Raw genomic sequence first — 576,716 nt, forward strand, 5'->3', positions numbered from 1 at the left:
TAGGGGGTTCTCTACTGTAAGAGCGGCAAGGATGTGGAATTCCCTTCCACAGGCGGTGGTATCAGCGGGGAGCATCGATAGTTTCCAAAAACTATTAGATGAGCACCTGAATGACCACAACATGCAGGGATATACAATGTAATACTGACATATAATCACACACATAGATTAGACTTGATGGACTTGTGTCTTTTTTCAACCTCACCTACTATGTAACTATGTACAAAGGAAGTAGTTCAGCAACTGACCTCATTAGCACAGACCCTGGCCTGCACCTGTCCTCCCCCTACAGGAAATTGCTTCCGCTGCCCTCTGTAGTTCCATGCAGTCATTATCAGTGAGCACCATTCTTCCTAAATACAAAGCCATCCACAGTCTTCCTCTAATGATCAATTTTTTTTTTACTTTACCTTCTTGTTGCATAAATTGTTCATTTGGCAGAGTGTGCAGGAGCTGATTTATGGAGCAGAGCTGCAGTATTAAGAAAAGGAGAAGTGTGTCCATAGTAATCTGTAAAGCTCACCATACACTATACAATCTGATTGTACAATCTCCTTTAGATTTACCATAGTTACAGTATCTTACAAAAGTGAGTACACCCCTCACATTTTTGTAAACATTTTATTCTATCTTTTCATGGGACAACACTGAAGAAACAACACTTTGCTACAATGTAAAGTAGTGAGTATACAGCTTGTATAAAAGTGTAAATTTGCTGTCCCCTCAAAATAACTTAACACTCAGCCATTAATGTCTAAACCGCTGGCAACAAATGTGAGTACACCCTTAAGTGAAAATGTCAAACTTGGCCCAAAGTGTCAATATTTTGTGTTTCCACCATTATTTTCCAGCACTGCCCTAACCCTCTTGGGCATTGAGCTCACCAGAGCTTCACAGGTTGCCACTGGAGTCCTCTTCCACTCCTCCACGATGACATCACAGAGCTGGTGGATGTTAGAGACCTTGCACTCCTCCATCTTCCATTTGAGGATGCCCCACAGATGCTCAATAGGGTTTAGATCTGGAGACATGCTTGACCAATCCATCACCTTTACCCTCAGCTGGTCATTTTGGAGGTGTGTTTGGGGTCATTATCATGTTGGAATACTGCCCTACGGACGAGTCTCCTAAGGGAGGGGATCATGCTCTGCTTCAGTATGTCACAGTACATGTTGGCATTCATGGTTCCCTCAATGAACTGTAGCTCCCCAGTGCCGGCAGCACTCATGCAGCCCCAGACCATGACACTCCCACCACCATGCTTGACTGTAGGCAAGACACACTTTTCTTTGTACTCCCTACCTGGTTGCCGCCACACATGTTTGACACATCTGAACCAAATAAGTTTATCTTGGTCTCATCATACCACAGGACATGGTTCCAGTAATCCGTGTCCTTAGTCTGCTTGTCTTCAACAAACTGTTTGTGGGCTTTCTTGTGCATCATCTTTAGAAGAGGCTTCCTTTTGGGATGACAGCCATGCAGACCAACTTGATGTAATGTGCGGCGTATGGTCTGAGCACTGACAGGCTGACCCCCCACCCCTTCAACCTCTGCAGCAATGCTGGCAGCACTCATATGTCTATTTACCAAAGATAACTTCTGGATATGACACTGAACACATGCACTCAACTTCTTTCCTGTTTAACCACTGTAAGGTCTTGGCCACCGTGCAGCAGCTCAGTTTCAGGGTCTTGGAAATCTTCTTATAGCCTAGGTCATCTTTATGTAGAGCAACAATTCTTTTTTTTCAGATCCTGAGAGTTATTTGCCATGAGGTGCCATATTGAACTTCCAGTTACCAGTATGAGATAGTGAGAGTGATAACACCAAATTTAACACACCTGCTCCCCATTCACACCTGAGACCTTGTAACACTAACAAATCACATGACATTGGGAAGGGAAAATGGCTAATTGAGCCCAATTTGGACATTTTCACTTAGGGGTGTACTCACTTTTGTTGCCAGTGGTTTAGACATTAGCGGCTGTGTGTTGCGTTATTATGAGGGACAGTAAATTTACACTGTTATACAAGCTGTACACTCACTACTTTACATTGTAGCAAAGTGTCATTTCTTCAGTGTTGTCACATGAAAAGATATAATAAAATATTTACAAAAATGTGAGGGGTGTACTCGCTTTTGTGAGATACTGTACATAGTAGATGCCGTTGAAAAAAAGTCACAAGTCCAACCTATGTGTGTGTGATTATATGTCAGTAGGGAGGTTTTGCTTCCTGGCTATTTGTGTATACTGATCGGAATCACAACTTTATTGATACGAGCGGAAGTTTTTTATCACACTAGTTTTACCCGCCCCTTTTTCTTCTGATATATACTCGTAACTTAGTGACCAACGTACGCTTCCCTGAAGACGTTCACAACGAAAAGTACGTCGGAGCGGTACGTGGTCACGTGTCTTTTTTGCCTTCCAACATCCGGATCCTCTGGTTGTCCCTTCGTACTGGGTGGAACGCACGCCGAACATGATGCGATGCGATGGGTCTTTGACACCAATCTTACCCTGACATACGAGCAGCCCCAATGCCGGGTAGGCACCTACAAATGTAAGCGGCCATTTGGCTATTTCAATGTTATTTTAATTTTTATTAAATGGTTTTACGCTATGGAGACTTTGTTTGTTTCCCTTATATCCTTATCTTGAATGAGTGGGACGGGAGGGATCCATGCCTAAGGCATCATCCAGTTTTTCAGCCTTCCATGTGAGCAGGCACAATCCTGTACAAGCGCTTGTGACTCTCTTTTTAAGTAAAGGGGTCATTGGTATCTGGTAAGCAGATATCTATTACTTCAAGGTGTATTCTTTCTTCTTTGGTGACGGAATTCTTTATATCAACGGCAAGAATTTGGCACATATTTGAAGATATCACTTTTGTTATTAATTATTCGCTGGATTGGGACAATTAATCACTACTATTGTCATCACAGTATTGTTGTTTTTTTAAGTTTTTTTCAAGATATTTACCTATTGTGATTGCCACTTTTTGATAGCCATATCTTTTTATTATCTAATTAAGCACATTAATCTATAATTTTTTGGGGGTTTTTGTGTTTTTTTCTTTTTTCTCAAAACAATTTTTCTGTAGCTTTTAGCGCCCCCTTTATTATTATTATATGTCAGTATTACATATATCCCTGTATGTTGCGGTCGATTGGGTGCTCATCTAATCGTTTTTTGAAACTATTGATGCCCCCCGCTGAAACCACCGCCTGTGGAAGGGAATTCCACATCCTTGCCGCTCTTACAGTAAAGAACCCTCAACGCAGTTTAAGGTTTAACCTCTTTTCTTCTAATTTTAATGAGGGCCACGTGTCTTGTTAAACTCCCTTCCACAAAAAAAGTTTTATCCCTATTGTGGGGTCACCAGTATGGTATTTGCAAATTAAAATCATATCCCCTCTCAAGCGTCTCTTCTCCAGAGAGAATAAGTTCAGTGCTCGCAACTAGGGATGAGCTTCGTGTTCGAGTCGAACCCATGTTCGACTCGAACATCGGCTGTTCGCCCGTTCGCCGAATTGCGAACGATATGGGCCGTTCGCGCTAAATTCGCGTGGCGCGTCACGGGCCATAATTCACTGCGGCATCGCAGTGCATTGCTGGCTGATGATTGGCCAAGCATGCACTATGACCCGCATGCTTGGCCAATCACAGCGCCGTCAGTAGAGAGAGCTGTAATTGGCCAAAGCCAGGGTGGCTTTGGCCAATTATGGCTCAGGGGATTTAGTACACACCCCACACTATATAAGGCCGCCTGCACGGCGGCCCTGTGTAGTGTGTGTTCCGGTGTGCTGAGAGATAGAGAGAGAGAGAGAGACAGTGTCATTTGATTTGAGTTAGATAGATTAGGCAGAACAGTCAGTCAGTTAGCTGCACTTACAGTGTATTGTGTATATATATGCATCCCAGGTGTTGCATATATATATATACACTGTATTCAGTTTAGCTAGATCCGTTCCTGTTATCTTCTATCTAGACTATTTACATTTAATGCAGTGCGTCCTGCTCACAGTGTTCAGCTAGATCCGTTCCTGCTATTTACATTTAGTGCAGTGCGTCCTGCTCACAGTGTTCAGCTAGATCCGTTCCTGTTATCTTCTAGACTATTTACATTTAGTGCAGTGCGTCCTGCTCACAGTGTTCAGCTAGATCCGTTCCTGCAATTTACATTTAGTGCAGTGCGTCCTGCTCACAGTGTTCAGCTAGATCCGTTCCTGCTATTTACATTTAGTGCAGTGCGTCCTGCTCACAGTGTTCAGCTAGATCCGTTCCTGCTATTTACATTTAGTGCAGTGCGTCCTGCTCACAGTGTTCAGCTAGATCCGTTCCTGTTATTTACATTTAGTGCAGTGCGTCCTGCTCACAGTGTTCAGCTAGATCCGTTCCTGCTATTTACATTTAGTGCAGTGCGTCCTGCTCACAGTGTTCAGCTAGATCCGTTCCTGCTATTTACATTTAGTGCAGTGCGTCCTGCTCACAGTGTTCAGCTAGATCCGTTCCTGCTATTTACATTTAGTGCAGTGCGTCCTGCTCACAGTGTTCAGCTAGATCCGTTCCTGCTATTTACATTTAGTGCAGTGCGTCCTGCTCACAGTGTTCAGCTAGATCCGTTCCTGTTATCTTCTAGACCAGTGGTTCTCAACTCCAGTCCTCAGGACCCACCAACAGGCCAGGTTTGCAAGATAACTGAAATACATCACAGGTGATATCACTTGCTGCTCAGTGATTGCCGTATTCTAGTCTGCAACTCCCCAAGGTAATACTTAAAATCTGGCCTGTTGGTGGGTCCCGAGGACTGGAGTTGAGAACCACTGTTCTAGACTATTTACATTTAGTGCAGTGCGTCCTGCTCACAGTGTTCAGCTAGATCCGTTCCTGTTATTTACATTTAGTGCAGTGCGTCCTGCTCACAGTGTTCAGCTAGATCCGTTCCTGCTATTTACATTTAGTGCAGTGCGTCCTGCTCACAGTGTTCAGCTAGAGCCGTTCCTGCTATTTACATTTAGTGCAGTGCGTCCTGCTCACAGTGTTCAGCTAGATCCGTTCCTGTTATCTTCTAGACTATTTACATTTAGTGCAGTGCGTCCTGCTCACAGTGTTCAGCTAGATCCGTTCCTGCTATTTACATTTAGTGCAGTGCGTCCTGCTCACAGTGTTCAGCTAGATCCGTTCCTGTTATCTTCTAGACTATTTACATTTAGTGCAGTGCGTCCTGCTCACAGTGTTCAGCTAGATCCGTTCCTGTTATCCTCTAGACTATTTACATTTAGTGCAGTGCGTCCTGCTCACAGTGTTCAGCTAGATCCGTTCCTGTTATCTTCTAGACTATTTACATTTAGTGCAGTGCGTCCTGCTCACAGTGTTCAGCTAGATCCGTTCCTGTTATCTTCTAGACTATTTACATTTAGTGCAGTGCGTCCTGCTCACAGTGTTCAGCTAGATCCGTTCCTGTTATCTTCCTACTGACAGGCAGGCTTGTCTGGTTACAGTATATAAAGCTACCTGAAGAAAATTACAGGTGTTCTATTTGATCCTATTAGTACCACGGTCAGGCAGCTAGACTATTTACATTTAGTACAGTGCGTCCTGCTCACAGTGTTCAGCTAGATCCGTTCCTGTTATCTTCCTACTGACAGGCAGGCTTGTCTGGTTACAGTATATAAAGCTACCTGAAGAAAATTACAGGTGTTCTATTTGATCCTATTAGTACCACGGTCAGGCAGCTAGACTATTTACATTTAGTACAGTGCGTCCTGCTCACAGTGTACAGCTAGATCCGTTCCTGTTATCTTCCTACTGACAGGCAGGCTTGTCTGGTTACAGTATATAAAGCTACCTGAAGAAAATTACAGGTGTTCTATTTGATCCTATTAGTACCACGGTCAGGCAGCTAGACTATTTACATTTAGTACAGTGCGTCCTGCTCACAGTGTTCAGCTAGATCCGTTCCTGTTATCTTCCTACTGACAGGCAGGCTTGTCTGGTTATAGTATATAAAGCTACCTGAAGAAAATTACAGGTGTTCTATCCCAGCTTAGTGCAGCTACAGGCCATTAGTATGTCTGGAAGGCCAAGAAGGAGAGGCAGACAGTCACAAGCCAATAAGAGAGGGCAAGCAGGCTCTGTGTCTAGTGCTGGTCGTGGAGACGGTGCATCCTCATCGGCACGTGGCCATGGGACACGCTTGGCCTTTTTTTCGGCAGCTGGCCGTGTTGAGCCGCAACATGCGGAAGACTTGGTCGAGTGGATGACCAAGCCGTCCTCATCCTCCTCATCCTCTCTCACCCATGCCCAGGGTGCTTTGTCTGGCAAAGCAGCGGCCTCTTCCCTCAGCTCAATGTCATCAGTGACTCCTTCCCTAGCTCCACCATGTCCTCATGAGGATTCCCTCGAACTGTTTGACCACAGTGTTGGGTACATGCTCCAGGAGGATGCCCAGCGTTTGGAAGGCTCTGATGACGATACTGAGCTCGATGAAGGCAGTAACATGAGCACGGACAGAGGGGGTGCCCAAGAAGGACAGCAATCTGGCAGTCATGCTCCCCCTGCTGCAGCATACTGCCAGGTTTGCTCCAGTGATGAGGAGGGAGGGGATGATGAGGTCACTGACTCAACGTGGGTGCCTGATAGGAGAGAGGAGGAGGAGGAGGAGGAGGCGGCGGCACATCACCAACGAGGCAGGATGCCCTCCAGGGGCCAGCCTAAGGGCAGCACATTGACTGCATCACACCCCAAAGCTCCACATGTGCAGGGCGCTGCAGTCTCTGCGCGTTATTCAAAAAGTTCTTTGGTGTGGGCCTTTTTTGAGACGAGTGCATCAGATCGCACCGCTGCTATTTGCAACATATGTCTCAAGCGTATCTCGCGTGGCCAAAACATCTCCCGCTTGGGTACCACATGCTTGACCAGACATATGTTGAGCTGCCATGCAGTTCGCTGGCAAGCGTATCTAAAAGACCCACACCAAAGAACAAAGAGGATCTCTCCTTGCTCCTCATCAGCTGAGATTTCCAACCCCACTAGACCTTCAGTCCTCTCTGAGACCTGCAGTGAGAGGAATGAAGGTGTAGAATTAGGTGTGTCACAGCCAAGTACTTGTGGGCAATCTGCTTTTGGTACACCGACGTCAGATTGTACCAGGCAAATTTCCCTGCCCCAGCTGCTGCACCGCCGAAAGAAGTTTGCTCCCAGCCATCCACATGCCCAGCGGTTGAATGCTAGCTTGGCAAAATTGCTAGCACTTCAACTGCTGCCTTTTCAGTTGGTAGACTCTGCCCCCTTCCGTGAGTTTGTGGAATGTGCGGTTCCTCAGTGGCAGGTACCCAAACGCCACTTTTTCTCACGGAAGGCGATTCCGGCTCTCTACCGGCATGTGGAAGGCAATGTCCATGCCTCGCTGGACAGGGCGGTCAGCGGTAAGGTGCATATTACCGCTGACTCATGGTCCAGCAGGCATGGACAGGGACGTTACCTAAGTTTCACGGCGCATTGGGTGACTCTGCTGGCAGCTGGGAAGGATGCAGGACAAGGTGCAGTAGTGTTGGAGGTTGTTCCGCCACCACGCCTCCAAAATGCTGATTGTGACACACCTCTCTCCTCCACCCCCTCCTCTTCTTCTTCCTCCATGGCCTCTTCCTCGGAACCAGCGGTGCTCCGTAGGCGTTCAAGGGGCTACGCAAGTACGCAGGCCAAAAGATGCCATGCGGTGCTTGAGCTGGTGTGCTTGGGGGACAGGAGCCACACTGGGGCAGAGGTTCTGTCATCTCTGCAGGGGCAGGTTCAGAGGTGGTTGACGCCACGCCAACTTAAGGCAGGAATGGTGGTTTGCGACAATGGCACCAACCTTCTCTCTGCCCTCCGACAGGGACAAATGACCCATGTGCCCTGTTTGGCTCACGTCCTTAACTTGGTGGTGCAGCGGTTCTTGGGCAGGTACCCGGGCTTACAGGATGTCCTGAGGCAGGCCAGGAAAGTCTGTGTGCATTTCCGCCGGTCATATAATGCCAGTGCTCGGCTGACGGACCTCCAAAAGGAGTTTAACCTGCCCAAGAACCGCCTAATCTGTGACATGCCCACCAGGTGGAACTCAACGTTGGCCATGCTGCAGCGGCTGCACACGCAGCAGAGGGCCATCAATGAGTACCTGTGCGACTATGGCACCAGGACAGGGTCAGGGGAGCTTGGTTTTTTTTCCCCACGCCAGTGGGCCATGATCAGGGATGCATGCACTGTCCTGTCACCATTCGAGGAGGCCACGAGGATGGTGAGCACTTACAGTGCATGCATCAGTGACACTGTCCCCCTTGTCCACCTGTTGGAGCACACGCTGCGTGGAATAATGGACAGGGCACTTGAGGCAGAACAGAGGCAGGAAGAGGAGGACTTCCTTAGCTCTCAAGGCCCCCTTTATCCAGACAGTGTTCCTGCGTGCCCGCCGATCACACAGGAAGAGGACAAGGAGGAGGAGGAGGAGGAGGAAGATTGTGTCAGTATGGAGGTGGAGCCTGGCACTCAGCATCAGCAGCAGTCTTTAAGGGATCAGTCCCAAGGAACACATGGACTTGTACGTGGCTGGGAGGAGGTGGCTGCGGACGTTGTTGTCCTTAGTGACCCAGAGGACTCTGGACCGAATGCCTCAGCAAACCTACGCTGCATGGCCTCCCTGATCCTGCAAAGCCTGCGTAAGGATCCTCGTATTCGTGGTATCAAGGAGAAGGACCAATACTGGCTGGCAACCCTCCTTGATCCACGTTACAAGGGTAAGGTTGCGGACCTTATCTTGCCATCGCAGAGGGAGCAGAGGATGAAACATCTTCGGGAGGCCTTGCAGAAAGGTCTGTGCAACGCGTTCCCAGAGACTGGGAGGTTACAAACTCCTGTTTCTGGACAACGTGTTGCTGAGGCTTCGGTCAGTCAAAGAAGGAGCGGTGGAGAAGGTGGCCGTCTGACCGATGCGTTCAGACAATTTTTTGGTCCGCAGCCCCAAGGTATGATCGGTTCCAGCAACCATCGCCAGCGTCTGTTTTACATGGTGCAGGAATACCTAGGGGCAAGATCAGACTTGGACACCTTTCCCACCGAAAATCCTCTGGGTTACTGGGTCTTGAGGATGGATCACTGGCCAGAGCTTGCACAGTATGCAACTGAGCTACTGGCCTGTCCTGCATCCAGCGTTCTTTCGGAACGCACATTCAGTGCTGCTGGAGGCGTGGTAACCGATCACAGGGTGCGTCTGTCCACCGACTCGGTCGATCGGCTGACCTTCATAAAAATGAATGAGTCTTGGATCACCACCAGCTACCAAGCACCTGATGCTGATGTAACCGAATAATTTTTTTTGAAATCTCAGATCCCTTCAAAGACTGCCTATGCTGATGCTGAGTGACTATCCCTGAGTAATTATCCTCTTCCTCCTCAATCATCACGCTGATAGCTTGTAAGAACATTTTTGGTTCTGGGCGCCACCACCAGTGCCTAAGGCACAATTTTTCAGCCCCTGTTTAACAGGGGCGTGTAATTACAATTTTTGATGTAATACTTTGCAGCAGGGCTCGTTCCTGCATTCCAACTAGAGTGTCTGTGAGGGGTTGCAGTGTTGTGGCACCAGCACCAGTGCCTAAGGCCCAATTTTTCTGCCCCTGTCTAACAGGGGCGTGTAATTACAATTTTTGATGCAATACTTTGCAGCAGGGCTCGTTCCTGCGTTCCAACTAGAGTGTCTGTGAGGGGTTGCAGTGTTGTGGCACCAGCACCAGTGCCTAAGGCCCAATTTTTCTGCCCCTGTCTAACAGGGGCGTTTAATTACAATTTTTGATGCAATACTTTGCAGCAGGGCTCGTTCCTGCGTTCCAACTAGAGTGTCTGTGAGGGGTTGCAGTGTTGTGGCACCAGCACCAGTGCCTAAGGCCCAATTTTTCTGCCCCTGTCTAACAGGGGCGTGTAATTACAATTTTTGAAGCAATACTTTGCAGCAGGGCTCGTTCCTGCATTCCAACTAGAGTGTCTGTGAGGGGTTGCAGTGTTGTGGCACCAGCACCAGTGCCTAAGGCCTAATTTTTCAGCTCCTGTTCAACAGGGGCATGTAATTACAATTCTTGATCTAATATTTCACAGCAGGGCCCTGTGAGGGCTTACAGTGTTGTGGCCACAGCAACACCTAAGGCCCAAATTTCTGCTGAGTATATAGGGCAGGACCCTACTTTCAAACATCTAACTTACAAACGACTCCTACTTGCAAACGGAAGTAGACAACAGGAAGTGAGATGAAATCTACCCCTAGGAAGGGAAATTCTCTCCTGTAAGAGTTAATATGGGAAAACAATTTCTCCTTTCCACTGATGCTTTCCAATCCTTGTTCCACAAAAAAACCCAAATTTTCAAAAAACATTTTTCATTGGGACAAAAAAGTGAGGTGAAATCTTCTGAAGAGGAGTAAAGACAGCAAAACAAATGTCACAGGGGTGATAACCCTTCCCTATGTTTTCCAAAAAGCTTAGAAAAGATTTTTTGGCTGGAGCTAAACACGTTAAAAATGTTCAAAATTACAAACAGATTCTACTTAACAACAAACCTACAGTCCCTGTCTTGTTTGCACCGCCTGTATACTGCTGTTCAGAGTATATAGGGCCTGGTTGCCCCACACCTTTCCTTATTTTAATTTGGGTGCGGGGTTCCCCTTAATATCCATACAAGACCCAAAGGGCCTGGTAATGGACTGGGGGGTACCCATGCCGTTTGTCTCACTGATTTTCATCCATATTGCCATGACCCGACATGACATTAAACCCGCAAGCAGTTTTAAATGAGATTTTTTCCTTTAAAAATGACATTTGGTGCAGGGACTGTTCTAAACATGGGAAACACGCGTCACTTTACAGGCATACTATAGACACCCCCCAGGTACGATATTTAAAGGAATATTTCACTTTTTTTTTTTTACTTTAAGCATCATTAAAATCACTGCTCCCGAAAAAACGGCCGTTTTTAAAAGTTTTTTTTGCATTGATACATGTCCCCTGGGGTAGGACCCGGGTCCCCAAACCCTTTTTAGGACAATACCATGCAAATTAGCCTTTAAAATGAGCACTTTTGATTTCGAACGTTCGAGTCCCATAGACGTCAATGGGGTTCTAACGTTCGTGCGAACTTTCGGTCCGTTCGCGGGTTCTGGTGCGAACCGAACCGGGGGGTGTTCGGCTCATCCCTACTCGCAACCTTTCTTCATAACTATTATTCTCCAGACCCTTTATTAGCTTTGTTGCCCTTCTTTGTACTTGCTCCATTTACAGTACATCCTTCCTGAAGACTGGTGTCCAGAACTGAACAGCATACTCCAGGTGAGGCTGGACCAAAGTCTTGTAGAGTGGGAGAATTAGTGCTTTATCCCTGGAGTTAATCCCCTTTTTAATGCATGCCAATATTCTGTTTGCTTTGTTAGCAGCAGCTTGGCATTGTATGCCATTGCTGAGCCTATCATCTACTAGGACCCCCAGGTCCTTTTCAATCCTAGATTACCCCAGAGGTTCACTACCCAGGTGAGTAGAATAAATTCATATTTTTGCCACCCAAATGCATTATTTTACATTTTTCTACATTAAACCTCATTTGCCATGTAGTTTCCCACCCTATTATTTTGTTCAGATCTTCTTGCAAGATTTACACATCCAGTGGAGAAGTTATTGCCCTGCTTAGCTTAGTGTCGTCCGCAAATACAGAGATTGAGTTGTTTACCCCATCCTCCAGGTCGTTTATTTTTTTTAATACAAACGATTTTATTGGAAAAGCAAGTGCAGTAAAAATAAGAGTTCATTACAGAGAATGATAATAGACATAAGCAGGGCTTTTTTTCTCGGAGAATAGGTGCAGGAACTCCCCCGTCTGAGTCACCTCTTCTCTCTGCCCCCTACCCACCTCTGACCACCGTCCCTTGATTCCACCCCCTACCCACCTACAAGTACTGCACCTTTTAGAGAATCCAGAACCAAGTATTATTTTGTGGTGCTAAATCATTTGTATGGAACATGTTAATGATAAAAAGAAAAGCAGTAAACTAGATCCCCTGCAGCCAGCAATAATAGAATCCCAGCAACATTGAACTCCACCCCAACAACAACAGATTCCCTGCAGCAACAGTGAACCACCCACAACAAAATATCACACCCAGTAACAAAATATCCACCCAAGCAACATTAGACCCCCCCAGCAGCAAAAACAGATCTCCCAGCAGCTAGCATCAATAGATCCTCCAGCAGCCAATAAAAATAGACCTCTCCCTCAACAGTAGATCCCTTCCAGCAACAAAAGACCCCCCCAGCAACAATAGATTCCCCATCAGCAACAATAGACCCTCACACAAAATCACATCCCCACCAGTGACAATAGATCTCCCAGCAGCCAACATCAATAGACCCTCCAGCACACCCCACACCCCATGCTATTACATACATTCAGTGCTGGAGGAGCCGGAACTGCATTCCCCCGCGTTCCCGCTGAAAAAAAGCCCTGAACATAAGTATCAGGGTATATATTCAGATGTATTGAACAGCTTATAGTGAGGTTATACAGAGATAGAGCCTGCAAGGGCCATCATAGTTCACATTCATCTAGAATATCAAACACATAGGTCTATAGAGGGAGACCACCCAATGAGGAGAGTTGTAAAGCACACTAGGGATCCAGTTGGCACCTCCTTAATTCTGTGACACTTCTACTACGGAAATATCAGAAGAACTAAAAATAAGCTATAAATCAATCATAAAAAAAACCTATTATAGAAAAGGAGGTTACGGGTAACCAATCTGTAGTCTCTAATATAGTATATTCTGGGAGTATTTTGGTAAAATTGCCTCGGCAAAGCCAAGGCGCCCTATGTAAGATTAGGGGGACCAAGAGTTCCACTTTAACTCATAAATTGGCATGGTATCCATGATAGTGTGGTAAATTTTCTCCATGAGTTGTATGGCAGCCATGCGCTTGAGGACCTGATCCCATGGGATCCCTGGGGTTCTCCAAAACAAAGCGGTGGTCCAATGGACTGCCGTAAATAGCGTGTGGGCTAGTTTTTGTTCTGGGGGAGGATCCAGGGATTTCTGCAAAAATAAGCACATTTGATGTGAGAGAGTCATCAGTACACCTGTGATCTCTGCCACTTTGGAGGCAACTTTCTGCCATATGTCTCTAAGAGCCCTACAACTCCAAAAGATATGTAGGTGAGTCCCCTTTTCGGGGCATCCTCTAAAGCAGTTTTCAGAAACAGGGGGGAAAAATTTGTGACGTTTAGGTGTATAATACCATCTTGTATGTAATTTCACCGCTGTTTCCTTCACTGCCATTGACTTAGTGCATTTATGCATATTCGTGATCCTGTCCAACCATTCCTCTGGGGAGGATACCTGACCAGTCTCCGCCTCCCAACCGAGCATGGCTGCGGATTTTTCTGGGAGGCCGATGCCACCCAGGTATTTATATAACAATGAGATCATCCCCCTGTCTCTGGACGAGGGGCCACACAGGTCCTCGAATGTAGAGATGTTGTTAGAATTATTCCGGGGGTAGGGGGAGTTGAAGAAATGTCTAATTTGTAGGTATTTGTAAAAATCTGTCCTGGGAAGGGAGTGAGTGGATTGTAGAGTTGAGAAAGAGCAAATTACCCCATCCTTTTGTAGAGATTCTAGGGTAACCAGGTCTTTTGAGATCCATAGGACGAAAGCATTAGGGGAGGGGAATGCTAATTTGATCGTGGGGTCCCCAAGAAAGGATGCTAATCTAGGACTGGATGGGAGTAGAGAGAACTTTTTCTTATATAGTGACCAAAGGTGTAGGGATTGTCCTACTACTGCATTTAGGGAAGAAATATCTTTGGGGCGAATCGAGGTAGCCCAAAATAACCCAGGTAGGAAACATGGGGCTATTGAGGTCCGCTCAAAGCGGAGCCAAGGGATACCCTGTGGGAAGGTGTGCCATTGTGCCAGCTGTAATAACCATGCAGAGAGGTAATATAGCCATGGGTTTGGTAATCCCAGCCCGCCCATAGCTTGTGGTCTGTATATCATCTTCTTGCCTAGGTGGGGTTTTTTATTTTGCCATACAAAGTTGTTAACATCCCTTTGAATGTGATCTATCATCTGACGTGACACATAGTTGGGGAGGGCCCTAAAAAAAATAGCAGCTTAGGGAGAATTGACATTTTCACTGCCTGAATTCTGCCTAAAAATGTGATATGATATGGGCTCCAGGTATGCAGTAGAAGTCTAATGTGAGTAAATGCTGCGGGGGTAGTTAGCTAGGTATAGCTTATGGAGCGAAGGGGCTAATTTGATGCTTAGGTAAGGTAGCGTTTGTCCCTCCATTGCAAAGCCAAAATTGGATTGGATAGTTGAGATTATGTTTTGAGGGAAGTTTATAGGGAGGGCAGAGCATTTGGTGAGGTTAACCCCCAATCCTGAGATTTCTTGGAAAGTGCGTAAAGAGGAGATAAGATTGGACATGGACACTATCGGGTCAGTCAGGAACATTAGGACATCATCTGCGTATATGCTAAGTTTGAACTCCTGGTCACCTTTTAAATATCCTCTAATATTGGGATCTAGGGTGATAAAGCGAGCCAGGGGCGACAAGGGACACCCCTGTCTTGTCCCCCTGCCTAGTGTGAAGTAGTCAGAGTTGCAGCCCCGAAGTCTAATCTGTGTGCGAGGGTGGTGATAAAGTGCTCTGAACCCAAGGACAAAGGCCCCCAAGAATCCAAATTTTTCAAGGGTCAGTTCGAGATAAGGCCATAGCACGCTATCAAAATGCCTTGTGAATATCAAGGCTCAGGAGCAGCACCCTGCGTGAATGTAATTCAGAGTCTTGTATGATGTTGGATGCTAATCTGATGTTGTCAGTAATTTGTCTGGTCGGGATGAATCCCGTTTGGTCTGAAGAGATTAAGGAGGTAATGATATTGGAAAGTCTGTCTGCTAAAATGCGACCAAAGATTTTTAAGTCTGTGTTTATGACCGAGATTGGGGGGGAAGGGAGTGGTCCTTGTTGGGTTTAGGGATTAATGACATATTTGCCATAAGCATATCATCTGGGAAAACATTGCCCTTGAAGATGTGATTGAAGAGTGATTTTAAATAGGGAATTAAGGTGGTTTGAAATTTTTTATAATATGGGGCTGAGTATCCATCAGGACCAGGGGTTTTAGAGGGTTTTAAAGATTTGATGAAGCTGATTAGTTCAGGGTCTGAGCATGGGGCATTCAGCTCCTGTAGGTGTTCTTGAGTTAGAGCTGGGAGGGGAATGTCATCTAACCAGGGTTTGAGGGTGGGGTCTGGGGGTGAAGGTGGTGGGGAGAGTAGTTCTGAGTAGAATTTAGAGAAGATCTGTAAGACCTCTGCAGGGTGGGAGACCAAGTTGCCTTCAGGGCTTCTTAGTTTGTATGTGTGGGGGGTTGGATGGATTGGTTGAGCTTTTTTGCAAACATGGCAGAGGCGGAATTGCTGTTTAACAGGAATTTGGCTCTCGACCATCTCAAGGATTTTTCAGTCTGTTTGGAGAGTATTTTATCTAGTTCCAATCTTTTGGTGTTAATTTGCTGTAGTAGGTTAACGCGTAGGCTGGAGCGACGCGCTGACGTCACCTCGTACTCCATTTGTGTATCCAGTAGGAACGAGCTGTCTGTTTGTGCTCCGGCCGGTGCAACAGACTTTCAGACTTTCTGTGTTTTTACATCTGCTATTGTGTAAGTGCATTACTTCTTTTTTTAATAAATTAGTTATTGGTTTTACACTATTGGAGCATTATCCTCTTCTATGCACTGCGGTATTGCCTTGCTGAACCGAGTTGTTGTGAAGCGACCCCCCACCATCTGGAGTCTGCCTGCTGTTCTATGAAGCTGTTAACATAACACACGCTTGCCCTGATCCTCTGTGATGGGGGATCATGGCATTCTGGTAAGAGCGCATTCCTGTTGACTGTGGTGGCGGATTTCACTCAACAGTTGAAAATAAGAATTCATCCACAGTTTGTTCACCCATTGATGGACTTTTAAATAGTTATTCACTGGTGTTTAGTACATCACATTATGCATTGACTATTGAGTATTTATTTATTTTATTGTCTGCATTATCTGCACTGTTTATTAATTTCACTATCTGTCTGTATATTGCCTTTGGCTCATATTTATACACCACTATTTAGATTTTGGTTTAGTTTTAGTTAGCGCGATTTTATAAGTTTCTAATTTATCTGTGTATTGATGTTGTACATATAAATTGCGGCTTCCAATATGATGGATAGTTGCTAAACACTTTGCCATCACCTTTTTATTTTAGTTTTTTTGTTTCTTTAGCGCGTTTTTTTATACTCTTGTCCAATGTAAGTGATATAACCTATAACCTATAACCTGATATAAGTTCTGCGGTGAGTCTGGTGATGTCAACCAATCTCTGCTTTTTCCTATTTGTCGCTATTTGGATTAAGTGTCCTCTGATTACCACTTTGTGGGCAGCCCATAAGACTGTGGGGGAGATATCATTTGTATTGTTAGTGGCAAAATATTCCTCCATGTGTTTTGAAATTTGGGATACCAGAATAGGGTCTTTGAGGAGGGACTCATTTAGTCTCCATCCAGCCACAGAAGGCTTAAGGCCAATATGGGAGATGTTTAAAGAGGTGACCTGGTGGTCCGACCAAGGGCAGGGATGGATAACTGCATTTGTAGAGTTTGCTAGGGGTACAAAGCAGATAGTCTTATCTGGAGTAGCTGTCATGGGGGTGGGAATAAAACGTGTACTCACGGGCCCCCACATTGTGCGCCCTCCATGTGTCAACCAGATTGTGTGATTGCAGCAACGATTTCAAGGTTTTAGGAAAGGCATTGGTGGCGCTGCCAGCCTTGCTTCTATTCAGGGCTGAGTGTGCGACCAAGTTAAAGTCACCCCCCAGCAGTAAATGAGGGGAGGAGTATTTATCTAGGATCTGAAAAAAGCTTTAAAGAAAGTTGCTTGAGAATCATTAGGGGCGTACACATTAGCTATCGTGACCATCTTCCCTTGCAATGAGCCCGTCAAACAATACATTTTTTTTAATGAATATCGCCACTCCTCGGGACCTGGACCCAAATGCAGTATAATGTCCCATGCCATATGATCTGTCAAAATAAGTGGGGTGGTTGGCTTCTGAGAAATGGGTCTCCTGTAGGAGAACAATGTCTGCGTTTAGATGTTTATAGGTTTTAAAGGCTTTTTTTCCTTTTTTGAGGGGAGTTGAAACCCCTAATGTTATGGGAAATTATTCTAATACCCATTCTGAATCAGAGTGACTATCTAGGCATAAAGGTTTGGGGGAGGGTCCCAAGGAGCAGTTTTCCGAAAACTCCGACCCAGATGGAGCGGGAGTGTCCGGAATATACAACGAGTAGGCAGTACCCATAGGGGGATCACATCTAAATTGTGCCTTATGGGCACTATTACTAAATCCTGAATAGTTAGTGTAGGCAGATAAAAAAGTCCCATAACCAAAAAAGACAAAAAACAACATAAAATGAGTACAAAATAAACCATTGGGGTCGGGGGGAAAAGATCATCCTGACTATAAGAAAAAGTAATAAATTGTCAGGTTTATAACTTCCTGAACAGTAGGACACTAGTGTCCAACACTCTTGGTAACCTGCTGGAAAAAAGAAAAAGAAAAAAAAGGAAATCCAAAAGATATGTTCCAGGAAATTAAAGGGAGGAATGAATATGCCTTCAATCCTCTTATTCCCTTTTCTATGGGTTTTAGCAAGAGTGGGGGGACAACCAAGCGGGCACTGCTGTGTGCCAGCACAACGGGAAGCTGGCAGGATGAAAAATGGTGCAATGAGGAGAAAACTAACTGCAAGGGGGGGGGTAGGGGTGAGGCTCTGAAATTGTAAGGCACCTGTCTGTTGGCACCTCCCCCGTATGTGTCGGTGATGCTCCTCAATCGTCCAGTGAGGTCCCGTGTCCTGAAGAAAGAAAAAATGGTAATGGGTCCGGTGCTAGTGGAAAGCAGTGTTAGGTCAGTTTATGCGTTCCCTGAGATCTTGCCTCTGTCTTCTCCGGTCCCTTTGTGGTGAAGGGGTTGCCCATATGGCTGAGGGGCAGGGGGGTGGAGGGCATCCTAGGAAGATCCTCTTTAGCCATGAGACCTAGCTTGACCAGGAGCTCTTTCCCTTCTTGGATGGTGACCACTGTGTACGTTGTCCCATTGTGTGGAACCTGCAGTTTAAAAGGGAATCCCCATCTGTACCTTATTCTAGCCTGTTGGAGAGTGGTGGTGATCTCTTTTAACTTGCGACATTTGCCCAGAGTGGCTGGGGATATATCAGGAAAAATTTGGATCCTGGAACCATCCAGCAAAATGTTGGGGGTATTGCGGGAAGCCCTCAGGATTTCCTCTTTCACAAGGTAGTCCTTAAGGCACAGGGTGATATCCCTGGGTGGTTTGTCATCAGGTGGTTTAGAGCGAAGAGCTCTATGGATCCTATCGCAGGCAAATGCAGCCACTGGGGAGGCAGGTATTAGGGACAGGAACAACTTGTGGATGGCCGGGATTAGCTTGGGGACCCCTCTAATCCTCAAATTGTTCTGTTTATTTCTGTTGTCCAGGTCCTCCAAGTGGGACTGGAGCTGGGACACAGATTCAGTGAGGGATTCATGATCTCTGCGAGGGGTCATTGTATGCAAGTTGCAGTTCATTGTTCTTTGTCTCTAAGAGATCAGTTCTGCCTCCCAATACCGCTATCTCCTGTTGCAGAGTGTTTGTAGATTTATGCAGTTCGATCTGAAACTTCTCTGCTATCTTTGTGTACATGGCAGCCAGGCTATCATCAAGGTCAGCCTTAGTGAGCTGCAGATTGTACTCACTGTCTCCAGACCAGTGTGAAGGGGAGGCTGCTGGGCTGTGTGCTGTGGCCAGAGCATGTTGTGGCTCGGCACCATCTTGAGGCTTCCCTGCCATTTCCTGGACCCTGAGGAGATAGTTAGTGAGGGACTTTTGCGTAAGTTTCCCATGACGGGACCTAGAGGAAGGCATGCACCGCTCGTTCCCCCGGGGTGCAGGTATTTTTGGAGTCAATTTAAATGATTTTTTGGCCCCAGGGAAAGCGCTGAAGTCCTGCTGTGCTCGGAGTTCCGCTCAGTTGCGACTGTCCAGCTTCGCGCCGCGCATGCGCCCCATCCAGGTCATTTATAAACAAATTAAACAGGATTGGTCCCAGCACAGAACCCCACTTCCCACCCCTGACCATTCCGAGTATTCCCCATTTATCACCACCATCATCACGGACCTTACTTTGTACAGTAAACATTTATGGGGAACCGTGTCAAATGCTTTTGCAAAATCCAGATACACCACGTCTATGGGCCTTCCTTTATCTAGATGGCAGCTTACCTCCTCATAGAAGGGTAATAGATTGGTTTGGCAAGAATGATTCTTCATGAATCCATGCTGATTACTGCTAATGATACTGTTTTCATTACTAAATTCTTGTATATAGTCCCTTATCACCCCCCCAAGAGCTTGCATACTATTGATGTTAGTCTAATTGGTCTGTAATTTCCAGGGATGTATTTTGGGCCCTTTTTAAATATTGGTGCTACATTGGCTTTTCTCCAATCAGCTGGTACCATTCCAGTCAGTAGACTGTCAGTAAAAATTAGGAACAATGGTCTGGCAATTACTTGACTGAGTTCCCTAAGTACCCTCTGGTGCAAGCCATACGGTCTGGGTGATTTATTAATGTTAAGTTTCCCAAGTCTATTTCTAATTCTGTCCTCTGTTAGCCATGAGGATGCTTCCTGTGATGTTCCATGAGGACAAACACTGCAGTTTTGGTTACTGAAGCCCCCTGATTCCCTCGTGAAGACTGAGAAGAATAAATTCAATAGCTTCGCCATCTCACCATCCTTTATAACCAAATGTCCTTCCTCATTCTTTATGGGGCCAAAATGGTCTGTCCTCCCTTTTTTACTGTTTATATATTTAAGAATTTTTTGGGATTTCTTTTGCTCTCCTCCGCTATTGTAAAATCTGAATGCTGATGATGATCCCTCAGCCTTGTATTTTTTGAAGGCCTTCTCCTTTGCTTTTATATGCATTTTTACATTAGAGTTAAGCCATCAAGAACTTTTGTTGGCTCTTTTAAATTTATTTCCCAATGGGATGCACTGGCTAATGCCCTTATTTAATATGCACTTAAAGCAAACCCATCTCTCCTCTGCGTTCTTTGTCTCTAAGATTTTATCCCAATTTATATCTTCTAGCAATGTTCGTAGTTTAGGGAAGTTGGCTCTTTTGAAATTCAGTGTCTTTGTGTTTCCCTTGTGTTTCCTATTTATGTGATTTATACTGAAGCCAATTGACCTGTGATCGCTGTTTCCTAAATTGCCCCGTTTTTCTACATCTGTGATCAGGTCTGTATTGTTGGTAATCAGTAGATCTGGTAACGCCTTGTTTCTAGTTGGTGCCTCTACCATCTGACCCATGAAATTGTCCTGCAAGACATTTAGGAACTGGCGAGCCTTAGACAAATGCGTGGTTCCCTCCACCTAGTCTATGTCTGGATAATTAAAATCCCCTATTATGATAACACTTCCTATCCTTACTGCTAATCCAAATTGTGATAGGAGGTCCACCTCCCCCCCTCCCTCAGGTTAGGGGGTCTAAAGCATACCCCCAGTATTATTTTCCCCTTAGCTTCATCCCTTTGGAGCTCTGCCCATGAAGATTCCACCTTCTACCTAGCTCCCTAACTCCCTTATTGATGTCATCTCTCATATTCACCTGTACATTATTCTTAATATGTAGGCATACCCCTCCCCCTTTTTTACCCTCTCTATCCCTGCGATAAAGGCAATAACCTTGAATGGTTGCCAGCCAATCATGAGAGCTGTTGAACTAGGTCTCTGAAATTCCCACAAAATCTAAATCCTCCTCAATCAACAGTATCTCTAGTTCACCCAACCTGTCTGCCAGGCTCCTGGCATTGGTGAACATACCACGTAGTTTAGACCGGTCACATACTGTCCTCTTATTGGGTGTTCCGAAATTGCAAATAGGACTTGTTACTATACTTACCTCGGGTTTATGTGCTTTAGTCAACCTACCCCTAATGCCGCCAATACTACCCTCTGGAATATGCTCATCGCCTAGTTTAAAAACCTCTCTACCATCAACTATGTAGTGCAAGGGCCTGCCTGAATGGATACAGAGTGATGGGTTGGATAAGTGTATTGTCCTATTATACAACCCCAATTCAAAATAATTGGGATGCTGTGTAAAATCTACATTAAAACAGATTTCAATGATTTACAAATCTCATAACCACATATAATATTCACAATAGAAAAAAAGAAAACATATCAAATGTTTAACCCTGTCACTGCCAGGTCTGTACGACATATGGACCTACAGCACTGCTTCAGCTGGCTAGGTCTATATGTCCTCCTCTGCTAGAAGCTCATGGTCACTTCAGCAGAATTGTTCAGAAGACACTGCTGAACAGACTGATAGCTCTGATCGGGTAAGTAGCAGTAGCACCTTTTTTTATTCTGCTGGTCATGTGCTTTCAGAAAATATATGGTTTGGGGAGGTCTTTTACAAACTCGGAAAGCAGTAAGTAAAAAATGAAAACCTCCAGATTTTTAGAGAAATATTTACGTACGTTCAATTTTCACCATTTTGTAAAAAGGCGCAATTTAAAATTTAAAATTGACAAATTTGTATTATTTATTATATCAATACAGGTTAAGTTTTTATATGTAGTAGAAATTAAGCAGGAATTTTGAATTTTTTTGCTGTGTTTGTATCTGCTAATGAAGATTTTAGTGTATTTTTAGCGAAAATATTGTTTTGATTGACTTTTGCGCAAAAACAGCCGAACCTTAAAAATCAGTAGCACTTTCTTTTTATTCTACCAGCCATGTGCTTTCAGAAGATATATATTTTTTTGGGGGGGGTGGTCTTTTACAAACCTCCAGATTTTCAGAGAAATTTGGTTATTTACATTTTTGCATACGTTTAATTTACACCATTTCGCAAAAAAAAGATGTACTTTAAAACTTACAAAAATGTGTTATTTATTAACTCAATACAGGTTAAGTTTTTAAATTTAGTTGAAATTTAGCAGGCATTTTTCTAAAATGTGCTGTGTTTTTATTTGCTAATAATGGTTTTAGTGTGTTTCCAGCAAAAATATTGTTTAGATAAACACATGTGCAATTATCGCAGGGCCTTAAAAATCAGTAGCACCTTCTCTTTTTTTTACTGATCATGTGCTTTCAGAAAATCTATAGTTTGGGGGGTCTTTTACAAATTCTGAAATCTGTAAGGGAAAAATAAAAAAGCAATGGCAAAATTGCAAAAGTGGTCCAGCAAGCTGAGTTTAGACGTGGAGCACAGATCCTGGCAGTGAAAAGCTTAAACTGAGAACCTGTACCAATTTAAGAAAAAATACGATAATTTTAAAAATGATGGTAGCAACACAACAAAGAAGTTGGGACAGGACTGTGTTTACCATTGTGTAGGAATGTTGTTCCATTTTTGCCTGATACAGGATTCTAACTGCTCAACCATCCTGGATCTTCTTTATCATATTTTTTGTTTCAATATGTGCCAAATATTTTCTTTTTTTTAAATCAGGTAGTTTTTGTTAAAGGTTTTTCCTTGAAAAATATGTTACAAACATTTTCAACAAAGGAAAAAACAAAGCCCTAATAAAGCCTTATCAATAGTCACATAAACAATATTACTCCATAACAATTTAAAGAAAAGAAAAGAAAAAAATGGTTTACATCATGTATTTCAGTATAGGTAAAGAACAATATACACTCCGATCTCCCGCAATTGTCAAGAAATATAAGTATTTATCCCAACAGAGACACAGTGCAATCAAAGAAAGAAAAGTGGACTATGCAAAAGACAGCCAGGAGTGGGACTCTACAATTTTTGGGGGGAACATCCCCTATGTTTATTATTTAATTTTTCCCTTTGTAGGTTTGTGTTAACCGCTAAATGACATTGTGAAGTCGTGGGAGGGGAGGGTGAGAGACATTTTAGTAAAATTAGTTTATGGGCAAAATAAAGAGCCCTAGTACATAGCAAGCTAAATTTAGCAGGAAAAGCTTCTTCTGGTATAATGCCCAAGACAGCCGATTGAGGGTCAGGAGGGACTTGAACAGAGCATATACTGTTGAGTATTTAAAATATATTAGTCCAGTAATGGTGGAGCTTAGGGCAATGCCAAATCATATGGATAAGTGTATTTACTACACAACGTGAACAATCAGGTGAGTCAGATCTGCCCCAGGAATATAGCCAGTGAGGTGTATAATGGACTGTAAGAAAAATTAGAAAATGCATTTCCTGGGGAAAATGCGTGGGAATGCTGAATAGCTGAATTGCTAAAACGGCCGCCATCAAAACTGCCCCCATCAGAATTGCCCCATCAAAATTGCCCCCATCAAAACTGCCCCATCATATTGCCATCATCAAAACTGCCCCATCAGAATTGCCCCATCAAAATTGTCCCCATCAAAACTGCCCCATCATATTGCCATCATCAAAACTGCCCCATCAGAATTGCCCCATCAAAATTGTCCCCATCAAAACTGCCCCATCATATTGCCACCATCAAAACTGCCCCATCAGAATTGCCCCATCAAAACTGCCCCATCACATTGCCACCATCAAAACTGCCCCATCAGAATTGCCCAATCAAAACTGCCCCATCATATTGACACCATCAAAACTGCCCCATCAGATTTGCCCCATCAAAACTGCCCCATCATATTGCCACCATCAAAACTGCCCCATCATATTGCCATCAAAACTGCCCCATCAGAATTGCCCAATCAAAATTGTCCCCATCAAAATTGCCCCATCAGAATTGCCCCATCAAAACTGCCCCATCATATTGCCACCATCAAAACTGCCCCATCAGAATTGCCCCATCAAAACTGCCCCATCATATTGCCACCATCAAAACTGCCCCATCAGAATTGCCCCATCAAAACTGCCCCATCATATTGCCACATCAAAAGTGCCCCATCATATTGCCTCATCAAAACTACCCCCATCAAAACTGCCCCCATCAAAACTGCCCCATCATATTGCCACCTTTAAAATTGCTCCATTAAAATTGTCCCCATCAAAACTGCCCTATCATATTGCCACCATCAAAACTGCCCCATCAAAACTGCCCCATCATATTGCCACCATCAAAACTGCCCCATCAGAATTGCCCTATTAAAACTGCCCCATCATATTGCCACCATCAAAACTACCCCCATCAAAACTGCCCCATCACATTGCCACCTTTAAAACTGCTCCATTAAAATTGTCCCATTCAAAACTGCCCCATCATATTGCCACCATCAAAACTGCCCAATCAAAACTGCCCCATCATATTGCCACCATCAAAACTGTCCCATCAGAATTGCCCCATCAAAACTGCCCCATCATTTTCCTCTATTATAAATCAGTACATGGTGTGTCTGTCCCCTCCCCCAGGCTCTGTAATCAGAGCTGAGATGCTCCAGCCACCTCCCCCCTGTGTATAACAGAAGCTCTGGTAACCATGGCAACAAAACCAACACAGTACACTCTGTTTAATGGCTAAAATTTCCTGAATTCACCACTAAACAAACAGCTTTTTCACAAAAACTGTAAAAGATATCAAACTGAAAAGATACAGCCAGATAGCTGAATATTTTGTGAACATTTTAAAGTTTGTTTGGAGTCTGTAGGTGAAAGTATGAAGGAGCTGAAACTTTTGGGAGCGGAAGAAGATTTTAAGGATCTGAAGCATGCTCCCATTGACTTCAATGTTAAAAAAAGTGTTAAAAAGCTTAATATTTTAAAAAGTATAAATAGTAGAAAAAAAGTTGAAAAAGTCCCATCATCAGCTGAAAGAGACGAACATTTTAATAGTTGAATGGTTTTAATAGCTGAAAGTATGCAGAAGTTACGCAGAGCCAAAAAACGTACGGAATAATAAAATTAAGATTAAAACTAGAAAATGCATTTCCTGGGAAAAATGCGTGGGAATGCTGAATAACTGAATTGCTAAAATGGCCCCCATCAAAATTGCCCTATCAATATTGTCCCCATCAAAACTGCCCCATCATAATGCCACCATCAAAACTGCCCCATCAGAATTGCCCCCCATCAAAACTGCCCCATCATATTGCCACCATCAAAACTGCCCCATCAGAATTGCCTCATCAAAACTGCCCCATCATATTGTCACCATCAAAACTGCCCCATCATATTGTTACCATCAAAACTGCCCCCATCATATTGGCATCAAAACTGCCCCATCAAAACTCCCCCTTTAGAATTGCCCCATCAAAACTGCCCCATCATTTTGCCACCATCAAAACTGCCCCATCAGAATTGCCCCATCAAAACTGCCCCATCATATTGCCCCCATCAAAACTGCCCCCATCAAAATTGCCCCATCATATTGCCACCTTTAAAACTGCTCCATTAAAATTGTCCCCATCAAAACTGCCCCATCATATTGTCACCATCAAAACTGCCCCATCAGAATCGCCCCATCAAAACTGCCCCATCAAAACTGCCCCATCATATTGCCACCATCAAAACTGCCCCATCAGAATTGCCCCATCAAAACTGCCCCATCTTATTGCCACCATCAAAATTGCCCCATTAAAACTGCCCCATCATATTGCCACCATCAAAACTACCCCCATCAAAACTGCCTCATCATATTGCCACCTTTAAAACTGCTGCATTAAAATTGTCCCCATCAAAACTGCCCCATCATATTGCCACCATCAAAACTGCCCCATCAGAATTGCCCCATCAAAATTACCCCATCAAAACTGCCCCATCATATTGCCACCATCAAAACTGCCCCATCAGAATTGCCCCATCAAAACTGCCCCATCATATTGCCACCATCAAAACTTCCCCATTAGAATTGCCCCATCAAAACTGCCCCATCATATTGCCACCATCAAAACTACCCCCATCAAAACTGCCCCATCACATTGCCACCTTTAAAACTGCTCCATTAAAATTGTCCCATTCAAAACTGCCCCATCATATTGCCACCATCAAAACTGCCCCATCAGAATTGCCCCATCAAAACTGCCCCATCATATTGCCACCATCAAAACTGCCCCATCAAAACTGCCCCATCAAAATTGTCCCCATCAAAACTGCTCCATCAAAATTGTCCCCATCAAAACTGCCCCATCATTTTGCCACCATCAAAACTGCCCCATCACATTCCTCTATTATAAATCAGTACATGGTGTGTCTGTCCCCTCCCCTGGGCTCTGTAATCAGAGCTGAGATGCTGCAGCCACCTCCCCCCTGTGTATAACAGAAGCTTTGGTAAACATGGCAACAAAAGCAACACAGTACACTCTATTTAATGGCTAAAATTTACTGAAATTACCACTAAACAAACAGCTTTTTCACAAAAACTGTAAAAGATATCAAACTGAAAAGATATAGCCAGATAGCTGAATATTTTGTGAACATTTTAAAGTTTGTTTGGCATCTGTAGGTGAAAGTATGAAGGAGCTGAAACTTTTGGGAGCGGAAGAAGATTTTAAGGATCTGAAGCATGCTCCCATTGACTTCAATGTTAAAAAAAGTGATAAAAAGCTTAATGTTTTAAAAAGTATAAATGGTAGAAAAAAAGTTGAATAAGTCCCATCATCAGCTGAAAGAGACGAACATTTTAATAGTTGAATGGTTTTAATAGCGGAAAGTATGCAGAAGTTACGCAGAGCCAAAAAACGTACGGAATAAAATTAAATAAAATTAAAATTAAAAATAGATAAAATCAAATAACAATAGTGGGACTGCTAAAGCAGTCCCACTAATAAATAAAAATAAATAAAATCGAATAACAATAGTGGGACTGCTAAAGCAGTCCCACTAATAATAATACAAATAAATAAAATCGAATAACAATAGTGGGACTGCTAAAGCAGTCCCACTAATAAACAATTGTGTCAGACATTGAGAGAGAGAAAGGGAAACGGCAAGAAAAAGCTCTAGGGCCTTTTGCCACTGATCATCCTCCAGCAAAGTCAAATCCTCCTTCCACCAACTCCTACAGTTTATTTGAACCTGGGCACTGACAGACATCTGCAGAGTAGAATACAAATCCCCTATTAGTCCCTTTTTGGAGCAGGAGGTAGAAACTGCCATTGAAATAACAGAAGATGGGTTATATTGCAATGAGAAAGTAGCAGCCTGGCAATGAAAAGCATGATGGAGTTGAAGATATTGATAAAAAACATTTTGTGAGATATGTGGTATTTCTCCGCTAGGATATTAAAAGGTTTCAATACATCCCCCATCATAAAGCTGGTATAAGTGAATAATACCCGACTGTTCCTAGAAGTCAAAACCCCTAAGCTTATCCAGTTCAGGTAGGAGTGGGTTTTTCCAAACAGGCATATACTTTGTATATCCCACAAGAAAATTGATCCCTAACAGATTCCCAGGGGTGATGAAACATAGAAAATGAGGGGAAATATGAGTAGATTAAATATCAGTTTTTATTGTTATCAGTAAACTTAATATACTACACTATCAGCGGCTGTTCTCTTTTCTATATGTTGAGCTACAAAGAGATGCTGCTTTCCAAGGGAAGTCATAATAATCAAGTGGATCCATGTGGATGACCAATTCAGGGGGATGTGAGACCTTACTGAGGACCTGCTTATTTGTGCATTGCTGACCTATATATTTACATGGGTTCACATACAAGGTGAGTGTGCAATTTAGCTGGTGACGGAGCACTGTTTACCTGTGGTGGAGCACAGAGTGTATAGGGGTGAAGAGAATCTAAACAGAAGATGTTATTTAATCACTTTGTTTTGGACTTTTGGGGACTTTTGCTCTTAGATATTGGTGGAACTGTGTCATATCTTTTTATTATTTTTGCATATAATCACTATCTATATATTTATTTACTGTATTTATCTGCATATAACACGCACTTTTTTGCCCTTAAAATCAGGGGAAAATTGTGGGTGCGTGTTATACGCCAATCCCCCACCGATTTTGAGCCTCTCGGCGGCTTTCGGCTGCTCTAAGGTGGCTTTCGGCCACTTATGGCCTCTCTCGGCGGCTTTCAGCCAATCTCGGCGGCTTTTGGTGGCTCTCGCAGTCCCGCACGAGCCGCCGAAAGCCACCAAGAGCTGCCGAGTGCGGCTGAGAGCGGCCGAAAGCCGCCGAGAACGGCGGCGCCATTTTTAAACTTATACTGACTAGTAAATGACACAAGGGCAAGGCTGCAGATGGACACTGACAAGGCTGCAATGATGGACAAGGCTACAGATGGACACTGAAAAGGCTACACTGACACTGACAAGGCTGCAGATGGACACTGACAAGGCTACACTGACACTGACAAGGCTGCAGATGGACACTGACAAGGCTACACTGACACCGACAAGGCTGCAGATGGACACTGACAAGGCTACACTGACACTGACAAGGCTGCAATGACACTGACAAGGCTACACTGACACTGACAAGGCTGCAGATGGACACTGATAAGGCTGCATTGATGGGCATTTAAATGTAAGTTTTTTTCCTTAAAATTCCCTCCTAAACTTGGGGTGCGTGTTATACGCCGATAAATACGGTATTTATTTTTACATTTTATTCGATTTTATGGTTATGTGAATTAATTACACATGTTGTCACTAGAGATGGGCCGAACACCCCTCGGTTCAGACTCAAACATCGAACCCCATTGAAGTCTATTGGACCTGAATGTGAAAAATCAAAAGTGTCCATTTTGAAGGCTTATATCCAAGTTATTGGCCATAAAAAGGTATGGGAGGCCAAGAGACTGCCTTGAGGAACATGTATCAATGCAAACATTTTTTTAAAAAAGATCATTTTTAAAGGAGCAGTGATTTTAATGATGCTTAAAGTGAAACAATAAAAGCTAAACATTCCTTTAAATATAGTACCTGGGGGGTCCCTTTGTCTGCCTATAATGTGGCACATTTGTACCATGTATAGAACCTAGTGCAACAAAACAGACATCTCTAAAGAAAAAAAAAGATGATTAAATTGCCGACAATACAATACCATTGCCGACAATAGAAAAATCAGAAAGAAAACGGTGTGGGGGTCCCCCTCCAATCCATACCAGGCCCTTTGTGTCTGGTATTGATTTTAAGGGGAATCCCATACCAAAATTAGCAGACCCTTATCCGAGCATGCAGCCCAGAAGCTAAGAAAGGGGGGGCCAGGCCACATGCCCTCAATATTGAGGACAAGTTGATGGGGACAAGGGCCTCTTCCCCACAACCCTGGGCTTATTGGAATCTGAAATCCCTCTTTAACAAAAGGGCCCCCATATCCCGCCTCCCCCCATGTGAATGAGTATCGCCTACCCATTCACCAAAAAGGTGTCAAAAAGTAATAAAAACACAGAGGCAGTTTTTGACAAATTCTTTATTAAAAATAAAAAAGCAATGTCCCCTGATGTAGATCCATCATCAATCATGATGCCACCGCCACCGCCACCGCCGGACCTGAAAAAAAAAACAAAATGCTCCGCCATCAATAAAGGCTAGCTGCCTACTGCAGGCTCCACTGTTTGACAGTTCTTATATGGGTAAGGGGAGGGGCGGAGTCACCTGGTAGCATCACCTGATGGCCCCGTTTCTTGTGATATCACTGACCCAGCATGCACCCTTACCGATTTAGGAACTGTCACGCGGCAGAGTATGGAATTCGGCGGTCAGCCTTCTTTTCGTGCAGAGCTTTTTTTTTCTGGGTCCGGCGGGTCAGCGGGTGTTGTGATTTATGATGGATCTACATTGGGGGGACATTGTTTTTTTTTTTTTGTTTTTTTAATAAAGGACTTGTCAAAAACTGGCCTAGTGTTTTTATTTATTTTTTACAGTTTTTTGGTGAATAAGTAGGGGTACAATGTACCCCTACTCATTCACATAGTGGGGGGTGGGATCTGGGGGTCATCAGCTGTCAATGGATTTCTCTGCTGACAGCTGAATAAAAAAAATTGCCGGTAAAAAAATTAAAGAAAAAAACATTGTGGGTTCCCCCTCAAAAGTCCATATCAGACCTTTATCTGAGCATGCAGCCTGGCAGGTCAGAAAAGGGGAGTAGATGAGTGATCACCCTTCTCCTGAACCATACCAGGCCACATATCCTCAATTTGTGGGGGTGGGTGCTTTGGGGCGAGGGGGCTCTGCCCCGCACCCCAAAGTAATTTGTCCCCATGTTGATGGGGACCAAGGCTTCTCAGTGTAAATCCATTGTCAATCATGATGCCCGCCAGACCTGAAAAAAAGAAAAAAAATGAAACCGCTCTTGCCTCCTGGGAGACTATTTTTTTAATAAAGGACTTGTAAAAATCTGTTTCTTGTGGTTATTACTTTTTGACACTTTTTTGGTGAATAGGTAGGGGTATGATGTACCCGATACCCATTCACATTGGGGGGTAGGACAGCCCCCACCCCCCAAGTTGAGGGCATGTGGCCTGGTATGGTTCAGGAGGGGGGGCTCGCTTGTCCCCTCCCCTATCCTGACCTGCCAAGCTGCTCTAGAGAGGGGAGGAGCCAAGTCTGTGAGAACACATTAATCACCGTGGGTGAGACCTGCGCTGAACAAACCAATGTTTTATATGCTTATCTGATGTTTTTACTTTGTAAGTGTAACTCTTTGGGGGTGGTTTAATAAATGTAGCAACAGAGAAACACTTTGGTAGTTGTGTTTGTTGTTCCATGTTACAAAACCACACTGATTAAAGCAGAGTTGAACCTGAATGAAAGAGTGAAGGAGGGTGTTCCCTGGAATCAGGTGTAGTGAAGTCACTAGTGTGAACGGGCAGTCTAAGGAGCATAATATTCTTACCACCAATAAGCCAGGAAGTAGAAAGGAATGAGGAGGATTTGAATGCAAGACCTTTTCTATGAGTTTTTAACTCAGAGAGGTGAGCGAGCATTATGGCTGGTGATGGTGTGCACATAGAATTATACACAAGAGAGAGGGGATCTGCACAGTGGTGTTTTTGTTTACAACACATTTATGAGAACATTTTTTTCAGAAAATACAGGAATTGTTTTTTCACTATTGTTTTTGTTATTTTTTCTTTTTTCTTTTTTCATTAATATTTTTTGAGCAGTCACAACAGGACTGACTAGAGTGTGAGACAATCACTATTACTAAGCATTGTACACTTTATATTTGTATATATATTTTAGAGTTTATTTCATAGCACTGCACTATTTAACAATTATTATAGTCTATATTAGGTGTGGTGATTCACTGAGCATGTCACAGCAGCTGTGGAGATATTGTGATTTATTATTACTATTCACATTTATATTTAGACTTATGCTAGTATTTGGCGCTGATTGCTTTTTTAGCAGTTTAGAAAGCTGGTTATCTGCTTTACTTTTCTCACACACTGACAACATAAGGAAAGAAAGTTCCAACAACCGGCATTTGTTTACAAGTCAACATCTGTGATTGGACATATCTAATCACATGGTAAAGAGCCTACATCATTGGCTCTTTACCCTGATCAGTGTTGCGCTGTGCACAAAGGACACAGCTCACCACTGATCACTGCGCTGCGTGCTCCCGGGGGCACGCACGCATAGCGCAATGTGAATGACGTAATATGACGTCCAGTCAGCATTGTAAAGCCCCCTCCTGGCCGTCAATATGCAATAGGCTGGGCACGAAGGTGTTAAATAATAAGACAACTCTCAATTTTTCTTGGTAAAAATTACAGAAAAATGTTGGTAAGGACGACACTACATTTTACTAGGTTTCAGTGGTGATTTTGTTTAGAAAAAATAAATATTGTCTAATTGGCCTAAACTGTTTTCTCAAAGTCAGGTATTTTCAGGAAAATTTCACCAATTATTATAAATTAAATTACCTTCAATCATATAGTCACCACAAGCTTCCTAAAACTGTGTGTGAAGCTACTATTTTAGTGCTTCCAAAACCAGGAAAAGACCTACTCCTGCATCCTATTGGCTGATCTCTCTTTTTACATCTCATGTTAAGATACTCGCAACACAAGGGTTTTGGCAAATAGGCTATCAACATGTACTGTGCAGATAATACACACTGACCAATCAGGCTTCATACCCTCACGCCACGAGCCACAGGTACTAATATCCAAAGCCTATTTCTTAACCTACAATAATAATACAAAACAGTGTAGTGCTGTTCCCTAAAAGTCCCAACTCTAAATTGGTGTAAATAACATATCAAAAATACTTAATAAATATATTGTGCTGGTAAATCATGTACTCAAAAACCAAAAACAGTCCCAAAAGTTATCTCCAAAGTGATAGTACCATGTGCTAAAAATAAATATAAAATTAGTCCATCAAATAAAAGAATGTTCTAAAAGGTCTTTCAGTAATAAAGATCTTCTTTCCATCCACTAGTGAAGAAGTGCAGGAGAAATCAGCAGCTTACCAGATAACATTGACCATCACCATTTCAGCAAATGGTCAAACAGCGCTCTTAGGGTTATTCCACCCAACATGACATCTATGCTCCAGACACTACAGCCATGATGTCTCTCAAGAAAAAAAAGCAAGAAACCATCCCATAGCGTAAAACCATAAAGGAAGATTTATTAAGCGTAAAAGGTGTGCACTTACATCAAACTGGATGTCGAACCGCCTACACAGCATATGGATGATAAACAAACACTGTTTCTGTGGGCTGCACTACATCCGTTCTGATCAACCAGTCACTAGCAGTGCTTGATGACATCACTCCCCCCGCCTGCAGTGTTTCATCACAATTGACATCTTAAGGGGATGGGCCACGAGAGAACGCTGGGTACCACTCCTTATATATGCTTGAGAAACAGCAACAGCTGCCATATTACATACTGAGCACATGCCCTCACTACGGATAGCAGACAACACGTTAAGGGGAATATATATATATTTAATGCCCAATCACGAATAACTGACAGAGGTGCAACCCCATGCTAACTAATGTCCAAACATCAATACTATTCTTAGGATGGAAATAAAGCAGCCACACTAATTAAACAAACATTAAATAGATAAATAAACAATACCGTTACGTTAGCATTACATTATATACATAAAAATCACAAATCAACCCTGCATAATATGATTACCATAAAAATATTTTAATAAAAATATGACATTAAAAACAATTTTAGGCAGATGACATCATCAATTCCTACAGCCCACAGGAACGCAATATAATATCCACATAAATCAAACCTAAATACCTTTCAACTGGTATTAGTAAAACTATTAACATTCCAGTCTACATTTAGTCCAAATTGGACATCGATTTTAGGATTATATATGCAGCGTGTTTCCGATCTGGAGATAGTTCTCCTAATGAAACTACCCCTCCAGTGCAGTAGATATTTCTCTATGGCTAAAAATAAAGTACCTTCTGGATCGTTTGCACAACATTTTGCATAATATTTCCATAGTTTGTGGTTAAATATTACCAATATGTTCACTTAGGCGCACATGCAGGATCGCATAGTGTACCCACATATTGTTTACGGCAGGGACATTGGATCAGGTAAACAACATACTTAAAAGTACGGGTGACAAAGGAGTCTATATAAGTCTTCAGAGTCTTCGAAAGGTCAACAACATTAGTGTTGGGTGAAAAAATTGGTAATCAAAGACCTACCAAACTTTTCGGAAATCCCTTGTGATTTCTCTCTTTTTCATTGAGGAGGTTTTTGGCCAACCTCCTCAATAACCTGATTAATACTATTCTCATTATAACCTTTCTCAATGCATCTGGGTTTTGGAATTTGTGCCTGTGTGTAATAGTCACTCACATCTGTGCAGTTGCGCCTGATCCTCTGAAGCTGGCCCTTCAGCACAGCCTGCAACCAAAATGGATGATGACAACTATTAAGGGGGATAAACCCATTCCTGTCAACTTCTTTAAAAAAAAACATAGTTCATTGAGAAAAGTTATAATGAGAATAATATTAATCAGGTTATTGAGTAGGTTGTCCAAAAAGATATGGCACAAATGTTGGGTGAAAGGTGACAGGAATTACAAGGGATTTCCGATAAGTTTGGTTGGGCTTTGATTACCAATTTTTCCATCCACCACTATTTGGTTAAAACGATCATTAAAAAGCATTAGGATGTCTTAAAAAATGAGTCCTAGAGTCTTTAATTCCTGAGCAACCGGTGGTTTTATTTAGAGGAGCTCCTGCTCTTAGACACAGAATTGACCCTAATGTTGTTGACCCTCTGAAGACTCTTTCTTATTTTCATGATATGAAAGGGTATTTTCCATGCCAAAGTTGCAATGATTGTCAATTAAATGCTTTTAAGGGGAGATCTATTACCTCCTTTTGTTCTTCTCAGATGGATGTCTCATACGATATAGACTTCTTTGTCACCTGTACGTCCAAGTATGTTGTTTACCTTAACCAGTGTCCCTGCTATAAACAATATGTGGGGTGCACTATGCGAATGCTGCCTGTGTGCCTAAGTGAACATATTGGTAATATTAAACGTGTCTTTGGAGGCCACAATTTATCAAAACATTATGCCAAATGTCATGCAAAAAATCATAGCATCTCTTGGGGTGGGACCAGGAGAACTACTCTGATCCAATACAGGGAGTGCTACTCACTAGATACACCAAATTTCCTTTACTAGCCCAATTAGAGTCTGGAAACCTGAATTCATGTGCCAAGCACCCTGCTTGTGCTCTTTTAGATAAAGTGTGGTGTACAATTAAAGATAGTATAGCTTTTAAGGGGTTTCTGCAAAGCACAGCACTATGGTACAATTCTCAATATGGCGAGCTGTTCAAAATCAAAGGCTTTATACTTTGGTATAACAATCCCAATCGTATACCCACATTATGTGATTCCAAAAATCGACCATAGCTAACATATTATCAATGCTGACTTCAAAAAAAGTCTTCTCTCCCAACTGTGCATTGTACTGCACAAAAAAGGTTACAAGACTGGCCCAAGTTCAATGATCTTGAGATCTGAGTCACCTCTTTGATGACCAATGGAAAACAACACTGAGAGTCCTATCACTTGTTTCCCTGTCTGTTACCCACAGGAATACACAATTGTTTTTATTATATAGAGTTTACTATACTCCCAACAAATTATTTGCCTGACAACACAGGAACTCCCCACTCTGTCCACGATGCGGTGATGGTCCAGCTAACCTTATTCACATGATGTGACGCTACCCAAAACTGCACCACTGTTGGCAAAGAGTACTGAATACCATAAATAATCAAATAACTAATTTCAAGTAACTTTAGCAATGTACCCAAATATTTGTTTACTTAGCATATTAGATTAATACACCTTACCAGACAATACTTATACGCCTATTGTCAGAGTGCTATTCCAAGCACGTAAATTGATTACCCAGAAGAGGTTGTCCCCACATCCCCATACTTGGGTGTGATGGAAAACTCAAATCAACAATACTCTAGAGGAAAATTGGTATACCAGCATAGGAGCCGTGATAAAATATGGGACATGTGGCTGGCTACATGGGGTTTAGCCCCAACTTCACTTATTTTGAAAAGATTGTTGTCATGTTGACCTCTTCCCTGGATGGCGTGCCTATTTTGCAGATGCTAAGTGTAATGGTCACCTCCCATAGGGGTCCATCTGCCAGTAAACTGGATGTGTTGCCCTCAAAAACACACAAGCAAATTGAGTTGGTATGCTTATTACTTTATTGCTATTGTGTCATGGAGAGCGTTGTAATTAGTTTATTCCTTATCATAACATGATCTGTGTCTTAAGTGGATGATAGGATGACAGCTGCATGGTGTTATCCAGATATTTCTCACATTGATTGAATGGATTGATTGAATGGACCATTGTTCTGTACAGCTGTGTTTTTTCACGTGTGCTACAAATGGATCTTCTTTGGCATTTGTAAGTTGCCATTTTTCTATTGAACATAGAATTCATGAAAACAGCCTTATTAGTTAAGCAATAACAATCACCACTATTAACATTTTATTTGAAATATCAGTTTGTCTTTGAGTTAGTTCAAAAGTCAAACCACAATGTTACAAATGAGGTACAGTAAAATGCTAACCTAAAATAGTAACTGTCGAGAAAGCTTTTTATCAATTTTAAATGACATCACTAGCGGGGACACTGAGAATCACATTGATTCCCTTGCTGGGGGTTCTATTGACTTGATCTGTCATGAGCTGTGTAGTGCAGTGTGCTGTGAAGCATGTTTGAAATCCTTTCATTTCAGGTACTATATATTATTTACAAATGTCAAAGAAATGTTGCTTAAGCTAGAATCTGAGTGATTGGGACTAAAAGGTGAAAAATGTGAGTGCAATCATTGCTTACAAAGATTTTCTTAATTATGTATTTAATGTTTATGAAAGATGGTTTTTATATATCCATTAGTGTGTTGCCTGACAGACAACCTCAAACAAGAGCAATTGTTAGATATGTGTGATTCAGCTCGTAACGAATGGATTTTTGTACAAATTTGTTAGTAAGGGTATTGGGGTATACCACCCCTAGGAGAGTACATCTGGTATTAATACCTGAATATTTTTCTGATTTTGTATGGAATGTATTCTTTGTATTTGTATTCTTTGTATTTGTGTATGTTATAGACATCTCTATGTCTTTTTTTAAAGAATACTATTAAAATATCTTTTTTACTTCAAGAGTTGGTGGTCTGTCAAAGTCCCATTTCAAGGGGGGTACCTTTTTTATGGTTTATTCAAATCAATTCGAACATCCGAATAGCTGAAAGAACCAAAATGCGAAAATTACAAAATTACGAATAAGCAAAATAACGAACATGCGAAAGTACGAACTTACGAACGGACAAACTTACAAAAATACGAAACTTCGAAACAGTAAAAGAAACTATAATGAATGATTTACATTTCGTATTTTCAATCTTTTGTTCATAATTCCGTACGTTCGTATTTTCATTAGTGTGTCCGTAATTTCGTTTCTTCTTCTGTTCGGAATTTCGTTTGTTCGTGTTCTTGAATCGTACTTTTGAATGGACAGTGTAAGTGTATCTTAATATGTATATGTTCGTAATTTCGTAATTTTGTGTTCTCAAATTGTTCTTTCGAATGGGCAGTGTATTGCCCTGTACACACGGTCGGATTTTCCGACAGAAAATGTGCGATCGGAGCTTGTTGTTGGAAATTCCGACAGTGTGTGGGCTCCATCGGACTTTTTCCATCGGAATTTCCGACACACAAAGTTTGAGAGCAGGCTATAAAAGTTTCCGACGACAAAATCCGATTGCGTCAATTCCGACCGTGTGTGGCCAATTCCGATGCACAAAGTGCCACGCATGCTCAGAAAGAATTCCTAGAGGGAACTGCTCGGTCTGGTAAAATTAGCGTTCGTAATGGATATAGCACTTTCGTCGCACTGCAATGTTTTAAATTGTTTAATGCAGCGCACTCTCTTCTTCTTTATAATGCTATAAGAATGAAATTGTTTTGCTGCTCATATTCACACAGAGTTCTCACAAACTTCTTTCTTTATTATTTTTCATGATTTCATCAATATAATATTTTTATTTGTCATATCTACCAAAAAAAAATTTTGTTTTTGATTTTGAGTTTTGTGTTTTGTTTTTTTTTAACTTCAGAATAGTTTTGGGTGTGTTTTGTGTGTCAAGTTACCACAACACCACCATTATCTTGTATTATTTAATCTGAAGGAGATTGCTTGGTGTTGGTGTCTCTTGTTAATTTCACATTGTATATCTGAAATGTACCTGCCTCCTCACAAACAAACTGTCCTTTTTGAAGGAAAACACACATAGGCGAGTATAATGAAACAAAGCAAAAATTTATTAAGGGGTCCTAACCAAAGAAAGAGGGAGGCAATGCTGGAGAGACAGCAGAAATTGGCGAAGCCTTTGGCCCCCAGGGCATACATCAATTATTTTTACTACAAAATTGGTGGCCTGAGGAGTCCATATATAAGGGAGTACAATCTGGTCCAGAAGTCGAAGAGATTATGAACAGCAGCAGATGACATACATGTCCCCAGGCTGTGGTCAAACGAGCCTGCATCTTTTGTCAAACCAGACTGAACCCAGGCCTTCACTTTCTTGTCTTCCTTCCACACTTCCTTCCACGCTGTGTCTGTGGTGGTGGAGTTGTGGCAGGAGGAGGAGGAGAATGATGCAACTCACACAGGTGGGTATTGGGTGTGATTTCGCCCCTCACCCCCTTAGTTAATGTTTCATAAAGGATGTCCTCACACATGAGGCATTGGCCCTCCTGCATGTCCTGCAGTTTTGTGGCAGCCATGCAGGCAAAGGCCTCTTCACGAGTGGAGGTGGCTCTGAGGGATGCAGAAGTCTCCTGAATCAGCCTGAGTGCTGAATCCTCCACGTTACTCCCCTTCCTGGGTCTTTTGTTTGGAAGGCGGAGGGGAGGGACCTGGGATTCTGTGAGGCTCCTACTGGGCCTGGCCTCCTCCTGGCTGCCACTTACCCCCACCTCCTCCTGGCTGCCACTAACCCCCGCCTCTTCCTGTGTGCCACATTCCACAGCCTCCTCCTGGCTGAGGTCTTCCTGTGTATGAAAAAGGGACATATTTTTAGTTTTTTCTTCATCAATCACACACAATTTACATCTCATGACTGTTGCAAATTGAATGTTAACAAATATAAAAGATTATCATTCTGACCTCAGGATTTTTCATTCTTGTCCCAATTATTTTTGCCCACTAAAGTCTATTGATATGTAAACACTTTTATTTAATCTGCAATTAGTGATCAATAATAACATCAAGTAAACATCATTTATGTTTTGCCCAGAAATCTGTAGAACAATGCTATACCTGGCTCAAGTTGGGCTCCTCCACTTCTTCCTGGCTGGAATTCCCAGGTTGGACATCGGAAGCCTCAGCTGGGGTGGAAGATAGGGTGGAAAGAAGAGTGGAAGGAAGGGTTGAGAGGGATTCCCTAACTTCAGTCTGGTCTGACAGAAATCGCAGTCTCTCTTAGTACCACAGCCTGGGGACATAAACATCATCTGCTGCAGCTCCTGATCTCTGGGAATCCTGGACCTTCTTGCGCTCCCTTAGATAAGTGCTCCTCAGGCCACCAATTTTGGCTTTTAAATAGGGGATGGTTGCCGTAGGGACCACCGGCTTCACCAACTCCAGCAGTTTCTCCAGCGCTGCTTGCCTCTTTTGTTTATGATTGTAATGCGGGTGTTTGACCTGCCATAGACAGTACTTGTCTATAAACAGGGCGAGGAAGTTGTGGTCATTGAAGCCATCCATTTTCTCTGCAATACACAAGACAAACCCTAATGTCGGGCTAAAGTCTCCTAATCTTGTCCCAATATAGGCCTCAATCTCTAAGCAGTATAGACCTAAGTTTAAATGTTACCTTCGTTATCATGATCGGCGCTTCCTATACTCCTGCCACCGCTCACAGATCGTACGTACTATGCACGCGTGTTACGCTTTATACACACTGCGCATGCGTGTAACTCCGCCCGCCCCTGGCGTTCTTTCTAGTCTATTCCCCACCCCTTTCTGTTAGGCACAGTGGGGGAAGAGCACATGGCGGAGACACAGCAGGTACGTGCTAATTACAGCAAGGAGGAGGAGGAGGAAAGCCTGGAGCCAGAAACGTCACAATCCCCGGGGAGATGATTTAAGGCATCAAATATGTCCTTTGTTGAGATGGTGATACTGAAGAGGGCCGACTATGACGGGAAGTATGGACCTTACCCCACGCCAATGTCAGAAAGGCCAAGATCATGGCGAAAGTTGTGAAGAGTCGGCACAGAAATTTTGAGGTACGTCGATCCAAGGATCAACTGAGGAAGTGTTGTTTGTACCTCAAAATCAGGGAGCACGATTAGTATAGAAGGATCAGGATAGTGCTGCAAAAAGTAAGTAGTTGTCCTGTGTTCCTATTCTTTATTTTTATTACGTTTGTGCTGCTCCATGGGCTTTTCTTTACTGTTGTACAGTTTAAAATAGCAACTTTCATGTTCATGAACACATTATTCGTTCATAGGAGACATTGTTTGTTCAGCCATTAACACACCATGTTTTGTCCAGATGCATTTCAATGCATTTTTTCTGGCCTACTTCTCTTAAAATAAGTTTTTTGTCTAGATGGGTTTGTAACTAGAATGAAATGCTAACTAGATTCTGTGTAAGGAGAGGACATACAGCAGCTGTTTACACATCTGGACGCTGGAGCACTAGTGTGGGACATGAGAACACCCTTTTTATTAGGGGGCCCACACAGGTGCTTCAGTGTATACTGTAGGGGAGACTCCATCTGTGAAGCTTGTACAAAACAGGTAAGTATTCAAGCTTGACAAAGAAAAAAAATATTTCTTCATCTTGCAACTCTGCAAAAACAGACAATTGTACCCCACTTCCAAGCAATGTTTCATATTTATATTTCTGCCATCAAATATCTGTGTGCTAAGTATACCTTTTTTTTTTTACATAGGAGAGAAAAGACTCGGAGGACACCACTCATCAGAGGAGACAACAGAACCCCCACCTCAGGAAGAAGTGTAAATCCCACAAACACAACAGGAAGAGGAGGAGGGAGACGTTGTGGAAATTGTCACAACAGGTGAGTGTCTGTGACCACAGGTTCAGGTAAGAGATGGATGCTGGCATATTTATAATACATGGTGTTTTTTTTATATATATTTTTAGGTGATCATGATGTTGTAGATGAAGGTCATTTCACCAGTGAAAGTGCCCAGATCCTGATCGGGGAGATCATGGGGTGTAATAGGGACTTGGAAAACATCAAGCAAAACATCAATGATGTTCAAAACAAAATGAAGAACATCATTGATGCTTTAGGGAGAGTTTAAAACCCCCCGAAATCCCTAACTAATTCCTGCTTTGTTTTTCTGACAATTTTTTAAACATTTTTTGACATATTCTAGAAAAGCCAAATTTTGAAGATGCACACACTGTGTCAACATATGCTATCTGCCATCACGGGAGATTAATGTACGCATTTTGGAGGTGCAACCCCTTCCTCAATAATAAAGTAGCTGAGAGGAAGGTATTGCACCCACAAAACAAGTCCATTGATCCCCCATGATGGCAGCTAGCACATGTTGACATTCGGCAATTTGTGTGCATCTTCAAAATTTGGCTTTTCCAGGGGTAACTTCATCCCATCTGCTGAATGCAATATCAAAAACAGTTTATAAATACTCATGTCTGATAGTGCCTTCAATTTCTACAAAAGTTGAACTTTGTAAGTTCCAGAGTTGTGTATTTCTTGTTGGTTTGAAACATGCCTGTTTTACCTTAAAAGGACATTTCTACTTTTAATGTGACCTAAAAAATTGTTATACAACAAACATGTTGGTTTGTTTTAAAAACCTTTGATAAATGCACATGTGATTGTGCTTTGATTAAAAAGATTGAGAATCAACAATGTGTTGCTTCTTCTTTCAATGTTTAAAAGCATTTTTTTGTTGTAAAGTTGGTGTTTTCAGTGGCAATGGGGGTTATTTACTAGAAGCAAATCCACTTTTCACTACAAGTGCAGTTTTAGTAAAGTCTCAAGTGCACTTGTAGTGCAAAGTGTCTTTGCCTTTAGTAAATAACACCCAACAGTGCTTTTTAATTTTACACAATCACGCCATTTTCAGGACTCCCCAAATTTCCCCAAGCTGTAAATGAAAGCAAATATTTGTTCAGTTTAAAATATTTTTTTTATTTAAAAAATGTCTCAGACATTGTCTGGCATATTGATGGCCCCCCCTACCCGCAAAGTATTCCATGTATCTTAGATGGACCTCGTGGGCACTCTGGGGGGGCAAGCCAGAACGGCCAGCTTCAAGCGCCGTCAGGGTTGGCTCATTTAAATAAATTCCGGCTTCAGGCCCAACTAAGCCAGTATAGTTTACAAAATTTCTCCTTAAAAAGTTGTGGAGAACAAAGCATACCAGGATGATTTGATTGAGTTTATATTCTGCCATGAGTATTGGTGTAAGAAATAGGCGGAACCGGCTGGCCATTATTCCAAATGTGTTCTCCACCACTCTTCTGGCTCTGGCCAGCCGGTAATTAAAAACCCTCTGGTCCGGGGTGAGGGTCCTCATGGGGAATGGCTGCATAAGATGGTCCCCCTTGTGCAAATGCTTCATCCACAATGAAGACAAATGGGAGTCCTTCCGCATTGTCTTCTGGAGGTGGCAAGCCCAAGCTGCCATTCTGGAGACTCCTGTAGAACTCTGTGTGGGCGATGACTCCACCATCTGACATCCGGCCATTCTTCCCCACGTCCACATACAGGAACTCGTAAGTAGCCGACACCACCGCCAACATCACAATACTATTGAACCCCTTGTAGTTGTAATAGTATGACCCTGAGTTGGGTGGTGGGACAATGTGGACGTGTTTCCCATCAATTGCCCCTCTGCAGTAGGGATGAGCTTCGAGTCGAACTCATGTTTGACTAGAACTTCGGCTGTTCGCCAGTTCGCCGAACAGCGAACAATTTGGGGTGTTCGCGGCAAATTTGAAAGCCGCTGAACACCCTTTAAAAGTCTATGGGAGAAATCAAAAGTGCTAACTTTAAAGGCTTATATGCATGGTATTGTCATAAAAAGTGTTTGGGGACCTGGGTCCTGCCCCAGGGGACATGGATCAATGCAAAAAAAGTTTTAAAAACGGCCTTTTTTTGGGAGCAGTGATTTTAATAATGCTTAAAGTGAAACAATAAAAGTGTAATATTCCTTTAAATTTCGTACCTGGGGGTGTCTATATGCCTGTAAAGAGGCGCATGTTTCCCATGTTTAGAACAGTCTGACAGCAAAATGACATTTCAAAGGAAAACAAGTCATTTAAAACTACTCGCATTGATAAAAACGACATGGGATTTCCCCACAGGGGAACCCCGAACCAAAATTAAAAAAAAAAATGGTGTGGGGGTCCCCCTAAATTCCATACCAGGCTCTTTAAGTCTGGTATGGATATTAAGGGGAACCTCGGCCAAAATTTAAAAAAAAAAATGGCGTGGGGGTCCCCCTCAAAATCTATACCAGACCCTTCAGGTCTGGATTTTAAGGGGAACCCCGTGCCAAAATAAAAAAAAAATGGCGTGGGGTCCCTCCAAAAATCCATACCAGACCCTTATCCAAGCATGCAACCTGGAAGGCCACAGGAAAAGAAGGGAGATGAGAGAGCGACCCCCCTCCTGAACCATACCAGGTCACATACCCTCAACATTGGAAGGGTGCTTTGGGGTAGCCCCCCAAAGCACCTTGTCCCATGTTGATGGGGACAAGGGCCTCATCCCCACAACCCTTGCCCGGTGGTTGTGGGGGTCTGCGGGTGGGGGGCTTATCGGAATCTGGAAGCCCCCTTTAACAAGGGGACCCCCAGATCCCGGCCCCGTGTGTGAAATGGTAAGGGGGTACAAAAGTACCCCTACCATTTCAATAAAAAACTGTTAAAAATGACAAGTGACAGTTTTTGACAATTCCTTTATTTAAAGTCTTCTTTTTTCCATCTTCTTTCTTCTATCTTCTTTCTTCTATCTTACTTCGGTTTCTTCCTCCATCTTCTTCTTCTTCTGGTTCTTCTGGTTCTTCCTCCGGTGTTCTTGTCCGGCATCTTCCTCCGTGGCGTCTTCTTTCCTTCTTCTTCTCAGGCCGCTCCGCATCCATGATGGGAGGCTCCTGCTGTGTGACGCTTCTCGTCTTCTGACGGTTCTTAAATAACGGAGGGCGGGGCCACCCGGTGACCCCCCTCTGACACACGGGGACTTGATGGGGACTTCCCTGTGGCATTTCCCATGACGTCAGAGGGGGACGGGGTCACCCGTTACGTAACGGGTGACCCCTCCCCCCTCTGACATCATGGGGAATGCCACAGGGAAGTCCCCGTCAAGGCCCAGTGCATCAGAGGGGGCGGCGTCACCTGTTACGTAATTGGTGACCCCACCCCCCTCTGACGTCACGGGAAATGCCACAGGGAAGTCCTCGTCAAGTCCCCGTGCATCAGAGGGGGCGGGGTCACCGTGTGGCCCCACCCTCCATTATTTAGGAACCGTCAGAGACGAGAAGCATCACACAGTGGGAGCCTCCCATCATGCATGCGGAGCAGCCCGAGAAGAAGAAGGGAAGAAGACGCAGCAGAGGAAGATGCCGGACGAGAACACTGGAGGAAGAACCAGAAGAACCAGAAGAAGATGGAGGAAGAAACTGAAGGAAGATAGAAGAAAGAAGATAGAAGAAAGAAGCTGAAAAAAAAAGACTTTAAATAAAGGAATTGTCAAAAACTATCTCTTGTCATTTTTAACATTTTTAACAGTTTTTTTGTGAAATGGTTACCCCCTTACCATTTCACACAGGGGGGGCCGGGATCTGGGGGTCCCCTTGTTAAAGGGGGCTTCCAGATTCCAATAAGCCCCCCGCCCGCAGACCCCAACAACCACCGGGCAAGGGTTGTGGGGATGAAGCCCTTATCCCCATCAACATGGGGACAAGGTGCTTTGGGGGGCTACCCCAAAGCACCCTCCCAATGTTGAGGGCATGTGGCCTGGTATGCTCTCTTGCCCCTCCCTTTTTTGCTGTGGCCTGCCAGGTTGCGTGCTTGGATAAGGGTCTGGTATAGATTTTGAGGGGGACCCCCCGCCATTTTTTTTTAAATTTTGGCACGGGGTTCCCCTTAAAATCCATACCAAACCTGAAGGGCCTTGTATGGAATTTAGGGGGACTCCCACGCCATTTTTTTTTTTATTTTGGTTCGGGGTTCCCTGTGGGGAATTTCCATGCCGTTTTTATCAATGAACTTTTATGTGTATTGTCGGACCGACAATTCATTAATAGCTACGAGTAGTTTTAAATGACTTTTTTTCCTTTGAAATGTCATTTTGCTGTCAGACTGTTCTAAACAGGCATACTATAGACACCCCCCAGGTATGAAATTTAAAGGAATATTACACTTTTATTGTTTCACTTTAAGCATTATTAAAATCACTGCTCCCGAAAAAACGGCCATTTTTAAAACTTTTTTTTGCATTGATTCATGTCCCCTGGGGCAGGACCCAGGTCCCCAAACACTTTTTATGACAATAACTTGCATATAAACCTTTCAAATTAGCACTTTTGATTTTTCATGTTCGAGTCCCATAGACTTTAACGGTGTTCGAACAAATGTTTTGCCTGTTCGCATGTTCTGGTGCGACCCGAACAGGGGTTGTTCGGCTCATCCTTACTCTGCAGTCTGCCTTTCCTGTGGGTTGGAAGGAAACTGTGGAGTCAAACAAGAAAAATAAATAAATCATTTTGAACATAAACATGGAAAGCAGATTAGACACAAACATTCTTGGTCAACATCAGTATAACATTTATTTTAGGGAGTATTTAAAGACAAAGTTATAAGGTCCACCTATCAGATTCCTCCCCCCCTCTCATGGGCCATTTTATAAATTTTAGGGGGGAGATGTTTTGGACAGGTAACCCTCTCCACTTCATTGAGAGATGAATGCCTAAATAATGTGTATTACTTTGGCCAGCCCCTCCTTACTTTCACTATTGGCAGCCCACTGGACAGGTAAGAAGTGTCATAATACAAAGAGATAAATACACACTGTACACATTTTAGCACATTTTTACATTCTGATATTACCTATCAAGATAGTAATAGGATACAAAAACTTTGAACATTACCATTTGAAAGTATTCAGGCAGGCCCTTGCACTACATGCTTTGAGAAATTCATCCATAAATATGACCACAAAAGAGGTGGGTATAGTGTGTATGGGTTTAGCAAAGTCAGCAGATAGAGGATTGAGGATAGATAGAGGATTGGTATCAGCTGAGTTAGCAGTTGGAGGAGGGAGGGTTCCAAATGATTTTGGGACCCAAAAAAAAACCTCTGGCACTCTGCCAGAATTTCAAACACAAATCAAATTTTTACACATTTTAGGGGGTGTTTAGGGTAAAGCACTACTATGGAGCTGACAAAATACATTGTTAATTGAGTAGACAAGGTGGACATAGGCCCAGGAGAGCATGCTGGGGAGGTAAGTGAAGGCAAATATGTATGAAGGACCAAAAAAAAATACAGCATGCATGTGGACAAAGGGGACATTCACAGCATATTACAGTCATGGTAATTAGGGAATGAGGAAAGAAATACAATATATTAACCACTTCCGGACCGCGGCACGCCGATGTATGTCCAAACTTTGACAGCAGATATCGTTGTTATGGCAGCAGATAGCCATAACCCCATATCCCCATTTTCGTGCAGCGGCCGGCTTTCTGATAAAATGGTCCCTGCGGTGGATTCACCGCAAGATCAATTTTATCGGTGGCGGGAGAGGGGCCCCCCTCCTGCCGCGATCCGGTGCCCTCCGCCACTTACTGGAGCTGTCGGTAGCGATGGAGGCGATCGCATCCTACTCCGTGCTGTGCCTGGAGACATGTGAGGCTAAGATGGTGCCCACTCATCTCCATGACACTGCTGGGCGGAAGCGACGTCAAAACGTCACTTCCGCCCACGCCTCTTAAAGGCACATTTGCATTTTAGTGTAAATATGAAATTTGAGGTCTTTTTGACCCCAGATCTCATATTTAAAAGGTCCTGTCATGCTTTTTTCTATTACAAGGGATGTTTACATTCCTTGTAACAGGAATAAAAGTGACACAATTTTTTTTTAAGTGTAAAAATAAATAAAATAATGTAAAATAAATAATAAAAAAAAAAAAAAATTAAAACCCTCCCGTCCTGACGAGCTCGCGCGCAGAAGTGAACGCATACGCGAGTAGCGCCCGCATATGAAAACAGTGGTCAAACCATACATGTGAGGTATTGCCGTGACCGGTAGAGCAAGAGCAATAATTTTAGCTCTAGACCACCTCTGTAACGCAAAACATGCAACCTATAGATTTTTTTAAACGTCTCCTATGGAGATTTTTGAAGGTAAAAGTTTGACGCCATTCCACAAGCATTTGCAATTTTGAAGCGTGACATGTTGGGTATAAATTTACTTGGCGTAACATTATGTTTCACAATATTAAAAAAATTTGGGCTAACTTTACTGTTGTCTTATTTTTTTATTCAAAAAAGTGATTTTTTTCCAAAAAAAGTGCGCTTATATGACCGCTGCGCAAATACGGTGCAAAAAAAAAGTATTGCAATGACAGCTGTTTTATTCTCTAGGGTGTTAGAAAAAAAAACATATATAATGTTTGGGGGTTCTAAGTAATTTTCTAGCAAAAAAAAACTGTTTTAAACATGTAAACACCTAAAATCCAAAACGAGGCTGGTCCTTAAGTGGTTAACAAACATTAAATACAATAACATGTGATGTTAAAGGATAAAAACCTTACCTTCATATACTCCTTCTACATGACCTGGATGATGGCAGAACAGGTCTCTGGGATAATGATCCCCAGAGCTTGGGGGGAGATACCTGTCGAGAACTTGAGGTCCTGCAGGCTTCTCCCCGTCGGCAAGTACCGCAGGGTGGTGACTAGCCTCTGCTCCGCAGTGATGGCTTGCCTCATGCAGGTATCCTGCCTGCTAATATAAGGGGTCAGCAAAGCCAACAAACGGTGAAATACAGGGTCCGTCATCCGGAGAAATTTCCTGAAATTATCAGGATTATTCTCACGGATCTCACGGAGCAAAGGCATGTGATAGAATTGGTCACACTGGAGCAACCAATTCTTGGTCCATGAACTCCTCCTTGCCCTGTTCATGGACTGGGCTTGTGTCAAAGTAAGGACTCCAACACCAAGCCCCCGTGCAGCACGAACTCTACGATGAGTATGTACACGCAACATGGCTAGAAAACGGTCGGCTGCTCAGAACGCAGTAACAGAACGCACTGAAGAACAGCAAGGCCTGTGAAGAGCGACCTGAAAATCAGTAACAAATGAACAAGCACACAATGATAAATCAATGGTACTCGCTGCACGCACTAAAGACCAGATACAAACCCACAAGCACAAACTGAACAGGAGAAATACGATCTGAAAACCAAATCGTCTCTTACCAAACTTTTACTAACACGAGATTAGCAAAAGGAGCCCAAAGGGTGCCGCGCTTGGTTCTGAACTGCCCTTTTATAGTCTTGTCATACATGGTGTACGTCTCCGCATTCTTGGCTTTCAGAAATTCCGACAACTTTGTGCGACCATGTGTATGCAAGACAAGCTTGAGCCAACATCGGAAAAAATCCATGGATTTTGTTGTCGGAATGTCCGATCAATGTCTGACCGTGTGTACAGGGCATATTAGTGAGTGATGTATCTTACATAATATCTTTAGCCAATCAGCTTATCCCTTTTGTGTCTGAGTCACACTGCATTCTTGAATTATGAAGCATTTCGTATCAACGAAAATAAAACTGTTACGAAAATACAAACGAGTCAGAATATGCAACCTCGCCTCTTACGAGTATGTGTTGCTATGGACCGGTTAATTTCCGGCCTAACTGTGATTATTGATGTTACCCACATTTATAATCCGTAGCTGATCTTCACCCACTTTGGCCCTTTGTCTTCTATTTTGAAATCCATTTTTATTGTTATATTATCGCTCTATCGCGATTACCCTTTTATACCTATAGAATATGACATTATGGAGCTTGACACTGTATGGAGTTCCCTGCCTTCATGTCATCCGATCAATAATCTAATTAATTGCGGACATATCTAATCCTACTTATTTCATTGATATGGTTTCCTTTCTGTTGGTCGTCACTATCACCTTCAAGTTCTCTATTTTCACTAACAGTGTATCTACTTTCACTGTTTCACAATTTTCACATTTTCCATTTTTGATATTCAATACAATTAATCAATTAATTAATGTTTATCCCCTTATCACTATTCACTGTATTACCCTTAATATTTTTACAATACACTCATTACCCTCGTATTGGTATATTCCGTCTCTTCCTTCCCCCCCCTCCTCTGTTCCACGTCCCCACTCTCACCCCTACCACTCACCAATAGGAAGCCCCACCTCATCAATGGTTCCCAATTCTTAATATGGGCTTTCTGTAGCCAATGCTGTCCCTTTGTTTCCAGAGCCATCTATGGGGACTAATTTCCGTTTGTGTTTACCAACACCGTAATGGATTGGGTGGCATTGCCACTGCCACTCATACTTTTTCTACATATACTGTTATATACTAATTACCTATTTTTTTGTTATGATGTTTAATGTTTTGTTTATTTATGTTTGGCTAGCCCTGGGTGTCCTGTGTGGTCCGCGCCTGCCTGTGCCTTCCCACAGCGGCGAACCTGTGTTTCTCCTGGCAGGAGATGACGCTTCGGTGTTCGTCTCCTGCTTGTCCTTGCCGAGCCCAGGGCTTCCTGCCACGGGCTCGTCTTGAACGCGCTTGCGCAGTAGCGCGGGTCGCGCACCTGCGCAGTGCGGAGAAACTGACCCGGTGACGTCAGACGCGGCCGGATGGCCGCGTCGTGGGCGTCTCCGGGTTGGGGAGCTCACTTAATGGGCCCTTGGGCCTGTAAGTGAGCATCTGAGCTCTTTCCACAGTAGATTGCTGACGTGGGGCTGGGATGGAAGGGAGGCCTTCAATACCTCACTGGCGGACATCTATAGGTACGTTTTCTGCCTTTTTACCCTGGATACTATCCTTTACCCGACGCTATCTATCACTGATACCGTCACATGGACACTATCCTGTATCTTATGTTATATTTGATACTGCTTTATTGACAGATCCCCATGTAACCCCGTGGTTATCTACCCACATTGGTGGGTTTCCGCACTTTGTACCCTCCATGATGCCCCAGTGGTTGGACACATTTGGCTCTCCTGCTCATGACGGGCCATCCGACCCCTGCGCCACTATAAGTCTCCTTGTGGCTAGCATCCTTGTTACCCTCTGGTCAACCATTGCGATGAGCTATATTATACGCCCTAATTGTTCACTAGTTTAAGTGCAACTCTATATTTTTTCCCCCATCCTCCCCTCCCCTGTGCACTGTTTGTCCCAGTCCATTCTGTCCCCTACCTCCCCTTCTTCCCTCCCCCCATAACCAAACCCCCCCCCGGTGCTCCTCCCCCGTTCTCATTCCTTACTCCCCCCCCTCTACCTCCTATTACCCTTACCTTCCTTCCTCTCCCTCTTCCCCTTCCTTTCCTCCTTCCTCTCCACCCCCCCTTTCCTCTCCCCTTCTTCTTTCCCTCCCCTCAGATCCAATTCTCCTTTCTCCCTCCCGTTCTTTTTCCCCCTTCTTGTCCTCTAACTAAACCCCCCCCCTACTATGTGTATGGCCAAATCCATTGTATCTTTTTACCAGCTACTTATGTGGCTCCTTACTTATGTTATGCTTTTCATTTAGAGAAATCTATATTAACCCTACTTGTCCGCCGTGGGGGAGAGTTTATTAGGCGGCCCAGTGCCGCGCACGATCACCCAATCATAGGGTAAGCCAAACCAGTATGTACGGTTTTATTTTTCTTTTTTTACATGCTGTTTTTATGATCACTACTTGTAGTGTACTGTATTATTTTGCCTGTATTGCATTGTGTTATTTGTCTTATAGATTGGTCCTCCTGAGGAAGCGATAATATCGCGAAACTAGTCGAGAACCAGACCAGTCTATACTTTGTAATCAACAGATATTCTTCGGGGAACCCTGAATTTCTGTTTTGCATTTTAATAAGTATACTATGTATTTCCTTTTTGTAATACATTTCTTTTATATAAATTGTCTATCACTGTTTATCTGTACCGGTATAGTCCAGCCATTTTAGGGTGCGAACGTTATGGGGCCAACATCAGCCACTGTCCCCTGGGTCCCACTCTCTTTTCCTTGTGCGTTCCTCTCAACAGGATAACTGATTTATAATAATTTTGAATATCGGGGGCAGCTAACCCTCCTCTTTTTTTATCTTGCTTTAGGGTAGCAAAGGAGATTCTAGGTTTTTTATTTTTCCATATGGCTTTCAGGATTATCGATTTTAACTTTCTAAGATACTGATGTGGCAATGCCACTGGCAACATTTGAAATTTATAAATGATCTTTGGAAGGAGGGCCATCTTGAGAATGTTGATACGTCTTATCCAAGAAAGCGGTTTACTTATCAGTCTCTTGCTTTCAGTTGCAATATCATTCAGTAAGGGGATATATTTTTAATTTATATATCTTCTTCATAGAATTAGCTAATTTTATTCCCAAGTACTTTAATTCTTTTTGCCAGGTAAACTTCTAATCTTTTTTCAACATCTGTTCCTCCTCCTTACTTACATTTATGTTCATAATTTCAGGTTTAGTTAGATTTACTTTAAAGTTTGACAATTCGCCATATTGTTTCAATATGTTTAACAAATTGGGCATTGTTGTCCTGGGGTTAGCAATATAAAACAAGATGTCATCCGCAAAAGCTGCAAGTTTATGTTCCTCATCCCCAATCATAAATCCCCTTACGTTAGCGTTGTTTCTAATTGTGGCAAGTAGTGGTTCAAGAGACAGTATGAATAATAAAGGAGATAGGGGACAGCCCTGTCTCGTCCCGTTTTTCATCTCAAAGGGGAGAGAGGAGGATCCATTTATTTTTATAGTTCCTGCGGTACGATGGTATAATGTTTTGATCCACCAGATCATTCTTGCACCGAACCCCATAATTTCTAACGTCTGTATCATAAGCCCCCAGTCTACCCTATCAAAAGCCTTTTCGGCGTCTATTGATGGGAGGATTCCCGGAGGTCCACTTTCTTTTATCGTCGGCAATAAAAGCAAAGTTCTTACCCCATTGTCCCTTCCTTCCCTTCTAGGGGTGAATCCTACTTGATCAGGATGGACCAGAGTCATCAAACCTTTTATCCTTCTAGCCAATATCTTAGCATATAATTTTGCGTCTGTGTTTAGAAGCGAGATTGGCCTATAACTAGAGCACATCGTCTTGTCCTTCCCCTCCTTCAGGATTACTGTGATCGTTGCAGCCGAGGCCTCCCTACTCACTTCGTAGTCCACTCCCAACCCATTCATGTATTGAGATAGCTTCGGGGTTAGAATTCCTTTAAACTTTTTGTAATAAAACATTATAAACCCATCTGGGCCAGGACTTTTTCCTTGGGTGGATTCGGACAGGGCTTTGTTGATTTCTTCCTCAGTTATGGAACTTTCTAGTGATTCTTTCACCTCATCGGTAATCTTGGGTAATCTAGCCTTTTTTAAGAAGCTGTTTATTTTCTCTCTTTTATCCCCTAACTGTCCTCCCCTTTGTAATAGTTTCTAAATACTTCCACTATTTTTTTTGTCGCATCAACCAGATCTCCTTTTTTAGTTTGAATTTTTTCTATATAATTTATGGATTTTTTCTCATGTAATATCCTAGCTAGATATTTACTGGGTTTGTTTCCCCACTGATATCTTTCTTTTGCTATTCTATTAAATGTTTTTTTGTTTCTTGTTCCAAAAGTTCTTTTAATTCGTCTCTTATATATACTACTTTTTTATAATTTACTGTATTTTGGCCTTGAACTTTTTTATGTTCTTGTTCAGCCTTATACAGTTCATCAATTAGGCTTATTATTTTCCCTGATCTCTTCTTTTTTTCCTTGTTCCTACTTCGATCAGGATCCCCCCCTGATGTACAGGGGAGTAGAACATATAATCTTGCACTTTAGGATGAAAAATCCTCCAGGTGTCCACCAATTGGTGCCTATACAGTTTTGTTTTTTATCATTTTAAGTTGTACGTTATTAGTCCCCTGTGCCCGGGATGTACTGTCTAATCCTGGTTCCAAACAAAAATTCATATCTCCCATTAAGATTACCTGTCCCTTCTTAAAATCCATAAGTTTCTCAAAAGTGTTATTAAGGAATTTTATCGGGTTCCTATTGGGAGCATATATGTTTACCAAAGTACATTCCATATCACTTAATCAACCTCTTAGAAAGAGGAATCTCCCTTCTGGGTCAGTCATTCTTTCTTCCAATTTAAACTGGGTCCCCTTTGCAAACCCTATAGCCACTCCCCTTGCTCTGTTTGTAAATGTATCTCCGTAATATCAGGTCGGAAAATTTCTGGAAAACAGTTTTACGTTTGATTCATGCGATAAATGTGTCTCTTGGAGAAATACTAACTCCGCCTCGTACCTCTTTAGTTCTTGTAATATTTTATGTCTTTTAGTGGGTGTATTTAGTCCGTTTATGTTATATGTCATGACACAAGTAGGCCGCTAGACCTTCGAAGGCCATAAAAACCATGACCTTCTCGGATCTCAAACTCAGAGTGTGCCGTCACCCTTTCCCCCCACCCCCGCCCAGACACCCCCCCACCACTCTTATCACGGGCGATAATCTCGGGCCAAGCTCTCCTCCTGTTACACATCCCACTCTTCCTTGGTCCAACCCAGCAGTTCTGGTCTCGGAATATCTAATTTTTTTGCAGAATTCCGTCAACTCTTCAGGGAATCTTACCCTAGCTGTTCTTCCCTCTTTAAACCCTAATAAACAGGCAGGAAAGCCCCAGCTATACATAATGTTCTGTTTTCTCATCGTCTCCAGCAAGGGTTTCAAGAGGCACTTTCTGGCCAGCGTTTCTGGGGCCAGGTCCGCAAAGATTTGAATCTCTGTGTCCCCATATTTCAGCGATGCTTTCCCTCTCAACTTCACCCAGATTTCAGCTTTCTCTTCATAATACCCAAATCTTACAATTATGTCCCATGGCCTACCTGATTCTATATTCCGTGGTCTTCCGACCCTATGTCCCCTCTCTATCCTGGGGAACTCCGCTGCTCCTTTATCCAATAGAGGACCAAGTAGTGCACAAATAATTTTCCTCAGGTCTTTGCCCCTCTCTTCTTGAACCATGTGAATCCTCAAGTTTTGCCTCCTATTTCTATTTTCTTCGTCCTCTAATCTATAAAGAATTTTCCTTTGATTTTGTTGTGTAGTTTTAACTTGTTCCTTTAAATCAAAAAGTTCCTGCATTTGTTTTTCTGTGCTTTTTTCCGTTTTCTCTACTCTTGCCAGTAAGTGCCCCAAGTGAATCCTTAATGAATTTATGTCAGTTTAAATTGAATTTTCAAGTCTCAGGAACATCTCCGTCATCTCATCTTTTGTAAGAATGTGAACTTCTGTATTTGGCTCCTCTACTCTACTTGTTTCTGGTTCACTCTCTGCTGTTAAATCATCTCTTGATTGATCTGCTATGTCTCCTATTTTTTTCTCTGTTCTCTTTTTCTTCTCCATTTTACTTGTTCCCTGTGTCCCTGAGTCCATGCACTTAGGGTTCGCTCCTTGGGCCATGTATTGTTTGATTGTACTACCCGATCCTTTCTCTTTCGGGGTTTTAGGGCCACCTCCCATAGAGGATTTGGTTGAAGTTTTGCTCATATTGCCTCTCTTCCTTCCCCTTCCTATCCTTTTCCCCAGGTTTAAATTAAAAAAAAAAGGGGGGGAGAGAGGCGAGAGGGGGTAGCTATGCGCTGAGGTCTCCAATTTTCCACTGCAGGAATAGGTCAAATTTTATTTTATATTTATTTTATGTCATCCGAGACAGTCTTATTTTAAACTTATGTCCTGTCTGGGTCCTTCCAGGCTCCAAAAGGGGTTCTTTTTTTTAATAGTTCTATTTTCAAGAGACTTTGGAGGTCAAACCCCACCCTACCACTATATATCTCTGTATAATTGTCCTCAGGTAATTCTGACTCCTATATTAATATGTATACCCCAAGGCCTGTCAGTTTAGATCCTCCTCGATCAGTCCATTGTATTTATTTCCAACAAACTTCTAGACCTGCTTTTATGGGGCTAATTGACCTCTCAGTCTCCTTTAAGGAACTTTGCCTCCCTTAGCCTTTTATTCCGCCCCTGTGAGTGTCCACAGGCTGGATATTTACCCGTAGGGTCCGCGATAGCAATCCTTCTTATACAGTTCTTATACAGTTCTCCCTTATACGTTCACATTATACCCGCTCATCTCTATTTGGAGGGCTTGCATCAGATAGTTAAATACAGTATCTATCGTGGCTAATCCAGTCTCTCACTGTTTCACTCACATACAGGGTACCTCCATGTTCTGCCCTTTAATGCTTTCTACTGCTGTCAATCCGAACATCCCTATAAACAGCCTTATGTTTCCTCACTTACCGTGGGTTCCGGTACCTTTCCTGCTGGTCCTTTCACTTCTGGATGGTCTGTTAGTGGATCCAACGGGTGCCTTTGATGTCACAAAGCCCAAGTGATAGCAGGCAGAGTGGGGGAGGGAGGGGGCCGCCAAACTCAGTCCCCACACTCCGTACAACTCCGAGATTTCCCCACTGTCATGCGGGCCTGCCGCGTTTTAGCATGCGGGATCCAGAGCATCCGATGGTGGGTCATCCGCAGCCACAGCCCCTCCTCTCACACTCTCCTTGCTGCATCAGGCCATGGCTCCCTGGATGGCTCCTGTTCGTGAGCCATCCGACACACCCAGGCCCCTCCCTCCACGAGCAACGTCATGTCCTCACGTCCTCATGTCCATCCCTCGACCAACCACATTTTCCTATATTCTTACAATGGCAGAGCCTCCCTCTGTCCCGTAGGTCTTTTCTAACAGTGACCTGTCGATGTATCTGGCCAGCATTTTATGCTGGCACAGGTATATCGATGATATCTTTATGGTCTGGAATGCAGGTGTTGAGGATTTGCTTGCTTTTATGAACAAATTGTCTGACAATTGTTTCAATCTTAAATTCACTGTGGAATACAGTTATAATTCTTTGGCTTTTCTGGACCTAACCATCCTTAAACATGAGGATGGTACTATTGATACTTCACTATTTAGCAAGGCAACGGCTGGCAACACTTTACTTCATGGAGCCAGCTCTCACCCCCAGCCATTGATTGGGAGCATACCTTACTTGCAGTATTTGCATCTAAGGGGAAATTGCTTCACAGAAGAGTCCTTCAGGACTGAATCCAATTTATTGAGAACAAGACTCAGTGAGTGTGGGTATAGTAAAACCATCCTAAAGAAGGCCTTTATGAAGGCTCTCGAAAAGGACAGACGTGAATTACTGTTTGGAGTGAAGCAAGAGAAACAAAGTGAAAATGTCAGAATAATAACAACGTATTCCAACAATCATGACACTGTCAGACGGGTAGTTGCGAACACTGGCATCTTCAGCTGGGTGATCATATTCTCAAAAAATACATTAGTGATTGTCCACAAATCACCTTTAGGAAGTGTCTTTCTCTAAAGGATAGACTAGTTGGAAGTCATTTCCAGGACCTTGGAGATACTAGAGATGAGAGTCCAGGGATGTTCAAATGTAATGACTGTGAATACTGCAGTTGGATGTTGGAGGGTTTGTCCTATGTTCCACCAAATGGTGAGACATATCATATGCAATTTCGCGCTGATTGTCAGACAAAGGGTTTTGTATATATTGCTTTCTGTAAATGTGGTTCGTTTTACATCGGTAAAACCTTCAGGAATTTCTGGAGATGGGTATACGACCACATTTACTATATAAGGAAAAATCTTTTATATACACCTATAAGTAGACATGTTGCACTCCAACATAAAAATGATACATCCATGGTTTGGTTTTCGGGCCTTGAAAGGGTCAGGGAGGACCCACAGGGTAGGAGTGTCGATGAGAAGTTGCTTCAACGTGAGGCCAGGTGGATCTTTAAGCTGAATGCTACCCGAGCACCTGGTCTAAATGACTCTCTTGGTTATAGGCCATTCCTCTAGTTTAGTTATGGCTACCCCATGTTACAATGTAATTTCATCCTTGCCTCACATGGATGGACTCTATATTTCCTTCCCTTCCTTGTCTTTCCCCTCTCCTTCCTCTTTTTTCCTGTGCAGCACACAGTGCACTGTGAGGCGCTCGGCGGCTGAACATCTTGCCGAACGCCAGGCAAATTTGTGTGTTTGCCAAACGAGCAAATGCGCAATGTTCAGGCTAAAACTTTTGTTCTGCTCAAACTGTTCACCCAACTTTAGTGTTGAATCAATATGCAAATGTCAAATAAAATCCAAAGGACACTTTATTGAGTCAGTGAGGAGTTAAAAACAAAGTCCACAATAAGTAAATGGCATCCACATAAAAGCAGCAATCCTAAATAGTGCTTGCACTGGTTTCCTTGGTGTGCAGTGGATGAAAAGCGTATCTAAACCATGATGGGATTCTTTTCTGAGGCGCACTCTCACAAACTACCCAGCCAGTGGGTAAAATGTGTCAAAATCCGTGCTCCCTGGAAGGTGAGAGTGGAGGAAGCTGCAGCATTCAAGCCAGCAGGGACGCTAGAGCTACTCTGTTGGACTGGAAGTGCATCACTGCTAACAGGAAGTCCTCAGGCAGCCATATTACTGGAGTCCATAGTGCCAGTAAGCATACAGGGCCTCCAAGATCTCCAATTGACACAGCAAAATAATTTAAAAAAGACACTAGCACCATCATCTAGGTTGTTTATTAGGACACCATATATACTCTCAAGGTCCTTGTGCTATGTTTTGTGCAGTACCTTATAATATTTTTTCACATACTGTCACCAGAGCAAGTGCAGTGTCACTATAGTGACATTGTACCCCTGTGGCGAGGATTATGTAAAATGGCTGGCTGCTCTGATATCACTGTATGTCAGTGCCAACAGCCTCTATCTCTGATCAACACTACAGCAGTACAATGGCACCAAACCAGTGCTGCCAGTCAGTATCCCTAATCACTGCCAACCACTTACAGTGTCCCTAATCACAGCCACACCACTCAAAGTGTTCTTGATTACTGCCAAATCAGTTGCAGTGTCTCTGATCACTGCCACAGCAGTCCCAGTGTCCCTGATCACCACCACACCAGTCATATTGTCCCTAATCCCCACCACATGAGTCATATTGTCCCTGATCACTGCCATACCAGTTACAGTGTTCATAATCACTTCCAGACCAGTCATATAGTTCTTAATCACTGCTACACCAGTCACAGTGTCCCTGATCACCGCCAAACTAGTTACAGTATCCTTAATCACCTCCACACAGTCATATCACTGTCACACCATTTACAGCATCTCTGATCACTGCCACACCAGTCATATTCTCCCTAATCACCACCACACCATTTACAGTGTCCCTGATCATTGCCATACCAGTCATATTATTAATATTCAGGATTTATATAGCACCAATGATTACTGACACACCAGTCACAATGTCACCACACCAATGTAAGCCAGAAATAGTGTCCCTGATTGCTACCACCCTAGTCCCCAGTGTCACCAGACCAATGCAGCCAGCATGGTCACCCTCACACCAGTGCAGTGTTGCCTCTTCCTGCTGTTTGTACTGACCTTGGCCTGTTTATTGATGTCCATTATAGCTGTTGGTTCCAGCATTCTGGTTTTGGCTGGCATTTTCCTTAACTGTCTGTCCACCTACAAGGTGATTAATGTGGTCAGTCTCTGTTTGGTGACCAAACAAGTTATAAGCTAGCCAAGCCTGCAGTCACATGCATGCATCTGACCACCAGCGTTTGGGGTAAGCATGACAATTGACTATGTTTCTGCCTGCTGTCTGAACTGACCAATCTGAATGTCTGCCATACTATGTTTCAGGTTTCTTCACAGTAAGAGCTGTGAAAATGTGGAATAGACTCCTTCCAGAGGTGCTTCTGGTGAACTCAGTAGATTGCTTTAAAAAAGGCCTGGATTCTTTCCTAAATGTATATAATATAACTGGGTACTGACATTTATAGGTAAAGTTGATCCAGGGAAAATCTGATTGCCTCTGGGGGGATCAGGAAGGAATCTTTCCTTCTGCTATAGCAAATTGGATCATGCTTTGCTGGGGTTTTTTGCCTTCCTCTGGATCAACTGTGGGTATAGGATTGTGTATATGGGATTGTATTTTATTTATTGTTTTGGTTGAACTAGATGGACTTGTGTCTTTTTTTAACCTGACTAACTATGTAACTATGTTTCTGTGGGACACCAGTCCCAGCCATCCCCCATGGACAACTGCACTCCTGGAACCACAGGTAATCTTTTGTTATTCCTTTCTTCAGCCTCCTGTACTTCCTGGTCAGTGAACATGGCATTCCTGGGGGCAGTCATGTACTAACAGGCTAGGCTTGCTTGACTTATAGGATGTGTGATTGCTATAAGTGACACTATACTAAGCTATATTCCCTGATCACTCATATAGAGGTGACCATTACAGTAAATTGGTTTTGATACAATTGCTTGATTTGTGTGGTACATAAGATACAATGTCCAATATATAATCAATCCAAAAAGTGAAAGTCTCACACATGTGAGAATGTGTTTTGGGGTATAATTCTAGATATTCCCATTCTGTATGTGAGAAATATCATATTTAATTTACAACTTTGTCTAAAAAAATGTATTTTCTTCATGTTCCAAAAACTTGTGGCAAAAAATGAAGTCTTCAAAAGACTTTCCACTGTCCTGGTGTCCCAGGGCCTCCAAAATGGGATAGGTAGCCAAGAAATTAAATGTGTAATTTATCCTCCTGGAATGTCTGAAGGTACTCCTTGGATTTTGTGACCCTCTATGAGGCTAGGCTATGAAAAAGACTCACATGTGTGGTTTTAACTACACGGGAGGAGGAGCTGAATGTGTTTTGGGATGTAATTCTAAATATGCCTATGATGTGTATTATAAATATCTTAAAGTAGATGTAAACCCTCTCATATACCCAGTGAAGTGAACAGCCTTATGCCCCGTACACACGGTCGGACTTTGTTCGGACATTCCGACAACAAAATCCTAGGATTTTTTCAGACGGATGTTGGCTCAAACTTGTTTTGCCTACACACGGTCGCACAAAGTTGTCGGAATTTCTGATCGCCAACAACGCGGTGACGTACACCACGTACGACGAGACTAGAAAACAGAACCAAGCGCCGCACCCTTTGGGCTCCTTTTGCTAATCTCGTGTTAGTAAAAGTTTGGTGAGAGACGATTCGCGCTTTTTCAGACTCGTGGCTTTCAGATAGTTTTCTGCCGTTCAGTTTGTGCTTGTGGGTTTGTATCTGCTCTTCAGTGCGTGCAGTCAGTTCGTATCGGAGTTTTCTGTGCGATCTTGCCCGCTCGTTGCTGTTTTTCAGGTCGCTCTTCACAGGCCTTGCTGTTCTTCAGTGCGTTCTGTTACTTCGTTCTGAGCAGCCGACCGTTTTCTAGCCATGTTTCATATGCGTACTCCTCGTAGAGTTCGTGCTGTGCGGGGGCTTGGTGTTGGGGTCCTGACCTTGACACAAGTCCAGTCCATGAAAAGGGTGAGGAGGAGTTCATGGACCAAGAATTGGTTGCTTCAGCGTGACCAGTTCTCTCATATGCCTTTGCTCCGTGAGATCTGTGAGAATAATCCTGATGATTTCAGGAACTTTCTCAGGATGACGGACCCCGTATTTCACCGTTTGTTGGCTTCGCTGACCCCCTATATCAGCAGGCAGGATACCTGTATGAGGCAAGCCATCACTCCGGAGCAGAGGCTGGTCGCTACCTTGCGGTATTTGGCCACAGGGAGAAGCCTGCAGGACCTCAAGTTCTCGACAGGCATCTCCCCCAGGCTCTTCTTTGTGGACATTTACTGCTTGTGTTTGTTTTAGCTGACCCTGACAGAAATGTGTGGAGTGCAGAAAATGTCGTGATTGTGTAACCTTATACAAAGCACTGTTGGCTGTTATTTACTAAATGCAAAGACACTTTTCACTACAAGTGCACTTGCAACTGCACTGAAACTGCACTTGTAGTGCAAAGTGGATTTGCCCTTAGGAAATAACCCCCATTTTCTCATCAAACAACAATTACATCACCCCAAAAGTGTTGTAGCGTTGAGACAATAATCCACACATTCTTGATGAGCAATCTTTTTAATACCTGCACAATCACATGTGCATTTACCAAAGGTTTTTCTGACAAACCGACATGTTTGTTGCATAACAATTTTTGTGGTGTCATTATCCAAAATCAAAATGTGCATTTTATAGAAAACAGGCCTGTGTAAAACCCACAAGAAAGACACAAATCTTGATCTTACAAAGTTCACATTTGGTAGAACTTGAAGGCAATATCAGACATGAGTATTTAGGAACTGTGTTTGATATTGCGTTCAGATGGGGGGAAATCACCCCAGGAAAAGCCAAATTTGGAAGATGCACACAAATTTCACAATGTCAACATGTGCTATCTGCCATCACGGGGGATGAAGGGACGTGTTTTTGGGGGGAAAGCCCTTCCTCACCGCTACTTTATTATTGAGGAAGGGGTTGCACCCCCAAAACGCGTCCATTGATCTCCCGTGATGGCAGATAGCACATGTTGACACACTGTGTGCATCCTCCAAATTTGGCTTTGGGAAAAATCACAAAAATATTTCGCACATTGTAGCAGACAAAAGAAGAAAGTGATTTGGAGGGGCTTTAAACTCGCCCCAAAACATCAATGATGTTTTTATATTTTGGAATAACATCATTGATGTTTTGCTTGATGATTTCCAATTGTAAATTACACCCCATGATCTCCCCGATCACGATCTGGGCACTTTCTGATGTGAAAGGATCTTCATCCACAACCTCACGATCACCTAAAAAGAGAGGAAACCCAAAATAAATTAGGTATAAAAAAATGCCGCCATCCATCTCTTATCGGAGCCTGTGGTTGCAGACACTCACCTGTTGTGGTGACTAGTTCCACCACGTCTTCTTCCTCCTGCTCTTCTTGTGTTGGGTGGATTTCCCCTTCTTCCAGAGGGGGGGCTCTGGTCTCCTCAGATGAGGGGTGTCCTCTGAGTCTTTTCTCCCCTATGTAAAACAAAAATGGTATAATTAGCACACAGATATTTGATGGCAGAACTATAAAGATGAAACATTGCTTGGAAGTGGGGTACAATTATCTATTTTAACCGAGTTCCAAGATGCAGCTTTTTTAGTGTCCTTTGTCAACCTGCAATACTTTACCTGTTTAGTACAAGCTTCACCGATGTATCCCCCCCTATAGTATACACTGGAGCACCTGTGTGGCCCCCCTAATAAAAAGGGTGTTCTGGGGTCTCACACTAGTGCTCCAGTGTCCAGATGTGAAAACAGCTGCTGAGTTTCCTCTCCTTACACACAATCTAGTTTGCATTTCATTCTAGTAACAAAGCCATCTACACAACCCAATTCTTTGAAGACAAGTATAGGGCCTCAAAATGGTGGCCAAATGCATATGGCCTAAACAATGGTATTTTATCGTCCGAAATAAAAATGTGTGATCCGAACGAATAATGTGCCCATGAACATGAAAGTTGCCATTTTAAACTGTACAACAGTTCCTAAAAGCACATGGAGCAGCACGAACGTAATAAACACAAAAAGAATAGGAACACAGCACAACTACTTACTTTTTTGCAGCACTCTCCGGATCTTTCTGTACTGCTCATGTTCTCGTAATTTCAGGTTCGACCACCGCTTCCTGAGCTGATCTTTCGATCGTCGTACCCCGAATTTCCGGTGCAGACTCCTGACCACTTTCGCCATGATCTTGGCCTTTCGTATATTGGGGTTGGGGTAAGGCCCATACTTTCCATCATAGTCGGCCTTCTTCAGGATGTCCACCATCTCCAACATCTCCCCAAAGGACATATTTGAGTCCTTTAATCTCCTTCTGGATTGGGACGTTTCAGGCTCCGGCCTTTCCTCCTCCTCCTCGTTGCTGTAATTAGCACGATCCTGCTGTCTATCCGCCATGTGCTCTTCCTCCACTGCACCGAACGAAAAGGGACGGGGAATAGAATAGAAAGAACGTCAGGGGCGGGCGGAGTTATACGCATGCGCAGTGTGTATAAATCGTAACGCGCGCGTCTTACGTACGATCTGTGAGTGGAGGAAGGAGCATCGGAGACGCCGATCGTGCTAACGAAGGTAGGATCTAAACTTGGGCCTATACTGCTTCGAAATTGAAGTCTATATTGTAACAAGATTAGGGGAGTTTGGCCTGACATTAGGGTTTGTCTTGTGTTGTGTCTTGCAGAGAAAATGGATGAGTTCAACGACCACAATTTCCTGCCCCTGTTCATTGACAAGTACAGGGAGCTGCCCTGTCTGTGGCAAGTGAGACACCCCCACTATAACCACAAACAAAAGAGGCAGGCAGCGCTGGAGAAACTGCTGGAGTTGGTGAAGCCGGTGGTCCCCACAGCAACCATCCCTTATTTAAAAGCTAAAATTGGTGGCCTGAGGAGCACTTATCTTAGGGAGCGCAAGAAGGTCACAGATTCCCAGAGATCCGGAGCTGCAGCAGATGACGTTTATGTCCCCAGGCTGTGGTACTATGAGAGACTGCGATTTCTGTCAGACCACACTGAAGTCAGGGAATCCCTCTCTACTCTTCCTTCCACGCTTCCTTCCACCCCAGCTGAGGCTTCCGATATCCAACCTGGGCCTTCCAGCCAGGAAGAAGTGGAGGAGCCCAGCTGGAGTCAGGTATAGCATTCTTCTACAGATTTCTGGGCAATAAATAAATGATGTTTACTAGATGTTATTATTGATCATTAATTGCTGATTAAAAAAAGTGTTTTACATATCAATAGACAGTAGTGGGCACCCAAAATTGGGACAAGAATGCAAAATGCTGGGCTCAGAAGGATAGTCTGTTATATTTGTTAACATTGAATTTGCAGCAGTCAGGAGGTGAAAATTGTGTGTGACTGATGTAAAAAAAACTAAAACTATGTCCCTTTTTCATACACAGGAAGACCTCAGCCAGGAGGAGGCTGTGGAATGTGGCAGTCAGGAGGAGGCGGGGATTAGTATCAGCCAGGAGGAGGCGGGGATTAGTGGCAGCCAGGAGGAGGCGGGGCTAAGTGTCAGCCAAGAGAAGCCTGGGACAAGTCACAGCCTGACTGAGTCTCAGGTTCCTCCCCTCCACCTGCCATACAAAAGGGCCAGGAAGGCCACTCCCAGTCCTGTGCAGGATTCAGCATACAGGCTGATCCAGGAGGCTTCTGCGTCCCTCAGAGCCTTCCCCAGTCCTGAAGAGGCCTTTGCCTGCATGGCTGCCACCAAATTGCAGGGCATGCAGGAGGGCCAACGCAAGATCTCTGAGGACCTGATTTATAAATTCCTACGTAAGGGGTTGAGTGGGGAACTGACACCCAAGACGGATGTCATTGAGATCGACGATCCTCCTCCTCCTCCTCCTCCTGCTGCCACAACTCCACCACCACAGCCAAAGGCTGGAAGGAGGCGTGGAAGGAAGACCAAAGAGTGATGACCCTGGGTTCAGTCTGGTCTGACAGAAGATGCAGTCTCTCGTATGACCACAGCCTGGGAACACAGTGGTCATCTGCTGCTTTCCGGATCTCTGGGACTTCTGGACCAGACTGCCCTCCCTTAGATATGGACTCCTCAGGCCACCAATTTTGCTTTTAGATAATTGATGTGTGCCCTGGGGGTCCAAGGCTTCGCCCACTTCTGCAGTTTCTACAGCGTTGCCTCCCTCTTTGTTTATAGTTGTGACCCCTTAATAAAATATTTTTAGGTAAATTCTACTCTCCTGTGTGTGTTTTCATCCAAAAAGGACAGTTTGTTGGTGACGATTCAGGTACATTTCTAAAAACATAAAATGTGAAATTAACAAGGGACAACAACACCAAACAATCTCCTACAGATTAAATAGAACAACATATCAATGGTGTTGTGGGAACTTGTCACAAAAAACACACAAACATTTTCGGGAGTACAAATCAAAATCACCAAAAAAAAAATTAAAAAAGAGAAACACAAAAAAAGATTCTACATTAAAGTCAAAAAAAAAAAAATATGTTGTCAGATGTGAGAAATCAAAATATATTGAGGGAATCCCGATAAATAGTAACGAAAGAAGTTTGTGAGAAGTGTGTGTGAATATGAGCAGCAAAACGACTTAATTCTTGTCACATTATAAAGAAGAAGAGAGTGCGCTGTATTAAACCATTTTGAACATTGCAGCGTGACGAAAGTGCTGTATCCATTACGAACGCTAAGTTTACCAGAACGAGCTGTCCCGTGTCGGAATTTCTTCTGAGCATGCGTGGCACTTTGTGCGTCGGAACAGGCCACACACGGTCGGAATTGACGCGATCGGATTTTGTTGTCGGAAAATTTTATCTCCTGCTGTCCAACTTTGTATGTCGGAAAATCCGATGGAAAATGTCCGATGGAGCCCACACACGGTCGGAATTTCCGACAACACGCTCCGATCGGACAATGTCCATCGGAAAATCCGACCGTGTGTACGGGGCATTAGATGATACACAGAGATGAAACAAATCAACCCTTTATAAGTTTTACATGATTATCTGCTGTCTTCATCTGTACAGTGGGGACGGAAAGTATTCAGACCCCCTTAAATTTTTCCCTCTTGTTATATTGCAGCCATTTGCTAAAATCATTTAAGTTAATTTTCTCCTCATTAATGTACACACAACACCCCATATTGACAGAAAAACATAGAACTGTTGACATTTTTGCAGATTTATTAAAAAAGAAAAACTGAAATATCACATGGTCCTAAGTATTCAGACCCTTTGCTGTGACACTCATATATTTAACTCAGGTGCTGTCCATTTCTTCTGATCATCCTTGAGATGGTTCTACACCTTCATTTGAGTCCAGCTGTGTTTGATTATACTGATTGGACTTGATTAGGAAAGCCACACACCTGTCTATATAAGACCTTACAGCTCACAGTGCGTGTCAGAGCAAATGAGAATTATGAGGTCAAAGAAACTGCCTGAAGAGCTCAGAGACAGCATTGTGGCAAGGCACAGATCTGGCCAAGGTTACAAACATTTTTTTGCTGCACTTAAGGTTCCTAAGAGCACAATGGCCTCCATAATCCTTAAATGGAAGACATTTGGGATGGCCAGAACCCTTCCTAGAGCTGGCCATCCAGCCAAACTGAGCTATCATGGGAGAAGAGCCTTGGTGAGAGAGGTAAAGAAGAACCCAAAGACACTTGACAAAGGAGCGCGCATGCTCAGTGTGAGCCTTGCACATGCTCCGAAATGTGTTGTGGATCTCCTACACTCAGATGACATCACAGGCCAGCAAGCGGCTTCTCAGCCGTTTATCCTTCAGCAAGTTCAGCTGGCTGGTTCCCACTCGAGCGACCGCGGCTGCCTCGATCCGACTTGTGGATTGCCGACTCACGCTATGGCTGTCATGTACTGACCCAGGAGCTTCCCCTCCCTGAGGCTTGTCATCCGTTACTTCGATGTAAGTGTGGATAACTTGTTATGTGCTCCCATTAAATACTTGCACTCAGAGGCGCTTTTCTCTTTTGTTTTTCTCTGGCCCAAAGATCACTGTGGCTGAGCTCCAGAGATGCAGTCGGGAGATGGGAGAAAGTTGTAGAAAGTCAACCATCATTGCAGCCCTCCACCAGTCGGGGCTTTATGGCAGAGTGGCCTGACGGAAGCATCTCCTCAGTGCAAGACACATGAAAGCCCGCATGGAGTTTGCTAAAAAACACCTGAAGGACTCCAAGATGATGAGAAATAAGATTCTCTGATCTGATGAGAGCAAGATAGAACTTTTTGGCCTTAATTCTAAGCGGTATGTGTGGAGAAAACCAGGCACTGTTCATCACCTGTCCAATACAGTCCCAACAGTGAAGCATGGTGGCGGCAGCATCATGGTGTGGGGGTGTTTTTCAGCTGCAGGGACAGGAAGACTGGTTGCAATCGAGGGAAAGATGAATGTGGCCAAGTAAAGGGATATCATGGACAAAAACCTTCTCCAGAGTGCTCAGGACCTCAGACTGGGCCGAAGGTTTACCTTCCAACAAGACAATGACCCTAAGCACACAGCTAAAATAAGGAAGGAGTAGCTTCACAACAACTCCGTGACTGTTCTTGAATGGCCCAGCCAGAGCCCTGACTTAAACCCAATTGAGCATCTCTGGAGAAACCTAAAAATGGCTGTCCACCAACGTTTACCATCCAACCTGACAGAAATGGAGAGAATCTGCAAGGAGGAATGGCAGAGGATCCCAAAATCCAGGTGTGAAAAACTTGTTGCATCTTTCTCAAAAACACTCTCATGGCTGTATTAGATCAAAAGGGTGCTTCTACTAAATACTGAGCAAAGGGTCTGAATACTTAGGACCATGTGATATTTCAGTTTTTCTTTTTTAATAAATCTGCAAAAATGTCAGCAATTCTGTGTTTTTCTGTCAATATGGGGTGCTGTGTGTACATTAATGAGGAAAAAAATGAACTTAAATGATTTTAGCAAATGGTTTCAATATAACAAAGAGTGAAAAATTTAAGGGGGTCTGAATACTTTCCGTCCCCACTGTATATATCCTTTAGAACGTGCTCTTCATGTTAAAGTTTTTCTCTTCCTGGTTAGCACTAGGAGTGGATTATTGGCATATAGTCAAGACAGCTGATTGGAGGAAAGGCACACACCCCCTCTCCTCATTGGCAAAGGAAGGAAGGAATGTGCAGAGCTCTGCTCTTAGACTGCAAACTGAATGCTAATCTTTTTATAGCAACCTCCCCCGACACACACCTCTGTCTCTCGTCTTGAAGAACGTGTGAGAAGTTATCAGGCTGATAGCAGAGCTATGGAGCAAGAGACAGCTATGGGACATAATGCTTTGGATAGAGATAAGAAAACACTACAGATATATGTGCTAAAACAGTGTATAAATAATAATCTTAAGTTATTGCGCAATCCAATAATATGTCAGAATGAAATAAATTAGAAACGTTAGCTAGCAATACAATATAATAAAAGTGCAAGCAACAGTGACAAAACTGTGTACAAAAATTATATAATCCAATGTATATTCAGATATCAAAGGAAAAAACATTCTCACCCTGCTTACCCACCTTGAAACCAAATATACCTGTCGCTCCTCAGACTAACTACAATCGACCCTAATTGATCTGGGACTTATGGATAAAGTCTCCCCCAGGGATCAATCACATGGACGTTCGGCCTTCCGATCAACTTCGCAGCAATCCAGCAACAGGCGCGTGTCCATCATCTTCTCCTCGCCAAAATACCCATAAACGTGGACACTTTGATAATTCATCGCCAACCAATGAAGATTCAATGTACTGATTTCAATTTATTGATTAGATTGATTCCCATTAATAATCCATAGCAGATTTGCTAGATTTTGTGCTCTTCTACAGGCAATTTAACTGTTCTAGGCTCATAGCCTGGGCCTCATTTCCCCCATTTGCTTTTTTTTTTTTTTTGCAGGACTTTCCTGTACTTTTTCTCTTATCCCGTTCCCTTACCCCTTAGATTTCCTGGAAATTTTTCCTTAGTTTTTTTTTTTTTTTTAATTCTTCTTAGGGTAATGAGTCTCACATACTGCCACATATTGCCTAGTTTCTTTTATTTCTTTTGTTTACAGAGTATCCTCACCAAATTTTTTCAGTGTTTTATATGATGCTTTAACCTACTAATTAAATGATATATTCTTTACATCTCACTTCTTCAATACTTAGCCATAGTAGCTTTTTATTCCCAATGACTCCTTCTCCTTAGACTATGTCTTCTTTGTATCGCCACATTTACTGGTTATATGTCATTTATTAGGCACTCAGCTGACAAATCTTTTAGCCATTAGGGATCTGCTGTTACCATTTTGTTATATATGCACTTAAGTTATTGTTATTTGTTGCTCACTAATATTGTTTTTTATACGGTTCTCCGGTGGTGTTTATTCCTTAGGAACTTCTTGTCGCCCCCTTTACTACCCTCAGACTCCTTCTACAGTTATGCAGGTCTCGGACGATAGCTCCGGAACCTCTCGGGGACTTTCTGATATTACGACACTCCTACACCCTACTGGTAAGCTATTATATTTTGACATTTTGTACTTCTATTAGGGTTTATCAATTATTTTATGTTCTCTCCCTGTCCTTTTCTTTCTCCTTTCTTTTCTCTTTACCAGTGGTGGTTTTGGCTCACGTCAGGGGTTTTGCTCTCCTTATCCAGATAATTGACTTGAACTTATGTAACTATATGTAAAATAATGCATTTGGGTGGCAAAAATATGAATGCAATCTATACACTGGGGGGAGAACCTCTGGGGGAATCTAGGATGGAAAAGGACCTGGGGGTCCTAGTGGATGATAGGCTCAGCAATGGCATGCAATGCCAAGCTGCTGCTAATAAAGCAAACAGAATATTGGCATGCATTAAAAGGGGGATCAACTGCAGAGATAAAACGATAATTCTCCCGCTCTACAAGACTCTGGTCCGGCCGCACCTGGAGTATGCTGTCCAGTTCTGGGCACCAGTCCTCAGGAGGGATGTACTGGAAATGAAGCGAGTACAAAGAAGGGCAACAAAGCTAATGAAGGGTCTGGAGGATCTTAGTTATGAGGAAAGGTTGCGAGCACTGAACTTATTCTCTCTGGAGAAGAGACGCTTGAGAGGGGATATGATTTCAATTTACAAATACTGTACTGGTGACCCCACAATAGGGATAAAACTTTTTCGCAGAAGAGAGTTTAATAAGACTCGTGGCCACTCATTACAATTAGAAGAAAAGAGGTTTAACCTTAAACTACGTAGAGGGTTCTTTACTGTAAGAGCGGCAAGGATGTGGAATTCCCTTCCACAGGCGGTGGTCTCAGCGGGGAGCATTGATAGCTTCAAGAAACTATTAGATAATCACCTGAATGACCGCAATATACAGGGATATGTAATGTAATACTGACACATAATCACACACATAGGTTGGACTTGATGGACTTGTGTCTTTTTTCAACCTCACCTACTATTTAACTATGTAACTTGTTATGGCCCCCATAAATATTTTATTGTTGAATGTGCAGGGCTTCAACGTCCTACAAAAGAGCACCAAAGCAATGTGCGCTTTCACAGCTAAAAAAGCACATATTATCCGTCTCCAGGAAACACACTTTATTGATAAAGCCTCTCCTAAATTACTTTCAGCCTCATATCTGCAATTCTATACGGCCTCAGCCACAACTAAGCAACGGGGGATGCTTATTGGGTTCCACCGATCTATGCCCTTTACTCTCACTTCACAACTGAATGACCCTGTGGGAAGATATATCTTACTCACTGGCTCTATTTCTGATATTGCAGTCACAAGAGTGTCCTATTATGCCCCAAATAAACACCCAGAAGCCTTTTTATCACATCTCTTTCAAGGTTGTAGAAACACATAAATTGGGAACAGTCATATTATGTGGAGACTCTAACGCGACTCAAATGCCATTAATCTTACTAAATTGGATAAAGCCCGACTTGACCTAGATCTATTTCTGACTGATTCAGCAGACAAACTATTATGAAAACGTCAACATATTCAATACCTTAAAGCTAATAAACCTGATACTTCTATGGTGTGCAGCCTTAGGGAAATACAGAATACACGGATGCTTATTATGCCGCGTACACACGAGCGGACTTTCCGGCATACTTGGTCCGGTGGACCAGAGTCCGCCGGACAATCCGATCGTGTGTAGGCTTCGGTGGACTTTTTTTTCCCAAAAGTCCACTGGACCTAGATTTGAAACATGTTTTAAATCTTTCCGTCAGACTCAGTTCCTGACGGAAAGCCCGTTTGTCTGTATGCTAGTCCGACGGAAGCCCGTTCATCTGTATGCTGGTCTGACGGACCAGATACGACGCAAGGGCAGGGTATTGCATCTCGCGCTCGCTGCAATAGGAAAAACTAATTTTCCTATTGCGGAGAGCGCGGGGCATACCAGGCCCTTAGGTCTGGCATGGATTTTAAAGAGAACCCCCTACACTGAAAAAACGGTGTGGGGCGTGGGGTTTAGGGGGCGTGGTCATTGACCACGCCCCCTTATGCTGTTGCGGTCCCAGCATGCCCAGGGACTGTGACGGCATAAGGGGGCGGGGTCTCCACCTATATAAGTCACATCGGAGCGCTCAGAGAGCATTCCAGCCAAGAGACCGTCCTGTCAACATCGGAAGAGAAGAAGCCAAGAAGCCCAGAAGTCCGGGCCTCCGCTGGCAAAAGAGCAGCATGAAGACAGCGGTGGAGCCGGCAGAAGAACTGGAACACCGGGAGAAGAGGCCAGAGAGAGCAGAGAAGAACCAACTGGACACCAGGGGAAGAGGAACCGGAGGGACCCCCGAAGTCGGAAGAAGACCCCCGAAGCCAGAAGAAGACCCCCCCGGAGCTGTCTAATAAATTACTTTAGTGTGTTTTATTATTGACACTTTTTCCCTAGCTAAATGGGTAGGGGTACCATGTACCCCATACTCATTCACATAGGGTGGGGGGCCGGGATCTGGGGGCCCTCTTATTATAGGGGGCTCCTGGATTCTGATAAGCCCCCCGCCTGCAGACCCCAACAACCAACAGCCAGGGTTGACGGGAAGAGGCCCTTGTCCTCATCAACATGGGGACAAGGTGCTTTGTGGTGGGGGGCCCCGCAGAGCGCCCCCTCCCCAAAGCACCCACCCCCCATTTGGGGGCATGCGGCCTGGCACGGTTCAGGAGGGGGGGTGCTCGCTCGTCCCCACCCCCTTTCCTGACCGACCTTTCTGCGTGCTCGGATCGGGGTCTGGTATGGATTCTAGGGGCAACCCCATGCCGTTTTTTCAGCGTAGGGGGTTCCCTTTAAAATCCATATCAGACTTCAGAGCCTGGTATGCCCCGTGACGGGGCTCGCAGGGTGCAGCGAGATTGACTTCCTTTTATAGTCCCGTCATACCTGAGTCACATTCAAAATGAAAGGACTTGCCCATGTGTGGGCAAGTCCATTCATTCTGAAAGTCCGCCGTAACTCCAGCAAAAGTCCGTCGGAAAGACGGGCGGACCTAGCCTGCCGGAAAGTCCGGTCGTGTCCGGTCGTGTGTAGGCAAGTCCGTCCGTTCAGGTAGTCCACCGGAGAGTCCAGCGGAAAGACCTTTGGACTAAGTCTGCTGGAAAGTCTGCTCGTGTGTACGAGGCATTCGACTTAAAATATCCCAAGATGCATACACTAGTAACCCAGTAAAAATTTTAGAGCTATTTCATTCAAATCTGGCTAAATTGTATTCCCCTGCTCCAAATTTTGATAGGATTAAAGCAGATACTATATTCCCTGATATAAAACTTCCTACCTTGACTCAAGAACAGCTTGATTTACTTGAAAATCCCATAACTACTCTAGAAGTTCAAAATGCTATTAAAGTATTGAAGCCTCATAAAAGAAGGGGCCCTGATGGGTTTTTGGCAACATATTTTAAACAATTTGCGCCTAGTCTCACGCCAATGTTAACCAGAGCCTTCAATTCTTTGTTAGCTGGACACTCATTTAGAACTGATACGTTAACGTCTATAATATCCATGCTTCCCAAACCTAAATCAGACTCCACCTCTTGGACCAATTACCGTCCTATATCCCTTCTAAACATAGACATTAAATTATTGACCAAAATTTTGGCAACTAGACTAAACACCATTACAGCACTCTTAATCAAAGGTATAGAATTAGGTGGATATCACCACAAATTATGTCTTTTCGCAGATGATATTCTTATTTTTTTAACACATCCTCATACGTCTACCCCAAACCTACTCGACATTTTAGACAAATTTGCCCATATCTCCGGACTATATGTTAACCATACCAAATCCAATGCACTTAATGTCTCCTTATCCCACATTGAACTTCAACAAGTCCAAACATCATTACTAGATATGAGCTTCGAGTTCGAGTCTAACCCACGTTTGACTCGAACATCGCATGTTCGACCGTTCGACCCTTCATCGAATTGCGAACATTATGGGCCATTCGCACCAAATTCGAGTGACGCGTCACGGCCCATAATTCACTGCGGCATAGCAGTGCATTGCTGGCTGATGATTGGCCAAGCATGCACTATGATCGGCATGCTTGGCCAATCACAGTGCCATCTGTACAGAGAGCTGTAATTGGCCAAATCCAGGGTGGCTTTGGCCAATTATGGCTCAGGGGGTTTAGTACACGTCCCACATTTTATATATATATATATATATATATATATATATATATATATATATATATATATATATATATATATATATTGTGTAGTGTGTTGCGGCGGCTGCGGAGAGACAGACAGAGAAACAGTGTAATTTGATTTAAGTTAGATAGAGTAGACAGGCGAGTCAGTTAGTTGCAGTGCATTGTGTATATATATATATGCATCCTAAGTGTTGTGTGTATATATATATATATATATATACTGTATTCAAATTAGCTAGATCCATTCCTGTTATTCTCTTCCTACTGACAGGCAGGCAGGTGCTTTTACAGTATTTACAGCTACCTGAAGAAAATCTTCTGATCCTATTAGTACCGCAGGCAGCTGCAGTATTTACAGTTAGTGTAGTGCGTCCTCTGCACAGCGTGCACCTAAAGCTACCTGAAGAAAATTGGTGGTGTTCTTCTGATCCTATTAGTACCACAGGCAGCTGCAGTATTTACAGTTAGTGTAGTGCATCCTCTGCACAGTGTGCACCTAAAGCTACCTGAAAAAAATTGGTGGTGTTCTTCTGATCCTATTAGTACCGCAGGCAGCTGCAGTATTTACAGTTAGTGTAGTGCATCCTCTGCACAGTGTGCACCTAAAGCTACCTGAAGAAAATTGGTGGTGTTCTTCTGATCCTATTAGTACCGCAGGCAGCTGCAGTATTTACAGTTAGTGTAGTGCATCCTCTGCACAGTGTGCACCTAAAGCTACCTGAAGAAAATTGGTGGTGTTCTTCTGATCCTATTAGTACCGCAGGCAGCTGCAATATTTACAGTTAGTGTAGTGCATCCTCTGCACAGTGTGCACCTAAAGCTACCTGAAGAAAATTGGTGGTGTTTTTCTGATCCTATTAGTACCGCAGGCAGCTGCAATATTTACAGTTAGTGTACTGTGACTTCTGCACAGTGTGCACCTAAAGCTACCTAAAGACAATTGCTGTTATTCTGATACTATTAATACCACAGGCAGGCAGCTGCAGTATTTACAGTTAGTGTACTGTGTCCTCTGCACAGTGTGCACCTAAAGCTACCTGAAGAAAATTGGTGGTGTTCTTCTGATCCTATTAGTACCACAGGCAGGCAGCTGCAGTATTTAAAGTTAGTGTACTGCGTCCTCTGCACAGTGTGCACCTAAAGCTACCTGAAGACAATTGCTGTTGTTCTGATCCTATTAATAACACAGGCAGGCAGCTTCAGTATTTACAGTTAGTGTACCGTGTCCTCTGCACAGTGTGCACCTAAAGCTACCTGAAGAAAATTGGTGGTGTTCTTCTGATCCTATTAGTACCACAGGCAGGCAGCTGCAGTATTTACAGTTAGTGTACTGTATCCTCTGCACAGTGTGCACCTAAAGCTATCTGAAGAAAATTGGTGGCGTTCTGATCTTATTAGTACCACAGGCAGGCAGCTACAGTATTTACAGTTAGTGTACTGCGTCCTCTGCACAGTGTGCACCTAAAGCTACCTGAAGAAAATTGATGGTGTTCTTCTGATCCTATTAGTACCACAGGCAGGTAACTGCAGTATTTACAGTTAGTGTACTGCATCCTCTGCACAGTGTGCACCTAAAGCTACCTGAAGACAATTGCTGTTGTTCTGATCCTATTAATACCACAGGCAGACAGCTGCAGTAATTACAGTTAGTGTACTGTGTCCTCTGCACAGTGTGCACCTAAAGCTACCTGAAGACAATTGCTGGTGTTCTCATACTAATAATACTACAGGCAGGCAGTTGATTCTGCTAGCTGCAGTATCAGTATATATATGCATCCCAGCTTTGTGCAGCTACATCTCGCTGCAGGCCATTAGTATGTCTGGAAGGCCAACAAGGAGAGGCAGACAGTCACAAGCCAATAAAAGAGGGCAAGCAGGCTCTGTGTCTAGAGACCACAGTGCTGGTCGTGGAGACGGTGCATCCTCATCAGCACATGGTCTTGGGATATGTTTGTCCTTTTTTTCGGCAGCTGGCTGTGTTGAGCTGCAACATGCGGAAGACTTGGTAGAGTGGATGACCAAGCCGTCCTCATCCTCCTCATCCTCTCTCACCCAGTCTCAGGGTACTTTGTCTGGCAAAGCAGCTGCCAACGTGGCCTCTTCCCTCGGCTCAATGGCATCAGTCACTCCTTCCCTAGTCCCACCATGTCCTCCTGAGGAGTCCAAGGGAGAGGGTGCCCAAGAAGGACAGCAATCTGGCAGTCATGTTCCCCCAGCTGCAGCATACTGCCAGCTTTGCTCCAGTGATGAGGATAGAGGGGATGATGAGGTCACGGATTCCACGTGGGTGCCTGATAGGAGAGAGGAGGAGGAGGAGGCACATCTCCAATGAGGCAGGATGATCTCCAGGGGCCAGCTTAAGGGCAGCACACCGACTGCATCACACCTTAGCGCTCCACATGTGCAGGGCACTGCTGTGTGCACGTTATTCTAAAAGTTCTTTCGTGTGGGCCTTTTTTGAGACAAGTGCATCAGATCCCACCGCTGCTATTTGCAACATATGTCGCAAGCGTATCTCGCGTGGCCAAAACATCAGCCGCTTGGGCACCACATGCTTCACCAGACATATGTTGACCTGCAGTTCGTTGGCAAGCGTACCTAAAAGACCCACACCAAAGAACAAAGCAGACCTCTCCTTGCTCCTCATCAGCTGGGATCTCCAACCCCACTATACCTTCAGTCCTCTCTGAAACCTGCACTGAGAGGAATGAAGGTGTAGAATTAGGTATGTCACAGCCAAGTACTTGCGGTACACTGACGTCAGATTGTACCAGGCAAATTTCCCTACCCCAGCTGCTGCACCGCCGAAAGAAGTTCGCTCCCAGCCATCCACATGCCCAGCAGTTGAATGCTAGCCTCCTCTTCTTCCTCCTCCATGGCCTCTTCCTGTGCTGATTTGTCCTCGGAACCAGTGGTGCTCCATAGGCATTCAAGGGGCTACGCAAGCACGCAGGCAAAAAGATGCCATGCAGTGCTTGAGCTGGTGTGCTTGGGGGACAGGAGTCACACCGGGGCAGAGATTCTGTCAGCTCTGCAGGGGCAGGTTCAGAGGTGGTTGATGCCATGCCAGCTTAAGCCAGGTATGGTGGTTTGCGACAATGGCACCAACCTCCTCTCCGCCCTCCGACAGGGACAACTGACCCATGTGCCCTGTTTGGCTCACGTCCTTAACTTGATGGTGCAGCTGTTCTTGGGCAGGTACCCAGGCTTACAGGATGTCCTGAGGCAGGCCAGGAAAGTCTGTGTGCATTTCTGCAGGTCATATAATGCCAGTGCTCGGCTAGCTGACCTCCAAAAGGAATTTAACCTGCCCAAGAACCGCCTAATCTGTGACATGCCCACCAGGTGGAACTCAACATTGGCCATGCTGCAGTGGCTGCACACGCAGCAGAGGGCCATCAATGAGTACCTATGCGACTATGGCACCAGGACAGGGTCAGGGGACCTTGTTTTTTTCCCCATGCCAGTGGGCTATGATCAGGGATGCATGCACTGTCCTGTCACCATTTGAGGAGGCCACGAGGATGGTAAACTGTGACAGTGCATGCATCAGTGACACTGTCCCTCCTGTCCACCTGTTGGAGCACACGCTGCGTGGAATAATGGACAGGGCACTTGAGGCAGAACAGAGGGAGGAAGAGGAGGACTTCCTTACCTTTCAAGGACAGTGTTCCTGCTTACACACTGATCACACAGGAAGAGGACAAGGAGGAGGATTGTGTCAGCATGGAGGTGGAGCCTTGCACTCAGCTTCAGCAGCAGTCTTCAAGGGATCATTTACAGTATGAAGAAACCCATGGATTTGTACGTGGCTGGGAGGAGGTGGCTGCAGATCATGTCGTTCTTAGTGACCCAGAGGACTCTGGACCGAATGCCTCAGCAAACCTATGCTGCATGGCCTCCCTGATCCTGCAGAGCCTGCGGAAGGATCCTCGTATTCGTGGTATCAAGGGGAGGGAAGATTACTGGCTGGCAACCCTCCTTGAGCCATGTTACAAGGGTAAGGTTGCAGACCTTATCTTGCCATCACAGAGGGAGCAGAGAACGAAACATCTTCGGGAGGCCTTGCAGAAAGGTTTGTGCAACGCGTTTCCAGATCCTGGGAGGTTACAATTTCCTGGTCCTCCTGGAAAACATGTTGCTGAGGCTTCGGTCAGTCACAGAAGGAGCGGTGGAGAAGGTGGTCATCTGACCGATGCGTTCAGACAATTTTTTAGTCCAAAGCCCCAAGGTCTGATCAGTTCCAGCAACCATCGCCAGCGTCTGATTCACATGGTGCAGGATTACCTAGGGGCAAGATCAGACTTGGACACCTTTCCCACCGAAAATCCTCTGGGTTACTGGGTCTTGAGGATGAATCACTGGCCAGAGCTTGCACAGTATGCAATTGAGCTACTGGCCTGTCCTGCATCCAGCGTTCTTTCAGAACGCACATTCAGTGCTGCTGGAGGCTTTGTAACTGATCACAGGGTGCGCCTGTCCACCGAATCAGTTGATCAGCTGACCTTCATAAAAATGAATCAATCTTGGATCACCAGCTACCAAGCACCTGATGCTGATGTAACCGATTGTTTTTTTTTTAATGTGAGATCTCTTCAAGACTGCCTATGCTGATGCTGAGTGACTATCCTGTTATGCTGAGTGACAATCCTCTTCCTCCTCAATTTTCATGCTGATAGCTTGTAAGAACATTTTTGGGTCTGGGCACCGCCACCAGTGGCCAAGGCCCAATTTTTCAGCCCTTGTTTGACAGGGGCGTATAATTACAATTTTTGATGCAATACTTTGCAGCAGGGCTCATTCCTGCGCTCCAACTATAGTATCTGTAAGGGGTTGCAGTGTTGTGGCAATTTTTCTGCCCCTGTTTAACAGGGGCGTGTAATTACAATTTTTGATGCAATACTTTGCAGCAGGTCTCATTCCTGTGCTCCAACTAGAGTATCTGTGAGGGGTTGCAGTGTTGTGGCACCAGCACCAGTGCCCAAGGCTCAATTTTTCAGCCCGTTTAACAGGGGCGTGTAATTACAATTTTTGATACAATACTTTGCAGCAGGGCTAATTCCTGTGCTCCAACTAGAGTATCTGTGAGGGGTTGCAATGTTGTGGCACCAGCACCAGTGCACAAGGCCCAATTTTTCAGCCCCTGTTTAACAGGAGACAACAGGAAGTGAGATGAAATCTACCCCTAGGAAGGGAAATTCTCTCCTGTAAGAGTTAATATGGGAAAAACGTGTCTCCTCTTCACTGATGCTTTATCACCAATCCTTGTTTCACTAAAACCCCCACATTTTCAAAAAACATTTGTCATTGGGACAGAAAGTGAGGTGAAATCTTCTGAAGAGGTGCACAGACAGCAAAACAAATGTTACAGGGGTGATAACCCTTCCCTATGTTTTCCAAAAAGCTTAAAAATAGATTTTTTGGCTGGAGCTACACTTTAAAAATGTACCGGTTCAAAATTACAAACAGATTCTACTTAACAACAAACCCACAGTCCCTATCTTGTTTGCACCACCTGTATACTGCTGTTCAGAGTATAAAGGGCCTGGGGGCCCCACGCCTTTCCTTTTTTTAAATTTGGGTGTGGGGTTCCCCTTAATATCCATGAAAGACCCAAAAGGCCTGGTAATGGACTGGGGGGTACCCATGCCATTTGTCTCACTGATTTTCATCCATATTGCCAGGACCCGACATTACATTAAAGCCGCAAGCAGTTTTAAATGACTTTTATTCCTATAAAAATGTCATTTTGTGCAGGGACTGTTCTAAGCACGGGAAACATGCGCCACTTTACAGGCATACTATAGACACCCCCCAGGTACGATATTTAAAGGAATATTTCACTTTTACTTTTTCACTTTAAGCATCATTAAAGTCACTGCTTCCGAAAAAACGGCTGTTTTGACTTTTTTTTGCATTGATACATGTTCCCTGGGGCAGGACCCGGGTCCCCAACCCCTTTTTAGGACAATACCATGAATATTAACCTTTAAAATTAGCACTTTTGATTTTGAATATTTGAGTCCCATAGACTTTAATGGGGTTCTAAAGTTCGCGCAAACTTTCAGTCAGTTTGCAGGTTCTGGTGTGAACCGAACCGCGGGGTGTTCGGCTCATCCCTAATCATTACCATTCAATTGGGTATCTCACCACATTCCATACTTAGGAGTACAACTCACGACCTCATTACCAGACTTATTTAGAGCAAATTATTTACCATTATTGAAACAAACCACTAGTTTAATGAAGCAGTGGTCTTCCCTTCCATTGTCCTGGCTCGGGAGGATCAATGCTGTAAACATGTCAATCTTACCGAAATTCCTGTACTTTTTTCGAATACTTCCCATTCCAATACCATCATATTTCTTAATGCCCCGTACACACGGTCGGATTTTCCGATGGAAAATGTCCGATCGGAGCGTGTTGTCGGAAATTCCGACCGTGTGTGGGCTCCATCGGACATTTTCCCTCGGATTTTCCGACACACAAAGTTGGAGAGCAGGAGATAAAATTTTCCGGCAACAAAATCCGTTGTCAGAAATTCCGATCGTGTGTACACAAATCCGATGGACAAAGTGCCACGCATGCTCAGAATAAATAAAGAGATGAAAGCTATTGGCCACTGCCCCGTTTATAGTCCTGACGTACGTGTTTTACGTCACCGCGTTTAGAACGATCGGATTTTCCGACAACTTTGTGTGACCGTGTGTATGCAAGACAAGTTTGAGCCAACATCCGTCTGAAAAAATCCTAGGATTTTGTTGTCGGAATGTCCGAACAAAGTCCGACCGTGTGTACGCCCTATAAGACTCACACAATGGAGAGTCATGGCGTTTATTAGGGGCACTACCAAACCTCTCATTCCCACATCTACGTTATATTTAGATAAACTAAATGGCGGGTTACTGAACTTTTCTTCCTATTATTATGTGGCTCAATTATCGCAATTGCCTAAATATCATACAAGAGTTGAATCTGCCTTATGGGTTGCTATTGAGTCCATTGATTGTGACCCTATTTTTGTGGCCAACATGTTATGGTTACAACCCAAGGACAGAGCTCATCTCTCCAATCCCATAACTAAGCACTCCTTGGTTACATGGGATAAATGCAGAAGTTCTCATAACCTTCAATTCTTGCATAACCCCCTCCTTTCCTTTATCATAAATCCTGCCTTCTATCCTGCCTGGAAGTTTCCAAGATCCTTTATGGCCTGGTCTTCCATAGACTTGACTCGATTACACAATCTAGTCTCTGCTAATAATATTCATTCTTTTCCTATACTATGTGAAACTTATGACTACCCAATACTGAAGTTTTCCGCTATCTGCAAATTAAAATTTTTTATACACCCTTCATCAGGACTGGCTCACCACTTAACCAAATGTCACAATTTGAACGCATTTGTAAAGGTGACCCTCATGTCAGGGGACTAATTTCTATTCTTTATCGACAACTAAATGAAATTCATAATGAAATAATTCCCACTTATACTACCAAATGGTCGCACTACATGGATAGAACATTTAATAATGATGAATGGTCCAGTATTTGATTAGCCACTAAATCCTCCTCTTCAAATTGTTTTGCATTAGAAACTAGCTTTAAAGTCCTGGCACGCTGGTATTTAGTACCTGCTAGGATAGCTAAATTTGTTCCTTCCTATCCAGGAACTTGTTTCCGAGATTGCAGCACACCAGGTGCCCATTTTCATATCTGGTGTCAGTGCCGGTGGTCCAAGAAGTTTGGAAGAAAATATTTAATATGGCCTCTATAGCCTTGGCGACTTCGATCACTCCGGACCCAGCCTTGGCCCTTTTAAATCTCAAATCACCTGAACTCACCCGGACTCAGTTCCAGTTACTTATTCATATTAATACTGCTGCTAAACAAACTATAGCTAAGGCATGGAAAACCCAAACCTTGGTTGTGGCCGATGCCAAGCACAGAATTAATAGAGCCCTTTTTTTTGCTAAGATGACGGCTATTGAGGATAATAAAATCAAACAATATAATATGATCTGGCAACCCTGGGTTAAGCATTTCCTATCTCCTGATTTTGACCAAACATTGTTGCTGCCTTGCTAATTTTCCTCACCAACTTTAATAATTTAGCCATTCCCTTGCCATGGGCCGGGCTACCACTGGGAGAGACCTTTTCTTTATTTTTTCCTCTTCTCCTCCCTTGGCTTCTTCCTCCTCTGCTTTCTACTTTTTTACTTTCTTATTGTAACCGACTCCCTAATATGGGTATATAATAGCTTGCTAATTGGAAAATATAATAACCCGTTTTTAACTGAATACTCTTTTCTTTCTACACCTCTTTCTTTACTTTCCATTAATTGTCCCATATACATGGGATCATGCTACATTCCTTTATGTTACCTACACAATATAGAGTTCAGAACATATCCTCCATATCGAAATCTTCTCTGCTGCCGTTCTTTGCTTGACCTATTACATATAGCAATTGAGATCTATATTTTTTTAGTACCATTTCCCCTTCTTATCTCATTTCATACATCCTTCATGCTTATTGTACTTTATGCTGTAACCTACTAATGTGCCCCTACCCATTCGCAGTTTGAACCCATTAGGGGTGGATGGTTGGTCTGGAGGCACATTCTATTGCATATATCTATTTATAGGGGGATTCTGTTATGGTTTTCATTTTATTTTTACTATATATATCGTTGCATGGATTGCTAAGTGTCTTCATGCTCAATTTCCTTTGTCTATAAGATTTGTAAGCAAATGTTGGACTTTATTTGCCTTAGATATATCCCATGTATACATCTAAACTATTCTTTGTTTTTTCTTAGGTAAACCTGAATAAACATATTGAACAAGAAATATGTTATGTATTTTAAATATGGTATCAGGAATATGGCTATGGGATGTAAAAGAAAGACCACATGCCCTTTTTTTTCCTTGAAAAGTTTACAAGGCTTTATAAATGTAAATGTCTTGTCTAATAAACTGATGCATGAGTTAAAGTAAGGACAGGCAATGCATAATCACATACAAAAGAAAAAAAAAGGTACAAGAAGAACAGGCAGGGTAATAGAATTTGACAAATGATTTCAGCAAGGACTTTTTCAATAAAATATGTAACATTTAGTGTTTTTGCAATAAATTTCTGATGTAATGGAATGGGAATCAAAAGCAATTTTAAAGATCATTGACATGTACATAATACTATTCCTTTTGAAATATGGTACAAAGAGAAGTAGGCACATGTCCTCAATTATATTTATTGAGGGAACAATTATGCATGGTTGGTTAAACAAGATGCTTTTATCATCTAACAACTGTTTAGCTGTGTATGTTGGAAAAAATAAAGTGGACAAAACTAACAGAATTTTAAAAGTTGATCAATTACACATCTATTATAAAGGGAAAAGCATGCCAGTAGCACCATTTAGCAAGAAGTCACTGGATTATGATTTTGTATAACGTGTATATACACACGCACACATCCACAGTATACAGTGAGTCCACGGCAGACAGGAATTATATTTAAGGGCCTGGTAGCCCACTTTTATTAACCGCTTGCCGACCATCCGCCGCAGTTGTACTGTGGCAGAATGGCACAGGCAGGGGAATTGCCGTCATGTTATGCCAGCCGTGATGATCGGATTCAATCAGGAACCGATCAATCCCCAGGCCCAGGCCAATGATATCTGGCCTGGACATGGTGATCAGTCCTGATGAATTAGATCTTTCCCCTGTCATGTAACTGTAAACACTGACAGGGGAAGTGATGTCATCTCTCCTCGTGTCTGTGTTTTCTGTTCCAGACCGAGGAGATATAACTTCTAAAAGTGAGTTGCACAACACTGCACTGACACCAGGTCACTTAGCTATACAATTCACCCCCGATCACCTCCCCAGTTAACCCCTTTACCACCTGTCACTGTGTCATCCAGTATAGCATTCAGATTTTTTTTTATCGCTGTACTGGTGTCATTAGTGACACTAATCAGTGTTAGGGTAATTAGTATTAGGCCCAGATAGGTCTAGGGACCCCCCCTAACTCCCCCAATAAAGGTTTAACCCCTTGATTACCCCCTGGTACCTGTGATCACCGTATAAGTGTCACGGGTGACGCAGTTCAGCTAGATTTTTTCTATAGTGTCAGGGCACCCGCCGTATTTTACCCAAAAAAGGTGTAATCCCCTGATCACCTGGCGGGTGATAAAAGTTAGGTTTTAGCATCAGATAGGGTCTGCGTTGCCCCAAGCAGCATCAGATCAGTGCCAGTAGCGCTAACACCCGTATCACATATCATGCACCATATGCCTCCCTTAGTAGTATAGTGTCTGAACAGATCAATAACTGATCTGATCAGATCTATACTAGTGTCCCCAGCAGTGTAGGGTTCCCAAAAAAGCAGTGTTAGCGGGATCAGCCCAGATACCTGCTAGCCTACGTTTAGCCTCTCTGCCAGCCCAGCCCACCCAAGTGCAGTATCAATCAATTACTGTCACTTACAAAACACAAAACACATAACTGCAGCGTTCGCAGAGTCAGGCCTGATCCTGGCGAACGCTAATGCCCTGTACACACGGTCAGATTTTCCGCCAGAAAATGTGCGATCGGAGCTTGTTGTTGGAAATTACGACCGTGTGTGGGCTCCATCGGACATTTTCAATCGGAATTTCTGACACAAAAAGTTTGAGAGCAGGCTATAAAATTTTCTGACAACAAAATCCGTTCGCGTCAATTCCGACCGTGTGTGGACAATTCCGATGCACGAAGTGCCACTCATGTTCAGAATAAATTCCGAGACGGAACTACTCGGTCTGGTAAAATTAGCGTTCGTAATGGATATAGCACTTTTGTCACGCTGCAATGTTTTAAATTGTTTATTGCAGCGCACTCTCTTCTTCTTTATAATGCTAGAAGAATGAAGTTGTTTTGCTGCTTATATGCACACAGACTTCTCACAAACGTATTTCTTTATTATTTATCATGATTTCATGAATATAATATTTTGATTAGTCACATCTCCAGACAAGAATTTTTTTTTTTTAATGTTTTTAGATTTTATATTATTTTGTTTTAGTTTGTTAAATCCTGATCTCCTGTTATTTTTATAATTCATTATTTTACTCCAGAATAGTTTTGGGTGTGTTTTGTGTGTCAAGTTACCACAACACCATTATTATCTTGTATTATTTAATCTCAAGGAGATTGTTTGGTGTTGGTGTCTCTTGTTAATTTGACATTGTATTTTTGAAATGTACCTGCCTCCTCACAAACAAACTGTCCTTTTTGAAGGAAAACACATAGGCGAGTATAATAGAAAAAAAAATACCTTTATTAAGGGGTCATAACCAAACAAACAGGGAGGTAACGCTGGAGAAACTGCAGAAATTGGCGAAGCCTTTGGCCCCCAGGGCACATATCAATTATTTTAATGCAAAATTGGTGGCCTGAGGAGTCCATATATAAGGGAGTACAATCTGGTCTAGAAGTCCAAGAGATCATGAACAGCAGCAGATGACATCTAATGTGGTCATACAACAGCCTGTATCTTTTGTCAGACCAGACTGAACCCAGGTCATCACTCTCTTGTCTTCCTTAGACTCTTCCTTCCAGGCTGTGGCTCTGGTGTTGGAGGTGTGGCAGGAGGAGGAGGAGGAGGTGGACCTGGAGGAGGAGGACCATGGTTGAACTCACAAACGTAGCTTTGGCTTGTGAGTTGGCCCCTCAATCCCTTATTTAGGGCTTGTAAGATGATATACTCACATATTAGGCATTGACCCTCCTCCATTTTCAGCATTTTGCAGGCTGTAATGTAGGCAAAGTCCTCTTGAACACTGTGGGGGGTTCTGAGGGCCGCAGTAGCCTTCCAAAATAGGCCAATTGCTGCCTCCTTCATGTTACTCCTCTTCCTGTCACTTTTTTTGTGGAAGGGAGGGACCTGGGTATAGGGCAGGCTACTGGGCCCGGCCACCTCCTGGCTGAGACTTTCCTGTGTATGAAAAAGGGACATCGTTTTAATTTTTGGTTCATGAATCACACACAATTTCCAGCTCATGACTGTTGCAAATTGAATGTTAATAAATAAAAAAGACTATCATTCTGACCCCAGCATTTTTCATTCTTGTCCCAATCATTTGTGGCCACTACTGTCTATTGATATGTAAAACACTTTGTGAAATCAGAAATTAGTAATCCAAACTAACATAGATTTAACATAATTAATTTAACCAACAGAAATATTTAGAAGAATGCTATACCTGGCTCAAGCTGGGCTCCTCCACATGTTGCTGCCTGGAAGGCCCAGGTTGGGCAGCAGAAGCCTCAGCTGAGGGGAAAGGATGTTTGGAAGGAAGACTGGAAAGTGCTGGCCTGGGTTCAGTATGGCCTGCCAGAAAATGAAATCTGTCATAGTACCACAGCCTGGGGACATAAATGTCATCTGCAGCTCCTGATCTCAGGGAATCCTGGACCTTCTTGCACTCCCTTAGATAAGTGCTCCTCATGCCACCAAATAGGGCCTTCAAATAGGGGATGTTTGCCGTGGGGATCACCGGCTTCACAAATTCCAGCAATTGATCCAGCGCTGCCTTCCTCTTTGGTTTATTGTTATAATAGGGGTGGTTAACTTGCCACAGACAGGGCAGCTCCCTGAACATATCAATGAATATTGGCATAAAGTCATTGACTAGATCCATTTTCTCTGCAAGACACAACACAAGACAAACACTCACAACACAAGACAAACACTAATGTCAGGCTAAAGTCTTCTAATCTTGTCCCAATATAGGCCTCAATCTATAGGCAGTATAGGCCCAAGTTTAAATGTTACCTTCGTTATCACGATCGGTGCTTCCTATACTCCTTCCTCCGCTCACAGATCATACGTATGATGCACGCGTGTTACGCTTTATATATACTGCGCATGCGTGAAACTCCGCCCGCCCCTGACTTTCTTTCTAGTCTATTCCCCGCCCCTTCTCGTTTGGCGCAGTGGGGAAGAGCACATGGCGGAGACAGAGCAGGTGTATGATAATAGCTGCAACGAGGAGGAGGAAAGGCACGTCACGATCCCAGAGGAGAAGATTTAAGGCATCAAATGTGACCTTTGTAGAGATAGTGGAGATGGTGGACATATTTGAAGAGGACTGACTATGACGGGAAGCATGGACCTTACCCCAACCCCAATGTCAGAAAGGCCAAGATCATGGTGAAAGTTGTGAAGAGTCTGCACAGGAATTTTGGGGTATGTCGATCCAAGGATCTACTCAGGAAGCGGTGGTCAGACTTCAAAATCAGGGACCATGATCAGTATAGAAGGATCAGGAGAGTGCTGCAAAAAAGTAAGTAGTTGTGTTGTGTTCCTATTCTTTATTATTATTACGTTTGTGCTGCTCCATGTGCTTTTCTTTACTGTTGTACGGTTTAAAATGGCAACTTTCATATTCCTGGACACATTATTCGTTCGTAGGAAACATTGTTCGTTCGGTCAATAAAACACCATGTTTTGTCCAGATGCAGTTCAATACATTTTTTATGGCCTACTTCTCTTAAAATAATTTTGTTGTCTAGATGGGTTAGTAACTAGAATGAAATGCAAACTAGATTCTGTGTAAGGAGAGGACACTCAGCAGCTGTTTACACATCTGGACGCTGGAGCACTAGTGTGGGACACCAGAACACCCTTTATATTAGGGGGCCCACACAGGTGCTCCAGTGGATAATATAGGGGTGGATAATATAGGGGTGAAGCTTGTACAAAACAGGTAAGTATTCAAGCTTGACAAAGGAAAAAAATATTTCTTCATCTTGCAACTCTGCCAAAAGAGACAATTGTACCCCACTTCCAAGCAATGTTTCATATTCCTATTTCTGCCATCAAATATCAGTGTGCTAAGTATACCTATTTTTTTTAACATAGGGGAGAAAAGACTCAGAGGGCATCACTCGTCCGAGGAGACCACGGGCCCCCCACCTCATGAAGAAGGGGAAATCCCCTAAACCCAAGCAGAGGAGGAGGAGGGAGATGTTGTGGAAAGTGTCACCACAACAGGTGAGTGTCTGCGACCACAGCTTCAGGTAAGAGATGGATGCCTGCATATTTATAATACATGGCGTGTTTTTTTTTTTATATTTTAGGTGATCGTGATGTTGTGGAAGAGAAATGTCACTTCACTAGTGAAAGTGCCCAGATCCTCATTGGGGAGATAATGGGGTATAATAGGGATTTGGAAAACATCAAGCAAAACATCAGTGATGTTCAAAACAAAATGAAGAACATCATTGATGTTTTAGGGAGAATTTAAAACCCCTAGAAATCCCTAACTTATTTCTGCTTTATTATTTTTTTTCTGACATTTTTTGACATATTATAGAAATTTTGAAGATGCACACAGTGTGTCAACATGTGCTATCTGCCATCACGGGAGATCAATGTACGTGTTTTGGGGGTGCAACCCCTTCCTCTATAATAAAGTAGCTGAGAGGAAGGGGTTGCACCCACAAAACACGTCCATTGATCCCCCATGATGGCAGCTAGCACATGTTGACATTAGTCAATTTGTGTGCATCTTCAAAATTTGGCTTTTCCAGGGGTGACCTCACCCCATCTGCTGAACGCAATATCAAACACAGTTTATAAATACTCATGTCTGATATTGCCTTCACTTTCTATAAAAGTTGAACTTTGTAAGTTTCAGAGTTGTGGATTTTTTTATGGTTTTAAACATGCCTGTTTCACCTTAAAAGGCAATTTCTACTTTTAATGTGACCTAAAAAATTGTTATACACCAAACATGTTGGTTAGTTCTAAAAACCTTTTAGAAATGCACATGTGATTGTGCTTTGATTAAAAAGATTGAGAATCAACAATATGTGGCTTCTTCTTTCAATGCTCAAAAGCATTTTTTGCAGTAAAGTTGGTGTTTTCAGTGACAATGGGGGTTATTTTCTAAAGGCAAATCCACTTTGCACTACAAGTGCAGTTTCAGTGCAGTCTCAAGTGCACTTGTAGTTCAAAGTGTATATTTCCTTTAGTAAATAACACCCACAGTGCTTTCTAATTTTACACAATCACGCCATTTTCAGGACTCCCCAAATTTCGGTCATGGTCAGCTAAAAGAAAGCCAAGCAGTAAATGAAAGCAAATATTTGTTCAGTTTAAAATGTGTTTTTATTTTAAAAATGTCTCAGACATTGTCTGGCATAACGATGGCCCCCCTACCCGCAAAGTATTCCATGTATCTTATACGGACCTTGAGGGCACTCTGGGGGGGGGCAAGCCAGGACGGACAGCTTCAAGCGCCATCAGGGTTGGTTGATTAATATGAATTCCGGCCTCAGGCCCAACTGAGCCAGCATAGTTCCAAGAATTTCTCCTTAAAAAGTTGTGGAGAACACAGCAAGACAGGATGATTTGATTGAGTTTATATTCCGCCATGTGTATCAGTGTAAGAAATAGGCGGAACCGACTGGCCATTATTCCAAACGTGTTCTCCACCACTCTTCTGGCTCTGGCTGTTCCCCCAGTGCACACGCTTCATCCACAACGAAGACGAATGGGAGTCCTTCCGCATTGTCTTCTGGAGGTGGAAAGCCCAAGCTGCCATTCTGGAGACGCCTGTAGTACTCCGTGTGGGTGATGACTCCACCATCTGACATCTGGCCATTCTTCCCCAGGTCCACATACAGGAACTCGTTAGTAGCCAACACCACTGCCAACATCACAATACTATTGAACCCCTTGTAGTTGTAATAGTATGACACCGAGTTGGGTGGTGGGACGATGTGGATGTGTTTCTCATCAATTGCCCCTCTGCAATTAGGAAAGTCCCACTGCTAGTCAAAGTAGGAAGCCACAGTCTGCCATTCCTGTGGGTTGGAAGGAAACTGTGGAGCAAACAAGAAAAATAAATTAATCATTTTGCACATAAACATTGAAAGCAGATTAGACACAAACATTCTTGGGAAACATCAGTATAACATTTATTTTAGGGAGTATTTAAAGACAAAGGTATAAGGTCCACCTATCAGATTCCTCCCCCCACCCTCTCATTAAAAAATTTTAGGGGGTGGAGATGTTTTGGCCAAGTAACCCTCTCCACTTCATTGAGAGATGAATGCCTAAATAATGTGTATTACTTTGGCCAGCTCCTCCTTACTTACACTATTGGCAGCTCACTGGACAGGTAAGAGGTGTCATAATACAAAGATATAAATACACACTGTACACATTTTAGCATATTTTTATGTTCTGCTATTACCTATCAAGATAATAACAGGATACAAAAACTTGAAACAGTACCATTTGAAAGTATTCAGGCAGGCCCTTGCACTACATGCTTTGGTGAATCCAACCATAAATATGACCACAAAAGAGGTGGGTATAGTGTGTATGGGTTTGGCAAAGTCAGCAGATAGAGGATTGGTATCAGCTGAGTTAGCAGTTGGGGGGGAGGGTTCCAAATGATTTTGGGACCCAAAAAAAAGCCTCTGGCACTCTGCCTGAATTTAAAGCACAAATCACAATTTTAAACATGTTAGGGGGTATTTAGGGTAAAGCACTACTATGGAGCTGACAAAATACATTGTTAATTGAGTAGACAAGGTGGATATAGGCCCAGGAGAGCATGCTGGGGAGGTAAGTGAAGGCAAATATGTATGAAGGACAATTTTTTTTTTTTTAAATCCAGCATGTATGAGGACAAAGGGGACATTCACAGCATAGTACAATCATGGTAATTAGGGAATGAGGAAAGAAATACAATATATTAACAAACATTAAATACAATAAAATGTGATGTTAAAGGATAAAAATCTTACCTTAATATACTCCTTCTGCAGGACCTGGATGATGGCAGAACAGGTCTGTGGGATAATGATCCCCAGAGCCAGGGGGGAGATGCCTGTCAAGAACTTGAGGTCCTGCAGGCTTCACCCTGTCGCCAAGTACCTAAAGGGGGGCAACTAGCCTCTGCTCCAGAGTGATGGCTTGCCTTATGCAGGTATCCTGCCTGCTGATATAAGGGGTCAGCATAGCCAAAAAACGGTGAAAAATGGGGTCTGTCATCAGGAGAAAGTTCCTGAAACCATCAGGATTATTCTCACGGATCTCACAGAGCAAAGGCATGTGACAGAATTGGTCATGCTGGAGCAACCAATTCTTGGTCCATGGTCTTGGTCTAGGTCCATGAACTCCTCCTCACCCTGTTCATGGACTGGTCTTGTGTCAAAGTAAGAACCCCAACACCAAGCCCCCGCACAGCACGAACTCTACGATGAGTACGTACACGCAACATGGCTAGAAAACGGTCGGCTGGTCAGAACGAAGTAACAGAATGCACTGAAGAACAGCAAGGCCTGTGAAGAGCGACCTGAAAATCAGTAATGAATTGACAAGTAAACAATGACAAATCAATGGGAACTCGCTGCACGCACTGAAGACCAGATACAAACCCACAAGCACAAACTGAACAGCAGAAATACTATCTGAAAACCACGAATCTGAAAAAGCACGAATCGTCTCTCACCAAAGTTTTACTAACACGAGATTAGCAAAAGGAGCCCAAAGGGTGCCGCGCTTGGTATTGAACTGCCCTTTTATATCCTCGTCGTACGTGGTGTACATCATTCTTGGCGTTTGGAAATTCGGACAACTTTGTGTGACCGTGTGTATGCAAGACAAGTTTGAGCCAACATCCGTCGGAAAAAATCCATTGATTTTGTTGTCGGACTGTCCGATCAATGTCCGACCGTGTGTACATGGCATACCAGTTTTTTTGGTAGAGCTTGAATCAGTTGCTGACAGTCAGGTTTTTTTTACCTGTGAGTCTCACTACTGTACCAGTAAATTTAGAGACCAAAATGTCAAATCAAAGGTACAGTAGTGAAGTGGCCTACATGTTTCTGAGCATGACAGATAGTGAAGAGGAAGTCACTCATCTGTCAGATTCAGGCTCAGAATACAAACCTGTAGACAGCACCCTGACAGATAGCTCAGACGATGGAGTTGTGGTCCCTGCCAAGGTACGGTGTACCAGACCCCGATCTTCTTCTGCTGTTGTTGAGGTGCAAGAACCGCAGTTCCCTCGTATGGAGCAGAGAGCCACTACTAGCATCACTATTCCTTCTGGTGAACTGGCAAGCACCAGAGGCCTAGTACATCCTGGTCCTACATCCAGCACTGCAGTAACACTTGGTGACGCGGCGAGTCCTATTAGTGCAGTTCAAGCTGGCGAGGTGGCAAGCATGAGTAGTGTTCCGCTGCCACCAAGAAGTAGACAAAGACAGGCCCGTCAAGCCCATAGTGCCCTTCCTGCTGCATTCGCCAATCCTAATTGGGAACCCACCACTTATGCAGCACCCGTACTTCCCCCATTCACTGGGCAACCTGGAATTCAGGTGGAAACAGTTGATTTTACGTCACTTGATTTTTATTCTCTGTTTTTCACCGAAGATCTCTATAGATCTATTGTGGACCAAAGCAATTTATATGCTTGCGGTTCATGCATTTCAATGATAATGAACTCTGTCGTCCTCGGGGTGACCCTTGTTTACTACCCATCAATTTGTCTTCATTGATGAGTCCCTAATTACGTTTTCTGGCCGCTTGTCATTCAAACAAGCATGCCAGATACGGGGTCAAGATGTACAAGCTCTGTGACAGGGCCACAGGCTATACATATAGTTTTATGGCTTACGAGGGAAGAGATAGTTATGTAGAGCTGGAGAACTTCCCTGACTACATAGGGAGCGCTGTAAGATTGTGTGGGACTTGGTGTCACCCTTATTTGGAAAGGGGTACCACTTGTATGTGGACAATTATTACACAAGCGTGCCACTTTTTTATTGTTTCAATGTTTTTATTAAGGTTTTACACAATACATGCAAGTGAACATACATCTATACAGTAAAATGCATATGACTTATAATAATGCTGCATACTAGGTACCAATAAAAATGTGTAGTACCAAAACAGTAGTAAGTTAAATCTTTACGAAGACATATTTCTACAAATCCCCGATACCTTGGGAGCATAACGGGCAAACATATGGAGACAGTAGAGGGACTCCCCTAGAAGTGTGTTGAGGAACCGGGCTCACCACCTAAGCACCCAATCACCCCTATCGGGATCAATCTGTGAGAGGGTGGGGACGCACCGGTTAAAACTCAAGCCATAGTCTTACTGGTTTCCCGGTCGAAGGAAGTGAGTCCACTAATGATTCGCTCCCTGCCAACATATAGAGGTATCATCTCGGGGATGGGGTACTAGAGATAGGCTTCTATTTTAAACTAGGTTTAAAGTTGTGGGTGGTATTCAAACCTGTCTGTGAGTACAGCTAGAAACCTTCAATTTTTATGATGGGATAGGAAGGGTAAAGGAAGATAGGTGAGCGTGTGTGCGGGGGTGTGTCTCTGTAGACAGTTGTCTGGAGTGATTATCTGGTACTGGGTGTCCGCCCCCAGGTCAAGCTAGCTTTGGTGTGTTATTGGATAAGGTGCGGTATTCCGCAGATTGTTTTAAGTGGATCCAACAGCCCCATGTCTTATGGAATTTCATCGGGGAGTCGCTGGCTTGTTGTATTAGGTCTTCCATTTTAGCAATTCTCACAACCCTTTGTAACCATTCAGAAATGCTGTGGGGGGGGGACTATCCCTCCAATGTACGGGTATGCAGAGTTTAGCTGCATTAATGAGATGTAGTGTGAGAGACCATTTGTATGCCGATTGGGGCAAGAAAGTGTGGTGGAGTAAATATTGGGCTGGTGTGAAATCTGGCGTGTAGGTCGTTATGTGGGAAATAAGGCAGTGTACTTCCTTCCAGAAGGGCTGTATCTGGGGGCAGTCCCACCGTATGTGGAGTAGTGTACCTTGGGCCGCTTCGCAACACGAACATAGAGGGGCGATACTGGGGTGGAACTTATGAATTCTGTCAGGGGTCCTATACCACCTGGAGTATATTTTAAAACTGTTCTCTTGTGTTGAGACATTCAAGAAGCCCTTGTGGATATGGGTAAATATTTGTTCCCAATCATCCTAAAAGAGATCTGTATCAACTTCCCTTTCCCATTTTTGGTTAGTCACGTAATCTTTGGGATTATTATCCATGAACAATAGGGAATACAGGTTCCGACCTGGTGCATAATGCTTCAAAGGGTGTCTGATCTTTGTACCAATTAGAAGGCGAGAGGGAGCTGTTTAAAAAATGCCTAATCTGCAGGTACTTGAAGAAGGGGATATCCCTGTTGGGGTGACGGGTAATAAGGGTTTGGAAGGGAAGGAGTTTTCCCTTGTCAAAAAAGGATTCTTCCCTGAGGGAGGATTCCACTGAAGTGCGAGTTGTGTCAGACCCTGTGATCCCTGGTGGGAAATCCGGGTTGCGGTCAATCAAGGTTAGGGGCCTGGGGGATGAGGCGATCTTCAATATGTTACAGATTGTTCGAAAGACCTGTAAAGTAGGGCCAGTAAGGGGATGAGCCTTGCTGTCCCGTGGTATCCCGTGGGGGCTGATCCATGGTAGATGGTGTAATGGTAGGTGGGATACCGCATCCTCAAGTTTGATCCATGCTTTGGTTTTAACTTGAAGGTACCAGTCGACTATTCAGGCCAACTGACATGACCAGTAATATTTATACATGTCAGGGAGGCCGATTCCGCCCTTCAGCATAGGAGTAACTAATTTGTCCCATCTCACATGCGGTTGTTTGGAGGCCCAGATGAATTTTAGACATATTTGTTTGAATGTAGCGAAGAATAATACAGGTAGTTTGATTGATTGGTATAGTCTGTAGGAGGTATACAGTAGGAGTCTGGGTAGGATATTCATTTCCACTATTGCCACTCTCCCAAACCAAGAGAAGGAGCCTCTGTTCCAGTTCTGAAGGTCTTTTTGTATAGTTTAGTTGAGTATAGGAAGGAAGTTCCTGGAGTATAGGTCAGATAGTTTTACTGGTAGTTGGATTCCTAGGTAGGTGAGAGCGTACGTGTCCCACCCAAAGGGGAAGTTGTTTTGGCAAAGTGATACTGTATTGGCGGGGAGAGATATGTTCAGGGCCCTGGATTTTGCAAAATTGATTGGAAATTGGAGATTGGATATTAATTTAAAGAGGGAGAAATCTTTTAGAAGGCTGTGAATTGTAGTGATGGGATCAGTGAGGAAAAGTAGGATGTCATCCACGTATGCTGCTAGTTTGTATTGGCTGTCATTTATTTCCACCCCTTTAATGTCTGGGTTAGCCCGAAGTCTGTGGAGAATAGGCTCCAAGGTGAGTTTGAATATGAGAGGGGACAGGGGGCAACCCTGGCGTGTTCCGATCGACACGGAGAAGGCGTCCGACACGTGACCGTTAACTTTGATTCTTGCTGTCGGGGATGAGTAGAGTGCAAATATGAACTGAAGCATGCGATCCCGAAACCCCAGCGTTTTTAGTGCTTCTGCTATGTAGTCCCAATCCACCCTATCAAACGCCTTCTCCGTGTCCAGAGACAGGAAGAAGCTTGGTGTGGGGGATGTGGATAGCCAGTGATGCACGCTAATGGCTTTCAGGGTGTTATCCCTTGCTTCTCTTCCAGGAATAAAACCTACCTGGTCTAAAGAGACTAAATTGGGAGTATGCGATTGGCGAGTATTTTCGCGTAAAGTTTCACATCAACATTTATGAGTGAAATGGGCCTGTAGTTTGAAACCAGTGTCACCAGTGTTTAACCGGTTTCAGTATCAGGGTGATGTGAGCTTTGAGGAGGTCTCTACTATTATGAGGGGGAGTGGGAATGGAGTTAAACGTTTTTAAAAAGTACGGGAGGACTGTGTCAGTAAGGGACCTGTAGTAGCCAACAAACAGGCCATCAGAACCAGGCACTTGCCCGTCTTCAGTTGCTTCAGGGCCGCAATAGACTCATCCCACGCAATCAGTTTGTCTAGGTCCGTATCCTCTTCAGGGGTAATAGGTTTCGGGCTGTATTGCGAAAGATAGTTAGTGATCAACTCCTTTCTATTAGTGGTTTGATCTGTTACAGTAGGGGTGGGTAGGTTATAGAGTTTGGTATAAATTAAACTGATCCGCAATGCCTGCAGAGGTATTGATCTTGTTATCTGTGGGTCAGAAATGGAATGAATGGTCAAGGCTGCCTTTTTAGATTGAAGAGCTCTGGCGAGCAATTTTCCCAATTTATTGCTAAATTCGTAAAACATTTGATGTATCAGTGCATATTTGTGTTTGGTTGTTTTCCCCAGTTCTTCACGCAGAGCTTCCCTGGCCTTCAAGAGCTCATTGAAAGTCTCTGCTGCCAATGATTGTTTATGTTTACTTTCAAGAGAATTAATGCATTCCAACAATTCTGTAATAATAGTAGCTCTCCCCTGGTGACACATTTGTGTGCCGCCCAGAGGGTCATTGGGTGGATCTCGGAGGATTGATTCTCGCAAAAGTATTGCGATAGGTGTGAAATCAACGCCTTTATGGTTTCAGGGTCATTAAGGAGAGAGTTATTGAGTCTCCAAAGTGTAGATCTTGTGGGCATTGTCGAGAAAGTTAGGGTAATGGAGATGGGGTGGTTGTCTGAGAGGATCATAGGGTCTATGGTTGCCGTCACACGGGATTCAAGGTCCGTTTGGGTTAAGAAGAAATAGTCGATCCTCGTGTATTTGTTATGAGGTGGTGAGAAAAATGTGAAATCTTTTGTGTTGGGGTGTAGTGTGCGCAGCGTGCCACTTTTTAGTCACTTGTTTGATCATCAAATTGGCGCATGTGGCACCGTGCGATCTAATCACCGGGGCTTACTCCAGCGGCTTGTAGATTCCCATCTTAGGCTGGGGGAGAGAGCCTGCTTGAGATGTAATAATTTGTTCTCTGTGAAGTGGAGGGATAATAAGAATGTTTTCATTCTGTCCTCCCTTCACACAGACACAACGGTCCAAATTCCTACGGCAACTGGTGTTGTGGAGAAATCCCTCTGTGTCCATGAATATAACCTTAATATGGGAGGGGTAGACCTCAACGACCAGTTGTTGGCGTTGTTCCTAATTGTCGTAATTGGCTTTGCTGAATGCTTTTGTGCTATACAAAGCTTCAGGACGAACTAGATCCTTCCTTAAATTCCAGGAAGAGATTATCAAAGCCATTCTGTTTCCAGACGGTGCTCTGGTCCAACTTCCCAATCCAAATGCAGTAAGCCGGCTGCATGAGAGGCATTTTCCGCATGTCCTCTCTGGTACCCCTACCCAAAGAAACCCCCAAAGAAGATGTTGTGTCTGTAGAAAGCGCAGATTTAGGCATGACACCCGCTTTTATTGTCCCTCCTGTCCCGACCAACCTGGTCTTTGCATAGTTGAGTATTAGCATAGGGTACAGCACCACACAGTCATAGGCACACGTACACAGGGTCTCGGGGTCTCGAAAGATGTGATGGCCATCACATTTTGATAGACCCTAATCTGCAACGTTCAGTTTATAGTTTTTTACAGTTTTTTTAAAAGTGAAAAAAGTGAAAAAAAAAACACACAAAAACACAAAAAAATTAAGAAGCCAAAAATAGTTGTGCTTGTATTTTTCTTCTCTCTCTTTCTATTGTTCTCTCTTTGTGCAAAAAAAAAGTTTTCATTTTCCCGCAACTTGTGGCAAAATATAAACTATTCCATGGACTTAACATGCCTATCAGTAAATAGCTTGGGGTGTATACTTTCCAAAATGGGGTCATTTGGGGGTGGGGTTGTGCTATCTTGGCATTTTATGGCCTTCAAAACTGTGATAGGTAGTGAGGAGTGAAATCAAAAATTTACGCCCTTAGAAAGCCTGAAGGCAGTGCTTAGTTTTCGGGGTCCTGTACGCGGCTAGGCTCCCAAAAAATCTCACACATGTGGTATCCTCACACTCAGGAGAAGCAGCAGAATGCATTTTTGGGTGTAATTCCACATATAACCATGGCATGTGTAAGCAATATATCATTTAGTAACAACTTTGTGTAATTTTTTTTTGTCATTCTTCAATCACTTGTGACAAAAAAATAAAATATTAAATGGGCTCAACATGCCTCTCAGCAATTTCCTTGGGGTGTCTACTTTCCAAAATGGGGTCATTTGGGAGGGGTTTGTACTGCCCTGCCATTTTAGCACCTCAAAATTGAGATAGGCAGTCATAAACTAAAAGCTGCGTAAATCCCAGAAAATGTACCCTAATTTGTAGACGCTATAACTTTTGTGCAAACCAATAAATATATGCTTATTGACATTTTTTGTTTACAAAAGATATGTGGCTAAATACATGTTGGCCTAAATGTATGACTAAAATTGAGTTTATTATTTTTTTTTTATAACAAAATGTAGAAAATATCATTTTTTTCTAAATTTTCTGTCTTTTTCCGTTTAAATCGCAATAAATAAAAATTGCAGAGGCAAACAAATACCATCAAAAGAAAGCTCTATTTGTGAAAAAAAGGACACAAATTTAGTTTGGGTACAACATTGCATGACCGCGCAATTACCAGTTACTTTCAATAGTTTTTTTATTGAGAAGTTAACAAAACAATAAGGAAGATCAATATTACAGGTCTTACCACAAGATCAACTTATACTCATATACATAAAGTAGTTGACAGATCATAAACTGCTTGTAGGACAAAGAAAGGTATGTCGTAATCATTACATTGAATTCCTTAAGATCGACTCCAAAAAGAGGGGCCACTCCCCTACTCCAGCACCCCACATGGGAGCTCGCTGTGCTAGGAGGGGAGGTCCACCACTCAGGAGAAGCAATACCAGTAAACCAGAGATATATGATGAAATAATAATGCAGTAACGTCTTTAATTGGGGTAGTGAATTCAAACCTGAGGTGTCTATCATGAGTATTATACCCAGAAAGACAGAAAAACTAGTAGAGCTTATGGTAAGGTTTGCATGTGACTATCTAATTAGCGAGGAAAGTGGTATCATTGGTTCAGTCAGCAGTAAATAAGCTTTGTTAAGTATCTGAAGAAGCCTATCATCTATAATCAAGTAATGGATTATAGTAACTTCTGTAAGTGTTAGCAAAGCAGTCTAACCTGTATGCCAAAAATCTATAGGGTAAACAATGGAAGAAGATAGGAAAGGAGAGAGAGAAGAAAAGAGAGGATAGAGAAAAATAAATGATACATCTTGAGACGGTGCGGTACTCGCTCAACCACAGGGGTCCGGGTCAAGCTGTAGACAAAGGTGGCGGAGATATGTATTTAACCCATGGGTCCCAGGTGGCATCGTGTTTAGCAGTAGTGTCCAGGAGAATACTAACCGTCTTCTCCTGGGCCATGATCCATGAAATCTTTCTCTTAACCAAGAGAAATGAAACAGTGGATCTCTTCCAGGCCCATGCAATCGTGAGTTTGGTCCCCAGGAAAATGAACATAATAAGTCGTTGAACTACTTTAGGAGTTTTAGGGCAGGGAAAATTTAGGAGAGCCAGCTGAGGAGACTTTTGGATTGGGAAGCCTGTTATTTTCCTTATGGTATGAAAGATCCTATTCCATAAACCCCGGATTTTAGGGCAGTCCCACCAAATGTGTAACATGGACCCTATATGCCCACAATTTCGGAAGCACATAGGGGAAGCACTGGGGTAGATTTTGGAGAGTTTGAGAGGGACCATGTACCATCGCATAAGGACTTTCATATTTGCTTCAATTAAAGCTATATTCAATATACCCTTAGATGCTGCAAAGGAAGCTCTATGCCATTCCTCCACACTCCATGTGTGATGGAGATCATTCTCCCATTCTCGCATAAAGAGTGATTTAGTCTCAGCCTTAGCTAGCGATCGGTAAATCACTGAGATCCCTCCCCTCTGCTCCACAGCTTGACCACACCACCGCTCGTATTCCGTGATCGAAAGTGGGACATGACTGGGGGACCCAAGAGACTGCAGAAAGTGAAATATCTGTCTGAAACGAAATCTTTCAGTGTTGGGCATGTCAAGTTTGTTGATGCAGTGGGTCAGAGTGAGGGGTCCCGTAGGATTAGCAAAGTGTCCTATTCTATACATCCCCTTATCTAGCCACCATTGGAATGCTTGTATTTCCATGCCTGGGGGAAAAAGAGGATTTCGGAATATATGGGACAGCGGATGCCAATTTGATACTATTCGAGGGTTGTGTTTGAGAGAGTCCCACAGTGTCAGGGAGTGGGAAAGTGTAGGGACCATGATGACAGGTCTAGATCTAGGATGGGACCAGATAATGTAATCTAAAGTAAATTGAGGTATAGCCTGTCGCTCCATGTGAACCCAATCTGGGTGAGCAACCCTAGAATATACAGTGGACAGTTGGGAAAGTTGTGCTGCTTGATGATACCAAAGAAGATTAGGTAAACCCACTCCTCCCTGATCCCTGCTCTTGAACAGAGTCTCTTTGGCAATTCTATGTCCCTTTCCACCCCATATAAATTTAATAATTTTCGATTGAAACTTCCTGAGGTGATCTTTGGGGATAGGTATCGGTAAGGACCTAAAGAGATAAAGAACACGTGGTAGCAAAGTTAGTTTTACGGAATTGATTCTACCTAACCAAGACAGCCCCATTTTGTCCCATCTGGATAAGTCCTCTCCTAATTTACGAAAAAGTGGGGGGAAATTAGCATTGTAGAGATTGTCAATTGATGAAGTAAGGTTGATACCCAGATAGGGGATCATTTTTTCCCCCCAACTGAATCGGAAGTCGGTTTTAAGTAAGGCCAGCACGGAGGTCGGTAGATTAATGTTTAGCGCCATAGATTTAGAGTAATTAACCCTAAGACCAGATACCTTGCCGAAGTCATCGAGCACCTTGTATAGGTTAGGTAAAGAAGTAAATGGCGAGGTGATGAAAAGTAAAACATCATCAGCAAAGAGAGCGCACTTGTGGGTTTGTTGGCCACAACGCACTCCCTGTATGTCCGGATTAAGCCGGATGGCGCTAGCTAGTGTCTCGATGACTACGGCAAAGATCAATGGAGACAAAGGGCAGCCTTGTCTAGTACCACGTAGGATCGGAAAAGAGTCCGAATAGTAACCCTGCATTTTGACTTGTGCAACCGGGGTATCGTATAGTGCTCCTATTATATTCATAAAGGTTTGACCAAAACCCCACTTTTTTAGTATCGGGAACAGGAAGGCCCAGGAGACAGAGTCAAAAGCTTTCATTAGATCCAGAGACAAAACGAATCCCTGCTGAGGAAGTCCTTTGTCCCAGCCGGAGTTTAGTAACGAAACTATATCTATCGCTCTCCTGATCTGGTCTGGACCCTGTCTCCCAGGAATGAAGCCCACCTGATCCCTATGAATATACAGGCTTATAAAGGAGGATATTCTATTAGCTAAGATTTTAGTTAAGATTTTTAGATCATTGTTGATCAATGATATGGGTCTGTAATTAGCTGTACAGCTAGTGTCTTTACCTGGCTTTGGTATTACTGTAATGAAAGCCGAATTAAGCGTCTTGCCTAATTGACCCCCTGCTCGTAACTGATTATAAAAGCGAGCTAGATATGGAGAAAGCTGCTGGGAGAAGTGCTTGTAATACGGGGCTGAAAAGCCATCTGGACCAGGAGCGGAGTCATTTTTGAGGACATGAATGACCTGAGATACTTCCTCCGCAGAAATAGGATTTTCAAGGCTGTCCTTATGATGCTCTCGTAGCTTAGGGAGCTGCAGGGAGCTCAGATAGGAATCAATTGTGTGAGACGAGGGTTCCGACCCTTGAGTACTATATAAAGATCGGTAAAAATCATGAAAGGATTCCATGATTTTCAGAGGATTCTGGGATAGGGAGCCATTACTTAAACGTATCTTAGGTAAAGTGTGCACCCTCAGCCTTGGAGTAAGCCTGCGTGCCAACATGGCACCCAATTTGTCCTTTTGATAATAGAATCTCCCTCCATCCCATCGTAGACTTTTCTCCGCTATGGCCGTGAGGGACAGATTAAGAGCCATGCGCGCGGATTCAAGGCTAGCCGTCGATGTAACAGTGGGGTTGCGTTTATGTTGTTTACTGAAGTGAGAAAATTCACTTTCAAGTCTTGCTATTTCCAGTTTGCGGGCTTTGTTTATTCTGGTGGACATTTGGATGAGCTTACCCCTTACATAGGCTTTGTGAGCTGCCCACAGTGAGATGGGAGAGATATTATCAACATCATTATGTAAGAAATATTCCTGAATATCTTTGCTAAGTTCATTGACATGTGAGGGATTGCTGAGTAAAGAGGCATTTAATTTCCAATGAAACCTGTGGTGATGAGTTACAGATTTGTGTATGATTAAGAGAAGGAAGGAGTGGTCCGACCAGACAGAGTCTTTAATGATTGCTTTACGCACCAGCGGGATATGTTTTTGCATAATGAAAAAGCGATCAATTCTGGCAAAAGTATTGTGGGGGCTGGAATAATGCGTATAATCTTGAGTACCAGGATTTAGTTCCCTCCAAGCATCTACCAGACCCTGCTGGAAGATCTGTCTGGCTACATTGAGGCTCTGTCTGGTGGGGTGCACACCATCCCTTCCCGGGGGTCTAGACTTATCCTTGCCTGCGTCAAATGCTATGTTGGAATCTCCGCCGTAAAGGACCATGCCTTCCAGCATTGGAGCAAGGGTGAGAAAGAGGGATTGGAAAAATTTGGATTGTCCTCGGTTAGGTGCATAATATGAGATTAGTGAGTAAATCTGACCATCAATGAGTCCCTTCACTAGAATGAACCTGCCATCAGGGTCCCTAAATTCAGAAGTTAGTGAAAATTGCGTTTTGTGGGAGAAGAAAATTCCCACCCCTTTGGTTTTTTTATCAGAATTGGCAAGAAAAAACGTGGGGAATTTGGCATGTATAAAAGACGGAGCGTAAGATCTTGGAAAGTGTGTTTCCTGAAGAAATAGTATGTCTATTTTTTGGTCATGATAATACTGAAAGATTTTCCGACGCTTAAGTGGGGAATTAAGCCCCTGTACGTTATGTGAGGCCAGGCGTAGGGCCTGTGAGGAGGTGGTGTGGTCAGCCATGGAGCAGGATAGGTTGAGATGCCAGTAAACCCCAATCACCTACCTTCCAATTGACAGGTGGCATGTGGTCATGTATCAATGGTAGGATCCTCAGATCACGATCCCAGGCCCCGTGGGCAAGCGAGACCGCACACGTCACTGAAAAGAGTAAAAATTTAGTAAGGGGATTAAGAGAGAGAAAAAGCAGAAGAATAGTAGGAAAAGAGAAGAAGATCCAGGGATATGTGAAAAAAACGTTCATCATATCCCGAGATATAAATATGTTGCCTCCAAACTTGTGGAGGAAATCCCAACCTGAAGTAGGAGTAACTGCAATCCGACTTCGAGGGAAGAATGAGGCGCAAAGGTACCGCCCCGTGCACGGCACCCCGTAAAAAAAAACATGACAACAATATATTAGGATACACTCCCTATCCCATTAATGACTAAGAATTATATCTGTAACGGGAGGGAACAAAAAGGATCACAAGTTAAAATTGACCCCCATGACAAAAAAAAAAAAAAATATTTTTCCTTTTCTTTTCTTTTTTCTTTTTTTTCCCTCATGAAGAGGGTATAACCCCAAATGACAGGATCAAAAACTTTCCACGCCCCCCAGGACCAGACAGGTGCTCAAAAAAAAAAAAAAAAAAAAAAAAAAGGGGGGGGGGGGGAGACCTGTATGGTGAAGGGGTAAGGCATGTCCACATCCCAAAAAGGGATGAAAAGGGAGAGAAAAAAAAAAAGAGAGTCCGTGGTTCAGGTGGCAGGGCTTTCCTTGGCTTTCTTATACTTGGGTTTTTGCCACGTAGGAGTCAGAGGGCTGGGCGGAGGTGGTCGTAGGAGTGATGGAGAAGACTGCATCGGTGAAGTTGGATCAGTGTTCAAGAGTCCCAGTTTTTTCAGTAAAAGTTCTCCTTCCGCTAGTGTAGAAAATCTGAAAGGCTTGCCATTAAATTCAAATTTGAGGCTCAGCGGGAAAAGCCACCAATATTTCACATTTTTCTGTGTGAGAACATTCAAAAGTGGTTTAAGTGCTCGCCGTCTTTGTATAGTATAAGGAGAAATATCAGCGTACACCTGAACTGAATGACCCAGGAGCTGGATTTGGGGCATGGTGCGAGCCCTCCTCATGACCTCCTCCTTAACGTTGTAGTAGTGAGGTTTTACCACAATGTCCCTGGGAAGACCATCCGAGCGAGGGGGACCTAAAGCTCTGTGGGCCCTGTCGAGCTCCAACCTGTGGGCTCTGATATCAGGTATCAGGTGTTTGATGAGAGAGTGAACTGCTTCCGGAATGTCTGTGAAAGTCTCAGGAAGACCCCTTATCCTAAAGTTCAGCCGTCTGGACCTATTTTCAAGGTCATCAATTTTGGCGATGGCCCCCTCCAGCTGATCATTGAGTTCTTGAAAGCGATCCGTATTTTGATTGACCCGATCGATCGTGGCATCCATTTTAGTTTCAATATGCTCAATGCGGGATCCCAGGAGATGTAGGTCTGATTTAATATTAGAGGTGATATCTGAAGTTATTTTGGCAGCAGTTTGTGCAAGTCCTTTATCAAGCATTTCTGCGAATTTGTTAAAGAGCATTGAGATATCAGGGGGACATGAGGAGAACTGATTCACATCTTGTTGCTGCATGACAGGCCTCTGGGGGGATGAGGCTGTGTGTGGTATGTGAATTCCATCCAGGGTCTGATCTAATAAGGACAATGTGGAGGCAGGAGATGCTGGATCTAAGATAATGTGGGGCAGAGGAGCCTCTCCACATACCTCTTTAAGCAGAGCAGTGCGCCAGGGAGAGGAATCAGCTGTGCCTGTGTATGCAGCATCGCTTGTGTGCCGCTCCGCCGCCATCTTAGGTGTCTGTGCTGTGAGAGACCCAGCCGAGAAACAGTCCTCTGGGGTCCGTTTGGTTGCTGCAATATGCCCTATCTCCGTCCTGGGGGTAGCCGCTGTGCTCCGCTCCCGATTACGGGTGTGGGGGGTGAGAGGATCCATTGCGGGGAGTGCCGAATGCTCGGAGCGGGACGGAGCTCCGTGATCAGGCGTCCATGTCACAGAGCGCCGCGCATGCGCCTGCAATTACCAGTTAAAGCAGCGCAGTGCCAAATTGTAAAAAGTTCTCTGGTCATTGAGCTGCCAAATCCTCCGGGGCTGAAGTGATTAAAATGTCAAAAAGCAAAATGACAGTTTAACATAAATTTTGCCCTGCAGTGGATCTTCTCCAGCTTCAGCAGAATACACACACAATGGGAAATATTGAACCAACTGGCTCATACGCTCACTCAGCTTAAATTGCAGTGCCAAACTACACCTCTTACCAGTCTCTCTGGCTGTGTTGTCCAGTTCTCCTGGAATAGCCTTTAGTCATAGTGCCCCAATGCACGGCTCGCCTCTTGCACACCTCTGGGCTTTGAATTGGGGTACTCCTGACACCCTGATAGGAGCCAACCTGACTTCTCAATGAGACCCAAGATAGCAAGCAATTGAGCGGCAAGTTTGAAAATGACTTGCTAAGCTACTGCTAGACTTGCCAGGCTTCACAAGTTTGACTCCAGATCAACTTTCTTTGCAAACATTCTGCAATGCTACTAGTTTTGGTTCAGTTATGTTGTGCAATAGTCATCCTACCACAGGGGTCACTGTGACTTGCAGAGCTCTTGCTGTAGACTCACCACTGAAACTTTGCTCTTGCCACGCAAATTTTCTACAGATTGGAAAAGTTTTAATCAGAACTTCATGTGTTCTGCATGTGTACAACTTGCAAGTGAAAATGTGCAGCAAGTTAACAAGACTTACAATTCAACACAGCCACAAATTTGTGGCAAATTTGTGGCAAGTTATCTTTGCTATCTGGGGCCCTTTGTCTCATGGCTTCTGGCTGGGCCCTCTGACCCCTCAATGAGACCTTCCATCTCCCGTACTGGAAGCTGTCTTCAAAACTGGGAGCTCTGAGCTATCCTCAGACCTAAGTAATATAATGACCCTGCACACCTGTGTACTTACACAGATTTCAGGCGACACAGGATTGGGAGTTCTGATCCCGAACTACAGAATCCAGAGAAAGCCAAATGCACAGCTTTCTGTGCCCAGAAACACTAGTCTGGAATGTTGCATTTACCTTAAATGCGAATCCTGTGTCACTTTTTTCTATAATCTCACAGTGTCAGGGTCTCTCTCTGTCACAATAGACATGTGCTATTTGTTTCATTACAAATCAAAATTCAGATGAAATTTGCATGATTTGGAGATTCAAATAAATCATAATATTAACAAATTTCAACTAATCTGAAATAAATTATAACAAAAACAACAAACTCATTTGTATTCATGTTTGTAATGATCTGAATTAATTTGGATCTATTTGTTTTTATTCTTGTGAGCGTATTGTGAATATTCTAATAAGATTGCTTTTGTATTGAGGTTGAGACCATTCATTTAAGTTGTATGTGTGCGCCCCAACAAACAAAATCAGTTGATTAGGCGAATTAATTCAAATTAATAACATGACAAATTAATACTATATTTATCAACGTATAACACGCACAGGCGTATAACATGCACCTTAATTTTAACGGAAATGTCAGGAAAAAACTTAAATTTTAAATAAAGAACTCTGAAGCAAAACAGGGGTCAGTGCCCATCAATGCAGCCTTATCAGTGCCCATCTGCAGCCTCACCATTGCAGCCTGATCAGTGCCCATCTGCAGCCTCACCTTTGCAGCCTCATCAGTGCCCATCAATGCAGCCTGATCAGTGCCGATCAATGCAGCCTCACCATTGCCCATCAATCCAGCCTCAACATTGCCCATCAATGCAGCTTTATCAGTGCCCATCTGCAGCCTCACCAATGCAGCCTGATCAGTGCCCATCTGCAGCCTCACCATTGCAGCCTGATCAGTCCCCATCTGAGGTGGTAGTAAGAGCCTTGATTCAGGCCTCCTTGGAAGCCAACCAGACCTTGGCCCTGCTGATACAGGCTCAGCAGACCCAGGCAGGGCAGCTAGAAGTGCAGAAGGATTCTATGCAGACCCAGTTTACCACTCTAGTGCAGCATTTGAAGACAGTTGTTGCCTCTATCAACCCAGTGACAGTGAGGACCAGCTATTTCCTGCAAAAGCTCACTCCACATGACGATGTGGAAGTGTTCCTGATAATGTTCGAACACACTGCAGAGAGAGGGGTGGTCTCAGAACCAGTGGGGGTGCCTTATCACCCCATTCCTATCAGAGGAGCTGCAAATGGGCTACTAAGACCTGCCAGTGGCTGACAGCAAAGATTATGTGAAGTTGAATGGGAAGATCTTGGTCTGCCTTAGAGTGACTGTTACTGTTACAACTAGTCACTAAGTGTTTGCAGCCAGAGAAGCTAATGGGAACCACAGATTGTGGAACCATCCATCATGGACCAATACATATGGACATTACCCAATGAGCTTCAGTGTTGAGTCAGCCAAGGGGAGCTCAAGATGATGGACTGACTGGAGATGGTGGAGAATCTACTTGGACCTGCAAGTGCTGAGGAGCCCTGCCAGTGTGGAAAACAAAGCGATTGCCAAACCTAGCACTCAGGAGAGTCAGGGTATGATCACCCCAGTAAACCAGAGTTCTGGTCTGGCATGAAGGAATGAGAAAGTGCTGTGGTGTTGGTGTCATTTTCAGGACTAGGGATGAGCTTCGTGTTCGAGTCGAACCCATGTTCGACTCGAACATCGGCTGTTCGATCGTTCGCCGAATTGCGAACGTTATGGGCCGTTCGCGCTAAATTCGTGTGGCGCGTCACGGCCCATAATTCACTGCGGCATCGCAGTGCATTGCTGGCTGATGATTGGCCAAGCATGCACTATGACCCGCATGCTTGGCCAATCACAGCGCTGTCAGTAGAGAGAGCTGTAATTGGCCAAAGCCAGGGTGGCTTTGGCCAATTACGGCTCAGGGCATTTAGTACACACCCCACACTATATAAGGCCGCCTGCACGGCGGCCCTGTGTAGTGTGTGTTCCGGTGTGCTGAGAGATAGAGAGAGAGAGAGACAGTGTCATTTGATTTGAGTTAGATAGATTAGGCAGAACAGTCAGTCAGTTAGCTGCACTTACAGTGTATTGTGTATATATATGCATCCCAGGTGTTGCATATATATATATACACTGTATTCAGTTTAGCTAGATCCGTTCCTGTTATCTTCTATCTAGACTATTTACATTTAATGCAGTGCGTCCTGCTCACAGTGTTCAGCTAGATCCGTTCCTGTTATCTTCTAGACTATTTACATTTAGTGCAGTGCGTCCTGCTCACAGTGTTCAGCTAGATCCGTTCCTGCTATTTACATTTAGTGCAGTGCGTCCTGCTCACAGTGTTCAGCTAGATCCGTTCCTGTTAAATTCCTACTGACCGGCAGGCTTGTCTGGTTACAGTATATAAAGCTACCTGAAGAAAATTACAGGTGTTCTATTTGATCCTATTAGTACCACGGTCAGGCAGCTAGACTATTTACATTTAGTACAGTGCGTCCTGCTCACAGTGTTCAGCTAGATCCGTTCCTGTTATCTTCCTACTGACAGGCAGGCTTGTCTGGTTACAGTATATAAAGCTACCTGAAGAAAATTACAGGTGTTCTATTTGATCCTATTAGTACCACGGTCAGGCAGCTAGACTATTTACATTTAGTACAGTGCGTCCTGCTCACAGTGTACAGCTAGATCCGTTCCTGTTATCTTCCTACTGACAGGCAGGCTTGTCTGGTTACAGTATATAAAGCTACCTGAAGAAAATTACAGGTGTTCTATTTGATCCTATTAGTACCACGGTCAGGCAGCTAGACTATTTACATTTAGTACAGTGCGTCCTGCTCACAGTGTACAGCTAGATCCGTTCCTGTTATCTTCCTACTGACAGGCAGGCTTGTCTGGTTACAGTATATAAAGCTACCTGAAGAAAATTACAGGTGTTCTATTTGATCCTATTAGTACCACGGTCAGGCAGCTAGACTATTTACATTTAGTACAGTGCGTCCTGCTCACAGTGTTCAGCTAGATCCGTTCCTGTTATCTTCCTACTGACAGGCAGGCTTGTCTGGTTACAGTATATAAAGCTACTTGAAGAAAATTACAGGTGTTCTATCCCAGCTTAGTGCAGCTACAGGCCATTAGTATGTCTGGAAGGCCAAGAAGGAGAGGCAGACAGTCACAAGCCAATAAGAGAGGGCAAGCAGGCTCTGTGTCTAGTGCTGGTCGTGGAGACGGTGCATCCTCATCAGCACGTGGCCATGGGACACGCTTGGCCTTTTTTTCGGCAGCTGGCCATGTTGAGCCGCAACATGCGGAAGACTTGGTCGAGTGGATGACCAAGCCGTCCTCATCCTCCTCATCCTCTCTCACCCATGCCCAGGGTGCTTTGTCTGGCAAAGCAGCGGCCTCTTCCCTCAGCTCAATGTCATCAGTGACTCCTTCCCTAGCTCCACCATGTCCTCATGAGGATTCCCTCGAACTGTTTGACCACAGTGTTGGGTACATGCTCCAGGAGGATGCCCAGCGTTTGGAAGGCTCTGATGACGATACTGAGCTCGATGAAGGCAGTAACATGAGCGCGGACAGAGGGGGTGCCCAAGAAGGACAGCAATCTGGCAGTCATGCTCCCCCTGCTGCAGCATACTGCCAGGTTTGCTCCAGTGATGAGGAGGGAGGGGATGATGAGGTCACTGACTCAACGTGGGTGCCTGATAGGAGAGAGGAGGAGGAGGAGGAGGAGGAGGAGGAGGAGGAGGCGGCAGCACATCACCAACGAGGCAGGATGCCCTCCAGGGGCCAGCCTAAGGGCAACACATTGACTGCATCACACCCCAAAGCTCCACATGTGCAGGGCGCTGCAGTCTCTGCGCGTTATTCAAAAAGTTCTTTGGTGTGGGCCTTTTTTGAGACGAGTGCATCAGATCGCACCGCTGCTATTTGCAACATATGTCTCAAGCGTATCTCGCGTGGCCAAAATATCTCCCGCTTGGGTACCACATGCTTGACCAGACATATGTTGACCTGCCATGCAGTTCGTTGGCAAGCGTATCTAAAAGACCCACACCAAAGAACAAAGAGGATCTCTCCTTGCTCCTCATCAGCTGAGATTTCCAACCCCACTAGACCTTCAGTCCTCTCTGAGACCTGCAGTGAGAGGAATGAAGGTGTAGAATTAGGTGTGTCACAGCCAAGTACTTGTGGGCAATCTGCTTTTGGTACACCGACGTCAGATTGTACCAGGCAAATTTCCCTGCCCCAGCTGCTGCACCGCCGAAAGAAGTTTGCTCCCAGCCATCCACATGCCCAGCGGTTGAATGCTAGCTTGGCAAAATTGCTAGCACTTCAACTGCTGCCTTTTCAGTTGGTAGACTCTGCCCCCTTCCGTGAGTTTGTGGAATGTGCGGTTCCTCAGTGGCAGGTACCCAAACGCCACTTTTTCTCACGGAAGGCGATTCCGGCTCTCTACCGGCATGTGGAAGGCAATGTCCATGCCTCGCTGGACAGGGCGGTCAGCGGTAAGGTGCATATTACCGCTGACTCATGGTCCAGCAGGCATGGACAGGGACGTTACCTAAGTTTCACGGCGCATTGGGTGACTCTGCTGGCAGCTGGGAAGGATGCAGGACAAGGTGCAGTAGTGTTGGAGGTTGTTCTGCCACCACGCCTCCAAAATGCTGATTGTGACACACCTCTCTCCTCCACCCCCTCCTCTTCTTCTTCCTCCATGGCCTCTTCCTCGGAACCAGCGGTGCTCCGTAGGCGTTCAAGGGGCTACGCAAGTACGCAGGCCAAAAGATGCCATGCGGTGCTTGAGCTGGTGTGCTTGGGGGACAGGAGCCACACTGGGGCAGAGGTTCTGTCAGCTCTGCAGGGGCAGGTTCAGAGGTGGTTGACGCCACGCCAACTTAAGGCAGGAATGGTGGTTTGCGACAATGGCACCAACCTCCTCTCTGCCCTCCGACAGGGACAAATGACCCATGTGCCCTGTTTGGCTCACGTCCTTAACTTGGTGGTGCAGCGGTTCTTGGGCAGGTACCCGGGCTTACAGGATGTCCTGAGGCAGGCCAGGAAAGTCTGTGTGCATTTCCGCCGGTCATATAATGCCAGTGCTCGGCTGACGGACCTCCAAAAGGAGTTTAACCTGCCCAAGAACCGCCTAATCTGTGACATGCCCACCAGGTGGAACTCAACGTTGGCCATGCTGCAGCGGCTGCACACGCAGCAGAGGGCCATCAATGAGTACCTGTGCGACTATGGCACCAGGACAGGGTCAGGGGAGCTTGGTTTTTTTTCCCCACGCCAGTGGGCCATGATCAGGGATGCATGCACTGTCCTGTCACCATTCGAGGAGGCCACGAGGATGGTGAGCAGTGACAGTGCATGCATCAGTGACACTGTCCCCCTTGTCCACCTGTTGGAGCACACGCTGCGTGGAATAATGGACAGGGCACTTGAGGCAGAACAGAGGCAGGAAGAGGAGGACTTCCTTAGCTCTCAAGGCCCCCTTTATCCAGACAGTGTTCCTGCGTGCCCGCCGATCACACAGGAAGAGGACGAGGAGGAAGAGGAGGAGGAGGAAGATTGTGTCAGTATGGAGGTGGAGCCTGGCACTCAGCATCAGCAGCAGTCTTTAAGGGATCAGTCCCAAGAAACACATGGACTTGTACGTGGCTGGGAGGAGGTGGCTGCGGACCATGTCGTTCTTAGTGACCCAGAGGACTCCGGACCGAATGCCTCAGCAAACCTACGCTGCATGGCCTCCCTGATCCTGCAAAGCCTGCGTAAGGATCCTCGTATTCGTGGTATCAAGGAGAAGGACCAATACTGGCTGGCAACCCTCCTTGATCCACGTTACAAGGGTAAGGTTGCGGACCTTATCTTGCCATCGCAGAGGGAGCAGAGGATGAAACATCTTCGGGAGGCCTTGCAGAAAGGTCTGTGCAACGCGTTCCCAGAGACTGGGAGGTTACAAACTCCTGTTTCTGGACAACGTGTTGCTGAGGCTTCGGTCAGTCAAAGAAGGAGCGGTGGAGAAGGTGGCCGTCTGACCGATGCGTTCAGACAATTTTTTGGTCCGCAGCCCCAAGGTATGATCGGTTCCAGCAACCATCGCCAGCGTCTGTTTTACATGGTGCAGGAATACCTAGGGGCAAGATCAGACTTGGACACCTTTCCCACCGAAAATCCTCTGGGTTACTGGGTCTTGAGGATGGATCACTGGCCAGAGCTTGCACAGTATGCAATTGAGCTACTGGCCTGTCCTGCATCCAGCGTTCTTTCGGAACGCACATTCAGTGCTGCTGGAGGCGTGGTAACCGATCACAGGGTGCGTCTGTCCACCGACTCGGTCGATCGGCTGACCTTCATAAAAATGAATGAGTCTTGGATCACCACCAGCTACCAAGCACCTGATGCTGATGTAACCGAATAATTTTTTTTGAAATCTCAGATCCCTTCAAAGACTGCCTATGCTGATGCTGAGTGACTATCCCTGAGTAATTATCCTCTTCCTCCTCAATCATCACGCTGATAGCTTGTAAGAACATTTTTGGTTCTGGGCGCCACCACCAGTGCCTAAGGCACAATTTTTCAGCCCCTGTTTAACAGGGGCGTGTAATTACAATTTTTGATGTAATACTTTGCAGCAGGGCTCGTTCCTGCATTCCAACTAGAGTGTCTGTGAGGGGTTGCAGTGTTGTGGCACCAGCACCAGTGCCTAGGGCCCAATTTTTCTGCCCCTGTCTAACAGGGGCGTGTAATTACAATTTTTGATGCAATACTTTGCAGCAGGGCTCGTTCCTGCGTTCCAACTAGAGTGTCTGTGAGGGGTTGCAGTGTTGTGGCACCAGCACCAGTGCCTAAGGCCCAATTTTTCTGCCCCTGTCTAACAGGGGCGTGTAATTACAATTTTTGATGCAATACTTTGCAGCAGGGCTCGTTCCTGCGTTCCAACTAGAGTGTCTGTGAGGGGTTGCAGTGTTGTGGCACCAGCACCAGTGCCTAAGGCCCAATTTTTCTGCCCCTGTCTAACAGGGGCGTGTAATTACAATTTTTGAAGCAATAATTTGCAGCAGGGCTCGTTCCTGCGTTCCAACTAGAGTGTCTGTGAGGGGTTGCAGTGTTGTGGCACCAGCACCAGTGCCTAAGGCCTAATTTTTCAGCTCCTGTTCAACAGGGGCATGTAATTACAATTCTTGATCTAATATTTCACAGCAGGGCCCTGTGAGGGCTTACAGTGTTGTGGCCACAGCAACACCTAAGGCCCAAATTTCTGCTGAGTATATAGGGCAGGACCCTACTTTCAAACATCTAACTTACAAACGACTCCTACTTGCAAACGGAAGGAGACAACAGGAAGTGAGATGAAATCTACCCCTAGGAAGGGAAATTCTCTCCTGTAAGAGTTAATATGGGAAAACAATTTCTCCTTTCCACTGATGCTTTCCAATCCTTGTTCCACAAAAAAACCCAAATTTTCAAAAAACATTTTTCATTGGGACAAAAAAGTGAGGTGAAATCTTCTGAAGAGGAGGAAAGACAGCAAAACAAATGTCACAGGGGTGATAACCCTTCCCTATGTTTTCCAAAAAGCTTAGAAAAGATTTTTTGGCTGGAGCTAAACACGTTAAAAATGTTCAAAATTACAAACAGATTCTACTTAACAACAAACCTACAGTCCCTGTCTTGTTTGCACCGCCTGTATACTGCTGTTCAGAGTATATAGGGCCTGGTGGCCCCACACCTTTCCTTATTTTAATTTGGGTGCGGGGTTCCCCTTAATATCCATACAAGACCCAAAGGGCCTGGTAATGGACTGGGGGGTACCCATGCCGTTTGTCTCACTGATTTTCATCCATATTGCCATGACCCGACATGACATTAAACCCGCAAGCAGTTTTAAATGAGATTTTTTCCTTTAAAAATGACATTTGGTGCAGGGACTGTTCTAAACATGGGAAACACGCGTCACTTTACAGGCATACTATAGACACCCCCCAGGTACGATATTTAAAGGAATATTTCACTTTTTTTTTTTTACTTTAAGCATCATTAAAATCACTGCTCCCGAAAAAACGGCCGTTTTTAAAAGTTTTTTTTGCATTGATACATGTCCCCTGGGGTAGGACCCGGGTCCCCAAACCCTTTTTAGGACAATACCATGCAAATTAGCCTTTAAAATGAGCACTTTTGATTTCGAACGTTCGAGTCCCATAGACGTCAATGGGGTTCTAACGTTCGTGCGAACTTTCGGTCCGTTCGCGGGTTCTGGTGCGAACCGAACCGGGGGGTGTTCGGCTCATCCCTATTCAGGACCATATTCAGCCTTAAATTCCCCTGCGGGAAGAGCCCATGGGGTGTGGAGCTATGTCCTGCTATGTCCAGTGGGTCTGTGCCGTCCACCTAGATCTGATAAAGGGACAGTTTGAATGTGACGTCTGGATGAACCAATTTCACACATGGGCATTGTTGTTTTCAGGTAGTATGGTAATCGGGGGGGATTGGCGACTGCCATTCTACATGACCACTTATAGCCTCAGCTCCGCAGTCTATATAGGGGAAATGGCCCACACGACGTGTCCAACAAATTCCCTTTTGGAGCACCACATCCCGCATCTCCTCCTCACCCTATTGAGGATGTCGCGCCAATCCAGCGATTAACCAAAGCTGCAAACCTCTTCAGTTTCTTCATGCCGGTCCAAAAGAATCTTCAGCAAAATGGCTGTGGAAGACACACACTTGCACATGAAGCCGGTCCTTTAGGGGTGGCTACATTTTTATTTCCCCAGACGGACGCAGATGCAGAAGGGCCAACGGATAATGGCAAAGGATAGCCTCCTACATCGCCCGGTACTAGTAGCCTGGCTAAATCTAGGCCACAGAGGGAATCAGATGACAACACTGAGCCCTGCATGGAGTTAGGTGAACCACAAGATAAAACACCTAAACCTGATCCAATTGCCTCATTCCCCACAGTAAGGCAGCCCATGTCTGATATACTAATGAAGAACATGCTACTCTCCCTACACTCATCCCTACAAGCAGATATGCTTGCCTGCTTCCAAAAATGTAACGCTTACATACAAGATCTTGAAGAAGGAGTAAACAACCTGGAAGACTCCATGGGAGCTTGTATGAAATCCTATAATAATATGGTTGATGCACACACGTCTCACTCAGATGACATTACCTGGCTGAATCCAAAGGTGGCAGATCTGGAGGACCGCTCCAGATGCAACAACCTAAAACATAGAGGCATTCCCGAGTCTGTGCAACCTTCCAAACTGCCTCATTTTGTATGAGACCTTTTTCATGAAGTAGCACCGTCACCGACTCCAGGAGACATTACAATCAGTCGCATCCACAAGATCCCTAAACCTTTGTTTCTCCCTCAAGAGGTAACTAGAGATGTCCTGCTGCACATGCATTACTTTCAAGTGAAATAAATCATCTTAGCAGCATTCCGTAAAAAAAGGTCACCTTCCGGAACGAGCCGCGAGCATTCAAGTCTTACCTGATCTTTCTACTCACACCCTGCAGAGGTGCAAAAATATACTTTCCATTACCAAAGCCTTGAGGAACCATGATATAGGGTACCAATGGAAATACCCTGCTACACTTAAGATCACTAGAGAAGGCTCAAGTTCGATCTTTAACACACTCAATGAGGGGCTTCATCTATTAAAAAGCTAGAACATTGTCCCAACAGATCCTCCATACACCCAAGCCCCTCACTCTACATCCAAGACAGCTAAGGAGTGGAATAAGAGCCTGGACACGCACAATCCCTAGAACAAATAGTCGCTGGATTATATCGTCTGAGCTCCATCAGTATTACTCATGCCGCGTACACACGAGCGGAATTTTCATCGGAAATAGTCTGATGGGAGCTTTTCATCATATATTCCAACCTTGTGTATGCCCCATCGGACTTTTTCCGTCGAAAATTCAGACGGACTTAGATAGAGAACATGTTCTATATTTTTCTGACGGAACTAATTACTATTGGAAAAAATTCTTGTCTATATGCTGTTCCGATGCACCAAAAGCAACGCATGCTCTGAAGCAAGTACGAGACAGAAGTGCTCAATCTGGTAAAACTAGCGGTCATAATGGAGATAGCACATTCCTCACGCTGCAAATTCTGTGATCTTTTAATGCAGCGCATTCTTTTGTGCTTTATAATGCTATAATAATGAAGTTGTTTTGCTGCTGATATTCACACAGAGTTGTCACAAACTTATTTCTTTAATATTTCTCATGATCTTAAGAATAATCTTTTATTTTTTTAAAGCCAGATCTCCATAATAACGTTTTGAGTTATTTTTTATAGTCATTTTTTAAATAATTTTTTATTTAATCAAGATCTCCTTTTTTTTGGATTATTGAAAAATTATTTTCTAGTGATCTCCATAATTTATTTGGTTTTTTTTGTGTGTCAAGTTACCACAATAACATTATTATCTTGCATTTTTTAACCTCAAGGAGGCTGGTTGGTGTCCCTTGTAAATTTGACATTGTATTTTTGAAATGTACCGGCCTACTCAGAAAAGAAAAGCACATAGGTAAGTATTTTCAGAAAATAATATATCAATTTATTCTGGGTAACAAAATAAAAAGGAAGGCAACGCTGGAGAAACTTTTGGAAGCCTTTTGGCCCCCAGGGCATACATCAAGTCTGTGGAAAATAAAATTGTTAGCTTGAGGAGTCCATATAATTTGGAGCCCAATCTGTTCCAGGACTCCCAGAGATCAGGACCAGCAGCAGATGACATACAGTGGGGACGGAAAGTATTCAGACCCCCTTAAATTTTTCACTCTTTGTTATATTGCAGCCATTTGCTAAAATCATGTAAGTTCATTTTTTTCCTCATTAATGTACACACAGCACCCCATATTGACAGAAAAACACAGAATTGTTGACATTTTTGCAGATTTAATAAAAAAGAAAAACTGAAATATCACATGGTCCTAAGTATTCAGACCCTTTGCTCAGTATTTAGTAGAAGCACCCTTTTGATCTAATACAGCCATGAGTCTTTTTGGGAAAGATGCAACAAGTTTTTCACACCTGGATTTGGGAATCCTCTGCCATTCCTCCCTGCAGATCCTCTCCAGTTCTGTCAGGTTGTATGGTAAACATTGGTGGACAGCTATTTTTAGGTCTCACCAGAGATGCTCAATTGGGTTTAAGTCAGGGCTCTGGCTGGGCCATTCAAGAACAGTCACGGAGTTGTTGTGAAGCCACTCCTTCATTCTTTTAGCTGTGTGCTTAGGATCATTGTCTTGTTGGAAGGTAAACCTTCAGCCCAGTCTGAGGTCCTGAGCACTCTGGAGAAGGTTTTTGTCCAGGATATCCCTCTACTTGGCTGCATTAATCTTTCCTTTGATTCCAACCAGTCGTTCTGTCCCTGCAGCTGAAAAACACCTCCACAGCATGATGCTGCCACCACCATGCTTCACTGTTGGGACTGTATTGGACAGGTGATGAACAGTGCCTGGTTTTATCCACACAGCTTAGAATTAAGACCAAAAAGTTCTATCTTGGTCTCATCAGACCAGAGAATCTTATTTCTCACCATCTTGGAGTCCTTCAGGTGTTTTTTAGAAAACTCCATGCAGGCTTTCATGTGTCTTGCACTGAGGAGATGCTTCCGTCGGGCCACTCTGCCATGAAGCCCCGACTGGTGGAGGGCTGCAGTGATGGTTGACTTTCTACAACTTTCTCCCATCTCCCAACTGATTCTCTGGAGCTCAGCCACAGTGATCTTTGGGTTCTTCTTTACCTCTCACCAAGGCTCTTCTCCCCGATAGCTCAGTTTGGCCGGACGGACAGCTCTAGGAAGGGTTCTGGTCATCCCAAACATCTTCCATTTAAGGATTATGGAGGCCACTGTGCTCTTAGGAACCTTAAATGCAGCAGACATTTTTTGTAACCTTGGCCAGATCTGTGCCTTGCCACAAATTTGTCTCTGAGCTCTTCAGGCAGTTAGTTTGACCTCATGACCTCATGATTCTCATTTGCTCTGACATGCACTGTGAGCTGTAAGGTCTTATATAGACAGGTGTGTGGCTTTCCTAATCAAGTCCAATCAGTATAATCAAACACAGCGGGACTCAAATGAAGATGTAGAACCATCTCAAGGATGATCAGAAGAAATGGACAGCACCTGAGTTAAATATATGAGTGTCACAGCAAAGGGTCTGAATACTTAGGACCATGTGATATTTCAGTTTTTCTTTTTTAATAAATCTGCAAAAATGTCAACAAATCTGTGTTTTTCTGTCAAAATGGGGTGTTGTGTGTACATTAATGAGGAAAAAAAATTAACTCAAATGATTTTAGCAAATGGCTGCAAAATAACAAAGAGTGAAACATTTAAGGGGGTCTGAATACTTTCCGTCCCCACTGTATATGTCCCCAGGCTGTGGTGCTACACCAGTCTTCTGTCAGACCAGACTGAACCCAGGCCATCACTTTCTTCTCTTCACTGCAGCCTTCCCTCCACGCTTCCCTCCACGTTTCCCTGCACCCTTCCCTGCACCCTTCCCTGCAGCCTTCCTTGGACGCTGTGGCTCTGGTGATGGACTTGTGGCAGGAGCAGGAGGATGGGCAAGCTCATATATGTAGCTGTTCTCAGTCAGTTGGCCCCTCAACCCCTTCTGACGGGCCTCAGCAAAGATTCCCTCACAGAGGAGGCATTGGCCCTCCTCCAATTTCAGCAATCAAGTGGCTAGATAGCAGCCATAGGCCTCTTCAGCATCGGGGGGCTTCTGAGGACATCACTTGCTTCCCTAATGAGGCCCAGTGATGCCTCCTCCGTGATCATCCCCTTCCTGGGCCTTTGTGTTGTAAGGCGGAAGGGGAGGCACCTGGGATTGGGTGAGGCTCCTACTGGGCACAGCCACCTCCTGGCTGACACTGGGCCTGCCCAGCTCCTGGCTGACACTGGGCCCAGTCACCTCCTGGCTGACACTGGGCATGGCCACCTTCTGGCTGACACTTTCCAGACCCTACTCGTGGCTGAGCTCATCCTGTGTATAAAAAAGGGACATAGATTTACATTTTGGTTCATCAATCACACACAATTTTTAGCTCATGACTTGCAAATTGAATGTTAATAAATAGAAAAGACTATCATTCTGACCCCAGCATTTTTCATTCTTGTCCCAAACATTTTTGGCCACTACTGTCTATTGATATGTAAATCTTTTTTATAAATCATTGTCACAGACCTAGCCAGAACAGAGGCTGTTGGAGAGGACTGTATGCAAGCCTGTTGCCCACCGATTATGGGCCCTAGCATTTGGGGGAATGGTGCTCTCTGTGAGCTGTATGCCTGGGGACCCTGGGGTTGGTGTTACTTTGGATTCAGCTCCATGTCCCCCCAAAACACACAGACTCTGGAACCCGTTATATGCCATATTAGAATGATAAGACTGAATTATACTGTTGGGACACATCCTGTGAGGAGATGCTAATGTCATCATCTCCATTCACCTGTCTGATGTCAGCTATAATGGGTTTAATGTAAATAAGTTTAGTCTAGGTTCTAAAGGTATTCAACTCATTGTTGTTTGTTCTAATTAACCCTGTGTTGATGTTTATGGTAATGTGTGTTAATTGAATGAGCTGATCACATTGTCCTCTATACAATGTAGGAGACGGGATGACTCCTATTGGAGCTCATGTTAATTAGGTTAATTAGGTTATGTTTGTATTGTTAATTGTAATTAGCTCCAGCTATTGTGTTTATAATCCTGTGTGAAGCTCGGTGACCACAAGTCTGGGCAAAAGGTCATGTCTCAGCCACCTAGGCTGTATAAAGGATGAGATAATTAGCTCATGTTAATTAGGTTACGTTTGTATTGTTAGAGTAATCTTCGCCTGTGTATATAAGACTGTATTCTGGTTCTGAATAAAGTGAGTTCATGGTAGCAGTGAAGCAAGTGTCGCCTTGTCTTGATGCTCAGAGAGGTTGGAATATCTGTTATCTGTATACAGACTGGGAGGAAGTGGTATATGACGGAAGCACTCAAGCGGAGTGTGGGACGTTCCGTGACATTGGTGGCAAGCAGCGGGAAAGCTTCCTACAGTCTGGGGCATCCAAATTTCCATCTGGATCCAAGGTCCAGATAGCAGGAGAGGAGAGGTACAGATACCAGCCGCCATGGATGAGGAATTCAGAAGGAGGTTGCGAGAGATGCAGATACAGCACAGAGGACCAGTATCGGAGCAGGTCCTGCTGGGATGGTGTGATTCTATTCGCTGCAAACTCTGGAAGGAAGCGCTAGCCCGTGAGCAGCGACACCAGGGAAAAGTTCTCCCCTCCATCGAGGAAAGGTACTGGTCGCAGTACGGACTGCGGGTGCGGTTTTTGGGAGAAAAACCACACAAGAAGCAGACAGCTGAATTAAGCAGGCTGGTCTGGGCAGAGATAAAGCTGGATGAGAGCTACAGAGCCCTCCGGTGGCATGTATCCCAAGCATGTCCCTGGATAGCGGATGACAGCCCAACGGAAGGCTTAAGCTACGGCGGCTTGGGACTGTTGTTTGTGAAGCTGACAGGGGACCCTAACTTTGGGAGTGATTTGGAGCGGCGGGTGGACGAAATCATGGATTTCAGAGAAGGGCTACTGAACATTTTGGAAGTGCACTGGGCACAGGAAGATTTGGAGTTTCTGGCCGTTCAGGAATGGGAGCTAGAGATCGCCTACAGACGGCTGCTAGACATTGCTCAGTGCCAGGGCTGGGCTCCCTTTGCCTGGGACTATCAGGAAATACCAGCTGAAGATCTGGTAACTGAACAGAGGGTCCAAGACCTCTGTCCCACACTTTTACCAATTCCAGAGACTGGGGATTTAATAGACGTTTCTGTAGAGGAGGAACCACCTGGCAAACCCCCAGCAGAAGTGCTGGCAACCGGACAGAGGGTCCAAGACCTCTGCCCCACACCTGCAGCAATTGTGGAGGCTCAGGCTGAGAAGATGGCAATCACTTCCCAGCAGCAGATACAGGGGGAGAAGGGAGAGGAGGTGTGTGTTGTCCCTCCCCAACAGTTGGCCAGGGCAGAGGAAGTGGGCTTTCCTCCCCAGCAAAGATCCGTGTACCTGGGAGACAGTACCATCGACATGTCGTCCCAGCAGCCAGATGAGGGAATGGAAAAGGAAGCAGCCGGCTCACCTCCCCAATGGCAGCTACACAGTTTGGGAGTGGAGGAAGCCAGCCTCCTGCCCCAACAGTTAGCCGGAGCAGAGGATGCGGAGTCCCCAGCAGAAGTGCTGGCAACAGGGCAGAGTGCTACCAACCTCTGCCCAGCACCGGCAACAACTACAGAGTTCCAGGGAGGCGGGGCAGTCGGCCTCCCTCTCCAACAGTTAGCCGGAACAGATGGTGTGGGGTTTCCAGCAGAAGGGCTGGCAACAGGGCCGAGGACTGCTGGACTCTGCCCTCAACTAACAGAGGATGGATTTCCTGTGAAGGTGGATGGGACTTCAGTCTCCACATGTATACTCCAGGGATGCTGGGCAGTGGGCCCAGATCCCCAACAGCATGACAGAGTGAGCCCAGACACCCTGTCCTCTCTCCAGCGGCAGAAAGGATTCCAGGGAGAAAGGCCAGTCCAGGCCTCTCCCCAGCGGCAGATATGTTCTCTGAGAGAGGCAGAGGTTGGCTGGGTGAGTAATGCTTTGTTTGGAACAATTTATTTGGGGTACTGTGTGGGTACAGGCAGTAGAGGACTGGAGCTGTTTACTAACTTCAGAGTCAACCCGTCTGGGGTCTCCTCCTGTGTTAGTCTCCTGCCGAAAGGGGAGAAATGTCACAGACCTAGCCAGAACAGAGGCTGTTGGAGAGGACTGTATGCAAGCCTGTTGCCCACCGATTATGGGCCCTAGCATTTGGGGGAATGGTGCTCTCTGTGAGCTGTATGCCTGGGGACCCTGGGGTTGGTGTTACTTTGGATTCAGCTCCATGTCCCCCCAAAACACACAGACTCTGGAACCCGTTATATGCCATATTAGAATGATAAGACTGAATTATACTGTTGGGACACATCCTGTGAGGAGATGCTAATGTCATCATCTCCATTCACCTGTCTGATGTCAGCTATAATGGGTTTAATGTAAATAAGTTTAGTCTAGGTTCTAAAGGTATTCAACTCATTGTTGTTTGTTCTAATTAACCCTGTGTTGATGTTTATGGTAATGTGTGTTAATTGAATGAGCTGATCACATTGTCCTCTATACAATGTAGGAGACGGGATGACTCCTATTGGAGCTCATGTTAATTAGGTTAATTAGGTTATGTTTGTATTGTTAATTGTAATTAGCTCCAGCTATTGTGTTTATAATCCTGTGTGAAGCTCGGTGACCACAAGTCTGGGCAAAAGGTCATGTCTCAGCCACCTAGGCTGTATAAAGGATGAGATAATTAGCTCATGTTAATTAGGTTACGTTTGTATTGTTAGAGTAATCTTCGCCTGTGTATATAAGACTGTATTCTGGTTCTGAATAAAGTGAGTTCATGGTAGCAGTGAAGCAAGTGTCGCCTTGTCTTGATGCTCAGAGAGGTTGGAATATCTGTTATCTGTATACAGACTGGGAGGAAGTGGTATATGACGGAAGCACTCAAGCGGAGTGTGGGACGTTCCGTGACAATCATTAATTTGTTATCAATTATAACATCTAGTTAATATCATTAATATTAGGAAAATAAATATGTATAAAAATAATATACCTGGTTCCAGCTGGGTACATCCACTTCTTCCAGGATGGAAGGCCCAGGTTGTTCCTCATCAGCCTCTGCTAGGGTTGAGGGAAGGGTGGAGGGAGGCTGCAGGGAAGGGTAGAAAGTAATTCCCTGGCTTCAGTCTGGTCATCCAGAAACTGCAGTTTGTTGAAGTACCACAGCCTGGGTACATACACTTGCGTTGCTGCTGCTCCTGATCTGAGTGATTTCTGGATCTTATTATGCTCCTTCTTATACATGTTCCTCAAGATCCCAATTTTCTTTTCCGTGAACGCGATGGTTGCATCGGGGTCCCTAGTCTTCACAAACTCCAGAAGTTTCCCCAGCATTGACCTCCTAGCTTGTTTATTATAATTTAAGCTGTGTTTCACCTCCCACAAAATCCTCATCTCCCTGTATTTGTCTATGAAACTGGCCATGAATTCTGGGTCCTTAAAGTGATTTATATTTGCTGTAAGACAATACACAAGACAAAAACACTAATGTCAGCCTAAACTCTCATAATCTTATCCCAATATAGGCCTTAATCTTGAAGAGGTATAGGCCACTGATGGCCCAAGTTAAAATTTTACCTTTGTTCTTTGCTCGCCACTTCAGTTCCTCCTTCCTCCACACACAGATCGTACATACGACATATGCATGTTAGCTTGATATACACTGCGCATACATGAAACTCCGCCCGTGTCACCCGCCCCTGACGTTCTTTCTAGAATATTTCCTGCCCCTTCTCGTTCAGCGCGCAGTAGGAGCGACATGGCAGAGACAGAGCAGGTGTGTGTTAATTCTAGTAACGAGGAGGAGGAAAGCCCGGAGCCAGAAACGTCCCGATCCCGGAGGAGAAGATTTAAGGCCTCAAATATGGCCTTTGTATAGATGGTGGAGATGGTGGACATCTTGAGGAGGACCGAGTATGATGGGAAGCATGGACCATACCTAAACCCAAATGTGAGAAAGGCCAAGATCATGACTAAAGTTGTGAAGAGTCTGCACAGGAATTTTGGGGTACGACTATCCAAGGAGCAATTGAGGAAACACTGGTCAGACCTGAAACTGAGGGAGCAAGATCAGTATAGAAGAATCAAGAAAGTACTTCTAAAATGTAAGTAGTTGTCGTGTGTTCCGATTATTATTATTACTTGCATGCTGCGCCATGTGATTTTCTTTACTGTTGTACAGTTTAAAATGGCGACTTTCATGTTCGTGGACACATTAATCAGTCGTAGGAAACATTGTTCGCTAATTAAATACGATGTTTTGGGCAGATACAGGTTAAATATATTTGGTCATGTCTATTTGTCTAAAAATAAGTTTTGTACATTGATGTCTAGATGTGTTTGTAACTAGAATAAAATGCAAACTTGATTCAGTGTAATGTAAGGAGAGGACAACTCAGCAGCTGTTTACACATCTGGACTCAGGAGTATGGATGAGCCGAACACCCACCGGTTCAGTTCGCACCAGAACCTGCGAACGGACCGAAAGTTCACGCAAACTTTAGAACCCCATTAAAGTCTATGGGACTCGAATGTTCTAAATAAAAAGTGCTAATTTTAAAGGCTAATATGCAAGTTATTGTTCTACAAAGGGTTTGGGGACCCGGGTCCTGCCCCAGGGGACATGTATCAATGCATAAAAAGTTTTAAAAACGGACGTTTTTTCGGGAGCAGTGATTTTAATGATGCTTAAAGTGAAAAAAAAGTGAAATATTCCTTTAAATATCGTATCTGGGGGGTGTCTATAGTATGCCTGTAAAGTGGCGCGTGTTTCCTGTGCTTAGAACAGTCCCTGCACAAAATGACATTTTTATAGGAATAAAAGTCATTTAAAACTGCTTGCGGCTTTAATGTAATGTCGGGTCCCGGCATTAGGGCCTTTTGGTCTTGTATGGGTATTAAGGGGAACCCCGCAACTAAATTAACAAAAGGAAAGGCGTGGGGCCCCCAGGCCCTCTATACTCTGAACAGCAGTATACAGGAGGTGCAAACAAGATAGGGACTGTAGGTTTGTTGTTAAGTAGAATCTGTTTGTAATTTTGAACTGGTACATTTTTAAAGCGTAGCTCCAGTCAAAAAAATCTATTTTTAAGCTTTTTGGAAAACATAGGGAGGGGTTATCACCCCTGTAACATTTGTTTTGCTGTCTGTGCACCTCTTCAAAAGATTTCACCTCACTTTCTGTCCCAATGACAAATGTTTTTTGAAAATGTGGGGGTTTTAGTGAAACAAGGATTGGTGATAAAGCATCAATGAAGAGGAGACGCGTTTTTCCCATATTAACTCTTACAGGAGGGAATTTCCCTTCCTAGGGGAAAATTTCATCTCACTTCCTGTTGTCTCCTTCCGTTTGCAAGTAGGAGTCGTTTGTAAATTGGATGTTTGAAAGTAGGGGCCTGCCCTATATACTCTGCAGAAATTTGGGCCTTAGGTGTTGGTGTTGCCACAACACTGTAAGCCCTCACAGTTACACTTGGTGGGCACAGGAACGGGCCCTGCTGTGAAATCTTAGATCAAGAATTGTAGTTACATGCCATTGTTGAACAGTGTTAGAAAAATTGGGCCTTTGGTGGTGGTGGTGGTGCTGGTGCCACAACACTGTAAGTCCTCACAGTTACTCTTGGTGGGCACTGGAACGGGCCCTGCTGTGAAATATTATGTTAAGAATTGTAATGACATGCACCTGTTGAACAGGGGCAGAAAAATTGGGCCTTTGGTGGTGGTGTTGACACAACAATGTAAGCCCTCACAGTTACTCTTGGTGGGCGCTGGAATGGGCCCTGCTGTGAAATATTAGATCAAGAATTGTAATTACATGTCCCTGTTGAACAGGGGCAAAAAAATTGGGCCTTAGGCACTGGTGCCATAACACTGCAACCCCACACAGATACTATAGTTGGAGCGCAGGAATGAGCCCTGCTGCAAAGTATTGCATCAAAAATTCGAATTATACGCCCCTGTTAAACAGGGGCTGTAAAATTGGGCCTTGGGCACTGGTGCTAGCGCCACAACACTGCAATCCCTCACAGATAATATAGTTGGAGAGCAGGAATGAGCCCTGCTGCAAAGTATTGCATTAAAAATTGTAATTACACGCCCCTGTTAAGCAGGGGCAGAAAAAGTGGGCCTTGGCCACTGGTGGCGGTGCCCAGAACCAAAAATGTTCTTACAAGCTATCAGCATGAAAATTGAGGAGGAAGAGGATTGTCACTCAGCATAACAGGATAGTCACTCAGCATCAGCATAGGCAGTCTTGAAGGGATCTCACATTTAAAAAAAAATCAATCGTTTACATCAGCATCAGTTGCTTAGTAGCTGATGATGCAAGACTGAATCATTTTTATGAAGGTCAGCCAATCAACCGATTCGGTGGACAGGCGCACCCTGTGATCGGTTACAAATCCTCCAGCAGCACTGAATGTGTGTTCCAAAAGAACGCTGGATGCAGGACAGGCCAGTAGCTCAATTGCATACTGTGCAAGCTATGGCCAGTGATCCATCCTCAAGACCCAGTAACCCAGAGGATTTTCGGTGGGAAAGGTGTCCAAGTCTGATCTTGCCCCTAGGTAATCCTGCACCATGTGAATCAGACGCTGGCGATGGTTGCTGGAACTGATCAGACCTTGGGGCTGCGGACTAAAAATTTGTCTGAATGCATCAGTCAGACGGCCACCTACTCCGCCGCTCCTTCTGTGACTGACCGAAGCCTCAGCAACATGTTGTCCAGGAGGACCAGGAAATTCTAACTTCCCAGGCTCTGGAAACGCGTTTCACAAACCTTTCTGCAAGGCCTCCTGAAGATGTTTCATCCTCTGCTCCCTCTGCGATGGCAAGATAAGGTCTGCAACCTTACACTTGTAATGTGGATCAAGGAGTAATCATCCCTCCCCTTGATACCACGAATACGAGGGTCCTTCCACAGGCTTTGCAGGATCAGGGAGGCCATGCAGCATAGGTTTGCTGAGTCCTCTGGGTCACTAAGGACGACATGATCCGCAGCCACCTCCTCCCAGCCACGTACAAGTCCATGGGTTTCTTCGGCCTGTAAATGATCCCTTGAAGACTGCTGCTGATGCTGAATGCCAGGCTTCACCTCCATGCTGACACAACCCTCCTCCTTGTCCTATTCCTCTGTGATCGGTGGGCACGCAGGAACACTGTCTGGATAAAGGGGGCCTTGAGAGGTAAGGAAGACCTCCTCTTCCTCCCTCTGTTCTGCCTCAAGTGCCCTGTCCATTATTCCACACAGCGTGTGCTCCAACAGGTGGACAAGAGGGACAGCGTCACTGATGCATGCACTGTCACTGCCCACCATCCTCGTGGCCTCCTCAAATGGTGACAGAACAGTGCATGCATCCCTGATCATAGCCTACTGGCGTGGGGAAAAAAAAAACAAGGTCCCCTGACCCTGTCCTGGTGCCATAGTCACACCAGGAGTTCCACCTGGTGGGAATGTCACAGATTAGGTGGTTCTTGGGCAGGTTAAATTCCTTTTGGAGGTTAGCCAGCTGAGCACTGGGATTATATGACCTGCGGAAATTCAAACCACCATACCTGGCTTAAGCTGGCGTGGTGTCAACCACCTCTGAACCTGCTCCTGGAGAGCTCACAGAATCTCTGCTCCAGTATGGCTCCTGTTCCCCAAGCATACCAGCCCAAGCACCGCATGGCATCTTTTTGCCTGCGTGCTTGCGTAGCTGCTTGAACGCTTATGGAGCACCACTGGTTCCGAGGACAAATCAGCACAGGAAAAGGCCATGGAGGAAGAAGAAGAGGAAGAGGTGGAGGAGAGAGGTGTGGCAGAATCACCACTAGTAGAATTTTGGAGGCATGGTGGCAGAACAACCTCCAATACTACTGCACCCTGTCCTGTATCCTTCCCAGCTGCCAGAAGAGTCACCCAGTGCACGGTGAAAGATAGGTAACATCCCTGTCCATGCCTGCTGGACCATGAGCCAGCAGTAATATGCACCTTAGACATTGCCTTTCACATGCCGGTAGAGAGCCGGAATTGCTTTCTGTGAGAAAAAGTGGTGTTTGGGAACCTGCCACTGAGGAACCACACATTCCACAAACTCACGGAAGGGGGCAGAGTCTACCAACTGAAAAGGAAGCAGTTGAAGTGCTAGCAATTTAGCCAAGGTAGCATTCAACTGCTGGGCATGGGGATGGCTGGGAGCGAACTTCTTTCGGTGGTGCAGCAGCTGGGGCAGGGAAATTTGCATGGTACAATCTGATGTCCGTGTTCCAATAGCAGATTGCCCGCAAGTACTTGGCTGTGACACACCTAATTCTACACCTTCATTCCTCTCAGTGCAGGTTTCAGAGGGGACTGAAGGTATAGTGGGGTTGGAGGTCCCAGCTGATGGGGAGCAAGGAGAGGTCTGCTTTGTTCTTTGGTGTGGGTCTTTTAGGTACACTTGCCAAAGAACTGCATGACAGGTCAACATATGTCTGGTCAAGCATGTGGTGCCCAAGCGGGTGATGTTTTGGCCACGCAAGATACCCTTGAGACATATGTTGCAAATAGCAGTGGGATCTGATGCACTCATCTCAAAAAAGGCCCACACGAAAGAACTTTTGGAATAACGCGCAGAGACAGTAGCGCCCTGCACATGCGGAGCTCTGCGACATGATGCAGTCGGTGTGCTGCCCTGACGCTTGCCCCTGGAGGGCACTCTGCCTCGTTCTCCTCTCTCCTTTCAGGCACCCATGTGGAGTCAGTGACCTCATCATCCCCTCCCTCCTCATCACTGGAGCAAACCTGGCAGTATGCTGCAGCTGGGGGAACATGACTGCCAGATTTCTGTCCTTCTTCGGCACCCCCTCTCTCTGGGCTCATGTTACTGCCTTCCTCTAGCTGGGCACCATCATCGGAGCCTTCAAAACGCTGGGCATCCTCCTGGAGCATGTACCCAATACTGTGGTGAAACAGTTCAGGGGACTCCTCAGTAGGACATGGTGGGGCTAGGGAAGGAGCCACTGGTGCCATTGAGCCGAGGGAAGAGGCCGCATTGGCAGATGCTTACCAGACAAAGTACCCTGAGCCTGGGTGAGAGAGATGAGAGATGAGGACAGCTTGGTCATCCACTCTACCAAGTCTTCCGCATGTTGCGGCTCAACATAGCAAGCTGCCAAAAAAAAGGACAAGTGTGTCCCATGGCCACGTGCTGATGAGGATGCACCGTCTCCATGACCAGCACTGTTGTCTCTAGACACAGAGCCTGCTTGCCCTCTTTTATTGGCTTGTGACTGTCTGCCTCTCCTTGTTGGCCTTCCAGACATACTAATAGCTTGCAGTGAGATGTAGCTGCACAAAGCTGGGATGTATATATATACTGATACTGCAGCTAGCAATATCAACTGCCTGCCTGTAGTATTATTAGTATGAGAACACCAGCAATTGTCTTCAGGTAGCTTTAGGTGCACACTGTGCAGAGGACACAGTACACTAACTGTAAATACTGCAGCTGCCTGCCTGTGGTATTTATAGGATCATAACAACAGCAATTGTCTTCAGGTAGCTGTAGGTGCTCACTGTGCAGAGGACGCACTACACTAATTGTAAATACTGCAGCTGCCTGCCTGTGGTACTAATAGGATCAGAAGAACACCACCAATTTTCTTCAGGTAGCTTTAGGTGCACACTGTGCAGAGGACACAGTACACTAATGCCCCGTACACACGGTCGGATTTTAAGATGGGAAATGTCCGATCGGAGCATGTTGTCGGACATTCCGACCGTGTGTGGGTTCCATCGGACATTTTCCATCAGTTTTTCCGACACACAAAGTTTGAGAGCAGGCTATAAAATTTTCCAACAACAAAATCCGATCGCATCAATTCTGACCGTGTGTGGCCAGTTCCGACGCACAAAGTGCCACGCATGCTCAGAAGAAATTCTGAGACGGAACAGCTCTGTCTGGTAAAATTAGCGTTCGGAATGGATACAGCACTTTCGTCATGCTGCAATGTAAAAAATGGTTTAATACAGCGTGCTCTCTTCTTCTTTATAATGTGAGAAGAATGAAGTAGTTTTGCTGCTCATATTCACACAGACTTCTCACAAACTTCTTTCTTTATTATTTATTGTGATTCCCTCAATATATTTTGGTTTGTCACATCTGACCAATTTTTTTTTTGGTTTTTATTTAATTGTAAAAAAATTTTTTTCAAGGCTGTTTTTTTGTAAAAATTTTGTTTGCTTTTTAACAAAGAATTTTTTGTGTGTTTTGTGTGTCAAGTTACCACAACACCATTGATATCTTGTATTATTTAATCTCAAGGAGATTGCTTGGTGTTGGTGTCCCTTGTTAATTTCACATTGTATTTTTGAAATGTACCTGCCTCCTCACCAACAAACTGTTTTTTTTAAGGAAAACACACATAGGCGAGTATAATTGAACCAAAAATGCCTTTATTAAGGGCTCAGAACCAAACAAAGAGGGAGGCATCACTGGAGAAACAGCAGAAATTGTTGAAGCCTTTGACCCCCAGGGCACACATCAATTATTTTACTGCAAAATTGGTGGCCTGAGGAGTCCATATCTAAGGGAGTGCAGTCTGGTCCAGAAGTCACAGAGATCATGAAAGCAGCAGATGACATGTATGTCCCCAGGCTGTGGTCATACAAGAGGCTGCATCTTTTGTCAGATCAGACTGAACCCAGGGTCATCACTCTCTGGTCTTCCTTCCATGCTTCCTTCCACGCTGTGGCTCTGGTGGTGGAGTTGTGGCAGCAGGAGGAGGAGGAGGAGGAGGAGGATGGTCCAACTCAATCACGTCGGTCTTGGGTGTGATTTCGCCACTCACCCCCTTAGTTAGGACTTTATAAATCAGTTTCTCACACATGAGGCTTTGATCCTCCTGCAGGAGTGGGTAAGGCTCTGAGGGACGCAGAAGCCTCCTGAATGAGCCTGAGTGCTGAATCCTGCATGTGAGTCGCCTTCCTCGCTCTTTTGTAAGGAAGGCGGAGGGGAGGAACCTGCGATTCGGTCAGGCTGCGACTGGTTCCAGGCTTCTCCTGGCTGTCACTTAGCCCCGCCTCCTCCTGGCTGCAACTTAGCCCCGCTTCCTCCTGGCTGCCACATTCCACAGCCTCGTCCTGGCTGAGGTCTTCCTGTGTATGAAAACGGGACATCGTTTTAGTTTTTTATCCATCAATCACACACAATTTTCAGCTCATGACTGTTGCAAATTGAATGTTAACAAATATAACTGATGATCATTCTGAGCCCAGCATTTTTCATTCTTGTCCCAATTATTTTTGCCCAATACTGTCTATGTAAAACACTTTATTAAATCAGCAATCAGTGATCAATAATGACATCTAGTAAAGATCATTTATTTATTGACCAGAAATCTGTAGAAGAATGCTATACCTGACTCTATCTGGGCTCCTCCACTTCTTCCTGGCTGGAAGTCCAAGGTTGGACATCGGAAGCCTCAGCTGGGGTGGAAGGAAGAGTGGAAGGTAGGGTTGAGAGGGATTCCCTGACTCCAGTCTGGTCTGACAGAAATTGCAGTCTCTCATAGTACCACAGCCTGGGGACATAAACGTCATCTGCTCCAGCTCCTGATCTCTGGGAATCTGTGACCTTCTTGTGCTCCCTAAGATAAGTGCTCCTCAGGCCACCAATTTTGGTTTTTAAATAGGGGATGGTTGCCGTGGGGACCACCGGCTTCACCAACTCCAGCAGTTTCTCCAGCGCTGCCTGTCTCTTTTGTTTATGATTATAATGTGGATGTTTCACCTGCCACAGACAGGGCAGCTCCCTGTGCTTGTCTATGAACAGGGGGAGGAAGTTGTGGTCATTGAAGCCATCCATTTTATTATCTGCAAGACACAACACAAGACAAACCCTAATGTCAGCCTAAAGTCTACTAAACGTGTGCAAATACAGGCCTCAATCTAGAAGCAGTATAGGCCCAAGTTTAGATCTTACCTTTGTTATCACGATTGGCGCCTCCTATACTCCTTCCTCCGCTCACAGATCGTACGTACTACGCACGCGTGTTACGCTTTATACACACTGCGCATGCGTATAACTCCGCCCGCCCCTGACGTTCTTTCTAGTCTATTCCCCGCCCCTTTTCGTTCGGCGCAGTGGGGGAAGAGCACATGGTGGAGACACAGCAGGTACGTGCTAATTATAGCAACAAGGAGGAGGAGGAGGAAAGCCCGGAGCTGGAAACGTCAGGATCCAGAAGGAGACGATTTAAGGCATCAAATATGTCCTTTGGGCAGATGTTGGAGATGGTCGACATCCTTAAGAGGGCCGACTATGATGGAAAGTATGGACCTTACCCCAACCCCAATGCCCGAAAGGCCAAGATCATGGCAAAAGTGGTCAAAAGTCTGCACCGGAATTTCGGGGTACGTCGATCGAAAGATCAGCTCAGGAAGTGGTGGACAGACCTAAAATTAAGAGAACACGAGCAGTACAGAAAGATCCGGAGAGTGCTGCAAAAAAGTAAGTAGTTGTGCTGTGTTCCTATTCATTTTGTGTTTATTACGTTCGTGCTGCTCCATGTGCTTTTCTTAACTGTTGTACAGTTTAAAATGTCAACTTTCATGTTCATGGGCACATTATTCGTTCGTATCAAACATTTTTCTTTCGGCCTATAAGACACCATTGTTTTGGCCATATGCATTAGCCCACATTTTTTAGGGCCTACTTGTCTGAAAATAATTTGGTTGTGTAGATGGGTTTGTTACTAGAATGAAATGCAAACTCGATTCTGTGTAAGGAGAGGACACTCAGCAGCAGTTTACACATCTGGATGCTGTAGCACTAGTATGGGACACAAGAACACCCTTTTTATTAGGGGTTCCCACACAGGTGCTCCAGCGTATACTATAGGGGTGTCTCCATCTGTGAAGCTTGTACAAGACAGGTAAAGTATTGAAGCTTGACAAAGGACATGAAAATTCTACATCTTGGAACTCTGCCCACAAAAAAAATAATTGTACCCCATTTCCAAGCAATGTTTCATATTTATAGTTCTGGCATCAAATATCTGTGTGCTAAGTATACCATTTTTTTTTTACATAGGGGAAAAAAGACTCGGAGGACACCCCTCATCTGAGGAGACTAGAGACCCCCCACCTCTGGAAGAAGGGGAAATCCCCCAAAGACAAGAAGAGCAGGAGGAGGAAGACATGGTGGAACTAGTCACCACAACAGGTGAGTGTCTGTGACCACAGGCTCAGGTAAGAGATGGATGCCGGCATATTTATAATACATATTTTTTTGGTTTCTATCTTTTTAGGTGATTGTGATGTTGTGGATCCAGGGCATTTCACCTCGGAAAGTGCACAGATCCTGATTGGGGAGATCATGAGGTGTAATGTTGCATTGGAAAACATCAAGAAAAACATCAATGATGTTATTCAAAAAAATAAGAACATCGTTGATGTTTTGGGGAGAGTTTAAAACCCCTACAAAGCCCTTTCTTTTATGGTGTGCTACAATTTTAATTTTTTTTTGTCGAATTGTAGAAAAGCCAAATTTTGAAGATGCACACAGTGTGTCAACATGTGCTATCTGCCATCATGGGAGATCAATGGACTAATAATAAAGGAGCTGAGAGGAAGGGGTTGCTCCCCCAAAACACGTCCCTTGATCCCCCGTGATGGCAGCTAGCACATGTTGACATTCGTAAATTGGTGTGCATCTTCAAAATTTGGCTTTTCCTGGGGTGACTTTACCCCATCTGAACGTAATATCAAACACAGTTTGTAAATACTCATGTCTGATATTGCCTTCAAGTTCTACCAAATGTGAACTTTGTAAGTTCAAGATTTGTGTCTTTCTTGTTGGTTTAAAACATGCCTGTTTTATCTTAAATGGACATTTCTACTTTTTCTAATGCCACCCCAAAAATTGTTATACAACAAACATGTTCGTTTGTTTTAAAAACCTTGTCAAAATGCACATGTGATTGTGCAGGTATTAAAAAGATTGTTAATCAAGAATGTGTGGATAATTGTCTCAATGCTACAACACTTTTGTGGTGCTCTAATTGCTGCTTTCTCTGACAATGGGTGTTATTTCATAAGGGCAAATCCACTTTGCACTACAAGTGCAGTTTCAAGTGTCTTTGCCTTTAGTAAATAACACCCAACAGTGCTTTATATAAGGTTACACAATCACGCCATTTTCAGGACTCAACACATTTCTGTCAGGGTCAGCTAAAACAAACACAAGCAGTAAATGTCACCAAAGATTTGCTTAATGTTTTTTTTTAATTTGATAAAGGTTTCACACATTGTCTGGCATATTGATAGCCCCCCTACTCGCAAAGAATTCAAGGTATCTTAGCCGGACATCACAGGCGCTCTGGAAGGGCAAGCCAGGACGGCCACTTTCAAGCGCCATCAGGGTTGGTTCATTTTGAATTCTGGCTTCAGGCCCAACTGAGCCAGCATAGCTGACAGAATGTTGCCGTAAAAAGTTGTGTAGAACACAGCACGCCAGGATAATATGATTCAGTTTATACTCCGCCATGTGTATGGGTGTAAGAAATTGGCGGAACCGGCTGACCATGATTCCAAACGTGTTCTCCACCACTCTTCTGGCTCTGGTAATTAAAACCCTCTGGTACAGGGTGAGGGTCCTCATCGGGAATGGCCCCATAAAATGGTCCCCCAGCGCAAAAACTTCATTCGCAATGAAGACGAATGGGAGTCCTTCTACATTGTCTTCTGGAGGTGGCAAGTTCAAGCTGCCATTCTGGAGACGCCTGTAGAACTCCGTCTGGGCAATGACTCCACCATCGGACATCCAGCCATTCTTCCCCACGTCCACATACAGGAACTCATAATTAGCCAACACCACCGCCAACATCACAATACTATTGAACCCCTTATAATTATAATAGTACGACCCCAAGTTGGGTGGTGGGACGATGTGGACGTGTTTCCCATCAATTGCCCCTCCGCAGTTAGGAAAGTCCCACCACTGGGCAAAGTGGGAGGCTGTTGAGGACACTGTTGAGGAAAACAAAAAAAAAATTGTCTTTTTGCACATTAAAACATGGAAAGCAGATTAGACACAAACATTCTTGGCCAACATCAAGATAACATTTATTAATAGTAATTTTTAAAGACCAAAGTATAAGGTACACCTATCATATCCCCCCCCCCCTCCTGGGCCATTTCTAACATTATAGGGGGGGAACTCTTGGACAGGTAACCCTCTCCACTTCATTGAGAGATGAATGCATAAATAATGGGTATTACTTTGAACAGCCCCTCCTTAGTTACACTATTGGCAGCCAACTGGACAGGTAAGAAGTGTCATAATACAAAGATATAAATACACACTGTACACATTTGAGCACATTTGGACATTCTGCTATTACCTATCAAGATAATAATAGGATAAAAAACTTTAAACAGTACCATTTGAGAGTATTCAGGCAGGCCCTTGCACTACATGCTTTGGGGAATTCATCGATACATCTGAGCACAAAAGAGCTGGGTATAGTGTGTATGGGTTTGGCAAAGTCAGCAGATAGATGATTGAGGATAGATAGAGAATTGGTATCAGCTGACATAGCAGTTGGGGGGAGGGAGGGTTCCAAATTATTTGGGGACCCCTTAAAAAAGCCTCTGGCACTCTGCCTGAATTTAAATTACAAATCACATTTAAAAACATTTTAGGGGTGTTTGGGGTAAAGCACTACTATGGAGCTGATAAAATACATTGTTAACTGACTACATGAGGTGAATATAGGGCCAGGAGAGCATGCTGGGGTGGTAAGTGAAGGCAAATATGTCTGAAGGACAAAAAAAAATAGATAAAAATCCAGCATGCATGAGGACAAAGGGGACATTCACAGCATATTACAATCATGGTAATTAGGGAACGAGGAAAGAAATACAATATATTATCAAACATTAAATACAATAAAATGTGTCTCCGGGATAATGATACCCAGAGCCTGGGGGAGATGCCTGTTGAGAACTTCAAGTCCTGCAGGCCTCTCCCCGTCGACAAGTACCGCAGAGTGGCGACGAGCCTCTGCTCCGCAGTGATGGCTTGCCTCATGCAGGTATCCTGCCTGCTAATATAGGGGGTCAGCAAAGCCAACAAACGGTGAAAAACGGGGTCCGTCATCTGGAGAAAGTTCCTGAAATCATCAGGATTATTCTCACGGATCTCACGGAGCAAAGGCATATGACAGAACTGGTCACGCTGAAGCAACCAATTCTTGGTCCATGAACTCCTCCCCACCCTGTTCATGGACTGGACTTGTGACAAGGTCAGGACCCCAACACCAAGCCCCCGCACAGCACGAACTCTACGAGGAGTACGTATACGCAAAATGGCTAGAAAACGGTTGGCTGCTCAGATCGAAGTAACAGAACGCACTGAAGAACAGCAAGGCCTGTGAAGAGCGACCTGAAAAACAGTAACGAACGAACAAGAACATAATGACTCAAATAAGTCACGCGGAGCTTGCTTGCACGCACTGAAGAGCAGATACAAACCCACAAGCACAAACTGAACAGCAGAAAACGATCTGAAAGCCACGAGTCTGAAAAAGCACGAATCGTCGCTCACCAAACTTTTACTAACATGAGATTAGCAAAAGGAACCCAAAGGGTGCCGCGCTTGGTTCTGAAATGGCCTTTTCTAGTCTCGTCGTACGTGGTTTATGTCACCGCGTTCTTGGCGATCAGAAATTCCGACACCTTTGTGCGACCATGTGTACGCAAAACAAGTTTGAGCCAACATCCGTCGGAAAAAATCCTAGGATTTTGTTGTCGGAATGTCCGATCAATGTCCGACCGTGTGTACGGGGCATAACTGTAAATACTGCAGCTGCCTGCCTGTGGTATTAATAGGATCAGAACAACAGCAATTGTCTTCAGGTAGCTTTAGGTGCACACTGTGCAGAGGACGCACTACACTAACTGTAAATACTGCAGCTGCCTGCCTGTGGTATTAATAGGATCAGAACAACAGCAATTGTCTTCAGGTAGCTTCAGGTGCACACTGTGCAGAGGACGCACTACACTAACTGTAAATACTGCAGCTGTCTGCCCATGGTATTAATAGTATCAGAACAGCAGCAATTGTCTTCAGGTAGCTTCAGGTGCACACTGTGCAGAGGACACACTACACTAACTGTAAATACTGCAGCTGCCTGCCTGTGGTACTAATAGGATCAGAAGAACACCACCAATTTTCTTCAGGTAACTTTAGGTGCTCACTGTGCAGAGGACACAGTACACTAACTGTAAATACTGTAGCTGCCTGCCTGTGGTACTAATAGGATCAGAAGAACACCACCAATTTTCTTCAAGTAGTTTCAAGTGCACACTGTGCAGAGGACGCACTACACTAACTGTAAATACTGCAGCTGCCTGCCTGTGATACTAATAGGATCAGAAGAACACCACCAATTTTCTTCAGGTAACTTCAGGTGCACACTGTGCAGAGGACGCACTACACTAACTGTAAATACTGCAGCTGTCTGCCTGTGGTACTAATAGGATCATAAGAACACCACCAATTTTCTTTAGGTAACTTCAGGTGCACACTGTGCAGAGGGCGCACTACATTAACTGTAAATACTGTAGCTGCCTGCCTGTGGTAGTAATAGGATCAGAAGAACATTAGCAATTTTCTTCAGGTAGCTGTAAATACTGTAAAAACACCTGCCTGTCAGTAAGAAGAGAATAACAGGAACGGATCTAGCTAAACTGAATACAGTGTATGTATATATATATATATACAAAACCTAGGATGCATATATATACACAATACACTGTAAGTGCAGCTAACTGACTCGCCTGCCTACTCTATCTAACGTAAATCAAATGACACTGTCTCTCTGTTTATCTCTCTCTGTCTATCTCTCTGCCACGCAGGCAGCCTTATATAGTGTGGGGCTTGTACTAAACCCCCTGAGCCATAATTGGCCAAAGCCAGACTGGCTTTGGCCAATTACAGCTCTCTGTACAGACGGCGCTGTGACTGGCCGAGCATGCAGGTTATAGTGCATGCTTGGCCAATCATCAGCCAACAATGCACTGCGATGCCGCAGTGAATTATGGGCCGTGACGCGCCACCCGAATTTGGCACGAACGACCCATAATGTTCGCAATTCAACGAACGGTCGAACAGGTGATGTTCGAGTCGAGCATGGGTTTGACTCAAGCTCAAATCTCATCCCTACTCAGGAGCACTAGTGTGGGACACAAGAACAAACTTTTTAAGGTGTCCCACACAGGTGCTCCAGTGGATACTTGGGATGTCTCCATGTGTGAAAATTGACAGAAAAAGGTAAGTATTCCAGCTTCGGAATGTAAAAAATCATGTCTCCAGCTTGGAACTCTGCCCAAAACAGACAATTGTACCCCACTTCCCAGCAATGTTTTATATTCCTATTTCTGGACTCAAATATCTGTGTGCTAAGTATACCTTTTGTTTCATTCTCATAGGGTAGAAAAGACTCGGAGGACACCACTCAGAGGACACCAGGAACCCCACCCCTCAGAAAGAAGGGGAACTCAGAAAAAAAAACACATCCCGAGGATCTGGAGGAAGGAGAGGTGGAGGAAGTTGGCGAAACTGTCACCACAACAGGTCAGTGTCTGACACTCCAGCTTCAGGTAATATATGTATGCCTGCATATTTCTAATAAATGTTTTTACTCAAATTTTTAGGTGATATGCTGGTTGTTGAAGAGTAAGCTGAACATTTCACAATTGACAGTGCACAAAGGCTAATACAGGACATCATGGTGTGAAATGGTGAAATTGACATCATAAGGAATAGACTCAATGTTATGAAACAACAAATTAAGAACATGATTGATGTGTTGGGGAGAATCTGAATTTCTTCCAAATGCCACCATTTTAACATTTGTTGTACTAATCAAAAATTTTTGTTTGACATTTTATAAGCCAAATTTTGGAGATGCGCACGGTGTGGCAACATGTGCTATCTGCCATCAGGGGATATCAATGTACGTGTTTTGTGGGTGCAACCCCTTCCTCGTAACTCTAGTAGGTGAGAGGAAGGGGTTGCACCCCCAAAACACATCCATTGATCCCCCATGATGGGAGATAGCACATGTTGACATTAGGCATGGGATCAGGAGTGAAATCCCCATTTTGACTCCCAAATTATGTGCATCTTCAAAATTTGGCTTTTACAGGGGTGACATCACCCCATCTGATGAAGGCAATATCAAGACATTTTTGACACTATAATGTCTGATATTGCCTTCAGTTTTTCTACGTTGAACTTTGTAAGTTCCAGAGTTGTGTATGTTATGTTTATAAACATGTGTGTTTATACAAAAAAAAAACAATTGCAAAAAACTTGAGAAAAAAAAAAATTTACATCCAAATTTTTTAACGCACATGTGAATGTGCACAGAGTAAAAAGTTTGCTAATCAACAATGTGTGGCTTCTTCTTTCAATGCTCAATACCAGTTTTTGAAGTAATTTTGTGTTTACCGTGACGATGGGGCATATTTACTAAAGGAAAATCCACTTGGCACTACAAGTGCACTAGGAGAACCTAGGAGACAGCTAAAAAGAAACACAAGCAATAAAGAAAATTCAAGATTTTATCAGATATATTTTTTTTATTTAAAAAAATGTACATTGTCTGGCATAGTATTGGCCCCCAACCTGTAAAATAATTTACATATTTCTGCCGAACTTCACGGGGGCTTTGGGGTGCCAAGCCAGGATGGCCAGTATCCAGGCCTGTCAGGGGATTCACAAGAAGTCCGGCATCAGGCCCAACTGACGCAAGATAATTGTGGGCATGTTTCCTTAAAAAATTGTGCAATATGCATCAGCATAAGATGATGTGGTTGATTTTGCAGTCCATGTGTATTGCTGTCAGAAACCATTATCCCGAAGGCATTCTCAACGACTCTTTTGGCTCTGGCCAGCTGGTAGTTAAAAACCCTACTCTCTGGGGTGAGGGTCCACTGGAGGAATGGCCTCATCAGGTGCTCGCCCAGACCAAATGCTTCATCAGCAATAAAGACGAATGGGAGTCCTTCAACGTTGTCCGCATCAGGTGGCAATGCCAGGCCACCAGTCTGGAGACGTTGGTAAAACTCCGTCTGTGCGAAGACTCCTCCATCCGACATCTGACCATTCCTCCCCACGTCCACATAGAGGAACTCATATTGTGCCGACATCACCGCCATTAACACTATACTATTAAACCCCTTATAGTTATAATAGTAAGAGCCCGAATGGGGTGGTGGCACGATGTGGATGTGCTTCCCATCTATAGCCCCTCCACAGTTGGGAAAGTCCCAATGGTCGGCAAAATGGGATGCCACAGTCTGCCATTCCTGTGGCATTGAAGGAAACTGTGGAGTCAAAACAAAAAAAAATATTAGTACTTTTGCACATAACATTGCAAGCAGATTAGACACAAACATTCTTGCCCAACATCAGTATAACATTTATTTAAGGAGTATTTAAAGACAAAAATATAAGGTCCACTTATCAGATTCCTCACCCCCTCTGATGGCCCATTGTAAAAATTTTAGGGGGGTTTGAGCTGAGTTTGGGACCCCCAAAAAAAGCCTCTGGCACTCTGCCTGAATTTAAGGACAACGATAACATTTGTACACATTTTAGGGGGTGTTTTGGGTAAAGCACTACAATGTAGCTGACAAAATACATTGTTAAGTGACTAGGCTAGGTGTATTTGGGTCCAGGATAGCATGCTGAGGAGGTTAGTGAAGGCAAATATGCATGTAGGCCAAAAAGGGAGCATTATAAGATTACAGCATGCATGAGGACAAAGGGGACATTCACAGCATATTACAATCATGGTAATTATGGAATGATTAACACTACATTAGCAAACATGAAATACATAGAATGTGATGTTAAAGGAGAAAACTTACCTTAATATAGTCCTTCTGCAGGACCTGAATGATGGCAGAACAGGTCTCTGGGATAATGATCCCTGAATCCTGGGGGGAGATGCCTGTCGAGAACTTGAGGTCCTGCAGGCTTCTCCCCATCGCCAAGTACACCGCAACGTGGTGACTAGCCTCTGCTCCCGAGTGATGGCTTGCCTCATGCAGGTATCCTGCCTGCTAATATAAGGGGTCAGCAAAGCCAACAGATGGTGAAAAACGGGGTCCGTCAGCCTGAGAAAGTTCCTGAAATCATCAAGATTATTCTCCTGGATCTCACGAAGGAAAGGCATATGAGAGAATTGGTCATGCTGGAGCAACCAATTCTTGGTCCATGAACTCCTCCCCACTAGGGATGAGCCGAACACCCCCCCGGTTCGGTTTGCACCAGAACCTGCGAACGGACTGAAAATTCGCACGAACGTTAGAACCCCATTGACGTCTATGGGACTCGAACGTTCGAAATCAAAAGTGCTCATTTTAAAGGCTAATTTGCATGGTATTGTCCTAAAAAGGATTTGGGGACCCGGGTCCTAACCCAGGGGACATGTATCAATGCAAAAAAAACTTTTAAAAACTGCCGTTTTTTCGGGAGCAGTGATTTTAATGATGGTTAAAGTAAAAAAAAAAAAAGTGAAATATTCCTTTAAATATCGTACCTGGGGGGTGTCTATAGTATGCCTGTAAAGTGGCGCGTATTTCCCGTGTTTAGAACAGTCCCTGCACCAAATGTCATTTTTAAAGGAAAAAATCTCATTTAAAACTGCTTGCGGGTTTAATGTAATGTCGGGTCCTGGCAATATGGATGAAAATCAGTGAGACAAACGGCATGAGTACCCCCCAGTCCATTACCAGACCCTTTGGGTCTTGTATGGATATTAAGGGGAACCCCGCACCCAAATTAAAATAAGGAAAGGTGTGGGGCCACAAGGCTCTATATACTCTGAACAGCAGTATACAGGCGGTGCAAACAAGACAGGGACTGTAGGTTTGTTGTTAAGTAGAATCTGTTTGTCATTTTGAACGGGTACATTTTTAACGTGTTTAGCTCCAGCCAAAAAATCTTTTTTAAGCTTTTTGGAACATAGGGAAGGGTTATCACCCCTGTGACATTTGTTTTGCTGTCTTTCCTCCTCTTTAGAAGATTTCACCTCACTTTTTGTCCCAATGACAAATGTTTTTGGAAAATTTGGGTTTTTTTGTGGAACAAGGATTGGAAAGCATCAGTGGAAAGGAGAAATGTTTTTCCCATATTAACTCTTACAGGAGAGAATTTCCCTTCCTAGGGGTAGATTTCATCTCACTTCCTGTTGTCTCCTTCCGCTTGCAAGTAGGAGTCGTTTGTAAGTTAGATGTTTGAAAGTAGGGGCCTGCCCTATATACTCAGCATAAATTTGGCCCTTAGGTGTTGTTGTGGCCACAACAACGTAAGCCCTCATAGGGCCCTGCTGTGAAATATTAGACCAAGAATTGTAATTACATGCCCCTGTTGAACAGGGGCAGAAAAACTGGGCCTTTGGTGGTGGTGGTGGTGGTGCTGGTGCCACAACACTGTAAGTCCTTACTCGCTCTTGGTGGGTGCAGAAATGGGCCCTGCTGTGAAATATTAGATCAAGAATTGTAATTACATGCACCTGTTGAACAGGGGCAGAAAAATTGGGCCTTTGGTGGTGGTGGTGGTGGTGGTGGTGCTGGTGCCACAACACTGCAACCCCTCACAGACACTCTAGTTGGAACGCAGGAACGAGCCCTGCTGCAAAGTATTGCATTAAAAATTGTAATTACATGCCCCTGTTAAACAGGGGCAGAAAAATTGGGCCTTAGGCACTGGTGCTGGTGCTACAACACTGCAACCCCTCACAGACACTCTAGTTGGAACGCAGGAACAAGCCCTGCTGCAAAGTATTGCATCAAAAATTGTAATTACACGCCCCTGTTAAACAGGGGCAGAAAAATTGGGCCTTAGGCACTGGTGCTGGTGCTACAACACTGCAACCCCTCACAGACACTCTAGTTGGAACGCAGGAACGAGCCCTGCTGCAAAGTATTGCATCAAAAATTGTAATTACACGCCCCTGTTAAACAGGGGCAGAAAAATTGGGCCTTAGGCACTGGTGCTGGTGCTACAACACTGCAACCCCTCACAGATACTCTAGTTGGAACGCAGGAACGAGCCCTGCTGCAAAGTATTGCATCAAAAATTGTAATTACACGCCCCTGTTAAACAGGGGCAGAAAAATTGGGCCTTAGGCACTGGTGCTGGTGCTACAACACTGCAACCCCTCACAGACACTCTAGTTGGAACGCAGGAACGAGCCCTGCTGCAAAGTATTGCATCAAAAATTGTAATTACACGCCCCTGTTAAACAGGGGCTGAAAAATTGGGCCTTAGGCACTGGTGCTGGTGCTACAACACTGCAACCCCTCACAGACACTCTAGTTGGAACGAAAGAACGAGCCCTGCTGCAAAGTATTGCATCAAAAATTGTAATCACACACCCCTGTTAAACAGGGGCTGAAAAATTGTGCCTTAGGCATTGGTGGTGGCGCCCAGAACCAAAAATGTTCTTTCAAGCTATCAGCGTGATGATTGAGGAGGAAGAGGATAATTACTCAGGGATAGTCAATCAGCATCAGCATAGGCAGTCTTTGAAGGGATCTTAGATTTAAAAAAAAATTATTCGGTTACATCAGCATCAGGTGCTTGGTAGCTGGTGGTGATCCAAGACTGATTCATTTTTATGAAGGTCAGTCGATCGACCGAGTCGGTGGACAGAGGCACCCTGTGATCGGTTACAAAGCCTCCAGCAGCACTGAATGTGCGTTCCGAAAGAACGCTGGATGCAGGACAGGCCAGTAGCTCAATTGCATACTGTGCAAGCTCTGGCCAGTGATCCATCCTCAAGACCCAGTAACCCAGAGGATTTTCGGTGGGAAAGGTGTCCAAGTCTGATCTTGCCCCTAGGTATTCCTGCACCATGTAAAACAGACGCTGGCGATGGTTGCTGGAACCGATCATACCTTGGGGCTGCGGACCAAAAAATTGTCTGAACGCATCGGTCAGACGGCCACCTTCTCCACCGCTCCTTCTTTGACTGACCGAAGCCTCAGCAACACGTTGTCCAGAAACAGGAGTTTGTAACCTCCCAGTCTCTGGGAATGCATTGCACAGACCTTTCTGCAAGGCCTCCCGAAGATGTTTCATCCTCTGCTCCCTCTGCGATGGCAAGATAAGGTCCGCAACCTTACCCTTGTAACGTGGATCAAGGAGGGTTGCCAGCCAGTATTGGTCCTTCTCCTTGATACCACGAATACGAGGATCCTTACGCAGGCTTTGCAGGATCAGGGAGGCCATGCAGCGTAGGTTTGCTGAGGCATTCGGTCCGGAGTCCTCTGGGTCACTAAGGACGACATGGTCCGCAGCCACCTCCTCCCAGCCACGTACAAGTCCATGTGTTTCTTGGGACTGATCCCTTAAAGACTGCTGCTGATGCTGAGTGCCAGGCTCCACCTCCATACTGACACAATCTTCCTCCTCCTCCTCCTCGTCCTCTTCCTGTGTGATTGGCGGGCATGCAGAAACAATGTCTGGATAACGGGGGCCTTGAGAGCTAAGGAAGTCCTCCTCTTCCTGCCTCTGTTCTGCCTCAAGTGCCCTGTCCATTATTCCACGCAGCGTGTGCTCCAACAGGTGGACAAGGGGGACAGTGTCACTGATGCATGCACTGTCACTGCTCACCATCCTCGTGGCCTCCTCAAATGGTGACAGGACAATGCATGCATCCCTGATCATGGCCCACTGGCGTGGAGAAAAAAAACCAAGCTCCCCTGACCATGTCCTGGTGCCATAGTCGCACAGGTACTCATTGATGGCCCTCTGCTGCGTGTGCAGCTGCTGCAGCATGGCCAACGTTGAGTTCCACCTGGTGGGCATGTCACAGATTAGGCGGTTCTTGGGCAGGTTAAACTTTTGGAGGTCCGTCAGCCGAGCACTGGCATTATATGACCGGCGGAAATGCACACAGACTTTCCTGGCCTGCCTCAGGACATCCTGTAAGCCCGGGTACCTGCCCAAGAACCGCTGCACCACCAAGTTAAGGACGTGAGCCAAACAGGGCACATGGGTCATTTGTCCCTGTCGGAGGGCAGAGAGGAGGTTGGTGCCATTGTCGCAAACCACCATTCCTGCCTTAAGTTGGCGTGGCGTCAACCACCTCTGAACCTGCCCCTGCAGAGCTGACAGAACCTCTGCCCCAGTGTGACTCCTGTCCCCCAAGCACACCAGCTCAAGCACCGCATGGAATCTTTTGGCCTGCATACTTGCGTAGCCCCTTGAATGGCTACGGAGCACCGCTGGTTCCGAGGACAAAGCACAGGAAGAGGCCATGGAGGAAGAAGAAGAGGAGGGGGTGGAGGAGAGAGGTGTGTCACAATCATTAGCATTTTGGAGGCGTGGTGGCGGAACAACCTCCAACACTACTGCACCTTGTCCTGCATCCTTCCCAGCTGCCAGCAGAGTCACCCAATGCGCCGTGAAACTTAAGTAACGTCCCTGTCCATGCCTGCTGGACCATGAGTCAGCGGTAATATGCACCTTACCGCTGACCGCCCTGTCCAGCGAGGCATGGACATTGCCTTCCACATGCCGGTAGAGAGCCGGAATCGCCTTCCGTGAGAAAAAGTGGCGTTTAGGTACCTGCCACTGAGGAACCGCACATTCCACAAACTCACGGAAGGGGGCAGAGCCTACCAACTGAAAAGGCAGCAGTTGAAGTGCTAGCAATTTTGCCAAGCTAGCATTCAACCGCTGCGCATGTGGATGGCTGGGAGCAAACTTCTTTCGGCGGTGCAGCAGCTGGGGCAGGGAAATTTGCCTGGTACAATCTGACGTCGGTGTACCAAAAGCAGATTGCCCACAAGTACTTGGCTGTGACACACCTAATTCTACACCTTCATTCCTCTCAGTGCAGGTCTCAGAGAGGACTGAAGGTATAGTGGGGTTGGAGATCTCAGCTGATGAGGAGCAAGGAGAGGTCCTCTTTGTTCTTTGGTGTGGGTCTTTTAGATACGCTTGCCAACGAACTGCATGGCAGGTCAACATATGTCTGGTCAAGCATGTGGTACCCAAGCGGGAGATGTTTTGGCCACGCGAGATACGCTTGAGACATATGTTGCAAATAGCAGCGGTGCGATCTGATGCACTCGTCTCAAAAAAGGCCCACACCAAAGAACTTTTTGAATAACGCGCAGAGACTGCAGCGCCCTGCACATGTGGAGCTTTGGGGTGTGATGCAGTCAATGTGCTGCCCTTAGGCTGGCCCCTGGAGGGCATCCTGCCTCGTTGGTGATGTGCCGCCTCCTCCTCCTCCTCTCTCCTATCAGGCACCCACGTTGAGTCAGTGACCTCATCATCCCCTCCCTCCTCATCACTGGAGCAAACCTGGCAGTATGCTGCAGCAGGGGGAGCATGACTGCCAGATTGCTGTCCTTCTTTGGCACCCCCTCTGTCTGCGCTCGTGTTACTGCCTTCATCGAGCTCAGTATCATCATCAGAGCCTTCCAAACGCTGGGCATCCTCCTGGAGCATGTGCCCAACACTGTGGTCAAACAGTTCGAGGGACTCCTCAGGAGGACATGGTGGGGCTAGGGAAGGAGTCACTGATGACATTGAGCTGAGGGAAGAGGCCGCTGCTTTGCCAGACAAAGTACCCTGGGCATGGGTGAGAGAGGATGAGGAGGATGAGGACGGCTTGGTCATCCACTCGACCATGTCTTCCGCATGTTGTGGCTCAACATGGCCAGCTGCCGAAAAAAAGCCCAAGCGTGTCCCACGTCCACATGCTGATGAGGATGCACCGTCTCCATGACCAGCACTAGACACAGAGCCTGCTTGCCCTCTCTTATTGGCTTGTGACTGTCTGCCTCTCTTCTTGGCCTTCCAGACATACTAATGGCCTGTAGCTGCACTAAGCTGGGATATGTATATATATATATATATATATATATATATATATATATATATGTACTGATACTGCAGCTAGCAAAATCAACTGCCCGCCTGTAGTATGAGAACACCACCAACCTTCTACAGGTAGCTTTAGCTGAACACTGTGAGGTGGACGCACCCCACTAGCTTGTAGGTTTAGCTGAACACTGTGAGCAGGACGGACCCCACTAACTTGTAGGTTTAGCTGAACACTGTGAGCAGGATGCACTGCACTAACTGTAAATAGTCTAGCTGCCTGACTGTGGTACTAATAGGATCAAAAGAACACCATTAATTTTCTTCAGGTAGCTGTATATACTGTAACAAGACAAGACTGCCTGTCAGTAAGAAGATAACAGGAACGGATCTAGCTGAACACTGTGAGCAGGACGCACTGCACTAACTTGTAGGTTTAGCTGAACACTGTGAGGTGGACGCACCACACTAACTTGTAGGTTTAGCTGAACACTGTGAGCAGGACGCACCCCACTAACTTGTAGGTTTAGCTGAACACTGTGAGCAGGACGCACTGCACTAACTGTAAATAGTCTAGCTTCCTGACTGTGGTACTAATAGAATCAAAAGAACACCAGTAATTTTCTTCAGGTAGCTGTATATACTGTAACAAGACAAGCCTGCCTGTCAGTAGGAAGATAACAGGAACAGATCTAGCTGAACACTGTGAGCAGGACGCACTGCACTAACTTGTAGGTTTAGCTGAACACTGTGAGGTGGACGCACCACACTAACTTGTAGGTTTAGCTGAACACTGTGAGCAGGACGCACCCCACTAACTTGTAGGTTTAGCTGAACACTGTGAGCAGGACGCACTGCACTAACTGTAAATAGTCTAGCTGCCTGACTGTGGTACTAATAGGATCAAAAGAACACCAGTAATTTTCTTCAGGTAGCTGTATATACTGTAACAAGACAAGCCTGCCTGTCAGTAAGAAGATAACAGGAACGGATCTAGCTGAACACTGTGAGCAGGACGCACTGCACTAACTTGTAGGTTTAGCTGAACACTGTGAGCAGGATGCACCGCACTAACTTGAAGGTTTAGCTGAACACTGAGCAGGACGCACCCCACTAACTTTTGTAGGTTTAGCTGAACACTGTGAGCAGCACGCACTGCACTAACTGTAAATAGTCTAGCTGCCTGACTGTGGTACTAATAGGATCAAAAGAACACCAGTAATTTTCTTCAGGTAGCTGTATATACTGTAACAAGACAAGCCTGCCTGTCAGTAAGAAGATAACAGGAACGGATCTAGCTGAACACTGTGAGCAGGACGCACCGCACTAACTTGAAGGTTTAGCTGAACACTGAGCAGGACGCACCCCACTAACTTTTGTAGGTTTAGCTGAACACTGTGAGCAGGACGCACTGCACTAACTGTAAATAGTCTAGCTGCCTGACTGTGGTACTAATAGGATCAAAAGAACACCAGTAATTTTCTTCAGGTAGCTGTATATACTGTAACAAGACAAGCCTGCCTGTCAGTAGGAAGATAACAGGAACGGATCTAGCTGAACACTGTGAGCAGGACGCACTGCACTAACTTGTAGGTTTAGCTGAACACTGTGAGGTGGACGCACCACACTAACTTGTAGGTTTAGCTGAACACTGTGAGCAGGACGCACCCCACTAACTTGTAGGTTTAGCTGAACACTGTGAGCAGGACGCACTGCACTAACTGTAAATAGTCTAGCTGCCTGACTGTGGTACTAATAGGATCAAAAGAACACCAGTAATTTTCTTCAGGTAGCTGTATATACTGTAACAAGACAAGCCTGCCTGTCAGTAAGAAGATAACAGGAATGGATCTAGCTGAACACTGTGAGGTGGACGCACCACACTAACTTGTAGGTTTAGCTGAACACTGTGAGCAGGACGCACTGCACTAACTGTAAATAGTCTAGCTGCCTGACTGTGGTACTAATAGGATCAAAAGAACACCAGTAATTTTCTTCAGGTAGCTGTATATACTGTAACAAGACAAGCCTGCCTGTCAGTAAGAAGATAACAGGAACGGATCTAGCTGAACACTGTGAGCAGGACGCACTGCACTAACTGTAAATAGTCTAGCTGCCTGACTGTGGTACTAATAGGATCAAAGGAACACCAGTAATTTTCTTCAGGTAGCTGTAAATACTGTAACAAGACAAGCCTGCCTGTCAGTAGGAAGATAACAAGAATGGATCTAGCTAAACTGAATACAGTGTATATATATATGCAACACCTGGGATGCATATATATACACAATACACTGTAAGTGCAGCTAACTGACTGACTGTTCTGCCTAATCTATCTAACTCAAATCAAATGTCACTGTCTGTCTCTCTCTCTCAATGAACGCTGGAACACACACTACACAGGGCCACCGTGCAGGTTGCCTTATATAGTGTGGGGCGTGTACTAAATCCCCTGAGCCATAATTGGCCAAAGCCCCCTTGGCTTTGGCCAATTATGGCTCTCTGTTCAGGCGGCACTGTGATTGGCCAAGCATGCGGGTCATAGTGCATGCTTGGCCAATCATCAGCCAGCAATGCACTGCGATGCCGCAGTGAATTATGGGCCGTGACGCGCCACATGAATTTGGCGCGAACGGCCCATATCGTTCGCAATTCGACGAACGATCGAACATCCCTACTCCCCACCCTGTTCATGGACTAGGCTTGGGGCAAAGCAAGAACCCCAACACCAAGCCCCTACACAGCACAAACAATACGATGAGTACATACCCACAACATGGCTTCAAAACAGTTGGATGGTCAGAACTAACTAACAGAACACACTGAAGAACAGCAAGGCCTGTGAAGAGAGAGCTGAAAATCAGAAATGAGCGGACAAGAACACACTGAAAAACCGATGCGAACTGACTACACGCACTGAAAAGCAGATACAAACCCACAAGCACAGATTGAAGAGCAGTACGGACTGAAAAGCATAAGATAAACACAAGATTAGCAGAAGGAGCCCAAAGGGTGGCACACTGGCTATTGCACTTCCCTTTTCTAGTCCCGTCGTATGTGTTGTACGTCCCCGCATTCTTGATGGTCGGACTTTGGTGTGACCGTGTGCATGCAAGACAGCTTGAGTGGAATTCCGTCGGAATTCCGTTGGAGAAACCTTCAGAGTTTATACTGACGGCAAAACCGCTCGTGTGTACGTGGCATCAGGCCGAACAACCCCTGAAGACGTAAGTGTTTTCTTTTCTGCTACCCAACAAATTGTGTTCCCCACTTACTGCAGTAAAGCTGCACTGGTTCTCTCTTTTGAACTTTTTTTACAGTTTTTTTTCATCACCACTTCTATTCTGTTCGCACATCGTCCTTAACAAACTACTATGGCTAAAGTTCCAAGCCACCTTTCTTTCGAGACTTATCTTATCTCAATCTCCCCAGGGCACTGTGAAATTACAAGTTCCTGCTCTTTTAAACATGATGTTAATACATCAAACCACTCAAAGGTATACTGGCTACTAACTCTCCTTGGTTTCCATGATTTGTGGCTCACCATAGGCAAGGACTGGAAGGTTTGTGCTAGCTTCATTCCTCTCTACCATCCCAATGTCCCTTAAACTGTTGTCTATCACACATCTCTCTATGGAGGCCACAGACTCTAAGGCTGATATAGTGATTGTTCAGGAGACTCACTTCAAATCATCTGCTGTCCCGAAGTACCAGAACAAAGACTTCCCCTTCACTTTCTCTGCCAAATTCTCCACTAAAAATAGAGGTGTCCTTATTGCTGTCAAGAACTCTGTCGACTTCAAACTTCACTCAAATACATAATTCTGATCTGTACCATTAACGCCATCACTTATACTATTGTGGGGGTTTAGGCTCCCAACTCTAATCAGGGTAATTTTTTCAGATGTTCTTTAAATGCATTGCCAAACATAAACAGGGCAACCTGATGTGCGTGGTGACATGAACTCAGTGATTGACCCTCTATTAGACACAACTTCTATTAGGACTCATCACCCATTACCCCTATCTAACCTTCTACTAAGCGATGATCTCTACAATACACGATTCCGAAAGAGACTATACATACCGCTCTCCAAGGTTTAACTCATATTCACATATTGACCTGTGTTTAGTAGACAAGTGGCTGTTACAAAGTATATCTTCTTCTGAAATTGCTGACATTACGTGGTCCGACCACGCACCTATTTCTATCACTATTTCGGAATCAGATTTCCTCTGCTCTACTTTGCTGTGGAGATGTAACAACAAACTCGTTAAAGATAAGTCCACAAACGAGGTACTCACTCTCTGAGAGTACTTCCTTGCCAATGACACTCCTGACGCTAACATTCTCTCCCTTTGGAACGTGCACAAAGCGTACCTACACAGAATCTTGATCCAGTTAGTACCACGAACATGGGGAAAGGATCAGGAGCAAGCCATGATTGAGCTTAAAAGAAAACTCACCCAAGCCCCATGTCTAACATATCCAGAGGGGGTAAACCCTTTTATCCGGAAAATGGTTTTACAAACCTCAGTATCAGTGTGGTACTGTGTCAAAAACGACAATTTGAACAAAGTCATCGCATATGCAAGTAAGTCCCTGTCACCCGTAGAGGCAAATTAAATGACTGTAGCAAAAGCATTGTTAGCCACAGTCTGGGCCCTTCAAAACTTTAGAAGTTACATTCAGGGTAAGAAAATAATCATTGAAAAGGCACGTCAACCGCTACAATATTTACAAAGTGACAAAATAAAGGATGCTAATTTGTCAACTCTCAGAATAACTGCTTAGACGTTATCTCTATAAGGATGACCATTGGAAGTCCGGTATAAACTAAATAAAAAGAGTCCAGTAGCTCAAGGACTTGCCAAACTTCATGAGCGGCTCCTTCTCATGAAGAAGAGCTAATAGATTATTTCTTTTCCCCTTACAAAGCATATGATGAGGATTATTGTCGTTTACTCCCATGTGTATACATTGATGGTTGTGCTTATCACACCACTGTAGGGGATGAGAGAAAACTAGTGGCAGGTATTGGAATCACTTGGACAAGTGAATTCCCAAATGTATCAGTAGGATACAGTATTGGTGCTAAGAGTAGCCAAATGGCAGAATTAACAGCTATATACAAAACTGTTCAAATTGCTCTAGAGCATAATATTACCGAATTTTTTATAGTCACAGATTCCAGTTATGCACCTAACAGTTTTTTCGAGTATCCGCCTACTTGGAGAAGAAACAACATGCTACGGTTTAACCACTTGCCTACTGGGCACTTAAACCCCCCTCCTGCCCAGAGCAATTTTCAGCTTTCAGTGCTGTCACACTTTGAATGACAATTACTCAGTCATGTAATAATGTACCCAAATGAATTTTTTGTCCTATTTTTCATACAAATAGAGCTTTCTTTTGGCGGTATTTGATCACCTCTATAAATGCGCTATAAATGAAAAAAGACAGAAAATTTTGAAAAAAAACGCATTGTTCTTAGTTTATGTGATAAAATTTTGCAAATCATTCATTTTTCTTCATAAATGTTGGCCACAATTTATACTGCTACATATCTGTGGTAAAAATAACCCAAACTAGTGGATATTATTTGGTCTGTATGAAAGTTAGAGAGTCTACAAGCTGTGGTGCAAATCATAAAAAATTGATCTGATGTACTGGTGAATCTCATTTCTTGAGACCCGAACAAGCCAGGAAAGTACAAATACCCCCCAAATGACCCCTTTTTTGAAAGTAGACATTCCAAGGTATTTAGTAAGATGTATGGTGAGGTTTTTGATGCTGTCATTTTTTCCCACAATTCTTTGCAAAATGAAGTTTTTTTTCCACAAAATTGTCATTGTAATAGGTTATTTCTCTCACATGGCATGTGCATACCACAAATGACACCCCAAAATACATTCTGCTACTCCTCCTGAGTATGGGGATACCACATGTGTGGGACATTTTCACAGCCTAGCCACATAGAGAGCACCAGGACAATGGAAACGCCCACAAAGTGACCCCATTTTGGAAAGCTAACACCCCAACGTATAATCTATGAGGCATAATGAGTCTTTTAAACAGTTCGTTTTTTTCCAGAAGTTTTTGGAAAATGTGGAAAAAAATGAAAACGCTTTTTTTACGCCAAGTTGTCCATTTATAAGATATTTCCAACACATGTACATAGCAAAAATGACACCCCAAAATACATTCTGCTACTCCTCCTGAGTATGACGATAACAAATGTGTGAGACTTTTACACAGCCTGGCCACATACAGAGGCCCAATATTGAAATAGCACCATCAGGCGTTCTAGGAGCATAAATTACACATCTCATTTCTCAAACACCTATTACACGTTTGAAGGCCCTGGAGCACCAGGACAATGGAAACGCCCACAAATGACCCCATTTTGGAAAGCTAACACCCCAGCGTATAATCTATGAGGCATAATGAGTCTTTTGAACTGTATTTTTTTCTAGAAGTTTTTGGAAAACGTGGAAAAAAAAAAGAAAACACTTTTTTTTACACAAAGTTGTCCATTTATAAGATATTTCCAACACATAGCATGTAAATAGCAAAAAATACACCCCAAAAAACATTCTGCTACTCCTCCTGAGTATGGTGATACCACATGTGTAAGACTTTTACACAGCCTGGCCACATACAGAGGCCCAACATGCAAGTGACACCATCAGGTGTTCTAGAGACACATAGCATGCACATAGCAAGAATTACACCCCAAAATACATTCTGCTGAGCAAAGGGTAAACAAAAGATTACCTGTGGTTTTAGTAGTGCAGTTGTGCACAGGAGGATAGCACTGGTCCAAGCAGCAGGCAGGGACTTGGTCAGCAAAAGGGAACGCAATTTTCCAGGCAACAGGCAGGAATACTGTCCATAGTCAGTACAGGCAGCAGGCAGGGATACTGTCCATATAAAGTCCAGGGTCAGTGCAGGCAGAGATTGCCAGCAGTGCCAAAATATTGGTCCTGGTAGTAGGCAGGTCCATGTGGTGTGGTCAGTTCATGCAACAGGCAGAGGCATGATGGCATAGGTCCTACAGGCAGCAGGCAGAAGTAGGGCCTCGTTCAGGACAGAATGGGGACAGGGGTAGAGGCTTCTCCCACCCAAATCTCTTCAAAGCCTCTGAGTCTCCAGACCCTAATCTAGGAATGAGAAAACAAATGAAATTGTTTTCTTAATCCAGAAAAACAATTCTGGAGCCCCTCACATATATGAGACCCCTGTGTTATGAATCCCACTAGTCCACTGGCAGGGTACAAGATCAGTCCAAGAGGCAGGCAAAAAGCATGGTCAAACAGTCCAGGGTCAGTTCCAGATCAGGCAGAGGTATGTACAGAATCGGTAGGCAGAAGCGTGGTCGAATAACAGTCCAGGGTCAGTTCCAGATCAGGCAGAGGTATAAACAGAATCAGTAGGCAGAAGTGTGGTCAAATAACAAGCCAGGGTCAGTTACAGAGCAAGCAGAGGCATAAGGGGTGTGAAGGTAAATGGCAGGAAGTGAGGGTTATGTTTACCATAATTCACTAATAATCTAGTGAAGTATGGTAATGGCGGAAACAGTCAACTATGCAGAGGCCTGGCTGGGAAGGACATTGGGCACAATGATAAGTAGTGTCTCTTCTCATTCCTCATTTGGTGCACACCCGGCATTTTTTCTGACATTTTTGGCCTGTTGGTCTGGGAGGGATTTTATCGGGAAAGTGGCATTCAGAGAGTCTGCTAATTACATCCGATCTACTGTGGGGCATTAGGGTATATAAGGGCAGTGGTGATTTCCTCCTGGTAGCCAAGGAAGGGTTTGGGTCTTTCAGTGGAGCTGCGATAGATTACATAGGTGTTGTATATGGCCAAATTAAACAAATAAATTGAAACTTTTTTATACCACTGGTATGTTCGTCTTGTGGAAAGGTAGGGTTCTCACATTTGGTCGTTGAAGTTGGCACCCCCCATTAATATATTGTATTCGTGGATACATGTTGGCTTTTGGATTGGGCCATTCCTCCTGGTGATCTCAACAAATGTATTGCTGTGGATCGAAGAAAGCATGTAGACATCCCTTCTGTCCCTCCACTTTACAGCCACAATTTCCTCCTTCCGTAAACTCGCCGCCTCCCCTATTCTTAACTTCTTGTTGACGAGGCTTTGAGGAAAGCCCTTCCGGTTCGTCCTTACGGTGCTGCATGCTGGAGTGTTCTTTCTGTGAAGGTTGCAGAACAGGGGCAAACTTATATAAACTTTGTCCACATACAAATGGTAGCCTTTCTCCAGGAGTGGGTTTATGAGTTCCCAAACGACATTCCTGCTTGATCTGATGTAGTCTGGGCAATTAGGGGGATGCAGTTGGATATCCTTCCCTTCATATACCATGAAGGCATATGTATACCCTGTAGCTCGGTCACACAATTTATACTTCACCCCATAGCAGGCCCTTTTGGTGGGAATAAATTGCTTTAAGCCCAGCCTGCCAGAAAATTTGATAAGGGACTCATCCACGCATATGTTTTGGTCTGGAGTAAACAACTGGGGGAAGATTTTAGAAAAATAATTTAGTAGCGGCTGAATTTTATAAAGCTTATCAAAATTTGGGTCATTTTGAAGAGGGCACTGGGTATTATCATTATAGTGTAGGAATCTCATAATCATGAGATATCTGGTTCTGGGCATTACTGAGGAAAAGATGGTCACATGGTAGATGGGGCGGGATGACTAATATGAACGTAATTAATTTTTTCTGTTTAGTCCCATACAGAATGTGAGGCCCAAAAAAATTTTAAACTCCTCCACTGTTGGGGCTCTCCACTCGTAGGGACGGGCATAAGAGGACGTTGGGTTACTTGCTATGAATTGTTGTGCATACAGGTTGCACTGGGCCACAATCGATGCAAGCATGTCCTCAGTAAAAATTCAATGGAAAAGGGCTATCAGGGAAAAATTTTCTGTGTCCACCTGGACTCCTGGCTGGGCAGTGAAAGGGGGAACGTTAGCTTCTCCTGAAATAGAAGGAAGCCACAAGGGGTTCTGTCACGGAACGTCCCACACTCCACTTGAGTGCTTGCGTCAGTATACCGCTTCCTAAGTTCTGGAACATGAGTCCAATGGATCTGGCTATAGGAACCCCCAAGAACTAGACAACACCAGTCTTGGAGTACATCAGGACTACCTCTTTATTTGAGATCTCACACACATTTATACAGCAGGCTGACTCAAAGCTAACCTAATTAACATGAGCTAATTTACTAAAAAAATTTACCCAGACCAGATGACAGACTTGTGGGCACCGAGCTTCACACAGTAGTATAAACACAATAGCTGTAGCTAATTACAATTAACAATACAAACAACAATCTCCCCCCCTCCTCAGCCTAGTCATCAACAGTTCGTCTCCTAGCCAGTCCTGGAGGTTAATGTGATCAGCTCACTCAATTAACAGGTTGAGTTCAGAATCAACCAAACCAATAATAGTCTCTACATACATCCTGGGAGATATTGTGGACAAATATTACTGTCCCATTTTAAGTAGTCTAAGATATATTTTCTCACTCACCCTGTGCCAGGATAGCACAGGGTGACTTAGACATAAGATCTATATGGGGAGCTGAAACAAGGACATCCCCTACTTTCCAAGGGATTCTGAGCTCCACGGGCCCTCCCTTCACATCTCTCCCCTTTCGGCAGAAGACTAACACAGGAGGAGACCCCAGATGGGTTGACTCCGAAGTTAGTAAGTAGTTCCAGTCCTCTAATGCCTGTACCCACACAGTACCCCAAATAAATTGTTCCAAACAAAGCATTACTCACCCAGCCAACCTCTACCTCTCTCAGAGAACATATCTGCCGCTGGGGAGAGGCCTGGACTGGCCCTTCTCCCTGGAGTCCTTTCTGCCGCTGGAGAGAAGACAGGGTGACTGGGCTCACTCTGTCATGCTGTTGGGGATCTGGGCCCACTGCCCCGCATCCCTGGGGTATACAGGTGGAGACTGAAGTCCCATCCACCTTCACAGGAAATTCATCCTCTGTTAGTTGAGGGCAGAGTCCAGCAGTCCTCGGCCCTGTTGCCAGCCCTTCTGCTGGAAACCCCACACCATCTGTTCCGGCTAACTGTTGGGGAGGGAGGCCGACTGCCCCGCCTCCCTGGAACTCTGTAGTTGTTGCCGGTGCTGGGCAGAGGTTGGTAACACTCTGCCCTGTTGCCAGCACTTCTGCTGGGGACTCCACATCCTCCGCTCCAGCTAACCGTTGGGGCAGGAGGCTGGCTTCCTCCACTCCCAAACTGTGTAGCTGCCATTGGGGAGGTGAGCTGGCTGCTTCCTTTTCCATTCCCTCATCTGGTTGCTTGGACGACATGTCTATGGTACTGTCTCCCAGGTGCACTGATCTTTGCTGGGGAGGGAAGACCGCGTCCTCCACCCTGGCCAACTGTTGAGGAGGGACGAAGAACACCTCTCCCCTCTCCCCCTGTATATGCTGCTGGGAAGTGATTGCCACCTTCTCACCCTGGGCCTCCAAAACTGCAACAGGTGTGGGGCAGAGGTCTTGGACCCTCTGTCCGGTTGCCAGATCTTCAGCTGGAGAAGTTTGTTGTAACTCCACAGATACTGCTGTTGGTTTTGGGCAGAGCACAGTGAAGTTTGGCCCTAATACCAGCTCTTCTGCTGGAGGCTCATCAGGTTGTTCTTCCTCAGCAGAAAAGTCTATTAAATCCCCTATCTCTATAACTGGTGTCTGGGGATAGAGGTTCACCATCTCTTGTCCATGGAACCCAGAAGATAATATCAGTGCTGGACAGAGGTTAGCAGAGCTCTGCCCTGTGGTCAGCACTTCAGGTTTGGGGATGGCAATCTTCAGATTTTCCACTGCCGATTCTCTGGCATGCTGCTGAACGTGTTCTAGCAGTTTCCTGTATGCCCTTTCCAGATGCTGTTCCTTCCTTAGCAAATGATCCAGATCAGGTTTGAGCTCTGAGACCCCTGCAAGACCGAGCGTAGCCTCTCTGTATTCTCGCAGGTCCTCAAGGTCAGGTTCCCCTTCATCGCCAAACATAAAATGATCTGTAAGGCTCTCCCACAGCAATCCAGAGCCTCCAAAATCATATCCCTCCGGAGAGCATTCTGTTGTCTCCCCTAAATATCCCTGCTCTGCGTGCCATGCAGAGCCCGATAACGATTGTCCAGCTCTATCTCCTGCTGGACCAGCCTGTCCAACTCAGTCACCCATTGCTCCTGGGGCCACTCTCCCAGGAATGCCATCCGCAATGCCCGTTGGTCACTGGCCTGTTGCTCTTGGGTTGGAAAGCACTTGCCCTGTTTTATACCAGTGAGCTGGAGGGCTCCAATCCAGAGCTCCACCTGAATTTGCTGCCTAAGCTCCAGGTATTCATCCTCAGACACAGTCCTGGTGTATGTTGAAAGGATGATCCGCAGCAGCCCTGGGAACTCTGATGCCAGGTCCATATCTCTGCTGGGGTGACTGAAGTCTGCTATCCTGATCTTGGATCCAGGTGGAGGTTTAGATTTCCCAGACTGCCGGAAGCTTTCCCGCTGCTTGCCACCAATGTCACGGAACGTCCCACACTCCACTTGAGTGCTTGCTTCAGTATACCGCTTCCTAAGTTCTGGAACACGAGTCCAATGGATCTGGCTATAGGAACCCCCAAGAACTAGACAACACCAGTCTTGGAGTACATCAGGACTAATTCTTTATTTGAGATCTCACACACATTTATACAGCAGGCTGACTCAAAGCTAACCTAATTAACATGAGCTAATTTACTAAAAAATTTACCCAGACCAGATGACAGACTTGTGGGCACCGAGCTTCACACAGTAGTATAAACACAATAGCTGTAGCTAATTACAATTAACAATACAAACAACAATCTCCCCCCCTCCTCAGCCTAGTCATCAACAGTTCGTCTCCTAGCCAGTCCTGGAGGTTAATGTGATCAGCTCACTCAATTAACAGGTTGAGTTCAGAATCAACCAAACCAATAATAGTCTCTACATACATCCTGGGAGATATTGTGGACAAATATTACTGTCCCATTTTAAGTAGTCTAAGATATATTTTCTCACTCACCCTGTGCCAGGATAGCACAGGGTGACTTAGACATAAGATCTATATGGGGAGCTGAAACAAGGACATCCCCTACTTTCCAAGGGATTCTGAGTTCCACGGGCCCTCCCGTCACAGGTTCTGAAGGGAATAGGGAAGGCTGGCATGGGACCTAAACCTTTGGGACTGAGGTGATACCCCACTGGTACGTGGCCTTTCTTGCTGAGGTACTGCAGAGTGCTGGTGGATGGCACTGCGGTGCTGGTGGATGGCACTGCCTCCTCACCAGTATGCCTTCGTCTGGTGAGCGGACTCTCATTCTCCTCCTCTGAGGCTGTCAGTGTATCACTGGTTAGGACAGGCTCGTAGTCAACATCAGATTCAGAATCTGAATACAGTACCTGACCGCGAGATTGTGTTTCCAGAGCGATCCCATTGCGCTGGTTCTCGGCGACAGGGTACTGTGCATGTCGCTCTGGCTCACTGATCGGGAAAGGAAAACTTTTTTCCTTTCGCGATGAGCGACAGGCAGTGCTGACAGCTGTCTGGTATGAATCATGAGGGGGAATGCCGCGCCAAATTTTAAATGAAAAAACTGGAGTGGGTTCCCCCCAGGGGCATACCAGGCCCTTAGGTCTGGTGTGGATTGTAAGGGGAACTCCCTACACCGAAAAATCGGCATGGGGGTCCCCCCAAAATCCATACCAGACCCTTATCCGAGCACACAGCCCAGCTGTTCAGGAAAAGGGGTGGGGACGAGCGAGCACCCCCCCTCCTGAACCATACCAGGCCACATGCCTTTAACATGGGGGTGGGTGCTTTGGGGGAGGGGGCACCCTGCGGGCCCCCCCTCCCCCAAAGCACCTTGTCCCCATGTTGATGAGGACAAGGGCCTCTTCCCGACAATCCTGGCCGTTGGTTGTCGGGGTCTGCGGGCGGAGGGCTTATTGGAATCTGGGAGCCCCTTTAATAAGGGGGCCACCAGATCCCGGCCCCCCCACCGTATGTGAATGAGTATGGGGTACATGGTACCCCTACCCATTCACCTAGGAAAAAAAAGTGTCAATAAAAAAACACACTACACAGGTTTTAAAAGTAATTTATTAGGCAGCTCTAGGGGTCTTCTTCCGACTTCGGGGGTCTTCTTCTGACTTCTCCGTTCTCTCCTCCCGGTGTTCGGCTTCTTCTCCCGGTGTTTGGCTTCTTCTCCTGGTGTTCGGCCTCTTCTCCCGGGCCCCTCCGCTATCTTCTTCCAGCTCTTTTGCTAGCGGGGGCCCGGTGCGCTGTCTTGTCCCCTCTTCTCTTCTTCTGATGTTGACACGATGCTCTCTCCTGCTGGAATGCTGTGTGCGAGCTGTGCAGCCATTTATATAGGCGGTGACCCTGCCCCCTTGTGACGTCACAGCCAAACACTAGGAGGAGAGAGCAGAGATGTCGGAAGAAGACCCCCGAAGTCAGAAGAAGACCCCCGGAGCTGCTTAATAAATTACTTTTAAAACCTGTGCAGTGTGTTTTTTTATTGACACTTTTTTTTCCTAGGTGAATGGGTAGGGGTACCATGTACCCCATACTCATTCACATAGGGTGGGGGGCCGGGATCTGGGGGCTCCCTTATTAAAGGGGGCTCCTGGATTCCAATAAGCCCTCTGCCTGCAGACCCCAACAACCAACAGCCAGGGTTGTCGGGAAGAGGCCCTTGTCCTCATCAACATTTGGCAGCGAGATTGACACAATATCGCGGTCACCTACTGTATGTGGAGGAATCCCAAGCGGAGAGCTCCCCGTTGCTCCCATCAGCCGCAAGAATATTGTACGCCTCCTCAGTTGAAAATAATCTTCTAGCCATTGTTGGTGATGACAGAAGGCACTGATGACACATGACACTGATGACAGATGGCACCGAATTACACGTGGCACTGATGACACATGACACTGATGATAGATGGCACTAATAAATGGCACTGATGACACTGATACGTGGCACTGATGACACGTGACACTGATGACACTGATACATGGCACTGGTGACACTGATAACAGATGGCACGTGCCACTGACAGGTGGCACTGATGACAGGTGGCACTGGTGACAGATGGTACTGACAGGTGGCACTGGTGACAGATGGTACTGACAGGTTGCACTGATGACAGATGGCACTGACAGGTGGCACTGATGGCAGATGGCACTGGCAGATGGCACTGGCAGGTGGGACTGGCAGGTGGGACTGGCAGATGGCACTGGCAGATGGCACTGGCGTATGGGACTGGCAGATGGCACTGGCAGATGGGACTGGCAGATGGCACTGGCAGATGGCACTGGCAGATGGGACTGGCAGATGGCACTGGCAGATGGCACTGATAGGTACTGTGGGCACTGTATACTGTGTTTTTTGTAACTCACAATCTGTAGCACAGAAGCTCTCCCTCCTCACAAGTGGTCTCTGAGTGAGGAGGGAGAGCCGGCAATGAGAGATGATCTCATATGATTACATTTGAGATCATCTCTCATTGGAAACAAAGATCGAGTGCTAAATGGCCACTGTGATTGGCCATTTAGCATGATCTGTGATTGGCCGTGTCCAAGGGACACGGCCAACACAGATTTTCCCCGATGCACGCCCTCTGGGTTGCGTGGGGAAGGTTAAACAGGAGGGCATCCAGGGACGCCCTCCCGGCAATTGAGCGCTGTAGCTGTCTTTTGGCTATAGCGCGGGTGCGAAGTGGTTAATAACAAACCCGTTAACTATGCCAAATTGTTTTGCACCATAGATGAATTAGTCAGAAGTAATGGGTTGACCATTTATTGAAAGAAGACTAAAGGTCATTCTAAAACCCAGAACATGGACAAGGAAGGTAATGATCTAGCTGATAAACTTGCTAAACAAGGTACCATAAATGGAGAAAATGTAGACATAGATCATTTACTAGGAATGATACACATTGAAGCTGTCACTGGACACCGAGCTAAAGTACAGACTGTAAATAATGTGACACTATGGAGTCAAGAATCTAATTAAAACCCAAAAGGAAGATCCTATACTTTGGATCCTATATAAACTTTAAAAATCCTAGTAACAATGCAATTTCGGAGGATGATTATGTCCAAAAAGAAGACCTCTGATTATTAGTAAAAACCAAATCTCAATTTAGCATTCAAGATAGTTTACTAATGAGGACATCCAAGAATGGTATTCAACATTGGGTAGTTCCAACTATATTTAGAGACCTAATGTTACAACATGTTCCTGATGCACCTACCGCAGGTCACCGAGGTGAGAAAATTATCTACGAATTACTACGTGATTATGCCTATTAGGCTCATATGTTGAAAGATGTCCAAACCTATTGTCGGGGTTGTCTAGTTTGTGCTCAGTTCCAACCTCAAGGTCTCACACATCGTGCCCCACTTCAGAGAAAGGGTTTCTCATTGCCATGGTCCGACATACAGATTGACTTTATAGGGACTGTCACCAAGTCATCCAGGGGAAACAAATACATGTTAACGGGCACTTTTGTATTTACCAAGTGGGTAGAGTGTTTACCAGCTCATAATAACACCTCTGAAACATGCGCCAATTTGGTTATTAACCATGTATTTTCCAGATTTGGTCTGCCGTTATGTATTGATTCAGATCAGGGCCGGCATTTTACAAGTGAGCTAATGTCTAAAATGTGGAAAATCTTGGGTGTCAAACGGAAATTACACATTCCCTATCATCCAGCATCTAGTGGATCAGTAGAGCGCTATAACTAGTCTATTGTCAACATCCTTAAGAAACTTGCTAAAGAATCAGGTAAAGACTGGGACATGAAGTTGCCTTTAGTGCTCATGGCTATCAGAGCTACACCAAGTGCTGCTACTAAGATGTCACCTTTTTTGTTGATTACAGGTAGGAAAATTCCACATCAGTACCTGGAAAACCTTTGTCAGCATCTTCAACATGCTTTTACTTTTGCACAGAAGAATCTCGAGAAAACAGCAGTAAGTAATAAAACGTATTATGATCGCAGAACCACCAAGGAGGAGTATGAAACAGGTGATAAAGTGTATCTGTACAATTTTGCTTGAGACCAAGTAAAAGAAAAGAAGTTTCTTCTGTCATTGAAAGGTCCGTACAATATCATTGAAAAGATCTCTGTAAACTCTGTGGTTTACAAAATAAGAATTGTCAAAAATAATGGTTTTGTGGAAAAATGGGTTCATGTCAATCAATTGCGTGCTTGTCATCCTAAGTCTCAACTGAAAATGCTGGAAGATAATGTAGAAGAAGAGACTTAATAAGCATCTCAAGATGCTGGATGTGAATGTAATGATTTGACATTGTGAAAATTCTCTCTCAACTTACATATCTTCATATTTTGAGCTTCTACGCATTATTATTGGTCTTGCCAATCATGGCAGAATACCATAATCATGAGGATCATTGAATAATTTTAGCTATCTGAAGGATAAGGAACCAGTCGCTATATCATATATATATATATATATATATATATATATATATATATATATATATATATATATATATATATATATATATATATATATATATATATATATATATATATATATATATATATATATATATATATATATATATATCTATATATATATATATATATATAGATATATATATATATCTATATATATATATATAGATATATATATATATCTATATATATATATATATATATATCATAGCTAGAAAATTTATTCATACCATGTGTTTTTGTTTTTTAAATAGAAAAAGATTGACAGTTCAAACCAGATCGTTGCTTGGTAAAGACGATGATGACTGCCAAAGACACAGCGATTGTGTGGATGGTGTTAATCCTTGACGCCCAGTTCCGGCGTAAACCTGTCATCAAACCAGATCCTTCATCAGGAGTCATGTTGCAAGACGCTCTAGGATTCTTATTAACAGAAAGAAAGATTTTGTCTCAGAAGATCTTTGTGAGTTTGGATCCAAGGATATCCATTGAGAAGAGTTATAAAATATCCCATTTGGAGGATAAGGAAAAATGGACTTTAACGGCAAATAAAAAAATATAACAATTTTTAATAGTTCACATACATTGACTACATATAGTGTACATGTTGGGGAAGAGTTGTGTGGTATTCCTCTCTCCCCCCTCCATCTGGAGAGGATCTCTTGGTCAGTAGCAGTGTTTCATCAGTGGGGGTGAGCGCCAAATCTTTCCTCAACACCAAGTTTGGTGAGTTCATCTAACATCCATGTATGGCTATACATAAATATACACTATGTATTAAAATGCCTATATCATATTCTAATTACAATCTATCTCTCTAATAAGAGACAAAGAACCTCCTGAAGAAGCGTCAAACTAGGTATCGAAACATGTCGAGCATTTTTTACTCTTCTAGGACCTTTAAACGCTCCAATAGTGTAAGCCGTACCTGAACGTGGGCTTTTCTGATGTATATCAAGTACAGTCCCACAGGAATTATACTAGCGGCTTTTCAAATTCTTGGGTTGATCAATATATTTCTTTATCTGTAATGTTTATTTCAATGTGTTTTATCAAATGTGTACACTATATGTAGTCAATGTATGTGAACTATTAAAAATTTTTATATTTTTCTATACGTGCCGTTAAAGTTCATTTTTCCTTATCCTCCAAATCTATATATTAGGATGTGGCACTTTGTTTTGATTGCCACATCGGGGCATAGCAATAATTTTTTCTCTATTATTAATTGCAAGTAATTATATTAACAATAATTTCTATTGTATTATTATTATATTATATGGAGTAGTTCTATGCCTACTTAATTGAATAATTTCACATATAATTTGACCTCATTAATTACGTGGAAAACAGATCCACACCTACTTTCTTTGGGGATAAAAAAGTGTGTAGACACACTGCAATAGGGATGGAAAAACAGGAGAGGGAAACACAAGGGAGAACGAGTATAAGTGTTAGGTACCTGGTATTTGAGCCTGACTGGTGGAAGGAGACCTCTCTTAAGCACTGGTTCAGGAGCCACTGGAGTGGGAACAGTGGTCTCTTGAGCACAGTGGGTAGGAGTGCCTGATGCAGGTTCTTGCTGTGGTCAACACAGGAGCTGGAGAAGACGTCCCTCCAGGATGGCTGGGCTGTGGATGCTGACAGGCAGAAGCGGATCCGTAAGCAGACAGGTGGATGATATGGCAGCAGCAGAATCAGGAGCTGGAAGAGCAGGCTGGAAGCAGCATCACAGGACACAGGCAAAGCAGAGTCAAACAGTCCGTATTGGCAGGAGATCAGGCAGGTATATGGCAGAAGGAATGATCACAGAATAGTCAGGCAGGCAGGTGTTCGGCAACAGGTCACAAGATATAAGCAAGGTCAGGCAGGCCGGGTCGGGTTGGAGGCAGAAGAATGGTCAGACGTAGCCGGGTCAATAGCAAATAATAACAACAGGCAAGATACAGGAACTCAGGTGCAGAGCTGCAGACGAACAGCACCTGATGGAAGGATCTGACAACCTTTTAAAGGGTCTTTGGCGCCAAACAGCGCTAGCGTGAACGGGCGCGTGCACGCGCGAACGGGCGCACGCGGGAGTGCGCCGGCGCCCCCCAGTGGGGAATTCAGCTGAACTGCCCTGGAAAAGCCCCTCGTGTACCTGCGCACACGCATGTTAGCCCGACGGCCACCGACATGTCCCTGACATTGCCCCCTCCCAACGGGCAGCCTTCGGATGCCCAGATAAGTCTTCTTTTCAGGATGAGCGGAGAAATAGGCATGGATCAAACGTTTAGCATGAATATTGCTGTCAGGTTCCCATGAATTATTCTCTGGGCCATACCTTTCCATTTAATCAAAAACTGTACCTGCCCCAATCTCTTCCTGCAATCGAGGATGGCCTCCACTTCGTATTCCTCGTTTCTGTCCACCAAAACAGGTTCAGAGATCCAGGTGCCCCTATCAGGAAAGGGGTTGGCTACAGCAGGCTTCAATAGCGACACATGGAATACAGGATGGATTTTAAGTGAGTCAGGTAAACACAGTTCATAAGATACCTCATTAATCTTCCTTTTCACCAGGAAGGGCCCAATAAACTTAAGAGTGAACTTTTTGGAAGGACAAGTCAACTTAATGTTATTGGTAGACAGCCATACCTTATCACCAAGCTGCAGGTTCCTTTTACTGTCTGCTTGTGCCTTGGAAACCTCTTCCTGTAACATCTGACTATTGTGACTGAGGAACTGTACTGTGTCCTGGACCACTGGAACTGAGGATTCTGGAAGAAAATCTGGTAAGAAAGATACATGAAAACCATAATTGGCAAAGAAAGGAGACTGACCGGTGGCAGAGTGGCTAGCATTATTATAAGCAAATTCCGCTAGGGGCAGCAGAGACACCCAATCATCTTGTACAAAAGATGTAAAACACCTAATGTATTGCTCCAGCGTCTGATTTGTCCTTTCTGTTTGCCCGTTAGTTTGGGGATGGTATGCTGAGGACAGGGCTAGTTCAATTTTCAAGATCTCACACAGGGCTTTCCAGAAGCGTGAAGTAAACTGCACCCCCCTATCAGACACTATATTTGCGGGGACTCCGTGCAGCCTAACGATCTCCTCGATGAACACACGGGCCGTTTCGGCAGAAGGCGTCCCCTTTAAGGGCACAAAATGGGCCATCTTGGACAGATGATCGACGACACAAAGATCGCCGAACATCCTTCAGAACATGGTAGCTCAACAATAAAGTCCATTGCTATCATTCTCCAGGGCCTATCTGGTATGGGCAACGGTCTCAACAGTCCCCAGGCTCGGTTCCTGGAAGTCTTATTTTGGATGCAAACAGAACAAGAGTTGACGTACTTCCTGCAAAATTCTTTCAGGTTGGGCCACCAGAATGTGCGTTGCACGAGTTCAAGGGTCTTACGAACCCCAAAATGTCCTGCAAGTGGATGGTCATGCAATAAAGTTAGCACCTTGACTCGGACATTCTCTGGTACAAATATTTGACTTCCTCTCCACAATAACCCATCTCGAGATGTTAAGGAGAATCCCTGGAGACTTGAAGGATCTGGCGATGCTTCTCTGATCAAGTACAGGAGATCCGTCTGAAGGAGCAAGAAGCTATTAGCCGGCAGAATGGTGTCGGGTACAGAAAGGTCTTTAGGATTGTCAAACATGCGCGATAGCGCGTCTGGTTTTATGTTTTTAGTTCCTGGCCGGTAAGTGATGTGGAAGCAGAAACGAGTAAATAATAGGGCCCACCGGGCTTGTCGGGGTTTCAGTCTCTTAGCAGTTCTTAAGTATTCGAGATTCTTGTGATCAGTATATATTAGAACTGGATGAACTGCACCCTCTAACAGATTCCTCCACTCTTCTAATGCTGTCTTGATGGCAAGTAGTTCCCGATCACCCACATCGTAATTCCGCTCAGCCGGCGAGAGTTTCCTGGAGAAGAATCCCATGGGGAGCATCAGATCCTTGTTGCCCTGCCGTTGAGAAATGACTGCACCCACGGCCACTTCAGAAGCATAATCCTCCAGGATAAAGGGTAAAGATGGATCAGGATGACTGAGGATCGGAGCTGAAGTGAAACGCCTTTTTAATTCTTCAAAGGCCTCCTGAGCCTCCGAGCTCCAGTGAAAACGACAGTTCTGCTTGGTTAGCTGCGTGATGGGAGAAATGATTGCAGACAATCCCTTAATGAATTTCCGATAGAAATTTGCGAATCCAATGAAGCGCTGCACGCCCTTCTTGTCCAGAGGAGCTGGCCAATCTAACACAGCTGACACCTTCTGAGGGTCCATTTTGATGCCGGTTGGGGAGATCACTAGTCCCAAAAACTGAATGTCCTTTTGTTCAAATTCGCCCTTCTCCGCTTTAGCGTATAGTCCATGCAAACGAAGACGGCCCAAGACTCTGCGAACATGTTCCCGATGCTGATTAAGAGAACTGGAGAAAATTAAAATGTCGTCCAAGTAGACAATTACAAAGATGTCCAGGAAGTCTCTGAATACATCATTGACCAAATGCTGGAATGTGGCAGGGACATTGCAAAGGCCGAAGGGCATAACTAGATACTCATAGTGCCCGAAACGGGTCCGGAAAGCCGTCTTCCATTCATCCCCGGCCCGAATGTGGACCAGGTTGTAGGCCCCTCTTAGATCCAACTTGGTGAAGATGATGGCAGACCTCAATTTCTGAAATAATTCAGGTATCAGGGGCAACAGGTAGCGGTTTTTAACCGTGACTTTGTTTAACTCCCGATAGTCCACACATGGACGAAGAGTCTGATCTTTTTTAGAGACAAAAAATATTCCGGCCCCAGCTGGGGAGGTAGAAGGTCGAATAAAGCCCTTTTCGAGGTTTTCATTAATGTATAGCTTAAGTGCCTCTTGTTCTTTTTCAGATAGCGGAAAGATACGCCCGAAAGGAATCTCGGCCCCAGGGAGCAGCTCAATTGGGCAATCATAAGGACGATGGGGTGGCAGGGAGTCTGCTCCCTTCTTGCTGAATACATCTGCAAATTCCCGGTACACCTCTGGTATGGTTTGAAGCAGATCTTGATCCACATCCATGCAAAGCAAGGTGGCAGCAGGTTTGGAAGGTTCAGGTAAACAATGTCTTTGACAATAGGGTGATAGAAACTTGACTTCACCAGTGGCCCAATTAACGTGGGGGTTATGGGCCTGAAGCCAAGGCATGCCCAAAATGATCGGAAATAGTGGAGAGGAGATGGCGTCCAGCGTTAGGATCTCTATATGCTGAGAGGTGGCAGACAGAGGAAGGGTTTCTTGAGAGACTTGTCCCGATCTTATATGGGACCCATCGGCCAGAAAAACTAAGAGTTTGTGAGTCTTGTCTTTCAGGGGAAGGTCTTGTTGGGTAGCAAAGGCAGAGTCAATAAAGCATCTACATGCCCCAGAATCAATAATGGCGTTGACTTGGATTGTTCTTCCCTGGAGCTGTAATGAGAGAGGGAGAGCAAGTTGAGTTGCATTGGTGGTTAAAGCGGATAAACGGCCGGGGTAGAAGAAACATACGGGTCTTGACCGGACAGTTGTTCATGTAGTGGCCTGCCCCACCACAGTAGAGGCAGAGGTTTAGCTGGCGTCTACACGCCCGTTCTTCTGGAGGCAGAGTAGAACGCGTTAGTCCCAGCTGCATTGGTTCAGGAACATCGGGTGTTGGGGTAGCCGGGTTTGAGCAGGCCGAAGGTAGGTATCGGGAGGCAGGAGCCGGAACTCTTGCAGTCATCCACATAGGGCGCATTTGCTGGGAGGAACGTTCAGACCGGCGTTCACAAAGACGTCGGTCGATCTGGATTGTTAAGGCAATAAGTTCTTCAAGGGTATCGGGCATTCCTACCCGAGCAAGCTCATCTTTTAGACTTTCAGATAACCCCATGCGGAATTGATGGCGTAAAGCTACATTGTTCCATTGTGTGTCCGCGCTCCAGCGTCGGAAGTCCGTGACATAGTCCTCGGCTGGCCTGCGGCCTTGCTGGAGCACGAACAAAGCTAACTCAGCTGTGGCAGTCAGCTGAGGATCCTCGTATAACTGAGCCATGGCTTCGAAGAAAGCGGGCAAGGACTGGATCTGTGCAGAGTTAGTTTCAAGCAGGCGGTGGGCCCAGGTCTGAGGTTCCCCTTGTAGGAGGGGAACGGCCGGCGCCCCCCAGTGGGGAATTCAGCTGAACTGCCCTGGGAAAGCCCCTCGTGCACCTGCGCACACACATGTTAGCCCGACGGCCACCGACATGTCCCTGACAATAAGAAAGAAAAGAAGGAGACAAAACTGATATCCCTCAGACAAAAGATTTTAAGATTTTTGGTAAAGTATATATTTCTTTTTATTTGTAGGCAATTGACTAAACATATATCTGGCTGAACTATTCAATCTTTGTAGCGTGCAGATTAGAATTGAAGTAATTTTAACTGCAGTATGAATTGTTTCTTTTCCAATCATATAGAGAAATACACACATCTGTATAATCTCATTGAAGCTGATTTCAGGTTCTAGTAAATGCTTTAGTGATGATGTATGCTTAAGATAAAATAATTTATTGGAAATGTATCTTTACCTTAAATATAAGTCTTGGTTAAATCGCCAATTCCGTGCATGGTATAACAAGTTTATCTATGTGTTGTTAAAGTAAATTTTGAGCTCACAAAATCTGTTGACTGAGAGAGAGAGGTCATGGGTCGAAATCAGCACCTTGTTATTTTCACATTCTGCTGAGCCACTGATAAGCTATTAATCATTTTTAAGGAATTAATCAGTTTTGCTACCTTGGTATTTTTGAAACAACATCCGGTGGTTATTTTCTCAACATCTCTATTATCGATATTATTGAAATGTTGATTCATATTCTTTGTTTGACACCAGTGTTATTTTGATATTATTCTGCACTGATTTTTAGTAAATAAATATGTATATTTTTGCACACTTTTGTATTCCTTTTGTCTTCATGTTAGCGCGAATAAACAAATTTGAGTTATTTTGTTGATTTGTGGAAATAAGTGGGAATCTCCTTAATTATAGATCCTTGCTTATTTTCATGAATATAAAACTATCAAGAAATGGGGGTGTGACCTGTCCACAGACTTGTAAAGGAATGCACCAACATGCCTCCATCCCAATTAGATAGCAAATGGAGATAGAGAAGAAAAGCAGGACTTTGCGTGAGGCAAGTTGGTGGAAGTGTCAACTGGATAGTATATGCTGAAGTAAAGTATCTGAGGTAGGTCCTATACATGGGTATGTGCACAAAAAGTAAACAGATAGTAATAGTATAAAAGTTTAATTACATAGGTTCTGGCACCAAATACAATCATCAATGTAGCTTTACTTTCACTGTATCCTTGCCTCCAACCACCCATCCCTCCAAGCATCAAACAATTACTTGTAGAAACCTTCGCCACTTTAACCCTTCTCTTCTCTATTCTGCTACTGACCACCTATATGACATAATCTCTCCCCTGTCCTGTCCTGACGTGGCCACTTCTGTCTACAACAGTTCACTCTCATCATCACTAGATGCACTTGCTCCTCTAACCACACACAGAATTAGGCCCCGACCGTTACAACCCTGGCAAACTGACAACACTAGAAATCTCAAGAGACATTGCCGTGCTCTTGAACGACTGTGGCGTAAAACCAAATGCCTGAAAGACTTCACCCTATATAAATCTGCCCTTCTAAAATACAATTCATGCCTCCATGCTGCCAAACAAGCCTACTTTGTCTCTCTTATTAATTCCTTGTCATCCAGTCCCCGTCGGCTCTTCTCAACCTTTAACTCTCTGCTTCGTCCACCACCCCCTCTACCCACTAACTCACTCACTGCCCAAGAGATTGCCAATCACTTCAAAGACAAGATCGATGCAATTCGTGAGGACATCTCCACTGTGCGTACGTCTTCCCCACCCATCATACCTTGCCCAGCAGCACATTCAACACTCTCCTCTTTTGAATTGGCTACTACGGAAGAGGTTACAAAAATTTTCTCGGATGCCCACCTAACCAATTGTCCCTTGGATCCTGTTCCCTCACAACTACTACGGTCACCCTCTTCTTCTATCCTATGCTCCCTCACCCACATCTTCAATCTCTCCCTTTCTAGTGGCATTTTCCCCTCCCCTCTAAAACATGCACAGATCACTCCCATTCTTAAAAAGCCCTCACTGGACCCTACCGACCTGAACAACTTAAGACCCATCTCATACTCATTACGCTTAGTCTACAACCGTCTTAGCTCCTACCTCAATGAAAATAACCTTCTTGACCCCTTACAGTCTGGCTTTTGCTCGCAGCACTCCATGGAAACTACCTTACTAAAACTCACTAACGATTTACTAACTGCTAAAACCAACAGCCAGTACTCCATACTCCTACTACTTGACCTCTCTGCGGCCTTTGATACTGTTGACCACCCGCTCCTTCTCAATAAACTACATTCCCTTGGCCTCCGAGATTCTGCTCTATCCTGGTTCTCTGGCTATTTATCACAGCGCTCCTTCAGTGTCACCTACAACTCTGTCTCCTCTTCTCCATTGCCCCTTTCTGTGGGGGTCCCCCAAGGCTCGGTTCTTGGACCCCTTCTCTTCTCTATCTACACCTCCTCCCTTGGTCACTTAATAACTGCCCACGGCTTCCAATACCACTTATACGCTGATGACACCCAAATCTATCTGTCTACTCCTCACCTCACTCCTTCAGTCTCCTCTCGCATTACTAACTTACTAACTGACATATCAGCATGGATGTCGCACCACTTCCTTAAACTAAATCTCTCTAAAACTGAGCTATTAATATTCCCCCCCGCCCGTGCCCCCCTCCATGACTTTTCCATCAAAATCAACAATGCAACCATCAGTCCCTCCCCTCACGCCAGGGTACTCGGTGTAATCCTAGACTCTGACTTGTCATTTCAGCCTCAAATCCAATCGCTGTCAAAAGTTTGTAGAATTCACCTCCGTAACATCTCTAAAATTCGCCCTTTTTTAACAAATGAAACCACCAAGCTCCTCATTCACTCCCTTGTTATCTCTCGCCTTGACTATTGCAACTCCCTTCTCATTGGCCTACCGCTCCATAGGCTATCCCCTCTTCAGTCTATCATGAATGCTGCTGCCAGACTTATCCACCTTACCAACCGCTCAGTGTCTGCCAACCCTCTACTTCAATCCCTACACTGGCTCCCAATCACCCAGCGAATTAAATTCAAAATTCTAACCACAACATACAAAGCCATTCACAACTCTGCCCCAAGCTACATCACTAATCTTGTCTCCAAATATCGCCCAAATCGACCTCTCCGCTCTTCTCAAGACCTCCTTCTTTCAAGCTCTCTCATCTCTTCCTCCCATGCTCGTCTCCAGGATTTCTCCAGAGCCTCTCCCATCCTCTGGAACTCGCTACCTCCATCTATCCGGCTATCCCCTACTCTTGCTACCTTCAGGCAATCCCTGAAAACTCATCTCTTCAGGAAAGCCTATCATGTCTCCAACTAATCTCCTACCACTTCCACCAGCTCATTCCCCACAGTTACAACCTTTTGTACCACTTGCCCCACCCTATTAGATTGTAAGCTCTTCTGAGTAGGGCCCTCTTAATCCTATTGTATTGTATTATATCTGTATTGTCTCCCTTTTATATTGTAAAGCGCTGCGTAAACTGTTGGCGCTATATAAATCCTGAATAATAATAATAATAATAATAATTAATAAAAACATCATAAGCAACATTTCAGCATGTTATGGACAATATATTGGAAGGCATAACACAGACACTGGTTGTATAGTTACGAGAAAGAATACATTATATACTAGATGGATATGTGCATCAATAGTTATTAACTCAACGTGTTTCTTGGCTTATAGCCAATCATCAGGAGTCCGATGCAATGTCAGCTACATTAAAACAATGGAACATGTATTAATATGTGTACAAAATTATAAGAGAAAGATGCAAAAGAATTTAAATTTGCATTCCTACTCACGAACAGTGTCTTGATCTGTGATAACCTGAATCCTAGAGCGCAGCATTGGTCTGGGTCTCCAAAGTCTCCCCCGGGGTTGAGGCAGAAAGCTCGCCCCAGGAAACCATCCGCAACAGCCACCAAAGTGACCAGGGTAGCCATAGGGGCCGCCAGGCAGGGACAAACAACCAGGCCACCATGCCCTGAGATGGCTGTGAAAAAAATAGAATGGGTGTGTAATCATGGGACTAAATGTGAATTATAATGGGTGACACCATAGTGAGAAACCAAAGAGTGAATGGATATACATGTGACCGGAGCCAGAAGGGACAAAGAAGAGAAAATGAAGTGTGTAGTGAGAGTGAAGGAGAGGGAGTGTGTACAGCTAGGAGGCCAGTGGATCATAGTAGAGATGTACAACAAAGTTACCTGTGTGGTGAAAGAGCCGGGCCAGGCCAATTGCCCCACATCCGTAGCGAAACCTACATGCACCCGGCCAAAGTCGCCGTTATATGCCGCGGGCCTGATTCAATTCAGGGCTAAAGTTTTTTGTGTTTGTTTTTGTTTTTTCCTTTGTTTTAATGTAGCTGACATTGCATCGGACTCCTGATGATTGGCTATAAGCCAAGAAACACGTTGAGTTAATAACTATTGATGCACATATCCATCTAGTATATAATGTATTCTTTCTCGTAACTATACAACCAGTGTCTGTGTTATGCCTTCCAATATATTGTCCATAACATGCTGAAATGTTGCTTATGATGTTTTTATTAATGATTGTATTTGGTGCCAGAACCTATGTAATTAAACTTTTATACTATTACTATCTGTTTACTTTTTGTGCACATACCCATGTATAGGACCTACCTCAGATACTTTACTTCAGCATATACTATCCAGTTGACACTTCCACCAACTTGCCTCACGCAAAGTCCTGCTTTTCTTCTCTATCTCCATTTGCCATGAATATAAAACTGTTTAATATTTCAGTATAAACATTCTGACAATATACAATTGCTAAACATGCTATATTGTTAAATAAAAAATAAATAAATGATCTTTCCTTTCCAATCTGTAGCCAGTGTACTTTTCTGCAAAATTCAATGCAATATGGCAACCTGCAGGCCTTCTGTACACAATCAGTATACAGAACTTACCCAGAAATGTAATTTACTGCTTTTGTGATAAGCTCACTGACTTTCCCAGAAGTCTGCACTAAGATATAAGTAAAACTTTAGGCATTCTCTGCAACAGAAATTATATTTTTTAGTGATCTACCCCCTACGGGTTAATTACTTCTAAAAGGATGCAGACACTGCGACTCATTTGATCAGTGCGAATGCATCAGCTGACAAGATTGAACACACACACTCCCATTCAGGAATCAGCATTCCAAGGACATGGTTAAACATAGTTTCCTTAGTTTCCTAAGAACAGAAACAGGTATCTGCAACAAGGTTTGTTAAAATCCTTGCAATATACTGTATATAGTTTACAGAGAGGAGATTGCTTTTTCTCAACAAAAGTGGGGTTACTCTTAAATTTTATTTTATTAAACATTTTAATAATCAGGTCCAAGAAGTCATAGAGTAAGCAAGTAGAAAGACCTTCTTTCAGCTTCATCCAGAGTCTCCATACTTCTCTTTTTCAAGGTTTCAGTTTTTTCACTGCCTTTGTTTTTATAGGTTATGGTTTTCTTTTAAAGAAAAAAGTCTACAAGTCTTAAATAACACAATTGCCTGGTATCTTAAAAGGTCTTTTGACCACAAATGAGGTCAGTGGCATGTGGGGGTTACAATAGAACCATTAATTAATCTAGCATATACACAATAATTGGGGTCATACCTTAATGTGGTAGTTACTTAACTCAGTGCATAACTAGTAGAGGAAAGATTCATGTGGGTGGAACAGTTCACAGTGATTCCCACTGATTTAATTCATTTATACAACTAGCCATCATTATAAGTTGTTAACCTTTAGATCTTAGATATTCCACATGATAGAGAATCAATTAAATGCAAAAAACATTAAACTGTAGCAGTAAATTAAGTTTGGTCAGTTTTTCACCCTCCATACTAGCCAAACTAAATGCTATATTATCTCAAAATCCTTAATCTCCGGATGAAATATTTTAGAGCATAACATTTTAAAATTTTTAGATACTGTAGAAAAAAACTGAGAATGAACTTTTTGGTATAGATTTTGGGGGGACCAAGTTAAAATCTTTGATGAAAAACACTGGTCTTACCGTATGAATCTATGCTGTCTCACCACACCAGTTGCATTTAACCCCTAAACTCAAGGCAAAAGGCTAAAAGGCTAGTTTACTTTTCTATTAAATCTTTTAAAAAAAATCCTTAAAATTCTTTCTGCTAACTCTTGGCTTATCTCAGGTCAACATTGCATTCCCTAAACATTCACTGTAAAAATGTTTTTCAATTTTCACTGCCATCTCTTCTTCAGTAACACATAGTTATATTAAAGCAGTATTAATTCACTGCCAGGCCCTGCACTCCACTTCTAAACTCAGGTGGCCAGACCAATTTTGCAATTTTTCCATTGTTTTTTTTTTTTTATGTATCGCTTACAGCTTTCAGAGTTTGTTAAATAGCCCCCAAACCACACAATTTCTGAAAGCATAGGACCAGTAGGATAAAAAGAAGGTGCTACTGATTTTTAGGCCATGTGGTGATATTTGTGCAAAAGTTTATCAAAATATTTTCTCTAAAAATGCACTAAAATCCTTTTAGTGAACACAAACCTAGTAAAACTTACAAAATGCTGCCTAACGTCCTATTAAATAATCCTACTACTAAATATAAAAACTAAAGCTTAATTGAGTTCATAAATAACAATATATTCCTAAATTTTAAATTGTGCTTTTTTGCAAAATGGTGAAAATTGAATACACACAAAACCGTAATAAAGCAATTTATTCTAAAAATGTGGAGCTTATAATTTTTTACTTACAGCTTTCACAGTTTGTAAAAGAACCCCAAACCATACATATTCTGAAAAGTGCATGACCTGTAGAATAAAAAACATGTGATACTGATTTTTTTTTTATTTTCACTAAAAATACACTAAAATTTTACACTAAAAAACAGTTTACTATGCTTCAGTGATAAATGAACACAGGAGTAATTGGTACCGATTGCTCACTGTGCTCATTCAGGAAGGGACTGCTAAACATGACCTCTCCACCCTATTACCAATGTCCCCAGCAGCAGCCAGCAGGAGGGGGGAAGCTGGCCAGCAGGACTGCGAGAAGGGGGTTGCAGGGATCGGGGCTGCTGGGGGGGATTCAAGGTTGGAGTGCCATGGGGATATATCTGAACAATCTCATATCCTCCGAGGTTCCCCTGCAGTAGCTGAAGCTGGTAGGATGGGGAGAAGGGAAGCTAGCCAGCAGCACTGCAAGGAGGGGGTGTCTCGGGGGATCAGTGAGGGGGTCAGTATGGGCGAAGGTCGGAGCACGGATCACTTAGTGTGTTCATTCAGGAAGGGGCCGGTAAACATGACAGGTTGGCAAGAAATTGGAGGGGGGAGCAGTACAGGGGAGCGTTGAGCAGCCATGGGGATCTGTTTGCAGAGTTAAATTCCCCTGTGGCTCCCTTGCAGCACTAGAAGCTGACAAGGGTGGAGTGGGTCAGAATTTGGCAGCTGCAGGGGAGACACAGGGCATATTAGCTGCAGCAGTGACAGATGGGTCATATTTTAGGTAAATAGGCTTGTCAGCCACTGATCACAGCTATTGGTTTGCTAAACAGTTCTGCTATAAGTTCATGGTCACTGAAGTGACCATGAACTTATAACAGAACAAGGAATGCCATGTCAGTACAACGTTCTGACCTGGTCAGCTGGAAGCGGTTCTGTAGTTCAGAAGCCCAGAGACAGACTGATGAAGAAGCCAACCAGCTTCGAAACGCATCCTGTGTCTAAAATGCATGTGTCTACAGTGAGGTTGGGAATTCCAGTCCTGGGCTGAACACCAATTGCAGTTGCAGTGACAGTAGTTTCCTGCATCTTCAGCATGCATCATCCACAACCGGAGGCCAAGGCTGGTGGTTCTCTGGCTGCCCCTTGAACATTTCTGACTCCCAAATCACCTTTATGTCATGCCCTACATATGCATACATTGTGAGTGCATTTCTACTTTTCAATACATTTTTATTTATTTAATTTTTGAATGCTACACTGTGGGGTTGCACTATTGTTTCTGTTGTTTTCTTCCAGTATGCCATACTGGCCTATCTCTGAAAGAGTTAAACCTGAAAAAAAAAAATGTAATGCATTGCAGCTCACCAGTCCTTAGGTGTTGTGACTGTATCAGGTGTACTTTTTTGATGTTTTTTTACTTTATTTCACCTGGTGATCCAGACAGTAACTCACTTCCTGTCTTAGGGTGTCTGCATTCTTTTTTTTTTTAATCCAGAAAAAAAATTCTTTATTGAAAATTAACAGCATACAATCCAGAGATTCATAAGCCTTACAATTACAACAAGGTATATCACCCCCAGTTCCCTGAGAGCCAAGCCACAAACATGCAAAATAATAGAACATGCCATTCTCCCCCACACACCCCCCAATCAAGATACCCTACATGGTTTCCAATACATCTGCATTTAAATGTATGCTCTGTCAGATTATTAGGGCTTGGGGTCTCTCAGCCCGCATTAAGTCTCAGGAGTCTATCCATGACCAGGTCCTCCGGGGCCAATCCCGGAGTTCCCAGCCACGGCTCCCACAATTTTTCGAATTTGGCCTCACAACCCCTATGCTGGTATATGATTTTCTCCATCCTTAGCGTGTTGCCCACTGCTGTAATCCACTCCTTAACCATAGGGGGCGACTCAGACTTCCAATGTATCATAATCAGTTTACGGGCCATGAAAAGGGTCCGTGTAAGGGCTTCTCTAATATGTGTCTCCCATTCTAATTCGTCCAGTAAGTTCAGAATACACTGTCTAGGGTCCAGAGGAATCTGCACCCCAAACACTGCAGACAGAACCTCTATCACCCCCTTCCAATACACATGGAGTTTGGGACAGCGCCAAAGCATATGTATCAACTCACCATGGTCCCTTTTGCATCTAGTACACAGCGGGGTGGGCGTCAGTCCCATAGCATGGAGTCTATGGGGCGTGTAATATACTCTCAGAAGTGTGTATAGTTGAGTCAACCTTTGCGTCACATTTAGGGAACAAATAGCCACTGATTGTAGGGCTTCCTCCCACTGATCGTCATCCAGGGGCCCTGTGTCTGTTTCCCACTTTCTTTTGACCGTAAGGGGGTGTTTGGAAAGATATTGAGTAGATAATGTGCCGTAGCACTGGGAGATAAATCCCTTGGAGACCTCCGCAATTTTAAGTTGGGAAAGAATGGGATTAGGGTCCATATGCCACTCAGTGGTCCTAGATTGGGCTATAAATGCATGTCTGAGTTGCATATAGTAGAACTTCATATGTTGAGGTAGCCCGTATTTCTCTCTCAAAGTTTCGAAGGACAACAGTTTCCCATTACTTATAACTTGAGCCAGGTAGAAGATACCACGTCCCTTCCACTTGTCCATGTGCTGCAATTTAGCCAGCTCCGGGTAGGCCCCATTAGCCCAAATCGGGCTAAACTCATTGAAACCCGTGGCCCCCTGCAAATAGCTGACTTTGTTCCATACTTTTTGTATTAAACTGTATGTGTGGAAGGTTTTTTGAGGTTTACCAAAGGCCAATGCCTCAAGAGCAGTCTGGACTGATCGCCCACCCACTACATGGAGCATAATAGCCTCGGAAGCACTAGGGGATCTGTCACCCACGACTCCCTCCATGGCCATAGTACCTATCAAGTGTTGCATCTGGGACGCCAGATAATACAGCCATGGATTCGGGAGAGCAAGGCCACCTTCGTCTTTAGGGCGCTGCAGGTGTTCTAGTTTTATCCTAGGGGGCTTATTTTTCCAGATAAGTTCACGGAATATGGTGTTGACTATCCTAAAGGTCTTCAGTGGGATCACTACTGGGGAATTATGTAACATGTATAGCAGTTGGGGCATCAGAATCATTTTGATTAGATTCACTCTGCCCGCAACCGACATACATAGAGCGTTCCATGTCTTGACCCGCTGTCGAAACCTGGCTAAAAGTGGGGAAATGTTGAGTTGGCCATAATCCCTAATTCGTGGTGTAATCCATATCCCCAGGTATTTGAAGGAATTGGTAACGGGAATTTCTCCTACTCTCTCACCGTCTTGTACTGTGGTACCATCTAGGGGCATCAAAGCAGATTTGGCCCAGTTTATTTTCAGGCCTGAAAATTCCCCAAACCGAATCACTGTGTACATCGTGTTCCTCAGGGATTGCTCCATATCACCCAATAGTATCATGGTGTCATCCGCATAGAGCATCACTTTCTCCTGTCTATCTCCATAGCAGAAGCCTGTGATACCCCCATGATTTCTAATCTTAATTGCTAGGGGCTCTATTGCCAGGGCAAACAGCAGGGGGGACAGAGGGCACCCCTGCCGCGTGCCCCGGCCTAAAGTAAATGACAGCGACATTCTACCTGCCTCCCTTATAGCAGCCCGAGGGCAGTGATACAGCAAGCGTACCCAGGTAATGTATGTGTCCCCGAAGCCAAATCGCCTCAGCACCTCCCAGAGATAGGGCCACTCCACACTATCAAAGGCTTTCATAGTATCTAGTGACAAAAGAGCCCTTGATCCCATATTGTCAGTCTGTGTCTGCATATTAAGAAATAGCCTTCTCAAGTTTATCGCCGTGGATTTATTTGGCATAAATCCCGCCTGATCTGGATGTATCACTGAGGTGATCACCTTATTTAATCTAAGGGCTAGTACTTTGGCCAGGATCTTAATGTCTGACTGGAGTAACGATATCGGTCTATAGGATGCTGGATCTACGGGGTCTTTTCCTTGTTTCAAAATCAACACAATATGGGCTTGAGACATAGATGGTGGAAGGGCAGACTGGTCTTTGGCCGCGTTAAACATTGCCAAAAAGCTTGGGCAACAATACTTCGGAGTAGCTTTTGTATATCTCCATGGGGATACCATCACCCCCTGGGGCTTTACAGTTGGGAAACGCAGCCACAGCCACCTGCAGTTCCTCCAGGGATATCGGGGAGTCCAACTCCCGGCATTGTAATGCAGAAAGCTGCGGGAAAACAATGTCGTCCAAATAATTACCCAACCCCCCCGGGTCTTGTAATGAGGTTGGGCGATATAGTGTCTCATAGAACTCGGCTAGTGTGTTCAATATTAAATCGGGCGACTGTACCAACTGTCCCCCTTTAGTTTTTATGGCTCCGATTACTGGGGACTTCTGTTCTGAGTTAGCGATTCTAGCCAGAAGGCGGCCTGTTGTCTCCCCCTCCTCAAAAAAATCAGTTTTAAAAAAGAATCTTTTATTTTCCGCCGAGGAGGCCAGGAGGTGCCCATAAGCAGATTGAGCTGCCTGCCAGGCCTCCCTTGCGGAATCAGTGGGATCCTGCACATATTTCTCCTCCAGGGAATGGACCTGCATCTCCAGTGTTTCCCTAAGAGTTTCAGAGCGCTGTTTAACTTTGGTAACCTCATTGCTTAGCAGTCTACGGAGATATAGTTTAAATTTCTCCCACTCTGCCACAACGGCGGCTGGATTTGGCTGAATCTGAAAGAACCCACTGATGCTTCCCTCTAGTCTCTCAGGAGATGCAAACAGCTGAAGCCAAAAGGCATTAAATTTCCAGGGTGCCTTAGGGAGCATGGACCCCTGTGTTGTGACTAGTTTTAGTACCATATAGGAATGATCTGAAACGCATCTGGGTTTATATGAAACTTCAGAGACCGAGGGGAGCATACTTGAGCTTCCCACAGCCAGGTCTATCCTAGATAGAGATCCGTGGGTTTTTGAAAAGCAAGTGAATTGCTTAGTTACTGGGTTTCTATGTCTCCATATATCTAGCCATCCCAGCTCCTGCAACAGTCTAGCCAATGGTGTTGCCCTGCATGGGGCTTGTACTCCCGGAGGTGGATGTTTATCTAGAGCAGGGTTTAACCAACTATTGAAATCCCCTACAATGAGCATAGGGAGGTTCGGCTTATCCGTCAGAAATTCCAGGAAAAGTCGAAGCACCCGTGCATCAAATGGGGGGGTATGTACACACAGGCTAGAATACAATGCAAAATTCCAATGCGACAATGCAGAAATACAAATCTCCCCTCTGCATCTATCTTAGAGGCAAATTCCTGGTAATCCAGGGATCTGTGTATCACTACACTCACACCCCGAGAAAAAGAGGTGTGAGTGGAGTGATAGGCCCAACCTATCCATCTGCGCTTCAAACAGCCCCTGGTCTCTGCAGTCAGATGTGTCTCCTGTAGACATATAACAGCAGGAAAAAACTTCTTTAGACAAGTAAATATCATAGTGCGCTTAAGGGGGGAGTTCATGCCCCTAACATTCCAAGAAATCAGCGAAGATCCCGCCATGGTGGAAGTGTAGTCATCAATTGGCATGGGTGAACAGTGGTCATCTGTATGGTGAGTCTATGGAGACAATGATAGGCAGTCTTGCATATGTGTGGCAAATTGACAAAGAGGCTAGTAAGCAAATTCAGGTAAGTCTCTGGACTGTAAGATAATGCAAACTGTAAACCATAACCCGGCACAACGGTGCCAACAAACTTTATTTCTATTGTAGTATGGCGGATCCATGATCGGTATCCCCCACTGACGTCAATGACCACCAGTGCGGGGCAGGATAATAGGATCACCCACAATAGCTTCATCGGCCAGGCCAAACATAGCCTGGCAGCACAGCCTAAAAACTGGCTGACTGTAAGAGCTCGCATTGCCACCCGAACAAAACAGATTCACGTGGACAAAGAAAAAATTAGAAAAGTCACAGTTCTTTTATCTCCAGCATTTCTATACATGAAATGTGTTCCCGGCATCTAAACAAGGAAAAGAACAATTGAGTAGGCCAAGGGATGACCATACACAGTATAGGCATGGACATCTGCTTAGTCAGTGAGAAAAACAGCAGCATCAGTATACTCTGTGTTGAGAGGAAACCTTGGCTGAGTGTCAGGGTCAGTCACCTTCCGCCTCTGGCCGGCGGTGTCGCAGGGCTTGTTCATTGTGATCTAACCACATCATTGCATCTCTGGGTGATTCAAAGAACTGTGCATGCCCATCCGCCGTCACTCGCAATTTAGCCGGGTAGAGCATAGCGTATGGTAATTGCAGGGCTCTCAGACGTTTCTTTACTTCCCCGAATTTCGCTCTGCTTCTCTGCACCTCCGCCGAGAAATCCGGGTAGAATGAGACTCTGATGCCATTAAACTTAACATTTGCTTTCTCACGTGCACATCGTAGTATAGCTTCCCTGTCTCGATAGTGTAGTAGCTTTGCCAACATGGACCTGGGAGGGGCTCCCTGTGGGGGGGGTCTGCCAGGGACTCTATGTGCTCTCTCCACTGTGAAAAAAGGGGAAAATGCATCCCGGCCAAAAATCTCAATGAGCCAGTTCTCCACAAAGGTAGTGGGGTCCTTACCCTCAGATTTTTCGGGGAGCCCCACTATACGGACGTTGTTCCTGCGTAAACGGTTTTCTGTGTCTTCAGCCCTGTTGTATGTTTCTTGAGCCATGCGGTGTGCTGCTCTAGCTTCCTGTGCAAGTGGGGGGATTTTGTCCTCCATATCGCTCACTCTGCTTTCCACTGCTGTGGCCCGTTCCCTGACTTTTTGCAGATCCTGTCTGAGAAAAGACATCTCCTCTCTGACACCCCTCAACTGGTCTTTCATGACATTAACTGCAGCAGTACACATATGAACTGCTTTCAGGATTTCAGCTAGTGTAGGCTGCTCCAGAGTCTCTGGGGTGTCTTCCGAGGGGGGGGGGGAGGGCGAGTGTCTTCCTCCATGAAGAGGTTAGGTGTGCTCACTGTGTCCATATCCCAGTCTGCTTGTAATGTCTTGTCAGCCTCTCCCCTTTTGTAAGCTGACCCCCCCTCGTCTGCTGTCCCGGGGCCCTGTAGTTTCTGAGCATAGTAGAGGATATCTCTATACTGTTCCTTACCCGGGGTCTTCGGAGCTTTCTTATTGCTGCCGTCTTTCAGCTTATCCACCGTCCGGGGAACACGCTGATGCAGGGCTGCAGGCGCAGCGGCGCCATCTTGGGAGTCCGGTCCCGCCATCTCCCACAGGCCTCGGCGGGTTTTCCCCCTCGTGCAGAGGGCCGGGGGTGGGTCCGGGGGGTACTGGGACTCGGTAGCCAGTTGGGGGGCTGAAAAAACCAGGATCAGCGATGCCGGGGAAGGATCAATACACGGATCAGGCAGGAGCTGTGAGAAGTGCGTCTTCTCACATGCCGGTCTTGGCCACGCCCCCCAGGGTGTCTGCATTCTGATAGAAGTAGTAAAGCAGACATCTTTAGATAGCAGCATTGTCAGTCTGGGGAGACAGTAGAGTTAGACTAGCAGATTTGGATGGACTTGACTAATACATTGAAGCTGAACGCTTCATAAGCAGTTACAGAAACAGTTTTTTTCTCTTTTGGGATAAAGATTATACATAAATAATTACACACTGACCTAAACTATATTACCAAACATTTTGGGACACTTGCCTTTACATGCACATGAACTTTAATGAAATCCCAGTCTTAGTCCGTAGGGTTCAATATTGAGTTGGCCCACCCTTTGCAGCTATAACAGCTTCAACTCTTCTGGGAAGGCTGTTCACAAGGTTTAGGAGTGTGTCTATGGGAATGTTTGACCATTCTTCCAGAAGAGCATTTGTGAGGTCCCAATACTTTTGGTAATATAGTGTATGTAAACCCCCCTCTCTGTGGTAAACTCTTCAATGTCTGTTTCAATCCGATGCCATCCAATCCACCAGACGGATGCAGAATAGGACCACCATCCATCTGTTTTTAGTGGACAGGATCAGATCAGATGGTGGCGGGTGTCAGCGGACATGTGTCCATTGATATTCACCTCTTCATAGAAGAGACTGGAGGGTCCGATCAGGTCCACCTGAAAAACTGATAGACGGACCTGAATGGACAGCCCGTGTGAAAGTAAGTGTGATTGTACGGTCTTTTTTTTTATTTCTTTTTTTTAAACAACATGTTATACTAACATGCCCTGTGCAGGGGTTTTGCACAGGGCAGCCGGATCCTTCTCTTCTCGGGTCCCTCTTTGCTGCTCTTAGCCCCTTCCTCCTGCTAAGTGTCCCCACAGCAAGCAGCTTTCTATGGGGGCACCTGAGTCGAGCTGCAGGTCTATGTGTCCATTCAGACATGGAGCTGCCATTTGGCCCCACCGCCTCTCTCTCCTGATTGGCTAACTGACTTTGATTGTCTCAGCCAATCAGGAGAGAGAGTCCCAAATGGCCGAGGGACTCATGTACATCGCTGGACAGAGATGGGGCTCAGGTAAGTATTAGGAGGTGCTGGGGAGGCTGCTACACACAGAAGGCTTTTTATCTTAATGCATAGAAAGCATTAAAGTGGAGTTCCACCCCAAAAAATAATTTTAAGTGATGGTGACCCCCTGACATGCCACATTTGGCATGTCATTCTTTTTAGAGGCACCCAGCTCCCACTTCCTCCACATGCTCCGTGGTGTCGGAAGGAAGTTCACCTCCCTCCCTGCAATCTTCTGGGACATTTCACAAAATTGCCTGGCCATTCACATCGTGCAGCGCAGCTCACGCATGTGCAGTGTGTGCCCAGCTGTGGGGCCACAGCCAGGCGCCCACAGTTAGAATGCCAGCACTGCGGAGAAGTGGGAGAGAGGAGCGGGGCTTTGTGCGCCCACATCGCTGGACCGTGGGACAGGTGAGTGTCTGATTATTAAAAGTCAGCAGCTAACCTTTTTGTAGCTGCTGACTTTTAAATGGGTGGAACTCCGCTTTAAAATAAAAAACCTTCTGCCTTTACAACTCCTTTAATACATATTTGTTTTTGGGTTTAATACCACATTAACATTTGGTTTATAAACAACAGGGTAATGCTGCATTTCCTGCATATTCACTGGCCACAGTATTACTTTGACATTAGGCAGACCGAAATTACGAATTACAATTTCTAATTGAAAAACAACAATTGTATAAGGAGACCACACATGCTGAAACTTTTTTTAAATGCAGAAATTGGATTTTTTTATTAACCTTTGTAATGTGTTATTTTTTTTTTTTTTTTTTGCATACAATAAAAACTGGTACCCACAGAGTAAGTTAACAGTTAGCATGAGGCCTGATACTAACTGGCATGCTCTACAACACTAGGGTGGGTGCTCTATGAGGGGTCCCCAAAATTGGGATAGCCCTTCCAAAGGTTAGAACTCAGTGCTGATTAGCCAATCAATTCTCAAAACGGTTTAACCACTTGACCACTAAAACCCCCTTAATAACCAGACCAATTTTCAGCTTTCAGTGCTCTCGCAATTTGAATGACAATTACTCATTAATGCAACACTGTACCTATATGAAATGTTTGTCCTTTTTTTCACACAAATAGAGCTTTCTTTTGGTGGTATTTAATCACCACTGGGCTCTTTATTTTTTGCGCTATAAAAGAAAAAAGACCGGAAATTCTGTAAAAAAATGCATTTTTCTTCGTTTCTGTTATAAATTTTTGCAAATTAGTAATTTTTCTTCATATATTTTGGACAAAATTTACACAGCTACATATCTTTGGTAAAAATAACCCAAATCTGTGTATATTATTTGGTCTTTGTGAAAGTTATAAAGTCCAAAAGCTATGGTGCCAATATATGAAAATTGATCACACCTGAAGTACAAATTTTTGAGACCTTAACATGACAGAAAAGTACAAATACCCCCCAAATGACCCCTTTTTGGAAAAAAAGACATTCCAAGGTATTTAAAAAGATGCATGATGAATTTTTTGAAGTTGTAATTTTTTCCCAAAATTCTTTGCAAAATCAAGATTTTTTTTCTTTTTTTTTCACAAAATTGTCATATTAGCAGGTTATTTCTCACACACAGCATATGCATACCACAAATTACACCCCAAAACACATTCTGCTATTACTCCTGAGTATGTCGATACCACATGTGTGAGACTTTTACACAGCCTGGCCACATACAGAGGCCCAACATAAACGAAGCACCTTCAGGCGTTCTGGAGCACCCAGGCCAATTCTGACATTTCTCTCCTACATGTTAAAATCATAATTTATTTGCTAGAAAATTACATAGAACCCCAAATTATATATGTTTTTTTTATTAGCAAAGACCCCAGTGAATACAATGGCGGTTGTTGCAACTTTTGATCTCGCACAGTATTTGCGCAGCAATTTTTCGAACACTTTAAAAAAAAAAACAGTTTTGTGCTTTAAAAAAAAACAAAACAGTAAAGTTAGCCCAATGTGAAAGATGAAGTTATGCCAAGTAAATAGATACCTAACATGTCACCCTTCAAAATTGCACGCGCTCGTGGAATGGTGCCAAAATTCGCTACTTAAAAATCCCCATAGGCGAAGCTTTAAAATTTTTTACTAGTAAAATGTTTTGAGTTACAGAGGAGGTCTAGGGCCAGAATTATTGCCCTCGCTCTACCGATCACAGCGATACCTCATATGTGTGGTTTGAACACCATTTTCGTATGTGGGTGGGACTTACGTATGCGTTCGCTTCTGCATGCGAGCACACAGGAACAGGGGCGCTTTAATTTTTTTTTTGTGTGTTCATTTTACTTTATTTATTTTAGTTTGATGTTTTTTTCAAAAAAAAATATTTTTTGATCACTTTTATTCCTATTAGAAGGAATGTAAACATCCCTTGTAATTGGAATATGGCAAGACAGGTCCTCTTTACAGTGAGATATGGGGTCAATAAGACCCCACATCTCACCTCTAGGCTGGGAAGCCTGAAATTAAAAAAAAAAGATCCTGGCTTCGATCGTATCGATGAGTCGGTAAAAGCACCTGAGGGCAGCGGGAGGGGGGACGTCCCCTCTTACCTCCAGTACGAGCGATCAAGCAGTGGAATAGCTGCTATGATCATTCTTATGGTGTAGGGAATCACCGGCTGAAAAAGCTGATATCTGAATGATGAGAAAAAGGGTGGGTGGAACACCTTATATTCATCCAAAGAAGGTTGGGGGTATAGTCAGGGTTAATTTTACCGGCCTATGGTTGCCTACCTGAATAATAGTACCCTTTATACCACTAATCCATTATTAGATTGGAATGACAATAAATAATCAACAATCAAAAATGGTTGTTCTAGGGACCAAATTAACATATGTAAAGAAAAAGAGGAGAGGGAGAGAACCTCCAAAAGACGGTCCACTCAAGAACATGCGGGTATTAACCTAAATATCTTTATTGATTATCCCAGTTAAAACAGTGTATCCATCCAAAAACCATAGAATTAAAAATTAAAAATAGGACAAAAAGTCCTACACAGCACTGGTGGCCACCGATGTATTCCACATACATAAATCACTCATGCATCCATACACACATTAACTAATGGGGAAGACCCGGGTCTGATCTATATTCCATCTACTTCCCAAATAAAGTTTATGAATAGATTGGTTATTGCCACTTCGGTCCTCACTATGTAAAGTGCAGGTGCTGGTGATTAGAAAGATATCTGTCCGGATATTAATAATGAGGAAGAAACAAAACTTCAATATACAGCAGGTGGATGAATAAAAAGTCCCCGCGTTAAAGGCTATATAACAGCAGTTAGAGGGCAAAGTAATGTATTTGGTAAGGAAACAAATGGCAGATAGCAATAGATAGTGTGCCTCCGTGTATGTTGGAGCACTACATAGCTCACCGTTTGACGTCTTCAACCAGAAAGTTCACGGGCCCATAGAGAACAATAGTAGCTGCGTTGACTTGGTGTGGGGGAGCGGACATACGGTGTGCTCGTCTGTGCTGACAGGAGCTGTTGCTTCCGGGTCTTTCCGTGGGAAAGTACGGTGTGTCACAGGGTCCAAAAATGTTCCGCGCTTGGTCTGTCAGTTCACCAGGGGAAGCGCTTAGTCCCAGTGTTCACCGCAGGGCTCGGCCCGATGTCTTGAAAATTCCTCAGATCGCTTCTGTATATTCAAAATTGGTTCCTCATTTGCGTGTGGAAATCCATGTCCTACCAGTGCATAGGTTAGACGCTTACGCGTTTCACTTGTTGCCAAGCTTCTTCAGAGCATGTGCAGTACCCACGGCTAGGTGCTTAAGTAGCCTGTTGATTAGTGTTCAATATGCATTAATTATTGCCAGCACCTGGGCACTGCAAACTAACCTAGATTCGCATTCACCGCTAGTGCAATCACATACATACATACAGCTGTGTTTAACGATTCAAATGGAACGTTGGTAACTATTATCAATAGGTTCCTCCAAATACTACAACCTCAATCTAATTGATACATGTATGGCCCACAAATAAACATCCGATCAAGTGTCAGATAAAGGGAAGTAAATTATTAGCTCCTGTTGTTTAGGACTTGTATCAAAACACTATTGCCATTGTATAGAGCTGAGGGTGCTATTTATTTCAAAGAGCACTGCAGCTACAATCTAATTGGCTCATATGTGGTATCAGTTAGGGATTTTGAGGGTTGGACATACTATTAGTAAGTTGTCAGTATTTCATTATCCAAGTATAGTATCGATCTCAGTATGTCTCAGCATAGGAGAGGATGTGGATTTTCAACAAAGGATTATTTTGCTTTGTTTCATAAATGTGAACAATCCAAGTTTTTATCTTACAGCCAATTTATTGCTCCAAAAAAGAGGATAGATTGAATTCATTATTCAATCCGACGGGCTGCATACTGTTTAGATAGAAAAATCCACATCTTCTCCTTTTGATACAAAATCCTATCAAAATCTCCACGTCTATGGGGCAGATTAAGTCTATAGATGCCTTTACACTTCAGGCCTTCTGGTTTACCCCCATGTTTTTCAAGAAAATGCAAAGATAAAGGTCGATCGTCATCCTTATTAAGGATGCTCTGGATGTGCTCGCCAGCTCTGATTCTTAATTCTCTTTTAGTTTTACCAACATAGATGAAACCACACGGGCAAGTTATCATGTAAATTACCCGTGTGGTTGTGCAGTTTATAAAACTGTTAATTCTAAACTGTCTTTTACCGTCGGAGCTGGCGAACACATCCGTTCGATCCACATATCTACACACATGACATCTACCACAGGGGTACATGCCCTTAAGAGGTGGAAGATCGGTCAGCCAATTAAGTTTTTTGGGTCTATTATACTCCGAATGCACCAGACGATCCCTCAAATTGGTTGCTCTACGAGCAGTGAGCAGCGGCTTGTTGCTTACAAAGTTACCCAAAATAGGGGCCTCAGACAAGATATGCCAGTGGCGACCCAACACTTCCTTAATCTGGTCCCACTGTGCGCCAAACTTGGTGATGATCCTTAAGGGAGAGTGACTAGAGGTTTTTTCTTTTTCTTTTTTGGTGTGTTTCGTCAGTAGGGATGATCGATTTGTATGTAGGGCTCTTTTTTTGGCCCGTCTAATACATGCGTGTGAGTAGCCACGGTCACGAAATCTCCCATAGAGGTCGTGTATTTCCCTGTGGAAGTCAGCTTCCTCCGAGCAATTTCTTCTTGCGCGGAGGAACTGACCCACCGGAATTCCTTGTTTTAGGGGGGCAGGGTGGTGGCTTGATGCCAGTAGCAATGTATTAGCTGCTGTGTCCTTTCTAAAGGTTTTAGTGTGTAGTTTTTCATCTTTTACAAATACAGTAAGGTCTAGAAATGACAAGCTATTAGCATCGTATGTATATGTTAACTTGATGTTTCGATCGTTTTCGTTAAGTTCATTAATAAATCGTACCAATTCTGTCTGTGAGCCATCCCAAAGCATGATCACATCATCGATGTACCTCAGCCACAGGCGACAGTGGCTGAGGTACATCGACGAGGGGTACATGCATTCGAGTTCCCATAGGCCCAGATGTAAGCAGGCGTATGAGGGAGCCCATGGGGCACCCATCGAATTGCCCCTAACTTGTTTGTAGTATATTCCGAGAAACTGAAAGTAGTTATTCTCCAGCATGAATTGCAGAAGTTCAACGATAAATTCGTTTTGTCCTGCCAGCAGTGGAAATTTATTGTCTAAAAAGAATTGTGTTGCTCTGAGGCCCCATCTGTGCGGTATCGACGTATACAACGACTCCACGTCGATACCGACAAGTAGCATCCCCTTTGGTAAAGATATATCCTCCAGTCTCCCCAGAACATCCCGTGTATCCTGAATGAATGACGGTAAGTCATGTACTAACTCTTTGATCAATGAGTCCACATATTTACCGACCCTCTCGAGGGGGCCCTTGACAGCCGATACTATCGGTCTCCCCGGAGGGTCGGTAATGGACTTATGGAGTTTGGGAATAGTATAGAGAGTGGGAGTGTTGAACTCACTGACGCTAAGGTATTTACATTCTTTTTTGATGATAAGGCCAGCCTCTTGAGCTAACTGAAGCTTGAGATTAAGATTTATCACCATTTGGGGAAGGGGTTTTGATGTAACCTCAAGTAGGTGGTCTCATCACGGAGGAGACGCATAGTTTGTTCCTCATACATGGTGTGTGACATAAGGACCATATTGCCTCCTTTATCACTTGCTTTTATAACTATATCTTTTGCGTCCTCCAGTTCTCTTAGGGCCCTCCTTTCCTGTCGGGTGAGATTATCTTGTCCTCTGTATTCCCAATTAATCTCAGTGAGGTCCCTTTTGACCTGTTCAAGAAAAAATTGGATATGTCTGTGTTTGGAAAGGGGTGGCATTTTTTGGGATTTTATTACCAATTGTGATGGACGGGGACAGCTAGGTGATGTCTGTGTAGTTTCAACTTCTAGATCATACTCTTGATTTTCATCTAGAAGGGCAATTAGGGCCTCAAGAGAGTCCCGCTCCTGTTTCTCCCATTGATCCATTTCAGTACGCTGGGTACCCCTGTTTGTATGCCAATATCTGAAAATCAATTTTCTCAAAAATAAATTGATGTCCTTAAAAACCTCAAATTCACTCATGGTTGTGGTAGGAGAAAAAGATAAGCCCTTTTGTAATAAGGAGATGTGATGGTGGTTGAGAGGGAATTCAGATAAATTAACCACCTTTAGGTCTGGTTGTGGTTTTTCTAAAGATTGTTTTTTTAACTTTAGTTGGCCATCTAGAGTTTGCGTGACCCCGACCTGAGTCCCTTTGGTTTCCTCTTCCTTCTCTTCCTTTTCCCTGGTTTCCCCTGTTGTTTTGGGCCTGGGATTTGGTCATAGATGTAGTTTGTTGCATGCCTGCTTTGGGGACAATGTCCCCTTCCTGGTCTAAAAAAGCAACCGTTTTTTCAGGCTGCTCAGATTCATTGTCTGTGGAGGAGTGTCTTGATCTTGACATACCTGATCGATTTCTCCTACCCCTGCGTGATCTACTTCTCCCTCGAGTTACTGTGGGATCAAATATATCTCCCTTCTCCCAATCAAGAAGGTTCTGTTTGAACTTTTCCTGTTTGGTAGATTTGAGAGTTTTTTGAGTTTTTTCCACCTCCTTTTTGAGGAGGTCATTGTATTTATTAAAGTCCTGGTCATTTTTATATGGTTCTAGCAGCTGTACACTGATATCAATCTCTTTTTTAATTTTGTCTAGTTGTATTTGCTCTTCATCAGTAATCATGTGCAGAACAGCTAGACCACGTTCCAGGCAACTTTGTTTCCATATTTCCAAAAACCGTGGTGTGTGTAGGTGGCCAGCTGGTACCACTTTTTCTCTCAGTCCTCTGGGTATAACTTTATGTTCAATATGGGACTTCAGTGATGAAATGTCCCATTTCCTATTAAGGTACTTTATTGTAAGTTTTTTGTGGCTCTTAAATAATTTTTTAAGGTTGTCATCACCACCAGATATTGCTGGGGATTCGTTATTAAATGCGGACTGTATCTCCAAATCAATCTCATCCGCCAGGAGATAAGCCATTTCTCAGGAGAAGTAGAGAGGAAGGAGGTGGGGGGGGGGGGGGGGAGAAAGGGAAGGGGGGGAAGGGGAAGGGGGGAGGGAAAGGGAGGGGAACAGGGGAAAAAAAAAAGAAGAGGTAGGAGGAAAAGGGTCAATCTAGAGGGATAAATGGGCAGTAATTCCTCAGACCAATGAGATATATATAGAGGTTGAATCTAAATCTTAAGCCACAGATATACAGACAAACGTGATATTAAAACCATGGAATGGATGGTAGTACTCATGGGATATGGAGATTAAGGGTCCAGAAAGGAAGTCAAATCCTATATTGGTGCATATAAAGAGAAAAAGGGGGGGTGGAACACCTTATATTCATCCAAAGAAGGTTGGGGGTATAGTCAGGGTTAATTTTACCGGCCTATGGTTGCCTACCTGAATAATAGTACCCTTTATACCATTAATCCATTATTAGATTGGAATGACAATAAATAATCAACAATCAAAAATGGTTGTTCTAGGGACCAAATTAACATATGTAAAGAAAAATAGGAGGGGGAGAGAACCTCCAAAAGACGGTCCACTCAAGAACATGCAGGTATTGACCTAAATATCTTTATTGATTATCCCAGTTAAAACAGTGTATCCATCCAAAAACCATAGAATTAAAAATTAAAAATAGGACAAAAAGTCCTACACAGCACTGGTGGCCACCGATGTATTCCACATACATAAATCTCTCATGCATCCATACACACATTAACTAATGGGGAAGACCCGGGTTTTCCACTGCTGGCAGGACAAAAGGAATTTATCGTTGAACTTCTGCAATTCATGCTGGAGAATAACTACTTTCAGTTTCTCGGAATATACTACAAACAAGTTAGGGGCACTTCGATGGGTGCCCCATGGGCTCCCTCATACGCTTGCTTACATCTGGGCCTATGGGAACTCAAATGCGTGTACCCCTCGTCGATGTACCTCAGCCACTGTCGCCTGTGGCTGAGGTACATTGATGATGTGATCATGCTTTGGGATGGCTCACAGACAGAATTGGTACGATTTATTAATGAACTTAACGAAAACGATCGAAACATCAGGTTAACATATACATACGATGCTAATAGCTTGTCATTTCTAGACCTTACTGTATTTGTAAAAGATGAAAAACTACACACTAAAACCTTTAGAAAGGACACAGCAGCTAATACATTGCTACTGGCATCAAGCCACCACCCTGCCCCCCTAAAACAAGGAATTCCGGTGGGTCAGTTCCTCCGCGCAAGAAGAAATTGCTCGGAGGAAGCTGACTTCCACAGGGAAATACACGACCTCTATGGGAGATTTCGTGACCGTGGCTACTCACATGCATGTATTAGACGGGCCAAAAAAAGAGCCCTACATACAAATCGATCATCCCTACTGACGAAACACACCAAAAAAGAAAAAGAAAAAACCTCTAGTCACTCTCCCTTAAGGATCATCACCAAGTTTGGCGCACAGTGGGACCAGATTAAGGAAGTGTTGGGTCGCCACTGGCATATCTTGTCTGAGGCCCCTATTTTGGGTAACTTTGTAAGCAACAAGCCTCAATGTGAACAATCCAAGTTTTTATCTTACAGCCAATTTATTGCTCCAAAAAAGAGGATAGATTGAATTCATTATTCAATCTGACGGGCTGCATACTGTTTAGATAGAAAATCCACATCTTCTCCTTTTGATACAAAATCCTATCAAAATCTCCACGTCTATGGGGCAGATTAAGTCTATAGATGCCTTTACACTTCAGGCCTTCTGGTTTACCCCCATGTTTTTCAAGAAAATGCAAAGATAAAGGTCGATCGTCATCCTTATTAAGGATGCTCTGGATGTGCTCGCCAGCTCTGATTCTTAATTCTCTTTTAGTTTTACCAACATAGATGAGACCACACGGGCAAGTTATCATGTAAGTTACCCATGTGGTTGTGCAGTTTATAAAACTGTTAATTCTAAACTGTCTTTTACCGTCGGAGCTGGCAAACACATCCGTTCGATCCACATATCTACACACATGACATCTACCACAGGGGTACATGCCCTTAAGAGGTGGAAGATTGGTCAGCCAATTACGTTTTTTGGGTCTATTATACTCCGAGTGCACCAGACGATCCCTCAAATTGGTTGCTCTATGAGCAGTGAGCAGCGGCTTGTTGCTTACAAAGTTACCCAAAATAGGGGCCTCAGACAAGATATGCCAGTGGCGACCCAACACTTCCTTAATCTGGTCTCACTGTGCGCCAAACTTGGTGATGATCCTTAAGGGAGAGTGACTAGAGGTTTTTTCTTTTTCTTTTTTGGTGTGTTTCGTCAGTAGGGATGATCGATTTGTATGTAGGGCTCTTTTTTTGGCCCATCTAATACATGCGTGTGAGTAGCCACAGTCACGAAATCTCCCATAGAGGTCGTGTATTTCCCTGTGGAAGTCAGCTTCCTCCGAGCAATTTCTTCTTGCGCGGAGAAACTGAGCCACCGGAATTCCTTGTTTTAGGGGGGCAGGGTGGTGGCTTGATGCCAGTAGCAATGTATTAGCTGCTGTGTCCTTTCTAAAGGTTTTAGTGTGTAGTTTTTCATCTTTTACAAATACAGTAAGGTCTAGAAATGACAAGCTATTAGCATCGTATGTATATGTTAACCTGATGTTTCGATCGTTTTCGTTAAGTTCATTAATAAATCGTACCAATTCTGTCTGTGAGCCATCCCAAAGCATGATCACATCATCAATGTACCTCAGCCACAGGCGACAGTGGCTGAGGTACATCGACGAGGGGTACACGCATTTGAGTTCCCATAGGCCCAGATGTAAGCAAGCGTATGAGGGAGCCCATGGGGCACCCATCGAATTGCCCCTAACTTGTTTGTAGTATATTCCGAGAAACTGAAAGTAGTTATTCTCCAGCATGAATTGCAGAAGTTCAACGATAAATTCGTTTTGTCCTGCCTGCAGTGCTCTTTGAAATAAATAGCACCCTCAGCTCTATACAATGGCAATAGTGTTTTGATACAAGTCCTAAACAACAGGAGCTAATAATTTACTTCCCTTTATCTGACACTTGATCGGATGTTTATTTGTGGACCATACATGTATCAATTAGATTGAGGTTGTAGTATTTGGAGGAACCTATTGATAATAGTTACCAACGTTCCATTTGAATCGTTAAACACAGCTGTATGTATGTATGTGATTGCACTAGCGGTGAATGCGAATCTAGGTTAGTTTGCAGTGCCCAGGTGCTGGCAATAATTAATGCATATTGAACACTAATCAACAGGCTACTTAAGCACCTAGCCGTGGGTACTGCACATGCTCTGAAGAAGCTTGGCAACAAGTGAAACGCGTAAGCATCTAACCTATGCACTGGTAGGACATGGATTTCCACACGCAAATGAGGAACCAATTTTGAGTATACAGAAGCGATCTGAGGAATTTTCAAGACATCGGGCCGAGCCCTGCGGTGAACACTGGGACTAAGCGCTTCCCCTGGTGAACTGACAGACCAAGCGCGGAACATTTTTGGACCTTGTGACACACCGTACTTTCCCCTTGGAAAGACCCGGAAGCAACAGCTCCTGTCAGCACAGATGAGCACACCGTATGTCCGCTCCCCCACACCAAGCCAACGCGGCTACTATTGTTCTCTATGGGCCCGTGAACTTTCTGGTTGAAGACGTCAAACGGTGAGCTATGTAGTGCTCCAACATACATGGAGGCACCTATCTATTGCTATCTGCCGTTTGTTTCCTTACCGAATACATTACTTTGCCCTCTAACTGCTGTTATATAGCCGGTAACGCGGGGACTTTTTATTCATCCACCTGCTGTGTATTGAAGTTTTGTTTCTTCCTCATTATTAATATCCGGACGGATATCTTTCTAATCACCAGCACCTGCACTTTACATAGTGAGGACCGAAGTGGCAATAACCTATCTATTCATAAACTTTATTTGGGAAGTAGATGGAATATAGATCAGACGCGGGTCTCCCCATTAGTTAATGTGTGTATGGATGCATGAGTGATTTATGTATGTGGAATACATCGGTGGCCACCAGTGCTGTGTCAGATATCTGAATGATGCCTGTAGCTGCAGGCATCATTCAGATATCCCCGCACAAAGTCAAGGATGTCGTATGACGGCCGGCGGGCAGGAAGTGGTTAAAATGCATTTTTTTAACACAAAGTTGTCAATTTTTACAATATTTCTAACACATAGCATGTACATACCAAAAATGACACCCCAAAATAGATTCCCCTACTTCTCCTGAGTACGGCGATATCACATGTGTGAGACTTCCACAGTCTGGCCACGTACAGAGGCCGAGTGCAGCCGAGTATGGCTGAGCATGGCAGAGCATGGCTGACCATGGCAGAGCATGGCCGAGCATGGTCGAGTATGGCTGAGCATGGCCGAGTATGGCTGAGTATGGCAGGGTATTGCAGGGTATGGCTGCGTATGGCAGAGTATGCCTGGGTATCACCGAGTATTGCAGAGTATGGCTGGGTATGGCAGAGTATGGCTGGGTATTGCAGAGTATGGCTGGGTATCACCGAGTATTGCAGAGTATGGCTGGGTATTGCAGAGTATGGCTGGGTATTGCAGAGAATGGCAGAGTATTGCATTGTATTGCAGGGTATGGCAGAGTATGGCATGGTATTGCAGAGTAGGGATGAGCTTCGAGTTCGAGTCGAACTCATGTTCGACTCGAACATTAGCTGTTCGCAAGTTCGCCGAACAGCGAACAATTTGGGGTGTTCGCGGCAAATTCGAATGCCGCAGAACACCCTTTAAAAGTCTATGGGAGAAATCAAAAGTGCTAATTTTAAAGGCTTATATGCAAGTTATTGTCATAAAAAGTGTTTGGTGACCCGGGTCCTGCCCCAGGGGACATGGATCAATGCAGCCGTTTTTTCAGGAGCAGTGATTTTAATAATGCTTAAAGTCAAACAATAAAAGTGTAATATCCCTTTAAATTTCGTACCTGGGGGGTGTCTATATTATGCCTGTAAAGGGGCGCATGTTTCCCGTGTTTAGAACAGTCTGACAACAAAATGACATTTCGAAGGAAAAAACCCATTTAAAACTACCCGCGGCTATTGCATTGCCGACAATACACATAGAAGTTCATTGATAAAAACGGCATGGGAATTCCCCACAGGGAAACCCCGAACCAAAATAAAAAAAAAAAAATGACGTGGGAGTCCCCCTGAATTCCATACCAGACCCTTCAGGTCTAGTATGGATTTTAAGGGGAACCCCACGCCAAAAAAAAAAAAGGCATGGGGTCCCCCCAAAAATCCATACCAGACCCTTATCCGAGCACGCAACCTGGCAGGCCGCAGGAAAAGAGGGGGGGACAAGAGTGCGCCTCCCCTCCTGAACCGTACCAGGCCACATGCCCTCAACATTGGGAGGGTGCTTTGGGGTAGCCCCCCAAAACACCTTGTCCCCATGTTGATGAGGACAAGGGCCTCATCCCCACAACCCTGGCCGGTGGTTGTGGGGGTCTGCGGGCGGGGGGCTTATCGGAATCTGGAAGCCCCCTTTAACAAGGGGACCCCCAGATCCCGGCCCCGCCCTGTGTGAAATGGTAAGGGGGTACTTACCCCTACCATTTCACTAAAAAAACTGTCAAAAATGTTAAAAATGACAAGAGACAGTTTTTGACAATTCCTTTATTTAAATGCTTCTTCTTTCTTCTTTCTTCTATCTTCCTTCATCTTCTTCTTCTTCTGGTTCTTCTGGTTCTTCTGGTTCTTCCTCCGGTGTTCTCGTCCAGCATCTCCTCCGCAGCGTCTTCTTCCCTTCTTCTCCTCGGGCCGCTTTGCATCCATGGCATGGAGGGAGGCTCCCGCTCTTCTCTTCATCTTCTTCTCTTCATCTTCTTCTCTTTTCCTGCGGCCTGCCAGGTTGCGTGCTCGGATAAGGTCTGGTATGGATTTTTGGGGGGACCCCACGCCATTTTTTTTTATTTTGGTGCGTGGTTCCCCTTAATATCCATACCAGACCTGAAGGGCCTGGTATGGAATTTAGGAGGACCCCCCACGTCATTTTTTAAAAAAAATTTGGCCGGGGTTCCCCTTAATATCCATACCAGACCTGAAGGGCCTGGTATGGAATTTAGGGAGACCCCCCACGGCATTTTTTTTTTAAATTTTGGTTCGGGGTTCCCCTGTGGGGAATTCCCATGCCGTTTTTATCAATGAACTTCTATGTGTATTGTCGGACCGGCAATGCACTAATAGCCGCAAGTAGTTTTAAATTACTTTTTTTCCTTTGAAATGTCATTTTGCTGTCAGACTGTTCTAAACAAAGGAAACATGCGCCCCTTTACAGGCATACTATAGACAGCCCCAGCTACGAAATTTAAAGGGATATTACACTTTTATTGTTTCACTTTAAGCATTATTAAAATCACTGTTCCCGAAAAAAAGGCTGTTTTTAAAACTTTTTTTGCATTGATACATGTCCCCTGGGGCAGGACCCAGGTCCCCAAACACTTTTTATGACAATACCATGCATATAAGCCTTTAAAATTAGCACTTTTGATTTTTCCCATAGACTTTTAAAGGGTGTTCCGCGGCATTCGAATTTGCCGCGAACACCCCAAATTGTTCGCTGTTTGGTGAACTTGCGAACAGCCGATGTTTGAGTCGAACATGAGTTCGACCTGAACACGAAGCTCTTCCCTATTGGCCAGTGAATGGGGGAAGTACGGGTGCTGGGGTCCCCCCAAAAATCCATACCAGACCCTTATCCGAGCACGCAACCTGGCAGGCCGCAGGAAAAGAGGGGGGGACGAGAGTGCGCCTCCCCTCCTGAACCGTACCAGGCCACATGCCCTCAACATTGGGAGGGTGCTTTGGGGTAGCCCCCAAAACACCTTGTCCCCATGTTGATGAGGACAAGGGCCTCATCCCCACAACCCTGGCCGGTGGTTGTGGGGGTCTGCGGGCGGGGGGCTTATCGGAATCTGGAAGCCCCCTTTAACAAGGGGACCCCCAGATCCCGGCCCCGCCCTGTGTGAAATGGTAAGGGGGTACTTACCCCTACCATTTCACTAAAAAAACTGTCAAAAATGTTAAAAATGACAAGAGACAGTTTTTGACAATTCCTTTATTTAAATGCTTCTTCTTTCTTCTATCTTCCTTCATCTTCTTCTTCTTCTGGTTTTTCTGGCTCTTCTGGTTCTTCCTCCGGTGTTCTCGTCCAGCATCTCCTCCGTGGCATCTTCTATCTTCTTCTCCTCGGGCCGCTCCACACCCATGGCATGGGGGGAGGCTCCCGCTCTTCTCTTCTTCTTCATCCTCTTCTCTTCTTCCTTCTTCTCTTCTTCTCTTCTTCATTTTCTTCTCCGGGCCGCTCCGCATCCATGCTGGCATGGAGGGAGGCTCCCACTGTGTGACGGCGTCTCCTCGTCTGACGGTTCTTAAATAATGGGGGCGGGGCCACCCGGTGACCTCGCCCCCCTGACGCACGGGACATGACGGGACTTCCCTGTGGCATTCCCCGTGATGTCACAGGGAAGTCCCGTCAAGTCACCGTGCGTCAGAGGGGGGCGGGGTCACCGGGGACACCGCGGAGGAGATGCTGGACGAGAACGCCGGAGGAAGACAAAAACTGTCTCTTGTCATTTTTAACATTTTTGACAGTTTTTTAGTGAAATGGTAGGGGTAAGTACCCCCTTACCATTTCACACGGGGGGGCCGGGATCTGGGGGTCCCCTTGTTAAAGGGGGCTTCCAGATTCCGATAAGCCCCCTGCCCGCAGACCCCCACAACCACCAGCCAGGGTTGTGGGGATGAGGCCCTTGTCCTCATCAACATGGGGACAAGGTGTTTTGGGGGGCTACCCCAAAGCACCCTCCCAATGTTGAGGGCATATGGCCTGGTACGGTTCAGGAGGGGGGGCACACTCTCATTCCCCCCTCTTTTCCTGTGACCTGCCAGGTTGCGTGCTCGGATAAGGGTCTGGTATGGATTTTTGGGGGGACCCCACGCCCTTTTTTTTTTTTTTTTTTTGGCACGGGGTTCCCCTTAAAATCCATACCAGACCTGAAGGGTCTGGTATGGAATTTAGGGGGACTCCCACATCATTTTTTTTTTTTAATTTTGGTTCGGGGTTTCCCTGTGGGGAATTCCCATGCCGTTTTTATCAATGAACTTCTATGTGTATTGTCGGCAATGCAATAGCCGCGGGTAGTTTTAAATGGGTTTTTCCTTCGAAATGTCATTTTGCTGTCAGACTGTTCTAAACACGGGAAACATGCGCCCCTTTACAGGCATACTGTAGACACCCCCCAGCTACGAAATTTAAAGGGATATTACACTTTTATTGTTTGACTGTAAGCATTATTAAAATCACTGCTCCTGAAAAAATGGCCGTTTTTAAAACTTTTTTTTGCATTGATCCATGTCCCCTGGGGCAGGACCCGGGTCCCCAAACACTTTTTATGACAATAACTTGCATATAAGCCTTTAAAATTAGCACTTTTGATTATTCATGTTCGTGTCCCATAGACTTTAACCGTGTTCGCGTGTTCGAGCAAACTTTTTTCCTGTTCGCATGATCTGGTGCGAACCAAACAGGGGGGTGTTCGGCTCATCCCTACCGATAGCGCTAACACCCATGCACGCACCATAAACCTCCCTTAGTAGTATAGTGTCTGAACGGATCGATATCTTTGATCTGGTCAGAACTATATTAGCGTCCCCAATAGTTTAGGGTTCCCAAAAATGCAGTGTTAGTGGGATCAGCCCAGATACCTGCTAGCACCTGCCTTTAGCCCCTTCGCCCCAGCCCAGCCCAGCCCACCAAAGTGTAGTATCAATCGATCACTGTCACTTACAAAACACTAAACACATAACTGCAGCATTCTAAGAGTCAGGCCTGATCCCTGTGAACGCTAACAGTTTTTTTGGTAGTGTTTGACAGTCAGGTGCTCTTTTTTCCTGTGAGTCTCACTAGTTGTACCAGTAAATTTAGAGGCCAAAATGTCCAATTGAAGGTACAATAGTGAAGAAGCCTGCACGTTTTTGAGCATGACAAACAAGAGTGAAGAGGAAATCACCCATCTGTCATATTCAGGCTCAGAATACGAATCTATAAGATAGCAGCGGCACCCTGACAGATAGCTCTGATGAGGGAGTAGTGGTCCCTGCCAAGGTCAGGTGTACCCAACCCTGTTCTTCTGCTGTTGTGAGGTGCAAGAACCGCAGGGCTCTCGAATGGAGCAGAGAATCAGTACTAGTGCCGCTCATCCTTCTGGTGAACTGGCAAGCACCAGCGGCCTAGTACATCCTGGTCATACATCCAGCACTGCAGTAACACTTGGTGATGTGGCGAGTCCCATAAGTGCAGTTTAAGCTGGTGAGGTGGCAAGCATAACTAGTGTACTGCAGCCACCAAGAAGACAAAGACAGGACCGTGGAGCCCTTCCTGCTGCATTTGCCAATCCGAGTTGGGAGCCCACCACTTCTGCAGCACCCGTACTTCCCCCATTCACTGGCCAATAGGGAAGAGCTTCGTGTTCAGGTCGAACTCATGTTCGACTCAAACATCGGCTGTTCGCAAGTTCACCGAACAGCGAACAATTTGGGGTGTTCGCGGCAAATTCAAATGCCGCGGAACACCCTTTAAAAGTCTATGGGCAAAATTAAAAGTGCTAATTTTAAAGGCTTATATGCATGGTGTTGTCATAAAAAGTGTTTGGGGACCTGGGTCCTGCCCCAGGGGACATGTATCAATGCAAAAAAAGTTTTAAAAACAGCCTTTTTTTCGGGAACAGTGATTTTAATAATGCTTAAAGTGAAACAATAAAAGTGTAATATCCCTTTAAATTTCGTAGCTGGGGGTGTCTATAGTATGCCTGTAAACGGGCGCATGTTTCCTTTGTTTAGAACAGTCTGACAGCAAAATGACATTTCAAAGGAAAAAAAGTAATTTAAAACTACTTGCGGCTATTAGTGCATTGCCGGTCCGACAATACACATAGAAGTTCATTGATAAAAACGGCATGGGAATTCCCCACAGGGGAACCCCGAACCAAAATTTAAAAAAAAAATGCCGTGGGGGGTCTCCCTAAATTCCATACCAGGCCCTTCAGGTCTGGTATGGATATTAAGGGGAACCCCGGCCAAAATTTTTTAAAAAAATGACGTGGGGGTCCTCCTAAATTCCATACCAGGCCCTTCAGGTCTGGTATGGATATTAAGGGGAACCCCGCACCAAAATAAAAAAAAATGGCGTGGGGTCCCCCCAAAAATCCATACCAGACCTTATCCGAGCACGCAACCTGGCAGGCCGCAGGAAAAGAGAAGAAGATGAAGAGAAGAAGATGAAGAGAAGAGCGGGAGCCTCCCTCCATGCCATGGATGCAAAGCGGCCCGAGGAGAAGAAGGGAAGAAGACGCTGCGGAGGAGATGCTGGACGAGAACACCGGAGGAAGAACCAGAAGAACCAGAAGAACCAGAAGAAGAAGAAGATGAAGGAAGATAGAAGAAAGAAGAAAGAAGAAGCATTTAAATAAAGGAATTGTCAAAAACTGTCTCTTGTCATTTTTAAAGGGGTTGTAAAGGTAAATTTTTTTTTTTTTTTAAAATAACAAACATGTTATACTTACCTTCACTGTGCAGCTCATTCTGCACAGAGTGGCCCCGAACCTGCTCTTCTGGGGTCCCTCGGCGGCTGTTTCAGCTCCTCCCCGCAAGCATTAACCACCTTAATGCAAGCTCCCTCGCATGGTGGTGAGTGCTTGCGGGCGCGCTCTCGTGATACAGCCGGCGGCTATAGCCGCTCGCTGTATCACTCGGCCCCGCCCCCCGGCGCGCCGCGTCATTGGATGTGATTGACAGCTGCGCGAGCCAATGGCTGCGCTGCTTTCAATCCATCCACTGCAGCCAATCAGCGACCAGGCTGAGCTGCAATGAAGATGACGAGAACGAGCAGCGAAGATTCGAGGCGTCAGGTAAGTAAAACGGGGGGGCTGGGGGCGGCGGTATTGTCAAAAGTTTTTTCACCTTAATGCATAGAATGCATTAAGGTGAAAAAATTTTTACCTTTACAACCCCTTTAACATTTTTGACAGTTTTTTAGTGAAATGGTAGGGGTACTTTTGTACCCCATTACCATTTCACACAGGGGGGAGGGCCGGGATCTGGGGGTCCCCTTGTTAAAGGGGGCTTCCAGATTCCGATAAGCCCCCCGCCCGCAGACCCCCAAAACCACCAGCCAGGGTTGTGGGGATGAGGCCCTTGTCCTTATCAATATGGGGACAAGGCGTTTTGGGGGGCTACCCCAAAGCACCCTCCCAATGTTAAGGGCATGTGGCCTGGTACGGTTCAGGAGGGGGGCCGCTCTCTCATCCCCCCTCTTTTCCTGTGGCCTGCCCGGTTGCATGCTTGGATAAGGGTCTGGTATGGATTTTTGGGGGGACCCCACGCCGTTTTTTTTTTTTAATTTTGGCGCGGGTTCCCCTTAAAATCCATACCAGACCTGAAGGGTCTGGTATGGAATTTAGGGGGACCCCCACGTCATTTTTTAAAAAAATTTAGCCGGGGTTCCCCTTAATATCCATACCAGACCTGAAGGGCCTGGTATGGAATTTAGGGGGACCCCCACGTCATTTTTTTTTCAATTTTGGTTCGGTGTTCCCCTGTGGGGAATTTGCGTGCTGTTTTTATCAATGAACGTCTATGTGTATTGTCGGACCGGCAATGCATTAATAGCCGCGAGTAGTTTTAAATTACTTTTTTTCCTTTGAAACGTCATTTTGCTGTCAGACTGTTCTAAACACAGGAAACATGCGCCCCTTTACAGGCATACTATAGACACCCCCCAGCTATAAAATTTAAAGGGATATTACACTTTTATTTTTTCACTTTAAGCATTATTAAAATCACTGCTCCCGAAAAAACGGCCGTTTTTAAAACTTTTTTTGCATTGATCCATGTCCCCTGGGGCAGGACCCAGGTCCCCAAACACTTTTTATGACAATAACTTGCATATAAGCCTTTAAAATTAGCACTTTTGATTATTCGTGTTTGTGTCCCCTAGACTTTAACGGTGTTCTCGTGTTTTTTCCTGTTCGCATGTTCTGGTGCGAACCGAACAGGGGGGTGTTTGGCTCATCCCTACTGGCCAACCCGGAATTCAGGTGGAAACAGTTGATTTTACATCACTTGATTTTTATTTATTGTTTTTCATGGAAGATCTCTATAGATCTATTGTGAACCAAATCAATTTGTATGCTGGTCAATTCATCGCAGCTAATCCCCAGTTGACCCTTGTCAGAGATTGGAGACCTGCTAGCGTCCCCAAATTTAAGACCTTCCTGGGCCTATGCCCTATCCTGGGCATAACTAATAAAAGTGAGTTGCGGTCATATTGGTCCACTGACCCAATTCACCATATGTCCTTGTTCGCTGCCTCCATGACCAGGACACGATACAAGGAGATCTTGCAGTTCATGCATTTCAATGACAATGAACTCTGTCCTCCTCGGGATGACTCTGAATACGATCGGCTCTACAAAATTCAGCCCCTCGTAAACCACTTCAACAAGTAGTTTGCAACCTTGTTTACTCCCGATCAAGTTGTCTGTGTTGATGAGTCCCTGATTAAGTTTTCTAGCCACTTGTCTTTCAAACAGTATCTTTCCAGCAAGCGTGCCAGATATGGGGTCAAGATGTATAAGCTCTGTGACAGAGCAACTGGTTATACATAGTTTTATGGTTTACGAGGGAAGAGATAGTTATGTAGAGCTGGAGAACTGCCCAGACTACATAGGGAGCGCTGGTAAGATTGTGTGGGACTTAGTGTCACCCTTATTCGGAAAAGGGTACCACTTGTATGTGGACAATTATTACACAAGCATGCCACTTTTTAGTCACTTGTTTGATCATGGAATTGGCGCATGCGACACCGTGAGATCTAATCGCTGGGGCTTACCCCAGTGGCTTGAAGATTCCCATCTTAGGCTGGGGGAGAGAGCCTCCTTGAGATGTAATAATTTGCTTACTGTGAAGTGGAGGGATAATAAGAATGTTTTTGTTCTGTCTTCCCTTCACGCAGACACGATGGTCCAAATTCAAACAGCGACTGGTGTTGTGGAGAAACCCCTCTGTGTCCATGAATACAACCTTAACATGGGAGGGGTGGACCTCAATGACCAGTTGTTGGTGCCGTACCTGATTTCCCTTAAGGCCAGACGCTGGTATAAAAAAGTGTCTGTATATTTATTCCAATTGGCTCTGCTGAATGCTTATGTGCTATACAAAGCTTCAGGATGAACTGGATCCTTCCTTAAATTCCAGGAAGAGGTCATCACAGCCCTTCTGTTTCCAGATGGTGCTGTGGCCCAACTTCCCAATCCAAATGTAGTGAGCCAGGCAGGGGCGGACTGATAACTCATGGGGCCCCCGGGCAATAGGAGATTATGGGGCCCCCAGGCAATCAGAGATTATGGGGCCACACGGTATACACATACACAGTATACACATACATGTACACACAGTATACACAGACAGATGTAAAAAAAACCACAGATTTATACATCCTGTCCCTGGTTTTACTGAGGCTGGCAACCTTGATGGGGCCCCCTAGTGGCCCAGGGCCCTTGGGCAGTGCCCGAGTGGCTCAATGGTCAGTCCGCCCCTGGAGCCAGGTACATGAGAGGCATTTTCCGTATGTCCTCCCTGGTACCCCTACCCAAAGAAATCCCCAAAGAAGAGGTTGTATCTGCAGAAAACATGGATATAGGCATGACACCCGCTTTTATTGTCCCTCCTGTCCTGACCAACCTGGTCTATGCATTGGTGAATGTTTCGAATGCTACCACACACTAGTGGAGTATTAGCGTAGGGTACAGCATTGCACAGCCCTAGGGCACACTTACACAGGGTCTCGAAAGATGAGATGGCCATCACATTTTGAGACACCCTAATCTGGAACGTTTACATTTTATATAAAAGGGCAATTGTTCTTTCTCTTATGTTCGCTCTCTATTGTCTGCTCTATTGTTCGCTCTCTATTGTTCTATATCTATTGCTCTCTCTCTATTGTTACTGTATTTTAGATCTGTAATGTTTTATTTTTACTGTTTTATTGTATTTGCTTTGCAGGTATGGTGTGTCTTACTGTTATATTATAATGTTACTTTGTTCTATTGTTAACCATCATTTGCTTAGCAGGTACACCATTCAGCTGCAGCACGGGTTTATTTATTCTGACAGCAACAGCATTTGCTCCCATGATAAAAAAAGATCATATATGCCGAAGCATGGGTGCAGGGGTGGAGGAACAATTTGCTTCTAACGTTATTATTATTATTATTATACAGGATTTATATAGCGCCAACAGTTTGCGCAGAGCTTTACAACATGAGGGCAGACAGTACACTTACAATACAAATCTATACAGGAGGGATCAGAGGGCCCTGCTCGTTAGAGCTTACAATCTAGAAGGGAGGGTCAAGTGGAAACAAAAGGTAATAACTGTGGGGGTTGATCTGATGGAAAAAATGAAAATACAGCTGTTAGGTGTGGGTAGGATAGGCTTCTCTGAAGAGAAGGGTTTTCAGGGATCGTCTCAAAGCTAATAAAGTAGGAGATAAGCGGACATATTGGGGTAGGGCATTCCATAGGATTGGAGAGGCTTTGGAAAAGTCCTGGAGGAGAGCATGGGAGGAAGTGACGAGGGATCTAGAGAGCAGGAGGTCTTGAGAGGAACGAAGAGAATGAGTAGGTTGGTATTTAGAGACTATGCTAGTGATGTAGCTGGGGGCAAAATTGTGGATGGCTTTGTACGTAGTTGTTAGAATTTTTTATTTAATTCTTTGGCCGAGCGAAAGCCAGTGGAGGGATTGACAGAGAGGAGTGGCAGACAGAGGGCGATTGGTAAGGTGGATGAGTCTGGCAGTGGCATTCATGATAGATTGAAGAGGTGATAGACTATGTAGAGGCAAGCCAATGAGAAGGGAGTTGCATTAGTTGATGCGAGAGATGACAAGCGAGTGAATTAGGAGCTTTGTTGTGTCATTGGTTAGAAAGGGGTGTATTTTGGAGATGTTGTGGAGGTTGAGGCGGCAGGATTTGGACAGTGATTGGATGTGTTGCTTGAAGGAGAGTTCAGAGTCTAGGACTACACCTAGAACCTTGGCATGTGGGGATGGGCTAATAGTTGTGCTATCGATTTTGACAGAGAGATCAGGGGAAGGGGCATATGGGGGAGGAAAAATTATAAGTTTGGTTTTGGATAGATTGAGTTCGAGGAAATGTTGTGACATCCAGACTGATATATCTGATAGTAAATTAGTGATATGTGAGGAGATAGGGGAGTGAGCTGAGGGGTAGAGAAATAGATTTGAGTGTCATCAGCATAGAGGTGGTATTGGAAGCCATGGGAGGCTATCAGTTGACCCAGGGAGGCGGTGTAGATTGAAAATAGGAGAGGTCCAAAAACAGAACCCTCGGGGACCCCAACAGAGAAAGGAAGAGGAGAGGAGGAAGTGGAGTTATAAGAAACGCTAAAGGTTCGGTTGGATAAGTAGGAAGAGAACCAGCGAAGTGTACAGTCACGGAGACCAAAGGCATGTAGTTTTTTGAGGAGGAGGGGGTGGTCAACCATATCAAAGGCAGCAGAGAGGTCCAGGAGTAGGAGTACAGAATAGTGTCGATTGGTTTTGGCCGCTAGTAGATCGTTTGTTAGTTTTAGGAGAACAGTTTCTGTGGAGTGTTGAGGACGAAATCCAGACTGAAGGGGAATAAGAAGGTTATTATCAGTCGGTTGTAGACCAGACGTTTAAGGAGTTTGGATAAGAAGGGGAGCAAGGAGATGGGGCATAGGTTGTTAAGATTGGATGGGTCCAGTGAGGGCTTTTTAAGTATGGGTCTGACAAGTGCATGTTTTAGAGAGTTGGGGAAGATGCCAGAAGAGAGGGAGAGATTGAAGATGTGGGTTAGAGAGTGTAGCATAGGGCCAGAGGGTAAACGTAGCATTTGTGAGGGAACAGGATCCAGAGGGCAGGTGGTAAGGTGGACATTAGCAAGTAGTTTAGCAACCTCGTCTGTATTGGTGGGGTTGAAAGAGGGAAATAATGATTGTGCCTGTGGGCGTGAAGTGTAAAGCATGGAGGGTGTTGGAACAGTAGAGATCTCCACGCGAATTGTATCAATCTTCTGTTTGAAGTGATTGGCGATCTCCTGGGCAGTGAGTGAGTTGGCGGGTGGAGGCGGTGGAGGACGAAGTAGAGAGTTGAGGGTGAAGAAGAGTTGACGGCGATGGGATGATAAGTTGCTAATGTGAGTGGTAAAATAGGTCTGCTTGACAGAGAGGAGGCTGGAATTGTATTTTTGGAGGGTAGATTTGTATTGGTTGAAATCTCTCTGAGACTTAGTCTTACACCACAGGCGCTCAAGAGCATGACTACTTTTTTTTCAAATTTCTAGTACTATCTGTTTGCTAAGGTTGAAGGGGTCTGGGCTTGATTCTGTGTCTAGTGAGGGTGGGCAGTGAGTCCAGTGAGGCTAGAAGTGAAGCATTGTAGACAGAAGTGGCTAGGTTGGTGCAGGATAGAGGTGAGATTTTGTCATGGAGGTTGTCGATAGCAGAGTAGAGAATAGAAGTGTTGAGATGACGTTGGTTTCTGCGGGTAACTTTAAGGTGGTTGGAGGGAGAGGAGGTGAAGGAAAGGGAGAGAGTTAAACTAATAAGGTGGTGATCAGAGAGAGGCAATGGATAGTTAGAAAGGTTGCATGGAGTGTAAAGGTGAGAGAAAATGAGGTCAAGGATATTGCCTTCTGAGTGAGTAGGAGCATGTATCCACTGCTTCAGGTCAAAGGGGATGTTAGGCTGAGAAGTTTTGAAGTGGCAGGAGTGTTAGTATTAATAGGGATGTTGAAGTCCCCCAGAATGATTGTGGGGATTTCAGAAGAAAGAAAGTAGAGTAGCCAGGCAGAGAAGTAATCAAGAAAGGTTGATACTGGTTCAGGGGGTCTGTAGATCACAGCTATCCTTAGCTAAATTGGAGTGAAAAGACGAATACAGTGTGCTTTGAAAGAGGAGAGTGACAGAGAAGGAGGTGGCTGAAGTACCTGAAAGGTGCTATGTGGGGCTAGAAGGATTCCGACACCTCCTCCCTTACGTCCACTGGATCTGGGGGAGTGAGTCCAGAGAAGACTACCATGGGATAGGGCAGCAGAAGATGCAGTGTCGGATTCGTGGAGCCAGGTTTCCGTAATGGCGAGTTGGTTAAATGAGTTGGCGATAAAAAGGTCATGGAGAGAGGTGAGTTTGTTGCAGACAGAGCGGGAGTTCCAAAGGGCACAAGAGAAAGGGAGTCTGGTCTTGGGAAGAATAGAAATGGGAACTAAATTGTGTTGATTGCGGCTGCTGCCAGAGGGTGCAGAGTGATGGGTGCATGGGGTACAGTTAAATGATGGAGGCCCAGGGTTTGGGGATATATCTCCAGAGGTTAGGAGAAGCAAGAGGGTGAGGGAGGTAATATAGAAGTGGAATTTATATGAAGGGACAAGCCCCAGGGTCTTGGATATTTTTAGTGTGTGGGGATTTAGAATTAGCAGGAGTTGGTGGGTGCAGTAATAAGGATAGGACAGAAGTGAGGGTGATATGTATATGCTGTGGGGGGGGAGAAGAGGGGTGAAGTAAAGATAGTTTTAGGATAGAGGACAGAGTTGTCGAAAGGAGTGGTAGAGAATGCATGTTACAAGGAGAAAGAGCTAAAGGAGTAAACACGGTCACCTGATGCCGGTGTGGTGTTTTTCAAAGTGTTTTATCTTGTGTCCCTTTGCTTTGTGGATTCGCTGAAGTGCAGAGTCAGAAGTACATTCCACTTATAGAAATCGCCACTTTGAGAAAGAGCCCAGTTGCAAATGTGTACCCCCTGCAAATGCTTCCCCCAAGAGAAGCTTAGATTTATACTGATAGGGGTGGGGTGTGGGTGGATTTCAATTAGCAATCAAGAGGTAATAAAGCTTGGCTGGTTAACAGGGCAAAATTCCTAAGTCAGAAACAGACCATGCTTCGGCATATATTTTTTAGGCACAGATTGCGTTAAAAATTGTTTTATTGAGTTAATGTTTTATCGTTAACATTGTTTGCTTTTCAGGTACACTATTCAGCTGCAGCACTGATTTATTTATCTTGACAGCAACAGCGTTTGCTCTCACTATATGAAAATCAGTGACTCCAGCACTTTAAGAGGTGATTTCACCACCACAGTTAAAAAAAAAATGGTGCACATATGCCCATCATTAGAAGGACTAGCAACGTACTGGTATGTTGCTGGACTTTGAGTGGTTATACCAGAATGATGCCTGCAGGTTTAGGTATCATCTTGGTATTATTCTTTTCAGCCAGTGGTCAGCTTTCATGTAAAAGCAATACTAGCAGCTAATTATCCTCTAGACTGCTTTTACAAGCAGTGGGAGGGAACGTCCCCCCCACCGTCTTCCATGGTTTTCTCGGGCTATCCTGTCCCAACAGCAATCCCTAGAATGCAGTCGGTGGTTCCACCAGCTGACCATAGAGCTGATCAGAGACCAGAATGGCTCCAATTATCTCTATGGCCTAAGAAACCAGAAAATATGAGCATTTCATGGCTTAGGTTTTGCCGGATAAAAACAGCGCCATTGGGAAATTGGGAAAGCATTTTATCACACTGATCTTGGTGTGGTCAAATGTTTTGAGGGCAAAGGAGAGATCTAGGGTCTAATAGACCCCAATTTTTTCAAAAAAGAGTACCTGTCACTACCTATTGCTATCATAGGGGATAAAAAAATCAACGGAACAGTTTAAAAATAAAATAAAAAAGCAAAATGAATAATTAAAAAAAAAAAGCACCCCTATCCCCCCGTGCTCATGCACAAAGGTGAACGTAAGCATCGGTCAGGTGTCATATGTAAACAGCAATTGCTCTATGCATGTGAGTTATCACCGCAAAGGTCAGATCAAGGGAAGTCATTTTAGCAGTAGACCTCCTCTGTAAATCTAAAGTGGTAACCTGTAAAGGATTGTAAAAATGTATGTAGTTTGTTGCCGTTGTGCAATATAAAATATTCCATGGACTCAACATGCCTCTGAGCAAATAACTTGAAGTGCTTTCTTTCCAAAATGGGGTAATTTGTGGGGGTTTTAAGCTATCTTGTTGTTTCATGGCCTCCAAAAATGTGATAGGTAGTGAGGAAGTGAAATCACCATTTTATGCCCTTAGAAAGCCTGAAGGCGGTGATTGGTTTTCGGGGTCATGTACACGGCTAGGCTGGGGTGTAATTTCACATATGCCAACGGTATGTTTGAGCAATATATAATTTAGTGAAGAATAAATAAAAAATGAGTTGCGCTAATATCAACCTTCCAGTCAAACTAATACCTAGAGCATAGATCAATCCGTGATTCATAAAATGTGAAGATACAAAAAAATTATATAGAAATTGTAAATAAACATGACAGGTCAGCCCATCTACAGCGTGATTTATACAATGTGTAGAAATAAATAAAAATTATAAATGCAGTGTAAATATAAATGCGTGAACAGGTCAGCTAAACCTATAGCCACTGAGTTCTGATATGTTCCACAAGGAAAAACAGCCACAGGTTAAGCCCTATATGTATATATGGGTAAATGTGATTGCTATAAGTACTGTCCAATCTTGTGTTGATTCCTCCTTAGATTGGGTTTCCACTTAGCTCTGTGTATTAATACACATTCTCGTTTGTGGGAAATATGCTTTGGTATATGCTTTAAGACAAAGTACCATAAGTGCCAAAACCAATTCTGCTCATGAGTCAACAATCGTCGTATAGTTTAAAATAGCTTCCCACTGGGTAATTCTCAAATGCCCCTTATACATGAAATGACAAAACAGAGAAGGAACATCATTGTGCAATGGACAATTACTACAGGATATACCCCCCTCACTAGGTCCACTCACATACGCCTGGGAACTTTCAGCTTGGATGAAAAAGCAATCAGCCGCTTGAGGCGCGGTGGATCTCTCACCGCTTCGCAACGATACTGTTACCAGCCTCAATGAATGACGTCACTGACTCCTCCTACGCGTTGCATCACTCGACACGTGACTTTTTCAAGGTTAGTCGTGTGACGCTCGAGTATCCATTATATAGTCGTATTAGCGTTAGCGTTGCTATAGAAACAGCGGTATGTCATTGAGTCATCATTTTACTTTTTCACCTAGCCTTCACTAAACATCTACACTTTATTAGACACTAAAGTTAAAAACCAGATAAATAATATGATTCTTCATAATATTATACATAGACAATCAAACATAAGAAATATATATAAAACAAGCAGATTGATATTGGATCCACATCCTCCCTCTAGTGGCGGTTACTATATATAGCATTCTAAAATTCCTTCACTACTTAGGTAATTAAATAAACATAAAATTACAACCAACATAAAATACAATGCATTCCTACTTTAGATGAATGGTACTATAATTATCAAAAATACCCAGGATTCCATAAGAAAATTAGTTAGCTAATAAGGAAGGTTTTTGAGAATTGTTAAATACAATTAAATTTGCACACTATATATATACTGTAAATACCTAGTCTAGCTAAATTCCATAACTCATTTGAATAACAATTGGTTAGTCATTCGGCCTACACTGATCCATCATCCAGCAAAAAGACGAATAAAAACACTCCACTGGTGACTGTCACTAATAGCTATTCCAAAAAAAATTCTATCCGGATCCAAACAAACAATATATATATATATATATATATATATATATATATATATATATATATATATATATATATATATATATATATTTATAAAATTCTTACTGTATTTCTTATATACTCTAGGGGGATATATTAATAAAATTGGTTAATAGGAATATAAAAATATTTTAAAATCATAAAATCAGGAAATTAAACACAACTAAAAACCAGAGAGCTTGAAAAATTACAAAGGGTATAACAAAAGCTAATAGTTTGAAATAAAACAATTCAAATCAAATTCAATATTCAACCCATTAGGCGTCAATGTACACATCTCAAAAATCCATCTGGATTCTTGTTTACTTAATTCTCAAATTTTGTTAGATCCTCTCCAGTGTGGTGTGTATTTATCAATAGCCCAAAATTTTAGGCCTGTGGGATCTTTATTATGGCACCCTGTGAAGTGTTTAGAAACGCTGTGCTTCGGGAAACCATTTCTAATATTCAATATATGTTCTCTGATGCGCTTCCATAATGGTCATTTAGTTCTGCCCACATACTGTAGGGAGCATGCACATTGAAGTACATATACCACTCCTCAGTTCTACAGGAAATAAATTCTTTTATATCATATTCCTTCTTAGTACTTGTGGAGCTAAATTTGTTACACTTTTGTCCATTAAAATTGGTATTTTTACATGCAAAACACCTTTTGCAGGGGTAAAAACCTTGATCCTGAAAAAAAGTTAAACCTGTTGATTTCTTTGGGGGGTCAGGAACATTTTTTGCTACCAGATCCCTCGAGGTGGGCTCTCGTCTATAAATAAAGTGGGGGTTTTTCAGGTAAGCTATTTTGGAGTATCCTATCAGCTTTAAGAATGGACCAATATTTTTTGATAATTTGTTCCACCTGTTTGTGTTGGACACTGTAGTTCATTATTAATGGGATCTCAATTTGTTGTTGCTGATTTTTTTCTCTATCTTGGATTAATTCATCACGTGGCATTTGGTACACTACCTGTATCTTACTTTCGATAAATTCCTTATTGTAACCTTTTGCTAGGAACTTATCTCCTATCCACTTTGCTTGCTCCAAGTATTCACTCTTATCAGAGCAATTCCTTCTGAGCCTGATCATCTGGCCCTTTGGAATATTTATAAGCCAGGGTTCATGATGGCAACTATCCACCGGTATGTAACTATTTCTTTCTACCGGTTTGAAGAAAGTCTTTGTACTGATAGCGCTTTCCACAATATTTATTTGTAGATCAAGAAACTTCACTTCCTCATCACTATCTCATAGGTGAGTTTAATGTTTTTTTGATTGTCATTTAACCGGTCTAGAAATTGGGTAAGGCTTTCCTTGTCCCCTTCCCATATTATAATACAATCATCAATGAACCTTCTGTATAATTTCATATTTGTAGGTTTGTTAGAAAAAATAATTTGGTCCTCACAATTTGCCATAAAGATATTGGCTACGCTGGGTGCATATTTGGCACCCATTCCTATGCCATTCAATTGCCTGTAGTATTCTCCATTGTACCAAAAATAATTATGTTGCATCCCAAAAGCCAAACACCTCAATAAAAATCTTCTTTGTTTGGAAACTAGGTTCCCAAATTTTTCCATGGCCCATTTTGTAGCTTGAATTGCATCATCATGATCTATTATTGTGTATAGTTATGAGACATCTGCCGTCGCTATCCAATATTTTTGTTTTGGCCTTAATTCAAGATTGTTCAAGATTTGGATCAAGTGTTTTGTGTCCCTTAAGTATGCCTCAGTATTTGGCACCAAAGGCTGCAAATATTTATCCACATATTCTCCCAGCCTTGCGTTTATGGATTGATGCCATTGGTTATAGGCCTTCCGGGCAGTTGTGTGTAGTTTTTGTGGATTTTTGGTACTGTATAAATAATGGGTACTTTACACGTATCAGGGACCAAATATTTTTCTTCTTTTTTATTTAGGATGTTTTTTAGACTGCCTCTAAGTACCAAATCTGCGGTTCTTTTTTATATTCCTTTGTGGGGTTCCCCTTTAGTTTTATGTACGTGTAAATGTCCTCCAGTTGATTTAGTAATTCTTTATGGTAATATTCTTTAGATAGTACAACTATTGCACCCCCTTTATCAGCTGGTCTATTTACAACTTGTGTATTTTCTTTTAGTTGTTTTATTCCTGTTCTTTAATTGTGGGGTTCATTAGTTTTTGTAATTTTTAATTGGTCCAGTTCCTGATTGACCATTCTCCCAAAAACTTCAATATGTTCATTATTATGGACTTGTGGATTAAAAAGTGATTTATTCCGAAGATTACTATGCACGATCCTTCCTGACGTATCCATCCTCATAGTTTTATTTGTAGGAGGTTTGTTTAACATGTATTTTTTAATGTTCACTTTTCTGATATATTTCTGTATATCTATATACATGTCGAATTTATTCAAATTCCTTTTTGGGGCATATTTCAGTCCTTTATCCAGTGTTATTAGTTAATTTCTAGTTAATTTAATCCTGCTTAAGTTGTATATTCCCTCACCTGTTACTCTCATTTTCTTCTGGGTCTTGAATCCCCCTCTGCATCCCCTCTTGCATCTGGACTTCTTACTTTCATTGTTCGATCGTATCTCTGTGGCATCCTCTCGCTCCTGCGGTAATCTAAAAAATGGCTTGAGTATTCCTTATCTCTATAGTCTCTAAGAGCCTCATATCTGTTTTGGGTTTGGATCGGACTCCTCCTAGGATCATATTGTGGTTGGTCATATTGTCTTTGTTCTCCTTGTGATTCATAATATTGATGTTGGTAATCATCTCTTCTACCATTTCTACTATTAGTTTGGTACTGATAATTACCCTGATATCTATAGTTGCCCGAATTCCCATGTTGATTATAAGGTGGATTATAGGGTTTCTGGCCCCCTCTATTACCATTATTCTTCCAATAGGGTATTCTTGGTGACTTATTCTTGTTTCTATTTCTCCACCAAGGTTTCGGAGTTCTTGGTTCGTTGGTTTCCCTATTCATTCTCTCATAACCATTTTCATTCTCCCTAAAATGTCTTGATGAATTTGGAGATCTAGATCTTCTTTCCAGACTTCTTATTCTTTTTTCAGGGGTTTTGAAAAATTTAAGCCCTTAGAAATCCTGAAGGTGGTGCTTGGTTTTCAGGGTTCTGTACGCGGATAGGCTCGCAAAAAGTCTTACAAAGTCTTACACGTGTGATATCCCTATACTCAGGAGAAGCAGCAGAATGTATTTTGGGGTGTAATTCCACATATAACCATGGCATGTGTGAGCAATATACCATTAAGTGACAACTTTGTTTTCAATCACTTGTGACAAAAAAATAAAATATTCAATGGGCTCAATATGCCTCTCAGCAATTTCCTTGGGGTGTCTACTTTTCAAAATGGGGTCATTTGGGGGGGTTTGTACTGCCCTGTCATTTTAGCACCTCAAGAAATGAGATAGGCAGTCATAAACTAAAAGCTGCGTAAATTCCAGAAAATGTACCCTCGTTTGTAGACGGCTATAACTTTTGGGCAAATCAATAAATATACACTTATTGACATTTTCTTTACCAAAGACATGTGGCTGAATACATTTTGGCCTAAATGTATAACTAAAATTGAGTTTATTGGATTTTTTTTAATTCTCCCACTCTACAAGACTCTGGTCCGGCCGCACCTGGAGTATGCTGTCCAGTTCTGGGCCCCAGTCCTCAGGAAGGATGTACTGGAAATGGAGCGAGTACAAAGAAGGTCAACAAAGCTAATAAAGGGTCTGGAGGATCTTAGTTATGAGGAAAGGTTGCGAGCACTGAACTTATTCTCTCTGGAGAAGAGACACTTGAGAGGGGATATGATTTCAATATACAAATACCGTACTGGTGACCCCACAATAGGGACAAAACTTTTTTGCAGAAGAGAGTTTAACAAGACTTGCGGCCACTCATTAAAATTAGAAGAAAAGAGGTTTAACCTTAAACTACGTAGAGGGTTCTTTACTGTAAGAGCGGCAAGGATGTGGAATTCCCTTCCACAGGTGGTGGGTACAGCATTGCATGACCGAGCAATTACTAGTTAAAGCAGTGCAGTGCCAAATTGTAAAAAGTGCTCTGGTCATTGAGAAGCCAAATCTTCCGGGGCTGAAGTGGTTAAAGATGCTAAGTGCTTTAATCTTCTTTAATTCCTTCAAGCTTCCTGATGACGCATACTTTGTGAAATTAATTGAGGCTGCACGTCCGCGATCATTGACATTACTTCCTATTAGACATGTGCCATTTGTTTCGTTCTGAATTAATACTCGAAACATTTTTAATTATTCGGAGATTCGGATATATCAGAATACCCGAATTACAATATTTTTTGTATATTCTCTTTTTATTGGTATAGGTTATTCAGATTAAACAGCCTTGTTAATTATTACATTTTTACAAAAGTTGGTATCTCCGCCTTACATTTTTAATACATTAATCTATATTAGACATACTACCCGAATTACAACATAAACAAATTTTACCGAGTGCATCAAATAATGTAACAAAATTCTTCTGAATTTCGGAAATTCGGACTGAAATTTGAATCGAATTTTACATTGAACTCCGGCCGCATTCTAACTGTACACATATTGCTGAAATCAAAGACTGTGTGTGTTATTAGAGTACCATTTTGACATAATGCTGTTTTTGTTAAGCCAAAGGTGATTTAAAGAGTCATTGTAATCATTTGATGAAGATTTCTCTTTTGTTTGTTCACTTTGCTGCATTCAAATTGAAAACAATATTACATTTTTGTTTCGGCTGATTTGAAAATGTATCGATTTGAGCATTTCAAATTGAAAAAAATCTGTAAATTCGAAGAAAATTGGAAAATTCCGAATACGAATTCCAAATGCGAATTCCGAATACGAATTGAATGAATCAAACAAATTGAACTAAACGGAATAACTAGATTAACAAATCGAAACAAAACATATTTTTTCATCATGCATATGTCTACTTCCTATTGGGTCTCATGCATTACTTCCGGGTGTTGGAACGCATGCCGTCTCCATACGAGCAACTTGCAACAAATCTAAGGCTGTTTATGTTGGTACTAACGGCAGCACCTCAAAATGTAAGTGCAGGTCTGATGTTTTATATTTATCTTTTAATAAAAAGTACTAGACTATTATGATTTATTATCCTTTTTGGGTCACTTCACTATTGAGTGAGAGAGATATCTGGAGTGCCTGGTGTCTGTGGATCTTATATAGTACCACAAGTGGATTACTTGAATTATAATCTGAGGATTAACATTGGTTATTATCCCAAATTATTTGAGACTTGTCAAAAGTAGGGATGAGCCGAACACCCCCCGGTTCGGTTCGCACCAGAACCCGCGAACGGACCGAAAGTTCGCACGAACGTTAGAACCCCATTGACGTCTATGGGACTCGAACGTTCGAAATCAAAAGTGCTCATTTTAAAGGCTAATTTGCATGGTATTGTCCTAAAAAGGGTTTGGGGACCCGGGTCCTACCCCAGGGGACATGTATCAATGCAAAAAAAACTTTTAAAAACGGCCGTTTTTTCGGGAGCAGTGATTTTAATGATGCTTAAAGTAAAAAAAAAAAAGTGAAATATTCCTTTAAATATCGTACCTGGGGGGTGTCTATAGTATGCCTGTAAAGTGACGCGTGTTTCCCATGTTTAGAACAGTCCCTGCACCAAATGTCATTTTTAAAGGAAAAAATCTAATTTAAAACTGCTTGCGGGTTTAATGTCATGTCGGGTCATGGCAATATGGATGAAAATCAGTGAGACAAACGGCATGGGTACCCCCCAGTCCATTACCAGGCCCTTTGGGTCTTGTATGGATATTAAGGGGAACCCCGCACCCAAATTAAAATAAGGAAAGGTGTGGGGCCACCAGGCCCTATATACTCTGAACAGCAGTATACAGGCGGTGCAAACAAGACAGGGACTGTAGGTTTGTTGTTAAGTAGAATCTGTTTGTAATTTTGAACATTTTTAACGTGTTTAGCTCCAGCCATAAAATCTTTTCTAAGCTTTTTGGAAAACATAGGGAATGGTTATCACCCCTGTGACATTTGTTTTGCTGTCTTTCCTCCTCTTCAGAAGATTTCACCTCACTTTTTTGTCCCAATGAAAAATGTTTTTTGAAAATTTGGGTTTTTTTGTGGAACAAGGATTGGAAAGCATCAGTGGAAAGGAGAAATTGTTTTCCCATATTAACTCTTACAGGAGAGAATTTCCCTTCCTAGGGGTAGATTTCATCTCACTTCCTGTTGTCTCCTTCCGTTTGCAAGTAGGAGTCGTTTGTAAGTTAGATGTTTGAAAGTAGGGTCCTGCCCTATATACTCAGCAGAAATTTGGGCCTTAGGTGTTGCTGTGGCCACAACACTGTAAGCCCTCACAGGGCCCTGCTGTGAAATATTAGATCAAGAATTGTAATTACATGCCCCTGTTGAACAGGAGCTGAAAAATTAGGCCTTAGGCACTGGTGCTGGTGCCACAACACTGCAACCCCTCACAGACACTCTAGTTGGAACGCAGGAACGAGCCCTGCTGCAAATTATTGCTTCAAAAATTGTAATTACACGCCCCTGTTAGACAGGGGCAGAAAAATTGGGCCTTAGGCACTGGTGCTGGTGCCACAACACTGCAACCCCTCACAGACACTCTAGTTGGAACGCAGGAACGAGCCCTGCTGCAAAGTATTGCATCAAAAATTGTAATTACACGCCCCTGTTAGACAGGGGCAGAAAAATTGGGCCTTAGGCACTGGTGCTGGTGCCACAACACTGCAACCCCTCACAGACACTCTAGTTGGAACGCAGGAACGAGCCCTGCTGCAAAGTATTGCATCAAAAATTGTAATTACACGCCCCTGTTAGACAGGGGCATAAAAATTGGGCCCTAGGCACTGGTGCTGGTGCCACAACACTGCAACCCCTCACAGACACTCTAGTTGGAATGCAGGAACGAGCCCTGCTGCAAAGTATTACATCAAAAATTGTAATTACACGCCCCTGTTAAACAGGGGCTGAAAAATTGTGCCTTAGGCACTGGTGGTGGCGCCCAGAACCAAAAATGTTCTTACAAGCTATCAGCGTGATGATTGAGGAGGAAGAGGATAATTACTCAGGGATAGTCACTCAGCATCAGCATAGGCAGTCTTTGAAGGGATCTGAGATTTCAAAAAAAATTATTCGGTTACATCAGCATCAGGTGCTTGGTAGCTGGTGGTGATCCAAGACTCATTCATTTTTATGAAGGTCAGCCGATCGACCGAGTCGGTGGACAGACGCACCCTGTGATCGGTTACCACGCCTCCAGCAGCACTGAATGTGCGTTCCGAAAGAACGCTGGATGCAGGACAGGCCAGTAGCTCAATTGCATACTGTGCAAGCTCTGGCCAGTGATCCATCCTCAAGACCCAGTAACCCAGAGGATTTTCGGTGGGAAAGGTGTCCAAGTCTGATCTTGCCCCTAGGTATTCCTGCACCATGTAAAACAGACGCTGGCGATGGTTGCTGGAACTGATCATACCTTGGGGCTGCGGACCAAAAAATTGTCTGAACGCATCGGTCAGACGGCCACCTTCTCCACCGCTCCTTCTTTGACTGACCGAAGCCTCAGCAACACGTTGTCCAGAAACAGGAGTTTGTAACCTCCCAGTCTCTGGGAACGCGTTGCACAGACCTTTCTGCAAGGCCTCCCGAAGATGTTTCATCCTCTGCTCCCTCTGCGATGGCAAGATAAGGTCCGCAACCTTACCCTTGTAACGTGGATCAAGGAGGGTTGCCAGCCAGTATTGGTCCTTCTCCTTGATACCACGAATACGAGGATCCTTACGCAGGCTTTGCAGGATCAGGGAGGCCATGCAGCGTAGGTTTGCTGAGGCATTCGGTCCGGAGTCCTCTGGGTCACTAAGAACGACATGGTCCGCAGCCACCTCCTCCCAGCCACGTACAAGTCCATGTGTTTCTTGGGACTGATCCCTTAAAGACTGCTGCTGATGCTGAGTGCCAGGCTCCACCTCCATACTGACACAATCTTCCTCCTCCTCCTCTTCCTCCTCGTCCTCTTCCTGTGTGATCGGCGGGCACGCAGGAACACTGTCTGGATAAAGGGGGCCTTGAGAGCTAAGGAAGTCCTCCTCTTCCTGCCTCTGTTCTGCCTCAAGTGCCCTGTCCATTATTCCACGCAGCGTGTGCTCCAACAGGTGGACAAGGGGGACAGTGTCACTGATGCATGCACTGTCACTGCTCACCATCCTCGTGGCCTCCTCGAATGGTGACAGGACAGTGCATGCATCCCTGATCATGGCCCACTGGCGTGGGGAAAAAAAACCAAGCTCCCCTGACCCTGTCCTGGTGCCATAGTCGCACAGGTACTCATTGATGGCCCTCTGCTGCGTGTGCAGCCGCTGCAGCATGGCCAACGTTGAGTTCCACCTGGTGGGCATGTCACTGATTAGGAGGTTCTTGGGCAGGTTAAACTCCTTTTGGAGGTCCGTCAGCCGAGCACTGGCATTATATGACCGGCGGAAATGCACACAGACTTTCCTGGCCTGCCTCAGGACATCCTGTAAGCCCGGGTACCTGCCCAAGAACCGCTGCACCACCAAGTTAAGGACGTGAGCCAAACAGGGCACATGGGTCATTTGTCCCTGTCGGAGGGCAGAGAGGAGGTTGGTGCCATTGTCGCAAACCACCATTCCTGCCTTAAGTTGGCGTGGCGTCAACCACCTCTGAACCTGCCCCTGCAGAGCTGACAGAACCTCTGCCCCAGTGTGGCTCCTGTCCCCCAAGCACACCAGCTCAAGCACCGCATGGCATCTTTTGGCCTGCGTACTTGCGTAGCCCCTTGAACGCCTACGGAGCACCGCTGGTTCCGAGGAAGAGGCCATGGAGGAAGAAGAAGAGGAGGGGGTGGAGGAGAGAGGTGTGTCACAATCAGCATTTTGGAGGCGTGGTGGCGGAACAACCTCCAACACTACTGCACCTTGTCCTGCATCCTTCCCAGCTGCCAGCAGAGTCACCCAATGCGCCGTGAAACTTAGGTAACGTCCCTGTCCATGCCTGCTGGACCATGAGTCAGCGGTAATATGCACCTTACCGCTGACCGCCCTGTCCAGCGAGGCATGGACATTGCCTTCCACATGCCGGTAGAGAGCCGGAATCGCCTTCCGTGAGAAAAAGTGGCGTTTGGGTACCTGCCACTGAGGAACCGCACATTCCACAAACTCACGGAAGGGGGCAGAGTCTACCAACTGAAAAGGCAGCAGTTGAAGTGCTAACAATTTTGCCAAGCTAGCATTCAACCGCTGGGCATGTGGATGGCTGGGAGCAAACTTCTTTCGGCGGTGCAGCAGCTGGGGCAGGGAAATTTGCCTGGTACAATCTGACGTCGGTGTACCAAAAGCAGATTGCCCACAAGTACTTGGCTGTGACACACCTAATTCTACACCTTCATTCCTCTCAGTGCAGGTCTCAGAGAGGACTGAAGGTCTAGTGGGGTTGGAAATCTCAGCTGATGAGGAGCAAGGAGAGATCCTCTTTGTTCTTTGGTGTGGGTCTTTTAGATACGCTTGCCAACGAACTGCATGGCAGGTCAACATATGTCTGGTCAAGCATGTGGTACCCAAGCGGGAGATATTTTGGCCACGCGAGATACGCTTGAGACATATGTTGCAAATAGCAGCGGTGCGATCTGATGCACTCGTCTCAAAAAAGGCCCACACCAAAGAACTTTTTGAATAACGCGCAGAGACTGCAGCGCCCTGCACATGTGGAGCTTTGGGGTGTGATGCAGTCAATGTGCTGCCCTTAGGCTGGCCCCTGGAGGGCATCCTGCCTCGTTGGTGATGTGCTGCCGCCTCCTCCTCCTCCTCCTCCTCCTCCTCCTCTCTCCTATCAGGCACCCACGTTGAGTCAGTGACCTCATCATCCCCTCCCTCCTCATCACTGGAGCAAACCTGGCAGTATGCTGCAGCAGGGGGAGCATGACTGCCAGATTGCTGTCCTTCTTGGGCACCCCCTCTGTCCGCGCTCATGTTACTGCCTTCATCGAGCTCAGTATCGTCATCAGAGCCTTCCAAACGCTGGGCATCCTCCTGGAGCATGTACCCAACACTGTGGTCAAACAGTTCGAGGGAATCCTCATGAGGACATGGTGGAGCTAGGGAAGGAGTCACTGATGACATTGAGCTGAGGGAAGAGGCCGCTGCTTTGCCAGACAAAGCACCCTGGGCATGGGTGAGAGAGGATGAGGAGGATGAGGACGGCTTGGTCATCCACTCGACCAAGTCTTCCGCATGTTGCGGCTCAACATGGCCAGCTGCCGAAAAAAAGGCCAAGCGTGTCCCATGGCCACGTGCTGATGAGGATGCACCGTCTCCACGACCAGCACTAGACACAGAGCCTGCTTGCCCTCTCTTATTGGCTTGTGACTGTCTGCCTCTCCTTCTTGGCCTTCCAGACATACTAATGGCCTGTAGCTGCACTAAGCTGGGATAGAACACCTGTAATTTTCTTCAAGTAGCTTTATATACTGTAACCAGACAAGCCTGCCTGTCAGTAGGAAGATAACAGGAACGGATCTAGCTGAACACTGTGAGCAGGACGCACTGTACTAAATGTAAATAGTCTAGCTGCCTGACCGTGGTACTAATAGGATCAAATAGAACACCTGTAATTTTCTTCAGGTAGCTTTATATACTGTAACCAGACAAGCCTGCCGGTCAGTAGGAATTTAACAGGAACGGATCTAGCTGAACACTGTGAGCAGGACGCACTGCACTAAATGTAAATAGCAGGAACGGATCTAGCTGAACACTGTGAGCAGGACGCACTGCACTAAATGTAAATAGTCTAGAAGATAACAGGAACGGATCTAGCTGAACACTGTGAGCAGGACGCACTGCACTAAATGTAAATAGTCTAGAAGATAACAGGAACGGATCTAGCTGAACACTGTGAGCAGGACGCACTGCACTAAATGTAAATAGTCTAGAAGATAACAGGAACGGATCTAGCTGAACACTGTGAGCAGGACGCACTGCACTAAATGTAAATAGCAGGAACGGATCTAGCTGAACACTGTGAGCAGGACGCACTGCACTAAATGTAAATAGTCTAGAAGATAACAGGAACGGATCTAGCTGAACACTGTGAGCAGGACGCACTGCACTAAATGTAAATAGCAGGAACGGCTCTAGCTGAACACTGTGCGCAGGACGCACTGCACTAAATGTAAATAGCAGGAACGGATCTAGCTGAACACTGTGAGCAGGACGCACTGCACTAAATGTAAATAGCAGGAACGGATCTAGCTGAACACTGTGAGCAGGACGCACTGCACTAAATGTAAATAGCAGGAACGGATCTAGCTGAACACTGTGAGCAGGACGCACTGCACTAAATGTAAATAGCAGGAACGGATCTAGCTGAACACTGTGAGCAGGACGCACTGCACTAAATGTAAATTGCAGGAATGGATCTAGCTGAACACTGTGAGCAGGACGCACTGCACTAAATGTAAATAGTCTAGAAGATAACAGGAACGGATCTAGCTGAACACTGTGAGCAGGACGCACTGCACTAAATGTAAATAGCAGGAACGGATCTAGCTGAACACTGTGAGCAGGACGCACTGCACTAAATGTAAATAGCAGGAACGGATCTAGCTGAACACTGTGAGCAGGACGCACTGCACTAAATGTAAATAGCAGGAACGGATCTAGCTGAACACTGTGAGCAGGACGCACTGCACTAAATGTAAATTGCAGGAACGGATCTAGCTGAACACTGTGAGCAGGACGCACTGCACTAAATGTAAATAGTCTAGAAGATAACAGGAACGGATCTAGCTGAACACTGTGAGCAGGACGCACTGCACTAAATGTAAATAGCAGGAACGGATCTAGCTGAACACTGTGAGCAGGACGCACTGCATTAAATGTAAATAGTCTAGATAGAAGATAACAGGAACGGATCTAGCTAAACTGAATACAGTGTATATATATATATGCAACACCTGGGATGCATATATATACACAATACACTGTAAGTGCAGCTAACTGACTGACTGTTCTGCCTAATCTATCTCAAATCAAATGACACTGTCTCTCTCTCTCTCTATCTCTCAGCACACCGGAACACACACTACACAGGGCCGCCGTGCAGGCGGCCTTATATAGTGTGGGGTGTGTACTAAATCCCCTGAGCCATAATTGGCCAAAGCCACCCTGGCTTTGGCCAATTACAGCTCTCTCTACTGACGGCGCTGTGATTGGCCAAGCATGCGGGTCATAGTGCATGCTTGGCCAATCATCAGCCAGCAATGCACTGCGATGCCGCAGTGAATTATGGGCCGTGACGCGCCACACGAATTTAGCGCGAACGGCCCATAACGTTCGCAATTCGGCGAACGATCGAACAGCCGATGTTCGAGTCGAACATGGGTTCGACTCGAACACGAAGCTCATCCCTAGTCAAAAGCTTATGATTGCTGAGTATGCACTTTATACACACTGAAGGTGATTAAAGCACTTATATTCAGTATCACTTATGTGAGGTATTGTGGTGGTTTAGTAGCACCTTACTTTCTTTAATGTTTTAATTCCAAGGTGGGCTCATCCACTTAAATGGGCAGCTGCACATATATATTAACCTTTTGCTTTTTCACATTGTTGGCATCATATTATTTAATTAATTTCTTTTAATACATTTCATGTGAATAAAAAATAGCTATAAAATAACATACACACACACCAAAGTCCTCATCTCTTTTGGAATCCCTCCACAGTTGTACAGACTACAATCTTGTACTGAAATTGCTTACACCATTTTCAATGCACACTTTGAAATTCTCACAGTGTGAACTAGAATCTGAAGCAAGTCATAAAGAGCCCACCTAATTTCCTGGTCAGAGGATGTCCAATATTGCCCCAATCCTACTAACCTTGGCCTGCCTCTTTCATTAATTGGATTTTACATCTTTCAATCATAGAGGCTCAGCGACATCACAAATGCAGTCTGACAAAGAATGCCCACTCCTCCAGACTGACATCCACATATCAAGTTAAAGTGATATTCACATAAATCTCCCAAGAGCCAACCTGCTACTTACATCAGGACTGAGCTGGAGTGTTTTCATGAAGCTATGTACAGCACCTTGCCAGTCCTACCCACTAATTATGATCTACCTGAATTGCATAGAGAATCACAGATACACAGTGATAATGTCACTGGGTCTAAAATAAGGTATTTAATGAAATCAGAAAGGTTCTCGTTTAAAAAAAAATCATTATTATGTTGATAATGTTGTTAACGGTATCCTGGTAGGATTAACAGTACATGTTTGCTTCTGTCAAATCAAAATTTACATAAAGAATACACCTGAGGTTTTTAAATGAAAATCCCTCCTAAATAACAGAAACCTTTTGCAATAAAATAGAGTGCATAGAGAATATGCCTGCCTAAATCACATGTTCTTGCAACCTGTGTCAATTACTGTCAAAATAACAGTATATAGTAATGAAAGCACTTTTGTGGTCATATTCCATTATTTCATGCTAAAAGGGTAATTTACTACCTAATTGACTTCCAGCAGCTCAGAAAGTCACACAATAGTCAACATTTTTTCTCTTGCTTATTTCCTGTAAAAGAAACCCGTTTAAAATACAACTAATGCAAAAAGCTTTAATTATATTTTCATTCTTTTCTTGCTAAAATTTCACAATTTTACTTTACATCATCTCCTTTGTAAATATAGTGTGTTAGCTTCACAAACTTACATAAGCTGTCAGAAAAAAATAATTTTAATTTCCAACTTTTTATTGTTATTCATTTTTTTAAATTGTCCTCTAGCAAAAATATCTATTTAAAATGGAATTAAGCTAACAGTGCAAAAATGATTAATAATACATAAAGGTTAATACGTTTTAAGAGGTTACTTATACTATTGTGAAAACGAAAAGTCCACTGTTACATTTTGGTTGAATGGTGTAAAGACAATGGTCCTCTTCGTAAATACAGTCTATAAACTTTTGTCCCAAAATTTTGTGTGTTTACTCAACATAGAACTTCATGTAAGACTACAGAGCATATTTAAAATCTCCTACAGTGCCCCCTTTGTGTGCACAATCCTTTATGTCCCTCCTTTCCCCCGATTCCCATTGTCCTGCTGTGGTTGAGATCTTGATCTCCTTAAAAGAACTGCTGATAGTGGATGTTCTCCAATAGTGATCATCAGTAAATGTAATGTAACTTTTTTGTTGCAGATTTGCTAGATGCTGTTTTCAAATGCAGATGGCAGGCTTTTCCTAGTATCTAATTAGCACGTATAGCTGCAGAAATCTATAGTGTGAAAACTTTATTTTTCTGAAAATATCAGGGGTGTGGCTTGGCACTCGACAGAGATGGTGGCTTAGAGAAGGAACTCTGTGAGACCCACAGCCTTCTCCCTTTTTCTGCAGTCTACCTATATGTCTGAAATGGGAAAACTGACCAGGCGACCCTCTGGGACTCGCACCCGCCGCTCAATCTTCACTTCTCGGCCTGCAGTATGTCAGAAATCTTCAAGTCCATGTCGCATGTGGAATGCGGGACTCAGAAAAAGATGGTGATAGTGAAAAAGACAGGTTATTGTCACAGAGGCTCCGAATCTCCCACTCACACTGTCTGCTATGACAGCTATTGCTGCTGACATAAAAAATACTTTCTCCTCACCGAGCTTAAGGCAGACCTTTTAGCTGTGCCTGAGAAAATGGCCTCAGTGGAGAAAGCAGACATCCAGTGGAATAAAGCTTTTATGAGGCCTGAGCCTGCTACTGAAACTCATGCTGCACATCTCATTGCCATGAATAAACATCTAGAAGACCTGGACAACAATAGCAGGAGACAGAGCATTGGAGTTCCTGAGTTGATCAATTCTAGTGGCGGCTGGTGCTCAATATTTGGGGGAGCAGCAAACTAGCACCACCCCCCGTGGGAGACAGAAGGGAAATCGGGAATCGACATCCCTTAAACCCCCCGCGCGCAGGAGAAGGATGGGAAGGCAGCATATAGAGTCCTTCTTACCTTAGGAGGCAGAGGGAAGGCTCTCCAGGTGATGTCATAGGATGGCCATGCCTCAGGACTACATAAGAGTCAGCAAAGAGCGGGTGAAAACAAAACAGATAAAGACATCAACAGAACAAGAGCGGCTTTTTATATTTTTGTAATGGGTAACCGCCGGCAAAGAAGAAGACAGCAGTGGGAAGAGACAGCGGTGGGAAGAGACAGCTCGAGGAGAAGACAGCGGGAGGAGACGGCGGGAAGGAGAAGACAGCGGGAAGGAGAAGACAGCAGGAAGAGACAGCTCGAGGATGAGACGGTGCGAAGGAGAAGACGATGGGAAGAGAAGACAGAGCTATTAATAAAGGAATTTTCAAAACCGTCTCTTGTGTTTTTATTACATTTCACTGCTTTTTTGGTGAATGGGTAGGGGTACGATGTACCCATTACCTATTCACATGGGGGGCAGGATTTGGGGGTCCCCTTCTTAAAGGGGGGCTTCCAGATTCTGATAAGCCCCCCTGCCTGAAGACCCCAACAACCACCGGCTAGGGTTGTCAGGAAAAGGACCTTGTCCTCATAAACATGGGGCAAGGTGCTTAGGGGTGGGGGGGCACATAGCCTCCCCTGCCCCAAAGCACCCACCCCCCATGTTGAGGGCATGTGGCCTGGTATGGTTCAGGAGGGGGGCGCGCGTTCGTCCCCTCCCTATCCTGACCTGCCGGGAGGCATGCTCAGATAAGGGTTTGGTATGGAATTTGGGGGGTCCCCACACCATTTCCATACTAGACCCAAAGGTCAGTTTTTGTTTTTTTTGCAAACCTTTTTGTTGGCAATTTTTAATTTAGTTTTTTGCATTCAACGTTCAGCGGGGAACCTGGTTGTTAAGGACGCGGCGGCCCCCTGCTTAGCAAACAGCTATATAAAGTGGTAAAATAAGAACCACAAAACACATCAAAAATCGCATCAAAAATGCAGCACTTGCGTTTCTGGTACAGCTTTATTGAAGCCTATTAGCCACAAATCGCAGGAAAAAAGTCCCCACCCCCTTCCAAAAAGGCTCCAGCCGTAAAATGCATAGCTGTGAACTAGCACCATAGGAAATCATGTTAAATGGACTGTAGTGCTTTTCTGAAAACTGCAAAATGCACTAAAAAAGACATAGGTGTGAATGTAGGGTTAGTGAGCTTTCTCCATTGACTATCTGGGAGGCACACAAATGTGTGCTGAGGGGCAAATTAATTTGTTTAGTCCCCCAAAGTAAAAAGGCAGCAGAATGAAAATTAACCTCTTTGGCTTCTAAGAAAGCACATCTAAAATCAATCCACAAACAGTCCCCTGGAGATAATATTGCTGCAGAACACTTAGAGACTAGACAGGAGTTAAACGATCCCATGTCCATAGACATGATATTGACATGGGGAGGGTGGGATCTTCTTGAAGGGGGGCTTCCAGATTCCGATAAGCCCCCCACCTGAAGACCCCGAAACCAACGGCTAGGGTTGTAGGGAAGAGGTCCTTGTCCTCATCAACATGGGGCAAAGTGCTTTGGGGTGGGGGGTGCAGAGCCCCCCTGCCCCAAAGCACCCATCCCCCATTTTGAGGGCATGTGGCCTGGTATGGTTCAGGAGGGGGGCGCTTGCTCATCCCCTCCCTTTCCAAGAGGTTTGGTATGGAATTTCGGGGGAACCCACGCCATTTTTAATTTTTTTTGGCATGGGGGTCCCCTCTGAATCCATACTAAAATGAAAGCACATCTAGAATCTAGAATTGATCCACAAACGGTCCACTGGAGATCATATTGCTGCAGAACACTTAGAGACTAGACAGGAGTTAAATGATCCCTTGTCCATGAAGACAAATTGGGTAATATTTACCAAACACACTGAAGAATCTTAACATGTGTTTTAATTTTCTAGGTATTAAATCATCAGCTGGTATATTAGAGCACTCAACAGAGAAAATTGCTTCTGAATGTCACAGCTACTATACCAAGTTATACTATCTCCCCCCCGATGCAGAGGCCTCTATCTACTGATGATACAGATCTCAAATTGTTCATGACTATTTAGTCCAAAGTGGTATGCCTACATTTTTGATATCGGACGCTTAATCGTCAGGAATCAAGGAAGAGGAGTTGCTATTAGCTATCAAGGATTTAAAACCTGGCAAAAGCCCAGATCCTGACTGCTTTACTTCTTATTACTACAACACTTTTGCTTCACTCCTCAAAATACCTCTTCTGAGAGCTTTAAATTATTTGAAGGATTAACAGCAACCTCCGGAATCCTTTCTAGCGGCTCATGTGTCCATAATACTGAAACAAGGCAAGGATCCTACAGATTGTGTGAATTACAGGCCAATTTCTTTGCTTAATTTAGACCTGAAATTATTAGCAAAAGTACTGGCCAAGCGCTTCTTTTCTTCTACAGTATTTTCTTGCAGATCTTATCGGTCCTGAGCAGGTGGGCTTCATGTCGGGCAGAGAAGTCAGAGATAATGTGATGAAGGTGCTGAATTTAATCTATAGAGCATTGAGAGAAAAATTGGAAGGCCTTCTCCTATCTACTGATGTGAAGAAGGCCTTTGATAGGGTGACATGGGATTAGCTACCTGCTCCCATATTGTCCTACAACCACATATACTTGCATGCATAGCTTCCCTCTACCACAAACCATCAGCCCGGTTGAAAATCAATGGCACACTGTCAGACCCTGTGCAGATTACCAATGGGACTAGACAAGGCTGCCCACTGTCACTCCTACTATTTGTCTTTTCTTTGGAGCAGTTTATACACACGGTTAATCAACTAAATTCCATCAAGAGCTTCACAGTGGGGAGTAGAAAATATAAATTAGCAGCTTATGCCAACAATATTTTATTTTTTCTGATGCAACCCCACATATCGATGTCTAACTCGGTTCAGTGCTTTGGACATTGCAGCTTATTTTCCAATTTGAAAATTGACTACACTAAATTGGAAGCCTTTAAGTGATCCTTATCCCAGAGGATCCCAGATCCTCTTCTTCTCGGGTCCCTCTTTGCTGCTCCTGGCCCCTCCCTCCTATCGAGAGCCCCCTCAGCCAGCAGCTTTCTATGGGGGCACCCGAGCCGAGTCAGAGCTCCATGTATCCATTCAGACATGGAGCCCCAACCTGGCCCCGACGCATTTCTCCCCTGATTGGCCAACTGACTTTGATTGACAGCTGAGGGAGCCAATGGCACCGCTGTTGTGTCTCAGTCAATCAGGAGGAGTGTCCCAGACAGCCGAGGGACTCGTGGACATCGCTGGGGAGAGATGGGGCTCAGGTAAGTAATTAGGGGGTGCTAGGGAGGCTGCTACACACAGAAGGTTTTTTTATCTTAATGCATAGAATGCATTAAGATAAAAAATCTTCTGCCTTTACAATTACTTTAAACCTCACCCTCTCACCTATTACCTTGACTTTGGGCCAACAAAATAATTCCTTTAACCTCGTACGCAAATATGCGGCCCCACTAGACTGGGCTTTATTCCATGGGGCCGCATATTCGCATATCTCCCTTTGTGCTGGAAGCATTCTGCATGGCGCACTCCCAGCACAGAGACCGGGTCTCACCAAGAGTCCCAGGCTCTGTTCTAACAATCAGGACCCAGAAACGGCCAATTCCGGGTCACCTGATCACTGTGATAGCCTCTGATTGGCTATCACAGTGATCAGTCACTGTGAAGCCCATCCCAATGTTGTCTGTCTCTGTGAATGGACGAGAGAGATACATTGTATCACTCTGTCCTTGTAGAGATAGAAAATAAGTGTGTGAAGAAAAAATAAATAAATAGATAAAAAAAAATATCTAGATCAAGGTTTGATCTAAGTCAGTGCCAGATTTAGTGTTTGGGTCAAGATCAGGGTTAAAGGTCAGGGTCAGTATTTTTTGGACAAGATTAGATTTTTTTTCTTTTTTTAATTAGTATTAGTATCGGTGTGTTTTAGGTAGGATTAAAAAAAAGCAAAATGTGCACTATTGTTTCTGGGCTGTACTATGGGTATAAACAACAACTAACATATACATATGTGGTATCACTGAGATCATCGGGAGCAGAGAAATTTATTTTTGGTTGTTCTTTGGTGGTAGATTATGGTGGTAGTAAGAAATATACAGCTACATTTAAAAAAAATATTTTTTTTTTACTATTTTGGGCCAGTTTTCTTTTGATAATAAAAAAAATCAGGAGGTATCCATTACCATCAACCACCAAAAGAAAGCCCAATTTTTCCTGAAAAAACAAGCTATAATCCACCTGGATGCACAAAGCAGTTGTGATGATATGTACGGTTTTACTAACACATGTAAAATTTGGGCTTAGGCATTTAGTTTTTTTTTTCCCCTTAGATGCGAAGGGGTTAAATGCACTTAAATGCTATGGTTTGGAAATTCCTTTGGATGGGAAAAAAAGCCTCATATCAGTTTGCGTTACCTGATGGTTCCTAAATCGAAGGGGGAATGGGTTTCCCAAATTTCTGGAACGATAACCTTGCAATTAACTTGGCTTGCACAATCGATTGACATTGCCATGACTGAGGGGAGTGGTGTCACTTCTATGGAGGGCTGTAGTCCTCTAATGGGACTTTGGTTTGGGTCACTGACAAGTAGGTACTAATTTTTAGAGTAGAAAAGTAGTAGTTAAAAGAGAATATTTATTGTAGAAAAAAGATAAAACATGATAACTATGACATAACACAATAAAAAGGATGCACATTCATGGATATAAGGGTGAGTAACATAGACCAATTCTATTGTGTAATAACAAATAGACAAATAATAAAGACTGGGTTAATTTGAAAGAAATTTCCACTATGTCACCTTTGAAATACTCACCTTGGATAGTTCGGTCAAAATGCCCCTCCGACCCTAAAAGCCACCCACTGATTGGGGCTATGTTAGTGGCTTTTCAATGAAGCTGTAACTATAGCAACGAATGACACATGTATAGGAGTCTGATATGGCTGCACACCCCGGTACAAATGTTTAAACAAAAGTGGAGAATTCCCCATGGGGCTTTTTAGCAGCAAATAAGAGTCAAAATAATTTTTCATAAACATTATTAATTTTATTCATCGAGAGACAATTGGACATCAATGTGATACAAAAGTTAAAATATGAGCTCTGATGTACACAATGCGAGACAGTTTGAACTATGAAGGGGAAGCAAACAGTGGATAATACCATGTGATATAACTGATAAACAATGTACATCAGAGGGTACTCCCTCACAGTGTTGATGAATTGTAATTATACTATCCGATGTTTATGAAATGCCCCAATGCATTTCGACCTTAATGGTTATGGTCTTCTTTAGGGGATTCTTACATTTCTATAAATACATCAAAAAGGACATATATCAATATTACAGAATATCATATGTAAACACATTTCTTTATAAATAATCATCTATTAGACTTGGCAATCACATTATATTTACCCCTTCCACCAAGACGGCTCGCTTATCCAGAGACTTCTCTTTGTTAAAAAGCACAGAAGGAGATAAAGAATTCCCCCAATGATGATCCCGAACCCTGCTTGGGAGTTGTGCTCACCTCCGCCCCAAGGGGAGAGCAGCCCCGGCCCGTGAGGCTAACAAGTGGTCACAGGTAGTATGCCACCCATAGGGGAAACTCAAGACCAAAACACCTGAAAATTATTGTAATTGTAGTAATTAGTGTACTGTATACGTATTAAATTGCTATAATAGCACGAGTTATAGAAATTAACTGTAGCAAAAAATAATGCTGATAAAGGTAAAGGGCGATATTTCTAAATTTTCCTTTTATCATATTAGCAAGGAAGGATCTCAAAATATATTGAGATCCCCTCCAAAGTGCTACCAAAAGTACAGAATTGCCTATGTATTATTCCTAGATTATACATGTTATAAGACCTGTATATAAGCCTAGAAAGCTCAAATATGGCCGTCTGTGCCTGATAGGATTAATTATAGTCATTTCCTAAATCGCATATTATATAATTATGGACATAGAGGGGGAGACTGGCGGAGAGAGCATTTTTTTGATATTTATATTATATTGAGGCACCATTTCCTTTAAATCCTGGAGTGAAATTAATCAAATTTCCCCAGGTATATCAATTAAATACAGTGACACATGTCTGTCTTATGCCAACAATAAAAATTCCCCATGTCCTCTATTGCCTTTGGCATGCTGCCATGCCTATCTGTTCCTGACTGATCTTTCCTTTTTGAAATTGGACCTGCAGAAATTTTGTATATATATATATATTTTTTAGTATTGCTCAGACTATTAAGTATTCTGTCCATAATGTACCTCTTTTGCTCAATGTAAATAATTAATAAATATGATTATATATAAATATGATATTGCCATGTTAGACTATTGGTCATTATGACAAAAGATTTAAGAGTAAAATTAAGAGATTTAATTATTTATTTTTACTATTTTTTCTCCTTAGACCCTGCACCACTGGTTTTGTCCTCCCTCTGTCCCCTCGGATGTCAGCCTAGGGCCCAGCGGCTTCCCAGCAAGGTAGGGGGACGGGTAATTCACACGTCTCCCTCCTAATAGCACCTGCAATCTTCCAGCTGTCATTGCGGGATGCTCTAACCTTGCCAGCAGCGTTCTGTGATCGCCACCAGATGGGGTGGTGTTGTGCACATGCGCGGTGCGATCCCCGCATTAGCAGGGATTTCTTGCACTACCCATGCGCGTTAGCTCCTCTCCAGTCGTGTTAGTTTTGTTGGAGGCAACGGAAGAGTCCAGGGGAGTTTGCCTTCCAGAACGCCAAGGTGGCCACAGAAGGGCCGCTTTCAGCGGCCTGATGGCCCCTCTCTGTGGGAGTAAACCTATGACCGAATGCTATACACCTGTTATTAAATAAAGCACTTTTAAACATGGGTATAAGATGAGGTGCTCTCTATCGGGTTCCTCAGTTGATCCCTGATGTGAGCACATTGATATGTTTTCTCAGATTCTTGGGTAAGAACAGACACTAGCAGACTGTTTTGCTGCCTGGCTGCATAATTGCTAATCTATATACTTAGTAATTTATTTTTTCCATTCAGACATGGTACTTGCTTGTCCATGATCTGAACAGACAGACACTGTGTGTCTAACTGTGGAGATCACAGTGCCTGAATAATTCCCACAAAACAATTAGGTATTCATCTATACTGATTGCATCTCTTACTTTCACTCATTTAGTACTCATATTGTTCTTATTGTGCCTGGCAGTCTGTATTTTGTACATGCTGCGAGGGATGGCCCCTCCCTGTGGGAGTAAACCCATGACCAAATGCCACACACCTTTTATCAAATAAAGCTCCTACAAAGGTGGGTATAAGAGGAAGTGCTCTCTATCAGAGTTCCTAAGCTGATCCCTGATGTGAGCACACAGACATGTTTTCTCAGGCTCTTGGGTAAGAACAGACACCAGCAGACTGCTTTGCTGCCTGGCTGCATGATTGTTAATTTGCTTATTTAGTAATTTATCCTAATTTTCTTTCTATTCAGACCTGGCACTTGCATGTTCTTAATCTGAACAGATAGACACTGTATCTAATTGTGGATATCACAGTGCCTGAATATTTCCTAACAAATCAGGTATTTATTATTACTGGTTAAGTCTTTCACATCACTTAGTACTCACTTTGTCCTTCTAGTGTCTGGCAGTCTGCTACACTATATAATGCTAATTTTCCTATCATGACCATATCATAGCACTTATATTTTTCACACTATTTACACACCATTTTGTATCACATTGATCTTCATGGCGTTTTTTTGCTAAGTAAATATGATGATTCATTCAATGATTTTTTTCATGCACATTTTCCTTTTCATCACATTTTTTGCAGTTTGTCTCAGTCATTTGATTTTTGATATTTTATTAAGTCACATATTGTACTTTCTTGATTTACCTTAGAAGGGGTAACAGAAAATCTGAGTATCCCCTTGTTTTTCCATACACTGCACACTTGCACTTTTACTATTTGACCCAGTCTTCTTTATTCATTATATAATATGTGATTTAGGAAATGAATATAATTAATCCTATCAGGCACAGACGGCCATATTTGAGCTTTCTAGGCTTATATACAGGCCTTATAACATGTATAATCTAGGAATAATACAAAGGCAATTCTGTACTTTTGGTAGCACTTTGGAGGGGATCTCAATATTTTGAGATCCTTCCTTGCTAATATGATAAAAGGAAAATTTAGAAATATCGCCCTTTACCTTTATCAGCATTTTTTTTTGCTACAGTTAATTTCTATAACTCGTGCTATTATAGCAATTTAATACGTATACAGTACACTAATTATTACAATTACAATAATTTTCAGGTGTTTTGGTCTTGAGTTTCCCCTATGGGTGGCATACTACCTGTGACCACTTGTAAGCCTCACGGGCCAGGGCTGTTCTCCCCTTGGGGCGGAGGTGAGCACAACTCCCAAGCAGGGTTCGGGATCATCATTGGGAGAATTCTTTATCTCCTTCTGTGCTTTTTAACAAAGAGAAGTCTCTGGATAAGCGAGCCGTCTTGGTGGAAGGGGTAAATATAGTGTGATTGCCAAGTCTAATAGATGATTATTTATAAAGAAATGTGTTTACATATGATATTCTGTAATATTGATATATATCCTTTTTGATGTATTTATAGAAATGTAAGAACCCCCTGAAGAAGACCATAACCTTTAAGGTCGAAATGCATTGGGGCATTTCATAAACATCAGATAGTATAATTACAATTCATCAACACTGTGAGGGCGTACCCTCTGATGCATATTGGTTATCAGTTATATCACATGGTATTATCCACTGTTTGCTTCCCCTTCATAGTTCAAACTGTCTCGCATCGTGTACACCGGAGCTCATATTTTAACTTTTGTATCACATTGATGTCCAACTGTCTCTTGATGAATAAAATTAATAATTTTTATGAAAAATTATTTTGACTCCTATTCAATGAAGCTGTTAGCCATTAGGGATGAGCCGAACACCCCCCGGTTCGGTTTACAGCAGAACATGCAAACAGACCAAAAATTTGTGCGAACGCGCGAACCCCGTTAAAGTCTATACGACTCGAATGTAAAAAATCAAAAGTGCTAATGTTAAAGGCTAATATGCAAGTTATTCTCATAAAAAGTGTTTGGGGACCCGGGCCCTGCCCCAGGGGACATGTATCGATGCAAAAAAAAGTTTTAAAAACGGACATTTTTTCGGGAGCAGTGATTTTAATAATGCTTAAAGTGAAACAATAAAAGTGTACTATTCCTTTAAATATCATGCCTGGGGGGTGTCTATAGTATGCCTGTAAAGTGGCACATTTTTCCCGTGTTTAGAACAGTCCCTGCACAAAATGATATTTTTAAAGGAAAAAAAGTCATTTAAAACTGCTTGCGGCTGTAATGTAATGTTGTCCCCCCCCAGCCCATTACCAGGCCCTTCGGGTCTGGTATGGATGTTAAGGTGAACCCCGCACACAAATTTAAAAAAAAGGTGTGGGGCCCCCAGGCCCTATATACTCTGAACAGCAGCAGTATACAGGCGGTCCCCGGGTTACAAACAAGATAGGGACTGTAGGTTTGTTCTTTGGAACAGGTACATTTTGTAAGTGTAGCCCCAGCCAAAAAATCTATTTTTAAGCTTTTTGGATAACATAGGGAAGGGTTATCATCACCCCTGTAACATTTGTTTTGCTGTCTGTGCCCCTGTTCAGAAGATTTCACCTCACTTTCTGTCCCAATGACAATTGGATTTTGAAAATTTTGGGTCATTAGGGAAACAAAGATTGGTGATAAAGCATCAGTGGGGAGACACCTTTTTCCTATAATAACTCTTACAGGAGGGAATTTCCCTTCCTAAGGGTTGATTTCCTCTCACTTCCTGTTGTCTCTCTCCGTTTGTAAGTAGGAGTCATTTGTAATTTAGATGTATGAAAATAGGGGACCGCCTGTATATACTATACGGCCTACCCTATACACTCTGTGGAAAATTGGGCCTTAGGTGTTGGTGGTACCAGAACACTGTAAGCCCTCACAGTTTCTCTTGGTGGGTGCTGGAACGGGCCCTGCTGTGAAATATTATATCAAGAATTGTAATTACATGCCCCTGTTAAGCAGAGGCAGAAAAATTGGGCCTTAGGTGGTGGTGGTGATGGTGGCACAACACTGTAAAGCCTCACAGGTACTTTTGTTGAGTGCAGGAACGGGCCCTGCATTGAAATATTAGATCAAAAATTGTAATTACACGCCCCTGTTAAACAGGGGCAGAAATATTGGGCCTTAGGTAGTGGTGGTGGTGGTGGTGGCACAACACTGCAACCCCTCACAGATACTCTTGTTGAGCACAGGAATGAGCCCTGCTGGTAAATATTTGGTCAAAAATTGTAATTACATGCCCCTGTTAAACAGGGGCAGAAAAATTGGGCCTTAGGCAGTGGTGGTGGTGCCACAACACTGCAACTCCTCACAGATACTCTTGTTGAGCACAGGAACAAGCCATGCTGTTAAATTTTTGATCAAATGTTGTAATTATGCACCCCTGTTAAACAGTGGCAGAAAAATTGGGCCTTAGGTAGTGGTGGTGGTGCCCTGAACCAAAAAATATTCTTAGAAGCTATCATCATGAACATTGAGAAGGAATAGGATAGTCACTCAGCATAATAGGATAGCCACTCAGCATATACAGCCTTCAAGGGACCCCACATCCAAAGAAAATTCATTTGGTTACATCAGCATCAGGTGCTTGGTAGCTGGTGATCCAAGACTGATTCATTTTTATGAATGTTAGCCGATCAATAGAGTCTGTGGACAGGCGCAGTCTGTGATCAGTTACAAAGCCTCCAGCAGCACTGAATGTGCGTTCAGAAAGAACGCTGGATGCAGGACAGGCCAGTAGCTCAATTGCATATTGAGCAAGCTCTGGCCAGTGGTCCATCCTCAAGACCCAGTAACCCAGTGAATGTCCTGGCCTGCCTCAGGAGATCCTGTAAGCCCGGGTACCTGGTCAAGAACTGCTGCACCACAAAATTCAGGATGTGAGCCAAACAGGGAACATGGGTCAAGTGTCCCTGTCAGAGGGCGGAGAGGAGGTTGGTGCCATTGTCGCATACAACCATTCTTGGCTGAAGCTGGCATGGCGTCAACCACCTCTGAGCCTGCCCCTACAGATCTGACAGATTCTCTGCCCCAGTGTGGCTCCTGTCCCCTAAGCAGACCAACTAAAGCACAGCATGGCATCTTTTTGCCTGAGTGCTTGCATAGCCCCTTGAACGCCTATGGAGCACCGCTGGTTCAGAGGACAAATCTGCAGAGGAAGAGGCCATAGAGGAAGAAGAAGAGGAGGGGGTGGAAGAGAGAGCTGTGGCAGAATCACCACTAGCACTTTGGAGGCGTGGGGGCAGAACAAGCTCCAACAATACTGAACCCTGTCCTGCATCCTTTCCAGCTGTCAGCAGAGTTACCCAGTGCGCCGTGAAAGAAAGGTAACGTCCCTGTCCATGCCTGCTGGACCAAGAGCCAGCAGTTATATGCACCTTACTGCTGACTGCCCTTTCCAATGAGGCCAAGACATTGCCTTCCACATGCTGGTAGAGAGCCAGAATGGCCTTCCGTGAAAAGAAATGGCGTTTGGGAACCTGCCACTGAGGACAAATTCATGAAAGGGGGCAGAGTCTACCAGGTGAAAAGGCAGCAGTTGGAGTGCTAGCAATTTGGCCAAGCTAGCATTCAGATGCTGAGCATGTGGATGGCTGGGACCAAATTTCTTTTGACGGTTTAGCAACTGGGGTACGGAAATGTGCCTGCTAAAATCTAATGTTGGTGTACCACTAGCAGATTGGCCGCAAGTACTTGGGACACCTATTTCTATACCTTCATTCCTCTCAGTGCAGGTTTCTGAGAGGACTGGAGGTATAGTGGGGTTGGAGATCCCAGCTGATGAGGAGCCAGGAGAGGTCTGCTTTGTTCTTTGATGTGGATCTTTTAAGTGCTGTTGCCAATGGACTGCATGGGAGGTCATCATATGTCAGGTCAAGCATGTGGTGCCCAAGTGGCTGCTGTTTTGGCCACGCTTGATACGCTTCAGACATATGTTGCAAACAACGGTGCGATCTGCTGCACATGTGTCAAAAAAGGCCAACACCAAAGAACTTTTCAAAATATGCGGGGAATCAGCAGCGCCCTGCACCTGATTTGCATATACCTGCCTCAATCCAGTGCTAGATAGGAAATGAGATGTGAGATGCCTAGGTTCAGTTGCAGAATAAAGCACCACAATCTGAGTTGCATTGATGGTGGATAGAAAGGATCTGGGGGGGCAGTGCTGCAACCAGGAGGCACATAATACCAAGTGGGAGTCCTGTGTCAACACTTGCTGTTAAAACTGCTTCCAGGCGGAAGTGGTATGAGGCTTCCAGCTGGATTTACCTTGATTCAGGATAACCGCCTTATAGTATACCTTAACATCTGGGGCTCCTAAACCACCCCTAGTGGTTGAGAGGTATAGCGCTGACTTATGGATCCAAGGTCTTTTGTGTCTTGCTAGATAAAGGAGTTCAGAATCCCCTGTAATTTAGTGAGATGGCAAGGCAGGATGGGAGCAGGTAAAGTTCTAAAGAAATATAGTATGTGGGGCAGTAAAAAAAAAATTTGTTAAGGCTCATGATGCCTGAGTTGAGCGGAGAGCTTTGCTGGTATCCTGAAGCTTTCAGAATAAACATTCCAGGTTGATACTGAGTAAAAGGGTAGAAGGTGAAACTAGCTGTATCCCTAGGTAGTTTAGAGTAGAGTTTGGTGCCCAGGAAAAATTGGTTAATTGAGAAACTTGCTCCTTGTCAGTACGGTTGAGACATATACCCCGCATAAAAGATTTAGAGTGATTGAGCTTGTATAGTAAAGCTTGCCCAAAATCACGTAGCACATTCAGTAGAGCAGGAAGGGAGTGTGTAGGGTCAGTATTAAAGACAATAATGATGTCAGCATATAATCCTATTTGGTAGGATGTTTTGCCATCAGAGATATCCATGATAAGGGAGTGGGCTTGAATGGTCACTGCAAGTGGCTCTATCACTAGAGCAAAGATGAAAGGGAATAATGGGCACCCCTGGCGGGTGCTATTAATTTTAGAGAATGGATCAGACAAATAGCCCGAGGTCCATACTCTGGCACTAGGAGCTGAGTAGAGGTCCATTATGGCTTGCAGGAGGTTGCTCGACAACCCAAACTTGAGAAGAACTGCCTCTAGATACCACCAATAGACTATATCAAATGACTTCCCTGCATCTATGGAGATAGGCAGAGAAGGCATTCCACACTGCTCAGCCCACTGGACGAGGTTGATAAATCTCCTCATCCCATCTGAGACTTGGCTGCCTGGGATGAAGATCATCTAGTCAGTATGTATGAGCAAGGAAATAATTTTAGCTAAACGGGTCGCTAACATTTTGGCATAAAGTTTCACATCTGAGCTTAGTAAATAGATGAAGCGGTATTTAGTTGGGTCTTCAAAGAGTTTACCCGGTTTTTGAATAACGACTGCTCCCAGAGATTCTTTAGGAATTTCTTCTGTGGCAAGGAATCTATTCAGAGATTCACAGAGAGGGGTTGCCAATAGGTCTTTCTTTATAATATTCATTAGAGAACTTGTCCAGGCCCGGGGAATTTGTGAAGGGGGAGGGACCTAATAGCAGTGGTGAGTTTGTCTACTGTGAATGGGTGTGATAACTCCTCAAGTTGGATAGCAGTCAGGGAAGGGAGGTCAATGGAGAAAAGGAAGGAGTGTATATGGTAATAAACACATACCATGAATGCACAGAATGGAAGTATGGATCAAGATTACCAAGGTCTTAGTAGGGAAGCATCAAAATTGCAAGGCAAAAAGTGAGTCACTCAGGGATTTTATATATTCTCAATAGGGTTGTCCAGATACCACTTTTTTAGGACCGAGTACAAGTACCGATACTTTTTTTCAAGTACTCACCGATACCGAATACCGATACTTTTTTTTTATGTCACGTGACAGTGTTTTTTTTTTTGTTTTTTTTTAACAGTGCTTTTTTTTTGGGGGGGGGGGGGGAGGGGGTGAATGGTGTATGTGTGTGTGGTTTTTTTTTTTAATTTACAATTTTTATTTTTTACAATAATTTTTTTTTATTCTTTATTGCAATATGTGTGTTTTTTTGTTTGTTTTTTTTTAATCAGCCCTGTTGGGGGGCTTTGGTGAGATATCAGGGGTCTTAACAGACCTCTGATATCTCCCCCTTGAGAGAGAGAAAGAGACAGAGGATAGAGATTCCCCAGTCCCTTTCTCTGCAGCCTCAGCTGCACTGAAAATGAATGGAGAGAAGACAGCGGCTCCTCTCCATTCATAAACTGACACATCGTAATCACAGCAGATTACAATGTTTCAGTTATGTGAATAGACAGAGTCAGCTGACTCTGTCCATTCACAAAGGAAGGAGGAGGACGGCGGAACGGAGGGGGAGAACGGAGGGGGACAGAGAAGGAAAGGGGAACGGAGGGGACAGCGGAGAGGCACAGCAGAATGGAGGGGACAGCGGAGGGGGACAGAAAAGGAGAGAGGAACGGAGGGGGACAGCGGAGAGGCACAGAAAAGGAGAGAGGAACGGAGGGGACAGCAGAGAGGCACAGAGAAGGAGAGAGGAACGGAGGGGACAGCGGAGGGGGACAGAAAAGGAGAGAGGAACGGAGGGGGACAGTGGAGGGGGACAGAGGAACGGAGGGGGCATGGAGGAGGATGCAGTGACAGTCAGCAGTCAGCGGTGACCGATCACCGCTGTATGTCACTAAAGCAGCTGAAAGCCACTGGGGGAGAATCTTGTAACTCCCCCACGCACCGATCACAGCTGACTTCCAGGTATCGGGGGAAGCATTGGGAGCATTTGCCCGAGTACAAGTACTTGGGCAAATGCTCGGTATCGGGACAACCCTAATTCTCAAAGTTGGATATTTTATTTTGAGTTATAGCCTCTGTTTTGGCATGGATCATTGCTTGATTGACTCTATTTTTAGTTTCAGCAATCATTAACGATGGGGATTTCCAAGTTTTGGCAATTGTTTGTTTCAGGGCTGTAATGATCTGTAATAGAAGTTTGAATTGGCGGTAGGAGAGAGTGGCCGGTTTAAAGTTTAAAAGTGCTATTGTAGGATCAGAATTTATAGGGATTTCAAACAGTGCTGAAATCATAAGAAAAGATCTTTCCAGAATTTTTTTGCTACCGGGCAATCCCAACAAGTATGAGGATGTGATCATCACAACCACGAAAACAAAATGGGGAATAATTTGGAGCATATTTCACAATTCTGACAGGGACCAAATACCACCATGTGAGTACTTTGTAATTTGTCTCTAAGGCAGCTATGTTTTGTGAGGATTACTTATGGGGTGTACACACGGGCGGACTTTCCGACCAAACTGGTCGGACGGACTTTCCAACGGACTTTTGACAGACTTCCGACTGACTTTTTTTACGAATTGACTTGCCTACACACGACCAGACTACGGACGGACTTGCCTACACATGAGCAGACTTTCCGGCAGACTATGTCCGCCGGTCTTCCCGACGGAGCTACGACAGACTTTCTGAATGAATGGACTTTCCCACACACGTTCATTTTGAACGTGACTTGGGTACGACAGGACTAAAAAAGAAAGTCAATCTTGCCGCTTTTATCAGCGAGATTTACACCTTGCGAGCCCCATCGCAGGGCATACCAGGCCCTTAGGTCTGGTATGTATTTTAAGGGAAGCCCCCTACTACGAAAAAACGGTGTGGGGGTCCCCCCAAAATCCATACCAGACCCTTATCTGAGCACGCAGCCCGGCCGGTCAGGAAGGGGGATGGAGACGAGCGAGCGCCTCCCCCCTCCTGAACCATACCAGGCCGCATGCCCTCAACATAGGGGGTGGGTGCTATGGGGGAGGGGGCACCCTGCGCCCCCCCAAAGCACCTTGTCCCTATGTTGATGAGGACAAGAGCCTCTTCCCTACAACCCTGGCCATTGATTGTCAGGGTCTGCAGGTGGGGGGCTTATCAGAATCCAGGAGCCCCCTTTAATAAGGGGGCCCCCAGATCCCGCTCCCCCAGCCTCATACATCATACCCCTACCCATTCACCTAGGGAAAAAGTGTCAATAAAAAAACACACTACACAGGTTTTTAAAGTAAATTATTAGACTGCTCCAGGGGTCTTCTTCCGACTTCGGGGGTCTTCTTCTGACTTCGCCGCTCTCTCCAGCCTCTTCTCTCAGTGTCTGGTTCTTCTTCTACTCTCCGGCCTCTTCTCCCGGTGTTTGACCTCTTCTCCCGGTATCCAGTTCTTCTGCCGGCTCCTCCGCTATCTTCTGCCGCTCTTTTGCTAGCGGTGGCCCGGACTTCTGCGTCGCCTTCTTCCCTCTTCTCTTCTTCCGATGTTGACATGATGCTCTCTCCCACTGTAATTCTGTGTGAGCGCTCCGCAATGACTTATATAGGTGGTGACCCCGCCCCCTTATGATGTCACAGTCCCAACATGCCCCGGGACTGTGATGTCATAAAGGGGCAACATCATCAACATGGGGGCAAGGCGCCCCCCTCCCCCAAAGCACCCACCCCCCCATGTTGAGGGCATGTGGCCTGGTACAGTTCAGGAGGGGGGGGCGCTCGCTCATCCCCACCCCCTTTCCTGACTGGCAGGGCTGTGTGCTCGGATTGTGGTCTGGTATGGATTTTGGGGGGACCCCATGCCGTTTTTCGGCGTAGGGGATTCCCCTTAAAATCCATACCAGACCTAAGGGACATCATCGCCTCCCCCTCGCACTCGCCACAATAGGAAAATTTGTTTTTCCTATTGTAGCAACCACGAGATGTAGTACCCTGCCCTTGCATTGTATCTGGTCCGTTGGACCAGCATACAGATGAATGGGCTTTCCGTTAGGATCTGAGTTATGACGTAAAGATTTGAAGCAAGTCTCAAATCTAAAGTCCGTTGGATTTCCGACCGAAACGGTCCGTTGGAAGTCCGATGCAGCCCACACATGGTCAGATTGTCTGCCGGATTCGGTCCGTCGGACCAGTCCGGTTGGAAAGTCCGCCCAATTGGCTGCTTCCAACAAAAAAATCCAAGATCCATCTCTCACTTAGCCACATATAATGGTGGGTCTAAGTTGGGTTTAGTAATAAGATGAGTGTAAAGATTTGAAATAAGTCCCTTAGTGTGTGGGTCACGTTTACATATATTTTCAAAGCACGTTCATTTATCTAAATTAATTCTTCCTTGTATATAGGGCGTAAAAAATTTTTTTATCTGAAGATATCGAAAGAGCTCTGAATTAGGAAGTTTGTGACTTTCACATAAGTCAGGGAAAGTTTTGAATGAAGTAGAGGATGCTAGTTCATAGAGCTGAGTTAAGTTACTGGAGGTCCATACTTAAAAAGATTTAGAGGAAGACCAAGCAGGATAGAAAAGTGGATTTTTAAGAAATGATAAAAGAGGTATATGGGGAGATCGTAGTCAATTTACTAATTTAAATTTATCCCAAATGGCTTGTGTATGTTTAGTTATAGGATTATTATTTTTACGGTCGGAGGAATTAGACCATACGAGGTTGGTTATTGAAAGTGGGTTGCAATCTATTGATTCCAGCGCAACCCAAAGCAGAATTTCACATTTTGCATGATATTTAGGGATATGGGCTAATTGAGCTGCATGGTAATAGGTGGTAAAATTAGGAAACCCTAGTCCCCTTTGGGCTTTGGAAGACAAAGAGTGTGTTTGGGCAGGGGTTTCAAGGAGCCCAAAACGAAAGTTAATGCCTTACGTTGTAGTATTCTGAGAAAGTATGCTGGAACAGGGATAGGTAAAACTCAAAAAAGATAAAGAATTTTTGGCGCTATAACCATCTTTATTACATTAATTTTACCTATCCAAGTTAATGGTAGAGAGGACCATTGTGTCAGAAGGTTAGATATTTGACGCAAAATTGGAGGATAATTAGCAGTAAAAATGTCAGAAAGATTGAGTGTGAGAGTTATCCCTAGGTAAAGAAGGTGTGAAGTGGACCATGAGAAAGGGAGGGATGTTTGCGCTTGTTGTAAAATATAAAGAGGTAAAGATATATTTAAGGCTATAGATTTTTGAGAGTTAATAATTAGACCAGATTCACGGGCAAAGTGAAGTTTACGTATAAGATTAGGAGCAGAAATATGAGGGGATGACATAAAGATTAAGCTATCATCAGCAAATAGGCAAAGTTTATGTTGGTGACCAGCTAAATCTAGACCTTTAATAGAGGGGTCAGAATGGATTGGTTGAGCAAGGGGTTCAATAAGTAGGGCAAATAAGAGTGGGGAAAGTGGACATCCTTGACATGTACCCCTACAGATGAAAAATAGGTTTGATTTATATCCAGCATATTTAACATAAGCTTTGAGATTTTTGTATAATGAGGAGACCCAGCTAAGAAAATGAGGACCAAATCCCCAATGCTGCAGGACAAAATGTAGGTAATGCCACAAAACTGTATCAAATTCTTTTTTGATATCAAAAGATAAGAGACAGATGGGTATTTGTCATTAGCTGCTTGAATTAGTAAAGTAGTCCTGCGTACATTATCTGCCGCTTGGCGCTGTGGGATAAAGCCGACCTGGTCTTTATTTTTTAACCACTTAAAGCAGTGTTCCCATTTAAAAAAAAATAAATAAAAGTTAGCAGCTACAAATAATGCAGCTGCTGACTTTTAATCGGACACTTACCTGTCCCAGGGTCCAGCGATGCGGGGATTGAAGCCCAGCTCATCCCCCCCTCCACTCGGCGGCACCGGCATTTTAACTATGGGTGCCCGGCTGTGGCTTCATAGCCAGGCACCCACTGCGCATGCGCGAGCTGCACCGCTCGCTGTCACTGGCCCCGCAATCATCTGGGACCGGTCACATGTCCCAGATGATTGACAAGAGGGAGGGTGGAGAGGTGATCTCCTTCCTGTGCTGAAGGAAGTGATGTCAGGAGCCCAGGCACCGAAGGAGGCAGACTACGAGGGACCCCCTAGCAACAGGCATTTAGAGGTGAGTAAAAAAAAGTTCTCCAAATGTTTTTTTTTTTTTTTTTTAAGCACATTACTATTTTTTTTTTTTGGGGTGGAACTCCACTTTAAGCCCCAGACCATTTGGCTGGCCAAAGACAAGAGCACTTTTTGTGATTCGGCACTGCGTCATTTTAACTGAAATTTGCGCAACATTGCAACATTGTACCCAAAAAAAAGGCAATAAGCATATATTGATTGGCTTGCGCAAAAGTTATAGCGTAAACAAAATTGGGTATAGTTTAATTGCTTTGTTGTTCATTTTTTTTTTTTTTACTAGTAATGGCGGCAATCTGCGATTTTTATTGGGACTGAGACATTATGGTGGACAAGTCAGACAGATTTGACACATTTTTGGGACCATTGTCATTTTTACTGTGATCAATGCTATAAAATTGCATTGATAAATGTAAAAATGTCACTGGCAGTGAGGGGTTAACCACTAGGGGGCAGTGAAGGGGTTAAGTGTATCCTAGTATGTGTTCTAACTGAAGGGTGGAGGGGACATGACAGATCGTCTGTTCATACTCTGTATGAACAGATGATCTGTCTGTTCTCCCCTCAGAGAACCGGAAACTGTGTGTTTACACACACAGATCCCAGTTCTCGGTGTGCCCCGAGTGATTGCGGGAGCCCGGCTATGATCGCGACCGCCGGGCACTCGCATCAGCTCCATGCACCATGCCGGCGATTCATACAGCCGAGTCATGTTGCCGCAGTATAACTGCAGCGGCTGGTCGGCATGCGGTTTAAGAACCTATTATACTATTTAAGCGGGTCGCTAAAACTTTCACTAGTAACTTAATATCAAAGTTGAGTAATGATATGGGTCTATAGTTAGAACAAGATGTATCGTCTGACTGAGGTTTGGGGATCATTGAATTATAGCTGTTAATGTTTCGGGGCAAAAGGATTGATCGTTAAGGAGAGAATTAAATGCGTCTGTTAACATTGGAGCAAGGATATGAGAGAATTTCTTGATGACGAGCAGGATATCATCAACAGCTGAGTAACTGTGGAGAGATAGGAACTGGCAATTAGCTGACAACTGAGCAGCCAGCTCAGAGAAGGAAGGGCTGAGCCCAGCCCTGACACATAGGGTCAGTGGGGGGATATAACAGGGGTCTCATTATTGGCCAGGTAATCTTTTATGGCTATTTCTAGATCAAATGAGTGTGATGGATTAGATAGGATTGAGTCATTAATATGTCATGTAGAATCTTGTGTTTTTTTATTAGAGAAGTGAAAGTTTAAAAGTACAGCACAGTGGTCAGTCCATGTAAAAGGGATAATAGATGAAGAAAGGAGTTCAGGGGTCATGCCTATTGAGATCAAAATGTGATCAATACTGGAAAAATGATTTATGGGGATGAGAATAAAAAGTAAATTGGCGCCTAGCAGAATTGATTTCATGCCAAGAATCGAATAAAGAGTGTTGTTGAAGAAGTTGTTGGAACTTACGAGATTGAGAACCAGATGATATCTAAAAAAAGGATAAAGGACTTGATTTGAATGTCCACATGTTAAATTACCTGCAATAAATGGAAGAGGAATGAGGATGGAGTTTTGTTAGGAGCATAGTAGTATACCACTGTGATTAGAGAATTGAATAGATATCTTGTGAGTATAAGATAGCTTCCTTTTGGGTCTTTGATCTCTGTCAGAAGGGAAAAGGGTGTAGTACGATGAAATGCTATTAGCACCCCTCATTGTTTCATTTTGGCAGAGGCTGTGAAAACTTGGGGATAAGCTGAACCAAAATATTTAAGGGTCGCCTTATCTGTGAAATGGGCTTTTTGGAGGCATACAACATGTGCTTTTGAGGAAGCTAAGGAGCAAAAAACTTTAGTTCGCTTTTGTGGGATATTTAGACCTTGCACATTTAATGTAAGGACATTTAAGGGGGGCATCAGTAAATCTTAAAGGAAATATTGTAGTATACTGCATTCATAGATTGTGAGTCTACAATTACCCCAAAGAGGGGGCAAGAACCAAGAGGAGAGTAGAGACAGAATAAAGAGGAAGAAAGAGAGAGTAAGAGTCATATAGTCAAATAATAGTAAGTAAATTGTGCAAATACGAAAAGTAAAAAGGCGGTGTATTGAGCGCGTAAAAAAACAAAAACACTTACTCAGAGGCCAAATATGTATCCGAGGAGGTCCTCCAATAATAGGTCAGAATGGAGGTGTATCCTAGGACAGAAAGATAGGGGGAGCAGAGACAATCTCTTGAGACCCCAACGGCCTAGATCTATATACAGAAAAAGAGAAATACTTGGACACCCAAGTTCAGCCATTGAGAAAAAAAATATGAGCAAGGGTAAAAAAATAAAATAAAAGGTTAATTAGCTATTAACAACTATACTGTAAGGTGAGTATATATACCTACAGGTAACCCTAGGGAAAAATACATTAAAATAAGAAACTATATAGTTTGCATAGCAATATTACTTATCATAGGATTTCCAGTAATGAAAAGGAAAATAGTGATATTGATAAACAGGATCATTAAATATAAAACAATAGAAGTACTAGTACTTCAATTTAAAAAATAACTAGATTTTTCTCTAAGATAAATATAAGTAAATAAGGTTATAATCGAGACAATAGGTATCACATTGGCTTAAGGTGGGAGGGGGGGAGGAGGGGGGAGAGGAAAGGGGGGGAGAAAGGGGGTAAATAGATAAAACATAAAATATGTTTATCTGAGGTTGTGGGGGTTAAAAGGGGGAAGTTCAAAATTAATAGGACAGTATTATTTTAAATACGTTTAGTCAGATTATACTGAAGGTGGCAAATTACTTAGTGAGCAAAGAAAGGCAAAGCCTTAAGATTGAATATGCTTCAAGATGAGGAGTGAAAGTCATTCAGTCCATTGTGTCTAGAATAGGGATGAGATGAACAATCCCCCAGTTCAGTTTACAGCAGAACTTGCGAACAGGCAAATTTTTCGACCACCGTTAAAGTCTATGGGTCACGAAGATGAATAATCAAAAGTGCTCATTTTAAAGGCTTATATGCAAGTTATTGTCATAAAAAGTGTTTGGGGACCCGGGTCCTGCCCCAGGGCACATGTATCAATGCAAAAGCAGTGATTTTAATAATGCTTAAAGTGAAACAATAAAAGTGTAATATTCCTTTAAATTTCATACCTGGGGGGTGTCTATAGTATGCCTGTAAAGGGGCGCATGTTTCCCGTGTTTAGAACAGTCTGACACCAAAATGACATTTCAAAGGAAAAAAAGTCATTTAAAACTACTCGTGGCTATTAATGAATTGTCGGTCCGACAATACACATAAAAGTTCTTTGATAAAAACTGCATGAGATTTCCCCACAGGGGAACCCCAAACCAAAATTTTAAAAAAATGCATGGGGTCCCCCTAAATTCCATACCAGGCCCTTCAGGGCTGGTATGGATATTAAGGGGAACCCTGCGCCAAAATTAAAAAAAAAATGGCATGGGTCCCCCCAAAAATCCATACCAGACCCTTATCCGAGCATGCAACCTGGCAGGACACAGGAAAAGAAGGGGGGACGAGAGAGCGCCCCCCCTCCTGAACCTTACCAGGCCACATGCCCTCAAAATTGGGAGGGTGCTTTGAGGTAGCCCCCCAAAGCACCTTGTCCCCATGTTGATGGGGAGAAGGGCCTCATCCCCACAACCCTTGGCCTGTGGTTGTGGGGGTCTGCGGAATCAGAATCTGGAAGCCCCCTTTGAATTGGTATTGGGGTACAAATGTACATCTACCATTTCACCATTTCTGGAAGCCCCATTTCAAAGCACCCTCCCAATGTTGAGGGCATGTGCCCTGGTAGGTTGCATGCTCAGATAAGGGTCTGGAATAGATTTTTGAGGGGGACCCCACACCATTTTTGTTTTTAATTTTGGCACAGGGTTCCCCTTAAAATCCATACCAAACCTGAAGGGTCTGGTATGGATTTTGAGGGGGACCCCCACGCCATTTTTTTTTAAATTTTGGTGCGGGGTTCCCCTGTGGGGAAATCCCATGCAGTTTTTATCAATGAACTTTTATGTGTATTGTCAGACCGACAATTCATTATAGCCGCGAGTAGTTTTAAATGACTTTTTTTCCTTTGAAATGTCATTTTGCTGTCAGACTGTTCTAAACACGGGAAACATGCGCCCCTTTACAAGCATACTATAGACTCCCCCATGTATGAAATTTAAAGGAATATTACACTTTTATTGTTTCACTTTAAGCATTATTAAAATCACTGCTCCCGAAAAAACATCAGTTTTTAAAACTTCTTTTTGCATTGATATATGTCCCCTGGGGCAGGACCCAGGTTCCCAAACACTTTTTATGACAATACCATGCATATAAGCCTTTAAAATTAGCACTTTTGATTTCTCCCATAGACTTTTAATTGCAATATGTTTTTATTAGAGTTTTACAAACGAATAACAAGAATAGTCAAGTACAGTACAATCAGTAAATGTTGTCATGTAGAATAAACATGAGGTAGGAGTATTTATATTCTTACATTTATAGTTTGCATCAACATTGGTAGCCTCATGTCGAGACTTCTATGCAGAAGGTACCCCTCCTCTCCCCCGACACCCCACATGGGAGCTAGCTGTGTCCAAGAAGGAGGGAGGCCACACCTCATCTGCACTGTACAGGATCTATTTTCCCATCTTTGGCCCCAGATATTGGTAAAAATACCATCATGTTCAGGTGGGTCGTATCGTATTAACGATAGTCCCTGATTGTTTTACAATTTATTCCATCAAGACAACATGTTGATAATAGAGTGATATATAACAAAAAAAGAAAAGATATAAAGGAATATTAACTAAAGTAAACCAACAATAACGTAGTATGTCTATTGATCAGCCTATATGTAAAGATTTGTTATGTATATCAGACTGTTGTATTTTTATTTAACTTTTCCCAAAGAATCTGAGACCTATGTTTTGTGGATACCATGTTAGCCAGGGATCCCATATTTTAGAAATTTTTTCTTGATTACTTAGACTCCAGGCGAATTGTGTTTTATACATCCTATGTGTATTTATTAATTGTAGGGTTTCTGCTATAGGGGGTGGATTAGTGTCTTTCCAGTGAAATACTATGGTGAGTCTAGCTGCAATAAGCAAGTGGGACACTAAAGGCCTCAAAGATGCTGGAATAGAATGCATTTCTAATGAAAGAAGTGCCATACCTGGGGAACATGCAGCTTTTATACCTGTAACTTGTTCTATTATTTGGAATATAAGCACCCAAAACCTATGAATGCGTGGGCATGACCACAGCACATGTAGAAGTGTACCTGTTTTCCCACACTTCCTCCAACACTCTGGCTAAGCTCCTGGTGCAAATTTTGAGATACGGTAAGGGGTAAGATACCACCTCAATAGTATTTTGTGATGCAGTTCCCATAAGTTGGCACTTCTTGTGGAGGTATATGTGACATTAGGGGCTTTCTTCCATTGATCTTCTGTATAGTTTTTCTCAAAGTCCCTCTCCCATGCTTCTATGTTAGTGGTTTTACTGAAGGAGTGTTTATTCTGTAGGAATTTATAAAACAACGTCGTACCTTTGAGTTTTGTACATTTATTTGTAAGAAAGGTGACAATTTGCCAGGGTAGGTGAGTAAGAAGGTCGCAACTCTTTTTATCCAATAAGTGGGATATTTGAATATATTTATAATAATCGGAGGCTGGGATATCATATTCAATCTGTAGTGCTCTAAATGTTTTTATTGTAGGCCCAACAAAAAGGTCTTCCAGTAATAGTTCTCCTCTGGGACCCCAGTTAACTAGTGATATGTCTGGTATGATGAATTCCAGAGCAGTGATCTGTAATTTTAGAGGTGTTTGAGGTCCGTCAGGTGTTATATGTTTGAGGAGATATTGCTATGCTTCGATAGAAGCTTGAATGGTAGGAGTACTTGTAGGTGATTTAGGTAAGTGGTGTGGACTAGTTATTAGGTAATTGTACAAATGTCCTCCTTTAATTTGAGACTTCTCTAATTCTGTCCATAGGGTATTATTATGGGAAGGGAACCAATCTTTCACCTGTGCCAAAATGGTAGCCACATGGTAATTTTTAATTAATGTATGACCTATCCCCCCACTTGTTTGGATTTAGTAAGCTTATTGAAGGCACGTTGTGCTTTTTTCCCAAACCACAGATATCTATCTATTTCAGACTGTGCTTGCTGGAAGAAGGATTTAGGTACCGGTATGGGTAGAGATCTGAATAAATATAAGAATTGTGGTAGGACCTGCATTTTGAATGCAGCTAGCTGCCCTGTCCAAGAAAGTTCAAACCGCTTCAGTTTGTCTAGTTTGGATCTCAGAGATTTCAGGAATGGAATATAGTTTTCTTTAACTAGATCGGAGACTGTAGATGTAAGTATAATGCCTAGATATGATATACCATTTCCTTTCCACATGTAAGGAAAGTTATTACTGATATGTTGTTTCATAGTTTCAGATAGGCCCAATCCCAATAGATACGACTTTGTTTAGTTAACTTTGTAATATGATATCGTATTAAATAATTGTAGGGTTTGGTGAACCGAAGCCAGGGAGGACATCACATCAGTAAGTATCAGGATGACGTCATCCACAAACAGGCTAATGGTATGCATTCTACTCCCAATTGTGACCCCTTTAATTTTGGGATGTTGGCGAATGTAAGTTGCCAAGGGTTCCATCAGCAAATTGAAAATTAAGGGGGATAAAGGGCAATCTTGATGGGTACCATTTATTATGCTAAATGGGGTAGATAGTGTACCTGATACATAAACTTGTGCTGACAGAGCCATAATAGCTTGTTACATCTGGCCTTGAAAACCAAATTTGTTTAATACTTGCTCTAAATACATTTAGTGAATCCTATCGAACGCCTTCTCTGCATCCAAAGTAAGGAGCAGAAAAGGCGTTCCACTCTTGTTGGCCAGGTGTATGAGGTTAATCAGGCGTATGGTCACATCCGCTGTTTGACGACCTGTAGTCAAGTCAGATTGATCTGGATGAATCAATGATGGAAGGAGATCTACCAATCTTCTAGCTATTAATTTAGCGTAGCTGTTCAAGTCGTTATTGAGTAACGATATCGGGCGAAAATTTTGAGGGGTATTAGGTTCCTTCCCTGGCTTCGGTAGTGCCACAATCATTGCTTTCAACATTTCAGGTGGAAAAGAGGAGGAGGAGGCAGGTTGATTAAATATCTCTGTAAGTCTTGGAGTTAGAATGTCTCTAAACGTCTGGAAGTATTCACCTGTGAAACCGTCCGGTCCAGGAGATTTATTACTGGGGAGTGAGTCAATTGCTTGTAATATCTCTTGTATCGTGAATGGAGAATTTAATGCTGTGTTTTGAGTGTCTGTGAGTTGGGGAAGTTCGATTTTGTTGAGAAATTCAGAAATTGTGTGGGATAGTGGTTGAATCATGTTTGGGTCTGTTTTCAGGTTATAAAGAGAACCATAGTAAGTGCTGAAGGCATCCACTATAGCTTGAGGATGGTATAATTTAGTTTGGGTTTCTGGGTGTAGAATGTAGGGAGGCTTAGTTTTATGTCTCATAGTCGGTCTGCTAATAATTTCCCTGCTTTATTACCATTTGCATAATATGTCATTTTCAACATCCTAGAAGATTTTTCAAAGTCCTCCAGTAATATCATTCAGAGATCAAGTCTTAGTTTGGTTAATTGTTCTGATAAGTCAGGGGAGAAATTTGCTTTGTTCTGGGTTTCTAATGTTTGAATTTGTCTAGAGACATCCAGTATATGCTGCCCCCTCATCCTTTTAGCCCTCGCTCCTAGTTTAATGAGAAGACCTCTCATAAACACTTTATGTGCGTTCCATGTCACAAATGGATCAGTAATTGAGTCTACATTATGTTCAAAAAATTCAATTAGATCTTTTTGTAATATCGTTTTGGAGGCATCATCTCGGAACAGCCGCGGGTTGGATCTCCAGATATAAATGGAGTTATTTTTGGAAGTGTCATCCACCAGCAGCGACACCGAAGCATGATCCGACCAAGTGATACTATTAATTGTAGAGGATTTAATTTTTGTTAATAACCCTTTGTCTATCAAAAAAAGATCAAGTCGTGTATAAATTTTATGACTAGTTGAAAAAAAGGAGAAGTCTTTCTCTGTAGCATGAAGCCACCTCCATGCATCATATATGTCTTAGTTCCTCAAAAATGGTTGTAAGGTCTGGGTTTTCTTAGTAGTTAGTGAACTAGAATCCATTTTGGGGTCAGGTGGTAGATTAAAATCCCCACTTAGGAGCAAGTGGCCTCTCTGCAGACGTGAGACCTTTTTCATAAGTTTGTGAAGAAAGCTGGTCTGATGGGTGTTTGGAGCGTAGACATTCACCAATGTATAGGTAGTATTATTGAGGTTGCAAATCAAGATGTGATATCTTCCCTGCACGTCCTGTACTTCCGTGTGAAGGCAGAAGGCTACTGTGTCTTTTATTGCCATAAATACCACTTTCTTTTTTGTGTCTGAGCTTGCAGAGAAAACATATGGGAATTTGGGGTGAGAGCAGTTAGGTTGGGCCTGTTTTTTGAAGTGCGTTTCTTGTACACAGATGACATCAGCATTATGTTGAATGGCTTCTCTCCACATGGATCTGCATTTTGCAGGATGGTTAAGACCTCTGGCATTAATTGTTAAAAAGGTAATGGTCATAGTACAAGACTGGATTGGAGCGTGTTAAATAGCATGTGTTGGTAACACTTACATGTGGTGCTAGGTTCGGTAATGTTGATCGATAGACGACGAAGGGTTGATTCTTTGCGACCGTAGTATTTCTGAGGTTCGGCTTGATCGGGCAGACGAATGTTTGGTAATTTTTGTGGCTGTGGACATACATACACAGTGGTTAACATAGAAAAAAACAGCATAAAAGAAAAACATAAAAGGGTTCTAAAGAAAACCCCGTATAGGTCGGTTTGACCCAAGTGTGACTTGTAGTCACTTAAATTGCATTTGGGGGATAAACAACGAAACAGTTCAGCTTAGCGTTTTCCTCTGCTCGGGAAACAGTAGAGTGTAATCTGCACTGGCTTCAGTCAGCTCAGGTATGTTTGCGAGTGTTTTTGGAGGTGACCAAGCTCCAGTGTTCTGCGACATGGTCAGGGCTGCATGATACGTGAGCCTTTGATGAGTGCTCCGTAATGATATGCCATCTTTGGAGTAGCTGCATCCCTTTGGCAAGAGTGTCAACAACATGTTCCTTTCCTTCTTTTGTGATGATCAGTTTAGTAGGAAACCCCCACTTATATGTGATCTTGTGATTTCTCAGTGCTTTGAAAATTGTATTTAGGTTCCTACGCTTCTGTAAGGTAAATTGTGATAGATCAGCGAAAAATTGTAGATCTTTATACTGTGGTGGGAAAAGATCTTTACTGTGGGAAGCCGCCATCAGGCGTTCTTTTGTTTGGTAAAAGTGTAGCCGGAGTATAACATCTCTTGGTATGTTGTCTGGTAGGTGAGATGGCTTGGGTAGGCGGTGGATCCTGTCCATGGTAATGTCCAGGTCTGTTAGATCAGGCAATATAGCCTGAAAATTTGGGCTGTGTAGGTGCGTAGGTCGGATTGCTGGACCGACTCGGGGATCCCCCTTATTTTAAAATTATTTCTCCTAGAGCGGTCCTCAATATCTGCTAATTTAGCTTTAAGGGCATCCAGTTCATCAGCATTGTTATCGTTTGCGTCCACAAGATCATTGATGGTGGTCGCGAACTCCCCATTTTGTGTTCTATGTGATCTACTCTGGACACAGTTTCCTTCAGTTCCACACCAAACTTGTGAACACAGGACAGCATATCAGCATGCAGTGAGCTCCTAAGAGAGACTAACATGTCCTTTAATGTGATGTCCAGGACTGGTTGGTAGTGGGGAAGAGATCTATTGAGTCAGGGAGATCTCTGGTGTCTTCTCCTGAGTCTAGGCCTGGTGTTAGGTCTCGGCTGGAATCCAAAGCATCCAGCCTCAATCTTGCTTTCTCCGGGCTACCCGAAGTAGGGGTATGTATAGGAGACTGTGTGCTTGTTTGTGGGGCATTCCTTTTGTGAGGATTACCCTTTTCTGGATCATATAGGGGAGTACTAGACATACCTCGCGCTGCTGTCCCACCGCCGCCATCTTGTTTAGGCCCGAGCAGGTAGTATTCGGTAAGTTTTTGTGGCCTCCGGTTCTCCTTATTGCGCTGTGGCATGTTCGATCGGGTTCCCGAGCTGTGTTGCAGGTCCGCTGGTGGTATTGTGCGGATTTAGCTTGTTTAGCCAGGCAATGTGTGCCGGTATTTTCCCGAGCGCTGTGGAGCTCCTCTAATGAGCGTCCATCTTCCTCCGCGGCAAGCTCCGCCCCCTCCTATAGACTTTTAAAGGGTGTTCCACTGCTTTCGAATTTGCCGCGAACACCCCAAATTATTTGCTGTTCGGCGAACTGGCAAACAGCCAATATTTGAGTCGAACATGAGTTCGACTAGAACTCGAAGCTCATCCCTAGTCTAGAAATACTTTTCTATGCCAGACTTGATCTGCTGTTTATACCATGTTAGAAATGGCTAATGGTGCGCTGTTCCTTTAAATACTGAGCTAATGTGGTAATGAACAAAATAAAGTGAATAAACAAAATATCTACCTAAGTGTTCAAACATAGAGTATGTGTGTGTACGATATGATAGCAACTTAGTGATGCAAATAACAAATGTCATAACAAATGCACTGTTCAAAATATAAATGTGCAAAAAATTGCAAAATTACAGTGTGTAAAAAAATTAGGTTGAATTGAAAAAGTTCAAGTCCATAAGAAAATTCATACGCTTAAAAAGGGTTGTAAACAGATAGTGCAGCGCTAAAACAGAATTGAAATTGACATACAATCCTTAATCACAAAATATGACATGTAGAAATAATGAAAAGTTCCATATCAAAAGTCCATATAATGGGTGATGAATACAGAAAATCTAGATTATCTGTATTCATTTTGTATGTGGTCACATCTAGCTGGTAAGCAGGTTGTATTAACTTGCACTGGGTGTGGAACAGGACTCTTTTCTGGTTTAAGGGCTCTCACACTTTCTTCCCTTGAAGTGTGGTCTACTACACAGAGCACGGATTAGGATTCTCTGTATTCTCTGTATTCATCACTCATCATATGAACTTTTGATATGGGACTTTTCATTATTTCTACATGTCATATTTTGTGATTAAGGGTTTTATGTCAATTTAAATTCTGTAGTTTTAGCTTTAGTCTGATTACAATATTTTGTGGAGTCTGCATCTTGACTTTTTGAGTGCTGGCAGCTGTATTCCATTCCCTATCTCAAGTGCAGCATCAGCTTTTGCATTTTTTTGTTACTTAATGAAGAGTGTGACAATTGAAAATGACATTCAACTCTGTGGCTACCAGTGTTCAAGAAAAATGGCAAAGTGTTCCATCCACAAGAAAAGAGAGTGGCCTCTTACCAGATCTGATGGATCCCTATTACAGAGATCAAGGACGCTTATGCTGGGATGATCACAGGTGTGGAGATTTCAAACAGCGTGTCTTGATACACTTGCAGGGATGAGCATATCTGATGGATCCCTATTACAGAGATCAAGGAAGCTTATGCTGGGATGATCACAGGTGTGAGATTTAAAACAGCGTGTCTTGATACACTTGCAGGGATGAGCTCCATGTTTTTAAAGATCATATATGAAAAGGGAGAAGCCTCATAGTGTAAATCAGGCAATTTTATTTAAAAAATATATAGATGAACTTACATGAAGTTTAAAAAATTCCAGCATGAAAGATATCTCTAGTGGCGGTGCCAGTCTGTAATGGATGTGAATAATAATGATATCATGTGTTACCAGGTGTTACTAGGTGAGGTATATTAAAATGTCTATTCCAAACGTTTTATATCTGTATCAGAACTTCTTTGAATGTTAAGAGACTTAATACTTTCCAGATATTTTGCTACTTCCTTTTTTTCCTGTCTGAAGCCAGACCACATTGAGTTATCAATAGACTGTAGTTTCCTGTAGCTTTCTGCTGCTTCCTCATTCATCTCCCAGAAGTTGCATCAAGACCAGACATGACGTCAACATATAATAATAGCTTTGATTTATTGTTAAGTTCACTGAAATTATTGCTAAATTTTCTAAAACTGCTGACACTGTTAGAATCTTATGAATTGTCATAACAACATGTTTTGCATATACTGTACTCTGTTGCAAGGGTATAAAACCCACTGTAAAGTGGAAATTAAAATTAGAAGTTTTTCATTCTGAACTAAGCATCAGAGCGTGATCACTTCATTATGGCATGCATGCTTTAATTTGACAAAGGGGTAGATGTAATAATTTCAGAACTTTTATTCTGGATCCAAAACATTTTGGTGCTCAAAAGTGGGGCTCGAGGCTAAGATCCCAGGTAGCCGATCTCGAGAAGGGACCAGGAGAAGCCATCACGGAAATATAGGAAGAGACTGATCAACTCTAGAAACGGTAAGACACTTTTGATATTTTGTATATCTAGTCTACTGTTTATCCTGTATCCGTGGCTGGTCAATCTCTGTGCCCATATCGGCTTCCTGCGACCCTCAAAGACAGGTATTAATCTTGCCTTGAGTCTGTTGATAATTTAAAGAACCTGCAAATGATATCTACCTCCTGTTTTGTTCTGTTTTTTTGTTTTGTTGATCGATTATTGTGTTTTGTGATGGCTGTTGGGAGTTGGGGATTGCTTATATAGTCACGGATGACTATATAAACTTCTCCTGGGACTAGAAGAAGGTTGTTGTTGTTCTGTTGTTGTTGATGCTGCTGCCCCTGTGGTTGCGATGCTCTAATATCACCAGTACCACCAGTAAAAATGTTAAGAGGAAAAAATACTTGAGAGACTGTGAGGATTACCAAAAGAAACAGGTTTTTCATTGGCAATCCACAATAGCAGCTAACGCTACCGCTAGCTCACAACCGCAAACAGCGACAGGTGGTACTGGTGATATTAGAGCATCGCAACCACAGGGGCAGCAGCATCAACAACAACAGAATGCCACACAGCCTGATAGAGGATATCCCTCATACCGACAGGAGGATAAACAACCCCATACACCTTATCGCCAGCCACCTAGGAGGCCATATTATGATCAACAAGAACGGCCTAATAATAGGGGACATAATGCCCAACATTCTAGCTATGGTCCACCATTTGTTCAGGGTAATGGGTATTATGGGGCACCACCACATCGAGGTAATGGGAACAGAGCCCAATACAATAGAAATCAGTATGATAGGGGCTATCAGTCAAACCCCCCCTCAACGTAGAGGGGGACAACACAATTCCTATGGCCATCACAAGCAGTATGGGTATCAACAGAGTACCCCATATAAACCACAAGGAAATTATGGGTACCAACAAGGAACACCTTATAGAGGGAACTATCAATCATACAGAGGTCCCCCGCCTAGTCAATACCCACAGAGGGGATATCCCTCTAATTCAAATGGGGACGCACAAAGGGGTGGAGTTTATTACTCACCTAAACCACAAAGAGTGAGATATGAAAATCCCCCACAGGATCAATATAGAATACCAGTTTATAACAGCTACCAGCCTTTGGAGGATAATGAGGAGCACTTTCTTGATGAATCTCTTTTAGGGGGGACCAGGGGAGGGTCCACCCGCGAGACAAGAAACCCAGGAAGAGAGGAGGGAGAGCAGGAAGAAGAATACAGCAGAAAAAGAAGGCGAGAAGATTAGGAGAGGGGATCTTTAATTTAAGTGGGGTCACACTGTCAAGGGAAGAATTATTGGTGCTTGACAAAGGTATTAAGTTTGCCCCCAAAAAAGGACTCAACAAATTTGAGACGTACGTTGGGGTACAGAAGTTTATTAGAAAGCTTAATATCAAGAAGTATTATGCCCTTAATCCTGTTGAAAAAGCTATTAGGAGTACCAAATGTACTAATCCGAAAAATAACTCTGTGTTTAATCCTTACATAGCCAACAACAAATATGTGGATTTGTTTAAAAAGTTGGTTACCACTGAGCTGGAGCAACTACCAGTTAAAACGTTTTATTAACATAAGGATTTAAAAAAAGGAATGAATTCATTGGAAAAAAGGACAGATATAGTGGTTAGGCCAGCAGATAAAGGAGGAGGGATCGTTGTGCTGTCTCTGCAACAATACAAGGATGAAATGGAAAGGATATTAAATGACACTGATACATATCAGTTACTGGATAATAACCCCTCCAAACCCTTTAAAAAGACATTAGAATATATTATCAAACATGGCGTGGATGAAGGATTTTTGAATAAACAAGAAGCAAAATACCTAGTTCCCATGGTTAGTCAGATACCTGTGATATATTACTTACCAAAGATCCATAAGGATTGCATTAACCCCCCAGGTAGACCGATAGTGAGCGGTATTGAATCTTTAACATCCAGACTGGGGGAGTATATAGACATTCATCTGCAACCCTTGGTTAAAAAGACCAAAGCTTACCTCAAGGATACCAAACACACATTGCAACTTCTGAATGAATGTACTGCACAAGAGGATATTATTATGGCCATGAGTGATGTGGCCTCACTGTATACCAATATAGATGGGGGAGCCTTGAATGCTGTAGAGTGGGCTCTGAAGAAAGAATACCCAATAGATGAAGGTTTTATTATTTTTATTCTGAAATGCTTAGATTTTTGTTTACGACATAATTTCTTTTGATACGGCAACAAATTTTATCTGCAGATCAAAGGTGTTGCTATGGGCGCTAAGTTCGCCCCTAGTGTAGTGAACCTATATATGGCCAAATGGGAAGAGGAGGGTGTCCTAAATGAAGTTTGCGGTAATATTTTACTATATAAGAGGTTCATTGATGACCTTCTGATTATTTGGAAGGGGAGCATGGAAACACTGATGGGTCTATTGAACTCCATGAATAGTAATGATTTTAACATCTCTTTAACTTGGGATGTAAATAGAGAATGCATTAATTTTTTGGATCTGGAAATCTCCAATACTAATGAAGGCATAATTACCAAATGTTTTTTTAAAGCAACAGACCGCAATTCTTACATCCTGACCACCAGTTGCCATTAGAAACCTTGGCTAGAGAACATACCCAGAGGCCAATTTACAAGGATGCGGAGGAACTGCACAAGGGCTGAGGATTATGAGCTCCAATCTAACATGCTAAGTAACATGTTTATTGATAAGGGGTACCATAATGATTTTCTGCAGAAAGAGAAAGTTGAAGTTGCATGTCTTAATAGGGAGAGTTTATTAAAGGATAAGATCGAAACCATGGGAAATGATGCGAACGAGGGTATCAGTATTGTTTTAAATTACTCCTTGCAAAGCAATGAAGTAAAAAGAATTATACGAAAATATTGGAATATTTTGAAGCAGGATATTCATCTTAAAGAGATACTCCCAGAGAAACCTAAGATTATTTTTAAAAAAGCACCCAATTTACGAGATAAATTGGTACACAATGTAGTGGTACCACCCCCCCAAAACCTAAGATGTTTTGGGACCTTAAAGGCTTTTATGGCTGTGGCAGGTGTTACAGTTGTGTTAGGGTTCCAGATAACAACAAAAGAGTAAAGGAATTTTCTGATCCCAGAACCAATCATTCTTATGTTATTAGAGATTTTATATCCTGCGATACTATAGGGGTCATTTATGCGTTAAAATGCCCATGCAATTATATTTATGTAGGTCGTACCACTAGGGCTTTGAAAGACCGTTTAGAAGAGCACGTAAGAAATATACGCAGGGAGCGTGGCTTGGCGAGCGACCGAGATGACTGCACACTGACGGAGCTCCGGGATAAGACACAGCCGACTGCTTTTTAACCTGACTGCTCGGATCGTGAGATGGGCAGACTGATGCACCAGACTCCCCACAATAAAACACACCGTTCGGCAGCAGCGTCCTCCTCAGCAAGAAGCATATCAGAGCTTCTGAAAGCAACAACTACGGCCCGCGGCAACGTGGCGGGACACAAGATGGCGCGGTCACTGCAGGAGGAGGAGGAGGATTTCAGCGAGGACTCGCAGTTCGCCATGGAAGGATAAGGTAGGAGCAGAACACGCTCCAACAAGCCTCTCACTTACGCAGATATGTCTGGCTTTGCTGCAGACTTAAAAGCGACATTCTCTGCAGCTATTACAGACTTAAAATCAAATATATTAGTACTATCTGATAAGATGGAAGCGGTAGAGGAACAGGGGAAACATAGAGACAAAGCGCTGCATAGACTAGACAAGATTGCTCACAGACATGTTTCACACTTTATTGAAATGAATCGCCATCTTGAAGATCTTGATAACCGTGGTCGCAGACACAATATCAGGGTGAGGGGGATCCCTGAAACTGTAGACAACGAGCAGATAATGCCCGCACTCAGGAGATTGTTTAACAGCCTACTAGAAAGACAAGAGGACTCTGAAATAGAGTTTGTCAGGGCACACAGAGCGCTTAGAGCCAGAGGACCAGACACCGCTCCCCCAAAAGACATAATCTGCTGCTTACAAAGTTTTCCCCTCAAGGAGGATATCATGAGAAAAGCAAGGAGAAATGAACACATCATATTCAACGGCGCACACATCATGCTGTACCAAGATCTCTCACAGATTACATTAAAGAACAGAAGGGCACTCCGCCCCCTCCTGGACAAACTCAGAGAGAAAGACATCAGATACACGTGGCACTTTCCGTTCGCCCTAGTAGTGAATGTCACAGGAAAACAGCTAGTGCTGCGTACACCAGAGGATCTACCGGATTTCTGCACAGCATTGGATATGGAAATGCTAGACTTGCCGGAATGGTATCAGGAGTTTGCCCTACCACCTCATATTAAAAACCCGCATGGGTCGCCATTCTCTACCCCTGACAAACAACACCAGAACAAAAGAATGAAACAAGGACGGGGAGGAGGAACACGAGGGGGACCCCAGTCTCACGTCCAACACCCTCAAGATCCCACGTATCTGATTGATTAAGCGAACAATAAGTCCATAAAGTTGCAACCCTTCTCTACGGGCCTTCAGGCTGTGATTTAAGTTTAAAGTTGTCTACCTTCAACACCCCCTTTTTTCTTTCTTTTTTGTGCTCCCTTTTTCCTTTTTTTTCTGCTCTAGCAAGGTCTACATATGCGATGAGCAGCTGGGCTACCTTTTTACAGGAGTCAAGGGAACGCTATGCCAAGTTGGATTTGTTTACTTTGGGTTGACTTATTACTCAACAGGCTAGTTGGAGCCGAGCTGCCTACTCAGCAATCCCATTTCAGAGGGGTTTGGAAGGCGGTGAGCTGCTGGGAGCAGAACGCCAGATGGCATATCCCACAAAGGCTACAAATAACTCCAAGATTCTGAAACACGGAACATGAAGCTCACGTGTTTTCTACTAGTATATGATCCGAACCTGCGGTGAAGCCACATATGCTCACTTAGAGCACCATCAATCAACAGGACTATTCCGCTTCAGTGGAGAGAAGTGGAAGAGGGCATTTAAATAGAGTTGACATCTCACTAGATCCAAGTTAAAAGTTGCCTTTTAGAGGCTGTGTCTTTGTCGTTATCCGTCACAGTTATAATAACGAATAACTAACCCTTTTTTTTCAGTATACAGGTTGTTTTATAGTCCTGGTTGCGGACTTATCACGTCACCCCAAAGTATATCTGAGCTGAGACCCCTCGACTCAGATATACTACTTAAAAACTCTGGTCCGGTTTATGAACTGACTAGGGTGTGATACAATTAATCTACGTACAATAGAATTGAACCCTATTGTTGAATATTCTGTTGTACTAACATTTCTTTTCTTCTATTCTCTTCTTCTCTTCTTTCTCCCCTTTTTTTAGACTTATTTTTTTTTTTTTTGTAACTACCCCTATCCCCCCTATTCCACTTACCCCTTCTGTTTTTTAAGGAGTGTGGTGGAGACTGGTCGTCTGTAACCTTTCCAGTGCTGGTTGTGAGTTTTATCGGCTGGAACCACCTAACTAATGCTACAGATGGCTTACTCAGTGTTGGGTAAACACCCAAAGGTGATCTCTCACAATATCAGAGGACTGAACATACCAGAAAACAGGACTTTGCTCCTCAGAGAACTAAAGCGGGGTAAGCCACACTTTGTCCTTTTGCAGGAGACCCACTTTAGGACAGGGCACATTCCAAAAATTATGAACGCGTTCTTCCCAACTGCATATCATGCAACTAATGACCAGGCCAAGACTAAAGGAGTAACGACTCTTGTGAGTAAGGTGGCACCTTTCACTCTTAGTGAAAGCCTTAGTGACCCGAAGGGAAGATACATATTTATTAAAGGTACATACCATGACAGACCGACACAGCTAACACAGCACAAGTGGCCTTCTGTCAAAAGATAGTTCGGGTACTTATGGGCTTCGCAACAGGAATACTTATACTGGGAGGAGACTTCAACATACCACTGAACCCGGCAGTTGATTCCTCTTCGGGGAAATCCTGCATTAAATATAACGCACTAAAAAAAATCAAAACACTCCTCGGCTCCCTACAATTAATAGACACATGGAGATATCTTCACCCAGACTCCAGAGACTTCACGTTTCATTCAATACCACATAACAGATACTCACGCATAGACTTTTTATTTGTCACTCAAAGAGATCTACAAAATGTAACCGATGCTCAAATAGGCATCCAATCAACATCTGAAAATGCCCCAATTTCCCTGACAATAGACCTAGGTCCTTTACCTCCAAGATCAACTGGATGGAGACTTAACTCCTCATTGTTGACTGACCCGGACATAACACCCAAATTGATAAAAGCACTAACAGACTACTTTAGTACCAATGTTACACCTGATGTAGACCCTATGACTACGTGGCAGGCACATAAATGCTATATGAGAAGAGAGCTGATCAAATTGGGCTCCCAAAAGAAAAAAAAGACAAGAACAAGAAATTGCGAAATTCATTGAACATAAAACCAAAAGACTTTTGTTTTTCAAGAGAGCGATTTACTACAAATCAGGAGATAAAACTGGTAGATTGCTAGCGAGGGCCCTGAGGGAAGCAAATATGAAAAACAACATAGTAGGAATCAGGTCACAGAAGGGGAAACTAGATGTTGTCACCAAAGATATAGCCTCACATTTCCACCAATTTTATTCAGCCCTATATAATTTGCCCCACCACACAAACCCCAATTTATACAGACTGATAGAGATTCAGCCATAAAGGACTATTTGCGCAATAGTGGGCAGATACAGAAACCTCTCTTTTGGAAGGAGAAATAACAGAAATAGAAATAATGTCAGTCATTAAAGAACTTAAGTCAGGGAAAAGCCCGGGCCCGGACAGCTTTACGTCAATTTACTACAAATCATTCAGCACTAGCCTACTGCCACCATTGACTAGAGCTTTGAATGCCCTGTCCTCACCCAACCATGCAACAGATGATTTTTTGTCTGCCCATATCACAGTCGTGCCTAAACCAGGAAAGGACCCAGCAGATTGTGCCAGCTACAGGCCTATCTCATTACTGAACTTAGATTTGAAAATCCTAGCAAAAGTTATAGCAAATAGACTGAGACCACTACTACACTCCTTGGTAGGTGGGGAGCAGGTAGGTTTCATGCCTGGTAGAGAGGCAAGGGACAATGTGATCAAGGCCCTTCTGTTAACACATGCAGCCCACAGAGGTGACTGCGAGGGCCTTCTCCTGTCCACGGATGCGGAGAAGGCCTTCGATAGAGTCGCATGGGACTATATGCTGGAGACCTGTAGGTTCATTGGGCTGAGACCACACATGATGAGCTGGATCTCCACTTTATATGACAAACCTTCAGCCCAATTGAAAATCAACGGCACATTGTCAGAGAGGGTCTTGATCACAAATGGCACCAGGCAAGGGTGCCCACTGTCACTGCTACTATTTATTCTTTCACTAGAGCCTTTCATCAGGACAATCAATCTAGACAGCTCAGTATCTGGGTTTAAAGCAGCAGGCAAGGAATATAAGATCGCAGCCTATGCCGACGACATTCTGTTTTTTCTGACCAACCCCCACACTACAATCCCCAGCTTAATGAAACAGTTCACACATTTCGGTTTTATAGCAAACCTTAAGATCAACTTCACGAAATCTGAAGCTATGAACATTTCCCTCACAACAGACAACTTAACCAAAGCCAAACAAAATTGTCCCTTCCGTTGGGAGCCAAATGCTCTTAAATACCTTGGGATTTGGTTAACCCCGAGCTTAACATATACATATGAGCGTAACTTCCCTGCCCTTCTACATAAAATAAAAACAGACTTACAAAAATGACACTCCAAATATTTGTCTTGGTTTGGGAGATCAGCAGCTTTGAAAATGGTCATACTCCCTAGATTGCTTTACCTTCTCAGAACACTGCCGATCAGAATACCACGGAAATTCTTTAAGGCATTGCAATCTACCCTGATTCAGTTTATCTGGAGACTTAAAAAACCCAGAATTAGCTTTTCTCTTCTTAATAGGCCAAAAAACCTAGGTGGGATGGGACTACCAAATTTCTACAACTACTATCTTGTATCACATCTCACGAGAGTGATTGATTGGCACTGTCATGAGGAAACTAAGGATTGGGTAATACTGGAGAACTCATTATATCAAACGCCATTGAAATTCGCCCCTTGGACACCACTCAAAGCTCATCTTTCCCTCGCTAAAAAACATCCTCTGACTGGCACGACATTACACTTGTTTAACAGTATAGCTAAAAACACTGACCTAACATCCAGTATCAGCCCGCTCACACCTCTGACTGATAACCCTGACTTCCCTCTGGGCCTCAGAAATACCTGTTTACAGGCTCTAGATCTCTCACAACCTCTCATTGCAAAGACGTGTTTTTACAAAGGCCAAATTAAAGACTTTACCACACTAAAGGTTGACATCGGACTCCCAAAACTACCTCTGTGGACATACTTCTAGATCCGTAGCTTCTTAAATGACAAATATAGGAAACCCCAACTTTCTAGGGAGCTGACGGAATTAGAAGAAATCTGTTCTATCGGGTCGCAATGTGACCGGGCAACATCAGTCACGTATGCATGGCTACAAAGGACGAAAGGGACTAGAGACGACAGATTCCGCAAGGCTTGGTCTTCCGCTTTACAAATAAACATAACTGACAGACAGTGGGAGGCAGCATGCATTCTTTCTCATAGCTGTTCGATCAGCACCAAAACTCAAGAGTTATCCTACAAACTCCTGACACAATGGTATGCTACCCCTGACAAGTTAAAGAAATGGTATCCACAGGCTTCAGACACTTGCTGGAGATGTGGAGGAGAGATAGGCACCCTCCTGCATGTTTGGTGGGAATGCCCCAAAATTACAAACTACTGGAATGAAGCCAGGAAAATTGTGAGGCAAATCACGGAGACCAGGATTACACTTAATGCTGCTTGTTGTCTACTTCATATCACTAACGTCCCCATCAGACGTTACAAAAGATCTCTAACAAAACACTTACTTAATGCTGCTAAGGCACTAATACCTCTGTACTGGAAAAACACACACCCTCCATCCATTCAAGAATGGCTAAAAAAGGTTGCCGAAACTTGTTACATGGAAGATACCCTAGCACAATCCCAGGACAAAGCCGAAAAATATCAAAAGACTTGGTCTCCGTGGTTCACCTTTAAGGCCTCCGAAGCATATGATAAAATAATGAACCAATAGAAGTTGACGACATAGATTAGAGAATCCTGATGACTACAGCGGTGGCGATGACCAGTCTCCACCAAATCTGATTCCACCAAATCTGATTCTGAATTCATATATGCCATTTAAGACACAAAATAATATATACCTGCTTTACTAACCATATACACCCTCCCTCTTCCCCCTTTTTTTTTTTTTTCTCTCTCTCTCTTTCTTTCTTTACCTCACTTCTATCCCCTTCTTTATGTTAAAAATATACATAAGTTGGAACAATCAAAGCTAACTAACGAAGCAAACAATATCTTGTATATTAAAGTTCTATAAGTGATTTAAGCTTAACAAATAAATAATATGCAATTTAGGTAAACGTTAATAATACTGTAACTTTTAAAGCGTAGGTCTATTAGTCAGATATAGATGATACCATGTTTGCAAGAATGCAGAACGAGAATTGTATACTGCTAGTATTGTACACATTGCTTTGATTTGTATTGTACTGTTTAAAACTCTTTACAATAAACTTCTTTGATGTTAAAAAAAAAAAGAAATATACGCAAGGGGTCTGACAAGCATCATCTGTCTATAAATTTTAAGAAAATGCACAATCAGAGCACGGCTGGAATGAAATTTTGGGGAATAGAGACACCCAGACGCCACTGGAGAGGCTCTAACTTTGTGAGGGAAATTAGTAAACGCGAATCCTGGTGGATACACCAGCTGGGCTCTTTATCGCCTGGTGGACTTAACAAGGAGTTTGATTTAAAATGTTTTCTTAGTAACTTTTAATTTGGAGTTCATCACTGAATCCTACCCTTATACCTACTATTTAGGTTGATTTTGGTTGGGTCTATATGTACCAATTGGATAACTAGATGTGGCTATGGGGATTTTGTTTACAGTAGGAGGGGATCATACTTTGTTGTTTCTCTGTAGGGATGGAATTATTGTTTATAGGATTATTCTTCCCTATATAGAATCATATATTTTAATATTTTATATATAGTTTTTCCATATATTGCTATTAACACTCCCTTTAGGTACCTTGTAGTGTGGCATATATTAATATATGGGTATGTTCTCTTTTAAATTAATTTTTTATTACAATAAATTCATATTTTATATTTTTATAGTGGATAGGATCCTACCCATTTTATGGGTGTTGATTAGGTTTAATAAAGCATTATTGGATTATGGACCCCCATGGGAGGGTTTAGGCATTATATTGTAGGATCCAGTATTGAGATATATGCATATTTCTTATCATCTTGAGATACATTTCGTTACATGTGGGATATGATTTTAATTATTTTTTTATATATTTTTATGAATGTTTTTAATTGTATTATTGCTATTTTATTTTAATTTCGATTGGTCATTGCATGATATTTTTGTGTAATTATTATAGTAGGCTTACTATGTCAAAACAGACTTTTGATGTTAGGTGGCATTTACATATGAGGTGCGGTATGGTGTCCTCTGGGATGTGCAGCTCTGTCCTGGGTTAAAATTATAGTTTGCTTCACACACGTACGTATTATATTCTCTGATTTAGCTATTGCTGCTAGGTGTTCTCAACAAATCTCTGACCATTTAGGTTAGATGTTCAGCGCCGTTTGTTGGTGTAAATGTATTGCAGCTGTAGCCTATTACTAGTCCTGTCGGCGGTCTCAGGCAAAATGGCCGCTGTCAGTATATATTGAACATAGATCGTCCATCCAATCAGATCCCCCTGATGAAGGCACGTGATCCCTGTGCCGAATACGCGTAGGGGAGGGGCCAGGATGGAGTTGTCAGCAAGGAGGAGCAGAGGAGACCAACACACCACACTGCACGCCATACGAGCATTCCCGGCATATTAAACTCTGAATAGGATGGTGCACTCACACACCTGTGCATTGTGAGTACCCTCATGAGGGGAATTGGTTATTTTATTTAAAAAATCCCTGACTATATTACGCTATGCAGTTTCTTCTTTCTTATATGTGAATCATTGATGTTATCTGAGCGAGGTGGAGATCAGCATCAGCATACCCTTTATGAGCCCAGGAGTGGCTCCAATGCGTGTTTAGACACTGTTTAGTTACTGTGTCACACGCTCAGAGGTGAGCGCATACACTGTTGAGGATCACAGAAGAGCACTGAAGCATGCTTTATTTTGCACACTGTTAAGGATGAGCATGATGGATACCAGATTTAATGGACACTATATTTATGCACTTTATGTTTGCTATTTATGAACTTTTTGAACTTACACGTTATTGAAGGAGTGGATACTCTATTGTTTTGCGATCAGCACTTGGATTTTATATTAATATTTTTTTGCATGTTGCACTTTAGTTATATATCACAGATGAATTGCACATATTATTGCTTAGTATATATTTTTTGATTTTCTCTGATTATTGATATTTATAGTCTTTCATATTGGATTATTGATATTTATTATTTTTTTTTGCACATTAATATTTTTTACTATCAATTTTCTAGCGCAAACACAATTATTTATATATCTTAGACAAGAACATGTCACAGGAGTTTTGGTTCAGACCCATGGCAACAGACTTAAACCCATTGGGTATTACTCCTGTCCTGGACTCAATGGCTTCAGAGCCGTCTTTGAAGTACAATGCCCCTCATGACATAGCTGCCATACTAAACCAAGTACAGCCCAAGCACCTGTCTTCAGCAAAACACCTCAGACTCCAGTGTGCCTTGCTCATCCCTGATAACATCACTCTCCTCTGATGTGATACTCTCAACCCATCCCCTCTACTTCCACTTCTCGAGGGGGGATCCTTTTTTAGAGAAAGATGCTCATCTCACCGCTCATGACTGTTTCAAGGTGATGAAAATGGAGACTTCACATTTACCAACAGTCAGTGAAACAGCCCTTGAGAATCCTGACTTGAAATCTTTGTGGATGGGTCTAGGTATGCTGACAGCACTGGACGGTGCCACACAGGACCACGCAGTCACCACCGAAGATATAGTTCTTCAGGCTGGATTCCTAAGAAGCATAAGGCAATCACCTGGCAGATACTGCTGCAGAACAAGCTGCAAACAGAACACAAGAAGTTGTCAGTGGAGTGGATGCACCCATCCTGGATGGTACAGTAGGTACCCCTGAAGAAATGGTACAGACCACCATGATGCCACAAGACCTTCCTGTGAGCAGGACCCATCCCAAGGAGCAGCAAGAAGCAGCTGATAAAGAAGAAGTATGAATAAAGAAAGGAGCCACAGAAACTGAAGGAATCATGGAATTAGACAAGAGGCCATGTCTGCCACAATCAATGTTTCCTGCAGTGATACAGTGAGTCCACGGTGCCTCTCATCTATCAAAAAACTTTGATGAATGCCCTGATCAATAAATACTACTGGGCCCTAGGGATTACACCACTTACCAACAACTTTTGCAAGTCATTTGAAGCATCTATCAAAGGCCCAGTATCCCTTTCAAAGGAGCCAGATCGACCACATCCAGATGCCTAAGAATGGCCGATATGAGTATGCATTGATTGACAGAAAAAACCACGGCGAAAATACTTTTAACGGAAATAGTGTGCAGGTATGGTGTCCCAGAGGTTATAGAGAGTGACCACGGGCCAGCTTTTATGGCCTCAGTAACCAAGGAAATATGGGCAGCTCTAGGGGTCACATTATATTTCCACACCCCATACCATTCTCAGAGCAGTGGGAAGGTGGAAAGATTAAACGGCACAATAAAATCTAGGATGATAAAAATGTCTGATGTACAGGGATGAGTTGGTCAGATAGCCTGCCCATAGCCTTATTCAGTGTTAGGTACACTCCAAGGGGAAACCATGATCTGTCACCCTATGAGACAACATTTGGTTCAGCCCCAGACTAGGTTGTTATTTCCTACAATAGTTGAAGCTCCAATCTAATGTATTAACTGATTATGTGACTGCTTTATCTCAAGAATTAATCTATATACATTTGGAAGTGTTCTCCTCCATTCCAGATCCTGAGCGAGATACAGGATCACACAAGTTGGTTCCAGGAGACTGGGTCCTGGTAAAGAAGTTTGTGAGAAAACACACCCTTGAACCCAGATATGATGGTCCTCTCCTGGTTCTCCTAACAACTACCACATCAGTCAAGGTGGCCGGGAAATACTCGTGGATACACGCTTCTCACTGCAAGAAAGTCCCTGTACCTGAGGAAGAGGCCGAGGGAACCAAATGATTCTGTATATCCTTTGCATTGTGACTACTGTTCAGGCACAGGAGGTAGCCATCAGGCAAAAAGATGGTGTAACACAATTCTGGTATAACTCATCCAATACACATGTTGCTACTTTTATATCCTTTTATGAACAAGTAATTCCAGGTACTATGTACAAAATCCGTCCCTGGGATAGAGCAGTGAGACCCATGACTGTGTATCTATGTGTCACTGACACCTATTGGGGCGACAACTGTGATTCTTGGGGAGCAGTGGGTTGGAACACTGGGGGTACAAACTGGGGGTACAAACCTGAGAACGCCCAAAATAGGAAAGACAAAAATGGCAAGTCACTCTTAGATAAAATGACAATCAACAAACACACAGATCACCCTTACACCAAAGAGTTCAGGCTGACCATTGAGAATCCTAGCCCAGAAGACAGTGGGACCTATGTTCTGAGCCTATGGTGGGGAGGTGGGTATCCCGGTTTTAGAAAGCCTTTCCAACTGAAAGATATGTTCAATAACCCAGATTGGGGAGTTCCCCAATCCACATCTAGCTCAGACCCCCTGAGGCCCCATATACAGAAGTTAGGGGACATGGTGGCAATAGCAGACCCTACCTTTTAAGGACACGATGGCCGCAGAGACTGGGTTCTCAGATGTCAACTTGTGGCTAGAGTGGATGAGGTACAGTGCAGAGAAACATAAAAAGACCAATTGTTATGTATGTGGAGGGGCTAGGCCTCATCTGGGAACAGTACCCCTAAACATACCCCCCGAACATGAGACATGTTTCTTTAGCCTGTTTACAAACACAACCACTAACCATGCCACTCCCTGTGTGAATATTGGAAGGAGGAATATCCCATAGTCACCAAAACTCCCAAGTTAGGAGAAGGTATCACCATATATCCTGGCAATTACACATGCTATGGACGGTATCAGGGAACGGGGAAACCCTTTGGGAATTTCACTAGGGGTTACTATGATCTTATAGATACAAAATCAAGTCCAGTCCCTGGGAGACATATACTGGATTTGCGGGGACATGAAAATCAGAAGCAGATTGACAGAGCAGGACAGGAGAATGCGCATTGGCCAAGGCCATAATGCCTCTACACATTTTTCCAGAGGCCACTCCACAAATAGAACCAGATTTAAACAACATACCCAGACTTAACAGGAGGCGTAGGAGTGCCCCAGCAGGAAGCTTTGACCCTCATGTATACATAGACAACATAGGGGTCCCTAGAGGGGTCCCAGATGAGTTCAAAGCAAGAGACCCAGTAGCAGCAGGATTTGAATCTTTGATCCCCATCATCACTGTAAATAAAAATGTAGACTGGATAAATTACATCTACTATAACCAACAAAGGTTTGTCAATTACAGCAGAGATGCACCCCAAGGTTTAGCCGAACAACTAGAAGCCGCGTCACACATGACTTTCCAAAACCGCATGGCCTTAGATATGGTCCTTGCTGAAAAGGGGGTGTGTGTAAAATGGTGCCTAAAACAGGTACATGTTGTACCTACATCCCAGACAACACTGGCCCAAATGGTAAGGTGACTTTGGCCATCAGGAAACTTGAGGAAAAAGAATTCAGGGCTCACCAACCCTTGGGATCAATACTTCATCTGGGTTAGGGGAGGGTGGCAGGGATTACTAACACAGATAGGAATAACCACCCTGATAATTTTGGTGACCTTGGCTGTCATAGTTTGCTGTATTCTCCCCTGTTTTTAAAAGTGTGTAGGGAAAGTTATTAACCAATGTTTTTCTCTTTTGTGAATCAGGAGATACCAGATGAAAATTATGAAATGCACTCCATTACAGTCACGTCCCCTCGTGATGCAACACCATAAGGATACAGGGACAGACAGCACCTGACTGCCCTTCCCAGCTGTATCGAGTAGAGTAATGAGTTAGTCATTGCGCTCCTCTATATACAGTTGGAAAAAGTTCCAGGGGATGGGCCAGGGGTTGATAGGTTTTTCTAGTGTAAGGGACAGATTCTTAAATAGACATTTTCAAGGGGGGAACTGTAATGGATGTGAATAATAATGATATCATGTGTTACCAGGTGTTACTAGGTGAGGTATATTAAAATGTCTATTCCAAACGTTTTATATCTGTATCAGAACTTCTTTGAATGTTAAGAGACTTAATACTTTCCAGATATTTTGCTACTTCCTTTTTTTCCTGTCTGAAGCCAGACCACATTGAGTTATCAATAGACTGTAGTTTCCTGTAGCTTTCTGCTGCTTCCTCATTCATTTCCCAGAAGTTGCATCAAGACCAGACATGATGTCAACATATAATAATAGCTTTGATTAATTGTTAAGTTCATTGAAATTATTGCTAAATTTACTAAAACTGCTAACACTGTTAGAATCTTATGAATTGTCATAACAACATGTTTTGCATATACTGTACTCTCTTGCAAGGGTATTAAACCCACTGTAAAGTGAAAATTAAAATTAGAAGTTTTTCATTCTGAACTAAGCGTCAGACCGTGATCACTTCATCATGGCATGCATGCTTTAATTTGACAAAGTGGTAGATGTAATAATTTCAGAACTTTTATTCTGGATCCAAAACAAGTCTGCCAACTAGATAGAATAGCATTGCAAGTACTCTCCATTCTGAGGCATTTCCACACAACTGCCATCTACTGAGAAATGGAGACTTTACCTTATTTTTTTATACCAGGTGTCTGTCAGTATAGAGGAGTTGTAGGGTGAAAGTGACCGGTGCGTGGCCAGATCACGTTATCAGCCCTATAGAGGCCGAAGAGACAAATTGAAGTGTGGATTTAGATAGGAGAAACAGATTGAGCCTGGAATAGGACCTTTGAGAGGGAGAGTAGAATGTCTAGTCTCTCTCTGTACTGTGCAGGCCAGGCATCTCAATGCATCATACAAGTCCTCCTCAAGGAGCAAGGAGGACAGGTCAGAGGATCATCTCCTGTGGGATCTAGAAAATTATAGAAAGGCATCTGCAATGTCATTGAAATCTCCACATATCACAATCTGATCTTTAGGGTAAGGGGATAATTTAAACAGAATAGCATTATAAAAAGTAGTCTGGCAGGTATTAGGAGAGTACAGTGCCTTGAAAAAGTATTCACACCCCTTAAAATTTTCCACATTTTGTCATGTTACAACCAAAAACATAAATGTATTTTATTAGGAATTTATGTGATAGACCGACACAAAGTGGCACATAATTGTGTGGAAGGAAATCCAAGCAGGGTTAGGTTATAAAAAAATATCCCAAGCTTTGAACATCTCACAGAGCACTGGAAGAGTGGCAAGAAGAAAGCCATTGTTGAAAGAAACCATAAGAATTCCCATTTGCAGTTTGTGAGAAGCCATGTGGGGGAACACAGCAAACATGTGAAAGAAGGTTCTCTGGTCAGATGAGACAAAAATTGAACTTTTTGGCCTAAAAGCAAAACGCTGTGTGTGGCAGAAAACTAACACTGCACATCACCTTGAACACACCATCCCCACCGTGAAACATAGTGGTGGTAGCATCACGTTGTGGGGATGCTTTTCTTCAGAAGGGACAGGGAAGCTGGTCAGAGTTGATGGGAAGATGGATAGAGCCAAATACAGGGCAATCTTAGAAGAAAACCTGTTATGCTGTCTACACACGTTCGGAATTTCAGCCTGCAAAAGACTGATGAGAATTTTTCATCGGAAAATGAGACCATGTGTATGCACCATCAGACTTTTGCTGGCCGAATTCCAGCCAGAAAAAGATTGAGAGCATGCTCTCAATTTTTCAGTCGGCAAAAGTTCCTATCCGAAAATGCGTTCATCTGTGGCAATTCCGACGCGCAAAATTCCTACGCATGCTCTAAAACAATTCGACGCATGCTCGGAAGCATTGAACGTAATTTTCTCGGCTCGTCATAGTGTTGTACGTCACCGCGTTCTTAACGGTCGTAAGTTCAGCATACTTTTGCGTGACTGTGTATATGCTAGGCAAACTTTCCCATCGGAAAAGCCGTCATATCTTTTTCCGATGAGAAGTCCGATCGTGTGTACATGGCATTAGAGTCTGCAAAAGACTTGAGACTTGGGCAAAGGTTCACCTTCCAGCAAGACAACGACCCTTAACATACAGCCAGAGCTACAATAGAATGGTTTATTTATTCATTTATTCATATGTTAGAATGGTCCAGTCAAAGTCCAGACCTAAATCCAATGAAACATCTGTGGCAAGACTTGAAAATTGATGTTCACAGATACTCTCCATCTAATCTGACAGAGCTTGAGCTATTTTGCAAAGAAGAATGAGCAAAAATGTCACTCTCTAGATGTGCAAAGCTGGTAGAGACATACCCAAAAAGACATAGTTACATAGTATGTGAGGTTGAAAAAAGACACAAGTTCATCAAGTCCAACCTATGTGTGATTATATGTCAGTATTACATTGTATATCCCTGTATGTTGCAGTCATTCAGGTGCTCATCTAATAGTTTCTTGAAGCTATTGATGCTCCCCGCTGAGACCACCGCCTGTGGAAGGGAATTCCACATCCTTGCCACTCTTACAGTAAAGAACCCTCTACGTAGTTTAAGATTAAATCTCTTTTCTTCTAATTTTAATGAGTGGCCACGAGTCTTGTTAAACTCTCTTCTGCGAAAAAGTTTTATTCCTATTGTGGGGTCACGGTATTTGTATATTGAAATCATATCCCCTCTCAAGCGTCTCTTCTCCAGAGAGAATAAGTTCAGTGCTTGCAACCTTTCCTCATATCTAAGATCCTCCAGACCCTTTATTAGCTTTGTTGCCCTTCTTTGTACTCGCTCCATTTCCAGTACATCCTTCTTGAGGACTGGTGCCCAGAACTGGACAGCATACTCTAGGTGCGGCCGGACCAGAGTCTTGTAGAGTGGGAGAATTATCGTTTTATCTCTGGAGTCGATTCCCTTTTTAATGCATGTCAATATTCTGTTTGCTTTGTTAGCAACAGCTTGGCATTGCATGCCATTGCTGAGCCTATCATCTACTAGGACCCCCAGGTCCTTTTCCATCCTAGATTCCCCCAGAGGTTCTCCCCCCAGTGTATAGATTGCATTCATATTTTTGCCACCCAAATGCATTATTTTACAGGTCATTTATGAACAAATTAAATAGGATTGGTCCCAGCACAGACCCTGGGGGACCCCACTACCCCCCCCGAATATTCAGAGTACTCCCCATTTATCACCACCCTCTGAACTCACCCTTGTAGCCAGTTTTCAATTCATGTACTCACCGTATGGTCCATGCCAACTGACCTTATTTTTTTACAGTAAACATTTATGGGGAACTGTGTCAAATGCTTTTGCAAAATCCAGATACACCACGTCTACGGGCCTTCCTTTATCTAGCTGGCAACTCACCTCCTCATAGAAGGTTAGTAGCAAGAACGATTCTCCATGAATCCATGCTGATTACTGCTAATGATACCATTCTCATTACTAAAATCTTGTATATAGTCCCTTATCATCCCCTCCAAGAGTTTACATACTATTGATGTTAGGCTACTGTAACTGGTCTGTAATTCCCAGGGATGTATTTTGGGCCCTTTTTAAATATTGGTGCTACGCTGGCTTTTCTCCAATCAGCTGGTACCATTCCAGTCAGTAGACTGTCTGTAAAAATTAGGAACAACGGTCTGGCAATCACTTAACTGAGTTCCCTAAGTACCCTCGGATGCAAGCCATCTGGTCCCAGTGATTTATTAATGTTAAGTTTATCAAGTCTAATTTTAATTCTGTCCTCTGTTAACCATGGAGGTGCTTCCTGTGATGTGTCATGAGGATAAACACTGCAGTTTTGGTTACTGAAGCCCCCCGATTCCCTCGTGAAGACTGAGGAGAAGAATAAATTCCTTGTCAAAAGAAGTTTATTGAGTATACAATGTTATAAAGATACATAAAGTAAGTTTACAAGGATCTATAAAGTAAGCTCAATGTTTTACAGTAGGGTTTATATAGGTAAATATCATGAAATTTCGAATATTAAACATTGGGTTCACGTAAACCTAAATTAAAGATATATATATCATTTCCTTAGTTACTTTTGTAGGTATTTAAATGATTTATACCTACTATACATATTGTTTACAAGTAGAGTGTATATAGGTCAAATAAATTCTGATAATGAGCTTTAATCGTAAGGTGGAGAAAAGGAAAGAGAAAGAAGAAAAAGGGTTGAAAGGTAGAGGTATGGTCCACAAGGTTGTCCCGCTCGTCAGTTTATTATTCTTTTTAGTTCTCTTTGAAGCCTTAGAATGGGTGTCTCTGTAAGTCATTTAATCTGTTACCATGGCAACAGGACAGAGTCATTGAAGTTTGACAGGAACTGTTGTTTTATCCAAGGATGCCAAAGTTTTTAAAATTTTGGAATTTGATTTTGATCAATGGCTACCATCTTAGCATGGGACATTGTATTATTCATTCTGTGAATTGTTTCTGCTAGTACCAATGTAGGAGATTTCCATGCCTTGGCCACTGTTTGTTTTGCAGCCGTTATTAGTTGGATCATAAGTTTGAATTGAGAGAGTGTTAACCATTCCGGTTTTAGATTAAGTAAAGTTAAATATGGATCTGGTTGTATTATTTTTTAAAATATTTTAGATGCAATCACGAAGACTTCCTTCCAGAAGGTTTGGATTACTGGGCACGTCCACCATATGTGTAAATATGTGCCTATTTCTGGGCATCCTCGAAAACAAAGAGCTGAGGTATTAGGTGAATATTTTGCCACTCTAGCGGGTACAAGGTACCAGCGAGTTAGGACTTTATAATTTGTCTCCAGTGCTAAGATGTTGGGTGAAGATGACTTAGATGTGAGCCATATGTTAGACCAGTCCGTGTCTTCTAAAGTTCATCCCAGGTCCTCCTCCCACCTCTGAACGTAAGAGGGTCTATTAAGATTTGCTACTCCATATAATTGATTATAAAGTTATGAAATTGTACCTTTAGCAAATGGATCTTTTGTACAGATTGATTCAAAAATGGATAATTGGGATAATGGTGTATCCCCCTTTAGGAATGGTGTATAGAAATTTTTGATTTGGAGATATCTAAATATCTCAGAGTTTGGTAGATCATATTTTTCTCTAAGCGATGGGAATGAAAGGAATGATTTAGATGCTATGAAGTCATTTAGTGTCTGAATGCCTGATGTTGTCCAAGCTTTAAAAGAATTTGGGTATATCCATGCCGGATAAAAGGCCGTATTTCTGATAAAAGAAAGGAGAGGATTGTGTGGCGATTGTAACTGATATTTGGTTTTTAGTTTATCCCAGAGAGATAAGAAGTGTTTAGTTATGGGATTATTAATTTTAAAGCGGTCTTTAGGATCAAGCCATAATAAATTTGATATTAATAGAGGGTCATTTTCTGAAGCCTCTATAAATACCCATAATGGGATTTCCTGTTTTGCATGGTATTTGGACAGACTGGCCAAATGTGCTGCTCTGTAGTAGTTAGTAAAATTAGGGTATCCCAGGCCTCCTTTATTTTTGGGAAGATGTAGTGTGTGTGTATAGGTATACGTGGTTTAGAAGAGCCCCATATAAATGAAGTTGCTCTTTTTTGTACTATTCTCAAAAAATAGGAAGGAATTGGAATAGGGAGGACTCTGAATAGATAAAGCAATTTGGGTAGAATAGTCATTTTGATTGCATTAATCTTCCCTATCCAGGATAAAGGAAGTTGCGACCATTGTTTTATTAGATTTGTGATCTGTCTTAATACAGGAGGATAATTGGTTGAGAATAAGTCAGAATGAGATGCTGTTAAATGAATTCCAAGATATGGGATTGATTTTTCTGCCCATGTGAATGGGAGTGCAGCCCTAGCCGGGATCAATTCCATGTTTGTGAGTGAAATATTAAGCACTAGGCATTTCTTAGGATTAATCATAAGGCCGGATAGGGCTGCAAATCCATCAAGAGCTGGTATTAAGTTAGGACCAGAGACCTGTGGTGATGATAGAAAAAGTAATATATCGTCTGCAAATATACATAATTTGTGTGTAATACCTCCTACTTCAATGCCAGTTATAGTTTGGTTTGTTCTGATGTTTTGGGCCATGGGTTCGAGTATAAGGGCAAATAATAAGGGAGATATTGGGCAACCCTGTCGGGTACCTCTTTCGATATTAAAGGCTTCAGATTTGTATCCAGCATATTTTATATAGGCTTTGGGTTTATTATATAATGCTTTGATCCATGTTAAAAAGTGGGGTCCAAAACCCCATTTTTGTAATGAATATTGCATATATTGCCAGGATACTGTGTCAAATGCCCTCTTAATATCGAGAGATAGAAAACATAAAGGGATTTTCCGTTTTTTAGCAATATGTGCCAATAACACTGCCCTGCGTATATTATCGCCTGCCTGTCTATTTGGCATGAAGCCTACTTGATCTCTATGTATTAATTTTCCTATAATGCTATTGAGGCGTTTTGCTAATATTTTTGCTAATAATTTAATATCGAGGTTTAACAGAGAGATAGGCTGATAATTCACACAGGAAGTATCATCAGAAAGGGGTTTTGGGATCATACAAACAATTGCCATTAGTGTTTCTTGCCGAAAAGAATGTCCATCTAGAAGTTTGTTAAAAGTTTCAGTGAGAATGGGAGAGAGTATTTCTGAGAATGTTTTATAGTATAAAGCCGAGTAGCCGTCTGGGCCTGGTCTTTTGTTAAGTTTTAGGTCTTTTATGGCGTTAGCAACTTCATCTATAGTTATAGGCTCATCCAAACTGATTCTGAGATAACTCAGGCAAGGTTATTTTTGAGAAGAAGGATTCAGCTTCTGTAGGATTAAATTCATTGTTTGTCTTGTATAAAGTTGCGAGGTGTGAGTGAAATTTATGGACTATTTTAACTGGATTACAAGTGTAAACATTTTTTGATAATTTCAAACGTATTGGTTTGAAAGATTTGTTAGTTGAATTTAATGCCCGAGCCAAATATGTACCTGGTTTGTTTGTATTCATGTAGAAATTGTGTTTGGAGCGTTTGAGGGATTTATCAACTGACTCAGTGAGAAATAGATCGTATTCCAATCTAGATTTTTCCAGATGAGATTTTGTACTCTGAGATGGATTATCTTGAAATGATATGTAGGCTGCATTAAAATTGAGTTCTAGTTTTTTTGCTAGATTTTTGCGTTCCCGCTTAAATAGTGCCATTTGTCTTTGTATTGTACCTCGCAAGACAGGCTTATGAGCTTCCCACAGTGTTATTGGGGAGATGTCTGTTGTATTATTAATTGATATGTATTCCTTTAAAGCTTGTTCAATGGCCATCTGATGTAGTGGGTGTTTGAGCATTATGTCCGGTAAGTACCACGTTGGGTCATGCGCTTTTGGTATGGCTGAGGCTATAGTAGTGTATACTGCATTATGGTCAGACCACGGAATCGGAATTATATCTGATGCAATAATTTCTGGTATCATTCCTATTGTTAGAAAAATATGATCTATTCTGGTGAAGGTTTGATGAGGGTGCGAGAAATAAGTGAATTTCTTTTTCATTGGGTTACTTTCACCGTGATTGCTGTATCCATTATATAACCCATGAGTATTAGGTATCTACCTTCTGGGTCTTTAATTTCTGATGATAAGGTGAATGGTGTGGATCGGTGAAATGCAATTAGAGTTCCCCTTTGCTTGGTACAGGCAGAAGCCGTGTAAATTTGTTGATAAAAAGGAGAAATATATTTTGGAGTAGAATCTTTGGTGAAGTGTGTTTCTTGGAGGCATACTATGTGAGCCTTCTTGTTATGGAAAGTACGGAAGGCTTTGGTCCTTTTTTGAGGGACATTTATTCCCTGAACATTCAGGGAAAGTATATTCAGCGGTGCCATGGCAATAGATCAAATAGTTTTGACTTACTTTTTGTTATGCAGAGCTGACTGCGCAGATCAACCTGTGTGGACTGAAGAGATGAATAGATAGAAAAGAAACCAGTGAATTCTGGAGTAAAGAGTAAACAAAAAACATATGAGATTAGATGATACATTGTATAAATTATTTTTTGCAAGTAATCACAATTTACCCGTGAAAGAGAATAAATATCTCTCTCAGGGGAATAAGTGCCTTTGTCACACTCCCACATAATATGGTTGGGAGAATGAGGAGGGCTAATGGGGGTACACGGATCTTCCGCTTACAGGAGAGAAGTGCTATGTCAAAAGACATCAAAATGATGTTTCATTAATTGGAGTGCAGAATATAGTTTTTGTTGAAATTATTTATTCCAGGGTGGTTGTATATGGTTAGTCTTGCCCTAGGCTAAATAATTCAGTTAGAAAGGTACTGTTAATAACTTTGGTATTGATGAAGATAGTATGAATTATTTTGGGATTTTAACCCTTTTAGAGTAAACAATTACATATTTTATTCATATGTAACTGTTTATATATGTTAACTCATAAAATTGAGGTTGTATTGCTTCAGATTAGAATAAACAAAAACATAATTCTAGGAACTAGTTAGATAATAATATATTTGTTTTAAGAAAAGAAAAAAAAAGCTTCCATTACTTCTGGATTATTGAACATATTTGTCCTAAAAAGTAATAAAGCTATTGTTATTACCTGATAATATATAACTGAACAAGAATTTCCTTATTTCACTTATATATTCTAAGGCTATATGAATCAGAAGTAATAAGAAATATAACTGGAATGTAACATGATCCCACACAGTGTGTGACTATCAGAATGCAGTTACATTCAGTTATAAATATAGGTTTTTTATAGAGAACCATCTCTTAGTATAATAAATGAAGAGATATCAGGAATTAGAATGTCAGTCCATTGAATCTTCTTGGTCCATGGATGATGTGGCATAACGGCCTCTTTTGTGAGAATGATGATTCCCATTTTGTTCTGAAATTTTCTGGGTGCTGCCTGAAGGTGAAGATGACGCCATTCGTCTGCGTGTGGGAGTGTTGCTGCTTGTGGGTTCTGTCAGATTTAATTTTAAAAGGGTTTGTTGTAGTTCATCTGCTGATCTGCTTCTGTAAATTGTACCTTGGTAGTTAAATCTGACTGAAAAGGGGAAGCCCCATTGATACATAATGTTGTGGCGTTGCAGTTCCATTAGTTGGGGTTTCATGGATCGTCTTTTAGTAATAGTAAGTTGGGATAGGTCAGCAAAAATTTGATAATTGTGTCCTTGAAAATTAAGTTCCTTTTTTTCTCTTGCAGCAATTAGTATTTGTTCTTTCGTTCTGTAATAATGAAATTTTGTGATTATATCACGTGGGGGTCCATCTTTCTTTTTGGCTGTGAGGGCTCTGTGTACTCTGTCCAGTTCTAAACGTTCAATAGGGATATCTGGCTTTAGTTCTTGTAATAGAGCAGTAATAGTAGATTGCAGGTCTGTCACAGTTTCAGGTATTCCCCTTATGCGCAAGTTTGAACGTCTGGCTCTATTTTCGTAATCTTCGAGCTTAGTTTGAAGTATTAAATTCTCTTCTTTTAATTGTTCCAATTCTGTTATATTTTCTTGGGTTGTAATTTCAATTTCATCCATTTTTATTTCTAAGGCTGCGGTGCGGTTTCCCAGCTCTCTTATTTCTTTGGTTAGGCTTTTTGTTATTTGGTCTGAGGTTTGTTTTAAAGCCTTATGAAGCATCTTTTCAAATTGTAATAATATTACTGGGGATACTGAGGAGTAGGGATGAGCCGAACACCCCCCTGTTCGGTTCGCACCAGAACATGCGAACAGGAAAAAAGTTTGTTCGAACATGCGAACACCATTAAAGTCTATGGGACACGAACATGAATAATCAAAAGTGCTAATTTTAAAGGCTTATATGCAAGTTATTGTCATAAAAAGTGTTTGGGGACCTGGGTCCTGCCCCAGGGGACATGGATCAATGCAAAAAAAAGTTTTAAAAACGGCCGTTTTTTCAGGAGCAGTGATTTTAATAATGCTTAAAGTCAAACAATAAAAGTGTAATATCCCTTTAAATTTCGTACCTGGGGGGTGTCTATAGTATGCCTGTAAAGCGGCGCATGTTTCCTGTGTTTAGAACAGTCTGACAGCAAAATGACATTTTGAAGGAAAAAACTCATTTAAAACTACCGCGGCTATTGCATTGCCGACAATACACATAGAAGTTCATTGATAAAAACGGCATGGGAATTCCCCAAAGGGGAACCCCGAACCAAAATTAAAAAAAAAAAATGACGTGGGAGTCCTCCTAAATTCCATACCAGGCCCTTCAGGTCTGGTATGGATATTAAGGGGAACCCCGGCCAAAATTAAAAAAAAAATGACGTGGGGTTCCCCCTAAATTCCATACCAGACCCTTCAGGTCTGGTATGGATTTTAAGGGGAACCCCACGCCAAAAAAAAAAAAAAAAACGGCGTGGGGTCCCCCCAAAAATCCATACCAGACCCTTATCCGAACACGCAACCTGGCAGGCCGCAGGAAAAGAGGGGGGGACGAGAGTGCGGCCCCCCCTCCCTCCTGAACCGTACCAGGCCACATGCCCTCAACATTGGGAGGGTGCTTTGGGGTAGCCCCCCAAAACACCTTGTCCCCATGTTGATGAGGACAAGGGCCTCATCCCCACAACCCTGGCCGGTGGTTGTGGGGGTCTGCGGGCGGGGGGCTTATCGGAATCTGGAAGCCCCCTTTAACAAGGTGACCCCCAGATCCCGGCCCCCCCCTGTGTGAAATGGTAAGGGGGTACATAAGTACCCCTACCATTTCACGAAAAAAAGTGTCAAAAATGTTAAAAATGACAAGAGACAGTTTTTGACAATTCCTTTATTTAAATGCTTCTTCTTTCTTCTATCTTCCTTCATCTTCTGGTTCTTCTGGCTCTTCTGGTTCTTCCTCCGGCGTTCTCGTCCAGCATCTCCTCCGCGGCGTCTTCTGTCTTCTTCTCCTCGGGCCGCTCCGCACCCATGGCATGGGGGGGGAGGCTCCCGCTCTTCTCTTCTTCTTTTCTTCTCTTCTTCTCTTCTTCATTTTCTTCTCCGGGCCGCTCCGCAATCCATGCTGGCATGGAGGGAGGCTCCCGCTGTGTGACGGCGCTCCTCGTCTGACAGTTCTTAAATAACGGGGGGGGCGGGGCCACCCGGTGACCCCGCCCCCCTCTGACGCACGGTGACTTGACGGGACTTCCCTGTGGCATTCCCCGTGACGTCACAGGGAAGTCCCGTCAAGTCACCGTGCGTCAGAGGGGGGCGGGGTCACCGGGTGGCCCCGCCCCCCGTTATTTAAGAACTGTCAGACGAGGAGCGCCGTCACACAGCGGGAGCCTCCCTCCATGCCAGCATGGATTGCGGAGCGGCCCGGAGAAGAAAATGAAGAAGAGAAGAAGAGAAGAAAAGAAGAAGAGAAGAGCGGGAGCCTCCCCCCCATGCCATGGGTGCAGAGCGGCCCGAGGAGAAGAAGATAGAAGACACCGCGGAGGAGATGCTGGACGAGAACGCCGGAGGAAGAACCAGAAGAGCCAGAAGAACCAGAAGAACCAGAAGATGAAGGAAGAAAGAAGAAGTATTTAAATAAAGGAATTGTCAAAAACTGTCTCTTGTCATTTTTAACATTTTTGACAGTTTTTTAGTGAAATGGTAGGGGTACTTTTGTACCCCCTTACCATTTCACACAGGGGGGGGGCCGGGATCTGGGGGTCACCTTGTTAAAGGGGGCTTCCAGATTCCGATAAGCCCCCCGCCCGCAGACCCCCACAACCACCGGCCAGGGTTGTGGGGATGAGGCCCTTGTCCTCATCAACATGGGGACAAGGTGTTTTGGGGGGCTACCCCAAAGCACCCTCCCAATGTTGAGGGCATGTGGCCTGGTATGGTTCAGGAGGGAGGGGGGCTGCACTCTCGTCCCCCCCTCTTTTCCTGCGGCCTGCCAGGTTGCGTGCTCGGATAAGGGTCTGGTATGGATTTTTGGGGGGACCCCACGCCGTTTTTTGTTTTTTTTTTGGCGCGGGGTTCCCCTTAAAATCCATACCAGACCTGAAGGGTCTGGTATGGAATTTAGGGGGAACCCCACGTCATTTTTTTTTTTTAATTTTGGCCGGGGTTCCCCTTAATATCCATACCAGACCTGAAGGGCCTGGTATGGAATTTAGGGGGACTCCCACGTCATTTTTTTTTTTTTTTTTTTGGTTCGGGGTTCCCCTTTGGGGAATTCCCATGCCGTTTTTATCAATGAACTTCTATGTGTATTGTCGGCAATGCAATAGCCGCGGGTAGTTTTAAATGAGTTTTTTCCTTCAAAATGTCATTTTGCTGTCAGACTGTTTTAAACACAGGAAACATGCGCCCCTTTACAGGCACACTATAGACACCCCCCAGGTACGAAATTTAAAGGGATATTACACTTTTATTGATTGACTTTAAGCATTATTAAAATCACTGCTCCTGAAAAAACGGCCGTTTTTAAAACTTTTTTTTGCATTGATCCATGTCCCCTGGGGCAGGACCCAGGTCCCCAAACACTTTTTATGACAATAACTTGCATATTAGCCTTTAAAATTAGCACTTTTGATTTCTCCCATAGACTTTTAAAGGGTGTTCCGCGGCATTCGAATTTGCCGCGAACACCCCAAATTGTTCGCTGTTCGGTGAACTTGCGAACAGCCAATGTTCGAGTCGAACATGAGTTCGACTCGAACTCGAAGCTCATCCCTACTGAGGAGGCTTGTGGAGAAGTTTGTGAGAGGATTTGTTCTGTATCTGACTCAAATGGAGAGTCTTGCTGTGACATTTTCTGTCTGTGAGAGCGCCCTGATGCTGTATCTTGTGAGGTGCCTGGAGCTGCTTCAGCTGCAGTGAGTGCCTGTGAGCTCTTTGTGAGGTGATTTTTATTTCTGCCACGGTTTCCTCCCAGTACCATATTTCCTGCCCAAACTTTCACAGTTTGTTCCCTGGGGCAAAAAGGTTCAAATGGATACCTTTTGAGCCTGCAGGCTCCGCTTTGTCCTTCTCTTCTCTCCTCAGCGGTGTGGAGCTCTAACAATGCATGTCTGCTCCGCTAGGCTCCGCCTCCTGCCCCCCCGGAGAAGAATAAATTCAATACCTTCTCCATCTCCCTATCCTTTGTAACCAGATGTCCTTCCTCATTCTTTATGGGGCCAATATGGTCCGTCCTCCTTTTTTACTGTTTACATACTTAAAGAATTTCTTGGGATATTTTTTGCTCTCCTCCTCTATGTGCCTTTCATGTTCTATCTTAGCCGTCCTAATTGCACCCTTACATTTCTTGCTGCATTCTTTATAAAGTCTGAATGCTGATGATGATCCTTCAACCTTGTATTTTTTGAAGGCCTTCTCCTTTGCTTTTATATGCATTTTTACATTGGAGTTAAGCCATCCAGGACTTTTATTCGCTCTTTTAAATGTATTACCCAGTGGGATGCATTGGCTAATGCCCTTATTTAATATGCTCTTAAAGCAAACCCATCTCTCCCATGTGTTCTTTGTTCCTAATATTTTATCCCAATTTATGCCTTTTAGCAAGGTTTGTAGTTTAGGGAAGTTGGCTCTTTTGAAATTCAGTGTCTTTGTATTCCCTTTATGTTTCCTATTTGTGTGATTTATACTGAAACTAATTGACCTGTGATCGCTGTTACCTAAATTGCCCCGTATTTCCACATCTGTGATCAGGTATGTATTGTTAGTAATCAGTAGATCCAATAATGCTTTATTTCTAGTTGATCCATCTACCATCTGACCCATAAAATTGTCCTGCAAGACATTAAGGAACTGGCGAGCCTTAAATGAATCCGCGGTTCCCTCCACCCAGTCTATGTCTGGATAATTAAAATCCCCCATTATGATAACACTTCCCATCCTTGCTGCTAATCCAAATTGTGATAGGAGATCTGTCTCCACTTCCTCCCTCACGTTAGGGGGCCTATAGCATACTCCCAGTATTATTTTCCCCTTAGCTTCATCCCTTTGGAGCTCTACCCATAAGGATTCCATCTCCTCCCTAGCTCCCTTAGTGATGTCATCTCTCACATTCACTTGTACATTATTCTTGATATATAGGCATACCCCTCCCCCTTTTTTACCCTCTCTATCCTTGCGGTAAAGGGTATACCCTTGAATGTTTGCCAGCCAATTATGAGAGCTGTTGAACAGGGTTTCTGAAATTCCCACAAAAGCCAAATCCTCCTCATACAACAGTATCTATAGTTCACCCATTTTCACCCATTTTGTCCACCATGCTTCTGGCATTGGTGAACATGCCACATAGTTTAGACCGGTCACATATTGTCCTCGTATTGGGTGTTCCGAGATTTCAACTAGGACTTGCTACTATACTTACCTTGGGTTTTTGTGCTTTGGTCGACCTACCACTAATGCCCCCAATACTGCCCTCTGGAATATGTTCCGTGCTGCTCTACCTCTGGACCCTCCCCCCATCACCTAGTTTAAAAACCCCTCTAACTTTTTGGTCATCTTCATTCCCAGCTGATCTGCACCCTCCTCATTTAGGTGCAGTCTGTCCCTTCTATAGTACCGGTTATCGACTGAGAAGTTGGCCCTGTCCTCCAGGAACCCAAACCCCTCCTTACTACACCAGCTCTTCAGCCACTTGTTTACTTCCCTAATCTCCCTCTGCCTTCCTGGTGTGGCTCAATGTACTGGTAGTATTCTTGAGAATACTACCTTGGAGGTCCTTTTCCTCAATTTAGCTCCTAAGTCCCTAAAATTGTCATGTAGCTGTAATTGCAGTGAAAGGTGGTTGTAGTCAAAATATTGACTCTGGGGGGCTGGATACAAATGCACACCCCACTTTTCAGATATTTACTTGTAAAAAATGTTGAAAACCATTTATCATTTACCTACCACTTCACAATTTTGTGCCACTTTGTATTGGTCTGTCACATAAAATCCCAATAAAACACATTTACGTTTTTGGTTGTAACATGACAAAAAGTGGAAAATTTCAAGGGGTATGAATACTTTTTCAAGGCTCTGTATATGTTGACTATCACCATTAGGTGGTCATTAAAGGAGTTGTAAAGTCAGAAGATTTTTTATCTTAATGCATTCTATGCATTAAAATAAAAAACCTTCTGTGTGTAGCAGCCTCCCCAGCACCCCCCAATTACCTACCTGGCCTCCTTCTCTCTCCAGCAATGTCCTCGATGCCCTCAGTCACCCAGTACACTCCTCCTGATTGGCTGAGACAGAGCAGTGGCGCTATTGGCTCCCGTGGCTGTCAAGTAAAGTCAGTCATCCAATCAGGGGAGAGAGGAGGCGGGCCAGGTCGGGCATTCGTGTCTTAATGGATACATGGAGCTATGACTTAGCTTGGGTGACAACCTATAACAAGCTGCTGGCTGAGGGGCACTCAAAGGAGGAAGAGACTAGGAGCAGCAAAGAGGGACTCGAGAAGAGGAGGATCTGGGCTGCTCTGCGCAAAACCAACTGCACAGAGGAGGTATGTATAACATATTTGCTATTTTTTTATAAGCAAGCCTTTACAATCATTTTAACACTTTCACTGCCAGGTCCGTACCCCATACGAACCTATAGAAGTGCCTGCAGGTGGCCAAGTTCGTACGGCGTACGGACCTCTTTTCTCCCTCTGCTATAAGTTCATGGTCACTTCAATGACCATAAACTTATAGCAGATTTGTTCAGCAGACTCTGATACCAGCTTCAGGTGCTGTATGGGGCTTGGGGGGGATCCAGATGTGTTCCCCCCGCTAGTCACATCACCCCCCACCTCGCCCCTCTATACATATTCCTCATTCATTCAAATAAAGTGCTATAGTGGAGGAGGATTCCAATGGCAACCTGTGAAGCTCTGGTGAACTCCATGCCCAAGAGGGTTAAAGTCGATGTAAACCCGAAATTTTTTTTAATCATACTGTAGAGTATAAGATTTCCTATCATTTGAGCCCAGTCTTGCCATACAGAGTTAATCCATCTCTGAGCAATCCTCTTTTATTGTTCAATGAGAAAAATCTTGACAAACTGAGAAAAACTTTGTCAAATACTCCCCCTTGCTGTGAGTGACAGCCTAAGACACAGGCATTATTTTTTAATTCCCTCCCCCACTCCTTTCTTCAGCAGCTCTGCAAGGATTGGCTGTTCCACACCTCAGCATGATTTGGCATGCTGAAGTCATGTGGTTACTTTCCTGTCTTTTCACTGAATATTAGAGATCATAGCAGAAGTTCAGTGTTAGAAATAAACAGGAGAAAATGCATATTGACAAGGAGTGTAGAGGTGGGTGGGGAGTCTACTGACATCGCGACTCCACCCACCGAGCTCCAGACAACAGACCCACCCACAGAATATGCAGTTTTTCGTGTCTCATAACAGACAGAGGGGAGACATTTGACAGGTAAAGATACATGCAGGAGGCATGTATATCCTTAAAGATAACCCCCATGGCAGTAGTTTAGAAAGGATGACATTGGGTTTACATCCACTTTAAGGCAGTGCTGAAAAATAATGGTGGCCACACAAAATATTGACACTTTGGACCCAATTTTGAAATTTTCATTTAGGGATGTACTCACTTTTGTTGCCAGCGGTTTAGACATTATTGGCTGTGTGTTGAGTTATTTTGAGGGCGGACAACAAATTTACACTGTTATACAAACTGTACACTAACTACTTTACATTGTAGCAAAGTATAATTTCTTCAGTGTTGTCACATGAAAAGATATAATAAAATATTTACAATAATGTGAGGGGTGTACACACTTTTGTGAGACACTGTATATACACAACTGTAAAAAAATTTAAAAAGTAAAAAAAACATAGTAAGCCCATATGACTTTTCTGGGGGATGGCAACCCCCTGGTCTGCCTGCCATAGTGACACCCCCCCACACTCACCCCTCCATGGCCTCCTCGGCTTCTCCTCCCAGCCAACCCGATCCACATCCTGTCCTAATTGGCCAGGAAGAGAAGCCGGAAGACAATAGCAAATATTAATTCACTATTGTCACTAGTAGGTGGGTTCAGGGTGCAGTGCTCTGCGCCCGAGCCCAACCTTTTTCCAGCTAATTAGAGCCTTAGGTTCTAATCATGTGGCTTAAAAAAAAATTCATACAAAGTATGAGTCCGGCATCCTGCAGGGGGGCGGCGCCCCTATGCCCCTAATGGACCGGTCGCTCCTGGTAAGACCCCTTTCACATAGAGCAGACTCTGTCAAGCAGATCTGCCTGCTCAGCAGGGGATCTGTCTGCTTATCCCCGCTGAGCAAGCAGATGACAGGTCCACATCCACTCCGCTGATGCAGAGTGGACACGGACAAAGCCGCTGTTCTCTATGGGGCAGTCAGATGGAAACAGACTGCCTGTCCATTTCCATCCAATACCATCAGATCTGATCTGCTAGATGGATGGGAAATGGGATCCCCATCTGTATGTTTTTAGTGGATTGGATCGGATCCCGGCGGGTGTAAATGGACACATATCCATTTACATCAGCCTCTTCATAGAGATCAGTGGGTGGTCCGATAGGGCCCACCTGCAAAAAAGGACAGGCAGACCCAATCGGTGTGCTTGTGTGAAAGGGACCTAAGGCCTCGTTCACACAGGGCATATACAGCGTACCTTTACAGGGATGCACAGGTGTTCCATGCATCTCTATGCAGGCAGTCCCATAGATGTCATTTGGGATGTAGCAACTGCACGAACAGAGCCATTGCTCCCAATTTTACATCCATCTCTGGGTTCATGTCCCTGAGCTCACACTGTCTGTGTTCGGGGGTGGGGACCCACACCCACATGGATGTCAGATTGGAAGCAGCAGCTATGCCTGTGCAGCCTTTGCATCCAAATTAACATAAATGGGACTTGAGAAAAACTGAAGAAATAGCTGGCACTGCTGGATATAACATCTGTGATTGTTATTGTATCATGACAAGTATAAAAAGGACAAGCAGACGCGTTTCAGCACAAGCCTTGTTCTCAGGGCTGCCTGTATGGGGATGCATGGAATACCTGTGCATCCCTGTGTGTGTAAACATGGCCCTCCATGGGTGTTTACCACATGGGAATGATGCTATAGTAGTAATTTAGCAGGAATTATGTTGTGTTTATGTGCACTATTAATGATTTTAGTGTATTTTTAGTGAAAATAGCAACATGATGAACATGATTATTGCGGGGCCCAAAAAATCTGTAGCACTTTTTTAAAATTCTACAGGTCATGTGCTTTCAGAAAATGGCTAGTTTGAGGGGTCTTTTCAAATTCTGAAAGCTGTAAGTGAAAAATGGTAACCTCTGGATTTTTGGTGTAAAATGATATTTATAGTTTTGTGTACCTTCGGTTTTCACCATTTCACAAAAAGGTGCAATTTAAAATGTACAAATATTTGTTATTTGTTAACTCAATACACTTTTAACTTTTATATTTACTAGGAATTTAGCAGGAATTTTGTACATTTTGTACGCAAATATCGCAGTGCCTTAAAAATCAGTAGCACCTTCTTTTTATTCTACTAGCCATGTGCTTTCAGAAAATGTATGGTTTGGGGGGGTGTTCTACAAATTATGAAAGTACGTGAAAAAGGAAGCTGAAGATGGCCGCTTAAGCACTGAGCTCGTCAGCCCTTGGAGAACAACTGAACGATGACGGCCCACACAGCCACACAATCCACCACCATCCTTGCTCCAGAGGCATCCAGGAGCTCAGACATCATGTCCAGGAAATGATTAATGGAATACAAGCCCCAGAAACTGACCGCCTTCTATTTCAAGCCGACGGGGCAGGTTAGTGAAAATAAAGATGGCGCCGGCCTGGCTGCGCTGTGGGACTCTTACACGGATCTCCCGGATGAAATTCCAGAGGAATCATCCAGCCCTGACTTCTGCACTCTCCACTCACCCCCCTGAGTATGATCCCCTCACCAGTAGCCTCACAAAAACTAAAATGCGTCTCAATGCGCCATCGCAGCAGCCGGCTCAGCCACAAATTGAGGCCCAGGCTTTTAATCCCCTCCTTTCCAACCAGGCCTTACATTCCTCTATGGCTTCCTTCCCCACCTCAGGCCAACCAGTCATCGATTCCACCCTTAAAGACTTGCTTCTGTCTTTACAGACCTCCCTAATGACTGATCTCTCCTCACTCTTTACAAAAATCACCTCATACATACATTCTCTGGATGATAGAGTGACATGCATTGAAAGGGGCATGAATGAGTGCACGTCCACAGTGAACAAAGTCATTGAAGTCTATGATGATGTTAGAGAGGAACAAGCATGGATGCGGGCCAAGCTGGCCAATTTAGAGGACAGGTCCCACAGGAACAATGTAAAACTGAGAGGAATTCCTGAAACTATTCTGCCGGCGGACCTGCCCAAATACACGAAAGAGCTCATGCATATCATCCTCCCTGAAGTGTCTCCCCGAGACATAGTAATAGACAGGATCCACAGAATTGCCAAACCATCCACCTTGCTGCCTCAGTACCCAGACACGTGTTGATGAGAGTCCATTTTTTCCACATCAAAGAAAGACTCCTGTTTGGGGTTAAAGCCAAAAACCCCCCTACCCACTCCTTACATGGGTATTTAATTTTTTCCAGATCTCTCCAAATACACTCTTGAGTTAAGAAGACAAATGAATCCGGTCAACAAAGGTCTTCAAAACCACAAAATCCAATACAAATGGAGGTATCCGGCAACGCTTCTAATCACAAAAAATGGTAAATCCCACGTGGTCAGTGAACTCAATAAAGGGATGCACCTCCTCCACATATGGGGTATCATCCAAGAACCTCCCAAGACACCCCCGCTACGCAGAGGAACCATCATACCCCGCCGTAACCTGGATCAAATCCATAGCTAAGAAGAACTGACCCTCATCGCCATGATGGGCCAAAACACTTCACTATTGCTCCCATGGGCTTTGACAGAGCGAATTCTTTGTTAATTCAGCTCCCTTCATTTCAGACTGTTCTTACCCCCTAACAGAGGTCACAGCTGTGTTTTGCTCCACCTCTACCACTACTTTAACCTCCGAGTGTTTACTACCTAGCAGATTTACAGTTCAGTTTACAGTTCAGTTTTTCCACTGCTTGTGTGATTAATATATTGTGCAGCTCTATATTCCATCTTGCAGACAGGTACCTGGACCTCCGCTCATCTCCCATACTGTTTCTCATCCAGCAGTCTACAAACCCTGTAACAAAGAGGCTAACTGTAATGCCACGTACACACAATTGAAATTTCCGACCACAAATGTTCAATGTGAGCTTGTTGTTGGAAGTCTTGACTGTGTGTAAGCTCCATCAGACATTTTGTGTCGGAATTTCCGACAACAGATGTTTGGGAACTGGATCTCAAATTTTCCCACAACAAAATCCATTGTCATAACTTCAGAGTGTGTGTAGACAATTCTGATGCACAAAATTCCACGCATGCTCTGAATCAAGTACGAGACAGAAGCGCTCGGTCTGGTAAAACTAGTGTTCGTAATGGAGATAGCACATACGTCACGCTGCAAATTTTTTAATCTTTTAATGCAGCGCATTCTCTTCTTCTTTAGAATGCTAGAATAATGAAGTTGTTTTGCTGCTGAAATTCTGACAAACTGATTTCTTTATTATTTCTCGTGATCTCCTGAATATTTTTTTTTTTTTTTTGCCTGATCTCCAAAATATTTCTATTTTTTTTAGTGATCTCCTTTTTTTTATCAAGATCTCCTGATTTATTTTTTTTATTTTTTTTTCTAGTGATCTCCTTAATATTTTTTGTCGTTTTGTGTGTCAAGTTACCACAACACCATTATTATCTTATATTTTTTAACCTCAAGGAGATTGGTTGGTGCTGGTGTCCCTTGTTAATTTGACATTGTATTTTTGAAATGTACCTGCCTACTCACAAGAAAACTGTCCTTTTTAAACTAAAACACATAGCCAATATTTGTGAAAAAAACTAGACATTTATTAACACAATAACATAACACAATAAAGAGGAAGGCAACGCTGGATAAACTGTTGAAATTGGCAAAGCCTTTGTACCTCAGGGCAGACATCAATTTTTTGCCAGGCAAAATTGGTAGCCTGATGAGTCCATTTAATAGAGAGCACAATCCGGTCCAGGACTCTGAGAGATCTGAAGCAGCAGCAGATGACATATATGTCCCCAGGCTGTGGTCTTACAACAGCCTGCGTCTTTTGCCAGACCAGACTGAACCCAAGCCATCACACTATTGTCTTCCTTCCACGCTTCCTTCCAGACTGTGGCTGTGGTGTTGGAGTTGTGGCAGTAGGTGGAGGAGGAGTATGGTCCAACTCACATACATGACTTTTTTGTGAGTTCGCCCATCACCCCCTTATTTAGGGCCTGATACATGACTTCCTCACAAATGAGTTGTTGGCCCACCTCCATTTCCTGCATTTTGCTGGCTGCCATGCAGGCATAGGCTTCTTGAAGATTGGGGGTGGTTCTGAGGACCACAGTAGCCTGCCGAATCAAAGAAAGCGCTGACTCCTACACGTTACTCTCCTTCCTGGGCCTTTTTGTTGGAAGGCAGAGGGGAGGAACCTGCAATTCAGTCAGGCTACTGGGCACGGCTACCTCCTGGCTGCCACTTTCCATGGCCATCTCCTGGCTTCCACTTTCCATGGTCTCCTCCTGGCTGAGACTTTCCATGCCCTCCTCTTGGCTGAGACTTTCTTGTGTATGAAAATGGGACATAGTTTTAGTTTTTTGGTCATCAATCACACACTGTTGCAAATTGAATGTTAACAAATAGAAAAGACTATCTTTCTGACCCCAGCATTTGTCATTCTTGTCCCAATCATTTTTGGCTACTACTGTCTACTGATATGTAAACCTCTTTGTTAAATCAGAAATTAGTGATCAATAATAACATCTAGTTAACATCATTGTTAATATCATGACAAGAAATATGTTGAACAATGCTATACCTGGCTCAAGCTGGGCTCCTCCACCTCTTCCTGGATGGAAGGTCCAGGTTGGACTTCTGAATCCTCATCTGAGGTGGAAGGAAGAGTGGAAGGAAGGGTTGAGAGTGATGGCCTGATTTCAGACTGGTCTGACAAAAAACACAGTCTGTCGAAGTACCACAGCCTGGGGGCATAAACGTCACCTGCTGCTGCTCCTGATTTAATGGAATCCTGGCCTCTTTTGTGCTCCCTATTATATGCGCTCCTCCAGCCACCAATTTTGCACTTCAAATAGGGGATGGTTGCCTTCAGAATCACCGGCTTCACCAATTCCAGCAATTGATCCAGCCTTCCTCTTTATTTTATTATTATAAAAAGGGTGTTTCACCTGCCACAGACAGGGCAGCTAGCTCCCTGTATTTATCAATGAAGTTGGGGAGGAAGTCATGATCATTGAATCTATCCATTTTATCTGCAAGACACAACACAAGACAAACCCTAATGTCAGGCTAAACTCTCCTAATCTTGTCCAAATGTAGGCCTCAATCTATAAGCAGTATAGGCCACTGATGCCCCAAGTTAAAATTTTACCTTCGCCAGCACCATCGGCGCTTATGCTACTCTGTCCTGTCACGTACCTTACAGCGGAGCCCAAAATGATGAGGGTGGCCTCTTGCATGGTTCCGGTCCAAGCACCCCTGGTGGTGGGTACAGGGAGTGCAAGGGCAATGAAAGGGTGCAGGTGCTAGCAGGCAGGAGGCTGGAACTTGGAGATACAGGAAACTCTGCTGAGGAGATGTGAAACCGATCACCAGACTTGTTCAGCGGGAGCCAGATCAGGATCAACTGCAGAATCAGGAACAGGTAGGAGTCGGCAACAAGCTGGCAGTGGGGTACCAAATCAGAAGGCAAAACCGTAGTCAAACGTATGACGAAACGCGCCTGGGAGGAACGTGCTGACGTCACCACGTTGCCATATCGAGGACGGGAGAGTGTCTGAAAAGCCGGCCGGCTCCGTTTTACTTTTGTTTTATATTTTCCATGTTCATGTAAGTGCTACTTTAGTTTTAATAAATTAAGAGTTGAACAGTATTACGCTATTGGCTCCTTTCTATTATATGTGTGCTGCTGAGCCTGGAACCTACTGTGGCAGGACGTATCCTCAACCGTTCCTATAGGAGCTCGTTTTGGGATCTCGTTTCATCTGTCTATCCCATTTTGCGTTCTGGTAAGCAGGCTCTCCCGAAGGTTTGCTGCTGCTTTGTACCCGGTGTTTTTTCCATGTATGGTGGACAGTCTTTGGCTAGATTTCCTCCGCTCACACTGTTTTCTCATCTGGTAAGCAGTTTGCACATGTGATTTGCTGCACCTAGAGGGATTTATGTCTTTTCCTGGGTGACTATTACAGGCCTATTTTTTCCTCTATATCTGGTAAGCACATCTGGATGTTATTCACGTTTTTTATTTTATTCACTCTAGTATCTAGTAGTCAAAAACAGGCAGAGGTTGGCAACAGATGGGCAGTGGGGTACAGAATCAGAAGGCAGAGCCGTAATCATAAGTCCAAGCCAAGGTCAGTATTGCAGGTAGAGGCAGGTTCAGCAGGCAGGGGAGATCCAAAAGAATGGTCAGAAGATAGCCGGGTTTTCAGGAACAAGGTCAATCAGGTAGGGTAACAACAGAAACACAGGAACAACCTAAAGACAATCCAGCACTGATGCTAGGCAAACTCTCTGTTTATATAGAGTGCTGTGTGTCAGGATTCACGCCAGTGTACGTGCGTGCGTGCATGCACATAAGCACATTAGCACCTTGGCACATTGGTGCATGCGCATTAGCACATTAGCGCTTTGGCACTCGCGGTTGCGTGTTAGCGCGCGCGTTCACATAGAGGTGCCATTGTGCATGCCCACCCTGGATCTCATTTGTCTCTGGCTACAGTTCCGTGTATGCACATTGGCATTAGCGGAATGAGGATTGGCAGCTGCTGCACGGAGACAGGTGCTTGCTGTGTGAGTTCTCTGACACGTCCTCTGCTCACAGATCGTACGTACGACGCATGTGTGTTACACTTTATATACACTGTGCATGCGTGAAACTCTGCCCGCCCCTGACCTTTTTTCTAGTATATTCCCCGCCCCTTCTCTTTCGGTGCAGTGGGAGAGCACATGGTGGAGACAGAGCAGGTGTATGCAGAGGAGAGTAGCAACTACGAAAGCCCGGAGCCACAAATGCCACAATCCAGGAGATTTAAGGCCTCAAATATGTCCTTTGGTGAGATGGTGGAGATGGTGGACATCTTGAAGAGGGCTGACTATGACGGGAAATATGGACCATACAGAAACCCAAATGTGAGAAAGGCCAAAATCATGAGTAAAGTTGTGAAAAGTCTGCAGAAGAATTTTGGGGTACGGCGATCCAAGAATCAACTGAGGAAATGATGGTCAGACCTCAAATTGAGGGAGCAGGATCAGTACAGAAGAATCAAGAGAGTGCTGCAAAAAAGTAAGCATTTTGTCGTGTATTCCTATTATTATTATTATTACTTTAGTGCTGCTCCATGTGCTTTTCTTTACTGTTGTACAGTTTAAAACGGCGTTTAAGATGGCAAGTTTCAGGTTCGTGGGCACAGTAATCGTTCATAGTAAACATTGTTTGTTCGCTCACTAATATGATGTTTTTGGCAGATGCAGGTTAACTTCATTTGTTCAGGCTTATTTGTATTAAAAGAAGTTTGTTGTCTAGATGGGTTTGTAACTCGAATGAAGTGCAAACTTCAGTGTAAGGAGAGGACACTCAGCAGCTGTTTACACATCTTGACTCAGGAGCACTAGTGTGAGACACCAGAACACCCTTTTTAGGGTGTCCCACACAGGTGCTCCAGTGGATACTAGGGGTGTCTCCATGTGGGAAACTTTACCAAAAAAAGGCAAGTATTCCAGCTTGAAGAAAGGGAAAAAAATCATGTCTTCAGCTTGGAACTCTGCCAAAACAGACAGTTGTACGACACTTTAAACAATGTTTCATATTCATATTTCTTGCCTCAAATATCTGTGTGCTAAGCATACCTTTTTTTTATTCACATTGGGGAGAAAAGACTCGGGACATCAGAGGACACCAGGGACCCACAACCTCCTAAAGAAGGGCAAGTGTGAAGGGAGGAGAGGTTCATGACGTGGCTGAAATAGTGACCACAATAGGTGAATGTCTGAGACCACAGCTTCAGGTGATAGATGTATACCTGCATATTTATAATACACTTTTTGTCAAGGACTTTTTAGTTTTAACTCAAGTTTTAAAAAATTTTAAAAGCCAAATTTTGAAGATGCACACAGTGGGGGTTGTTTACGAAAGGCAAATCCACTTTGCACTACAAGTGCAAACTTCAAGTGCAAATTACACTTGAAATTGCACTGAAAGTGCACTTGGAAGTGCAGTCACTGTAAATCTGAGGGGTAGATCTGAAATGAGGGGAGGCTCTGTTGATTTTATCATCCAATTATGTGCAAGCTAAAATTCTGTTTTTTATGTTCCTTGCATGTGCAAGTGACTGTCATCCGGTGACCCCGCCCCTTATGATGTCACAGTCCCATCATGCCCCGGGACTGTGACATCATAAGGGGCGGGTTCACCAGGTGACAGCACCCGGTGACCACGCCCCATGTCTATATAAGTGATCGCGCACCGCTCACACAGCATAACAGTGGGAGACAGCGTCGTGTCAACATCGGAAGAAGAGAAGAAGGAACAAGACAGTGAAGACTGGGCCACCGCTAGCAAGAGAGCGGCAAAAGAGCAGAAGATAGTGGAGGAGGCCGGCAGAAGTGGAGGAGCCCGGAGAGTGGGAGAAGAACCGGACACCGGGAGAAAAGGACAGAGAGAGCAGAGAAGTCGGAAGAAGACCCCCGAAGTCGGAAGAAGACCCCCGGAGCTGCCTAATAAATTACTTTTAAAACCTGTGTAGTGTGTTTTTTTGTTGACACTTTTTCCCCCAGGTGAATGGGTAGGGGTACTATGTACCCCATACTCATTCACATAGGGTGGGGGGCTGGAATCTGGGGGCCCCCTTATTAAAGGGGGCTCCTGGATTCCGATAAGCCCTCTGCCCACAGACCCAGACAACCAACGGCCAGGGTTGTCGGGAAGAGGCCCTTTTCCTCATCAACATGGGGACAAGGTGCTTTGGGGTGAAGGGGGCCCACAGGTCACCCCCCTGCCCCAAAGCTCCCACCCCCCATGTTGAGGGCATGCGGTCTGGTACAGTTCAGGAGGGGGGGCGCTCGCTCGTCCCCACCCCCTTTCCTGACCGGGCGGGCTGCGTGTTCGGATAAGGGTATGGTATGAATTTTGGGGGGACCCCACGCCGATTTTTCAGCGTAGGGGTTCCCCTTAAAATCCATACCAGACCTAAGGGCCTGGTATGCCCCTGGGGGGAACCCATGCCTTTTTTTATTTAAAATTTGGCGCGGCGTTCCCCCTCATGATTCATACATTTTCTCCAATTCGATTCAAACACTGACTTTGACTACTCCACCTGTACATCCTGAATCAGTTACCATCACTGAGATTCCAACTACTGTACCACTGGGTGTATCAATATAATTTGCCTGTTGGAAGTATTATCAGAATCCATGTGTGGGTCATAGAATAACAAAACCTTTTAAAATAAATGTTATCTATTATTAATGTTTTTAACCAATGTTGCTATAAATAAAATACCCTAATTACTTTTACATGGTAGAAAAGTCTACTTCTCTAGTCCTTAGTCTTTATATATCAAATTCATCCATAAATCTGACCACAAAAAAGTTAGATATAGTGTGTATGGGTTTGGCAAAGTCAGCAGATAGAGGATTGGTATTGATTGACTTAGCAGTTGGGGGGGGGTTCCAAATGAGTTTGGGCCCCCCAAAAAAAAGCCTCTTGCACTATGTATGAATTTAAGGACAAAATAACATTTGTACACATTTTAGGGGGTGTTTAGGGTAAAGCACTACAATGGAGCTGACAAAATACATTGTTAAGTGACTAGGCTAGGTGTGTATGGGCCCAGGATAGCATGCTGGGGAGGTTAGTAAGGCAAATATGCATGAAGGAGAAAAATGGAGAATTAAAAGCTTCCAGCATGCATGAGGACAAAGAGGACATTCACAGCATATTAAAATCATGGTATTTAGGGAATGATGAAATAAATACAATAGATTATCAAACATTAAATACATATAATGCGATGTTAAAGGATAAAACTTACCTTAATATAGTCCTTCTGCAGGACCTGTATGATGGCAGAACAGGTCTCTGGAATAATGATTCCCAGAGCCTGGGGGATGCCTGTCGAGAACTTGATGTCCAGCAGACTTCTCCCCGTCGCCAAGTACCGCAAGGTGGTGAGTAGCCTTTGTTTCGGAGTGATGGCTTGCCGCATGCAGGTGTCCTGCTAGGTAAAATAGGGGGACAGCAAAGCCAACAGACAGTGAAAAACGGGGTCTGTCACCCGGAGATAATTCCTGAAATCATCAGGATTATTCTCCTGGATCTCCCGCAACAAAGGCATGTGCGAGAATTATTCACACTGGAGCAACCAATTCTTTGTCCATGAATTCCTTCTTCCCTGTTCTTTGACTGGGCTTGGGTCAAAGTAAGAACCCCAACACCAAGCCCCTGCATAGCACAAACTCTATGACGAGTACGTAAACGCAACATGGCTTCAAAACAGTCGGCTGGTCAGAATGAACTAACAGAATGCACTGAAAATCGGAAAGGCTTGAAAAGAGCGAGCTGAAAATCAGAAACGAGTGGACAAGAATGGACTTAAAAAGCAGATACGACTGACTACACGAACTGAAAAACAGATACGAACCCACAAGCACAAACTGAAGAGCAGTAACGAACTGAAAAGCACAAGTCTGAAAAGCGCGAATCGTCTCTCACCAAACTTTGTACTAACACGAGATTAGCAGAAGGAGCTCAAAGGGTGGCACACTGGCTATTGAACTTCCTTTTTCTAGTGCCATCGTACGTGTTGTAAGTCAGCGCGTTCTTACCAATCTGAATTTCCAACAAGATTTGTGTGACCGTGTGTATGCAAGACAAGTTTGAGCCAACATCCATCGGAAAAAAATCCACGGTTTGGTTGTCGGAAATTCCGATGATCTGTACGCGGCATAAGTGTTGTCTCTCCCACTCCACCTACTTTACACTCCCAAGATGCCACTCAACATCTTGTCACTAAATGTCAACGGGCTTAACCACCCTGCTAAACAACACTCACTATGGGAGACCGCCAAGGCTCTTCACAGTGACATTGTCTGCATCCAGGAGACCCATCTACTACCAACTGACTCACCACTATGTAATAACCACCAATTTCCTCACATATACAATGCCTCCCACACCACCAAGTCAAGAGGGGTCATTATAGCACTTAGGGACACTATAGACTTTGACCCTTTGAATGTAATGCTCGACCCTGAAGGCTATATAATCCTGGTTTGTACCGTCAAAAAAGTAACATACACCCTTATCAATGTTATCAACCCCGAACGCCCACCAGATGAAGTTTCTTCACAAAGTTCTACGTATTGCCAAACCCAGACAAAAGGGACACCTAGTCATATGTGGAGACTTCAACCTAGTCCCCGACATCCATATGGACACCACATCTGTAGCAAAAAGAAGGGACTCACCACTGAAAAAGCTCTTTTCTACTTACAGCCTCTTTGACGTCTGGAGATGCCACCACGGCTCTGAGAGATACTTTACCTATTTTCCCCCCAGACACAACTCCTATTCAAGAATAGATATGTTTTTAACAGACAAATGGCTATTACAAAAAATAGGTGCGTTTGCAATCCACACCACAATATGGTCAGCCACGCCCCAATCTCAATCACCATTGAAGATTCCAAACACCACTGCAACTCATTTCTCTGGAGAGCAAATGATTACACAATACAACACAGTGAATATGTGCCAGAGATTTCTGACCAAATTAAGGAATTCTTTATGCTCAACAAAGGCTCAGTGTCTGATCCTAACGTGGTGTGGAGTGCACACAAAGCTTATCTGAGAAGAGTATTGATGAGACTTAGTTCTGTTCACAAAAGGAAGAGGATGCAGCGCCTTGACGAGATAACATCTCAAATAGCAATCCTAGAAACTCAACACAAAGCCAACCCTCAGGCCCCACAAACAGACCAACTACTGTCCCTTAGACAGGAACTTAGAACACTACTCCTACACTCCTTTGACCGCCTTCAATGTAAGTTGAAAGCCACCACATATTCCACATTCAACAAAGCTGGGAAGAGACTAGCACAACGTTATAAAGGTAAAAGAACCAAGACCAAAATTCACCAACTATACCACCCCCACAGGAACCCTCGAGACATTGCCAATGCATTCAGTGATTACTATAGGGATTTATACAACCTGAAACAGGATCCTCAGACTCCACAACCCTCTCATGATGACATTAACCGTTTTCTCCAAACCATTCACCTCCCTACCCTGACTGAAAATCAACTCTCAATCTTGAATGTCCCGTTCTCAGAGCGGGAGATTCAATCAACAATTAATTAACTTCCCACAGGGAGAGCACCAGGGCCGGATGGCCTATTGGGAGAATACTACAAACAATTCTTTGACCATTTACTCCCTCACATGATTGATGTGTTTAATAGCGCTGCCTCCTCTTCCAAATTCCCGACCGAATCCTTAAATGCACTAATAATAACGATACCGAAACCAGGGAAGGAGCCGAATGCACCCCAAAACTTTCGTCCGATATCCCTATTCAACCTAGATTTAAAGGTTTATGCTAAGACAATAGCAGCGAGACTACTAGATATCATGCCTACCCTCATCCACAGAGACTAGACTGGTTTCACTAAAGGCAGACAGGCATCAGATGCCACTGGAAGGTTGATCAAACTAATCCATCATGCAGAATACAGAGGAACGCCTTCTCTGCTCCTTTCTCTGGATGCAGAGAAGGCATTCAATAGAGTGCACTGGTCCTACCTCAAATTAATACTCAAAAAACTTGGCTTCAGAGACTACATTCTTAATGCCATCATGGCACTGTACTCTACCCCCTCGGCCCAAGTGTTCACAGCAGACATGACTTCCCGAGCATTCCTCATAACCAATGACACGCATCAAGGCTGCCCGTTATCCCCTTTTATCTTCAATCTACTCATGGAACCTCTAGCGGAACACATCAGAGCCCGCCCTTCCATATCAGGCATACAAATAGGAAACACTTCCCACAAAATGAGTTTGTTCGCGGATGACGTGATTCTAATCCTCACAAATCCGGCTTCTTTCCTGGCAGATACAAAAAATGCTGAACTGATTTAGCGAGATCTCCTATTATAAAGTGAATTCGACCAAATCATTTATACTTGACATTAAGTTAGATGCCACGACAAAAAATCTACTCCAACTACAACACCAATTCACATGGGCAGAGAAGGACATCTCCTACCTTGGGATTAAGTTAACAAGATCAGTGAAGAATCTCTACTCCACCAACTTCTTACCCCTCCTTCATAAGATACAAACAGACTCCCAACAAATAGCAAAACACAATCTCTCCTGGTCAGGAAGGCTGGCAGCCTTCAAAATGACATGTCTCCCACTAATATTGTACTATTTTAGAACCCTTCCCATACCTATCCCCACATCATTCTTCAGATCCCTCCAAACAGTTCTTAACAAATATCTATGGAAAGGTAAAAGGCCCAGATGTGCACACTCAAAACCTATTAAGCACAAATTAGCGGGCGGTGTGGGCTCCATTGACTTTGAAGATTATTACATGGCCACCATCCTCGCCCAACTACCAAAATGATTCCAACCCCATCCTAATACCCCTGCTAAGTTAGCATCCATCAACCCCCAAACCCCCAACACATGTTTTAGATGTAAATCCTTTAAAGGAGACATGATTCATACATTCTGGTCATGCTCTTCTGTCCAGACGTACTGGGAAAACACCTTCAAACTCATATCAACCATAGCCAACCACACAATACTCCCTTCACCCGATCTTCCGGTGTTAAATTTAAGAATTGAAGAAATACCTTATTCCTTCAGACATGTTACAACCCACATATTACTGGCCTCCAGACTTAATATAACAAGACTTTGGAAGTCAGACAAGGTCCCAATCGTTGCCCATACTATTGACCTAGTAAACCTACACTACAGCTATGAAACATTAATGGCTGCCAGCAATGGTCAGGCCGCAAAGTCCCGAGATACTTGGAGTCCCTGGGCAAGCTGGTCTAAAGCTGTTTGAGTAATGTAACACTCCCAAATCAGTTTTACTACTTTCTTGACCGAGCAATATGTAAGTTGCACACAAGTCTAGTATCTATACAAGTATATGAGCGTTTTATACAAGGGTTAATACCCACACTTAACATATTCACATTGGGTCTTCTCTCCTCCTGAGACACAAAAGTGCTCCCATCTGGGGTGTCAGGGCAGGAGAGGAGACCGTTGATATTAAAATGCATCTTGAGCTGGATATCAAACAATCTGTTAGATATACACTGTAAATCTGTATCTCTCATTCTTACTATACTGTACGTTCAGTAATGTTGTTGTACGACATACAATGTTCACGTTGTTATATGTATTTACCTGTAAAAACTTTCAATAAAAATCAATTGAAGTAAAAAAAAAGGAAAACCTCCAGATTTTTAAAGAATTCTTTTGCGTACATCTGATCTTCACTATTTCTCAAAAATGCGCAATTTAAAACTTACAAATATTTGTTATTTATTAACTCAATACAGGTTAAGCTTTTATATTTAGTACAAATTTAGCAGGATTTTTGTAAAATTTGCTGTGTTTGTATCTGCTAATGTATTTTTTGGTATTTTTAACAAAAATATTGCTTTGGAAAACATTACCGCAAATATCATGGGGCCTTAAAATCAGTAGCACCTTCTTTTTATTTTACTGGCCCTATGCTTTCAGAAAATATATGGTTTGGGGGGGGTCATTAACAAACTCTGAAAGCTGTAAGGGAACAATGAAAACCTTCAGATTTTTAGAGAAATGTGGTTATTTACATTTTTGCATATGCTCAGTTTTCACCATTTTGCAAAAAGGTGTAATTTAAAAATGACAAATATTTGTTATTTATTAACTAATTACAGGTTGAGCTTTTATATTTAGTATGAATTTAGCAGGAATTTTGTAAAATTTGCTGTGGTTATATCTGCTAAAAATGATTTTAGAGAATTTTTAGGGAATATATTGTTTGATAAACATCTGCACAAATATCGTGGGTCCTTAAAAAATAGTAGCATCTTCTTTTTATTCCACTGGCCCTATATTTTCAGAAAATATATGGTTTGGGGGTCTTTAACAAACTCTGAAAGCTGTGAGGGAACAATGAAAACCTTCAGATTTTTAGGGAAATGTAGTTATTAAAATTTTTGCGTACTTTCAGTTTTCACCATTTTGCAAAAAGGTGTGATTTCATTTAAAAATTAGAAATATTTGTTATTTATTAACTTAATATAGGTTAAGCTTTTATATTTAGTAGGAATTTTGTAAAATGTACTGTGTTTTTGTCTGCCAATAATGATTTTAGTGTATTTTTAAAGAAAATATTGTTTTGATAAACATTTGCGCAAATATCATTGTGTCCTAAAAATCAGTAGCACCTTATTTGTATTTTACTGGACATGTGCTTTCAGAAAATATATAGTTTGGGGGGTCTTTACCAAGCCTGAAAGCTGTAAGGGAAAAATAAAAAGCAATGGAAAAATTGCAAATATGGGTTGGCCACCTTAGTGTAAAAATGGAGCACAGGGCCTGGCAGCAAAAGGGTTACAGAATGCTGAAAGGATCAAGTATCCACCAAAAGGGTCTAAATCTACATGATCTAGTTGGAAGGCAATTTGCCACGATCATGACTCCTCAAGCCTTTGTGTCTTCATTTGCGAAGAAGCAGTGGGGGAACAATTTGTGTATACAATGGAAAACCTTGTCTTTCGTGAAATGCTTCTCCTGGATGCAGAAAATGTCTGACTTTTGCAAGATTGCCTCCTTTCACAAACAGAGAGCAATTGAAGGGGTGATTAAGGCCCTTGGCATTTATGTACACGATGGACAGCGTCATATGGAGATTGTCATATGGAAATGAGGTAGGAGAAGCTAGCACGAATTGAGAACAGGACTGCAGCCCTAACAATTAATACAAAGCAGGTCAGAAGTATGTACAAATCTTTTGAACACAACTTGGTTCAATAAGAGAGGCATGAAAATATGTGTTAGATGCATTGTAACAAATCAGAACAGAGTATATAAAAGCATATACTGTAGGTAAAACAATTAACCATACAAACTGTAAAGAGTAGTAGGCAAAAATGTGCTTAGCACACTATAACAGTGTGAGGGGGTGGAATACTCAATCTAAGAACTGTCTCCTCCCAAGGGCACTTGAACTGAATGAAAAGATAGCCTGGGACATGTTAAGGCAATGAAAGAACTGGGCCCTCAGGGATCCAGTCAGGTGTTGTTAGCTAGTATCCATGGATTGGAGATCCTAGGGGGTGGTTTGGATTATGGGGTGCTCGGCAGAGCTGTAGAGACAAGGCCCCAGTTATGTGGTTGCTTTAGACCAGGAATCTCAAAACGATGGCCCTCCAGCGGTTGTGGAACTACACGTCTCATGAGGCATTGTAAAACTCTAACATTCACAGACATGACTAGGCATGATGGGAATTGTAGCTCCTGAACAACTGGAGGGCCATAGTTTGGAGACCCCTGTATTAGACTATCCATCAGTGTCAGGAAGGGAATGAGCTGGTTTTGGTAGGTGACCAGGAGCTTTGTCGGGAATCCCCATCTGTAGATTATAATGCGTTCTCTCAGGATTGCAATAACAGGATCAATTGATTTACATGACTGCGCAGTGGGCGCAGAGATGTCACTATAAAGTGAGATATTCGGATAGGGTTCAGGAAGCTTGTACATAGTTCTAGTTGTCCGCATTAGCTGATGCTTTACGTGGAAAAAGTGTAGGCGAGCTAGTGTGTCCCTCGGAACAGTAGCTGGAAAGTAATCAAGTTTCTGATTCCTGTGCACTTGATCAATCATCACATCAAGCGGCGAGAGGTTGGGGTGTATGGTACAGAATAGCCTTTGAAGGTAGGATGTCACCTCCCCAGGTTTATATACAGAAAAAAAATATAACATTGTAAAGTTACAGGGTACATACTCTCACAACTAATTCTATGGAGTAAATTTATAAAAAAAAATACCTAGAAGAATGCCACATGGATTTGCACCACCTATACAAATTATTTCAGTTTTTTTGTCCTATATGTAAATTTCCTATAGTTGTCAGCTTTAACTAGTGGCCATAATGCAGTAATTTCCTGATTTACATTTTTGAGGGGAGTAAGGAGGGCATCTGACCTGGAGGCCTTATACTACCAGGAACCCTTTTTGTTTTTTAGAAACAATGTGATGCTGACGCCCAGTGGCATTGCTATAGGGTTCGGGGGTGCATCCCGCACCCAGGTGACACCTGTCAGAGGGGTGACACCAGGGCTTTTTTTGGCTGGAACATGGCGGAAGAGAGTTCCAACATCTCTGGCGCTGGCTCTGTGCTTTCCACTCACTACTGTCACTTCTAAACACAGAAGCCAGGCTTCTGTGTTTAGAAATGACAGCGCTCCTGTCCGGCCGCTGCACTGAACCCCCGGGAGCAGCTGAAGTACTGTTATTGCTGGCCACATACTGATTCTCGGCACCCACAGCATCTCTTGCCACCGCCTTTCACACTAAGCCAGGGAAGCTTTTACTAGGCGCCTCCTCCTCGGCTCTGACATATCTTATGACAGGTCATGAGGAGGAGCCTGGGAGGAGGGGCATCTAACCCACTGCATTGAGCCGCGCTGTATCTGAGGTCTGTGTCCGGAGGGGAGATTTGGGGGGAGAAATGAAAGTGTGCTAATTGAACAGGAAGAGGGTTCGGTGTCTGTGCTCAGAGGGGGAAGACATTCTTGTCAAGGATGGCAATTAAGGTGTGGAACTCTGCACCTAGCACCCACCTGAACTCTGAACTCTGCACCCTGCACCCACCTGAACTCTGCACCCAGCACCCACCTGAACTCTGCACCCTGCACCCGCCTGAACTCTGCACCCTGTACCCACCTGAACTCTGCACCCTGCACCCACCTGAACTCTGTACCTAGCACCCACCTGAACTCTGCATCCTGCACCCACCTGAACTCTGCATCCTGCACCCACCTGAACTCTGCACCTATTGGCCACCTGAACTCTCCACCCACCAGAACTCTGCACCCACCTGAATTCTGCACCCTGCACCCACCTGAACTCTGCACCTAGCACCCACTTGAACTTTGCACCCACCCAATGGTCCAGGATGGTCAGAGCCGTTTGAGAATCCGGAGGGCCCGCAGGCTGCCCCCATCCCCCCAGGAGAGAAGAGCCAACCCCAAAGGGCTTACAAGGAGCAACACTGTACACGCCCCCCGAGGGACGGAAGAGCATACACCTGACAGAAATACCCAATAGGAGCCATTTATTAATTAATAAAAATTGAGTAATTGGTTGTAAATGTTTCTAGTTGTGTATATTGAGACTGGCGGTGACGTAGAGTGCCGATGTATGCGTACATCATGGTATTGTTTGCGTCCCATAGAAATAACTAGCCAAAATAGAATGGTAAACCTCAGGATTCTCAAACGGCTCTGACCATCCTGGAATATAGAACACCTATTCCACCTTTTAACTGTAAAATCTACCATCATGATCTATTTAATGTGATGAATGACGATACATTTCTTTAATTCTGAATACATGTAATATATATTTTTTAGATCTAATTGTGCCCCCTGAAGAGACCGTACCTAGGTCGAAACGCGTCAGTGCTGGCATACTATACAACATTATGCAATGTAATGATGTGCACAAATGTGTTTTTTATTGCATTGTGGAATATGAATTAAGTCATTGGATCAGATTCTGTATTGTACATATCGTATTTAACTAAATGATTTTATTGGAATTTTGTAAATAAACTATTCTTCATATACCAATAAGAAATAATTTTTTTGATCTTGTACATTGCTGTTTTAAAGCCCCATTGGGGAACAAACTTTTCTATATAAATTATTTTTGGGGTGTGCAGCTCCTTTCCATCTCTCTGTTAACGTTATAAATGTATATTTATATACTATATTTTATATTCTATATCAACATTTCTAACCGTTTTAAATGTTCTCCATATATTGTTCCCCCTACTCCCCTCTTTTTTTTTCTTTATTTCACCCTAGTGAAATCCAACTCAAGAATCACCAAAAAATAAATAAAAAATAGAGGTACTATAGGAAAGAAAGAAAAATAGTAAACATTACAAGAAAGAATTAAAAAAAATATATAAATCTTTCTTCCCCCTTTTTTTGTAAACAAAAATAATTTTTTTTTTATAAACAAAAAAAAATTACTTAAAAAAAATAAAAAAATAAAAATGAGAGAAAAAAAATTAACAAAATAAAAAAAAAATTGAATCTGTATTTTGTCAAAAAAAAAAAAAAAACATTTTAACTGCCTTCAAACATTGTAGCTATGCAAAAGGCAACACCCTCTGTCGGTGGTGATTAACATATTAATTGGCTCTCAGTGCAAATCCATTTGCAAGTCAAGCAGGCTACAAGAACTTGTATTACAGAGAGCAGGATCTCTGTTTAAAAAAAAAAATGTTTAATTTTTTTTTTTCTTTTTAGAATTTAGTTGGGCCTGACTGCAATTAATTCGATTCAAGACTTCTCCTTAAAAAAAAAAAAAACATAAAAATTATGTTTTAAGGCCCTCTGTGTTTCAAAGTACTTTGCCCAGTCTGGGTCCAATCATCTGTCCTTGTCTGTGTATTTCTCCTAAAATACAAAACTCAAAAAACATTAATAACACCTCACTGTACCTCTCTGAGAGGTTCATTATGGACTAAACTAGTAGTGGATGATTGGAACAGACTTCCAGCTGAGATAATGTGTCCATCCACAGTAAGTACAGTCAAAAATGTACAGACACACCCACATATCTGTACTCTGACAAACAAAAAGTTATAGGAAAACCTGGTATGTTTTAAGTACTTAAAGTTTAAGAAGACAACATGTAGACATAAAACCTTTACACATATTAACAGCACATGCGTCAATTTGGAAGGAAAAACAAAACACAAGACCTACTGAATCCATAAGATGCCACAAGGTGGAAAGCAATGCATTGTTATGTATTTTGTAGTTTCCGGGTGTCAGAGTGAATGAACCTTCACTCTAATGCCGCGTACACACGGTCGGACTTTCCGGCATACTTGGTCCGGCGGACCAGAGTGTGCCGGACAATCCGCCCGTGTGTGGGCGCCGGCGGACTTTTCCGGCGGACTTTTTCCCAAAAGCCCGCCGGACCTAGATTTGAAGAAAGTTTTAAATCTTTCCGCCGGACTCAGTTTCGGGCGGAAAGTCCGCTCGTGTGTGTGCTGGTCCGACGGAAAGCCCGCTCGTGTGTATGCTGGTCCGACAGACCAGATACGACACGAGGGCAGGGTATTGCATCTCGCGCTCGCTGCAATAGGAAAAACAAATTTTCCTATTGCGGCGAGCGCGGGGCATACCAGGCCCTTAGGTCTGGTATTGATTATAATGGGAACCCCGCTACGCCGAAAAAACGGCGTGGGGTCCCCCTAAAATCCATACCAGACCCCGATCCGAGCACGCAGCCTGGCCGGTCAGGAAAGGGGGTGGGGACGAGCGAGCGCCCCCCCCTCCTGAACCGTACCAGGCCACATGCCCTCAACATGGGGGGTGGGTGCTTTGGGGGAGGGGGGCCGCCCTGCAGGCCCCCCCCACCCCAAAGCACCTTGTCCCCATGTTGATGAGGACAAGGGCCTCTTCCCGACAACCCTGGCCGTTGGTTGTCGGGGTCTGCGGGCGGGGGCTTATCGGAATCTGGGAGCCCCCTTTAATAAGGGGGCCCTCAGATCCCGGCCCCCCACCCTATGTGAATGAGTATGGGGTACATGGTACCCCTACCCATTCACCTAGGGAAAAAGTGTAAGTAATAAAACACACTACACAGGTTTTTAAAATATTTTATTAAACAGCTCCGGGGGGGGATCTTCCTCCGGCTTCGGGGGTCTTCTTCCGGCTTCGGGGGTCCCTCCGCTTCATCTTCTCCCGGCGTCCGGTTGGTTCTTCTCCGCTCTCTTCTCTCCAGTTCTTCGGCCGGCTCCTCTGCTGTCTTCAGGTAGCTCTCTTGCCAGCAGAGGTCCGGACTTCTTGTCTTCTTCTCTTCTCCAGATGTTGACACGACGCTCTCTCCGGCTGGACTGCTCTCCGAGGGCTGCGTTGTGACTTATATAGGCGGAGACCCCGCCCCCTTTTGATGTCACAGTCCCTGGGCATGCTGGGACTGTGACGTTTTAGGGGGCGTGGTCAACATCACCCAGTGACCACGCCCCTAAAACGTCACAGTCCCAGCATGCCCAGGGACTGTGACATCATATGGGGGCGGGGTCTCCGCCTAAATAAGTCACAACGCAGCCCTCAGAGACCAGTCCAGCCGGAGAGAGCGTCGTGTCAACATCTGGGGGAAGAGAAGAGAACACAAGAAGCCAAGAAGCCAAGAAGCCAAGAAGTCCGGACCTCCGCTGGCAATAGAGCTACCTGAAGACAGCGGAGGGGCCGGCCGAAGACCTGGGACACCGGGAGAAGAGGCCGGAGAGCGGAGAAGAACCAACCGGACGCCGGGAGAAGATGTACCAGAGGGACCCCCGAAGACGGAAGAAGACCCCCCCCGAGCTGTTTAATAAATTATTTTAAAAACCTGTGTTGTGTTTTATTATTGACACTTTTTACCTAGGTGAATGGGTAGGGGTACCATGTACCCCATACTCATTCACATAGGGTGGGGGGGCCGGGATCTGGGGGCCCTCTTATTATAGGGGGCTCCCGGATTCCGATAAGCCCCCCGCCCGCAGACCCCGACAACCAACAGCCAGGGTTGTCGGGAAGAGGCCCTTGTCCTCATCAACATGGGGACAAGGTGCTTTGGGGTGGGGGGGCCAGCAGGGCGGCCCCCCTCCCCCAAAGCACCCACCCCCCCATGTTGAGGGCATGTGGCCTGGTACGGTTCAGGAGGGGGGGGGGCGCTCGCTCGTCCCCACCCCCTTTCCTGACCGGCCAGGCTGCGTGCTCGGATCGGGGTCTGGTATGGATTTTAGGGGGACCCCACGCCGTTTTTTCGGCGTAGCGGGGTTCCCTTTATAATCAATACCAGACCTAAGGGCCTGGTATGCCCCGCGACGGGGCTCGCAAGGTGTCAATCTCGCCGATAAAAGCGGCAAGATTGACATCCTTTTCTAGTCCCGTCGCACCTGAGTCACGTTCAAAATGAACGGACTTGTCCGTGTGTGGGCAAGTCCGTTCATTCTGAAAGTCCGCCGGAACTCCGGCGAAAGTCCGTCGGAAAGACGGGCGGACTTAGCCCGCCGGAAAGTCCGGGCGTGTGTGGGCAAGTCCGTCCGTTTTAAAGTCCGGCGCACCTGGCGGACAAAGTCCGTCGGAAAGTGTGCCGGACCAAGTAGGACAGAAAGTCCGACCGTGTGTACGCGGCATTAGCCACAGGAAAGGAAAAATTATCAAAACAAAATCCCTACAGTTTCTCAGAGTTTGGGATGAGCTTTGAGTTCAAGTCGAACTCACGTTCGACTCGAACACTGGCTGTTCGCAAGCTCGCCGAACAGCGAACAATTTGGGGTGTTCGCGGCAAATTCAAATGCCGCGGAACACCCTTTAAAAGTCTATGGGAGAAATCAAAAGTGCTCATTTTAAAAGCTTATATGCAAGTTGTAAGGGAAGAAAAAAGTCCGGAAAGCCACACACCAGGAGAATATAATCCAACGAAATTTTTTTATTGTAAAATAAGGAACAAATCATGTACAAAGCACCATGGATAGAATGTACAGATAATCAGCTAACGCGTTTCATGCTCTGCAACATGGATTAGCATTAGCCAGCACCTGGGGCTTTTCAACTCTGGAGAGCAACATTCAGTTTATACCTGGTTTGGATACAACCTGGTGCAGGGAAAATGCTTGTGCTGCATTCCATGGTGCAGAGTGGCCAGAGGAGAAGAAGATAGAAGACACCATGGAGGAGATGCTGGAGGAGAACTCCGGAGGAAGAACCAGAAGAGCCAGAAGAACCAGAAGAAGAAGATGAAGGAAGATAGAAGAAAGAAGAAGCATTTAAATAAAGGAATTGTCAAAAACTGTCTCTTGTCATTTTTAACATTTTTGACAGTTTTTTAGTGAAATGGTAGGGGTACCCCCTTACCATTTCACACGGGGGGGCGGGATCTGGGGGTCCCCTTGTTAAAGGGGGCTTCCAGATTCCAATAAGCCCCCCACCCACAGACCCCCACAACCACCGGCCAGGGTTGTGGGGATGAGGCCCTTGTCCTCATCAACATGGGGACAAGGTGTTTTGGGGGGCTACCCCAAAGCACCCTCCCAATGTTGAAGGCATGTGGCCTGGTACGGTTCAGAAGGGGGGGCGCTCTCTCGCCCCCCCTCTTTTCCTGTGGACTGCCAGGTTGCGTGCTCGGATAAGGATCTGGTATGGATTTTTGGGGGGACCCCACGCCGTTTTTTTTTTTTTTGGCGCAGGGTTCCCCTTAAAATCCATACCAGACCTGAAGGGTCTGGTATGGAATTTAAGGGGACCCCCACGTTATTCTTTTTTAAAATTTTGGCCAGGGTTCACCTTAATATCCATACCAGACCTGAAGGGCCTGGTATGGAATTTAGGGGGACCCCCACGTAATTTTTTTTTTTTAATTTTGGATCGGGGTTCCCCTGTGGGGAATTCCCATGCCGTTTTTATCAATGAACTTCTATGTGTATTGTCGGACCGGCAATGCAATAGCCGCAAGTAGTTTTAAATGGCTTTTTTCCTTTGAAATGTCATTTTGCTGTCAGACTGTTCTAAACACAGGAAACATGTGCCCCTTTACAGGCATACTATAGACACCCCCCAGCTACGAAATTTAAAGGGATATTACACTTTTATTGTTTGACTTTAAGCATTATTAAAATCACTGCTCCTGAAAAAACTGAAGTTTTTAAAAGTTTTTTTGCATTGATCCATGTCCCCTGGGGCAGGACCCAGGTCCCCAAACACTTTTTATGACAATAACTTGCATATAAGCCTTTAAAATTAGCACTTTTGATTATTCATGTTCGTGTCCCATAGACTTTAACGGTGTTCGCGTGTTCGAACGAACTTTTTTCCTGTTCGCATGTTCTAGTGCGAACCGAACAGGGGGGTGTTCGGCTCATCCCTACTCAGAGTAATAGGGATCGAGATCTCTTGTGTGTGCACGGGTTATTTATTCGCGAATACAGTACCTGACCGCGAGATTGTGTTTCCAGCGCGATACCATCGCGCTGGTTCATGGCGATAGGGTACTGTGCATGTTGCGCTGGCTCACTCATCGGGAAAGGAAAACTTTGTTTTCCTTTCCCGATGAGTGACAGGCATTGCTGACAGCTGTCTGGTATGAATCCTGAGGGGGAACGCCGCGTCAAATTTTAAATAGAAAAAAGCAGCGTGGGTTCCCCCCAGGGGCATACCAGGCCCTTAGGTCTGGTATGGATTGTAAGGGGAACCCCCTACGCTGAAAAATCAGCATGGGGGTCCCCCCAAAATCCATACCAGACCCTTATCCGGGCACGCAGACCAGCCGGCCAGGAAAGGGGGTGGGGACGAGCGAGCGGCCCCCCTCCTGATCCGTACCAGGCTGCATGCCCTCAACATGGGGGGGTGGGTGCCTTGGGGGAGGGGGGGCACCCTGCGGGCCCCCCCACCCCAAAGCACCTTGTCCCCATGTTGATGAGGACAAGGGCCTCTTCCCGACAACCCTGGCCGTTGGTTGTCTGCGGGTGGGGGGCTTATCGGAATCTGGGAGCCCCTTTAATAAGGGAGCCCCCAGATCCTGGCCCCCCACCCGCTTCTCCTCCTGGGCCCCTCCGCTATCTTTTTCCAGCTCTTTTGCCAGCGAGGGGCCCAGTCTGCTGCTGCTGTCTTGTCGCCGCTGTCTTGCCACCGCTGTCTCGTCGCTTCTTCTCTTCTTCCGATGTTGACACGACGCTCCCTCCGGCTGAAATGCTTTGTGCGAGCTGCGGAGCCATTTATATAGGCGGTGACCCCGCCCCATTGTGACGTCATGGTCCCAGCATGCGCTGAGACTCTAGCGTCATAAGGGGGTGTGACCCCAGAGTCCCTGCGCATGCTGGGACCGTGACGTCACAATGGGGCAGGGTCACCGCCTATATAAATGGCTCTGCAGCTCACACAAAGCATTCCAGCCGGAGAGAGCGTCATGTCAACATCGGAAGAAGAGAAGAAGAGAAGAAGCGGTGGCAAGACAGCGGCGACAAGACAGCGGCAGCAGACCGGGCCCCTCACTGGCAAAAGAGCTGGAAGAAGATAGCGGAGGGGCCCGGGAGAAGAGGCGGAACACCGGGAGAAGTCGGAAGAAACCCCCCCAAAGTCAGAGGAAGACCCGGAGCTGCCTAATAAATTAAAACTCGTGTACTGAGTTTTTTTTTATTGACACTTTTCCTTAGGTGAATGGGTAGGGGTACCATGTACCCCATACTCATTCACACAGGGTGGAGGGCCGGGATCTGGGGGCCTCCTTATTAAAGGGGGCTCCCAGATTCCGATAAGCCGCCCGCCCGCAGACCCCGACAACCAATGGCCAGGGTTGTCGGGAAGAGGCCCTTGTCCTCATCAACATGGGGACAAGGTGCTTTGGGGTGGGGGGGCCCATAGGGCGCCCACTCCCCCAAGGCACCCACCCCACATGTTGAGGGCATGCGGCCTGGTACGGCTCAGGAGGGGGGGAGCTCGCTCGTCCCCACCCCCTTTCCTGGCCGGCCAGGCTGCGTGCTCAGATAAAGGTCTGGTATAGATCTTGGGGGACCCCCACGCCGATTTTTCGGCGTAGGGGGTTCCCCTTACAATCCATACCAGACCTAAGGGCCTGGTATGCCCCTGGGGGGAACCCATGCCGTTTTTTTCATTTAAAATTTGGCGCGGCGTTCCCCCTCAGGATTCATACCAGACAGCTGTCAGCACTGCCTGTCACTCATGGGGAAAGGAAAACAAAGTTTTCCTTTCCCCATGAGTGAGCCATCTCAGCGCTGGCTCCCGCGACGGGGCTCACAGGTGTCAAATCTCGCCGAGAGATGCGGCGAGATTGACACAATATCGCGGTCACCTACTGTACATATAAACTTGTAAAAAAAAAGTATTAATTTAAACTGGTACCAGTATTGAGCTCATTACAAACGAAAAAAAATTAATAAAATAATCATAAACAGTACAAAGCATGTGCATAAGTGTGATCACACTTATTGATGGCCATAAAAACAATGGTGAGTACACCCCTACAAAAAAAAAATCTTTGTTTACCCATGGACCCAATGGCCTAGTATACCTTACCTTTGTTAGGCGCGTATTTTACGCATATGTACAGCCATCTACAATACAGCTGCTTTATATGTACATATATTTTCAGGAACTCACTTAACCTGAAAAAAAAACAACTTGTAGAAAACAGTTATTAACTCTATCCCCCTCTTTTTTCTCTTTAACCTTATTTAAAGCAAACAATACATCATTCATCCCTTTTTTTTTTTTTTTTTTAGCATCATATAGCGGATGGCACGGGGAGGGGGGGGCAGGGGGGGTGTGTTGGATGGAAGCACGGATGAAGGATGTGGTTTCACTAGGTTTATATACTTTAAGTATTGTCTTGGCGTTTTGGAATTGGGCTGGGGGAGGGGGAGAGGGGGGGGAGTTTTGAAGTGTGTCACGAAGCACTTGGTCAGTATATGAGTGAGGAGTTTTTTTTTGAATGGTTTGAAGGGAGTAAAAAGGTCACATGCATAGCCCCTAGGGCTAGCCTAGCTAGGCAGGAGGGGGAGACACGAAAAGGGGTGGGGAAAAGGGGGATGGGTCAGGTAAAAGTTGGGGGGGGAGGGGGGCAGGTTAAATAGAGGGAGGGGAGGGGGGCTCACAATAAATTATGGGGTCAGATACTGGGGTGAACGAAAGGCACACGTACTCAGGAGGAGAGGGTTTACAAAAATAAAGCACATTTGCACATGTTGTTTACGTTCGCAATTAAATAACACTAGAGGAGGGGGTGGAGTGGTCCCTGGATGTGGGGGCCCTTGCCCCCTCACCCTATTTTTCTTTTTCATTTTTAATACAACCACAGAGATTACGGCAAGTCTTGTAGACACAATTGCACAAATGAATTGCCTTTACTTTTTGGGGGGTCAGTTATTTTCTTTTTTTCTTTTTTTCTTCGTAGATGCCTTTTAAAACTTTAAAAATAGGTTCGTGGAACATTAGGGGTATGAGTGACCCTGCTAAGAGGGCAGCTGTATTTTCGGTGGAAAATTATGGTGTTGAACTGGCTTGCCTGCAGGAAACTCATCTCACTAATGAGACTAAACTATATGTTCGGAGTAACAAATTCCAAGAACAGTATCACTGGGTTCATACCTCTTATTCAAGAGGGGTGAGTATCTTGGTGAGGAGAGGTATCTCATTTTCCTGCAGGGAAGCTAGGATAGACACGTTGGGAAGGTATGTCTTTCTGAGTTGTGTTGTGGAAAATAAATCTCTGGTGATAGCAAATGTTTATATCCCTCCTCCGTTTAAAACAGAGATCATGCTGGATTTGTTGGAGTTTGTGGATGGTATGGTGGATATTCCTATAATAGCGGTGGGCGATTTCAACGCAGTTCTAGATAGCAGCATGGACTGATTTCCGCCCGTGACCCGCGCGGAAAGAGTACCAGAGGGGCGATTAGCCCAACTGCTTGTAGAGATTGGATGGCGCGATCTGTGGAGATCTTATAATCCAAATACTCGGCAGTACTCCTGCCACTCAGGGTCATATTCTACTCTCTCGCGCATAGATATGGCAGTGGGTAATAGTGAAGCCTTGCGATTAATAGGAAACATAGAGTATAGACCGAGGGGAATATCGGACCACTCACCCCTGACTTTGACTCTAAATCTAAGCATCAGAACCAGCCAGAAGAGGTGGACAATAAACCCACTATGGCTGGACCTGATTAGTAGTCCAACAGAAATATCCTCCAAGTTAAAAGAGCTTGTAACATTCAATTCAGGTACAGCACCAGCAGGGGTGGTGTGGGATACCCTAAAAGCATACCTTAGGGGACTACTACACCAGCAGGTTGCCATGGCAAAAAAAAAATCAAGGGACTGGGAGGTGAGGGCTAGTAGGGAAGCCATGGAAGCAGAAGCACAATATGTGTTAGACCCAACCCCAGAAAAACAGGAGATTTGGCTCAACAAACAACAAGAGTACAAAGAGGTAATCAACAGAAGAGTAGAGAACAAGAGACTTTTCCAGAAACAAAATTATTTTGGGGAGGGAGAGAAAGTAGGCCGGATGCTTGCCCTCCTAACTAGGTCTAATTTATTCTCACCGGCCATCTCCTCAATTAAAACATCGGCTGGAAATATTACATCTGATCCGGTCGAGGTCTTAGAAACTTTCTCCATATTTTATAGAGACCTGTACAGGTCCCGCCAGGGCTTGAACCAGCGCGAGATGGATAGGTTCTTGGAGGGAGTAAACCTGCCCATACTCTCGGAGAGTGATAGAAGCGAGGTGGACTCCCCTCTGGCCCTGGAGGAGCTACAAAAGGCAGTCGCAGAGTTGTCAGGTCAGAAATCTCCGGGCCCGGACGGGCTACCACTGGAGATTTATAGGAAATACGGGGAGATTCTGCTCCCGGAGCTCCTAAAAGTGCTAGAGCAGACGACCAGGGATGGTAGGTTGCCCTTATCAATGTCAAAGGCCGATATAGTAGTGATCCCAAAGGAGGGGAAAGATCAATCGGAAGTTTCTTCATACAGACCGATATCACTGCTGTGCACAGATGTCAAGATCATTGCAAGGGTGCTGGCATCCAGGCTAAATAAATGTATTGACAAACTGGTGCACCCGGACCAATCGGGATTTATCCCCGGTCGGTCCACTAGCACAAATATCAGAAGAGCTTATTTGAACCTACAGGTACCAACAGAGAATGCGGGATCCAGAGCCATATTGTCTTTGGATGCTGCCAAGGCCTTTGATAGCCTGGAGTGGGAATACCTCTGGAGGGTGCTAGAGAGGTTTGGATTCGGCCCCGTATTTATTAGCTGGTTAAAAATCTTATATAACCATCCAAGGGCAAGGCTCAAGATAAATGGTGAATACTCGGAAAGCTTTCCCCTCGAAAGAGGGACAAGACAGGGATGCCCCTTATCTCCTTTGCTGTTTGTTTTGGCCATGGAACCATTGGCGGGAGCAGTGAGGTCATCAACGGAAATACAGGGATTTCAAAGAAAAGGGAGAGAAGAGAGAATAGCACTTTTTGCAGATGATGTCATATTTTTCCTTGGGGACACGACCTCCTCGTTGGAGAAAGTGATGCATTTAGTAGAGGACTTTGGAAAGTTTTCGGGATTAGTTATCAATTGGGAGAAGTCATCGCTTCTACCGGTAGACTCATTGACCAACTCTACCTTGATGTGTTTGCCTCATCTGAAGATCACGGAGAAAATGAAATACCTTGGCGTTGTGCTGTCCAAGGACCCCGGTATGTTTATTAAGGACAACTTGATCCCCCTCTTATTAAAATTTAAGAGGAAATGTGATATTTGGAGCAGACTCCCTTTGTCTGTGGCGGGCCGGGCCAATCTGATAAAAATGGTTTGGATGCCGCAGTTGTTATACCTACTTCACAACTCCCCAGTCTGGATTGGAGAGAAGTGGTTTCAAAAGATCCAATCCCTTTTTAGGGAATTAATATGGAAAAAAGGGCAGGCAAGGATCGGCCTACAAAAACTGCAGCGCCCCGACACGGAGGGGGGACTGGGGGTTCCTCAACCATTTATTTACTACCTGGCAGCCCAGTTACAACAATTGGGTGGATGTGCCACTGAGAGAGGGGGAAATAACAATGTTAAAATTATTCTACAGGGGAATCCACACAGCTCATTAGTGGGAGCACTGGAGGCAGACTCGCTACAAGGAGAAATCCCGACATTTAAAATGATCACCAGGATCTGGCAGGCAGCTAAGAAAATAATGGGGAATAAAGGAATATCAGAACACGTGCCATTGTGGAATAATAAGCGATTGCACGAACTATCAACAGTAGATAGGAATAGATTGTGGGAAAGTTGTGGGGTAAGCCGGCTGATACAACTATATGAAGGGGACACTCTGAAATCCTTTGAGGACCTAAGACACGAGTACGGGATACCAAACCAGGTATTCTACAGTTACTTGCAGATCAGGCATGCTCTGAGCAAGCAGTTTAGTAGACAACCCCCAACATGGTGTAGGACCCCACTACTACAGACAATAATTAAATCAGAGACCACCAAGGGCTTAATTACAGAGATATACACCCAACTAACAAAGAGAGGAAACATGAAGGCAGGTCTATCAGGGGGAAGGGGCAGATGGGCAGATGACGTGGGGGAGATAACGGACGAGCAATGGGAGAGGATTCTTGAGTTTGGATCAGAGGTGTCGGTCTCTCCCTCACAAAAAGCCTCCCACTTGATGTTGTTACACAGATCCTACTACACACCAAAAAAGCTGTTTATGTTCGGCCGTAGAACCAACGACGAGTGCCCTAGATGTAGAGGAACAGGCGACCTAATTCACATGGTCTGGAGGTGCCCAAAATTAGTCAGGTACTGGACTGAGATTATAAAGAAAATAAATGCTACGTTTAGAGTGGACTTAGAGCCCGATCCTAAAATCTGTGTGCTGGGCTACGTCAGTAGTGGACTGAGGGATAGGAGTACAGCCGTAGCGATAGCAAGATGCTTGTTTCAAGCTAGAAAATTAATTGCGCAAGCATGGCAATCAAGCACACCTCCAACCCCGGAAGCTTGGGTCGGAACGGTCAACTCCACAATATGGAGCGAAAGGACATTCTACACAAGGTTAGGTAATTAAAACACGTTCGTGAAACTATGGAACCCATGGGTCAAAGCAATGCCATGCTCCTTACCAGTGTTACTTTAGTGCCGAGGGCAATTGTCTTTTTACCAGGGCAGAGATGCTGTATCATAGCCTAGAGACCAAGTCAAGAGAGAATAAGGGGAAAAAAATAATAGCTTGATATAAGGTGTGCATTGGAATAATTAGGGCAGGTCACTGGGGGGAGGGGGTGGGGGGGGGGATCACTAGTTTAAAAAGCAACAAAATACAGCCATGTATGTAGATAGCAAGAGATTGTGTGGCCGGCTGGCCGGGACGTATATAGCGGGTGTTTTTTTCTTTATGTTACACTTTTGTATAACTGTAATCACTTACATACTGAATGTACAAATCAAGAGAAAAGTCTGACTGGCCACAATGATGTGACTCGGCAAGAGACAAATATGACCATCAATCTGAAAGGTGTCTCTGGATCAAGGTAACTGAAGTGGTCAAAAAAAGAAAAAAAAAAAAAAAAATACTTTCAGTCCTGTGCTGGCCTTCATTGGTCGCCACTGTTAATGTTATAAATGTATATTTATGATTTATTAACCATAAGATATGAGGTTGGTTAAATAAGAGTTCTTATGACCAGAAGCGAAAGCTTTAATATAATAACATTTATTAAGAAGCAGTTGAAAGTCTAGCTAATACACAATCATCTATCTATCGTCTTACACCAAGGAAGAAAATATTAGGTTGAAATAAAGTATTTACATGAAGGAATATAGAGTATATTCCTCAATACAGTAATCTACATACATATTTAGTTACAAGTAAAAGGGCATTCTTTTCTCATAATTACCCATCCTTACCCAAGTTCCTTTCAGCTTGCTGGTCTATCAGAAAGAGAGCGATACCTCCCCCTTAGCTCTGAGTATATCAAACCAGGCTGATGTCTCATTGGTTGGCCTAGCTTGGATCATGATTGGAGGGCTTACTCCATAAGTCGGCCCCCTTTCATGCAAATCCTTGTGACTATGCTGGCCAAGTGAGTTAATTGAATTTCCCCAGGAAGTTAGGTATTGATTATGGGTTGGGCCCCCTCCAATGCATATCCCAGCATGGGACCCTTTGAAAGGAGTAGGTGTAAAACAATGGAATTGGCTCTACATTGTTTGTATATACAAGCCTTGGCCCACATTCTCTGCTCTTAGCAAAAGCTTAAATGAAACCCTTTTTGCCGGGCTTTCATAGATGCCAGCTAAATGAAATATATTCATTATTACAATATTTTACAGTTATTAATGGAGATTTCACATAAACTCATAAGGCAACATCTCTTACATGTATCCTTCCCATTGCATCCTCTTGTACCGGACACTATTATGCACATATCAGGCTGTACTTTCTATCGCCAGGCTTGAAACAGCAATTCAGTGAAGAGAAAAGGAGGTGGACTTTGTATTTATGTTTAAAATGAATGGTGCTCTGATAGTAAACTTGAGGACACGTATTGTTTGTCAGATTTGGAATTTATGCTGGTGAAGTGTAGACCTTTTTATTTACCCAGAGAATTTACAGTGGTGATCATTATTGCGGTATATATACCTCCAGATGCGGATACTGCAGTGACTCTGGATATTTTGTCAAATCTCATAGGCAAGTAGCAAGGTGCACATCCTGGTTGGGTTTTGGTAGTTACAGGTGATTTCAATAGAGCGATTTTCAGGGCTGCGCAGCCAAAACTACATCAGTTTGTAAAATGTGCTACTAGAGGTGAAAAAACTTTGGATATGGTGTATTCCAATATTAAGCAGGCCTACAGAGCCATTCCACTATCCCATCTGGGTCAGTCAGACCACCTTTCTTTATTCCTGATTCCTGCATATATTCCTATCAGGCAGAAAAATGCTCCAGAGTGGAAAATAAGTAGAATTTGGCCAGGGGGCTCTCTCACACAGCTACAGAATTGTTTAGAAAGAATAAATTGGGAGATATTTGAGCAACAGGATTTAGATCTGTATACAGAAACAGTTCTGGACTATATAGAAACTTGAGTGGATAATGTTACTGAGGATAAACGCATTCGGGTCTTTTCAAATCAGAAACCCTGAATTACTAAGGAAATAAAGAGTCTTCTTAGAGAACGGAATAGAGCATTCAGGGTCGGAGATAAAGCAATGAATAGTATTGTGAGAGCTAATCTGAAAAGAGACATAAAAGAAGCCAAATTAGCCTATAAAAAGAAAATTGTGGAATATTTTAATGGAAAGATGTGAGGGAGAGCTGGACGGGTATACAGTACTACAGTGTATACAGTACAGTGTTGTAATATGTTGGACGATTTATGTAGGATATTATATTATTATATATGTGTACACATACAATACAATATTGACATATTGACCAGGCCAGAATTCAGTTGATAATGGTTGAGTTGCCAGCTCAATTTTAACATATCACAGGGACAGCTGATGACCCTTTGATGTGTTAATCTTATGCAAGTCTACTTAGGTATGTGAGGTATGGCCTGTTAACCTAATTGAACATTTTAAAGGATACATTGTTTACATACGTAAGGATGACAAAGAACCATAGAAGAAGTATTTATTGATGGTAATTAGACTTGAGGGGGTATTCATGGAAATGGTGGCTTTTCACTCTGATTAACAATAAGATCAAAGAGTATTTTGGGTTGACCTAGCAGAACCCCCCCCCCCCCCAGTGTACTAGTATTTCAGGGGACAATTCAAGCTCTTTGCTCTGTTGGATTTTGTCATCTGTTGCAAGTATCTTATGGACTTTGTTCTGTCTGAAGCTTCAATAAAGTGCATATCTCTGGAAGAATTGGGTTGCTGCTAGAAGTGACTCACATTATAATAATAACTAAGTAATAATTATCTACTACACACAACTACATCACTACAGACACAACATAGAGGAACTACAAAAATGGAAGGGAATTCTAGTGCTTCACTGGTTGAAGAATTAGCCACTTGCTTACTGGGCACTTAAACCCCCCTCCTGCCTAGACCTATTTTTAGCTTTCAGCGCTGTCACACTTTGAATGACAATTGTGTGGTCATGCTACACTGTACTCAAATTACATTTTTATGTTTTTTTTTTTTTCATACAAATGGAGCTTTTTTTTGGTGGTATTTAATCACCACTTGGGTTTTTATTTTTTGCTAAACAAACAAAAAACACAAACATTTTTGAAAAAAAAAACATGTTTTATAGTTTGTTATAAAACTTTGCAAACGGGTAATTTTTCTCCTTCATTGATATTCGCTGATGAGGCTGCACTGATGGGCACTAATGGGCACTTATGGGCTGCACTGTTAGGCACAGATAAGGCGACACTGATAGGCACTGATAAGACGGCACTGATGGGCAATGATAGATGTCACTGATGGGCACTGATAGGTGGCACTGATGGGCACTGGTAGGTGGCACTGATGGGCACTGGTAGGTGGCATTGATAGGCAGCATTGATGATGAGACACTGATTGGTGACATTTATAGGTGGCACTGTGGGCACTGATGGGTGACACTGTGGGCACTGATAGGTGGTACTGTGGGCACTGGTAGGTGGTGCTGGTGGGCATGGGTAGGCGGCACTGTTGTGCACTGGTTGTGCACTGGTAGGGGGCACTGGCAGGTGGCACAGGTGGGCACAGAAGCCTCTGCAGAGGCTCTCCATGATCGGGACTGATGTCCCTCTCACAGCCTCTAGTGATCAGCTTTTTTTTCTCCTCACGCTAACACCGTGAGGAGAAAAATAGCCGATTACCAGCTTTGTTTACATTACATGATCAGCTGTCATTGGCTCACAGCAGATCACGTGGCAAGGGGTCAGTCTCATAGACTCGCTGATCACAGAGTGCGCCATGCACACCCTGCAGGGGGTGCGCAGGCTGCTCGAGCATGGGAGGATGTCTATTGATGCCCTCCTGGCAAAGTAGGTCAGCGCTGTAGCCATCATTCCGCTATAGCGCGAACAGAAACAGGTTAAATAGCTTCTTCTCGTGGTTTGAGGTTGTGTTACCAAACCAGGATATAGGGTTTCCTTTTGGTCCAGGAGACTGTACGCTCACTATACAGCAATATGAGGTGAGGCAGGCATTTAAGGCTATAAATATGAGGAAATCATCAGGTCCAGATGGAATCCCAGGGAGAGTAGTTAAGACCTGTGCTGATCAATTAGCTGGAGTCCTTGCCAAGATCTTTAATCGATCACTATCATCTGCTGTTGTTCCCGGCATGTTTAAAATCAGCCACTATTATTCCAATTCCAAAAATGTAAACTGTGGGACGATTATAGACCAATAGCACTGACCTCAGTACTAATGAAGTGCTTTGAGAAGTTGGTCTTGAAATATATCAAAATTAGATTACCAGGTAGTTTAGATCCTTATCACTTTGCGTATAGGGCAAATAGAAGCACAGAAGATGCAATAGCTTTAGCACTGCATTGGTCACTTGGTCATCTGGAGGATTCAGGAAACTACATAAGGATATTGTTTATAGATTACAGCTCTGCCTTTAATACCATCATTCCAGATCGGTTGGTTGAAAGAATGCAAAAATTGGATTTGCCGCCCTTTATTTGTTTTTGTATAAGGGATTTTTTGGTCCATCACTCACAGGTGGTCAAATTGGATATGTTTGTTTCTTCCAAGCGAGAAATAAGTACTGGAACACTGCAGGGTTGCGTGTTAAGTCCCTTTCTCTATGTGCTGTACACATTTGACTGCACCCCCTTTTATGAGACCAATAGTATAGTTAAGTTTGCCAATGACACTACCATAATCGGTTGTATCACTGAAGACGATGAGGAGCAATACAGGAGAGAGGTTGATAGGAAAGTGGAATGGTGTACAGCGAATAACCTGATCCTAAACACAGGGAAAACAAAGGCACTGATTGTAGATTTCAGAGGGAACAGACCTGAACCAGCACTACTTTTTATTAAAGGCATGTGCATAGAGCGGGTCTATACCTTTATGTTTTGGGAACATGCATTTCTGAAAACTTATCGTGGGCAATCAACGTTAAAATCATTATTAGGAAATTGTTACAGCGTTTATATTTTTTGCGACTACTTAGGAAGAATGGCTTGGGAAGAAAGGTACTAGAGACCTTCTATCTCTCTGCCATTGAGAGTACATAAGATCATAAGATCATCAAAAGATCATACATAAACATCAACCATTTAGTGCTTAGCAATTATCTGCAAGGTTAACATGTTGTTAGATTGTTTATGTCTCTATGTATGCTTACTTGGTGTGCTGCTAGGTATCTATGATTACTGATGTCTCATTTTACTTTCGGAGTTAGCTATTGCCTATTCAGGCACACTTCCTTTGTTTACATATTTAGGCACATATGAATATTTGTTTACATGTATAGCTTATTTGGTATCCTCTTCTCTCAGCCTTCAAGCCAGCCATGCACACCAAATTTTGTCATATTTCAGGGGGCATCCTCTATTTATATATGTATGTTTGTATAGTGGAAGACTCTCGTTTATGGGAAGTTTCCATTTAGTCAAAGAAGGCATCGTAGGCTTTTTCCAATGCATAACAATGTTCTTCCAGGCATAAAAGAGCAGCAGCCCAATCAACGTTCTTTTCGCAACAGTTGGCACTATTGTTTCTATCAGGCCTAAGAGACACACTTCCATCTTCATTGGTACCGTTATTGAGGTGACCAGAGTAATCATCTCTAGCACCTCAGTCCAATACAGCTGAATCTTAGGGCAGGCCCAGAAAATATGTGTAAAATCTCCCGGGGAGGTGTTGCACCTCCAGCATTCTGCGGAGTGTTCTGGTTTCATTTTATGAAGTCTGGTATGGTGTGAAGTATGCTCTATGCACTATTTTGAACTGTACAAGTCTGTCTCTTATGCCCTGTACACACGACCGGTTTTGCCGTAGGAATAAACTCCGAAGGTTTCTCCGACAGAACTCCTGTGGAATTCCGCTCAAGCGGTCTTGCATATACACAGTCACACCAAAGTCCGACCGTCCAGAACGAGGTGACATACAACACGTACGACGGGACTAGAAAAAGGAAGTTCAATAGCCGGTAGCCAATAGCTTCCGTCTCGTACTTGCTTCAGAGCATGTGTCATTTTTGGTCCGTCAACCAGCATACATCATACAGACGAGCGGTTTTTCCGATAGGAATTGGTTCCATCGGAAATATTTAGAACATGTTCCATTTCTAGGTCCATCAGAATTTTCGAAAAACAAAGTCCGATGAGGCATACACATGATCGCAATATATAATGAAAAGCTTCCGTCTGACTTTTTCTGTCGGACATTCCGCTCGTGTGTACGCGGCTTTAGTGAAACCAGGGAGCTAAAGGGGAAATCCCACACATCATCCCAGTCATCGTTGTCCAGTGTTGAAATGTCTCTTTGCCAGCAGGACCAGAGTTTAGACATGTGCAATTAGTTTTGTTCCGAATTCATTTTTTAATGAATTTCAACAAATTGGTTAATATCGTCAATATCGTAAATTCGAATATTCGAAAATTTGTAAATTCGTACATTTGTACTTTCATAAATGCGTACATTCGTAAATTTGTACATGCATACATTCGTAAATTCGTACATTCGTAAATTCGTACATTCGTAAATGCGTACATTTGTAAATTTATACATTCGTACATTCATAAATTCACACATTCGTAAATTCGTACTTTCGTAAATTAGTAAATTCGTAAATTAGTAAATTAGTGAATTTGTAAATTTGTAAATTCGGAAATTCAGAAATCTGAAATAATAATTAACTAATAATAACGTAACTATTACTAACTATTAAATTATAGATATTGTAATTTCCTTTCACATTTGGCTGTTAATGAATAGGGATGGGCTTTATGTTAGGGTCGAACATGAGTTTGACTCGAACATTGGCTGTTCGCCTGTTCGCCGAACAACGAACAATTTGGGGTGTTCGTTGTTCGGCGAACTTTGAAAGCTGCGGAACACCCTTTAAAAGTCTATGGGAGAAATCAAAAGTGCTAATTTTAAAGGCTTATCTGCATGGTATTGTCATAAAAAGTGTTTGAGGACCTGGGTCCTGCCCCAGAGGACATGTATCAATACAAAAAAAGTTTTAAAAACTGCAGTTTTTTCGGGAGCAGTGATTTTAATAATGCTTAAAATGAAACAATAAAAGTGTAATATTCCTTTAAATTTCATACCTGGTGGGTGTCTATAGTATGCCTGTAAAGGGGCACGTGTTTCCCGTGTTTAGAACAGTCTGACAGCAAAATGACATTTCTAAAGGAAAAAAAGTCATTTAAAACTACTATCGCTACTATCACTACTAACTACTGTAAAACTACTATTGCTAGCGCCAACTATAATGAATTGTCGGTCCGGCAATACACATAAAAGTTAATTGATAAAAATGGCATGGGATTCCCCCACAGGGGAACCCCGAACCAAAATGTTTTTAAAAAATGCGTGAGGGTCCCCCTTAATTCCATACCAGGCCCTTCAGGTCTGGTATGGGTATTAAGGGGAACCCCATGCCAAAATGTAAAAACAAATGGCGTGGGGGTCCCCCTAAGGGGAACCCCGTGCCAAAATTTTTAAAAAAATGGCATGGGGTCCCTCCAAAAATCTATACCAGACCCTTATCCAAGCACGCAACCTGGCAGGTGGCAGGAAAAGAGGGGGGGACAAGAGAGCGCCCCCCCTCCTGAACCGTACCAGGCCACATGCCCTCAACATTGGGAGGGTGCTTTGGGGTAGCCCCCCAAAGCACCTTGTCCCCTTGTTGATGGGGAGAAGGGCTTCATTTACAAATGTCTGAATTTTCTAATTTACAAATGTATGAATTAACGAATATACAAATTACGAATGTATGAATGTACGAATGTGCGAATTTACGAATGTATGAATGTACAAATTTATGAATTTATGAATGTGCGAATGTACGAATTTACGAATGTACGAATTTATGAATTTAAGAATGTGCGAATGGACGAATGTACAAATTTACAAATGTACAAATTTATGAATGTACGAATGTGCAAATGAGGTATTTCATCTGTAAGGTCAGGATGGAAGATCCGAACCCAGCCTCAATACAGCCATGCTATGGGAGGAAGGGGTGCAGAATGCTACAACCAGGGGACTTTGATCCGACAGCCCACTAGGTAAATACTTCGCCTCCAGCATGTCTGCCAGCAATAGCGGGTTGGCGAATGCCAGATCTATCTGCGAGGCAGTCTTATGGGAAGCTGAGAAGCAAGAGTAGGATCGGGTAGTAGGGTGCTTCCATCTTCATATTTCATCTAAGCCTATGGCCTGGGCCCAGGTGGAGAGCTCTGTACAATGATTTTTAGAGGGAGTGGGTCTGTCAAGCTCTGGTGACATTGTGGCGTTAAAATCCCCATGATCAAAATCTTCCCAGGACAAAAGGGGTTGATCTTCTCCAGAACTGTGTACAAAATTTTGGGAGAGAAAGGCGGAGGGACATACATATTCACCATATATATTTTTGTGACCACAAGGTAAATACTACCAAAGCAAACCTACCCTGGGGGTCTGTGCATATCTTTTCGTAATTGGAGTATGTGGTGTGAATCGCTTTATGAATCCACGGCTTTTTCAATGTTAGGATTCTGCTGCCCATGAGATGAGTCTCCTGGAGAAAAATAAGTTGGGGAGAATTGGATTTCAGGTATTGGAATAAGAGGGTTCTCTTAAATTTGGAATTCAGGCTTCTAACATTCCACGAGAGAACATTAAAGGAGATTACCTTTTGATCAGTCATTAGATCTAGGTTTCATCTGGATGACCTGATAACAAGGAAGGTAATTCAAGAGACCAATCATGAGCAGCACAATCTCGATCATGACATAAAATTGATTGCTAGCACTCAGATAAAGTAAAAACATTGAACATAGCAAGAAATCAAACAAAAACCAGCCCATGCACTGGGTGCTTATCCTACTAGTTCCCATCGCCTTCACAGAACTAAGGAAGGGATTTGGAATAGTTTTTACCCAAAAAAGGGGAAAAACACAAAAAAAAAGGGGGGGAGTTCCCTTGCAGGTCCTGACAACGGCAACGTAAGGTCCCGTCCAGGACTGAGGTGAGAGAAGGGGGTCTGTCGTAGCTAGCAGTAGTTCCCACTGGGATCGGAGTAAAGGGGGTGCAAGGTGGCAAATGGGACGGATCTATGTGTCTATGTGTCTATGGCTTGTTCCTGAAGCACTTTTACTTGGAGCTGTGGGGCCTTCACCTCCCTGGAATCTGATTGGACTGTATTCTCCACCGTGGAGACCCTGTCCTCCACCTCAGCTATGCGGGACTGGAATTTATCCATATCTTGACAGATGAGACCGACATCTATGGTCAGGAAGTCTGTCTTGGCAGTCAGGGTTTCTTTGCATGTCGTAATGACCGCCAGGATCTCCGCTCCTGTGGGGGCTTCCACAGACCCTGATTCTGCAGCCTCTTGCGTGTTTGTCACCATCGCAGCAGCTGGCTGCCTCCCAGACAAGGTGGCCACAGACGGGGAAGTATGGGGAGCCTTCTGTCTGGATTGCGAGTGACGGGTCCTAGGGGGACCCATCCGAAGTGTACCTTGTTGTAAATGGGTGTCTTGGGGGGCCCTTGAGTAGGTAGCAGGGTTCAGGGAGCAGGATGGAGGGTGTCCCCTTTAAGGATTGTGGCACAGGGGAAGGGGTATGGGCTGGCTGGATCACTGCAATCAGGCTTGGAGGATGCATCCAGCCTGGTAGGCCGCAAGATAGCGGCGGGCCACAAGATGGTGGCGGGCCACGGGTGTCTGTAGCTGGCCTCTATGAATCTTCAGGCGGTCCTCCTGCTACCCACACAGTCCATCTGCCTCCCCGGGGAAAGCCGCCACCAGCGGATATGGACGAGTCGCCGCTCATCCCGCGGATCGCGGCACCCCAAGCTCAGGGATCTCGGATGCTCTGTAGGCCTCAAGATGGCGGTGGGTCTCTACTGTGTGGAGCCAGGCCGCGGCTGGGTAGAATCACAATCGGGCCAGCCAGGTTCTGCAATTTATGCTGGGGCGGCTGCAGGGGATGCCTAGGTAGGGTAGGGTATGGGTAGGGATATGGTAGGATATGGGTAGGGTAGGGTAGGGACAGGTAGGGTATGTTTGGAGGCTCACCAGGGTGGACTGTATGCAGGATGGCAGCAGATTGTGGCAGGATTGCGGAGCTCCTCAGTAACACGTCCTCCTTGTTTTACATCCGGACACGCCCCCCCACATATTGTATTCTAGTTTGGTATCCTAGTTGTACGCAGGCAGATAAAAATGCTGTAAAGAAAGTGGTTTGAACAGCGCAGGAAATTGTAGGGTGTGAACTTGTTTCTCTAGACAAAATATATGAGACTTGTTGCCTTTGTAGAGCAGAAAAAATAGTGAGAGACCAGACTCATTCTGGTTGTCATTTCTTTGAATTACTGCCATCTGGGAGACATTTTAGAGTGATTAAAACTAGGACAAATAGATTAAAAGAGAGCTTCTTTGCCAGGGCTAATAAGGCTATCAATGCAGGAATGAAATGAAAGAGGTCAGTCTTATTTTATTGTCTTGTTTAGTTTTTAATATGAGGACGCTTTTTATACTTTTATAATACTGGGACACCTTTATATATATATTTTTTGGTATAATTAAATCCTGTGTGGTAAATGCATGGTTGATAATTGTGATGTATGAATAATGTGTGGAGTAGAAATGTAATTTCATTCTGAATTTGTTTTCTACAATGACAATAAATCGTATCTTCAGGATTTAAAGATTCTACTTCAATAGAAACTAGGCAGCAACCCTGCAAAGACTCTATAACCTACTCTTGCACTAGTTGACATATAACCCTTCAGCCAAATGGAATGCTTTAAATATAAGATTGAGTCCTGCAAATGGTAATTAATCATGCCATACATGGATAAAAACCCCAAATAATGTTTAGGACTAATATTAGGTTTTACAGTATCTCACAAAAGTGAGTACACCCCTCACATTTTTGTAAATATTTTATTATATCTTTTCATGTGACAACACTGAAGAAATTACACTTTACTACAATGTAAAGGAGTAAATGTACAGCTTGTATAACAGTGTAAATTTGCTGTCCCCTCAAAATAACTCAACACACAGCCAGTAACCAGTTGCCGACCGCCTAACGCAGATATACGTCTGCACAATGGCACGGGCAGGCAAAATCACGTACCTGGTACGTGATTGCCTTCCTGCGGGCGGGGGGTCAGATCGGACCCCCCCCCCCGGTGCCCGAGGCGGTCGGCTTTTGTCTGGCAGCGATCAGAGATGAGGGGGAGGCCATCCATTCGTGGCCCCCCCCCTTGCGATCGCTCCCAGCCAATGGGAATCGTCCCCTGCCTCTGTGTAGTACACAGAGGCAGAGGATGTGATGTCATCTCTCCTTGGCTCGGCAGTTTCCGTTCTGGCGCAGAGGAGAGAAGACATCTGAGTGAGTTGCACAACACTACACCTCACAGTAGAACCCCGATCGCCCCCCAATCCCCCCCAATCACCCCCCCCCCGTCACACTGACACCAAGCAGTTTTTTTTTTCTGATTACTGCATGGTGTCAGTTCGTGACAGTTAGTGTGTTAGGGCAGTTAGGGTTAGCCCCCTTTAGGTCTAGGGTACCCCCCTAACCCCCCCTAATAAAGTTTTAACCCCTTGATCACCCCCCGTCACCAGTGTCGCTAAGCGATCATTTTTCTGATCGCTGTATTAGTGTCGCTGGTGACGCTAGTTAGGGAGGTAAATATTTAGGTTCGCTGTCAGCGTTTTATAGCGACAGGGACCCCCATATACTATCTAATAAATGTTTTAACCCCTTGATTGCCCCCTAGTTAACCCTTTCACCACTGATCACCGTATAACCGTTATGGGTGATGCTGGTTAGTTCGTTTATTTTTTATAGTGTCAGGGCACCCGCCATTTATTACCGAATAAAGGTTTAGCCCCCTGATCGCCCGACGGTGATATGCGTCGCCCCAGGCAGTGTCAGATTAGCGCCAGTACCGCTAACACCCATGCACGCAGCATACGCCTCCCTTAGTGGTATAGTATCTGTGCGGATCAATATCTGATCCGATCAGATCTATACTAGCGTCCCCAGCAGTTTAGGGTTCCCAAAAACGCAGTGTTAGCGGGATCAGCCCAGATACCTGCTAGCACCTGCATTTTGCCCCTCCGCCCGGCCCAGCCCAGCCCACCCAAGTGCAGTATCAATCGATCACTGTCACTTACAAAACACTAAACGCATAACTGCAGCGTTCGTAGAGTCAGGCCTGATCCCTGCGATCGCTAACAGTTTTTTTGGTAGCGTTCTGGTGAACTGGCAAGCACCAGCCCCAAACAGAATCAGGTTAGCGCCAGTACCGCTAACACCCACGCACGCAGCATATGCCTCCCTTAGTGGTATAGCATCTGAATGGATCAATATCTGATCCGATCAGATCTATACTAGCGTCCCCAGCAGTTTAGAGTTCCCAAAAACGCAGTGTTAGCGGGATCAGCCCAGATACCTGCTAGCACCTGCGTTTTGCCCCTCCGTCCGGCCCAGCCCAGCCCAGCCCACCCAAGTGCAGTATCGATCGATCACTGTCACTTACAAAACACTAAACGCATAACTGCAGCGTTTGCAGAGTCAGGCCTGATCCCTGCAATCGCTAACAGTTTTTTTGGTAGCGTTTTGGTCAACTGGCAAGCGCCAGCGGCCTAGTACACCCCGGTCATAGTCAAACCAGCACTGCAGTAACACTTGGTGACGTGGCGAGTCCCATAAGTGCAGTTCAAGCTGGTGAGGTGCCAAGCACAAGTAGTGTCCCGCTGCCACCAAGAAGACAAACACAGGCCCGCCGTGCCCATAATGCCCTTCCTGCTGCATTCGCCAATCCTAATTGGGAACCCACCACTTCTGCAGCACCCGTACTTCCCCCATTCACATCCCCAACCAAATGCAGTCGGCTGCATGAGAGGCATTTTCTTTATGTCCTCCCGAGTACCCCTACCCAACGAACCCCTCCAAAAAAGATGTTGTGTCTGCAGCAAGCGCGGATATAGGCGTGACACCCGCTATTATTGTCCCTCCTGTCCTGACAATCCTGGTCTTTGGATTGGTGAATGTTTTGAACGCTACCATACACTAGTTGAGTATTAGCATAGGGTACAGCATTGCACAGACTAGGACACACTTTCCCAGGGTCTCCCAAGATGCCATCACATTTTGAGAGACCCGAACCTGGAACCGGTTACAGTTATAAAAGTTACAGTTACAAAAAAAGTGTAAAAAAAAAAAAAAAGCACAAACAAAAATATAAAATAAAAAAAAAGTTGTCGTTTTATTCTCTCTCTCTATTCTCTCTCTATTGTTCTGCTCTTTTTTACTGTACTCTATTCTGCAATGTTTTATTGTTATTATGTTTTATCATGTTTGCTTTTCAGGTATGCAATTTTTTTATACTTTACCGTTTACTGTGCTTTATTGTTAACCATTTTTTTGTCTTCAGGCACGCCATTCATGACTTTGAGTGGTTATACCAGAATGATGCCTGCAGGTTTAGGTATCATCTTGGTAATTCTTTTCAGCCAGCGGTCGGCTTTCATGTAAAAGCAATCCTAGTGGCTAATTAGCCTCTAGACTGCTTTTACAAGCAGTGGGAGGGAATGCCCCCCCACCACTGTCTTCCGTGTTTTTCTCTGGCTCTCCTGTCTCAACAGGGAACCTGAGAATGCAGCCGGTGATTCAGCCAGCTGACCATAGAGCTGATCAGAGACCAGAGTGGCTCCAAACATCTCTATGGCCTAAGAAACCAGAAGCTACGAGCATTTTATGACTTAGATTTCGCCGGATGTAAACAGCGCCATTGGGAAATTGGAAAAGCATTTTATCACACCAATCTTGGTGTGGTCAGATGCTTTGAGGGCAGAGGAGAAATCTAGGGTCTAATAGACCCCAATTTTTTCAAAAAAGAGTACCTGTCACTACCTATTGCTATCATAGGGGATATTTACATTCCCTGAGATAACAATAAAAATGATAAAAAAAAAAAATGAAAGAAACAGTTTAAAAATAAGATAAAAAAGTAAAAAAATAATAAAGAAAAAAAAATAAAAAGCACCCCTGTCCCCCCTGCTCTCGCGCTAAGGCGAACGCAAGCGTCGGTCTGGCGTCAAATGTAAACAGCAATTGCACCATGCATGTGAGGTATCACCACGAAGGTCAGATCGAGGGCAGTAATTTTAGCAGTAGACCTCCTCTGTAAATCTAAAGTGGTAACCTGTAAAGGCTTTTATAGGCTTTTAAAAATGTATTAATTTTGTTGCCACTGCACGTTTGTGCGCAATTTTAAAGTATGTTTGGTATCCATGTACTCGGCCTAAGATCATATATCATTTAGTGACAACTTTTTGTAATTTTTTTTTTTGTCATTATTCAATCACTTGGGACAAAAAAAATGAATATTTAATGGACTCAACATGCCTCTCAGCAGTTTCCTTGGGGTATCTACTTTCCAAAATGGGGTCATTTGTGGGGGTTTTGTACTGCCCTGCCATTTTATCACCTCAAGAAATGACATAGGCAGTCATAAATTAAAGGCTGTGTAAATTCCAGAAAATGTACCCTAGTTTGTAGGCGCTATAACTTTTGCGCAAACCAATAAATATACACTTATTGACATTTTTTTTACCAAAGACATGTGGCCGAATACATTTTGGCCTAAATGTATGACTAAAATTGAGTCTATTGGATTTTTTTTATAACAAAAAGTAGAAAATATAATTTTTTTTCAAAATTTTCGGTCTTTTTCCGTGTATAGCGCAAAAAATAAAAATGGCAGAGGTGATCAAATACCATCAAAAGAAAGCTCTATTTGTGGGAAGAAAAGGACACAAATTTTATTTGGGTACAGCATTGCATGACCGCGCAATTAGCAGTTAAAGCGACGCAGTGCCAAATTGTAAAAAGTGCTCTGGTTAGGAAGGGGGTAAATCCTTCCGGGGTTGAAGTGGTTAATGTCTAAACCGCTGGCAACAAAGTGAAAATGTCCAAATTGGGAAAAAATTGTCAATATTTTGTGGCCACCATTATTTTCCAGCACTGCCTTAACCCTCTTGGGCATGGAGTTCACCAGAGCTTCACAGGTTGCCACTGGAGTCCTCTTCTACTCCTCCATGATGACATCATGGAGCTGGTGGGTATTAGAGACCTTGTGCTCCTCCACCTTCCATTTGAGGATGCCCCACAGGTGCTCAATAGGGTTTAGGTCTGGAGACATGGTTGGCCAGTCCATCACCTTTATTCTCAGCTTCTTTAGCAAGGCAGTGGTCGTCTTGGAGGTGTATTTGGGGTCATTATCATGTTAAAATACTGCCCTGCGGCCCAGTCTCTGAAGAGAGGGGATCATGCTCTGCTTCAGTATGTCACAGTACTTGTTGGCATTCATGGGTCCCTCAATGAACTGTAGCTCCCCAGTGGCGGCAGCACTAATGCAGCCCCCGACCATGACACTCCCACCACCATGCTTGACTGTACGCAAGACACATTTGTCTTTGTACTCCTCACCTGGTTGACGCCACACATGCCTGACACCATCTGAACCAAATAAGTTTATCTTGGTCTCATCAGACCACAGGACATGGTTCCAGTAACCCATGTTCTTAGTCTGCTTGTCTTCAGCAAACTGTTTTCAGGCTTTCGTGTGCATCATCTTTAGAAGAGGCTTCCTTCTGGGATGAGAGCCATGCAGACCAATTTGATGCAGTGTGCAGCATATGGTCTGAGCACTGACAGGCTGACCCCCCACCCCTTTCAACCTCTGCAGCAATGCTGGCAGCACTCATACGTCTATTTCCCAAAGACAACCTCTGGATATGATACTGAGCATGTGCACTCAACTTCTTTGGTCGACCATGGCGAGGCCTGTTCTTTGTGGAACCTGTCCTGTTAAACCACTGTATGGTCTTGGCCACTGTGATGCAGCTCGAGGTTTCAGGGTCTTGGCAATCTTCTTATAGCCTAGGCCATCTTTATGTAGAACAACAATTCTTTTTTTCATATCTTCAGGGAGTTCTTTGCCATATGGTGCCATGTTGAACTTCCAGTGACCAGTATGAGAGAGTGAGAGAGTGAGAGCGATAACACCAAATATAACACACCAGCTCCCCATTCACACCTGAGACCTTGTAACACTAACTAGTCACTTGCTACCGGGCAGGGAAAATTGCTAATTAGGCCCAATTTGGACATTTTCACTTAGGGTGTACTCACTTTTGTTGCCAGCGGTTAAAACATTAATGGCTGTCTTTTGAGTTATTTTGAGGGGACAGCAAATTTACACTGTTATACAAGCTGCACACTCACTACTTTACATTGTAGCAAAGTGTCATTTTTTCAGTGTTGTCACATGAAAAGATATAATAAAATATTTACAAAAATGTGAGGGGTGTACTCGCTTTTGTGAGATACTGTACCTGTGCTGTAAACCAGAAATTTTGAGTGCACAATCGGTCCATGGACAAGAATTGTTTTTGTTATCTTTACAGCACTAAATGAGGAATAAACCACTTATTTGGGGAATTTGACAAGGAAGAGTAAACTTCAGTTTTAAGACAACACTCCAATGCTAGATATATTGAAAAAGTAAAGGTTACCTGAGTGTGGTCTGGAACTAAGCTCAGATAACCCTTATTAAGCATTACTTTATACCTGTGAAATTAAATATAATGCAAATCTATATGTATTATCATATCTAGGATTTAATCAAATATAAATGCATTCATCATGAAGATCATACATTTATTGATATATATGTTATCCTGGCAAATCAAAAATAAAGAGACCCAAGACATAAGATACCTAAGCTGTTAGTATTTATTTTATTTATTGTTTTCTATTTGTAACTTGTTTTCCATTTACCCCTCAGCTATTTAGAACATTTGTTTAGGTCACAGTTAATTCCTCTAAGTTGTAACCTCAAGGTAAAGTACACACACAGTGGACAGTTAGCACGGTAGACAGCACTTTGCATCAAAACTTTCAAAATACATTAAACTCAACATAATGGAAATAGAGGCAACCTTCTGATCTATTCATATCCGTAGCATACCTTACAGCTGCTGCTTAAAAATTGATTAAAGGAAACATATTTAGATGTGATTTTTTTTTTAAGTTATTAATTCTGTTGTGTCCCTTTATTTTCTATATCAGCCAGAACAAACAAATCTTGATAGCAAACAGGAATAAATGAATGTGCAATACTATTGTTTTAAGTAATTGGACCTTTTAAATAGGGAATGTGAAATATAAAAGCATGTATAATCCCAAATGTTCAACATCAACCACAATGACATGCTCTAGATGATGCATGGAGTGCAGATCAAGGCATTTATTTCAGAAAGAAAGAAAATAAACATTTGGAAAATTGTTTTACTATTTTAGAACCATCAAACTGAATCTGGTGCCTTTGTGATGTGTATGCAATTCAATTAGATTTCAAGCTGCAGTGTATGGGAATCATTAACCTCATTAACATTTGTACTGTAACAACTCCATAATTCTGTGCCAAACAAATAAAACTAAGAAAAACAAGACTGATTGAAATGAAATATGTATTGATTTTGTTCAATAAAAATACTGTGAGTAATGTTAATTCTACACCAGACCTCATCTGCCACAACCCTGGCAAACAGACGACACCAGAAATCTCAAGAGATGCAGACGTGCTCTTGAGCGAGTGTGGCATAAATCTAAATCCCTGCTAGACTTTACCCTCTACAAAGCTGCCCTTCTCAAATACAACTCCTGCCTTCACACTGCTAAACAACACTATCAGCAAAACCCTCTCATGCAAATCTTGTCAACTCTTTTCTACCCTTAATTCCTTACTTCACCCCCCACTGCCCCCACTCACCAACTTGCTTACCACTGAGGAGATTGCCAACTATTTCAAAAGCAAAATCACACAGTTAGCAAGGAGATATCCAGCATCCAACGTCCTCCCCTAACCAACACTTCAGGTCCAACACCTCACTCATTACTCTCCTCCTTCTGCCCTGTTACCACTGAGGAAGTTGACAAACTCCTCCCCATGGCCCACTTCACCACCTGTCCCCTGGACCCTGTCCCCTCACAGTTAATGCAACCACCTTCCTGCTCTATCCTAAACTCCCTAACCCACATCTTCAACCTCTCCCTTTCCTCTGGCACCTTTCCCCCCTGCTCAAACATGCACTGGTCACCCCCATACTTAAAAAAACCCTAACTAGACCCCACCTGTTTGAATAACATAAGACCCATCTCCCTGCTCCCGTTTCCCTCCAAGCTCATCGAACCCCTTGTCCACAACCAAATGAGTTGCTACCTGTCAGGGACGTGCCAGTGCCTTTCAGGGGAATATGTGTGTGCGCATGCGCACGTGGGGTCTGTCCAGAGTTACACAGCGTTAGCGCTGTTTGGCGCCAAGGTGCCTTTAAAAGTGTGACAGCTGCACTCATGTGGTGCTGTTCGTCTGCAGCTCTGTACCTGTGTTCCTGTATCTGCCTGCTGATTGTTATTACTGTTAGCGACCTGGCTACGTCTGACTCTTCTGTTATCTCCAATCCGACTCTACCTGACTCTGCTATCTTCTTGTTACCTGTTGCCGAACTCCTGCTTGCCTGACTACTCTGTGATTATCTATTTGCATCATCTGCCTGATCTCCTGCCAATCCGAACTGTCTGAATCTGCCTTTTGCCTGTGCCTTGTATTGCTGCATTCCGGCCTTCTCATCCAGCTCCAGGTGTTGCTGCTTCAGTACCTCCTACCTGTCAGTCTGCTGATCCTCTTCTGCCTGCCAGCATCTACAGCTCAGCCATCCCTGAAGGATCTCTACTCAGCTTCCGTGCCGGCCTCTGCAAAACCTTCACCAGGCACTCCTACCCACTGTGCTCACGAGACTACTGTTCCCACTTCAGTGGCTCCTGAACCAGCATTGTAAGAGGGGTCTTCTCCTACCATTCGGGCTCAACTACCAGGTACCTAACAGTATGAACAGCCATGACTGAGCCTGCAGGAGAGACCTCCCGTTTTAAGGAGATTTGCATGCATCTTGCAGCCCTCACTCAGGCTGTGAAGACTCTGCAGGATAGCTACACCAGATTAGAGGGACAAGTTCTGAACCTTACTGGCCCTGGTAGCGTGGCCTCCGCCTCAGCGCCACCCCAACACAGACTGTCTCATCTCCCTCTGTGGTAATGCTTCCACCTGAACCAATGGTTCCCATTCCTGAAAGGTTTTCTGGGGACCGAACCAAGTTCCCGGCTTTCCGCAGCACTTGTCAGCTTTTCTTTGCCCTGCAACCCAGGACCTTTTCTCTGGAAGCTACTAAAGTGGGGTTTGTAATATCCCTCTTACAAGGAGAATCCCAGACCTGGGCTCACCGTCTACTTGAAACAGACTCTGTACAGATCCAGTCCTTGCCTTCCTTCTTCGAGGCTATGGCTCAGCTTTATGAAGATCCTCAGCGGACTGCTACAGCTGAGTCAGCTCTGTTTGTGCTCCAGCAAGGCTGCAGACCTGCCGAGGACTATGTCACGGACTTCAGACGCTGGAGCGCGGACACTCAATGGAACAATGCAGCCTTACGCCACCAATTCCGCATGGGCTTGTCTGAGGGCCTGAAGGATGAGCTTGCTCGGGTTGGTATGCCTGATACCCTTGAGGATCTTATCACCCTAACGATTCAGATTGATCGTCGCCTCCGTGAACGACGGTCTGAACGTTCTTCCCAGCAAACACACCCAGTGTGGATGACCACAAGAGTTCCAGCTCGTGCTTCCTGTTACTCACCTCCAACCTGCTCAAAACCGGTCACTTCAACACCTGATGCTCCTGAACCCATGCAGCTAGGGCTGATGCGATCTACTTTGTCTCCAGAAGAACGAGCACGCCGACGCCAGCTAAATCTTTGCCTTTACTTTAATGGAGTAGGCCACTATGTGCACAGCTGCCCGGCTAAGACCCGTAAGTGTCCACTTTCTGTTCCTGCCAGTTTATCTGCTTTGACCGCTAATGCAACCCAACTTGCTCTCCCTCTCTCTTTAAAGCTCCAGGAAAGGACAATCCAAGTCAACGCTATCATTGACTCCAGGGCATGTAGTTGCTTTATAGACTCTGTCTTTGCCATCCAACAAGATATTCCCCTCAAGGACAAGACGCATAAACTTTCAGTTTTCTTGGCTGATGGGTCCCACATTAAATCTGGGAAAGTCTCTCAGGAAACCCTTCCTCTGCCTGTCACCGGTTCTTCTCAGCATAAAGAAATTCTAACCTTGGACGTCATCTCTTCCCTGCTATTCCCGATTATTCTGGGCATGCCCTGGCTCCAGGCCCATAACCCTTACGTCAATTGGACTACCGGTGAAGTCAAGTTTTTGTCATCCTATTGTCAAGAACATTGCTTACATATACTCTCCAGATCTTCAGCCACCTTACTGTGTATGGACATGGATCAGGACCTACTTTAAACCATACCGGAGGCTTATCGAGAGTTTGCTGATGTGTTCAGTAAAAAGGGAGCAGACTCCCTGCCACCCCATCGCCCTTACGACTGCCCAATTGAGCTTCTTCCTGGGGCCGAAATTCCTTTTGGGCGCATCTTTCCCTTATCTGAAAAAGAGCAAGAAGCACTAAAGTTGTATATTAATGAGAATCTAGAAAAAGCATTTATTCGCCCCTCTACCTCCCCAGCTGGTGCCAGAATATTTTTTGTCTCTAAAAAGGATCAGACCCTTCGTCTATGTGTGGACTATCGGGAGCTAAACAAAGTCACGGTTAAGAACCGCTACCCGTTGCCCTTGATACCTGAACTGTTTCAGAAGTTGAGATCTGCTGTCATCTTTACCAAACTGGATTTAAGAGGAGCCTACAACCTGGTCTGCATTCGGGCCGGGGATGAATGGAAGACGGCTTTCTGTACTTGTTTTGGGCATTATGAGTACTTAGTCATGCTCTTTGGACTATGTAATGCTCCTGCCACATTTCAGCATCTTATCAACGATGTATTCAGAGACTTTCTAGACATCTTTGTAATTGTCTATCCAGAGGATATTTTGATTTTCTCTATGTCACTTAATCAACACTGGGAAGATGTTCACAGAGTCTTGGGCCGTCTTCGTCTGCACGGGTTATACACAAAAGCAGAGAAATGCGAATTTGAACAGAAGGACATTCAGTTTTTGGGGTTAGTGATCTCCCCAACCGGTATCAAAATGGATCCTCAGAAGGTATCCGCCGTGCTAGACTGGCCAGTTCCCTGGATAAGAAGGGAGTGCAACTCTTCATAGGCTTTGCACATTTTTACAGAAAATTCATCAAGGAGTTTCCCGCCATCATCTCACCCATTACGCAATTAACCAAACAGGACTGTCGCTTTCACTGGAGCCCGGAGGCTCAGGAAGCCTTTGAAAGACTTAAAAGGCGCTTCACTTCAGCCCCAATTCTAAGTCATCCTGACCCTTCTTTACCTTTTATCCTGGAAGTTGATGCTTCCAAAGTGACCGTGGGACCAGTCATCTCTCAGCGGCAGGGCAACAAAGACCTAATGCATCTTGTGGGATTTTTCTCTCGAAAATTCTCTCCGGCTGAACGAAATTATGAAGTAGGTCATCGAGAACTACTCGCTATCAAAACAGCGTTGGAGGAGTGGAGGTATCTGTTAGAGGCCACTGTCAATCTGGTATACCGATCACAAAAATGTAGAATATTTGAGATCTGCCAAACGATTGAAACCTCGACAAGCCCATTGGGCTTTATTCTTTACACATTTCTGTTTCCATATTACATACTGGCCAGGAACAAAGAATATCAAACCAGATGCGTTATCACGCATGTTCGACAACCCTAAGGACTTATCTGTACCTGATACCATTCTGCCTGCAAACAACTTTTTACTCCTTCAGACGGACCTTTTGTCCCTGATCAGGGAAGCATCCCCAGATTCTTCAAGCCCCCAGGGAATCACCTTAACGCCTCGAGATGGGTTATTGTGGAGAGGAAGCCAAATCTTTGTTTCGGAAAATGTTCGAGTCAAGGTGCTAACCCTACTTCACGACCATCCATTTGCAGGACATTTTGGGGTCCGTAAAACTCTTGAACTTGTGCAACGCACGTATTGGTGGCCTAATTTGAAGGAGTTCTGCAGGAAGTATGTCAGCTCTTGCCCTGTCTGCATCCAGAATAAGACCACAAGGAACCGAGCCTGGGGACTACTAAGACCTCTACCAGTACCCGACAGACCCTGGAGGATGATAGCATTGGACTTCATAGTCGAACTACCATGCTCAGAAGGGTGTTCAGCGATCTTTGTGGTCGTCGCCCGCCTGTCTAAAATGGCCCATTTTGTACCCTTGAAGGGAACACCTTCTGCTGTGGAAACGGCCCGTGTGTTCATTAAAGAGATAGTCAGGCTGCTTATAATAATGCTAGCCATTCTGCCACTGGTCAGTCCCCCTTTTTTGCCAATTATGGTTTTCATTTATCCTTTTTACCTGATTTTCTTCCAGAATCCTCAGTTCCAGCAGTCCAGGACACATTGCAGTTTCTCAGCCACAATAACCGGGTATTACAGGAGGCAGTATCCAAGGCACAAGCAGGCACAAGCAGACAGTAAGAGGACCTTTGATCAGAAGAGAAGAGGGCATCTGAACCTTCAGCTTGGCAATAAGGTATGGCTGTCTACAAATAACATTAAATTGACTTGTCCTTCCAAGAAGTTTGCTCCTAAATTTAATGGTAATTTTTCGGTTAAAAGGAAAATCAATGAAGTGTCTTATGAACCATGTCTACCTTATTCCCTTAAAATTCACCCAGTATTTCATGTATCACTGTTGAAGCCTGCCGTGCCTGATCCTTTCCCTGATAGGGGTACCAGGGCCCCCGAACCTGTCCTGGTGGATGGAAGTGAGGAGTATGAGGTGCAAGCTATCCTCGATTGCAGAAAAAGTCTGGGGCAAGTACAATTTTTAATAAAATGGAAAGGGTATGGTCCAGAGAACAATTCATGGGAACCTGACAGCAATATCCATGCTAAACGCTTAATCCGTGCTTATTTTTCTGCCCACCCCGAAAAGAAAAGTTACCTGGGCATCCGGAGGCTGCCCGTTGGGCCGCGTTGGACAATTTCAGGGATGTGCCAGTGCCTTTCAAGGGAATATGCCTGTGCGCATGCACACGCGGGGTCTGTCCAGAGTTACACAGCAGAATGCTCCCACTGGCGTGCACCGGCGTGCTCCCATGTGCACGCGCGTGGCGTGCATGCGCCCGTGCATGTTAGCGCTGTTTGGCACCAAGGTGCCTTTAAAAGTGTGACAGCTGCACTCATGTGGTGCTGTTCATCTGCAGCTCCGTACCTGTGTTCCTGTATCTGCCTGCTGATTGTTATTACTGTTAGCGACCCGGCTACATCTGACTCTTCTGTTATCTCCAATCCCACCCGGCCTGCCTGACTCTGCTATCTTCTTGTGACCTGTTGCCAAACTCCTGCTTGCCTGACTACTCTGTGATTATCCATTTGCATCATCTGTCTGATCTCCTGCCAATCCGGACTGTCTGACTCTGCCTTTTGCCTGTGCCTTGTATTGCTGCATTCCAGCCTTCTCATCCAGCTCCAGGTGTTGCTGCTTCAGTACCTCCTACCTGTCAGTCTGCTGATTCTCTTCTGCCTGCCAGCATTTACAGCTCAGCCATCCCTGAAGGATCTCTACTCAGCTTCCGTGCCGGCCTCTGCAAAACCTTCATCAGGCACTCCTACCCACTGTGCTCACGAGACCACTGTTCCCACTCCAGTGGCTCCTGAACCAGCATTGTAAGAGAGGTCTTCTCCCACCAGTCGGGCTCAACTACCAGGTACCTAACACTACCTCACTGACAACAACCTTCTCGATCCCCTACAGTCCGGCTTCCACTCACAACATTCCACTGAAACGGCCCTACTAAAACTCACCAATGACCTACTAACTGCTAAAACCAATGGCCAGTAATCCATACTCATACTCTTGAACCTCTCTGCTGCCTTCGACACAGTTGACCACCTTCTACTCCTCAGCAAACTCCACTCCCTTGGCCTCCATGATTCTGCTTTAGCCTAGTTCTCCTCCTACCTATATCAACGCACTTTCAGTGTCACTTACAACTCTATCTCCTCCGTTCCCCTTCCTCTTTCTGTTGGGGTACCCCAAGGCCTCCATCCTTGGGCCCCTCCTATTCTCTCTCTATAACTCTTCCCTGGGCCAGTTGATAACCTCCCATGGCTTTTATGATGATCTATCTCTTCACTCCTCAACTCACCCCCTCAATTTCCTCATGGATCACAAACTTACTGAATGACATATCGGTATGGATGTCACACCACTTTCTCAAACTCAATCTGTCTAAAACTGAGCTTGTTACATTTCTTCCTTCCCTAGTCCCCTCCCCATGACTTTACCATTAAGATCAACAGCACAACCATTGGTCCCTCTACACATGCCAGGGTTCTGGGTGTAATCCTTGACTCCCCCTTCAGTCTATTATGAATGCTGCTGCTAGACTCATACACCTCACTAACTGATCTGTAACTGCTGCCCCTCTCTGCCAATCCCTTCACTGGCTTCCACTACCCCACCGTATAAAATTCAAAATACTAACCACAACATGCAAGGCCATCCACAACATCGCCCCCAGCTACCTCACCAACCTCATCTTCAGATATTGCCCAAATCGTCCCCTCCGCTCCTTCCAGGACCTCCTGCTCTCTAGCTCCCTTGATACCTCCTCCCACACTCGCCTACAGGACTTTACTAGAGCCTCTCCCATCCTCTGGAACTCCCTGCCCCAGTATGTCTGATCAGCGCCTACTCTGTCCACCTTTAGATGATCCCTGAAAACTCATCTATTCAGGGAAGCCTATCCCACAGACACCTAAGAACTGTACCTGAGCCACCCCCATCAAATCATCCCACTTTAGCTATTATCTTTTGTACCACCTCCCCCTCCCTTTACAATGTAAGCTCCATGAGCAGGGCCCTCCTGTATTGAAGTGTATTGTAATTGTGCTGTCCCCCTCTACATTGAAAAAGCACTGCGCAAACTGTTGGCACTAGATAAATTGTGTATAATAATAATAATAATAATAATAATATAATAATATATGTGACACATGGTAAAAAGTATATTAGTATGTGTAATAACAGAAAATCTATATTAAGGGAGAATGTGATATAATTACATTCATTAAAACATTAAATATATGGTATCGGGGGTGTGGATAGCCGGTGGAGAAGATGGCTGCATACTACATCAGCTCCTCTCTACAGCGGGTTGCCAGAGTGTTCCAGAGTGACAGGAAGCCTTGTTTTGTTCCACCACAGGGTCACAGAGCTGCGGGCACATCCACTGATGTCTGCCAGAAAGAGTAGAGCCAAACCTGGGAAAATGCTCGATTTCTTCTCCCAGCCGCGCCGCTTCACAAACCAAGATGACGCTGGCGGCCCTGTCAGCATTCCACGGGGATCCTCACAGGGGCACAGCACAGCTTCCCAGCAGCACTCAGCCAACAATAATGGCTTGAAGCAAGGGAAGAACACCCAATCTCACCCTCCTTCATCCTCTTCCAGCCCTGCAAAGAGCAAAAAAAAGATGAATGTTCACTTAGCTGCTGATCTGGAGGTAAGCCAGTTTAACTCATCCCTAGATGACACCAGGGAGTTGAAAGACTTCATCTCAGATTTCCCCACAACAGACATGCCAGTCCTTGATACCACTTTGAAGGACATGCTTATATCACTGAGATCATCTCTGCATACAGATACATCAGCTCTGACACAGCAATTTAAATCTGAGGTATCAAAAGTTAACAAAAGAGTAACTCATATTGAATCAAAGATGGGAGAGTTCACTTCCACATTTAATGACCTGGTGGATGCCCATAAAGGCAGGGATGATGATATGTGGTGGATGAAGATGAAACTTGCAGATTTAGAGGATCATTCGAGACATAACGTCAAGATCAAGGGAATACCAGAATCGATTAAACCTCCTGATCTGAACAACTACTTCACAAACGTATTAAAAATTGCTCTTCCAGAGGCACCACTGGAGGACTTAATTATAGATCATATACACAGACTCCCAAGGCCCAAACATATTCTGTCTCACCTACCGAGAGATACGATTGCAAGAATCATTTCTTCCACACAAAAAGATCGACTAATGAGGGCCATAAGAAACCAAGATAACCTACTACAAAGTATACAAAGTCTGTCTTTCTTTGCCAATCTCTCTGCCTTCACGTTACAGCAACGCAGACAGCTAGCAACTGTCACAAAACTACCACTGGCTTTACCCAGCCAAACTGCTCATGACAAAAGATGTTGTAACTTATGTGGTCACATCTGTTAAAGAAGGCATAAGCCTACTTCAGCAATGGAACATCCTAAATCCCCAAGATCCTGCAGAGAAAAGTCCCTCTAAATCTCCTTCTACCCATGCTGAATTGGACACTAAGGTAGGGTAATCTCTGTGCTTCCAACACTACTGTATATGAATCACCAACTCCCTGGCAACCTGGGAGAATGCCACTCTGTTTGACTCTCTTTTTTTGTTGACCCCACCAATTGAGTGGGCATATATCCGTACAGATTCTAATTCTGAATTGCCTTTTTTATCCTTGTTTTTCTGCTTTTGTTTTCTTTTTGTGTGCTCTTGCAGTAATGGTATCTTGCTGACAAAGTTTTCCATCTGTAGACCTCCACATCCAGGCGCCCCTCTGACCGATCAATACATCTACCTTAGGAATTGTCCCTCCATCTTCCGAACGTGGTAGTTGAACACTTGAAGTTTCCTTAATCAGGTACCTCCTTGTGATTGTACTCCTTTACCTTATCTATAAACCAATACTATAACATTTTCTGAAATCCAAACACAATTTGGTCATGGCTTTTAAAATGTATTCGCTGAATGTAAAAGGCTTGAACAGCCCACTTCAAAAGGCAAATGGCCTGGAAAGAAGCCTGCAACCTCAAGTGTGACATAATTTGTTACCAGAAAACTCATTTTGACTTCCGTAAACCTCCAATCTTTAGACATCGCCAATTCCCACATGTCTTCCTAGTGAATGGTCCATCTAAAAAGAAGGATGTGGCCATTGCCATTAAAGGATCTGTTTAATTTACTCAATTGGAGACCCACATGGACCCTGTCGGCAGATTCATAATCCTAATCTGCGAAATAAGTTAAATAAGCTCTAGTCAATTTATACCTTCCTAATACCAAACAAATTTCCTTTTTAAATAAAATCTGGAAAAAAATATCCACATTGCAGAAAGAACATTTAATTTTATGTGGAGACTTCAACGCCATCCCGAACATTGACCTAGAATTTTCCGGTGCCAAGCGCCATAGGAAATGTAGAGCAGCTTTGGCTCATTTCATCTCCTCATACAATCTTTTTGACATATGGAGATGTCAACATTCATCAAAAAGGGACTTCACTTTCTTCTCCAAGGCTCATCATACATACGCTTGGATAGACTTATTCTTTGTTGACAAGTTTTTACCTCAGAAGGTTACGAAATCGGACATTCACTAAATTACGTGGTCGGACCACGCCCCAATTGTGGATTAGATTGTGGGGAATCTTTGTACTGAAACAAGGGCAAACCGGTGGCACAACAACATTTTTATGTTGTCACAACCAGAGAACAAAAGACAGATTTGGACAGCACTAAACAAATTTTTCGAACTCAACGCCCCTTCAGTCAAAGATAATTTCATGTTATGGAATACCCACAAGGAGTATATTAGGGGTCTACTCATACAACTTACTGCTAAAATTAAGCGGCAATGGCCAGAGCAGCTAAAAGACCTTCTGTCCACCATTTCCAAATTGGAGGATAGTAATAACTATCTCAAACCACTAGTGACAAAATCTATCAGGCCAGACAAGATTTTTTTTTTAAATCAGATTATTTTTATTTTATAAAAACATAGGAAGAAAAAAAAAACCTCTTCCTTAAAACAAGAACAAAAACATACATCAAATTACATTGCCAAGGACATATTATTATCTAAATGTAATCGGATTGCTTCTCTTGCATCATTGTGGTATATGTGAACTTACAATCAATTTAAGAAGACAAATCTCTACATGTCTATACCAGTATCTACCATTGCGTGTATTTTCTACTTTTAGTAAGTGTGTCCTTTTAGTGCTTTGTACCCCTACTCCGCTACCGGTCCTTGAAAGGACAATCGGTCGGTGCAGAGGTACCCCCCCTAAACAGTGGGAGGGGGTTTCCAGTGTTCTTTCTTTAACAAATATAAGTAAACCATATAACTCGTTACTACAGAGTAAGACCACTTCTCAGCAAGAATATTATGTCAGATTGATCCACATTTTGAGTCTCTACGTCACAATATCACTCTTCACCCACCTAGTATAGACAGCCTCCTTCCTCAGAAAAGGGGAGTAGGCACCTTTGTCCTGCCACCAAGTATTTTATTTTGGACCAACTGGAAGGGGGCTAAACCAGGTACCTCCAACCAAGGATCCCATATACGTTCAAATTTTGCTGGGCTACCTCTGTGCTGGTATGTCAACTTTTCCCTCAATAGAGTGTCATTTAGGGTATTAACCCATTCTGCGTGCGTTGGCGGTGACACCGAAAGCCATTTTTGGCGATAAGTTTTCTGGCACTAAACAATACTCTGATAATGTAAGTGTGCGGTGTATATAATTCCTCGTCTAACCAACCCAACAGACACAGTTTGGGGTCAACCACAAATGTAAGATTCCATATTTTATTTATAGAGCTGATTATTTCAGACCAGTACCTTTGCAATTTTGGACACTTCCAGAGCATGTGTACAAGAGTACCGTTATCTATCCTGCAACAAGGGCAAAAAGGGGCATCTCTTCTGTGCCATTTATGTAGTTTATATGGGGTACGGTAAGTTTGGTGTATAATGAATAATTGTGTAAGTTTTTGGGAGGAGGAAACGGACACCTTGGGTACATTCTCCATTATAGCAGACCATTCCTCATCTGTGATGTGGCCTATATCTTCCCCCCAGCTTGTCCTGCATTTTAATGACATAGTCTTGGATACCTGCATTTTGAGGGATTCATATATAGATGATATCTGTCCTTTCCTAGACATTGAAGTTACTAGTTGTGTGAGCACCGTGGGTCTAGTTAATTCCCATGTGGACAGTGTAGCTTGTGCTGAGATGGCATGCCTAAGTTGTAAATATTGAAAAAACAAAACATTTGGTATGCCATATTCTTCCCTTAGGGACTGAAAGTCCCGTAGGAGTCCACCCTGGTATAGCTGCAGGATATACACCATCCCGCCCCTAGACCACGCAGAGAAGCCCTTTAATTTACACAGTTCGGGAAAGTTGCTATTGTTCCATATACAAGACCATTCAGAATACCCTTCATAGTGAAAGTGTTGCTTGGCCTTGTTCCATATTTTATTTATAAGCACCATGGTTCGATATTCAGGTACTTTCATACACTCCACAAGACCCCCACCTGAGAGTATAGTGCGTATAATATTGCTCGTAGGGTCAGATGCCTCGGGGCTCTGCCATCCCGTTAGGTGCTGTAATTGGGCCGCTATAAAGTAATAGTATGGGTTCGGGACTGCCAGCCCGCCCGAGTCCTTCGCCTCCTGTAATGTTTCCAATTTAATACGCGGCACCTGTTTCCTCCAGATCAAGGAGCGAAATATGGTGTTACATTTTTTGAAAACGTGGATAGGAATCCATATGTGGGCGTTGTGGAGCGCATACAAAAGTTGTGGACCCCAGACCATTTTTATTAAATTACATCGGCCTACTACCGAGAGGGGAAGTTTAATCCAACTAGCTGATTTTTCCTGGAATTTTTTAATCAGACAGTTTATATTGAGTTTAACATATAGATCTAGGTTGGGATGTATAACTATACCCAAATATCGGAAAGTATCTACCACCCTGATCTGGTTGGCTGCTGAAGGAAGAGGTGATACAAGGGGATCTAGAGGTAACAGTGTGGATTTGTCCCAGTTTATCTTGAACCCTGAATAGGATCCAAATTTACAGATTAACTCCATGAGATTTGTTAAAGAGGCAGACGTGTCTCCCAAAAAGATGGCGCATCGTCAGCATACAAGGCTATTTTACCTTCCAAGTTTTTCCCTTTAAAACCGCATATTGCCGGGTTCCCTCTGATAGCAGCAGCCAGAGGCTCTATGGCCAGATCAAAGAGCAACGGGGATAATGGGCAGCCCTGTCTTGTTCCCCTGTGTAGGTCAAAGAAGGAAGATAGTGTGTTGTTAATTCTAATGCAAGCCTTCGGTGCCCTGTATAGTAATTTAATCCAGGAAATAAAGGTCTCCCCTAAATTGAATTTCTCTAGCACCCTCCAAAGGTACTCCCATTCTACGCTATCGAATGCCTTAGCGGCATCTAGTGAAAGGATAGCTCTTTGGCCTTGATTATCTATTGGAATTTGCATATTGAGATATAATCTGCAAAGACTGTGTGCTGTGGATCTGTTAGGTATAAATCCCGATTGATCCGGGTGTACTATTTTTGTCACCACCCTGGATAACCTCATAGCGAGGACTTTAGTAATCAATTTTAAATCGTTATTTAAAAGTGATATAAGCCTGCATGACTCAGGTTGGTTTGGATCCTTCCCGGGCTTCAACAGGACCACTACCACTGCCTCGTACATGGAGTCTGGTAAGGAGTCATTAGCATGTGCTTCCTTAATGGTGTGGAGCAATTCTGGTAGGAGTATGCCACCAAACTTTTTATACATCTCAATTGGGAGACCATCATTTCCCGGGGCCTTAGAATTAGGGAATGTTGGTAATGTAAGTTGCAATTCTTCTAGAGATATCGGTGCATTTAGCAGTTTTTTGTCTTCCCCCTGTATTGTCGGAAGTGAGATTCTATCTAAAAACTCATTTAAGGCGGCTTCGGAGTAATTTACCTTTGAGGAGTACACATCTTGAAAATAGGTACAGAATCCCTACATAATTGAAGAAGTGTCCGTAACTACTTGTGTTGGTGACACCGCCAAGCGGTGAATAATTGGTGACGGTTGTTGCGATTTGGCTATTACCGATAACATATGGCCTGTTTTTTCTCCCTCTTCAAAGTATGTTTGTGAGGTAAAGAAACGTTTGTTTTCTGCTTGTTGGGTATGTATGGTGCGATACATTTTTTGTGCGTCTCTCCATTTTCTTTAACTATCAGGTGTGGGTGCTTGTAAGAATTCCTCCTCTGCTTTGTCTACCGCTATACTGGCATCCGTTGCCCATTGTCTGCTGTTTGTTTTAATTGTGGCTATTTCCTTGATACACATCCCCCTGATAAAAGCCTTCAACGTGTCCCAAACTATACCTGGTGGGGCAGAATGTTTATTATCCAATAAAAACTGTTGAATTCGCATTTGCATATGTTTAGTGTCTCTAAACACAGGAATCCAGAAAGGATTCATCTTCCAGTGTATTGGTAGTTTTACAGTAGGGAAGCTTAAACTGAGTTGTACCGGGGAATGGTCAGATAGACCTCTAGCAAGATAAGTGACCTTTGGATCATAGGAGTGCGTTGATGTATTGCCTAATACGGGGGGCTTCAGTAACCAAAACTGCATTGTTTATCCTCATGACACAACACAGGAAGCACCTCCATGGTTAACAGAGGACAGAATTAAAATTAGACTTGAGAAACTTAACATTAATAAATCACCGGGACCAGATGGCTTGCATCCGAGGGTACTTAGGGAACTCAGTCAAGTGATTGCCAGACCGTTGTTCCTAATTTTTACAGACAGTCTATTGACTGGAATGGTACCAGCTGATTGGAGAAAAGCCAATGTAGCACCAATATTTAAAAAGAGCCCAAAATACATCCCTGGGAATTACAGACCAGTTAGCCTAACATCAATAGTATGTAAACTCTTGGAGGGGATGATAATGGACTATATACAAGATTTTAGTAATAACGATATCATTAGCAGTAATCAGCATGGATTCATGAAGAATCGTTCTTGCCAAACCAATCTATTAACCTTCTATGAGGAGGTGAGTTGCCATCTAGATAAAGGAAGGCCCGTAGACGTGGTGTATCTGGATTTTGCAAAAGCATTTGACACAGTTCCCCATAAACGTTTACTGTACAAAATAAGGTCCATTGGTATGGACCATAGGGTGAGTACATGGATTGAAAACTGGCTACAAGGGCGAGTTCAGAGGGTGGTGATAAATGGGGAGTACTCAGAATGGTCAGGGGTGGATAGTGGGGTTCCCCAGGGTTCTGTGCTGGGACCAATCCTATTTAATTTGTTTATAAACGACCTGGAGGATGGGATAAACAGTTCAATCTCTGTATTTGCAGATGATACTAAGCTAAGCAGGGCAATAACTTCTCCGCAGGATGTGGAAACCTTGCAAAAAGACCTGAACAAATTAATGGGGTGGGCGACTACATGGCAAATGAGGTTCAATGTAGAAAAATGTAAAATAATGCATTTGGGTGGCAAAAATATGAATGCAATCTATACACTGAGGGGAGAACCTCTGGGGGAATCTAGGATGGAAAAGGACCTGGGGGTCCTAGTAGATGATAGGCTCAGCAATGGCATGCAATGCCAAGCTGCTGCTAATAAAGCAAACAGAATATTGGCATGCATTAAAAGGGGGATCAACGCAAGAGATAAAACGATAATTCTCCCACTCTACAAGGCTCTGGTCCGGCCGCACCTGGAGTATGCTGTCCAGTTCTGGGCACCAGTCCTCAGGAAGGATGTACTGGAAATGGAGCGAGTACAAAGAAGGGCAACAAAGCTAATAAAGGGTCTGGAGGATCTTAGTTATGAGGAAAGGTTGCAAGCACTGAACTTATTCTCTCTGGAGAAGAGACGCTTGAGAGGGGATATGATTTCAATTTACAAATACTGTACTGGTGACCCCACAATAGGGATAAAACTTTTTCGCAGAAGAGAGTTTAATAAGACTGGCCACTCATTACAATTAGAAGAAAAGAAGTTTAACCTTAAAATACGTAGAGGGTTCTTTACTGTAAGAGCGTCAAGGATGTGGAATTCCCTTCCACAGGCAGTGGTCTCAGCGGGGAGCATTGATAGCTTCAAGAAACTATTAGATAATCACCTGAATGACCGCAACATACAGGGATGTACAATGTAGTAATACTGTCACAAAATCACACACATAGGTTGGACTTGATGGACTTGTGTCTTTTTTCAACCTCACCTACTATGTAACTATGTAACTATGTGACAAAGTGGAGTGCGTTAGTGAGTGACATGAAAATTGTGCCTTAAAAGGAAACTTACACCGCCATAAATCAAAAAGCCCAATTTCCGTTAAAAATTTTGCAAGAGCTGTATATGTCCTGGGGCCCTGTGGGCAGTATTTCCTGTGCACATCTAAAGACATGTCCAGAGAACTGTTAAAATCCACCATGACATATACTGGAACCTGAGGATATTTCGCTAGAAATCTGGAAAGACATTGCAGTACTGTTAAATTATGAATAATATACATGTGAATCCCAAGTCCCCATCAGAAAAATAAATCTGCCCTCTACATCAATTTGCGCATCAATTTTTATGAATGAGGTAGTCCTGGAAAACAGTACACTCGCACCCCTTGAATACCGGGTATGTGTAGAATGGTATTGAATAGGATACTTCGAGAGGTGCAATAGGTTGGTGGTGTCTTTAGTAAGATGTGTTTCTTGCAGACATAATACAGTGGGATTACACTGTGTGAGACAAAGGTGAAAATGGCAGTTCTCTTTTTAGGGTCATGTAGGCCCCTCACATTCCATGAGAGGATTTATTCTGTTTGCTTAGCCATTCAGGTTTATTACTGGTTGTGACCCATTCTCCCGTATGGGAGGTCTGTGACAAGCGGACTCAGATGATTCAACATAAGTTCTGAAGTATAGCAAGTGTACTGTGTGGCTCGTACTATGTGTCCCACTCTGCAGGTCTGCATCTAACAGCAAAGCGGACTTGCTTTGCGACCCAAATATATAGCGCCCATTCAACCAGGGCTTAAAAACTGAAAAAAGAAAAACAAACTGGAATAATGTAACTTCCATTGGAAAGCTTTCCATTGGTGCCCCGCAGGGCTCTTGGTGGGGTATTAACGAGGGCTGGGACTTTGTGCCCTCAAAGTCATAGACTATATAAGTCACTGTTACGAGAAATCAATAAAGTCAGTTGTGACTCTCTGCAGACTCCATTTTTTCTAAGGTGAGCATTAAAAATCAGTGTATGGAGGTTCTACGTTGTCTTATCCTGGTTCATTTCCACGCACGGCTGCCTGTAAGTGTCTCTTGTGGCGGTCAAGCCAGTTGGTAGCCATCATTGGATTGTCGAAAAAATGCACCGCGCCATTAGCAACCACACGCAGCTTGGCAGGGTAGAGCATAGAATATACTACCGAGATTGAGTGCAATCTCTTTTTGACTTCAGTGTATTTTGCCCTTTGTTTCTGCACAGCCGCTGAGAAATCTGGGTATATGGACACTCTGGCCCCCTGTATTTCCAAATTGTGTTTTTGTCTGGCCAGATGAAGGATAATATCCCTGTCCTTGTAATGTAATAATTTCAGCAAAAATGGCCTGTCATTGCCCCCTGGTGGCGGTGGACAGAGTGGCACTCTATGAGCTCTCTCAACAGAAAAGAATGGAGTGAGGTTATTTCTCCCAAATGTGTCAGCTAGCCAGGCTTCAATAAAATCAGTGGGGTTTTTTCCTTCGGATTTTTCAGGCATACCGACAATGCGAATATTTGATCTCCTCAATCTGTTCTCCGTGTCCTCAACTCTATTCGCTGTGTCTGTGGCTTTAGCTGAGGTGACGTGAATATCTTGAGCAAGGGGGGTATATCATCTTCTAGTGTGCTCACTCTTCCCTCCAGAGCAGTGGTCCTCTCTCTTATTTTCTGCATGTCCTGTCTTATGTGTAATATGCCTTCTTTCATGCTTTTTACTTCAATAGAGAGGTCATTTAGTGAGGAGCCATACGTGTGAACTGCAGTCAGTATATCATGCAGGGATGGCTCAGTATGCTCAGTGTCTGGAGTGCTTGCTGTTCCAGAGGAAGGAGGGGGGATGGGGGATTCCTCACTGTGTGCTCTGCATCTCCAGGGGCCATCTTTTCTGTGACATGCTGTGCTGTTTGCTGGGAGGCTTTTGTAGCTGCTGCCTTTGCTGCATATGAGGTATGTGGCTGTGTAGTTTTATGAGTGCCAGTATCGTGGGCATACCTTTCCAGGCATGCAGCCGCCGAGAGCTGTGATTCCTTCCCCGCATGCTGTAGGAGCGAGGATCCGCCATCTTGGCCATGCCGGCCGGACAAACGTCTCTCCTCCATCCTCCTAGACACCCCCGTTTTGGTTGTAGATCGGCCGGGTGTCGCTGCAGGTGTATCCCCACGCCGGGAGCGAAGTGTCCGGTTTATTGCTGCGGTAGATCGGGCTCACTTCAGGATTTTGTTAGTCAGGATGCCGGAGCCTCTGTGAGACATGTCTGCTCACATGGAAGTCCAAGCCACGCCCCCAGAGAAGACGTAAGATCCCTCTTACTATTCCGACATGATAAATTGATCAGAGCATTAAAAGCCCAATCTTATCGATATGGTAATAGAGCAGGGAAACTTTTGGCTACCCAGCTAAAAGAAAAAATGAGCAAACAAAAAATTACTTACCTTAACAACCCCAAAACAGGCAATAAAGTATTTAACCCAAAATAAATTGCTGATGCCTTCAGTGACTACTATGGATCACTGTACAATTTGGAAAACTACGCTGATATTCCCCAACCCTTGGATGAAACAATTTATGAATTTTTAGCATCAGTTTCCATACCTACACACTCCCAATCAGATCTTTCCCAACTAAATCACCCATTCTCAGTCACAGAATCAAAAATGTACCCAAAATTAAATCACCAGGACCTGATGGTTACTCGGCGGAGTGCTATCAACTATTTAATAACATTTTTGTGACCATATTTACTTCAAGTCTTCAGTGCCGCTATGTCCAGAGCCAAATTTCCACCTGAAATGTTAACAGCCACCATTATTGCTCTTCCTAAAACGTGTAAAGAACCTAACACACAGCAGAATTGTTGTCCTATCTCCTTGCTTAATGTAGATGTGAAGATCTGTGCTAAACTGATAGCTAATAGATTGGCGAAAATTCTACCAAGACTGATCAATCCGGATCACGTAGCTTTCCTATCTGGACGCCAGGTCCCAGATGCAAGTAGAAGGATGATCAACCTTTTATACCTAATGGAAAAATCCAAAATACCTTCTCTGCTCCTTGCGTTGGATGCAGAGAAGGCCTTTGACAGAATTCATTGGGGTTACCTGTACTGAGTACTTGAAAGATTTGGTTTTAAGAGTCCAATGCACTCAGCCATCTCTGCCCTATATTCTACACCCTCTGCCTATGTATTTATGGAAGGCATGTTCTCCAAGAACTTTAAAATCACTATTGGAACATGGCAGGGTTGCCCCTTGTCTCCATTAATCTTCACCCTAATCATGGAACCCGCAACCAAAATAATTAGAACCCATCCCGATATAAGCGGTATTCCTTCCCAAAAATCCCACCATGTCACTGTCAGGGCTGAGCTCAGCCCTTCCTTCTCTTAGCTGGTCACTCAGCTGTCGGCTAATTGCCAGCTCCCATCTCTCTCCACTGTTACTCAGCTGTTGATGATATCCTGCTCATCAGTCCTGCCTACTTAAGCCGTCCAGTCAAGAGAAGCTCTGCCTTTGCCCTGGTCAACGTCACAGAAACGATCTCCTGCGATCCTGTTCAAGACTTGCTTTGCTGACATCCCTTCTGGCTCCAGATCCTGCTTGCTGTTCCACTATATTTATACCTGACTTCTAGCTGGGCTGACTATCCATTCCGGTTACTGAACTTTGGCTATGTTTTGACTACGTTTGTTCTTTTTACTTTTATTATTAAACAAGTGTGATTTAACTGTATTTCTGTCTCTGCCTGATTTCATGGTTTCTGACAGTCATCTCACTGTTTGCTGATGACGTGATACTTACTCTATCAAACCCAGCCCATACCCTTCCTACAGTACACAAGGTCCTCCAGCTTTTGGTAAAGTTGCTTACTACAAAGTGAATGCTTCTAAGTCCCACATTTTAAACCCAGCCATTGACAAGTCTCTAAAAGCATCTTTGCAAAAACAAATACCATATTGTTGGTCCAACAAACCTCTACAATATATTGGAATCCAACTAACTTTTCCCTCCACAGATTTGTATAAAGTAAATTTTCTCCCACTCCTCTCCAACATTTCACAAGAAATATCTAAACTTAAAAAAATACCTTTTATCATGGTCCAGGCTCTTGGCAGCATACAAGATGTTACTGCTTCCAGACATATTATACAGTATCTATTCAGGACACTTTCGATACCTGTGCCCACTTTCTTTTTTACAGCCATGCAAAAATTACTATGACAATTTGTCTGGGCAGGCAGCAAAGCGAGATGCTCCTTACAAATCCAATAGAAACACAGATTGATGGGAGGCATAGGCCTTCCTGTGCTGCTAGATTACTACATGGTTTCATTATTAGACCAACTCAAATCCTGGTTCTGCAGCCCTCCGTTAAAACCTTGGTGTCAATTAGAGAGAGCATGGATGGACAATACTTCCCCTTTATCCCTGCTTATGTCCCACACCCTTAAATATCAAGGGAAAAGTATCGAGCACCCCACTATTCTTGCCTCCTTTCAGGCCTGAAGATACCTTCTAAAAATGGGAGAAACTGACCAAACATGGTCAGAGGTTCCTATCCCCTTAGAATCTCTAAAATGGATTACACGGGATATCTCTCTAGGGCCTTGGCATCATGGGGGTATTCACAATTTACAAGATTTGCTTTCCAAAGGTAAATTACTATCCTTTACAAACCTAACCCATAAATTTCTATTACCAAAAACAGAATTGTTCTCATACCTGGGAATATCATTGTTATGCCACACCCTAGAGAGTATGAGCTGCCTAGTTTCGGATAAAATCTGAAAATTCTGGCTTACCCAAGATTCCAAGCAAAAAGGCATATCGTTAATTTATAACACTTTAAATTCTAAAACAACATTCAAAAAATTAACCTCTTTACAAAAATGTTAAAAGAGCTGGGGAAGGTCTATTCCAACAGCCAAGGGCTTGGAGCTATTAAGTGCTTATACCAATACACTCGATGTGCTTGGGAACAAAAATTCCTCTTGAGATGGCACTACACCCCATATATTGTGGCTAAATTCTCTGGCGCTAACTCAAACCTTTGCTGGAGAGGATGTGGTCAAGTAGGCACGCTAACACATATGTTGTGGTCTTGCCTGCATCTTCGTAGCTTCTGGGCTGAAATTTTTGAACTAATCTCAAAGATCACAGGCTTCTTTACAAAACCTAACATTGAACAAGCCATTCTAGGCATAAATATGACGTCTTTCCATGTTTCAGTTAGATCTATAACTTTGCAGATAATTATGGCCACTCGCTCAGCAATAATGCTCAAATGGAAAACAAATGTTGTTCCTAATGTCAGAGAGATAATCAAACAGGTCAACATGATAGCTGAATACAAAAAAATACTAGCTTATAAAGATGGAAATGTAGCTAAATATGAGCTCAACTGGTCTCCTTGGAAAACTTGAACTGCTATAATAATTATACAGTTAGGTTACTGCTTAGTACTGTTTCTACTGCAGATAGTTATTTTTGTTAGAAATTGTGGTTTATTATAACAAACAATAATTATTTTCATTAATGTATAGTCCATATGGAGAATATTACTAATCTATACCACACTGAAAGCTGGGGGTACTGCCCCCCCTCCTACGACACAGTCTGATCCCATGGGGGGTGTCTGGGGGGAATGATGCCCCTAACTGAAGATTAGCAGTAATATCTCCCTACTGTTCACTTGTTACTTCTTTGCTCTGTCACTGGTACTTATTAATTGACTCTCCTTACTTTGTTAATGTATGACAGATACTGTTGTAATTTTGTTTGATGCCTTATAAATCAATAAAAATCATTGAACATAAATATATGGTATCAAAAAATACTATTCACAATTCACATTTGCTTACACTAAATACAATTAATTTTATGTAGACTTTTTGTAGACAAACTTAAGGCCCATACACACGATCGGACTTTTTGACAATAAACATGCAAATTAGCTGTTTTAAGGCAACATCCGACCGTGTGTACGCTCCATTAGACAAACTTTTTCGGTTTTCATCGGAAAAATGTTGGCTGTGCGAACAGACAAACTTGGCAGCGACAAAAGTCCTACGTCGGCTAGTCCGATCGTGTGTACACAAAACCATCAGACTTTTAGTTGAAAGTACAAGCACGCATGCTCAGAACCAATGCAAAAGATCAGACAACAATACAGAAGTTGACCAAAGGGTGGTGCCGGAGAATTCGAACAACCTCTTTTGTGTGGAAGTGTCCTCAGTACGTTGAAACATAACTACGTTCGTGTTTGTTGCCTAAAACGTCCTGCCGTGTGTATGCAATACAAGTTCAGGGCTTTGGACAGAAATCCACGGAAAAGTTTGTTTAAAGTCCGATCGTGTGTACGAGGCTTTAGGGTTCAAAATGTTTTCTACTTTCTCATATGTCAAATCAAATTATGTAAGGAAAACATCTCTGTTTGTATAACAATGAGGGAGGGTGAACATTGCTCTTTTCCTGTGGATTTGAAAGGAAAATCTAGGTCCTGCAGGTACAGCTGTTATCCTGGGAAGACAAATACATTTAAAATAAATCTAAAGAAATACCAGGAAACATCTTCACCTACTCCTGATTAATTTTTTTTCCTTTTGTATGTATTTTCCCTTTGCCTCTTAGCTTTTCAAAAGAACAGTTCAACTTTTTTAAACATAAGTGACATATATTTTTTAGTGGGGAGCAAGGCTCTCTTTCAGTAGTAATAATGAGCCAAACTGCACTGGATTTGGTTCGATCGGGATTTGGTTAAACTCAAACCCCACTGAAATCAGAAGAAGCCAGTCAAATTAAAAATGTCAATTTTCTGGGCTAATAGGCAAGGGAGTTTCAAAAAGAGCATTGGGGTGTGCACTGCCCTGGGTAACATGTATTCATGCAAAGTTTTTTTTTTGTCGGTTTTATTTATTCCATTTGGGCAGGAGCCCAAAATGGACTTAATGGACTTACTTTATCAAACCCAGCCCATTCCCTTCCTAAAGTACACAAGGTCCTCCAGCTTTTCAGTAAAGTTGCTTACTACAAAGTGAATGCTTCTAATGCCGCGTACACATGAGCGGACTTTACGGCATACTTGGTCCGGTGAACCGGAGTCCGTCGGACAATTCAATCGTGTGTGGGCTCCAGCGGACTTTGTTTGCTCAAAAGTTTGACGGACCTAGAAATTAAACATGTTTCAAATCTGTCCGACGGACTCTGCTTTCTAGTGTACAAGCGTCATCTGTGTGCTAGCCCGACGGACCAAAACTGACGCATGCTCTGAAGCAAGCACAAGACGGAAGTGCTCGGTCTTGTAAAACTAGCCTTCGTATTGAAGCTAGCACATTCCTCTTCTGTGATCTTTTAATACAGCGCATTCTTTTTTTCTTTCTAATGCAAGAGGAATGAAATTGTTTTGCTGCTTATATTCACACAGAGTTCTCACAAACTACTTTCTTCATGATTTATCCTCATGCCATGACTAATATTAATTTTTTAAAAGCCAGATCTCCAGAAAGAATGTCTAAAAATTTTTTTGGACTCATATTTAGTATTTTTATATTTCATCAGTATATAATTTACAATGTGTACTAAATTCTCAAAACTGTTAGTTGATTTTTTTAATTTTTTTTGGAGTTTCAAGTTACCACAATAACCTTAATATTTTCTATTGTTTTAATGAACCTTAATGAGGTTGGTGTCCCTTGTTAATTAGACATAGGGGGGTTATTTTCAAAAGGCTAATTCATTTTGCACTACAAGTGCAAAGTGTAGTTGAAATAGCACTGAAAGAGCATTTGGAAGTGCATTCACTGTGGATCCGAGGGGCACATGCAAGGAAACACAAAAAAAACATTTCTCTTGCACATGATTGGATTATAAAATCAGCAGAGCTTCCCCTCATTTCAGATCTTCCCCTCAGATTTACAGCGACTGCACTTCCAACAAGTGCACTTGCAGTGCAATTTATTTAGTGCAATTTGCACTTGTACTTTGCACTTGAATTGCAAAATGATTCATCCTTTTGTAAATAACCCACATCGTCTTTTTGACATGTACCTGCCTACTCACAAACAAAATGTCTTTTTTGAATAAAAACACATAGTCAATAATGTAAGGTAAAGAAAATATCCTTTTATTTTTGGAAAATCTGCATCTTCTGTCAGACCAGACAGAAGCCAGGCAATCACCTTCCACTCTTCCATGGAGCTTTCCCTGCACGCTGCCCTGCCGCCTTCCCTCCACGCTTCTCTGCAGCCTTCCCTGGAGGCTGTGCCTCTGGTGGTGTACTTGGGGCAGGAGGAGGAGAAGGAGGAGAAGGAGTAGCAGGAGGATTGGCTTCATCTCAACCCCTTCTGAAAGGTCTGAAAAATAATCCCCTCACAGAGAAGGTGTTGCCCCTTTTCAAGTTCAAGCAACCTGGTGGCCATATACATTCCATAGGCCTCTTCAGCATTGGGAGGTGTGCTCAGGATTTGGCTGGCTTCCCGAATGAGGGCTAGTGATTCCTCCTCTGTTCGGGTGACCTTCCTGGGCCTTTTGGTGGTAATGCGGAGGGGAGGCACCTGACATTCTGTGAGGCTTCGACTGGGCCCAGCCACCTCCTGCCTGCCACTGGGCACAGCCTCCTCCTCTCTTCCACTGGCAAGGCCTCCTCCTCTATACCACTGGGCATGGCCTCCTCCTGGATGAGCTCATCCTGTGTTAAAAAAAGGGACATAGTTGTAATTTTTGCTTCCTCAATCACACACAATTTTCAGCTCATGACTTTCAAATCTAATTCTAAACAAATAGAAAAGGCGATCTTTTTGACCACACCCTTATTCTAGCTGATCACCAATATTTTAAGTACATTTTTGGCCACTACTGTCTAGTGATATGTATACATATTAATAATTGTGATTAAATCATTTTTTGTGAAGCACTTAAAACATTTTTCAATTTACATCATTAATATTTACACAATCCCAAATTCCCCAAAAAAGTATACCTGGCTGAAGCTGGGCGCATCCACTTCATCAAGGATGAAAGGGCCCAGTTCTTCCTGGGACACCTCAGCTGGGGTGGAGGGAAGGGTGGAGGTGGATGGAAGGGTGGAGGGAAGGGTAGAGGTGGATGGAAGGGTGGAGGGAAGGGTGGAGGGAGGGCTGGAGGGAAGGGTCGAAAGTGATTGCCTTGCTTCTGTCTGGTCATCCAAAAATCTCAGTTTTTGGTAGTACCACAGCTTGGGGACATAAACCTGGTCTGCTGCTGCTCCTGATCTGAGGGAATCCTGGATCTTCTTGTGTTCCCACCTGTACATATTGTGCAAGATACCAATTTTAGTTTAAAAAAACTTAAGGTCTGCCTGGGGGACTCAAGTCTTGACAAATTCCAAAAGTGTCCCGTGTTGCCTTCCTTACATGTCTAGTAAAATACAAGGGGTGCTTGACCTCCCACAGGTTTCTGTTCTGTTGATAAAGCTCAATAAAACAAGACAAAAATTCTTCCTCCGTAAAGGGATTAATTTTTGCTGAAAGACAAGACACAAGATCAAAACTGTAATGTCAGTCCAAACTCCTAGTATTATTTTTTGCAGAATCTAGGGTATACACACACACACCAAACACATTCACCAAACACACACCCACATTTAAATCTTACCTTCGTTTCTGACGCTCGCTACTTCCGCTCGGACATACGTAGGCCAGCGTAATAGCTTTATATATGTGTCATGCTAAGCCTGCATCGCCCGCCCCTGACGTTCTTTGGTACGATTTGTCCCCGCCCCTTCACTCTTCATTGCGCAGTGGCAGTATCTCGAGAAAGATGGTGGAAAGATTATCTGGAACTAGCATGGAGGAAAGCCCGGAGCCACAACCATCCAGATCCAGGAGGAGATATAAGGCCACCAACATGGCCTTTGAAGAGATGGTGGAGATGGTGTCCATATTGAGAAGGGAAGACTATGATGCCAAAAAAGGACCATACACCCGACCCAATATGCAGAAGGACAAAATAATGTCCTCAGTTGTCACCGCTCTTGAACAAAAATTTGGCATTAAACGGGCTAAAGAACAATTGAGGAAGCGGTGGTCTGACCTCAAAACTAGGGAGCCTGAACAATATTGGCGAATCAAGAAGCTGCTTAAAAAAAGTAAATACTTGTTGTGTGTTCCTAGTGAGATACTTAACTTGCATGCTGATCCATATGCTTTTCGTTTATACAGCATCGTTCGTAAAAACCGTTCTTTTGAAAATACATATGATAATAAGAAAATGACGTTTGTTTTTCGCCAAACACGATGGTACAGGGTTGGACATACATTTAGGTCTTGATAATTTGTCGTATTCCAAAAATGTGGGGATGTTGTGTAGATGTGTTTGAAACTAGAATGCTTCTTCAAAAATGATTCAGTGTATTGTAAGGACAGGACACAGCAGCTATTTCCACATCTGGACTCACGAGCACTAGTGTACTATGTGACACCAGAGAAAATTTTTGAGGGTAATACACATAGGGGCTCCAGGGGATACTTGAGGTGTCTGCATCTGTGAAACTTGAACGAAAATGTGTATTGTTTTGCATTTTTGGTCAGAGTGAATTTTAATCCTGTCTTCCAAAATTTTTGTTAAAAAAAATGACAATTGTCCCCAACTTCTAAGCAACGTTTCATATTCCTTTTTCATGACTGAAATATCACTGCGTTTTAAGTATACCTTTTGTTTAATTCTCATAGGGGAGAAAAGACTCAGACAACAGTCCAAGGATCCCAGGACCCCCCCAAGTCACCAGCCTGAAGCAGGAATTACCCCAAGCTCCAGCCCAAGACCATGCCCACCCGACGAGCTGGAGGAAGGAGAGGTGGAGGAAGTGTGTGATATTTGCACCCCACCAAGTGAGTGACTGACACCCCAGCTTAAGTTAATCTATTTAGGCGTGCATATTTTTCTAAATTTTTTAATCCACACATTTTAGGTGATGTTCTGATCGTGGAAGGCCAAGCGGCGGAACCATTTAGCACAGACAGTGCACGAAGACTGATTGGGCAGATAATGGTGTGGAATGGCCAAATTAATAGAATGCATGAACAAATTGACAGCATGAGAAATCGGCTGGACAGCATGCAACAGGAAATGAAGAACATGATTGATGTTTTGGGAAGAATCTAATCACTTTTTGCCTAAAAACATCAATCATGTTCTTCATTTCATTGTCAAGTTTTTATTTTTTCTAATTTTTGAAGTTGTGAAATAATAATATAAAAATTTAGCAGATGAACAGGGTGTGTCATCATGTGCTATCTTCCATCAGGGGATATCAATGTACTTGTTTTGTGTTTGCAACCTCTTCATCAGAATAATGTTAGTTTGTGAGAGGAACAAAGGGATTGCACACACAAAACACGTCCATTGCTCCCCATGATGGGAGATAGCACATGTTGACTTGAACCTTTTTTACTCCCAATTTGTGAGCATCTGCGAAATTTTATTTTTACATGGGTGACATCACCAGCACCGTTTTTGACATGTTGAACTTTGTAAATTCCTGTTATTTTTTTGGTATCATGTTTGAAAAAACCCTGTTGTCAAGCCTAATTTTGTAAACAATGTATATTTTTTACAAATATGCCTAAAGTAAAAAAAACAAAAACAAAATAAATTTTATTTTTTCCGAAAAAAACAAAAAACAAAAACAAAATGTGCACACAGAAAAATGTTTTTACTACTACAATGTGTGTGGCTTATTATTTATCAATAACAGTTTATTATTTTTTTGTGTGGTTACAGTGACAAAGGGCCTTAATAACTAAAGGGAAATGCACTTGCCACTACAAGTGCACTAGGAGACAGACAAAACTAAATGCAAACAAGAATAAAAACAAGAGATTTTTGCCTCAATAATTTGTGTTTATTTTTTGACAAATTAAAGTTGTTGTTGCATTGCTATGGCCCCCCGACCATTAAAATAATTGACATATCTGTCACGCACTTGATGGGCGGTTTGGGGGGCCAAGCCAGTACGGCCAGTATCCAGGCCTGTGAGTGGATCTTCATCACTAAGTCCGGCCTCAGGCCCAACTGAGGTAAGATATGTAGCTGAATGTCATCTCAAATAATTATGAAGAATGCAGCAAGCCATTATGACATGATTTATCTTGTATTCCGCAAAATTTATGTCCGTGAGGAACCGGAACCGGCTGGCCAGAATCCCGACGGCATTCTCCACAACCCTTCTTGCTCTGGCCAGCCAATAATTAAATACCCTCCTCTCAGGGGTGAGGAACCTTTCGGGGGAACGGCCTCATCAAGTGCTCACCAAGAGCAAACGCTTCATCAGCGATGAAAACTGAGGGGAGTCCATCAACATTCTGGTCATCAGGTGGCAATCCCAGGCCACCAGTCTGGAGACGCTGGCACAACTCGGTCTGTGCAAAGACTCCTCCGTCTGACATCCGGCCATTCTTCCCCACGTCTACGAACATAAAATCCAATTGTGCCGAGACCACCGCCATCAAAACTGCACTATGAAACCCCTTATAGTTATAGTAGTAAGACCACGAATTGGGTGGTGGCACAATGTGGACATGCTTCCCATCCATCGCCCCGACACAGTTGGGAAAGTCCCAACAGTCAGCGAACTGGGAGGCCACAGTCTGCCATTCCTGTGTGTTTAAAGGAAACTGTGGAGTCAAACAAGAAACAAAAAAAATAAGTACTTTTAAACATAACTTTGATATCAGATTACACAAAAACATTCTTGAACAACAGCAGTCGAACATTATTAATATGTGTGATTTTTATAAAAAATTAAAAAAACAAAAGGCTCACTTATAAGATTACTCGCCCCCTCTGATGGACCATTGATCAATTTGTATGTGGGGGGAGGGGTTCTAATTTGGGACAAGAACACACCTGACAGTTGAAAACATTTGAGGGGGTGGGGGAGGGGTTCTAATTTGGGACAAGAACACACCTGACAGTTGGAAACATTTGAGGGGATGGGGGAGGGGTTCTAATTAGGGACAAGAACACACCTGACAGTTGAAAACATTTGAGGGGGTGGGGGAGGGGTTCTAATTTGGGACAAGAACACACCTGACAGTTGAAAACATTTGAGGGGGTGGGGGAGGGGTTCTAATTTGGGACAAGAACACACCTGACAGTTGAAAACATTTGAGGGGGTGGGGGAGGGGTTCTAATTTGGGACAAGAACACACCTGACAGTTGAAAACATTTGAGGGGGTGGGGGAGGGGTTCTAATTTGGGACAAGAACACACCTGACAGTTGAAAACATTTAAGGGGGTGGGGGAGGGGTTCTAATTTGGGACAAGAACACACCTGACAGTTGAAAACATTTGAGGGGGTGGGGGAGGGGTTCTAATTTGGGACAAGAACACACCTGACAGTTGAAAACATTTGAGGGGGTGGGGGAGGGTAAAACAGTACAATGGAGATGACAATATACATTGTTTAAGGGACTATAGGCTAGAGGTATAAATGGACCCAGGATTGCATGGTGGGGAGATTTTTGAAGGAAAATATGCATGTAGGGCAAAAAATTATTAATTTAAAAAAACAGGCATGCATGAAGATAAAGGGGACAATCACAGCATATTCCAAGCATGGTAATTAGGTAACGAGGACATTTAAACAATACATTAGCAAACATTAAATACATATCATGTAATGTTAAAGGATAAAGCGTACCTTCATATAGTCCTTCTGCGGGACCTGAATTATAGCAGAACAGGTCTCTGGGATTATGATCCCCAGAGCCTGGGGAGAGATGCCTGTCGATAACTTCAAGTCCTGAAGACTTCAAGTCAGTCACCAAGTAATGTAAAGTGGCAACTAGCCTCTGCTCCACAGTGATGGCTTGCCTCATGCAGGTACCCCGCCTGCAGATATAAGGGGTCAGCATAGCCAGCAGACGTTAAAAAACGGGGTCGGTTATCCTGAGATAATTCCTGAAATCCTCAGGATTATTCTCACGGATCTCACGGAGCAAAGGCATGTGTGAGAATTGGTCACGCTAGCGCAACCAATTCTTCATCCATGAACTCCTCCTCGCCCTGTTCATGGACTGGACTCGAGTCAAAGTATTAACCCCAACACCAAGTCCCCATGCAGCAGGAACTCGAGAATGGGTACGTCTATGCAACATGGCTTCAAAGCGGTCGGCTGGTCAAACAAACAAACTTAGAACAAATGCACTGAAGAACAGCAAGGCCTATGAAGAGCGACCCGAAGATCAGGAACGAGCGGACCAGAACGGCCTGCTAGGCAGGTTACGAACTGACCAACACGCACTGAAAAGCAGATACAAACCTCACAAGCACAAACTGAATCGCAGAAAACGATTGAAATAAGCTGAAGTGTGAAAAGCGCAAATCGTCTCTAACCAAACTTCTACTAACACGAGATAAAAGATTAGCAGAAGGAGCCCAAAGGGTGGCATAGTGGAGCTTGAACTTCCTTTTTCTAGTCCCGCCGTACGTGCTGTACGTCACCGCGTTCAAAACCATTGGACTTTTGGAGTGATCGTGTGTGTCCAAGTCCATCCATTTGTAAGTCCGTCACACCTACGCTACAAAGTCCGTTGGAAAGATCGCCGGACCAAGTATGCCGCAAAGTCTAGTCGTGTGTACGTGGCATAAGTCCCACATTTTAAGCCCAGCCATTGATGAGTCTCTAAAAGCATCTTTGCAAAAACAAATACCATATTGTTGGTCCAACAAACCTCTACAATATCTTGGAATCCAACTAACTTTTCCCTCCACAGATTTGTATAAAGTAAATTTTCTCCCACTCCTCTCCAACATTTCACAAGAAATATCTAAACTTAAAAAAATACCTTTTATCATGGTCCGGCCGCTTGGCAGCATACAAGATGTTACTGCTTTTTTTTTTAAATGCCTAAAGTGGAACATTGAAAATGACCAACATACCTAGAAGGGGCCATTATCCTGTCTGTGAAAAGGCACATCTCTGTGATGTCCAGAAAGTGCTGCAACAGCACTGGCATTTACAAAGGAAAAAATGTTTAACAACTTGACCTACGGAATGTTTTTTCATGACCTTCATGCTATTCTGTGCTACTTTAACTGGAAATTTCCCGGTCATGCAACACTGTACCCAAATGAGATTTATATCATTTTTTTCAGACAAATAGAGCTTTCTTTTGGTGGTATTTGATCACCACATTTTTTTTTTGGTTATCAAGATAGAGGAGTTGTGTAACAAATAGTGCAACTGAGGAGCCTAGTTAATTTTTTTCAGATTCGTTCTCCCCACCACCAATAGTGGTAGACTATACTAGCTATTACACTTGTCCCTGAATTTATCCAAGAGGGGCTTGAGATTTAAGTGAACATAATCCTGGACATCTCTAGAGACCAAAACCCCTAGGTATTGAAATATAGTACTACATGGGTCTGTTGAGCTTCTCTTGGTAGTGGAACCTGCAGGAGGTCAACTGGTAATAGAACAGATTAATCCCAGTTGATGCAAAAAACAAAAAACACACAAAATTGTTGTATTAATTCAGTTCACCAAGGATTGATCTGTGTCACCCAGAAATAATAGAGCATTGTCAGTGTATAACTTCACTTTATCCTCCCTATGTCCCTTCCGGAAACCCACTATATCAGATGTTTGTCTAATTGCAAAGACCAGGGTCTCAATTGCCAGAGCAAAATGGAGGGGGGCAGCCCTGTCTAGTCTCCCTGCAAAGGCTTAATGAGTCTGAAAGGACATTATTGATTCTGAGTATAGCTGTAGGGCTATGATATAGAAGACGGATCCAGGAACAAAACCTGGGACCTACTGTATACCAAAGGCTGAAAGGGTCTCCCACAAGTAATCCCATTCAGCACTATCAAACCCCTTATGGCCGTCTAGTAAAAGTATTGCTCTATGTCCTGAGTTGTCTACAGGAAGCTGTAAATTAAAAAATAAGCGTCTGATATTAGTGGCCATAGCCCATAGTGTATACAGCCTAAATGGTCAGTGTAGACCAAGTCCACTGAACATTTGGACAATCTTTTTGCCAGAACTCTTGCAAGTACATTGATGTCAGACTTTGAGAGAGATATTTGGTGATCTTGTTGTGATTGGGCAATTACAGCTAGCACATGGCCCATTTGTTCCCCCTCCTAATAATATTTGTGTGAAGTAAAAACCTTTTGTTTTCTGCCTGAGAGAGAGAGAGAGAGAGAGAGAGAGAGAGAGAGAGAGAGAGAGAGAGAGAGAAAGAGAGAGGGAGAGAGAGACAGGTGCCTATAGAGGTATTGGACCTCCTGCCATGCTTTTCTGTTACTATCAGTGAGATCTGTGATGTAAGCAACCTCAGCTGCCCTCACCATATTCATAACATCTGCTTCCCATTGTCTAGATTAAGTTTTGACCCTGGAAATCTCCCTAATCAGGGTGTCCGGTAGAAAAGCCTTCATGGTATCCCAGACCATCAATATGGAGGCTGTGCCTTTGTTGTATAAGAAATACTCTGAAAGCATGTGCTCAATAACCTCACCAGGAGAGATCAAGGTTTTCCAGTAGGGATTCACCTTCCATGGAGGGACCCGGACCACAGCCAACAAGGGACACCAGAAGGAGAGAATGGTTAGAAAGACCCAAGACCCATAAGAGGACACCCTAACCCAGGGAAGGAAAGAGCTCATTCCCAGTGCAAGATCAATCCTGGATAAAGAGAAGTATGTGCTAGAACAACAAGAGGATTCCTTGAGATTGGGATGGTTTAATCTGCAGATGTCCACCAGACCAAGCTCCTTCAGTCATTTTGCAAATCTTGCCTCAGTCAACGACCTGAGGCCGCCAACTAGTTGTAATCTATCCAAAGTAGGGTTTAGTACATTATTAAAGGGGTTGTAAAGGCAGAAGATTTTTTTTTATCTTAATGCATTCTATGCATTGGGATAAAAAACCTTCTGTGTGCAGCAGACCCCCTCAGCCCCCTAACACTTACCTGAGGTCCCTCTCTGTCCAGTGATCTCCACGAGTGTATCAGCTGACCAAGATTCTCCTTCCTGATTGGCTGAGACACAGCAGCGGCGACATTTGCTCCCACTGCTGTCAATCAAAGTCAGCTAGCCAATCAGGGGAGAAAGGGGATGGGCCAGGTTGGGGTTCTGTGTCTGAATAGTGACTCAGCTCAAGTGCCCCCATAGCAAGCTACTTGCTGTGGGGGCACTGAACAGGAGGGAGGGGCCAGGAGCACAGAAGAGGGACAGAAGTTACTTGCAAGGGTCTGGGCTGCTCTGTGCCTAACCACTGCAAAAAAGCAGGTACTTATAACATGTTTGTTATTTTTTTTAGGAAAAAAACAAGACTTTACAATCACTTCAAAGTCTCCCACCATTAGTGGCGGGAGCCCCGGATGCTGAGACATAAACCTGGCCAGCTGCTTCAAAAGTTCCTCAGAGTTTGGTGGAGGTATGTAGACATTTGCCAATATAAAATGCATATGTTCCAGAGTACATATCATAAAAACATTGTGGCCATCAGGGTCCGGTAAGCATTGGCTTACTGAGAATGTGGCGGTTGAGAATATCAGCACACTCACTCCCCTAATGTAGTTGGAATATGCTGTGTGGTATTGTGAGCTAAATTTAGCTTTATTAAAAAGGACATTAACATTCCCTGTCATTTGTGTCTCCTGTAAACTATAGCTGGTTTATAATGTAACAATGTGGTAAGAAGAGCCTGCCTTTTGATGGAATCATTCAGATCCTGCACATTTCAGGAAAGTATCATATGAGAATTAGACATAATAAGCAGTCAAACATTGTGATAAGACAGGGTGAATTGCCGCAAAAGCAGCCCGAAATCTGAGAGACCATGGTGTCATGGTATCAAAATCTGACCCTTGACAAGCAGAAGACCGAGGGATGGAGTTTCCCAGAGTCAATGAGTTGGCACATTGGTGATGAATGTGCAAAACTGTGGGAACCTAAGTTTATAATCATGGCAAATACACCTTACTGTTACCTCCCTCTTTCTTCTAGAGGCTTTTAGAGGAGGAGGAGGGGAAGAGAGGTGGAGCTGTCTGGGGTGTCTCAGGAAGCCCTGACCAATCCCCAAAGAGGATTGGCAGGAGGAGGAGTTGTCGGGTGGAAGAACTGAGGATGGAGTACTAGGCTGTCGGGGCCTTTGGGGGAGCTCCCCAGTCTGGGGGGTGACCTTGGGCATGGGGACCTGGGTGCAGGATGGAGTCCTTCAAGAACCCATGATGGATCCAAACAGAAGGCACAGGAGGAGCAAGAGAGGATACCAGGAGCTAGTACTGCAGGGGCAAGTTTTCAGGAGGGAACCACCGGTTGCAGCCAGGAGAGCTGGTGAGTGACATGTGCTGTCAGGAGGACTGGAGAGGCATGCCAGAGAGGACTGAGAGGAAACAGTCAGAGCTGGGTGTGGAACCTGGGTGTGGAACCAGTAGAGAGGATTGCAATGTCATGGGCAGTGAAGTCAGGCAGCTGCAGCCAGGAGGGCTGGCAGGGCCTGAAGAGGACTGACTGGGAGCAGTAGTCCACCAGGAGGACAGCTAGCACTAACAAGACTTTCCATATTTTCTGCTACACTATAGGGGCCCATGGTCCCTGCCTGCAAAGGGCAAGCTGCTTAGGCTCGGCTGAGTCAGTGATTCCTAGAATCACTAAATAGGAAGCAATATTTAGGAGGAATAGAGCAAACCACTAAATAGGAAGCAACATTCTGGAGGAATGGAGCGAACCACTAGATAGGAAATGAAGAGTTGTGCTGGTGGAGTCTGGAGAAGTGTAAAAAGAGGGTAGTTGTCCCTAGCAACTTTGCTATGATTCCATTAGGCATCCCATAATTACCATACCCCATCCAAGTTAAATTCCCTCAATAAAAACAACAAAACAAAACCAATGGACTGTTCATTGTCTTGGAGTATCTGGGAAGTGAATGCCGGGCCGGGAAGGGTGATAGGTGGGCCACATCACTTAGCGGAGGTACTGCTACATTTGGGGGCTCGTTTCGGGAACACCTGTTTACGTGTAACCTACAAGCCATTGCCCCTAGCAATTGAAGTTGAGCGAGTCGGGGAACTCTGCTTTGTTCCACTATTATTGAGCAGTAGAACCCAGGGGAAGGACTTGTGTGCTCTGCCTACTATTCAGAACTGTAATAATAAGTGCCGTTGCCCATAGCATTAAGCAGGAGTTGTTACCAGTTATTACTGCCTGCTTACCCAGCTGCCAAATTCAGCTCTGGGGAGGACACTTATACCAATACTTCAATTCAGTGAATTTTCACCATATGCTGTCACCCGTGGCAACCACAGCAGGCTATCGCACTCAAGGATTACGAATATGTCCAGCAAATGTGTTAATGCTGGATATCTCTCACTGGATTACTTACTGTGGGCGGCACGGTGGTGTAGTGGGTAGCACTCTGGCCTAGCAGTAAAAAGGGTCACTGGTTCAAATCCCAACCATGACACTACCTGCCTGGAGTTTGCATGTTCTCCCTCTGCCTGCGTGGGTTTCCTCTGGGTACCCCAGTTTCCTCCCACACTCCAAAGACATGCTGGTAGGTTAATTGGCTTCTGTCTAAATTGGCCCTAGTATATGAATGTGAGTTAGGGACCGTAGATTGTAAGCTTCTTGAGGGTAGGGACCAATGTGAATGTACAAAGTATAGGTAAAGTGCTGCGTAAATTGACGGCACTATATAAGTACCTTAAATAATAATATTTACAAATATGCCCGGCGCTCTGCAAATGCTGGGCATTCTGAACTTTTGCTCCAAACTCCTTCATTAATCAGTAAAGTGTGCCTAGAAGTGTCCACTGTTGCCCGGGGTGATCGGGGCAAACCTGCGGGTGCCTGCGTGGGGGACTGTACTGAGATATTCAGAAGGAAGGGGGGACGGAAGAGGTTGCCCGACCCCCATTTCTATGCCTAAGGAAACTGAGGAGTTCCAGCTGGCATGGACATCATACGCATGAACTGCTGGGGAGTAGCAGAATGTGTTTTTGTTTCCTCCTGGTTTTCTGCAGGATCAGACCAGTCTGCCACCCTGGATGTGCCCAACTGAAGGATGGTTTCCCCTGTTGCAAGGACACTAAAGGATGAGGTCTAATCCTTATTTGAACACTTCCAAGGAGTTTGCCGGGGGAGGGGCCCCTCCCATTAGGAACTATAAAGAAGAACTGTCCATCTTGTTTTGTGTTTTTCCCCTATTGTTTCTGTCAGCAGGTCATAACCCCCTCTTGGCAGAACAAACAGGAAAACAGTGTGTGCTGAATTGTGTGCTCGGGTATTCTGTATGTTACGCTAAATGGTGGGGAGGTCATCTTCTACAGAACTGAGCCTCCCTTCCAAGGCAGATGTTCGTTCATGGATATTTTGCATATCGCGGCGGACAAGGGCTATGTCCCCTTTAATGCCCAGCATCTGAGATGTGAGGGAGAAAAGTAAGGCCTGCAAGCCTGTACAGCCTGTACAGGGGCTGGCTGCTGACTTCATCTTAGATCGCACCAGGTTAGATCGATCCAGGTTACTCATCCTTTTTTCCCTGACCTCATCATGGCAGGTTTTCAATCAGAGCTGGCGGGCAGGTGTCTCAGTGTATCTGACACTGGTTCCCCCGCTGAATGGTGTGTGTGGAAGTCCTGATGCCCCAGGATACCAACTGTATAGGGGGTAAGTGGTGAGACATGTCTGGCTACATCCGAGTCTTTGCCACATCCCATTTTCCCTTATTTTTTGATTCTGTAATCCGTGTTTAATTAAGGGAGTTTTCCACTGATCTTTTTTTTATGTCAAAAAAGGTTTGTAGCTCATGAATTTAGTACACTTTGATTTCTAGTTTCCTGCAAAAAGGGTCTCATTGAGGTGCCAAATGGAGGATTTTGGTTTTAGTTAAGATGGTTGTATGTCTAAGAAAACTGGGGCATGATCCAATAAGGTAATATGTGGAACCTCTGAACTAAGGAGCATTGGCAATAAAGAGTAGCGTTATTAAAAAAACATCTATTCTTGAATAAGAGTCATGTAAGGCAGAATGGTAGGTGAAAGGTTTTAACCTATGAATGAAGGATTCTCCAGACATCTAATAGTTGATGCATACAGTATGTAAAGTGTTTTTGAGTTCCTGGTCACTAAGAAAAAGTGAGAAGTGTCTGTTGAAGTATCCTTGTATGGATACTGTGACAGACCTAGCCGGGACAGAGGCTGTTGGAGAGGACTGAATGCAAGCCTCTTGCCTTTTGATTATGGGCCCTGGATTTTCATTGGAACAATACTCTTTGTGAGGTGAATTAGAAATCCAGTCTGAACTGTACTAATCGGACTCAGTCATGTATATATGTATATATTGTATGTTGTTTGATTCTGTTGGGGACTCCTTGCTGTGGTCATTTGGGATGTGTGTCCCTGAAGAGGGAGGGGGGATTCCTCCAGCAGCCCCCTGCTGATAAGACTGAGTCATACTGTTGGGACTTATACTGTGAGAAGATGCTAATGTCATCAACTCCACTCACCTGTCTGATGTCAGCTATAATATGTTTAACGTAAATGAGTTTAGTCTGGCTTACCACAGGTTCTAATGGTATTCAACTCATTGTTGTTTGTTCTAATTAACCCTGTGTTGATGTTTATGATAATGTGTGTTGAATAGTCAATGAGCTAGGAGACATAGTCACTTAGTCTGGGTACATGATTTAGTAAACTAGCTCATGTTAATTAGGTTACAGTTGTATTGTTAGAGGAGGTTCCAATGGCATATAAAGTCTTGTAATTTTGATTCTAAATAAAGTTAGTTAATGTTAGCATCTAAGCAAGTGTCTCCTTGTTTTGTGCTCAGAGAGGTTGGAATATCTGATATCTGTATCCAGACTACAAGGAAGTGGTATACTGATGGAAGCACTCGAGCGGAGTGTGGGACGTTCCGTGACAGATACTAAAGTCAAAATCAAATCACCAACTGAGATTCGGGTCCCTTCTGCAAAACTCTCCAGTCTGTTTAAAAATAACTCAAGAAAGGAGATCTGATTTGTATTAGAGAGATGCAGGTTTGCAAGGGTGAAGACTTGTGTACTTCAAAAGCAAGAATCTTCATTCATTGTCTGATTCTGGGGCCAGAATCTGCCAAGGAAGCAATTTAGGTAAGGCATTTGACGTTCCAGAAAATTATTCTCGTGCTGCCCTCAGGAAATTGAGGGGGAGGATAGGTAAGGAAAGTCAAGGGAGAGAGAAGAAAGAAAAAAAAGGAGCTGGAGTGGAGGATGTAAAGGATTAGTTAACAAAAAGAAAGAAATGGGTGGGGAAGCATGGGGAAAGCTCTAGAATGATCAAGGATACATGAAGGAGAGGTAGAGTGTGTAGATTTTTGATAGTAATGTAGTTCACTAAAGAGTGAACAGCAGGAATTACATATGGTTAGAAGTGGAGTGGTGGAAAGATAATTACTAAGTACTGTGCCTCCATCCACCAGGGTGGCGGAAGTCCTAGTGGGAGTTGTGGTAGGGCACTTTATAGTCTTTCAGCCAAAGGGTAAAGACATGAGTTTATATCTAATGATGAAATATGGATAAATAATCAGAGTGGGTCATTGAGCATAAAAAAGACATATTTGAGCAGTCAGGCAGGAGCACACCCCAGGGCCCACTCTGACTTAACAATATAACTAATGAAGTGGAGATCAGCAGTCTATGAGCCCCACAAATTGAGTCTCATATGGTTCCTTCTCTTAGCAAGGGAATGATATGATAGGTATGGGAGGGCAGTAGGGGCGTAATGCCATCCAACCGCCTCACATCAAGTAACAGTGAGATAAGATTAGCACATGTAAACCTTGATATTGTGCATATCATAACAGATTTATATCCCTTCCACCCACCAGAGCACTACAATCTATATTGGCAAATTCTGATGGGTTATGTTTGTCCACAAAAGGATATTTGAGCTGAATATCTCCATGGATAGAGGGGAGACCCCATGGACAGTCTTCAAGACTTTCCGTCTTCACTGTCTAGTGTACCCAAAGATCAACACCACTATAAGGCTAATAGGTAGACACTCCCTTTATATCTAGGCTCTCATCTCCCAGTAAACCCCAGAGAGGGTCTCCACTGTGTGGCCAATGGAGACCACAAATATCTAGCAAACACTACATAAGAACTGTAACTTTTTTGCTGATAGTAACTGAATGGTCTAGCTCTTGTGCTCACATGAAATTTCTGAAACTGTTCCATCTAAAAAGTGGGATGAGGGTCCCATTTAAAAGGGTAAGGAATGAGTCAGATTGAATGAGACACTTGACTGTATTTCCAAACAGTGACTACAGGTTGGTTACAGGGAAACAAAGGAAATATGGTAACTGTTACTCATGTATAGAAATCAAAGCAAATGTTTCCGTGGAGCACTGTTAGGTAAAATCACTTACATTTCATTGCTTCTGGGGGATGAAGACGTCTCTCTAAGGAGCCATCTCATCCTCTGGATCCAACATTATCTGCTTATGGCTACAGGTGCTGACACTGCTGGAGCTGGGTGGAAAGAGAGCCAGTCCAGAATTTGTATTGTTTCCATCTTCGCAAAAGTAAATGAATCTGGAAATTCCAAAGGGAACACTCCTTAATTCTAATATTCAATGTATATCTACCAAACTAGGGGACTGAAAAATTACAGCATACGCTGATAACATACTATTGTATTTAAAGAACCCCCACATCTCTCTACCAAACCTGTTACAGGAACTTGCCAACTACGGAGACTTGTCTAATTTAAAAAAAAGCTATCAAAATCATAAATTCTTCACATTCCAATATCTAAACATGAGCAAGCATGCCTTTGCCCAAAGTCTCCACTCCAATGGCAATCCCAGGGCCTTAAAAACCTCAACATTATTTTAACACCTTCGATACAAGATCATAATATCATTTTGTTGTCAACAAAATTACATCTCCCTATTAAATAGAATTCAAACTGATCCTCGCAAATTATCCCTCCATTACATCTTTATTATTGGCAGAATAATCTCATTTAAAATTATATTTATACTAAAAATACCAAATACCAAAATCTGAAATGTCCAAGCACAGCCAGCAATACTTAGGGATGCTTCAATTGTAGGGTCACTGAAAGATAATGAGGAGATATATCATATGACATATGGATTTCTTGCATTATCTGTGAACGTATATAGAGAGGAGATAAATCTTTTATTACTGTGATTCAGGATATGAGGAATGGGGGGGGGGGTGGTAGGGTTTGGGGGGGAGGAAAAAGAGGGGGGCAGGAAAGGGATGGAAAAATGTGGAGAGGCAATTTTCCTAAAATTTCAGGAAACATACCTGGATGCAGTTTCCATATAGTCAGGCATCATGCACTAATCATGATGTATTTGTCCATAGGGGTATGGAGCCACATTTATAGATAGACAAGTCAGTGGAGGGGGGTCTGTCTCAGGGTCATATCTCCAAAGATTACAATAGATTAAACAAAGGGAGTAATATAAAATGGATAGGTCAATGAGACTCATTGACCTAAATATAAGAGATAAATAATGTGGCTGGCAGCATGGGTATAGTAAATAAGGCGCTCACCTGGAGTCTTAAGACCCCATACACACTATTAGATTTTCTGCAGATTTTTGTCTTCAGATTTACCAAAACCATATAATATGAGGTCAAACCTTAAAGCCTTACACACCATCAGATTATTGGACAAATATTCGTAAGTTTTTTTTTGCATGCTAGTCTCAAATCGAAAGTGAAGAGAATACTCACCATTAGAAAATTTTCAACGCCAGCCCAGAATTGACGTAATGTGTTGAATTGTTTTGTATGTGTTCTTTCATCTCTGAGCATGCCTAGTCTTGCTCTTCAAATTTGTTTTTTGCCCGAAAACCATACTAATGAAAAAAAAAAAAAATTGGACGTTGTGGTGGTCACATCAGACAAAAATTTTGGAGCTTGCTCATCCAGTTTTTGTATGCCGAAAATTTGTAATCGGCTGTCAAAAGCAGCATACTAACGATCAGAAAATTGGCGGATCATTCATTGGATGAAATTTAACTTCAGATTTTCTGATCATGTGTACGGGCCTCGTACACACAATACAAAAATCAGGGAAAAGGGAAAATTCGTAAAACGAGCTGTCCGCAGATTTTCGGGATTGTTAGTACGGTGCTTTCAACAGCCGATTCGGCTTTTTCGTCAGACAAAAGCTGGATTTGCAGGCTATAAAATTTTTGTCGGATGTGAACTCAACGTCTGATCTTCGGATGGTCAGTACAGAAATCGTCACACAAAAGTCGAAAGTACAAACACGCATTATCGGAATCAAGGAATGACTGGGAAGTGTTCGGTCTTGTAAACTACTGTTCGTAATCTAGAATTAACATTCGTGACGCAGCAATTGATGAAATGTAGCGCACATTCTTATCTTCTTTAATGGGATAATAATGAAGCTGCTTTGCTGGTGATACTGATGTAGTTATGCCAAGCGTATTTTAAAAAGCATTGGTTTTGTATGCACTTGCGAATCAACGCTCACCAAGCTTCTACTAACACAAAATTAGCAGAAGGGGTCCAAAGGGTGGCACTTGAGAAATTAACTTCTTCTTTATACTCTCATAGTACGTCACTGCATTCGTGTTTGTCAAACGACAATTTGCAGATAGTTAGAGTGCTAGACAAGATCCTGCACATGCGCTTTTGACAAAAATCAGATGCTCGGTCATACAACTATCAAACCATGTATACGAGGCCTAACCTTGCACTACATGGTTTTGGTAAATCTGAAGACAAAAATCTGCAGAAAATATAATAGTGTGTATGGGGTCTAAAGGCCACCCTGGATGTGCGGTCGTTAGTATGCTGCTTTTGACAGCCGATTACGAATTTTCGGCAGACAAAAACTGGATGTGCAGGCTCCAAAATTTTTGTCTGATGTGACCACAACGTCCAATTTTCTTGTCATTAGTGCCTTTTTGTGCCAAAAAAAATCTGACTAGCAAGACGAGCAAGACTAGGCATGCTCAGAAATGAAAGAACGAATACAAAACAATTCAACACTGTCATGAATTGGTATGACCAGACTGTGCGGATTGCACAGAGAGAACCAAAAACGCATGTAAGTGAATAATTAAGTTTATTTAAGGATAAGTGATAACAATATTTAAACACCTCCAATATAAACAGTGAACAACCAACCAAACAGTGACCCACAAACAACAATAACTATATACAATATAAGGAAAGTACCACAATCTTAAATGTAGCCAGGCCAGGGTCATACATCAGATAAACAAGGGCAGTTCCAGAATCACAAACGTAAGGCAGGCTGGGGTCATATACAGGGAATCAGCAGGTGGGGGAAGGTGCAAAGGGATCAGGCTTCAATACAGGGATGCAAGGTAACAGGAGGGACAGGATCAGGATAAGTGATAACAATATATAAACACCTCCAATATAAACAGTGAACAACCAAGATGCACAGGGTAACAGGATCAGGTACACAGGTTACAGAATCAGGTTCACAGGTCGCAGGTATGGATCAGGTCACAATGAAGATACCAGGGCGATGAGAGCAATCACCAGCCGGGTATTTATATGAATGCCTGTAATTAGCCTCAAGTGACACCTGAACGCAGGAGGTGCTGTCTGCTCCACAGTGGCGGGAAACATCCACTGGTGGACACCGGTATTACAGCCAAGGAATCCAACAGTGCCACCAACAGGTGAATCCCTCCACTACAGATCCAGAGTGTTGGAAGACACCCGCTGGTGGACACTGGTACTGCAATCCAGGAGACCAACAGCGACATTAACGGGCGAACCCTTTCCTGACAGTATCCCCCTTAAAGGAGAGGCCTCCGGATGCTCTAACTAGTTGTAATTGTCCATAGCATCAAACAGAACAACGGATGGAGGTACATCAGGCTGGGCAACAGGCACTTCAGGCTGGGCATCAGGCACAGCATCAGGCACTTCAGGATGGGCATCAGGCACTTTGGGCAGAGCAACAGGAACATCAAACTTGGCAACAGGTACGTCAAACTGGGCAACAGGCACATCAGGACAGGCAGCGGGCACATCAGGGCAGACAGCGTGCACATCAGGGAAGACCGCGGGCTCCGGGTCATCGAGCTGGGCAGCAGGCTCCAGGTCATCAAGCTGGGCAGCAGGCTCCAGGTCATCGAGCTGGGCAGCAGGCTCCAGGTCATCAAGCTGGGCAGCAGGCTCCAGGTCATCGGGCTGGGCAGCAGGCTCCGGGTCATCAGGCTGGGCAGCAGGCTCCAGGTCATTGGGCTGGGAAGCAGGCTCTGGGTCATCAGGTTGGGCAGCAGGCTCCGAGTCATCAGGCTGGGCAATGGAAAAGGAACCATCAGACAGGGTATCAGGAACAGGACCACTAGGAACTGGATCATCAGGCTGGATACCAGATACGGGATCACTAAGCAGGTCAGACATGAAATCATCAAGCAAGACAGTGGGCGCTGGGACATCAGACTGGAAGGCAGGTACCGGGACATCAGACTGGAAGGCAGGCACCAGGACATCAGACTGGAAGGCAGGCACTGGGACATCAGACTCGATGGCATGCACCAGGACATTGGGACTTCAGACTGGGGCACCAGGACTTCAGACTGGGACACTGCAATTTCAGACTGGGACACTGAAACTTCAAGCGGGGACACAGGCACATCAGACTGGAACATGGGCACAGTATCATCAGGCTGGAACAAGGGTGCTAGGATGTCAGACTGGACAGCAGGCACTAGGAAGTCAGACCGGACAGCGGACACAGGCGTTGGCACAACAGGCTGAACAGCTGACACTGGCACAACAGGCTGAACGGCAGGCACTGGCACAACAGGCTGAACAGCAGGCACATCAGGCTGGTCGGCAGGTATTGGAACATCGGACTGGAACATGGGCACAGGAACATCAGACTGGGAAACAGGAACTTCAAGCTGGATAGCAAGCAAAGAGTTGGCAGGATTAGGTGGGTCATCAGGTTCAGCTGGCATGAAGGCGGATTGACACAGGTTGGTTGGTGTGGAAGCAGGTTGGATTACTGGCAGGATCGTGTGAGTGGGGTAGAAGTTCTGTTTCTTCTTTTGCTTAACTGCTGGAGATCTGTAGGTGACTATAAGACTGTTGGTAGGAGGTGAGGCATACTAAAGTGAAGGGCTGGGATATGGCAAGGAAGGGGGAACAGCAGACAGAGGAAGTTTCTGTGGGAAAGTTGTAGGTAGTAGAGAAGAGGCAGGTGGGTTAAAAGGCAGGATAGGTGCAGGAAGAAGAAACAGGGTATTGATACTTAGTGGGAAGCAGGGTATATTGGACTGTAGCTGGGGTTGCCATGGGTGATGGGAGAAAAGATGTCTGAGTAGGCAGGTGTTTAGTAGCAGGTCTGGGTTGTGGAGAGCTGACAAAAGCTGGGCATAACAGGTCTGAACATGCCTGAAGTACAGGTAGAACAAAAGTGGGCTCACATACCCTCTGTCTGACCAGGAACTGCACTGCATCTATACAATTCTTTAACAACTGTTTGGAACAAACCGAATAGTGCTCCAAGAAGGATGCAGGGTCATCCTCCAACAGCCAAACTAAGGACACAACCTGGTTAATGCTGAAGGGGGGAGAAAAGTCATCACAGCCCTTTGGGATACAGGGCAGAGCCAGCTCTGTACATATCGTAATCAAAGGCCAAACATCCTCAAACAGTATACTGCCCTGATCAACTACAGAGTGAGCTAAATGAATAATCTCCAGCAGCTGATCACTGGACCCCCCTTTCAATGTCTGGCGGAGATATTCAGAACTCTCCGATGCCAGCAGTGCATAATAAACAGTTACATCTGAATTCATTCCAGCAACATAAACAGAACCGAGATGGTTCCCCTGTGCAGCCACTTCTGGTCAGAGATGGCCCTGGTATACTTTCATGAATTGATATGACCAGACTGTGTGGATTGCACAGAGAGAACCAAAAAAGCATGATGATACATTTTTGGATGACAGAAGTAAAGATTCTCCTCATAGTTTCAATAACTGGCTTCAGGCTTTCAGTATTTTTGCCAGTGTACTTGGAGAAAGATGTCCTGATTTATGTAGTGGTATCTTCCAACATGTAGAAATTATCTTGGAAGCATACAAAAATTTCCCAGGACTTTCCTGGTTTTACTATGACAAATCTTTCCATCAAAAACTTTCAGTACATAGTTCTTTGAAATGGGGCAAGAAAGACATTGGCCTTTGGTTGAATATATTATTGCCTCAGAAACAACTTACTAAACCATCTACATCTATGGCTGGACAATACCGCAAGGGTTTCTGTTTTAATTTTAGCGAAGGTCAATGTAAATGGCCTAATAATTGCAAGTACAGGCATGAATGTGCTCATTGTAATGGAGCACACCCTGCTATACGCTGTTTTAAAAAAAAACTTCAAATGTTGTGTCTTCTTCTAATAAGGATCTTTTTCTTAAAAGCGGAAATGCCAGTGAACTTGGTAAACATGTTACCGTGACTTCACCTTTACCCAGATAACAAAGCAGCGGGCACGCTAATTGAAGGTTTTAGTTATGGATTTAAATTGCCTTCATTTTCGGGTTCTGGTTGTGCAGTTTTTTTTTAGAATTTATCTTCGGTTAGTGTGCATATGGATGTGGTTAGAAACAAGATTTTAAAAGAAATTGCTGAAGGTAGAATTGCCGGTCCTTTTGCTATTCCTCCGTTTGAGAATTTCTGGGTTTCCCCATTAGGAGTCATCCCGAAGAAAGAACTAACTCATTTAGATTTATTCATCATTTATTGTATCCTGTAGGGATGAGCTTCGTGTTCGAGTCGAACCCATGTTCGACTTGAACATTATCTGTTCGCCCGTTCGCCGAATTGCGAACGATATGGGCCGTTCGCGCCAAATTTGTGTGGCTCGTCACGGCCCATAATTCACTGCAGCATCGCAGTGCATTGCTGGCTGATGATTGGCCAAGCATGCACTCTCTCTACAGATGGCGCAATCACAGCGCCATCTGTAGAGAGAGCTGTAATTGGCCAAAGCCAAGGTGGCTTTAGCCAATTATGGCTCAGGGGGTTTAGTACATGCCCCACACTATATAAGGCCGCCTGCACGGTGACCCTGTGTAGTGTGTGTTCCGGCGTTGAGAGACAGAGACAGAGAGACAGTGTCATTTGATTTAAGTTAGATAGATGAGGCAGGACAGTCAGTCAGTTAGCTGCACTTACAATGTTTTGTGTATATATATATGCATCCCAGGTGTTATTTTTATATATATATATATATATATATATATATATATATATATATATATATATATATACACTGTATTCAGTTTAGCTAGATCCGTTCCTGTTATTATCTTCCTACTGACAGGCAGGCTTGTGTTGTTACAGTATTTACAGCTACCTGAAGAAAATTGCTGGTGTTCTTCTGATCCTATTAGTACCACAGTCAGGCTGCTAGACTATTTACCGTTAGTGTAGTGCATCCTCCTCACAGTGTTCAGCTAAAGCTACAAGTTAGTTTAGTGTGACCTCTGCACAGTGTTCAGCTAAAGCTACAAGTTAGTGTAGTGAGACCTCTGCACAGTGTTCAGCTAAAGCTAAAGTTAGTGTAGTGGGACCTCTGCACAGTGTTTAGCTAAAGCTACAAGTTAGTGTAGTGCATCCTCCTCACAGTGTTCAGCTAAAGCTACAAGTTAGTGTAGTGCGACCTCTGCACAGTGTTCAGCTAAAGCTACAAGTTAGTGTAATGCGACCTCTGCACAGTGTTCAGCTAAAGCTACAAGTTAGTGTGGTGCTTCCTCCTCACAGTGTTCAGCTAAAGTTACAAGTTAGTGTGGTGCATCCTCCTCACAGTGTTCAGCTAAAGCTACAAGTTAGTGTAGTGCGACCTCTGCCAGTGTTCAGCTAAAGCTACAAGTTAGTGTAGTGAGTCCTCTGAACAGTGTTCAGCTAAAGCTACAAGTTAGTGTAGTGCACAGTGTTCAGCTAAAGCTACACGTTAGTGTAGTGCATCCTCCTCACAGTGTTCAGCTAAAGCTACAAGTTAGTGTAGTGTGTTCTCCTCACAGTGTTCAGCTAAAGATACAAGTTAGTGTACTGCGACCTCTGCCCAGTGTTCAGCTAAAGCTACAAGTTAGTGTAGTGCATCCTCTGAACAGTGTTCAGCTAAAACTACAAGTTAGTGTAGTGCACAGTGTTCAGCTAAAGCTACAAGTTAGTGAAGTGCGTCCTCCTCACAGTGTTCAGCTAAAGCTGCAAGTTAGTGTAGTACGACCTCTGCACAGTGTTCAGCTAAAACTACAAGTTAGTGTAGTGCGTCCTCTGAACAGTGTTCAGCTAAAGCTACAAGTTAGTGTAGTGCGAGCTCTGCACAGTGTTCAGCTAAAGCTACCAGTAAAAGGTTGGTGGTGTTTTCCTTATCCTATCACTACCGCAGGCAGCTACATTATTTTAACGTTAGTGTAGTGCGTCCTCTTCACAGTGTTCAGCTAAAGCTACATGTAGAAGGTTGGTGGTGTTTTCCTGATCCTATCACTACCGCAGGCAGCTACATTATTTTAACATTAGTGTAGTGCGACCTCTGCACAGTGTTCAGCTAAAGCTACAAGTTAGTGTAGTGCGTCCTCTGAACAGTGTTCAGCTAAAGCTAAAAGTTAGTGTAGTGCGACCTCTGCACAGTGTTCAGCTAAAGCTACCTGTAAAAGGTTGGTGGTGTTTTCCTTATCCTATCACTACCGCAAGCAGCTACATTATTTTAACGTTAGTGTAGTGCGTCCTCTTCACAGTGTTCAGCTAAAGCTACCTGTAGAAGGTTGGTGGTGTTTTCCTGATCCTATCACTACCACAGGCAGCTCCATTATTTACACGTTAGTGTAGTGCAACCTCTGCACAGTGTTCAGCTAAAGCTACCTGTAGAAGGTTGGTGGTGTTTTCCTGATCCTATCACTACCGCAGGCAGCTACATTATTTTAACGTTGGTGTAGTGCGACCTCTGCACAGTGGTCAGCTAAAGCTACAAGTTAGTGTAGTGCGACCTCTGCACAGGGTTCAGCTAAAGCTACAAGTTAGTTTAATGCATCCTCTGAACAGTGTTCAGCTAAAGCTACAAGTTATTGTAGCGCGACCTCTGCACAGTGTTCAGCTAAAGCTACCTGTAGAAGGTTGGTGGTGTTTTCCTGATCCTATCACTACCGCAGGCAGCTACGTTATTTATACATTAGTGTAGTGCGACCTCTGCACAGTGTTCAACTAAAGCTACCTGTAGAAGGTTGGTGGTGTTTTCCTGATCCTATCACTACTGCAGGCAGCTACATTATTTTAACGTTGGTGTAGTGCATCCTCTGCACAGTGGTCGGCTAAAGCTACAAGTTAGTTCAGTGTGACCTCTGCACAGTGTTCATCTAAAGATACCTGTAGAAGATTGGTGGTGTTCTCATACTACAGGCAGGCAGTTGATTTTGCTAGCTGCAGTATCAATATATATATATATATATATATATATATATATATATATATATATATATATATATGTCACGGAACGTCCCACACTCCGCTTGAGTGCTTCTGTCATATACCACTTCCTCCCAGTCTGTATACAGATATCAGATATTCCAACCTCTCTGAGCACAAAACAAGGCGACACTTGCTTGTTGCTAACATGAACTCACTTATTTAGAATCAAAATTACAAGACTTTATATGCCGTTGGAACCTCCTCTAATAATACAACTGTAACCTAATTAACATAATTAACATGAGATAATTAACTAATCCTTTATACAGCCTAGGTGACAGAGACATGACCTTTTGCCCAGACTAAGGTTAATTATCACAGGACATTTTCTCACAATAGCAGCAGCTCCAATAGGAGTCGTCCCGTCTCCTACATTGTATAGAGGACAATGTGATCAGCTCATTCAATTAACATAAACACAGGTAGTTGGAGTTGATGACACCAGCATCTCCTCACAGGATGTGTCCCAACAGTATGAATCAAACAACATACAATATATACATATATACACGACTGAGTCCGATTAGTACAGTTCAGACTGGATTTCTAATTCACCTCACAAAGAGTATTGTTTCCTTGAAAATCCAGGGCCCATAATCAAAAGGCAAGAGGCTCGCATTCAGTCCTCTCCAACAGCCTCTGTCCCGGCTAGGTCTGTCACATTTCTCCCCTTTCGGCAGGAGACTAACACAGGAGGAGACCCCAGACGGGTTGACTCCGAAGTTAGTCCATAGTTCCAGTCCTCTACTGCCTGTACCCACACAGTATCCCAAACAAATTGTTCCAAACAGAGTATTACTCACCCAGCCATCCTCTGCCTCTCTCAGAGAACATATCCGCCGCTGGGGAGAATGCCCAGACTGGCCCTTCTCCCTGGAGTCCTTTCTGCCGCTGGAGAGAAGACAGGGGGACTGGGCTCACTCCATCCTGCTGTTGGTGATCTGGGCCGACTGCCCAGCATCCCTGGGGTATACAGGTGGGGACTGAAGCCCCATCCACCGACACCAGATCAAGCTGCAGTTGTGAGGTGATGACTGCATTCTCTCCTTGGATCCTGATCTGCAGCTCGTGATAGACTGCCACCTCCTCACCTTGGGCCTCCACAATTGCTGCAGGTGTGGGGCAGAGGTCTTGGACCCTCTGTCTGGTTGCCAGCACTTCTGCTGGGGGTTTGCCAGGTGGTTCCTCCTCTACAGAAACATCTATTAAATCCCCAGTCTCTGGAATTGGTAAAAGTGTGGGACAGAGGTCTTGGACCCTCTGTTCAGTTAACAGATCTTCAGCTGGAGAAGTTTGTTTTAACTCCATAGATGCTGCTGGCAGAAAATCACATGTCCCCCTGCTGCAGCATACTGCCAGGTTTGCTCCAGTGATGAGGAGGGAGGGGATGATGAGGTCACTGACTTAACGTGGGTGCCTGATAGGAGAGGGGAGGAGGAGGAGGCACATCACCAACAAGGCAGGATGCCCTCCAGGGGCCAGATTAAGGGCAGCACACTGACTGCATCATGTGCAGGGTGCTGCTGTCTCTGCGCGTTATTCCAAAAGTTCTTTGGTGTGGGCCTTTTTTGAGACGAGTGCATCAGATCGCACCGCTGCTATTTGCAACATATGTCTCAAGCGTATCTCGCGTGGCCAAAACATCTCCCGCTTGGGCACCACATGCTTGACCAGACATATGTTGACCTGCCATGCAGTTCGTTGGCAAGTGTATCTAAAAGACCCACACCAAAGAACAAAGAGGACCTCTCCTTGCTCCTCATCAGCTGAGATCTCCAACCCCAATATACCTTCAGTCCTCTCTGAGACCTGCACTGAGAGGAATGAAGGTGTAGAATTAGGTGTGTCACACTTGGGCAATCTGCTTTTGGTACACCGACGTCAGATTGTACCAGGCAAATTTCCCTGCCCCAGCTGCTGCACCGCCAAAAGAAGTTCACTCCCAGCCATCCACATGCCCAGCAGTTGAATGCTAGCTTGGCAAAATTGCTAGCACTTCAACTGCTACCTTTTCATTTGGTAGACTCTGCCCCCTTCCTTGAGTTTGTGGAATGTGCGGTTCCTCAGTGGCAGGTACCAAAACGCCACTTTTTCTCACGGAAGGTGATTCCGGCTCTCTACCGGCATGTGGAAGGCAATGTCCATGCCTCGCTGGACAGGGCGGTCAGTGGTAAGGTGCATATTACCGCTGACTCATGGTCCAGCAGGCATGGACAGGGATGTTACCTAAGTTTCACGGCGCATTGGCTGACTCTGCTGGCAGCTGGGAAGGATGCAGGACAAGGTGCAGTAGTGTTGGAGGTTGTTCCGCCACTACGCCTCCAAAATGCCACTACTAATGATTCTGAAACACCTCTCTCCTCCACCCCCTCCTCTTCTTCTTCCTCCATGGCCTCTTCCTGTGCTTTGTCCTCGGAACCAGCAGTGCTCCATAGCCGTTCAAGGGGCTACGCAAGTATGCAGGCCAAAGGATGCCATGCGGTGCTTGAGCTGGTGTGCTTGGGGGACAGGAGCCACACTGGAGCAGAGGTTCTGTCAGCTCTGCGGTGGCAGGTTCAGAGGTGGTTGATGCCACGCCAACTTAAGGCAGCAATGATGGTTTGCGACAATGGCACCAACCTCCTCTCCGCCCTCCGAAAGGGACATATGACCCATGTGCCCTGTTTGGCTCAAGTCCTTAACTTGGTGGTGCAGCGGTTCTTGGGCAGGTACCTGGGCTTATAGGATGTCCTGAGGCAGGCCAGGAAAGTCTGTGTGCATTTCCCCGGATCATATAATGCCAGTGCTCGGCTGGCAGACCTCCAAAAGGAATTTAACCTGCCCAAGAACCGCCTAATCTGTGACATGCCCACCAGGTGGAACTCAACGTTGGCCATGCTGCAGCGGCTGCACACGCAGCAGAGGGCCATCAATGAGTACTGTTGGAATAATGGACAGGGCACTTGAGGCAGAACAGAGGCAGGAAGAGGAGGACTTCCTTAGCTCTCAAGGCCCCCTTTATCCAGGCAGTGTTCCTGCATGCCCGCCGATCACACAGGAAGAGGACGAGGAGGAGGAGGAGGAGTATTGTGTCAGTATGGAGGTGGAGCCTGGCACTCAGCATCAGCAGCAGTCTTTAAGGGATCATTTACAGTCCCAAGAAACACATGGACTTGTACATGGCTGGGAGGAGGTGGCTGTGGATCATGTTGTCCTTAGTGACCCAGAGGACTCCGGACCCCGAATGCCTCAGCAAACCTATGCTGCATGGCCTCCCTGAACCTGCAAAGCCTGCGGAAGGATCCTCATATTCGTAGTATCAAGGAGGGGGGTCGTTACTGGCTGGCAACCCTCCTTGATCCACGTTACAAGGGTGAGGTTGCGGACCTTATCTTGCCATTGCAGAGGGAGCAGAGGATGAAACATCTTCGGGAGGCCTTGCAGAAAGCGTTCCCAGAGACTGGGAGGTTACAAACTCCTGTTTCTGGACAACGTGTTGCTGAGGCTTCGGTCAGTCAAAGAAGGAGCGGTGGAGAAGGCGGCCATCTGACCGATGCGTTCAGACAATTTTTTAGTCCGCAGCCCCAAGGTATGATCGGTTCCAGCAACCATCGCCAGTGTCTGTTTTACATGGAGCAAGAATACCTAGGGGCAAGATCAGACTTGGACACCTTTCCCACCGAAAATCCTTTGGGTTACTGGGTCTTGAGGATGGATCACTGGCCAGAGCTTGCACAGTATGCAATTGAGCTACTGGCCTGTCCTGCATCCAGCGTTCTTTCAGAACGCACATTCAGTGCTGCTGGAGGCTTTGTAACCGATCACAGTGTGCGTCTGTCCACCGACTCGGTCGATCGACTGACCTTCATAAAAATGAATCAGTCTTGCATCACCACCAGCTACCAAGCACTTGATGCTGATGTAACCGAATACATTTTTTTGAAATCTCAGATCCCTTCAAAGACTGCCTATGCTGATGCTGAGTGACTATCCTGTTATACTGAGTAATTATCCTCTTCCTCCTCAATGATCATGATGATAGCTTGTAAGAACATTTTTGGTTCTGGGCGCCGCCAGTCCCACCACCAGTGCCTAAGGCCCAATATTTCAGCCCCTGTTTAACAGGGGCATGTAATTACAATTTTTGATGCAATTTTTTGCAGCAGGGCTAGTTCCTGCGCTCCAACTAGAGTATCTGTGAGGGGTTGCGGTGTTGTGGCACCAGCACCAGTGCCTAAGGCCCAATTTTTTAGCCCCTGTTTAACAGGGGCGTGTAATTACAATTTTTGATGCAATTCTTTGCAGCAGGGCTAGTTCCTGTGCTCCAACTAGAGTATCTGTGAGGGGTTCCAGTGTTGTGGCACCAGCACCAGTGCCTAAGGCCCAATTTTTCAGCCCCCGTTCAACAGGGACATGTAATTAGAATTCTTGATCTAATATTTCACAGCAGGGCCCATTTCTGCGCCCACCAAGAGTATCTGTGAGGACTTACAGTTTTGTAGCACCAGCACCACCACCACCACCAATGGCCCAATTTTTCTGCCCCTGTTCAACAGGGACATGTAATTACAATTCTTGATCTAATATTTTACAGCAGGGCCCTGTGAGGGCTTACAGTGTTGTGGCCACAACAACACCTAAGGCCCAAATTTCTGCTGAGTATATAGGGCAGGCCCCTACTTTCAAACATCCAACTTACAAACGACTCCTACTTGCAAACAGAAGGAGACAACAAGAAGTGAGATGAAATCTACCCCTAGGAAGGGAAATTCTCTCCTGTAAGAGTTAATATGGGAAAAACTTTTCTCCTTTCAACTGATGCTTTATCACCAATCCTTGTTTCACAATAAACCCCAAATTTTCAAAAAACATTTGTCATTGGGACAAAAAGTGAGGTGAAATCTTCTGAAGAGGAGCACAGACAGCAAAACAAATGTCACAGGGGTGATAACCCTTCCCTAGGTTTTCCAAAAAGCTTAAAATAGATTTTTTGGCTGGAGCTAAACACGTTAAAAATGTACCAGTTCAAAATTACAAACAGATTCTACTTAACAACAAACCTACAGTCCCTGTCTTGTTTGCACCACCTGTATACTGCTGTTCAGAGTATATAGGGCCTGGGGGCCCCATACCTTTCCTTTTTTAATTTGGGTGCGGGGTTCCCCTTAATACCAATACAAGACCCAAAGGGCCTGGTAATGGACTTGGGGGTACCCATGCCATTTGTCTCACTGATTTTCATCCATATTGCCAGGACCCGACATTACATTAAAGCCGCAAGCAGTTTTAAATGACTTTTTTCCTTTAAAAAATGACATTTTGTGCAGGGACTGTTCTAAGCATGGGAAACACGCGCCACTTTACAGGCATACTATAGACACCCCCCAGGTACAATATTTAAAGGAATATTTAACTTTTTTTTTTTTTACTTTAAGCATCAATAAAATCACTGCTCCCGAAAAAACGGCCGTTTTTAAAACTTTTTTGTGCATTGATACATGTCCCCTGGGGCAGGACCCGGGTCCCCAAACCTTTTCTAGGACAATACCATGCAAATTAGCCTTTAAAATGAGCACTTTTGATTTTGAATGTTCGAGTCTCATGGACGTCAATGGGGTTCTAACGTTCGTGCGAATTTTCAGTCCGTTCGCAGGTTCTGGTACGAATCAAACCAGGGGTGTTTGGCTCATCCCTAGTATCCTGGGGGTTTTTCCCCTTAATGATGACATTGATCCTAATATGTGCTTGGTTTCTTACTCATATTTCGATGATGCTGTAGTTAAAATTCAAGATGTTGGTGAGTCAGCTCTTTTAGCGAAAGCTGATATTAAATCATTTTTCCGTTTATTGCCCATACATCAGCTTTTAATTCTTTGGGTTTTATTTTTCAAGATTAATTCTTCTTTGACAAGTGCCTCCCAGTGGGCTGTTCACTTTCTTGTAGTTATTTTGGGCTTTTTTCTACTTTTCTGGGTTGTATGTTATCAGTCTGGTTCTTTTAATTCTATACATTATCTTGATGATTTCCTATTTGTTGGTAGAGCAAACTCTTTGGATTGTCTTCACTTATTCACGGAGTTTTAGATAATTTGTCGATCATTCAGGGTTCATTTGGCTCCTGAAAAATCTGTGCCTCCAACCACTTGGTTAGAATATTTAGGTGTTCAGATTGACACTGTGGCGATGGAATTCAGGCTTCCTATGTCTAAAGTGGTTAAGATTAGATTTTTTGTTGGATTTTGTTTTATCCAAGAGGGAAGTTCAAATTACGTTTCATTCAATCTCTATTAGGATTATTGGCTTTTGCCTCTAGAGTGATACCTATGGGTAGGGTTTTCTCGAAACGATTATACAGAGCTATATGTGGTTATTCTTCGCCAATTAATTTTGTTAGGATCACTACTGATATCCAGGATGATTTAATTGTGTGGAAAAAGTTCTTGTCAGAATTTAATGGTTGCTCTTTGTGGCATGCCCCTTTTTGTGTTTCATCTGCTCTAAATCTTTTTACTGATGCCTCTATTGCTTGTGGATACGGTTAATTTTGGCAAGGACATTGTTCTGCGAGTGAATGGTCTACATCTTGGATTCAGAAAGGTTTTACAATTAATATAGTCCTTCTGGAGATTTTCCCAGTTCTTTTTTTTTTTTTTTCAAGGTTTAACATGTATATTGAGATAACTCACAGTACAGAAAGTGTCCATCAAAAGACAGAGTTCAGTTTACATTATTATCTCTTTACAACCAAAACTTTAAGGATACCCAACATAAAACGAGAAATGAGACATAGTGTTATCATAAGCAAAATTGGATCTAATGCTTCATAGGGCGCAATAAGCTATGGACTGACCAGATACCCCTGACGGGATCACACTGTGTCCTGGTCTAGACCTGATTGATATTTATATAGAAAATGCCCTACCCATTAGAGATCATGAGCCGCCTCTCCGAAGCCACTGATTTTACAATGGAGAGACTGCACCGATCCCCAAGGGTGAACCTTTGCTCCTTATAACATAGCAAATTATAATATCTTGTACAAAATTAGAAGAATAACCAACATAAGCTTAATTTGTCAAAAGAACCGTAGTCATCTAACCTTGCATTATCTGGGAAATAGATGAAATAGACAGAAGGTAAAGAAGAGAAGAGAGAAGGAGAAAGGGATAGAGAGAGAGACGGCCAGCACTCAGTTCATGTATAACTATCCTGATGAGGATATTCCAGGAATCAGGGAGAGACCTAAATGCCCAGCCCAGGGCTCCCATATTGCTTCAAAGGTTTTAAGATTGTCCTGAATTTTGCTTACTGCCCTCTCCTGGGTCATGATCCAAGAGATTTTTCGTTTAGCCGCTGCAAGGGAAATTTTTGGTGTCTTCCAGGCTTTAGCGATGGTAACTTTCGCTCCTAATAGCATGAAAGTAATCAGCCGGTGGGAAAACTTTGGAATCTTGGGGATTTGTTCATTCAATAGAGCAATTTGTGGAGTCTTAGGGATTGGTAGGTTTGTTACTTTGCGGATAAGATTAAAAATCTTATTCCAAAAACCTCTAATTCTTGGGCATTCCCACCAAATATGAAGCGTGGAACCCTGGGCTTGGCATTCCCTAAAACACAGAGGAGATAAGGAAGGATACATTTTGTTCAATCTTAACGGAACCAAATACCATCTGGTCATCACTTTCCAATTAGCTTCTATCAAAGAAATGTTCATTATACCTTTGTGAGCTCTGATTCCTCTTCCGTGCCATGTCTTCAGGTCCCAGGCTTCTTGTAAATCATTCTCCCAGGCCTCCATATAAGGGAATTTAGTGGCGGGTTCTAATAGGGAAGTATATATTATGGAGATGCCCCCTTTATGCTCTGAACCCTGGCCACACCAGCGTTCATACTCCAAAAAGGTCGGGGGGGGGTGGGTTTGTTTTTCCAAATTGAATGAAGAAAGTGGGAAATTTGATAAAATCTAAATTTTTCTGAGGCCGGGATCTCCAGCTTATCCATACAGAATTTCAGGGAAATGGGGCCCGAAGGAGTAAAGTAGTGTCAAATCCTGTACATCCCCTTATCTAACCACCATTGAAATGTTTTGATATCCATACCCGGTCTGAAGAGGGGATTATGGAAGATGTGGACCAGCGGTTGAATGGCGGACATCAAGGAGGGCGAGTGTTTTATAACATCCCATAATCTCATGTAATGTGAAAGAGCAGGGGACATGATAGGGGGTCTATTTTTATGAGGAGACCAAAGAAGAAAGTCTAACGTGTACGTAGGGACCGCCTGTCTTTCTATATTAATCCAATCTGGGATTTCGTGTTTGAAGTAGATCGTTGATAGTTGGGCTAATCTGGCAGCTTGGTAATATTTGAAAAGGTCTGGAAGACCTAGACCTCCTTTTATTTTTTGGCTGTATAAGACTTTTCTCGCTAGTCTATATCCTTTCTTACCCCAAATGCATTTGATTATTTTGTCTTGAAGTGATTTTAAGTGATCTTTCCTGATAGGAATCGGGAGGGATCGGAAGAGATAGAGTAATCTGGGTAAAAGGGTAATTTTAATGGAATTAATTTTACCTATCCATGAGATGTTATGATGGGACCAGGTAAGGAGATCCTTCTCTAGTTTACGGTACATGGGAGGAAAATTTGCTTGATATAAGAGTTCAAATTTTGAGGTGAGATTTATCCCTAAATAGCGAATTGAGTTGTCGCTCCACTTAAATTTGAAGGACTGTTTCAGTCGGTCTACCAGGGCTGTGGGAAGAGAAACATTCAGTGCTTGTGATTTAGCCATGTTCACTTGTAGTCTTGATAAATCACCGAAAGAGTCCAGGAGCTTGTTAATATTAGGTAAAGATGTGATTGGGGAGGTGACGAAGAGCAGAATATCGTCTGCGAAAAGAGCACATTTATGGACTGAGTGTCCGCACCTTACCCCATGGATATTGACATTTGTTCTGATTGCAATGGCCAATGATTCAATCGCAATGGCAAAGATTATTGGAGATAGAGGACATCCCTGCCTGGTCCCTCTGGAGATCAGAATGGGATTAGAGACATATCCCTGAAGTTTGACCCTGGCCACCGGACTTGAGTAAAGAGATTGTAGGATCCCCATAAAATGTTCCCCAAAACCCCATCTATGAAGGGTAGAGAACAAGTAAGACCACGAAAGCGAATCAAAAGCCTTTCTTAGATCTAGCGATAACAACAGGCCTTCCTGCTGGGGGGTTCCATCCCAGGCAGATTGAAGGATTGAGACAATATCCGTCGCCCTCCTAACTTGGTCCGGGCCCTGTCTGCCTGGGATGAAACCCACCTGATCCCTATGAATATATTGTCCAATGAACGAGCTTAATCTATTGGCTAATATTTTGGTTAATATCTTCAAATCATTGTTAATAAGGGAGATGGGTCTAAAGTTTTCTACAAGGGAAGGGTCCTTATCAGGTTTAGGGATAACTGAAATGAAGGCTGAGTTTGCATGGGTTTCAATGGGTTCACCCCTTCTTTTGGAATAAAAAAATTTGGTGAGATGAGGAGCTAGGGTAACCGCGAAAGTTTTGTAATAAATGTTTGAGAAGCCATCTGGGCCTGGGGCGGAGTTAACTTTTACATTTTTAATCACTTCTAGGGTTTCCTCTCTAGAGAAAGAAGCGTCCATCAGATCTACATGACTTTTCTGAAGGCGAGGAAGTTTTAAATCTGCCATAAATTCTTCATATCTGGACTCCCCAATATGATTTCCCTTTTTGTATAAGTTTGTATAAAAATCCTGAAATGATTGTAGAATGCGTTGAGGATTTAAAGAGAATGTACCGTCTTGCTGCCTGATCTTGGGTAGGGCGAATGTACGTGTTTTGGGGGAGAGCTTAGAGGCCAAAATTGTATGCATTTTATCTCTATGCTGGTAAAATTTCGCGCCTGTCCAATGCAGGGAAACCTCGGCTTTAACCGTTAGGGCCAAGTTTAATGCCACCCTCGCAGCATCGAGTTGTGCTGTATTGACCTTAGAAGGGTCTAATTTATGTTGCTTACATAAAGCTTCAAAGTTATTTTCCAGTTTGATAGCATCAGAGGCTTTCTCTTTTTTGAGTTGTGATGTCATTTGGATCAATTTACCCCTGATCGTTGCCTTGTGGGCAGCCCAGACTGTTTCCGCCGAGGTTCCTTCTACATCATTTAGTATAAAGAACTCCTTCAGAGCCTTCTCAATAATAGTAACTTGGATCGGGTCTTTAAGGATGGATTCCTTAAGTCTCCATTGAGGGGGGGGTTTATGTTGCAGCTCTCGCATCACTAGAATGACCATCGAGTGATCCGAGAGGGAGGAGTCCTTGATGAAAGATTTCTTAACTAGGGGTATGTGATGAGTTGAAATGAAAATGTGATCTATTCTAGAATAGGATTGGTGGGGATTTGAAAAGTGAGTGTAGTCCCTACAGGTCGGGTTGGTTTCTCTCCAGATATCTGCAAGATCTTGATTAAAGATCATTTTAGCAATTTTAGTACTAATCTTTTTAGGGCGCGTCATTTGGGTTGAAAGAGGTCTAGATTTATCCAGGGATAAGTCAAATGCCATGTTGGAGTCCCCTCCCCAAATCATTATTCCCTCCAGCAGTGGTTCTAGCATTTGAAACAAAAGGTGAAAAAATTGGGCTTGACCTCTGTTAGGGTATAGTACGAGACCAGGGAGTACATTTGATTATTTATCATTCCCTTCACCAGGATAAATCTACCCTCCGTGTCCTTATAGATCTGAGTTGTCTTAAATTGGCAGGATTTAGCAAACAGAATTGCTACCCCCTTCATTTTGTCCTGAGCGTTTGCTAAATAGAAGAGGGGATAATGTGCATGCAGAAAGGAAGGATTATACTGTACTGGAAAATGTGTTTCCTGCAGGAACACCACATCCATTTTTTTGGATCGGTATTCCTGCAGAACCTTCCTTCTTTTAATCGCTGAGTTTAGTCCCTGCACGTTGTGGGAAACAATTCTAAGCGATGATGAGGTTACGGTGTTAGAAGGTGTTAATAGGTGTGAAAATAGATGTATCGTTGTGTTTAACACTTACCCCATGGAGCCTTGAATTGATCAGCCCTGACATAGTAGCATGGTGAAACCTGGGATCTGGAGCCTCTGGACACAGAAGAATTCTCCGAGTGCTGGCAATCAAAAAGAGAAGATTAGTTATAGAAGAAAAAAGAAAGTAAAGAAGAGGAAAAAGAAGGCCAAACAGGGGCCTGTAACGCAGTAAGGGTGAAAAACCCCCACCTAAGTTAGTAGATAACAACATTGAGCAGCCCTCAGAGAGGACTGATATCCCATCTCCCAAATACAGAATAGCCATACTGGGGAGATGGGAGAGCACGCATGACTGCTGCCCGAGCCACAGTCGACTAAGGACTCTGATACTCAAAAAACCTTAGTTATATAAAAAATAGACTATGCATCAGAGTCCAGAAGTGTAAATGAAAAACTGTGAAAGGAACCAGTCCGTCAGGATCTATCACATCATAAAAAAATAACACATAAAAATTAAAAAAATAAAGTAATGAGTAGGGGTATTATTAAAAACACCAAAAAACTTGAAGCCCCTCATAAAAAACATGAAGGGGCACTTGGTAATATCGGGATGGGGGGAAATCCCCAAGTGTATGATACTTGGTGGGGAATCGTAGACTGTGGGACTTCATTATGTAAGTGTAGAAACCCATAATGATGTGCATCTTCCGTGAAGAAGTCCCTGATCCTCCCTAGGCATGATGCCCTGGTTTAGGGGAGTCCGTCTTGCTTCATGCAATAGGATTAGTTCCTGTGTCCCATTGTGGAGCGATCTCTACCATAACCTAAAGGATTAAAGAGGCGATAATAGAGAAATGTGGGGAATGGTCGGTAACCATCTTGGTTACATAACCCTGCTTCCAACCAAATACGTGGTATATTGAGGTTCTGTTAGAAGGACTCAACCACTAAAGATGACGTGAGGGTATGTAAGGTTTTTTCCCGTCGTGATCTTGCCATGAGGGAAACATAAAGAAAAAAGAATAAACAGCAATGTTGAACTTCAGGTGGGCATTTGATCCTTCGCTCGCTTGGTTTTGTTCGCCTTCCATAGTGGAGAAAGGGGGCTGGCTGGTGATGATCTTTTGGAGGAACTTGCCTGCATGTTAGATGTGTCCATGTCTGCAGACTCCAGGGTAATGAATTTTAGGGCCAAAAGGACTTGCTCTCCTTCTGTGAAGGTGGAGAAAGAGTGAGCTTTTCCATTAAAGGTAAACTTAAGGGCAAAAGGAAAGGCCCACCAGTATTTTATTTCTTTCTGGGAGAGAACAAGTAGTAATGGTTTTAATGCTCTGCGTCTTTGGATGGTCATCGGGGAAATGTCCGCAAAGATCTGTATATCTTGACCTTGGAATGAAATGCTTGACTGTTTCCTGGATATACTCATGATCTCTTCCTTCACACTGTAATGGTGTGGCTTTACTACTATATCCCTGGGGTTCCCGTCTCTCCTAGGGGGGACCCAGTGACCAGCTTGTGTGGTGGTATTGCAGGGATTAGAAATTGTATGAGGTCCTGTATGGCTTTAGGTGCGTCAGAAACTGATTCCGGAATACCTCTCACCCTAAAATTATCTCTTCTGGATCGGTTTTCGAGGTCGTCAATATGGTTTAACGCCACTTCCAGTTGGTCCTGTATTACTTGTATATGGTCTGTATTCTGATTAGCCCTGGAGACCGTTATGTCTAGCTTATGTTCTATGGCTTCCATTCTAGAGCCCAGGTTCTGGAAGTCTGCTCTTATATCAGCAGTGATCTTGCTGGCTGTAATGGCAAGCCCTCGATCAAGCATTTCAGAAAATTCAATGAATAAATCCCCTACGTTTAAGGGAATGTCCTGTGTCTGTCCCGAGGCCTGGTCCTGGTTGCATAATGGAGCATTAGTGTTCCCTGGGCCTGGAGTGTTGTTCATGGGAGAAAGCATATCGTTTTCAAATGTGCGTTCAAGCAGTGAAACTGTTGAGGCAGGCGAGGGGGTTGCAATGTTGTGGCTACCCAGATTCGTTTGGGGGGTGAAGGATAAAGTGGCTGGGTTAATCACTTGCCTGTGCTCCGCGAGTCCCCCTGCATGTGTGTCTCGTGGCTGAGACGCGGCCGCCATCTTGGACGTGGCCTGTTTTCCTTCGGCCGTAAATTGTGGCCCCAGGTCTCAGCGGACCGAGCTGCTGGACATCCCGGTGTGCTAGAGCTGTTCCCCGTGCTATCCCCGTCCAGATCGGACTTCCTTCAGGGCCGGTTCCTGCGCTAGTGCGATCATTGGCTCGGGCAGAGCGGAGCTCCTGGCTTACGCGGCCATGTTGGGAGATCCGCGCATGCGCACTCTTTCCCAGTTCTTGTAGCACTAGAACTTTGGGGCCATCAGTTTCGAAATAAGAGAATTATTTTGCATTCAGGTAATAAGGGTGTTGTTTATGCCATACATTGTCTGATTTCTCAGTCTTTACCTGTTATTCCTATTCTGCGTCATCTAGTTTTTCAATGTTTAGATTGGAATACAAGGCTGAAAGCTAAATTTGTTCCTGGATTTAACAATCTCATCGCTGACTCATTGTCTCGTCTACAGATGGACAAATTTTGAATGTTGGTTCTGGATGCAGATCAGATTGGCCTGTCATATCCTCCCCATTTATGGACTCTGATATGAACATTGTAACTCTTTCCGTTGGCTCCTTCCATGTGGGCAGGATATAGTACTGTGTGGAATTTATGGTGTTCCTTTTTGCAATATCGAAAAGTTCCCTATAATTGTTTTGGGGAAAGTCTTGTGCTGTCTTTTTTTAATCATTTAATGATCTGTGAATATTCTTATTCCCATATCTTGAAAACACTCCCAGGAGTGTCTTTTTTTCTACATTTGTGTGGGGCACCTTCATGTGTTAGTTTTTCTAACTTTTCTGTGCAGTGTGCCTTGAAAAGTTATCGAAAAGCGCACTTTGTTCGTGATAACAGACTTCCAATCTCAGTAGATTTGTTACAGAAGTTGTGTTTGTCAACTACAACTGTGTGCTTTTTGCCTTATGAAGCATTATTGTTTTGTCTTTCTTTTTGCCTTTGTTTTTTTGGTGCTTTTAGGATCTCAGAGCTGCTTCCTATCAATAAACAAGGGCATTCTGGTCTAATGTTTTCTGATATGGTGCTCCAATCAGAAGTGCTTTGTATCCTCCTGCACAGAAGTAAGAGCGATCAATTCGGACATGGTCGTTTGATCACCATCTACAAATATTTGGAGCATTCTACCTGTGCTGTGTCCTTATCTCAGCAATATTTTCGATACTGCCCATAGGCTAATGAACTATTTCTTGTTCATGCTAATAATTGTCCATTAACCATATATCAATTTAATTCTGCATTTTTGAAGACTGACCACCTTCCCATAACCTCGCACTCCTTCTGGATTGGGGCTGCTACTGAGGCAGCTAATTTAGGTCTTTCCGAATCAGTCATCAAATGTATTGGTTGGTGGAAGTCAAACTGTTCTAAATGTTATATAAGCCCTAATGTTTCCATATAATTTCAGTCTCTTCATACGTAGTATGGATCGTTGGACATTCATATGTGTTTTGGGCACACAGAAGAGCTGAATACAGATGTTTTGGTCCTTCTTTGGGTTTACCTCCATCTCAATTTAGTATCTATTGGTACGGCCTATGGGACATGAAATGGACTGATCTCTGTAAATCTTTGTCTATGTTGTATTTATGATGGCCTGTTCTGAATGTTATTGTTTTTCATTTAGTTGGCAACGATATCGGTCTCCGAAAAACATGGACATAATTTTAAGTATTAAGTATTTTTTTTTTTACCATTAAATGTTTATCGAACTTCCATCAATATAAAAAATAATACAAAGAGATGTAATATAGAACAGTGACAAATAATAAGAAAGTAGAAGAAACAAAATATAAAATCATATGAGTATGCACACATGTTTGTCAGATGATGAGTATACTCTTAGTTTATATGATATAAGCTGTTCAGTTATAAACGGTGCTAACAAATATCATACGCTTTTATATTTGGATGTCCAAATTACCCAGTTATTGTCAAAGGCTGTGCATTTGAGAGAGTTTATTGCCAACATACGTTCAAGTGTATAGTGTTTTTGTACTATACTCATTACATCAGAAATATTTGCTGTGGGTGCATTTTTCCAGGAACGAAGTACCAATGGTCTAGCTACAAGGAGAATGTGGGTTATAACCAGTCTCATCGTGTGAGGGAAATTGTCTATCCCACATGTAGTAATGCCAACGCTGGGTTGGAATGGGTATGTATGCCCATAATTGAAGATATTAATCAGAATACCTGGTTCCAGAAGCTAGTTAGGCTTGGGCATTCCCAGAACATATGCATGAGGTGGCCTTTGTGTCCGCAATTGCGCTAGCAGAGAAGTGTTTGGGAACATTTTTGCTAGTCTGCATGGGGTGTACTGTCATCTATTGGATATTTTGAGCATCATTTCCCAATGTCCTACACAGTGTGACGATTTGTGGACAGTCTGCATTGCAGATTTTCATGAATCGTCTGTTAAACATGGTACCTAGATCCACTTCCCATTGCTTAAGAGCCTCCATTTTTCTGAACTTTAGTTTGTCTTGCAGAATGTTATAGTATAGTGGTATGCCTTTACAGCTGGTTTTTTGAAGGGTGAGGTGAGTTCATACCTTGGGCAGCATGTAAATGTTGGGAATGGGATATGCACAGAGAAAATGTGTAATTCTAATACAAGTGAAGAAGGTATGACTAGGTAAATCATATTCTTTCATTATACTCTCCACTGATTTGGGCGAGTTGTGTATTGTTAGATCTTGGACAGTTTTAAACCCGTGATCTAGAAGGTGTTTCAGGGATAGTAGTAGGATTTTAGCTTCTAGTATGTTTAGAGGGAAGGTGTAATTTATTGTTCAAATATCCTTGTAGTGTTGGTTGAGAAGGATTCTCCAAGCTTTTAGTGAAACTTGTATAGTTGGGGGAAATTTACTTATGTCCAATGGAACCCAAGCATCTCCCATGAGGAGTGCTGCGAGGTCTGGTGTCAGGGCTAAATGTTGTTCAATTTCCACCCAGCGCGGTGTATCAGATTTAGTGATATTGGAGTTGATCTAGTCCGGTTGCCCACATATAGTCATATATGTCAACTAAACGCGCCCCTCCTGCATGCTTATGTGGGATTAGTTTGTTCCGCGAGCATCTAGCATCTAGCCTTCTTAGCCCCCCCAGAGGAATTTCCATAGGAGGTCTGATAGGGATTTGAGGAAATATGTTGGGATGTTTATAAGAAGCACTCTCAGGATATATAAGATTTGTGGTAATTGACATTTTAAATGCAGCTAGTGTCCCTAACCAGGATAATTCTTTTTTCACTATGTTTTTGGTTTGAGTGTCCAGTTTGGTCAGCAGGGGTTTGAAATTAGATTCCACTATCATTTTTATGGAATTGGTCAGAGTGATGCCTAAATATGGTATCCCCATTTTACTCCAGCTGTATGGAAAGGAGCGTTGCAATGAGTTACTAACTTTAGTGGGTAATCCAAGGTTTAAAATCAAGGATTTAGTGAAGTTTACCTTATAGTACAAGATCTCTCCAAATTTTTGCAATAGTTCGAGTACTATAGGTAGTGGGGTCTGTGGTTTTGTTAAGAGCAATATAACATTGTCAGCTAACAAATTAACAACATGGGAGTTTTTCCCAAACGTGAAACCTGATATTAAGGGATGTGTTCTAATGACCTCTGCCAGAGGTTCAATCATTAGGTTGAAGATTGTTGGGGATAGTGGGCATCCCTTGCGAGTGCCATTAGTTATGTAGAAGGGGGAGGATAACATGCTGGACATATATACTTGAGCCGAAGGACTGGAGTACAAGGCTAGAACTGCATTTAGAATGTGTCCACCAAGACCAAACTTAGAAAGTGTCATTGACATAAATGTCCAATGGACTCTATCAAATGCCTTCTCTGCGTCTATAGAGAGCATCACAGAAGGCGTTTTGTTTTTTTCAGCATAGTGTAAAATATTAATAATTCTATGGGTGGCGTCTGAGGTCTGTCTCCCCATCACAAAGCCCATCTGATCACTTTTAATGAGGGATGGCATAAAATCTGCTAGTCGTTTGGCTAATAATTTGGCGGAGATTTTAATGTCAGTATTTAACAGGGATATAGGATGGAAATGTGAATGTGTTTTGGGTTCTTTTCCAGTTTTTGGTAATGTGACTATATATTAGACATGTGCACACTGAAATATTTCATTTCGGAATTTTGTTTTCATCCGAAAAATAAATTTATTTAGTTAATACCGAAATTCGTTTTTATTAATTTTGTTTTGTTAAAAAATACATTCATCCGAAAATCCGAAATAATTAAGGTCGAATCTGTCATTGAAGGCTTATGGTGTCTGTCGATTGTTCTAAGAAGATTTGACGGAGCAGCTAAACTGTACGACGCCGCAATCGTACATTTCCAGACGAATGTTCCGCCTACAAGCTATAGTAGAATTCTAATGTTGTATGACAGTAGTAATAATTATAATTATTAATTATTTTTACTAGTCAACCAACATTAGAATTCTTCTATAGCCTATGGACGGAGCATTTGACCATAAATGTCCGCTCGCGGTGACTGCTTCGTCGAATCTTCATGTCAAATCTTTTCTCTCTATGTCAAATAATCTTGGACTAATAGAGTTAGCTTATGCACATTCAACCTTTTTTACTATTGCCTCTATAATGTTGAATCTTTTCTCTCTATGTCGAATCTTTTCTCTCTATGTCGAATAATCTTGGACTAATAGAGTTAGGTTAGGCACATTCGACCTTTTTTGCTATTGTCTCTATAATGTCATATCTTTTCTCTCTATGTCGAATCTTTTCTCTCTATGTAGAATAATCTTGGACTAATAGAGCTAAGGTTAGGCACATTTGACCACAGGTTCGATGGACACAGATCACTATTGTCAGCGTCATGTTGAATCTCCTATCTATATCGAACTGTTGACGCAACGAAAACCAAAATAAAGCATTTGTTTGTGTCGGATCTTTCGGCTTTCGGATTCTGCACGTTCGTTATCGTTTGTTAAAACGATAAAGAAAACACCCGAAATTTGGACGAAAATGCATTAGGATGAAAACAAATGCACATGTCTACTATATATGCCTTCAACATTTCTGGGGGAAGGGGGGTTGTGACCAATCCACACTGTTTTAGCAGAGAGCACCAACATGCCTCCATCCCAATATATGCAAAAAAATAGGAGGATAGAAGCGGGACTTTGCATGAGGCATGTGGGTGAGTATGTTGAACTGAATGGTAAGTGTTGTAGTGTAAAAGATACAAATGAATGTAATCTCCACAGATAGTAGTATAAGATAGTCATGGTATAAAAGTTTTAATGGCATAGGTACTTGAGCCAAATACAATCATAAAAGAACACATTTGAGACCATAGTAAAACGTGTAGACAACAGTATATAAACAGGCAGGGTTCAAAGATTAGTTGTACAGTTGCAAGAAAACATATACATTGTACAATAAATAGGTGCATCAATAGATCTAAACTCAACGCGTTTCTTGGCTTGAAACCAATCATCAGGAGTCCGATGCATTTTAACTGTATTAAAACAATAAGGTATCTATTACTGTATGAACAGATGTTTGTAGGAAAGATATACTGAAAATGTGATTTTCTGTATACTCACAAGTTATGCATTAATAGTTATGCATTAATTAATGATGATCTTTGTGTTACAATGCGGTATTAGTCTGGGTCCATAGAGTCTCCCCCGGGGTTGAGGCAGAGAGCACACCCCAATGAACCATCAGCCACGGCAGCCCAAGTGACACAAGCACCCACGAAAACCAGCAGGCAGGGACATCTGGCGAGGCTAAAGAGTGTAGATGAACTGGGGAAAAAATAATAGTGATAAGGGAAGGTGTGTGAGCTGATATCTAAGTGGTGGTGGGGATGGAATAGGTGAAAGCAGCATAGCATAGCCCTGAGTGTATGGAGAGGAACTGAAACATAAGAGGTGTGAGAGTTGTTAGTGAGATAGGGTGTATGTACAGCAGTGAACCATTACTGTGATGGATGAGCCAGAGTGACAGAATGTGAGGAAATTACCTGTGTGGTGAGTGCCAAGCCGAACCAGATGTCTGACATGCATGACGGGATCGCAGGGTGCCCGGCCAGAGACTGCCTTTTGTTGCCGCGGGTCAGAGGCGCGCTCCCGCCAACGTCGTGTGCGGGCGTGATGACGCGGTAAGGGGAGGGAAGGGATAGCCAATCAGTGCGGCCACCCACCATTCCATACAGCACCTGAGCCCGGAGGTGGAAGACCACTGAGCGTCCCGTGTGCGGCGGCATGGACTCCGCGGGCGGGATGTAGGGAGCATGACGCCGATGCGCTGAGGCCAGGGCCCGCCCACGTCATAGACAAGAGGGCGATGGGTCCTGGGCTGGGCGCGTCGCAACCCCGGGGAGTGGACAAGACGGATCCCAGCATCACAAGTGTGTAGAAAATAGATAGATGACAAGTGTATGAACTGGGAAAAGGAAAAAGGAAGCTAAAGCAACTCGAGAATGAGTGCAAAAGCAAAAGCAAAAACAGGCATTTCTTTGCCTTGAATAAAATCAATATAGCAAAGAAAACAATAAGGTAGCATATTCAATCTTTGCACAGGATACACTCTCTGTGCAAAGAAGTATAGGATATAAAAAACTTTAGACTGGGGGAAATGTTGCTGTGGTTGCGGCCTTAGTAAATACTGGTTGCATATGTGGTGCTAGTGTGTTGCTAAATATTTTGAAGTATTCATTCAAGAAACCATCAGTTCCCGGTGATTTGCCGTTGGGTAAGGTAGCAATGATCATTTGGATTTCGAGCATATTAAAAGGGGAATTTAGGGAGTGTAGCTGAGCTTCTGATAGAGAAGGTAAATTCAAGGTGTTCAGGAACTGTTGTATGTTGGCCATTGTGGGTTGAATAATGGATGTGTCCTCATGTAGGTTGTATAGTGCACTATAATAATTGGCAAACTGATTTGCGATGTCTTGTTGGTTGTAATCTTGTGTTTAAAGTTAGGGTGGATCAGATGCGCTATACTTGTTTTAGAAGAAATAGCTTTGATTCTTTTAGCTAGATATTTGCCTGCTCTATTTGCATTAGCGTATGAGTTTAGTTTTAGCCTCCTGAGATGTGTGTCATACTTCTGTGACAATAGTTCTCTCAGCTTTTCTCTTAACTGTGAGAGTGACTGAGCATGGGTTGGGTTGGGGGAAGATTTGTTGAGTGTCTCTATGGTATGTATGTCAGTTAGAATCGCATTAAGTTTGGCGGTATGACATTTCCGCACCTTATTGGATGAATATGCCTCTCATGTATGCCTTGTGGGCGTTCCATAGACTGAATGGGTCCTCGACTGAAAGTGCCTTGTCCTGAAAGACGTTTTGGAGGTGTTGTGAAATTTCTGTAGCTATTAGGGGTTCTTGCATTATTCTAGTGTTGCTACGCCAAATGGGTGGTGAGGACAACGTGATAGCTGCATGGTCTGACCACATAATGTCATGGATCTGAGTAAGCACAGCTTTTTGTAGCAACCATTTATCAGTTAGAAATAAGTCAATATGTGAGTATGAGCAATGCCTGTAAGAGAAAAAGGTATAATCCCTTTCATTTGCATGGTGACACCTCCATACATCAAACAGGTCTGCTTTTTGTAATACATTACTCAAACATTTATTATGGTTTCCTTTATGAGCCGAGGAGTCCAATTGTGGATCCACAGTAAGATTAAAGTCTCCACAGATAATGAGGTTACCATACATTTGAGATTAAACTTTCTTGAGCTGTCTGTTTAGGAAATGTGTCTGATGAGAGTTAGGAGCATATAATGTCACCAGTGTGTAGGGTTTAAAGTTGATATCTCCCTTGACTATGATGTAACGGCCATTGTCATCCACAGTGGTTTCCTTAAGTTGAAAGGACAAAGTATTTCTGATTGCCAGCAACACTCCACCTTTTTCTGGCCAGTTGTACAGGCTAGGAACACATGGGGGAAGTCTCTGTGTGTACATTTAGGTGTCTTTGATATTTGGAAGTGAGTCTCTTGAACGCATAAAATGTCTGCTCTGTGTTTTTTCACCTCAGCCCACATTGAAAATCTTTTTGTGGGGTGGTTTAGGCCCCTGGCATTAATAGATAGGCATTTAAAAACCATGGAGTGGGGTTGATGTGTTGTGAGCTGCTGTGATGCATGTGTACTCACTGTGACCATAGCAGTCCATCTTAGAGTCTGACGTTCTGTCTAGTAGAGCCAAGGTAAAGTGTATTTTCGCAGGCAGAGAATACTTTGTGGTGTCTTCAAGGTGGTGTACTTCAGTCATGGTGCATAGAGAACAATAAAAAATAAACAGAAATAAAGAAGAAGGTGTAAGTAGAACTTTAAGAACAAGATCTTTAAACCGATCCATTTGCAGGCATAACTGCTGCGGAATAACTTGAGGGGTAAAACAGGGATTGTAACTGTGAACCCTTGTATCTGGAGAGATAAGAGTACTGGTTAAGAATTATGTTCACGAGTTTCCACCTGCATTTTTCTTTGAGGATCTTTTCCATGAGACCACCTTCCAGTCTTCCTGGAGTGAAAGTGGTTGTGGTTGAGGCGTATTGTGAACCGTTAGTTTAGGTAGTATTCCCCACTGGCGTAGGGCCGCAATACCCTCCTCCAGAGTGGAAATCAAGGTAGAGACCCCATTGTGGGTGACATACAACTTTGCAGGGTATTTGCATTTGTGGAGTATCTTGTGGTTCCATAGGGCCTTAGTGATTGTCGCCAAATTGTGGTGCTGTTGCAGGGTGTGTCTGGACAGATCTGGGAGCAACTGAAGAGCTGCGTATGGTGGGTGTTTGTTTTCGGCTTTGCGGGAGGCCATTAAGAGCTGTTCTTTCACATGGTAGTAGTGCACCCTAAGAAGTACGTTCCTTGTGATATGGTCTGGAAGGAAAGAAGGCTTGGGACCCTGTGTATTCGGTCCACTATGAGGTCCTGTGGTGTCAGGGCGGGTATCAGAGTGGGGAATAGCGTTTGGGCATACTGTAGTAGCTGGGAGGCAGGTATGTCTTCAGGTACCCCTCTTATTTTGAGGTTGTTCCTCCTGGATCTATCTTCTAAATCTGCTACTTTGTTTTGAGCCATGCTATCTCCTCATTTTAGGGTGTTACCAGGGTGTTGAAAGACACTGAATGGTCATCCATTTTGTACTCTATCTGATCCACTCTGCTGCCTATGGCCTGTACTTCCCTCTGGCAGTTTCTGATTTCAGCTTTAATGTCAGCATTCAGAGATGCTTTTAGTGACAGGAGCATTTCTTTCAGGACTGTGTCTGAAACAGGCCTGTCTGCTGTGGAAAAGAATACTATAGGATCCTGCAGGGGCTGCACTGTGGCGCTGCCCTTATCAGAGGGCCCGCTTACCTCCATCGTAGGATCTTCCAGTGGCCTTTTTGGTGAGGTAATACTCTAATTTTGTTTGGCCGGACTTCTGGTTGTGGGACTAGAGGTCCCGGAAGAGGATCCGCTGCAGGATGCAAGCTTGTTGGCCAGTGTGGGATGGTCCGGCTAGCCGTTGGGATGCATTGCGGCCTTGTTCTCCGGCTTCTTCGTGCGCACTCTGCCGCCATTTTGTTGTAGGCCACGGGCGGAGAAGAAGCTCTGCATCTTCTGAGGCTGCTGTGGGTTTTTACGGTGTCTCGGCATGCCCCATGTGTGCAGCGGAGTCTGGAGGTACAATGCCGGTTAGCAGGTGTGTGGATTGTGCTGGTGGGCTCGGATGGAGCTCGGTTGCCACGCCCCTTTATTTCAAGTATTAAGTATGATTTAACTTGCCTTCATGCAGTCCTTCCAGATTGCGTCCTAGTTTTTTTTTCAGAAATCGTGCCTTGATTGCTTTGGCTTGGCCCAGTGTTTAATCATTGTGAAAAAAATTGTAAAAAGATTTACTGTGCAATGGCTATGTTTATGCCTACGTTGAATGTATTATCTTTCAGACATGTGGATTTGGAAGGAGGTATTACAGGTTTTTACAGACGTGACCAAGTTCAACTGTCTGATATTGCTCTGGACATCTTCAACCTTAATTTGCAATCCTGTGTGGATTTGGCCATAGGCCGGGTGGGGTGCCATGCTCCTTGTGCATGAGCATGGCGTTTGGGACTTTGAAGTTGTAATGTTTAATAGCGTGAGCTTGTAATAGCTAAGCTAAATGTGCTGTTGGTTTAATTTTTCAGTAGTACATTTAAGCTGTTAATAAAATATGAATACCTATAATAAAGGGCCGTTGCCAATTGAATCCACAATAACAACTGTGTCCAGAGTTATATATTTTATATAATGAATATGTTAAAATATGTTTTGCATCTTGTCCCATGAAAATGGAAGGTGGGGTAAAATGTCCCCACCATCCACATATGGGACAGGGGCAGACAAAACAGTTTTAAATAAAAAAATATATATACACTTTGTTTAGATGTCAGTAGTACTTACCTGTGATTGGTTAAAGGTGGTTTCCAACAGTCCTGGCATTCGTCAGTACCTATAAAAAGAAAGAAAATGCGTCCGTACTAGAAGCAATTGGCGGGGATTGAAGAAGGAAGCGCATCCCGCCCTCGCTCGCGGCTCAAGTTATGAGGTTTTGTCCATTTCTTGCAAAATTAGACTTTGAAGTTGTAATGTTTAATAGCTTGAGCTTGTAATAGCTAAGCCAAATATGCTGTTGGCTCAAATTTTAAAGATCAGTAGTACATTTATGCTGATAATAAAATTTGAACACCTATAATAAATGGCCGCTACCAATCAAATCCACAATAACTGTGTCCAGAGCTCTATATTTTATATAATTAATATGTTAAAACTTGTTCTGTCTCCTGTCCCATGAAAAAAAAAATTAAAAAACAGCCCCTTGGACAGACAGCATGCCGTGAAGCCCTGCCCATCGGTGGGATGACATCACACGGCCATCGGCACACAAGGAAGACTGGCCAATACCAGTGGGGGACGCAGGTACTGTGTCCACCTCACTACAATGGCTAAGACCAGCCAATGCAGTGGCCATCTGTGCTCTCTCATAGGTGAATGGAGAAGAAGCGGCCTATATGAACCAGGATGGGGACACTGACAGACAGGCAGAAAGACCCGCCACATTCTAGTGGACACAAGGGGGAACAGCAGGCATAAAATACACTATGCATAACAATGGAATGTAAATGTCAATGTCAAATAACGTTGTCAAATGTCAAATAACGTTGTGACATACATTGTAGAAGGAAAAGGCAGAGATGACCAAAGGAAGAAGGGGAAGAATAGGGGAAGGGTCAAAGGGGAAGAAGGAGGGCCAGGGGCAAAGGCAAAGAGAAAAATATTGATGAAAATTGCTGGGTGTCAGGAATAAGGATGAAAAGGCGCATAAATGTGGGATATAAATAAGCAAAAGGGAACAATTTGCTTTCTATAACAGGAAAGGTTGCATTTAAAATGATATACAGAGTAAGATAGTATAATATCATTCAACATGATTAAACCATGTGTATCCATATGTTTGGAGATGGTAAATGCGTCTAAATAAAATACACAAAGTTTTAAAACTTAGGCTGCAAATTGTCCTCTGAGTATCACCAGGGGGCGCCAGGGGACAGTGCCAGAGCAGTGATCCAAAAGGGTCAGATGGTTTCAGTATAAAAGTGAATGTCACTGGTGAAAAAGGAGGGGGGACAGTAGATCATAATGTTAGACCACATACATGATATTGTAAGTGGTTATGAATGAAGTAAAAAGGTAAATACCAAAATCTTCACTACAGTGACTAGGACCAGTCAATGGGATGGGCGCTCTCTCATAGATGAATAGAGAGGAAGAGTCCTATATAAACCAGGATGGAGACACTGATAGACAGGCAGGAAGACCCGGCACAGGGGGAAACTGCAGGCATGAAATACACTATGCATAACAATGAAGTGCAAATAATGTCAAATAGCATTACAACATGCATTGTTGGAAGAGAAGGCAGAAGTAACACAAAGAGAAATGAAAAAGCGGGGGGGGGGGGGGATCAGGAGGGCTAAGGGCAAGGAAAAAAGGGGAATGAAATTGCTAGGTGTTAAGAATAAGGATAAAAAATGAAAATGTGTGTAAATATATAACAAAAATGAAGACTGCCGTTACACCTCCATACCACCAGATTAAAAACCTTCTAAAAAGGGCCTGTAGTTGATTGCCTCATTGAGACCAGGAAAAACTGTGACCTTTAAGTTCCATCCATCTTAGCTCAAGCTGCAGGAGACGTTTGTTCTAGTCTCCTCCCCGTAAGCCTTGGATGGATCCGGTCCAGTATTAAAAATGGTATTTTAGGAATTTTTTTACTGTGCATCTCTGTGACATGCTGATTCAGAGGTAATTCTGGGTTGCATGTCTTCATGGATAGAATACATCCGTACGCTCGCTTCCAAAATACATTTTTCGTTTTGCCTACATAGAAGCAATGGTATTTAAATGTGAGTAAATATATTACTCCATATGTTTGACAGTTGGCACAATGTTGGGGTTTGTAAGTGCGCCCATTGGGTAGTCTAGTATGTGGGTTGATGTTCATGTACCTACAGTATTTGCAACCGCCACACGCGAATGTCATGTCTGTTGAAACCTTTATACTTGCTTTGAACTACTCGGTCCTTGATTGAGGTTGTGCGTCGGAAGTAGAAAGTCAGTGTTTGTGGGACAAAGGGTCCCGCATTGGGGTCCATTGTCAATAAATGCCAGTATTTTGTTACAATTTTGGAGATTTGGGTATGTTGCTGTGAGAATCTTGTAATGATACATAAAGTATTGGTTGGTTTACGTTTCTTTTGGCCATAAAGTAGGTTTTGTCGGGTTTTTTGTATTGTGCGTTTATATGCTTTCTTTAAAGACGCGATGGAATAACGGTGCATCAGTAATCTTTGTTTTAACTTTTCTGCTTCATTTTTTAAGCTAATTTTGTTATAACAATTACAACGAACTCTAAGGTATTGGCTGTATGGTATTGACGTGACTAATGAACGTTGGTGGGAGCTGGTGGCATGAAGGATTGAGTTTCCTGATGTTCTTTTCCTAAACAGAGCGCTAGAAAGAGAACCATCTATATTTGTGTGGATTTCAACATCTAAGAATGTTACAGATTGATGACTGTGATTCATTGTAAAATTTAAATGTGTAGGTATGTGTAGGCCATCTATGATGCAAATGAAATTAATGGTATCTTGAATGTAACTGGGTAGGCTCATTGTGTGTGCTCTTAAATGATCAGCAATATATTTTCTTAGATTTTCGGTTAAGGACCCATTTCCCAATATTATGGGTCATCCTGGTGGTGGGTTAATTTCTTTGTGTAGTTTAGGCAAAGTGTAAAAAGTGGGTGTGCGGGCATGCTCAGTTCTAATAAAGTCCCACTCAATTTTGGTTATGACTCCGCTTGAAAAGGCGCTGTCCCCAATGAATAGAATTCTTTATTGAACCTTTCAATATTTGAATTTTAATTTGGGCCATACAATGATTCATTTTTAAGAATTTTTGTACACATAGTGACGTATTGTTTGTTGTTCGTTATCACAATGTTGCTCCCCTTTGTTGGGCTGCTTGCTTGTGATATTAGAGTTCTGTGTTAGCTTAAATAATGCAAGTTTTTCTTGCTCGGTTAGGTTGTCCTCTGAGTTTGTTATTTTTAGTTTGATGATTTTGTTGCATGTTAGTTTGACAAATGCTGCATCCTTTGAATTTAGAGTAAGTGAAGGAAATTTGTCTGATTTCTTTTTACGTATCGATCGGTTTGTGGAACTTTCTGTATTAGACTGTTCAACCTGATTAAGAAGTTGGGATAGATCAAGCGGATCAATTAAATCCAATGCTTCATCATTATCAAATGATGCGATGAGGTCTTCTAATGATTCTGTATCACTGGATTTACAGTAAGTATAGGGGTTGCCTCTCCACATTTTTACATCCCTTCCCTGCCCCCTCTCCCCCCTTTCTCCCTCCCCCTCCACAAACCCTACCAACCCCTCCCCATCCCCTCTTTTCCCCATATCCTGAATCACAGTAATACAAGATGTGTCTCCACTCTATGTATGTTCACAGATAATGCAAGAAATCCATTTGTCATATGATGTAATATCTCCTCATCTTTCGGTGACCCTACAATTGAAGCATCCCTAAGTATTGCTGGCTGTGCTTGGACATTTCAGATTTTACCTTTTTTACTTTATTTACAACCACTTACATTATCATTTTGTGTATGTGGTCTAATATTATGATCCACCGCTCCCTATTTCACCAGCACATATGATATTCACTTTAATACTGAAACCATCTGACCCACTGAAGCAGCTGAACTCACATCCCCCTAGATATTGGATGAAATTATATAGCAAAATGGAATGCTATAATATTTGTGAACACATCAGTATTATGTGTCTATAATGTGAAAAACCTTATCAACGATTAAAACCATAAATATTTGTGAATTAGCTTATATAATATATCAAACTAGGTGCTACAAAACACAATATAACAGACAAAATAAATACATCTGATTCTTAATACATTTGGGATTTCAAGTCTACTAATAATGCAATTTCACTAGTGCACTAGGGATGAGCCGAACACCCCCCCCCCCCCCCCCCCGGTTTGGTTCGCAGTAGAACATGCGAACAGGCAAAAAGTTGTTCGAACACCGTTAAAGTCTGTGGGACACGAACATGAAAAATCAAAAGTGCTAATTTTAAAGGATTATATGCAAGTTATTGTCATAAAAAGTATTTGGGGACCTGGGTCCTGCCCTAGGGGAAATGTATCAATGCAAAAAAAAGTTTTAAAAATGTCTGTTTTTTCGGGAGCAGTGATTTTAATAATGCTTAAAGTGAAACAATAAAAGTGAAATATTCCTTTAAATTGCGTACCTGGGGGGTGCCTATAGTATGCCTGTAAAGTGGCACATGTTTCCCAAAATGACATTTCTAATTTAAAAGTACTCGCGGCTATAATGAATTGTCAGTCCCGGCAATACACATAAAAGTCATTGAAAAAAAGGCATGGGATTCCCCCACAGTCCATTACCAGACCCTTCGGGTCTGTTATGAATATTAAGGGGATCCCCGAACCAAAATTTAAAAAAAATGCATGGGGGTCCCCCCAAATTCCATACCAGGCCTGGTATGGTTATTAAGGGGAACCCCGTGACAAAATTAAAAAAAAATGGTGTGGGGGTCCCCCTCAAAATCCATACCAGACCCTTCAGGACTGGTATGGATTTTAAGGGGAACCCCATGCCAAAATAAAAAAAATGGCGTGGGGTCCCCCCAAAAATCCATACCAGACCCTTATCCGAGCACGCAACCTGGCAGGCCGCAGGAAAAGAGGGGGGACGAGAGAGCACCCCCTCTCCTGAACTGTACCAGGCCACATGCCCTCAACATGGGGAGGGTGCTTTGGGGTAGCAGCCCCCCAAAGAACCTTGTCCCCATGTTGATGGGGACAAGGGCCTCATCCCCACAACCCTTGCATGGTGGTTGTGGGGGTCTGTGGGCAGGGGGCTTATCAGACTCTGGAAGCCCCCTTTAACAAGGTGACCCCCAGATCCCAGCCCCCCCTGTGTGAAATGGTAACGGGGTACAAATGTACCCCTACTATTTCACAAAAAATGTGTGAAAATGGTAAAAAAAACACAAGACACGGCTTGGGGCAAGTCCTTTATTAAAAAATAAAAAAATAAAAGTGTTCCACAGAGTCCATTCGTGTTCTTCTTTTCTCGCTCCGACAGACCAAAAAAGAAAAAAAAAAGCCGCATGCCGCCACCGATCTGCCTCCTTACATAACCGAGTGACCCCGCCCCCTCTGACGCTACGGGAGTCATAGGGATGTCCCCGTGCATCAGAGGGGGTGGGGTCACCCAGAGACATCACCGTGTGGCCCTGCCCTCAGTTATAAAAGAACTGTCACCTGAGAGGCTGGTCATTACGGCGGGTGCTTTCCATGGAGGCAGATTGGTGGCGGCATGCAGGGTTTTTTTTTCGGTCCGTCGGAGCGAGAGAAGAAGATTAATGGACTTCATGGGACACTTTTATTTTTTTATTTTTTAATAAAGGACTTGTCCCAAGCGGTGTCTTGTGTTTTTTTACCATTTTCACACATTTTTTTTAAATGGTAGGGGTACATTTGTACCCTGTTACCATTTCACACAGGGGGGCCGGGATCTGGGGGTCACCTTGTTAAAGGGGGCTTCCAGATTCCAATAAGCCCCCTGCCCACAGACCCCCACAACCACCGGGCAAGGGTTGTGGGGATGAGGCCCTTGTCCCCATCAACATGGCCTACGCAATTTTTTTTTTATTTTGGTTCGGGGTTCCCCTTAATATTCATACCAGACCCAGAGGGTCTGGTAATGGACTGTGGGGGAATCCCATGCCGTTTTTTTCAATGACTTTTATGTGTGTTGTTGGGACAGACAATTCATTATAGCCGTGAGTACTTTTGAATGACTTTTTTTCCTTTAGAAATGTCATTTTGCTCTCGGACTGTTCTAAACACAAGAAACATGCGCCACTTTACAGGCATACTATAGACACCCCCCAGGTACGAAATTTAAAGGAATATTTCACTTTTATTGTTTCACTTTAAGCATTATTAAAATCACTGCTCCCGAAAAAACGGCCATTTTTAAAACTTTTTTTTGCAATGATACATGTCCCCTGGGGCAGGACCCATGTCCCCAAACACTTTTTATGACAATATCATGCATATAAGCCTTTAAAATGAGAACTTTTGAATTTTCCTATAGACTTTTAAAGGGTGTTCCGCGGCTATCGAATTTGCCGCGAACACCCAAAATTGCTTGCTATTCGGTGAACAGGCGAACACCCAATGTTCGAGGCGAACTTATGTTCGCCTCGAACATCAGGCTCATCCCTATTGTGCACCATCAAATTCTTCCACTCTTTCTTCAGTAAGAACTACAATGCACCTCCTTCTGTGCTCATCCAACACCAAGAACACTGGAACTGTTGACCCCTTATTTATTAAATGGTTCTACAAGCACTGTATCAAATGAATCCAGGGTCTTTTAGCTCCTCTCCTCCAGCTCCACATCAAGACCACAAACCTCTTATATTATATTATAATTAGGTCAGATGGTAGCCCCCTATTGCCCACAGTGGCCCAAAGTCCTCTGTTCTCCTCCACTTGGATAAGAAAAGGTTCAAGCAGTCACTGACCTGCCAGGGTACAGGTTTCTAAGCTCTCTGAATTCCATTTAAGATGGAAATTTCCAGTGTTCAGAGTCATTTACTGAACAAGCAATGTAACAGGCAATGTAACAGGCATACCCACAACCATAATAGAAACTTCCAGTGGGAAGGGCATGGTAGTCTAGGTGGCTGGATAGGGGGACAGCATGTGAGAGTTGGAAGTGGAGCATTTCTGGTAGCGCCTGGGGTGGATGGACACCATCTTTCCCCACTTTTGCCATTTAAGAGCTAAGTGACCACTGTGAGGGATGACCTCTGATGAAGCCAGGTGTTACCAATGAAACCAGACAGGCATCATCTTAACATCCTCCATCTTTCATTATCCTACAGACTTCAAACTACCTAATGAGACTTCTGAATATCTGTGAGCAATTTTGTGACTATGGTCATGTATTTTGTTTGGCTCTAAATAGTAAGTAACTGTCTCTAATATTATATGACAGCTTGGACACTAATTTGGACACAAATTTTGCAGAAAGTTGGTGGTCTGTAATTAAACACATAAGACATATGGTTTGGCAATACTCTGTGTGACAGCTATATCATAATCAAGGGTTTATGTGGATATCAATAGAGCAACATGGTCTCTTCTATGTGATTTACCTGGGGTTGAGTGTGACATTCCTCCCCCATCAAGAATACAATACATTCAATATAAGGATCCAGCATTGTAGAAAATAAAACCACCTTGAGAGTTTTTTTGTGCTTTTTATTAGGAAGAATATGCCTTGCTTGAAAACAACACATGGATACATAGTGCTTTGGAGCCATGGATAATGACTGAGGTGGACTGTATATACTGTATGGGCAACCTGGATGATTTTTCAGCATTATGAACATAGATTGTAAAAATGTATCATGGGAACGCATGTCTCTTGTGAAATCCCATCATTTTTAGCCCAATGTTCAGAAGAATTAAAGTTACAATATAATTGAAACACCCTTGCCACAATCAAAAAGTGCCCTGCTGAGGGGAATAAATTCATGGGAAGTCTGTGAATACTGTTTACTTTTTGTAATTGTTCACCAGTCAGGAAAGCTCAAGCACCAGGAAAGGTACAGGAAAGGTGTGCTATTATAAGCTTTATAAGGATCCTGGGGATGATAAAAAAAAATATACAGTATGTAAGATAGTTCTTATGTTGCAAGACTTTATCTGGGGATTGGAATACCATGTATGTGTTCTAATTATTTTTTGCATAATAAATGGTTACTTACAAGGGTTTTCATTGTTTATTACATAAATGATCATGGTAGTCCATAACTAGCAATAATTCTTGTTCTTTTTTTAAATTGTATATTTATAGAGATGCAATTGCATAACGACATGCAACAGTATTTTCTATTTGCAAATAGATAAAATACTGAAGCGCTGCTACGTGTAAAGGGGAATACTAATGAGAACAAACCGGAACAGCTGCACCACTCAGAATGATCTAAAGCATTAAAAGATATGTGTACTTGGAAAAATTGTGCACTTATTCCTCAGGAATATAATACGATAAGTGATACATAAACAGGTAAATAAATAAATGTGCAAAGTCCCATAGTTATAAAGATGATAATAAAATATTAAAAACAATTTTCACTAATAAAAATGGATAGCAAAAAATGTGACTTTTTAGCGTGTATATAAAGTGCTCCTCCAACAATTATTATTGTGTGATTCGTGCCACCTCTTCCATCACTGGGTGTAATGCCCGCTCACCCCAGGAAGCGACCCCCCTTGGGTCTATTGGAGCTCACAAACATAAAGTTCAAAGACGGTCCAATTTGGAATGTGCCGCTGTTAGCATACAGACATTCACACTGTCGTTCAATGTATACACTTCTGTTCTCCGGAGTGAAAAAAGGGAAAAAAGTTTTCAATGCGCAACAATGCAAATAAATTGGGGGTTAAAAGCATACACCAACTTCCCACTCACATGGTAAACATCTTGTATATTGCATAGAATATTGTAAGGCAAATCAGAGAGAGACACATGGTGAAACGTGTCGAGAGAAGAGCAATTGTCAACTGTACAGTATATGAATTTCTACTTGGATATTCTTTGTTGGTTCTAATTATCTAACAGTACCCGCATGCTGTTTAATGCCTATGTATAATAAATATTTTTTTTATTATCTATGTGTTTTGGCACCTTTAATGTTGCATCGTTCATAATTTAAATCCATGTATCTTAAATAGCTGAAGGACCTACAATGTATCATACTCCTAAAAAGCTAATATTTATTTATATTTTTGCTAATATTTTTTTAGCAAAGGTAGAAAGGGGAAAGGTGTTTTTATGAACCTAATGATACTGATAAGTCAGTCCAGAACACAATTGTTGTTGACATTTGTATATGTTTACAAATATTTTTTTTAAGCGGTTTAGAGAAGTTAGGACTTTCATAAACTATACACTTTTAAGTAAAAGTAAAGTCTTTTGGGTCCTTTTTTTATGACGTACACTTCAGATATGGATAGCCAGTTACTTTTTAGGGCCTTCATCTATGGCCTACAGCCTCTCAGAAAGGCTGCCCATAAAAGAATTGTCATTTTTGTATCATTGGTAAATAGAAAAGCATATTGTTCAAACATTAGTCTGCATTTGGTTTGGAATCATATTTCAGGTGCATTTAGACTGAAACTGCTATCGATAGATAGCTACACTACATGTAAACCACATGTCTTTCTCACTATTCGATATGTAAATATGGTCTATGAATAGAAAAGCATTCCCTCCTTTTAAATTATAGGATTGATTATGGTATTTAAATGTAATAAAGAATTGTATAACTATATTTATTTGAAACTCTGGCATAAAACATTTTCTTTCCTATTGTATGCAAATTTTTAGTCATTTAAAAAAGCAGAGTATACAGCATATTTCTTTATTTTACGTTATTCAAACATGTTTAGTTAGGAGACAGTGTTCCTTTAACTGAACATCAATAGGTTCCTTTTATTTGATATACACTTAAAAGGGAAAAGGGGTCATAAACATCACAGGTAAGAATATAAATTTCTCAATAGTGTCTCATGGGTTGAGTTGAAACTCCCCTCAAAATAAAACATATCTTCAGATTTAAGAAGTAAAAGGGTTTATGCCACCAAAGGGGATAATTTAAACACCTGACTCAGAGGGAAGCTCATGAAGGTCATAGAACTGTATGCATAGAAATAATAAGGTGTAAATTGTAACACTATCAGCAGAAAATAATATTATATATTGTTTAAATTTAAAGGTACACTTTTTTACCTTATAGCTAGCATTTCAAAGTAAGGTTCACATGGAAGGACTTTTTACAGAACATACACAATACAAAAATTGTCAAGCAAGCTTAAAAATTGCACTGTTTAGCAATTTTCCTTAAAAATAGAAGGTTTATCATCACACTTGTGCAAATATTTGTGGAAGCCATGCAAAAAAAAACCATAAATGCATAGCAGCCTATTATCTAGACATGCAGCCTAGCTGTCCAGGAAAGGAAGAGGAAGGAAGCATGCACCCCCTTCTGAACCATACCAGGCCACATGCTCTTAACAAGGGGAGGTTTACACCCATGTTGATGGGAACAAGAACCTCCTCCCCACATCCTGGCCTGATGGGTGTAGAGGACCAGAGGGGATAATTATTGGAATTTGAAAGCCTCCTTCTAAAAAATGGGGGTCCCCAGATATCTGACCCTTCCCTACATGAATGAATATGGGATATATAATACTGCTTGTTCTTTAGCACACAAAATATGTAAATAGTAAACAAAACACCCATTGTTTAAAAGCCATTTTATTATAAAAACACATTGTTCAGCTATGTAAATCCATCGTCAGTGATGATGAACAAATGATCAGCAGAAGCAGCAACCCATGCCAAATCCTCTCCAGCTGATACCTAATGGTCACAGGCAGTTCCCAGGCCAGCAGGTGTCAATGAACCACAAGCTAGATGATGTCTTTGACCATATATGGCCATGACCATGGTTATGCCCAGCAAACTGTGAACAACTTGGGTTTCAGACAAACAAATGTTTGACCCAATTCCGAAGCTCATCCCTACTCAAAAGCATATCTTTGTTAGGTTCGACTAGTACTGCATAAAAAGCTGCACACAAAAATCAGGGAAAATCAGGGACTATCCTCTTTTTAGGAAATTCATGCAGACAATGTATTTTTTTTTTTCAACTTTAAGATTTTTATTAAAAGTTTTTTGTACAAATACAAATATAGTAGGTATACAAAGATGTTCATATTTTCAAGAAAGAAATAATGTAAGCACATCTGAGTAGATTAGGTTCTTGAGGTAAAACAAAAAAGAATAACTGTGGAGTCTTTAATCTGAGTTGTAGTGCCTGGAGAGTTCGGTTAGGAAGATAAAATTAACATTAAGAGCCTGTCACCCCTACCGGGAACACACTGTGAGCAGGCTATATGTATGCCCTTCCAGGACTGGTGAATGCGTCGCCTCATATTGGTCACAAATCGATAGCAACAAAAGTACTTGAACCTAAAGCCATTGATAACAATACCAACATCAATTAGAATATAGTGGTTGTAACAGCTTTGTATAAACATTAAATGTTTAATCAAACCAAATTAAAAATATAACCAAACATAACTATTCAGTATTGATAAAACGTAAGTTCCTGCACTGGATGTAATGTAACACCAATAGACGTGGTCTTTTTCCAATTACCAATTCATTTTAGTTTCATCAACGCAAGACGGGATTGTGCTTTGATAGCCAGTTATCCCAGAATTTGTGGTAGGTATGTGCTCGACCCTCCTTGTATGCCAGCATACGTTCCATGAGGCTTTGTGAATTCACCCTGGCGATAACTTCCTTTATATCTGGTGGGGTAGTGGATTTCCATTTCGCTGCTATAGATATACGAGCTGCAAATAGTATATGTACTACCACTTTTCTGTGTGTATATGGGAAGGAGTCTATCCCCAGGCATAGTAGTGCTAATTCTGGAGAGGGAGTACATTGGGAATTGGTTGTGTCTGAGATTAGAGAGAATACGTCTGTCCAATAGTTTTTCAGAACTTTACAGTGCCACATGACGTGTAATAGGTTTCCATTATTATGACAATTCCTCCAGCATAGTGGGGATAAAGAGGAGTTCATAGTGTGTAGATGCATGGGAGTTATGTACCATCTATGAAGAATTTTATGGGAGTTGTCCCAGTGGTCTACACACGCTGAAGATGTACTATTGTATTTAATAGCTGTGAGCCATTGTGGCAGTGTAAAGGACTTTTGCAGTTCTATTTCCCACTTATGCATGGTTGGGAGCTTGGTTCGTGTAGTGTGGAAGTTGCAGTATCTATAGCACAGCGATATACCCTTAGCAGTAGATTTGTGCTTGTTCATTAGAAAATTCCATATAATTAATGGAATTTTCGTGGTAGTGGTTGGGTATTTTTTATTATATTGTTTAATTTGTTGAATCATAAAGGTGTCCACTGCTGTAGGGTTCACTAGATCTGCAGTGTCGTAGTGGATGCCTTTTTGTTTCCAGTGGTGAGTTGAAAAGTTTGGTATGAGGTATGCATAGGCTGTGAGAGGAAAGTGCAGTGTGTGGGATGGTTCATCTGTAAAGTTATTTTTAGTCAGGAGGGACCAAGCCTCGAGTGATGCTTGTATCGTTGGGTAGGCCGGTATTGCGGGTTTATGATGAATGGTGGATGCCATAAGAAGCGCTGTAAGGTCATGACCTGGTGTGACATGTTGTTCTATGTGGGACCATAGGTTGTCCTCTCGACAGGAGAACCAAAACTCTGAATTCTGTCTGTATGTGTGCTAGAAGGGGAGGGAAGTTGGCAGTGTATAATTTAGATATAGGGTGAGTCAATTGGATACCTAGATAGTTGATAGAGGGTGAGTCCCAATTGCAGGGGAATATTTCTTTAAGGTTGTCTTTACTGTTCTCAGTTATATTTAGAGGTAGGGCATAGCATTTGGAAGTGTTGAGTTTGTAGTATGTTATATCCCCAAAGTGATGTAAGAGTTCTGTGGCTTTGGGTAGGGAGTACTCAGGGTTGGTCAGGGTAAGGATTATATTGTCTGCAAAGAGACCTATTTTGTGTTCTTTAAGACCTACCTGGAGTCCTTTAATTTCAACAGTATTTCTGATAAGTTCTTCTAAGGGTTCTATGGCCAGGGAGAATACTATAGGGGATAGGGGGCAACCTTGACGGGTACCATTGGTAAGGTTGAAAGAGTCAGAAAGTATTCCTGATGCATATACTCTGGCTGAGGGCTTCGAGTAAAGTGACATGATGGCTGAGTGTAAAAATCAGTTTAGGCCAAATTTGGAGAGCATGTGAGATAGGTATGTCCAATGGACTCTATCAAACGCTTTTTCTGCGTCTAGGGTTACGAATATACTGGGTGTACGTTTGATTTCTGCGTATCTTAGTAAGTTAATCATTCTTCTAGTACTATCCGGGGCCTGCCTTCCTTTGACAAATCCCACCTGCTCCAGTCCTATAAGGGTGGGGGTTATATTTAATAATCTGTTTGCTAGTACTTTGGCGAAGATTTTTAGATCGGAATTTAGTAATGAGATGGGTCTGTAATTATGTGGTAAGGAGGGGTCTTTTCCTGGTTTTGGTATAGTCACTATAATAGCTTGAAGCATTTCATTTGGAAATGTACCAGTATTTGCAGCTATGTTGAAGAGGTCTACTAGTTTGGGGGCAAGCGTTGATGAGAACGCTTGATAGTATTCGGCTGAAAAGCCGTCTGCTCCAGGGGCTTTATGTTTAGGTAAATGTTTAATCATTTCATGAACTTCAGCCGCAGTAAAGGGTTTGTTTAATAGTTGTAGTGAATTTGTGTCTATGGAGGGGAGGTCAATCTTTTTGAGGAACTCATTAATTTCAGTCTCAGTGGGTTGGTAAATGTTCTTGTCTAGTTTGAGATTATATAAAGATTCATAATAATCTTTGAAGGTATTGGCAATATCTTCAGGATTGTGATATGAATGATTATTATTGTGGTGTTTAATCACCGAGATGTTTGTGCGGTTGTGCCTCTTCTTTAGTTGAGAGGCTAGTAGTTTCCCTGCCCTATTGTTCTGGGAATAATATGAAAGCTTGAGCCTTTTAAAGTAGAGGTCATAGTCAGATTTCAATGTTTGTTTTAGTTCTTCCTGACAGGAATTTAGTTGCTGTAATAAAGAGTGGTCATTGTGTTTTTTGTATTTATTCTCTAGGTCAGCGATTCGTTCATGAAGTCTCAATATAAGTTGCGTTTTTTTCTTTTTTTCCCTGGCTGCTATTTGAATCAGTAAGCCTCTAGAGAAGGCTTTGTGGGCGCACCAAACTGTGGTCAGGTGGATTTCCGGTTGTTCATTAAATGTAAAATACTCTTCAAGTTGTTCATTTATTTCTTTTTGAATTCGGGGTTGGGAGAGGAGGTAAGTATTATTGCGCCACAGAGGTGTAAAAGTAGTCTTGGCTGTGTCTAGTAAATAGATCGTTATGGGGGCGTGGTCGGACCAGGTAATATTGTGGATATCTGCCTTTGTCACCTTTTGTAATGTGTATTTGTCTGTAAGAAAGAAATCTATCCTGGAATAATTTCTATGGACTGGTGAGAAATAAGTGTAATCCCGCTCTGTGGTGCGGAGACATCGCCAAGGATCGTATAATTCTTCTTCTAGGCAATAGTTACCCAGGGATGGTCTGCGTCTTCGCCCCACAGAGGAGGAGTCAAGTACATCATTTAGAATTAAATTAAAATCTCCACATATCAACAGGTTACCCTTTTTCAACCTTTTAGCTTTTTGTAGAGTTTGACGGAGAAACTTCATTGTTTTCTTGTTAGGGGCATACAGATTTACTAATGTATAAATATTGCTATTGATTTCAGCTATTAAGATAATATACCTACCATGGCTATCTAGCTGTTTATCTATTAATTTAAATGTAACAGAATCCTTAATGGCTATAAGGACACCATTATGTTTACCAGAGTCATTTGCTGTGAAGACATGTGAAAACTTGTTGTGGGAGCATTGAGGGGGGTTCTGATCCAAGAAATGTGTTTCTTGCACACAAAGAATGTCACAGTTCATTTCTAGGGCCGTCTTCCATAGCATACGACGTTTAAATGGGCTGTTGAGACCTCTTGCGTTGATGGACATCACTTTAATGGACATTGTTAACTTCAATGGTGCTCTGGCGACATCTAGTGGTGCACGGAGGTATTTGATGTGATCTAGGAATTGATTCCAGTGCAGTGGAGTGGGCTAGTACATTTATGTGAATGTTCCACAAGAATGTAGGATTGACTAACAAAAAAATAAAAACGAGAAACAGAAAAAAGAAATACAAAACATTAAACTTCAATTGGATGGATTCGGGAATATCCCAAAAACAATAGTGGGGTAAAATCATGAAAATAATTTCCAGTGCAGCTGAACATCAGGTGACTTGTATGGTAGGATATATATGCGTGTTTTCAATTGGTGAACCATGGGGAGATTCTTTCGAAATTTTTCCAGGTAGTTGGCCTCATATGTTGAGCACGGTGGTGGTCAGCCATCACGGTACCCTTTAGTGTTGCGGTATGAGTTAGAGCCTGATCTGGAAGTCGCAGGATCCGAGGATTCTGGGTAGGCTTCACGGGGAAGGAGTCCCCAATTGCGCATCAGTTCCAAGCCCTTTTCCAGGGACGAAATGGTATACCATTCGTTATCTTTTTCCAGCATGAGCTTAGTGGGGAAGCCCCATCTGTAAAGTATTTTATGATTCCTCAGCAGTTTTGTGATAGGAATCAGGTTGTTCCTGGCCTTCATGGTGGCTTGGGAGAGGTCTGCATATATTGTGATCCCTGCATAGGGGTCTGGAAGTGTATTATTTTGTCTGGAGAATCTCATGAGTTGGTCTTTGATGTGGAAGAAATGTATTCTGGCAATGACGTCTCTAGGGACCTTCTCAGGGAGATGAGGTGGTTTATGCAGTCTGTGGGCTCTGTCAATAATGACATCTGCATGTGTAAGGGACGGCATAGCTTTTATCATTAATTGTTGGAGAAAAGTGCGCAATTCAGATGGTTTTACCGATTCGGGGATCCCCCTAAATTTCACGTTATTTCTGCGTGAGCGGTCCTCGAGGTCTGTGACTTTTAGGTGGAGAGCTGTGAACTTGTCTGCTAGTTCCATGTGAGCATCCACAAGTTCACTGTGAGCTTCATAGAAATCACTTATTTTATTCTCTACATAATTAACCCTGTCCCCCAGAGCTGTCAGATCTCTATTTGTGGAGCGTGTAAGCTTAGTAATATCCTGCTGGATTGCTCCTCTCAGGGTAAGGATCATCTCCTTCATCATTGTATCAGTCAGAGGCAGACCAGAGGCAGGCAGGGCGTCCAGCTTTTGTGAATACATGTCAGTTTGCTCCATGTCCTGTACCTCTGTGTCTAATTGATTTGTGTCATCAGCGGGAGAGCTGAGTCTCCTTTTTTGTTTAAGGGGACTGTTTGAGGCAGATGGGGGTGATAGAGGAGTAGTGCCTGACACAGGCAACTCACCAGTGTCAGTACAGGCTGTTTCATTGTGAGGACGGCTGTGCTGAGGAGAGACGTCTCCCGCGCCAGCGCCATTTTGAGAGACTCTGCCCGGGACTGTGGTGTAGAAGTCTGTCAGTTTCCTGGGTCCCTCTCTCTCCTTGCGTTTGGCCATCTTTAGGATCGGTATCCCCTTGTGTTCCGCTGCCTGAGGGGCCGGTTTTCGGGTGACACACGCCGCTATTAGTTGCTGAAAGTCTCCTGATGTGACGGAGCTCTCCTCACACTCCGCCCCCCGCAGACAATGTATTTAAAAACAAATGCCAGGGGGCGTGGCTTGGCAGCGGATGTAGTCAGTCGCACATCCGCTGCAAATCATCGCTGACCACCCAAATTTAGCACCGGATTGTTCCTCTGTGAACCTGTCACGCTCGCCTAGCCACAGCGGTGGCTTCGAAGTTACCTCGGCCCGCTCTGCTCCAGACCACGAGGCCCAAGATGGCGGCGTGGCCTTAAAAACAGCTGCGGTGAAGCACAGGGAGGCCATCCAGAGGCTGTTCTCCCAGAATGATATGTGGGACTCACCTGAGGTACCTGGCAATGGAGCGGAGAGTCAAAGTGGCTCACAGTCGGAGGCAGACGACACCGTGTCTTTGGAGAATCCGCATGCTTTGCTGCTGCCCTGGGACACAATCTACCCGTGCCCCAAGGTGCACACAAGGCCCAATCCTCAGGCTCGGTTGAGCAGGAACCCACACTTAGAGAGATCTTCTCTGCGGTCACATCCTGCAATCTTTCTATCACTGCGCTGGCCACGGAAGTTAAAGGGATGAAAGCTGAGATGTCTTTTATGCGTCAAGATATGCAGAAACTAAGGGATTGGACTTCTGCCATTGAAGGGCGCATTAGCATGATAGAGGATAAATGGGCCCCCATGCAGAGAGAATCACATACACAGCAGATAATGGTGGCTAAACTTGATGATTTAGAAAATAGACTTCGCAGAAATAACGTAAGAGCTATTGGCATCCCTGAAAAAATGGAGGGGAGAAATCCGGTTGATTTAATTGAAAAATGGCTATTGGAAAAGTTTGGAAAGGACTCATTCTCTCCTATGTTTGCAGTGGAACGAGCACATCGTGTCCCTTCCAGGCCTCTGCCTCCGGGTAATCCCCCCAGAGCTTTTCTCTTCAAAATACTCCACTACAGAGATAGAGATATTATATTGTCAAAAGCACGTACCCTGGGGGATGTTTTGTTGATTGATAACTCTAAAATATCATTATTTCCAGACTTTTCAGTTGAAGTGCAAAAACAGCGGGCCCAGTTTAATGATGTCAAAAAGAGACTCCGCTCTTTGGATCTACAATACTCCATGCTCTATCCGGCTTGTCTACGTGTTGTAGCCAGAGATGAAGTTCATTTCTTTGAGAAACCTGCGATGGTAATGCAATGGTTGGATAGAGAGGAAAGATCCCTGTGGGAAGATTTGAGCAGACGGTGCAGAAATCCCTGAATGTCAATGTTTTATTTCTCATGTAACAATTGTGCAATTTTCATCTTTATACAATCGGTTTGGTCACTAGATTGTCAAACTCCTTTAAAGGCGGAGGACTATGTTCACAAAGCGTGTCAGTTCTATTCACGTTAATGCACGCAGTACGAGGCCTGTTGCCTATTGGCTCTTCAAAGCCGGCTAGTGAACTTAGCCCCCCTGATAAGAGTCCTTCGTGGACATTACAGTTTTTCTATTTTTATTTTTTTGCTCTGTGTCATTTGGGACCTAGCTGAAATGTTGGCCCTGGTGTTGCTTAACCTGTTCTTTTACAGATTCCATTTCTTACATCAAAGACTGCCTACCATTTACTGTCTTGCTCAACATTCTTTTGGTTATCTAAAGTATATTTACTATATCCCTTACACACCTGCTTTGGTTACATATGCCTTAATGTTGTATGGGTAAGCAAATAGTTCTTATTAGTTGGAATGTTAGAGGTCTGGGAGACAGGGTGAAACGTCTAGCGGTACTTCATATGTTTAAACGCATGGGTTCATCTGTGGTTTTTCTTCAGGAGACGCATATTGCACCTGGGCAAGAGTCTCCATTCTCCGTCAAATTATTTGGTACCCAGTTTCACTCTGTTTTCTCGTCCTATGCGAGGGGAGTCAGTGTATTGATAGGAAAGGATGTCCCCTTTACACATACAGTATCACTTATTGACCATCACGGGCGTTACATATTTTTGGTATGCTCAATAGATGGTTTACACTGCATTATTGGGAATATATATATACCACCCCCCTTCTTGTGGAAGTTGTTAAGACCTTGGCTACCTTTCTGTCACAACACCCGGGGATTCCATCACTTATTGTGGGTGATTTTAACAACTACTTAGATACAGATCTCGATAAGCTCTCAACAAAAGCCCCTCAGGGTAGGATGAATGGTGGGCAGACGTCCTTTGCTCGTCTTGTTTTGGAGTTGGGATTGAGGGATGTTTGGAGGACGAGCCATCCACAAGTTAAACGCTACTCTTGTTATTCTGCCACACATAAAGGTCTCTCCAGAATTGATCTCGGTCTTGGCAATGATATGATGCTACCACTAGTAACTTCCTCAAAATACGAGGCGAGAACTTTATCTGATCACTCTCCACTGTGCATAGAGATCTGTACGTCTGGAATATCCAAGAAGGTTTGCTGGAAACTTAATCCATTCTGGTTGTCACTATTTCCTAACCCTGATCCTATCCAGGACAACCTTAACACATTTATTCGGTTTAACAAACCTACGGCTAGCCCTGGTGTCTTTTGGGATACCTTAAAGCATTCCTAAGAGGCCAATTTATTAAATCTATTAGTGCCATTAAGACCGGGACCAAGGCTTGGGAGCAATCTGTTCTGGGCGAGGTGAAGAGGGCTGAGTCGGCTTTTGTTGACTCCCCCTCAGATCTCACTGAGAAAACTTTTCTTGAGGCTCAACACATGGCCAAGCATTTGGTATTAACAAAAGCAGAAAATAAAAGGTTCTTCCTTCAACAGAAATACTTTGAGGAAGGGGAAACCACAGGCCATATGCTTGCTATGATGGTGCGGTCACAAAAGGGTTCGTCCCTTATAGGAGCTATTACTAACTCCGCTGGGATATTGGTCTCCTCTCATACAGACATATTATCCACGTTTAGAGATTTCTATGCTGATGTGTACTCCTCTAAGGTCACGCCTTCTGCGGCAGAAATTAATTCTTTCTTAGAACAATGCCAATTACCATGGCTTCTGGCCCAAGACGTAGAGCAACTGAATGCTCCCCTTGTGGCTGAAGAGCTGCTGGAGGTGTTGGCTCTTTCCTCTCCTGGCAAGTCTCCGGGCTCGGATGGCTTGCCGGCGGAGGTATATAAGCGATACTCTGAAACGTTGTTACTGCACTTGAGGGAGGTGTTTGAAGATGCTAAAAAACCAGGAAGCCTACCCCAATCCATGAATGAAGCAATTATTGTCCTTCTCCTTAAACCTGGTAAAGAGGCCCATTCCCCAGATTCTTATAGACCCATATCGCTATTAACAACTGATGTAAAACTTATTGCAAGGGTGCTGGCCAGTAGATTAGCCAAAGTCATTCATAAGGTGGTCCATAGAGACCAATCAGGGTTTATCCCATCGCGATCTACAGCCCTTAACATCAGACGACTTTTTCTTAACCTTCAGATACCTGTCAATAATCCAGGTAGGAGAGCTATTCTATCACTAGATGCCGCTAAGGCCTTTGATAGTGTGAATGGCCTTATCTATGGGAAGTTCTGAAGCACTTTGGCCTAGGAGACAACTTCATTCAATGGGTAAAACTGCTGTATGCTGCCCCCACGGCTAGGATCCGTGTAAATGGTGATCTTTTAGATTAATTCCCCCTTTTCAGGGGTATGAGGCAGGGGTGTCCACTTTCACTCCTGTTATTTGTGCTAGCCCTTGAACCACTGGCGGCTACGGTTAGATCCTCACAGTCCATTGTGAGTTTTGTCAGAGGACCATTTTCCGATAAGATCTCCCTTTACACGGATGACACTCTGCTCTACCTGGGGAGACGTAGATGCCTCCTTCACGAATGTGATGCAAATAATACAGCAGTTTGGATCCTTATCAGGATTCTCTATTAATTGGAGTAAATCGGTCATTCTTCAGGTGGATGACCCATCAATCACCTTACCAGCTAGTGCTGAACCCCTTAAAGTAGTCTCCTCATTTAAATATTTGGGAGTGCAGGTGTCGTCTGACCCAAAGAAATATTTAGAGGATAACTTATTACCCCTTTTTAAAAGACTCCAAATGACGTGCAATACTTGGTGTAAACTCCCATTGTCAGTAATTGGCAGAATAAATTTAATCAAGATGGTTTGGGGACCCCAACTATTGTACATCATGCACAATTCTCCGCAATGGATACCCCGCAGATGGTTTAACCGTATTGATACATTGTTTAGATCCTTGATATGGAGAAAGAAAGTTGCCAGAATAAGTCTTTCCACTCTGCAGTATGGTAAAGACCGGGGAGGAGCCGCAGTCTCTAACCCTAAATTATATTTCTATGCTTCTCAACTGCAACATTTAAGTGGTTTCGGGTTATTGGGCGATTCTGACTCGATCGAAGGCATGCTGCGGACTGGAAAGCTCACTACATCTGTGCTAGCGAGTTTGGAGGCGGGGTTACCACATTTGCCACAAGCAGCGCCCACTGTCATTCTTTTGAAAAAACTATGGTTCACGGTCAAATCTAGTCTGAAAATCCTGTTTTTTTTTAGCAGATACTCCACTGTGGGACAATCCGAATTTAACAGAAGTATACAGGTTAGACAGTTTCCAACTCTGGAAGCTTGCCGGAATTCATAATATATTCTCAATTATTTAACCAGAATGTATTAAAACCCTTTATGGAATTGCAGACAGAATTTAAACTTCCCAGGCATCAATTCTACCGATACCTTCAGATACGACATGCTCTCCAGACCCAGGGCCAGACATCTGTACTCTCACTGGTTACCCACCCCCTAATAAATGACATTTTCTTTGGGCAGGAAAAAAAGGGCCTAATTTCTCATATTTACTCCTACTTGTTATTGGCCATACAAGACACCACAACTTTACTGAGTAGGCAAGGCTGGATAGCGGACCTAGGGGAAGTAAATGACGACACATGGGACATATGCCTTCAGGCCTTCAGGCAGTAACCTCCGTTTCACAATCACATAGACTATCTCATCTATTTTTGCTGCATAGGGCTTACCGCACGCCAATACAACTATATCGTTGGGGTAGAAGAGACTCTTCTCTGTGTTGTGGAGAGGAGGGGTCACTGATTCACCTGATGTGGCGATGCCCCAAGTTGCACCGTTACTGGGGTGATGTAACTGTGGTAATTTCCTCAGTTTTTCAAATTAGGGTCCCCTTGGACCCCCTGATATGCATCTTGGGAGCGGTAGATGAAGAAATATACCCCCCCATTAATATAGCAGTGACCAGATTGCTGTACCTGGCTCGTAAGATGGTGGCCAGATTCTGGTTATCTTTAAATGTTCCAACTAAAAAACAATGGGTGGAGCAGGTCAATTATATCCTTATTAGGGAACATTCAACATATCAGCATAGAAATGCATCTCGGAAATTTAGTTCTATATGGCAAGCCTGGCTGGACACTCCTGGACTGGCACCTCAACAACTGATTATGCACAGATTGCTAGAGGTATAGAATGTATTGTTCAACAGGTGTGAGGTGGAAATCTTCTTTTTCTATTTTCTATATACCTTAATGTGACAGGATAGTGGGTGTATTCATATTTGGTCTATTTACCTATTTTTTGAGTAAACCGTGAGCAAAGTTGTTGGTTCGATGGCCAGTTGGTCATCTGTTTGTGGTGTTGGGTTGGAGAGTCTTGTCTCTCTTACACAACAGGGTTATTCTTTTCTATATTTGTACAAAAATCTTTTTTGACGCCACTGTTGTAATGATTTCTATTTGCACAATGCACACTTGGCCATAATAACATTTATGTTTTCTGATGTTACAATTTATACTGTGTCATTTTTAACTATTTGATGCATGATATGTATTGTGTCTTTTGTGGCTCAATAAACACATTTTCTGATTTAAAAAAAAAAAAACAAATGCAAACAGTGCATGAAAAAAACCCACATCTAAAATGCATATGAAAAATACATGCTTTTTTAATGTAGTGTGTGAAAAGGCTTTTGCAATATTTGCTGAATTCAATCTCCTCAGTGATCTAGCATGGCAATTTAAATAGTGAAAATCAGATTTTCTGAAAGGAAATTTATTTTTTACCATCTGATATCAGCTTCTAGTTCTAATGAGGAATAAATGGGGATTTGCTTAGAACTGAAACATATCACCTAAGCAGTAATTTTATAAAGAGATTTTTTTTTCTGCTGATGTTGCATACATTCACCTTGCTAGGTATTATACCAACTGTGATATAATACAAAATGATGTGACCAGGGAATCATGGGGGGAATCACCATCACCCTTCCCAGAATTCTGAATCATCTGAATGTTGCAGCTGAAATCGAAACGCATCAAACCAGCCAAGGTTTTTCCAACCTTCTATTTTCCAATGTTGGTGAGCCTGTGTGAATTGTAGCCTCAGTTTCCTGTTCTTAGCTGACAGGAGTGGCACCTGGTGTGGTCTTCTGCTGCTGTAGCCCATCTGCTTCAAGGTTCAATGTGTTGTGCATTCAGAGATGGTATTCTGCATACCTTGGTTGTAATTAGTGATTGTTTGAGCTACTGTTGCCTTTCTATCATCTTGAACCAGTCTGCCCATTCTCCTCTTACCTTTGACATCAACAGGGCATTTTTGTCCACGCAACTGCCGCTCACTGGATATTTTCTCTTTTTTGGACCATTTTTTGGACCATTCTCTGTAAAACCTAGAGATTATTGTGTGTAAAAAACCCCAGTAGATCAGCAGTTTTTAATATAATACTCAGACCAACAATCATGCCACATTTAAAGTAATTTAATCACTTCAATACAGTGCCCTTACACCCCCTTCCTGTCCAGATCAATTTTCAACTTTCAGCGCTCTCACATTTTGAATGACAATTACTCAGTCTTGCAACACTGTACCCATATAAAATTTGCATCCTTTTTTTCACACAAATAAAGCTTTCTTTTGGTGGTATTTAATCACTAGTGGGTTTTTTATTTTTTGTGCTATAAATAAAAAAAAATACGTAAATTTTGTGGAAAAAATGGCTTTTTCTTTGTTTCTGTCATAAAATTTTGCAAATTAGTATTTTTTCGTCATAAATTTTGGCCAAAATTTATACTGCTACATATCTTTGGTAAAAATAACCCAAATTAGTGTAAATTATTTGGTCTTTGTGAAAGTTATAGAGTCTACAAACTATGGTGCCAATCACTGAAAACCACATCTGATCACACCTGATGTACTGACGGTCTATCTCATTTCTTGGGACACTAACAAGTCAGGAAAGTATAAATACCCCCTAAATGACCCCTTTTTAGGAAGTAGACATTCCAAGGTATTAAGTAAGTAGCATGGTGAAATTTTTAAGTTGTAATTTTTTCCCACAATTCTTTGCAAAATGAAGATTTTTTTTACAAAATTGTCATATTAACAGGTTATTTCTCTCTCAGAGCATATGCATACAACAAATTACACCCCAAAATACATTCTGCTACTCTTCCCAAGTATGGCGATACCACATGTGTGAGACTTTTACACAGCCTGGCCACATACAAAGGCCCAACATTGAAGTAGCATCATCATGCGTTCTACGAGCATAAATAACACATCTTATTTCTCAACCACCATTTACACTTTTGAAGGCCCTGGAGCACCAGGACAATGGAATTACCCCCAAAATGACCCCATTTTGGAAAGCAAACGCCCCAACGTATAATCTATGAGGCATAATGAGTCTTTTGAATGGTTCATTTTTTTCCAGAAGTTTTTTGAAAATGTGGAAAAAAATGAAAACGCATTTTTTTTACACAAAGTTGTCCATTTATCAGATATTTCCAACACATAGCATGTACGTAGCAAAGATGACACCCCAAAATACATTCTGCTACTCCTCCTGAGTATGGCGATACCACATGTGTGAGACTTTTACATAGCCTGGCCACATACAAAGGCCCAACATTGAAGTAGCATCTTCATGTGTTCTACGAGCATAAATGACACATCTCATTTCTCAACCACCTATTACACTTTCGAAGGCCCTGGAGCACCAGGAAAATTGAATTATCCCCAAAATGACCCCATTTTGGAAAGCAAACACCCCAACGTATAATCTATGAGGCATACTGAGTCTTTTGAACGGTTCATTTTTTTCCAGAAGTTTTTTGAAAATGTGGAAAAAAATGAAAACGCTTTTTGTTTTTACACAAAGTTGTCCATTTATCAGATATTCCCAACACATAGCATGTACATAGCAAAGATGACACCACAAAATACATTCTGCTACTCCTCCTGAGTATAGCGATACCACATGTGTGAGACTTTTACACAGCGTGGCCACATACAAAGGCCCAACATTGAAGTAGCACCATCAGGCGATCTATGAGCATAAATGACACATCTCATTTCTCAACCACCTATTGTATTTTTGATATTTCCAACACATAGCATGTACAAAGCAAATATGACACCCCAAAATACATTTTTCTACTCCTCCTGAGTATGGCGATACCACATGTGTGAGACTTTTACACAGCCTGGCCACATACAGAGGCTCAACATCCAAGTAGCACCATCAGGGGTTCTAGGAGCATAAATGATGTATAATTTCCTGGCAACCTATCATTTTTAAAAACCCTTCATATTTCTAACACATAGCATGCACATACCAAGAATTACAATCCAAAATAAATTCTATTGTGGAAAGGGTAAAAAAAAGCATTACCTGTGCTTTTAGTAGTATCCACAGAGGAGAGCACTGGTCCAGGCAGCAGGCAGGGATGTGCTTAGCAACAACAATAGTAATTATCCAGGCAGCAGGCAGGAATATTGTCTATAGTCAGCACAAGGATATTGTCAGCACAGCACAGTCCATAGAAATTGTCCAGGCAGAGACAGCCAGCACAGCCATAATATTGGTCCTGGTACACTGTTACCTGCAGACACTCATTATTGTACCGCTCTCCAGCCCTTCACACACACACTGCCTTTTGCTACAGCTAATTATTTGCATAGTCCATTCATGCGACAGGCAGAGGCATGGTGGCAGTAAGTCAGCGTCAGGGTGAGGGCCGCAATCAGGTAAGACCTGTGCACGGTGGCACAGGGGTAGAGGCTTTGACCCACCCAAATCTCTATGAAGTCTCCGGACTCCAGACCCTAATCCGGAAATTCCGAAACCCGGAAAAACAATTCTGGAGCCCCACACATATGTGAGACCCCTGTGTACTACAGTAGCAGGGCAACAGATTAGTCCAAGCGGTAGGTCAAAGCATAGTCCATAAAACAGGCCAGGGTCAGTTCACGTGGAAGCAGTCCAAACGGTAGGCAGAGGCATAGTCACAAAACAGGCCAGGGTCAGTTCATGTAGAAGCAGTCCAAACGGTAGGCAGAGGCATAGTCTAAAAACAGGCCAGGGTCAGTTCACGTGGAAGGCAGTGGCATGGTTATTTGGGGAAGAATGGAAAATGGTTAGCACAGATGATGAAAATAGGGAAATGGTTAAAAATATGGGCTAATATTTTATGGATGTATGATAAAGTTGGAAGCATTCACCAATGCAAAGGCCAGGTTGGGAGGGACACTGGGGACAATGGTAGCTGGTATCTTTTCTAAATCCTCTTTTGGTGCACACACGACATTTTTTTGCCATCTTCGGCCTGCTTCAGATGGTGAAATGCTGAAGGGGAAGTGGCACTCATGAAATTCACACAGCACTCACACAGCCTCAGAGCGAAGGTCTTCTATGGGGGTCTTTGGTGATAGATGAGGGACGTGACAACTTCTTCTCTAAATTTTAGGAAGGGGGCGGGGCTTTCAATGGATTTGGTGTAGACTACATAGGAATTGTAAATGGCCAAATGGATGAGATAGATTGCTACCTTTTTGTACCAGAATTGGGACCTCCTTATTGACAAATAGGGCTGAATCATTTGATCATTAAAATCCATCCCCCATGTAGAGATTATAATCTTGGACACATGTTGGCTTTTCAATGGGACCTCGTCTTCTTTGTACCTCAATTGTAGTGTTGTCATGGATAGTGGACATCATGTGCACGTCCCTCTTATCCTTCCACCTCAAGGCCAGCACTTCGTTGCATCTCAATGATGCTCTTTCCCCCCTTTGCAGCTTTTTGTTCGCTAGAGATTGTGGGAAGCCCTTCCTATTTTTTCTGGAGGTTCCACAGGCCAGGGTTTTTGCAATGTATAAGTGTTTGAAAAGGGGCAGGCTCATGTAAAAGTTGTCAACGTATATGTGATATCCTTTGTTCAGAAGTGGGTACGCCAGGTCCCATACAATCTTTCCAGTTGTGCCCATGTAGGCTGGGCACTCAGGGGGCTGGAGCTGGGATTCTCTTCCTTCATATATGCGGAACGCATACAGATATCCCGTGACTCTCTCACATAGCTTGTATAATTTTACTCCGTATCTGGCCCTTTTGCTAGGAATATATTGCTTTATTCCTAGCCGGCCTGAAAAGGGTACCAGGGACTCATCGACACATATATTCTGATCGGGGACATAGAGTTCTGCAAATTGTTGGGAAAAGAAATTTATCAGTGGGCGAATCTTGTATAACTTGTCGTAATTTGGATGATTGTGTTGAGGTCACTGGGTGTTGTCGCTGAAGTGAAGAAAGCACATTATCATCTTGTATCGGGACCTGGACATTACGGCAGAATAAATGGGCATGTTGTGGATAGGGTTGGTGGACCAATAGGCATGTCCTTCATTTTTTTGTAATCCCCATGTTTAGGGTGAGGCCCATAAACACTTTGAACTCCTCCAAATTCAGATCTCTCCACTCAAAAGGACTGGCATATGAAGATCGGGGGTTGTTGACAATATATTGCTGGGCATATAAATTTGTCTGGTCCACAATAAATTGCAGCATAGTGTCGGGCAAAAACAGGTGAAAGCAATTAATCTCTGAGAAATTTTGGGTGTTGGTCTGCACACCTGGCAGTGCTGTGAAAGGGGGAATAATTGGTGATGCCGAGTTGGAAGGCAGCCATGTTGAGTTGGCAAGACCATCTGGCATGTATGTAGAGGCCCTGGCTCTTGGGGGGTGCGACACTCCAGTAGTTGGATTGGAATTTCCTGTGCTGGTACTCAGGCATGATGTGCCAGCACTGGTACTGGGTCTGGGCATTTGTTCCTGGGGCCTATCGCCGGCGGCAATGCTGGTACTGGGCATTTGTTCCTGGGGCCTAACGCTGGTACTGGGCCTGGGAATTTGTTCCTGGGGCCTATTTCTGGTGGCAGCACTGGTACTGGGCCTGGGAATATAATCCTGGTTTCCAGAGTGCCGTGCCCTTTTGGGAGGGACCCATTCTTCCTCCAAATCATTTGCCGATTCACTAATCGGTTCAAATGCCGAATCTGATTCAGAATCAGAATTGGAATATGATGAGAACTCCCCGTTCCTCTCATGGAGAGGATCTGGAACGCCTCCTCACTGTTGTATACTCTTTTGGACATGACGCGGTGTTACAGGTGGCAGGTGACGGTCACTGATGGGCTGTGCTATGGGTGGCAGCTGATGTTCACTGATAGGTGATGACAGTGTGACAGGCGATGGTCACTGATGGGTGACAGGCCATGGACAGTGACGGGTGATGGGTGACGGGTGATGGCTGGCAGTCACTAAAGGGTGACAGGTGATGGGTGATGGCTGACGGTCACTGATGGGTGATAGGTGATGGATGATGGGTGATGGCTGGCGGTCACTGATGGGTGACGGGTGATGGCTGATGTGTGACAGCTGACAGGTGCACCGCTGACGGTCACTGATCACAGCCGATCACGTGGGTAAACAGGCGGCCAATGGCTGTTTACCAGCATCGGTGACGAGTAGTGTTCCTGGGAACAGGCCGCCACCGACGTGCACGCGCAGCACGCTCGCGATCCCGCGCATATGCCGTGCACACTGGGGTGGACCTATCTGTGATCAGCTGTGACTTCATCATGGCCAATTACGTGGTAAACAGCCATGTCCAATGGCTGTTCACCCCCCTCGGTGGCGAGTGGTTTCTCCGTGACACGCCACCACAGAAAGAACAGGGATGCATGCACACGATCGCGTGCATTCCCTGTTTAAATGGGAGGGCGTCATATCACACCCTCCCACAACGAGAGCCGCACCGCCTGGCCGTCAATTGACAGCCGGCGGTCGGCAAGCAGTTAAAGGCTAAGTTCACCTTTTTCTTTTTCTAAAATCCAGCTCCCCTATGTACCAATTTACCATTATTGTACCTCTGTTGCAAAAAAATACAAGTTTTCTTTGATTTTGAAAACAAGACCTACCTCCTCCATGGCTATATTTTGCAGATCACTTCAGGAACTTCCTGGTATACAGACAAGGACAGACTAGCCAGTAAGACACAGGAAGGAGTTTACCAGCTGACCTCATTAGCACATCTTCACCCATTAACTAAGTTATCGCAGCAGCCCTTGCATCCCTCCACATGTGCATTTTCCTGGCTTTCCCTTCAGATGGGCTCAGGGTGCATGCAGCCCATGAGGCCCCCCTGATGTAGTGCAAGGGCCTGCCTGATTGGATACAGAGTGATTGGATTGATGGTGTGTCCTCCTATTATATCATTTTGGTAAATCTAAAGTACATTGTACAATCAGATTGTATAGTGTATGGCCACATTTATACACCTAAAATTACCTAGTTGTGCTTTCAGTGTCATTAATTGTTAATGACATACCAAACACAGAAGCAAACACACATTTTGCCACATGAAAAACAGGTGACAAATGCTGTAAAAAACATGCACAAATGTCCCATGAGCTACTTTGCCACGTGTAGCGCAGCCCTTGGAAATCAATGGGCTGCCCTATGTACCTAATAAAGTGGCCGGTGATTGTAAATATTTAAAGTGCTGTGTAAATTGTCAGGGCTATCCTCTTCCTGGAAAAAATCCCTAGTGTTCAAGGGGCAAGAGTGTGTGCATGCTAAGAATTGTAAACCCCACAGTGATTAACATTAAAATAATAAACTGAAAACAATATAAAGCAGTTTCTAAATTAATTTTAACATTATTTAATCATTAGTACTTTTTTTTTTTTTTTTAGCTGGATAGTTATTTTATATTTTTAATCCCTGCAGCACTTCTGATCCTAGGTGGAGATTCACTACTCTGAAACAATTTAGTGTTAAATTTATTAATGATTAAATAAATGTTTTACTGTTATGCATTTGCTATTTAATTTGAGATACAATAATTTTTAACCACGCTCAGCCAACATGAAACAAGCTAATGGGTATTTACAGTTATTTAATTATTTTTTTAAAGATATTTGTATTGAGTTTTCTGTATAAGCAAAACAAAGTTCAACATACCAAAATGTCTAACAAAGAGCCATAAGATATAATCCAGTATGACTGCTCAGCATTTCAAAGCATACAAGTACAGCTCAAACTACAGTACAATAGAGAGAAGAAGCATAGCTAGAAGACATGGATGGCAGACACTCACTGGGACCATCTAGGCCCAAGGGGGTTGCGTGGATCCTAAGAGACCCCTAGAATTTCTTCCATACAGACAATATGATTAGAGTAAACCAAAAATACCAAACAAAAGGAACTAATTGATTGAGACCTCAAGGTGTAGAGTCAAAACAAAGTGAGAGAAAGGAACAATCCACTGGAAATCCGGTTGAAGGGAAGTAGGCTGCGGAGAGGTTTAAGCATCTAGTGGTCTAGGGGTTTTGTGAAGAAAGCTTTCCCTTAAAACTGGAAAGAGGAAAGTAAGGTGTAATGCTCAGGCTGCGGGAGGGAGTGCTCCATAAAAACTTACCATCAGAGTAGAAAGTGGTTAAGGGAGATGAAGTGGAATGTTTCTATGTCTAGTTTTGAGTATGGTCCTACGAGTTACTAGGAGGCAAATGAGAAACCATTTGAGATTTTTGGACAATATCCTCATTTGTGTTGCTTCAAGGCTGCTTGGAGGAGTGTAAAGGCCAAACAACAAAAGGAAAGGGTCTTTGGGGATGTGGCAGTTAGAGACACTCTAGACTCTAGATGAGAAAAATAAGACATGACCAGAATCTATGTGGAAGCAAAGGCCTGAATGAGCCACACAGTTTACAGAAGTCTGCATAAGTGCCTTAAAAGCGAACATGTACCCAAATTTACAGACAATATAGTCACAGAAATGTACCACGCCACTAACCCTTTAGCCAAAACTAAAGGAGTCTCAATCCTCATCAACAAAAACTCCCCTTTCAAACTACAGCAACAACTTATAGACGCTACCTTTTTCTAAAGGGGGATTGGGCAGGATCACCCGTTACTCTGGCCAATGTGTATTTCCCAAACACAGCCCACATCCCATTCTGTCGTAAAATTATAGACAAACTAAAATGGTTTGCTGAAGTATGCATCATCTTGGGAGGAGACTTTAACGTTCCCCTCTCCCCCCAAAAGGACACATCAACAGGTCACACCATTCTAACATACAGAATCCTTAGACGCCTTAAATTGCTCTTAAACTCTTTATCATTAGTAGACACTTGGAGACTGACCCATACGACTGAGAGGGACTACACCTTTTTCTCAGCCCCACACAAACGATATTCCCGGATTGACTTAATCTTTGTCTCACAGAGAGACCTAAGCAAACTGGAAGCAGCAGAGATTGGTATAGTCTCTCTCTCCGATCATGCCCTTATGGCTATATCTATGCGACTCGACTCACCCCAACAATCGACCTTTAATTGGAGGCTCAATGCATCACTCCTGACTGACCAAAGAGTGAAAGACGAAATACATGACACTTTGACTGAATACTTTAGAAATAACCTAGATGCAGACACCAATCCTTTGACTAACTGGGAAGCTCATAAAAGCGTCATGAGAGGACATCTAATGAAATGGGGTTCTAGATTAAAAAGAGAAAGAAATTTCCAAACTGACTTCGCAAATAGCAAAATTAGAAACACTTCACAAACAATCCCTTTCAATCTCAGCAGAAGAGGAACTGATATGTTGCAGGAATTCCCTAAAATCAATTCTAGATCTGAAGATCGAAAAAGCACTTTTTTCAAGAAAAGCTTATATTTTGAGTATGGGGACAAAAGTGGGAAACTACTGGCCAAAGCACTCAAAGATATGACACAAGCGGTACGTGCCATATGGGATAAAGATGGAATACTTAGACATAAACCTACAGACATAGCAGACCTTTTTCATAAATTCTACTCGAGACTATACAATCTTCCTGAACAACATAAACCCCCATACCTAACCTTGACGAAACAAGAAACAATACATCAATTTTTGAAAGACAGCAAAATACCCTCGCTTTCCCAAGTAGACACAAACAAACTAGAAGAACCTATCTCCACCAATGAGCTACTAGAAGCCATTAAAGATCTTAAAACAGGGAAAAGCCCAGGCCCAGATGGCTTCACCTTACAATATTACAAAACATACACTCACGTTTTAACTAAATCCCTCATTTCAGCTTTCAATTACCTGGCAAAACACAACCACGACCACGACTCGTTCCTCATGGCCCATATTGCAGTGATCCCCAAACCTGACAAAGACCATACAGATTGTGCCAGCTACAGACCTATATCTTTATTAAACATAGACTTAAAAATCTTGGCCAAAACACTGGCCAATAGACTGAAACCCCTCCTATCAAAGATCATAGGACCAGAACAAGTAGGATTCATGCCAGTTAGAGAGGCACGTGTTAATACAACCAAAGCACTTAATTTAATTCATTATGCCCACAACTCTAAGACAAAAGGACTTCTTCTCTCCACAGATGCCGAGAAGGCTTTCGATAGAGTCTCTTGGGACTACATGATGTCTACCTGCTCTCATATTGGATTAAATGAGAGTATGCTCTCATGGATTTCAGCACTCTATCGAAATCCCCAGGCTAAAATTAAAGTTAACAATATTCTTTCAGACCCAATCAAAATACGGAATGGGACTCGACAAGGCTGCCCCCTTTCGCCCCTTCTTTTTATCATCTCTTTAGAACCCCTAATAAGAACAATTAATCTATCTGAAGATATAAAGGGTTTCAGGGTTGGAGACAGAGAATATAAAATTGCCGCCTACGCGGATGATCTTTTATTTTTCCTGACACACCCACATATCTCTGTTCCAAACCTTGAAAAATACTTTGAGATCTTCAGATTTATTTCCAACTTCAAAATTAACAAGTCTAAGTCCGAAGCACTGAATATCAATCTTCCAACAGATCAACCTAAATTGATGAAAGACAATCATAAAAATAAATGGGAACAAAACACCTTGAAATACCTAGGGATAAATCTAACTAGTAACATAGATTCTCTATATTCCAATAACTACAAACCCCTTCTCACCACATTGAATAGAGACCTCCAAAAATGGACAACCAAAACTTTCTCCTGGTTCGGTAGAGCCTCAATTCTAAAAATGACAATCCTACCAAGATTGCTTTATCTCTTCAATACACTTCCCATCAAAATCCCTGAATCCTTTTTCACCAGCCTTCTCAGAGCACAAAGACGCTTCTTGTGGGCTGACAAAAAAACGAGAATAAACCTCAACTTACTGTCCCTACCCAAACACAAGGGGGGAATAGGACTTCCAAATTTTAAAAAATACCATCAAGCATCCCACATCACAAGAATCATCGACTGGCATTGCCATAGCTCAAATAAAGATTGGATCCAACTAGAACAAACTCTAATTCCTATCAACTTAGCCTTTTATTCATGGTCAATACATTCCAAAATGGATAAGAATTTAAAACATCCCTTAGTGGCAAACACACTTGAAGTTTGGCATAAAGTAGCTGGTACCCATATTCTAGCCTCAATACCCGGCCCACTGACTCCTGTTACCAACAACCCCGACTTTACCCCAGGTCTACACCTGAGGAACATGCCGACCAGCACAGCCTCCCAATGCTTGGTAGACTCTAAGATCAAACCCCTGGACATCCTTCGGGCAGAATGGGAAGGATCACCTCCTGGCACGTGGCTTTATATGCAACTTAAAGACTTCCTGTTAAATAGCAAATATAGATCATCATACAGCCTACCATTACTCCCTCTAGAAAACTTATGCTATAAAAGATCACCAATAACCAATACCACTTCTCTAGCTTATTGCTGGTTAAATCAAAACCAGCACACAGATGACTTAAAGCACAAAGAAAAGTGGGAAAAATATCAAAATTTCTTCTAAACAATGGGAGAATGCCTGTATTATGACACATAAATGCTCTTTAAGCACTAAATATCAGGAGATCTCTTATAAAATCCTTACCCAATGGTATATCACACTACACAAGGCCAGGAGGTGGTCCCTCACAATCTCTGACACCTGCTGGTGTTGCGGGGAGGACGTCGGCAACTTCCTCCACATATGGTGGGAGTGCCCACCACTCCATGTCTTTTGGGAAGCAGTAATAGAATGGGCTAAACTCATAACAGATTCCAAAATTGAATTCAATGCAGCCACTTGCCTGATTAATGTAAATAAACTCACCATAAGCAGATATAAAAAGTCTCTCTCTAGGCATCTACTACTAACTGCTAAAACACTCATACCCCTCCATTGGAAGACCACACACACATACCCAACATTAAAGATTGGTTAGAAAGAGTAAATTACATTTACAAAATGGAAGAAATTGCTGCTATGAAGAAGGAAAACAGCACAAACTTCAAACGTACCTGTCAACCATGGCTATTATTTGTTCACTCCTCTGTTTACAACTCACTTACTAACTAATACCTCTTAGGTAATAGATTGCTGTTCCATTATAAGGTTGACAAGAAAAGATGTATTATGTTATACTATGTCTCAACACCACTTAAGCCTTCCTCTATTGTCGGTTAACGAATACACCATCCTACGTATTTGGCTGTTACAATTTTTAAATACCGCTTTTCATTCTAGTGGAATACTTAATACTTATTACAGTACTCCTTACTTCTATTCCCCTCTCCCTTCCCCCCTTCTTCTCTCCCTACCCCCCTACCCCTCTTCTGTTGCCCTTTTTCCCTTCCCTTCCCCTTTTCCTTCTCTTAACATATCCTTTCCTGAAAAAGTTCATAATATATTCATGAACCCCAATAGTTACTTATTCAACCATATGACGATATCCCATCTGCAAACAACAGATACTAAATGTAATACCTTTATATTATGGATAAATGTTTTCAAATTGTATTGAATGCAGTTATTGTAATACAACAAGCTTCAATAAACTTTTGATTGTGAAAAAAAAAAAAGTGCCATCCTTAGAAAATAGAAAGGGGATGGAGGTTCTGTGAATGATTTTGAGCTGTGTCTCTCTCCAGGTTTCTTTTGTCACAAGAGATAAGACTTTATTGTATCCTGACAGAAGTTTCTTAGTAAGATCCACATCTGGAAAGTCCTTTCCCCAGTTTGAGGAAAATGAAAGCTGGAAGGGCTTTGTGTAATGTAGGTTTAGAGGGCCATATATATCCGATATAAAGCAAGAGTGGCTCTTGAGTAGACGGTCAATGATGGAAGTGAGGGACCTCTTGAGTTTATCCACGCAGCAGGCTTTCACTTAACTTATAGAGCAGAGATACTGAAACTTATGGTACCCAGAGAGATTAAAGGTATTAGAGATCTCTGCAAATTTCCTAGGATGTCCTGTATCAATCTCAAACAATGAGTGCATGTATGTCATTCCTTTAGTCTTCCACAGTTTAAGGGCCTCATAATGCATGCTTTAAGGGATCATGAGGTTGAAGTGAATAAGGAGATACCTTGATAAAAATGAAGGGAGTCCGAGCTTCCTGCGTACCTCTCACTATGCAATCACTGTGTCCCTTATTATTGTATTGTGTTGAAGGTTAGGAGTTAAATGCTGCAGTTTGCTGTGTAGCATAGCAGCCAATGAGAAAGGAGCCATTATTTCTGATTCAAGTGAAAAGTTGGAGTAATGGGAAGAATGAGACAACCAATCAAGCCTTGTTCATAAGATGCAAGCTAAGTTGTATATCTTAAGGTTAGGAAGGCTTACCCCCCCCCCCCCCATGGTTCGGGGCAGATATTATTTTAACAAAGCTATGCTGAGTTTTTTATTGTGCCATATAAAAGCAGACATTGCTATGTTTAGAAATTGCTTCAATAATAATGGAATGGTCTGTAGTGAATACAGCAGTTTGGCAAAGCTTACAATCTTAAAAAGATCTCCCCAGAAACAAGAGAGGAAGGTCCATGCATGTCTCCGGCTCCCCTAGATTTTAGTGATTAAAGGAGGATAGTTGAGAGAATAGAGAGAAGAGGGTTGTCTGCCGATTCTCAAGCTTAGATATGTAATATGATGCTTGGCTACTTGAAAAGGGGATGATGAGGTCCAGGGGGGGCCTTGACTGAGGTTAGTGGGAGTATCTCACTTTTATTGAAGTTTATTCTAGGACCTGAGCATTAGCGAAAATCATAAAAGATGCGTTTGATGGTATGCATGTCCAAAGTGGGGGTTAGAAGTAAAAATCAAAATGTTGTCTGTGAAAAGTGCAATACATAGCTCTGAGCTGCCTATTTTAATGCCTTAAAGGATTTTCAAGTCGATCAGAAATCTTGAGAGAGGTTCAAGGGTCAGGTTGAACAAGAGAGGGGACAGAGGACAGCCCTGTCTAGTGCCCTTGTATAACCTAATGTTGCAGGATAGTCTGGCAAAAGGGGAGGCATACATAGATTCAATGAAATGTAGAAAGGAACCTGAGAAGCCCAAATTGTGGAGTACCAAAGAAAGCCATTGAAAACTCATATTATCAAAGGCTTTCTTGGCGTCCAGTGTAATAATGGCATAATCATGCAAAGAGTGGGATTTGGCCTGTTCTAGGACCGCCAGGACTTTTGCAATATAGGCAGATGTAGTTCTGCCTTTGACAAACCCTGACTGAGCTGGATGTATCCGATCAGGAATAATGGCGGCTAGGCGATAGGCGATTATTTTGAACAGGATTTTCACATTTAGGTTTAAAAGTGAGATGGGTTGGTAGGAACCAGGTGCTGAAGGGTCTTTGCCTTTTTTGGCCAAGAGCTTGATATAGGCTTGATTTCCAGTGGGTAGGTAAGATCCCCAGACTCATTATAAACCTGCGGCTTTGTGGGTTGTAGGTCATCATATAGGAGTTTATAAAACTCAGCTGAATAACTGTCAGGCCCAGATGCTTTATTTGGATTTTGGATCACCTGTGTAATTTCGATAGGGGAGATCAATGTATTTAAAGCCTCAATTTGAGGTTGCAGATCTTGAGGAAAGAGGTCATTTTCAATTGGTCAATGTGATAATGGACATATAAGGAGGTATAGAAGGATAATATGATATGTATATACAATATCTTTAGCGTCAGTTCCAATATTTTCCTTTTGGTCATGGAGTGTCAAGATGTGTGTAGGACAGGGGCCCTTACACAGTCATGCTAGTAGTTTTCCTACCTTGTTGCCATATTTGTGAAATAACAGGTCAGCATGAGAACTTTTAAAGCTCTCCAGCTGTTTGTCCCAAAGGTCAAAGTGACATTTGGCTGAATGCCATAACAATCTGTTTTCTTGGGTATTATTGGAGTAGAGGGTCTTTTGAGCTTCCCTCAACTGTGAGCTAGCTTTTGTATATTGTGATAGGAGATGTTTCTAGTGGGATGTGAATATGATATAATACTGTATGTCCTCTAAGCAAAGATTTCCCAGCTTTCCAGAAAATATTGGGGTTATCTCTATACGGAAAGTTAAAGGATTCATATTCGGACCAGGCACTACTAATCACGCATCTGAATTCATCACTATTAGCTAGATAAGAGAGAAAGCTACACAAACAGGAGGCTCCTCGGGGGCTTGGATCATCTAGAGCCAAGACCACTGGACTGTGATCAGAAATAACTAACTCTGAGATTATGGCTTTATTTACAAGGGACAGTAGAGAATTAGTGCAAAAAAAGTAATCCAGTGTACTAAATGTGGAGTGGGGTTGAGAGAAAAGGGTAAATTCTATTTCTGCGGGTTGTAATAAGTGCCACAAATCAACCATGTTAAGGGCTTCAAATGTCTGGGAGAGTAAGGTACATTGGGAAAGTGCCCATTTCTGCTGGGATCTATCCTATAATTCGTGAATAGCAGAATTTAAATCCCCTCCAACAAGATGGGGAATAAGGGGAGCCTGCAAAAGTCTAGCGGATCTGTGAGTTGGGGCATAAGCATTAGTTATTACCAGTTCATGAGGTGCTATACATATACAGGCAGAGACAATACGGCCCTGGTCATCTGCATTAATAAATTTAAACTCACAAGGAAGGTTTTATGAAGTAAAATGAGAACCGCCAATTTGTGGCCAACAACTTCTGACTCTATAACAGTACCCAACCACAATTTTTTTCATACGGTTAAAATATGAGGAGCAAAGGCGCGTTTCCTGTGATGACATCCTGGCCTGTAATGCATTACTCTTAAATGTTGCATACATACATACATTTCATAGGGGATCGCAAATCCTTTAACATTCCATGTGACTATTTTTAGTAAGAATTGAATGGATAATAGATAAGGGCATGGGCATAAGAGCTAGCTATGGGATAATAGGCAGACCTGGACAGAGCTTGACCCCAGACAGAAAAGAAAAAAAGAGAGAGTATGCCAATGGGTGGTCTCACAAAAAGAGGTAATAATGTCTGAAAGCAAAACAGCAAATAACCATGAAAAATAGCAAACATATAAAAACAGAAAAAACTGCATCAGCCGTAGCTTCACTTTTTTCCTGGGAACACCCCCGGTTCGGTTTGCACCAGAACCTGCGAACAGACTGAAAATTTGCACGAACGTTAGAACCCCATTGACGTCTATGGGACATGAACAATCAAAATCAAAATGCTCATTTTAAAGGATAATTTGCATAATATTGTCCTAAAAAGGGTTTGGGGACCCGGGTCCTGCCCCAGGGGACATGTAACAATGCAAAAAAAAGTTTTAAAAACAGCAGTTTTTTCGGGAGCAGTGATTTTAATGATGCTTAAAGTAAAAAAAAAAAAAGTGAAATATTCCTTTAAATATTGTACCTGGGGGGTGTCTATGGTATGCCTGCAAAGTGGTGCATGTTTCCCGTGCTTAGAACAGTCCCTGCACAAAATGACATTTTTAAAGGAATAAAAGTCATTTAAAACTGCTTGTGGCTTCAATGTAATGTCGGGTCCTGGCAATATGGATGAAAATCAGTGAGACAAATGGCATGGGTACCCCCCAGTCCATTACCAGGCCCTTTGGGTCTTGTATGGATATTAAGGGGAACCCCGCACCCAAATTAAAAAAAGAAAGGTGTGGGGCCCCCAGGCCCTATATACTCTGAACAGCAGTATACAGGACAGGGAATGTAGGTTTGTTAAGTTGAATCTGTTTGTAATTTTGAGCTGGTACATTTTTAACGTGTTTAGCTCCAGCCAAAAAATCTATTTTAAGCTTTTTGGAAAACCTAGGGAAGGGTTATCACCCCTGCAACATTTGTTTTGCTGTCTGTGCTCCTCTTCAGAAGATTTCACCTCACTTTTTGTCCCAATGACAAATGTTTTTTGAAAATTTGGGGGTTTTAGTGAAACAAGGATTGGTGATAAAGCATCAGTGTAAAGGAGAAAAGTTTTTCCCATATTAACTCTTACAGGAGAGAAATTCCCTTCCTAGGGGTAGATTTAATCTCACTTCCTGTTGTCTCCTTCCGTTTGCAAGTAGGAGTCGTTTGTAAGTTGGATGTTTGAAAGTAGGGGCCTGCCCTATATACTCAGCAGAAATTTGGGCCTTAGGTGTTGTTGTGGCCACAACACTGTAAGCCCTCACAGGGCCCTGCTGTGAAATATTAGATCAAGAATTGTAATTACATGTCCCTGTTGAACAGGGGCAGAAAAATTGGGCCTTTGGTGGTGGTGGTGGTGGTGGTGCTGGTGCCACAACACTGTAAGTCCTCACAGTTACTCTTGGTGGGCACAGAAACAGGCCCTGCTGTGAAATATTACATCAAGAATTTTAATTACATGTCCCTATTGAACAGGGGCTGAAAAATTGGGCCTTAGGCACTGGTGCTGGTGCCACAACACTGCAACCCCTCACAGATACTCTAGTTGGAGCGCAGGAACTGGCCCTGCTGCAAAGAATTGCATCACAAATTGTAATTACACACTCCTGTTAAACAGGGGCTGAAAAATTGGGCCTTAGGCACTGGTGGTGGTGCCACAACACTGCAACCCCTCACAGATACTCTAGTTGGAGCACAGGAACTAGTCCTGCTGCAAAAAATTGCATCAAAAATTGTAATTACACGTCCCTGTTAAACAGGGGCTGAAAAATTGGGCCTTAGGCACTGGTGCTGGTGCCACAACACTGCAACCCCTCACAGATACTCTAGTTGGAGCGCAGGAACTAGCCCTGCTACAAAGAATTGCATCAAAAATTGTAATTACATGCCCCTGTTAAACAGGGGCTGAAAAATTGGGCCTTAGGCACTGGTGGCAGGACTGGCGGCGCCCAGAACCAAAAATGTTCTTACAAGCTATCAGCATGATCATTGAGGAGGAAGAGGATAATTACTCAGCATAACAGGATATTCATTCAGCATCAGCATAGGCAGTCTTTGAAGGGATCTGACGTTTCAAAAAAAATTATTTGGTTACATCAGCATCAGGTGCTTGGTAGCTGGTGGTGATCCAAGACTGATTCATTTTTATGAAGGTCAGTCGATTGACCGAGTCGGTGGACAGACGCACACTGTGATCGGTTACAAAGCCTCCAGCAGCACTGTATGTGCGTTCTTAAAGAACGCTTGATGCAGGACAGGCCAGTAGCTCAATTGCATACTGTGCAAGCTCTGGCCAGTGATCCATCCTCAAGACCCAGTAACCCAGAGGATTTTTGGTGGGAAAGGTCTCCAAGTCAGATCTTGCCCCTAGGTATTCCTGCACCATGTAAAACAGACGCTGGCGATGGTTGCTGGAACCGATCATACCTTGGGTCCGAACGCATCAGTCAGACGGCCACCTTCTCCACCGCTCCTTCTTTGACTGAAGCCTCAGCAACACGTTGTCCAGAAACAGGAGTTTGTAACCTCCCAGTCTCTGGGAACGCGTTGCACAGACCTTTCTGCAAGGCCTCCTGAAGATGTTTCATCCTCTGCTCCCTCTGCGACGGCAAGATAAGGTCCGCAACCTTACCCTTGTAACATGGATCAAGGAGGGTTGCCAGCCAGTAATGACCCCCCTCCTTGATACCACGAATACAAGGATCCTTCCGCAGGCTTTGCAGGATCAGGGAGGCCATGCAGCGTAGGTTTGCCGAGGCATTCGGTCCGGAGTCCTCTGGGTCACTAAGGACGACATGATCCGCAGCCACCTCCTCCCAGCCACGTACAAGTCCATGTGTTTTTTGGGACTGTAAATGATCCCTTAAAGTTAGTATGCTGCAGCAGGGGGAACATGACTGCCAGATTGCTGTCCTTCTTGGGCACCCCCTCTGTCTGTGCTCACGTTACTGCCTTCATCTAGCTCAGTATCATCATCAGAGCCTTCTAAACGCTGGGCATCCTCCTGGAGCATGTACCCAACACTGTGGTCCATGTGTTTCTTGGGACTGTAATGATCCCTTAAAGACTGCTGCTGATGCTGAGTGCCAGGTTCCGCCTCCATACTGACACCTTCCTCCTCCTCCTCCTCATCCTCTTCCTGTGTGATCGGCGGGCACGCAGGAACACTGTCTGGATAAAGGGGGCTTTGAGAGCTAAGGAAGTCCTCCTCTTCCTGCCTCTGTTCTGCCTCAAGTTCCCTGTTCATTATTCCTTGCAGCGTGTGCTCCAACAGGTGGACAAGGGACACAGTGTCACTGATGCATGCACTGTCACTGCTCACTATCCTCGTGGCCTCCTCAAATGGTGACAGGGCAGTGTATGCATCCCTGATCATGGCCCACTGGCGTGGGGGAAAAAAACAAGCTCACCTGACCCTGTCCTGGTGCCATAGTCGTACAGGTACTCATTGATGGCCCTCTGCTGCGTGTGCAGCCGCTGCAGCATGGCCAACGTTGAGTTCCACCTGGTGGGCATGTCACAGATTAGGCGGTTCTTGGGCAGGTTAAATTCCTTTTGGAGGTCATCCAGCCAAGAACTGGCATTATATGACCGGCGGAAATGCACACAGACTTTCCTGGCCTGCCTCAGGACATCCTGTAAGCCCGGGTACCTGCCCAAGAACCGCTGCACCACCAAGTTAAGGACATGAGCCAAACAGGGCACATGGGTCATTTATCCCTGTCGGAGGGCACAGAGGAGGTTGGTGCCATTGTCGCAAACCACCATTCCTGCCTTAAGTTGGAGTGGCGTCAACCACCTCTGAACCTGCCCCTGCAGAGCTGACAGAACCTCTGCCCCAGTGTGGCTCCTGTCCCCCAAGCACACCAGCTCAAGCACCACATGGCATCTTTTGGCCTGCGTACTTGCGTAGCCCCTTGTACGCCTACGGAGAACCGCTGGTTCCGAGGACAAAGCACAGGAAGAGGCCATGGAGGAAGAAGAAGAGGAGGGGGTGGAGGAGAGAGGTGTGTCAGAATCACTAGTAGTGGCATTTTGGAGGCGTGGTGGCGGAACAACCTCCAACACTACTGCCCCTTGTCCTGCATCCTTCCCAGCTGCCAGAAGAGTCACCCAATGTGCCGTGAAACTTAGGTAACATCCCTGTCCATGCCTCCTGGACCATGAGTCAGCGGTAATATGCACCTTACCGCTGACCGCCCTGTCCAGCGAGGCCAGGACATTGCCTTCCACATGTCGGTAGAGAGCCGGAATCGTCTTCCATGAGAAAAAGTGGCATTTGGGAACCTGCCACTGAGGAACCGCACATTCCACAAACTCACGAAAGGGGCAGAGTCTACCAACTGAAAAGGTAGCAGTTGAAGTGCTAGCAATTTTGCCAAGCTAGCATTCAACCGCTGGGCATGTGGATGGCTGGGAGTGAACTTCTTTTTGCAGTGCAGCAGCTGGGCAGGAAAAGGTGTCCAAGTCAGATCTTGCCCCTAGGTATTCCTGCACCATGTAAAAGAGACGCTGGCGATGGTTGCTGGAACCGATCATACCTTGGGGCTGCGGACTAAAAAATTGTCTGAACGCATCAGTCAGACAGCCACCATCTCCACCGCTCCTTCTTTGACTGACCGAAGCCTCAGCAACACGTTGTCCAGAAACAGGAGTTTGTAACCTTCCAGTCTCTGGGAATGCATTGCACAGACCTTTCTGCAAGGCCTCCCGAAGATGTTTCATCCGCTGCTCCCTCTGCAACGGCAAGATAAGGTCCACAACCTTACCCTTGTAACGTGGATCAAGGAGGGTTGCCAGCCAGTAATGACCCCCCTCCTTGATACCACGAATACAAGGATCCTTCCGCAGGCTTTGCAGGATCAGGGAGACCATGCAGCGTAGGTTTGCCGAGGCATTTGGTCCAGAGTCCTCTGGGTCACTAAGGACGACGTGATCCACAGCCACCTCCTCCCAGCCACGTACAAGTCCATGTGTTTCTTGGGACTGTAAATGATCCCTTAAAGTTAGTATGCTGCAGCAGGGGGAACATGACTGCCAGATTGCTGTCCTTCTTGGGCACCCCCTCTGTCCGTGCTCACGTTACTGCCTTCATCTAGCTCAGTATCATCATCAGAGCCTTCTAAACGCTGGGCATCCTCCTGGAGCATGTACCCAACACTGTGGTCAAACAGTTCAAGGGACTCCTCAGGAGGACATGGTGGGGCTAGGGAAGGAGTCACTGATGCCATTGAGCCGAGGGAAGAGGTCGCGTTGACAGCTGCTTTGCCAGACAAAGTACCCTGAGCATGGGTGAGAGAGGATGAGGAGGATGATGACGGCTTGGTCATCCACTCGACCAAGTCTTCCGCATGTTGCTGCTCAACACGACCAGCTGCTGAAAAAAAGGCAAAGCGTGTCCCATGGCCTCATGCTGATGAGGATGCACCGTGTCCACGACTAGCACTGTTGCCTCTAGACACAGAGCCTGCTTGCCCTCTTTTATTGGCTTTTAGTGACTGTCTGCCTCTCCTTGTTGTCCTTCCAGACATACTAATGGCCTGCAGTGAGATGTAGCTGCACTAAGCTGGGATATATATATATATATATATATATATATATATATATATATATATATATAGATACTGCAGCTAGCAAAATCAGCTGCCTGCCTGTAGTATTATTATGCTCTGTACACACGGTTGGACATTGATCGGACAACAAAATCCATAGATTTTTTCCGACGGATGTTGGCTCAAACTTGTCTTGCATACACACGGTCACACAAAGTTGTCAGAAAATCCAATCGTTCTGAACGCGGTGACGTAAAACACGTACGTCGGGACTATAAACGGGGCAATAGCCAATAGCTTTTGTCTCTTAATTTATTCTGAGCATGTGTGGCACTTTGTGAGTCGGATTTGTGTACAAACGATCGGAATTTCCGACAACGGATTTTGTTGTCGGAAAATTTTATGGCAAGCTCTCAAACTTTGTGTCGGAAATTCCAATGGAAAATGTGTGATGGAGCTTATACACAGTCGGAATGTCCGACAACAAGGTCCTATCACACATTTTCCGCCGGAAAATCCAACCGTGTGTACAGGGCATAAGTATGAGAACACCACCAATCTTCTACAGGTAGCTTTAGCTGAACACTGTGCAGAGGTCACACTACACTAACTTGTAGCTTTAGCTGAACACTGTGCAGAGGTTGCACTACACTAACTTGTAGCTTTAGCTGAACACTGTGCAGAGGTCGCACTACACTAACTTGTAGATTTAGTTGACCACTGTGCAGAGGACACCCTACACTAACATTTAAATAATGTAGCTGTCTGCGGTAGTGATAGGATCAGGAAAACACCACCAACCTTCTACAGGTAGCTTTAGCTGAACACTATGCAGAGGTCGCACTACACTAACTTGTAGCTTTAGCTGAACACTGTGCAGAGGTTGCACTACACTAACTTGTAGATTCAGATGAACACTGTGCAGAGGTCGCACTACACTAACTTGTAGCTTTAGCTGAACACTGTGCAGAGGACGCACCACACTAATGTTTAAATAATGTAGCTGCCTGCGGTAGTGATAGGATTAGGAAAACACCACCAACCTTCTACAGGTAGCTTTAGTTGAACACTGTACAGAGGTCGCAATACACTAACGTGTAAATAATGTAGCTGCCTGCGGTAGTGATAGGATCAGGAAAACACCACCAACCTTCTACAGGTAGCTTTAGCTGAACACTGTGCAGAGGTCGCACTACACTAACTTGTAACTTTAGCTGAACACTGTGCAGAGGTCGCACTACACTAACGTGTAAATAATGTAGCTGCCTGTGGTAGTGATAGGGTCAGGAAAACAGCACCAACCTTCTACAGGTAGCTTTAGCTGAACACTGTGCAGAGGTCGCACTACACTAACTTGTAGCTTTAGCTGAACACTGAGCAGAGGTTGCACTACACTAACTTGGAGCTTTAGCTGAACACTGTGCAGTGGCCGCACTACACTAACTTGTAGCTTTAGCTGAACGCTGTGCAGAGGTCGCACTACACTAACTTGGAGCTTTAGCTGAACATTGTGCAGAGGTCGCACTACACTAACTTGCAGCTTTAGCTGAACATTGTGCAGAGGTTGCACTACACTAAAAAATAATGTAGCTGCCTGCGGTAGTGATAGGATCAGAAAAACAACACCAATCTTCTACATGTAGCTTTAGGTGCACACTGTGCAGAGGACGCACTAAACTAACTGTAAATACTGTAGCTAATAGGACTAATAGGATCAGAAGAACACCAGCAATTTTCTTCAAATACTGTAACAACACCTGCCTGCCTGTCAGTAGGAAGATAATAACAGGAACGGATCTAGCTAAACTGAATACAGTGTATATATATACCTGGGATGCATATATACACAATACACTGTAAGTGCAGCTAACTGACTGACTGTCTTGCCTAATCTATCTAACTTAAATCAAATTACACTGTCTCTCTGTCTCTCAACGCCAGAACACACTACACAGGGCCGACGTGCAGGTGGCTATATATAGTGTGGGGCGTGTACTAAACCCCCTGAGCCATAATTGGCCAAAGCCACCCTGGCTTTGGCCAATTACAGCTCTCTGTACAGACGGCGCTGTGATTGGCCAAGCATGTGGGTCATAGTGCATGCTTGGCCAATCATCAGCCAGCAATGCACTGCGATGCCGCAGTGAATTATGGGCCGTGACGCGCCACTCGAATTTGGTGCGAACGGCCCATATCGTTCGCAATTTGGCAAACGATCAAACAGACGATGTTCGAGTCAAACATGGGTTCGACTCGAACACGAAGCTCATCCCTACCAAGGTGTCAAACCTGCCCCAAGAGCCTAAATGTGAGAAGAAGGTGCATGGCATCCACCCCTATGAATGGGAGTATACGTGGGCCCCTGAGATGAGGAACATCTCCCGACACATTAGCATAACTAATCTGTGATAGAAAACGGCATATGTGGGTTCCTGAGAAAAAAAATGGAGGCTAAATGTATAGAGAAATTCCCTAGTGTAGATCATGTTTAAAACTTTAAAACATACAACACCATATGCTGTATAATACTCTACATTGGTCAATATAAACCAAGCTCAGAGGCTGTGAAGTATTTAGTATGGTTTAGAGCGACTATTGGAGATAGGGAAACTGGGGCATTTTGGTGGATCCTTCCTGGGATTGCTTTGGTCGAGTTGCCAAGACATGTGCGAATCACGGAAAAGGAGACATCAGAGGCTCCAACGATCAGGGATTGTATGAAAACGTCTGCTTTCCAACTTCCATTGCTCAAGTATGAGGTGTTCTCCAGTTGGCGAGTGCACAGCAGGAGTCACTGGGTATGACAACATAAACTTGATTTGTTTGTGGAATAGATTAGAACATATATTTTGGAAGGCCTTCCTCCTACGTGAGACATCTTGGGAGTAGTCAGAGAAAAGTAGTAGTTTGATGCCATCAACTGTCAGAGCGTGCTGGCTACGGAAATGTTGTAAGATGGTGGATTTGTCAGCATAGTTTAGGAACTTCATGATGACTGGTTGAGGTTTTGAACGTTCAGCACAGAAGGAACCTAGAAGATGATCATATTTTACTGGGAAGGGGGTGGTGAGGCCCAGAGCCTCAGAGATACGTGTAGCATACAAGTTGGAAAAAGAGGATTATTTGTAGGATTTAAGCAGACCAATCAGTCTTACCCTGGGTTTACAATAGTGCGATGCGAGAACCAGCACGATTCCAGCTCTGGTTCCTGCATCACTCCACTCCCTGCCTTGTGCAAACCGCTGCTTTCCTGATGACACCCCCAGTTTAGTTCACAGATCGCAGTGCGAACTCGCACAGTAATCGGATCACATAGGTGAGAACACCCATGCAATCCGATTCTAGTGCAGGAAAAAACAAGTCCCTGCACTAGTTTCTGTGTAAATCCAATGCGAGTTCAGCCATACAGCTGTATTCACATTGTTCAGACATCAGTTGGGAACGGCACCTGTAGTGCGGGTGCAAATCACATGAGATCTCTGAGATTGCGCTAGTGTGAACCCAGGCTTAGGATGTTGCGCTGAGACGTATTTTTTAGGTCTTCCAATTTCTCCAAAATGAACTGATGAGTTTTGGAGTGCTAGTAAATCATTGTATGTACCTGGTATAGTTCATCCTCCATTGTGAAGACCTGCAATTCAGCCTTATTTAGCCATTGGGAATGGTAACTTAGGTCCCTTTTGAGTTGCTCAATACCTGTGAAAACCGCCTTCTCCATAGCAGCTGTTATTGTAGGGGAGAGAAGTGTTACCCTTGCCTGAGCCATCTTTTCATGTGCAGGGTCGTTGGCATTTGAGCAGGGAGTAGTGGGCTGTATGCTGCTCTCTCCCTGATCCTTTTCTTGTGCGGCTGCCATGTTAGGTTTGGGAGCAGGATCAGTGCTGCTGAGCTGACAGGGAGGCTGCTGCGAGCTGGTCCCTGGTTTATCCAAGAATCGCTCCATGAGAGGTAGCGGATGGACTGGGGAGGGTGACAGCCGCAGGGCTTTATAAGTCGGTTTCCAGGAGGCTCAGTGGTAGCTATGGAGAGCGCCTGTTTCTGCATGTGGCGCTGGAAACAGAAGCGGAGATTTTAATACTGTTATTTTGATATAATAGTTTTCTCTTGAATATTTATTTTGTATAGAAAAGTTTAACAATAAACTGTATATAGGAACTGCATACAAATGATAAATCAGAAACCACAGCGTAGGATCTGATAATATCACTTTTAAAAAAACTGCAGTTTTCATCAAAGGCATTTTTTATAACAATTTTTCTTTCTCGTACATCATGGGACACAGAGCCTCAGTAATTACTGATGGGTTATTTAGGGTATCACTAGGTGATTGGACACTGGCACACCCTAAACAGGAAGTTCAACCCCCTATATAATCCCTCCCCTTACAGAGATACCTCAGTTTTTTTCGCCAGTGTCTTAGGTGTTGGTCAAGTGTAAAGATGTGCTGTGCTGAGCTCCAAAGGGAATATCCTATATCCTATACTGGGGCAAGCCATGCAAACCAAGTCCATCTCAAGGTGTCCTTTTTAGGCCGAATTGGATGGTACCCGGGCCTTGTGTCCGAAGAAATGGTGTTACCTGTAACGCTTCTCTTTTTAGAGAGCTGGAGCCCGGGATCCAGTATTTGGTTTTTCTAGCCATATCCCTGGTGGGGTGCTTTACGGGCCCAGAACTGTGGATCCTCCTTTTCTAGGGGGCCCCTGTCTCTGAAGGTTTTCCAAACGGAGCCCACCGTGAGAGGTGAAGATTGTGTCTGTATAACAGAGCCCTGCAGCTGGATAAGGTAAGGGAGATTCCTCAGAATTTTTTTAATTCTAGTAGGTTTCTCCTTTAAGTAAACGTATGCTATGCCTATTGTCGCCACCGGGGGCTGCCAAGAGCACATACCTTCACATGCTTGATTTGTCTGTCTCAGTGTTCACGCTGCACAGCTCCTCCAGCCGAGCTCCAGGTAGGATGGGATAGGGGTCTCTTCCTCAGGGATATTCCCCCCAAGATTAGGGGGGCCGCGGTGGTCTGAAAGGCGGTAGTATACAGCACTACCGCCGCCGCCACTACTATTGGCAGATCCGATCATCTGCCGCCCTCTCTCCTTCCTCCTCCACTCCAGCCTCCCCTCCATGCTTGTCTCGGAGGGTCGGCTCGCTCAGGAAAGTGCACTTTTTTTAAAAAACGAGGAGGGGGCGGGAGGGGTGGTCAGAGGAGGGGGGCGGAGCGTTAGCGTGACATCCGGCGTGCATAGACGCCCACATCGCCGGCTGCACAGGCTATAAAAAGCACACTTTTGCAGGTGCACTCAGCCTATGGAGGGACACAGAGCTGACGGTCGCATGTAAGGTGGGACACAGGCATTCTGCCAGGCAGCATTTACTTAGAAACATTTGATTGGGCATTGGTAGCTGCGACAGTTGCTGTACTACATTGCTCAGCAGTCAGTGTTTTATTTGTGTTATACCTCCACCTTGTTGCTTTGCACTATGGGTAGAAGAGGTACAAATACCCCAAAAACCAGAGTCTCTAGGGGATCTCCCTCAGGCTCTGAGGACCCCCCTTCTGCAGCGCCTTCCCCCCGTGAAGGACCTGGGATGGCCGGCCAGGGAGAGCCGTCAGGGTCAGGGGCTGCATCTGCTTCTGGCACTTCAGCCCCTGTATACATTACGCAGGAGGTTTTTTCCTCAACCATTAATGGACTAGAGGAAAGATTAATGGCCTTAATCGCATCTTCACTCAGTGGAAGAAAACGCAATAGGTCTTCCTCTGTTACCCAGGACCCTCAGGCAGAGGAACTCTGGGAAAAAGGAGAAGAATCCCTTTCAGAGGATTGGGATGGGACTGATGATTCCTCTTCTGAGGAATCAAGTGGAGAGGGACCCTCTTCAGCTTCTCAGGATGAGAAGGTGTTAGTACAGATCCTTGCTGGATTGGTCCGGTCCACATTTAAATTACCCGTATCTGAGTCAGTTAAAGAACCCTCTTCTTCTTTGGGTTCACTGAAACCTCCTCAAACAACACATGCTTTTCCTGTTTATAATTTACTAGAAAAGCTCATTTATTCTGAGTGGGATCACCCAGATAAACGTTTTATTCCGCCTAAAAAGTTTTCAACACTTTATCCTATGGAAGAAAAGTTTAGAAAAATGTGGGGTATACCGGCAGTTGACGCCGCCATTTCCTCCGTAAATAAAAATCTGACTTGTCCTGTAGACAATGCTCAGATGCTATGGGATCCTGTTGATAAAAAGATGGAATCCCTGTTGAAAAATATTTTCTCCTTAGCAGGCTCAGTAGCTCAGCCTGCAGTGGCAGCGATCGGAGTCTGTCAATACTTGAGAGACCATGTTAAGCAGGTCCTCAAAATTCTACCTGAACAGCAGGCCCAGGGGTTGGCTAACCTTCCAGCGGCCTTTTGTTTTGCTGTTGACTCTATCAGAGATTCTATCATCCAAACCTCTCGTCTTTCACTTGGGTTGGTGCATATGCGTAGAATCTTATGGTTGAAAAATTGGTCAGCCGAAGCACCATGTAAGAAGCTTCTGACTGGATTTCCATTTCGTGGTGCAAGGCTATTTGGAGAAGATTTGGACAATTATATCCAAAGGATCTCTAGTGGGAAAAGCACTCTCTTACCTGTTAAGAAAAGGAGTAAGAGTCCCTCTTTCAAACGGGCTCTTTCCCCAGTGCCAGGAGCATCAGCCTCCAGGCAGTCGCGACGGCCTCCTCCGTCAGGGTCAAGAAATAAATTTCAGAGTCGATCCCAGGGATAAAAGAAGTCCTGGGGGAAGAAGACTACTAGACAAGACACTAAAACCTCTTTATGAAGGAGCGCCCCCGCTCCCTCGGGTGGGGGGAAGACTGCTACAGTTCTCAAAGCTCTGGCAGGAGGATTTCCAGGACAGATTGGTAATCTCCACGGTAACTCTAGGTTACAAACTGAAGTTCCAAGAATTCCCCTCTCCTCGTTTCCTCAGTTCAAATGTCCCCAGAGATCCAGAGAAAAAGCAGTCACTCCTTCTAGCATTGGAGCGACTATTGTCGCATCGTGGTGGTTCCCACGGAAGAACAAGGATTGGGATTTTATTCCAACCTTTTTACGGTTCAAAAACCAAATGGAGATGTCAGACCCATCCTGGATCTAAAGGATCTAAATCGATTCCTAAGGATTCGATCCTTTTGCATGGAATCAATCCGGTCAGTAGTCTCCATCCTACAGGGAGGAGAATTTCTGGCATCAATAGACATCAGGGATGCGCATCTGCATGTACCCATTTTTCCTGCTCATCAAAAGTACTTACGCTTCGAAATAGAAGGATGCCATTTTCAGTATGTGGCCCTGCCTTTTGGGCTAGCCACTGCACCTCGAGTGTTTACAAAGATCTTGGCTCCTCCTCTGGCCAGGTTAAGGGCTCGGGGTATAACTGTCATAGCATACCTAGACGACCTGCTCTTGATAGACAGGTCGGTAGCTTGTTTGAGTGGGAACTTGATGACCACAGTCAACTACCTGGAACACCTAGGTTGGATTCTCAACCTAGAAAAGTCTTTTCTAAAACCAGTAAGAAGACTAGAGTATTTGGGCCTGGTCATAGATACAAGCCAAAAGAAGGTATTTTTACCTCAGGCAAAGATCAGTGCCTTAAGAGAGCTGATTCAGGTAGTCAGGACCAAAAAGGGTCCTTCTGTCTTCCTTTATATGAGGCTGCTGGGAAAGATGGTGGCTTCATTCGAAGCAGTTCCCTATGCTCAGTTTCATTCAAGACTGCTGCAACACAGTATCCTGTCTGCTTGGAACAAGAAGGTACAGGCATTAGATTTTCCAATGCACCTGTCTCATGCAGTACGTCAGAGCTTCAGTTGGTGGTTAGGGATGAGCCGAACACCCCCCGGGTTGGTTCGCACCAGAACCTGCGAACGGACCGAAAATTTGCACGAACGTTAGAACCCCATTGCCGTCTATGGGACTCGAACGTTCGAAAACAAAAGTGCTCATTTTAAAGGCTAATTTGCATGGTATTGTCCTAAAAAGGGTTTGAGGACCCGGGTCCTGCCCCAGGGGACATGTATCAATGCAAAAAAAACTTTTAAAAACGGCCGTTTTTTCGGGAGCAGTGATTTTAACCACTTGCTTACTGGGCACTTAAACCCCCCTCCTGTCCAGACCAATTTTCAGCTTTTAGCGCTGTCGCACTTTGGATGACAATTGCGCAGTCATACAACACTGTACCCAAATTAAATTTTTATCATTTTTTTCCTACAAATAGAGCTTTCTTTTGATGGTATTTGATCACCTCTGCGGTTTTTAGTTTTTGTTAAAAAAAATTAAAAAGACAGAATTTAAAAAAAAAAAAAAATTTTTTTTAATTTTGTTATAAAATTTTGCAAACAAGTAATTTTTCTCCTTCGTTGATGTACGCTGATGAGGCGGCACTGATGGGCACTGATGTGTGGCGGTGATGGGCACTGATGGGTGGCGGTGGTGGGCACTGATGGGTGGCGGTGATGGGCACTGATTGGGCACTGATTGATGGCAGCACTGCTAGGTGGCACTGATTGGCACCACTGGAGGGCATTGATAGGTGGCACTTGTGGGCATTGATAGGTGGCACTTGTGGGCATTGACAGGTGGCACTTGTGGGCATTGACAGGTGGCACTTGTGGGCACTGTGGGCACTGGCAGGTGGCAAAAATAGATGGCACCTGTTGGCACAGATGAGGCATATGTGCCTCCTTTCTCTTCGGGACCGATGTACCTTTGACATAAGCCGGTGATCGGCTTGTTTTTCCTCCTCACGTTGTCAGCGTGAGGAGAAAACGAAACCGATCACCGAGGTTTTGTTTATATCATGTGATCAGCTGTCATTGGCTGACAGCTGATCACATGGTAAGGGGCCGGGACCGGCCCCTTACTCAGATCTGTGATCATCCGAGTCTCCATGACTCGGTGATCACAGCGTGCACACCGTGCGCCCTGCAGGGTGCGTGCGGTGCGTGTGCACAGGGGAGGACGTCCCATGATGGTCTCCCGGAAATTGAGGTCCACGCTGTAGCCGGCATTCGGCTATGGCCCGGACCTCAAGGGGTTAATGATGCTTAAAGTTAAAAAATAAGTGAAATATTCCTTTAAATATCGTACCTGGGGGGTGTCTATAGTATGCCTTTAAAGTGGCGCATGTTTCCCGTACTTAGAACAGTCCCTGCACAAAATGTCATTTTTAAAGGAAAATAAGTCATTTAAAACTGCTTACGGCTTTAATCTAATGTCGGGTCCTGGCAATATGGATGAAAATCAGTGAGACAAACAGCATGGGTACCCCCCAGTCCATTACCAGGCCCTTTGGGTCTTGTATGGATATTAAGGGGAACCCCGCACCTTAATTAAAAAAAGGAAAGGCGTGGGGCCACCAGGCCCTATATACTCTGAACAGCAGTATACAGGCGGTACAAACAAGACAGGGACTTAGGTTTGATGTTAAGTAGAATCTGTTTGTAATTTTGAACTGGTACATTTTTAATGTGTTTAGCTCCAGCCAAAAAATCTATTTTAAGCTTTTGGGAAAACATAGGGAAGGGTTATCACCCCTGTGACATTTGTTTTGCTGTCTCTGCTCCTCTTCAGAAGATTTCACCTCACTTTTTGTCCCAATGACAAATGTTTTTTGAAAATATGGGTTTTTTTGTGAAACAAGGATAGGTGATAAAGCATCAGTGGAAAGGAAAAACATTTTTCCCATATTAACTCTTACAGGAGAGAATTTCCCTTCCAAGGGGTAGATTTCATCTCACTTCCTGTTGTCTCCTTCCGTTTGCAAGTAGGAGTCGTTTGTAAGTTGGATGTTTGAAAGTAGGAGCCTGCCCTATATACTCAGCAGAAATTTGGGCCTTAGGTGTTGTTGTGGCCACAACACTGTAAGCCCTCACAGGGCCCTGCTGTGAAATATTAGATCAATAATTTTAATTACATGCCCCTGTTGAACAGGGGCAGAAAAATTGAGCCTTTGGTGGTGGTGGTGCTAGTGCCACAACACTGTAAGTCCTCACTCGCTGTTGGTGGGTGCAGGAATGGGCCCTGCTGTGAAATATTAGATCAAGAATTGTAATTACATGCCCCTGTTGAACAGAGGCTGAAAAATTGGGCCTTAGGCACTGGTGCTGGTGCCACAACACTGCAACCCCTCACAGATACTATAGTTGGAGCGCAGAAACGAGCCCTGCTGCAAAGTATTGCATCAAAAATTATAATTACACGGCCCTGTTAAACAGGGGCTGAAAAATTGGGCCTTAGGCACTGGTGGTGGCGCCCAGAACCAAAAATGTTCTTACAAGCTATCAGCGTGATCATTGAGGAGGAAGAGGATAATTACTCAGGATAGTCACTCAGCATCAGCATAGGCAGTCTTTGAAGGGATCTGAGATTTCAAAAAAAATTATTCGGTTACATCAGCATCAGGTGCTTGGTAGTTGGTGGTGATCCAAGACTGATTCATTTTTATGAAGGTCAGTCGATCGACTGAGTCTGTGGACAGACGCACCCTGTGATCGGTTACAAAGCCTCCAGCAACACTGAATGTGCGTTCCAAAAGAACGCTGGATGCAGGACAGGCCAGTAGCTCAATTGCATATTGTGCAAGCTCTGGCCAGTGATCCATCCTCAAGATCCAGTAACCCAGAGAATTTTTGGTGGGAAAGGTGTCCAAGTCAGATCTTGCCCCTAGGTATTCCTGCACCATGTAAAACAGATGCTGGCAATAGTTGCTGGAACCGATCATACCTTGGGGCTGCGGACCAAAAAATTGTCTGAACGCATTGGTCAGATGGCCACCTTCTCCCCCACTCCTTCTTTGACTGACCGAAGCATCAGCAACACGTTGTCCAGAAACAGGAGTTTGTAACCTCCCAGTCTCTGGGAATGCGTTGAACAGACCTTTCTGCAAGGCCTCCCGAAGATGTTTCATCCTCTGCTCCCTCTGCGATGGCAAGATAAGGTCTGCAACCTTACCCTTGTAACGTGGATCAAGGAGGGTTGCCAGCAAATATTGGTCCTTCTCCTTGATACCACGAATACAAGGATCCTTCCGCAGGCTTTGCAGGATCAGGGAGGCCATGCAGCGTAGGTTTGCTGAGGCATTCGGTCCGGAGTCCTCTGGGTCACTAAGGATGACATGGCCCGCAGCCACCTCCTCCCAGCCACGTACAAGTCCATGTGTTTCTTGGGACTGATCCCTTAAAGACTGCTGCTGATGCTGAGTGCCAGGCTCCACCTCCATACTGACACAATCCTCCTCCTCCTCGTCCTCTTCCTGTGTGAATGGTGGGCACGCAGGAACACTGTCTGGATAAAGGGGGCCTTGAGAGCTAAGGAAGTCCTAATCTTCCTGCCTCTGTTCTGCCTCAAGTGCCCTGTCCATTATTCCACGCAGCGTGTGCTCCAACAGGTGGACAAGGGGGACAGTGTCACTGATGCATGCACTGTCACTGCTCACCATCCTCGTGGCCTCCTCAAGTGGTGACAGGACAGTGCATGCATCCCTGATCATGGCCCACTGGCGTGGGGAAAAAAAACAAGCTCCCCTTACCCTGTCCTGGTGCCATAGTCACACAGGTACTCATTGATGCCCCTCTGCTGCATTTGCAGCCGCTGCAGCATGGCCAACGTTGAGTTCCACCTGGTGGGCATGTCACAGATTAGGCAGTTCTTGGGCAGGTTAAACTTCTTTTGGAGGTCTGCCAGCCAAACACTGGCATTATATGACCTGCAGAAATGCACACAGACTTTCCTGGCCTGCCTCAGGACATCCTGTAAGCCCGGGTACCTGCCCAAGAACCGTTGCACCACCAAGTTAAGGACATGAGCCAAACAGGGCACATGGGTCATTTATCCCTGTCGGAGGGCACAGAAGAGGTTGGTGCCATTGTTGCAAACCACCATTCCTGCCTTAAGTTGGCGTGGCGTCAACCACCTCTGAACCTGCCCCTGCAGAGCTGACAGAACCTCTGCCCCAGTGTGGCTCCTGTCCCCCAAGCACACCAGCTCAAGCACCGCATGGCATCCTTTGGCCTGCATACTTGCGTAGCCCCTTGAACGGCTATGGAGCACTGCTATGGAAGAGGCCATGGAGGAAGAAGAAGAGGAGGGGGTAGAGGAGAGAGGTGTGTCACAATCATTAGTGGTGGCATTTTGGAGGCGTGGTGATGGAACAACCTCCAACACTACTGCACCTTGTCCTGCATCCTTCCCAGCTGCCAGCAGAGTCACCCAATGCATGGTGAAACTTAGGTAACGTCCCTGTCCATGCCTGCTGGACCATGAGTCAGCGGTAATATGCACCTTACCGCTGACCGCCCTGTCCAGCGAGGCCAAGACATTGCCTTCCACATGCAGGTAGAGAGCCGGAATCGCCTTCCTTGAGAAAAAGTGGCGTTTGGGTACCTGCCACTGAGGAACCGCACATTCCACAAACTCACGGAAGGGGGCAGAGTCCACCAACTGAAAAGGCAGCAGTTGAAGTACTAGCAATTTTGCCAAGCTAGCATTCAACCGCTGGGCATGTGGATGGCTGGGAGCGAACTTCTTTCGGTGGTGCAGCAGCTGGGGCAGGGAAATCTGCCTGGTACAATCTGACGTCGGTGTACCGAAAGCAGATTGCCCACAAGCACTTGGCTGTGACACACCTAATTCTACACCTTCATTCCTCTCAGTGCAGGTCTCAGAGAGGACTGAAGGTATAGTGGGGTTGGAGATCTCAGCTGATGAGGAGCAAGGCGAGGTCCTCTTTGTTCTTTGGTGTGGGTCTTTTAGATACGCTTGCCAAGAAACTGCATAGCAGGTCAACATATGTCTGGTCAAGCATGTAGTGCCCAAGCGGGAGATGTTTTGGCCACGCGAGATACGCTTATACGCTTAGACATATGTTGCAAATAGCAGCAGTGCGATCTGATGCACTCATCTCAAAAAAGGCCCACGCCAAAGAACTTTTGGAATAATGCACAGAGACAGCAGCGCCCTGCACATGCGGAGCTTTGGGGTGTGATGCAGTTAGTGTGCTGCCCTTAGGCTGGCCCCTGGAGGGCCTCCTGCCTTGTTGGTGATGTGTCTCCTCCTCCTCCTCTCTCCTATCAGGCACCCACGTTGAGTCAGTGACCTCATCATCCCCTCCCTCCTCATCACTGGAGCAAACCTGGCAGTATGCTGCAGCAGGGGGAGCATGACTGCCAGATTGCTGTCCTTCTTGGGCACCCCCTCTGTCCGTGCTCACGTTACTGCCTTCATCTAGCTCAGTATCATCATCAGAGCCTTCTAAACTCTGGGCATCCTCCTGGAGCATGTACCCAACACTGTGGTCAAACAGTTCGAAGGACTCCTCAGGAGAACATGGTGGGGCTAGGGAAGTAGTCACTGATGCCATTGAGCCGAGGGAAGAGGCCGCGTTGGCAGCTGCTTTGCCAGACAAAGTACTTTGAGAATGGGTGAGAGAGGATGAGGTGGATGAGGATGGCTTGGTCATCAACTCAACCAAGTCTTCCACATGTTGCGGCTCAACACGGCCAGCTGCCGAAAAAAAGGCCAAGCGTGTCGCACGGCCACGTGCTGATGAGGATGCACCGTCTCCACGACCAGCACTGTTGCCTCTAAACACAGAGCCTGCTTGCCCTCTTTTATTGGCTTGTGACTGTCTGACTCTCCTTGTTAGCCTTCCAGACATACTAATGGCCTGTAGCTGCACTAGGCTGGGATATATATATATATATATATATATATATATATATATATATATATATATATATATATATATATACTGATACTGCAGCTAGCAAAATCAACTGCCTGCCTGTAGTATGAGAACACCGCCAACCTTCTACAGGTAGCTTTAGCTGAACACTGTGCAGAGCTCGCAAAAAACTCTACTTGTAGCTTATTTAGCTGCCTGCGGTAGTGATAGGATCAGGAAAACACCACCAACCTTCTACAGGTAGCTTTAGCTGAACACTGTGCAGAGCTCGCAAAAAACTAACTTGTAGCTTACTTAGCTGCCTGTGGTAGTGATAGGATCAGGAAAACACCACCAACCTTCGACAGGTAGCTTTAGCTGAACACTGTTCAGAGCTCGCACTACACTAACTTGTAGTTTTAGCTGAACACTGTGAGGAGGACGCACTACACTAACTTGTAGCTTTAGCTGAACACTGTTCAGAGGACGCACTACACTAACTTGTAGCTTTAGCTGAACACTGTGCAGAGGTCGCACTACACTAACTTGGAGCTTTAGCTAAACACTGTGAGGAGGATGCACTACACTAACTTGTAGCTTTAGCTGAACACTGTGCAGAGGTCGCACTACACTAACTTGTAGTTTTAGCTGAACACTTCAGAGGACGCACTACACTAACTTGTAGCTTTAGCTGAACACTGTGCAGAGGTCGCACTACACTAACTTGTAGTTTTAGCTGAAAACTGTGAGGAGGACGCACTACACCAACTTGTAGCTGTAGCTGAACACTGTGAGGAGGACGCACTACCCTAACTTGTAGTTTTAGCTGAACACTGTTCAGAGGACGCACTACACTAACTTGTAGTTTTAGCTGAACACTGTGAGGAGGACACACTACATCAACTTGTAGCTTTAGCTGAACACTGTGAGGAGGACGCACTACCCTAACTTGTAGCTTTAGCTGAACACTGTGCAGAGGTCACACAAAACTAACTTGTCACTTTAGCTGAACACTGTGAGGAGGATGCACTACACTAACTTGTAGTTTTAGCTGAACACTGTTCAGAGGACGCACTACACTAACTTGTAGTTTTAGGTGAACACTGTGAGGAGGACGCACTACACTAACTTGTAGCTTTAGCTGAACACTGTGCAGAGGTCGCACTACACTAACTTGTAGTTTTAGCTGAACACTGTGAGGAGGACACGCTACACTAACTTGTAGCTTTAGCTGAACACTGTGCAGAGGTCGCAACACACTAACTTGTAGTTTTAGCTGAACACTGTGAGGAGAACGCACTACACTAACTTGTAGCTTTAGCTGAACACTGTGCAGAGGTTGCACTACACTAACTTGTAGTTTTAGCTGAACACTGTGAGGAGGATGCACTACACTAACTTGTAGCTTTAGCTGAACACTGTGCAGAGGTCGCACTACACTAACTTGTAGTTTTAGCTAAACACTCTGAGGAGGACGCACTACACTAACTCTAAATAGTCTAGCTGCCTGACTGTGGTACTAATAGGATCAAAAGAACATCAGCAACTTTCTTCCGGTAGCTGTAAATACTGTAACAAGACAAGCCTGCCTGTCAGTAGGAAGATAACAGGAACGGATCTAGCTAAACTGAATACAGTGTATATATATATATACAACACCTGGGATGCATATATATGTACACAATACACTGTAAGTGCAGCTAACTCACTGACTGTCCTGCCTAATCTACCTAACTCAAATGAAATGACACTGTCTCTCTGTCCATCTAAGCACGCTGGAACACACTACACAGGGCCGCCGTGCAGGTGGCCTTATATAGTGTGGGGCGTGTTCTAAACACCCTGAGCCATAATTGGCCAAAGCCACCATGGCTTTGGCCAATTACAGCTCTCTCTACTGACGGCGCTGTGATTGGCCAAGCATGCGGGTCATAGAGCATGTTTGGCCAATCATCAGCCAGCAATGCACTGCGATGCCGCAGTGAATTATGGGCCGTGACGCGCCACACGAATTTGGCACGAACGGCCCATAACGTTCGCAATTCAGCGAACGATCGAACAGCCAATGTTCGAGTCGAACATGGGTTCGACTCGAACGTGAAGCTCATCCCTATTGGTGGTTAATACCCAAAAGCCTGCAGAAAGGGAAATCCTTTTTACCGGTTACCTGGATGGTGGTAACAACAGATGCCAGTCTTTCGGGTTGGGGAGCAGTTCTGGAACAGTCTGCGGTCCAGGGGGAATGGTCCGAAATCAAGAAGACCTTACCCTTCAACATTCTGGAGATCCGTGCGGCATATCTAGCCCTAAGGGCCTGGACTCTCAGGCTACAGGATTGCCCTGTCAGGATCCAGTCCGACAATGCTACAGCAGTGGCCTACATCAATCATCAGGGAGGCACCAGGAGTTGTGCAGCTCAGAGAGAGGTGAACCAGATTTTAGTCTGGGCAGAAAAGCACGTGCCATGCATATCGGCAGTTTTCATTCCAGGGATAGAGAACTGGCAGGCGGACTATTTGAGTCGCCAACAGTTAGTCCCGGGGGAATGGTCTCTTCACCCCGATGTCTTTTGGGCCATATGCCAAAGATGGGGAATACCAGATGTAGATCTCTTTGCGTTCAGGATCAACAACAAGGTTGACAAGTTTGTGGCAAGAACAAGAGATCCTCTTGCATACGGGACAGATGCGTTGGTGATTCCGTGGCATCAGTTCTCACTGATTTATGTGTTTCCTCCTATTATGCTACTTGCCACGGCTCCTTCGCAGGAAGAGAAGTCGGTACTTCTGGTGGCCCCAGTGTGGCCCAGAAGAGCTTGGTATGCAGAGATAGCAAAAATGACAGTGGGTTCCCCGTAGACCCTACCGTCACGTCCAGACCTATTATCTCAAGGTCCAGTATTCCATCCTGCTATACAGACGCTAAATTTGACGGTTTTGATGTTGAGACCCACGTTCTGAGGAGTCGTGGGCTTTCAGGTCCTGTGATTTCTACTTTAATCAATGCTAGGAAGCCAGCTTCCAGAGTGATTTATCATAGAGTTTGGAGGACTTATGTATCCTGGTGTGAAGCCAGGGGTTGGCATCCCACAAAATATGTCATTGGTAGAATCCTAGACTTTCTACAAATGGGATTAGAGATGAAACTGGCCTTGAGTACCATCAAGGGCCAGGTCTTGGCCTTATCAGTGTTATTTCAACGACCACTTGCTTCTCATTCCTTGGTCCGAAGCTTTATGCAAGGGGTGACGCGTCTTAATCCTCCAGTTAAAGCGCCCCTAAACCCCTGGGACTTGAATTTGGTTCTGTCGGTTTTACAGAAACAGCCTTTTGAGCCCATACGTCAGATTCCCTTGGTCTTATTGACAAGGAAGTTAATTTTCCTGGTAGCTATTTCTTCTTCTAGAAGAGTATCAGAGTTAGCAGCCCTTTCCTGTAAAGAGCCTTATTTGATCATGCATAAGGATAGAGTGGTATTGCGCCCTCATCCTAGCTTTCTACCAAAGGTGGTTTCAGATTTCCATGTAAACCAAGATATTGTTCTGCCTTCCTTTTTTCCAGATCCCTGTTTCTCGGAAGAAAGGTCACTACATTCTTTGGATGTAGTAAGGGCAGTCAGGACCTATCTGGAAGCAACTGCTCAGGTTCGCAAAACGGATGTTTTGTTCATACTACCAGAAGGTCCCAATAGAGGGCAGGCAGCGTCAAGGTCTACCCTTTCAAAATGGATTCGACAAATGATTATTCAGGCTTACGGTTTGAAACGAAAAATTCCACCTTTTCAGGTCAAGGCACACTCCACAAGGGCGATTAGTGCCTCTTGGGCGGTGTGTCACCGGGCATCTATGGCTCAGATCTGTAAGGCCGCAACCTGGTCTTCAGTCCATACATTCACCAGATTTTATCAGGTGGATGTGGGAAGGCAGGAGGATATCGCCTTTGGGCGTAGTGTGCTGCAGGCAGCAGTACGAGGTCCTCAGGTCTGATTACACCCTACGTGTGTGGTCCCCTCCCCTCAAATAGCATTGCTCTGGGACATCCCATCAGTAATTACTGAGGCTCTGTGTCCCGTGAAGTACGAGAAAGAAAATAGGATTTTTTATAACAGCTTACCTGTAAAATCCTTTTCTTTTGATGTACATCACGGGACACAGAGGTCCCGCCCCTCTTCTAATACACTTATATTGCTTTGCTACAAAACTGAGGTATCCCTGTAAGGGGAGGGATTATATAGGCGGTTGAACTTCCTGTTTAGGATGTGCCAGTGTCCAATCACCTAGTGATACCCTATATAACCCATCAGTAATTACTGAGGCTCTGTGTCCCGTGATGTACATCAAAAGAAAAGGATTTTACAGGTAAGCTGTTATAAAAAATCCTATTTTATCTTTACATGAGTTCAGATTTAATGTACTAAGTATAATGTGGTAAATGCTTTTTGATTAAACTTTAGACACATTTCAGATTTTTTAAAGGCTCTTAATTAGGGTTATAACCAGTAATCACACAAAATTACACTTTTTTAATGTGCCATGCCTTGGACACCCTTTTAAGGTAACTTTAAAACCTCATAGTCATATACATTCTCAATACATTGAGAATTGTGAATTGGTTAAAAACAATAGTGCTTTATTTAAAATGTTACTTACATATGCCAAAATATAAGATTCCCCTTTAAAAACAGTGCAAACAGATAAATTGTACCACCATCTCTGGATGCGCGTACATGATGACATCACTGATGACATCACTTCCGCTTGACAAGTTTTGTCATTTGACTTCCTACAGGATCTTCTGATTTACACTATGGAGGCATTTTTATAAATAAAGAGATTTAAATTGGTCTGCTAAGCACCCCTCCTTCTTTCTCATGGTGTGGATATAATAACCTAAAGGGACATCAACCTTATTGTGGACCAGCATATAAAACCTACTTGTTGCTGAAGGGGTCATTACATTTGTGTAGCGCACACCACGTAGGAGCCGCTGGTGAGCTGGGTTCCCCCACCCTGCACAACCAGGCACACCAAATCTTCACAGGCTCCCAGAATCAAGAAACAGTCCAGTGCTTGTTTTGTATTATTATTAAAGGGGATAAAACTTGGATAGGGAGTAGGGGTATTATGGGATGCCCACTTGACTTTAGAGAACTTTCAGCAAAAATTCAGGGACAACTTTCCTATATACAGTCTATATACACTCCTCTGCTTCCTCCAGCTCACTTTTTTTTTTAGAACTTTACTGGCACACTTGACAAAAAATGATCCAGACACAGCACTCCGTCAGATCTTGAAACAGCATGCCCCTTTCCCTAGCCCTCCTGGCTACTCTCCTCAGTCCTCCCAGACTGACACCCCAGTTCTCCCAGACTGCACACTCACCAGCCCACCCAGCTGTCTTCTCCTGGAGAACTCCTGGACATGTTGACTCTCTCCCGCTGTCCTAGACCTGCTCCCGTTCATCCACGACAGGATTCCTCCATGTGTTGTTAGAGGATCCCTCCAGCACTCAATCCCCAGACCCAAGGTCACCCCCTCAGACTTGGGGGCACCCTCAAGGGCAACCGACAGCCTCCTCAGCACACCTTCTCCACCTTCCACTGACCGCCCCTGCTGGCAGGACCCAAGAGTATTTAAGAGGTATCAGCCCCCTGCCAGCCCACTTTCTGGGGATTGGCTGGGGCCCTCCTCAATACTCCAAGCAGCTCCTCCTAGACTCCACCCTCTACTTCTGGAAGCTTCTCTAAGGTTCCAGAGAGTAGGGGGAGTTACTAGAGGTGCTGCTTCATGAGTCATCCATCCTCCCTGAGTCACTCATGACTGACCCAGATTCAACCCAGGCCTGGCTCTCAGCCAGGCAAAATTTACCTACACAACAGCTTAAAAAAACCCATACATTTAGCACACTAATCTAGAGGGTGCTACATTTGTTAAACAGGGTGGAGATGTTAAGGCCTCACGCGCACTAGGCATAACAAATGCTGCTTATACAGGCTCTTGGAGTTCTTTCTTCAGCCTGTATAGGCAACTCTATGTTATTCTATTGATCCATGCGCATTTGGGCATACTACACTACACTGACACTCTACACTCAGCATAGGCGTGCGCAGCCTATTTCATTAGGGTGTACACCCCAAAGCTCAAACACACATGCGTGTATATATCCTAGATTGTAAGCTCTAACAAGCAGGACCCTCTGATTCCTCCTGTATTAAATGGTATTGTAATTGTACTGTCTGCCCTAACGTTGTAAAGTGCTGCTCAAAATGTTGCCAATGTATACAGTAATATAAAAATAACAGTGCAGCGCTATGAATAGAATCAGCAGACTAACACATTGCTCCTGGCATATATAATGAAAGTCCCCTTAAAGATGGATAGTAAAGAGTAAACAGAAAGTAGTCTCCTCTACTATGACCCTAGTGACTACCGCTGAGGAAGTCCCGTTTAGGTCGATACGCATGCGGGTGTATCCCAGGACGTCACTGCAGCCACCTTATTTACAGAGGTCTTATTGAGACTGTACTATTTAACTATCCATCCCAGCACTAGGCTCATAGTGCTTTTTATGTGAGTACCTGTTTTTACAATAAAAGGATATTGTTTTAGCCATACAGAGTGCACTATATATTCTTTTACTTTTCATGTTACCATGGCTGAAAAATAAGAGTAACAGAGTATGGTTGTTCAAATTGACATGGCAACCAACCTCATTGATCTACCCATTCAAGCCTCCATTCATGACCACTGTGAGTGGTGAAAGCTTTATCCGACCCATCTGTTAGTTCAGGGGTCCATTGATTAAGGTGAGCAGTTTGGCTTACTGGTGGTGGAATCATGGATTTTCATTGCACCATATGAATATTTGAGAGCACCCTCACCACTGTAGAGGAGACTACTTTCTGTTTACTCTTTACTATCAATCTTTAAGGGGACTTTCATTATATATGCCAGGAGCAATGTGTTAGTCTGCTGATTCTATTCACAGCGCTGCACTATTATTTTTATAGTGTTTGTAAAAGGTTTTATATGTTTACTTTTAGTGTTCAGCTGCTCTTATTTTGGGTTAGGGTGTTGTTTTTGCGCTGACTGATTTCTCATTTTTTCGATGTATACAGTAAATCCTGTATAATAATAATTATAAATATATATATTTATACATATACCCACTATATTGTCAAAAGTATTGGAACACCTGCCTTTACGCGCACATGACCTTCAATGGCATCCCAGTCTTAGTCCGTAGGGTTCAATATTGAGTTGGCCCACCCCTTGCCGCTATAACAGCTTCAACTCTTCTGGGAAGGCTGTCCACAAGGTTTAGGAGTGTCTATGTGAATGTTTGTCCATTCTTCCAGAAGCGCATTTTTGAGGTCAGGCACTGATGTGGATGAGAAGGCCTGGCTGGCAGTCTCCGTTCTAATTCATCCTAAAGGTGTTCTATTGGATTGAGGTCAGGACTCAGTGCAGGCCAGTCAAGTTCCTTCTACACCAAACTTGCTCATCCATGTCTTTATGGACCTTGCTTTGTGCACTGGTCCAAGTTATTTGGTGCAGGGGGGATTATGGTGTGGACAATTTCATGCTCCCAACTATGTGGGATCAGTTTGTGGATGGCCCCTTCCTATTCCAACATGACTGCACACCAGTGCACAAAGCAAGGTCCATAAAGACATGGACTTAGCATGGGTGGTGGAAAATTAACCTCAAGTGCAATAATTCACAATATAATAGTAACTAAAACATATAAAATTAAGTGTAACGATCTAAAAAATAAAGATTCTGAAGTGCTATAATAGTGTGAATCTCCCAACTAAAAAGTTATTGCACTGGAAGTTAATTTGTATTGCAAATATTTGTAGAGGGGTTTCCACCACCGTGCTAAGTTTTAAAAAAAAATGTATGTCTTATTCTCATTTTGATGTGTATTACATGTGAAATCACAAATCACTGAAATTATTGCACTAGAAGTTAATCTGTATTGACAAATATCCCTGCTAAGTTTCATTTTGTATGTCTTGTTTTCAGTTTGATGTGTATTATATGTGATGTTACACATCATGGAGAACGGTATTGTGATAAAATTGAAGTTTATTGAGATTTCCAGACATTAGAGGTAAGTTGATTGATTAATTGGTAAGCTATTGATTAGTAAGTTAGCTCTTCACTTCTTTTTTTGTGGTGTGAGAACACGTAATATTGCTTAGCGGCAAGTCATTTACTGACACTTTTTTATTTTACCTCCAGTAGTTTATTGTAAATAGCAGTGTGGTGATTACCTATTATACTAAAGATTGACATTAATAAACATTGACGGATTTCAGTTGTGTCCTGCCAGGCCGGCCCACCCAAGAACAATGTGCCTGGCTGCTGAGTTAATTTCCCTATCCCTGCACTCGGTGCACTGATGGGCACTGGTTGGCAACACTGATATACAGCACTGATTGGCACTGATAGGTGGCATTGATTGGCAGCACTAATGAGCATTAATAGGTCCCACTGATTGACACTGATATGTGGCACTGATTGGCACTGATAGGCAGCACTGATGGCCACTGATAGGCAGCACTGATTGGTAGCACTGATTGACAATGATTGGTGGCAATGTTAGACAGCAATGATTGGCACTGAAAGGAAGCACTGATGGGCACTGATTGGCAGCACTAATGACCCTGATTAGCACTGATAGGTGGCACTAATTGGCAGCACTGATGGGCACTGATAGGAAGCACTGATTGGCAGCACTAATGGGCCCTGATTAGCACTGATAGGTGGCAATGATTGATAGTACTGATAGGCAGCACTGATGGGCACTGATAAGCAGCACTTATTGGCACTAATAGGATGCACTGATTGGTAGCACTGATTGGCAGCATTGATGGACACTCATTGGCAGCACTGATGGGCACTAATTGGCAGCACTGATGGCCACTGATAGGTGGCACTGATAGGTGGCACTGATTGGTAGCACTGCTTGACACTAATTGTTGGCACTGATAGGCAGCACTGCTGGGCACTGATTGTCATTGATAAGCAGCACTGATGAGCACTGATAGGCAGCACTGATGGGCACTGATTGGCAGCACTGATTGACACTGATTGTTAGCACTGATGGGCACTAATAGGCAGCACTGCTGGGCACTGATTGTCATTGATAAGCAGCACTGATGGGCACTGGCAGGGGAGAGGGGGAGTTTCACATGCAGCACATAGTGAGGCTTGCAAGAGCCGCTCAGTGTGGGAAACTGTCATGTAATGTAATTGCTTGCAGGGAGAAATGCCAGCTGTCAAAACTCAGCTGAAATGTCAGGGATGGGCGGAACTATGGGACCGAGCAGCTATAAAAAAACAGCCAATAATTGGGCTGCTAAAGAAAGGGGGCGGATCCACATAAATGTAGCAGCCTGCCCAGACCCCATCCCATTGGCTGGTGTTTGATAGCTGTTCTGTCCCGCCAACCCCTGACACACCGCTCAGCTTAGACAGCTGGTATCTCTCCCTGCAAGCAGTTACATTACCTGACAGTTTCACACACAATGAGTGGCTCTGGCAAGCCTTGCTATCTGCTCAATGTGATACTGTTTCACAGGCAGCGCAGGTTACACACTTCTTGGATGACACATTTCAGAGCATATCTTGGGAGACAGCACTGGGTGATTAGGGTGTGCCCAGGCACACCCAACACACCCCGTGTGCATGCCTATGACACTCAGAGTCACAATAACACACTAACTCGCTAGTAGCAAACAGAGCCCTGCTCTATCTATCTCCACTCCAACAACCCATTGCAAAAGGTTCCTGTGGGAAGGAACCTTTTATAGTGTGGGGCGGGACTATGAGCACTGAGCCATGATTGTGAAAAGTCATCTGACTGCTCTGTGCCCGGAGGCCAGGTTCACACTAGCTGCGGCCATGGCTCACAGCAGGGGGTCTGGTGCATCCCTGTTCTCCATTTTAGGGGTGAATCAGGTCCGGATCTTTGCTTCAATTCGGACCTGAAATGGAACCATGACACACAGGACTCTTTTCGAGTGTGGACCGTGGCCTCCATTGAGAACCGGTCACAGTCTCCTGTCACGCAAATTGGATGCGGGGAAAACTGCATCCAATTTGCATAAGTGTGAACCCAGCCTGATTGGACAAAGCCTTGCACGCAACCAGCAGTCATCCAATTAGGGTGCTAAAATGCACTGTGCAGTGCACAGTGCATTGTGGGGTGCTCGGCAGGCATACATCCGGCCGTGTGCCCTGCAAATTTGGGTGTTTGCTGAATAGGCGAACAGGTGATGTTTGGGCCAAACTTTTGCTTGCCTCAAACTATTCACCCAACTCTACTCAGGAATGATGCCCCAGGTGTGGAGGAGCGCAAGGCCTTTGTCAACCTAATTGATGACGTGTGTTGCCCTGTTACTCTCTACAGTCAACTTGATAGGGTTTCCCCACTTTTGGGAGATATTGCGATTGCTCAATGCTTTTGTCACTGTCATTAGTTGTTGTCATAGTTCCAGGGTATGTTTGGAAAGGTCAGCGTACAGTTGTATATCTGTGTAAGGAGCTGGAAGTTGACCAAGAGTCCTAGATTTCAACGGGAGTTAATCCTTAATGTGGAAATTATGGATGTGCATAATGACATTGCGTGGGATGGTGTCGGGCAGATGGAGAGGCTTGGGTAGCCGATGTATGCAATCCATTGGTCAGATCAAGGGGGATCACCTCTGGCAGGAAAACACTAAACAGTTCTTTGGTGTAACATTGTAGATCACTTGATTGAACTGCTTCAAGGACCCCTCTAAGATTCAGGTTATTCAGCATGCTATTTTTGCCTTTAACTATCGCCGTTCCACTTAAGCCTCGTACACACGGTCTGATTGTTGGACGACCAAGCGTCTGATTTTTGTCAAAAGGGCATGTCCAGGATTTTGTCTAGCATACAAACATAGTGACGTACTACGAGAGTATAAAGAGGAAGTTAATTTCTCAAGAGCCACCCTTTGGGCTCCTTCTGCTAATTTAGTGTTAGTAGAAGTTTGGCGAGTGTTGATTTGTGACTTTCAGATCATTCCTGAGCATTCGTTCATCTACCAGAAATGTTGTGAGATAAGAGGAAAGAACGAGTGCAACATACAGGGATATACAATGTAATACTGACATATAATCACACACATGGGTTGGACGTGATGGACTTGTGTCTTTTTTTAACCTCACCTACTATGTAACTATGTAACTATGTAACTATGTAACGTGCGGTTATTGGGCTAGGAGTCATTGCTTTGACCCAAGTCCTTTCCAGGAGGAAGAGGAGTTCTTGGACCAAAAATTGGTTGCTCAATCGTGAGCAATTATGCCAAATGCCTTTGCTGCGGGAGCTTCAGGAGCAGAATCCGGATGATTTTCTGAATTATCTCCGGATGACGAATCCATGCTTTCCTCACCTCTTGGCACTGGTGACCCCCTATATTAAGAACCAGGACACATGTATGAGGCTTTCCATCACTCCTGAGCAAAGGCTCATAGCCACCTTGCAGTACTTGGCGACGGGGATAAGCCTCCAGGATCTTAAATTTACTACTGGGATCTCCCCCCAGGCTCTGGGAGTCATTATTCCAGAGACCTGCTCGGCCATCATTCAAGTGCTGCAGAAGGACTATATTAGGGTAGTTTTTTTTTATTTAAGATCACATTCTCTGTATTTCTGTTTGCTAATGTTTTTATTTAATGTTATGATTACATAATTATCAATGTTGTAATATGCTGTGAATGTCCTCTTTGTCCTCATGCATGTTGTAAAGTTTTCCAGCTCAGCTCCTTTTTTGGCCTACATGCATATTTTTGTACAATAACCTCCCCAGCATGCTATCCTGGGCCCATACACACCTAGGCTGGTAACTTAACAATGTTTTTTGTCAGCTACATTTTGGGGCTTACCCTAAACAACCCCTAAAATGTTTTCAAATGTTATTTGTGTGCTCCAAATCCAGCAGAGTGCAAGAGGCCTTATTTATATGGCCAAACTCATTTTGAATCCTCCCCCCCCAAAAAAATGCTAAGTCAACTGATCCAAATACTCTATCTGCTGACTTTTAAAGACCCATACACACTATCCCTCTTTTGGGGTCAAATTTCATTAGAAATGTTGGCTAAGCATGTTCATGTCAAATCTGATTGCAATGTTATGTGCAGAAGTAGTAATATATATTTTCTTTTTTTTATTCAGTTTCCTTCCAACCCAGAGCAATGACAGTATGTTGCAGCCCAGTTTCATCACCAGTGGGATTTCCCCAACTGTGGTGGTGCTATTGATGGGAAGCATGTTCCGGATTGTACCACCAGCCAACTCTATTACTTTAATTATAAGGGCTTTTGCAGCATAGTGATGCTAGCTGTTGTGCCGGCCATGGCCGCAACTTTGACGAAGGAGTGATCATGCAGACAGAGTTCTACAGGCAGCTCCAAAATGGCACCTTAAACTTGCCTAATGATGAAAATGTGGAGGGCCTCAATTCTGTGTTTGTGGCAGATGAGGTGTTTGCTCTGGGGGAACATCTGATGAAGCTGTTTCCTATGAGGAAGAGAATCTTTAGTTACAGACTCTATCATGCCAGACGGGTGGTCCAAAATGCCTTTGGCATCATATCCAATAGTTTCTGGCTTTTGACTCCCATCAGCCTGGCACTCTAAAAAATCAATCATGTGGTCCTGTGCTGCTGTATCCTACACAATTTTTTAATAAGGAATGCTCCCAGCTACATAACCTTCCTGCCAAGTGACATGGACCCTGCAATGCCAGGCCCAGCTGAAGAGGCTGCATCTCGTCCATCTGTGGGCATGATGATGGCTATCGAAAACGCCTGTGCTGGCTTGCCCTCCCAAATTGCCCATGATTTATGGGAGAAATACTTGGACTATTTTGTGGGTAGAGGCGTAGTGTCTTGGCAGCAATTTCTGGCTGATCTTGTGTAATATTTTTTTTAGCTCATAAACTCATAATTCAATTGAACTACTGTTGTCTTCCTTCTTATATAATATGTTCCCAAATGGGATTTATTTTGGACACTTGCTCCTATAGTTCTATATGAGGTGACAATATCTTCTTCAGCTAACTATGGACTAGGGATGAGCCGAACACCCCCGTTTGGTTTGCACCAGAACATGAGAACAGGCAAAACATTTGTTAGAACACGCGAACACCATTAAAGTCTATGGGACTAGAACGTGAATAATCAAAAGTGCTAAGTTTAAAGGCTTATATGCAAGTTATTGTCATAAAAAGTGTTTGGGGACCTGGGTTACGTAACCTGATGTCACGGGGAAACCCATAGGGAAGTACCCGTCAAGTCCCTGTGTGTGAGAGGGGGGCAGGGTCACCGGGTGGCCCTGCCCTCCATTATTTAAAAAGTGTCAGAAGAAGAGAAGCGTCACACAGCGGGAGCCTCCCATGGATGCAGAGCGGCCCAAGAACGAAGCGGAGAAGAAGACGCCACGGAGGAAGATGTGGGACCAGAACACCGGAGCATGAAGCAGAGGATTGGAGGAAGAACCAGAGGAAGAAGAAGATGGAGGAAGAAACCGAAGGAAGAAGGAAGGAAGAAGGAAGGAAGAAGACCCAAAGAAGATGGAAAGAAGAAGACTTTAAATAAAGGAATTGTCAAAAACTGTCTCTTGTCATTTTTAACATTTATGACACTTTTTTGTGAAATTGTAGGGGTATTTTTGTACCGCATTACCATTTCACACGGGGGGGCTGGGATCTGGGGGTCCCCTTGTTAAAGGGGGCTTCCAGATTCCGATAAGCCCCCCGCCCCCAGACCCACACAACCATCGGCCAAGGGTTGTGGGGATGAGGCCATTGTCCTCATCAACATGGGGACAAGGTGCTTTGGGGGGCCGCTACCCCAAAGCACCCTCCCAATGTTGAGGGCATGTGGCCTGGTACGGTTCAGGAGGGAGGGGGGCTGCTCTCTCATCCCCCCTCTTTTCTTGCGGCCTGCCAGATTGCGTGCTTGGATAAGGGTCTGGTATGGATTTTTGGGGGGACCCCACGCCATTTTTTTAAAAAATTTTGGCGCGGGGTTCCCCTTAAAATCCATACCAGGCCTGAAGGGCCCCCACGCCATTTTTTTTTTAATTTTGGTTCGGGGTTCCCCTGTGGGGAAATCCCATGCCGTTTTTATCAATGAACTTTTATGTGTATTATCGGACTGACAATTCATTAATAGCCACAAGTAGTTTTAAATGACTTTTTTTCCTTTGAAATGTCATTTTGCTGTCAGACTGTTCTAAAGACGGGAAACATGCGCCCCTTTACAGGCATACTATAGACACCCCCAGGTACGAAATTTAAAGGAATATTACACTTTTATTGTTTCACTTTAAGCATTATTAAAATCACTGCTTCCGAAAAAAACGGCCGTTTTTGAAACTTTTTTTGCATTGATACATGTCCCCTGGGGCAGGACCCAGGTCCTCATACACTTTTATGACAATACCATGCATATAAGCCTTTAAAATTAGCACTTTTGATTTCTCCCATAGACTTTTAAATGGTGTTCCATGGCTTTCGAATTTGCCGCGAACACCTCAAATTGTTCGGTGAACTGGCGAACAGCCGATGTTCCAGTCGAACATGAGTTCGACTCGAACTCGAAGCTCATCCCTACTATGGACTATTATAGTGTGCTGGGGGTCTGCTACACACACACAATGTTTGTGTTCTTAATGGAGCTAATGCATGAAGATCAAAAACATTATGCCTTTACAACGCTATTAATTTTTGCGGCCAAACTTTAAAGCCACATACACGTAGTAGCTTACCAATTAAATGTCCCCCATGATCTCATTCCTAAAATGTGTGTAGTTACAAACATCAATTATTCAAAATCCCCAAAACACACAGAGTGTAAACACGTGCTATCTCCCAGCATGGAGTATCAATGGACGCGTTTTGGGGGTGCAACCCCTTCATTAGGGCTACTTTAGTTCTGAGGAAGGGGGTTGCACTCCCGAAAGGCATCCATTGATACCCTGTGATGAGAGATAGCACATGTTTACACACTGTTTTGGGAGTTTCGAATAATTAATGTTTGTAACTACACACATTTTAGGAATGGGATAATGGTGAAATCATAATGTAAGCCCCAATTTGTGTGCACATTCAAATTTGGTGATTGGAGAAAAACTGAGTTCTGTTCCTAAACTTTCACATTTCAAAGTACAAAAAAGCTGGAAATGGCAAACATGAGCCAACAAGCGGAACAACAAACTTCAGACCAGTCAAGAGGAAATTAGAATTTTGAAAGCATGTCCACAAAATCTCTAAATCTGCGCTATAAAGCAGTAGCAGCCTCCTTCATTTGCTCCAGTTCCAACACTGCAACATATCAGCACTCATTCTGCCAATAGTACAACGTGGAAGATCATGACCTAGTAAGAAGAGTAAAAAGTATTAAGGGGAACTATGGTCAAGTGGCTGAGGCCCTACATAATGAGTTATGGTCAAGTTAATTGTAAACTTAATGAAATACTTACCCAGTCTATTGTTGGTTACAACCTGCTTGTCCTTCAGACACCTACTGTACACTACTAGGAATTTACATACTGCAACTACTCTATAATCCTGGCCCTGGTGCCTGGGTCTCCCAAACTCAGGTAACTAGCAACATTGACAGCTCCTTCCACCTCTTCCTTCTCCATGCTAATGTTAAGGCACTACATACTTTGCTAATGTGTGGAGTGGATGTTTGGTTTGGAAATCTAAACACTTGACATGTCAATATATTCGAAGCAATATTCGAATAATAGTTACTTGCCCAAACAAGAGGCTCCCGAACACTTTCTTCCTCTTCTGGTTCACTTTGGCCCTCACTGTGACTCACGTCAGGGGATTTGGAGACAACAATTACAATGTCTGTGCTGGGTCCCAGGGGACAGATCCCATGGCTCCAAAGACACATCTTGGGTGATCTCACTACACTGAGTTTCCTCTAAAAAGGTACAATACAACATTCATTAATCCTCCCCAAATCACATCTGTTTCTAGCATACATTTTGCGACATTAGTTGACCAACCTTGCACTTGGTCTGGTGGAAAAGTTTTCTCCTCACTAGTGGACTCCACCATGCTGAACCATGCAGAGCTCTGGCCTGAGACTCAGAAGGGAAAATTCCAGCTTGTTTGGGAAGAAATATTCACCCGGCCTGGATTTGACCTTCTCCTCCCCACCAGAGTCCATCTCACCCTCAACCATACAGATAAAGAGAGATGTGAGTTTTTTTTCTGGGTTTATAAGAAATCTCTGGAAAGGAATAGCTGAACACTCGTATTGTAAGCTGTCTGATCGCAGATATTTCCCCAATACAAGGATATCAGAGAATGGAAGTCTGATCATATCCAATGTGACTCTGGAGATTGACGGGAAATACAGTGTGGATATATACAGTAGAGGACGCCGTATACAGACAGATGATTACACCATCAATGTAGAAGTCTTTGTGTCCTTTCATGGGGAATGAGTGCACATCTGCCGTACAGAGGAAATCCTGAGCAGAGAGTCTGAGGACATCGAGCCATCCAAGTTTAAAAGACCCAGGGCTGGGGTTAAGAGCCACAGGCACGCATGATCTCCTTAAACAAGAAATCTAACGTGCTGGTAAGCGGCAGTGTTATTGCAGGTGGAGGTACCTTTCTGTTACCTTTCTGTTGCACCCCATCACATTTCCCTTGGTGTTACAGTGGCATGTCACTACTACTTTGAGGGTTGCATAATCACCACTTGGAAGATCACTATGAACTGTATTTTCAGTGGGGCTTCTTTATAATAGCCCATCAGAGTGGACTTGAGTTTGTTGGACATTTTATTTTGTTTTTTAATTCTATGTTTAATTATTTTTTGCACATTTCACTTGTGACTGTATTCAAATATTTATGTTACAGTGTATTGTATGGAGTTCTCATATCTCCAGTTATTTAGATGAATTATAATTTTTCTTTTAAGCCACTTTATTTCTGATCACTAAAATTACACAGCGCAACTTCTTTTTCTTATGCTGTGTTTCTTATTATCAGCTGCTATTTTGAATAAACTTATTCATCGTTTAAATAATTTTTTATTAATTGCGGACTGCTTTTTTTAACCGTTTGAGCACTGATGTTTTTGCTTTTATTTTTTAAGACTATGATGTATGTGCTCCAGCTGGTCTTGTTCCCAGTGTTTCAGATCGGACCATCGTTTCCGGATTTGGTCCTTTGATCGGTCCACCGCAAATTGTTGATTCAAAACAACAATAACCTTTTCCAAAATGCAGTCTTTTCAACTGTTGGGCCTCTCATAATTCTGCAGCTTGCATTCATAATCGTGCTTCTCCAGGATGCGCACCATCTTCACCATCTCAACCTTGCTCATTGGTGTGGCTTTTCCCCTCCTATGAGCTCCACCACCGCAAATCGGCGATTCCACCATGTTGTTCCACACAAAAGATCCGTCGTGTGTGTCGCATGCAGGAGAGGAGAGATGGTCACGCCCCAGCGTCATGACGCACGTGAGCGCAAAGGTACATGCATGCACAGGGTAAATTAAGCCGTAACGCACAATCGATGGAACAGCTGTAGAAACAATCTGGGAGTGGAGGACGATCAATCAACAATGTGCGAAAGGAGGCAGAAAACAAAGGTACAATTGGACATTGGGGCATAGGTAGTTAGTGGCCTATACTGCTTAGATTGAGGCCTATATTGGGACCAGCTTATGAGTGAAGTCGGACATTATGGTTTGTCTTGTGCTCTGTCTTGCAGCCATCATATCATGACTGACAATTTCACATCCCCAGACTTTCTGCCCCAATTTATTGATATGCTGCCCTGTCTATGGAGGGTTAAGAGTAAAGACTACTCTAATAAAAAAACTTTGCATGACAGGATTGGAGAAACTGGCCAAATTGTGCAAACCAGTTTACCCCAAGGCAGACCCCAGCTATGTCAGGCAAAAGATTGCTAACCTCCCTAGCAAGGGAGGTTAACAAGATCCAGCAATCTGTGAGGTCAGGAGCAGCAGCAGATGACATCTATGTTCCGAGGCTCTGGTACTATGACAGCCTGCAGTTTTTGAAAGACCCGACTGAACCCAGGCTATCGTTGTCAACAATGCCTTCCACCTCTGCTGAGGCCACAGCTCCCGATGCACAAGATGAAGATGTGGAGGAGCCCATCTTGACACAGGTATAGAATTGTTTAACATATTTGAATCCAAAAATACAATAATGATAACTATACGTTATTGGAAAAATAGTTCAGCCTTACCAAATTGGTTTCCATATCAATACACAGCAGTGACCAAAAATGATTTGAACAAGAATGAAAAATGCTCGGGGCAGAATGATAGTCTTTTCTATTTCTCCACATTCAATTTGCAACAGTGAGGAAATCAAAATTGTGTGTGATTGATGACCAAACCCCAAAAAAGATTCTAATTATGTCCCATTTTCAGACACAGGAAAGTGCCAGTCTGGAGGAGCCAGCGGCCAATAGCCAGACGGAGTTACAGATCCCTTCCCTAAGTCCTGCTGCTAAAAGAGCCAGGAAGAACAGAAATCTGGAGGATGCCACAGCTTCCTTTCTCAGCTAGGCCTCAACTGCGCTCCATACTGACCCAGATGAGATTGGGTGTGCGACAGCCAATAACTTAAGGCAGATGGCCAGTGAGCAAAGGAGCAGGTGTGAGGAACTCATCCTGCAGCTCCTCAACAAGGGGATGAGGGGCGACATTTCAGAAAACACCCACATTTTAGATTTCGTGGCCACACCTCCACCACTTCCACAGCCAACCCACCCATCACAGCAGCATGCCAATCAGTGGCAAATCCAGCCACATGAACCCCAAAAACCACGCTGGTCTTGGGATTTTCACCCCTACCCCACTTTCTAATTTCAATTTTTTTTTGTTTTTTTTTTGGTTAATGTTTTGTTTGGTTATAATTTCTTTTTTTTCTGCATGGAATGCACTTTTTTTGTTAAGTTATTTTTATTTGGACGGCAGATAGAATCTCTAATTTAATTTGTGTTGTTTTTTTTCTGCACAATAAAAAAATTGTGGAGAATAATACTTGGCTATGTGTTTTTCTTCAAATGACAGTTTGGGAGTAGGCAGTTTCATTAAAAACAACACAATTAACAAGGGGCACCAACATAGTTGTATTTTTGATCTTAAAAACTCAGGGATAATGGTGTTGTGGTAACTTCCCCCAAAAAACAAACAACAACTATAATATTAATATTATTAATATCACTACAAAACAAATGCCTTTTAAAATACATTTGCCATAACTACATCAGTATCACCATCAAAGCAGCTTCATTATTATCCCATTAAAGAAGATGAGAATGTGCGCTACATTTCATCAATTGCCGCGTCACTAATGTTAATTCTAGATTACAAACGGTAGTTTACAAGACCAAATTCTTCTGGCTCGTTCCTTGATTCCAAGCATGCTTAGGTGTACTTTCGACTTTTGTGTGATGGATTTCTGTGTGACGGAAAATCAGATGTTGAGTTCACATCCAACAAAAATGTTATAGCCTGCACATCCAGCTTTCGTCTGACGTAAAAGTCAAATTGTCTGTCGAATGCACAGTACTAACAATCCGAAAATCCGCAGACAGCTCGTCTTCAGACTTTTCCCTTCTGATTTTCGTACCGTGCATAGGAGGCCTTAGTTATCAATGCAGGCTTCCACCAAGTCATTTACAGTAGTGGTAATCGCTCCTGTAATTGGTGGGCACTGGTAGGCTGCATTTAATGGATACTGGTAGGCTGCATTTGGTGGGCATTGGTGAGGCTGCATTGATCTCGTACAATATCTGTAGTTTCTGACCATCTCTTGTATCATGTCTGCAGTCTCTGATCATCTCCTGTAGTTTGTCTGCAGTCTCTGACCATCTTCTGTAGTTTGTATGCAGTCTCTAACTATCCCTTGTATCATGTCTGCAGTCTCTGACCAACGTTTGCATCGTGTCTGCAGTCTCTGACCATCTCCTGTACTATGTTTGCAGTCTCTGACCATCTCCTGTACTATGTCTGCAATCTCTGACCATCTCCTGTACTATGTCTGCAGCCTCTGACCATCTCCTGTAGTAGATCTGCAGTCTATGACCATTTCTTGTATTATATCTGCAGTCTCTGACCATTTCCTGTAGTATGTCTGCAGTCTCTGACCATCTCTTGTATCATGTCTGCAGTCTCTGACCATCTCTTGTATCATGTCTGCAGTCTCTTACAACCTCTTGTATCATGTCTGTAGTCTCTGACCATCTCTTGAATCATGTCTGCAGTCTCTTACCATCTCCTGTATCATGTCTACAGTCTCTGACTATTTCTTGTATCATGTCTGTGGTCTCTGACCATCTCCTGTACTATGTCTGCAGTCTCTGACCATCTCCTGTAGTATGTCTGCAGTCTTTGACCATCTCTTGTATAATGTCTGCAGTCTCTGACCATCTCTTGTATCATGTCTGCAGTCTCAGACCATCTCCTGTACTATGTCTGCAGTATGTCTGGGGGCACTTTCTAACAGACTCTCTAATAGAGGCCCTCTCTGTGTCCATTAGAGAGACCCCCTCCAGGTCCCATTAGAGTACACTGCTTTTTTTCCTGCATTTTGTTTATTGTTAAGAGATCATGGGAGGATCCCAGGGTAATGAAGATGCCCGTGTTTGAGTAGTTGCCATAGAAACATTTGAAAAGGGGAGGAGTTAGTAAGATGACCACGCTCCTGTGGGGGCGCCAGAAATATTTCTGCACCAAGGCGTCTGTGACCCTAGGATTGGCCCTGCATAAAATATATATATATCAGCATTTGTAGTACTGCTGGAGAAGATTTCTCATCTGCAGTTAAAAAAAAGAATGTATATACCAAAGCATGTGGGACCTGGGGTGGTCAGTGGGCGAATCACCCCTATGCTTCAGCATATATATTTAAAAAAAAAATGTTAAAAAGGTGCACAGCCTAAAAGGTAATAGGCAAAGCAAAAGTGTGGCTATGAGTGATAGAACAACTTACACCTTATAACCCGTGATAGTATATATATAAAAAGTATAGGTAGCAACAGACTTAGTGGATGGTGTCAGCCTTATATACACATCCCAATCAGGTGTGTGGCAAACACTTCCACATCACCTGACTTGGCCTGCGAACCGCGTGCATGCAGCCCCGTCACGGCCACGTATGTACAGTCCACCAAGCGGCTGCAACAAGCGGGACCGTGCAGGAAAAGCGTCGCACTGTGAAGCTCAGGGCTGAGAGCTCCCCAAGGTGTGGACTCCAGGAAGGCAATGTTGAAAACATTGCACGGGGCAGATAATAAAAGCCAGTATGGTAGATGGAAACAATGGCCAAGGGTAGTATACCAAGAGGGGGAGGAGAATAGTCCTGAACCATAAAAGCCACAAAAATCATACCCCAGAGGGGAAGACTGCGGCTTCTCGGCTGCACATGTAACCCAAAGCAGCAACATCCCATATGGACCCAATCGGACTGATGTCATGAGGACTTCCACTGCAACCTGGAGACAGATAAATATTTTGAACAATTGAAATAAGTAGAATTTACAAAAAATAATAATAAAACATAAAAATAAATGACATCTTTAGAAAAAATAGCATGTAAGGTACTTCTAGGCTGCTGAAGTGCTTTATTAAAAGCTTTGTGTAAGACCGACTTTGAATAACCACGCAGAAGGAGTCACCTCCTCATGAGATATGCATGGTATTTAAAGTCGCAATCATGGGTACAATTCCTTCTAAGTCTAATGTACTGAGCGTAGGGGATACTACAAACAAGTGTGGTAGGGTGAGCACCCGAGGCATGTAGGATGGTATTTCCAGCCATCTCCTTATGATATAATGTGGTAGCCAAACAATTGTCATGGTCTTTAAAAATTAAAAGCTCAAGAAATGAAATTTTGCGCAAGTTGCTGTTCACTGTAAATTTGAGATTATTCGATTGTACAACACATACTCATGGACCCCCCTGTACCTGGAGGTAGTGGGAGCCGTTAAAAGTGAACCAATTGTGCGTCAAAATGAAGAAAAGTAGTTTCAGAAGAGATTCACCAAACGGCCAAAGATGATGGTCCTGCTCTCTAAGGACACCCTGCTTGTGATATTTATCTGTCTCCAGGTTGCAGTGGAACTCCTCATGGCATCAGTTTGACTGGATCCATATGGGATGTTGGTGCTTTGGGTTTCATGTGCGGCCGGGTATCCGCAGTCTTCCCCCTCCGGGGTATGATTTTCGCAACTTTTGTGGTTCGGGACTGTTCTCCTGCCCCTCGTGGTTGTTCTCCCCTTGGCCGTTGTTTCCATCTGCCCCATGCAATGTTTTTAACATTGCCTTCCTGGAGTCCTCACCTGGGAGAGCTCTCAGCCCTGAGCTCCACAGTGCGACGCTCTTCCCGCATGATCCCGCTTGTTGCAGCCGCTTGGCGGACTGCGCATATGCGGCCGTGAAGGAGCTGTGTGCCCACATTTCCCTGGCCGAGTCAGGTGAAGCGGAAGTGTTTGCTGCACACCTGATTGGGATGTGTATATAAGGCTGATATTCAGCCTTATATCACGGCAACTACACCTTTATCTGATTATCTCCTTGTGGATTCATCTATTGTTTATCAGTTTATCCAGCTTGGCTCGTACCCCTGACTCCTTACCTAATTACTATAGTTAATGTTATTAATTAATAAAACAAAAAAGATGCAGCGCTAAGAGTTGACTGTGGTGAAAAGAAAGTGACTAAGAAAAACTAAGGCATAGTCTCATAGATGTCAATTTGTGATAATTGATATACATATAAACAGTAAATCACATGCATGAAATTGAGGATGAATAAATAGTAATGACTGTGTTATAGAGGTGAAAAAAAAGACTAAGGCAAAGTCTCATAGAAAAACCAATATGTGATAATTGGTATATATAAGCCTAAAAACATATATACCATAAAACAGATAAATAATTAGCTTGTGGATAAAGTACACTGCTATTAAAATAAAACTAGGGATAGGATAATCTTACAAAGTAACAGTCCAAAAAGTGACCAAAAGAAAGCAATCATCCATGCAGGTGCCAGGAAAATGAAGGGTGTCTTCTGTGTCTCTTCACACTCATGATGAAAAATTAAATGCGCTTAGATGGCGATGACTGCTATTACGGCAGTCTCGCCCAGCACAGGGAAATCGGTCTCCCCACAACCCAACACGCACAGCAGCAACTACCAGCGGATGATTCTCAGGGATATAAAATGAAAAGAATCCATAGTGTAGCATGTACAAAAAAGGAATGATTTATTGAAAATAAAAACACACTTACAATGTTGCAGCAAGTAAGGAGCGGTGGGATAAATCATGTGTAATAGTCCCAGCATCTCCGTCTGAGAAACCTCCACTTCCTAAGTATGTGTGTTAGCCCATCCGAGAAAATCGTGATGATGTCGCAGGCTCCTCCCTACGTGTTTTGTCACGATAGGACCTTGTCTGGGGATTGGCCAAGCTACAGCATCATCACGTTTGAGCATTATATACACTATGGAACAGTTGGTAGCAGCGCTAACAGCAGTGATATTTGACCCAAGTGCTTAAACATAGACTGTGATAACTAACATAAAAGTACATGAGTTGTAGAAAAAATGTCCATCTATATACATAGAAAGTGCTCAAAGCCTTAAACCAATGTGGATATCTTCCAATACACTGATTAAATTAATCCTCCACCGCAACCACAGTGATGACACCACACAGAATGCTCGCTTATCCCAAGGCAAGCTCTATAAGCCTGCGACCTGTTACCCAGCCAGGGCCTTTATCCAGAAGAAAATCAGGGGGGCGATATTCCAGCAAAACCCTACGAAGGTGATCAGAAACAGGTCACAAAGGCAGCCAGATTACATAGCATTCAGATGCTCTAGTGCAGCCGGAAACGCTTTCCTTGGGAAACTCAGAGGGCTCTTATTGTCATCTTTATCCTCCCAGACCAGAATAACGAGCTTTTATTCCACACAGAGGCAAAGTATGAATAGCAGCCACTGCTCCAACTCCACCTTCCTATAGGCTTCCTATATACACTATAGGCGCCATCTTGACTGCCGGCAGCCCAATCCACATAATGAAAGAAAAATTGTTCAGCCAACTTAATTTCTGGTCATCGATGGGCATTAGAAAACTTGAATAAATCTAGAAAGTGAAGGAAAAAGGAAACGCCATCTTGTGGGGAAAAAGTATTCTAACTAATATAAAAATAGGATGGCAAAAACAAACCAAGAAGGAAGGAAAAAACAGACGTCAGGCACCACAACTTACAGTATATATAAACTTATAAACTTATATATAACTTATAATAAAAATTTGTACATTAGCCATACATAAAGGCTGCATTTATAAGCACTAAACGCAGTCCAATAAATACATATGTATGTTAGATTATTATCCACATATAAAAAATAAAGAAATAAAACACTGATATAAAAAAATAAAAAATAAATTAAAAATTGAAAATTAAAATTATTAGACATTATTTATAAAACATTTAATGTCCCAATCCACATTTAATCCATATGGTACAAAAGATTTCATATTAAAGATCCATCTAGTTTCGAGTCTAGAAATGGATCTGACCATATTGGTGCCTCTCCAATGGGGACGTATTTTATCGAAAGCAAGGAAGAAAGTACCTTTCAATTTTTTGTTGTGGTATTTTGCGTAGTGTCTAGACAAATTGTGTTTAGTGAACCCTCGCTTAATATTAGCCACATGTTCCAATAAACGCACATGTAGTTCACGTTTTGTTCGACCAATATATTGTTTGGAACATGGACACTGAATAAGATAGACAACATACTGAATAGAGTATGTGATAAATGACTCAATGTTGTATATCCTATTCGTGACTGTAGATTTAAAAGTCTCACATTTCCTCCCTGTAAAGGAGTTGATTTGGCAGATACTGCATTTACAACAGGGAAAAAACCCATCATATTATGAAAAAAAGAAATGGTTTTGGGGGGATCACCTACATTAGAAGCAACACTGTGTCGCAAAGAAGGAGCACCCCTATAGATCACTACCGGTTTTTCTGGAATAACCCCCCCAAGTACTTTATCGTTTTTAAGTATGTTCCAATGCTTCTGAAATATTTTCTTGACAGAGACAGTGTTGGTTAGAATAACCAGTAATCATGGACCATCCAAACTTATTACAGGATTATGTTCTTCTTCTCTATGTAGCATGAGGGACCTATCAATATTGGCAACCTTGTTAATAGTAGTATCAATATCATTTTCAGAATAACCTTTATCCAGAAAACGTTGTTTGAGTATCGAGGCCTGTTGATGGTATTCTGAAATATCAGTGCAGTTACGCCTGATGCGCTGAAACTGGCCTTTGGGGACAGCTAGGCATGTGCATTTCGTTTCGTTCCGAATCGAAATTCGGACGAATTTTTCATTATTCGGAAATTCGGATGCATCAGAATTTCCGAATGACAAAGGTAAAGAATTTAAACAAATCCGAAAAAAACGAACAAATTCGAATCGAATTCGAAAACATATTCAAATCGAATTTGAAAACATATTCGAATCGAATTCGAAAACATATTCGAATCGAATTTGAAAACATATTCGAAAACATATTCGAATCGAATTCGAAAACATAATCAAATTAAAAAAAAATAGAAAACGTTTTTCTAAAAAAAACAATAAGGTAGAATATAAAATAATAAAGCAATATATATATGTTTTTTTATGCTTTTCTTTTCTATTATTTTATATTCTATAATAGTATTTTCAATTCAAATTCAAATTCATTCTATACGAAATTCGAATTTCGGGAACATGGCTTCTGAAGTTTGAATTTCGTATAGAATGAATTTGAATTTGAATAGAAAAGATTAGAACAGAAAATAATAGAAAAGTATAGACTAGAAAAACAATAGAACAGAATAGAAGAAAATATAATATATATATTATATTTTCTTCTATTCTGTTCTATTGTTTTTCTAGTCTATTCTTTTCTATTATTTTCTATTCTATTCTAATCTTTTACATTCAAATTTGATTTCGGTCTATATGAAATTTGAATTTTGGAAGATGTTATATATATATATATATATATATATATATATATATATATATAATTTTCTATTCTGTTTCATTGTTTTTCTATGCTATTCTTTTCTATTCTATTCTAAACTTTTCTATTCGAATTTGAATTCATTCTATACGAAATTCGAATTTCGGAAGATGGCTTCTGAAAGTGGAATTTCGAATAGAATGAATTCGAATTTGAATAGAAAAGATTAGAATAGAAAATAATAGACTAGACAAACAATAGAACAGAACAGAATAAAATATAATATATATAATTTATTCTATTCTGTTCTATTGTTTTTCTAGTCTTTTCTCTTCTACTCTATTCTAATCTTTTCTATTCAAATTCGAATTCATATTATAAGAAATTCAAATTTCGGAAGATGGTTTTATATATATATATATATATATATATATATATATATGTGTGTGTGTGTGTATATGTATAATATATATATGTATATGTATAATATATATATATATATATATATATATATATATATATATATATATATATAAAACCATCTTCCGAAATTTGAATTTCTTATAAAATGAATTCGAATTTGAATAAAAAGATTACAACAGAGTAGAAGAGAAAAGACTAGAAAAACAATAGAACAGAATACAAAAAATTATATATATTATATTTTATTCTGTTCTATTGTTTGTCTAGTCTATTATTTTCTATTCTAATCTTTCTATTCAAATTCGAATTCATTCTATATGAAATTCCACTTTCAGAAGCCATCTTCCGAAATTCGAATTTCGTATAGAATGAATTCAAATTCGAATAGAAAAGTTTAGAATAGAATAGAAAAGAATAGCATAGAAAAACAATGAAACAGAATAGAAAATTTTATATATATATATATATATATATATATATATATATATATATATATATATATATATATATATAAAACATCTTCCAAAATTCGAATTTCATATAGACCGAAATCAAATTTGAATATAAAAGATTAGAATAGAATAGAAAATAATAAAAAAGAATAGACTAGAAAAACAATAGAACAGAATAGAAGAAAATATAATATATAATATATATATATATATTATATTTTCTTCTATTCTGTTCTATTGTTTTTCTAGTCTATTCTTTTCTATTATTTTCTGTTCTAATTCGAATTCATTCTATAAGAAATTCAAACTTCAGAAGCCATGTTCCGATATTCGAATTTTGTATAGAATGAATTTGAATTGAAAAGACTATTATAGAATATAAAATAATAGAAAAGAAAAGCATAAAAAAAACAATAGAAGAGAATAATACAAAAAAATTACCGTATTTATCGGCGTATAACACGCACCGGCGTATAACACGCACCCCAAGTTTAGGAGGGAATTTTAAGGAAAAAAAAACTTTTAGGAGGGAAGTTTAAGGGAAAAAAACTTACATTTAAATGCCCATCATTGCAGCCTTCTCAGTGCAGCCTTGCCCCAGTGCAGCCATGTCAGTGCAGCCTTGTCAGTGCAGCCTTGTCAGTGCAGCCTTCCCAGTGTCCATTGCAGCCTTATCCCAGTGCAGCCTTGCCCCAGTGCAGCCTTGCAGCTCGCAGTTTGAAAATCCTGTGATCCCCTGCGATCCTGAGCTTCAAAATCGCCGACCGCGATTTGAAAATGGTGCCGCCGGCGCCAAAATACACAGAGCCGGTCCTCGGCTCTTCTCGGCGGCTCTCGTTCACTTTCGGCTCCACTCGTAGTCCCGCCCGGGATGGGCGTGACTGTGAGCGGAGCTATCCGAACCTAGCCGAGTACACTCGGCTAGGTTCGGGCGGCACTCGAGTGAAGCCGAAAGTGGCCGAGAAGAGCCGAGGACCGGCTCTGTGTATTTCGGCGCCATTTTCAAATCGCGGTCGGCGATTTTGAAGATCTGTCAGCTCAGGATCGCAAGGGATCGGCGTATAACACGCACCCATGATTTTCCCCTGATTTTAAGGGGAAAAAAGTGCGTGTTATATGCCGATAAATACGGTATATATATTTATATATATTTTTTTTATTTTTATTTTTTTTCTATGCTGGTCTATTGTTTTTCTATTCTTTTCTATTCTTTTCTATTTTATTCTAATCTTTTCTATTTGAATGCAAAATCATTCTATACGAAATTTGAATTTCCGAAAATGGTTATACAGAAACAGAATGAAATAGAATGAAATCGAATTCTAATAGAAAAGACTAGAACAGAAAAACAATAGAACAGAATAGAAAAAAAAAATATATATATATATATATATATATATATATATATATATATATATATATACATACACATCTTCCGAAATTGGAATTTGGTACAGAATGAATTCAAATAGAAAAGATTAGAATAGAACAGAAAATAATATAAAAGAATAGCATAGAAAAACAATAGAACAGAATAGAAAAAAGTATAAAATATTCTATTCTAATCTTTTCTATTCGAATTCATTCTGTACCAAATTCCAATTTCGGAAGATGGTTTTATTTATTTTTATATATATATAAAATATTTCTTTCTATTCTGTTCTATTGTTTTTCTATTCTATTCTTTTCTATTAGAATTTGATTTCATTCTATTTCTATATAACTATTTTCTGAAATTCGAATTTTGTATAGAATGAATTTGAATTCAAATAGAAAAGATCAGAATATAATAGAAAATAATAGAAAAACAATAGAACAGAATAGAAATTTTTATATATATATATATATATATATATATATATATATATATATATATATATATATATATATATAAAACCATCTTCCAAAATTCGAATTTCGTATAAAATTAATTTGAATAGAAAAGATTAAAATAGAGTAGAAAGAATAGACTAGAAAAACAATAGAACAGAATAGAATAAGATATAATATATATATTATATTTTATTCTGTTCTGTTCTATTGTTTTTCTAGTCTATTCTTTTCTATTCAAATTCAAATTCATTCTATACGAAATTTGAATTTCAGAAGCCATCTTCCGAAATTCGAATTTCGTATAGAATGAATTCAAATTCGAATAGAAATGTTTAGAATAGAATAAAAAAGAATAGCATAGAAAAACAATGAAACAGAATAGAAAAAAATATATATATTATATTTTATTCTCTTCTGTTCTATTGTTTTTCTAGTCTATTCTATTTCTATTCTAATCTTTTCTATTCAAATTCGAATTCATTCTATACGAAATTCTAATTTTAGAAGCCATCTTCCGAAATTCGAATTTCGCATAGAATTAATTCAAATTCGAATAGAAAAGTTTAGAATAGAATAGAAAAGAATAGCATAGAAAAACAATGGAACAGAATAGAAAAAAAATATAATATATATATTTAATCATCTTCCAAAATTGAATTTGGTACAGAATGAATTCGAATTCAAATAGAAAAGCTTAGAATACAATATATTATATTTTTTTCTATTCTGATCTATTGTTTTTCTATGCTATTCTTTTATACTTTCTATTCTATCCTAATCTTTTCTATTGGAATTCGATTTCATTCTATACGAATTTCAAATTTCGCAAAATGGTTATATATAGTTTACTTTTTCAAATTCAGTTATTGTTTTTTTCGAATTTTATAGTTTTTTTCGAATGTGGTAGAATTTTTTCGAATTTAATATTTTTTTCAAATGTAGTAACATTTTTTTTTAATTTGATAGTTTTTTTCGAATTTGATAGTTTTTTTCGAATGTAGTAGAATTTTTTCAAATTTGACAGTTTTTTTCGAATGTGGTAGAATTTTTTTGAATTTGATAGTTTTTTTCGAATGTGGTAGAATTTTTTCGAATTTGACAGTTTTTTTCGAATGTGTTAGAATTTTTTCGAATTTGATAGTTTTTTTCGAATGTGGTAGAATTTTTTCGAATTTGACAGTTTTTTTCGAATGTGTTAGAATTTTTTCGAATTTGATAGTTTTTTTCGAATGCGGTCGAATTTTTTCGAATGCGGTCGAATTTTTTCGAATTCGAATACGAAACGAAACGAATTCCGAAAACGAATGTAATGAATTTAACTAAACGAATTAAGTTAAATAACGAATCGAAACAAAACTAAACTAAACAAATTTTTTCATCCTGCACATGTCTAGGGACAGCATTTAGCCATGAAGGATGATGAAAACTGGAAATTGGAATATAGGCATTCCGATCAGTCGCTGTGAAGTGTGTATTGGTAGTAAGGTGAGCATTTTTGGCTATAATATTAAGGTCACGAAAATGAATCTCAGAATGACTGACTTCAAACTGGAGGGATATACCCCTATCGTTCTGATTCAGTTGTGAAAAGAAATTTTCAAGGGAGGCTTGATCACCATCCCAAAGGAGAAGGACATCATCTATGTACCTTCTCCATAGACCCAATTCTTTGGGGGATTGCTATCAATGACCTCTTTCTCCCATCTGGCCATAAATAAATTGGCCAGACTGGGCACGAATTTGGCGCCCATGGCCACGCCACAAGTCTGCAAAAAGAAGTCACCTCCAAACCAAAAATAATTATGGCCTGTGGCAAATCTAAGAAGTGCCAAAATAAATTCCTTTTGAAGATGTGGTAAAGAAGAATCTTGTTCAAGATAAAAACTCACCGCCACAAAAGCCTGCTGATGGGAAATAATAGTGTAAAGAGAGGCCACATCTGCCGTAGCAAGGATGTAGCCCTCTCTCCAATCACATCCCTCAAGCAGGTTGATGACCTGAGTTGTATCTCTCAAGTATGAAGGGGTTGCAGTCACCAAAGGCTGGAGAAAATTGTCCACATATCTGCCAATCCTAGCCGTTACCGAGTCTATGCTACTAATAATAGGGCGACCAGGGGGTTTAGAAAGGTTTTTATGAATTTTTGGCAAATAATAACTGGAACCAGAGGGAACCAGGTATGTCTTTTCTTTCTTATTTAGAATGCCTTGCTCAAAACCCCTATCAATCAAGCCCTGAAGCTCTCTTTTAAATTTAGTTGTGGGGTTTGAGGCCAAAGGCAGATATGTGTCATGATCAGATAGGAGTCTGTTCATTTCCTCCAAGTAACTAGTTTTGTCCAAAATGACATCTCCCCCCTTTATCCGGAGGACATATGACAATGTCATTCCGTTCGCAGATTTGTGTTAAGTGATGATGAAAATCATTTTTATGGTATCTAGGACATTTAAGTGCTAATAAGTCCTTAATAACCATTTCCTTAAAGACTTGTATGCAGGGAGTAACAGGTCCTGGGGGGTTGAATAATGAAGCATTAGACAGATTAGTATGTCTAATTGGGACATTAACCACATAATCAGAAGCAACCTGGGGTGTCAAATTAGTCGCACTGCAAGTTGCAATGGAAGGCATATTGACAGAAAGAATTTGACTTCGATTACCAATAGGACTTAAAATAAAATGTCTTTTAATGTTCATCTTTCGTATGAACTTGTGTACATCAATAAACGTCTCAAATTTATTTAGTCCATGTGGGGAGCAAACTTTAGGCCTTGACTAAGAACCTTTTGTTCACCCTCAGAAAGTTGAACTGTACTTAAATTAAAAACACCACTAATATCCACTGCTGACCGGATCCTCCTCCCTCCTCTGGTGCCTCTCTTTCTTCGTATCCTCTTTTTACACTGTTGTTGTTCCTGGGAAAAAACGAGTCTGACTACCTTCCGTATAATTCTGAAGTGAGTTCTGATAATCATTCCTTGGCTGACCAGGAAAATCATCATATTGATTAGGGTGTCTAACAATAACATGATTGTCCTCAATGAAGGCACCCTGATGATAAGAGAGGGGAGTGAATCTATTTTGTAAAGGAATCTCCCTCCCACAAGGGGTATGAACATGTGGGGCAGACAAATGATCTCTGAAATCTTCCCTATAATCCCAGGGCTTATGAAAATTATCCCTAGGGTCACCTCTATAGTCCCACTGTCTCTGCTGTTGAAAATTTCTATCAGGGGGTCTGGGAGAATAATTTCCTTGAATATTGTCCTTACGGGGTGGACCTTTATAATAGGTACCTTGAGAGGTCCTCTGAGAGGAACTCCCTTGGCGGATTTGTTTGTCATCACTCCTAAAAGATTTGGGCCTAACACTAGGTTGGCCACCTTGGCTAGTTTGAGCGGGAGCAATACCAGTCTTCACATTGGTTTATGATGGGAGTGGTACAACTCTGTTGGAAAGAGGGACTGGGGGAGGCTGGGGTAAGGATGGCTGTTGAATAACCATCCTCTTACCTTCAGTGGGTTCATCTAAAGAAATCTGACATTTGAAGACCACTTTATTAGAGTAATCTGCAAAGTTGCGGTTGTATTTTTTCTTTTTCTTGTTTCTCTGGTCAGTATCTTCTTTTTCAAGAAATTGTCGTAATTGATCAGATTTTTGTTTATAAACTTCTTGATCCTTAAATGGTATTAATTTATCTCGGACCAAAGAAATCTCCTCATTCAAAGTTTTGAGTTTCCAGTAAAAAATCAAGAAATTTAATGCCAGTATCATTGAAGTAGATAAACCAACCCTCTAAATGTTTCACCCTTTTGGGGGTTTACCTCCCATCTTAGACTACGGGGTACCATTTTTTGAGTAACATACTGTTCTAGGTATGCCACATCCAAGCCAGTATGTAGCTCAGATGTCAAAAGATTTTTTAGTCTGAGAAACAGACCACTAACTTCATCTGTTTGTTCTACCTTGCCATCAAAGACCCCCTCAGTGTCAATACTGTGCTGAAATCTAAAATCAAAAATGTCCTTAAGGACCCTTCAGCTGCAACTTCCTGATAACTAATATGTAAAATGGAAAATCGAGAATAAAGCTGCGCTCAAGGGACAGATAATATGTGTAAATAAAAATATGTGTATAAAACAAAGCTGCCAGCACCTAGAAGTCTAGTATCAAACCTCAAAGTAACAAATAAAACAAAAAAGATGAAGCACTAAGAATCGACTGTGGTGAAAAGAAAGTGACTAAGAAAAACTAGGGCATAGTCTCATAGATGTCAATTTGTGATAATTGATATACATATAAACAGTAAATCACATGAAATTGAGGATGAATAAATAGTAGTGACTGTGTTATAGAGGTGAAAAAAGACTAAGGCAAGACTAACACACAAACGTAGGAAGTGGAGGTTTCACAGACGGAGCCGCCGGGACTATTACACATGATTTATCCCACCGCTCCTTACTTACTGCAACATTGCAAGTGTGTTTTTATTTTCAATAAATCATTCCTTTTTTGTACATGCTACACTATGGATTCTTTTCGTTTTATATCCCTGAGAATCATCCGCTGGTAGTTGCTGCTGTGTGTGTTGGGTTGTGGGGATACTGATTTCCCTGTGCTGGGCGAGACTGCCGTAATAGCAGTCATCGCCATCTGTAAGCGCATTTAATTTTTCATCTTGAGTGTGAAGAGACACAGAAGATATCTTTCGTTTTCCTGGCACCTTCACGGATGATTGCTTTCTTTTGGTCACTTTTGGACTGTTACTTTGTTGGATTATCTTATCCCTCGTTTTATTTTAATATCAGTTTACTTTATCCACAAGCGAATTATTTATCTGTTTTATGGTATATATGTTTTTAGGCTTATATATACCAATTATCACATATTGGTTTTTCTATGAGACTTTGCCTTAGTCTTTTTTTTCACCTCTATAACACAGTCATTACTATTTGTTCATCCTCAATTTCATGCATGTGATTTACTGTTTATATGTATATCAATTATCACAAATTGACATCTATGAGACTATGCCTTAGTTTTTCTTAGTCACTTTCTTTTCACCACAGTCAATTCTTAGCGCTGCATCTTTTTTGTTTTATTTGTTACTTTGAGGTTTGATACTAGACTTCTAGGTGCTGGCAGCTTTGTTTTATACACATTTTTCTTTATTTACACATATTATCTGTTCTTTGAGCGCAGCTTTATTCTCGATTTTCCATAGTTAATGTTATTGCTTTTAAAGTACTCACTGGCGCTATTCATATCTTTTTTAGATGGTGTGGAATTGAAGCCTTTTGGCTTAGTGTGCTGCTTCACTACAATTCATATTACCCCTCTTTTATTTCCATCAGTTTGTGTTTAATATCGGTGTAATTTTATGATTTTGGCTTGTCCTGCATATACTACCTATAATTAAGAGGTGAGACTATCTTTTTATTGCTCTGTGGATAGCTTTCTTGAAAACTTGAGCTCCCACCTCAAGTAAATGATTATAGCCATACACCATCCACTGAGTCTGTTGCTACCTATAATTTTTATCAAGGTAGGATTTGTCAGGATTTCTACACCTGAATATATACTATAATGGGTTATAAGGTGTAAGTTGTTTTATCACTCACAGCCACGCTTTTGCTTTGCCTATTACCTTTCAGGCTTTGCACCTTTGCTACATTCTTGGTGCATTTATATTGCTACACGGATATATTGTTCTAAACTGGCATGTCCCCACATGTCACCCACTGCATCCCTTGCATGCCCTGTACATGGCCTCTTCCGACTGCTGCTATGGTGCTCCCTGCATCTCTTGAGACATTTCATCACTATTATACATTACTATAATTGTTATTGACTGCCTCTTTCTCTCTCCTTAGAATATTTATCAAGCTCCTGAAGGAGCAATTTTTATGAAACATGTAGAGCTATTTTTTGTATGTTATAATGTAGTATAGTCATATATGTCCAATTTGGCATGTTCTTGACACTCATGATCCACATTGGAGAGGTTCAGTTGTTTACTGTAATTGGCAGTATTTTACATGTATTTTATGTAATAATTGTTTAATAAAATTGACTTTATATTTTTCTATAATTGGTGCCTGGAAAGTCCATTTTTCCATTTTTTCTATTTAATTTCTAGGGTCTAAGAAACCGGAAGCTACGACCACTCAAATACTTACGATTTTGCCGAATCTCAACAGCGTCATTTTTAAATTGTGACAGCATCTGATCACACAGATCTTGGTGTGGTCAGATGTTTTAAGGGAAGAAGAGAGATCTAGAGTTATTAGACCTCAGATTTTTCCCAGAAAAGAGTACATGTCAATACCTATTGCTATTAGGCCCCTTTCACATGGGCACCGTCAGTTTAGCCACGTTAAAAACATATCAGTTCTTATCCGTTGCTTCATCCGTCTTCATCCGTCATCCGTTCCATTAATCTCCATTTTCATCCGTCTTCCGTTCCGTTAATATCCATTATCATCCGTTAATGTACACGTTTACATCCGTTTTTTTATCTGTTTTTATATACATTTTCTTCCGTTTACAGCAGTTTCTGTGCCTTTAAGGAAGTTACCCAGAAAGCATTGCTCTTCCCATGCTGCATTGCAGTTTTCAATGAGTGACTTGTCTTTGCTGTGTCCTTCCTTTGTCCTTTGTCCTTGTCCTTGTGTGTGCTATCTGCATTGTGCAATGGATTCCAACCATTTTTGGGACAGCGTGACATTGCTTGTCGTATTTGCCTATATGAGGAGAATGGAGAGCAAGAAAAAGCAGATTGTGTCTAGGAGACGTCGATTTTGGACCCACCCCATGCTAATGAAACGGCCTTCCGAAGGTTTTGTGGCTTTGCACTACGCTCATCTCCGTCAGCATCCCACCAGGATGACTGTAGCCACATTCGACAACTTACTGGAGCAGCTGCACCCACGGCTGCAGCGGAGACATACCAATATGAGAAGATGTGTACCTGCAGATGAACATCTCATAATTACCTTGAGGTAAGAAGTCATTCATTTATCAACCCCAGGTCTACTGTGTGTGTGTATATATAGTATGTACAGATAATAAATATTGTATCCATTTATGTGCCAGTAGAATGTTTTACTTAAAAAGCTAAAAAGATGTTTTATTTATTTTTCTAGGTTTCTTGCAACTGGCCAGTCCTATACCTCTTTAAACCATTATTTTTTACTGGGCATTTCAACTATTTCGGAGATAGTGCATGATACTTGCCTAGCCATATGGGAAGAGCTGTGTCCAGCAGTGATGCCATTACCAGATGTAAACATGTGGGCGAAGAATAGCCGAAGGATTTTGGAATCAAGGCAAACTTTCCAAATTGTATCGGAGCTCTTGATGGAAAGCATATCCATATCCAAAAGCCTCCACGTTCCGGGTCTAGATTTCATAACTATAAGAAATATTTTTCATTGGTCCTCATGGCTATCTGTGATAGTAATTATAAATTTATCGTTGTGGACATTGGGGCATAAGGCAGCAGTTCCGATTCCAGAGTGTTCCGTGAGTCTGTAATGGGTAGAAGACTGCGAGAAGGGTGATTCAACATACCATTTGATCAGCCTCTGCCTGGAACTGAAGGACCAGACCTACCTTTCGTGCTTGTTGCAGATGAGGCCTTTGCACTTTCGCAATATCTTCTTAGGCTTTATGCCAGAAGTAATCTGGACAGCAAGAAGAGGATCTTTAATTATTGGCTGAGCCGCGCAAGACGCCTCATTGAATGTACATTTGGCATATTGTCCAGTAAATGGCGTGTTTTCCAAACACCCTTGCAACTCAGTCTTGAGAATGCTGAGTTAGTAATTAAGGCCTGCCTCATTCTGTATAATATTGTCCGGGAGAAGGAGGGAATCCATGTTGAGGAAGATGAAGAGTTCCACCTGCCCTCCGTACAGTACAGCAGAGTACGTGCAGGGAGATCCTACATTGCCATGCGTGAACAATTTGCTGACTACTTTCTGTCTTCATCAGGAGTAGTTCCATGGCAGTACCAATATATGTAAATAATGCAGTGAAAAAGTAAATTTCTTAATTAATTAATTTTGGTTATTTCATTGTGTTTTGATAGCATAAAAAGACACAAAAGCACATGATATTTTCAAAATGGTTTTAGTTTTATTATTCTGCATAACCTGTTTAAATTAAATGTTTTTTCACTTAACTGTTTTTTGATTTATCAAAGTATGAACAAAAGCATAAAATATGCAAAATATTAGAAACTTTGTAGTTTAACAGAAAAACCAGGTTACAAATCCTGATAAAAAGAGGTGGGGGATGGGGAATAGGAAGTGGAATGTTGGGAAGAAGAACCAGAGCTGGTTTGGCTATTAGCTTGAGAAGCATCAGCAGAATTTGCGCTAGTGTTTACACTCTGAGGCTATGTTCCCTGTGAGGAATGAGCAGGAGAGGAAGCATAAGGCCTCTGGGTATTGTGCATTGAGCTGTATGCATGCACAGGGGTCTGTGGATAGGGCGGTAGATATGGCTGGGCAGGAAGACATGGGGACTCATAGGAATATTGATGGTATGACCTCTGAGGGGGTTCATAATGGCTAATAGTGGGCAATGGCATTCCTGACTTGGCAGCTCTAATACATCCCCCCACATAATTAAAAATACCCATATGTATCTCCATCTGCCTCTCTGCTGGTGATTTTAGAAGTGTATGATAAATTGTCCTCAGGAAGAACGCATTTGAGTTATTTGGATCACAGAATGGATCTTTACTCTCCTGTCTTTTAAAGGAGGTCATCTCATCCATGAAGGACTTCATGGCTTTCTCCATCTCTGGATTTTCTGGCTTTTTGCCACAACGGGAGGATCGTGATGTTGTTGGGCTGTCATGACTAACCTGTAGAGAATAATATGCCAATTGAGAAATGCAATGATGCCTTGGTGTATATCAGATAAAATATAGTAATCAATAGTATGCTTATATGTACGGATCTTTGAGAAGAACTTGGACTTGCACTTGGACGTGCTGTCTCATCCACAGACTGGGACTGGCCTTCTCCCTCTTGTGTGGCTTGCTCATCTCCCTGCACTGCTTCTGTCTCAGTATTGTCAGTGTTCTCTTCACACTCTGATACATTTGATGATGTACTACAATAAAAAGGAGGAACATTTGGTCACAAAACCTTAATATATGGAGACCTATTTTTATCACTTTCTAGATTGAACATCCAAACGTCACTTACGGTCTAACATCCATGACTTTCCTTAGGAAGGACAGCATTTCAAAGTAGATAGATTTTTTCTTTGTGGTAGCTCCAGAACCGCTTGCACAGTCTGCCTCAACATGCAAATCTCTGCGAAAACGATCTCTCAGAGAACGCCACCTTCTGTTAATTTCAAATCCTGTAAACACACATTGAGAAAGAATTTGAGTAAAGATTTTGACATTAGATTGTGGAAACATGTGGGTAATGTACTGTTCAGTCTCTTGCTGCAGCAGAGCCAAACCATGTGGCACAATGCTTTGTATGTATTGTTATTTAACATTTGTAGTAATGCATGTGAATCTTTGTATCAACCATGCCCTCTCTGCTGAACATTTCATTTATGTTTGTTAGTGTTTGCAACATTTTTATACTAGAGGCATAGAATACTGAAATAAAGTTTGCTAAAATGCTAAACATAACCCTGACACCATTCAAAAATTTACAACCAAGCCATAATGATTATATAAAAACACTGACAAAAGAGCAAGCTGCAGTTGGGTAACACTTACCACGTTGTTCACGCTGTTTGGGAGTCATGGTGGACCAATTTGGTGTAACAAGCTTAGAGATCTCATCCCATAGTTGCTGTGTGTTTACTCTGTCACTGTGGTCTGACAGGTTGAGTCCCACAAGCCTGGCCTTTCGTGCACCAGGTTTATAAGCTCCTCATGTGAGACATCTCTTGCCATGTTTCTCCTTGGGCATGTACTGGGGATGTACTTCCTATTGATCAGAATCCCAAAACTATACCTCTCATACGTGTACAGATAGAGATAGCGGCGCTAATATAAATTGTGTAAAATAATGGGTCAGAGCAGCATAATGCCTATGACCCTCTACTTATACATAAAAATAATAATAGTGTTATGAAAAATATTATTTTTATCATGAAAGAAGAAATTTCTTTAACACCCAGTGAAAAGTGTCACTATAAATAATAAATGACAAGAAATGAATGAATAAGTTCAACAGTTGTTTTTCAATCTTCTTGTGTGAAAAATCTTCTACTCTTCCACCACACCACCGTGATAGTGACACCACTCCCTCTGAAGAGCGCACTCACCAGATTGTATAGCCTCCCACTCTCGTGTTCGGCAAAACAGCAATTGAACAAGACAAATCAACAAGAACATAGACACTATAACAACTATAACCAACATACCCCAAAACAACCATGGAAGAAATTTTTTAAGAAACCTTTTAAGAAGCCATTCAACCAGAGACCATACAATGAAAGAAATGAAAGAAATCAAAGGGAGTATAATAGACCTCCTAACAACCAAGACACATACAGAGAACCTACAAGAAATCCGATACCCACTTACAATAGGTTTGAACCGATTAGAAACTATCAAGAACCCTATCACAATGACCCCAGAGATTATTACAATGAGCATGAATACCACCAACAGCAACATTTTTTAGAGAGAGAGAGAAGGGAGTATTCCCCAGGAAGATATCCACAAGATCCTTACCCCTCACCCAGAAGAAGATCACAGGAGGACAGAAGAAGAAGCAGTCCAGAACGAAGAGAGGAAGGAGAGCGGGAAAGAGAATCCAAGCGCAAAAGAGAAAAGTAGGCGCCAATGTGGTAAATCTGAGTGGATGTTCCATCTCATCGGAAGAACTCTCTGTTCTCGACAAAGGCTTAAAACATGCACCGGTTAACAATCTTAACAAATTCAACACATATATAGGAATACTGAAGTACATTAGGAAAGTCAACGTGAAGAAATACTACCTATCAAACCCTTACAAAACCACAAATACAATGAGAAATACCCCCACTACAATAAAACATAGTACACTACGGAACAACTCTACTTTCAACCCACAAGTATCGGACAACCATCACATCGAAGTTTTTAAAAAACTGGTACTAAAAGACTTGGAATCTCTGGAAGTTAAAAAAGTTTCAGACCCCATACACATAAGAAAAGGTATCAAATCCCTAAAAGAAAGAAAAGATATTGTAATCCGACCGGCCGATAAAGGAGGAGCAACAGTGATACTATCAAAGGAATAGTACCTGAACGAACTAGAGAGACAATTGCAAGATGAGAACACGTACATCAAATTATTGGGGTATCCCACAAATAAATATAAAAAAGAATTAGAACATCTAATACAACTGGGAGTGAAAAAAGAAATACTCAATAAGAAAGAATTAAAGTATCTAGTCCCGGAGGCATGCAGGATACCTGTTATTTACACTGTCCCTAAAATTCATAAGTCCCGAGAAAACCCACCGGGTAGACCCATCGTAAACGGGATAGATTCCCTCACATCCAGAGTAGGACAATACCTGGATGAATTTATACAACCAGCAGTACAACAGACACCAGCCTATCTACAAGACACAAAGCATGTGTTACAATTATTAACTAAAACACCAGTCTTGGAGGGAAGAACAATACTAGCCACGGCGGATGTTAGTTCGCTATACACCATAGTACAACATCATGATGCATGTTCAGCGACGAAGTGGCTTCTCAAGAAATATAGCAATTTGGTTTGCAAACAGAGAAAATTTCTTATTAAATGTCTTGATACAGGCCTAAAATGCAACTATTTTTGGCATAATCAAGCTTATTATAAACAAACTATAAGCATAGCAATGGGTGCCAAGTTCGCACCAAGCGTGGCCAACGTGTTCATGGCCCAGTGGGAGGAACAATCTATTTATACAGATACCCCACCAGAACTCACCCTATACAGAAGATAGATCGACGATGTGATTATAGTTTGGAATGGAAAAAGAGAAGCACTAGAATAGTTTCTAAAAAAACTGAATCGAAATGAAAAGAACATCCATCTATTGTGGAATATTAATGAAAAAACTGTGGAATTTCTTGATTTAAAAATCAGTCTAGAAGGGCAGCCAGAGCTCATGGAAGTGTGAGAGGAGAGCTCTGACACACCGGGTGTAATCAGCGGCTCACAGCACACCAAAAACAGCCAAAAAGCATACCATCTGAGAGAGGAGAGCAAGGGGCACACAGCAGGCACGATGTACAAAAGGAAGGAGAGAGAGGGACCCCGAAAACTGACTGATTTCTTCCGCCCTGCTGAGGGCCGAAAATTCCAAGATGGAGCCGGCCCCAGGAGCCGTTCATCTGCCTCCACAACACAGCCACACAGCAATCCAAAGCCATCCTCGGGTGAGTCACACTTTAATGACAATCCCTTGTCATCCTCCCCATTCTGCAGCCCTGTTAAGCAAAAAAGGAGGCTTGGGGAAGGAGGGGAGAATGAGGATGAGGCAGGAGCAGCAGGGGAAGAAATGGAGGAATCCTCCACACAGGCAGAGCAGCTAGATGCATTCCCCACCTCAGGTCAGCCTATTATTGACACTACAATGAAGGAGATGCTGCAAACCCTGAGGGGAGCTCTTCAATCTGATATGGCAGTGTTTATGAGCAACACAAAAAGGGAAATATCTGCTGTCAGCAATAGAGTGGAATATGTAGAGAATAAAATGGAGGAGTTCACTCTAGCACACAATGAACTGGTAGATGCCCACTTTGAGGTAGAAGACGAAATCAGAGCCATGCGCCTTAAAATGGCGGATATTGAAGATCGGGCCCGAAGGAACAATATCAAGTTTAGGGGGGTCCCTGAGACGGTCAAACCCGCAGAGATCACTACCTACCTGCAAAAGCTCATGATGACTGTCCTCCCATCTCTAAGCCCAGCAGACATCACTATTGACAGGGCACACAGACTGCCAAAACCTTCCTTCCTGCCTGAACAAACACCTAGAGATGTGATAGCAAGAATCCATTTCTACCACATTAAGGATCAACTCATGCGATTCGCAAGACAACATCCCTCTCTACCTGACCCATATGCTGGTATCGCACTTTATGCAGACCTGTCACAAGCCACCCTGTCAGCCAGACACAACTTGGTGCCTATCACTAAAATTCTGCGCAACAATAAGATCCTCTACAAATGGGGATTCCCTGCTAAACTCCTGGTTGACATGAACAACGAATCGCATGCGATAACATCGCTAGAAAAGGGCCTGGATCTCCTCCGAAAATGGCGCTTGCTTCCCGCAGACGCAGTACCTGAGGACCCTAACCCACAATATAACAGACGCAACAACCACCGTTCAACTAAGAACTACAAGTAGCAACCTGCCTCAGTTGATGCTACTTGATGCTATTTCTTTTAGTGAGCACTCTCCTCTCATAACTGTCATCTGGCTAGTTATGGTGCTTTGCAGCTCTCTAGGAAGCTGTTCTTTCTGATCAACCACCCGATGTTCGGTTGTTCAAGGATTTACCTTGTTGAACCCCCCTCGTTAGTTACGAGATGATTCCCGTGACCTACTATCCGCAATTCATGCGGCCTACATCCCATCATTTATCAACAGTTCAAGTTTGTTCAGTTAAACTGTTCATTTACAAAGCTATGAGGACATTGCTTTCTCAGACCCCATGCATTATAACCATATCCAAGATCTCAACTCCAATTCCTGGAACTACCACTAGATGGCACTACTGCACAACTTTCCACAAGAATGAATCTTAAACTGATGTCATACAATGTGAGAGGCTTGAACAGCCCCTACAAAAGGAGGGCCCTTTGGAAGTCAACCTTAGAAGAGAAATGTGACATTCTATGTGTGCAGGAAACCCATTTCGCCAGTGACAACTCCCCAAAATGTACACATCCCAAGTTTCCGCACGTATTTATGGCCAAGAATACGACAAAGAAGAATGGAGTAATGATTGCATTTAGGGACACACTAACCTTCTCTCTCTTACAGGAACATATAGATCCCCAAGGTCGCTTTCTGATCGTGGTCGCAGAACTGGACCACATCACATATACTATAGTTAACCTGTATGCACCTAATGTTAGATCTCTAAGGTTTATTCGCAAAGTTGTAAGTATGGCTAAAAAGGTACAAAAAGGCAACTTAATAATATGTGGTGATTTTAATTCGATTATGAACACAGAATTAGATGTGTCCTCGATGGCCTCTAAGCGGCGGCCCTCTCTAGATTTGCTGTGCCACGAAGAGAGACTCTATGACCCTTGGCGCTGCCTTAGAACCACCGAGAGGGACTACACATTTTATTCGGCTGTACATAAGAGCTATTCTAGAATAGATTTTTTCCTCACTGACCTGTACACTCTGCAAAATGTCCAGAAAGCTGACATCCACAATATCACATGGTCTGACCACGCCCCAGTGACTATTGAAATTGTGGATGCCAACAAAAACTCCCACAAACCATTGTGGCGTAACAATACGTTTCTCTTATCACACCCCAAAATCAGAGACGAAATTGCAGCAAAAATTACAGAATTTTTTCAATTCAATAATAATGCAGATTGTTCACCTATGACCATCTGGTGTGCACACAAAGCATTCGCTAGAGGCGCCCTCATACAGGTAGCCTCTAGGGAAAAGAAAAAGAAACAGCAGCGCATGACAAACCTACTTGAGAAGATAGCAGATTTAGAAGCACAACACAAGAATCCTGCTACCTCCTCAAGTGAAATACTCAAAAGCCTTAATAACTGCCGGGAAGAAGTAAGACAGGAAATTAGAGCGGACTATGATACTTTTTTTAAAAAACTAAAAGTCTCCTACTACTCCCAAAATAACAGAGCAGGTAAAATCCTAGCCTCCCAGCTTAAAAAAAAACAGGCACGTTCTAATCTCAAAAATCTCAGACATCACAGTACCAAAGCCCTACATCACAATCCCAAAGATATCGCCAACGCCTTTAAGGACTATTATGAATCCCTATACAATCTCCAGACGAACCCACTCACTTACCAACCCTCGGACATAGAGATTGACGAATTCTTACAGACTGTTCACCTTCCCTCAATAGACAAAACTTCCCTACAAAAAATAAACGCGCCCATCACACTCACAGAGGTTGAATACGTAATTCACTCTCTACCCATGCACAAATCGCCAGGAGCAGACGGGTTCTCCGCTGAATATTACAAGGCTTTCTCTGCCATCCTTGCCCCTGAACTGGTAAAGATATTCAATATAGCAGCCTCTGATGGTACCTTCCCGAAAGAAATGCTCCAAGCCATCATTATCACTATCCCTAAACCTGGTAAAGACGTAGCGGATCCACAAAACTTCAGGCCTATTTCCCTACTAAACTCCGATTTAAAGATCTATGCAAAAATTTTAGCAAACAGACTTATGGAAATAACCCCCTCCCTCATAGGACTGGACCAGGTAGGTTTTGTAAAGGGCAGACAGGCACCAGATGGGACGAGGAGAATGCTAGACCTCCTGCGCATATCAGAATTAAGCAAGCAGCCCAGCATCTTTTTAGCATTAGATGCAGAAAAGGCCTTCGACAGGGTCCATTGGGGATACCTGTCCAGGACCTTACTCAAGTTTGGTCTTTCGGGAATGATACACTCAGCAATTATGTCCCTGTATTCAGACCCATCTGCAAGAGTCTTCACATCTAGCTTGCTATCCGACCCCTTTGCACTAACTAACGGCACTCGGCAAGGATGCCCATTATCCCCAATTATTTTTTCTTTGGTCATAGAACCACTAGCAGAATCTATTAGAGCTAATGATAAAATAGAAGGCATTAAAGTTGGTTCTGTTAACCACAAAATAGGACTGTTTGCTGACGACATAATCCTCTCTCTATCAAACCCAGCCACTTCTTTACCCATCGTCAAAACGCTATTACATAAATTCGGACAATTCTCCTTTTATAAAGTAAATACAACCAAAAGCTATGCACTCTCGCTTCATATATCAAACGAGAACAAAAGCAGGTTGAAAAATATTTTATCTTGCAACTGGGACCCACCTTCCATTACTTATCTTGGTGTGCAGCTGACTTCCTCTTCCTCCAAAATCTATTCCCAAAACTTTCCTCCATTATTAACAAAAATCGAAGAGGAACTACATCAAATTACCAAACTTCACCTTACATGGTTGGGGAGGATAGCTGCATACCAAATGCAAATCTTACCAAAACTCCTATATTATTTCAGATCATTACCCATACCAATTCCCCAGAAATTTTTTATACAACTAGAGAAATGCCTGAAAAAATACATATGGGGGGGTAAAAAACCCAGAATAGCATTGGCCCACCTCTATAAACCTAAACATCTAGGGGGAGTAGGGTTACCTAATGCACAGACTTACTATAAAGCTGCAATACTGGACCAAATGAAGTACTGGTTCTCCTGCCAAACAGACAACCGCTGGTCAGACATTGAACGCACCGTAACACCAGGTCACGACCTCCCTGCATTGGCTATAGCAGCCTGTATACATTGCAGACCAAACGCCCCACCTTACTCAACTATACGAGCAACAATAGATGCCTGGTCCTCCATAGTGCATAAACACTTAACAGACACCCCAATTAGAAAACTAAATGTACCACTGGCATCCTACGAATACCTAATCCCAAACTTCTCAGTCCAAACATGGAAATCCTCGGGAGACAACTTCACCACACCTGCTCCACCTCATCAAAATGCGATAGATAGATATAGAGAGTACCAATTACACCACTACAAGAGCAAAAACCCAATACGACAAATAGCTATACCACAGATTCTGTGGGACTTCCTCTTAAGCAAGACTTCTAATAAGCGTAAGGGTATATCGCTCTTTTACAAATTCACCACCCCCCTCTACCTACACTCCAAAACCCCAAGCATGATGAAATGGGAATTTGAATTACAAAAAGAATTTTCTATGCCTCAATGGCATGAAGCGATAAAATACAATCATAAATCATCAGCATGCGTAGATCACTGGGATAATGCACAAAAACTCTTACATAGATGGTACATTACTCCGCACAGATTAAACAAAATGAACCCTAGTATTACACCTCTCTGCTGGAGAAACTGCCAAGCTATTGGCAATATCCTCCATATATTCTGGAACTGTACAACTATAAAACCTTTCTGGCAAAAAATACAGTCACTAATTAGAACGGTGACCAGCTCTGATTGTACCATCAACCCTGCTCTTGCTCTTCTAAGCTTAGGCATCGAAAACTATCCTCCTCTGAGGAGAAAGGTAGTCACCCACATTTTGTTTGCTGCACGTATAGCAATAGCCAAGGAATGGCGCTCTACTTCACCTCCAAAAATTGCAGAAGTCATATCAAGAGTGAATGCTCAATACACTATGGAAAAAATCCTAGCATATACAGAAAGAAGAACCCCGAGTTTCCACAAACATTGGGAAACTTGGAGTTCCTCTAAATATGCCTCCTCACATGTATGAAAACTATTCCTAATCCTCCACTACTGAAACACAACCATCAATGATCTAGTGGTACAATCCATTATTGGGTATGGTCATATATGATATGGTATTATACTAAGCACACAGCATAGCAACACTACGTGGTGTACCTGTTATCAAAAGAATGAGAAAGTCTAATTAAGATGAATCAGTCATTCTAAGTTTATTATTATTGGTTAACGACAAATTTACAGGGAACTTACGTGATAGTATATTTGAGGGGACCCTCAGTAAGGTCCTCTCAGGGCTAACTTTGAAAACTTAAGAAGAAAGTCTGTTTACAGTGTGTACCCACAAGGGGTGACAGGCTTGACAAATGTACAATGCTTCATTGAGGATATTTCTTAGTAACCCTACCAGGTAATCTGTTTTACTCTATTAATGTAGTAAGCTCCTGAATGGCGAACAATATGTACAAATGAGAAATGAGAAATCTGCTTGTATTTTGTATACTTTGGAAAAATACCAATAAAAATTTATTGTTTAAAAAAAAAAAAAATCAGTCTAGAAGAAGACAAACTAGTCACTAAAACTTTTTTTAAACAAGTAGACACCAACAGCTATTTATCTTTAGATAGCTGCCACCACAAAACGTGGCTATAAAACATACCCAAAGGACAATTGGTCCGGATTAATAGGAACTGCACGAGTGAAAAAGATTATAAAGAACAGGCTGAATTAATTGGGTCCAGGTTCACAGAGAAAGGATATGAACCCACTTGGATATACAAACAAATAGAAGAGGTAAATAAGATGGACAGGACCAAAATGCTGGAAAAGAATTCTAGAGAAACATTCCACCAAGAAGCACCAAGTTTAATCTTCGATTACAGTGTACAATATAAACAGGTATCACGAATAATCCAACGACATTGGCATATTCTTCAAAATGACAAAGATTTGAACAAAATACTACCAACAAAACCAAATATTATATATAAGAAAGCACCAACTGTGAGAAACATGGTGGTTAAATCAGTCATTGAACCTCCACAACAAGCAACATACTCCTTTTTTTCAGGCAAAGGCTTTTACCCTTGCAGAAATTGCTTTGCATGTAGTCACGCAAAGAAATTCCAGGGCAAAAGACAGGAATTTACATGCACTACAACACAGGAAACATACAAAATTAAAGATTTTGTAGGTTGTCATACAGAGGGGGTGGTTTATGTTCTTCAGTGCAGTTGCCAACTACAATATGTAGGACGAACCAAAAGAGCCCTGAAAATAAGAATCAAGGAACACATTCAAAATATTCTAAAAGGCAATCCTAAACACAATGTATCTAAACATTTTGCGATAGCCCGAGATCCTTCACAGCTTCAATTTTGGGGTATTGAGAAATATAAAGGCGCATGGAGAGGTAGTCATAAAATTAGAAGCATAAGCCAAAGGGAGTCATATTGAATACACACTCTACGTACGTTAACACCCAGGGGTATGAACGTAGAGTTTGACTTAAATTGCTTTTTAAATAATTTTTAACCATTATAACCATTTTTAATATCAGAATTCATTTTTTTAAATAATCATTGTATGTGTAGAATTTTAATTTATTTTACCCTATTGTACACACTAGGCTTATGTATGAGTGTATTCTAAGGAGCTATTTATTTAAATCAGAATCTTGAGATAAATTTATTGGATTTTATTTTAATAACATGGTTGAAATAAGAATGAATGTCAAAATATAGTTGTATATTTATTAAAACTATGATATGAGTGTAGAGACATCTCCTTGGGGACTCAGGTTACGACTGATGACCCCAACTAAAATCTATTCTCACATAACACAAACAACATCATTGCGTACAGTAACATGGCGGACGATAACACAATCAACCACTCAAAAATGGCCGCCACCCATATGGACCTATTGACATATAGGATAACATAGGCTGTGTAAAACATCAGGGACTACAAGAAAATGGCCAATATCAAACACTGATTTCCCCTAAATTTCTCACATAATAACGGAACAACATAGTATGCTATATACATCTTCCTCCTTACAAATTAGATCGGTTCACATTACATCATAAAAAGAGTAAACATGGCTATAGTGCGCACAAACCAGTGCGGCATATTTAGCTTGATCCTCTTTAATATGGCCGCTATCTCACACAGATTGCCACCTACAAGATGGCCGGGACAACATAAGTACACTTTACCACAACAAAAATGGCCGCTATAACACTTCCGGTATCATTACATAAAAGACATCCCTCTCGGGCCAATCCGGTTCCCCAGTTGAAGTCACGAGCAGTGACATAACGCGTAGGGCGTGGCAGAGAGCAGACGTAACCAGAAGTCAGTAAGGAGGCGCCTCAGATGCCGCTCTGATCTATCGTTTTGCAATTTATGCTGTTTTTATTCGTTTTTAATGTAAGAGACCACCCTATTACTTTAATAAACTCCGTTTTATATAAATTTACTACACTATTGGAGGCCTCTTTCTCTCCCTTCCCTGTACATCCCACCGGATCGGTGGAGCCCAGGTGGGCAACCCATATCCCCCCTCCCTTCCATCTTTTTGATAGGTTTATATATCGGGGGGATCATTAAATCATCAGAGAAGCCCTATCTGAATCACACCATACAACACCCAATACAGAACCTGTTTGATGCCCAAGTTCATCTTACTTAAGGTGAGAGTTTAGAGAGCCCGGTTTCACTGGATCCCTTCATTTTAAGGATATCACCATCACCTCTCCCCTCCAATATATGCTCCCAGTGGATGAAGCATATTATGAACTTTTGATTTATTTATGCACACCAGCACTTTGGATTATCACTTTTATTAGCACTTTGCACTTTATATGTTTGCACTGTTGATAAATATTCGTAGAACACACTCAATTTATATAGTTGTATGCACAAGTATGCTTTTATGTGATAGATTTGAAGCGCGAAATCACTTTATTATCATTAAAACAGCAATTGAACCACACCTGGGTTGCATGTGATGAACCGTGAATCCAATCAAGCCAGCTCCATATGTGAAAAAATGAATACTCCACATAGCGTGATACCATTTTGACAGATTTATTAAAATCACTTCAAACACACTTCAATGGTTACACTCACTTTTAAACTGAAACATAAAAGCCTTTAAAAAAAATCCACAGCAAGCAACAGGATCAGTGATCCAACGGTCACAGCGGACCTGAAGTGTAAACTGGTGTATCTCTCACCCAACCTTCTAAGGCCCAGCCATCCGATCGGTGTAGTCCTCCTCAGACAGCGGCATCTAATGTCAGTGCAATGGAATGCCGTGTAACCATGCCCAAGACATGTTTCGTCGAAAAGACTTCTTCAAATGGGATTGGCTACACGGATGGTTCATCAATCCTTATATACTATCTGTGATTAGTCATGTGCTCATCATCAGTAATGTGATCATCATCAGTCATGTGATCATCATCAGTCATGTGACCTCCTGCTCTGCACATGCTCACACTTCATGTCCCCCTGACCGTGAAGCGCAGGTACAAAGACTGAGTAAATTAGTGGATCCCAAACATTTTTACGGTGTGTAGTTAGAATGCTGCATCCAGCATTACCATATATGACATATGACATATCCTAACTTGTAATCCACCACTAGTTACAGTGCTAACGTGGAAAAGTAACCAATAAAAATAAATATTAATAAATTAAAATGAACATGTCAACAGTAGATAATTAATTTGTCTAGTTTAAAATACAAGCTATATATATTAGTCATGATACTATCATACAGCTGCATAGGACAAACAATGACTGAAACACAATCTGATCCTATTAATAAAAAATATGGATGACTGCAGGCGAGTCTAAAAAAAGAGGAATAATAATATATCATCAGTGGTCAATGAATAAAACCACCTCAAATGTGAAAACATCCCACCAAGTTTTAACTTGTTTCTCCAAAAGATTTTCCAAATTCTTTAGAGATCCCAGGACATCTTCCTCGCCATCAGTAATTATCTGATTAGCGGAGAAGATATCTTCCGGAATTATCCGTCTGTTAAACAGACAATTAATGGCATCCATGGCTGCAGGTGGTAAATAAATATAGACAATGGTTTGTAGCAAGAGATACACAAATAAACCGCCCCTGAATCTCTCGAACGCCCCGTACACACGGTTGGATTTTCCGATGGAAAATGTCCGATTGGAGCGTGTTGTCGGAAATTCCGACTGTATGTGGGCTCCATCGGACATTTTCCATCGGATTTTCCGACACACAAAGTTTGAGAGCAGGATATAAAATTTTCCGACAACAAAGTCCGATCGTGTCAATTCCGACCGTGTGTGGCCTGTTCCGACGCACAAAGTGCCACGCATGCTCAGAAGAAATGACACGGAACAGCTCGGTCTGGTAAACTTAGCATTCGCAATGGATATAGCACTTTCGTCACGCTGCAATGTTAAAAATGGTTTAATACAGCGCACTCTCTTCTTCTTTATAATGTGACAAGAATTAAGTAGTTTTGCTGCTCATATTCACACATACTTCTCACAAACTTATTTCTTTACTATTTATCGGGATTCTATTAATATATTTTGATTTGTCACATCTGACAACATTATTTTGGTGTTTTTTTTTTTTTTTTTTGGTTTTTAAAGCCGATTTTTTTTTTTTTTTTTTTTGGTTTGTATTTTTTCAAGGCTTATTTTTTGTTTTTGGGATTTTTATTTGTACTCCTGAAAATTTTTGTGTGTGTTTTTTGTGTCAAGTTACCACAACACCATTGATAAGTTGTTCTATTTAATCTGTAGGAGATTGTTTGGTGTTGTTGTCCCTTGTTAATTTCACATTTTATGTTAGAAATGTACCTGAATCGTCAACAACAAACTGTCCTTTTTGGATGAAAACACACATAGGAGAGTATAATTTTCCAAAAAATAACTTTTATTAAGGGCTCACAACTAAACAAAGAGGGAGGCAACGCTGGAGAAACTGCAGAAATGGGTGAAGACTTGGACCCCCAGGGCACACATCAACTATTTTCAAGCAAAATTGGTGGCCTGAGGAGTCCTTATCTAAGGGAGTGCAGTCTGGTCCAGAAGTCCCAGAGATCTGGAAAGCAGCAGATTACATCTGTGTCCCCAGGCTGTGGTCATACGAGAGACTGCAGCTTTTGTCAGACCAGACTGAACCCAGGGCCATCACTCTCTTGCCTTCCTTCCACGCTTCCTTCCACGCGGTGGCTCTGGTGGTGGAGTTGTGGCAGCAGGAGGAGGAGGTGGATGGTCCAACTCAATCACGTCAGTCTTGGGTGTTAGTTCCCCACTCACCCCCTTAGTTAGGACTTTATAAATAAGTTGCTCACACAGGAGGCGTTGACCCTCCTGCATGCCCTGCAGTTTGGTGGCAGCCATGCAGGGAAAGGCCTCTTCAGGAGTGGGTAAGGCTCGGAGGGACGCAGAAGCCTCCTGAATGAGCCTGAGCGCTTAATCCTGCATGGGAGTCGCCTTCCTCGCTCTTTTATATAGAAGGCAGAGGGGAGGAACCTGCGATTCAGTCAGGCTGCGACTGGTCCCAGGCTTCTCTTGGCTGACACTTAGCCCTGCCTCCTCCTGGCTGCCACTAATCCCCGCCTCCTCCTGACTGCCACATTCCACAACCTCCTCCTGGCTGAGGTCTTCCTGTGTATGAAAAAGGGACATAGTTTTAGTTTTTTATTCATCAATCACACACAATTTTCACCTCCTGACTGTTGCAAATTGAATGTTATCAAATATAACAGACTAGCATTCTGAGCCCAGCATTTTTCATTCTTGTCCCAATTATTTTTGCCCACTACTGTCTATTGATATGTAAAACACTTTTTTCAATCAGCAATTAGTGATCAATAATAACATCTAATAAACATCATTTATTTATTGACCAGAAATCTTTAGAACAATGCTATACCTGACTCCAGCTGGGCTCCTCCACTTCTTCCTGGCTGGAAGGCCCAGGTTGGACATCGGAAACCTCAGCTGGGGTGGAAGGAAGAGTGGAAGGAAGGGTTGAGAGGGATTCCCTGACTTCAGTGTGGTCTGACAGAAATCGCAGTCTCTCATAGTACCACAGCCTGGGGACATAAACGTCATCTGCTGCAGCTCTGGACCTCTGGGAATCCGTGACCTTCTTACGCTTCCTAAGATAAGTGCTCCTCAGGCCACCAATTTTGGTTTTTAAATAGGGGATGGTTGCTGTGGGGACCACCGGCTTCACCAACTCTAGCAGTTTCTCCAGCGCTGCCTGCCTCTTTTGTTTATTGTTATAATGGGGATGTCTCACCTGCCACAGACAGGGCAGCTCCCTGTATTTGTCTATGAACAGGGGGAGGAAATTGTGGTCATTGAACCCATCTATTTCCTCTGCAAGACACAACACAAGACAAACCCTAAGGTCAGGCCAAACTCTCCTAATCTTGTTACAATATAGGCTTCAATTTCGAAGCAGTATAGGCCCAAGTTTAGATCTTACCTTCGTTATCACGATCGGCACTTTCGATGCTCCTTCCTCTGCTCACAGATCGTACGTAATATGCACACGTGTTACGCTTTATACACACTGCGCATGCATGTAACTCCGCCCGCCCCTGACGTTCTTTCTAGTCTATTCCCCGCCCCTTTTCATTCGGCGCAGTGGGGGAAGAGCACATGGCGGAGACACAGCAGGTGCGTGCTAATTATTATTAAGCCTCAAATATGTCCTTTGGGGAGATGTTGGACATCCTGAAGAAGGCCGACTATGAGGGGAAGTATGGACCTTACCCCAACCCCAATGTCAGAAGGGGTACGACGATCGAAAGATCAGCTCAGGAAGCGGTGGTCGGACCTGAAATTACGAGAACATGAGCAGTACAGGCATATTTTTGATACCTTTTTTTTTGGGTTTCTCTCTTTTTAGGTGATCGTGAAGTTGTGGATCCAGATCCTTTCACATCAGAAAGTGCCCAGATCCTGATCGGGGAGATCATGGGGTGTAATTTAGAATTGGAAAACCTCAATAAAAACATCAATGATGTTATTCAAAAATATAAAAACATCATTGATGTTTTGGAGCGAGTTTAAAACCCCTCCCAATCCCTTTGTTTTTTGTGTGCTCCAATGTTCAAAATGTTTGAAAGATTTGTAGAAAAGCCTAATTTGGAGGATGCACACAGTGTACCAACATGTGCTATCTGCCATCACGGGAGATCAATGGACGTGTTTTGGGGGTGCAACCCCTTCCTCAATAATAAAGTAGCTGAGAGGAAGGGGTTTCTCCCCCAAAACACGTCCCTTGATCCCCTGTGATGGCAGCTAGCACATGTTGACATTGGGAAATTTGTGTGCATCTTCCAAATTTGGCTTTTCCTGGGGTGACTTCACCCCATCTGAACGCAAGATCAAACACAGTTCCTAAATACTCATGTCTGATATTGCCTTCAAGTTCTACCAAATGTGAACTTTGTAAGTTCAAGATTTGTGTCTTTCTTGTTGGTTTTACACATGCCTGTTTTAGCTTAAATGGACATTTATCTGTTTGATAATGCTACCCCAAAAATTGTTATACCACAAACATGTTGTTTTGTTAGAAAAACCTTTTCTAAATGCACATGTGATTGTGCAGGTATTAAAGAGATTGTTAAGCAAGAATGTGTGGATTATTGTGTCAACGCTCAAACACTTTGTTGGTGATGTAATTGCTGTTTTCTGTGAAAATGGGGGTTATTTCCTAAGGGCAAATCCTCTTGGCACTACAAGTGCAGTTTCAGTGCACTTGTAGTGCAAAGTGTCTTTGCCTTTAGTAAATAACACCCAACAGTGCTTTGTATAAGGTTACACAATCACGCCATTTTCTGGACTCAACACATTTCTGTCAGGGTCAGCTAAAACAAACACAAGCAGTAAATGTCCACAAAGATTTTCTTTTTTTTACTTTTCTATTTGATAAAGGCTTCACAAATTTGCTGGCATATTGATGGCCCCCCACCCGCAAAGAACTCCAGGTATCGTAACCGGACATCACGGGCACTCAGGGAGGGCAAGCCAGGACGGCCACTTTCAAGCGCCGTCAGTGTTGTTTCATGGATCATTCCGGCCTCAGGCCCAACTGAGCCAGTATAGTTGGCGGAATGTTTGCCTATAAAGTTATGGAGAATACAGCACGCCAGGATTATATGATTAAGTTTATACTCAACCATATGGATGGGTGTCAGAAATAGGCGGAACCGGCTGGCCAGGATTCCAAATGTGTTCTCCACCACTGTTCTGGCTCTGGCCAGCCGGTAATTAAAAACCCTCTGTTCCGGGGTGAGGGTCCTCATAGGGAATGGCCGCATAAGATGGTCCCCCAACGCAAGCGCTTCATCAGCAATGAACACAAATGGGAGTCCTTCCACATTGTCCTCTGGAGGTGGCAAGTCCAAGCTGCCATTCTGGAGATGCCTGTAGAACTCCATCTGGGCGATGACTCCACCATCGGACATCCGACCATTCTTCCCCACGTCCACATACAAGAAGTCTTAATTAGCCGACACCACCGCCAACATCACAATACTATTGAACCCCTTATAGTTGAAATAGTATGACCCCGAGTTGGGTGGTGGGACGATGTGGACGTGTTTCCCATCAATTGCCCCTCCGCAGTTAGGAAAGTCCCACCGCTCGGCAAAGTGGGAGGCCACAGTCTGCCATCCCTGTGGCGTTGAAGGAAACTGTTGAGAAAAACAAAAATAAATTTATATTTTTGCACATAAACATGGCAAGCAGATTAGACACAAACATTCTTGGCCAACCTCCAGATAGCATTTATTAAGGGGAATTTAACAACACCAAAGTATAAGGTACACCTATCATATTCAAACCCCCCCCCCCCATGGGCCATTTCTAACATTATGGGGGGTGGGGAAATCTTGGACAGGTAACCCTCTCCACTTCATTGAGAGATGAATGCCTAAATACAAGGTATTACTTGGAACAGCACCTCCTTAGTTACACTATTGGCAGCCCACTGGACAGGTAAGAAGTGTCCTAATACAAAGATCTAAATACACACTGTACACATTTGAGGACATTTGGACATTCTGCTATTACCTGTCAAGATAATAATAGGATATAAAAAGTTTAAACAGTACCATTTGAAAGTATACAGGCAGGCCCTTGCACTACATGCTTTGGGGAATTCATCCATAAATCTGACCACAAAAGAGATGGGTATAGTGTGTATGGGTTTGGCAAAGTCAGCAGATAGATGATTGAGGATAGATAGAGAATTGGGATCAGCTGACTTAGCAGTTGGGGGGAGGGAGGGTTACCAAAAATGATTTGGGGACACCACAAAAAAAAAGCCTCTGGCACTCTGCCTGAATTTAAAGCACAAATCACATTTCTAAACATTTTAGGGGGTGTTTGGGGTAAAGCACTACTATGGAGCTGACAAAATACATTGTTAAGTGACTACATGAGGTGAATATAGGGGCAGGAGAGCATGCTGGGGAGGTTATTGAAGGCCAATCTGTATGAAGGACCTAAAAAATTAATTACATAAAAATCCAGCATGAATGAGGACAAAGGGGACATTCACAGCATATTACAATCATGGTAATTAGGGAATGAGGAAAGAAATACAATATATTATCAATCATTCAATACAATAAAATGTGATATTAAAGGATAAAAATCTTACCTTCATATACTCCTTCTGCAGGACCTGGATGATGGCAGAACAGGTCTCTGGGATTATGATCCCCAGAGCCTGGGGGGAGATGCCTGTCGAGAACGTGAGGTCATGCAGGCTTCTCCCCGTCGCCAAGTACCGTAGGGTAGCGACAAGCCTCTGCTCCAGAGTGATGGCTTGCCTCATGCAGGTATCCTGCCTGCTGATATAGGGGGTCAGCGAAGCCAGCAGATGGTGAAACACGGGGTCCGTCATCCTAAGAAAGTTCCTGAAATCATCAGGATTATTCTCACGGATCTCATGGAGCAAAGGCATATGAGAGAACTGGTCACGCTGAAGCAACCAATTCTTGGTCCATGAACTCCTCCCCACCCTGTTCATGGACTGGACTTGTGTCAAGGTCAGGACCCCAACACCAAGCCCCCGCACAGCACGAACTCTATGAGGAGTACGTATACGCAACATGGCTAGAAAACGGTTGGCTGCTCAGAACGAAGTAACAGAACGCACTGAAGAACAGCAAGGCCTGTGAAGAGCGACCTGAAAAACAGTAACGAACGAACAAGAACACAATGACTACTTAAAGTCACACGGAACTTGCTTGCACGCACTGAAGAGCAGATACAAACCCACAAGCACAAACTGAACCGCAGAAAACGATCTGAAAGCCACGAGTCTGAAAAAGCGTGAATCGTCTCTCACCAAACTTTTACTAACATGAGATTAGCAAAAGGAGCCCAAAGGGTGCCGCGCTTGGTTCTGAACTGGCCTTTTCTAGTCTCGTCATACGTGCTTGACGTCACCGCGTTGTTGGTAATTGGAAATTCCAACAACTTTGTGCAACCGTGTGTACGCAAAACAAGTTTGAGCCAACATCCGTCGGAAAAAATCCTAGGATTTTGTTGTCGGAATGTCCGAACAAAGTCCGACCGTGTGTACGGGGCATAACTCCACTGCGCCAAAGAAAAGTGCAAAGCTATATAAAAGATGTGTAAATATAAAAGTGGAAAGTGGCGCGTGTTTCCCGTGCTTAGAACAGTCCCAGCACAAAAAGACATTTTTAAAAGAATAAAAGTCATTTAAAACTGCTTGCAGCTTTAATGTAATGTCGGGTCCCAGCAATATTGGAGAAAATCAGTGAGACAAATGGCATGGGTAGCCCCACTCCCCCAGTCCATTACCAGGCCCTTTGGGTCTTGTATGGATATTAAGGGGAACCCCGCACCCAAATTAAAAAAAAGGAAAGGCATGGGGCCCCCAGGCCCTATATACTGTGAACAGCAGTATACAGGCGGTGCAAACAAGACAGGGACTGTAGGTTTGTTGTTAAGTAGAATCTGTTTGTAATTTTGAACTGGTACATTTTTAAAGTGTAGCTCCAGCCAAAAAATCTATTTTAAGCTTTTTGGAAAACATAGGAAGGGTTATCACCCCTGTGACATTTGTTTTGCTGTCTGTGCTCCTCTTCAGAAGATTTCACCACACTTTCTGTCCCAATGACAAATGTTTTTTTGACAATTTGGGGTTTTTAGTGAAACAAAGAATGTCGATAAAGCATCAGTGGAGAGGAGACATGTTTTTCCCATATTAACTCTTACAGGAGAGAATTTCCCTTTTTAAGGGTAGATTTCATCTCACTTCCCATTGTCTCCTTCCATTTGCAAGTAGGAGTCGTTTGTAAGTTGGATGTTTGAAAGTAGGGGCCTGCCCTATATACTCTACAGAAATTAGGTGTTGGTGTTGCCACAACACTGTAAGCCCTCACAGTTACTCTTGGTGGGTGCAGGAACGGGCCCTGCTGTGAAAGATTAGATCAAGAATTGTAATTACATGCCCCTGTTGAACAGGGTCAGAAAAATTGGGCCTTTGGTGGTGGTGGTGGTGGTGCTGGTGCCACAACACTGTAAATCCTCACAGTTACTCTTGGTGGGTGCAGAAACGGGCCCTGCTGTGAAATATTAGATCAAGAATTGTAATTACATGCACCTGTTGAACAGGGGCAGAAAAATTGGGCCTTAAGCACTGGTGCCACAGCACTGCAACCCCTCACAGATACTCTAGTTGGAGCACAGGAATGAGCACTGCTGCAAAGTATTGCATCAAAAATTGTAATTACACACCCCTATTAAACAGAGGCTGAAAAATTGGGCCTTAGGCACTGGTGCTGATGCCACAACACTGCAACCCCTCACAAATACTCTAGTTGAGCGCAGCAACGAACCCTCCTTGCAAAATATTGCATCAAAAATTGTAATTACATGCCCCAGGGGCTGAAAAATTGGGCCTTAGCCACTGGTGGCGGTGCCCAGAACCAAAAATATTCTTATAAGCTATCAGCATGATCATTGAGGAGGAAGAGGATAGTCACTCAGCATAACAGGATTTGTCACTCAGCATCAACATAGGCAGTCTTGAAGGGATCTGACATTTCAAAAAAAATTATTTGGTTAAATCAGCATTAGGTGCTTGGTAGCTGGTGGTGATCCAAAACTGATTCATTTTTATGAAGGTCAGTTGATCGACTGAGTCGGTGGACAGGCGCACCCTGTGATCGGTTATAAAGCCTCCAGCAGCACTGAAAGTGCGTTCTGAAAGAACGCTGGATGCAGGACAGGCCAGTAGCTCAATTGCATACTGTGCAAGCTCTGGCCAGTGATCTATCCTCAAGAACCAGTAACCCAGAGGATTTTCGGTGGGAAAGGTGTCCAAGTCAGATCTTGCTTCTAGGTATTCCTGCACCATGTAAAAGAGAAGCTGGCGATGGTTGCTGGAACCGATCATACCTTGGGGTTGCGGACTAAAAAATTGTCTGAACGCATCGGTCACATGGCCACCTTCTCCACCGCTCCTTCTTTAACTGACCGAAGCATCAGCAACACATCATTGTCCAGGAACAGGAGGTTGTAACCTCCCAGTCTCTGGGAACGCATTGCACAGACCTTTCTGCAAGGCCTCCCGAAGATGTTTCATCCTCTGCTCCCTCTCCTTGATACCACGAATACAAGGATCCTTCCGCAGGCTTTGCAGGATCAGGGGGGCCATGCAGCGTAAGTTTGCTGAGGCATTCTGTCTGGAAACCTCTGGGTCACTAAGGACAACATGATCCGCAGCCACCTCCTCCCAGCCACGTACAAGTCCATGGGTTTCTTGAGACTGTAAATGATCCCTTGAAGACTGCTGCTGATGCTGAGTGCCAGACTCCACCTCCATGCTGACACAATCCTCCTCCTCCTCATCCTCTTCCTGTGTGATCGGTGGGCACGCAGGACACTGTCTGGATAAAGGGGGCCTTGAGAGGTAAGGAAGTCCTCCTCTTCCTGCCTCTGTTCTGCCTCAAGTGCCCTGTCCATTGTTCCACGCAGCGTGTGCTCCAACAGCTGGACAAGGGGGACAGTGTCACTGATGCATGCACTGTCACTGCTTACCATCCTTGTGGCCTCCTCAAATGGTGACAGGACAATGCATGCATCCCTGATCATGGCCCACTGGCGTGGGGAAAAAAAACAAGGTCCCCTGACCCTGTCCTGGTGCTATAGTTGCACAGGTACTCATTGATGTCCCTCTGCTGTGTGTGCAGCCACTGCAGCATGGCCAACGTTGAGTTCCACCTGGTGGGCATGTCACAGAATAGACAGTTCTTGGGTAAGTTAAATTCTATTTGGAGGTCAGCCAGCCGAGTACTGGCATAATATTACCGGCGGAAATGCACACAGACATTCCTGGCCTGCCTCAAGACATCCTGTATGCCCAGGTACCTGCCCAAGAACCGCTGCACAACCAAGTTAAGGACGTGAGCCAAACAGGGCACATGGGTCAGTTGTCCCTGTCAGAGGGCGGAGAGGAGGTTGGTGCCATTGTCGCAAACCACCATTCCTGGCTGAAGATGGCATGGCGTCAACCACCTCTGAACCTGCCCCTGCAGAGCTGACAGAATCTCTGCCCCAGTGTGGCTCCTGGCCCCCAAGCACACCAACTCAAGCACCGCATGGCATCTTTTGGCCTGCGTGCTTGCGTAGCCCCTTGAACGCCTACGGAACACCGCTGGTTCCAAGGACAAATCAGCACAGGAAGAGGCCATGGAGGAAGAAGAAGAGGAGGGGGTGGAGGAGAGAGGTGTGTCAGAATCACCAGTAGTAGCATTTTGGAGGTGTGGTGGCGGAACAACCTCCAACACTACTACACCTTGTCTTGCATCCTTCCCAGCTGCCAGAAGAGTCACCCAATGCGCCGTGAAAGATAGGTAACATGCCTGTCCATGCCTGCTGGACCATGAGTCAGCGGTAATATGCACCTTACCACTGACTGCCCTGTCCAGCAAGGCCAAGACATTGCCTTCCACATGCCGGTAGAGAGCCTGAATTGCCTTCCATGAGAAAAAGTGGCGTTTGGGAACCTGCCACTGAGGAACCACACATTCCACAAACTCATGGAAGGGGGCAGAGTATACCAACTGAAAAGGCAGCAGTTGAAGTGCTAGCAATTTAGCCAAGCTAGCATTCAACCACTGGGCATGTAGATGACTGAGAGTGAACTTCTTTCGGCGGTGCAGCAGCTGGGGCAGGGAAGTTTGCCTGGTACAATCTGACGTCGGTGTACCGATAGCAGATTGCCCGCAAGTACTTGGCTGTGACACACCTAATTCTACACCTTCATTCCCCTCAGTGCAGGTCTCAGAGAGGACTGAAGGTATAGTGGGGTTGGAGATCCCAGCTGATGAGGAGCAAGGAGAGGTCCTCTTTGTTCTTTGGTGTGGGTCTTTTAGGTACTCTTGCAAATGAACTGCATGGCAGGTCAACATATGTCTGGTCAAGCATGTGGTGCCCAAGCGGGTGATGTTTTGGCCACGCGAGATACACTTGAGACATATGTTGCAAATAGCAGCGGTGGGATCTGATGCACTCGTCTCAAAAAAGGTCCACACCAAAGAACTTTTGGAATAACAAGCAGAGACAGCAGCACCCTGCACATACAGAGCTCTGCAGTGTGATGCAGTCGGTGTGCTGCCCTTAAGCTGGCCCCTGGAGGGCATCCTGCCTCATTGGTGATGTGCCTCCTCCTCCTCCTCCTCCTCCTCTCTCCTATCAGGCATCCATGTGGAGTCAGTGACCTCATCATCCCCTCCATCCTCATCACTGAAGCAAAGCCGGCAGTATGATGCAGCTGGGGGAACATGACTGCCAGATTGCTGTCCTTCTTGGGCTCCCTCTCTGTCTGGGCTCATGTTACTGCCTTCCTCTAGCTGAGTACCATCATCGGAGCCTTCAAAACGCTGAGCATCCTCCTGTAGCATGTACCCAACACTGTGGTCAAACAGTTTGGGGGACTCCTCAGGAGGACATGGTGGGGCTAGGGAAGGAGTGACTGATGCCATTGAGCCGAGGGAAGAGGCCACGTTGGCAGCTGCTTTGGATCCAGTTAACCTACCAGCATGTCTTTGGAGTGTGGGAGGAAACCGGAGTACCCGGGGGAAACCCACGCAGGCACAGGGAGAACATACAAACTCAAGGCAGGTAGTGTCTTGGTTGGGATTCGAACCAGCAACCCTTCTTGCTGCTAGGCAAAAGTGCTATCCGCTACACCACTGTGCCACACAGTACTAATGGCCTGCACCGCAGTGAGATGTAGCTGCACAAACTTGGGATGTATATATATACTGATTATACAGCAGATAGCAGAATGCCTGCCTGTGCTATTAATAGGACCAGAAGAAGCACACCAGCACTTGTCTTCAGGTAGCTATAGGTGCAAATGTGCAGGGTACACAGTACACTAACTGTAAATACTTCAAGAGCCTGCTTGTGCTATTAATAGGATCAGAAGAAGCACACAAGCACTTCTCTTCAGGTAGCTATACTGTAGGTGCAATTGTGCAGGGTACACAGTACACTAACTGCAAATAATTCAAGAGCCTGCCTGTGCTATTAATAGGATCAGAAGAAGAACACAAGCACTTGTCTTCAGGTAGCTATAGGTGAAACTGTGCAGGGTACACAGTACACTAACTGTAAATACTTCAAGAGCTTGCCTGTGCTATTAATATCATCAGAAGAAGAACACAAGTACTTGTCTTCAGGTAGCTATAGGTGCAACTGTGCAGGGTACACAGTACACTAACTGTAAATACTTCAAGAGCCTGCCTGTGCTATTACTAGGATCAGAAGAAGAACACAAGCACTTGTCTTTAGGTAGCTATACTGTAGGTGCAACTGTGCAGGGTACACAGTACACTAACTGCAAATATTTCAAGAGCCTGCCTGTGCTATTAATAGGATCAGAAGAAGAACACAAGCACTTGTCTTCAGGTAGCTATACTGTAGGTGCAACTGTGCAGGGTACAAAGTACACTAACTGTAAATACTTTAAGAGCCTGCCAGTGCTATTAATAGTATCAGAAGAAACACACAAGCACTTGTCTTCAGGTAGCTATACTGTAGGTGCAACTGTACATTGTACACAGTACACTAACTGTAAATACTGTAAAAACACCTGCCTGCCTGTCAGTATATTAGGAAGAGAATAACAGGTACGAAACTAGCTAAACTGAATACAGTGTATATATATATATACAACACCTGGGATGCATATATACACAATACACTGTAAGTGCAGCTTACTGACTCGACCTACCTACTCTATCTAACTTAAATCAAATGACACTGTCTCTCTGTCTATCTATCTCTCTCTGCCACTGTAACACACTACACAAGGCCGCCACGCAGGGGGCCTTATATAGTGTGGGGCGTGTACTAAACCCCCTGAGCCATAATTAAATAAAGCCACCCTGGCTTTGGCCAATTACGGCTCTCTGTACACACGGCGCTGTGATTGGCCATGCATGCGGGTCATAGTGCATGCTTGGCCAATCATCAGCCAGCAATGCACTGCGATGTCGCAGTGAATTATGGGACGTGACGCGCCACTCAAATTTGGCACGAGCGGCCCATATCGTTCGCAATTCGACGAATGGTCGCACAGACGATGTTCGAGTCGAACATGGGTTCGACTCGAACTCGAAACTCATCCCTATTACCAAACACTTGGGCAATATATTGTGTTTTTGTGCATTCGTTTAAAAAAAGTGTATTTTTTCCCAAAAATTTGTATTTGAAATACCACTGCTTTATTACTTATTTCAGCATCTTTTTTCGTTCTTATTACTGCTGTGTGCTAATTCCTCTAGATGGATCAGGGAATATATGTTTCTTCAAATTTTCCACCTAAGGCTGATAAAACTATTTATAGGTGAGTTTAACCCACCTAAACCATGATACCAATAATGTATTCAACTAAATATTCGGTTATAACCCATAATGTGCAAGGTTTTAGTTCCCCCTCCAAACAAATGTACAAAGGCCTTTCTATATTATTATAGGCAAGGAATTGATATATTATTACTAAAGGACACACATTTTTTCCTAGGGTTTTGCCCCCAATTATCTTAGTGCCAAATACCCTAAGTATTATTTATCAACTGGTCCTGACAAGAAACAGGAAGTAGCAATATGCTTCTCAAAAAAAGTCCAGTTTATGCTTTCCAGAATAGTTAAAGAGAAAGACGGCAGATAAGGTATGGCAACAGGAAAATTACCAATTGGTCTCCTTTATATCTTATTATGCTCCTAAAATTGGACAGGTTGATTTGTTCCACAATATGTTAGAAGTATTGCTACCACAGATTTTGGGACATGTGGTGTTGGATAGGGATGAGCCGAACACCCCCCGGTTCAGTTCGCACCAGAACCTGCGAATGGACCAAAAGTTTGCATGAACTTTAGAACCCCATTAAAGTCTATGGGACTCGAACGTTCAAAATCAGTGCTAATTTTAAAGTCTAATATGCAAGTTATTGTCCTAAAAAGGGTTTGGGGACCCGGGTCCTGCCCCAGGGGGACATGTATCAATGCAAAAAAAGTTTTAAAAATGGCAGTTTTTTCGGGAGCAGTGATTTTAATGATGCTTAAAGTGAAAAAAAAGTTAAATATTCCTTTAAATATCGTACCTGGGGGGTGTCTATAGTATGCCTGTAAAGTGGCACGTGTTTCCTGTGCTTAGAACAGTCCCTGCACAAAAAACATTTTTAACCACTTGCCGCCCGCCATATAGCAGAATGACGGCGGCAAAGTGGTTTCAAAATCCTGACTGGACGTCATATGACGTCCGCACGATATTGGGCCGTTGCGCGCCCCCGGGGGCGCGCATCACGGCGATCATTGTTGCGGTGTGTCAGTCTGACACCCCGCAGCACCGATCTAGGTAAAGAGTCTCTGACGGAGACTCTTTACCACATGATCAGCCGTGTCCAATCACAGCTGATCACGGCTGTCAATAGGAAGAGCCGGTTATCGGCTTTTCCTCACTCGCGTCTGACAGACGCGAATAGAGGAGAGCTGAACGGCTGCTCTCCTGACAGGGGGGGTCTGTGTTGATTGTTTATCAGCACAGCCCCCCTCAGATCCTACCCAGGACCACCAGGGAAGCCACCCAGGACCACCAGGGAAGCGATCCACACTGGACCACCAGGTATGCCCCTGTGTGCCCAGGCAGCTGCCAATCTGTGCCCAGGCAGCTGCCAGTCAGTGCCCACTTCAATTCCTACCAGTGCCACCAGGGATGCCCATCAGTGCCTCATATCAGTGCCGCGTATCAGTGCCCATCAGTGCCACATATCAGTGCCCATCAGTGCCACCTATCAGTGCCCATCAGTGCCCAGCAGTGCCGCCTATCAGTGCCCATCAGTGCCCAGCAGTGCCACCTATCAGTGCCACCTATCAGCGCCACCCTATCAGTGCCCAGCAGTGCCGCCTTTCATTGCCCATCAGTGTTGCCTATCAGTGCCCATCAGTGCCAACCAGTGCCACCCAGTGCCACCCATCAGTGCCCATCAGTGCCGCCTATCAATGCCCATCAGTGCTGCATATGAGTGCCACCCATCAGTGCCGCCTACCAGTGCCCATCAGTGCCGCATATCAGTGCCCATCGTCAGTGCCCGTCAGTGCCCGCTCATTGTTGCCACCTCATCGGTGCTGCCGTATCAGTGCCTGTCAGTGCCGCCTTATCAGTGCCCATCAGTTAAAGAGAAAACTTACTTATTTACAATTTTTTTTTAACAGAAACAAAAGCAAAACTTTTATTTTTTCAAAGTTTTCGGTTTTATTTATTTGTTTAGCAAAAAATAAAAATGGCAGAGGTGATCAAATACCACCAAAAGAAAGCTCTATTTGTGGGAACAAAATGATAAAATTTTAGTTTGGGTGCAGTGTTGTATGACCGCGCAATTGTCATTCAAACTGCGACAGCATTGAAAGCTGAAAATTGGTCTGGGCAGGAAGGTGTCTAAGTGCCCTGTATTGAAGTGGTTAAAGGAACAAAAGTCATTTAAAACTGCTTGGGGCTTTAATGTAATGTCGGGTCCCGTCAATATGGATGAAAATCAGTGAGACAAACGGCATGGGTACCCCTCCCCAGTCCATTAAAAGACCCTTTGGGTGGGGGCGTGGCTTGCGAGCGTGCAGAATGGCAGCATAGGACCAGAGCTCCAGTGAACTTCAGGAGAAAAGCGGCTCAAATCGAACCATCAAGCTCTGTTTTCGTCTCCCACAGCAAGCGATTTGTGAGGGGACTGGACAGGGACAATGTCCAGAAAGAGGAAGGAGCAGAGGAAGCCACAAAGGTTGACGGACTTCTATGATATGAAGCAGCATGACGGTAGGCAAGATGGCACCGGGTCGTCATCTACCCCAGTAAACAATCCCTCTAGCCACCCTCCTAAAAAGAGTAGCCTCCTTCCAAATAGACCCACAACAGAGAGCACACAACCATACTCTCCCTCTACTCCCTCAGGCAGCCCAGCCAAGGCAAAATTCAGAATGGATGGAGGGGGATCCCTCGGAGCAGCCAGCCCTGGCATGGATTCTGGGGATGACACACGTGAGCTCCCTGACTCCATTGAAACCTTCCCTACCATGCATAAAACTGTGATTGACACTGTTCTGAAGGATATGCTTTTATCACTAAGAAGCTCACTGCAATCCGATCTGATGAACTGCATGCATAAGTTTAATACTAGTATTCAGGCAGTAGAAACCCGGGTTGAGCACATTGAGCAAAAAATGGGAGAGTATGCTGTCACTATTAATGATCTAGCGGATTCACATGAAGAAAAGGAAGGGGACACTGAATGGCTGAAGGCTAAAATCGCAGACATTGAAGACAGAAACAGGAGGAATAACTTGAAAATCAGGGGGATCCCTGAAACAATACAGCAAGCTGATCTGCGCACTTATGCTTCCTCACTGTTCAAATCTCTCCTTCATGATCTCTCTGATCTTGAGATCACGATCGATAGAATTCACCGCTTGCCAAAACCGTCCTACCTATCAGACCACATCCCTAGAGATGTAATCTTACGCTTACACTTTTATCATGCTAAAGAACAGCTGATGTTGTCTATGCGTAAGAAGGATCAAATCCCTGCACAATATCAGCATCTACAGTTCTATGCAGATCTCTCTCAACACACACTTCAAAAAAGAAAGAACTTAAACACCATTACTAAAGTATTGAGAAACCACAATATCATGTACGGATGGGGATACCCTACCAAATTATACATTACAAGAGATGGATGCACCCACGTGGTGAATTCCCTAGAAAAAGGACTTTCTCTTTTAGAGGAGTGGAAGATCATCCCTGAACAGGAGTCGGGTACTACTTGGTCCCCCAGGTCAGTAGAACCGGAGTGGAAGACGGTCACCTCAAGAAACGCTAAATCACACACCTAAGCCAAGATGGTTATCCCATAACCTACAAGTTCCTGGTGGTTAAGAGCTCATAAGCTTGAACTTTCTCGCCCCACAGCCTGAACGGCAAGTGCTGTACACAAACATTTCTAGTTTTCAGAGTTTAGGATCAACTCCTGAAAATGTTGATCTTATACGAGAATGCTAATTGCACTATTTTTAGAGTTTTCGTTTGCTTTTATGTTCTTTACTTTTTGTTCTTGGAAATTGCAGCAGTCGGATTCCATGTAACCACGGATGAAACAGATCTTACATTCGTATTCAACGAGAAAGAAAGAATCTCATCCAGCCTTCAAATTAAACTCAGCCCCACTGCATTAAGGTCACCTAAATGTGAGTATGTATTAAGCATTACCACACCACATGACACCTACTCCCTGCTATTCCAAAAAAAGCCACAAGAGGGCAATATTTCCTCAAAAATAACTTCTTATTGCAACCATACTATTAGCATCCTATTACCTCATCTATGGGTATAAAAATCATCTCCATTAATGCTAAGGGTCTCAATCACCCTGCCAAGAGGAGGTCAATGTGGAGAGAGGCCCTTTCCAATAAATCTGACGTCATATGCGTGCAAGAAACACACTTCTCCACAGCGGCTGCTCCTTCTTGCAATCATAGGAGCTTCCCTCATGTGTTTACCGCCAATGCCCATAACAAAATGAAGGGAGTCCTCACAGCCATAAGAGACTCAGTGGCATTTACGCTTCATGACACAGTTGAAGATCCTAGAGGAAGATATTTAATCTTAATATGCGACCTTAATGCAATCACATACACTATTATTAATGTGTATGCACCCAACCAACATCAAGTACACTTCCTCCACAAACTTCTTCGCATAACTAAAAATCATCAAAGAGGAAGAGTGATAATATGTGGGGACTTCAACGCAACACCCGACCCAAGCCTGGATTCTTCCTCTGGTGCAAGACGTTCAGGCCCTTCTCTTTCAGCCACACTTCACTCACAAGATCTCTATGACGCTTGGAGGTGCATGCATGCCGGCGAAAGGGACTATACATTTTTCTCCTCTCCTCATAGGGTTTATTCAAGCATAGACCTTTTTCTTGTAGACCATGGCACTCTAACTCTAGTGACGTCTACAACCATTAACACTACTACATGGTCGGACCATGCGTCTATTACCCTTTCTTTGAGCGATGAAACAGTATGCACTATACCTCACATGTGGCGATCAAATACTTATCTGATGCAACAACCAAATTTTAGAAATGTCATAAGTAAGCATTTAAACAAATTTTTTAGTATTAATGACTCCTCTGTGCAGGATCAATTTGTCTTGTGGAATACTCACAAAGCGTACATACGTGGTATCTTTATACAACTGGGGGCCAGAGCCAAGAGGCAGCGGCAACAACTCATAAAAGAGCTGACGGACAAAATTTTCCTACTCGAATCTTGTAACAAACAAAAACCATCCCATCTAATCTCCCAACAACTTACAAAACTACGTTATGACCTGAGACTGCTACTACTCGAAAACTTCGAAAGGGCCTCCAAAAAACTCAAAATGACATATTACGCCACAGTCAACAAAGCTGGCAATACATTAGCACATAGGATAAAAGGACACAGGCATAAAACGAAGATCCCTTTCATACTGCACCCCTTTACTAAACACAAATTTTACCATCCTCAAGACATAGCTGACACTTTCAGTCACTATTATAGCTCGCTATACAATCTGAAAGGTGACACAAATACTGTACAACCTAGCACTGACACAATCAACTCCTTTCTACAACATCTAGATATACCTACACTCACGCAAGAACACCTTCAGACTTTAAACCAACAGTTTACCACAGAAGAAATAAATAAAGCCATTGATTCCTTCCCTAGCAACAAAACACCAGGCCCAGACGGATTCTCTGGGGAGTACTACAAAACCTTCAAACATATATTGATCCCGTATATGGAACGTACTTTTAATGCTGCTGCTGCCTCTGCCTCTTTTCCACCAGAAATGTTGTCTGCAATTATAGTGGCATTACCTAAGCCAGAGAAGGAACCTACCACTCCTTCAAATTTTAGGCCCATCTCATTGCTCGATTCCGATTTGAAACTCTGTGCCAAAATTATTGCATCCCGCTTATTAAATATATTTCCCCTACTCATACACCCTGATCAAACCGGGTTTACGAAAGGCCGCCAGACATCTGATGCCACTCGGAGGCTGATAAACATCATACATTTAGCTAAGGTGCACAAAAGGCCTTCTCTGCTATTGGCGTTAGATGCGGAGAAGGCCTTTGACCGCATCCACTGGCAATACCTTACCCAGGTCCTGCATAGATTTGGCTTTACAGGTACCATATTATCAGCAATCTTAGCCTTATACTCTAAACCCTCCGCCCAAGTATTCACATCAGGAGCACTATCCAAACCATTCAACATAACAAACGGTACAAGACAGGGCTGCCCCCTGTCTCCCTTAATCTTTAAAATACTCATAGAACCCTTGGCTCTATATATCCGCTCCCACCCTGAAATAAAAGGCTTTACTATAGCTAAATCCACCCATAAGTTCAGCCTATTCGCGGATGACATAATCATGATTTTAACTAATGTGGAAACTTCCCTGGCTTTGGTACATAAAGCTCTGGACATGTTTAATAAGGTATCTTACTATAAAATAAATGAGAGTAAATCTTACATAATGGGATTAGGTATTGACTCTAGTCTACAAACTAAAATCAGTGCACAATTCCCATACACATGGGAAAATGAGGGGATAAGGTATTTGGGTACAACCCTAACAGCAACAACGGATAACTTAGTAATAGCCAATTTCACTCATTTCCTGGGACCACTGCAGAAAAAATTATTGGAACTAGCCAAAATAGAACTGTCATGGTCAGGCCGACTGGCAGCGTTTAAGATGATGGTTCTGCCACAGCTGCTATACCTATTTAGAACGCTTCCAGTCCCTATCCCCAATTCCTTCTTTAACAAGCTCAATCCCAGATCAATAAGTTTCTTTGGCAAGGCAAGAAGGCCAGATGTTCCTTTATGAAACTAATCAAATCTAGAGATGCTGGGGGAATAGGACACGTCATATTAAAAGACTATTATACAGCGGCAATCCTTTCACAAGCAAAATCTTGGTTGTCCCAATCAGAGACTCATAGATGGTTAGAACTAGAAGAGGCACAAACACCTGGATCAAAACTAGCGGATCTTCTATTGTTAAACAATATTCACCTATATACCCAGGCACATCTGTCTCCCACAATGGAAGCCACACTTCTGGCTTGGAAGATGTTCACATCATTAGAATTTTTGAACCAAACAACCAAAAACATCCCAATTACTTTGTCTAGTCTCACATTGGTTATACCAAATCTACGCATAACACACTGGACGTCTAGAGGCATACTTACACTTGAAGATCTTATGCTCGGCACAACACCCAAAACGTTTGAGGCCTTGAAAATAGAATATGGTTTGCACGAAAATGATCATTACAGTCATATCCAGATGTCTCATCTACTTCAAAAACTCCCAAGCACATCTATTAAGGTGCCTTGGCGAGTATTCCTCTACCTCACAAACCCAAACACTAACATACAAGGAATATCTTTATTTTATAATCTGCTAAATAATAAACACGTATTTACCAAAACCAACAACATCACAGCGTGGGAACGCGATCTAGGCACAACCTACACTGAAGAAATATGGCAAAAAGCCTTATGCAACACATTTGCCGCCACTAAATGTGTTAACTTATGGGAGACAACCTACAAAATAACATTAAGTTGGTACTTAACTCCATACCGAATATCCAAATTCGCTAAACAAGTCTCACCTCTATGTTGGAGACACTGTGGAATTACAGGTACATTATCCCACATACTCTGGAATTGTCCAATTATTCGTCCATTATGGTAAAAAGTATTTGAATTAATCTCAGCGATAGCAGGTTTTACAGTTATCCCTGAAGCGGCTGTGGCAGTCCACTCATTAGGCATAGAGAGTATTCCGGTCTCAACCAGGACCATAGTCATTCACATACTACTTAGTACTAGATTGGCAATATTGAGACATTGGAAGGATACTAAACCCCCTTCATTTCAAGAAATAGTCGAACTAACCAACACACATGCCTCATATGAACTTATGTTTGCAGCAGCTCAAGGACACTACCAGAAATCACAAATAAAATGGTCTGAGTGGCTTTCATGGTACTCAATTCACTTTAATGATAAAGGATCTTAATGTTCTGAATGTTTGCATCCTATGCACACGCGAAGTATATAATGCTGCATTTTTTATTCTATTTTTTTTTTCTGTTGTTTCTTTTTCTTTGCTGTTTTCTTCTTTTTTTGATGCTAAACCGGTTATGTTACACCTGGCACGACAAGGTTCTGCAGTGCCGGGACTACCAGTTTATCTACCAGCATCTATATGATACGGACATTTTGTATAAGTATACATCGTAAAACAACCGACTGTTGATTACAATATCACACTCACCAATTGTCAACATATACATGTATAATGCTGATTAAATGTAAACCATTTTGAGCCGTATAATGTACAAAACGTATCTGTGATGCTATAGAATGTTAGTACGACTTTGTACTGTATTTATATATCAATAAAAAACTATTGATATTAAAAGACCCTTTGGGTCTTGTATGGATATTAAGGGGAACCCCGCACCCAAATTAAAAAAAAGTAAAGGAGTGGGGCCCCCAGGCCCTATATACTCTGAACAGCTGTATACAGGCGGTGCAAACAAGACAGGGAGTGTAGGTTTGTTGTTAAGTAGAATCTGTTTGTAATTTTGAACTGGTACATTTTTAAAGTGTAGCTCCAGCCAAAAAATCTATTTTTAAGCTCTTTGGAAAACATATGGAAGGGTTATCACCCCTGTGACATTTGTTTTGCTGTCTGTGCTCCTCTTCAGAAGATCTCACCTCACTTTCTATCCCAATGACAAATGTTTTTTGAAAATTTGGGGTTTTTAGTGAAACAAGGATTGGTGATAAAGCATCAGTGAAGAGGAGACATTTTTCCCATATTAACTCTTACAGGAGAGAATTTCCCTTCCTAGGGGTGGATTTCATCTCACTTCCTGTTATCTCCTTCCGTTTGCAAGTAGGAGTCGTTTGTAAGTTGGATGTTTGAAAGAAGGGGCCTGCCCTATATACTCTGCAGAAATTGGGGCCTTAGGTGTTGGTGTTGCCACAACACTGTTAGCCCTCACCGTTACTCTTGGTGGGCACAGGAACGTGCTGTGAAATATTAGATCAAGAATTGTAATTACATGCCATTGTTGAACAGTGGTAGAAAAATTGGGCCTTTGGTGGTGGTGGTTCTGGTGCCACAACACTGTAAGTCCTCACAGTTACTCTTGGTGGGCTCTGGAATGGGCCCTGCTGTGAAATATTATATCAAGAATTGTAATTACATGCACCTGTTGAACAGGGGCAGAAAAATTGGGCCTTTGGTGGTGGTGTTGCCACAACACTGTAAGCCCTCACAGTTACTCTTGGTGAGTGCAGGAATGGGCCCTGCTGTAAAATATTAGATCAAGAATTGTAATTAAATGTCCCTGTTACACAGGGGCAGAAAAATTGGGCCTTAGGCACTGGTGCCCAAACACTGCAATCCCTCGCAGATACTCTAATTGGAGCGCAGGAATGAGCCCTGCTGCAAAGTATTGCATCAAAAATTTTAATTATACGCCCCTGTTAAACAGGTCCGCTTTGCTCTTTGGTGTGGGTCTTTTAGGTACGCTTGCCAATGAACTGCATGGCAGGTCGACATATGTCTGGTCAAGCATGTGGTGCCCAAGCGGGTGATGCTTTGGCCACGCGAGATACGCTTGAGACATATCTTGTGCACTCATCTCAAAAAAGGCCCACACCAAAGAACTTTTGGAATAATGCGCAGAGACAGCAGCGCCCTGCACATGCGGAGCTCTGCGGTGTGATACAGTTGGTGTCGATGGCCCCTGGAGGGCATCCTGCCTCGTTGGAGATGTGCCTCCTCCTCCTCCTCATCCTCTCTCCTATCAGGCACCCACATGGAGTCATTGACCTCATCATCCTCTCTCTCCTCATCACTGGAGCAATGCTGGCAGTATGCTGCAGCTGGGGGAACATGACTGCCAGATTGCTGTCCTTCTTGGGCACCCCCTCTCTCTGGGCTCACATTACTGCCTTCTTCTAGCTGAGTACCATCATCTGAGCCTTCAAAATGCTGGGCATCCTCCTGGAGCATGTACCCAACACTGTGGTCAAACAGTTCGGGGGACTCCTCAGGAGGACATGGTGGGGGTAGGGAAGGAGTGATTGATGCCATTAAGCCGAGGAAAGAGGCCGCGTTGGCAGCTGCTTTGCCAGACAACGTACCCTGAGCCTGGGTGAGGGAGGATGAGGAGGATGAGGATGGCTTGGTCATCCACTTTACCAAGTCTTCCGCATGTTGCGGCTCAACACGACCAGCTGCCGAAAAAAAAGGACAAGCGTGTCCCATGGCCACGTGCTGATGAGGATGCACAGTCTCTACGACCAGCACTGTTGCCTCTAGACACAGAGCCCGCTTGCCCTCTTTTATTGGCTTGTGACTGTCTGCCTCTCCTTATTGGCCTTCCAGACATACTAATGCATTGAGATGTAGCTGCACAAAGCTGGGATGTGTATATATATATATATATATATATATATATATATATATATATACTGATACTGCAGCTAGCAGAATCAACTGCCTGCCTGTAATATTATTAGTATGAGAACACCAGCAATTGTCTTCAGGTAGCTTTAGGTGCACACTGTGCAGAGGACACAGTACACTAACTGTAAATACTGCAGCTGCCTACCCGTGGTATTAATAGGATCAGAACAACAGCAATTGTCTTCAGGTAGCTTTAGGTGTACACTGTGCAGAGGACGCACTACACTAACTGTACTGTAAATACTGCAGCTGCTTGCCTGTGGTACCAATACGATCAGAACAACAGCAATTGTCTTCAAGTAGCTTTAGGTGCACACTGTGCAGAGGACGCACTACACTAACTGTAAATACTGCAGCTGCCTGCCTGTGATATTAATAGGATCAGAACAACAGCAATTCTCTTCAGGTAGCTTTAGGTGCACACTGTGCAGAGGACACAGTACACTAACTGTAAATACTGCAGCTGTCTGCCTGTGGTATTAATAGGATCAGAACAACAGCAATTGTCTACAGGTAGCTTTAGGTGTACACTGTGCAGAGGACGCACTACACTAACTGTAAATACTGCAGCTGCTTGCCTGTGGTACTAATAGGATCGGAACAACAGCAACTGTCTTCAAGTAGCTTTAGGTGCACACTGTGCAGAGGACGCACTACACTAAATGTAAATACTGCAGCTGCCTGCCTGTGGTACTAATAGGATCAGAAGAACACCACCAATTTTCTTCAGGTAGCTTTAGGTGCACACTGTGCAGAGGACGCACTACACTAACTGTAAATACTGCAGCTGCCTGCCTGTGGTACTCATAGGATCAGAAGAACACCACCAATTTTATTCAGCTAGCTTTTGGTGCACACTGTGCAGAGGACACACTACACTAACTGTAAATACTGTAGCTGCCTGCCTGTGGTACTAATAGGATCAGAAGAACACCAGCAATTTTCTTCAGGTAGCTGTAAATACTGTAAAAACACCTGCCTGCCTTTCAGTAGGAAGATAATAACAGGAACGGCTCTAGCTAAACTGAATACAGTATATATATATATATATATATATATATATAACACCTAGGATGCATGTATATATATACACAATACACTGTAAGTGCAGCTAATTGACTCGCTTGCCTACTCTATCTAACTTAAATCAAATTACACTGTCTCTCTGTCTATCTCTCCGCCGTCGAAACACACCACACAAGGCTGCCACGCAAGCGGCCTTATATAGTGTGGGGCGTGTACTAAACCCCCGAGCCATAATTGGCCAAAGCCACCCAATTACGGCTCTCTGTAAAGATGGCACTGTGACTGGCCAAGCATGCAGATCATAGTGCATGCTTGGCCAATCATCAGCCAGCAATGCACTGTGATGCCGCAGTGAATTATGCGCCGTGACGCGCCACTCGAAATTGGCTCAAACTCAAAGCTCATCCCTATTCTAGATCACTGGTCAAGACTTTGGTCATTGAAGCCAATTACAAAGTATTATTAAGATGGTATATGGTTCCAAAGGGATGCAAATTTGTTTAGTTAAATTCTTTTAATTCTTTTTTGGAATTTGTTTTGGTTATTTAAATTTAAATCGATTTGAATTTTCCAAATTGAACTCAATTCGACCAAATTTGGAAAATTGTAATCAATTTGAATTTAATTCAAATAGAATTCCATTCAATTCTATTCCATTCTATGCTATTGTTTTTTTCTATTCTATTCTTTTCTATTATGCTCTTTTCTTTTATATTCTATTCTTTTCTATTCTTTTAGAATTCAAATTTATCCTATTTGAAATTTTGAATTTTGTAAAATGGTTATATTGTTATATTCTTTCTATTTTATTCTATTCTAGTCTTTTCTATTCTATTATTTTATTTTCTATTCTTTTCTTTTCTATTCTATTCAAAATTTGAATTTCGGTTATATCCTCTCTATTCTATTCTATAGTTTTGTTTCTGTTTTATTCTTTTTTTTTTTAATATTCTAGTCAATTTTATTCTTTTATTTTCAATTCAAATCTATTCTTTTCAAATTCATTCTATTGAGACATTGGGAAATGATTATATTATTTCTATTCTATTCTTATTTAAATTCTAGTCTATTATTTTCTTTTCTATTTTATTCAAAGTTGAATTTATTCTATTTGAAATTAGAATTTTCGGAAGAAGATCATATACTATGTTTTTCTATTCTATTCTTTCTTTTTCTATTCTATTTTTTCTATTCTATTCTTTTTTTTTATTTTATTCTTTTCTATTATATTCTTCTCAACTGTATTTGAATTCAAATGTATTCTATTTGAAATTCGAATTTCAGAAGATGGTTATATTCTTTCTCTTTTTTGCTGTTCTTTTATTTCCTATTCTATTTTTTTCTATTCTGTTCTGTTTTACTCTATTATATTATGTTCTTTTATTTTTTATCTGTTCTTTTGTATTCTACTGTTTTCTATTCCTTTATTTTCTATTCTATTTTATTCAAATTCGGAAATTCTAAAACAATTCGAATTTGATTAGAAGATGATTCAAATTCAATTCAAAAACTATTCAAATTTGAATTTCGTTCAAAATTGTATGTCATTTAAATTTGTTACTATTGTAGTTCAGAAATTCGGATACATCCGAATTTCCGAATAACAAAAAATTTGTCTTAATTTCCACTCTGAACTAAACGAACTGAACATTTGATTAGGGACACTGTAACAGACAACACTGGCCTTTTGACATTGTACTGCTGTGGCAGTGTTTAGAGACAATGGCTGGTGGTGCTGACATACAGTGATATCAGAGCAGTCAGCCATTGTATATGATCACTTCCATAGCAGCACCCCCACTTCACCATAATGACACTGTACTTCCTCTGGTGACAGTATGTTAAAAAAAAGTAGTTTTACCAGTTTTTTTCTACATACGTTCACCAGTGCAGTGTCACCATACTGACACTATACTGCTCTGAGGGGGTGATCTGTGTTTCTTTTTTTTTTTTAACACTACGATTGCTTACACAGTCATAATGACTTCGTAAGCAATCATTTCTAATACAGTTTGGCTGCATTATTGGCCCTATATTATGTGATCACTGCGACTTATCAAAGCGATCTCAAACAAAAGGCTTCAGGCTTGTTTACTACTACCTTGGTTGCTGTTATCGATCATAGCAATCAGATGGTATAGGGGCAGTGAGCCCTGTAACTTCAGCCATGATCTATGTCTGAGGGACACAGTGATCATATATTGCACTGCTGAGCAGCCTCAAGATCAGGCACTAACGCCAAGCCTGGGAGGATGTATTGGTACATCCTCCCATACCAACAAATCCCTCACAGCTGTTGTATATACATAAATAAATGCAAGACAATTGTCACAATTATACAGTTTGCAGCCTGGGTAGTTAAAAAAAAACACAAGTAAGGAAGAGTGCAGGCCCACCATGTCTAAAAAAACTACACCATATGCATGTCACTAATTAAGGGGTACTTTGCAAGGAGGGTCAGGTAAGCCTCCCCCAAATGGCACCTTGTCCCCATGCTTAGGTGACAAAGAATTCAGCACCACATCCTGTCCTACAAAAAGGGGGTAGGGGCTTGTCATAATATGAAAGATATCTGCCTCCAAACTACAAAAGAGTACATAGTTACATAGTTACATAGTAGGTGAGGTTGAAAAAAGACACAAGTCCATCAAGTCCAACCTATGTGTGTGATTATGTGTCAGTATTTCATTACATATCCCTGTATGTTGCGGCCATTCAGGTGATTATCTAATAGTTTCTTGAAGCTATCAATGCTCCCCGCTGAGACCACCGCCTGTGGAAGGGAATTCCACATCCTTGCCGCTCTTACAGTAAAGAACCCTCTACGTAGTTTAAGGTTAAACCTCTTTTCTTCTAATTGTAATGAGTGGCCACGAGTCTTATTAAACTCTCTTCTGCGAAAAAGTTTTATCCCTATTGTGGGGTCACCAGTACAGTATTTGTAAATTGAAATCATATCCCCTCTCAAGCGTCTCTTCTCCAGAGAGAATAAGTTCAGTGCTCGCAACCTTTCCTCATAACTAAGATCCTCCAGACCATTTATTAGCTTTGTTGCCCTTCTTTGTACTCGCTCCATTTCCAGTACATCCCTCCTGAGGACTGGTGCCCAGAACTGGACAGCATACTCCAGGTGCGGCCGGACCAGAGTCTTGTAGAGAGGGAGAATTATCGTTTTATCTCTGGAGTTGATCCCCCTTTTAATGCATGCCAATATTCTGTTTGCTTTATTAGCAGCAGCTTGGCATTGCATGCCATTGCTGAGCCTATCATCTACTAGGACCCCCAGGTCCTTTTCCATCCTAGATTCCTACAGAGGTTCTCCCCCCAGTGTATAGATTGCATTCATATTTTTGCCACCCAAATGCATTATTTTACATTTTTCTACATTGAACCTCATTTGCCATGTAGTCGCCCACCCCATTAATTTGTTCAGGTCTTTTTGCAAGGTTTCCACATCCTGTGGAGAAGTTATTGCCCTGCTTAGCTTAGTATCATCTGCAAATACAGAGATTGAACTGTTTATCCCATCCTCCAGGTCGTTTATAAACAAATTAAATAGGATTGGTCCCAGCACAGAACCCTGGGGAACCCCACTACCCACCCCTGACCATTCTGAGTACTCCCCATTTATCACCACCCTCTGAACACGCCCTTGTAGTCAGTTTTCAATCCATGTACTCACCCTATGGTTCATGCCAACGGACCTTATTTTGTACAGTAAACGTTTATGGGGAACTGTGTCAAATGCTTTTGCAAAATCCAGATACACCACGTCTACGGGCCTTCCTTTATCTAGATGGCAACTCACCTCCTCATAGAAGGTTAATAAATTGGTTTGGCAAGAACGATTCTTCATGAATCCATGCTGATTACTGCTAATGATATTGTTCTTATTACTAAAATCTTGTATATAGCCCCTTATCATTCCCTCCAAGAGTTTACATACTATTGATGTTAGGCTAACTGGTCTGTAATTCCCAGGGATGTTTTTTGGGCCCTTTTTAAATATTGGTGCTACATTGGCTTTTCTCCAATCAGCTGGTACCATTCCAGTCAATAGACTGTCTGTAAAAATTAGGAACAACGGTCTGGCAATCACCTGACTGAGTTCCCTAAGTACCCTCGGATGCAAGCCATCTGGCCCCGGTGATTTATTAATGTTAAGTTTCTCAAGTCTAATTTTAATTCTGTCCTCTGTTAACCATGTAGGTGCTTCCTGTGTTGTGGCATGAGGATAAACACTGCAGTTTTGGTTACTGAAGCCCCCCGATTCACTCGTGAATACTGAGGAGAAGAATAAATTCAATACCTTTGCCATCTCCCCATCCTTTGTAACCAGATGTCCTTCCTCATTCTTTATAGGGCCAATATGGTCTGTCCTCCCTTTTTTACTGTTTACATACTTAAAGAATTTCTTGGGATTTTTTTTGCTCTCCTCCGCTATGTGTCTTTCATGTTCTATCTTAGCCGTCCTAATTGCACCCTTACATTTCTTATTGCATTCTTTATAAAGTCTGAATGCTGAGGATGATCCCTCAACCTTGTATTTTTTGAAGGCCTTCTCCTTTGCTTTTATATGCATTTTTACATTGGAGTTAAGCCATCCAGGATTTTTGTTCGCTCTTTTAAATTTATTACCCAATGGGATACATTGGCTAATGCCCTTATTTAATATGCTCTTAAAGCAAACCCATCTCTCCTCCGTATTCTTTGTTCCTAATATTTTATCCCAATTTATGCCTTTTAGCAAGGTTTGTAGTTTAGGGAAGTTGGCTCTTTTGAAAATCAGTGTCTTTGTGTTCCCTTCATGTTTCCTATTTGTAGTAACTTATATAAAGTAACTTATTTCCAGAAGGAGTTTAATATCAATAACCACACAGATGCTTTTCAAATGATTAAATATGAAGTTAAATAAAACATGCAAACCACAATAAATACACATTAAATAATGCCCCACATTGAAACCCACATTAATTAAGATGTTCCACTGCATGCCAAACTGTACCTGACTGATTCCAGTTGATATATGAATCATTCCTGGCACTGCTGGAATATAAACATAGCAACATAGCATTTGTCATCCAGACGAATGCTACATCTTATCCATTTGATGTACTTTAATGGGTTTCAATATCAGCTATTCTGAACACAGATGCACCTGATAGAGTTGCAATATAGGTCTAACAACGGTCTTAAAGTGGAGTTCCACCCACTTTTACAACTCTTCAGCATTGCTCACTAAACTGTGCACTGTAAACGAATTGGATATTTTTTTATTTTTTTTCTCAGCACCTACTGTATATCTGCTGAATTCATTTTTCACTTCCTCCTCCCTCGCCGTGGCCCATTGCATCATTTCCTGTTTGCAATGCCTTCTGGGAAGGGGCGGCAACTTCCTCTGACACTGCCGTTGCTATGGAAACCTAACCTGAAACCTATTACACTACTTGTGCTGCACTGAGCATGTGCGAGATCTGCAAGGATTAGATCCAGGAAGAAATATAGTCTGGCTTCAGCTGCCCACACTTAAGATGGCCACGGCCTGCTGTAAGTTTATAAAATAACAAACTACTGCTATAAACTAACAAAACAGACCTTAGTTTACAGACTAACTTTACTCGAATACATTAAGCTTGTGTATTATAGGGGTATTTTTATTTAAAAAGTATAATTTCGGCCGGAACACCACTTTAAGATAGGAAAAAAGTCATTTGTCAAACACCACTAATCATGCAATGTACTTTTTACTGCCAATAAGAGAGAGAAGTTCTGAAAGTGTATGTCAACATCAGTTATTTGTAAAATACTACACAAATCATGCAAAAAAATACATAGAAATAAAGAAACATTTTCAGCTTTGTGCCCCAATGAATTCAAATGATCCACGCTTATCATGGTAAGATATTTACTAAACCTTTATTGTATACCATTCAGGCACAAGTGCATAATCAAAGTTTGTCTCGCTTTTTTTGTTCTTTTTGCATGTGCGTCCTGGCAATGCCAGTGAATTCTTTTTTTTACGTGAATTTAGTGAATTCTTTTAGACCCCTTTCACACTGGGGTGGTTTGCAGCCGCTATTGCGCTAAAAATATCACCTGCAAAGCGACCCGAAACAGCCGCTGCTGTGTCTCTAGTGTGAAAGCCCGGGGGGTTTCACACTGGAGCTGTGCGCTAGCAGGACGGGAAAAAAAGTCCTGCTAGCAGCATCTTTGGAGCGGTGAAGGAGTGGTGTATACACCGCTCCTTCACCGCTCCTGCCCATTGAAATCAATGGGGCAGCGCGGCTTTACTGCCGGCAAAGCATCTCTGTAGAAGTGCTTTGCAGTGGTTTTTAACCCTTTCTCAGCCGCTAGCGGGGGTAAAATAGCAGTGCTTTACCGCCGATGCACCTCCTGCCCCAGTGTGAAAGGGACCTTAGTGAATCAATCAGCCTGTGCATCTCTTTAACACTTCTGTTTCAGTCCTTTTTATTAATATTTTGAGAAAAACAAAAATAAAAGAAATACTTTGCAGAGCAGCGAGCAATCCTCACGTGCTCTGTATAGACATCAAGAAATGGTACATAAGTGGGGGCCAACAGAACAACAGAAAATCTTGGCAATTGGGTTAGGTCTTCTCTAAGGTCACGGGTAAGCTGTTGGCCAACAACAGAAGTGGACAGGGATAACATGTTTTGCGCTATAGCATGGGCATAGAACAACAAGAACAACACTGGGAGGGGGCCATGTATCTGCTCACCCCTTGAATCATAATATGGAGCAATTGTCACGGAATGTCCCACACTCCGCTTGAGTGCTTCCGTCATATACCGCTTCCTAAGTTTTGGAACACGAGTCCAATGGATCTGGCTATAGGAACCCCAAGAACTAGACAACACCAGTCTTGGAGTACATCAGAACTAACTTTTTATTTGAGATCTCACAGACCTTTATACAGCAGGGATGACTCAAAGCTAACCTAATTAACATGAGCTAATTTACTACAAAATGTACCCAGACCAGATGACAGTCTTGTGGGCACCGAGCTTCACACATTAATATAAACACAATAGCTGGAGCTAATTACAATTAACAATACAAACAACAATCTCCCCCCTCCTCAGCCTAGACCATTCGTCTACTAGCCAGTGCTGGTGGCTAATGTGATCAGCTCTCTCAATTAACATAAACACAGGTTGATAACACCAGCATCTCCTCACAGGATGTGTCCCAACAGAATGAATCAGTCTTATCAGCAGGGGGTTGCTGGAGGAATCCCCCCTCCCTCTTCAGGGACACAAATCTACAGTAAGGAGTCCCCATACAATATATACACGACTGAGTCCGATTAATACAGTTCAGACTTGATTACTCATTTACCTCACAAAGAGTATTGTTCCATTGAAAATCCAGGGCCCATAATCAAAAGGCAACAGGCTTGCATACAGTCCTCTCCAACAGCCTCTGTTCTGGCTATGTCTGTCACATTTCTCCCCTTTCAGCAGGAGACTAACACAGGAGGAGACCCCAGATGGGTTGACTCCGAAGTTAGTCCATATTTCCAGTCCTCCACTGCCTGTACCCACACAGTACCCCAAACAAATTATTCCAAACAGAGTATTACTCACCCAGCCATCCTCTGCCTCTCTCAGAGAACATATCTGCCGCTGGGGAGAGGCCCGGACTGGCCCTTCTCCCTGGAATCCTTTCTGCCGCTGGAGAGAAGACAGGGGGACTGGGCTCACTCCATCCTGCTGTTGGGGATCTGGGCTGACTGCCCAGCATCCCTGGGGTATACAGGTGGGGACCGAAGCCTCATCAACCGACACCAGATCAAGCTGCAGTTGTGAGGTGACGACTGCATTCTCTCCTTGGATCCTGATCTGCAGCTCGCGATAGACTGCCACCTCCTCACCTTGGGCCTCCACAATTGCTGCAGGTGTGGGGCAGAGGTCTTGGACCCTCTGTCCGGTTGCCAGCACTTCTGCTGGGGGTTTGCCAGGTGGTTCCTCCTCTACAGAAACGTCTATTAAATCCCCAGTCTCTGGAATTGGTAAAAGTGTGGGACAGAGGTCTTGGACCCTCTGTTCAGTTACCAGATCTTCAGCTGGAGAAGTTTGTTTTAACTCCATAGATGCTGCTGGCAGAAAATCACATGTCCCTGTCAGTGTTGTGGGAGAAAGGCCGACTACCTCTTCTCTCAGGAAGGCTGAAGCCACTGTTGGTGCTGGGCAGAACACAGTGAACTTTGGCCCTGATAGCAGCTCTTCTGCTGGAGGCTCATCAGGTTGTTCTTCCTCAGCAGAAAAGTCTATCAAATCCCATGTCTCTGCAACTGATGTCCAGGGATAGAGGTTCACCATCTCCTGTCCATGGAACCCAGAAGATGCTATCATTTCTGGACAGAGGTTAGCAGATCTCTGCCCTGTTGTCAGCACTTCAGGTTTGGGGATGGCAATCTCCGGATTTTCCACTGCCGATTCTCTGGCATGCTGCTGAACTTGTTCTAGCAGTTTCCTGTATGCCCTTTCCAGATGCTGTTCCTTCCTTAGCAAATGGTCCAGATCAGGTTTGAGCTCTGAGACCCCTGCAAGACCGAGCATAGACTCTCTATAGTCTCTCATGTCCTCAAGTTCAGGTTCCCCCTCATCGCCAAACATAAAAAGATCTGTAAGGTTCTCCCACAGCAATCCAGGGCCGCCAAAGTCATATCCCTCCGGAGAGCATTCTGTTGTCTCCCCTAAATATCCCTCCTCTGCGTGCCATTGCAGAGCCCGATAACGATTGTCCAGCTCTATCTCCTGCTGGACCAACCTGTCCAACTCAGTCACCCATTGCTCCTGAGGCTGCTCTCCCAGGAATGCCATCCGCAATGCCCGTTGGTCACTGGCCCGTTGCTCTTGGGTTGGAAAGCACTTGCCCTGTTTTATACCAGCGAGACGGAGGGCTGCAATCCAGAGCTCCACCCGAATTTGCTGCCTAAGCTCCAGGTATTCATCCTCAGACACAGTCCTGGTGTATGTTGAAAGGATGATCCGCAGCAGCCCCGGGAACTCTGATGCCAGGTCCATATCTCCGCTGGGGTGACTGAAGTCTGCTATGCTGATCTTGGATCCAGTTGGAGGTTTGGATGTCCCAGACTTCAGGAAGCTTTCCCGCTGCTTGCCACCAATGTCACGGAACGTCCCACACTCCGCTTGAGTGCTTCCGTCATATACCACTTCCTAAGTTCTGGAACACGAGTCCAATGGATCTGGCTATAGGAACCCCAAGAACTAGACAACACCAGTCTTGGAGTACATCAGAACTAACTTTTTATTTGAGATCTCACAGACCTTTATACAGCAGGGATGACTCAAAGCTAACCTAATTAACATGAGCTAATTTACTACAAAATGTACCCAGACCAGATGACAGTCTTGTGGGCACCGAGCTTCACACATTAATATAAACACAATAGCTGGAGCTAATTACAATTAACAATACAAACAACAATCTCCCCCCTCCTCAGCCTAGACCATTCGTCTACTAGCCAGTGCTGGTGGCTAATGTGATCAGCTCTCTCAATTAACATAAACACAGGTTGATAACACCAGCATCTCCTCACAGGATGTGTCCCAACAGAATGAATCAGTCTTATCAGCAGGGGGCTGCTGGAGGAATCGCCCCTCCCTCTTCAGGGACACAAATCTACAGTAAGGAGTCCCCATACAATATATACACGACTGAGTCCGATTAATACAGTTCAGACTGGATTACTCATTCACCTCACAAAGAGTATTGTTCCATTGAAAATCCAGGGCCCATAATCAAAAGGCAACAGGCTTGCATACAGTCCTCTCCAACAGCCTCTGTTCTGGCTATGTCTGTCACAGCAATAAAACCCAAGATCTTGAGGTTGAGACCACATTAAAGCGTAATCAAGGGAAATAGGCATACAAGATAGGAAAGCCTCTATCAAGTGGATATAGCTTGCAAAGTATTACTCATTACCAAGCATTATAGCGGTCCCACAGAAGGGACCCCGGACCCCCAAATATAAACATAGATAACTTAAATAAGAAAAGAAGAAGAAAGCTATTAGAGTATGATGCCAAGGCTGGCAGGGGTCAAGGAAACAATAAAAGGTAATAAGAGGTAAGAAGAATGGAAGAGCAAACGAGATGAATCAGTCCGGGGATCCTACATCTGCTTATCCATATAATCAGCTTCGTTCATCCAGGACATGCAAGTAAGCAAGCCAAGGGGACCATATTTTGTCAAAAATAGATTGTTTATCTCATAGGACACTTACAAACTTTTCATTCAACATGGTCCATGTGAGTTTTCATTTTACTATCGCAATGTCTATGACAGGGCTTTTCCACGCTGTCGCTATAGTGATTTTGACCGCTAGAAACATAAAGTAAATTATCATTTACAGACATTGTCTGGGTATGTTGCAGAATGTTTTTAACAGGCTTATTTAGTAGGGCGATACTTGAATCTTTAGTGATGTTGACCATCGTGACTGAAAAAATAAATGCGTGCACCCTCATCCAAAAATGACAGACCTTGGGGCACGACCATCACACATGCAACTGTGTGCCTATCTGGCCACAGCCCCTGAAACAGGTAGCCAAGGTGCCTGGATACATTTTTGACAGGCATTCCGGCACTAAATACCATCTGGTGTGAACTTTGTAGCCTGCTTCAATCAAGGCCACATTAAGGATAACTTTATAAATTTGCGTACTCCATTTACGCCAGTCCTGCACCTCAGAGGCTATAAACAGATCCCTTTCCCATGCTACCTGGTAAGATAGTCTTACAGTAGAGTTGATAAACAGTTTGTATAGCATAGAGACGTCCCCTCGCAGAGCAGCGTCTTGCATGCACCTGTTTTCAAGTCAGCTAAGTCAGAGCTTTCATTCTACAAAGATTTGAGAAAGCGATACATTTGTTGCAAATGGAAGCTCTCCATGGGGGGCCATATCCAGACTTCCCATGAAATATGAGGGGGGCCCGTATGCCCCTGTGGTAGAGATACAACCTGTTCAACCACCAGCCAAACCTATCAGGTTGCACACTTGGTGGAAACAGGGTATAGCCAAAAAGAGGAGCTACCAGGATATGTGCAGAGCGCTGAGGCCATCTCCTTTGTAAGTATGACATATGATCTGTTTATGCCATATATAGATACATGGATGCACTTTTCTTTGCTCTATATACATTTCTATATTACTATGTTACCAAAATGATATATTTATATGGTACAACTACTACCCATTTGACGTAAAACCTCTGATGAAGGACTATAATTAGTCTGAAACATGTAAGGTGTGTACGCCATTATGTACAACAGCTAGCCCACCAGTATCTATGGGCAGTATGTGGCAGATATACAGAATGCTCTTGGGTATTATGTATCATGATCATGATCTTATATTCACAATTGCATTAATACTATATGATGTTCATTGTTAATTTGTACTATTTTATCATGTTGTTATAATAAAATATATATTTTTTTTACCTACATTTTGGTCTGCCTGTCAAAAAAACTATGAGGGGTTTTACCGTGCTATATGCACCAGGTGTTTTTTGTTCATGTATTCATTTGGATTTGACAGATCAATGCTTGCCGTACACATACCGATCCCTCCAATCCCAATTTTGGAGTATGGATAGAGGTCAATTGTAGGGATGAGCCGAACACCCCCCCCCCAGTTCGGTTCGCACCAGAACATGCGAACAAACAAAAAAATTTGTGCGAACAGGCAAACAACATTAAAGTCTATGGGACACAAATGTGAAAAATCAAAAGTGTTCATTTTAAAGGCTTCTATGCAAGTTATTGCCATAAAAAGTGTTTGGGGACCCGGGTGTTGCCCCAGGGGACATGTATTAGGGGACATTATTTGGTTCAAAGGAAAATATGTAATTTAAAATTGCTTGTGGTTGTAATGTATTAATGTACAGAACCCAGGAAAATAGATAAAAATCTAAGAAAAAATTGGCTTGGGTGCCCCCCCCCCGAAGTCCATACCGGGCCCTTCGGGTCTGGTATAGATATTGAGGGGAACTCCACGCAAAAATGACAAAAAAAAACAGCATGGGGTCCCCCCAAAATCCATACCAGGCCCTTCAGGTCTGATATGGATTTTAATCACTTCAATACAGGGCATTTATACACCCTTCCTTCCCAGACCAATTTTATTAGCTTTCAGCGCTCTCACACTTTGAATGCCAATTACTCAGTCATGCAACACTGTACCCAAACAAAATTTTTATAATTTTTTTTCATACAAATAGCGCTTTCTTTTGGTGGCATTTAATCACCACTGGGTTTTTAATTTTTTGCGACAACAGTGAAAAAAGAGTGAAAATTAAAAGAAAAAACACTTTTTTTCGGTTTCTATGATAACATTTTGCAAATAAGTCATTTCTGTTCATAAATTTGGGCCGAAATTTATACTGCTACATCTCTTTGGTAAAAATAACCCAAATTAGTGGATATTATTTTGTCTTTGTGAAAGTTATAGAGTCTACAAGCTATGGTGCAAATCATTGAAAATTGACCACATCTGATCACACCTGATGCACTGACAGCCTATATCATTTCTCGAGGCTCTGAAATGTCAGGAAAGTACAAATACCCCCCAAATGACCCCTTTTTGAAAAATGGACAGTCAAAGGTATTTAGTAAGAGGCATGGTGAGTTTTTTTGAAGTTGTAATTTTTTTTTTTCACAAAATTGTCATAATAACAAGTATTTCTCACACACAGCATATGCATGTAGGAGGGTGCGCTCACTCGCCCCGCTTTCCTGGCCTGCCAAGGCTGCTTGCTCGGATAAGGGTCTGGTATGGATTTTGGGGCGGACCCACACGGCATTTTTTAAAAAAATTTGGCGTGGGGTTTCCCTTAAAATCCACACTAGACCCCACGCCATTTTTTAAAAAAATTTGGCCGGGGTTCCCCTTAATATCCATACCAGACCTGAAGGGCCTGGTATGGAATTTAGGGGGACCCCCACATCATTTTTTTTTTAAATTTTGGTTTGGGGTTCCCCTGTGGGGAATTCCCATGCCGTTTTTATCAATGAACTTTTATGTGTATTGTCGGACCGGTAATTCATTAATAGCCGCAAGTAGTTTTAAATGACTTTTTTTTCCTTTGAAATGTAATTTTGCTGCCAGACTGTTCTAAACATGGGAAACATGTGCCCCTTTACAGGCATACTATAGACACCCCCCAGGTACGAAATTTAAAGGAATATTACACTTTTATTGTTTCACTTTAACCATTATTAAAATCACTGCTCCCGAAAAAACGTCTGTTTTTAAAACTTTTTTTGCATTGATCCATGTCCCCTGGGGCAGGACCCAGGTCCCCAAACACTTTTTATGACAATAACTTGCATATAAGCCTTTAAAATTAGCACTTTTGATTATTCATGTTCGTGTCCCATAGACTTTAACGGTGTTCGCGTGTTCGAACAAACTTTTTTCCTGTTCGCATGTTCTGGTGCGAACCGAACAGGGGGGTGTTTGGCTCATCCCTATACAGTAGTTGTCCCAGCAGCAAGTTCTGCAAAATTCCATTGGGCATTCCATTCTTCCTATACAAAAAAAAATACAAAACATAAAAACAATGATTATTCATGTTCGTGTCCCATCGACTTTAACGGTGTTTGTGTGTTCGAACAAATTTTTTGCCTATTCGCAAGTTCTGGTGCGAACCGAACAGGGGGGTGTTCGGCTCATCCCTAGTGACAACACTGAAGAAATTACACTTTGCTACAATGTAAAGCAGTGAGTGTACAGCTTGTATAACAGTGTAAATTTACTGTCCCCTCAAAATAACTCAACACACAGCCATTAATGTCTAAACTGCTGGCAACAACAGTGAGTACACCCCTAAGTGAAAATGTCCAAATTGGGCCCAAAGTGTCAATATTTCCCTCCCTAGTGTCATGTGACTCTTTAGTGTTACAAGGTCTCAGGTATGAATGGGGATCAAGTGTGTTAAATTTTGTGTTATTGCTCTCACTCTCTAATATTGATCACTGGGAGTTCAACATGGCACCTCATGGCAAAGAACTCTCTGAGAATCTGAAAAATAGAATTTTTGCTCTACATAAATATGACCTAGGCTTTAAGAAGATTTCCAAGACCCTGAAACTGAGCTGCAGCATGGTGGCCAAGACCATACAGTGGTTTAACAGGACAGGTTCCACTCAGAACAGTCCTCACCATGGTTGACCAAAGCAGTTAAGTGCACATGCTCAGCATCATATCCAGAGGTTATCTTTGGGAAATAGATGTATTAGTGCTGCCAGCATTGCTGCAGAGGTTGAAGGGGTGGGGGGGTCAGCCTGTCAGTGCTCAGACCATATGCCGCACACTGCATCAAAGTGGTCTGCATGGCTGTTGTCCAAGAAGGAAGCCTCTTCTAAAGATGATGCACAAGAAAGCCCCATGTGAGGGGTGTACTCACTTTTGTGAGATACTGTATATATATAAATATATATATATATATATATATATATATATATATATATTAGACTGTATTTATAAATTAAATACACTGTCACTAACTAACTAACCTACCTGCCTAATCTAGCTCAATCTATCTCCGTCCACAGTCACACACTATACACGGCCGCTATGTAAGCAGCCTTATATAGTGTGGGCCGTGGACTTAGTCCCCCTGAGCCATGATTGGCCAAAGGCATCCTGTCTTTGGCCAATTATGGCACTCGCAGCAGAGCGCACTGTGATTGGTCAAAGCATGCAAGCATCAGACATCAATGCACTGTGATCTTGCAGTGCATTATGGGGCGTTCCACAGCGCTCAAATTTGGCATAAGTGCCCCATAATATTCGCTGTTCGGCAAACACCCAATGTTGGAGTCAAACTTATGTTCGACTCCAACATTGAGCTCATCTCTAAACAATTGCTCTACGGACCTGGTCGGCTGCCTGTCTATGCGGCAGAAAGCCCACCTGGGAAGGGTGTATATAGCTAGCTAGAAACGTCAACAGTCGGTTTGCCAGAATTTTGGTAAACAATTCCAGGTCAGTGTTAATTAAGGATATGGAATGGTAGTTAGCTACGTCACTGTGGTCTTTATGAGATTTAGAAAAGAGAGTGTTTGCATCTATTGGACCACCCAGTTGAATGGCTTTAAAGAATTGTGTTAAGGTGGGGGTCAATAAGGGAGCAAATTGTTTGTAGTTTAGGGTTATAAACCCATCCGGGCACGGTGCTTTACCCAAAGTGGACTGTTTAATGGCCACCAATACCTCCTCCACCGTGATTTCCTTTTCTAAAAGGTCTCTGTGTTTGTCCGTTAGAGTTGGGATGGCAAGCTTGTTAACAAAATAATCAAACTCCAGCTGAACAGTAACATTCCTATCGTCACATATAAATTCTCTTAGTATGTTTGAAAAGCCTGTAATACCAATTTAGGGTTTTGGGTGAAGGTACCGTCACGTTTCCTAAGTTTGGGAATGTGAGAAGGGGGGCGTCTAGGGGCCAACCTTGTCGCTAAAAGTTTACTGGGTTTGTCCATCTGGGAATAGAACCTGGCCTGCCTTCATAGTAAGACAGACATTTAATTCCAAAGGAGCAGCCTCGATCCGACTACATGAGTCTAACTGGGGGTTGTGTTTGTGTTGTTTAGGTAGGCCAGCTAGGGTGTCCTCTTTTTGTTTCAGTAAAGAATAATAGTGTCTCTTGTACCTAGCAGCCATTTAAATAAAAAAAACCCTGATCGTGGCCTTGTGAGCGGCCCAAGTGCACAATAGGGAGGTCTGCGCTGGATTGTTCAGGGAAAAGTATTCCTTCAGAGCAATTTTGATATCAAGGCAAGTGGCTGGGTTGCTGAGGTGGGATTCATTCAGACGCCCGATATGGGAGGCCATGGAGCTTCACAAAGAAAAGAGGAGGACCACTACCGGGCAATGGTCAGAGTAAGGGGTCTCTAAGATCTCAGAAGATATGCAAGATATATTTGGTGTGGTTTCCACTCTATTTTAGTGATAAAAAAAAAAGTGGAAGCCACACCAAATATAGAGGGAGCACTACCTTTAACCCCTGGGACTGTAACTAAATCTTCAGCGAATAATTTAAATATAGACATTTTAACCCAGACTTTAGGAGGGACCCCAAAGACAGGGGGAGATCCACAAGACAACCCTGTGGCCTGCCTGAGTCAGGAATCAAGCCACTTAGCGTCTTGAGCTTGTCCTCATACACCCTTACTAGGGAAGGAGATCAGGTTCTGGGCCAAGGCTCGAAATTTTGTCCGAACCAGGTCACAGATAAATTCACTGTTGTGAAGGACTTATACTTGGTCACCAGTAAGTTAACATTTAAATATTTGTATGAAGATCTGACCCGAAAGATCGAGGACAAAATGGAGGCAGATCAATACGAAGGCTATACAATGGCCGATTTTAGAGCCTTATGGGATTTTATACAACTATTAAAGGGGTGTTCGTGATTTTTTTTAAAAGTCAGCAGCTACAAACAATGTAGCTGCTGACTTTTAATAAGGACACTTACCTGTCCAGCGAGCCCGCGATGTCGGCCCCCCCGAGGCCGATTCGTCCATCGGATTGGCTGCCGGCGCCTCCATCTTAATGAAGGAAAACAGGCAGTGGAGCCTTGCGGCTTCACTGCCCGTCTCCTACTGTGCATGCGCGAGTCGCATGGTGCTTTGTGAATGGCCCCGTTGTTTTCTGGGACACACACATGTCCCAGAAGGCAACGGGGCTGCTCGATGAAGAGGAGGAAGCGCCACAGAATAGGAAGAGGCATATTAGGAAGACTGCCTAGCAACAGGGGTTTCAGGTAAGTTAAATTTTTTTGTTTTTTTTCAAATTTTTTTTTTTAATTGTTTTAAGAATATTAATGCAATTTTTTATTTTAGGGTGGCCCTCCGCTTTAAATAAAAATGAGAAGAAGGGTGAAGAGGTTTTGGATGAGATTCCTCTGTCCCCAGATCCTACTAATAAAGAATTGGAAAGTGATAGGAAAAAGTTCAGATCGAAATCCCAGAAATTTCCCCCTTCTCCATGTATCTGGGCCTCCCTAACTCAGGCCACTAAGGCTGTAGAGCAACTAAACCTTTCCCCCATACTGGGAAATCTAAAAGGCAACTTCAGGCAATAAACAAAGCCTTGTACCCTTTCTTTGACAACATGCCACCATTTGCATTGTGGTTTTTGTATTTACCCTAACCGCCACAATTGATGAGATAACGTAGGGTTCCCCTAAAATATGAAACCATGATAGAAAGAAACTCAGCATTAAAAGACTGTATCTTTATTTCAATGCCAGATTCAATCACACTGTGTAATTGGGGGTCTTTCCCTCGGGATTTGGTGTGTAATTTTGGGCTTTGATCAGTGGCGTAACTAGAACCTTCAGGGCCCTGGTGCAAGAAACCATGGAGGGCCCCCCTGACCTCGAGCCAGGGCCCTTCCCACTGATCGCGGGGGCAGCAGGACCTGGATAGGAGGGGGAACAAATCCCCCCATCCCTCCTGCAACCACTTAATGCCTATCAGAGGGAGAGGAGGAGAAGCAGACTTTTAGTGGCTGCAGGAGAAAAATTTAGGGGATTTTTTCCTCTAAATGCCCCCCCACATCCAGGTGTTCAGGGGCAACATGTGCGCTATTGCAATTGTTACCCCTGTAGTTACACCCCTGGGATGAGTGGCAACAGTGGTGGTGAGGGAGAGATGGGATGAGTGGCAATGGTGGGGGGATGGGATCAGTGGCAGCGGTGGTGGTGGGGGGATGGGATGAGTGGCAAGGGTTGTGGTTGGGGGTGAGATCAGTGGTGGAAGGGTTGAATGGGATGAGTGGCAGAGGTGGTGGGGGTGGGATCAGTGGCAAGGGTGATGGTTGGAGGGGGATGGGATAAGTGGCAGTAGTGGTGGTGTGGGGGGTATCAGTGGCAGTAGTGGTGGGTATCAGTGGCAGTAGTGGTGGTGTGGGGGTATCAGTGGCAGTAGTGGTGGTGTGGGGGGTATCAGTGGCAGTAGTGGTGGTGTGGGGGGGATGAGTGGCAGTAGTGGTGGTGTGGGGGGTATCAGTGCCAGTAGTGTTGGTGTGGGGGGTATCAGTGGCAGTAGCTGTGGTGTGGGGGGATCAGTGGCAGTGGTGTGGGGGGGTCAGTGGCATCAACGGTGTGGGGGGGATCAGTGGCAGTGTTGATATTGAAGGATGGGTGCCACTCACTTGCAGATCACTTGGTCCCCCTCCTTGCTCCGTCTTGCTTGGGCGAGCAGAGAGGATGGGCGGGGCCTGTGAGTGAAGGCGGAGTGGGCGGGGACTGTGCCCGTGAGTGCAGGTGTGACAGAGAAGATGGGCGGGGACTTAAGTGAAGGCAGAGCCGGAGAAGATGGGCGGAGCGGGCGGGGATAGAGACAGATGGGCGGGGACTGTGTGGGCGGAGAAGATGGGCAGAATGGGCGGGGATAGAGATGATAGGCAGGGACTGTGCGGGCAGAGAGCATGGGTGAAGTGAGCGGGGACTATCCCCGTGAGTGAGGGAGCGGAGAATGGGCAGGGATGATGGGCGGAACAGCAGGAGAGGATGGGCGGGTCGATCGGGACTCCAGGTGAATGACTATCTCCTGGGAGGCGGCAGGCCCCCCCACAGTGGCAGAACTCAGAGGCCCAGTCGCAAATGCGACTGGTGCGACCCTGATAATTCCGCCACTGGCTTTGATTCAGGGCATCTGCCCTTTTTAAACATGGCAATTTCAGTATACCTGAAGCCCTTCTGGCCATTTTGGTTCAGAGAGGACGGCTGGATATCCCGTATCCAGCCGCCTGGCCCCAGCTGGGATCCATCTGTGGGTAATCATGGCCAGATATATCACCTGAGCAGTCTCAGGGTCCTTATCTCTCTTCTTGATAGCCTGTAAAAAAGCTGAATGATCATGTCTGGCTGAACGAAACAACTACAGGTAATAAAACTCTTATGAGAGCTTTTTTAAAACACACACATATATACTGTATTTAAAAAATATTGGAAGGAAAAGGGCTAATTAAGTCACTGATGGCTAGTATATTTCCTGTTAATCCTGCAGATTGTGTCAGTTTCTGCTTGAATGAAGCAGCATGATGCTACCTTTGAAGTTTGCTGAATTTAAAGATCTGTAACCGGCATTGTCCCCTTTGTTTTGCGGTAGATCCTAACTTTAATATAGAAAATTTGCTATAATTAAATAACAAATTAGACTAAATTTGATATACAATTGGATTACATTATGGAATAATAATTACCATTACTATTAATATGATCATTCTTCTTCTTCTTCTTCTTCTTCTTCTTCTTCTTCTTATTATTATTATTATTATTATTATTATTACTTTTATGATCATTATTATTACAATTACCATCACTGTTTTTTATAGACTCCACTTGAGGAAATCAAATTAAATCTAGAAAGGGGGCTCATTAGTTATCTGCCCCACGGACCTTTTATGACCATGCTAGCAATGAGGACATATACGTCTTACATCATACCATAAGCTGCAACATAGAAGGTAAATATGACATTCATAACAATGCAGGTTTAAATATGCCAAATGACACTTGCCCCATAGGATATAATAAAAAAATATATATATATCATTGGAGTACCCTGTTGGGGTCCTCCAACAATAAAATTAGAATTATGATTAATTCTTTTATATAGAGAAATTGCATATTTTTAAATCTGCCAGAATTGCATCATTATAATGAATTTACCTATCAGGTTTAATGTAACTAGGATATACAATGATAAGTTTGTGATAAATAAGCATGAGCTTAACACCCTCCGGTTCGGTTCGCACCAGAACATGCGAACAGGCAAAAAATTTGGACGAACACCGTTAAATTCTATGGGACACGAACATGAAAAAATCAAAAGTGCTCATTTTAAAGGCTTATATGCAAGTTATTGTCATAAAAAGTGTTTTAGGATCCGGGTCCTGCCCCAGGGGACAGTTTTAAAAACTGATGATTTTTTGGGAGCAGTGATTTTAATAATGCTTAAAGAGAAACAATAAAAATGAAATATTCCTTTAAATATCATGCTTGGGGAGTATCTATAGTATGCCTGTAAAGTGGCACAGCTTTCCCGTGTTTAGAACAGAACAGTACCACAGCAAAATGACATTTCTAAAGAAAAAAAGTCATTTAAAACTGACCGCAGCTGTAATCAATTGTTGGGTCTCGGCAATATAGATAAAACTCATTGAAAAAAATGGCATGAGTTCCCCCCCAGTCCATTACCAGACCCTTCAGGTCTTGTATGGATTTTAAGGGGAACCCTGCTCCAAAATTTAAAAAAAATGGTGTAGGGGTCCCCCAAAATCCATACCAGACCCTTATCTGAGCACGCAACCTGGCAGGCCGCAGGAAAAGATGGGGGGTGAGAGAGCACCCCCCTTCTTGAACCGTACCAGGCCACATGCCTTCAACATGGGGATGGGGACAAGGGCCTCATCCCCACAACCCTTGCCCGGTGGTTGTGGGGGTCTTTGGGTGGGGGGCTTATTGGAATCTGGAAGCCCCCTTTAACAAGGGGATCCCCAGATCCCGGCCTTCCCCCTTTGTGAATTGGTAACGGGTGCATTGTACCCCTACCATTTCACAAGAAAAAATGTAGACACTTTGGGACAAGCCCTTTATTAAAAGATAAAAAAATAAAAATGTCCCACGATGTAAATCCATCTCCAACGTCTGACGTGCCAAAAAAAAAAAACAACAGCTCCTTCTCCATGGGAGGCTCCCACGGAGTGATGCTTCTTCTCGGTGACAGCTGTTCTATAGCTGAGGGCGGGGCCACTCGGTGATGTAAACGGGTGGCCACGCCTTCCTCTGATGTCACGTCACATCAGAGGGGGTGGGGTTAACTGTTTATGCCACCTGCAGACCCACACAACCATCGGGCAAGGGTTGTGGGGATGAGGTCCTTGTCCCCATCAACATGGGTACAAGGTGCTTTGGGGGGCTACTCCAAAGCACCCTTCCCATGTTGAGGGCATGTGGCCTGGTACGGTTCAGGAGAGAGCCCCCTCTTTTCCTGCGGCCTGCAAGGTTGCATCCTCAGATAAGGGTCTGGTATGGATTTTGGGGGGGACCCCTACGCCATTTTTTAAAAAATTTTGGTGCAGGGTTCCCAGACCCATGCCATTTTTCTCAATGAGTTTTATCTATTTTGCCGAGACCCGACAATTCATTACAGCCGCGATCAGTTTTAAATTACTTTTTTTCCTTTAGAAATGTCATTTTGCTGTGGTACTGTTCTAAACACAGGAAAACTGTCACCCCCCAGGCATGATATTTAAAGGAATATTTCATTTTTATTGTTTCACTTTAAGCATTATTAAAATCACTGCTTCTGAAGAAAAGGCCTTTTTTAAAACTTTTTTTTGCATTGATGCATGTCCCCTGGGGCAGGACCCAGGTCCCCAAACACTTTTTATGGCAATAAATTGCATATAAGCCTTTAGAATGAGAAACGCGTTGAGCTTGAATGACTGTTATATGCAATTATCACAGTATTTGGGATCAATTGTTTTACAATTGTATATATATTTTAGTATAATCTGCTACTGTATAAACTAATATTGTCTAAATTCTGAATGAAATAAATGTTATTTTTCTACTAAATGCTATGCCTTAAAAGTCCCATAATTATACTATAAATATTGTTTTGATGCTTTAAATTCAAGGATGTGGCATATAAATTAAATTTTTTTTTGGATTGAATCTTTTCAATACTGATTTAGAAAATGTCATCTGTACTTTCTGTGTGACATTATGTCATAAGAGGGACTATTGACTGATCCTGAGCACGTGAAAGTTGTTATACTAGCACCTGCTCCATTTGACTTTCAGACCTCATTCTTAAGCCTTACTTTGTGGTATTCCAAATGTATTCCCAACTATGCATCAGTTGTGGAGCCATTGAGATCATTACTATGTGGAAATGCAAAAATGGTCCGGTTAAAGACCACCCAGAACAGCTTTGAAACAGTTAAACAGCTTTTCATGAGCAACCCAGCACCAGCATTATTTGATCCTTTACTACCTACTATTGTTACTACTTATGCTTCATACATTAGCCTCGGTGTGTCTTTACACAATGTCATTCAGACGAGGTAGAGAAAACTGTTCGCTTGGCATTCAGAACTCAGCTGAATGAAACAAATCAGAAAGTATTCAAGAAGCTACGATATTGGGCTCATTAGAAGCTCTACAACTCCTTTTATTCAGAGGCCTTCGAGCCCCGTATCCTCTGACCCCCTCAATGCGTACCACCCTGCGGCGCTTGGCAGGCAGGCCTGGCCATAGAGAAGTACAAATCAAATGAGATCTCTCCTAATACTCCAATATGGCTGAACCCCACCTTAACTCACATGTACAAACTTCCTGACCCTTATGCATGGACCAAGTATGGTATAAATATCCTTTCTAATATAGTGTCACAAATGTCATTGTTTTCCTTTTCACACCTCTCTTCTATGTATAACATACCACATCATTACCGATTTCGCTACCACCAACAGTCCCATGCTTTCGCTGCACAAGTTCCTCACGCCTCCAGCGTCATGATCCAGTCGGGGTTGGAGAAGACACTAAGAACTAAGTGTGCAGAAAAACCTACCTCACAGCTATATGCGCATTTGGTGTATGTGTCTCTCCCACCTCTTGATAAGCTTTGGTCTAGCTGGCAACGTGACATCCGAAGATTGGGACGATGTCTGGGATTTTCCTTTCAACTCATTAGTTTCTATGCATGATCGGCTGATCCAATTTAAAATAGTTCATAGAACTTACTTTACCCCATATAGACTTTCCAAAATGAACCCTTCGTGTTTGGCGGAGTGTTGGAGATGTGGAATCTCCCCAGGTGATTTTTCACATATTTTTTGGCATTGCCCAAAAATCCAGCAATACTGGAGAGAGGTGCTAGATATGGTGAATAGGGTCGCATCTACTACACTGCCCCTTGCAATGGAAATCTGTCTTTTGGGTTTGATTGAAACACATGTACCAACAATAGCAAAACGCACACTGGTCGGGTTAGGTTACTATTCTTTTATGCCTGGAAATCCATTGCCCTGCAATGGAAGAAACCCGCCCCCCCTTCGTTGACACAGTGGAAAAGCCTGGTTAATAATAATCTTCCCCTATATAAAGACACCTACTCTAATAGAGGATGTCTGGTAAAGTACGATAGAGTCTGGCGTGCTTGGTTAGATGAAGCAGACACAGCCGGTTGAATATCTAACTTACCATGCTAGGGGTGACTATTGCCTACTATTTTGAGTCCTTTAGTTACTTAGAGGAGTAGATATGAAGTCTTTTTGAAACATGTGAATGAATACTGGTAACAGCACACTGTGAGTCAGCTTGTTAATAAGATACTTTAAACAACATAATACCATGCCATGTGTTGTATATGTCATACTGTATATACACCGTAGTGTTTTTTTTTTTTTTTTTTTTTTAGGTTGTATATGTAGTGTTTATCTTGAAAATTCAATAAAAACAATTAAAAAAAAAGAAAGTATTTTACTGTCGAAAAATAAGCCCTACCATGTGTTTGAGCAACAGAAAATTCTAAAATAGGCCTGTGGGGCCAATAGTCATCAAGGCTGCTCGAATTTAACTGCATACAGTTCCCTTATTTGCAGCACCTAGTGGATAGAATGAGGCTGTTGGAGTTGTTTAATGTACCTATATTGATTCAAATAAGGCATTTGAGTTCAACCAAACTTCACTGTCTGAGGTCAGCACCAGATGAATGCATGGTGTTGGATTTCTCCTTGCATCTATCTATCTATCTATCTATCTATCTATCTATCTATCTATCTATCTATCTATCTATCTATCTATCTATCTATCTATCTATCTATCTATCTATCTATCTATCTATCTATCTATCTATCTATCTATCTATCTATCTATCTATCTATCTATCTATCTATCTATCTATCTATCTATCTATCTATCTATCTATCTATCTATCTATCTATCTATCTATCTATCTGTCTATCTGTCTATCTGTCTATCTGTCTGTCTGTCTGTCTGTCTGTCTGTCTGTCTGTCTGTCTATCTATCTATCTATCTATCTATTTATCTATCTATCTATCTCCGCTCAAGCGTATGACTTTCTTTACTTCACTGCTATGGGCTCTAGCCCCAGATCTTTTGTAGACCAACCAATGCCCCTGATGCCCAGTATAAGTACAATCATGGGATACCCTACAAAGCAAATGAATAAACCCATAAAATAAACAGAGTACTGTTACTGTAAATGGCCTTACTTTAGGATTGGACAAGAACTGTCCTTAGTTGATGGCTATATTATTTGTGGATCTCATAATTTACAAGTACTAAAGACCTTGAGAGAGTGCCTTATGCACATGAGTCACCAAGAAATTGTAAAGACAAAGCAAAGACTACATGGCTAAATGCAGACTGCCACCTCTTTACCCCGCCAAAAATTATATCGTAGAAAAACTACACAAAATTGATATGGTCTTTACTGGTACAGATGAGATAACAAAAAATCATTAAATATTACTTAATAGACCACTTTTTCTATGATAATTAAAAAAAAAACAAGGTATAATCCACCTGGATGCACAAAGCAGTTGTGATGCTATGTACAGTTTTACCAACACAGGTCAAAATTGCAAAATTGTGCTTAGGCAATAACATTTGTTTCTCCCTTAGGCATAAAGGGGTTAATAAAAATAGATTTTTGGAAGATGGCATATGTGTATCATATATAATGTACTTGATAATGTATCTGATTTAATAAAATATATGTTTATATTTAGTGATTACCCTTATTTCCACGCTTGATCCTCCTTTTGTTCTGAGGAAGCTCAATGAGAAATACTTCTATTGCTAGAAGTTACGCAATACATGCCCTTATATGGAAGTGGAAATGTCTTGTATTTGTTTTTAGGATCAGAAGATCCATTTTTTTTTTTTGTGAATAATAAAGTAGTGTTTAACGATTTTATGAAAACTGAGCATTATCTCATCTGTACTTATAAAGTCTGTGTAAATTTTGTGCAATTGTTCAAAGACTACATGAATTATATCAGTGGCTAGACATAGATTCCCAAGTACTAACTGTTATTCAGTCATGACAAACCTGCAGTCACGCATACATCACCACTCCAGCCAGGGCCATTTTTTATTTGCGTGGGAGAAACTTGCTTTTAACGTTGTAGATGCTTTCACAGAGGTACCTACGGATTGCTGATTGGCTATAACATTAATGGATTATAACATAAAAATGGTTAGAAATTGCATTTGTCTCTAACATCTGTTACTGTAATTATATTTCTCTTCATAGACTTTAGCAGAGAAAGAAACCTGAAGGAACTAGTCTCTAACAAGGGAGCACAATTTATTTCATCTGAGTTTGAATCCTTCCTCAAAGACAGAAGTACTGTACATAGGAAATCCAAATTTTATTACCACCAAGCAAATGAAGAAATTGAAAGACTCAAGAGAATCCTTTTTAATTTTCTAGTTTTATTCTTAGACCATGGTTTTTACATAGGAATCTATAGACAGCCTACATTGCTCAGTATAACTATAACAGCAATTAGGGGACAGCTTTAGAAGCAATGTTTTTGCTTGCAATACATCTTTATTATATTGTTTTAACAATAAGTAACATTTAGCATAAATAAATACAGAGAATAGGTTATAAATAATTATGTCTAAAGTTACAATAATACATAAGGTATTAGTCTCAATTGAGTAAAATAAGATAGGTATAAATATTTTGATATACTATATACTTGACTTATCTAAACCCTGTAAGGGTGGGCATGGAGGGGGGGGGGGGATATAAGGGAGTATTAAGGGACAGGTAATGTGATTAGGTTAAGGAAAGAGGGCTAGAGATGGTGAGGAGGAGCAAGAAAGTAAACAGATGTTAAAACTATAACATGACAAGTTTTGCAATAGGATTACTATATATAAGTAAATCCATCAGATTGGACATTTAGAATGTATTAGCTATTAGTACCATACTTTCTTGAATTATATGTATGTATTATTTTTGATTTGAATAATAAAAGTGTTTTCCAAAGAAGAGTTAAAGTTAAGATCTTAAATAAAACCATCAGTCAAAGGGTGAGTAGTTTTCTTCTACTTTATAATTATGTTGAGTTTGGATGTCAATAATATATGGGTGATTAAAGTTATTTGAAAATAATGAAATCTGTGTGCATCTATGTGGAATAATGTCATGTCTATTAGAAGGGTTATAGAAGTTGTTTTAGTAATCGCCTCAATCAAATATTAAATAGTCTATATGATGTAATATACCATTGATGTGTTTTTTTTTTTTTTTTAATTCAATGTCCCAGTGGTGGGTGCAATGTGCTGATTGGTATATACAGTACAATTAAAGGCTTTACTCCTTTACATTAAAGACAATTGTTTAATCTTTCCACAGTGACTCACCTGGTGATGATATTCTGCTCATCAGTCCTGCTGGTTACTTAAGCTGTTCAGTCCAGATCATCTCTGCTTTCGCCTTGGTCAACATATCAATAGACTCTCTCCTGTGTGCCTGTAAAAGACTTGCTTGGCTGACGTCCCTTCTGGTTCCAGATCCTGCTTGCTATTCCACTACGCTGATTTTCTGGTTTCCTGATTTCCTAGCCTGTTCTGAAGTACGCTGATCCCTGACATCATGGCTTTTCTGACTATCCGTTCCGGTTACAAAACTCTGGCTATGTTTTGACTATGTTTGCTCTATTTACCTTTTACCATTATTATTTACCATTATTTACCATTATTATTTGGCCCTCACTATAAAAGGCTGCTGCATACATGGCGGCCATATATAGTAAATGAATGGAGATTAGGCAGGTAGTGTAGTGTGCAGTCAATCAGTGTAGTAATACAGTACAGAGTATATAGTGCAGTTAGTGTAATATATATATATATATATATATATATATATATATATATATATATATATATATATATATATATATTACAGTTCAGAGTATATAGTGCAGTCAGTTTAGTATATATAATGCAGTTCAGAGTATATAGTGCAGTCTGTATTTTATATATAATACAGTTCAGAGTATATAGTGCAGTCCGTATAGTATATAATAATGCATTTCAGAGTATATAGCGCCATCAGTGTAGTATATATAATTCATTGCAGAGTATGTAATGCAGTCAGTGTAGTATATATAATACAGTGGAGAATATATAGTGCAGTCTGTATAGTATATAATACAGTTCAGAATATATAGTGCAGTCTGTATAGTATATATATAATGCAGTTCAGAGTATATAGTGCAGTCTTATAGCATATATAATACAGTTCAGAATATATAGTGCAGTCCATATAGTATATATTATACAGTTCAGAGTATACAGTGCAGTCAGTGTAGTATATATAATACAGTTCAGAGTATATTGTGCAGTCAGTGTAGTATACATAATACAGTTCAGAAATCAGAGGCAAGCCTGAGAGGACTGGGAGTATACAGTCTGGGAGGGGTGCAGAACCAGAGGAATGGACTGTGGTATCATGGGCAGTGGAGAAGGGCAGCTGCAGCCAGGAGGGCTGGCAGGGCTTGAAGATGGGTTACTGGGCTTAGTAACCGCATGTAGGGCAGCTAGCACCAGAAACTTTCTATTTTGCTACACTATAGAGGCCTGCGGTCTCTGCCTGCAAAGGGCAATTGCTAAGGCCTGGCAGAGCCTGTGTTAGGCCTATCCACTTTGTGCCAGCTGTGCCTGAACATTAGAGTGGAAGCGACGTGCAGGACAAGAAAGGAATGAACATTAGAGAGGAAGCGATGTGCAGGAGTAGAGAGAAATGAACATTAGCGAGGAAGCGATGTGCAGGACGAGAGAGGAATGGACATTAGAGAGGAAGCGATGTGTAGGAGGAGAAAGGAATAAAAATTAGAGAGGAAGTCATGTGCAGGAGGAGAGAGGAGTGAACATTAGAGAGGAAGCAATGTGCAGGAGGAGAGAGGCATGAACATTAGAGAGGAAGTGATGTGCAGGAGGAGAGAGGAATGAACATTAGAGAGGAAGCAATGTGCAGGAGGAGAAAGGAGTGAACATTAGAGAGGAAGCAATGTGCAGGAGGAGAGAGGCATGAACATTAGAGAGGAAGTGATGTGCAGGAGGAGTGAACATTAGACAGGAAGCAATGTGCAGGAGGAGAGAGGTGTGAACATTAGAGAGGAAGTGATCTGCAGGAGGAGAAAGGAATGAACATTAGAAAGGAAGCAATGTGCAGGAGGAGAAAGGAGTGAACACTAGAGAGGAAGCAATGTGCAGGAGGAGAGAGGCATGAACATTAGAGAGGAAGTGATGTGCAGGAGGAGTGAACATTAGAGAGGAAGTGATGTGCAGGAGGAGAGAGGAGTGAACATTAGAGAGGAAGCAATGTGCAGGAGGAGAGAGGTGTGAACATTAGAGAGGAAGTGATGTGCAGGAGGAGAGAGGAATGAACATTAGAGAGGAAGCAATGTGTAGGAGGAGGGAGGCATGAACATTAAAGAGGAAGTGATGTGCAGGAGGAGAGAGGAATGAATATTAGAGAGGAAGCAATGTGCAGGAGGAGAGAGGAGTGAACATTAGAGAGGAAGCGATGTGCAGGAGGAGAAATGGAGTGTATATACCTGAGTGTATATACAGTAGTAGGGATGAGCTTCGAGTTCGAGTCGAACTCATGTTCGACTCGAACATTGGCTGTTCGCAAGTTCGCCGAACAGCGAACAATTTGGGGTGTTCGCGGCAAATTCGAATGCCGCAGAACACCCTTTAAAAGTCTATGGGAGAAATCAAAAGTGCTAATTTTAAAGGCTAATATGCAAGTGATTGTCATAAAAAGTGTTTGGGGACCTGGGTCCTGCCCCAGGGGACATGGATCAATGCAAAAAAAAGTTTTAAAAACGGCCGTTTTTTCAGGAGCAGTGATTTTAATAATGCTTAAAGTCAAACAATAAAAGTGTAATATCCCTTTAAATTTCATACCTGGGGGGTGTCTATAGTATGCCTGTAAAGGGGCGCATGTTTCCTGTGTTTAGAACAGTCTGACAGCAAAATGACATTTTGAAGGAAAAAACTCATTTAAAACTACCCGCGGCTATTGCATTGCCGACAATACACATAGAAGTTCATTGATAAAAACGGCATGGGAATTCCCCACAGGGCAACCCCGAACCAAAATTTTTTTAAAAAAATGACGTGGGAGTCCCCCTAAATTCCATACCAGGCCCTTCAGGTCTGGTATGGATATTAAGGGGAACCCCGGCCAAAATTTAAAAAAAAAAATGACGTGGGGTTCCCCCTAAATTCCATACCAGACCCTTCAGGTCTGGTATGGATTTTAAGGGGAACCCCGCGCCAAAAAAAAAAAAAAAAAAACGGCGTGGGGTCCCCCCAAAAATCCATACCAGACCCTTATCCGAGCACGCAACCTGGCAGGCCGCAGGAAAAGAGGGGGGGACGAGAGTGCGGCCCCCCCCTCCTGAACCGTACCAGGCCACATGCCCTCAACATTGGGAGGGTGCTTTGGGGTAGCCCCCCAAAACACCTTGTCCCCATGTTGATGAGGACAAGGGCCTCATCCCCACAACCCTGGCCGGTGGTTGTGGGGGTCTGCGGGCGGGGGGCTTATCGGAATCTGGAAGCCCCCTTTAATAAGGGGACCCCCAGATCCCGGCCCCCCCCCTGTGTGAAATGGTAAGGGGGTACAAAAGTACCCCTACCATTTCACTAAAAAACTGTCAAAAATGTTAAAAATGACAAGAGACAGTTTTTGACAATTCCTTTATTTAAATACTTCTTCTTTCTTCCTTCATCTTCTGGTTCTTCTGGTTCTTCTGGCTCTTCTGGTTCTTCCTCCGGCGTTCTCGTCCAGCATCTCCTCCGCGGCGTCTTCTGTCTTCTTCTCCTCGGGCCGCTCCGCACCCATGGCATGGGGGGAGGCTCCCGCTCTTCTCTTCTTCTTCATCTTCTTCTCTTCTTCTTTTCTTCTCTTCTTCATTTTCTTCTCCGGGCCGCTCCTCACACATGCTAGCATGGCGGGAGGCTCCCGCTGTGTGACGGCGCTCCTCGTCTGACAGTTCTTAAATAACGGGGGGCGGGGCCACCAGGTGACCCCGCCCCCCTCTGACGCACGGTGACTTGACGGGACTTCCCTGTGACGTCACGGGGAATGCCACAGGGAAGTCCCGTCATGTCCCGTGCGTCAGAGGGGGGCGGGGTCACCGGGTGGCCCCGCCCCCCGTTATTTAAGAACTGTCAGACGAGGAGCGCCGTCACACAGCGGGAGCCTCCCTTCATGCCAGCATGGATGCGGAGCGGCCCGGAGAAGAAAATGAAGAAGAGAAGAAGAGAAGAAGATAAAGAAGAAGAGAAGAGCGGGAGCCTCCCCCCATGCCATGGGTGCGGAGCGGCCCGAGGAGAAGAAGACAGAAGACGCCGCAGAGGAGATGCTGGACGAGAACGCCGGAGGAAGAACCAGAAGAGCCAGAAGAACCAGAAGAACCAGAAGATGAAGGAAGATAGAAGAAAGAAGAAGTATTTAAATAAAGGAATTGTCAAAAACTGTCTCTTGTCATTTTTAACATTTTTGACAGTTTTTTAGTGAAATGGTAGGGGTACTTTTGTATCCCCTTACCATTTCACACAGGGGGGGGGCCGGGATCTGGGGGTCCCCTTGTTAAAGGAGGCTTCCAGATTCCGATAAGCCCCCCGCCTGCAGACCCCCACAACCACCGGCCAGGGTTGTGGGGATGAGGCCCTTGTCCTCATCAACATGGGGACAAGGTGTTTTGGGGGGCTACCCCAAAGCACCCTCCCAATGTTGAGGGCATGTGGCCTGGTACGGTTCAGGAGGGGGGGGGCCACACTCTCGTCCCCCCCTCTTTTCCTGCGGCCTGCCAGGTTGCGTGCTCGGATAAGGGTCTGGTATGGATTTTTGGGGGGACCCCACGCCGTTTTTTTTTTTTTTTTTTTTGGCGCGGGGTTCCCCTTAAAATCCTACCAGACCTGAAGGGTCTGGTAGAACCCCACGTCATTTTTTTTTTTAAATTTTGGCCGGGGTTCCCCTTAATATCCATACCAGACCTGAAGGGCCTGGTATGGAATTTAGGGGGACTCCCACGTCATTTTTTTTTTTTAATTTTGGTTCGGGGGTTCCCCTTTGGGGAATTCCCATGCCGTTTTTATCAATGAACTTCTATGTGTATTGTCGGCAATGCAATAGCCACGGGTAGTTTTAAATGAGTTTTTTCCTTCAAAATGTCATTTTGCTGTCAGACTGTTCTAAACACAGGAAACATGCGCCCCTTTACAGGCATACTATAGACACCCCCCAGGTACGAAATTTAAAGGGATATTACACTTTTATTGTTTGACTTTAAGCATTATTAAAATCACTGCTCCTGAAAAAACGGCCGTTTTTAAAACTTTTTTTTGCATTGATCCATGTCCCCTGGGGCAGGACCCAGGTCCCCAAACACTTTTTATGACAATAACTTGCATATTAGCCTTTAAAATTAGCACTTTTGATTATTCATGTTCGTGTCCCATAGACTTTAACGGTGTTCGCGTGTTCGAACGAACTTTTTTCCTGTTCGCATGTTCTGGTGCGAACCGAACAGGGGGGTGTTTGGCTCATCCCTATACAGTAGTTGTCCCAGCAGCAAGTTCTGCAAAATTCCATTGGGCATTCCATTCTTCCTATACAAAAAAAAATACAAAACATAAAAACAAGCATATGGACTGTTTCTCTGCCTTGGAGTGTCTGAGAGGTGAATTCCGGGACAGGCAGGGTGATAGGTGGGCCACAACACTTAGCAGCCCCTACGGGGGTACTACTACATACACATGATACAATGGAGAGTATATAGTGCAGTCCGTGTAGTGTATATAATACAGTGGAGAGTATATAGTGCAGTTCATGTAGTATATATAGTACAGTTCAAAGTATATAGTGCAGTACTTGTAGTATATATAATACCATTCAGAGTTCAGAGGCACGTCTGAGAGGACTGGGGAAATGCAGTCTGGGATGGGTGCAAAACCAGAAGAATGGACTGTGGTGTCATGGGCAGTGGAGAAAGGCAGCTGCAGCCAGGAGGGCTGGCAGGGCCTGGAGATGGATTATTGGGCTCAGTAGCGCATGTAGGACAGCTAGCACCAGAGAGTTTCTATTTTGCTACACTATAGGGGCCCGCAGTCTCTGCCTTCAAAAGGCAATTGCTAAGGCCTGACTGAGCCAGTGTCAGACCTAACCACGCTGTGATAGCTGTGCCTGGAAGCTCATGCAAGTAGAGTGCTGGAGGAGCTGAGGAGTAATAGTCTGCAGTAATGCTACGTACACGCGGTCGGACTTTCCGGCGGACTTGGTCCGGCACACTTTCTGACGGACTTTGTCTGCCAGGTGCGCCGGACTTTAAAACGGACGGACTTGCCCACACACGACCGGACTTTTCCGGCGGGCTAAGTCCGCCCGTCTTTCCGACGGACTTTCGCCGGAGGTACGGCGGACTTTCAGAATGAACGGACTTGCCCACACACGGACAAGTCCGTTCATTTTGAACGTGACTCATGTGCGACGGGACTAGAAAAGGAAATCAATCTTGCCGCTTTTATCGGCAAGATTGACACCTTGCGAGCCCCGTCGCGGGGCATACCAGGCCCTTAGGTCTGGTATAGATTATAAAGGGGAACCCCCTACGCCGAAAAAAACGGCGTGGGGTTCCCCCAAAGATCCATACCAGTCCCCGATCCGAGCATGCAGCCCGGCCGGTCAGGAAAGGGGGTGGGGACGAGCGAGCGCCCCCCCCTCCTAAACCGTACCAGGCCGGATGCCCTCAACATGGGGGGTTGCTTTGAGGGAGGGAGGCGCCCTGCGGGGCCCCCCACCCCAAAGCACCTTGTCCCCATTAGGGATGAGCTTCGAGTTCGAGTCGAACTCATGTTCGACTCGAACATTGGCTGTTCGCAAGTTCACCGAACAGCGAACAATTTGGGGTGTTCGCGGCAAATTCGAATGCCGCGGAACACCCTTTAAAAGTCTATGGGAGAAATCAAAAGTGCTAATTTTAAAGGCTAATATGCAAGTTATTGTCATAAAAAGTGTTTGGGGACCTGGGTCCTGCCCCAGGGGACATGGATCAATGCAAAAAAAAGTTTTAAAAACGGCCGTTTTTTCAGGAGCAGTGATTTTAATAATGCTTAAAGTCAATCAATAAAAGTGTAATATCCCTTTAAATTTCGTACCTGGGGGGTGTCTATAGTGTGCCTGTAAAGGGGCGCATGTTTCCTGTGTTTAGAACAGTCTGACAGCAAAATGACATTTTGAAGGAAAAAACTCATTTAAAACTACTCGCGGCTATTGCATTGCCGACAATACACATAGAAGTTCATTGATAAAAACGGCATGGGAATTCCCCAAAGGGGAACCCCGAACCAAAATTAAAAAAAAAAAATGAAGTGGGAGTCCCCCTAAATTCCATACCAGG

The sequence above is a fragment of the Aquarana catesbeiana genome, linkage group LG01 (assembly GCF_042186555.1).
Source record: "Aquarana catesbeiana isolate 2022-GZ linkage group LG01, ASM4218655v1, whole genome shotgun sequence".
NCBI lineage: Eukaryota > Metazoa > Chordata > Amphibia > Anura > Ranidae > Aquarana > Aquarana catesbeiana.